This window comes from Macaca nemestrina, chromosome 6 (assembly GCF_043159975.1).
Source record: "Macaca nemestrina isolate mMacNem1 chromosome 6, mMacNem.hap1, whole genome shotgun sequence".
NCBI lineage: Eukaryota > Metazoa > Chordata > Mammalia > Primates > Cercopithecidae > Macaca > Macaca nemestrina.
The window spans coordinates 102,991,053-103,513,187 of NC_092130.1; the positions used below are offsets into that span (position 1 = coordinate 102,991,053).

The 522,135-nt window shown below is 40.1% G+C and overlaps 4 protein-coding genes, 1 long non-coding RNA gene, 1 other non-coding gene and 1 pseudogene across 12 annotated transcripts; 4 read left to right on the top strand and 3 right to left on the bottom strand.

Moving 5' to 3' along the window:
* Window positions 1–14,045: 14,045 nt before the first annotated feature.
* LOC105475154 (Rho guanine nucleotide exchange factor 28) lies at window positions 14,046–325,126 on the bottom strand. Of its 4 annotated transcripts, none has more exons than XM_011730182.3 (37): window positions 325,001–325,126; window positions 263,942–263,985; window positions 198,417–198,564; window positions 195,175–195,468; window positions 174,746–174,929; window positions 172,139–172,319; window positions 171,708–171,752; window positions 168,264–168,333; window positions 154,543–154,595; window positions 153,581–153,641; window positions 117,314–117,435; window positions 109,170–109,450; window positions 103,192–103,399; window positions 100,585–100,696; window positions 97,115–97,157; window positions 92,067–92,190; window positions 91,625–91,757; window positions 84,897–84,952; window positions 83,759–83,807; window positions 81,740–81,884; window positions 81,532–81,653; window positions 79,548–79,688; window positions 76,531–76,778; window positions 73,380–73,502; window positions 72,090–72,207; window positions 69,882–70,136; window positions 68,307–68,383; window positions 62,870–63,048; window positions 61,813–61,904; window positions 60,502–60,684; window positions 56,954–57,085; window positions 53,815–53,915; window positions 50,805–50,843; window positions 50,663–50,710; window positions 45,170–45,655; window positions 43,500–43,803; window positions 14,046–14,395 (listed from the first exon to the last, which is right to left on the bottom strand). In XM_011730182.3, exons 2-37 carry the CDS (start codon window positions 263,972–263,974, stop codon window positions 14,226–14,228), a joined length of 5,160 nt encoding a protein of 1,719 aa, XP_011728484.2. In that variant the 5' UTR covers window positions 263,975–263,985; window positions 325,001–325,126; the 3' UTR covers window positions 14,046–14,225. The 4 variants fall into 4 exon arrangements, with proteins under 4 accessions (XP_011728484.2, XP_070954919.1, XP_070954920.1 ...); XM_071098818.1 differs by lacking the exon at window positions 325,001–325,126 and adding an exon at window positions 324,630–324,644; XM_071098819.1 differs by lacking the exon at window positions 171,708–171,752 and having other exon boundaries at window positions 325,001–325,125.
* LOC112425472 (U7 small nuclear RNA) lies at window positions 122,027–122,088 on the top strand. The gene has a single exon (XR_003016531.2). It is a non-coding gene; the product is annotated as a U7 small nuclear RNA (small nuclear RNA).
* On the top strand, window positions 145,690–146,000 carry LOC139363848 (ATP synthase-coupling factor 6, mitochondrial-like; annotated as a pseudogene).
* A 45,003-nt stretch (window positions 325,127–370,129) lies between the features above and the next one.
* On the bottom strand, window positions 370,130–385,921 carry LOC105475155 (UTP15 small subunit processome component). The gene is made up of 13 exons (XM_011730186.3): window positions 385,756–385,921; window positions 384,267–384,439; window positions 383,375–383,467; window positions 383,098–383,282; window positions 382,026–382,204; window positions 380,979–381,104; window positions 379,206–379,341; window positions 375,073–375,157; window positions 374,101–374,250; window positions 373,254–373,355; window positions 372,954–373,087; window positions 372,729–372,787; window positions 370,130–372,250 (listed from the first exon to the last, which is right to left on the bottom strand). Exons 2-13 carry the CDS (start codon window positions 384,354–384,356, stop codon window positions 372,033–372,035), a joined length of 1,557 nt encoding a protein of 518 aa, XP_011728488.2. The 5' UTR covers window positions 384,357–384,439; window positions 385,756–385,921; the 3' UTR covers window positions 370,130–372,032.
* Window positions 385,922–385,981: 60 nt separating this feature from the next.
* LOC105475156 (ankyrin repeat family A member 2) lies at window positions 385,982–408,242 on the top strand. Of its 3 annotated transcripts, XR_011624916.1 has the most exons (10): window positions 385,982–386,522; window positions 388,682–389,074; window positions 390,677–390,835; window positions 394,563–394,628; window positions 396,661–396,758; window positions 397,260–397,385; window positions 397,858–397,924; window positions 398,833–398,913; window positions 400,168–400,644; window positions 405,730–408,242. XR_011624916.1 is itself a non-coding variant. In XM_011730187.2 (9 exons), exons 2-9 carry the CDS (start codon window positions 388,786–388,788, stop codon window positions 400,224–400,226), a joined length of 945 nt encoding a protein of 314 aa, XP_011728489.1. In that variant the 5' UTR covers window positions 385,982–386,522; window positions 388,682–388,785; the 3' UTR covers window positions 400,227–408,242. The 3 variants fall into 3 exon arrangements, 2 of the variants coding, with proteins under 2 accessions (XP_011728489.1, XP_011728490.1); XM_011730187.2 differs by having other exon boundaries at window positions 400,168–408,242; XM_011730188.2 differs by lacking the exons at window positions 400,168–400,644; window positions 405,730–408,242 and adding an exon at window positions 399,467–399,978 and having other exon boundaries at window positions 385,983–386,522.
* A 44,911-nt stretch (window positions 408,243–453,153) lies between these two features.
* On the bottom strand, window positions 453,154–460,531 carry LOC105475160 (basic transcription factor 3). Of its 2 annotated transcripts, none has more exons than XM_011730191.3 (6): window positions 460,133–460,517; window positions 459,731–459,799; window positions 456,325–456,438; window positions 455,794–455,995; window positions 454,512–454,568; window positions 453,154–453,704 (listed from the first exon to the last, which is right to left on the bottom strand). In XM_011730191.3, exons 1-6 carry the CDS (start codon window positions 460,262–460,264, stop codon window positions 453,658–453,660), a joined length of 621 nt encoding a protein of 206 aa, XP_011728493.2. In that variant the 5' UTR covers window positions 460,265–460,517; the 3' UTR covers window positions 453,154–453,657. The 2 variants fall into 2 exon arrangements, with proteins under 2 accessions (XP_011728493.2, XP_070954921.1); XM_071098820.1 differs by having other exon boundaries at window positions 453,165–453,704; window positions 460,374–460,531.
* Window positions 460,532–460,560: 29 nt separating this feature from the next.
* Window positions 460,561–461,393, top strand: LOC105475159 (uncharacterized). Its single transcript, XR_983174.2, has 2 exons — window positions 460,561–460,873; window positions 461,242–461,393. It is a non-coding gene; the product is annotated as an uncharacterized lncRNA (long non-coding RNA).
* The last annotated feature ends 60,742 nt before the right edge of the window (window positions 461,394–522,135 follow it).

Consider the following 522,135-nt stretch of genomic DNA (forward strand, 5'->3'; position numbering starts at 1 on the left):
ACTAACATGCCAACTTTCTTCGGCTCAAATCAAAGGCCCACTCCTCTTTCATCTTTCTGGCTCTGTATCTTCCAGGCCCCCAAGTTGCCATGTGTGGCTCATTCTTTGCATTGAGATCATCAGAGTTTATCAGTTCAGCTAGAGTAGAGTAAGTCACACTGCAAAAACAAACCACAGTGGTAACATGGAAGCTGCGAAAGTAGCTAAGTAAACACCATCAGAACATGGGCATACTGCAGGGAAGTAACAAGGGCCATAGGGCAATTGCATTTTGGGCAAAGGGAATGAGATATTTGGACTCTATAACATAAGGGGATAATTCTGTTGGAATTACTGGCTTAAGAAAAGGTATTAGTGGTCAATTAATGAATCCATCAAGATGCTGATATCCTTTTATCTTTTGATATGAAATAATCTATGGATTCAGAGTGGTCTTTGTGGAATCTGTAGGAATAAGTTCAAGCACGGGAAGAAAATTAGAGCTGGACCCAGTTAGTCTCCAATATACCTGCAGAGATTCAGGGGATTTTTCTGCCTTATATAATAACATATCACACTGGGTTCAACAAATTGTAACTGAGAATTCGCTGTGTCAGAAGACAGAACCGATAGGAATTCCTATGATACCCAAATAGAGACAGCCAGAAGCCTCCACTCCTGGGAAGTGACTCCTTTGTCTCCGAGTCTAGTCTAGGGAATATAATTAATCTTGGCCCAGGGAAATGGATTGAAACTAAATTGGTCTTGTTGTGTCTTATACTAACAGCCAATGTCTCACCCCTCTTGATTACATGTACTACACTGGAACAATCAGATCATTTCTCCTAAAATTAGCATCTTGCTTGAGAGGTAGCTTTCATCAAAACAACAGCAAATGCCATTCCTTTTTGTTCTTTGGGTTTTGTGGTGACTCTAGCAGAAGTTTCTGAGTAGAAAAACAAAAACCATTATACTTCTGTATCACTCAAGTGGTGACAACTTGAGGATCTCTTCATTTCTCCTTCCCTTTACCATCCCTTCTGGAGGGGTGGAAAATTCACCATCAGCAGTTCCCAGGGGAAGTCATGAAGTTCATGGTGCTCTGGTGAAGAGAGACAGATGGTGAAAGGCCAGAGAACGAACCAGCTAATGATGATCTAAGAGCATGCAGCATCATTCTCCTATCTTTGACAATGATCAATTAGAAAAACCCTCTTTCCTTTTCTACTGTGGGAAAGTGGCTTATACCTGTTCTCTTATCTACTTCTGGATGATATTGTGAGAATGAACAAAGGGTCTGAAATCTACTTTTAATTTCTCAGATAAAAGAACTTCTATAAATAAGTTTTATCAAGGGAGTAGTGGGGATGGTGAATGCCTTTGTTCAAATGAAGTATCAGGAAGTCAGCTCCAAATAACAGCTATTGATATAGTGATGGAAGGGTCCTGAGGGCTTGCTATGCATTCTCTAAGAGCTTTACATGTACCTCAAAATAGCCTTACGAGGTGGTATCAGTCCGTCTGGGCTGCCATAATAAAGCACCATAACTGTGTGGCTTATAAACAACAGAAATTTGTTTTCTCACAGTTCTGGAGGCTGGAAATCTCAGATCAGGGTGCCACGCTGGTTGGGCCATGATGAGGGCTTTCTTTCTGATTGCAGACGGCCAACTTCTTGTTGTATCCTCACATGATATAGAGCACAGAGACAGAGCCTGCATCTCCTCCTTTTTCATAAGGGCATTAATCCTAGTCTGAGGGTCCCACTCTCATAACCTTATTTAACTTAATTTCCTCCCAAAGGCCCTACCTCCAAATACCATCACACTGGGTCTAGGGGTTAGGGTTTCAACATATGAGCGGGCAAGGGGGACACAAACCTTCAGTCCATAACTGAGGAAGATAATATTATTATCCCCAGCTAACAGATGAAAAATAGAGGCACAGAAAGACTAGGTTCCAACTTAAGGACTTACAGGTAGTAATAGTAGCACTGGGCGTCAAATCCAGGCAGTCAGGCTCTAGAACCTAGGCTCATAACCACTACTTTGTGTTGCCTTCTATATTCACTTTAGGTCTATTGAGGCCCCTGGCTCTATGGCATCCTATTTAAGCTATTTCTGTGAAGTAGAGAAAATGATGTGGACAAATTTTTCGGAGGCTAGGATTCTCTCTGGCAGATTCCAGTGGATGAACACCTACGTAATGAATTCTGGATGAGTTAAGCTTAAATCACTTTTGCCCCCTATGCTCTCCCTGCACCACTCCCAAGCTTAGTGGACACCTTCAGACTGCTCCTCCTGGAGGAGTACTTTGGAGCTTCAATACAAACCCTGTTGAACGTTTTGGAGGCAAAATGTCTACACTGGCAGCATAAACCCTAACCCTGTTCATGAGCAGGGCCAGCAATGAAGCTCTGCCCCCTGGAATTATGCCAAGCATTTCTAGATGCTAATTTGTAATGTGATGTTGCCCAGATGAGTCCATCAGCAAACTTGTCACTGGCAGTTGTTAGAATTACCCAGCCCGCTAAAGCCCTTTCTTGCTTTGCAGTCAGGGTTGGAGCCAAGGGTGGGATGGCTGTGCCCAGTGGGCTACACAAGGCTGGCAGCCAGTGCTCAGAGCCTCTGGCAATTAGCACAGTTCCTACAGTTCCTTAAACAATGCTGATGGACCCTTGTCTTTCATTAAGCTGCCGGAAAGTCAATCTCCTGATGGATCCCAGAGGAAAAATCAAAAAGGAAAGAGTTTATTTTCAGACAGTTTAATAGCAACCAACTTAAGTACCTAAAAAATGATAATTAAATATTTCTCCAAGGAGCAAATTAAGATAAATACCCTAAGAGTTATTTCACATAGATCTGTTTAGAAAATGTCCAATTAGGATAATATATACCACATTTAAGGACTGAAAGGACTGTTTTGCTTCACTCTTTTTTGCCATTGTTGATATTTTAGGTTTCTAAGGGAATTATTTTTTTTTTACAAGTTCAGGAGTAGCATACTCTCTCAAGGGAAGTACTGGGATATGATTTGGCGGCACAGTATTTTATTCCACCCTCGACTTTGTGAGTCAACGCCTTCTTAACAAGAGTCCGAACTGAAGTGAATTTAAACCACTGAATTGGAGCCTCATTAAGACGACAAACCTCATTGTCAATCAAATATTGTGCCTTTTGATATGACTTGTAGGGTAGACTTGTGCTTTTCTCTCCCTTTAACAAAACGAGCATCTACTTTTTCTGAAAGGAAACTAAGGGTTCCTTTGTCTGGTCGATGTTGACTGGGCTTCCAGAAGGCCCTTGTCAATCTGGCTTCCAGATAAATATCCCCTGGAATAATTTCATTCCAAAGAATTTAAAGTATCTGGAGTTGATCCTTTGAGTTAAAATCCTTTACAAGTCTCACTTCATTAATCTTCAGTGAGAGGGTGAACTTTACGATGAGACCATTTTATGGATGGGGAAAACTGAAGCACAAGGGTTTTATGGCAACTGAGAAGGGCCTGAGGATGGCTCTCAATGATGGCTTCTTCCCACTCACAGCCTTCTGGCTCTATCGTGCCTCACAGCAAAGCAGAGTCAGCCTGTTCCCAAAACAGATGATCGATTTCCAAAGGAGGGTGGGTGGTTTAGCTTTCTGGTCTGAGTTTTTCAAACCTCCCACGTTTGGCAGGTCAAGGCAGGACCAATCTACTTCTAGACTCAATTTTTTGTTGGCTGCCTATAAGGCTAGTACGTCTCAAGCACATTGGGAAATTAAATAAAACAACCGTTAGTGTTTCTGACACATGAAATGCATACCAGGGTCTTTTCTACCAGGGTCTTTTTCCTGCTCATTATCAAGGCTAATATGAAAATATTGCTATAGTGAACAGAAGAAAAGCAGTATCTGAATGACTTTTTGTCTCAATGCAGTGCAAATGCCTGCAGTTCAAATGCAGGAACTGCCTCATCTCCTTTGCTTTTGGCCAGGAAGAGCTCATTTATTACCCATCACTAGGAAGAGCATGGCAGAACCCTCATTATCTTGGATCCATGCTTTCCAAATCAATCAGCTCCCCGCTACACTGCTGGGCTTTCTAATTTAAATGTCAGCTAAAGTTAGAATATGTTCTTTAAAAATGTCAGAGCCTCATTAACTTTGGCTTTGTGTTGTCCTGTCTATCACAATTAGGTTGGCAATGTTAAGGAAATTATTTTTCTAAGAATGCTTGAACTAAGGCTCCTCTTTGAATTTCAATGATACTCTTCCCAAAAATCTTGCTCTGGTTAAAAATCAAGATGTTCCATATTACCGGCATCTACAAACAGCCACTTTTTAGAATGTATAAGGATTTCCAAATACCTTCTCACTTTTGAATTCACATTGTGAAAAATATTCTAAAAGCTGAAATTTGATCAGTGTTTCTCAGTGGGCTTTTGGGGTTTGGCAGCTGATCTTGCACAGGACTGTCCTACTCATCACAGGACCTTCAGCTTTCCCGCTTCTCCTGCTTACTTAATGCCAGTAATTCTTCCCAGTTATTGTGATACTGGAGTGCAGAACATGATACCTCAAAGTATGACACCTTGGTGTGTTGAGTACTTTAAACTGAATGAGACTGGAAGGGCCTCAAAAGCAAGATCTTCTGACCTTCCCACACCCTCCTGTCTCCTGTCCCTCTTTCTTCCCCAAGCAAGTCATACGAACCAGAATTCCTCTTCCCCAAAGGTGAGTCATAGAAACTCAAGTCCCTCTCTCCCAAAGCAAGCCATAAAACCTAGAAAGGTCACTGTCTTCCTTTTCTCTTCTCCTTTGAAGACCCTTATTCTAGAGAGGTCCTGTTCCATACCTGGGAAGAGGAAATGCTACACGGAGAGGGGACTGGGATTAGTGCCCTTACAAAAGAAGCCTCAGAGAGCTGCCTTGCCTCTTCCGCCGTGTAAGGACTCAGCTAGAAAGAGCCATCTATGAACCAGAAAAGGATCCCTCACCAGACACTGAATTTGCCAGAGCCTTTAGCTTGGGCTTCTCAGCTTCCAGAACTATGAACAATAAATTCTGTCCTCTATAAGCTACCCCATCTATGGTATTTCCTTATAACAGCCAAAAGACTAAGACAGTGGAATGGTAAATCGTGTCTACAGCATGGTAGCAACTGGGCAATTGGGTACTTTTGGCCTCATACTAACATATGGAAGGACAAAATGGAAGGAAAATGGCAGTTTGTTTAAGTTATACCAAAGTGACTTCAAACAGAGTGTGTGTATACAAACAAGTATGGATGAAGGCACACACACAGAGAATACATACTAACGTCTGCCAAATATAAAATACTTCTTGAAATTTGATGATTTAGAGGGAAAGTGGATTTTCTTCTTGAATTAACTCCCTGTGCTGGCTCTATTTTTATTGGTTTCAAGCTTTCCATTGTTGCTCTTTTACTAAAGCATTTAACAGATGTCCCTTCAAAGGCATCGAACCACTGCTGTTGTTTTTTCTCCCACCCCAATTTCCTTTTCAGTTCACAAAGTACCCAGAATATACTTTCTCCTGTATCTATACATGGTGGGGAGAAAGAAAAGGCAAACAGAATGATATTTAATAAGTCACTTTTCTTATTAATACCCAGAGATGTAAAAATCAGTCACAGTTGATTCAAATGGCAAATACTACTTTCTGTAGTCTCTCACTAAATGCTTTCTCCAATGAGATAAATGGACATAATCCTCAAATGACAAGAAACGTGGAATATACAACAGATTTAACAGTCATGTTTAAGGGTGAGTGAACTTTAGGTCACAGTTGTAGAGGACAATGTGGAAATGAAGATGCTGACTTAAGTTTTCTCCCCAGATAGTGATAAATTCACATTTATCCAATTTGTCCATGTTTCCCTGTCTCTATGGCTCTTAATAGCACAACCCAAAGATGTCTGATTTCTAAGATGGAAGAGTGCTGCCTGTAGCCTTCACCTAGTTTTAAAAAAAAAAAAAAAAAAAAACAAGTAAACAAAAAACAACTGCCCCATTTATAGACTGAAACCCTCACAGAACCAGGCTGTTTAATTAGTGGCATGTAGGGACTGGGAAAAAGTTATATCTGTGCATGTGCCTGACTCCTCAGAGGTTTAGGAGTTTGGCCAGACACATGCTTTAGTTAAGAGTGTGCTCTTGCACACACCACCACACACACACACACACACACACACACACACACACACACAAACACTTGACCTCCCAGGCCACGCAATTTCCCATTGCATTATTACTTTCTAACTCACCCTGCATGGTCTGTGGGTGGGAAGAGGCCAAATTTGGGCCACTAGGACACTGTCCACCAAGAGACAAAGTACCTCTGTGATGCTTTTTGATTCAGACAATCCCACCTCCACAGTTGCGAGACAAACAAAAAATGATCATGCTTCAAAAGCTACCAGTTCAAGCAAAACTGCTGCCAACCCAGCAGAAAAGCCTTTAGACATTTTTAAGCCATTAACTACTTCCTGCCAGTCAGGAGGCTATATGGGGACACCACTCACTGGGGCCACTAAGCAGTATTCCAATGGAACCTAATCTGCTGAATTCAGACCTAAACCTAATGTTAATATTTTACTTAAGGGGAAATAGAAATACAGTGTTTTAAAGAGCAAAAGATTTCATTCAAACTGAAACAAATATTCTCCAATTTAAACTCAAACCAGATTGATGTTTCATTGACTTTCCAATCTTAAAGGCATTCCCATGACAATTTCTGCTTGGCAGTTGGGCAGCCAATGTCTCTCTTGGCTATCAATTCACTGATGACAATACTACCAGGGGGTTGGACAACTAATAGAGCTCCAGTCTGCAAACTTGGCCTTCCTGCCAGCTAGCTTAAAAACCATTTACACAGTCCAGTTTGATTTTGAGTGTTCAGACAGATGGGTCGTTTGAACCCACTGATCCAAGAACGTGTTTTTGTATATTCCTGTGCCTCTTATAAATCAGACCAAAAAAGAAAGAAAGGTTGGACTGCTTGGCCATTTCAAGCAATTATTCTGTCTGGCATGGGTGGAGGAGAAAATAGAGTAGTGTCAGCAGAGTTATCAGCAGTTAGTTTTACTGAAGAAAATGTCACATGTCCAGTGCCAAGCACGTCTGACTGCTTTGTCTTGGATTGTCTCTATTTTTCTTTCTCTCTCACGTACACACATACCCTCTTTAATTACTAACAGAAAATAGTGCATTCTGCACACTTCACATCTGTTCAAGCCTTAATTAATCCAACTCTCATAGTCTCCATAGCAACGATGCTTAACAGGCTCAGATTCCACATTAGAAAACCTTCCTCTAAGTGAGTGACTCAAAATATGGCCATTGCAAAAATATGTTTACATTAATTCTGTGTCAGATATCATGAGAACTTTGCATGGAGGGAGTTTGCATGGAAAGATCGAGTTGTATGATCATATTCAGCATCATGATAGTAAAAACAACTGCCCCAAACTAGGAACAGAAGTTAACATTAATTTTCTAAGCTATTGCAAAAAAAAAAAAAAAAAGAAAAGAAAAAAAGTCCCATTACTACCTTGATGTTACTAGCAATTACTGTGCTACAGAAGATTAATGACTACAGTTGCCTCAATGGAGCACAGTTACTGTTTGTAGGGTAGCGAGAAGAAATGCAAGTGTTTTTTTTATTTAAAAAAAAAAAAAAAAAAAAAAAAAAAACCTCTTCAGGAGGTGTGTTTCCTGAGCTATGGCTCTACAGACGTTAATTAAAAGCCTATTGTCCTTTGCTGGCATGTGCCATACCCAAATCAGAGCTTGTCAGCAGCAGAGAGGTGGACCAAGGCTTTCCAAGGAGGCTGTGAAGCTGCCAAGGGAAATGTCAAGCCCATTTCTAAGAGCCTGTTTTAGCTCTGTGGCCGATGCAGATGCTGTCGTTCATGCTGGCTATGTTTGTGTTTATATTTGAAGCTGTTATGTTAGAGATTGTAAAAATAAGCACTGGCAACTATGCAGAAAACCTGCTCAGACATTATACAGGGTGTGGGGGGCTGGGGCAAGTAGTGGTAAAGAGAGCATGAAAAAATGAAGCCAGGAATTTACCCCCAAATGGCATTTCAGCCCATACCCACTTCCATCATTAAATGTTTAACTTGGGTTGCTAACAAGAAGTAAACCATTCATCAGAGTTCTAGCTGCTTTCTCCCTCACTGTTTCCTTCTATGAATAGGCAAACATCCCAAAACCGGCTCAGGAGAGAAAGAAAAGAACATAGACACGCTCTTGAGTAAGTAGAAATACATGTTCGGAGACAAATCAGATCTCATTTATGAAATAAAATGGAGACACTCAAATGAGCTTCTGAACAAGAAGAGAACATTTTCAAACTTTCCCTAGGGACTGAAATTTTGTGCCCCAGGAGACAGTTTAACCCTGGATTGCCTGGAGACTGAGCCAAGTTAAATTTATTGCCAGACCTATGCATAAAAAAGGGGAAGGTAGAAATTGGGGCTCTTGCAGAAATAAGGAACAGTTCTCTAATGTAACTATAGAATCTAGTGAAATCAGCAGAGAAAATATAATCCTATGTTTGTACCAAGTTCATTATTTCCCCTTAGGCATTTGTTGTGAGACCCATAGCTGCTGGTAGTATCTAAAACCTTTGACTTTCTGCCTTTCAAAGAGTTTTATTAGTAGATAGACAACTAGGATTCAATTAATGGCATGTTGAAGTTTCTCAGCCATGAAGCTTCTACAGAACCACTGAACCATGCTCCCTTGTTACTTCACCCAAAACGATGTTCAATCATCAACTTGAGCTGACTGCTTTGAACTCACCAGCCAGAGGCAAAGAAATGTAATGGATCAGGGTTCTAGTTCTAGTTCTGTCAACTCTTTGATCTCTGATTTCCAAAGACTCTTGTTCATCCTCTCATCCAATAAGTAGTATGAAGCTCTTACTCTGAGCCCAGCATCCTAACAGACTTTGATCTTTGACATCTCTCAGCACAGGAAAATGAGCTGGACAAAACTGAAGTAGTGATGCCCCACTTACTTCGATTCTTGAGCATGCCCAAGCCTGCCGCCTTTCTACCCCTATCCCCAGCATATAACAACTGCTCTCATATTTAGAGTGCTGACTGTATGCCATTTACTGCACTGGGCTTCTTCAAGTAGTTCACAACAGCCCTGCAAGACATGGCTATTATTATTGTTTTTTATTTATTTATTTTTTGAGACAAAGTCTCGCTCTTGTCCCCCAGGCTGGGGTGCAGTGACACGATCTTGGCTCACTGCAACCTCTGCCTCCCAGGTTCAAGCAATTCACCTGCCTCAGCCTCCTGAGTAGCTGGGATTACAGGCGCCTGCCACCATGCCTGGCTAATTTTTGTAGTTTTAGTAGAGACAGGGTTTCACCATGTTGGCCAGGCTGGTCTCGAACTCCTGACTTCAGGTGATCCGGACATAGCTATTATTATTATCATCATTTCATAGGTAAGCAAACCTAGCTCAGAAGCAAGGTTGCAGGATTGTACAACTCCATAAGTTTCCACTCATGTTAGAATCTACAAGCATGTGTGCTCCAGAGCATGCGTAGTGCCCCCTGGTGGTGTGCAACCCTGTGGCCCTGGGGGAGATCCAGTAAGTAGGGCCCAAGTCTGTTTGGCTTTTCCATATTTTTCACTGCCTCTCTCACACTGGTAGAGGGACATCTGTGCATGAGAGGCAGTCAGGAAAGAAAAGAGCAAACTCTGCATGTCAATCAAGATAATTCTGGAATCTTCCATGTGTTCCCCTCCTTTTTTTCTTTTCCATTCTCCACACAGCCTTAGGTGGTAGATTAAAACAGGGAGCTATGAGTAGCATCAGGGTTGGGTAAAAAATAAAGCAGAAGAGGTACATCAGCCTGTCTTTTTTTCTCTACTTACAATCTTGCCTTGTGGGTTATCATACAAGTCATCAATCCGCCCCTTAGCAGTACACTTAGGCATCCTCCTGGTCCCCTTTGTTCCAATAAGCATCTTCAGGTGATCCCAGGACTCCTTTTACTCTTAGTTTCTTCTGACTTGGGATCAAATGGGAAGATATCCAATTCCCCATTTGACTAGAACCTACATTGCTCTATGGAAGAGGTGGATGTGGAAAGGTGAGGGGATGAAGGGGCATTTGATTACACTTTAAGTGCATAGCATCCCAGGAAGGAGTCTGCTATTGCTCCATAGCCTGGAACCTGATCAGTTACCAATGAGGTCAGGGGTGGACTTCCACATTCCCCCACTTCTTATACAGAGTACTTGAAAGAGGCAGAGATAGATGGACATTCTCATTGGACACCTTAATCTAGAGGGGAGGAACTCTTTTTAGGTATCTCCAAATATATGCCACAGTGTCTCTCTTGTCTTTTGTTTCAAACCTCCAGACTTTGGCTCAGGTTTCCCTCTGTCTTAGTCCATTTTCTGTTATGATAACTGAATATCTGAGACTGGGTAATTTATTTCAAAATGTTACAGTCTTACAGTTCTAGAGGCTGGGAAGTCCAAGAGCATGGTGAAGGCCTTCTTTGCTTTGTCATAACATGGCAGAATGCATCATATGGCAAGAGGGCAAGAGCATGCATGTCAGCTCAAGTCTCTCTTCCTCTTGTTAGAAGGTAACGAAGTACCATCATAGAGGCCTAACTCTGATGACTTTATCTAATACTAATTACCTTCCAAAGACCTCACCTCCAATCAATATAAAAATTTGGGGATTAAGTTTCCAACAAATGAAATTTGAGGACATATTCAAACCATAGCATTTTGCTTGCTTAGAATGTCTTTCCCTACTCCCGCTCTCTATCCTTCCAGCCTCAAGCATCTTCTTTAAAACAACTCCATTTCACATATTACTAGCCTCCAGTGTGCTCTTCCTATGAGCTCCTATGGCAACTTGTACTTCTCTATATAATTATTGGCACCTCTCTACTTTAGGATCATCTGTTCATGTGTTAGTCTTCTCCAATGGCTTGCATGCTTATTCATCTTTATTTTGTCCCGCACAGATTGCTTGGCCTTTAGCAGACCGTCAATAAATGTTTACTGAATACCTGAGTTAAGAGGAGATTTAGAAATGCAAATAAGTTGAAAGCTAACTTTCAACTTACCTAACTTTCCCCAGTCTTATGTCTAGCAATCTCCAGACGTTTGAATTTTCTATTCAGCTTTTCTGGCTATGCGGAAGCAATCTGCCTAAAGACTGGGACTAGGCTGAGCAATTATTAACAGATTTTTTAAACAGTATGATAATACTGGCTAGCATATATTTAGTGATTACTATATCCCAAGCTCTATTCTAAGCATATTGCATATATTAATCATTTAATTTTTGCAACGATTCCATAAGGTAGTCATCCCTGTTTTATAAATAAGGAAATGGAAACAGCACGAGGTGAAGTAACATGCCAAGGACACACAACGAGTTAGTGGCAGATGTGGATCCAGAATCCATACTTTCAATTTCTATGCTCTGCTGCCTCTCAATGAGAGAGATACAGAGGGTTGGACATTAACAATCTCAGGTTGGTTCTCAGTTTGAAAGTAACTCATGCATTCCTAGGTCACAGGAAGAAATACATATTCCTCTCCACTTCTTTGTCACCCCATGATGTAATGATACTCACATTCTTCACCTTACATAACTCTCACACACACAGCAAGTCCTCTGCACCAAGGGCTGTTACCCTTTTCTGAATGAATAGGGGCTTCAACTGTGAGTGGGCTGGGAAGTGTTGCACGATTCCAGGAATGATATAGTCCTGATGAAATGCAGAGTAGCTTGGACTCTAAATGAAATGATGAATAAATTCATGCAGCCTGGAAGGGACAGAGCAAAAAATATTGCTTTTCTTTCTAGGACAAATCTCTAAAGGAATGAATGTTTCCTTTAAGCTCTTAACTTGGTGAGAAAAGTAGGTCCTTTTGGGGAAACTCATTTATGATCCTGAAAAATAGAGTGGTCATCTCTTAAGATTAGTAAATTTGTGCTAGAGTCACTCTGTGACTCTGTCTTGAGACCTTAGTCTGTTTGGGCTACTATAACAAAAGAGACCATAAACTCGGTGTATTACACACAATAGAAACTGATTTCTCACAGTTTGGAGGCTGGGAAGTCCAAGGTCAAGGAACCATCAGATTCCATGTCTGGTGAGGGCCAACTTCCTGGTTCACAGAAAGTGTCCTCTTGCTGCATCCTCCACATGGCAAAGGGGCAAGAGAGCTCTCTAGTGCCGCTTTTATAAGGGCACTAATCCCATTCGCAAGGGCCCCATCCTTATGATCTAGTCACCCCCTAAAGGCCCACCTCCTAATATCAATGCATTGGTGATTAGGTTTTCAACATATAAATCTGGGGGGACACAAACATTCAGACATTCAGACCATAGTAGGATTTGAGCTCATTACATAGTGAGGACATGGAGAAAAGGAAGAACTTATCAAGAAAGCTTTAAAATGTAGTTATATGCCATTGAAAAGTCATCATATTAAATAAGAGAATTGCCCAGAGGAACCTATGAATGTAGGTACTTAAAAAAATGCTCCAGCTTTCCCAGAGGAACTGCATGCAGACCTGTTTTGCAGGTCTTGAAAATCCAGAGCTCGCACATTTTTAAAGAAAGAACGCCATGAGGATTTTGAACATCTTAACATATTTTCACTATTTCTATATATAATGTCATGAAGAAAGGAAAGGTATTTATAGTTATTGGAGAAAGGATTTAGAATGAAATATCTATATGCTTTACATTCAAGAGATAGAGGATTCTGGACTAGACCTTATTGAAAAAGGAAAGACAGATATTTCTAGATGTCTTTAGGAATGGGAGATACATGTTGTAATTGAGGAATTCAGCTTGGAGGTGAAGTGATTGAATAGAATTTTAATAAGTTATATCCATTCTGTGAAAAGATCACTGAATTTTTAATGTAATTGTGACAAAAATAGCCAGAAGCAGCAAAAGCCAGAAAAAGACAGCCCCCGAAAGGGGCTTTTTAAAAAATTAGGATTGGACTTGCCTAAGTAAAAATATAATGTAGATATCCAACTTAACAACTTTAAGTAGGGAGAAAAAACTATTGGAATCTGGGTGATTTTTTTTTTTCTGTTCCTATCACATCTCACTCCTAGTAAGTGTTGCATTTTTGGATGAATCTAATAGTCTTCCTTTATTTTCACTTTTCATGAGGTGAGATTATATGTGTGTGTGAAATGAGTGTTTTACTATGGTCCTACACACAATGTTAAAATTACAAAGTAAAATAATGAGGTAAAAGATATTTATTGACACCAAAATACATACAAGTACTTCCGAACAAGATAAAAATATCTCCTGGTTTCTCACACAGACCCATACTACTCAGAAGGCAGGATATGCCAGTTTTCCTTTGTGGAAACGTGTTTCCAGGCAGCAAGCTTCATGAGGAGTGGGCAGTTTTGTCCTTAAAAAAACTGCAGAGAAGGGTTCTTTCCAGGGAGTGGTAGTTGGTGCTCTAGGTGCTGGGAGGGACAGGCCAGCTGATAGAACTGAGGGCTCTAACAAAGTTCACTATTTACATCAAAATGACTTACTGGGAGCTCTAGGCCTCTGGGCCTCGTTAAAAGATGATGCTGAACTGTGTCTTGAAACCCCACCAGCATTAGGCTTGGGTACTAAGCAAGTCCGGACTGTATCCCTAGCTCAGTGACTGACCAATCACAACAGGTGCCCAGTTGAATAGTGACTGTAACAGATCACCACTTTTAATGCTCCCAGAAGAAATAAGCACATAAAAACTAGCTGAGAAAAGCCCTTTCCCACATCCTCCTCTGCCTATGTGGGCACTGAGGCAACTGCCCTGGCTGTGAAAGTTCACCCCTTGTGAATACCACTCTTTAAATCCAAATTGCTTCATTGAGATCTTAAAAGGAATCTCGAAATCCAGTGATTGGATAGAAAATGTGACATGGAATTTTACTCTAGAGTCAAAACAACTTTTAAAATATTTCTGCTTGTTCAAGTTAGCTTCTCCTCCAGAAATCTGAAATTAGATGTGATAAGTTAAAGATTATACAAACAGGGCTGCTTTCAATAATTTAATTAGACTTATGCCAAAAAATGAGCTTGCAGGAAATATTAAATATTATTCTTAAAGCAATTTGGACACAGACAATCACACATACATAAGGAATGGAAAAAAAAAAAAAAGTTTCTCCCAAAAGTGCCAGTGTTTTGTTTTGTTTGGAAAAATGACAACACAATTAGAGGTAAACAATATTTTCTTTGGCGCCATCTCCAGTTTCCCCATCTTGTCTGGTCATTGTCCTTGCCGGTAGATTTAGCTTTCCTTCTGTTATAAACGCCTGCAGTTGAGAGCGGTGTGAATTTGAGTCATGAGGGGTTGGGGACTCAGTGTGGGAGGTTTCCAAATCTGCAAGAAACAGACAGCACAGGTTACAGGAGTCTGCCTGAGATGTACAAGACAGATGTCTTGGCGTTCGAGCTAAGATTAGGAAATGCAATGCCCATATAGTCAGCCACGGAATGGCCAGGCCCAAGGAGAAAGGAACATAATAGTGTCAAAATCATTCATCAGTATCATTAAGATGTGTTCGATTGTGTGCACAAATGTCTCCTGTGACTAAATATGGGTCACCGTTCATAGGCCCGTAAACTACTGCTATGGCTGAAAAAGGGATGCCCGTTTATTTTTAAAATGGGTGAAGGTCATGGAAATACAGTATATACTCCAGCTATGTGTAAATCAACTGTATTTGCATCTGCAGAGCACCTTCCCTCAGCATATCTGTAAGTCAAGAATTGACTTCAAGGCTCCAATAACATATTTGGCGCTTTACTGATGTGGGCAAGGGGTGGGGGCAAAAAGTGAAAGAATGAAGGAGACCCTCCAGCCTCACCATTATGCTGTTAATAACAAATCTGTTAATACTACACAAAGTACTCAGCAAGAGCAGCCAGGTTCCTAGGGAAAATCGAGCCAGTTTCAGCTCTGACTGGGTTTGATGTTTTCTGGTTACCTAGCAACAGCAGGACACTGTGTATTCTCCCTTTTTCTGATAAAATCCTCTAATATTATCGTTTCAAGGAAAGACAAAAGGGAGGCTTGATTTTTGAAGAAAGACACTTGCTGCAAACCATTTTCCCTGCACTTGTTCCACTGACCACTCACCCTCAGGCTCAGCCATATGGCAAAATTACAAATAACCACCTTGTGTTGGAACAAAAACCTAAGTAGGAATGGAAGTCCAGGTGGGAAAGGAGGGCAAATAGCTCTCAGGCCCACCTGCTTTTTATTTTTTTTTTTTTTTCAGTCATTAAGAGGCCACATACACCTACTACAAACTTATACAAATTAAAATTTTTAAAAAATTAAAGAACATAAAGAAAAAAAAGAGGCCATTGTAACCCTCGCCACATTTTCTCAAAGCCTCTGTTATTTAGATGGATACACACACGTGCAGACATTCTAATGACACAAATGCTTGTGGCCTTTGCCCTCCTGACAAGGATCTTTGGTTGCTAGAGAAGGTAGTAAGCAAGGCTTGGCAGGAATGAAAGGAAAACTGTCCCCAGAGGGCTCCGTCTTTGGGGACATGGTGGCCTTGCCACACCTCATTTCATCCCATCTTCCAATAGGAGGTGGGTCAATAGGGGAGGAGCAGCCAGGACCACAGGAGCAGATAAAGATCCCTGGAGGAGCTGCACCAAAGCTGGACTGTGCCTCTGAAGCAAAGGAGGACCCTCGAGGCAGGTGAGAGGAGGAAGAGAGGTAGGGAGGCACGGGGGTGAGGCTGCAACCACAGCTCTGCTCAAAGGCTTAGCCCATCCCTGACCCTTTAGATGCCAATAGGCACAAAGCTTGATTCTACTGCTCCTGATTCTAAATGCTGTACATCCAATTCCAGGAACTGACTAACAACTGAAAGTATACCCGCAGAAAGCGCCTCTAACTGCCACCATTTACAGAGAGATTTCTCTGGGCACTTTTACATTCGTCCTCTCTCTCTAAGTCTCAAAATGCTAAAACCCACAATTTACAGGCTGGGAAACCAAGGCTCAGGCTAGTGAAATTCTGCCCCTCATCGTGCAGCTAGGAAGTGATCTGGATCTGAGCTCAGAGGACAGCGGCCATGTAATGAGGCCTTGCTCTGATGATCAAGACTCTCATGCTTCTCATTTCTTTTTGTGTGGAAAATGGCTTGGCCATCTTTTCTAAATTAAGAGACCCTCGATGTTTAACACTTGCCCTCCCTTCAATACTACATTTTGAAGAGTCACTTGCCAAAAAAAAGAAGAAAGCAAAGGCAAAAAAAAAAAAAAAAAAAAAGACATATTAATGTTAAGCTTCTCAAAACTGACACAGCAATTGTTATAGAACTAGGAACCTCCCTTAATTGGGCAAACAAAAATATTCCCAGGCAATGATTTCCTTGTCAGGGCAACATTACAAATCAACCTGGAATGCTCTGAATCCTATTTTACCACATTGGGAGACAAAGCATGCCTGTGGTCACGACACGCAGTCACACTTCCAATTCCTTTTCCCAGCCTTCAACTGAAGCTATTTCACCTCTAAATACAAATATGCACAGCTAAATTGCTGATGTTTAATTTTATACAACTTCAAAAAAATGCCCCCAAATTTCCATCCAGCAGACACTGGCAGACTGAACAGGTCACCAGAGCCACAACAGTGCTGCCTCCTTGGCAACAGAAGGGCCAGCCAGGGCATAAAATATGTACTACATTGAGGATGAAAAATCATCCAGTGAATGAGGCAGCTGGGAGGTGATTGCTGACACATCTGACAATGCCAGACATACTGGAAGCCCTTAATCTAGGTAGGTTTTCTTCATCTGGGGTGTGAAACATGGAGGAAAAAATTCAAAATACTGATATTTTGAGGTACATGGAAAGTCTCCTTAATGGCTTCAAGAGAAGACTTATTCAAAAACAGCCAAATTGAATGTATATTTAAAAAGAATTATTTCTAAGTTACACTGTATGCTCTAGTTCGGGAAGATAGAGAACCAAGAATGAATGGGGATGGGGGGTAGGGAGTAGAGTGTCTGTGTGTGTGTGTGTGGTGTAGTGTGGAAGTTTAATCAGAACTTTTTCAAATAAGAATAAAAATACAGGAGAAACACATTCCTAGGTGAGAGCTCATCGTGCCCTAAGTGAACGGCCCATGTTGTAATTCCAGATGTATTACTGGAGGTGGCTGTGGTTGTATGTCACCTGGACGGTAACTCAATTTCCTTCTCCATGTTCCTTCTTGGTTTCTACCTGAACTATGTAGGCAAGGTCAGACAGTCTGTCTTTGAAATTAGAAACCGTTTGGTGATTTCTGATTTTGTTACTCCATTTCAACTCTGAAAGAACCAGCACAGCAATTGTATATTTCTCAAGGCCAGCCACCTTTTTCCACACTTTTTACCCTAGAGAATATGATCATCATATAGAACCCTAAACTGAAAAAACATTTGTTAATATTAAACCTCACTGACTCAGAAAGCAGAATTCTTGCTATGTAAAACTAATCATCCAATTTCATTTGTGATTGAATTGCCTGTAAACCGATGGACATAAAAATGTAATAACTTATTTATAATAAGCAAGGAAACAGTAATACAATCACAATTTGGTCAACTAAAAACCAACACTATTATAATGAAACAAAACCCAAACAACTACAAAAAAAACCTTTCAGCCAAGTATCTCAACACAATTTTGCCTCTTGACATAAAAGAAATAATTTGATCCCTATCATTATCTCTGGAAACTAAACAGACTGAGTATTATTAACCTTTAGAGCAAATAAGCTAAAACACACAAAAGCCCCAAAGTCTGACTAAACCAAGTAGAAAAGTGGGATCTTGGTTGAGGGTTTTTTCTGCTACATTACTGAGCTTTTGTTCACAAACTAAAATTTCAGCCTCTGCAGGAAACTTCGATACTCACATTATGAGGACCACTGTAGGGGGTCTAAGTTAGTCTCCTAACATGGTTTCAAAAAATTACAGGTACCTACATTTTGGCTGGCACCATTCCTTTTCCTTCTGGGTATGTGGGGCATGAAATACTTAGACTGTCAGGAGACACACTTGCAGATAGCACTGATATCCAGAGAAAGTTTCCTAAATCTTCCAGTATTTAACCCTTAGGTGCAACCTGCTGGTTGGCACTTGCGTTTATTATTTTCACACTTTTCTCTGTTTACCCAATATTGACATTTCTAACAGTGAGGAGAAATCAGCCTTCCCTCCATTGGCTCACCATTATCATCATTCTTTTGAGCCAACTGACTAGTTGGCTATTTTCAAGACCAGACTATCATCACAGTGCATAAAATGCAACTATGTGTCATATTTAAAATGAACAAAGTGGCTGGGCAATGGTAGTTCACACCTGTAATCTCAGCACTTTGCCGGGCCAAGGCAGGAGGATCACTTAATAAAAATAAAAATAAAAATAATAAAATGAACAAAGTGCCTCCTAAACTGGGAAGTGAATAAAATCTTTTAAATCACAAGGTAAAATGTAATCTTAGGCAAGTCATTGCCCCTCTCTGGGCTTCAGTTCGTGAAGGATTGAAGTGAAATCATCATTAAGGCCTCTTACACTTCTTATGTTACGTGTGAAATTTTACATTTGTATTTGGGCTCAGTGATTCACCAAATAATATTCTGGAGGTACAAAAAAAAAGCATGCATTTTTCAATTGCTTTATACTTGAGAAACACAACCAAATTTATTACCTGATGCAGGAATGAAGCATTGAAATGCAGTGTGAAGCATTTCAAAATCATGTTTTTAAGGCAATTGCCACACTTGTCCCATTACTATATTTTCAGTCTTCCTAAGAACATACATTTGAAGTGAGCCCACACACCATCCTCAAAAGATAGTATTTGCAAAGTTAACTAACGAGTAGAAGATACTGTCCATAATCAAACTCCACACTTGACCTTCCCTCTGATGAATAGCAAACTTGAGTAATTTGTCATAAAGAACAGGACGGTGACAAGTAAAAAAGGGTTGTCTTACAGTTGAAAAATACTTAATGTAGCCTTTGCCTTTTTCTGAATTTCTTCCTGCTGAATAGAAAAGCATCATGATCGTGATCATTGTTAAATCAAAGTTTTATTTAAATCTAAATGCAGCAGTATCATTTTCATCATAAACATCCACTGTCAAGGTCTGAATTTAGCTCACCAGTGCACCCCATGGCCAGGCACCCAGAAGCCCAGGGCTGCACAAAGCGTGTTTAGTCTGCTGTTGAGAGCACTGATGACGCGCTGTTCAGTTCTCTCCCTGTCTTATCCCATTCCATCCTCCCCAACAAAGGTCACAAAACAGAACTTCGTGTCTTCTGAGCCTTGGCTCTATTCTTGCTTATTTTAATCATATGTCTGACTTGTACTTCTTATTACTATATCCCTTGTGCATGTTCCTAAATCCAAAATTCACACTTTCCTAGAACAACTCTACTTCAAAAAAAAGCGGGGGGGGAAGGGCTTATCATTAATGTTCCAACTCTGTAAAATAAGTTATATTCCCTATTTAGTGGTTGATTCATATTTACCCTCTGAAACATTTAAAAAATCATTTCCTGATGGCATTACTGGCAATCCCTAAGTTTTCTCAGGAGCATTAATGCACAACATTGTTTCTTCTGATGGAAAACATTTATCATACAGAGCTCGAGGTATCTTCAGAACAAATAAAAATTGGTCTCTGTCCCTAATTTTGTGCAACTCAATTTTCTGTAGTGAGCCATAAATAGGATGTGAGCCCCTGGCATGAAAACCAGTCTGGAGTTTATATCTGAAGCAAACACTCTAAATTAGTGTTATAATTCCCTTTTCTATTCTTCATATCAATACCGCACCTGATATAAAACAACTGAAGTGTGCTTTGGGGTGGGCATGTGTTTGTGTCTGCATGGGGCATGTATAATACATGTATAAATTTGTAAAGTAAGAACAAATTGTGTTACAATTTTTTAAGTTGTGATTGTGAGAGTTGAACTTTAATCAGTACTTAACATATTTGGAATAGTCAATATGGGCTATATAAGCAATGCTGAGAAGAAACAGAAATGAAAGCAATCCATACAATGAAGATGGCATTATATTAACAGGAGATATGATATGGTACATCAGTCCTCTCTGCTGTCTGAACTTTGATTCGTTCTCATGCTCTTCCTTCCCTCAAGAAGAAGGCTACTGTTAGGGAGTCATGGCCTTCATGTCACAAGCCCCATGGGAGTATGGGGCAAACAATTCTACTTTTTCCTCTTCCTTGAGATGCATTTCAAAGTATGTTTCTCTAAACAGGATGCCAATAGATATTGATGATAAAAGAATGCAGTGGTCAAATAAATTGATGAAATTCTGGGTAAATCAAGTTTGTTAATCAACGGATCCCCCCGAACTTCAATAGGCTCATGTGTATTATGAATTTCTCAGAGCAGAAACCAGTATGTAGTATCCCCCAAACTCAGGGAGCCTTTTCTCACAGTTACCCTACAGCATTGTGTTCCCTGTAACATAGTTGGAGAATAGTGCATTCAAGAATTATAAGTCTATTAAAGATTAAGAGACAAAAATGGTCAAGATGCCAGAACAAATCAGGAGTGAGAAGGTGGAAATAGGTGAACTTTTCCAAATTCAGAAGCTTCTAAATTCTGTATGTAACATCTATATTAGACCCAGGCAATAATTATCAATGGCTATTAAAATCATTAGGAAAAAAGCTGATGTGAAACTTCATAACAGATCAAGCTGACAACATCTGAACCCAAGGATCAATTTTAATAACACAGAAAGAGAAACAGACATTGTGTGCCACGTGATGAGATGCAATTTACAACACCATCTATGTATTTTTTTTCATGTCAAAAAATAAAGCCTGCATCTAATCAAATTTATATTCCCAGCTACTAATTTACAGGAAATATAGGAGCAGAAGAAGATTTCAAATGACACGATGGGAATGCAATCAGGAAAATCCAGAATGTGGGGAATATTTCAGGAAAAAAATTGAACTGGTCTTTTCCACAAATAACACAGTCCTTATGACTCAAGAGGCATTTAATAAAATAAAAAACAAACAAACCCAACCCAGTCTTCTTAACAATTGTAAAATTTTTAAAGGAGGCAACAGAACTTTAGATTAAAAGAGACTTAAGAGACATACCAACCAAATGCAATATATGAAATTATTTGGATTCCAACTCAGAGGGGAAAAAAAATTTATGAGACAATCCAGAGAAGTCCAAATACTGACAGCATGATTTTAAGTAACAACTGTCAATTTTTTTTTAGATGTGATGATCATATTGTGGTTATGTTACAGAAAAAAAAAAAAGTGCTTATCTTTTAGAGAAAAGTATTTCTGGATGAAATGATAGGATGTCCTGGATTTGCTTTAAGAGAGCCCAATGCAAGAGAAGAGGGAAAAAGCACTGAATTAAGGTTGGCTGTGGGCAGATGGGGTTCACTAAACAATTCTCTCTACTTTTGAATAGGTTTGAAAATTTCTATAACATTTTAAAAGTCTATAGGCTTCCATATATTTGGACTACAATATTATAAAGGGTTCTGTTATTCCAACAGTCTAGCTTCTATATATCTGATATAAATGGAACACTGTGGTAATAAATTAGAAGCCTCCTCTGGATGCCAACTATGTTTAGATCAATTTTAATGCAACTGTATGACAAGTCATTGGCTAGGGCATGTATGGGTTTATATTTATTTAGAAAGATACACAAATTGTGTGAACCTACGCTATAAAATGGATAAGCTCATTTGAGCTTATAGCTACCCATTAAAAAGAAGACAGATTCAGGTATGGTCTTTGCTCTTGCCTAGAAAATCTAATAACATCTCCTATGTAAAACAGAATTCAGGAAATATTTCATTTTATAGCCTCGGTGTATCTGTCCTTAGAAATGAGTTAAGGTTTTCTTGGAATTTGGATTTCTATTCTCCAGTCTTTAAAATTTGTGTTCATTTGAAGCTTAAAAAGTAATATTTAAGAAATAGGAAATAAAAAGTAGTATAACTAGTCCAAAACTACCAAAGTAAACTTCAGGTTATAATAGTGGTAGGTTTCAACGTATATTGTCAGATGAATAAATGAATTAGTGAATACTTAATTTGAAAATTCTAATATAATTAGAGTCATGGGAAATCACTAATTTGGAATTCTTATGTTTAGAGAGGATATTAAAATTTAATTTAGCCTAATCCTTGTCGTCTTAGCAAAAACAAACTGAAAATGTAGTCAAGATAGGATTACATTGCAGGGCTTCTCCTGTTCAGCCACTAGCATTATTTGACCTTGGGTAATAACTTTATCTGGAACTTCCATTTCCTTATTTGTAAAGCACTTGAACTAGATAGAAGTCAGCCCTCAACTTTTTCCCACAATGACACTCAGAATGACATTCACTCCCATAGATTTACCCAAATTATAGGCTGTGTCACAGATGAAACAGACTGTAAATTATTAGCAATTCCTAGGCTAACGCAGTCACTTCAAGCATTTCACTCCACGAAAAAGTATGTCAGAATTAAGTGAGGGAGAGAACTGTTATTACGAGGAAAACTAGAATTTTCTCTAATTTATAATGATACATATCAAACTTTAGTAGTTTACAAACTTTAGTAGTCTCTCTATTATTTCTGACATAATACTTGGGCCACTTCTCAATACTGACAAAAATAGATGAAGGTACACATATGCTTGAACTGAAAGATTTCAAGTTTCTTAGAACACTAACCTTTTACATTTTAACACCAAAAACTTCAACATTTACGTTTGTTTTTAAGGTATTTCAAGGTGATCTATAAATGTAAACAGCCAGGCTGTGGAAAACCTTTAAAATTACGAAAACAACATAACGTATGGAGTACTTACTAAATGCCAGGCATTGTTCTACATATTTTGTATACATCTCTTATTTGATTCAATCCCACGCCAATCCAAAATGGTAGGTAAACTATGAAATCGGAAAACAGGAGTCTAAAATAGAGACAAATCTAACTTGGAGAAAACAACACAACTCGGGAACACAGAAAGCTGAAGAAAACTTCCAAAAACCATAGTTACTGTCTTCAAAGAACCCTTTAAGAGACATTTTGAGCCACAAAACCAGATTCTTTTGAGCCACAAAACAAGATTCCATAAAATAGGAGCTGTAACAGGAAAAATACCTTGAAAATTTTCAGTATGCTAGCTAATATTTTTTAAACAATCAATGGAATAGCAGGAGTTAAAGAACAACAAAAAATCCCCCAGAAAATAGAACAAAAGTGCGAAGAAATGGAAATAGAAGGAAAATGAAACAGAAAAATCAGAGGATATAAAAGGTCCAATTTCCAAGCAGCAACAGTTACAGTAAGAAAAAACTGAAGAGAAGCAAGTATTTTTTTTTTAAATAGAATATCTCCCAGAACTGAGGGAAAAACATCTCTAAAGTGAAAGAGCCTAATAAATAACCAGTAAAAATGACTTTAACAAAAGATCTCACTGAAGCATGTGATAAAATGCAGATGAGGGGACAAAAAAGACAATTCTAAAATGATGCAGAAACTAAGAACAGGTTACCAAAAGAGAACCCGGAAGCGGAAAGGCATCAGACTTCTCAACAGCAACCCTGGAAAGTGGAATCAAACCCTTCAACAGGCTGGAGGAAAAGTTTTGTATTCTAGAATTCTAAGCCCAGACAAATTATTTAAAAGACAAGTGTCAGAGTCGCAAAAATAAAATGAGAAGGACACTTCAGCTAATCTGGAAAAAAATTTCCTTTTATCAGACTTTTTCTTAGGGAGGTCCTGGAGATACGTCCAACCAAATAAAGGAAAAGACTATAAAGGGGAAGCATGAGACTGAGGGCACAGAGGTTTCAACACAGGAGAGAGAAGGAATGGCCCTGGGTGAGCATGCAGAGCAGGCCTGGAGAGCAACAAGTCCGTATTGGAACAGAAGTACAGAGGACCCTAAAGGCAAAATTTCCAGGAAAGAAAATGAAGCAGACAGACGTTGACTATATTGAGTGTGTGTAAAATAATATTGATAAGCTATTGAGAGAGGCACAGGAACTTTGGAGGAAAACATAGCAAGGAGTAAGGAAAAAGGTATGCAAAGAAAACACAAGGCAGATGGTTAGTCTCAGCAGGATGGAACAGCACAGCCAATAACATTTTGTGTAGTTTCTGCACTTGCAATTGAGTCTTCTCCACCTAGAAAAAGCTTAGTTCTCACGAATGTCCTTTCCAATTTTAAAGTGTTCACATGTCATTGTAAACATGATTTCTCTGAAAACTACTCAAAGTACAAAATATATTAAAGGTATTCCAAAAGAGTTGTCTATATAATTAAGAGTGAACACATTTGAAATTCCAAAATCTGCTGTGAGTCAGAAAATACTTTTATGAACAGGAAACTCACAGAAGGAGGCATCTAAACAGCCAAAAAAATGAAATGATACTAAATCTCACTGGTAATCAGAGAAGTATGAAAGAATGGGTTACCATTTCATGCCCAGCATGTGGGCAAATTTTAGAAGCCTAACAATGCTACAAGCTGGGGAAGGTCTGGAAGAACTGGAGTTCTCATATCTTGCTGATGATAGTTATATTGTACAACAACTTTGGAGAAAAATCAATCATTCCTGGCAATAGTGAAGACATCCTTCCCACTTCTAGGTGTTATACTTGAAATAAATTCTCACTCATGTGACTAAGGAGATGTGCATAAAAAGGTGTTTACTGATCTTCACTTCTAATAGGAAAAAACTGGTAAGTTCCCCTAAATGCTCCTTAGTAATATACTAAAATTTTTTCATTAGAGTGAAATAATATATAGCAGTTTAAAATGAGCAATTTGTGTCGCATGTAGGAATATGCATTTTGAGTGAAAAAACCAAGTTGCAGAAAGTACATATATATTTAAATGGCTATATGTGTTAAAAACAAAATTATGATATTTTGTTTTTAGATATAAATATGTAGCATTATAAAAATGTAGCAATAACATAGAAACATACTGTGGAAATCATATCCACCAATTTTAAGATATTTGCTGAGTAGGAAAAACAAGGGAAAAGATATGGGTAAGGGCCTTTAGCAATATCTGTAACATTTTATTTCTTTAAAAAAGCAAAAAGGCAAAGATCTGAAATAAATATGGCAAAATGGAAACATTTGTTAATTGCCTAATACATATTTTCTATACTTTAAAAATTTTCACAATTAAAACTTTCATATTAAAAATTTTATTAAACTACAACACACAATGTGTGGCCTTTATTTGAATCCTGAGTCAAAAATACACTGGAAAAAGCATACACACACATGACATTGTGAAATAACTGGCAATCTAAACATATGACTATATGTTAATATTATGGAAATATTTTTTCCTAGGTGTGATAACGATTTTTAAAAGAGAGCCTTATCTTCTAGAGACAAATACTGAAATGCTTATGGATGAATAAATGCTTATAGATGCTGTTTAAGATCCGCTTCAAAATAATACAGTGTGTACTGGGCGTAGGAGTCTAGAAGAAACACAATGAGGCATAAGTTCCTGAATTTTTGAAGTTGACTGATCAGAACATGAGTGGTTATTATATTCTAATTTTGTATATGTTTAAAATTGTCCATAATACAATCAGGTAGACAAGAAATATGTCAAATTCAATTTGTAAATAATCAAAACAAATTCAGATATTCAATCTTGGAGTCCCTGTTAAGAAGTAGGAACTTTTCTCAGGAGGCTGAGGCAGGAGAATGGCGTGAACCCGGGAGGCGGAGCTTGCAGCGAGCCCAGATCGCACCGCTGCGCTCCAGCATGGGCGACAGAGTGAGACTCCATCTCTAAATAAATAAATAAATAAATAAATAAATAAATAAATAAATACAAGTCGGAACTTTTTCTGAGTGCACTGAATTAAATGACGTACAGGTCATCAGCCTCAAGAATAGGGTAGTATTTTCATGACACTGAATTCCTCTTAAGGCTCTAGAGACCAGAGACTTCTAAGACTTCTAAGCCAACTTTCTGGGGAACTGCCTGCCTCACAATCCTACCCACACTAAAAGAGTTATGCCTCTCATTTTGCTGAGAATAGAAAAATCAAATTCATTTCTCTGCCAGCTGAGTAAGGCAGGAAATCAACCTAGGAATTTTAATGCTGCAGTTACTTCTTACTGGTTCAGTAGAGGGAAAAACAGCTGTTAAAATTCTTAAGCATACAAGATGCAATGTTTTTCTTTGAGCCAGAGAAGAAGGCAAGCAATTAAACCTAACACACCCAAGCTAATTAGTTCTACCTGCTTCTTAATAATTATGCTATTACCAGACTTCTTAAAAACTGGCAACCCATTCTTTTTAATTTTTTTTTTTTTTTTTTTTTGAGAAAGAGTACGACTTTGTCACCCAGGCTGGAGTACAGTGGCGCGATCTCAGCTCACTGCAACCTCCACCTCCCAGGTTCAAGCCATTCTCCTGCCTCAGCCTCCCAAGTAGCTGGGATTAAAGACACCTGCCACCATGCCTGGCTAATTTTTGTACTTTTAGTAGAGACGGGGTTTCACCATGTTGGTCAGGCTCTCGAACTCCTGACCTCAAATGATCTGCTGGCCTCAGCCTCCCAAAGTGCTGAGGGTACTTCTAAGGTCTACAAATGAGTGTTTCTTCCTCTTTGTCAGCTACAAAATTGAGATGTCAAAGAACTTACAGACCTATTCTGGTTTCAGAAATTGATACAGTAATCAAGACAACATAAAACTTTTTCCTTTTAAAAATGAGAAACATTATTTTTTAAATTCTTATTTGTTTGAAATGACATTTGCTAAGAAACCAAGCCCTGAAACATCTTTCCCAACCACAGCCACAGCCTTGCATTTGCATCACTCATAAATGATTATAATCTTAAAAGTACAATATAACAAATAGACAGTGTTTTGTTTAGTGCAGATACTAATACCCTCAGGTGTTCTTTCCACATGTAAGTTTGCTATACGAATAAAGGTCCCTCTTACATATTTCTAGAAATTAAACATTTTTAGGAATTATACAATTATAAAATTAGGCAGTTTGTAAAACAGAAGCAAAATTAGGACCTTAAGTACCAAAACAGCAATCAAAAGAGAACATAAAGCCATGTGTGGTGGCTCGTGCCTGTAGTCCCAGCTCTATTCCTTTACTCCTTGGAGCCATCTTTCCCTATGGGAGATGACTTTAAATTGTTTTGTGCATGCAAATGATACATAGCAATAATCTAGCTTTTGATATCTGTGCTTCCTGACAACATCTGACCTGTGACTAACACTGGATCCTAAAGCATTTTTTAAAAGCCAGTTTTGTTTTGTCACACAAACTGGAGTGCAGTGGTGCAAACACAGCTTACTTCAGCCTCCCAGGTTCATGTGATCCTCCTGCCTCAGCCCCCCAAGTAGCTAGGACTACAGGTGCACTCTGCCATGCCTGGCTAATTGTTTGATTTTTTTTTTTTTTTTTTTGCGATGGGGCGGGGGTCTCACTATGTTGCCTAGGCTGGTCTTGAACTCCTGGGCTCAAGCAATCCTTCCACCTCAGCCTCCCAAAGTGTTGAGGTTATAGGCATGAGCCACTGCACCTGGCCAAGAAAGCGGCTTCCTTTCAATTGTCCACCAGGTGACATGAATTCCCAAGTTTGTACTAAAGCCTCCTCTTAAGAAGGAGCTGTGACATTACCATGTAATTAACTCCTCTTTAGTGGAATCAGCCATCAAGAGCAAGGATCATGAAGAGTAGCATCAGCTACTTAGTGGCCAGCAGACTCAGCTCCTACTAGACTTCTGAGGGCCACTGCATATGTGTCCCTGAAGAAGCCTGTTACCTCACAGAGCAGAAAGACACAAGTAGAAGAAAAGCAGAATATCCTGCTAAGTGGCTAATGAACATTGTCCGCAGGTGGACACCATCTCAAAGACTCTCCAAAGAGAGCAATCTTCCAGACGTGGTGGCCAAAGCAGGCTTCAGAGAGGAGAAAGCGTATGAACTGAGCCTTGAAAGCTGCCCAGGGTGTCAACAGGAAGAGATGGTTTGGCTGCATGTGGGAGGCCTTCCGGGTGGAGTCTGCAGCCATTGCAAAGGGGAGAACATGCAAGATGTCACAAAGAAGGGAGAGTTGTCAAGTTTGAGTGAAACACGGATTTGTGCAGGTGAGCCAAAGGGTAGGGGGGATGAAAAAGGAGGTTTGGGAAGGTCTTGAATGGGAGTGTTGGGAGATTTAACTGCAGGAGGTGAGCTCAGCTACTACTGGTGATCAGGACCCTTCTATGGCCTGTGTCAACTTGCACACCTGATTATACCTGCACATGCTGCCACCCTGAAACGAGAGAGGCAAGTCCAAGAGCAGAGTAAGAAGGAAGCTGTGTCTTTCTTGTTTTTTCCTGCCTATAATCAGCCCACATTTAGCCAATAAAATTTCCATCTACTTAATGGACAAAGCATACATTTTTTGTCAGTTAGTAGTGGGGCTGTCAGAATGAAAACTGATTTGAACTTCCTATCCATTCATTCTTCAATAAACACTGAGTGTCTAGCATGTGCCCTGCCCTCAACTGGACACCAGGAAAGTCAGGTTGAACAAAACCTGGTCTCAGCACCGTGGAGGTTTGTAGTCAGGACAATCACTATTTCACAGTGTAAAGCTGTTGCACAGTTTCTTGGAAGTTAAGCAGACACCCACCCTAGTAGCAATTCTCCTAAGTATTAATTCAAGAGAAATATAAACATAATTCACAAAAGCCTGTATAAGAATGTGTAGAACGGCTTTATTCAGACTGGCCAAAAATTAGAAATAAGCCAGATGTCTATCAACAAGGAAGGGATAAGTAAACTTTGGGATATTCATCAATGAAATGTAATACAAGGGAACCAATTATGGGCTCATGCAACAACATGGTTGCCTCTCAAAAATAATATGCTGAGTGAAAAAAGCAGACACCAAAAGGTAGAGTGTTCCATTCCATTCCATTCTAGAATCAGCGAAATTCACCCATGGTGATGGACTGCAGAGGAGTCGCTGCTTTGAAGGGAAGGCGTTGACTGAAAAGGGGCATATGGGAACTTTCTAGGGTGACAGAGTGCTCTGTCCCTTGATATTCTTCCCACAAAACTGACTGGACAGTAAACAGTATCTGAGCATTTCCCTCTCTATAAATTATGTCTCAATAAATAAACTGCATAAAGCAAACAACTGAGAAAATATTGTGGAAGCACCTGGCCCTGGAGCCAAGTCCTTAAAGATGAGTACGAGGTCTTCCGGTTGAGAATAAAAGGTAGAGGACAGAATATTCTCGATAGAGGAAACACATGTACAAAAGGTTGGGGATGTGGGGGGCGTAGCCTTCCACACAATGGACAGAACTTCCTATGGCTAGAACGCAGGATGAGAAAGAGAACAGCATGAGCTGAGGCTGAGATCGAGGTGCAAGCACATTGCCTACTGTGCCTCATAAAGGGTGAGGGACTTCCAGCACATGGAGGGTTTGAACAAGCCCTGGAATGCTGATGCAGAAACGCCCTAAGAGGTCTGGATACCAACCCTTATCCACAGGACCAAATACTGGCCCGGGGACTAAACAAAGCTCTATCTGAAATTTGTTGTGTTAGATTTGGGTTTCAAAACACAACCCATGTGGCAAATGATGCTAGGATATGTCATTTGAATTTCAACTGTTCCAAAGGGAGGAAAAATGTATTTGAAGGGTGTGCCACATGCAGTGAGTTTATTTCAATATCCCCTGACATCAGCGTTTTTTCCAAAGCATGTTTCAAGGAATAAGTAGTCCTGCAAGATGCTGGTCTCCAAAGGAGGATGCTGTGGTTAGAAGGGTTTGAGTACTCGGGAAGCTGAGGCAGGAGAATGGCATAAACCCTGGAGGCGGAGCTTGCAGTGAGCTGAAATCCGGCCACTGTACTCCAGTCTGGGCGACAGAGTGAGACTCCATCTCAAAAAAAGAAAGGGTTTGAGGAGGGCCACTTCTGCAGATTCACAGTGCACAGGAGCACAACAGAAGTTTGGAAAAAGTTGTGCAGTCCCAAAAATCAGCATTTCTCAATATTATTTGATTATGGGAGATTCTTGTATAATACCTAATACTAACAGCCAGTCAAATTGTGGAACAAGTTTTGAGATGTGCTGATTCATGTGATACACAAATGAGGCATAACAAGTCTCTCTGGTCACCACAGCAACCACTTTAGAAGCAGCCCAGTGGCTCGAATGCAGCAGATGCACTTCCTAATAATGTACTCCTTTCTCACCACAAGATATAATAGTAACAGTGATCATGGTAGTGTTCATTAAGTGCTCACAAAGGTCTAAGAGTTGTACACACACTGTTTTATGTAATCGTCATACCACCTCCAAAGTAGATACTATCAGAAATCCAACTGTAGAGATGAGGAAACTGAGACACCAAGTAAGTTAAACATCTGCTTAAAATTTCACAGATAATGACTGAGTTGGAATCTGAACCCAGGCATAATTCCCAAGCCTTCCATCTTAATCACTATGCCGGCCTGTCATCTCCATTTTTCAGTATAAATAAAGTACACTTGATATATTCATCTATTCTTGTCTTCACTCAAGTCCCTCACTTAATAGTGAAGTATCAGTAAATGCACATAAGGCTCACTACATTGGAAAAGTGTGTTTTTAGTCAACTTTTGCTGAAACTTGGCTGCAGGCAATGGGGGTTGGATTCATTATTTTTTCATCTTTGAATGGCAGTTCCTCACAGGAACATGTCTGGTCGGATTCAGTTCTTGGTCATTCTGGTCAAAAATGCTATTGCTAAGCATTTCACTCTATGTAAATTATGTATCAATAAATAATATAAATTGGATAAAGCATTTTAGAGTCTATTGCTAAACAACATCATTTTTGACCAGAAGAAACTAGGGTTTGTTTCAACCCTAGTGTTTTTTTTCTGGGTTAGTGTTAACTCAGTCATTTAATTATCCCTTCATGCAGCATATTTTCTGAAACTTTCCTGAACCATACATCCTCAAAGTTAGCCAATAGTCTCTCCAAAGAAACTGAAAATAGTCACCACCAGAAGTCCTGTAAGTTTGTTTGAAGAGATCAATGTTTTACCTTTAAGCCCACCTTGATTTATACAAAGAAGAATTTAATTGTGTGTCTATCCTATTGTAGAGGGGGTGAAGGGACTGGCTATCATAGTAGGCAAGGGATTGAACCTGACAAATATATTCATCTTATCTAAATCTGACAAATATATTAATCTTATCTTACATCTATATCTCTTACCTGACAAATACAAAGAGAAAATATTTTAATTTATTGTCAGCAGCATTTGAAAAATCCTCTGTAGTCTTGCCAAGACCAATGATAACTTCTACCAGTAGCATACTTTGATGTAATTTTTCCCAGTACTTTGTTTGCTTCCAGCCGACAGAGTTCAGATTTAGGCTTTTTTGCCCCATATTCATGAAGGTAACAGACTCATAGTCGGCTCATCAGAGAAAAGGAGCTCATAAAGACAAATTTAGTATTTGACTTTTTTTTACCATGCTTTATCTCAGACTGCTTGTTTAGCATAAACTAAAACATTTTAAAAACCAAATTATGTAGGTAGTCCAGTGGAGTACCTTAAAGAAGGCTAAGCACCCCCCTTGCAGTATTACCTTTCAAAGTGGATGTGGTTCTAGTCCACAGTCCCAGGGGAGATGTCAATGTACAACTGCACTTTCTCATACTGGAGCCCGAATGCAAAATATGGCCTCATTACCAGATGCTGACTAACAGACCATCACATTTTGGCCAAAATATTCATTGTGTTTTTTCCCTCCAATTTCCACGCCGATGAAAAGTACTTTGCATTTGCAAAACTTGGTATTTTTTAGGGCTTATGCTGAACAGAAGCATCAAGCATCTAAAAATACAGGATGTGCTCTACTTGTGTCTAACATGCCAATCTGGATACATTAACAAGTAATCAAAAATAGTACAACTTTTTGATAGGAATAAATCCATCATGAACTAGAAGTTTAAACTACTCTGGAAGTAAAACAGTCTTGAAAACCTTTAGTTTCTTTAAAGAGGGTTCAGTTTTAGTCAGATGGAATATATATTAAACTTCCAGGTTCTTGTTATAAGAACATTCCAAAAACAAAACCATATGAAAATGAACAAAGACAACACAATATATACACATCCGAGGGTTTAGGCTTACATAATTTTAAGAATGTTTAATAGCTCTATATTTACTATGCTAAAATTAGAAAAAAAAAATCCATCATAGTTAAACAGTTAACTGCAAGGGCACATCTGAAATGACAAGCCCACAAGCTTAAGATCCTGAACACGCAGATTCCAGAAGCTTTTGGCAAAGCCAAGTACGTGACGTCTTCTTGACTTCTGATGTCACACTATCCTATCTTCTGCCATCTGCCTCTAGCAAATGTCAGTGTATTCCCAGGATGGAAACATGCCTCCTTTCTGAATCATTTCTACAAAGACTCCCCAAACTACAGCCTCTCGCAGTTGAAAGTGACTGCCCTAAATTCAGAGGAAAACACAAAGTCATGGGCTTCTCTTGGTAATTCAGAATCAAGAATTCCCCATCTAAATGATCAGTGACTAAACTGAATGAGGTGAAAACTTATAAACTCCTATTTTGACAGCCCAGTAAAGGGCCAAACAGTATTTAAGAAATGGGAACTTCAAAACCCAGAATCCACAAGAAAGTCTTAAGGCTTCTGAGGACACTTTAGAAAACAACATAAAATCACCTTCTCATTTGGGGTTTTGCATGAAGAAGTCTTTAAGCATGCAATTCCTGTTTTTTGTTTCTGGTGGATTTATGAGACTCTTAGAGTGCAATGCCCTCATTGCAGTGTTACAACATTCTGTATGATGAATTGATTGCAAATCACTGCCAAGATCACTGGTAGGAAGCAGGTCATTAAATAAAATTAAAACTCTGCCAATGTTTTGCTTGTAAACGGTTCTTCCAAAGCCTTACAGCACCATTCCTTAAAAACAGTCTCAATTCATCAGAGAAGCAGAGTCTCCCAAATTTCTAGTGGATGATCCAAATATTCTATATTTAATACAAGCATTCACTATGTTATGTTTTAGAAAAAGCCATAGTGTAATAAAACTTGTACAAAAAGAGCATGGAAAAGAGTCACCATGAAAAACAATTAAATTTTGAACAGGCTTACTATGAAATTGTTCAGCAAAAGGTTCAGAAACCTATCCTGCATAACTACACCCTTTGGAAGCCTACATTTTTCCTTAAGTATATCTTCAAACATTTCAAATTAAACTGAATTAATATCTTATCCAGAAAGAGAATGGATACTGTGGCCCCTTATCCAAAGAAACTCTACAGTGATTTATTGTGGCAAATTAACATCTCCACAGATCAAAACTAAGGCCCAGGCTTATTCATCATCTGGTCAAAGGTCTGAGCAGAACAACTCTTCCCCCTTAGCTGTGTCTGAAAGTGACCCACTAAGAATACAGTATGTTTCAGTCAGTCTGGGGTAAGCAAAGGGATCTATTTCTTAAGATTCAATCACACTCTTGCTTCAATAAATATGTGATGTTTCAGGCAACATTTTAAGGCTGATAAGTAGAAGGCCATGCCAGGCAAATTGGTTCACATTCTAGGAGCATATTTAACTAAACAAATACTGATTGTTTTTGCCTGGGGAGATGCGCTGGACTGTTGAGTAGGATTTAGCAGAAGCAAAAAGAGTTTAAGAAAGTGTTTCATTGATGTTGAGCTGGGCACCCATGCTTGATGTCGTGGGAGTCACGCTACTTTCTGGTTAAAAAAGAAATACCCCAGTGAACAGATAAGCTGACTAATTGTTATTGACATAACAATTAAATGGTAAATGTGTTGTCTTCCTACAATGACAGCACTGGATTCATTTCTAAAGCTCGAGGTACCATAAAGCATTTTATGGGAAACACATTTTAACTTTTTAAGTTCTCATCTCCTATGCATGGCCATATGGGGGCTATATGTACAATGTTCTAATGGAAAAATAACTCATATCAAGAGATGCTCTCCATTAGGGTAAATACCTAATGCATGAGGGGCTTAAAACCTAGATGACAGGTTGATAGGTACAGCAAATTACCATGGCACATGTATACCTATGTAAAACAAACCTGCATGTTCTGCACATGTCTCCCAGAACTTAAAGTTAAATAAAAAAAGATGCTCTCTAGAATTGAACAAAAAGTACCTATGCCAAACTGATACGTATAGTACTATATACATTGATAAATTTACTCCAATACTAATGAGGTGGAAGAAAAGCTTGTGATTTTTTAAGTCTACTGCTAGGAATCCAGGAAGGTATTAAAGGCAAACAATCTTACAGTTACCCCAACATTTTAAGAATGCTGGCCGGGCGCGGTGGCTCAAGCCTGTTATCCCAGCACTTTGGGAGGCCGAGATGGGCAGATCACGAGGTCAGGAGATCGAGACCATCCTGGCTAACACGGTGAAACCCCGTCTCTACTAAAAAATACAAAAAACTAGCCGAGCGAGGTGGCGGGCGCCTGTAGTCCCAGCTACTCGGGAGGCTGAGGCAGGAGAATGGTGTAAACCTGGGAGGCGGAGCTTGCAGTGAGCTGAGATCCGGCCACTGCACTCCAGCCTGGGCGACAGAGCGAGACTCCGTCTCAAAAAAAAAAACAAAAGAATGCTATCTAACATGTACCCATATTACAAAAAGTTTAAAACAAACACTTGATCCAGTTAGCCAGCCAGAGACACTCATCTGTCCTGCCTGTGTTAACCACCATCACACACCCCATTACTCTGATACCTCAACTTCTTTCAATGCCTTAGTAAAAGAGTCAACTGTGTGGTTTCAGCTCATGGTTGCTTTCATTTCTGCTAATGAGTGTGGACCTGGACTCCTCCATTCATTTCATAAATGTTTATCAAACCTTCATCATATATCAGACACTGCTTGGTGCTGGTGATAGAGCAATTAACAAGAAAGAAATATGCAATGCTCTACCCACATGAAGCTTCCTCTCTAGTGGGACAGACATTACATAAATTATTACACCACATAATTCAAATTATAAGTGCTAACAAGAGATGCTTTCTGGTGATTCTGAACCATGATTTTTATCAGTTTATCCAGAACTAACAAGTTCGAATTGATTCAGGATAACCAAACTCAAAAAGAGATTAAGATGATAAACTAGAACAGAATTTTTAGACTTAAAATGACAAAGAGTTTACACTAGAATATTCCTGTAGGCTGCTTTTGACATTTTCTTTCTAGTAGGAGAGCCCACTCTGGAAACCAAAGTATAATTAGAAGTCTTCCTGGGGGTACGTTTACATGATGTAACCAACAAGCGTTGGACGGTCTGTAGATAAGGAAGCTTTCCATCCCAATGGAGGTGATGTTCAGTCATGTTGTCAGAGTATTTGACATTTGGGTGTTTATATCTGGTTCTAAAAATGTGGTTGACTTACATAACTTGTTCCAGTAGAGAGAGGAACAAAAGGAAGAAGCAAAATGCTGTGCTATCAGAGCTTCATCCCCAAAACAATTCTGGTGATCCACTGACAAACCCCTCCTCTGAGATCACTATGGAAAGATAGTTACCCTTTTTATTCTAATGTATTTCCAATCTGAGTAAAAAATTTCCCAATTTACAGCTAATTATTTTATATTTTAAACTATTGGCTCTCTAATAACATTTAGGAAACACTTTCCTTTTGTTGGCAGGCGACCCCTGAATCACAATCAGAATAAATTATTTCCAGAATGTAGGAAGCTGATGCTCACTGGATCCCCGGGACATGTCAGGCCTTTTTTTTAAATAGTTATGTTAACACTTCCTTCCCGTTTGTATAGATAGGGAAACTAAGACCTAGGGATCACACAGCATTAGGAGCCAGAGTCAGGGTTTGAAGTGAAGTCCTCTTATATGAAGTCCAGTGTCCCAGGCCAGCAATCCGGGGACATGCATCAGGCTGGCTGCTTCAGAATCAACTAAGAAGAATGTTAGATACACAAGTTTGCAGGCTCCAGCCAAGCCCTGATTCAAATCACAATCTCTGAACAGAGGAATCTGTATTTTTTTTGTTTGCCACAGTAAACTCAGATGCATAGTCAGCTATGGGAAGCATGATTCTAGCAAAAAATTCCTATCTATGTATCTTACTTCTCATTAGCTGCATAGTCAGAGGGTGGCCCTCCCCAACACCATCACAGGATTTGGGGAGCTGGAGTTGGGAAGAAGGGTTTCTCCAAGTTTTGAGCCTCTGGCCTTAAACTCCATCCAGCATATTCAGCTATCTCTTTCTGAATTTATGTTTTCAGAGACTGAACAAAAAGTGAAAGAGAAAAGTTGTCTCTTTACAGAGACAATAACCATCATTTCACAAAATCATTATAAAGAGCAAATGAGATCATGATTTCAAATCTGCTTTTGAATGGCATGAAGTACCATATAATATTGCACTATTAATTCACCCAAAGGTGAACATTCCAAACAAGGAGGAGTGTAATTGTCACTCTTCAACTTAAGTGGAGGCAAAGAAAGTTTGGAAACCAGTCTCTGGGGTAGGCAAACTACAGCCACCTGTTTTTATAAAGTTCACTGCAACACAGCTAAACTCATTATTTACATATTGTCTATGGCTGCTTTGCAAGCTACAATGACAGAGTTGACTAGTTGTAACAAAGATCTGATGGCTTGCAAAAACTAAAATATTTACTATAGGACCCTTTAAGGAAAAGTTTGCCACCCCCTAAGATAGATGGTCATATTCTTCTTAGGCAAACATAAATCGATGGTACTCAGCTGAACATTCCATATTTTAAGCAAACCTTAAGAACAAGATCTGCATGGCTGGATGGAGAGAAGACAGTCCCCAGATTCTGATACATGGAGAGTGATGCTTCCTTTCCTTTGCTGAAGCCGGATTACTACCTCATCAGTCACTGTGACTGATGGCAGCAAGCCTCATCCTTCAGTTATGTTTGGTATATAAATTTCCCCTCCAAACCCAAGCCTTAGTCTCTTTGAGAGTAGTCACATCATACTAGAGGTCAAACATGTAGCCGATAGATCACGTGTGTATGTATATCTGTGCATGTATTATTTTTTCATTTTTAAAGCTAAGGATGGCCAGGGCCAGGCCTAACCTCTGAGGCTCTTTGGAGCATTCATACCATGTGGACTCCCACACTTCAGCAGCTTGTCCAAACTAAACTGGAACCCAGGGTGGAGATGAACAGGCAGCCGCATGGCTGGCTGGCTGCCTCTGAATCCACCCACCTGCTGTTTTGCTCTCCTGCTGTGTCTTAGGCTCTGTGTGCTGAGGCAGGATGGCCCTGGCCCAGTTGGCTCACATAGCCAACCTGCCCCCAGAGAAATATGCAATCAGGAAGTTGGCAGTAAGCACTCCTGGCTCACCAGGCTCTACAAGCGAATGTCATGTTTCCTTTTCCTGGTATAAAATCTGCAAAAGGCTAAAGTCAATCATCTCCACTTGTCGATGAGAAAGATGAAAATTAAGCCCTTGAGCCCAATACTTTATATTTTTGTCATGATATAGATTACCAAGAGCAAGCAATATTATAGTTTCCTTTAAAACATCACCTAATGTGATAATCGCGATTCTAGAAGAAAGAGTTGCCAGATGATTCCCTCAGTTTGATTTCCTCAAACTCCTATATATCTCTGGATAATAATTTGATGTTGTAATTAACGTCCTCAACCCTTCAGCTTTGTTTTCATTTAAGCAATCCAAAATAAAGGCACATAATGTCCCTCCCAATCAGAGAGTACTCACAATTCCCAAAGCCCCTTAGTTAAGGTCTAGGCTTGGAAATACAACTATAAGTAGGAAATGAACCTATAGACTCAATATTTTCTGCTCTAGTTTCACTAAGTAGGAAGTGGATTCAATATGTCCTGCCTTAATTTCTATGTGTTGAACTAGGCTTGATAACAAACATCAATATCTATCAATATACAGATATAAATATTCATCACAATTTTACTATCATGTAATTATTATTATTTTTTTTACAAAGTTCAATTCACTTCCCTTACCAAGTCAAAAAACTAACAATGTTATAGTTCAACTTTGGGGTGGGTGTGTGTGTGTGTGTGTGTGTGTGTGTGTGTGTATGTGTGTATATATATATATATTTTTTTTAATTAAGGCTTTCATGATACCTAAAACTATGGTAAGGAGAAAAATCATCATTTTGTCCCCTGTTAAGAGCTGAACTGTGTCCCCCCAAAATTCACATGTTGAGGTCCTACCCCCCACCCCCCGGGTAGCTCAGAATGTATTTGGGGATAGAGCTTTAAAGAATAAAGTTAACTGAGGTCATTACAGTGGGCCCTAATCCAATATCACTGATATCCTTATAAAGAGAGATTGGAGCACAGACAGCCACAGGGGGAAGACCAGGTGAAGACACAGGAAGAAGATGGCCATCCATCTGCAAGCCAAGGACAGAGACCTCAGAAGAAACCAATATTGCCAACACCTTGATCTCTAATTCTAGCCTCCAGAAATGAAGAAATAAATTTCTGTTGTCTAAGCCCCCTAGCTTGTGGTACTTCGTTATGGCAACCATGGTCGACAAATACATTCCCCCTCTTCAAATACACTCACAACATAGAAGTTTATGGTGTCTAATACCAGTTTCAATTTCTGGGAAAATTGCCTTAAGTTCTTTGGGCAAAGCTTCTCTCCACATAGATTACACAAGTAAGACATCAATTTCTGAATTTTGAAATATTTCAAAGCATGAGAAATTATCATCCTCTCACTTCTTAAGACTGTTATTTAAATACTAAGTATGGCATGGGTTTTCATTTGGAAATTTTCTATTTTCTTGCCTTACATAAAAAACTTGTCATTGAAAGTTTAACACAGCTGTCTTTAAAAAAAATTATCAAGATGAGGTATTCTAAATACAATGCTTTGAATTTTGAAAATAGTTTTCTTGGCAGCAAATTCTAATATGTAGTAAAAGGAAAGAGAACTCAAACTTAATAAAGTTACTTTTTTTCCCAGTATCTGTATCATTAACATAAAATTTGGCTTGACTTAAATTTTATCAAATGCATAACAAAATCATAATGATTTAACTGAATTGAAGAGAACTTCTGGGAAACCTGCAAATATTGAGGTATACAGAAAAATATAACTGAAAAGGGAGATTAAGATTTCAGATTTTTATACCATAAAATGTTTTCTCTGTTAATGAAAAAGGCAACACATATATAGTTCAATATATAGTTCTAAAATGCATTCAATATATAGTTCTAAAATGTTAACGCTAGGAGATAGAAAGTCACAAGAATAAAATGTTGGGGGTTTTTGTTGTTTTTGTTTTCTGTTTTTGCCTTTCAGAGTAATGCTGTTGAGCATCTCATAGGGCCGATTACATAGCAATTGTCCCACAGAGACTATTGTTTAAGGAAATTCAAATATTCTGTAGTCTTGGCTGGTGTCCCACAGAGGAGTACAGAAAAAGTTCTTAAACCAACCATCTCTTCCACTACAAATAAAATACCAATTTGGATTTAATGTTTGAACATCCAAGAATTTTGTTCATGAAATAACTTCCAAAACTAGAAAGTTCTTTAAAGTGCTATCTTAAAAAATATTTACAGATAACATGGGGTATTAGGCAACATTAGAGAAACAAAATATTTTTAAGAAAATGTCCCGTATGGGAAAAAAGTAAAGCTAAAGAGTATTTATGATACTGAAGACGTTCAGGCCCCATGCAAGAGTTGGCCACAGCAATCCAAAACATTTAGAAATATTTTCCAAATGTTGCTATTAAAGAGGGAAGGAGGGGAGGGAACAAAAACAATAAAAACAAAAACCTGGTCCTTAATCATGAACATCCCACTAGGCATTACAAAAGGATTAGGTTAGTTCTATATCTAAACCAACTTCCTTAAAAAGTACAACTCATAGCTGGGTGTGGTGGCTCATGCCTGTAATCCCAGCACTTTGGGAGGCTGAAACAGTCTGATCGCTTGAGTCCTGGAGTTCAAGACCAGCCTGGGCAATATGGGGAAACCCCATCTCTATAAAAAAGCCAAAAATTAGCTGGGCATAGTGCAAGTCTGTAGTCCTAGCTACTCAGGAGGCTGAAGTGGGAGGAACCACTTGAGCCCACAAGGTGGAAGTTGCAGTGAGCCAAAATCACGCCACTATACTCCAACCTGGGTGACAGACTGAGACTCTCAATCTCAAAAAAAAAAAAAAAAGTAAAACTCAAAACAGCTTTCTAGAAATTAGTAATTTAGGCCGGGCATGGTGGCTCAAGCCTGTAATTCCAGCACTTTGGGAGGCCAAGGCGGGTGGATTGCTTGACATCAGGAGTTCAAGACCAGCCTGGACAACCTGGCAAAACTCTATCTCTACTAAAAATACAAAAATTAGCCAGGTGTGATGGCGGGCACCTGTAATCCCAGCTACTCAGGAGGCTGAGGCAGGAGAATCACCTGAACTTGGGAGGTGGAGGTTGCAGTGAGCCAAGATGTTACCACTGCACTCCAGCCTGGGTGACAGAGAGAGAGGCTCCTTCTCAAAAAAAAAAAAAAAAAAAGTAATTAAGAACGTAGAGTGTAATGATTGACAGCATGGGCTGTAAAGTCAATCTTCCCAGGTTCAATTCCTGGCTCTGCCATTTACTAGGTGTGTGACCTGGACAAGTTACTTGGCCTTTCTGTATCCCAGCTGCCCCTCTCAAACGACAGAACCATCTCAGTGGGTTGTTGGGAGTATTAAATGAGTTTCTCCATGTAAAACCTTAGCACGGTGCCTGAAATTTGATGTGTCATATAAATACTCGTGGCAGGGGTGGGGGTAGAGCAATTCAGAAACCAATCACAATTAGAACACAAAAATGTCTGCTGAGGCTGTACTGAACAAACCAACAGAAATTCCTATCTAGGTGGTATCTAAACACATTGGAGAATTGTATTTATATACAATTTTTCCCATCAGCTTTACTGTTCCAGAAATTCACATTTTCACTGATCTGAGCTGATCCTCTACCCACAGTACCAGACTAGGCAAAAGAGCAAACCATTCTTTAAGGTGTTACCTAAAACAGCTGACCTTAAGGTCTAACAATGAAAGAGTGACTGAAGACTGAATGAAATCATGGTTAAGTGCACATTTAGCAAAAATACCAGCCCACAACATTATAGGCAAATTATGTTAGATTGTGGTGAACTATGGAGGTCCTCAGTAGTGGTCACTGATGGCCACTCACCCAGATTCAGTAGCAAAACACAGAAGAGGGGACAACAACACTGTGTGGTCCTTAGTTCTGCCACATCAACTGTCACCAACCAGCACACCCTGGAGCCTACTTCTTCCTGTCCAGCCCCCCGCAGTCACTGTCCCCCAAGGTCATGTGTGGCAAGCACCCATGAAGCCCAGCTAAGGCCATCACCAGCGGCTGATGTTGTGTTACTGTCAATGATAAAAGCTGTGAAAGTTCTGCAGTGGTTTGAATAATTTTATCTAGCCTTGACCACTCTTTTAAGTATATATATCCAATTTTCATTCTACTTTATTATCACCTCCTATTCTCTTTCTTTTCTCTCCTCTAGAAATTGCTTATCATGAAGTAAACAAACATAAAGAAGGTTTTTTGACTAGTTGCAAAACTCCAGTGGTGAACAGTACACACAGCATTTCTGATGTAATCCCTACTTATATAAACCAGGACGTTCCTGAGAGATTTAAGCCAAAGTTGATTTTCCTCTCTCCTGTCAATGTCCTGAGTGTCCTTGGCCTACTCTGGACATACAATTTCTTAAGCATAAGTACATTTCTCAGCATTTCCTTTGGCTCTAATTCCTTACATGTGGATAGACTGGTTTTGTATATAATCACTGTTTATTTCCTTAGTACATTTTCTATCTACTGCAAGTATGCTGCCAAATGGTTTAAAAAGTTTTTACTTTGAAGCACAAGTCAATAGAAAAAGATGGGAGATACACAAAAAGTAAAAGAGACATGCTTCTTTTAAACAAAAGCTGAATGTGGTTTAACTCAAACTGAGTTTTGGAATTATACCAAAGCCAGTATGTAAAACCATGCTGACAAAAACACAGGAAGCACTGTAAATAGCAGGTTAATGGATCAACACAGCAAAGCAATATGTGCTTAGAAAAAGCATTCTGCAATGTGCTTTCTATTGTAGTAAAGTTGCAAGATAATATATTAAAGAAGTTACATTTTCTAAATTTTGCTTGACCTTTTATTTAGTCTGAACTATTCCATCATATTTTTTCTTTATCTAAAGAATATTTGAAACAATACTTTAAAAAACTATTTCATTCTCTCCTATATGCTGACAAGAAATAAGAATGTTACCACAGTGACTTAAGTAATGTAAAGAATTAGTCACCAGTAAGAATCAACATCTTTTGGATCAGTAATAAATCAACTTATAAGCAGTGTCAGAATTATTACTCTTGAATTGGGGGAAGCCAAATACCTTCTTTTTTGTTGCTGAAAAATTATCCTCCAACTGACAATCTAAGAATATATATTAAGCATAGAAACAAATCTGTATCCAGTTCTGAAGACTTCTATACTACTGCTTGTTTTATGTTTCTGAAACATTTTGCTGTGGGTGATTTATTTCATATCCATGTGGCCAGCCATTTGTTTATTCTATTGCATACCATCTGTTTTTCAGTAGAGAGGTTTCAAGTTCTTCTCATTCCCTACCTCATGTCCCACAGAAAACAATTTATAATAGACATAGATTTAAATCATTCGGATTCATGTAGAGCTGGTAACACGAGCTGCCTTTCATTTATACTTGGCAAATGCTTTAATGGGATTAGCAAATTGTGTTATTATGAGGTACTTATGGAGAGACAACACCTTTTTTTTTTTTCTTTTTTTTTTTTTTTCTTTTTTTTTACAATGACAAATGATGTTAACAGTTTCATTTTGGGTGTTTAACAGCAGTACAGAAGATTTCACTAATGTTACAGGAAATTGCCCTGATAAAGTGCCACTACCAACCCTGTTGGTATCTTTTATTTCTGAGTGTCAACGTAGGTGTTTCAGGATGTAGTGGGGTCCACAATAGTGGGGAGTAAATACCAAGTTGCTTTACTTTTAAGAGGACATTATCATTTTAACCCACATATCTAAAAATCCTGTCTGGTTCTTACATGTTGTGAGCATTCGCTAAGCCCTATGACCATAGTCTCACTTGTCTAGGTAACTTACAAGCAAAGGCCGTCCCCAGACTTCTCCAAAGAAAAGTGAATGCCGCAAACTCCAGCTCATCAGTACCAATTTATTCCCATGCTAGGGAGGACTTTGATGCACTCTACACAAGAGCCAACCGTTCAGAGGGACAACTTCTTGTTCAAACTATACAGATGACATTTAAAGTGTTAATTACCATTTTTACAAGAATCCTTGCTGCTTTCGTGGAAAGGAAGTATCTGATGGCTGGACCCAGCGACGGCTGTCCACAGTTCGTGACTGACATTCGAAGGCTGAGAAGGGTCCATCTTGAGGTCTACTTGATTTTCACTAGTCCTTACCAAGTCAGAAGGAGATCGAGTTGTGGGGTAAGTGGCATCCTGATGTATAACTGATGGATTCGGTTTGTTGAAAGTGTTAAATGACATTTGTACTAAAGCTTCATTGATGAAGAATGAGTTTTCATGACACAAACTCTCAGATCGATTAAGTTCCATTACCTATGGAAAGAAACAGAGGAAAAGTACAATAATTTTTCTAACTTATACAAGTTTCATAAAGTATTTATTCCTGAGAGAATCTTAGGAATCAAGATTTCAGTAAAAGTAAGGTCAAGATTACCACTTCTTTTCTCCCCCCACCCCCTCCTCTTTTAATGAGCTAGTACCAAAAACTTCAATTTGCTATGCATGGCATGTCTTTAACAAAAAAAAAAAAAAAAAAAAAAAAGAGTGGCGTTTTATGACATTAAAGTGTTTCCACTTTATTTTAATCAGAGAAAGCAGCATTTTTTACTTTTGCTAAATAAAAAAGTTGAAAACATATCCATATATATATGAGGAGTTAGCAATAAACATAATTTAGCCAACTTAAAAGGAAAAACAGATTGCAACAGAGATCTTGTAAGCTTATCAACTTCTACAACTTCATGCACTATCAATAAAAAAACATACATGCTCATAACACAGGAAAATAAACTCCTGGGACCAATGGGATTGTCAAGCATGGTTAGAAAAGATGCAAATAAATAACTCTTACTAGTGAAATGGATTTTGAATTTACTATATCAAATTTACAAAGAGAGAATAAGCTCGGCATAACAGAATAGTATTATACTTGCTAAATTCAGTGCCTATAGTATTTATTAATAGTTAGTTGATCTTCTAAAAGCTACTTCTACATAGAACTCTTAAGACAGATCATATAAAGACAGTCCTTCAAATACTGGGAAAGAGCAAGCTCACGGTGAGTGTGACTCCAGGACAAACCCACTTGGGCCTTTCTAGGACAACTAGATTCTATGTTTGTTCCTTAGGTAAGGGCATCTCAGGCAGAGTGCAGTGATCCCATAGGACCTGGGCCCTTACACTGTCCATTTTTTTTGAAACGGAGTTTCACTCTTGTCACCCAGGCTGGAGTGCAATGGCGCAATCTCGGCTCAATGCAACCTCCGCCTCATGGGTTCAAGCGATTCTTCTGCCTCAGCCTCCTGAGTAGCTGGGATTACAGGCGCCCCCCCACCAAGCCCAGCTAATTTTTGTATTTTTAGTAGACACCAGGTTTCACCATGTTGGCCAGGCCAGTTTCGAACTCCCAATCTTAGGTGATCTGCCCGCCTCGGCCTCCCAAAGTGCTGGGATTACAGGCGTGAGCCACCGCGCTTGGCCCACACCATCCATATTTTAAGTCAACATGGATATGTACTGTCTCTGAAAGCTTCCCGCTTTGGCTACCTACAAATTGAGAAATCCTCATGAAGTCTTACACAAAAACCAAAATGACAGATGTGTGGTTAGTGTCCTAGGAACCCCCAGGCCCAGTCCTGTCTTTGAGAGGCTGCCTCACAGCACACTAGAAGGTCCATACCTCGGGGCCACCTGGAAGGAACACCGCGGGCAGGCTCCTCTGCCGGCCGTGCTTCCAGTGGCTCAGCAGGCTCTGCTGGGCCTGCATCCTCGCCCGCTCCCTCTCCACCAGGCGCTGGCCCTCCCTCAGCCGCTCCAGGCTGTGCTGATACTCCTGGAGCTGGAGGTCCAGCTCCCCACGGCTCCGCAGCAGCAGCTCCTCCTGCGACTGGCACTCCCGCTCCCGCTCCTGCAGCCAGCTCTCCTTGGCCGCCTGCACCCGCTGCTGCTGGTCACACCTGCGGAGCCAGCGCCGCTGCTCCTGCTGGAGCTGGTGCTGGAGCTGATGCACGTTGGCCAGCTCCTCATGCTGCCTGTCCGCGTCGCGGGACTTCTGGTCCTGCAAAGGGCCGCCTCGGAGGACAGAGTGGCCGAGAGACAGGCCCTCCTGCTGCTGGAGAACCAGCCTGTGGATCTCAATGTGGCTGTCCTGAATGGTCAAGGCGGCCTGTCAGAGCAGACAGAGGAAAAATAATCAAACACAGGCTTCCATTGTTATTGTTTACGCTTTCCGCTGGAACTACCTCGAAACACAAAACGCAGGCCCGAACTCATTTCTCTTAATATTTCTGGCCTTTTCCTAAGTTACCTCCAAAGGCAAGATTTGTGGCATTCCACAGAGGCTTGTCTACATATGTCCTAGGGGTATGACCTGTGAATTCATAGAGAAAAGAAACAAAGCCCAAAAGCAGTATCATCCTCTCCTATGGAAAGGTAATTTGGTGCTGGTTGTTGGGTGATAGTTAAGCGAGTCTCCCGAATACGAACTCGGCATGTAAATTCACAAGGCTGTGCATTCCTGTTCTACATCTCACTCTCTTGCTGAGGTCTCCCTAGTCAATCGTTCATGAGAACTTAAGAATCCACATAAACCTAGTAGTATCCTTTCTTTGAGTCCCAAACCAGAAATTACTTGAGCTACATTGCATTACAAAGACATAAAAATAAAAATCAACTATTTGGAGACTTTTGGTAAATAATGTTTTTATAACATAATGCCTGAGAATAGCAGTTAATACCATTTTTAGGAGATACGTAAGTGGCTAAAGCTAGTCTCATTACTGTTACATCTTTGTATTATAGCAGGAAGGTCACGCACACAAAAACTAAGCTGGAATTTATTTGTTTAATAGATCGCTAACAGGAGGCTGAAATGATGAAGGGAAAATAGATACTCTAAAGCCCAGAGGACATTACCAACCAGATTAAAAAAACATTTTGAGTTACGGTATCTGCCTATGAAAAGTTTGGCAACATCACAGGAAATAATTACCAAGATTTGGAAGGATTCTACAAAACCAAAAAGATCTCTGTGAATGCCCTTGGAAGCTTTTAATTTTAAAAGTTCCCATTTAGAGTGCAAAGCAGTACAGAAGGGACAAATTGAAAATGGACACACACTGGGTATGTGTGTATGTTTTGACTCCATATGAGAAATCATTACTCTCCTAGGGATAAATTCACATTTTTCCTTCCTCAGAATTTTTTAAACTGTCCATATAACAGATGTTGGGAAGATGGGGATTTGACCATAAGTTCTTTGTCAGCTCAGCAGTTTCCTATACTTTTGAAAGTTAAAGAACTAAGGTATATTTTAAATTCATACTTGTCTTGGAATACGACTCAAAAATATATTCACTGGGGCCTTTTGAAAGAAAATTCATATTTTTAAATTTGGAAATTAATCTTTAAAATTTCAGACACATGACTAGTTAGTGGCTTTTGGGAGTTGTTATAAATAAAACAATGATTATCATTCAGAATGGGTATTAATTACTATGATCTTTAAATATGAAATAATGAGCATGCAATAAACCACTTAGGACTCTGTTGATCTGGCTAAATAAAATTGTAGACTTTACATCACCACTTAACTCTAATGAATCCTAAGGGACAGTATGGTAAGACAAACAAAAATCCAATACTTTCTAGGTCAAAACTACCACAACAACGCTCACGTAAGGGCTACAGTTATAGTAATTAAGTGCTGCTGTGAGGTACTTTTCATGTCTATCTAACATTTGGGATAAGGCCATTCTTTTCCCTTGTATAGAGGTGGAATCTGAAGATTGGATATTCATCTAAATTTAAATATTCATTTAAAGCTAAATGAATAATCTTCACACTTAAAGTTTACATTTATATTTAGGACAGAGAACAGCACTTGCTTTTCAAGTTTAGGGAAATTCCCAATTCACTCGCTTAACTTTACTTTGCTAGAATATGTGTCTTTTCCTTTTTGCCCTGTCTATGCCTCATTTATAACTCTATTTTCCTAATACAGGGATCAAATTTCATTCCACCTGATTCAAAATTCCACTTCAGTCACATATAAGACATTCAGCTTCAAAAAAGACGACTGTGCCATGAACAGAAATCTTTCAAAGCCCATGGCCTTGGACCAGCTCAGAAGCTCTGGTTAGGTTAGGAGAATTCACTGTAGACTTTGATATTTCCCATGTTGCTTTAATCTAATGTGTTGCAAAAATTAGGTCATTCAGGTGATCAAGCTTTTCTGGACCTTGAATCTACACAGAGCTGCACTCAGGGTTGAAAAGAAGACACATGACCTGTGAGTGTTTTCATCAGGCAACACCAGCCAGAATGCTCAATGTTTTCATCCCCCAAGTTAATGGCTGCTGCTCAAACTGTATGCCTTCTCAGCTGACATTTAAAATAAAGATTATTTGTCTTACATGATACATTGATTTCTAAGAACATCAACCCCAGAACCGCACCTCTAGCCCAAGACACTAAAAGCATTCTCACTAAATCTTGAACAAGACAAAGAGCTTGCTATCACCACTATTATTTAACACATTTTTAAAAGTCCTAGCCTAAGCAGTAAGCCAAGAAAATGAAATTCATGTAATTATTGACAAATAGCCATAATATCATTATTTTCTAATTTTTATTTTCTACCTGGAATACTTCAAAAAATCAATGGAAAAACTATTAAAATGAAAAATAAAGTTCAATGAGTTGGCCAGTTACAATATAAGTACCCCAAATCAATACTTTTATTTATATTAGCAACAACCATTGGGGACACAAAATGAAAAAAAAAATGTATTCATAATAGCAGTAAAGAGAACTATGAATAAACTTAGTGAAAAAAATGTATATATACACACACATCATACTATATGAAGACAATTACAAAGCTCTCCAGCAAATCATAAAATAAGAGATGACTGACCAATGTTCTTATATGAGTAAGTGATTAAGGTAAAGGTGTTGATTCTCTCCAATTTAATTCAAAAATGTAATGAAATTTTAATTTCATGGCGTTGGTAAGAGATAAGAAACTTGTTTAAGAGCTCTTGTGGGGCTGGGCGCGGTGACTCAGATCTGTAATCCCAGAACTTTGGGAGGCCAAGGCAGGTAGATCACTTTGAGCCCAGGAGTTGGAGACCAGCCTGGGCAACATGGTGAAACCCTGTCTCTACTAAAAATAGAAAAACTCGCCAGGTTTGGCGGCACATGCCTATAGTCTCAGCTCCTTGGGAGGCTGAGGCGGGAGGATGGCTTCAGCCCGGGAGACGGAGGTTGCAGTGAGTTGAGATCGTGCCACTGCACTCCAGCCTGGGTAACAGAGCCAGACCCTGTCTCAAAAAACTAAATAAATAAAAAATAAGAGCTCTTGTGGAAGAATATATAAATATGCATAGAAAAATAAGATTAGCACTGTCATATACTCAAATGTAATCCAAGGCTTTAACAATTCAGATTTTGGTCCTAGAGCAAGAATAAAAGGTCATAAGAGAAAGAAGTCCTGATGGAGTCAAAATCTAAATAACTAAACGCTGAATGCAGCATGCCTTTATATTTTCTGCTGAGAACTTAGGCTTCATTTTATTTTCTTTTAAATTCAACAAGATATGAAGCATGAATGAATAATAAACCAGTGAGGGAAAAATGTTTTGTCTCAGTAGTAGTCAAAGAAGTACAAATAAAATAATCAGATACCCTAATCCATCTTCAAATGGAAGAGAAAAAGAGAGAATGTTGGTTGATTTGATTATTTTGGCAAAGTCTATTGAAAACCTAAACAAAATGATTCTTCTTATTTATCCTAAGGAAACGGTCAGATGTATTCAAAGAGATGAGTACACAAGGATGTCCTCTACAGTGTTGTTAATAATACAAAAGTGTAAACAATAAGGGATTGAATAAACCCCACAGACTTGAATTTAATATATACTCATTAAAAAGTATGCTATAGAACAATAATTGATGACAGAGAAAGTTACATGTTACAGAAGAGTGCATAGGAAACAATTCTAAAATCGAGCTTTATATACCAACATGATAATTTTAATTCTCTTTGTAGAATCAGAAATAATTTTCTTTCATTTACTTGTATTCTCAAATTTTTCTACAAATTTCTCAACAATCCAAACATTGCATGTATATCCTTTTGAGATATATTTTAATGAGTAAATTAAGCCATCGGACACACCGAGCCTCTTTCTTGTGCATGGTCTAAGCTAGTGGTCTCCAACCTTTCTGGCAGCAGGGACCTGTTTTGTGGAAGACAGTTTTTTTTTTTAATGGATGGGGTGCGGTGTGGTGAGAATGGTTTCAGGATGAAACTGTACCACCTCAGATCATCAGGCATTAGATTCTCATAAAGAGTGGGCAACCTACATCCCTAAATTGCATGCGCAGTTCACAATAGGGTTCACGCTCCTATGAGAGTCTAATGCCACCACTGATCTCACAGCAGGCGGAGCTCAGGTGGTACGGCTCACTTGCCCCTGGCGCACCTCCTGCTGTGCATCCTAGACGGGTACCACTCTGCACCTAGGGGTTTGGAGACCCCAGCCTAAGGGATCATCCCACCATTTAATCCTAAATGCAAGCATGATTTTTTTTTAAATGTCTCCTTTTCCTTGAAAGACAGTAAGCCATTTGAGAGCAGGCTGTGTGGCTCATTTGCCTTTGTGTGCTCAGCCCTCAGCATACTCAGCACAGAGACGGGCACCGCGTGTTCATCCCCTCAACATTAATAAATTTATAAATGTTGAGTGGATGAACAAACAAAAGAGTAAAGCAACATATGAATTACTTAACTACTCTAAAGGCTGATGGCCACATGGAGAAGTCAAAGTTGTTTAGGTGTGAATTTAGGTTTTCATCAGAAAATGTGAAGTCATGCTATACTCACCTAAGAGTTTCATTGTAAATGTCAAGCCAGATCATATTCATCAATATTTTTTAAAGATATGAACTGTTTTATTATTTCAGAGAAGAATGGTATAAAATGTAGTCATGGTGTTGCCTCTGATTACAAAACCATGTGAGTCCAACACATTATACTTAGAAGGTTGCCATTCTTTTAAGATCATTCCCTACCTCTCACTTTTTCTCATTTTTAAAGTCTGGGAATCATCAAAGAGAATTGCATTAAGAGAAACATTCACAAGGTCAAAGATTAGAGGAGGGTAGTTACCTGAAGGCTATATAAGAGACGGGTTAAATTCTGTATGGCTTGTATAATCTGAAAAACAAAATCATAAGTGTCAAATTCTTGAAAAAACTTTCGTTCTCCACAAATAAAGGCTGGTGATACATTTAAGGTTTGTGCAGCTCACCTCTGACTGTGAAGAACCTGGAAAATTTCTACATTCCACCTAAAATACATAAAAAAACAAGAAAATGAATAACTACTTTTGAAAAGCTGCCCTGTAGTGTCCCAAAATGTATGACTTGGGTAAATCACTTTGCTGTCTCTAAACTTGATTACCTCATCTATACCGACTCAGTTTCCTCCCAGAAATAAAAGCCTATAGAATTAAACAAACACTTGACAAGAGCGTCCTTCACGCAAAGTTGATGTTTGAGATACATGGCAATTTTCACCCAATCACCCCTTAAAACAACAAGGGATGACAGTAAGAACACCCTGAAAACTCAAGTGGCAACATTTACCTTGTGCAAACCACAATGTGAATTGAGTTCTCTGTGCTCGGATTGCGGTTGTCTTTTGGGTCAGGCTGACCTTTTATATTCTAGAGGCCAGATTGGAAGTTATATCATGTCTGGCCTCAACTCCTTTTCTCAATATTTGAGATTCATGATACCAAAATATACAGCAGTTGGGAAAAAAAAAAAAAAAAAAAACAGACTCAGACCCTGGCCATAGGGGCATGCTTAGCTGGGCTGCTCTAGATCCCACCACAGTCAGAGATCACCAGACCAGTGACTGCCTTAGTAGAAGTACTAGCAGCAGAGGCCATGAACCAGACACAGGAGACCATCTGTTCTTTAGGGACAGGGTCTATGCCTCATTCATTGTCTCTTCGACAGCACACATTAAGGGCACATGTGGATAGTGATGGTTTGCAGTCTCCAGAATTGAACACTTGTTTATTCATTTATTGTCTGCCTTCTTTCCCTAGGATGCAAATCAGTGAGTAGCGAGACTTTATCCGTGTGCTCCATATTATAAGAATGATGCCTGATGTAGCATGGACACTCAACGAGTGAATGATTCTAAGTTGAACTCGACGGCATGCCATTCAATCAATAAATATCGATCACCCACTATAAACTTCACACCTTATGCTATGGGAGACCATCGGATACCCTGTCCTCAAGGGCCTACAGTCTCCTGTATGCTGCTTGCTTTCATCTGGGCACATCTAATTTTAAGCCATAAAAAGCAGCCAGCCATGGTCATGTCCTCAGGTAATTTTGAACTTGTTAAATTCAATTAGTTTAGGCTGATGATGCCAGGATGAGTTAGCCAGACCTCTGCTTCCCCTGGACTGCCAATTAAAGATTTCACTCGTAAGCAGCACCTCTGATAGGGAAAGGACAGAGGCTGAAAAAGGAGATGAAGCTTAAAGACATTAGATCTGTGCCCAACCCTGTGGGAGAGAACAGGCTCTAAGAACCCCCGCCCTAGAGGAATTGTTGGCGTTCTCGCAGCTCTTCTGGCTCTGTCTTGGCCCATCCACACTCCACTGCTTCTGTAGTAAGACCATATGGCACAGAGTTTTTATAGTCTATAAAAATTAGAACCATAGAAATGAGCTGGACTGTGCTACCTGTGGTTATGCCCAAAAGCCACTAGGTTTGACACGACAGGAAATTTCGCGTTTTTAATGGAGTTGTTCCGCCACCTTGTGGTGAATGTTTAAAACTGCAGTTGGTGATTTATCCATTATTTCTGCATTTGAGTTAGATTTCATTTTTAAAAATTATTTCAGAAATTTGTTCTAACCTTACCTTGTAGAGGAAGCTAATGACAAAATATCAATTATACACCTTTTAAAAGTTTGGTTTCCAGTGATCCTTCCCTTTACCTGGGTTTATTAATTTATTAATTTTTCAAAATGTCTTATTAAGAGAAAAATTTTGCGGATAGCTTAATCCAAAGAAGAACCTGGACACTTAACCTCAATTGTCTACCTGTAGCTGAACTGGAGTGAGAGAGGGAGACTTCAGGGGTAGCAGCCACCCAACTTTGAATTCAAAATTAAACTATTACTAATTCACTCTCTCTTTTCTATTAACACAGCTGGACACCACAAATTTCACACTTAAAAGTGAAGTCTTCACCGAAAAGGATGAAAAGCAGGAACATTTTAAGAAGCAATACATTAGAAAGCTTACAATCATAAGGAGTAGAGTAAAATATTACATTCCTATGCTCATTTTGGCCTGTGAAGTTTAAAAAACAACACTCAGTCACAGCTGTCTTTTCTCTGGATTTTAAAAGTTCTGGACTTGATTTCTCAGTCCTATGTAATATACACAAAAAGTATATAATATGTAAAATATGTTGTATATATAAGAGCAGATCTGACATTTGCCATTTTTTCACATTGACACATATTGGCACCTAGTAATGTACCTAATTCAATTTTAGAGAAAGCTAAACTCTGGAGCCCCGACAAGTCGGAAGAGGCCAACTTGCCACCTCCCAGAATCATATTTTATTCCTTCCCTATTTCTGACATCTCACTTTTAGTGGACATTAGTAGGAAGTTTTATGTATTTAATTCTTAAAGAGAGAGTTAACACCTATGTATATAGCAGTAAGTCAAAAAAAGAAGCATTTAGAATCTCTGTGCCCCAAGGAAAAATTGGTCAAATTAATTAAAAATTGACCACAAAAAAAGTAGGTGAAATGTGGGTGGTGACAGGAAATCAACTGTGCAAGGAGAGGAGGGTCAAGGAAGGTGAAAGAAGCAAGAATATTCCAAAGGAAAAGGTGTTTCAATTACTTTGGCGCCATCTGGTTGCGAAAGGGCCCCCGGGTGCCAGAGCTGCCAGACAGAGTGCGTGAGAAGCAAAGGTTTGCAGGGCAGAAAGACCAGGAGTCAGAGAGCACAGACACACATACACACAGGAGAGTTTTTAATCTTTTTAATAACTTTTCAATCGTCGCTTTGTTTACGCCTATATGACACAGGAAGTGCAAGGACATTTGAAGAAGAAATGAGTTAGAAAGTTTAAATATGAATATTTAAATCAATCGAGAACAATTCAGAAAAGCACCTTGGTCCCACTCACTGCCGTGACAGACCAGAACCTGAGGCTATTTTATTACACACAGTAACCGCTGCCGTTTACTAACAAATCAGTTCACAATACCTTCTCCCCTGCATCAGAGACGGCCAAGTCGGTTACCACACCCTGGATCCCGGGATCCACATCCGAACAGCCTCTTTCTTCTCTCCCTCCTGTGACTAATGCTGGAAGCACGCCATCGAGACAGAAACAAAAAGGACAGCGTCAAACATCAGCCAGCCGATCGGGTTCTCCTGTACACGGCCGACACATATTTCAAAATAAGAAACATCACAAAATACTACGTATTGAGTATTCTTAGACGAGGTGCTTGGATGAGCGCAGAGCAATGCACGTGGTCCCTGCCCGCATGGAGCTTACAGGCTAACAGACAGCAACTGACGAACAGCACAACGTATCACCATCTTTGCGCTTTTCTTTCTCGTGCTGAAGTGTTCGTGTGTTGTTTGTGGTACAGAGGTTAGACTCTACATCTCACTCTCACTTAATAGGAAAAAGCCTCCTGGGAAGGGTGAAATTTAAAACAGGTGCTGTAGAACAAAGCAAGGTCTCTTGGCAGACCCAAGTCTGTAAAAAGTCTCCCTTGTGGCCAGTGCAAGAGCAGCAGACGATTAACAAGGGTTAGGAGGAAGGAGGAGTCCGAAGGAGGAGGGAAACGTCTTTCTAGGAAGGCGGACATGGCTCATACTTCACAGTCTCATAGTCATACAAACCAAGAACCTGTCCCTATCTCTGAATAACTTATTTTTTAACAATTTTTAAATGTGTTGTTTTTCTCACATTTCTTATTTATGCTTTAAATTTACAAATACTATGTATTTAACCTATGAAAACACAGAAACTAGTCCAGAAATATTTTTAAATACCAAATACAGATTTCACTTCATCCATTAAATCTCTGTTGGCAGGATTTTATTTATTTCTTTACCCATGTGAACTCAGTTAAAACTTAAACTGTGCCCACCTTGCACTGATTAAAACTAGAATTTTCAAAGCCCAAAACACAGTGTTTTATTAGAACCATGTCCAATCATGACCCTGACAAAATCGATATTCACTTTGTGACACTGTTTGTATAATTTTTTATTGTGTCATCTGGGAACTTTATTTCCAATACAGGAAATGTTTTTCTTTAAATTAATAAAAATACTTATGTCTTTGGAAAATGAGAGTCCTCTAGGATTTCAAAGGCCTCTTCTAATACAAAGACATTTTTGTCTAAATAGAAATGGCTTCAGATGAGATCAGCTGAAAACAAGTCCATTTTGTTCAAGCTGATCAGCACTTACTCACTTAGTGAGGGGACATTTCATAGGTTTCTCTGTCATTTGAAAAATGGTTCTACTATTGGGTGCTATTCCTAACTCTTAAAGAGTGGCCAAAGGCATCACTAAAGAATTCACCATTCTGTTTCTCACTCCCTCATAGAAATTAGGAAAATCAAATGGGAAAGAAGCTGATGACAAGGCAGAAGAATAAAACACAGATCAGGTCCCTGTCCCTGTATCCAGTTTCAGGGGGGCTAGAAGGTCTCCAGTGGACAGAACTTTCCTAGAAGTAGAAGATATTCATCATGTATACTGAAGACTGAAAATAGAGCGGTCTGCTTGGCTTATAACCTCAGGCTGACATAAGCCTGATGCAGAAGAGCCCAGTCCTCCAAGTCACTTGCAGAACCGACCCATTCGGTCACAGTTGTAGACCTTCATTTAGGAATAGCCTTGCGCCTTGAACAACTTTATAAAGAGAATCAAACTCTCACAGCACCATGTTCCAGTCTGACCCGGAACTGAAGAGGCCTTGGGGTACAGGACCCCACTAGCCTGCTTCGGTACTTCCTCTGCCTGAATCCCGATATCAGACCCCTCTAAAGAGCCTCTCAGTGGTTCTGGCAAATGCCACGTGTGTCCCTTTTGAAACTCTCCCCAGTCAGGAGAGATGTGGATACAGACAAGGAGACCTTCACTGCCTGGCCTGAAGGGAGGGAAGGCTCGGCGCGGGCTTGGGCAGCTGCGGAGCGGAGCCTCTCCAGCTGTCCCTGGGGCGAGGCTGAGAGCAGCAGATCCCTGCATGTATTTTTAGACAGAGCCTCCTCAATGGCATAATGAGGTTCTTCTTTTAAAAGGAAATCACCCAGGGCAGTACAACTCCCCTGATGAATCTGGGCTGTGTCAAAATGAAAAACATATGTGCGCATTCTGAAAATAGAAACCCAGGATTAGATAAAGCAGAACTTGACAGAGGAAGATAATTAGTGGTGCTGGTATTTAAAAAAGGAAAAAAGAAGTATAGAATTAAAAAGCTATACTGCATCTATATATCTTAATCAAGGGATGTTGTTAAAGAAGTTCTGAGTTCAATTTAACCTTCCAATCTCTAACTATTGAAGACATTTTATCCATTTTATCTTACGCACATAAGACCTTGTGGAAGTAAGGTCGTTACCACCTGCACTGGATGAAAAGTATACTCTTTATGCTTTTATCTTAGAAACCTTTCTGGAACTAAGTAGCCTAAAACTATACATGTAACAGGATAGCTAGGTTCTGGGAAATCACCTAAACCAACTCTCTACGTTCTATTTTTTTATATTTAAAATGTATTGAAACAGTGTTTTAATAAATGAATTCTGACATGAACTAAAGTGTAGGATGGCACAGAACAAGAATTTTCTGGCACTTCCGCTTTAACCATACCACTAAACTTGGTGTGTGAGAGACAGAGAGAGAGAGAGGAAGGAGGGAGGCGGAGGGAGCCGTGTGTATATTTCTGGTTTTCTGAGTTATTTTCTCAGTTGATGCACATGAGATTAGGTTTAAGTGCTTGTTCTGTAATCAACTGCAGGGACTCCCTTTTTAAAAAACCAGAAAAGTTAGAAAGTGCTTTCAAAACTGCATTCAATAAATCTTATCAAAAATGAGGCAGAGTAGGTGTTGGGGAAGGTCCAACATTTGGCTGGCAAACAGAGCAGTATAACCCACCAACTCCTCTTCAGATCCTCATACTTGAAACCCCAGTGTCATTATTATATGCATATGATATTCATTTAGGCTAGCATATTTATTCTCAGTGTTTTTCTAATTTATAAAAATATATCAAGTCCCCTTCAACCAGAGACAGCCATTGCCTTTACTTTATGTGACCACTGTAAGCTCCAGGGGCTGCGCTCGGGCTCATTGCCAAGGCCTGCATTTTCACTTACAGGCAGTCGGCGATCCTGGTACATCATGAGAACTGAGTGTGTCCACCAAGACAGAGTCTCCACGGCTGTCCTCGCGTGATTGACTCACGTCGCCCATCTGTGAGGCCTTCACTGCAACTTGTAGGCTCTCAGCTAAGATAGAGAAAAACAAAAATAAATCTAAAAAAACAAAGATAGGCATATATTTAATCTAGACCAGGAGTTGGCAAATTGCATTTGGCCTGTCCCTGTTTTTATATGACCCAGGGGCTAAAAATGATTTTTACATTTTTAAAGGTTGTCAAAACACGGGCATGTGCCTGCGCGCGCACTCACACACACACATGCACACACACCACTGCATCCCAGAGACTGTGACTTACAAAACCCAAAATACTTCATATCTGGCCCTTTAGAGGAAAAGTTTGCAGACCTTTAATCTAGACCAATACTTTTAGCATCATTTTACAACAGAGAATTAACTCAATAAAAAACTATAAACCCATTATATAAAAATATCTCAAATGCAACTTTCAGTAAATTGGTAGGCCTAAAAACTTCCTGTCATTCAGTTAGTATCAACATACCAGGCATTAAAATTTTAAAACCTGTTACTCAGAAATATTAGCTATTCCTCAAAAGAGTATTTTCCCTACACTTGTCTTTAGAAATACAGATTCCCAGTCTTTGGCTCTAGACTTACTGGATTTGATTCTCTGGAGGAGAAAACAGGATTTGTATTTTAAACAAGCACCTGTTCTAGGGGCTATTGGGCATTTGACAACTAAGAGGGTAGTTTACAGATTGGAGGAGGAAAGAGACATACATGACTCACTAGGCTATGCAGAAGCAAGTGTTCAGCACTCATCTCCATCAGCTTTATTAGAGCATCATAAATGCTACTGCAGCGTGGAGGAGGAAGAGCATTCTATTAGCTAGCGGGATTCGGAATATGTTTTTACAGGAGGTGAAAACTGAGCAGGACTTGGAAGGATGGATGGGTTTCAAGAGGCAGAGACAGAAGAAAAGAAAAGAAGGAGGAAAAGCTGTCCAGCAGAGTGAAGTCTCAAGGAGACCATTCAAGGTGCACTACGGAACTGGTTTTTTGTCAGAAGATAACTCCCTCACTCTGATAAGAACTCTTGCTCAATCTTTTGGCTGCAGCTGGTGCTGGATGCTCAGTGACCGAGGGTGGATTATCCAACTGCAGCTAAGGCAGCACCTCCATTGCTCTGGGTTCTAAGCAGCTGGGTCCGCCGCTGCCCTGGCACCTCTGTCACAGTGTGCCAGAGGAATGGAAGCAGATGGGCGTACAACCCAGCATTAGTGAAAGTTTTAGTGGGGGAGAAAGTTAAAGCCACTGGCTGATACTGAGAGTGGGCGATCTATTTGATCAAGGCTTTATCAAAGATAATGAGGGAGGTCACTGCTTCTTGTCAACCCACTTGGAAGTTTCTTTCTGACTTTATTTCTAAAATATATCTTGACTCGGCCTCTTCTCTCTGCTCCCATTGTCAATGGCACTGGTCTAGACCAAGGCTCATCTCAACTTCTGTTATCACTTCCTAATAGGTCTCCAGGCAGATTTGTCTCCTTCTAGTCTCCTGTCCATTCAGCAGCCAGTGAGTTAAGACATAAACAAGATCACGCCACACCCATGATTCAAAGCTTCCAATGCTTTCCATCATGTTTGGAATAACATCCTCTTTTAAAATTATTTAAACATGGCCTACAATGATCCGATCCCAGCCTGCCTGGCCCACATCACCTCATTTAATGGTGATCCATGCTGACATCTGCCACCCTGGCCTCCTTTCTTTCCTTAAACACGTGAAGCTCACTGCAACCTCAGGGGCTTTGCACTTCCTTCTCTCTGCCCAAAATGATCCTCCCCAAGCTCTTGAGACAGCTGGCTTCTCATTTCTCAATCCCCATCTCAAAAAGAGGTCTTTAGGCTAATCTCTCTGAAGCAACACCTTCACCTTATCACAATCCCATTATGTTTGGGATAGATAACTATCCGAAGTTCTCTTTTTTCCTTAAGTATTGTCTGTCTTTCATCACTAAAAGTTTTACAAAAGCATCACTGCCTCCCAAGCACCAGCAACAGTACAAGGTAGATGCTCAATGGATATCTGAGAAACAGATGGATGAGGGGTTCTATCAGTGAACCCTACTTCAGACCTCTATGCCCTTCTCAAGACCTCAGTTTCCTCAACTGGGAAATAAAGATGGCTGATTCTAAGATTTCTAAATTCTCTTCCAGAGCTAATATTCTGAGATTCTAAACCAGAGGCTGGCAAACATTTTCTGCAAAGAGCCAGTTAATAGTTTAGGTTTTGTGGACTAAACAGTCTGTCAAAACTGCTCATCTCTGCCACTGTAGGAAAAAGTAGCCACAAGCGACACATAAACAAGCAGATGTGGCTGAGTTCTGGTAAAACTAAACTTACAAAAGCAGGTGGTGGGACGTGTGTAGTCCGTGGTCTGTAATTTACCAGCCCTTCTTCTGTACAACAGCATTTCCTGCCAGCCTCTCAGGAGGTAGCTGGTTTATCTCCGAAGCCCTTTGTCCCACTGTCACTTCCAGACCATTATCTCCACCTCTTCTTCAACTCCTTTCTGCCTTGAAGCTCCTGCCCTCCGGTCATACTGCTCACTACCTTTCCTTGTTGATTTTCCTCTATAGACCTTCAGCCACTCGCCTGCCTTCTCTGAATGAGTCAGCACACGGCACAAGTTCTCCGCATCCCACCAATGCTAATCCTGTCAAAATTCTCAATATTTTCAATTCTATAAACTTAGTCCTTCCATCACCCTGGCCTCTCATCCTCTGGACTTTCTCATCTCCAATGATCGTGCCCTTCACCCGACCTCGACCACCATCTCCCATTGTTATTACCAACATCTGCACTTCGCCCCCTTAAGTCTATTCGCCACACAGCAGTCAGGAGGTACCTTTCAAACCACAGGTCAAGTCCCTGCTCCACTCAAAATTCTCTAATGCTTCCCATCCCACTCAGGATGAAACTCCAAGTCCTTCTCTCCTGCCATGCAACCTGAGACCTAGTGAACCCTGGACTCATAGAACCCTGGACTCATCCCCTGCACTGCTCACCCCACCCTCCCTTCCCTCTGCCTGTGCTGTCCCCCTGCCTGCTCCTCAGGTGAGCCTGGCACTTCCCTGCACCAGGACCTTTGTGCCGGCCATTCCCTATACCTGGAAGACTCTCCCTCAAGATATCACTCGGCTTTCTTCCTTCATATCCACTTACACATCATTATATCAAAGAGGCCTTCCCTGACCCCCCATCTAAAACAGAGTCATCCCAACTCCATCACCCTCTCTCCCCCTTATACTGCTTATTTTTCTTCATAGCACTTGATACAATCTGACATATTTATTTCTTTATATTTGGTGTTTCTAGAAATACAAGTTCTAGCTGAGTAAGGACCTTGTCTTGTTCTGCTGTATCCTCAGCACCAAGACCACAGTGCAAGGCACATAGTAGGTGTTCAATAAACATTTTCTGAACGTGTCAACCCAAACCCTTCTCAAAGCGACTTACCTTCTTTCAGTGCTGCTGCCAGTAATGAGGCTGCCTGGGGAGGCTCGCCTGGGTCAGGTTTAATAAGGAGGTGGGGCTCTAGATGGACGTCCTCGAATCCACTCAGTTCTCCAAGTTCAGCATAGATATGCAGCTTCTCCTCCAAATATGCACAAATTTGTTGGTCTTGGTTAGTGAGTATTTCTATGAAATAGTATTTACCAGAGAAGATTATCACTAACATGAATACTACCACTAATGTGAAAGTCCACGAAAAAGATGTAGCTAATTAGCAAGCAGTATGACCTCCAAGAGAAAGCCCAGGCTGATGAGTAGGGTAGATGCAGGTATCAGTCCTGACCATGCTGCTTAGTGACTCTGGCCTCCAGCAAGTGACTTAACAACTTTCTCAGCTTCCATTGTGTTTTCTGTAAATAAGTTTCCTCTCTCAGTCCCTTAATTCCAGAAAATTTGCAAAGCTATTCTTTGTTTATTCAGGCTGGTTTCTATTAAGACTAAACATTAAGCTTGGGAATGAAAATTGAGGTAGTCCCGTTCATGATGAGTGAACAATACAAATGCCTGGAACGGCACAGGCTTCAGCCAGTTTTGGTCAAAACCAAACATACTGGTTTAAGTTTTTGTTTCTAAACATCCAATTTCTTTGCCCATCTTTGCATGCATCATTGTTCTCAGATTTCAACATATTGCAGAATTCTTAAATCTCAAAGGGACCTTAACCAGCATTGAATCCAGGAATTCTCAGTCTCCTCTGTGCTTCAAAGTCACCTTGGGAGAGCTGAAAACCCCAAAGTCTACATCCCACCGGCCACAGATTCGGATTCAATTGGTGGAGGGTGAGGCCCAGGTATTCGTATTTTTAAAGACCTCTCAACTGATTCCAATGTCAAACCAGAGTTGAAAATCACTGAGCTAGTCTAATCTCCTTCTTTCACAAACTTGGAAACTGGGGACCAGATCTGTTGGGTTCCTTGTCCAAAATCATTGACATGACAGTGTTGAGACCTAAAATTAAACCATGAGACAAGTAACTCCAACATTCCTCTGTACCACACTGCCCACAGCTATTGTTTCATGTGCATTTTTTACATCCATTTTAATCACTAAGGTGGAAGTGAAGAGAATGTCATCTTATTTGAGCATTTCTAGTGTAAGTTTTTGGTTTTCAGTGTTTCTTGGGAGGGTGGTCCAGATGGGCCTCAGGTGCACAGGATGAATCATGTAGTTATAACCTCCTGTTCATGACACTCAGGCTTTCCCAACACCCAGGAGAACACCACGATCAGGGAGCCAGAAGTGCCTGCACTGTACCTTGACATTGCTGAATTTTGGCCACTCTGGCTTCAGCTTTCCTCTTGTCTTCGTCAGATTCACTTGTCCTTCCCCCTTTTTCTTCAGGACAACTTTAAAAGACAATAGTCAGGAGACACAACTGAAACCAAATGCAAGTATCTGTAGATTCATTGGAAAAACTTGGGAACTTGGCAATGGATTTATTCATAAAGGGAGAAAATTTCAGCATAAAGGGAATGCATCATGCCCCCTGGCCAGAGACTTGTTTTCTTGAGAATACAAAAAATCTTGCATAACATTACATGACTCTCAAAATCAGCGGTGTGGGATGACTCAAATATTCCAGTGAACACAAACACACTCACCACACACACCCATAATGGGAATAAAGTATAAGAATTTTAGGGAATAGAAGTGGGGTGCCAGATCAGATGAGGTGCAGTGGAGGTACAGAAATTGTATATAACTTCAGGATCTAACTAATTAAATTACTGTTGAGAATGATCTCCTCCACCCTTGTGCTCCCAATTATAAAAACTGTCCTTGCACAAGTAATGAGGAATAAATTGACTTAGAATACTTAGATCCACCAATTCAGAAACATTTATTGAATGATTTCTCAGCACTAGGCACACAGAGAAACATAAGACATTGACCCCTGCCCTCGAGGAGCTTCCAATCTAATTAAAGAAACACACACATATGTACATAAAAAAGATAATAGCTACAAGGCAGTATATAAGAAGCATTGAGTAAATGCTTTAGTGAGCAGGTGTTAAAGAATTTCAGGCAAGAAAGAGATCACCAGGACTGAAGAGGTCCTCATGGAGGAGGGGAGGCCCGAGCTGCATCAACGCCTGGCAGGGCACACACAGGCAGAGGGAGGTGCGGGCATTACATGCAGGGAGGCGTGGAGGAGAAAGCTGCAGATGGGGGGCTATCGCAGGCAGGTGCAGGGGGCAGGGAGCAGACCATTCTGGCAGAGGCAAAGTTTTCATGCAGGAAGACATGGTTAGAATATTTTCCCCAGTTGAACAACTCTGTTCCATAGATTATGGACAGAAGGAAATGTTACCTTTCTACAGCCTGCTGGATCCGTCTCATCCAGTTATTGCGTTCCTCCTTGGAATTGGTATGAATTTCATACATCTCAGGACCAGCAGACGAAGCACTGATCAGAAACATTCCTCTCTCCTCATTAGCAACTTCTCTAGCAATAAGCTTTTGAAGGGAAATAACTGATGGCTTCTGATCCTACATAAAATAGGAAGGTGCGCAGATGAAACAGCATCCTAGCTAAAGTAAGGCTCTCGTAAAACATGAGCTAAAGGAAGCAACGGTAGTAGGTAAACCTTTCTCCACTTCCAATCTTTTCAAAAGAGCTGTAGACGTTGATACAATCTCCCATGGAGACGGTATGGAAAAGAGAGGATGGAAAAAGAGGAATTACGGGAATGCTCATCCTTAAGACCTGGTGATTTAGGCTGGGCACGGCTCCCTCCTATAATACCAGCACTTTGGGAGGCTGAGGCAGGTGAATCACCTGAGGTCAGCAGTTCAAGACCAGCCTGACCAATGTGGTGAAACCCCATCTATAATAAAAATACAAAAATTAGCTGGATGTGGTGGTGTGCGCCTGTAGTCCCAGCTGCTTGGGAGGCTGAGGCACGAGAATTGCTTGAACCTTGGAGGTGCAGGTTGCAGTGAGTGCACTCCAGCCTGGGCAATAGAGCAAGACTCTGTCTCAAAAAAAAAAAAAAAAAAAAGAGGAATTGGTTGTTTAAAAATTGAACTGTTTAAAATACAGAACAATCAGAGAAGAAAAATATCAAAATGCCATAGTCAAGGCAGGAGTTTTTCTAAGACAGCATGAGATAGGAAACTCATGTATCAAATGTCACAAAGAGATTGAGAAGGATAGAGGCCCTAAAAAGTCCATTTGACTTGCAATATTGTTTCAATGAGGTAACTGAAAAGAAGCCCAGAAACTCAGAAGCCCAGCCCGTGGACTATAAAAGATACTAATAGGTGGTAAGACCTTCGACTCCCCAGGCATAACCAATCCTTTTTGCTACTGTCATGTGGGCCACAGCAACAAAATGCCTACAAGTTCTTGCCTCTTCTCACCTAGCAGATGAGCCCTTGGTGGGCAGGAATGGGTCTCATTCATCTTCATGCACCTAGCACATAGCCTTGCATAGAGTAGGCACTCAATAAATGTTGGTAGGACTAGTTTCACATAAGTCCACCAGAGGGTAATAGGAAGAAAGTCTAAAATTTGGCATGTACGCCATGATTAAACCACCTCTTCTATCAGCATCTACTGTGATCCTCCAATGTTCCTTTCTAAACACTGGGGATTGAAAGAGGAACAGCACACTGATGATGCCTGGTAGGTAGATGTAGTTGAAAGAATGGTGAAAAGAATGACTTCAGGATGAACAGTTTGGGGGATAACATGAAGAATTCTTCTTTGGTCTGTGGCTTCCACCACTGTTTACAGAGCTGGTTACAGTGTGTGGTTTTGCTTCACCATCATGGACTAAGCGACACCTTTATCCAGAACAAGCCACAGTCCCCTCACTGCTGACTCCTTAGTGCTGGCTTGTCAGCTTTCCCAGCATCATACAACTTGGCCACATCTGATGCTGTGTGCCATGGTGACCCAGAGTACCTCCTCACCCCATGCTTCTCAGAGTAGCATGAGAGAAAAAAATATGATGAGACAAGACCACTGGTCTATGAGGCCCTGTGCTCAGCCTCTGAAAATGGAAGCAAAAGCAGCCCCGTGGCAGAGTTGTTGGAATACTGCCCTCTCTAATTAGGGAGATCCTTGGAGCATTGGTAATCTGGCTTATTCTATTATGGACCTACTCCCAAGACCTTATCTGTTTCCCTGATTCCATGTGCAGTTTTAGCTTCCTCAGCTGACAAAGTAAACAGCCTCTGTATATAAAAAGGCAGAGTAGGTTTACTTGCTTAAGACATGAGCAAGAGTGAAATTATTTGAACTAGTTGGTTAGTGTTGCAGGGGAGGGGAGGTGGCAGGGTAAGATCTTTTCAAAGTGAAGAACAGGTAAGTGCAAGGAAAGTAACATTCATTCGATCACCATCAGACCAGGGGGCATAGGAACCTGTCCATCGGTATTCATACTAACCACGCACAAACACTGGAGATGAGCAAAAATTCAATTAACTCTCCAGGAATGGAAGTAGCATGTCTGCCTTGGAGGTAGATGTCAAACACTAGTGATGCAAAGGCCTAACCCAGCTTGCAGAGATGTTTTATTTGTGCCACGGCATTTAACAAACAAAGTTTAAAAATAAGTTATCGGTATTTAAATACTAGGGGATATCACTTTTTAAAACCTTTAGATTTCTGGGTTCTTGGGGAAAGCAGAAGATTAGCAATCCTGGGCCCATATTCCCATTTTAAAACACTGGCTATAGCCCAATAATCCCTGCCATCTTTGAGACAGGGCACAGACTCACTTTTCACTACAGTCCCTACAACTTTCTATTGTCTCCTCGCTTCTGACCCTGTCATGTTCACTCAATCACACTTCTGCCCAATCCCTACAGGCATTAGGAGTTGAAGACCTCTAATGTAGGAGAAGAGGAAAGGAACTGCTACGCTTAGCTGTATTGTTACACCGTATCCATTCTGTGCTGATTCTACTATTCAGGGATTCCATTGCGATAAAGACATTTTATTTATTTATTTTATTTTATTTTTATCTTTTGAGATGGAGTCTCACTCTGTCGCCCAGGCTGGAGTGCAGTGGTGCGATCTCGGCTCACTGCAAGCTCCGCCTCCTGGGTTCACGCCATTCTCCTGCCTCAGCCTCCCGAGTAGCTGGGACTACAGGCGCCTGCCACCAAGCCTGGCTAATTTTTTGTATTTTTAGTAGAACGGGGTTTCACTGTGTTAGCCAGGATGGTCTTGATCTCCTGACCTCGTGATCCACCCACCTCGGCCTCCCAAAGTGCTGGGATTACAGGTGTGAGCCACCGCACCCGGCCATGATACAGAGATTTTGAGACTGCTTCCTATTTGGAACTTCAGCTTGCAAGTCCACATGTTCACTATGTCTTGGTTGTTTGCTCCTTTTGAATTTGCCTTCTTTGATGTTCAAGAGATTCCTCCTAGACTCGGTATTCTAAGACTTAGTGAACACATCTACTTTTTCTTACACATTTTGTAGGTTTGGGCTTTGCCCCAATTTCCAGCTGAGTCCTTTATAAAAACAAAGCAAAACTTTCTTGTAGGGACCCACTATTCCATCCTCTTGTTACTTTCAGCTGTTAATCTTCTGGCTATTTCCAAATTAATCACGTCTTCTGTAACATACAGCAAGACAAGCACCTGAGGAAGAAGTTTTTTCTAAAGGGCACAAGGAGTGGAGAATCTCACCTGTACTAGCATGAGGGAAACTTTCTAAAATTCTAGGATGAGAACTAGGAAATCCAGATATCTGTATACCGCTAGCCAAATGCTTCAATTCCCTACAATTTAAACTATAAGATATTGTGACACATGGGCTGTTGTCAGATAGATGTAACTCAGGAGTGTATGAACAGTAGGGTGCACCTGACTCTTCAAGGATAAAATGATGCTTTCTCTTTTGCTCTCTGATACCACCAAGGGCTTAGCTGTCATTTATGAATGCAGCTACCTGTCAGGTTAACATCTTTAAAAAACAGTATCAGTAACATTTTACTGTTGTCCATAGCCAAACACATTCCACCAAGAAGATCTAGGTTGTAACTGTCTTCATTCTCCCATTTGGTGGATTGCATTCCTAATACCCCACTTAATGGTAAATGTGGTCTAAGGGTAGCACAGATAATGCCTCAGGAGGTCATATGAGACAAGAGGGAAAGAATCACATTGCAAGTCATGCTCTAAGTTGAGCATTACAGGATCTGAATCCATATGCTACCTTGTCCTAAAAAACAATGTAGTTGTCTTTATGTTATCTACTTCATGATCAATCAGCAGGACATCTGTCCGGTAATATCATCCAAGAAGCAGAATTTGCTTTTCTTTTAGGTCTTTGGTTTTAAAGAAGCATTGGTTTCTATAAAGATGTGAATCTGTTTCCTCTTCCTACATGGCCCTCACCATCCCACAGGTTAAACAAAATGGTACCCACCTTCCCACTTATTTTCTCATGTTCTTTCAGAGAATCTCTGAGCATCTCAGATAACAGCCTAGAGAAGCCACTGGACAAACCAATAGGTTTTCATGAAATTTGTAATACAGTTCAAATCGATTGGGAACGTAGAGACTTCTTTAAGTCTTCTTATTATCCTCTAGTGTAGCTCTGTGAAAATGTCTTTGACCTTTATACAACTCAACATCATTGTGTTGATGAAAGGGAATGTGCCAAACAGGATGAAGAAGCCTCTCAAGTCAGCCTGCCTAGTACACAGCGGCAGATGAGGCACGGCTCCCACCTCTTTCCCAGAATCTCATCCCTGGATAGACATGCTTCTTTGTTTTCTCTGAACGAGGTAACAGAAGCCACATTAAGCTTTGCATTTGCCAAAATTGATTGGAATTAATGGTATCTGCTAATGGTACCCAAATGTCCTAACATTCAGTGGATGATAAGCACTAGCGTTTTAGGGAGCCACCATTACACTGCCCATATTGCTATTATGTGTCTTGGATTCTTTCCTCCAACGGGGTCTGATGCTCCATGATGCTAACAAGGAATTAACTGGCAATATCGTCCTTCTCTAAGTCCTTTGGACCAATCAGATGCCATGTAGTAAATGTCATAAAATACTGGTTTTATTGCTAGTGTAACTCGACTATACAAAATGTCTTAAATTCTCATTTTATGGCTAGTCTAAGTCTATGTGCTAGAAATTAGATTACTCTAACACACTACAAAAATAGTTTCATACACTGTCTTTAGAAGCTACTATAGTAAAAAGAAGAAAGAATCTTCTCTAAACATTTAAGCATCAGGATGGTATCCCTTGTCTGGCGGAAGGCACATGATGGCAGTCACAGGGTTAGTAAGTGGGAAAGCAGGGCCAATGGCCATGGAGAAAGCCCAGTGCTGGAAGAGATCAGCTGTGCCCAGCATTCACATTTTAGTTGCTGGATCTAAGGGAAGGGGTTTTGGGGCCGAAGGGGCAGGGAAGAGAGGAGTCTGGAGGAAAGACCAAGATAACTAGATGGTATGGGGACATTTGGGAGGCTCAGAGCAGTGCCTGTTCACTAATCACTACTGAAGGACTGCAATATTCTCACAGTTGGTTACGCTGCCGAAACAGCTAAGTACCAGCCCTGGTTGTCATGAAGCAACACTTACCATGCTAATTTAACCTAATGAGATGCTTGTCTCTAAACACTGCAATCACAAATAATAATGGAAACGTAACATAAGCATATACTTCCCTGTGACTATTTTATTTCACTAAGAATTTTAGGCATTTTTCAAGAAAATGTGTGATTAAACCTATTTTTTAAATGCATCACATGGTCATATACTTACAACGGCTGCAAAGATGTATTTCTGGTCTTTTTCTTGTAAAAAGAGCAGCACATCAGTTAGAAGTAGAGCTAGGATATCTTCAAAGAAAAAACATTACTAGTATTAATGAAGCAAACCACAGTTCAAATAAACTTAATAAAAATAAAAAGACTAACATTTAGTCTAAGTATTAAACTTTTATTAAAAAACACCTGTGTTATGATAGCCAAAGATATATGCTATTAACAATTTAATAGAAAGCTGTCTTTAAGTGTGCATGTTTGTGTGTAGCTGTAGGTATAGGTAAATCTCCAGCAAAGTTTAATGTAGTCACTTTCAAAACAGAAGAAAAATACCCATAAAAAAGGAAGTTTTAATAAAATGGAGCAAACTCTTACCTTTGGCAGGAAAAGTGCTGAATTAAAAATGTAAAAGGGCAGCTTCTACCTCAAATTATATATGCCTGCTATTTTCTTTCATCTAGATCTAAGCAAGATTTAGGATTCCGTACTTCCCTTACAAATTGTTCACAAGAAGTCATCTTCATTGCATCCACTGAATAGTCTAACACAAAGTTACCAAACTGATTCTACTAAACAGATAAAGAGCAAATGACTTCGAGCAATAGAATCTACAGGTTGTGGTTAATATTTTTTTCAATACAACATTGCTAGTTGTTGATCAACAAATCCCATTTCAGATATTAGTTGCAACCTCCATCAAAACTTGATCATCCTCCGATGGGTAATAATTTTTGACTAGCTAGAATTTAACAACCTCTTCTTCTCACTGCCTACCTATGGATGTTATTAAGACGAACTGTTAGAAACAGTGGTTCTTAGGCCTGGCTGCATAGTAGACTCACTTGGGGAGCCTTTAAACATCCCATGGGTTTTGGTTTCATCCTCACAGCGATAAAATCAGAATCTCTGGGAGGAGACATGAGCATTCGTAATGTTTTTAAGCTCCAGAGGTGATTCTAGTGTGTGGCCACGGTGAGAAAGCCTGGGTTAGGCAGTGTGACAGCTAATAATGAGTCCTTAAGAAATGGAATTATCTGCTTTAGACTCCTGAACAGAGTCAAGTTCGTGCCAGTTAGCAAACAGTAGCACTGAGGAAGAGCTTAAACCAGTGTCAGCAGGTGTGTGGATGTATTCTATTAGTCAGTAACAAAGATGACATTCAGAGTTCTTTTTATTTCTCCCCTCCATGGTCTGACAGCCCTAGGCTGTGTTGACACACAACAGACCCTAGGTGTGTAGGTGTACTGCCTTGCTTTCAACACACCACAGTTACCAGAATAATTTTTCTGTGCCAACAATTAGCAGAACTCTCAGTTCCTTTGATTTCAGACATCACAAACTTGCAAATTCATAAAATACGTATAAAGGTTTTAGCTTGGGCAACAAACTCCCACCAAAGATTTGTATCATTGGCCAGATTTGCCTACTGAAATTCACAAATCAATCTTTCAACTGACCTGGGGTTTGTGCATGTGTACCTGCAATTCTGAACTGTTTTTCTTTTGAAAATCTGTCCTCTGTTAAATGAATAATGTATATGAAGGGAGAAATTGGTATGGTCGAGCCACAGTACCTTTGAAACGACCTGTAGCAGTTTTCCAGTAAACAAGGCCATCATATAACAGAGTCCTTTCTTCACTCATCAGTGCCTGCTTCCTAAACACATGTCCATTTTTGAGCTTCGTGTATGTTTTGTTTTCAATCTTATTTAGGATCTCAAGCCATTTTTGGTTTTTCTCATATTCATTGACTTTTAAATCCACTGTTGCGATCATGTCTTTAATTAAGCAAAGAGCTTTGCATAAGTCCTTATGTTCTTCGGTTCTTTCTGTGTGGGGAAAAAGAAACAAAAAATATTATATAAATAAACCAGAGTACTAAGGAAGACAATTTTTTCTTTAGTTTAAAAATATAGTTAAATATATTATCTAAACAATAAAAACCCCATAAGAAAAATGTTGGATGAAACTTAAATCCCTAGCCTGGGCAACATGGCAAAACCCTGTCTCTACCAAAAAAGATACAAAAATTAGCCGGGCATGGTGGTGTGAGCCTTTTGTCCAGCTACTCAAGAGGCTGAGGTGGGAGGATAGTTTGAGCCTGGGAGGTAGAGGTTGCAGGGAGCCAAGATTGTACCACTGCATTCCAGCCTACGAGACAGAGCAAGACTCTGTCTCAAAAATAATAATAATAATAATAATAATTAAATCCTATAATATCACTCTGTACCTTCCCCCCACCAAAAAGATGTTAAAATATTTTATTATGAAAGGTTTGCATTATTAAATGTGCTTCAGCTGACAGTAAGATGTCTGAATTCTAGGGATGAGTCTGAGCTTCCCCCTAGGGCAGGAAATGTGTTATATAATAACTTAGGCCTTCCTTCTACCTTCTTAGACGTGGGTAATCAATAATCCCCATGCCAAGTTTCTTAAAACTTAAGCCAGCCATGGGGCCAAGCCAGTAATACTCTGAGTCACACGGTGATATGAACAGCCTCAGAATCACTTATATTCCTTGATCCCTTCCTCCATAAAATAATATTCAAAATCATACTTTATAACTGCATTAGCATAAATCTGAATATATTACTACTATAATTAAACCATTTTCTTTGACCATTTTCTTTAAAATTAAATATTATAATTTCTTTTACCATCAGAAGAAAAAAATGAATTTTTTTCTTCTGATGGGTACCATGAAAATATTTTCTTTTACCAAGTGCTGTGCTAATAGATAAATCAGCCATGCTCATACCAAGAGCAAATAATTATTGATTTCAGTTGTTATTCTTTAAAATACTGGCTACCTGCTCTTGTCTCTAGATTATCTTATGAAAATACTCTGAAGGAGTTTCTGAAGCAGCCTCCTGAGACTCCATATAAAAGTATATTTGGTGATAAAGACCACCTAGTTGATGTTTATTGAGGCGACTGGAACTGAAATGTAATGTTTCATGTCATTTTGTAGTGGAGATAACTGAGGCTCAGTTAATAATTTGCCCAGTGAATGAGTGGCAGAGCTGAGTATATACAATGCAACGCGAGTGTACAATATTCCAAACCCAAGCCCTTTTTAACATAACACGCTACCACCCTAATAATAATCTTTACTCAAGATCAATATGTTAGCTTGAGGATTAGACCATTTTATTTATTCATTCATGGCATTGATGTTTTTATTTATTGATCATCTAGTCTGTACCAGCCATTGCACTAGACATTGAAGACCCAGCTGTAAACCAGACAGACACAGGTCTTGTAGATCCCACAAGGAGCTTACAGACCAGCCATGTGCATTCATAGCTTCTTAAAAGATGCCCATATGTTACTCCCTGGAACTTGATGAATTGACAGGGTCAAAAATAGATCCTTCTTATAATCCCTCTCAACTTAGTAACTGATTTCTTGGGAGAGTTGACATTTCATGATAGGATCAATAGCATGTTTCATCAGACTGTTGTGAAGGTAATAGGAAAATAAGGAAGAGGAGGTAGTAAGAAAGCCCAGTGGTGGGGAAAATAAAGAGGGGAAACGCAGGTTCAAAGTAAGAAGAAGCCAGCTTGGTTTGAGCTACCTGTAGAAATTCAGACTATTATCCATGCTGCAATATAAAAGATAATTTCTAAAAATGAATCCAAATTCTAAGGCTTTAACAGTTTCTCCATCATGAAACTCTTTATGAATCAGAGACCACAAACATTTATGCCTGTTTAGAACACCTCAGCTATGTTTAAAACTAATAAGAGGGGCAAATGTTTATCCCACAAATCACAACTTACCCTTTGTGTACTGCAATATCCTTTCCACCAAGACAGGGTATTTTGTAATACGCTGAGTGACCAACAGAATGCATTCTGGAATTCCTCGGCGTCGAGCCAAAAGATTACTATTTCGGAGCTTAAAAAATATACACATTTTATATACACAAATTCTACCTGTCTTTACTTTTCAGGTGTGAATTTAACAATACAAAGAATCTGAAAGAGTACAATTTTATGCAGACTTAACATTCATTGTTATCAAAATGATGCATTATCACTAATTTAAATTGTATACTTTGTCATAAATTTTAATACCCCAACTCTCCAAGATTTTAAGAAGTTTCAAGTTACTCTGATGTATTTGTAGTTAATTCCAAAAGAAGTTCCAATACTTCTAAGTGTTTTGATTTATAAATAGCGAAATTTTTGAAAAATAATCAGAAATCAAAGTCAGACTTTGAACATCAGTTTGCAGTTTACCATTTGTTTTCCCAACAGGTCTTCCTTCACATTTGCTGTTATTCATTACAGCCCTTAGAGTTCCCTCGAATCAGGACAACTTTTTTTCTAAAAATATCAAAGTATTCCACATAGCATTCAAGTCCTCAACACATATTTATGTGGGAAAAAAGGGAGAAAATCTGGTAGCATTCTTAACATGGCAGATAAAAATTTAGAATCCAGGAAACTTTATAAGACAAATTTCTTCAACAAATAAATCAGCAGAAGAAAAAAAGGGTGGGATAACATTCAAATTAAAAGAGATTTAAGAGATATAACCACCTCACACAATGTATGAACCTTGGTCAGATCCTGATTTAAGTAATCCAATTTTATGAGATAATCAGTGAAATTTTAAGATATCAAAAATTATGGTTAATTTGTATAATAATGTCATAATTTTTAAGTTTTTCATCTGGAGAAAAATATTACAGATGAAATTATATGATGTCATGAATCCACTTCAAGCTAATTCAGAAGTGGAGTAGATTCTGTGTTCATTTTCACTTTGATTTTTCTGATATATAACTTGTCAGGGCATAAAACAGCTTCCTAGTATGTTACAAATATTCTCAGATGGTTGGAAGACATGACCTCACAAATATACAAAAGGAAATGATTTGGGGGCAATATCATTTGAGTCTTCAGAAAAAGAGACTTTACATCTTTGCCACAAACCTTCCACCTCCCTTCTTCCCCTGAAAAGCATCATCTAGCTACGAAATTTGTTTAAATCATTAAGAAACAAGCATAAACTATTTCTCCATGCTGATTTATCACTTTGTAATAAACTTTTAAAATACTTGCCTTAATAAAATTCTGAAACTTTTTATTCTGCTGGAGTTCTTTAAAGAGGTTAACAGCTTCTTTATGATGGCTACAGAATTCTCCATATATATTCTTCATTTTACTTGCATTTTCTTCTGAAAACTGGGAAGAATAGCATTTCAATAATGGTTTGTAAATTTAGTAAGTTCTAAACACACAAAAAATATGCAATTTTCATCTATTTCAAAAGAGTATTTGCAAATAAAAAAATAAACATCATAGAGTTTCTGAACACAATCACTTATCTCCTCAGACATTTTTAAAATTAAAATAAAAGAAAGTTGAGTGGTAAGGGTCAACATAATGTGATATTATATTGAACTAATATAATTATCAAATAGCCAAATAAAAAACATTTGATATATTTTATTCTCTTCTTAGTTTTTAATACAAATTTATCATTTCAATTTACAGTTTTAATACTTTTATAGATTGAAAGAAAAGTATGTGGCAACATTTGGGGGCCTTCAGGAAGGTCTGACACCCTCCCCCCAAAAAAATCACTCATTTGGCATTTACATTGGCTAATGACCATGTCCACAGACTCAGTCCTTAGTAAGGAATTTTGCTTTTTTGTTCACACATTACAAGTAGATCAAGAGCAGGCTATCATCAGCCAAGATGAAAGAGACCAGTGAATAATAAGACTGCCTGTTTATTGGCTAATGAAGAGAAGTGGAGATGTGAGCTGGATGTTTCAATAAGCCTTACCTGTAGAAAAACACCTGTAGAAAATCCACATAGGAATCAACTTAGAATCATAAAGTGGTGTGAAGAGAACTAGCTGAATGACTTGAAAGCCATTTTTTTGGACTGTGATGGCCTTACATGCACATGTACACACTGAAGAGCATTGTAATGGAAACCAGAACACATCCATCCTCTTCAAAGTACTTAAAATTTACATCACAACCTCTTATCTTTTCATCTTTGCTTACATGAATGTGTGGGGCCAATAAGCCTCAAATGATAATTCTTAAACTACTTACAATCATTCAAAAAATTACTTGAGTACAAATCTAACAAAACACATATATGACTCATATAGTAAAAACTATACAATGCCAGTGAAAGATGACAAAAACCTAAATAAATGAAGTGCTATACGATGTACATGGATTAGAAGACTCAAAATAGTAAAGATGTCAATTTTCTCCAAACTGATAGACAGTTTTAATACAATTCTTAACAAAATCCCAGTATGCTTTTTAAAACTATAAATAAGACTATTCTAGAATATATACGAAAAGGCAAAAGAACTAGAATAGCTAAAACAATTTTGGAAAAAATAATACAGTGGAAGGACTCAGTCTTCTAAGATTATATAGCTACAGTTATTAACACTATGGAAAGATAGACCCATAGATCAGCGAAACAAAATAGGAACCCGGATACCCACATGATTTTGACAAAAGTGGAAAAGCAATTAGACAGAGGAAGAACAGCCTTTTCAATGAATGGCCCTGGAGCAACTGGACATCCATAGACAAAAAGAAAAAAAAAAAAAAAAAACCCTCAACCTAACCTAAGTCTTATAACCTGCACCAAAAAAAACTCAAAATGCAACACACACTTAAATGTAAAACATCAAACTGTAAAACTTTTTTTTTTTTCGAGACAGGGTGCCACTTCTGATGCCCAGGCTGGAGTGCAGTGGTAAGATCTTGGCACACTGCAATCTCAACCTCCCAGGCTCAAGAGATCTGCCTACCTCAGCCCACAAATAGCTGGGACTACAGGTGCATATTACCACGCTCAGCTAATTTTTATATTTTTTGTAGAGACGGGGATTCATCCTGTTGCCCAGGCTGGTCTCAAACTCTTAAGCTCAAGTGATCCATCCACCTCAGCCCCCCAAAGTGCCGGGCTTTACAGGCGTGCGCCAACATGCCCAGCCAAAACTGTAAATCCTTTTTTAAAATAGGAGAAAATGTTTGAGACCTAGGGCTAGACAAAGAATCCTTAAACTTGAAACAACAGCACAATTATTAAGAGGAAAAACTAATAAACTAGACTTCATCAAAATTAGCAAATGAGAAGACAAGTTACAGATTTGGAGAAAGTTTGTCAATCACATATCTGACAAGAACTAATGTCTAGAATATGTAAACAAACCTTAATATTCATCAATAAGAAAACAAACAATCCAATTAGAACATGAGCAAAAGACATAAACAGAAATTCCACTGAAAGGGATATACAGATGGCAAATAAGCACGTGAAAAGATATTTAATATCATTAGCCATGAGGGAAGTGCAACTTGAACCATAATGAGGTGACTTTATACCTCTAAAAATAGCCAAAATTAAAAACAGTGGCAATATCAGATGCTGGTGAGGATGTAGAGAAACTGGATTACTTGCACAGTGTTGATGAGAGTGTAAAATGGTACAACCACTCTGGAAAACAGTTAGCAGTTTCTTACAAAACTGAACATACAACTCCCATACAACCCAGAAATTGCATTCCTGGGCATTTATCCCAGAAAAAATGAAAGCTTAGGTTTGCACCAAAAATCTGCACATGAGTGTTCATAGCAGCTTTATTTATAACTAAATAAAAACTGGAAAGCTAAAAACTGGAAACAAGAAGATATCCTTCAATAAGTGAATGAGTAAACGGTGACACATCAATAGCATGGAATACTACTCAGCATAACTCCCCCATTTTCTGCATACAGACCAACAGCTGAATTCCATTGCTGTAAATGACAGGACGAAACAGCTTCAAAAAACAGTACCTTTGGAGAAGATGGCATTCTAGCATCTACCTAGGGAAAGCCATGCTAAAGCAACTGCAGATGGAGCTCCCTGCCTTTCCAAGTGTTGCAGACCACTGTAAAACATGACATTCAGGTGAATTCCTGATTTTTTTCCCCTAAGTGGCCCACTCATTCAATAAATATTTATAGTATCATGCACTGTTCCAGGTGCTGAAATATAGCAGTAATCAAATAGCCAAGAATCCCTGCCTTACTGGGACTTACGAGCTAATGATGGTCAATACATCCTCAGAATGTCACTATGAATGTTTCAAAATAACATTTTTTTACTCTTGTTGATGAAAGGGCAGATTTTGATTCAAATCCCACTTACATCCTAAAGGTCAAGGACTTTAAACTTTTCTTACCTGTTGTACCAGAATATCTCCAATTCGGTCAATCACAAAATTCCTGTCACTGCCGGCACAGGATTCCTGCCTTCGTTCCTTCATACTGTAGAAGAAAAGCCTGTGGATTTCAAGCAACTCATCTAAACAGGGGAAAATTTTATCCACGGTGCTGTGGTCCAGCTGAAGCTCCTCTTTCATGCCTTTCCTGAAGATCTCAGACATGATGAACAGGGTCTGGATGTGATGCATCTCTGTTTGCATTAGCTCTGAAATGTGTGAGCACACATAAGCCTTAAGCTTTAAAAAGCAAGTATCACTATTAAACTAAATTAGTAACTCAACACTATATGTTACACAAATAAAAAATAAATGTTTGAGAATATCAATAATATTCCAATATAAAAGTCAGCCTTAAACATTTCATTCACCCTAAAATATTAAACCATTTTCTTTTATCCAGATATTAAAGAGGATATATATGTCAGGTCCAATATACAAGAATCTAATGTATCTGAAACTCAATAATATAACTAGCTAGGATCTTTAGATACCTTCAGCTAGGAACTAGGTCTTATTCCAACCTGAATGCCCTTTAAAATACAACTTAGTTTGTTGGCTTCCTTTCTTCCTTTCTTTGTTTGTTTGGTTTTTGCATTGAGCAAGAGCACAATTAATTTGGTGAAATGAATGGAACTGAATAAAGGTCTTCAATGCAGAAAACCATAAGTCCTTTCTATTGCAGAATCCGTCTCCAAAATTCCACTTTCTCCAGGGGAAAGCAATGCATCACAACCAATCGAAGGACACCATCAAGAAAGTGGAAAGACAACCCACAGAATGGGAGAAAATATTTGTAAATAATTTATCTGATAAGGAACTTGTATCCAGAATATATATTTTTAAAAATCTTGTAACTCAACAATATAAATAAATAATCAATTCAAAAATAGTCAAAGGATTTGAACAGATGTTTCTCCAAAAGGATATACAAATGGCCAATAAGAACATGAAAAGATGCTCAACGCCATTAGCTATTGGGGACATGCAAATCAAAACCAAAATGAGACATCACTTCACACACATTAGGATAATTATAATAAAAAAGCAATAAACAACTGTTGGTGAGGAGGCAGAGAAACCGGAACCCTCATACATTGCTGGTGGGAATGCAAAATGGTATAGCTGCTTTGGAAAACAGTCTGGCAGTTTCTCAAGTGATTAAACATAAAGCTACGGTAAGACCCCAAAAGTGGAAAAACCCAAAATGTCCATCAACTGATGATTAGATAAACAAACTAGAATATTCGTCATCTATTAAAAGGAATGGTGTACCCGTACGTATTGCGACTAGGATGAACCTTAAAAACAGTATGCTAAGTGACAAAAGTCAGCCACAAAAGACCGCATATTGTACCATTCATGTAGAATGTCTAGAATAGGCAAATCCGTAGAGACAGAAAGTAGATTAGTGTTTGCCGGAGGCTGGCAGAAGGGGTAAATGGGGGGAGTGACTGGTAACATGTACAGGATTTTTGAAGTGATGAAGATGCTCTGAAATTGTGATGGCTACCCAACTTTGTGAATATACTAAAAACTACTAGATTGTGTACTTGTAAAGGAGTGAATTTTGAGCAGGTGAATTATACCTCAATTTTTAAAATGCATCAGGAGAGAAAATAACAACTCACAATTTACAGGTACACCAAAAGTACTAGTTGCACATTAATGAGTATTTCCAAACTTACTGCAAGTTTTGGGAAAGAACCTTAAATATCAGCCATGGAGAGACAGCAAGTCTAAACATAGCTTTAATATTTTATCAAAAATAAAAATTTCTTTAATTAGAAATTCACTAACTTTGAATTATTATTTCCTATCATGTTTTTAGTGCCTACTCTATGCTAAGCACTTACCTATATCATTTCATTTAATCTTTTAACCCATTAATACATTATGACCCAGAAAATAGGAATGATTTTCCTCATCTTGAAAAGAGAAACAGTGAGGAAGAGAGGGTAAAGAATTCGCCCAGGAACACAAGCCTTTCTGACACAAAAGGCCATGTAATAATTCATTCCAATGGGTTAGATTATTTTTAATAATATGAAATTGAGAGGTAAATGAAGAAAATTGACAGAATATAAATTGCCTAAGAAATACTAAAAGGGACAGCATCTTCCTTTCCAAAGTAACTCACACCTACACAGCTCTTGACAGATTTCTAAGCACACTCGTACACCATCTCACCTCATGTCCATAACCACCACCTGAGGCAGGTGACAAGGTATCCTAACTGCCTGTGGACTTTGGGGCCCATATTCGCATACACAGGATTAGTGAAAAGACCCAGTGTTATCTTTAAAGTAGGGCATCTTCTTGGAACCACATTTTGGCATCTACTTTGTACTTGAAATTTTTCAAAGTTTCATTTTTTTCCTAGTCTACAATTTAACTTTCCCCAATCCAGAATGCCTTCATCCCAAATAGCATGACAAAATACAGTCTCACCACAGCTGAATTCTGTACTCAGGATGGCAGCACACAGTCAAACCCTGCCCTAACCCAGGTGCAGCTACTCGGACTGCCCCTGGTCTCTGTGAATGGCTGGTGTATGCAGCCAAACTGGAAAGCCATATGCAATAGCCCTACATTAAAATATGTGAAGGTGTACTGCAGTTCTTATATAGAAGAGGTAAGAGTATAGGCCAAACCGAAGTAAACTTGAAAGGAATATGGGAAATAACATTTGCTCTGTGCCAAATACATATTATACCTCATTGCAATCTCAAAACGGTATTTAAAACCTGAGTATTATTAGGTTATTGCAAAACTGATTGCGGTTTTTGCTATTAATATTATCCTCTTTTTACAGATGGAGAAACTAAGGTCGAGGTGATTTAAATAATTTGTCTGTGATCAGGTAAACAGCAAATGATAGAACTGGGATTTTACCCAACTCTGTACAGTTGCAAATTCCATGTTCTGTTCTCTGCACCATACTGCTTCAACCCAAAAAGCATATTTGAAATGCTTACCAAAAATGACATCCTGTCTTTTGATGACATCCTTCTCCTGCCTATTACAAAATGAGGGATCCACCACAAGACTCCAAGATTCTGCTTCAAACTCCTGGGCATCACTGCTGAGGTCACTCCACAGAGAAGAATCCACAACATCTAACGTGTGTTTAGAAAAGAAAAGCCAGAAGTATAATAACGCAGCACAAATACACCTTCGTAAGTCTACGGATTCCTCACCCTAAATAAATCTGCTATGAACATGGAAACTATTAAACCAAAATATATTAACATGGAGTGAAACCCCTTTTTTTTTTTTTTTTTTTTGAGACAGAGTCTCTCTCTGTCGCGCAGGCTGGAGTGCAATGGTGCGATAGCTCACTGCAACCTCCGCCTCCCAGGTTCAAGCAATTTGCCTGCCTCAGCCTCCTGAGTAGCAAAGATTACAGGCATGTGCCACCACACCTGGCTTAGTTTTTATATTTTTGGTAGAGATGGGCTTTCACCATGTTGGCCAGGATGGTCTTGAACTCCTGACCTCAAGTGATCCGCCCGCCTCAGCCTCCCAAAGTGCTAGGATTACAGGCCTGAGCCACTGTGCCCAGCCAGAGTAAAAACTTCTTAAAACTGGACTGATGAAATGGTCCAAATTAAGACAGCTTTCATGAACGCAAAGAAAAATCAGATATTTAAAAAGAGTGATTGTTTATATGAAGGAAAAAAGACATTTGAAGATTATTTTGCTTGTTTTGGCCTGCTCTATTTTAGTTTTATTTTTGGTAACCTACAGAGTCCATAATGTGTGTACACAATCTTGAACACATGAACTTCTTCTGCTCTGGGTTATTTTGCACCGTTTACTAAAATCTGAATTGTGTACTCATCCATTTGGTTTGCTCTTGACTTGCTAAGACACAAAGCAGTAAGTACTTGAGTCACAAATGAGTGCAGATTTTTCTGATAAAATTACAAACAAACCACACATACATACATGCAACCCTCCCCCACCACTCCCCCCATACACACTCCTCAGGAAAACTAAACCCTATTTACCCAACGGCACTCATTAGAGAAGTTCCAGCTCCGAGCAGTACAAATGAGATGACAATGAATTTAAAGACTTAAGATTAAAATAAAACAGATTCCTGGGGCAGAGTCCACTCCTCTCTCTTGTCACTACTCTCTTTCCATTTGTTTTTCCTTCTTACTGGTGCAGCTTGGATACAAAAACCAATTTCCTAGATTAAGTACTGCCCTATAAAATACGCTTTAAAAAAATGCTTTAATGGCTGGGCACAGTGGCTCATGCCTGTAATCCTAGCACTTTGAGAGGCCGAGGCAGTTGGATCACCTGAGGTCAGGAGTTCAAGACCAGCCTGGCCAATGTGGTGAAACCCCATCTCTACAAACAATACAAAAATTAGCTGGGGGGGAGGGGGGATGTGCACCTGTAGTCCCAGTTGCTCGGGAGGCTGTGGCAGGAGAATCGCTTGAACCTGGGAGCTGGAGGTTGCAGTGAGCCGAGATCATACCACTGCACTCCAGCATGGGCAAGAGTGAGACTCCATCTCAAAACAAAATGTTTTTATTCCCCTAGGAGGCAACAGATGGGGTAAGTATCTCAGAGATCCAAAGAAGACCAGTCTCAACTAATTAAAGTATGTTTTGATATAGGATCCTATTCCAATTCATCAATGGCTAGAAAACATTTTTAATAATAAGCACATAATATATTTCATTCTCCTCATTATGCTTGTGACATTCTTTTAGTAATATGTCTATTTAAAATTTACATCATATTTCCTTGGTCACTATCTGGTTGTCTCCTCTGGGGCTAAATTTTCATTCTTTTAAAAAGTAGAACCTGTACCAAAGAGATACCCTGAAACAGACTTCATTGAAAAAGAAAAAAAAAATGCTTCAATCTTATTTCCTTCAGAAAATATCCTTTTGGCAAATGCTAACAAAAACACAAATAAATGGAAGTGTGTCTTCTCCTCACCTTCCATTATGAAAGACTCTGTAGAGGGAGAAGAGCCCATGGACTGTAGCAGCTCATCAGAATGAGACCTGCTTCTGCAGCTGTTACTGTCACTCTCAGACTCCAAGGATGTGGCTGACCTCCTGAAGTTAGGAGAGAGGGAGGGGAGCAAAGTTAGCCCCAGCAGCCTCTCTGAGCCATTAACACGTAAAAACACACTCAGCCTTACCTTTCCAAGGTGGTGCCTGGAACACTTCTGGACAATGGATGAGCGTGTCCCGCAGTCTCCCTCTTTCCAGTCGGCAATCCAACAGGCATGGAGGAAGAAGGGTGCAAGGAGAGACCAGGCTGTGGGATGTCTCTAAATGAAGAATCTGGAAATCGGAACAGATGCTTCATGTGGTTTCCAGGTCAGTAATTACAAGTAAAAGTAGTCACTTAAAAGCCAGAAAGCTAAACCCTGCAATGACCACTTGTAATCTGTCGCATGCTCTGCCTTAAAACCAGTCTCCCTGCTACATCCTGACCCTTGCTCCTAGTGTCCCTTTCATTTGACACCCTCCTGACACCCATGCAGCAGGCCTACTTCCGCATCTCCACTTGGAGACTGTGGGTGTTTTGGATTGCACAAACAAACAAGACAATGGAATGGAGAAATACTGCGCCAGCTTTCCCATAAATCACTGCTTGTACTCCTTGGAGCCAGCTTTAAATAGTTGCAAGGTGTTATTAGTACTGTTACTGAATGCATATTGTGTGTATAAACAAGCATCCACACACGGAGAACACATCAATGGAATGGAATGATGCTGGAGAGCCTATTCTTCACGGTATAAGAATCTCAGGCAAATGAAACCTGCAAGCCAAGCTGGGCTATTCTCTCTCACACATGGAAAACTAAATAGGGCTTCTGTATTTTTCTGGTCAGTTCTAAAATATTCTGGGCAGAGATGCATTTACATTTGATGTGTACTATAAATGACTCAGAAGACATTTCAGTCCCATATTACAGCTGTGTAGCATATACATTCTCAAGCAAAAGGGGAAAAATACTAACATAGATCCCAGACATTACAAACCATTTTACACATGCATAAGTTAGTTTTATTCTTACAACTCCCATGTGACGAGGAGTAATACATGGTATTTCATCAATTCTAATATACTATTTTCACATTTAACCCTATGAAAATGAGAAGCCCCTTATAACTAACATCATCAAAGAGACTTTTGGGGTCAAGGCAAAAGAGTGATGTGACAGCTGTTACTACCTACACCAACTTAACCTAATATAACGTTACACCCAATAGCATGTTACCACAAATTTGCATGCCTAATTGTCCCCTGATTAAAGTGGTTTTAAAATATCAGTCACACTTTGTTACATGGAAATGAAAAGTTACTATGCACTTAAAATTCCTGCCACATGTCAAGCAACACAACTTTACGCAGAAGACATCACAAAATCTCTCACAATAAAGCAAGAGATTTTCCAGTTTAGGAGACATTGGTGTGATTGGTTCTTGTATGCAATGTAAAGAACTGTCAAAGGGCACCAATTATTTTCAAGAGAAACTGCTTAAATTTCAGCAATATACACTTCAGGAAAAACACAGCCACCGAATTTTAAAATATGCAAACAAAACTCCAGCATGCCTTGAAATTTCACGGTCATTCTAAAGGTGCTAATGAGATCATAGCCTCAAGCACAGCTAATGAAACACCAGGTAACTATAATAATGAACAATAGAAACTGATAAGAATCTATAGACTCCAAATTTGAAGATTTTTTCCATCAAACATTGCAATTCTTAAGAAGAATGTGGTGTGTATTTGTATAGACAAATATATTACTGCAATATTACTATACTATGCTACTGCTAGGAAAACAAAGTAATGTACATTTCATGTAGTATTTCTCTTTTCCTCGAAGGATTATTAATACATCAGCAGAGCATATTCCACTAGACAGCATCTTAGAATTGAAGCAACATGGTAATACCTTCTCCTTATAGCCTTCCCTAATATAAAAGATCATATGTACATACAACACAAAAGTTCTTAGGCTGGGCTAGAAGTTGATAGCCTTCTTGACCACTTTATAAAACTAAAAATTATGCCAAGCATATGTTATGAAAGAAGAAATAACTGGATAAATGAGAAAACAAAAGGAGATATTTTTATAATGGAAAAATGTGTAGTATGTATTAAATTTTTTAAAGTTCTTGTCGTTTTCCACATCACTTACTTCCAAGGATGGTCTGTGGTTTGTTCTTGTTATGTTTCTCTTGGAATTTCTGGTAAAGAATATTAGAAACACATAAAGTAAGATCAAAGTATCACTGGACTGCAAGAATATCCACATAGTTACACAGAACAGGATTCTTATCTACATCATTTTTGTTATTTTATTTCTAAGAGGAATTCAAAGCGAAATACATTAAATGCAATGAAGAGTAAAATGTGATAAAACGTGCAAGTTATAATGAAGGGGGCCCCAAGAACACGTGCCTTGCCTCCTGAACACTCCTGGCTTCATTAAAAGCCTCGGGGAACCAGAAGTCTCCAGCTCACGTGTCCAGACCCAGGCTGAAAGTTCCTATCAATGCTGCCTTTCTCCTTCTTGTTTCTTTGTACCTCCTGCTATCCTTCCTAACTATAGGAGACAACCACCTGGAGCATTGAAATGTCACCTTCAAAACAGCCCTCAACTCTGTAATCTGACACAATATGTGTTCCTATCGACACAGAGGTTTGCAACTGCAAGTTTCCCCCTGAAGGATCATCATGCTCACTCACGTGCATCTGTGACATGACTACTGAGTGGGAAAGAAAGGAACAGAATCACAGACACCTTCACCTACTCAAGCCCATTCCCAACTACAAAGGACATTCTTCTAGTCCAGTGGTTCTCAAACTGAGGTCTCAGAACCAGCAGCAGCATCATTACCTGCAAACTTGTTAGAAATGCACATTCTCAGGCCCCACCTCAGATCTATGGAATCAGAAATTCTGGAAGTGGGGCCCAGAAATCTGTGTTGTCACAGGTCTTCCAGTGATTGTGAGGCTTTCAGACATTTGTGACTTCCTACTCTGCTCTTCATTTGCATGTACCCAGGGCTTGCACTGGTAAACCAAGCAGGTCTCTACAGAAAGCCTAACCTAGCTACAGCATATAACACAAATATCTGGACTTGAGCTTTCCTTCCATTTCTAACAGTGTACAGTTAAGCAAATAACTATACACTTTGAGCACATGTTATATTATTGCTATCATGATCGTTTTAGAAATAAATCTATAGACGGCAATAAAAGAGTAAAAGCTCAAATAGATACTATGAAGCAACCATGCTAGATACAATATTCACAGATTACTGAGCAATTACCTTGGTGCATGGAGGCGCAGCATCTTTACAACCCTTGTGCACATTTGCATTACAGTCTGAAATAAAGGGAAAAGATACAAAAGCATCCATCTTACTTAATTAGTCTGAAATTAATAAGACTGCATCATGCTTTTACTGGTCATTATAAAAATAACACATAAACATTACAGATATCTGGAAAACTGAAGAAGGAAAGACAAATATTTAAATCACAGGTATCCTCACACCTCAAGCACAAGCAGACTGCTATTATTTTAATCTCTTTGGCGATATTTCTCCCCATATGCACAGGATCTTATCAATTACTAAATCTGGAGTTAGGAATGACATATACTTCTGCGAAGCTTCTGTGTCTCCCTGAGAACTCACTTCCTATTACATGTTTTACATTGCATGGGATTTCTGACACCTGGCTGGTAGTAACTCCCCACTCCCACATTGGGTAAAATGCCTATCACAACCAGAAGAAAGAAACTCTTAATGCTGGAAAAAAAATGTATTGTGAGGTTTTGGCAAGAATTCCTACTAACTAGAAGTTTTAAGTAGTCTAATTAAATGAGAAATGTTAGCCCTGTGCCCATTGTTTTATATCATAAAAGATCCCATGTTTTATATCATAAAACAATGGACACATGTCATAAAACAATGTCATCTCACTGGAAGAATGTAAGGGAATGTAAGAATGTAAGGGAATACTTTCCCTGCCCCTTTCTGCCCACGAACACAGACACTGAGGCTGTCCTCATGGAAAGCTCCACTGTATGGGCACTGGTTGCTGCCAGGGTGCTGTCTTTGGGTCCTTTCCCCTCCCACCTCCACATCACCACCCCCCACATACTGTAGCATAGACGGAGGAGCCTGGGTGCACTGGAAATGTATGCAGAAGGAATCCTTCTGTGGGAGTGGAAGATCCCATGTTGGTCCATCAAAGCCACACTGCATAAGTGCCACTGACCCACTGAGAACTGGGCAGGAAGCTGAGCCCTACAACTGTCCTCAGGCTGCCGGTCTGAAGAGGCATTTCAGTCAACACGCCAGTGGCCAGCAAGCAGGGCCCAAGGCTAATCTATGCATTGGCCCGGCTGATAAGTATCAGATTCAGACAGCCCTCTCCTCATGGCAGAGTGAGTAAATAATAGAGAAAATGTAGACGCCGTAAGATACCACAGAACAAAGTTACACCAACAACTCACCAGAAGAAGCAGCCACTGAATACTAGATCCAGAAATAGGAAAGAAACTTTAGATACCTGAAAAATTGTTCTTGATAAGAGGCAGAAGACGGGGGCCTCAGTAAAATAGAATGAAAGGGCATGAAGGGAGAACAGGATGTGAGACTTGGCCTGCAGGAGGAGAGGAAAACAGAGCTTCGTGAGACAGGCAAGGACTGCAAGGAAGGGAAAGAGACAAGAGCGCAATCTGAACTGAATTGAGAAGAATCTGTGTGGTGCAGACATCAAAACCAAGCTATGAAATTACACTGGAAAGCCTCCCTCCAGAATGTGGAGAAGAGGAAGGGTATAATTATCAAATAGACGTCATACAAACAACATAGACAGCAGAGTTCACACTTACCCAAGGAAGAGATCAGAAAAATTAGATCAGAAGCAGTGACAAAGCCACCATAGACAAGAATTCTATAAAGCTGAAAAAGCACCCAAAACGACACATCGAAAATTCTCACTGTTTCCTAAGAAAAATAATTAAATGACACCTATACTATAGACACATCTTGACAATATCCATATGATTAAAAAATGAAAAGTCCTCAAGCATAAGGCAGAAAATGAGGGTTATCAACAAAGGAACAGGGTCAGGTTGGCCCTAGACTTTTCCACTATGATAATAAATGCCCAAATCTATTGCAGCAATGTTGGCAAAGCAACGAAGGGAAAAGACTTTGGTCTAAGAATTTATTTAACTAGGTAAGTTGTTTTTCTTGTGTGGAAAAAAAAAAAGAAAAAAGAAGATATGTCCCTTGGTACACAAAGTTTCAGATCGACAGATCACTCCTATTTTAGCCTCTTGAGGACAGAATCAAAATTAGGAGTTCAAGAAGGATTCACTGTAGTTTTTCTGTTTTTTAAAGAAAAAAAGTGAGCAGTAAAACAAGTTAAACTAAAAATCCCATCTAAAAAGTTGTAGGTAGAGACAGTTGAATAAAAATGTCAACTTTTTTTGAAACAGAAAATTATACTTGAAAGATTAAACATAATAATCTTAAAAAGAGAATACTTTAATAATTAATTCAGTGTATTAACAGAGGCTGGGTGGGGGAGAATAAACATAAGGGAAATAAAAAAGTATTAAATTAGTAGCCTTCCACAGCCTTAAAGCTACCATTAGTTGATATTAAAAGAGCATATCTTGCCAAATCCCTGGAGAAGACAAAAGCAAACACCACATGGTCTAAATAGCTAAACTAGACATCAAGGAAAACAGCAAAGACCTATAAAAGATATGTTGGTAGCAGTAAAATTAAATGTAAAATTTTAAAAACCCTGTTATAAAACAAGGTCCTTCAGCTACATTGTAGATTATGCCTAGCTAAATTAAAGACATGCACCTCAAATCGAAAACACTGAAATAGTTGAGAGAAATACAAACAAATGGAAAGCAGGAGGAATATTAAGTTCAGACAAAGTAAAATTAAATGCAAAAGGCATCTAATGACATTAGAAGGATAACTTTATGTTAAGGTTAAATCTACAATGAAGGTATGATATATAAATTTCTGTGTAACAGATAATGTAACATCAAAATAATAGCCAAGAAACTTATTTATAAGCAAGGGGAATTTTATAGAAATAGAATTGTGTGGAAAATTAGCAACTCAGGCTTTAACAGAGGAAAATTACACAAGAATTTTGAATACTTATGCAATACTATGTGTTGTTTTATATCATATCTTGCTTTAAGATTAGGAATATTAACCTTCACAATTAAAAACAAAAATGCACCCATGGAAAAAGATTATTTAACCAAAACAGCAGAGGCTGTACGTGTCATATTTGTAGTGCTCAATGGAAAAACCTTAATGTGAATAAGCAAAGTTTAAACCACCCTCTCCCCCGCCAAAAAGAAATGCTGTAAATTTTGAAATTACTTCTAAAAAAATTGTGGGTAAAAGAGGAAATCAAATATACACTTTGACCTACTCATCTGATTCTATAATTTAATCTTAGGCAATTGCCAAATATGTGGACAATCATATGTGTGAAAGAATGCTCATTGCCAAATTATTTATGTTGTTTAAAAAATTAGGAAAAAATTAAATGTTCAAAAACAAATAATTAAAAACATTTGATGTCAGCATCAAATGAAACAGCATTAAAAGCTCACATATAGCCGGGCATTGTGGCATGTGCTGTAGTCCCAGCTACTCAGGAGGCAGAGGCAGGAGAATCGCTTGAGCCCGGGAGGCAGTGGTTGCAGTAAGCCGAGATTGCACCACTGGACTCCAGCCTGGGCAACAGAGCAAGGCTCTCATAATTTTTTATGGTTATAAGGAACTCCCTTAAAATATTAATAGTCTTTAAGTGGTAATATTATAAATAACAAGTTTCTGCTTAAACCTTGTAACCTCTATGAATACTATTCCTTTATTAAGAAATGACTGTTTTTAAAGCTAAATGTATCCTATGTACTTAATTTCCATCACATTCACTCAACTCAATGAACTACAAAAGTTTCCCTTTCAGTGAGCCCTGGCTCCCTAGGCTTTACTGGTCGCCAGCTCTGCATGAGTGATTCGGGACCAGCTTTGTGAGAGCTGCTGTAGGGGCTACACGGGAGTCACCATGTGATTAGGGCCCTAAAATAACTTTGTTTCTTTTAATAGTTAAAACCCAAGGAGACTGTACATAATCCAATTTTAAATGGATATGAAAGTGACAGGCAGGAGTTTGGGCCACAGTGGTCAGGGAAGACCTCCAATGAGGAGGTAAAATACCAGGATCTATGCAGAGGGGTGGGAGAAACTGAGAGGAAGGAGATGATCACAGGCAAAACGGCAACGGCAGGAAATCACCTGCAGTGGGAGGAAAGGGCAACGGAACTGGCAGGGCCTGACTGTAAACTGAGGCTGAAGGGGGCCTAGGGGTCTAATGAGCAGGTCACAGACGAGGGAACCAAATGCCCATGGGAAGAGCTCGGACTTAGCCCAGTAGACAACAGAGGTCCTTAAGTTTATGTGGGCTGATGAAAGTGGTATTTTATAAAGATTACTGTGGGAAAAGTACGGATCATAAATTGTAGATGAACATATCTGGAAAGGAAGAAACTAGCACAGCTCCCTCCCAGCATTCTAGAAGACGGTGATGAGAATCTCCCAGAGTGGCAACAGTGAGAAGGGAAAGAAAAGAGTGACTGCGCGACATTGACAGGAGGGACAAGAGGGCAGTGGAATCAAAGCAGCCAGGGTTGAAGCTTGTGATGCCGGGAGCACGAGCCCAAGGATGGCCTGTTGGGCGTGGACTTTGAGGTCGGTTTTAGACACGGTGGGTTTCGGAGACGATGAAATCTCTGAGTGATGATTCCCACACATGATCTTTCTACGAGCTCCTGTGCCTGCCACAGTCTTAGTTTATACCTGTAGTTTTTACCATAATTCTCAAAAGGGGCCATAAATTACACAGGTACTCAGCCTCTGGGCAACTGAACATGGAAATACAAAGTGAGGAAAGAAGATATTAATATAGGAGTAATAGGTCTAAATATGATATTTTAGAACATAAGATTGGATGACTATACTTAGGAACAATCAAGGAAAAACGAACAAGTGCCCAAGAACTAAGTTCTGAGCGTACCCAGTATTAGGGAAAAGGAGACAACCCAGGTGGTAAAAGAGAAGAGTAGTGTGCCACGGAAAAGAAGAAACATCCCTGAAAGGAGAGATGTCACCCTGGAAACAAGAGACCAGTGAGTCTGAACAATGAGGAAAGACTCAGACTTGACTAGAGAGTGACTCTCACTTTCCATCAAAAGCAGAACTTCTGCTAAGCAATATGCACAGAGGTGAAAATGCAGATGGTTAATGAAGAAATGGCAGGGACAGGCTTAAAAGCAGTGGGTGGAGATTATCCAACTTGAGGAGTCTGTCTTTAAACAGGGAAGGGAAAGGTCTTGGGTATGGCCAGGGATGCATCGAAGGGCTCAAGTCCACAAGTCCACCCACAAGGATGGAACAACAACCTAAGAAACACATGCTCATCCCACGAATGAACCGACCGCTGAAGTGTGGGCAGCCCAGAAACAACCCATAAATGCTACTTGGAGCAAATCTCTAAAAATGTAGGAAATTAAACCACATCTGAGCAGCCTGATGCTACTTCAGATCCAGGAAAAGAAAGAAATCAAGTGTTCAAGGAAAGCAAAATTCAAACATGCAATAAAGACAGCATAATCAAAGACAGGGTCAACTGCGAGAAGAAAATTCGATCTGCCTCTAATGCCATATGCGGATTGTATTTTCATCAGATGTCCAGCTGTAGATAAATTTTTAGTTCAATCATTTTCAACAAATTTAATGAGGAACTTCAGATGTAAACTTCCCCTGCTCCTCTCTTCCCTTTGTGCTCCCATCCCACCTCCCAAATATTCCCACAATTCTGGCAATCAACAAATACCCTGAAATCTATTCCGCCTGCCTGCACCTCACTACTTTTTCTCTGAATTATTCTTTCATTCATCAGTTATTTACTAAGCCCCTAGTATGTTCTAGCCACTCTGCATATAGCAGAGAACAAATTCAACAGACAAAAATCTAGCCCCCATATGCAAACTGTATAGTAAGTTAGATAGTGGTAAATATTCTAATGGGGAAAAGTGCCAGGAGGAGGCAAGGACGAGCCAGGTACTGGGTGATCAGGAAAGGCTGCCTGAGAAGCTGTCGTCTGAGTGATCCACGTGGGTATCTGAGGAAAGAGGGTTGCAGTCAGAAGGAACAGCCAGAGAAGGCCCTAAGGCAGGAGCATGACTGCCATGTTTGAAAAACAGCAAAGATGCCAGTGTGACTGGAGCAGAGGGAGTAAGGGAGGGAGAGGATAGATCGCATGGGAACTTGTTGTCATTGCAAGGACTTAAGGACTTCAGTCTATACTTGGGGTATAGGAAGCCATTGGGAGATTTTTTGAATGCAGTGATATATGCCTTAGCAAGCTCACTCTGGCTAATGCTTTGAGAACAGACTTTAGGGGTAAAAGCACAAGGAAGCCAGTTGGAATGCTGTAGAAATGGTAGCTTTAGAGCGGAATATCAGTGGTAGTAGTGACAAGTGCCTGGGTTTTATATGTTTTCTGAAAATAGAGCCAAGAGGATTGTTGATGGATTGGATGTAGGATGTGAGAAAATGGGAGGTATAAAGATGTACTCCAAAAGTTTTGGCATGAACATGTGGTTGGAATGATCAAGTTGCCATTAAAAGCTGAGAGCATCAGCTTTTAGGTGAGCACAGAAGGAGGAGATTGTAACATCTGAAACACTCTTTAGACATCCAGGTGGAGACATAAAGCAGACAGTGAGGCATACAAATCTGGGGTTAAGACAAGTTATCAGTTATGGACAAAACATACTGACTCTAACCAGTATCAGTCATTGCTTGGTAAATGGTTCAGTCATATGTGTCGCACTGAAAAGGTTTATGTAAATGTATTGAGCAATAAGCCTCTTCTCAAGGTTACTGTCAGGAGATGAAATGCAAAGACAGCGCACATAGACCTGAGAACTTACTGGAACACTGCAGTGACTCTTTCCCCAGGAGTGTTTTATCACAAACCAAGCACTGCAGAACCCCAGAGAAGGTTCCTGGGGCAAACTGATGTCGATTTAGCTTCTCTTTATCTTTGGCATCCTTGCTTTTTGTCTTCAGATGCAGCAGCAGCAGTAGCAGGAAAGTGGGGAAAAATGAGAAAAGGAAAACGCTGTGAGCCAACCTTCTTACAGACATCATCAAGCAAAGTCCCTACATTTTCCATCAGAATATAAGGATTGCACACAGAGGGACACCATAACACCTAAATGTGATATTCTGGGCTTTAGCAATATTCCATAAGAAATATATGTAAACAAAATCTAAAGTAAGTGATTTTAAAGGGAAAGTAGAAACTATACTAACTGCTGAGAAACTAAAACATCTATATTTTATAGAAAATACGTGAATAAGTTTAATTACCTTTGATTTATTCCGAGGGCTAGTCATCCTATTCATGAGGAAACTGAAAGTTCGACTCACTTTATATTTTTCAGACTCTGATTTGGCAGGTATGATGTATTTATCCCATTCTTCTTCCTGAATTCTACAAAAACAGAATCTGTTATAATGGCTTTTAGGACGTAAAGAGGAAGAACAGCATATATGTGTGTGTGTGTGTGTACACATATATGTATGTGTATATATTTTTTTCGGTTTTAGTGGTTGTTCTAAAGAGAAAATTTATTTAAAATACACTTATAGCATAAGTGAACAGACATGTGATTAGAGCAACAATCTCACAATGTCAACAATTACAGAACACAGGTGGTGGAAGTGGGTATACAGTATATAATTCTCTCAACTTTTCTGTGTACTTGAAAATTTTCATAATATAATATTAAGGAAATAAACCTTAGACTTATAATTTTACCCTGAAAACACTCATCTTCCTGTTTACTATGCTAGTAAGAATTCCCTAGAGCACAGACAAGCCAAATACCCAACAATATGCAACTGGATTTTATTTATTTTTGGAACACAGAGATAATAGTCAGTAGACACAGGTTTCCTTTGTTGATACAGCCTGAGAAACAGACTGCCTGCCACTCTGTGAAGCCTCTCCCACTCAGCACGATCTGAGACTCTCCAGGTTGTGGAGGAGAGAGGCTGTGGATACTCCATAAAATAAGCAGCAAGATAGAGGTAACTGTACCCACCCATGAATGCCCTGAACACCACTTATTTTCTTCTAATCCACAATACAATTATTCTCTAGAAAAAAAACATATCCAGACTATGAAAGTTACAATTCTCCCTAGAGCTTCCTCTGATAATCTTATATTTCTATTATCATTACTGAGGAAAGAATAAATTAAAAATCAACCTAAATATCATGTCAAACCAGGTAACACTTCTGTAGATGATTTCCATAGGGATTATTTCCTAACTAAAGTCTCTCCTACCCCCTAAAATTCTCACCTTTCCGTACTGATAACTAACATATTTATCTCTGGGAAGTATTTAAAAGCAATCAAATTACTGATACACACCAAAATACATATTATTATATTTTGTGAAAATATTGCTTTCAATGACAACTTTCTAGGACTTTGATTTTTCTTATCTAATTAATGACAGGCTTAGACTAAATTATTTCCAAGACCCGTTCCACACTTTAATATGGTACATATTATAATAAAACTTTAAGTTATTTAAGCTCTACATTAGGTTTTAGAGTTCAAACCTGTTAATGCATTTAGAAAAAAAAATAATAATAACACATGGCTTAAGAGCTGCCTCTTGACCACATAGATCTAAAGGTATAGTCAGAACAGTGTTATGTCCTGTTACTCAAAGCCTACACAGTAAATGAAATTAGATTTGCTGCGTAGAGAAAACATTTTGAAAGGCAGAAGAAAAAGGAAGTGAATAGAATTAAATATACTCTATGCCAAAAGAGTAGTGAAAGAATCTCGGACCCTCTTAATTTCCTTTCTACTTCCATGCTACCTCTAGTCATTTTTACCTAGGATAACTGACTGGTTAATAGAATCCAAAATTTTCCATAACCTCTGGTGTCTTACACATCCTAATTTGAAAAATTTGTGCCATAATATTCAATAGGCTCACTTTCAGAACTGGGGGAAAAATACATTTGAGAGTTTGAAAAGAGTCCTCTCTTGGAAGGCCTTTTGTGACCCCACAAAATGCTATCCAATGTCTAAGAGAAGAGAAGAGTGATGAGGAGACCTAATGTCAGAATTAAAAAATGATTAGGTCATTGCGGATTTTGAGGTCAAGAAACCCCTTTTCTATTTCCCAGCAAGAACACAACTAAACTATTGCAAATAAAAGAAAATTAATTCTTGGTTACCCAACTCTACTCTCAACTCCCCTGCTATAGAAGACTATATCAAAAACGACAGTTTCCAAATTGGTTAAAAACTTATAAATGCACAATTTACCATATCCTTTATACTTCTACAACATGATACTTTTTTTTTTTTTTTTTTTGAGATGGAGTTTTGCTCTTGTTGCCTAGGCTGGAGTGCAATGGCGTGATCTTGGCTCACTGCAACCTCAGGCTCCCAGGTTCAAGCGATTCACCTGCCTCAGCCTCCTGAGTAGCTGGAATTACAGGCACCCACCACCACGCCCGGCTAATTTTTGTATTTTTAATAGAGATGGGATTTCGCCATGTTGGCCAGGCTGGTCTGGAACTCCTGACCTCAGGTGATCCGCCCACCCTGGCCTCCCAAAATGCTGGGATTACAAACGTGAGCCACCGAGTCCGGCCAACACTTCAACTTTTTAAGCTGAGGTTGATAAGACCTGAGAGATAACAATGTAAACATAAAAATGCTGAAACATTAAATATAAAAACTTAAACCATCACCCAGCCTGGCAGAAATGTGAATATCATAGTCATAATCCACTATCAGATTATGAAGATGGGTAATACAGTATAACCTCTGGGCAAATGTAGAAGGTTGGTTGCTTCATGTCAGATCTAATTTAACTATGTGATATTTACCTATATTAAAATTAGGCACTTTAGAAAATAACTGAGAAGAGAAAACCCTCAAATAATTTCATAATAGAATTTAAATAGCTTTTACATTTGTAAGAATCTGGAAAGATTAAGTTCTTTTTAACATCCCAGAACAAGAATGTCTAATCTCTATTATGAGTTTGTTGACCGATAGCATCACTCACAATAAAGTTTTACAAACCCTTCTTTAGGGCCTCTAATGGTATTGCCTTTTCCATAGGTAAATAGACATTTAAAATATATTAAGAATACAGATTCTTAATATTTTAACTCTTAATCTATTTAAAGAATTGGCATCTGAAGTGTTTTTTTCTTGTTGTTTTTGGGGTTTGGTTTTTTTTTTTTTTTTTTGAGATGGCTGTGTCACCCAGGCTAGGGTGCCGTGGCGCGATCTTGGCTCATTGCAACCTCCGCCCTCCAGGTTCAAGCTATTCTCTTGCCTCAGCCTCCTGAGTAGCTGGGATTACAAGCGCCCACCACCACATCTGGCTAATTTTTGTATTTTTTAGTAGAGACAGGGTTTCCTCATATTGACCAGGCTGGTCTCAAAGTCCTGACCTTAGATGATCCGCCCGCCTCGGCCTCCCAAAGTACTGGGATTATAGGCATGAGCCACCGCACCTGGACTAAAGGGATGAAAGAAGTTCCTGCTGTGCAGATTGAAAACTGACACAGTGGAACTTTTGTTAACACTCAGATCCTCAGATTTGAAGAAAGAGGAGGAGAAGGAGGAAATATATATAATAGATTTAAGACAGACGGTGGTAGTAAAATAATCAAGTCATGCCATATAATCCTTAAGAAATTAGAATAGAGTGCTGGAATGAGCCTGCAAGGTATAGAGTAAGCTCATTTTTTACATGGATGTCTCCTTTTCTAGAAACTAAGTGATTCGTACAAATAAAAGAATATCAAAGAAGGCACCATCTCAGGTAAATACCTACAACATGACCAAAGCAAAGCATTAGGTGTGGCTTGGGATCTTATTGGCATATCCAACAAGATAAGATAGCAGGAATAGAGTGGGTGAGATGAAAGATCTACTTTACTAGATACACCAAGGAATATGACTGAGAGAGTAAGATGCTTTCAGGATGTGAACCAAGAAAGATTAAAGAATAGAAAGAAATAGAAAACAAAAACAGGAGTGACAAAGAACGAATACTCAGATAAAAAGAAACTTCATACACGTGCCATCGAAGTTAAAATATTTTATAGACTACTATTTAGCCAAGTATAACATTGGCTCCTTTGGTCTTAAATCTCTCTCTTAATGAAAAATAAATATTTTTTATATTTTTAATTTAAAAATATCTTGATAACAATCCATTACTTCTCCAGTTGTTAAAAAGATAACAGGGAGAAGACTGCTAATCAAAATGATGACCAAGATGAAGATCAAATTCCAGAATGAGGAAGTAAATTGCTTAAATGAGGTAATAAATGTAAGCTGCTTAAAACAGTACAAGGCACATACAAATGTTCAATAACTGTCAGTAATTACTGCTTTTGCTATCATCATCCTCACTGCCATTGTCATGAAGTCATCTTCATCATCATCCTATCTTTCAAGGGCATTCGTAACCTTCCTCTGTTTGTATCATTTGAAAGTTTCTATTCTGGTTTCAGAAAAAAGAGAAATGAACCAAAGGAGGCATTTTCTTATTAATACTTTGATTCTGAGATTTAAAACAAAACACCCCATCTTGATCCGTATACTAAAACGTTTCAAAGTTTTAGCATTAATCTCAAACAAAATTAAACCATTTCACTCTTTTCAGATGGTCTCTTAAAGTCAAACATGTGTGCCATTCTGGCACTTGTTTTGCATATAACCCTGGGGCTATTTCACAGTGTGACTCATGGGCAGTCAGTTATTCAACACCAACAAAAACCAACCATCATGCTTGCACACTAGTCTGCTTTCCAAGCTATACTACAACAACAGTTTTACCTTCTAGGAGAAAGAGAAGCTTAGGTTAAATCTGCCTCTCAACCAGGAAACTGATCATGCTTAAAAGTCTTCTGCATTGCTTATTCTTTGTTTCCAGCTGAAGGGCTACTAGGCAAAAATCCATAGAGAGACAGTAGGGATATTTAGGCACTTTCTATAATTGACCACCCAGGGTTCTATTACTAAAGAAGTCCCCTAGTCACGGTGGAACAGAGCTAGAGAAGACATGTTGCTTTTCTAAAACAGGTGGTCCTCACACTGCTCCCCTTGAAGGTGTTTGGCTTTGAAGATACCCAAACAGAACATGCTGTCCCCAGTCCTGAGGCCTGCACAGCCAAGGACTGAATGGAGAGGGCTGGCAGATCTATCCTGATGCAGATCCCAGAGGGAGCAAAGGGTCTTAGGCAGGCTTGTTACATGGAAACCTCTCAAAAACTAGTGAACAGATAGCAAAAATGATGTGCGGACATTTCCAAAGGAGGATCATGCAGTTCTTCAGGAAAACTGGAACAGTTAAAGTACCTTTTTCCTCTTGGTGGCTCCGGTAGGCTGCAAGCTCTTTGCTCTACAAAACACAACAATAAAAAAAATGAAAACTAAGGCAGACAAACTGGCAGTCATATGTTAGTCTGAAATGCATACTCAACCATATTGTATCATTATACACAATACCAGCTAGAAAATAATGAGAAAATGAGTAATCTTATATAAGTAAGGCATTGCTCTGGCTTTTTTTTTTTTTATCACTTCCTGTAATTTAAAGAGGGTAGGGAGAAATATGCCAACATTTAATGACTTTATGAACTAAGTTAGCATCAGCAAGGGACAGCAAACATTTTCAGAAGTGCAGAAAATTAGTTCTATCTTTTTGGATACTTTTCACTAGAGTCATCCGTATTCTTCATAACACTAATCCCCTAACATACGGAACCAATAAATAACCACTTTTAAACAAAGCTCAAATGAAGTCTTGAAGGACAGCATAAGAAGAGTTAATTTTCATATAGCTGCAATGTCCTTATAAAATCCTAGCAGCAGCAACTTCAGAGATGTCCTCTGTGGCTCATGGGAAAGGGAGGACCGCTTTTTTCATTGGACTTGTAGAGGGAGGCAGAAGGGGAGGCTCATGCAAGCAGCTTGGAGCCATCTTGTTTCCAGAGTCGAAGTACTTACTACAGGGGTGGAGGAGAGACACTGATTTAGGCAGTGAGAGAGCCTGAAGGAGGAGGCAGCCACTGTGGAGCACACCATCTACACAGCAGGGACAAATCCTTCACTCTTGCAATCCACAACAGTGAAGAGGCAAAACTAGGTTGCAAGGGGAAATGACACATAAGGAGGAAAACAAATACATATCCCCTGAAATGGGTAATATCAAATGTTGCACCTAAAACTATCTTGTATGTAATAGGAAATCTACTTTGAAGAATTTGAAGGCTTTATTTTATGAGCCATTATCAAGTGTTTCTCAAATTAAGTCATAGGCAGAAATCACTATTCTTATGGTAAATAGGCTGAGGTACCAAGAGAATAAGCCACCAACTGTTCAAAATCCAATCAAATTCCATCCATCAGCTCACAACGTTTTCAAAAGTACGTTTATGTCATTCCTCAAGTTCTTAAATGCAGAACACCTTTGTCCCCCTTGGTGAGACTGTAGTTATCATTTTAATATTGGCGATGTTCCTATCTACATAAATCTACAATAGACCAAAGGGAATTATAAAACTAGATTCTGTTTTACAAACATCAAAAATAAAGTTGCCATCATCGTACTCTTGGCTCAAAAAAAAAAAAAAAAAGACACATGAGAAATTACAGTAACTCTTTGGAAGTGACAAGGAAGATAGAATATCACAAATAATAATAAAAAGGACAGAAAGCATCCTAGATTTGTATATCTGCATTACAGCTCTTATATGGGAGCTTCCCGCTGGGACGTAAGGAGACTTGGACTCTGTTCGAATAGACCTGAAATTTTTTAGGACTATTCAAAACTCATCAAGAAAGGATTTGCGGCAACACAAACATCAATTTACTTTTCATAGTCCTATGGTATTGACTGACCTAAATGGTATCAATCCAAATGTTTGCAGCCATATAAGTCTATCCATTGGAATCTTCATATATTTAGTGAGTAGCCTCAACCTAAATTGCCTGGTTCTGTTACCTTCTGGATAGTATCAAACTTCATTCAAGTGGCCTTGTCTTTAAATATACTGTCTAAAGATAAGGTTTTGTTTACTGAAAACCAAAGCAGTTGATATCAGCTTTTTATTCTTTCTAACTCAAATGCAAAGGTTTCAGGCTTGCATGTAAGGTAAAGATATCCTTCCTTGATCATTAAAGAATAAGTAAATTAGGGCTATTTTCCCTGATGAACAATCAGTTTCCTCTTAATTGTGTGGTCAATAATTTCAAACTCTAGAGATATCTGACTTCATAGATCAAGGACCACAGATCTAAAGGCAACGCCATAATCTGAAGCACAGAAAACTTAAACATGTTTTCCAAATAATAACAATGTGAAGTTAATTCACCAGCTGGGACTATCAGTGAAAAGGTGTCAAGCTGCTATTAAAAATATACCAACCTAAACTAAGGCTGGGGAGACCCAGAGACCTAGAAAGAATCCATAAAACAAAAAACAAAAATCCAGAACAAATTCAATCCATCTTTATCCTGTCCTCTCAAGGGAGTTGTATCCTTTCTTTCTCTTGTAACTTTTCCTCTTCTCCCATTCCAAAAATAAAAACTGACATGTATTATCAGTCTTGATCTCTTCTCTTCTACCATTACATCCCAGAAAAAGGAAAACAAAAATCATGGTAGCATTTCTTTTGTATTTTATCTATCTTTTTTCTCATATTCACTCAACAAATATTTATTGAACATCTAGCATATATGTCATTATTCTAGGACAGTATTTCAAGCACCAAGATTATGTCTTTAGTATTGTTCTGCATGGCATAAAAATGCAAAATAACAATTTAATAAGCAAGAATAAGAAAAAAGAGAGGGAATAAAATAAATCCTATCTTATATATTTTATCTTGAGAAAATATTTGAGTAGTACTTAAGAGTACTTAAATTCATCTCTTGCTTTCTGAATCTTTTAAGTCCCTTTAAGGATAATAGACTAATTGACAATAAAGATATTCTCTAAGACACTGACAAAAATTTCATTATAATGCTATGTATTATGCATTGGCATACTTTCAAATATGCTTTTTAATATAATTATTACATATTAATTACAGAAAGTATGAAATAATTACATTTCAAAATGGGGGCAGGTGAAAATGGGAGGAGTGACTTAGAGAGGATACAAGAGGAGCTCCAAGTTGTACATAATTTTTCCATTTATAGATCTGAATTCACTTGAAAATTCAAGATGCATGTTTATGATTTGCACTCCTTTTTGTATGTATCCTATATTTCAATTAAAAGTTTATCGCCTAAAAGTTATATTTCTAATTGCTTACATTGCCAACAAAAAAATGTTGAGATATATTTACTCATGTTACAAATATGTTATTTCAACTCTCCAAAGTCCCTTTCTAAAAAAAGAAAGAAGAAAATCCATTCTGCAACACTCCGGCTCTGAGGAGTTGGATTATGTTAGCAACGTATATGTGAGACAAAAGTAATTTTTATAATTTACTCAAATAAAATCCTCTAAAGCCCTCATAATAATATAACTGGAATCAATTCTAATTTACACTATCCTTGAGGAAAACATTTTACTCAAAGAATAAAGCAGCAGAGAGGTGTGTATGCATTTGTAATTTCAACAAAATCAAATCTGATCAAAATCAAATTTGGCTGTTATCCAATGAGAAAAGAATTTTGTCAGGCTTAGAAAAACCAGTTACGAAAACAGAACTAAAAATTCTTGTCTGCTGTTCTTGAATATTTTATGTACTTATACTAACTGAAAAATCTGTTCTGGAATAAAGTGTTTTCAAAGCCAAATGTCAAATGATGCTTACCTTCACTTGAATTGCACACTGTTAATTCACGCACCAAATGAGTTTTTCCTAAAGAAATTTTGGGTGATGAGCAAGAGTAAGAACGTGAGCGAACTCCAGAAAGCAATGATTCCTAAAAGAGATTATAATAAAGTTTTTAAAAATTTATACATGAGATCTGAAAATATATGTTTACCACCTCAAATGTTACTAAATTAGCACCTTTGAAAAGAGATTCAACCTGAACATTTCTCATATGATCTCATTATGTGTTTCTGTTTTCCTCTCACAATTTTTAAAACGTTATTGTCATTTTAATACTTTAGCAACCTTCAGTTTGGGGAATAGTTCCTGTATATACTATAGAATGCAACTATGATATCCTAGCCAACTTGACTAAAAATGAAAACTTAAGACAAATGACTTTTTCTTTGTATATTCAACGAGTTTGACTTATTATTTTTACCTGAGGTGTCAGTTATTTTGTTATTTTACTGTAGCCCTCCAACAAAATTCTATATTAACTGAGATTTCTACATTTAAGGATTACTAGAGGATAGTGGAATAGCCACTTACAATTATAAGAGTTTTTTAGACTTCCAAACCGTGATTTAAATTTATAACGTTAGCTGCAATATTTAGGGAAAAATATATCCAATTAATATACAAATTCTTCCAATCTGTACTCAATTTTTGATGGACCTTCCATCTAGCACTTTCTGAGATGGATGTTTGAATATCACTAATTTATACATCCTTAATATTACTGCTTTTAAATGACCTGCCAGTTTTGTTCCTGTTGTCCCAATTACTTATTATTCCTATAATTATATTGGCAACATACATGAAAATGCAAGATGGCAAGATCATTAAGACATAGTTTTCTTATATGTTCCAGAAAATTTAAGTGAATATGCAATAGAACTCCATTGAAGCCATTTATAGCACCCAACTTCTATCCCATAAAGGCCTTAGGATTGATCCTGCCCATGCATTTTTAAGATATCGCTTAAGGTTAAAGCTAAAAGAAAATAATGCAAAACTCTTTACTAAAATTAAACCATCAGAAACTGACCTTCACGAGCACTGGTCCCTTTTGTTCCCTCTAAGGAAAAACACATGGTTACCCTAAGTTCATTAGTTCAGTTAAGGAGCCTGGAGGAAAGCTGAAAAATAGAAGCCTGACCTTGCTTCAAAGGGCCTTGGGCTGTGGCTGCTATCTTATTGGGGAGCACCTACCGGGCCTGGATGTCAAGAAGGCCAACCCAAGTTGTCCTATAACCGTAAACAGTGAGCTGGCCACTAAGAGCCCTCCTCAAAGTCATGTATATGTGGTAACCATTTGTCATGACAATGGAACTTTGAAAATTGTCCAAAACTTTGGCAAAAAGTTATACTGGGTAATAACAGAGGCAAGGCAGATATACTTATGGGACAGATTCTTCCTAAAAATGAGCAACATGAAACTGTTTCAAAGGACTGGATTATTTTTCATCTAAGTAATGATGAACTTTTCACAATTCCACTCAACAGGCAAAACTTAGAATTATCTACATAACAACCATACAAATTTCTCATTATCCAGAAATATCACATGACCTTCAGATGCAAAAGATGATGGCAGCTCTACAGGTCTTAGAATAGAGGGTAGAGGATGCAGGATCTGTGCTTAAAAGACCCAGAATTGAGTTCTGATTCTATCACCAAGCTGGTGATACAAAGCTGGATAAAACTCTAACCTTTCCAGAATCTCATCTACTCAAAAAATAAAATTAAATAAAAGCACTACTTATGTAATAGGTGAGTTATGAGGCAATTATATATTGTGTACATACATAAAACATATTTTGTATATTATAGGGCATGCTACAAAAATAAGGTATTATCATAACAACCATACGTTAGAAAAAGTTTTGCCATAGCACACATTGTTTTACAGTAATAAGTAAACCCAAGAAGAAAACAAGTAGAAAATAGCAAATCAAATAGGAAAAAAATAATATGTTCAAACACAAAGGGCTTTCTTACATTCAGAGGAATGTATTTAGTTTTTAATAAATAAATAAGTAAATAAATAACAAAAAAACAAGCACACCTAAATGAAACTCCAATGTGAAATGGCCAACAAGAGAAAACCTGGCTCCTATGGAAAAGTTGACAAAATTTGTGATGTTCCGGATTAGTTCAAGCACCCAGAAATGCTCAATAAACATCACTTCTACCTTTTTAACATCATTTACCTCATCACCAGGGCCACGCAATAATTTACATGAGCAAAACAAGATTGATCACTAAACTCATTTAATACTATCAGTTTTTCTCCCTTTGCTTAAGAGATGATGGGAGAAATCATTGTATGAAATGATAAAATTTTCCAAGTATGTGAAAGAAAGATCATATGTACTCATGGTGAATTAATGAAAACGTAAATCAGCCATTTTGAGTAAAAATCATAAAAATTAAAACACAGTGGAAAGATTTAAAAGACAGACTCAATCAGATATCACATGGGTCCCAAAAAGTAGTTCATATGTATGAATAAAATATGTCTTTCAGACACAGATGGGTAAATGTAGACAACATATTCTCCACACTTGCAATATACCAAATTTATACCAATAAGAATACCTTCGACTGTAGATTACTTGAAAGAGGAAGTGATTCAGCCCTGGAGATGTTAAAATCTGGTTCAGTGTTAGTCTCAAAAGAGTCCAATTCATCCCCACTAGGAATCCCAGTTCTTGAGGAGCTCTGAGACCCTGGAGTGTAACAGATGTGCGACGGCTCAGAATGCCCTTCCCCTTCACTGTCGGCGTCCAAGGCATCAAGGCTGGAACTAAAGCACAAAGCCAGCAAGTAAGTAAAGAAGCAAGGAAGGACACAGAGCGTCATTGGTTTCTAATTCTCTGAATTCAGATTCATCAGGGTGGGGTGCAATAGGTATTCATTTAATTTCCAACTAGTATTTAATTAGCCTTTTTCTCCTCCCTCCAAATCTCTTTTTAAATAAAATTTTATCTTACCCCAAATGAACATTCCTACCTTGCAAAAGCCATTTCTTTCTTTCATTTCCTTCCTTCCTTCCTTCCTTCCTTCCTTCCTTCCTTCCTTCCTTCCTTCCTTCCTTTCTTTCTTTCTTTCTTTCTTTCTTTTGTTTTTTTGAGACACTTGTGTTCTGTCGCCCAGGCTGGAGTGCAGTGACACAATCTTGGTTCACTACAACCTCCACTTCCCAGGCTCAAAGGATCCTCCCACCTCAGCCTTCAGAGTAGCTGGGACTACAGGTGTGCACCACCACGCCTGGCTAATTTTTGTGATTTTTGTGTTTTTTGCCATGTTGCCCAGGCTGGTCTCAAACTCCTGGGCTCAATGGATCCACCCACCTCAGTCTCCCAAAGTGCTGGGATTGCTGGAGTGAGCCACCACACCTGGGGCAAAAGACAGTTCAAATACCTGAAGAAACAAAAGCTGGTTTGAGTTAGTACTAACCTCACCACTTCTGTTTTGTAAATATAATTATTGATATCGCAAGTCCCAAGTGGTAACCCATCAAATATTTCAAATGCTGGTGGAAACAAAGCCACTGGGCTGTTTGCAGGGAAGCCTCTGGGGGGGATCTGCATGTGACTAAGCTGCAGAAGTGTCATTCTCTCCCCTGTCCCTCAGCTGGGAAGCTCAGGAGGGCAGAGGCACACCAAGGAGAGATGTGTGAAGGTCCCACCCATCCGCCCCAGGGCCATGTCAAGACACAGTTCTGAAGTGAGTCGTGCAATGTCCCAAACATGTCATACTAAATGATCATTTTTAGAGGTTAAAAAAAGATGATTCCGAGGCTGGGCATGGTGGCTCACACCTGCAATCCCAGCACTTTGGGAGGCTGAGGTGGGCGGATCATGAGGTCAGGAGATTGAGACCATCCTGGCTAACACAGTGAAAACCCGTTTCTACTAAAAATAAAAAAAAATTAACTGGCTGTTGTGGCGGGTGCCTGTAATCCCAGCTACTTGGGAAGCTGAGGCAGGAGAATGGTGTGAACCCAGGAGGCAGAGCTTGCAGTGAGCTGAGATCACGCCACTGCACGCCAGTCTGGGCGACAGAGCGAGACTCCGTCTCAAAAAAAAAAAAGATTCCTTTGAAAACTCTACCTTAGAACCAGGTAGTAATTCTGTTTGACAACAACTTTTTCCTCATTTAACTTTAATAAACCATGAAATTAAAAGGAAAGAATTTGACCTTCCACATCCCAGGTCTATTCCATAATATTACATTTTAAACTATTCAAACTTGGAGGCCAGTAGCTTTCCTGGGTGCATGTTAATGCAGGAAGCATTTCAAATGTATGTTTTGTGGGTTTTTTTTTTTCGGTTGTTACAGTTCTGGAGTTATAATTTTAATTAAAAAACAATGAAACTGTCTTGATTTTGAAATATGAGAACCAGAAAATGAAACTTTGAATTAACCTGTTTAGGTTATTTTTTTTTAAAAAAAACAAACCATAGGCTATTTGGACACAGTAAGTCAACTGAACACATGGTGTGAGTCCTGGTCTTACTCTACCATGCCTCTAACGCAAACACAGAGCAGTTTCTAACCCTTGAACACCTTCCCAGGCACTACTGGGTACCAGAAAACCCAGCAGTGAGAAGAAGCCTTGGCTGGCACCACCAAGGATTTCCAAAGTGGGGTTTTCTCCTTTGGGAACTCATTGAGGGCCAAAGTGAAGACCTTGGCATTGAGAAGAAGAACACATTAGAAGTGGACTTCACACTTTACCTCAATCAAACACCCAAATATCATGGAGTCTATTCGAGTATTTCTCATAAAACACTGAAACTTCATGTTAAGAATATCTTCCTGGTAAACATTGGTGATTTAAATGCTCCGGTAAATGTATTATGTCGGTGCAAAAGTAATTGTGGTTTTGGACTAATCTAATAATTACAGGTATTTCAAGTTGCTACGTGGCTTCCTAGTACAACAACAATCTGAGACGGAAGGAGACTTCAAGGCGGGTTGAAGCTTGCCGATGTCTTGTACCTCAGCACTTGTCTTTCAACTTGTGATCTCTGTACTAGTGGAAAATAGTTCTTCAAATGATTGGCAGCCCGCAATAATATCCGATTTTAACACAAGCCTCTCCAGTTACAGACAGCATTTCATCATCACTATGAATACATCCTAGAAGTATCAGTATTTTATTTTGCATACTATAAAACATTGTTTCTATTCATTCAAATGGGGCTACTACTTTTCTTGTTAAGCTATTGACATAAGATATTGGTGGCACAGGCAATGTTCTTCAGGATAACCTCTAGGTTCTTGTTTTATGGTATTATTTTTCTAATTCCCAGTAGTGGGATAAGAAATCAATTCATTAGGTTGTAACTAGAGTTTTTTTAAAAAAATACAGAATAGAAAATATCAGAATATGTTGCACATGTCATTTTATAAGACTTCACTTAAATTTTAAGGGAGATAGGGGACGTTCATGGCGGCATGTATTTCTTACTGTGGATTGTAGTTTTTTAAAAAGGTTTGAAAAATACAAGCTTTAGAATGAAACAAACACTTGTCTACTGCTTAATTTTTTGTTGCATAGTATTTTTAAATTAATGTTTTATTACTTCCCTTTGTGGTTTCTCAAAACAGTTATTACATTTAAATAATATAACATATGGCTATATAGTATGCATGTTTTAGTTTCACCAAAATATTCTTTTAAACGCTAGAAAACTTAGGACTCAGGTCCCAGTCAGCCATGTCTTTATATTAACTCCAGTTTTTACTGTGTGCCCCCAAATTTCTCCTTCATTAGAAGTTTCCAGCCTCTAGGGCTATTATCCACTTATTAACAAATTAAGTACATCTCACTTTGAGTTTGTTATCAACTTGCTTCCTACCATGACATCTACTGAAGGGAAGGACCCACAGCCACCCTAGGGCTTTCCAGGGATTGCGACTTCTCTCCCTTCATTCCTACAGTTTTCAGAGGAGAGGGAGGGCAAAGGAGATGAAGTCAGCTCGTGGAACCAGCCGGAAGGCTTTTCTGTAGAATGGCTTCTCCGTCCTCTCCTGGCCTCCTCCCTTTCCCCCAAGCAGTGACATCTTCACAGAGGCTTCTAATTACCTTTACTCAGAACAGATATTTTTTCTAAATTATATTCTACGAGGAAAAATTATATCTGTAGCAGTGAAATGTTTAAACTTTCCAAGGCAAGACCATGATCAGAAAGTATAATTTAGATACTCTGCAAGTATCTGCATAAGTATTAATAAAACAGAGACCATTTGTGTCTTTTCCATGCTATATTCCTAGAGGGCTTCTTCTAAAGAACTTATTTATCTCTTGAGATGTGGGGGCTCACACACTTGACAGATTTTTTTTTTTTTTCTTTAAGACAGACTCTCACTCTGTCCCCCAGGCTGGAGTGCAGTGGTGTGATCTCTGCTCACTGAAATCTCTGCCTCCCGGGTTCAGGCAATTTGCCTGCCTCAGCCCCTCCCCTGAGTAGATGGGATTACAGATGCTTGTCACCACGCCCAGCTAATTTTTGTATTTTCAGTAGAGAGGGAGTTTCACCATGTTGGCCGCCTAGGCTGGTCTCGAACTCCTGACCTCAGGTGATCTACCTGCCTCAGCCTCCCAAAGTGCTGGGATTGCAGGCATGAGCCACCATACCTGGCCACTTGACAGATCTTAAAGATCCACTAGAATGGATTTATCACATATAGCTCAATTTACTTTTGCAAAACTGTACAGAAGCTTGTCTGGACTGGCAGTCTCTTATCCCAAGCAGACGTGTGGACAGTTCAAATTAGCCTTCACTTCAAATTACAGTAGTGACTACCCAGCATCTATAAAACCATAATTCACAAAGCATAAATGTAAAGCAAGTCTTTTATTATTTACACATCACACATAACCCTTGGTACCAATATGTGCTAATGTTTTACAACCTCAAATTGCATATTGTGCTGTATCTCAGTGTCGGGCACCTACTGATTGCTGGTTCCTCTCCCTTTCTCTCCCCTCTATATTAACTCTCTGCTGAATACTCATTCACCTATGTGCATGTTCATTCATAGAGAAATATTTATATACATAGTCACATATGTGTATTTTACTTTCACTTTGATTCATTTTATATGTGAAAATGAACATATAATCACATGGGTAGGATACGGGGGAAAAAATAAGCTACTCCCTAAGGAAAGTGTGATCAACAGGATAAAATGAAATTAGTGGAAATTGGCCTGTTCCCTAAAGAAAATAGACAATCAGATAGACAGATACAGATATACAGATACAGACACACACATGTGTGCAAACACACTAATATGTGCAATCATATCAGATGCAATGAAATATCATTTTAATGACTTTTATATACACAAGAAAATATAAGGTAACTGAAAGTAAAATAAAGATAAATTTTATGTTAAAATATAAAATATATATTATGTAAAATAAAACAAACATTCATGAGCCTACCCAACTTGAAACTTGGATACTGGCCATCAACCATGGAAACTCTGTAATGATTCATTCCATTTCCATTTCCCTATTTCCCCTCCCTAGATATAACAACCATTTTGAATTCAGGAATTTTTTTCGCCTTCATTATTTTGTTTTTCTTTTTTTCCTTTTTTTTCTTCTTTTTGAGACAGGTCTCACTCTGTCACCCAGGTTGGGGGTTCAGTGGTGCCATCTTGGCTCACTGCAACTTCTGCCTCCCAGGTTCAAGCGATCTTCCCACCCCAACCTGCCAAGTATCAGGGCCACATGTGTGTGCCGCCATGCCTCGCTAATTTTTGTATTTTTGGTAGAGATGGGGTTTTACCATGTTGCCCAGGCTGGTCTTGAGCTCCTAAGCTCAAGCGTTCTGCCTGCCTTGGCCTCCCAAAGTGCTGGGATTACAGGCGTGAGCCACCACACCCAGTCTCTTGTTTTTCTTTATAGCTTATGCACATATGTAGGCCCTATAATAATATATTGTTTAATTTGCATTTTATAAAAATGAAATCTAACAAGTATTTTGGGGCTTTTTTTTGTTCCTTCATGCTTCTAAGGTCTATGTTATTATTCACGCAGATGTATTTGTAGTTAATTCACTTTCATTACTGTACAGTATTCCCTTGTGTAACTATATATAATTTATTTATTCCACTTTTGGGTTATTTCCTGCTGGTATAAATACTCACATATAGGTCTCCTAGTACACAAGAGGAAAATGCGTATTTGACTTTACATGATAATGTCAAATTATTTTCCCAAGTTATACAATTTTCTCTCCTATCATCTTTACGCAGGAATTTCCATGTTACCCATTCTCACCAAAACATGGGATTGCTAGATTTTTAAATTTTTGCCAGTCATGTGAGTATAAACTGGTATCTCATCGTGGTTTTCCTTTATCATATTTTAATCAGTTTTCTTAAGTGTCTTACTTTCAAATCAATGAATATAGGAATCTAAAAGGGGACAACATTTTGATGGACAGATAAAAGTGGTAGAGACAATAAAAAGTTTAAAACTAGAATTTTTGAAGTTTACCTATAAGGTTCTTTGATTTTCTACAGTTTTCTTCTACAATATAGAATCTTACCTTCTTTTCTTTAGATGACTTTGTTGCTTTTCAAATCCATGCCAACCAAAAGAAAGATTCAAGTTGGAAGCACACGAACTCGATGGTGACATGAAGGACCTCTGGGCTTCAGTATGTACTGTCCCTTCGTCATTTTCACTTAGTGGGTACACACTGGGGCTGGTTTCTGTAGGAAGGGTGTGTTTGCTGCTCTGAGGCCCCAGAGTGCAACCTCTGGATTCAGGGCTGGTAGTTGCAGTGATTCCCTCTATATTAATATAGCTGATATCCAAATCGCCAACCTGGAAGTTGAAAGAAAAACATTTCCTGAGTAAAAGGAGGTAAGATTGGCCTAGCTAAGAATTAATAAAATTTTCCCAATTTAAAAAACTTCTGGCCAAGCGTGGTGGGAGGCTGAGGCTGGCAGATCACTTGAGGTCAGGAGTTCAAGACTAGCCTGGCCAACATGGTGAAACCCTGCCTCTACTAAAAATACAAAAATTAGCCAGGGTGTGGTGGTGGGTGCCTGTAATCCCAGCTACTCAGAGATTGAAGCAGGAGAATGGCCTGAATGGGAGGCAGAGGTTGCAATGAGCAGATACTGCACTAGTGCACTCTAGCCTGGGTTACAGAGTGAGATTCCATCTCTAAAAAAAAAAAAAAAAAAAAGACCAAAAAAAAAAAAAAAAAAACCTTCTACCTTATTTCCTTATTTATATTTTTTGTTTATTCTTGTTGTATGTAAACAGAATTACTGTATATGTTTTTGTCCACATGGCAGCTATCCTATAATTCACAAAAAGGAAGACCAACTGAGTATTTTATAAAGTTGTTCCTTTATTACAAAACCAGAAGCTGATTATGCCTCTAACATTTTATGAACCACTGACTCAAAATGAGGGGGAAATGTTTTAAATACTTGAGGAAAAAAACTAAAGACTATACAGCTTTATTCAAAAAGTAGCTCATAGGAATCTGGGTACCAAGGTAATAGTGGTCACATAAAGCTGAGTCTCACAAAAAGCAACACCAAACAAAAAGAACAAATAAAGTTACATAAAGCGCACGTACGTAGCATCATTAGAAGAAAGAAAATGCCCAAATTTCAAATTACCTGTAAATAATAAAATCAACAGCAAATCCAGCAGGCAAGCCCTCGTGCTCCTGCTGTAAGACTCAGTGGAGGGTAAGGGGAGTCGGGAAAATCTGAACGGCAGAGAAAGGACGGAACTTCTGGAGGTCGTAAGACTTACTTAAAAATCCTCCCCAGAAAGAGAAAGCCCAACCCACATGCATGAAAGAGTCCTAGCTGATCAAAGCACTTGCTCTAAGAAAGGCATACTTTTAAGTACTCATGATTTGAGGTGGCGGTCATCAAAAGACATCATGTCTGGGGTGAGGACAGTAAAAAGGAAGAGAGTAACACCATTTGGAGATAGAGCAGTGAAAGGAAAAAAGAAGCAAAAGGGGAAATGCTAGAATCCTAAATCATCGGGCATCATCATAATTTATTAAAGCAAAAACCGTTAATGAATGCTTAATTAATGGGTGAAAGTCTAATGAGCAACAGGGTATTTACAAGGGCTTAAAATATCTCCTGACATGATACTTAATAATTTTTTAAAAAACAGTAATTTTACTAAAAAAGGAACTTGGCAGATGAAAGATACTAATAAAATCACCAGTAATGGGACAGATTGATGTCCTATGCCTCCTGATACAATGCACTGAGAAGCACCCATCATCACTTCCATAGTATTCCTGCTACACATGCCTAACCTGAATCCTATTATGAGGAAATAACAGATAAACCAAAACTGAAAGACACTCTAGCAAAACACAAGAACAAAAACACCAGTCTGTATTCTTTTAAAATATCAGCATCATAAAACACAAAGACTGAGGAACTGTCCCAGATTAAAGGAGACTACAGAGACACAACAACTATATGTAACACATGTAATGGAATTTTCTTCTGCAACAGAGAGCATTACTGGGACAACTCGCTAAAATTGAATAAGGTCTGGAGATAGCTAATAGTATTGTATCAATGATAACTTTATGATTTTGGTAACTGTACTGTGCTTATGTAAGAAACTATCCATGTTTTTAGGAAAATACACCATGAAAGATTAAGGGGTAAAGGGGCACCATATTTTTCATTTATTCTCAAATGGTTAAGAAATATTTATAGAGATAATTTAACTATTTGCATGCACACATAACCACCCACTCAGGGAATGACAAAGTAGAATGTAGTAAAATATTACCACTTGAGGAATTTGAGTAAAGTGTATATAGGGATTCTCTGTACTGAAATTATGAAACAAATGTTTTTTTCAAAGTAGTTTATATGACAGAAATTTTCAAAGTAACTTTCATCATGTGAATTTTCTCAACAGGAAGGTGATAACCTTGAAAATTAATAGGAAACATTAATATAAGCTAGTAATGTTTTTAGGTTTCCTTGCCAGGTTGAGGAAGATAAAGAAAATTAGATAAGATTATTTTCAGATATTGCCGGAAAGCATTTTAAATATGCAGAATTTGAACTCCTTACATTGTCCTTGCTATTCAAATAGATACAGGGGCAATAAAAAAAAGTACTATGCTAATATAATGGACTTTGTGATTTTGTTGCAGATTTAGTTTTATTTCTCAATTTTCAATTCACAACTTGGCAATCTGCTGTTTCCATTTGTTGAATTAACTTGTTTGAGTTCTCTCTAAATGCATACTTTACTTTTTCTTTTTGGCTTCACATCATTAAAGCAATACTTCTTTCACCCAGAATATTCCACAATAAAAATTATATCTTGGCCGGGTGTACTGGCTCATGCCTGTAATCCCAGTACTTGGGAGGCCAAGGTGGGCAGATCATTTGAGGCCAAGATTTCAAGACCAGCCTGGCCAATATGGCAAAACTCTCTCTTCTAAAAATACCAAAATTAGCCAGGTGTTGTGGCACACACCTGTAACCCCAGCTACTCTGGAGGCTAAGGCACAAGAATTGCTTGAGCCTGGGGGGTGGAGGTTGCAGTGAGCCAAGATGGCACCACTGCAATCCTGCCTGAATGACAGAGCAAGACTCTGTCTCAAAAACACAAAACGGAAGGAAGGAAGGAAGGAAGGAAGGAAGGAAGGAAGGAAGGAAGGAAGGAAGGAAGGAAGGAAGGAAGGAAATTATATCCTAACCTTTTATTTACCAAATCTTTGGTTTGATAAATTTTGCATTTTTAATGTATCTAAGAACATATAAAAGCATAATATAGATATAGTTTTTCCCACATAATATCGAGTAATTTACAATTTTAGTTACTTGAAGTAAATGGAAATACTATAGTTATAGTACTCACTAAGGCTCAGAACAAAAAAAGATAAGGTCTCAAGAAGTATTTTATTTAAACAGCTGAGAAAATATAGCAACAGAATAAATCTGTTAAAATCAAAACATGACAAAAAATATATGCACTGAAAACTATAAAACACCAATGAAAGAAATTGAAGCAACACAAATAAATGGAAACAAACTAGAAGAATGTTCACAAACTAGAAGAATTCATATGAAAGATATCCTATATTCATGGATTGGAAGAATTCATGTTGTCAAAATATCTATACTACCCAAAGTGAACTACAGATTCTATGTAACCTCTATCAAAATTACAATGGTAATTTTTCACAGAAATAGAAAAAAATTCCTAAAATTTGTATGGAATCCCAAAAGACCCAGAATAGCTCAAGCAATCTTTAGCAGGAAGAACAAAGTCAGAAGCATCACATTGCCTAGCTTAAAATTATATTACAAAGATATGGTAATCCAAACATTATGGTACTGACATAAAAACAGACACATGAGCACATGAAACAGAATAGAAAGTCCAGAAATAAACCCACACATAAATACAGCAATTAGTCTTCAACAAATGTGCTAAAAATACACAATGGAGAAAGGATAGATCCTTCAATAAATGATACCAGGAAAACTGGATAGCTACATGCAAAAAAATTAAACTGGATCCCTATCTTACAACATACACAAATATCAACTCAAAATGCAATAAAGGCTTTAACATAAAACATGAGGCCATAAAACTCCTAGGAGAAAGCATAGAGGAAAAACTCCTTGACATTGGTCTTGGCAATCATTTTTTGGATGTGACACTAAAAGCACAAGCAAGAAAAGCAAAATAAATGTGACTACATCAAACCAAAAAATCTCTGCACAGCAAAGGAAACAACAAAATAAAACAGCAACTTATGGAATTGGAGAAGATATTTACAAATCATGCACCTGATATGGAGTTAATACCCAAAATATGTAAGGAACTCACACAACTCAATAGCAAAAAAACAAAACAAACAAACAAAAAAAAACCCCACAAATAACCAGATTTAAAAATAGATAAAGTACCTGAATAGACATTTTTCCAAAAAATAACACACACAAATGGCCAATAGGTATATGCAAAAGTGCTCAACATCACTAATCATCAGGAAAATGAACAAAACTACAATGAGATATCACCTCACACCTGTTAGAATGGCTAGTACCAAAAGGACAAAAAAAAAAAAAAAAAAAGAAAAAGAAAAAAGCTGGCAAGGATGTGGAGAAAGGGGAATTCTTATACACTGTTGGGAATGTAAATCAGCACAGTCACAGTGGAAAACAGTATGAAAGTTCCTAAAAAAAATTAGAATACAACTACCATATGATCCAGCAATTCCACCTCTGGGTATATATCCAAAGGAAACAGAATCACTATCCCAAAGAGATGTCTGCACTCCCATGTTCACTGCAGCACTATTCACAGTAGCCAAGAGATGGAATCAACCTAAGTGTCCATCAACAGATAAATAAAGAAAATGTGGCACATGTGTGATTTTCTGAAAATATAGGGATAAAAACAGTGTTTTTTCTATTCTCTCACTCAACAGTCAACACAGAACTCTTCTGTGACTAAATGTATGGGGTTTTCCCCTGACATGTAGCAAGGAAGCAATCCGCCACTGAATTTCCTCTAATTCAGTTCAATTCAATTCTGGCACTATCAACCTGCAGATGGAGTCAGGTCCCACAGGGCTCAGTCCCACAAGACTCCCCCACCACTTCCAATGACAAACCACTAGCCCCAGATTGTTTTATCAACCAGCTATAAAATGGGGTTCCCACAGCCCCTCCTCAGGTTCAATCAATTTGCTAGAGCAACTCACAGAACTCAGGGAAACACTTACATTTCCTGGTTTATTATAGTGAATACTACAAAAGATACAGAGAACAGCCAGATGGAAGAGTTGCTTAGGGCAAGGAACTCCAGAAGGGGCACAGAGCTTCCAGGCCCTCTGCAAGTGCACCGCCCTCCAGGAACCCCCATGTATTCAGCTATCCAGAATCTCTTGAACCCAGTTCTTTTGGGTTTTTATGAAAGCTTAATTATGCAGGCATGATTGGTTAAATTATTAGTCATTAGTGATCAATTTAACCTTCAGCCCCTCCTCCCTCTATGGATGCCAGTGGGTGGAGCTAAAAATCCCAATCCTGTAATCCTGCCTTGGCCTTTCCTGTGACCAGCCCACATCCTGAAGTTACCTAGGGGCTGCCAGCCACCAGTCATCTCATTAGCATACAAAAGATATCACTTTGGAAATGTGAAGGATAAATACAGTAATTCCTCACTTAAGTATGGAGCTATGTTCTGAGAAACGCATCCTTAGGTTATCTTGTTATTGTGCGACCATCATAGAGTGTACTAACATAAACCTGGTAGTATAGCCTTCTACACACCTAGGCTATATGGTAATAACCTATTTCTCCTAAGCTACAAATCTATACAGCATGTTACTGTACTGAATACTGTAGACAACTGGGACGCAATGGTAAGTACTTGTATATCTAAATATAGAAAAGTAATACAGTAAAAATATGGTATTATAATCTTATGGGATCACTTTTGCATATGCACTCTGCCATTGTGACAGATTCCATACACATGCACACACAAACACACGTGCACACACACACTCACACAGAGGAATATTATTCAACCCTAGAAAAGAAAAAAAAATCCGGCCATTTGTGACAACATGGATGAATCTGGAAGACATTATGCTAAGTAAAATAAGCCAAACACGAATAACAAATACTGCATGATCTGACTTATATGTGGAATGTAAAAAAGTCAAACTCATAAAAACAGTGAGTAGAAGGGTAGTTACTGGGCGTTGGAGGGTGGGGAAAATGGTGAAGTACTGGTAAAATGGGTACAAACTTTCAGTTACACAATGAATAAGTTCTTGAGACCTAATGTACAACATGGTGACTATAGTTAATAATGTACTTTGTACTTGAAATTTGCTGTAGATCTTAAGTATTCTCACTACAAAAATAAATAAGTATATGAGATGATATATGTGCTTAATTAGTTTGATTGTGGTCATTATTTCAAAATATGTACATGTATCAAAACATTACATTGTACAGTTTAAATATATATAATTTCTATTTGTTCATTATACCTTAATAAAGCTGGAAAAGAATAAATAAATACCAGAACATGGCTAGATCACACCAAGTCCAACTACCCTGTGGTATGGTTTGGCTCTGTATCCCCATCCAAATCTCACTTTGAATTATAATAATTCCCATGTGTCAAGGGCGGGACCAGGTGGAGATAACTGAATCACGGGGGTGGTTTTTCCCCATGCTGTTCTCACGACAGTGAGGGAGTTCTCATGAGATTTGATGGTTTTATCAGGGGCTTCCCTCTTCACTCAGCACTCATTTTCTCTCCTGCTGCCCTGTGAAGAGATGCCTTCTGCCATTATGGTAAGTTTCCTGAGGCCTCCTCAGTCATGCAGAAGTATGAGTCAATTAAACCTCTTTTCTTTATAAATCATCCGGTCTCAGGTATTTCATCATAGCAGTGTGGGAAGGGACTAACACACCCTGTATCTTGAAAATGTCCTCAGAACTCCCACTGTGTCCTACACTCCATGCCCCATTCTAGATTTCTATAACTACGACTGACATTCAGTTAGTTTATACCAAAAAAAAACCCAGTTATTTACAGCTGAAGTCCATTCTGATTAATTGGTTTCTCTGTCATTATGACAACCATCCCAATCTGTGGTGCATTTGATGTAACAGTGCTTTGTAACACAAAAGGAAAATGCAGAGATGTGCTACTAAAGGGCTGAAAATGAGCTCTAGATGGAAAAAACAGTTTAGATCACAGAATGTATCTATAAATAGGGTAAAATATATGCATATTAACAACATAAAAGGGTTAAATGTCTTACTGCTCAGTGAGTAGACAGGGTGCATCTTATATGGGGATTAGGTTTTAAAGTCAGTTTATAAGGCAGAAATTGTGTTGTCAAAACTACCCTTGAAAAACCCTTAAATCCTCCATATATTAGTGTGTAGAAATATTCAGATATATATTTTAATTTTTATAAATACTAAAATTTGAAGATCACTGAGCCAGAGAAAAGAACAAAAGACAAGAAGATGCCAGCACATTCAAACCATCTGCTTCTATGAGATTTAGCTCAAAAGTCTCTATCAGGGAATGAGTGGAAAGTTCAAAAGGATTCCAGCTTTCTTATAATATGATACCATTCTGTATTAGTATGATACCATCCGGTATTAGTATGATACCATTCTGTATTGATATGAAAGCTCTACAATCTTACTACATGTTAACAGATGTGTTGTAACGATTAACCAAGTAATTGATGTGACAGTTTCCTATGGTGCTGGGACCAAGCACCTGCTCATTCCATTTGCTGGATTTGAATACAAATATTGCATAATCAAGTCATATACATACTGTTTTTTGAAAAGCTGTAGAGGAGACATTGGTTGCACAGTTGTCATTTCCTACTTGGGCCCCGAAGAAGAGTTCTCACACTCTTCCCGTTTGGCAGTATCTCAAGACCCCTCCCTGACAGTGCCTCTCAGTTGAGTAAGGTGTATTGTGTTCTGAAGTAAGCACCTAAGTTAAATGCTTAAATGCTCCTACAATGAGACTCCGCAACAGCAGCCTCTTTGCTGCTCTTAGGCTAAAACTGTCAAAGGAACACAACAACATTGAATCTATTTCTTACAAATCCAGGTTTTGGAGAGAGGTAGAAACCCTCCTGTAATGTCAGTTGGGCCTTACCTGATCGATCACCATACAGTTAGCATAGACTTCATCACCTCCATTCAGCATGTCCGAAAGCCGGCCTGCAGCAAGCACAGTAGAGGGTGGCTTGGATTTTTTTAGGACATCGAAGGAGCGATCTAGAGTACAAAAATGAAAACAGGGCAGACAAAGGAGAAGGGGTTTATTTCACAGTCAAGCTTTACCTTCTTAGACCATAAGAAAAAAAGTCAAGTGCATTTTTTTAAGGTGGCTTTTTGCTAGATTTTAAGATCTACGTGCAAGTAATTTTTCATGTATATCCAAACCTCAGCTATCTAGAATTTTCATATAGGATGAAAAGTTCTAGATAGATAAATATTTGCCCACCTCAAGCGTTATTTTCCCCATCATTAGAGGGGGAAAAATCAATTAAATCTTTGTAAAAATCGATTAAATCTTTGCTTTCAATTTCTACTATATTTTAAAACTAAACTTCATTTCCCTTTATTAGCAACTAAATTTCAGGCTGGGCACAGTGTCTCATGCCTGTAATCCCAGCACTTTGGGAAGCCTAGACGGGCAGATCACCTGAGGTTGGGAGTTTGAGACCAGTCTGACCAACATGGGGAAACCTCATCTCTCCTAAAAATGCAAAATTAGCTGGGTGTGGTGGCGCATGCCTGTAATCCCAGCTACTCAGGAGGCTGATGCAGGAGAAGCACTTGAACCTGGGAGGCGGAGGTTGTGGTGAGCTGAGACTGCACCATTGCACTCCAGCCTAGGCAACAAGAGCGAAACTCCATCTCAAAACAAACAAAAACTAAACTACATTTCCCTTTATTGATAACTAAACTTAATTTTCTTTTATTAATAACTTAGAAGTATTAGTGACTGTACTGTGATCCTCAGTTTCCAGTGATGTGCTCAGATTCAACGACCCTCTACTAAAGAACCCAAGAGAGTACACAGCCTAGCAGTTCTGGCTCAGTACTGCTTGCTAACATGCAGAATCTCACACGTGGAGAATTTGCCTTCTATTTTGGTTACAGAAATGTTTATGCTTGCTTTCATGTCTCAGCTTTGTTCCAAATAGATGAGGTTGCCTAAAAATTGAGTCCCAGAGAGTTAAGCTGTTACTGTGTTTGTAGAGAATGAAGAGTCAAAGGCAATAAAACACATTCGAGCTAGAATGCCTTGTTTCTTGTGACCTTGGCTAGTTTACTCCCCCTCCAGATATCTTCACAAAGTTTCCTCATCCATAAAAGCAGATTACTATTATGCATTCCTCATAGTGTGGTTATGAGGATTAAGTGCGTTCAGACATGTAAAAACTTGACACATGCCTGGCACAAAGTGCTCAACAAATGTTATTTGTCAGAATTACTATTATATTTATAATTATTACAGATAGCAATTTTTAACCATATTCAGTGTGAAGCGCAAGGTTATTAATACTAATCATAGTGTGTTATGGTAATAACAGATTTTCAGTATGTGTAAATGACTTTCAGAGGGCAGAGTCAATGTTATACCTATAGTAAATGTCATCCTCACTTACATCCCAGTAAGTTTTCTTGAATGGGTACATAGTGATAGTACTGCTGTTATTCCATTAGAAATGTCACCTGTCCCACTGCCTGTCTTATCTATGTCATAACATAAAACCTCGTAAGCCCATGGGAGCAAATCAGGAAATAAAAAAAGATTAATAACTGTTGGGCTGATGTACCATGAGCAAAAAAATATCCATTCTTTCTTGGAAAGTAATGAGGACATCACAAAAGTTCCAAAGTTGTATGAATTGTAGTTTAATAAGTCAAATGGCCCTGGCTTCAGATTTTGCTTCTAAATCTATCTCTTCTCCACACAGAACACTGAAGTGTGAGATTCATTAAGCTTCTGAAGGAAACATACAATGTTAAAGAAAAACAGTTTCTTTTTTTTTTTGAGATGGAGTTTCGCTCTGTCACCAGGCTGGAGTGCAGTGGCGCCATCTAGGCTCACTGAACCTCCAACTCCCTGGTTCAAGCAATTCTCCTGCTTCAGCCTCCCAAGTAGCCTGTATTACAGGCACGCACCACCATACCCAGCTAATTTTTGTTTTTTTAGTAGAGACGGGGTTTCACCATGTTGGCCAGGATGGTCGTGACCTCCTGATCTCATGATCCACCCACCTCAGCCTCCCAAAGTGCTGGGATTGCAGGCATGAGCCACCACGCTCGGTCATATTTTCTTCTTACATACACAATGTATTCTTTATAGCAATGTTTTTTTTTTTTTTTTTTTTTTGAGAAGGAGTCTGACTCTGTTGCCCAGGCTGGAATGCAGTGCAGTGGCGTGATCTTGGCTCACTGCAATCTCCACCTCCTGGGTTCACGCCATTCTCCTGCCTCAGCCTCCTGAGTAGCTTGGACTACAGGCGCCTGCCACCACACCCAGATAATTTTTTGTATTTTTTAGTAGAGACAGGGTTTCACCATGTTAGCAAGGATGGTTTTGATCTCCTGACCTTATGATCCACCCGCCTCGGCCTCCCAAAGTGCTGGCATTACAGGTGTGAGCCACCGCGCCCAGCCAGTCCACATTGTCTTAACTGCAATTCTGAAATCCAGAAAGCTCTAAAAATCAGAATTTTCCCCATAAGTTTGGTTCAAAAACATATTGTGTAGTACAATCTGACCTGAGCCCACATTGGACCATATATATTCTTTATTTGCTCTACTTGGTGTCAATGATGACACATTTTGCTGCAGAAATATTAATAGACTTGATGATAGCATTCCCCCGTTTCTCCTGTGGGAGTCATATCATACCAGTATGAACACCAGGCCAAAAAGATCTGAAAATTCTGAATTCCAAAACAAATCTGGTCCCAAGAATTTCAAAGAAGAGATTGTGGGTCTCTACAAAATCAGCCATCTGAGATATCAGAACACTTCCCAAGCTTTTATCATTCTTCTACCAAACTCACAAATTTGCCATATTTATATATCACCTATACTATTTCCTGGATATATTCACCTATATTCTTTTGTACTCATCTTTAAATGGACTCACCTTTTTTCTTTAAATGAAATTAATTTAAGAAATACCTTTAATATTAAGAAAAATCTTATCCCCACTGTACATAGAAAGCCAGTATTATTCCTGTCAAAAGCAGAAGGGAGGACCGGGTATGGTGGCTCACGCCTATAATCCCAGCACTTTGGGAGGCTGAGGCAGGCAGATCAGGAGAATGGCTTGAACCCAGAGATGGAGGTTGCAGAGAGCCGAGATGGCACCACTGCACTCCAGCCTTGGCGAAAGAGTGAGATTCCATCTCAAAAAAAAAAAAAACAGAAAAAAAAAAGTAGAAGGGAATTAAATGTACTGAAATAATGCAAACAAAACAATGAAATTAGAGTCTGACTAAATATTTGCCTATCAAAACTGAAAGTCTGAGAGGCCTGCTCTCTCTTTGTTGTAAAGGGAGATTCTGAAGGATTCAAGAAATGTTAAAGATGCAAGAGTACCACACTGAGACTTTCTCCTTCAATCAACAGAATTATCAAAAGAAAATATCTGCATGACTATTCCTAGAGGAATTCACCCTACACTTTCAAAAAGTGGCCTACGCCGGGTGCGGTGGTTCACACACCTATAATTCCCAGCACTTTGTGAGACTGAGGCAGGTGAATCACTTGAGCCCAGGAGTTCAAGACCAGCCTGGGCAACATGACTAAACCCTGTCTCCACTAACAATACAAAAATCAGGTGGGTGTGGTGGCACACACCTGTAGTCCCAGCTACTTGGGAAGATGAAATGAGAGGATTGCTTGAGCCTGGGAGGCGGAGGCTGCAGTGAGCTGTGATAGCGCCACTACACTCCAGCCTGGATGACAGAATAAGTAAGACCCTGTTCTCAAAGGAGAAAAAGAACGGAAGGAAAGGAAGGAAGGAGAGAAAGAGAGAGAGAAAGAGAAAGAGAGAGAGAGGGAAGGAAGGAAGGAAAGGGAGGGAAGGAAAGAAGGGAAGGAAGGAAGGAGAGAAGGAAAGAAAGAAGGAAAGAAAGAAAGAAAGAAAGAAAGAAAGAAAGAAAGAAAGAAAGAAAGAAAGAAAGAAAGAAAGAAAGAAAGAGAGAGAGAGAGAGAGAGAGAGAGAGAGAGAGAGAGAGAGAAAGAAAGAAAGAAAGAAAGAAAGAAAGAAAGAAAGAAAGAAAGAAAGAAAGAGAAAGAAAGAAAGAAAGAAAAAGAAAGAAAAAGAAAGAGAAGGTGGCTTAGCCCATGTCATCATCCTGTCACTTGAGTAATGGCTCCACTGAGACAGTAAGTCTTGTGAAGGACATGGGTGTGCAAGAGTATAATCCAGCATAATCTCCTCTCTACTTCTGCCACCTAGAACCTGACATGTAAATTTAGTCACTTGCTGCAATCATTAATAACACTAGCATAAACATCCTTTTGAGTATTTTTCTGAGGCATACATAGCCTCTACCTGTCAAAAGATGTCTCAAGACAATAGGATCTAGAAGAGAACACAGACTCACAAACCAGAAAATGACGCAGACTAACAGGACCACCAATCCTTTAACTTCAACACTAAACACTGCAAATAACGGGCTTAAAACCAGCAGAAGACTGATCATGAAAGGAAAATAAGCCTTAAAGAACACTTTCAAGTAAGCATCAGCTACTTATATTAAAATGGCTAATTGCTCCACCATGTGTCAGCCTATTCAAAGGAAAAGCTATAATAGTTTCATTTTTTTTTAAGTGTTACAGCTCTTTTCAAATTTGTCTAGCACGCTTTTTGGGTTAGGCCAGAAAGTCCCCCAAAATAGTTTCTTTTTCTTAAAGGTATCTTTTCAATATTTTCAAGAAATATGATTTTATCACTTCCATATGTAACTACTCCAGTAACAAATTAAGTGAAAAAGTTATTGATCCCCAAAAATGGACTTTTTCAATGAGCATGTAGAAATAATTTGCAGTAAGAACCAGCTACTTGTTTTAAATTAATGCTGTTTTACAGGAAGTTTTTCTTAGCTAAAAATTAACTTTATAATTTTGTTGATAACATTAATTTTTAATATTTAGTAAGCATATATTTCAAAGACAATACAAAAGTAGCCAAAGCTCAACTCCCATTTTTAAATGGCTGCAGATTTTAAATTAGTGAAAAGCACTAGTGTGTTGCAGTGGTTAAAAGCATGAGCCCTGGACTGCCTGGGTTCAAGTCTCTACTCCATTATCTATTAGCTGTGTGACCTGGGGCAAGTTACCTAAGCTCTCTGTGCTTCCATTTCCTGATCTGTAAAATAAGGCAATAATATATCCATCTCATAGAATTATTGTGAAAATTAAATGAGTTAATATTTTCAGTGATTAGAGCAGACTCTGACATAGTAAGCACCCTATAAATGCTTTATTAGTTATGCTTCCTAAATATTTAAAAAGTAAATGAGGTGGCATAAGTTTAGTTCTGATTCTTTTTAAAAATAATTTCAACCTCTGCTATAACGTTACACATTCAAAAACAACCCAAGGCCACTGGCATGCACAAAACATTCCATTTGCTTCACGAAGAGCATTTAAAATGTTGTAACTTTTATTTCAGACTTAGTTGGTGTTAAGAAATTTTGAAAAATCTATCCTGGACATGGTTAACTGAAAAACATAAATTGTGAAGAGAAAGAAAAGCTGTCAAACTGCCCACAGGATTTACCTCCAAGGACTGAAGGATGAGCTCTCATGAAATGGGAGGGATTATAACTGCAGGATAAAGTCAGACAATCAGAGACAGCATTTCTCAAGAACAAAGGCAGGATTTCAGAAACTAAGATGTCCTAACATGATGAAGTGGACTTGGGCCAGTTTCTCACTGCAAAGTGCCTGGAGGATAAACAGCAACTCCAAGGGGATCCCCAGCTCTCCACTCTCCTATTCTCACTGCTTTGTAATGTGATCTAGGTGACTCCATAAGGGCTCTGTGAAGTCAAAATTTTCATAAGCCTGTCCTTGCTGTACTGAATCCTCTAATCAGGTGACACGGGTGACAATAGAAAGTAAATAGATTCCACTCATACAAAGAAGAGGAATTGGAACTAGTAAGGGGGAGAGGAAGAGGCAGCTGCAGATGCCTCCCTTCACTCTGACATTTACAACTACTTCCAATCTAGCAGGAAACAGTTAATGGCACGGCCCAGCCTAGGGTCTCTTCAAACCTGATTTCCAACAAAATCCACCTCTCCCTTAAGAAGCTAAGAGCCTCGTAGCTAAAGCAAAATGTGGCCTACTTGACTGGTTATGTAAATGACCCACGCCCAGACATAAACAAACCCAGCTAAGGCAGTTTTCCGCAAACCTGCTGCCGACCTGATTTGGCCCACTCTGGATGCCAGAGTGCAAAAGTCAGGTGAGGGCCTCTCAGTCCAGATATCTCTTAACTGTGGCTGAGTAGATTGGTTTCATTTATTCATTGTGTTTTACTTTAACTCTAGACCTTTATGAACAGCAGAAACATTCACTGAGAATAACCACCATAAAATGGGGGAGACTTACTTTAGAGTTCAATTCCCAACACTCTCCTGAAACAGTGCCCATTATGGTCACCAAAGACCTTCAAATGACAGACCCTATAGTCAGTTCTCAGTCCTTCTGTGACTTACAGTAGTATTTAATACAGTTGATCACTTCCTGTCCTTATCCTCCAGGACACCAGGCTCTCCAGGTCCTCCCACCTTGCTGGCCTTTTCTTCTCAGGCCCCGTGGCAGGTTCCTCCTCATCTTCTGGATGTTGGCAGGTTGTACTACTTTAGGGTCAGTCCTCAAACTCCACTCTCTCCACCCTTCCCTTGGTTATCTGACAGCGTGGCATCACACACCATCATATGATGATGACTCTCACATTTTCAACTCCAGTCCAGATGTCCAGAGCACTCCCCTGAGTCACAACTATCCCCTCAATACTCCTCCTAGTTGTCCAGCAGTCATGCCGAGCACAATAGGTCCAAAGCTGAATTCTTGATTCCCACCCCCACACCCAACTTCTCCCAAAAAATGGCAACTCTGTCTTTCCTTGGAGTCACCCTTGACTGTTTCCTTTCACAACTGGATTCAGAATCTGACCTTTCTCATCACCTCCACTGCAACACCAGGCAAGCCACCACTGTCTTCTTCCTAAACTGTTACATCAGTAGTCTCTCTGCTCCCACTCTTGGCCCTCCATAGCCTTTTCTCCACAGGACAGACAAAGGAAATCGAGTCATGTCATGCCTCTGCAAAATTCTCCAACGGCTTCCCATCTCATTCTGAGTGAAGGCCAGAAGGATGACCTAGAGTGCCTCCCGTTGCCTGCCCCTCCTCCACTCTCTCCCAGCCTCTCTGAAGCCCTGCCCACTACTCTACTCCAGCCCCACAAGCCTCCTTGCTGTTTTTGCCTCAGACCATTTGCACTTGCTGCTCCACCTTCCAGCATGGCTCTGCCCCTGGATATGCAGATGCCTTGCTTTCTCCCTTTCTTCTCATCTCTGCCCCAGTGTCATCTTACCAAAGAGACTCTCCCTGATCATCTTATATGAAATGGCAACCGCCAAGCCTTGCTTTATTTTCAATCATGCCCCTTACCATCACCTAGCATATTAGAGATTTATTTGCTCGTTGTATGTCATCTGTTTCCTTCCACTAAAACATAAGCTCCATGAGAACAGCAACTTCAAAGACAGTTTTGTTCACCATCTCCCCAGTACATACAACCATATAGGCAGGCAGTGGATAATGAATATTCACTGAAGAGATAAATCATTTCTCATCAAGAACAGAAAATTCTCTTCAGGTATGGTAATGTTTTCTCAGATTCTGAGGTTTTCTTGTGATAGGCTCTCCTTGCTACATGTTGTGATGGGAGTGTCACTGTCTACTTTCATTCACTTATTCACCTATTCATTCATTCATTCTTTTTTCCCATACTTACTGAGTGTCTACTGATCACCAGGTACTGTGCAACCTGCTGGGCCCAGAACGGAACCCTCAGCCTCTATCAGCGACTCTTAAAAAAACATCTTCAGGCCGGGCACTGTGGCTCACACCTGTAATCCCAGCACTTTGGGAGGCCAAGGTAGGCAGATCACCTGAGTACAGGAGTTCGAGACCACCCTGGACAACATGGCAAAACCCCGTCTCTACTAAAAATACAAAAATTAGCCAGGCATGGTGGCGCATGCCTGTAATCCCAGCTACTCGGGCAGCTGAGGCAGGAGAATCGCTTGAACCTGGGAGGCAGAGGTTGCAGTGAGCCAAGATCGTGCCACTGCACTCCAACCCCTGGGCGACAGACTGAGACTCTGTCTCAAAAAAAAAAAAAAAAAAAAAAAAAAAAAAAAGTCTCCAGAGCCCAGTGAGTATTGTCTATTCCCCAGGAGGTCCCCTGACCCAACCAGGAGGCTTTCCTTCTTCTCTGAGCTCTTCCTATTATCTCTGTATTTTGTCCTATGTCATCTATCACACTCTGATGATGAGAGTTTTCTTTTGCTCTTCCTGGTAGGATAAGCAACCTCCCAACTAGGGTCTCAGCTACAGATTGTCTAAAACACCACAATACCATGCACCTCTTATGCCTTCTGGTAGCAGTAGCCCAAGAGTATTACTGTTTAATCCCTTTATTTAAAATATCAGATAGGCTACCTCTTTGCTAACAAAATAATGGGATAATCAGGCAGATATGCAAAGTAAATGTACTGGGAAGAAGATATCAGGAAGAGAAACATTAAAAAGGAGGAAATAGACATAAAATATGAACTACTATAAGAGTCAGCATCTCTGGAACACCTGCTACACACTGGGTAATTGTATCAGACACTACTACTATTGTAGCTAACATAACTATGGTGCTTACTCTGAACCAGGCACTGTATGATTAATATTTATTAACACATTTCATCCCCAAAACAATTCCATTTGACAGATGAGGAAACTGCAGTGCTATTTAAGTAACTTCCCAAGGGCACACAGCTAATCAATGGTGGCTCTCTGCAGACACTCTGCTATGTAGTTCAAAGTCCTTTATGTAATAATTAGGGTTACCAAGTATCCTATTTTGAACCAAAGAAAATGGTATTTGAAAAATGTCTGGTATTTTTCCATTAAGAAGTTTCATTAATGTGTTACAGTGTGACTTGTACCTAGGTATGTTCACCCGCTTCCAGGCGCTGTCCTATTCACCCCTGGCAGTTTGCTGAGTCTTGCTGAGAAAACATTCATAGAACAGTAGATACATTATCTCATTTTGTTTAAGAGCACAACACTCAAGATACTCAAGACTCAAAGACCTAAAAGATAAACTAAGGTGTCAACTGCTATTTCTAGGTGATAGAATACAAGCAGTTTTTATTTTCAACTCTTTACTATCTGTAATTTCTAGATTTTTAACAATAACCATCTTTATATCTAAAGTAAGAGTCTGAAAAAGTCATATTTTTAAAATGTGCCTCTTATGTAAAGAAAAGCTGTGTGATTTTATGCAAAATGGTAGGTTATCAGTAAGTCGACCATATCAGATAATATATGTATAAATGTATTAACTGGAAACGTTTTACCCAAGCATATACAGAATTGTTTTTTAACCATCTGCCAAACTTACTCTCCATAATTGCATGAGTCATTATCATATTTGTTTTGTAGACAAGAAAGCTAAGGCCCAGGGAAAGTGATTAACCTGCCCGGGTTATTATATTAAGTGGTTGAACCAGAACGCAAACAGTCCTGACAGAGAGCAAAGCCCACCCGCTGCAGTATACAATCTCCCAAATTCCCTCATTCAAAGGGACCTTCACCAAGTTCTGAGGTTTATAGAAAGTCCTTTTCACCTATGGTCTTAGTGTGACCCAGAAGAAAGAAAAAACCTACCCTCGCAATGAAAGTGAACATTTATGAGCTGGGTGCAGTGGCTCATGCCTATAATCCCAGCACTTTGGGAGGCCAAGGTGGGAGGAATGCTTGAGCCCAGGAGTTCAAGACCAGCCTGGACAATACAGCGAGACCTTGTTTCTATAAAAAAATGAAACAAATTAGCTGGATGTGGTGGTGCATGTCTGTACATGCAAGCTACTCAGGAGGCTGAGGCAGGAGGATCACTTGAACCCAGCAGTTAGAAGCTGCAGTGAGCTATGTTCTTGTCACTGCACTCCAGCCTGGGTGAGACCCAGTCTCTAAAAATTGGGGTGGACAGGACATTTCCAGAGGCAAACTAGCATTCATCTCCTCGCCCATTCCTCTTCTAAGGTTCTCTCAGGATTTTTCCTGATATTAGTCTTGGCCGTACTCTTCTGAGCTGGATCTAAGGTTACAGAGAGGATCCATCCAAATTCCAAAATTATCCTCAGCCCAGGAATTTCCTGTGGGTCACATGTAAGCTAAAGTAACTCTGTAGATTTTAATACATAGCAAGAGTATCTGAGAGAACCCAGGGAACCTCCGTTCACCAAACTAGAGTCTCAATCCAAATACCCAATTCACCCTCAGAACTTACCTCACCTTCCTGGTGATCCTTTAACAAGAAAAGTGGTCCCTGGAAGGAGGTCAGGCCTCTCAGGGCAGTCCTGTTAGCCACAGTAACAGCTAGGGACAAAGCCAGTGGATTCCAGAGGTGCTGGGAGTGAGAGCTGTTTCTCCAGCTCCTCCCTGCCCCCTGGAAAAGCACAGTTTAAACTCCCTCCTAAATAACAGGTACACTTAGGGTCTCTAAAACGAGATCCTTAAAAAAAAGTCCTATTCTGCTGTTTTGAAAGAACTAATCAAAATTATTGAAGAAGAAAATAAGCCTTTTCCCTTGTAATAGAGGAGAGACATAGAAGGAAGTCAGGAGAAGCAGGGTGAAATGCAGGCCTCTGAAAACAAAAACCAATCTTTCCAAGTCCTCACTCCTCACTGTAGTAGCACAAAGTAGCCTTCAAGAGTCCCTATGTTTATGTTTGGAAAAAGGACTCTTGAATGTATAAATAACTTTTTCTTTCCTTGCTTCCCTCACACAATCAAGCAGATATTCAGTCATGTGTGGTGTGTGGACTTTGGCATGATTAGATTTAATCAGCAAGCCCCTTCCTTCTGATGCAGTTCTCTAAGGCCTAAAGCAAATTAGTCCACATCAAGGAAAAACTGGCAAACTGAGGGGAGGAAAACCTGATATATAAAAACACCATGATAAAACCGAAAGACCTCAAATGAAGTGGCAGACTCTGATAAGACCACTTCAAGTGACTCTAAAAATACAAACTAATGAGGAAGATGCCCCATATGTCATCATCACAAAGAACTCTACAAATAAGTTAAATCCCCTATAATCTTATGGAAAGACACTGGCACACAAAAATATTTTGTTTCTTTATAATTCATGAGGAGCTCCATTCTCCAGTGCCCATCCCTACAGCCACATGTGTTTCAGGCCCCCTAAATATCCTCAAAAGTAATTGAGTTCTATAGACAAAAAACTATGCTAGCAAAAATAGAGAATTCTCCATGGAAATGTATGTTTTTTCACTTATTTTTTATGTGTTCTCAATGGAAACATTTTGAATGAATGAATAAATGGACAAATGGATGAATGAATGATGAAAGCCAAGTACTACCTGGCGTTCCTCCAAATTGTTCTGTTTCTTCTGGTTGAGAAGCCCTACTTAATTCCTGAATCCTGTTTCATTATCCTGCGCAAGTCGGAAACACCACCGGGTAGGCAGGGATGAATGAGAGCTGGATGTGAGAGTTGTCAACATTCTTAACCAGGACGCTCCATTGTCAGGAACGTCACAGACCAGACAGATGAGACAAGTGATTTCCCTGCCTCTGCGGAACAGTGTGAAATAAGCTGGGGGCTACTCTGAGGGCCGGTGGGTTTTTCCTGCTTCCGTCTGGGGCTCTGCAGTAGATCCCTTTGCAGGCTACCCCACACTATCATGAGGACGACCGTTACCCAAGCACACTTGCAGGAAGAGCAAGGTCAAGCAGCGGGGCCAGGCTCAGCTTTCCTGGGCCACTCTCAGATGCCTACATGGTGAGAATGGGATCCCATAAATCCCGAAGGCCTCGGAGAAGAACAGGAAGTGGCCTGAATTGAGCGCTTGTGGCCTGTCGTGAGGCCCACCACGGTGCAAAGGAAGAGACCAGATGGCAGACGTTTCTGGGGGAAGCATCTGGGTCAGCAGCCAGGGGAAGAGAGTCCAAGGTTTCTGTAGCGGAAGAGCCAGGGTGGGGCCAAGTCAGGGTGAAGCCAGAAGGAGAATCACCAGGTCCTGACTAGCACCACAATCCCAGCTGCTGACCTTTATCACAGATGCCAGAACACCCAGTAATAAAGCACTCATGCCTTAGGGAAGAGCCTAGACCAGTCAAGCCACAGCAGAACCCAGGAGGACCCAGGAGGTGCAGTGTAGATTGAAGGATTGGGACTTTCCATCCCTCCACCTCCACCCCCCGCCATTAACCTCCACTGTCGCCAGGAAATCACATTCAACAGCAGCTTGACAAGGAAGAGTAGGAGAGGGAAAAAACTTGAGACACTGAATATTTTACGTAAAGACACTGATCAGTCACCAAAAATGACTATTTAGATTATTGTATCAGACCAAGTTTTCTATATTAGACTAAAATATATCCTTTCCCCTCCCCTGCCCCACTGCCTATAGAGTGGGACCCCATGAAGATGATCAGATCAATTGTAGATAAAGACTATCTGGGTGTAGCGTGGGTAAATTTGTGCCACGAGACACTTTCAATATTTACTGCCTACTTTCTGGGATCCAAGTGCTGCCAGAGATGTGATAACAGGCTCGCTGCCTTCAAAGAATTCAGTGTCTTAGGATATAGAGGTTTAATAACAGCTGTAATACAGTAATAAGACGGCCTTTCCTAAACATATACACAAGGCAGAGTGGCACTGGAGTTACAATGCTGAACTCCAAGGGAATTCAGAGAATGCCTCTTGGAAAAAAGGACACTCAAGCTGCATCTTAAACAGCAAATTGGAGATTAATAGTTAAAAGTGGGATAAATATTCACTTGTATTTGCTAAAACAAACATAAAAGAGTGAGGGAGGAGATTTATGGAAGGCATGTGAGGGTGGCTCACAAACCTAAAAGAATTAAGCATCGAAGTCTTGAGAGGTAGGAACCTGGGCAGCAACAAGGGCCTGGAACCCAGGTAGGACCCTCTCACTCATCTACTTCTCATGTTTGCAGTATTTCCTCCTACTACAGGCTGGTTTCTTCCAGCTAAAGGTTTTCACTCCAATCTATCCAGCATTGCCACCCAAAAAAGAAGACATTGCCCACCAACCTCCAGTTTGAATAATCCCAGGGAAGGATTCTGATTGGCTATGATTAAATCATGTGCCCAACCCGGGCCAATCATTGTGAACCAGGCAGGAGGAGTGCTGTGATTGGCCTAGTCTGGGTGGGATGCCCATCCCGCTGCACTCAGCAAGGCAAAGTTACGTGAGAAGTCGGTAGCAACATTTGGACGTATGGCCAGAGTAACGGAGGGGCCACTTCCTAAAGAGCAAAGGGAAGAAACATACTAAGCACGCAAAACTAACCATCCAGGCCAGCACAACATTTGGCACCTCTCTACATTTCTGTATCGCCATGAATCAACAGGCCACAAGGCTAGGCTATTTTCTATCACTTTGATACATTCTATGTATATCTGACTCTGTCCTTTGCTTAGAAGGAACATCCTGCCATTAAAACCCCACCAAGCTCACCACAGCCTTACAGGCTATTGAAATGACATTCTTTTCATGATACCCCCAACTTGAACTGGTCTCTTTGCCTTGAACTTTGACGGTAATTTTTCCTGATCTCTCCTATGGGACTTAATCACTTTCTACCTTACTTAATTAATGTATCTGAATAAATAATCATTTGTCCTTCCCTAAAACCAGGAGTGATGGAGAGGAGTCCCCTGAACAAGAATACAGTTAATGATAATACTGTCTCCCTTCCACCTGCAGAGATTAACGGAGAACGATACCTTGTCCAAGAATTTGAGCAGCCAAAAATAAACAAAAATTTACTTTCAAAAATTTGGCAAAGTATTTGTTTAACTAAAGGGAGCTTTGAGGGTATTCAGCTATGTTGTTTGGCGAAGGGTTTGCAACGGGTCTCCTCTACTCCGCTGACAATGGTAGACCTCTAGGCAGAGTCTGGAATTGAAACGGCTCTGTATGAGGTTAAACACTCTCCTCATTGAGAGCCAAAGAAATCTTAGCAGGTTATGTCACCTTTAGGAAAATGTTTCTCTTCCTTAATAAGGATTTCTCTAGTGACTTACTCATCCTGTGGTATTCAGCTATCATTTGGGGAGTTTTTAGACTGAATACACACACGCACGTGTACATCTGATGTATCATCCACATGCATGTGTACATCTGATGAAACTTGACAAAATGGAGGAAGGGAAAGAAAAAAAGACAAATAAGTCCATGAGAAAAAAGTATCTCACCTTTAAAAATCATTAACATTTCTAAAATGCCATCATACCTCCACCTACTTACTGTGTCAAGGATTATTTTTTCAGATTAGGTGCCTGCCCTCTAAACATGAAATGAGCTCATGAAATAGGCCAAAACAATGGTCTCAGGGTCTTAGGTCTCCATTCCGAGCATGCTAAATCTCTCTAACTGTATCTTTTTGTCTGGGATAAACCTGTAAACCTTCCAGGCCACAGTGGAAAGCACTCCCAGCCCCTTTTTTTTCCCAATTCATCCTGTCTCTTCCTCTCCTAAGCCAACCATCCTGTGCTCCAGGCATCTGTGCATCTGTTCCCAATCCCAATCCAATGATGTATTTAAGTACTGTATCTGTGTATAGGAGGAAGGTATCAAGATGCAGAAACAACCCTACCATCTTGCTCCTCCAGAGTCTCCCCCTGTCAATTCTCCTCCTAGTAAAGATACACAAAGGAGAGGGAGGAGCTAAGATGGGGAGGCACGATGGCACCTTTTGAACCCAAGGTAGCTACCTATTGAAGTTTACCATCCCTTACCTCTACTAAGAGGTGGTGAAACATACCAGGAAGAACAAAGCCTTTTGAGTGTCCCGGTTCTTGGCCTGGCTCTGCTATTTATTAGCTCTAATTTGTGGCAACTCATTTCTCCTCTCTGAGCCTTGGAGTCCCCAACTAATAAATGAAGATGACAAACACATCTAATATACAGGTCTTTTACAAGACAACATGTGCAAAAAACACATTATTCATATGTCATTTTTCACTTCTTCTCCTTCTTGATTCTACCTTGGTTACTGTTCCCTATGTGTCCTGGTATGACTTTGGGAATAACTGTAAAACTCAGCCTCAGTTTCTTCACCTATGAAACAGAGACAATATCTGTATTACAGAGTTATTTTGGGACTCATATATCATAGATATAAAGCATATACGATAGCTCAGTAAAGAGTAGTTATGATTAATAGGGTACCATATAAATATTAGTTATTTTTATTATTATTAGAGAAAATACAGTGCTATCTAAGCTCTCCAAGGTTGTCAAGCTTTCTGGTATGCATCGCCCTCTTTGGCAACTGTAGCCTGGTTTTGCACCAGCAAAAAGAAAAAAGAGAGAAAAAAAATGTTCACACTATGTGTCATTGGAGAGGTAGCATATGATATAAACTGGGGAAGGAGAGAACAAGAGAAGTTGCACAAGTGGATAAAAGGCATAAAAGAATGATTTCAACATTTCCTGGGGCCTAATGATTTATACTAAAGTATGCATTTTAAAGACTGAATGACAATTATGAGAACCTTGGGTAAAGCCTAATTCCTACATTTTTCAACCCTTGATTAATAAGCAATAAATTTGTTGACTGAATCTCCTACTTAAAAAAAAAAAAAAAAAAAAAAAAAAACAGAAAATCAGGCATTCCTGGAGCCCTTCAAGTGGAACAGTAATGGATTCTGGCCCACTCCAATCATTAACTGCTGGGCTGCTAGTACAGCCTTTCCTGGCGCTACCTATGAAAGGAACAAGCCAACTTTTGGGAACCCTAGGAGTACATTTTGGGCAGCCTGGTTTTAACTGCTTTCATCGTGCTCCGTGCTGGACATGGGTCTTTTCCAAAGGCCCTGCTTCCAAGTCACATCCTCTTATCTTCCCTCTGAAGGGGTGAGGATAAGAAAGTACTAGATATACTTTTTAATTGAAATATGGTATTAGTGAGTTTCTGCTAATGTTATTTTCCTCTTGTTACCAATCCTTGCTCTAAATTTTCACATCACTCCCTCCACAAGCCAGTAATATATATGTGTCTGGGTTTCTATCAAAAAAATAGTGAAAACTAGGACAGGAGGAGATATTAAACAAAGGAAATACTTGACAATGGAGGTCAGGACAAGGAAAGAACACGAGAGAACATCAGACACTATTTCTGATCAAATTCAAGAGAGGTTTGCCAATAAGCCAGTAATTCCAAGCCCTCAAAGCCACCTTCATGATTTCTCGGGTGACTTGAACCTACATCTGAGAATGATGTTGGTGGTGATTAGAAGGAAGGGAAGAATGATTAAGAAATTCAAGCCACCTCAGTTCTGAAGACTGACAAAAATTCTTATGATATCCTTTAAGCAACAAGAGACCACAGTTCCCAAATGGCCATCAGGCTAAAAAACCAAGTCCCTTGGTATTTCTTCCACTATATGGAGGGGGCATGTCTGAGTCCTGGGAGATGGGTCCCCACATTAAGATCCCTGTAAGCAGAGACAGCATCTGTCAGGGTCATTACTTCACCATACCCTCAAGAACAGTGCCTGCCACCCCCCACCCCAGATGTTTGTTGAACATATGAATAATGCCCCCTTACATCACTGTTGCCCTCCTCTGTCAAATGAGGGAATTGGACCAGATTGTCTCTAAGGCCCTTTAGGCTCTAAGGATCTGTGATTCTGTGACTCCGTCCAGCTAGCATTACAGCATGACCGAACCCACTCTTCATAACTAAATCACCATGATTTCATAAAGAACGTAAGTGTGGAACATGGTCTAACAATCCCCACCTCTCTGCTACCAACCTAATTTTCACTCATCTTTTATCAGTGGCAAATAGTTAATCATTTCCATATCCCAGGTACCTGCTTTCACTTGAATCATGTTTAATTTATACATAGCTATGCTATGACTTTCTGTTGCAGCTCATACTAGCCATGCTTCAACTTTGGATTTAAAAGGAGAGCATGATGAATGCATTCCCTACAACTCCAACAGACTCTCAAAGCTCTCCACTGGCCTCCTCATCATTAATCCCATGTCCCTCTAGTGTTAGGCCACCCAGGTCCCAACAACGTTGGGCCACATAAATACAAAACTAAATAAAGCAGATTACACCCCAAATTTAACTGGGTTAGAATTGACACAGAGATTTGGTAGACTCTACAGAATGGTACCTACCCTCTAGAAGCTTTCAATGTACCAGAACTAATAATATTCACTCCAAAGTAATAATAACTTTGTGTATCTCCTCTCTCAAAAACAATTTACATGGTTTTTTATTTACTATTTGGGAATAATTTCGAACTTACAGAAAAGCTAAAGGATATCCACTAATTTTTTTTAAGCTGAAAGAGTAACAGCAGCACAAAAAAAATAGCAATATATACTATTTACCCAGATCTACATATTGTTAACATTTTACTCCATTTTCTATTTGTGTACAAGCTTGTTTTATAAGCACATGCTTGTACTGTTTTATATATATATATATATACACACACACATATATATATATATATATACACACACACACACACACATATGATTCACCCCCTGAATCATTTAATAGTAAGTTACATATATCATGGCCTTTTAATATACGACTGTATCCACCAAAGATATACAGTCTTTTGTGTTGAAATTTTTTTCAATCTGTTCCTTATAACATCTATAAAATCAATAAAATAGAAAAATCAATTTTCTTAGATAAAAAAATAAATTTTTAAAACATTAATTTTAATGTCTTAAAATAGTATATTGAATATAAGCTATTCAAGTCTTCAATGATAGAATTTGAAGGATGGCAGCTGAGCAACATGAAAAATGTGTTCAGGCTGAGTCTTTCTACTAGCCCTAGATGGTAAGCACATCTTATTCCTGGGGTTGGCCTTGGTCTAAGCTAAAGAGCAAACAAGCCAAATAAACACTTCTATTTTATTTCAGAAGGAAGAAAGAAGATGCTCGAAGCTAGGCTGGTATGCTGCCAACTGCTCGTGTCCATCCTCCTCTGGGAGAAGCACAGGGTGACAGGGTAAGCCATCCTGCTCCCTAGGACAGGTATGCTCCCGAAGGACAGTGCTGCAGAGGCAACCCGCTTAGAAACACCTTTCCTGGTTGTAAGTTTATGAAAATGTTCCTTTTCTCCTTGAATTAAAAACATAACCACACGCGTCCCTGCACAAGACAAGAAAGGGGAAGGATTACACACTATCTTATTTTTTTAAACCTCAGAAGGCAACAATCACCGCCAACTAAGCCCAGCCGAGGATGGGACAACAGCTTCTCAGGGTACCGCTTCTGCACCCTAACACCAGCTTGCCCCTTGTTTCCATGGCCCACACTACAACAAGAATGAGCTTTAAGTAAGAGAGAATAAGCAATGCAAACCCATTATATTATCAATCATGCTCAGATAAATGGCTCTTCTTCCTTCAGCAGTAAAGGATTTTACTTACTTGATAATTATTTTTGGTAAACTATTTAATATGTGACTATATTCTCTGAAGATATACAGGCTTTTGTGTTGAAAGTATTTTTTTCAAATCCTTTCCTTATAACGTCTATAAAATCAATAAAATAGTATAAAATAGAAAAATTTTCTTAATTACAAAAAAATTTTTTTAATTACTATACACTTGAAAACTAAAACAAAAGATGCAGAAACTGGGTATGAAACACATGCGTATTCTCTGCAAATCCCACAAAGACTGAACATGTTTAAATCAACAGGACTCTTTATTGTCAAGGTAACTCCAAGGTAATTCTGATTTAAGTGAATCCAAAACATTTACCTTATACTAAACTCCCTTCTTTCTTTTTTTTAAAAAGAGAATTGCACATACATAATAACACCAAGGTAGGTAGATTCGAAGTGAAAGGAACATAAGAATTAGTAGGTTTGCCTCAGAAATCTGTATGTATCGGTACAGCGAGAGTTTTATAAAGGCACGTATAAACACGCGCTACATTGGAAAAACAGTCTGGCAAAGAAACAAGGAAAAGAAAGGTAAGAATAGAATGTCTCGTTTTGCCCATGAAAGAAAGAAAAGATACTGCAATCTACCTTGTTTGGGCGTCCTTCTTCGAATCTTCATTTTGGGAAAGGAAGGCCACGAGTAGTTAAAAGGTGAGTCGGAGTCAGAATCCATCTTTTTGTTTTGGTGAAATCAACAGATGAAACAGTAGAGACTTGGGAAGAACTCGGGGCGTCCCCAGTCAGGAGGCAAGCCTCCCCGTGTGATGTAAAGGGAAGGAATGAAACTGGATGAAATAGCTCCTGCACACCAGGGAGGGAAAGGCAATAAATGTTTTGCTTCCTTCGGGCATTCAGGCGTGTAGACCGACAAGGAGGCTGTAAATATTAAAGCCAAACTAGGGAAGTAAAGGAGGGAGAAGGCGGGGAGCTAAGAGTGGCTCAAACACTGCAGTCCACTTATTCAAAAGGTCATTGGGAGCAAATGAATCATTAACTCCCCTCTTCTCGTTGCTGGAAATGGAAATGAAGGAGGACGGTAACTGGGAATTAAAAGAGAGCTGCCTGTGATTGAAGAAAAGCCCCCGAATGCAGGCTTGTTTTGAGTGAGAGTATCGCTTCTCGGAAGAGCCACCCAGTGCTGTGTTAGATAAAGGTTGAGGTTTATGTGTGTGGACAGCCAGAAAGCTTGATCCCCAGGCAAATGAAGGGCAGCAGACTCCAGGAAGAGCTCTTTCCAGAGCAGACTGTTCTTTCATACCATTGGCAGCTTGGGTAGCTTTTCGGATCTAAGAACCAAAACAGCTCTGATCATTCATTTAAGAATCCAGTCTCACCACCCTTTTAATCCTAATGTGGTTGGAAGTTTTAACTTTTATATAGATTGTACTCGTTTCATTAGATTCATACAAAGTTATCTGCCACTATTTAGCACAATTGGGGTATTTCCATATTGGTCCTGTCACCAAGTTTGGCCGTCAATCATCAGGATTTTGGCGCCTTTATAGCTCTGATCTAAACTTTCAGTCCATCTCAATAGAGTTGGTGACTAATTTACCACAAACCAACAGTTCTTGCAGTCTCCCTGAACAATTCTCCAGTAATTAGCATTCAGGAGAAGCTCATTACTGCCTCCCCATAAATCGTGGCACTGCTCAGGCTCACTTCTCTGCTTCCTATAGGCACATAGATATGCATGCCCCAAATAAGCTCAAGCACAACAGCCGAGATCTGCAGTGGAAAAAAAAAGATATCCCAAATGTTATCAGGGAGTCTCTTTTAAGCATTTCTTTTAGTAGAAACGATAGCAAGAAATGTTTGTTTTGTTTTGTGAGGTCACCTGATGTCCAAATAAACTAAAGGACATTGGAAATAATATGAGGATCCATTAAGTCTGCAGATTTAGAAGCTGACAGTATGTGTCTTAATTAACATTCATTTCTTTGCTTCAATTATTTCCTAAATTGTCAGTACTACTGTGCCACGCTGTGCAAGAAAATAGCTGCATAGCCTGCTCCATGGAAGCTAATCCTGTCTGATTGGATAGGGGTTGAGTGCGGGCTACAGGGAGAAGAGGAGAAAGGGGAGAGACTACTTAATTTCAAATTTAAATCAAAATCAGAATTACATAAATCACTGCTGTGTTTTTATATAGTTTGTCACATAAACATACAACTAAAACAAAATACAACTATAGTTACAAACATTGCAACTAAGTGGAAAGAAATATTGATATATTTTCTATTTTGTGGCTTTTTTTTTTTTTTTTTTTTTTTTTTTTTTTTTTTTGAGACAGGCTCACTCTGTCACCCAGGCTGGAGTGCAGTGGCAGGATCTTGGCTCACTTCAACCTCTGCCTCCTGGGTTCAAGCAATTCTCCTGCCTCAGCCTCCTGAATAGTCGCATCTACAGGCATGCGCCACCACACCCGGCTACTTTTTGTATTTTTAGTAGAGATGTGTTATTGCTATGTCAGCCAGGCTGGTCTCGAACTCCTGACCTCAGGTGATCCACCCACCTTGGCCTCCCAGAGTGCTGAGATTACAGGCAGAGCCACCGTGCCAAGCCTCTGGCTTTTAATTTGATGAATAAGTACATATTATTCTCAACCAGCTGGGTATAATTATAAGAATATGTAACTTTTGGCCCTTATATCCAGTAAAAGAGTTTTAGTCCATATGGATCTTTAATTAGAAAATATACCAAATCTTGTGGAAGAGTATTTACATTCACTCTCAATTTTAGAGCACAAAATGGTGCCCAGGATGCTGTAGGCAGTTGCTGAAGGAATTAATGATTTACAATAGTCAGTCTCCCATATAAATGACCTTTACCCTGTGGATGAAGAACCTGTACATGACAACTGATTAAAAACACATATTTTGACAAAAACATCTATAAGAACTATTATAAAGTATTTAGAATATATATTTGTGTTTTGTTTAGCACAACAGTTGTCAAAAGAATAGTACTTCTGGGTAGAGAAAATCCATTGTTCTGAGGCTGCAGGCAATGATGAGAGTGTGCATAAGTCTATGGCCCTTTGGCTGCTTCTAAGTTGTCTGTAGACCAAGGAAAGGGGACCTTCACTAGTGTGGACAATCACCAAACCAAAATACTGTTGGATCAGGAGATGTTGTTACTTTTCTTCAGCTCTACTTGTTACCATTAAAGAATCCTTTGAAATGCAACATTTCCGAGGTGGTTAGAAATACTAAAGTCCTCATCCTGAATTGGTGGGAGTGGGTTTTGTAGCTCCTAGCTACACAGCCCATGTTAAACCTCTACTACACTATCCCCTTAACTAAAGGTACAGGAACACTTTACTTCTTACAGTTGACTGATGCTATGGGAAAGAGGGAGACATGTTTCTTATTAAATTACAAACAGAACGAAAGTAATACAATCTATAGGGGCTCCCTAACTTGTTTTATTAAGTTGGTCAGAAATGCGACAAAGTGTTCAGAAGGCTACAAATGTAGAGAAAGCAGAATCGGGGGCAGAATTTCTCAGAGGCATCAGAATGGAGGTAGGGGCCTAAGGGAAAACTGTTCGTTGTAAATGCAGATTATGAGATTCCCATCCCAGGTGTGTTGAATCAGTCTCTCTGAGGGTGGCCCAGGAACCTGCAATAATTTACAACAAGCACCACCCCTATCCCAAGCAATTCTTATGCCTATAGAAGTTTTAGAGTCACTCAACTAGGAGGTAGATAAACCCCACATCAGCAAGTTACTGGAATAGGCTGTTCCTCCTATGACTACTAGTGACAGGTCAGAAGAACTTCAGGGCAATACAGACAAAGAGAGAGACGAAAAAACTCCATAAAAAGTATTTCTATTAGTTGAGATTCCAGACAGATTCATCCTGATCTAATTCTCCCAAATGCAGTCCTTGTTGACCAATTACATATCAAGTGATTCTTGATGTCAAAATTATTCTGAAATAGTATTGAACAACTTAACTAATACATGTGAGACACCCAACTGATATATGTGAAAATACCTCAGATATCAAAAGAAGAGACTTTCCAATGTCCTCATTTGCTTCACTATTTTTCAGTGTTTTCTAAATAATAAAATGATTTCTACTGACCAGCCATGTTTGCACAGCCCCTTTTATTTTTAGGCCAGCTTACTTCCTTGCTCACCAACACATTTCTTCTGAAGATGTGGGTCATTTATTCTCCTTGTTTTCTATAGTAATTGAGGTGGGTATTTTTTTTTCCATTTTATCAATATAATTGCATTCAAATTAATTCAAGATGTTATTTACATCTCATTCATATTCAACAGGTGACTGTTACTGGCTGATTGCAATTGCAGACAGCAGAATTCAATGACATATCCCCCAGGCCACCCTTTCACCATATATCATACAACCATTACCATGTAAGAGTATGAATGCTTTCACAGAAGATACCTTCACCTGAATATGCCTCCTTTAATTAGAAAATTCTTCACCTAGAAAAGAACTTCCATGAGGTTATAATTATTTAGGGAAGATGCTGCCGCCTTGAAGTTTCAGCTTTCTAAAAGACCCACATAAAAAAACTTTCCTTGATCTTCATTTAGACATTAACCTGCCTTTCAACCTTGATGAAATTAAATCTCAAAGAAGTATTTACAGTTTGGTCTGAATTACAGTATTTGTACAGTTTTCTCATCTTCCAGGGGGACCCAAAATTCTTAGTGAGCAAGAACTGTGTCACATTTTTAATGCACCACAAGCTAAAAAGAAAAATCATGGGTTTGGGAAACACAGATATCTGGACTCAGATAATGGCTCCATCACTTAGTGGCCCTAAACAAGTCATTCACATTTTCTGAGACTTAGTTGTCTCATAGCGAATGGAATCATAACACCTGTACTTTAAAGGGTTATTGTGAGGATCCAATGAGATTATAACAGTGAAGAACTTAACATAAGTAAATTTTCAACAACTTTAAATGTTGAATGTAAATAAAATTTCCCTTTCATATATTACTCTTCTATGTTATAGACACTGAAATAGTCTGTCTCAAAAAAAAAAAAACAAAAAAACCACACACACACACACAGTCTTGCTCTATCACCCAGGTTGGAGTGCAATCACGTGATCTCGGCTCACTGCTACTTCCGCCATCCAGGCTCAAGCGATTCTCCTGTCTCCTCAGCTTCCCAAGTAGCTGGGATTACAAAAAATGTGCCATGGCCAGGCTGGTCTTGAATTCATGACCTCAAGTGATCTGCCTGCCACGGCCCGCCAAAGTGCTGGGATTACAGGCATGAGCCATGGTTCCTGGCCACTGAAATAGTCTCAATTTGACCCTCAGAAGTAATCATTTGGTTTTCAAAACTGAGACATGGCAATGTGCAAGGAAGTTCCAAGAAAATCATACCAAGACAGAAACAGCAGGAGGAGAAGAAGGAAGAAGAAGAAGAAGAAGGGAAGGAGCTCGAAGAGGAAGATTTGCTTTGCTTCTCTACTCCATTGTTAAGCCACCAAGACACCACAGTTTTTACTACTACTAGACATTGTTCCTGGAACAAATCCAGATAAAAGGAGGCAAGGCCTCTGAGGCTAGGATAAGCCTTTCCTGGATAACTTGAACCACTGCAGTGACAACTTAAACATATGCTTCATCATATGCAGCCTTAACTTCTAGAATAAGGTGAAAATCAGGGATAGATAAAGCCTTCCTCAAAATCCCTTAGAAGCCACAATGTCATCTCTCAGCAAGCTCAACACAAACAGTCCTCCTGTGGATCTAACAATGCCAGGCACCCGGTGAAATGGGTGGCTTTCATGGGGAGGCTATTATGTTGTACAGAAAATGAAGATCTTTACGAGCATGGTTCCTACCTTTGTGCCAAGATGCCGTCACTCTGAGAAGCATGGTAGGAACAGCACGTTGACATCTGCAGTGTCACACTCATTCATGGACTTTATCCTCTCAAAATGAAATGATAGGTGCAGACACCATGAAGTGTGAATTCTGATTTTCCTCCCGAGTTCCCCCCGCCCCCAGTGCTTTTTATTTTTTACAGAGCCCATAAAATTGAAATCACAAAAAATAGACATGAATTGGGAGCATGGTACAACCACTGTTGTCAAAAATTGGAATCACATGATGCCACTGTCCATAATACCATCTTGCTTAAAACGAAATGTTTTAATTTATTGTCTACCATTATTACCCTTATTTATTTGAACAAAAGAATTTATGTGCACCTGCAGAGGTTCTGATATGGTCTTTACATCCCCTATTCTCTAAGAGGAAAAAAATGAATACCACCTAGAAGCCCAGCTAGAAGAAGTTACTGATATTATGATATGTGTCTACATATAATACATATAATAAGAAAATAAGAAAATACTCAAAACACCTCAGGGTAGGAAAATAGTAATAATTATCTATTATTAATAAAGATAAATATTAATAAAATATTAATGATAGATTTCCTGATCGAAGCAACATGTTAAAGAATTATATTGTCAAGCCAGGCATGGTAGCTCATGCCTGCAATCCCAGAACTTTGGAAGGGTCAGGTGGATGGATTGCCTGAGGTCAGGAGTTCGAGACCAGCCTGGCCAAATAGTGAAACCCCATCTCTACTAAAAACACAAAAAAATTAGCTGGGCGTGGTGGCAGGTGCCTGTAATCCCAGCTACTAGGGAGGCTGAGGCAGGAGAATCTCTTGAACCCAGGAGGTGGAGGTTGCAGTGATCTGAGATCATACCATTGCATTCCAGCCTGGGCAATAAGAGGGAAACTCTGTCTCAAAAGAAAAAAAAAAAAAAATTACGTTGTCAACGCTTCCACCACTTGGTTAATATTGCTACAGATATAAAGTTCTACCTAGATGATTATCTTAAGAAAAATAACAGACAAACAACAGGAAACTTTGGTGAAGCTCTTTTTGTTTCAAATGCTGAAGTTTCTGAGCATAACTTGAAAGGAAAGAATAAGGACGAATTTGCTCAGTTGTTCTGAATAATAAATCATATGGAATTTTGAATTTATCTTGCTTAGGCAGCACAGATAGTGGATGTGAGTGAGGGGTTCTGGAGGTGGGAGAAACAAGAGCCCCAAGTCTGGACAGAGGAGGGGTGCAGGGGTAGGGAAGTGCCTGGTGTAGCCTAAGGAGAAAGAAATCCCCCCTATTAGGAAGAACCCACGGACTTCAGGAGAGCAGCATCTGATAATGTTCCTTTCCAATTTTACCAAACCCCCAACAAAACCTCTTACATGCCATAGACTTGTTCACAGACTTATTTTATCAATTTTAAAATGCAAAGTTTAACTGACTATAGATTTTATATTGTTATCCATGTGTAAATAAGTTAACTATGAGGTATCAAATGAGCAAAGAGTTTAATAATTAATGAGCTATAAATTCCATAGATCCAAAGCTAAAATTCACATAAAATATGATAAATAAAACTCACTTAAAAAGAAAAAAATGGGCAGGCTCATCTTATATATGCTTCTTAGGTGTGGTTCCATCTAGGACTCTTAACTGACAGATCAAGAAAATATATAAGTGTATCCTAACCTGTGTATACACACATATCTACAAATATTTCTGTATGCAACCATGTGTATCTGTATTAACTGAACATGAGTGCCTGCTGATATCTACAACTCTAGTCTGTTACCACATGGATTACTCTAGCCTCTTTCCCCTGCTTATCTGTAAGCACCCACTCCAACAGGGAGAAACGTGGCAGCTGCTAGCCACAATCCATTTACTTATTTGTGCAATACATATAGAGTGGTATCAAAATTCTTAATCTTTTTACCTGCGAGAAAAACTGTATCAACTAGAGGACGGTGCTTATTGTACAGTTTATGTTGCCTTTATTTTTATAGACTCCACTCATTTGCAAAGTTAATAGCTCTGCACCTGCCTCCACCACACCCAAAATTCCCTTTGGTAAGGTTATTTCTTACATTTTTAATACAGCTAGATTGTTTTGTCACATTCTGCATTCCATCCTAGGATACCCCAACCTCAAGGTCTTCTTAAATTTGCATACATTAAGGTTTACTCGGTGCACTCTAATGTTCTGTGGGTTTTGATATATACATAGTGTCATGTATCTACAATTCAAGAATCAAAGAACGCTTTCACCACCCTAAAAGATACATACAATGCTGATGATATGTGAAAAGGATACAAGAGCCAACTAAAAGAGTTCCCAGCTACCAAAAATGGAACACTTTGACAACAAATAAAGTAGTATTTGATTTTTACCCAGAGTGCAAAATAAATATCCATGACTCTATACAGACATAAATAAATGATTGAATAAGTAATGGGGGAAACAAAATTCCCATGTAGAAGAATTCCAGATAATTTATGTAGACACCACACCCACAAGTATACAGATTAACTCCCTACTTTTTCCTTATGTGTGGACTACACATAGTATGGAAAAGGAGGTGAGGAAGAGTAACTTTACAGTGGAGAAACCAGACCAACACTACCTCAGCCAGGTGATCAAGGTCAACATTAACAGTGACAATGAACATTGATAGTATGTACCTTTTATATGGTGTGATGAAAACAGCACTTTACCTTTGGGTCTTCTTCCCAAAACCCGTAATTCTCAGTGTAATGATGAAAACAAGCAGAAAAACCCCAATAAAGGGACATTCTACAAAATTCCTGACTAGAATTTATTAACGGCAGCTTGATTGTAATGGGATGCCGGAAGAGAAAATGGAAATCAGGTGAAAAATAAGGAATCGAAATAAAGTATGTAAACCTATAACTCTTCTTAAAAAACTTTATTTAAAAAATTTTAAAGAATGGGAGCAACAAGTATAGAATCTATATTCACTAAATGTTTGTGGAACTGATGCTAAAAGAATGTTTGCATCCATATTCAGATATGTAGAATTCAAGTCCTGCATTAAGCTCCATTGATTTTGCTTAAGTTCTTACTATGTGAAGTTGCCATGTAACTCTAAGGAAACTAATTAAAGTATGCTGAAAGTAATTCTGATTCACAGGAAAAAAACAGTGTCTCCATGGGGTTAATGAGATCTCAAGAGTGAACTCCCTGAGAGGTTTCCATTTGGCATCTGTGTGGCAGATGAATCTATCTCAGTTAGATGGGCTGAAATTTCATTGGCAGACAAATCTCAATAACCTGGATGAACCTACCTAGCTCAATTCAAGTTTCCCCAAGCTCTGGACACCATCAACTTGACTTTTTTTTTTTTTTTTTTTTTAAACAGGGTCTCACTCTGTCATCCAGGCTGGAGTGCAGAGGTGCAATCACTGCTCACTGCAGCCTTGAACTCCTGGGCTCAAGCCATCCTCCCACCTCAGCCTCCTGAATAGCTAGGACCACAGGCATGTACCATGCCCGGCTAATTTTTTAAAATTTTTGTAGAGACAGGGTCTCGCTATGTTGCCCAGGTTGGTCTTGAACTTGTGAGCTCAGGTGATCCTCCCACCTTGGCCTCCCAAAGTGCTGAGATTACAGGCATGAGGCACTGCACCCAGCCCAACTTAACTCTTTATTCTGATTTTCTGTTATTTTAAATATTATGAAGAATCAACAGACTGCTTCCTAGTGGGTCTCCTATTTGACCTCTGATTGTACCACTTCTCCCTATACTTGAGCAGCACATCTTCAGTGAAGCCTCATAATGTAAAGAATAGATTCTGACAGCAGTGGCAGAGGTGGTGGCTCAGGCACACAGAGTCACCATGATTCTTCAGAGGATTTTCAGGTTCTCCTCTGTCATTCAGTCAGTAGTCTCACTCCATTTGCAGAGGCACATTGGTGTTACACAGTGGCATTTAACAAGGAACTTGATCCCATCCAGAAACTCTTCATGGACAAGATTAGGGAATACAAATCTAAGCAACAGGCATCTGGAGGACCTGCTGATACTGGCCCAGAGCACCACCAAGAGCTGGAGAGTGAGCTTCTAAAGCTTAAAGCAGACAGGAATATGTTATCTAATTTCAAATTTGAAGACCCTAAATTTGAAACCATCGAAAAACCCCAGTCCTGAAGAAATAAAGTAAAAATTAATCTGGTAATTTTTCGTGAATTTGTTGCACAACTAATCAGAAGTATCAGAGTAAGTACCCATTTCATAACTGTCAAATGTTCTTTTAATTCTGATTGCAAATCAATTATTTGGTGATGTTGCAGGGGAAAAGGAATAAATTCTGTTGGCTTTCTTGCCCATGCTTCAAGTAAGGGGCCATGTTTCATAAAAATGTCATTTAAATTAGCCACTCTAAAAGGTAAAGCAAATTGTACCAATAAATGGTTAGAACTTATGCTGCCTGGCATGAAAGCTAACCAGAATCTTAATTGCCCTAAAGTCCCTTCCATGGAATTAGCCACTGGATAATCAGTGTAAAACAAGCCTACACACACACACACAGACACATACACACTCACACACACTCACTCTTACACTGCAATCAAGCCTGCTGGCCAATGATCCCTTTGTAAATATATTTTTTTTTTGTAAATGCCTGTATATATGGGTATTCTGAAGTGTTTCAACACAAGAAAAGGGGAAGAAATCCCTCAGTGGTATTATTTTAACTTTTTATAAAACAAACTTTATAGATATCATTTCCAGAACATATTTCATGTTTTTCATTTGTTTCATGTTTTGCAGATTTGTTGTTGTTTTCTTAAGAGTTTCTACTTGTTTGAAGTTTATAATCTAATCATTTGATTGAAATATCAAACTAAAGGAGTCTTTAGGAATAGAATACATGAAATTTGCTTAGTCACTAAGTTGGTTTATTTGGGGTCAAGAATCTCATTTTGGAGAAGGAAAATTTAGAGTTCAGAGAAAGTACTGCCATTTTTCCCTCCCTTACTACACTTCAAAAAGTTGGCTTGTAAAATGAAAGAAAAAGGTAATTTAGAATGTACTAACAGTAGGTTAGTACTAATGCCAAGCATCAGGTATCCTCATAATGCCCTTAAGACATTAGTGTAAACATCAACCCACTCTCTTCATCCCATTCTGTACACTTCAAAGTCCAACAAATGACCCTGTGACAGCAAATTACAGTCACATGATTTTTCTTAATGTTCAAAAATAATTAACTTTTAAAGGTTTAATCATCTTATAAGTTGAAGTGATTAGGAAATTTTTTCACCACTTTCTTCCCCCAAAGTTTTCCCATTTCCCACACATCTGTGATCTCACTGGTGATAATCATTGAAAATCTGTGAACTAATACACATGGACTTTCATTAATACTTTCTGTAATCAGTTGAGATAAAAGTAGAACTCCATTTCTCTAATTCCCAAAAATACTGAAAACCCACTCTGTTAGGGGTGATTTCAGCACTGCAGAGCTCCCTCAGGGATCTCTGACCATGATTCTCAACCTTGGTTTTGAAACCTCAACAACCATAATGAGAAAATTTCCTCGAAGTGAACAAAAAGAATAAAATTTGAGTTGGAATTTATACAAATAACTATGCCTTCGCAGTGGTCTTCTTGGGATATTTCACTGTCTCCCAGCCCCTTTACTTCAAAATGATTCACTGGGAAGCTTTAGTTTGTGGTAAAGAGAGAACTCCCCAATTCCCCAAAAAAAGAGAAAAGAAAAAAAGAAAGGTCTCCACAGAAACTCTGTAGCCTGGTACATAGAGAGAGATCTGCCAAAAATTAGGATTGAAAACATATTTTTCAGAAGAGTTCTGCTAAGGTCCTCCTGCTCCCATGTTTCAGGAAACATTCTTAAGGTTTCAGTCTAGATATACGTGTGTTATTAAATAACAGCCAAGAGGGTCAGCTTCCACTCACAGGGGTCACAGATCCTAAGATGCCATGCTTAAGAGCCTCTTTAAAAACATCTCAAAACATTATTTTCCACAGGCAACTTACAAGTGCTATTTTATAATAGCACTTTTAGTTAATATAAGAACTTTTGGTTAATATAAGAAGAGAAACTAACCTAATTAGTTCTATTATCTGGTTGTCTGCCAAACCAGCACTAGTGACTACAGCATCTCCCACCAGCTCACCACTAGCACATATACGACTGGACTCTCCCAGATATGCCCACAAATGGAGAACCTGAAAACCTATATTATACACCACCTAACATTCTGTTTAGAAGGACTGTTCTTTGGTTCTTCCAATCATTTCCTACCAGTTTCCTTTTCCTGATGTTTTTCCTTTCGGGGGACTTTCAGGGTGGGGAGGCTTTGTTTCTCTCTCAGTCTTGTCTACAGTCATGAAAGGTCTGTGTTTTTTTGGTAAAGAAACCTGAACCTCATATCCTATTGTTTGTTTCTGTCTGTTTCTGCTTCCTTCTCTTCCCAACTGGCCTCTAGATGGTTTTTTCTTTCTTTTTTGTTTTGTTTTCTGGTATGAAGTCAGGTTTCCTTCCATACCCAGCTTTGGTTCATCTGTCCCCAATGCCCACCCTCCCAGTCCCAATACCCACCAAAAGGTTTTCTTTTCCTCATCTTACATATTAGTAACAAGCAATAATAGCAATGAAGTAGCCCAAAGTATTAAAGAATAGCTGTGATTTGAGCCCGGGCATGTACATTGATCAGGTCACTCTATAAAATCAACAATATGTATTATAAAAAGGGGGTTTGGAGGGAAATAAGTACTTGTGCAGAGGATCTACAACATTTTCCCTTTCTTCTTATTAACGTAATCCACATGCTTTATAAAAACATAAACAAAAAAAACAAATGTACGGCATCATTTTGTTACTTTCTAAAATGGAGCTTACTTATGGAATATGTCAAATGAGTAACACAGGACATGAATTATCTTGTTTTCACGATCATAGCTATGTAAAAAAGAAACGCATGCATAAGAAAAAATGCTTGTAGGAAATATACCCAAATTTAATAGTAACTGCCTTTGGATGAGGAAATTATAGGGATTTCTTTTTCTACTCTTTCTAAAATTCCCAATTTTTCTATTGTGAACATTTATTATTTCTATAATTATAGAAGACTAAGATAATTTTTTCCAAGAGGCTTACTTTGCAAGATATTATGCTCTTCTCTGGCACTTGCACCAAGCCCTCTCTACCAGCCAGACCTGGAACAGTAGATGAGGCAGTGCTTCATGCCTAGAGCTTCAAAGTACTGAGACTCTCCAAGCAGAAAGGAGGATGCCAACCAATGCTATCCTCTTGTCTCCTATCACCTATAGGGAGTGTCTCTATCTCCCTATCACCTTCCCTCATAGGGAAAGTCAGAACATGCTCACATAGTTCTTGTTTTGACATGTCAGTTTCACCAACCCTTCATTTTTTCCATCCAAATAGTCAGAAGATACTCAGCTTTGGCCAAATAGATTTCATGTCCTCTTTAATCTAATGCAGACCATGAGTGATAAATAATTGCAGGAAAATCAGCTTCAGTATGAGTGTCACCACATCTGGTCTGTCACCCACAACCTCACTCACACTTTGACATATTATTTGATGAAAGAACAGGAGCATCATGTTCCAGGAGCTTCTGTAATTCCCCTGAGACACTGGCACTATGGTTTCACAGTCCTCAAGGAGGAACTTAACTTTTAACTGAATATCTTAATTTCTAACCAAAGCCATGCAGCTTTATTTTTTCAGATTCAACCTCTTAAAAGTAGAGTTTGCAAGACAGTGTCTAATCAAGCCATTCGCAGCTTTGCTGATTCAGTGATCGTTTATGAATCTTTGTTTGCAATTGGGATTCCAGTTTTACAGCTGAGACTCCCCATCTACTCCATTTCCCACAGGCTGTCCGCTTGTTCCTGCAAGATGTTCACTCCCCTTCTCCTTTTGGCACAACACTTGCTGCTGCCCAAAGGGTCCATTTGGCTCAAGTAAATGGCATTAAATATGATTAAGAAATAGGATCAAAACTTTAAGCAGTTCTTATTTCTTTTTGAGATGGAATTGCTCTGTCGCCCAGGCTGGAGTACAATGAATGGTACAATCTCGGCTCACTGCAACCTCTGCCTCCCGGGTTCAAGTCATTCTCCTGCCTCGGCCTCCCAAGTAGCTGGACTGCAGGCATGCACCACCACACCTGGCTAATTTTGGTATTTTTAGTAGAAACAGGGTTTCACCATGTTGGCCAGCCTGGTCTCGAACTCCTGACCTCAAGTGATCCTCCCACCTTGACCTCCCAAACTGCTGGGATTCCAGGCATGAGCCACCACACCCAGCCATATCCTATTTCTTAATCACATTTAGTGCCATTTACTTGAGCCAAGTGGATCCTCTGTTTCTTATTTTTGGTATTGACCCATTTCATTTCATCTACCTTCTATTCTTCTGTTTCCTTCAAATGCTTTGCCACCTTTCCCCATCTGACCTGCCTAGAATATGAAGGAGTCCCACTCTGCACTGTGACAGCAACAGAAGCAGATCTTAGCCCTTCAACTGATGATTCTCCCCTTCGACAAAATGCCAACCCCTTACAGCATCTGCAGAGAATGGGGCCATAATTCCCGCATTTGACATAAATGTCAGCTCCTTGCGGAGGTAGTTCTGGGGCACTGGCTTGGATGAGCTTGCCAGTTGTTACACACCCAAGACATTTCGCCAACCACGATTTTCAGTGTGTAAACTAATGGTAAGTGTGATTCTGGATGTCCTGAAAGGTCAATAAAACATTACAAAGGATGGGTACAAAAAAAAAAAAATAGAAAGAATGAATAAGACCTACTATTTGATAGCACAATAGGGTAACTATACTAAAAAATAATTTAATCCATACATTTTAAAGAGTGTAATTGGATTGTTTATAAACTCAAAAGATACATGCTTGAGGGGATGGATACTCCTTTCCCCATGATGTGCTTATTTCATATTGCACACCTGTACCAAAACATCTCACATACCCTACAAATATATACACCTCCTATGTACCATGAAAACTTAAAAAAATAGAAAACAATAAACACATAAAACACTTCCAGAAGGAGAAAGAAAACACCACCACAAAGGGAACTTACTCTGTTCTGCCCTGTCCAATACAACAAAATTAGATAATTAAAAATCCGATTCCTCAGTCACAAGTCACATGCTCAACAGACGTAGGTGGCCACAGGCTACTACACTGGATAGAACAGCGAGAGAATGTGTCCATCAGCACAGAGGGCGTCACTGGAGCCGTGCTTGTGTCACTGATGAAGCCCCACCCACACCACACAATTCTGAATAATACAAGTCAGCAAAGACTTACACATCTATTTATCAGCATTTATCATGTGTTTATCCCACGCTATTTATCAACATTTCCTGAGACTGGGCAGAATAAAGCACTTATAAAATATCAAAAGAGGCCAGGTGGGGTGGCTCATGACTGTAATCCCAGCACTTTGGGAGGCCAAGGCGGGCAGATCACTTGAGGTCAGGAGTTTGAAGGTGAAACCCCAACTCCACTAACAATACAAAAATTACCTGCACATGGTGATGGGCGCCTGTAATCCCAACTACTCGGGAGGCTGAGGCAGGGGAATTGCTTGAACCCAGGAGGCAGAAGTTGCAGTGAGCCAAGATGGTGCCACTGCATGCCAGCCTGGCTAACAGAGCAAAACTCCATCTCAAAAAATAAAAAATAACACATAAGAAATAACAAAAAAATAGTGTTGAAGTAGCCTCCAGGGCGAGCCGTTTCCTATTCCAGACCGTGTCTGACCATCTGACTATTGCTCACAGCTTGCTGTCCCCTTCTCTGTCTCAGGTTCTTTGAAAATCTGTTATAATTTCCTTTGCAAAAACTCAGGGGACTTTATTAATTCAAAAAGTTTAAATGAACCAAAAAGAAAATGCCAGCACAACAAACACTCATCACGGTCCTTTTCATAAATCACTGCATTAAAGTTGTGCTCATTTGTCTTTCTCAAGTCCTTCACAGACTTCATGATGTTACTGACAAAACACTCAGACGAGGCCAAACTACTACAATTTCCACAGCACGTGTCTTCTTGCTCACAAATATACAAGTTTGAAACTAGAGTGAGTTTTTAAAACCTGAAATTAAGATCATCTCAACGTTTCATACTTTTAGTAGCCTACCTCCCTCCCCCAGCAATTCGTCTTAGTAAACATTCTTCAAAGCTAACATTCCCAGGAGCATGATGCAATCTGTAGCTGAGACATCCTGTGTGTGTGAGTAACAGCTATGGCCCTGACATCAGTGACCCACGACAACCACCTATACAGAGATGTTTGCTTTCTTTTTGCCTTCCTCTTACCCTCTTCTGTAAGTAAATCATTACTCTTACCTTAAATAGCAAAAATATGGAGGACGTGTATATCGCTTAGTGTGGGTCTAAATTTCTCTTCCAATTTCAGTAGAGCCGTGTGCAGCAAGATCCTGGAAACCACCTCTGGCACGTGGCCAAGCTACTAGCAACACCGTCAGCCAACACTGTGGGTGCTTCCTCCTTGCTCTGCTCTACACAGCATGATTTCTGAATGCTTGTAACTGCTCTGCCGTGTGTCGGCGCAGCATACCAACCACACTCCCCCGGCCTCCAGGGAGCCAGCCCCAGGCACGTGTAGGCTCACGGTGACCCTGTGGGTCATCCACCTTCTTCATTAATCTCACTCTGAGCATTGATTTCGTTTTCCCTGATTTCACATCAGCTTGAGCCCTCAGTCACCACCATCAGCAACACCTCACCCCTTGCAACTTCTAAGGCTGTCCTGCCCGTGTGTGCCTTTCCAGGTGTGTGAGCTGCCTCAGGTTTACAGAACCAGAGGAAACCAACTGGGATGGTTCGTGCTCATCTGCCTCTCACTTGTCAGCCCCAGAGGTCTTCACAGACCATCCAGGTGCCCAAACTCAGCCTGTGCTGATTGCTCAGCCTATGTCTTCAAACACCCCATCAGCTTCATGATGCTCTATTCACCTCTAAGTAACTCAAGAGATAGGGCTGGGGCCCAAATTAGCCTTGAAGAAATAGAGAGTGCCTGGTAGAAGATTTAGGAAGGAGTCCTCAGGGAGTTGTGAAATAGAATATTGTAAGCAGATGAGAATTCCCAGGTCCAAGGGAGGAAATACGTCCACCTTGCCAAGGGTGGAGGAACACCTGGTTCCTCTGAAAGGACACTCACATCAGACTCAAATCCCAGAACAAGCATCTGGTCTTTTCTTGAGCTCAGTAGGGTAGATCACACAGGCTGAGCTCCAAGGGGACCCCACTGGGCATCAAAATGGGATATTGATAAACTTGGAGATTCTAGGGCCAGGTGGAATGACGTTATGAGTCTCGGTTCCACCGTCTACTCTCCACCAGTGGTTCAATGGCTTCACCTGAACCTGAGGCTGGTAGTGCCTACTTCCTAGGAATAACAAGGGAACATGTGACAAGTCCAAAGCCAGCTTCTGGCTCAGAGTAAAACTGTTCATGAAAAGCTTTAATTGCCTTGTTTTTTAGATTGTAAACGGAGTCTCAACCTCTAGAGTCATGGTATTCCAAATGATCCTACAAATAAAATTTATCTGGATGGGTTTCAGGAAATAGATAAGGTTCCCAGGAAGGAATATTTTATGTTAAAATCTACTTGCTTCTTGTCCACTCTAAACCTGGATCTGGGATATCATTATGAGTATAGGTAAAAGCGTTATTTCAGAACATACCCAAATCTAGGCTGTGCTGGTCTTCATGTTCATTCTGTTGAACCACCAGGCTTTTGACACACTGAAAAAGATAAAGTCAGGTGGGTTTTTAAAAAATTACATATATGCTACACTAATATTTATTTTTGTGAACTAGAAAAACAACCTTGGAAAGCATCAATGAAAACATGTTACATGTATCATCACATGTAAACAGAAAACTAGTCTTACACTTATTATTTAACAGCTAAAAATGAGTGATGAATCTATCCCAAGCTGAAACACATCTGAAAGCTGTACACAGGTTATTTCATTCTTAGAGGACATCTCCCAGATTTACTCTTATAATCACATTGTTGTCAAATATCTATAAACATCAAACTTCAAGTAGAAATTTGTTTTGCAGAATGTATTCAACCATCTTGCATATACAACTACAACTCAGAAAGATAGCTAGGTTTGGTTATAAAGAATAGGGATTAAGAATTGGATAAAGAAAATGGGGCTGGGTACAGTGGCTCATGCCTGTAATCCCAGCACTTTGGGAGACGGAGGCAGGCAGATCACCTGAGGTCATGAGCTCGAGACCAGCTTGGCCAACATGGTGAAACCCCATCTCTACTAAAAACACAAAAATTAGCCAGGCATAGTGGTGGGTGCCTATAATCCCAGCTACTCAGGAGACTGAGGCAGGAGAATCGCTTGAACCTGGGAGGCAGAAGTTTCAGTGAGCCAAGATTGTGGCACTGTACTCCAGTCTGGGTGACAGAGTGAGGCTCCATCTCAAAAAAAAAAAAAAAAAGAAAGAAACAGAAAAAAGAAAAAAAGAAAATGAAATTTCACATTGTTCTGAAAGTGACTTGGGGTACATCCTTTTTTTAGTGTTTTTTAAACATTTTTATTACCACTAAATCTTCATTTCTACTTTATGGAAAGACACGCAAAGAAGAAAGAAGCAAATAGAGCAGGGAGTCATTTATTACCTTTACATCTTCCTTTTCGGCTGCTGAGCTGCTGGACACTGAATTCTTAACCTCTGCAAAAGAAATAATTCCCATCAGGATCTGCTGCATGGAGCTTTTGTTAAGAAGAATAACAACTACTACTCGCTGACAAGTGTAAATGAGTTGCCTGGGAGCCTTCTGCATAGAGGTAGGTTTTTAGATTAGGCCTCTTAAAAATCAGCTGTCCACAGAGCAGAGTGTCTAATAACCTGACTGTCCATACTCTGGTATTATCTGTCTGGACCAAGATGTAAACAAGCCCGGGAGCTCTCACAGGAAATCCTGAGGGGGAAAAAATATCATTAAATAAATAAATGCCCTTGATTCCAAAGGAAGGCTGCTCACTACCGAAGGTTCTTCAAAACAGCAGATTGCAAGGACGTGACTCGTACCCACCTGAGGAAATCCCACTTGTCTATTTCCTCAAATACCACAGATTTCAATATGTTTCAAAAGAGCATAATTCATTACACAGGAGGTCTGGCTTTTCCTTCCACATCACTGAAAGTCAAGAACACCAGCATAGCCCTCAGCTCCAACCTCAGCCCCAGGCACACCGGGTGTCCTCTTTCTGAATAAAGGGTTTCCTGGAAACAGTAGTGGTCAGGATGTACTGGGATGGAAAAAAAGAAAAAAAAAAAAAAAAGGTTCACCCAAGGCAGCATTTTGCTCTGTGGTTTGATTTATTGGTTGTGTTTGCAAATACTCAGTTGCCCGTAAACAAGAGCCACTATTGTCAAAATAACCACCAATAACAGGTTTGGGCCTGGGGAAAATTAAAGCACTTGACATCCCTAGCAAGGACAGATGACTGAAAGTCTAAGTCTCTACCCCAGATCTGCGCTAACATATAACATTGTGGGGTCTCACTTCTTTTCTGGAAGTTCCACATCCCTTCCCCCACAGCCCTGCTTTAAACAGGAAACCCCTGAAGCTTTCCAGCAGGTTCATTACCTAGACCTTGTCACTCATATTAATTTACCCAATGCCTCAAACCTGCAGGTTGATTTAAAGCTCTTCTCACTTCTGGGCAACAATGCTAGGAGTTATCATCCATGTTTATGCTTAGAAAATGTATAAAGTATTCATTTATATGGCTCTACATGACAAATCATAATAAAGATGACAAATTACAAGGCTGGAGCTATAAGTAGTAAGACCAGGATGGAGCAGAGAAACCAACAATCCTTGTCTTGTGTTTCTAAAAATCTGGACAACAATAACTTTGAATTTGCTTTGCAGAAAGCAGGTAATACCATACTTGCATGCCACAATAGTATATTGCTCTTGAATTTATAATGCATATTATAATGCATAAGCTGATTATGATTTATAATCAGCTTCTATGATTAAACCAACAAGGTAATAACCAGCAAACAAGGTAATAACCCTAATTTTGTGTGGTCATGTCAACTGATCTCAGCAGGGAATGAGGACAAGATCATAGCGGACACCCAGCCCAGGCAGCACGTGTACACAGCATCTCTGCCTGCCTTTAAATGCACATCCCACAGAAGGCCTTCAGGTGGCAGCAGAGTAACATCGGCATGAACGGCATTGCCAGAGGTAGGAATGTCAAAATGGGCTAGCTTCACCCTTCACGGACCTGCTTTCAAGTGCCAAAGTCCAAAACACATGGTTAAAATTAACATTTTTGTCCCACTACATAGATGCAGAAAATTGATGTGAAGCACCTACCATGGTATTTGGCACATTATAAGTGTACAGTAGAGATTTGGTTTGGTTTTGAAACTCACATACTCAAACCCTAAAAATTGGGATAAGTAGGAAAGAGATTACAAAGGCGTTAAAAAAAAAAAAAGAAGAAGGAGGAGGAGGAGGAAAGGATAACCAGGACCAGAGTTTCAATAGATACATCTGCACAGACATCAAGAGTCACACCCTTCTATTTTGCCTGTTTTAGGACATTCATTCCTTTCAAGTTATCTCAGCCATAAACTCTTAAATGATCATTATGCTGCATTTCTAAAGAATTCTGTACATATAGCATTTATTCAGAAGAACAGTATAGATTTTATCCAGATTGCTAATCGAAAAGGCAATCTTGTCTGTTAACGAAGTTTGCAGTAACAGAGGATGTGTTCACACCTGGTAGTGCATTTAGGTTCCAGCTTCCTTTCTCTTCTCAAAAGGCCAGTGAACTAGCCTTTATAGATTGTCGTGCCTACGTTTTTCTATGTAGTCCAGTGCAATTTTTTTCACTTCAAAACAAATACCACAAACTATATTAAAATATACAAGTCTTCATTAAAAATTGTACCTCATCATTTAAAAAATAACTTCCAAATATAGAAAGTCTTTATCCAAAAATCATTTCAAAATATTTGTGATATTGTGCTGATTCAAGATAATAATGTATCTTTAATTAACCTAGAACTAAACAGAACTATATCTTAGAGCTTTCAAAGAATTTGGCATTCATTCTACCAGAGTTTAATTAAATTGCTCTAGGAGAGTTTCTGTTAAATTAGTAGGATCCTTTTACACTAACCCACCGTACCACCAATTACACAGTGCAATCAAACCACTCATTGCTATAGCAACCTGTAGCAGATAATGGTATCAGTAACTCTACCTATTCTGTTTTAAAGGCCTATTAATCTTGCCCTCAAGCCCACCCAGAAGGAAGGATTACTCCTCTAAATCAGACTTCCCAAACTTGATAAACACATTGTTGTTGTTTTTTTATTGCCAAGCTATAATGGAACAAGAGATAATCTCTAAGACTTACGTTTACTAGTGACACTGCACCAGCCAACAGGGTTAAGTCACTGTAAGATTCATGCCAGTGTCTCATTAAGAGGCAGATTCGCCTAAAAAATCTCAACTCCATGCACAAGTCTTACTGTCTTACTTTGCAAATGAGACCACAGAACCTAGACTTAAGCAAATAAAAAACTTACACCCAAAACACAGGATGCTCGGTATTCTGATTTTACCATTTGGCTGTGGCAGAAGACTCATGGTCAGAGGCAGCCAGACCACCAGTGTTGTCTTGTTGCCAACCAAGTCCACCACTGGCTTACATCTACAGAGTCGTGTCAAAAGCACAGGTGGAAAACCAGGATCATGCTCTCAGTTGCTCTGCCTGCCCCCACAAATGTCAGAAAAACAGCCTGATGGTAGTGTTCATAGCAGCCTCTGTGCCTCTCTGGCATACATGGCGGGTAGCTCATACTCTTTGAATGAATCTTTTTCTCTCAATAGGCTGTAAATTCTGGGATAGCTGGGACCAGATCGATTTCGGCTCAACCCTTGTATCCTCAGCACCAAGCTGGGTGCTTTTCACTTAACAGGTGCTAAATAAATGCTTCTCGTCTCCACCTGCAACTGGTGGCCCAAAATATACATAGCTGACAAGATGTGGTGGATCGTTAGACAAGCTGTGGATCAGGACAAAGAAGGAAAAGTTGTTTACTTTTTGGAATTAACTAACTGAAACACTTCCAATATCAAAGCTATTTTGTCACAACTTCTGAACGGCCAGATTCATAGATAGATTTATGCTTTTCTCCTTACTTCCTCCCACCCTTCTGGCTCTGTAAGTCCAAAAGCCAACCCTTTTCCTCTCCACTTAGTAAGTATTGCTGTTTGACTACGAACTACTGCACCTGCATGTGTTGCTACAATGTTTTATCCTAGTGAGCAAATGCAATTCACAATGGCCACAGAATTAAAATGGCAAAGGCACTGGAGAGACTACTTGCCACTCTTAATTCAGAGGCTATTGTAACACTTTGAAATTTTGTTTCAATGTCCCAGTTATTCCTTTCTCTTTTTTTTCTAAAAGCAGGACAACTAGTAAGAACTTTCGTTTTGCCTGTTCGGTATAAATATGGACTGGGAGCAACAAGGAGGCACTCATTTACAGAATATCAAAATGAGACTTAGTGAGCGAGAGCCCAACATTCCACTCAATTCAACAAGTTCCACTGGTCCCTACTGAGCAGCAGCTGGGGAGAAGAAACCAAGATGGAAGAAGAAATCCTTGGAATCAAGTAACTCCAAAATGTGCTCCTTGGCATATCATTTTTATATTTATATTCTACATTGTTTCAGAAAGAATTTAAGACATCTTCTTTAAAATACAGGATTTTTTTCATTTAAATTGCTTGTGATTTTTTTAAAGACAAAAGTAATTATTTAAGACAGTGGAGAATTCCCTCCTCTTATACAGTTTTTTTGTCTGGAGGTTAACATATGATCCAATTCTGCCAGAGTCTTAATAGAAACTTTCCTGACATCTCTCTAAAAAAGGCTTCTATCACTAATAAAATAATAATAAAAAAAAATGTTGTAGGGCAAAAGGATCTTTTTCCATTGCTCTTTTTGTCTGAATAGAGTTCATTGAAGAAATGATTTTTGAGCCACAGTAGACCTCTTGCAACACCAGACTGCTGCAGGCCATTCTCCACAGTGGGCCTACTCTTATTGTGAAAACGTTTATACCGGATTATCTTTTGAAAGATGGTTTTGTGGCCAACAGTCTTGAAACCAAGAAATAGTGTTTCCTTTGGGGATGAAGGCAGATTTGTCTTCAGACCAGGGTAGTAAAGATAATAGCCCCTTCCAGTGCAAGGGTTGGGCAAGCTTGCTAGCAGTCTCCTTATAAGATTTGGGATTTTTTAGTCAGGGTTCCTCAGCTGTGACACAAACTGTGTGTGTGTGCAGCATCTATCTGAGCTGCTCACAAGGCCCCTGGGGGACTTGCTGGACAAGGAGAACCAATGTGAACATGAAGCCCATGCTGCCTATGCCATGAGCAATAAAGTCTTTTGTATCCAAAAAAAACAATAAAAACTTGGGGAAAAAAATTTAAAAAATCAATATAACTACCATTAAATGTTGGTATATACTCCCCCATATAGGTTTTTATGATAGCTTTATTAAGGTATAATTCATATACCAAACAATTCACCCACTTAGAGTATACAATTCAATGGGTTTTAGTATATTGAGTTCTGCAACCATCACCATAATCAATTTTAGGACATTTTCATCACTCCAATGAGAAAACCCCACATCCATTAGCAATCGCTCCACATTTCTCCCCAACCACCTCACCATCCTCCCTCCACACCCCAGCCCTAGGCAACCACTGATCTATTTTCTGTCTCAACAGAATTGCCTATTCTGGATATTTCATATAAATTGAACTGCACAATATGTAGTCTTTTGAAACTGGATTCTTTCATGCAGCGTAACGTTTTCAAGATTCATCCATGCTGTAGCATGTATTAGTACTTCATTCCTTTTTACTGCCAAGTAGTATTCCATTAGATAGATAGATAGATAGATAGATAGATAGATAGATAGATAGATAGATAGAAGGTAGCTATTTTGTTTTGTTTATTCCTCAGCTGATGGATATTTGAGTTGTTTCCACTTTTTGTCTATTATTAATAATGCCACAATAAACATTCAAGTAAAATTTTTTGTGTAGATACATGTTTTCATTTCTCTTAAGTATATACCTAGGAATGCAATTGTTGAATCTTATAACTCCATGGTCGATAAATTTTTATGATACAGATTTTTACATCTCCTGAACCCCACCCCTGCCCACCATAGAAATCTCTAAAGCAAAGAATTCAATTATGGAGAAAAAGTATCCTCCGCCCCAAAATTTGGTTGCAATTATCAATTACACAGAAGCTCTAAATCAATATACAGTTGATCCTTAAACAACACAGGTTTGCACTGCATGAGTCCACTTTTATATGGATTGTTTCCAATAAATATGTTGGTAATTTTTTCGGAAATTTTTTGACAATTTGATAAAACTCCCAGACAAACCACCCTTTCCTAATCCTCCTGCTCCTCAGCCTACTCAGTGTGAAGACAACAAGGATGAAGACCTTTGTGGTGGTCCAGTCCCACTTAATAAATGGAAAATGTATTTTATCTTCCTTATGATTTTGTTAAGAACATGTTTTTCTCTAGTTTACTTTATTATACAAATATGGTATATAATACATGTAACATACAAAATATGTGTTGACCAATGGTTTATGTTACTGGCAAGGCTTCTGGTCAACAGTGGGCTATGAGAAGTTAAGCTTCGGTACAATTAACTTTGACTCACATGAATTCTTGACTGCAGGGGATTGGTGCCCCTAATCCAAGTTGTTCAAGGGTTAATTGCATTTTTAAATTGAAGTCAGGGCATAATTTTCCTAAGTTAATCAATGGCTTGAATAAAATTAAGCAAGTCATCTTTCAAAGACATAAACAAAATTCCATTTTTATCAAACTTAGATTCTACTTCAACTCAAGAAACTAACTTTTAGCTATATTTTCAAGATCATTGCAATTCCATTAGAATACTTAGTTGAGTTTAATACTTGTTGTTTCTCTCTAGCCTGCTTATCTGACTAAGCTAGAATAAAGTATCTATATTAGATATGAATCAAATGTGCTGCATCTAGGTGAGCTCCGGGGAACCTCCGAGTCGTAAGCTCAAACATACAGTGGGTTCAACCTGATGATTTCTAAAGTTCTTTCCAGGTCAAACCATGATTCTTTAATCCTTTGATAAACCAAGTGGTGAGGAGAATTTTTATTTATGTGTGAGAAAATACAGATATTTTTATAATATACAAAATGAGTATCATATCATCATGATATCCTATCTGTATCCTTGTCCCTTTAATGATGAAGATTGCTCTTTTCTGTGACAAGGAGAAGAAAGAGGACTGGCAAAGTCAGTCACTAAGGGAAATACAGAAAAGGCTGAATTGCTCTGTAAAATGCAGCCATAAAAAAGAGAATAAGTCCATGTCCTTTGCAGGGACATGGATGAAGCTGGAAACCATCATTCTCAGCAAACTAACACAGGAACAGAAAACCAAACACCGCATGTTCTCACTCATAAGTGGGAGTTGAACAAAGTAGACACAGGGAGGGGAACATCACACACCAGGGCCTGTCAGGGGGGTGGGGGGCTAGGGGAGGGATAGCATTGGGAGAAATATCTAATGTAGATGACAGGTTGATGAGTGCAGCAAGCAACTATGGCATGTGTATACCTATGTAATAAACCTGCACGTTCTCCACATGCATCCCAGAACTTAATAATAATAATAATAAATGAAAGCAACAATTACAAATCATTTCCTGGGGCTGTGTATGATTTTCTTGTTGAAAATGCCAAAAATACCCTACTTCTAGGAAAAAAATATTTATCAAGTCCTTGACCAGATATTCCATATGAGAGTCAAGGTAGAGCTGTGTATGCAAGTGAATGATCAGCTCTGCAGAACGGCCTGCCTAGTACTGCTGTCTTAAGTCCCCAACACCCAAGTCCCAGCTGTCCTGGCTTAAAGGACCTATATCTTGATATTTGGACCATCTGCAACAGTTCTCCTAAAATGCCCTTGTGTTAGAGTGTCTCAAACGAAAAATCTTGGAAACAATACTTTGTGTGGATAAAAGCCCTATTGTTTTCCCAGTCATATCTCACAGGCGATATTCAAATAAGGCGAATCCACCACACAACTCTCTCTACGTTTCACAAACCAAAGCACAGAGGGAAGTGCTGCACCCCAGCCTACAGAATGCTCAAGCAAAATATCTGCTGACTTCTAGTCACCATGACATGAATGGCTAGGTCCTGGTATCTCAAAACGCATATCTTTACCATTGAATCCACCATAGGCATGTGTTATATAACTTGCACTCATGATTAGACATCATTCAGTAAACATTCACTATGTTCAATACTGGGCAAGGAGTTTTATCCGTACTTCCTCACTGAAGTAAGTATTAAATGACACCCCACCTCCACCCCTACCCCATCATTTTTCACAAAAGCAAACAGCCTAATCACTTGCATTATGCTCAAAAAGCCAGCTCACCACAGAGCTGAGGTTTTTAGCAAAGTCAGCTTATTACTGACATGTGTCATTGAGACATGTCTGTGCACGCGGGTCATAAGGACATGAGAGAGATGAACCATTTGGAATAGGGCATTTCAAGGCAATGTTTCCAATGTTTGTGCTTTTTCTATCCCCCAAATGCTGGAGAGAACTCTAGACCAGCAGTCCAGACAAAAAATAGATCAGTCCTCTACTCTATAGGCGTAGTGGTAGTCTGTAGTGTGGTCGGTAAGGGAGTGGACTCTTCACCTGAGTTCTGATGGCCTGGGCCAGTATCACCTCAGGTAAGTTACATAACCTTTCTGTGCTTCCGCTTCCACATGCATAAAGTGGGGAGGGTTGATTCCTGACTCCCAGAAATGCCCCTCCCCATGACCGCAGGTATGAGTGCTCCATGAGTGTATAGACTTAACTCAGGTTGTGCCTAATGCCTAGAACAATACCCAGCATATAGCAGGTGCTAACAAATGCTTGAATGAAATTAAATGCAAGCAAACTCCTTGAGGGCAAAGGTTTTTTTCTCCTTGCCATTTTGTTTTTTTGGTTACTGCCAAGAACAGTAGCTGGTAAAAAGTGATGGGCAGTCAACACATATTTACTGAATGGATGGATAAGGAAATGGGCCTAAGGACACATGTCCAGGTGTCCTGCCTGAATCTTGCATTTGGACCAACGGCCTCTTCTGCCTCCCACACAGAATCACGATGGGGAAGCCCCTTTGAGCCTGGTGAGAGCGGCTGCCTCCACCCTGAAGGAAATAATTTTGCCCTCTCTCTCCTTGGTGATTGTAACACATGTTCCAATCCCAACTCCCTATTTCCTTGTCAATGAAAATGTGGAAGATGATTTATTGGGAGAAGCCAACAAAGTAACAAATGAGTGACACCAAGTTAAGACAGTTAGCAAATGTAGAGAGTTTTGAATGACGAAATAATTTTTTAAGCGGATTCATACAGTGGCAAACGGTATTGTAGTCATTCTCAGGTTGTGTTATAGTCCAGTAGACACCAGGCAGGCAATAGCCTCCCATGTGATATCAAGAATTGAAGTGGGATGTCGGAGGAGGTGTGGATGATCTGGAATATTCAAGACGACTGTGAACAGTTTGAAAAATTCTTCCTTGCACCTCTCTAGTGTGCGTATTACTGGACTAACAGATGGTGGGAACCAGGTAATAGTGAAAATGGAGGACATAAGATCTAGAGAGGGAGGTGCCACAGAGCTGAGGAAGAACAACATTTTCAAAGTACCTTCCACAGACCATTTCTATGAGAGGTTGAGAATTGCAAAAAAAAGGACTCTTGTGTGATCAGTTAATTTAGAGAACTGCTAAGTTAAACAAGATTATATAGGTTTATTGACTTACTAAAGCCCACAAAACATTAAATGCATTATAAATCTCAAACGTGGGAGTTTCATATACAGCAGCCCCCGCCATCAGGGATTTCATGTTCTACGGCTTTGATTACCTGCAGTTGACTTCAGTCCAAAAATACTAAATAGAAAATTCCAGAAATAATTCCTACGTTTTTTAAATTGCAGACCATTCTTGAGTAGTATGATGAAATCTCATGATATCTCATTCCTTCCCACCAGGAAAGTGAATTATTTCATTGTCCAGTGTCCTTATGCTGCCTACACTACCTGCCCATTAGTCTTTTAGTAGCTCTTAGTTATCAGATCAACTGTTTCAATATGGCAGTGCTTATGTCCAAGTAACCTTATTTTACTTACCAATGACCCCAAAGCACAAGAGTAGTGATACTTGCATATTGTTATAATTGTTCTACTTTATTAGTAGTTATCATTGTTAATCTTTACTATGCCTAATTTATAAATTAAACTTTGTAATAGGTGTGTACGTATAGAAAAAAAGCATAGTATATATAAAGTTCAGTATTATCCAGGGTTGCAGGTATCCACTAGAGATCTTGGAACTTATCCCCCAAAGATAAAAAGGAACTACTGCACAGCATTTTCTACTTATTTGGCCAAAGAATCCTTATTTTTCAAAATATCTTCCAAGATCAGTGTTCTGTACAATGTTCTTTGGAAAGCCTAGGACAGAGAGATCAAATAAGGATAAGAAGGCAAGGGGAAAATATGGAGCCAGGTTTTTGATTAATACTAATAATTAGCTTATTAATATGAGCATATTAAAATAAGATGACTTTTTGGCCATTCGATTCATTTGAAATAATGTCCCATTATTCTGAGAGTACAACTAGAATCGTGAAACTATAGAAGCAAAACTGGATCATAGGCAATAATAAAACCATTTATCACACTCACAGAGACAGCAAAGTTAATGTCCAGGCTAGAATTATTATAGTCTTTTAATTAATAACAGCTACAGATATAAGCTTAGAGTTTCCCCCCTACTACGCATTGTCCCAGAGGGAACAGAAAATATAATCTACTAAGAATCTTCTAATAGATTTCAAAGTGGAGGTTTGCTTTAGGGTTTTTTTTTTTTTTTAAGAGGGAGCTCTTATGCTGAAAATGTTTTGTTTTTTCAGTTGAGTCTCCTCCAGACTCATGAATGGACACAAACTGATTGAATGTTTCCACTTCAGTTGAATATTGCCCTCTGCTGGAATATGCAAACAATTTCTAGTATTCTTTCAAGGGTAGACAAATACAAAAGCATTGTCTAGATTCAAGGGCTATAAAGTATACCTACTAACTATTTGGAGTCAGAGGGCTTGGATTTCTGTCCAAATTCTTGTGCTTATTGGTTGAGTAATTTCAGTCAAATTGGCAGCCACGTATATTACCTTGACTGCCCCAAACACCTGTCAAATTCAACTTGTCTAAAATTGAACATATATTGTCACAATTCTGCTTCCTGGAAGGCCCATCCCACCCAGCGCCACACCCCAGGAATGGAGGCACCATCCTTCTCCTTTACCACTGACAGCCAATCAGATCCTACACTTTCAGGACCACACTTGCGTGTCCCCACCTCTCCCATCTTGTCACACGGCTGTAGGGCAGATCCTCTTCTGCGTCGCTTTCAGCAGCCCCCTGGCTGGTCCCTGTCTTCCACTAGGCCTCTCCCATCCATTCCCCATACTCCCACCAAAGTGAACTTTAAAACACTTCCCAGAGCTGTCAGGGTAGAATTCTAACAACTTGCCTCATGTAGAGCCGTGCCAATCTGCCTACTTCTTAAGCCTATGTTCTTGGCATCACTGCCACCACCATACAGAAGCACACACACACAACACACACACACACACCCTATATTCCACGGCTTCAAAATGAGCTGCATTTTCCCCAGTGTATCATTTGGCTCAGGACTTTGTATTGCATGTAGAATTCCCTTCCCTCCATTAGATCACGGCTCCAGGGCCACTTCTTCCCGGAAGCTTTCCCTGACCACTCCACTGTCACAGTCTACAGCATGCTAATAAACAGAGCTACTTGCAAATATCTCCTGTAACAATTATCATACCATGCCATGAGAGCTTGTTTTTCTGCCCCAACCTCAAACTGTAAGCCCCTTAAGAACAACTTGGAATTAAAGTACTCCTTTAGACCTCAGTGTTCTAAATTAATTTGAAGGTAGAATACAAGAAGAAAAGTTTGCAAGAGGATTTTTTAAAATCAGAAGTTGATTTTAAAAAAGAAAAAGTAAGGGTAGAGGCTTAAATAAGCAACAAGGTAACATAAAAATGCAGTCAGCATTGCCACAGGCACTTGTAATCAAGTGCCCAGAAACTTAGCTCCAAGTTTATCAGAAAGCTAGAAGTAAGAAACCTGATCAGCCACAGGTACAGCAGTAAAAGCGAGCTGAGCCGGGCACTCAGGCGAAGCTGCGTTCCCAATACAAAAAAAGAAAGAGCTTTCTCCTGCAGGTCTTCAAGGAGAAAGCACAAAGTAACCCACCACCTTGTTGGGCAGCAGGGTCAACAGTGGCTCCCTCAACACAGCCAGTAGCAAGTGTCACCCACAGGGGAGAATAGTAAAGGCAATTCCCTGGGGTTCCAAGCAGGTGCAGTCTGAGGAGGAGGCTCAGCTGCTCAGGCTTAACCCAGGAACATGTGCAGTCAGGATGGGCCACACAGAGTCAGCAACTCACCAGAAATATGCCTTCTCTAAGATTACTTTTTTTTTTTTTTTTTTTTTGAGATGGAGTCTCGCTGTGTCACCCAGGCTGGAATGCAGTGGCGCGATCTCAGCTCACTGCAACCTCGCCTCCCAGGTTCAAGCAATTCTCTTGTCTCAGCCTCCCAAGTAGCTGGGATTACAGGTGCACACCACCACGCCTTGCTAATTTTTGTATTTTTAGTAAAGACGGGGTTTTGCCATGTTGGTCAGGCTGGTCTTGAACCCCCGACCTCAGGTGATCCACCTGCCTCGGCCTCCCAAAGTGCTGGGATTACAGGCATGAGCCACCGTGCCCAGCCAAGACTACTTTTTAACAAACATGCAGGTAAAGAGTTTAAGATCATAGTACCTGACAAAATACCTAGAATCCAACTCTTTTGTGAGGCCAGTTAAAAGCAGAATCAAAAGGATTGACCAGCTATTAACATTGGTGGCTTAGGAACAAGGGCCTTGTTGGATTTTTCCTCCTAGCCCCAGCATGAAGCTTGGTGGTTCTCAACCCTATCAGACCTATGCCTTTTACATTAACAGGTATTTTGTGTTGCTCCCTTCACTATCTTGAAATTAAGTTAGTAGATCACATAACTCTACCCCCTAGATACATACAACCTTATCTTTATGTATAATTAAAAATAAAAATCAATACAATATCCTAACTAAAATATGAAGCAAATGGAGAGGAACTGATAAGAAGATAATATGTATTTCAATACATAAAACTTTTGCCCTAACTACCCTAGGAGACGCACTAATGTGGTTAGATTTTTGCAACCACTGGGTTTTGAAAACACACAATCAGGATTTATTCCAGACAAGAAATACTGGAATATGCAAAAATATGCTTCCTAGAATAAAAACTTCTGTTTATTACTACAACTTACTAAAAGACCAAAATTATTTGCACATGCAAAAGCAGAAGTCACCTGAAATGAAGTAAGAATTGCATGCCTAGATAAACTGTCAAGTTGGGGAAAATGAGGAATGATGATGTTCTGCAAATGAGCTAGGTACTATGCACAAGTGGGGTGTCCGAATGATTCCATGTGGCATGTTGTGGAATAGAGTAGGAACAATGTAGCATAAAAAATGTATCTTCTTTTATGAACTTCCACCACGAGTAGATTCGCACATGCCGTCTCTGAATCACCATCAGAACTGTAAACAGCTGTACAGGACAACTCTTAGTTGCATAGGACTGTACATTGATGAACATCCAGCAGCCCTGGTGCCTCAGTTCTAAATGCCAGTGGTGCCCCCCAACCCTCATGATGACAAAAACTCCATGACTTCCAGAGTATCCTTGCTAAGCAAACAGTAGGAGATCCACAAAGGTGGAAGGAACTAAAGAACAAATGGTTGAACAAAGGACTCAGTGAATGTACAAACTGAATGAGGAAAACAATCAGAATGTCAAGAGAGCATCCTGAAGATCAGGAATGAGAGAGGACCTGGCCCCGGTCCCAGCAAACAGCACTCAGGACATCCCAGTTACATAGAGAGTGGAAACAAACAGTATACTTCATTTCATGCTATCCGAGGACCCAGGGGCTTTGCTGTATCCCACACCCCTAACCTTGCCTCTGAGCCCCTTGGTTCCTGGCCAGCTTCACCACACACTTCAATGGACTGGTTAGCTTGTTGGTCCGGAGCACTTTCTGGCTGCCCTAAGTGGGAAAGGAGCATGCGTACCTTCTTCAGTTTCTGCACCGCTGGAGGGCATAGCTGTTCTTTCCTCTGGCCTGGTTTCTTGCTCAAAGGCCTAGGAAACAATGGGGGAAAAAACAAGAAAGCACAGAAAACCATTTGAGGTTTCAGATATACAACAAAGAGGCAAAAGTCACTATCAACGATCTCAGAGCTAGGAGGTTGGGAAATAGTGGGTGGGTGAAAGCCGCTGGGAGAACATATAGCCAGCACCCCAGGAGGAGGGTGAGCAAAATCAGGAGAAACTCCAAGGCAGGGGCCAAAACTGTCCCTGCCACTAATCTTTTATTGCTTCTGCAGGTCACACCAAGCAGAAGGTTCTCAGGAATATCATGCAGAATATCACCAGAAACAGAACCAAAAATCTTGACGCCAGAGAGAAGGGCTTCTGGTCTGTGCATCTGCCACCTGGAGCAGACCAAATCCACATCCTAAGACATAGGAATATCAGAGGACCAGGTGAGGGGCTAGGACCATGATCACAAGGAATATCCAGGATGACCATGGGTCCTGCGCCACAGGTTGGCACACACTGGTGCAGGCTGGCCCTGGGTGAAACTAAGTTGATGAGCCTTCCAAAAGGCTTTAGCAAAAACTTGCCCTCTTGGGACCATCCGAATTTTCTTTTGACAGATTCCCCACAGCCAGTGAAAATGTGAAGAAACACAGAATTATGTATTGATGTGCCGAATAGTAAACCAGCCCAAGATGGCCCCAGCACAGGTTCTGAAATCAATCATCAGTATACTTGGGCAGGTAATCACATGACTGACATAGGTCTCTTATCCCCTTGGGTGTATCATTAAGACCCGTGGTGCTTCATTCTTTGACTATTTAGGAACAATGCCCTGCAGCCAGAGTAAAAGGAATGTAAAAAATATATACAATTTAGCAAACCCAGAAACAGGCAGGGAGCAACAAGTGCCTGGTCACCCACCCTCCATGGGCTGTTAAGTCACCCCAGCCCCACCTCCAGGACACCATGTTCTCTCCTAAGGCCCACCATGGAATGAGTGGCTGGACCAGAGCAGGTCCATATTAAGGGGTAGTGAGGAGATGGCTGCATGAGCACCCATGGATGGAAGAGGGGTCACCACACAGGCTCAAGGCCCCATGTGTCTACCTGGGCTGAACCTTAGCCCCGATCCCCCTGTCTTTCAATGAAGAGAGTTGCCAAGGCTGTGTCAGAAAAGAACATCAGGCAATGCTGGTTTCTGATTACACAACAAAACTTGAAATAAGGAAATGCTATTTTCTCTTGAAAATAGAATATATTCAAACTTAATTTTTATCCTTATAAGTAATTTTGAATATACCTTTAAAAACTTAAATTTCCTAGTTGCTTATTAATTTTAGCCAAGCTCTAGAGTAGAATTATCAGCATTCGGATTGTTATGATGAAATAACTAAAAAGTGATTAAAAGAGATGGCTACAGTTTGCTTATTATTTAATTTCCTAATATTCTGTCTTTACGGTTTGGATATTTAGCACCACCTTCCATTTTAACATTTAATGTTTATTAGAAACTGTCAGGCCATCACTGTCAACTGAAATATAGTATGCAAGCACCAACCCTTTACAACTCTGAACAAGTATGACTTCTGACTGGGTTCACCTGGAGAGCTCTTATATATCGTAAAGCAAACTCAGGTTTCCACAGCAAGGTTTTACTGTCATTGTTCTACAGGACTACAAATAACTAAGCAACGCCCAAATCCAGAGACTAAACATATCTCCTTGGAGAAGACTGAATATGTGCTGTAGTTCAGTGAGAACAGATCAGTCACTCAAATCAAAGTCACCATCTATAGCTGTCATATCAAAACGGACTTTTAGATAAGATTCAATAAAGCATGAATACTTTTATACAAAATCTATATGTAATCTCATAATATTTATTATCCAAAGTTGTAAAGCTTTAGTGTGGACAACCTATAAAGTAACTATCACCTGCTTACATTTAAAATAATATCTAACCAAGTAATATGCACCACAAAAAAATTTAGATAAGAATACAATAGAATCACTTTGTCAGGCAAGTAACAACATCTTTGGATGTCATAAAGAATCTCTCAGCCCTTCCTTCTTGGTTTCTCTGCTCACTAACAGCCATATACCTCAAGAAAGGAAGGAAAAAGAGGGATGTGGAAACTTGAAACATAAGGCCATTCCACTTCACTGATTCTTGTATCAGGTGTTTTTCATAAGATGAAAATCTCATAGAAACCGGAGAACCATCTCCATTTGGCCTTTGTGATTATGAAGTCCACTACAATAAATTATTGAGGTATCTAGATTTACTCATCATAAATCTTCCCCAAGGTCATCAGTATTATCTCAAACGTATATGAGAAATCACAAATGTAGCCTAAGACTTTAGAGGATTTTATAATGAAGCAAACATTCAATAGAGTTTGTTCTGTTCTTTTCAGGATAGTCACCAAGTGCCACGCCGCTGTCTGAGCATGTCTTCCGAGGAAAGGCATTTGGCTGAGCTCTGTCCCCCCGGAACTGATGCATGGCAAAACCAAGTGTCTGCCCAGCCGGAATAACCACCACTTGGTGCTTTGGTGAGAAACCACAATGATGGCTGAGCGCATGCCACTGTGCCCAGCTAATTTTTGTATTTTTAGTAGAGACGAGGTTTCACCATGTTGGCCAGATTGGTCTCGATTTCCTGGCCTCATGATCCACCCACCTCGGCCTCCCAAAGTGCCGGGATTACAGGCATGAGCCACCGTGCCCAGCTGGCTTGAGTAGTTTTAAATGACAAGCATCCTTAAAAGACGACCCTCATTCTGTATACACTGTATGTGATGCTGTATGTCAGAAAATTACAAACCAAATTCCCTAAAACCTAGCAAAGAGAGAAAGATCATACTCTGAAGACCATGTTTTATTTTAACTGTTTAAATAAAACTCTATATGGAGTAAGCCAATAATAATCTTTGTTTGATACATAACATTTTTGGCTTATTTCAATTATATGAATTATATGAATAATTATTTCAATTACATGAAGCAAATATTCTACAAAAGCTGAACCTGTGGTCAATGATAATATTGGTTTTCTAAGTTGACTTTTTACTCTGTAAAGCCTAAATAGTCATGAGACCTGTGCCTTGTGAAGCAATGTGCTTGAGAACACAGGAGGCCACAGGATCTGGTGAGTGTGTCCATTAGACCCCGGAGCACTGCCAACTAGATTGACTCAAGCCCCGTTACTCAAAATAACACTTTGATTAATCATAATTAAAAGATGGAAATATTCTTAGTATTCTTTCAAAATCTACCAAAAAAAAAAAAAAGAGAGATAAAGTTGAAATGTTTTAAACCCTGAGATGGGCATGCTATGATAGCACTCAAAGGTGGGGTTTGGACCATGATGGGAAGGGGAAGACCTCTTTGGAAAAGAACTAGGTTTTTACCTGTTTCCATTCAAGTAGAATCTGTACTGGCTTCTGTACTGGATTCTGCACTGGAACAAATGCTTAGCTACATTTGAGCAATACGAAAATCCGGGAGTAGATATTATACATGTAAGATAGCCCTAAATGTAACTGCTTTAGATAATAATTATAATACAATCAATACATTAAGAGAAAATATCCAATATTAAAGTATTAAAAGCCAACTATGGAAAGGCTCAGAAAAGAAAATGAAAATATTATACAAACTACTACAAAATATATACTAATCTTCATTCTACTGATCTAATGCAGTTTCCAATTTCATGTCCCCCAAGGTTTCATTAAAAAAAAAGTCCTACCCCCAAAAAACACTGTTCTCATAATAAGAAATTGATGCCTGCATTCTCTGAAGCATGCATTATTGTATGCCAGGATCACTGTGTACAAACCTTGACAAGAAAGGCTCTATCCCAAAAGTATTTCCGGAAGAGTTTAATATCTGCCTCCAACAAATGCTCAGCTGTGTGGTTAAGGGTCAGGGTCAGCGTTTCCGATGAGTGAATGTAATGCAAGGAGGCTTCTTCACTGAGCTGCACTCGGGAGAAGCTCGGCGACCATCTGCCCTGAAAACTGAAACAACACAAATCAAAACCCACACAGAGCTTCAAAGACACCAGCCCCAGGATCCCAGCACTTAGGATCACTGCCCCGATCTTACAAATCCAACTGGCAAAACGATCCTTGAAAGTCACCTACATGCAATAAAATACATAAGATCATGAAAACAGATACTAACACAGCCACCTTTCTTTTTCCACCTAGAGAAGAAGTCTATTGAAAACCACTGACATATACTACATACTTTAAAGGTTTACATAAAGAATGAAACGGTACTGAATTTTAAACACAGTACTTTACCTCAACATTTCATTCTCCTTTTAATCTGAAAAGATGCCTCTCACTTTACCGGGGCTACCTGTAGTAGAACAAATTAGCTGGCAGCCAATGGTTTATTAGGTGATTACTGTGGAAACAGATATGCTTTCCAGGGAACATGATGAGGTTTGGATGTTATAAACAAGTGAGATATTCATAACACATGGTACCATTGTTGTAAATCCTTTCTTATGCAAATTAAAGCATGCACAAATTTGATCATGTTGTATTTCTGAATACACTCATACATAAAGGAACGACATTTCCACCTAAATTCTTGACTATATACTTATTTTCTGTTGTATCTTGGCTGAGAACATTTGTACATTTGTAAATTACATGTAGGCTTCATGGTTAGTATTGAAATATTTTGGATGGCTTATAACATCCTGTAAGAGTAACAGTAAAGAAACCTCAAAGGGAAATATTAATGTTCTTGGATTACAGCACACCTCAACATGTCATTTCCCACCAGATTGTTTCCAGATTCCTCAATTCACAGAACTAGCTCTATGCCCCTTTCCTCTTTTAACATGACCTTATTTTGTTAATGAATGCTTGCTTTACAAAAATATAGTATATTTCCAATGAAGTATATGTTATCTCCATCAGATGGAGTGACAAAAAGAGATCCATAAAGAACAGGTGTACTCTAAGTCTTGGGGGACCTCTCCAAACTCTTGACACTCATTACTGGCAAGGACTCCAGAAGTTTCCAGAAAACAACTCCCCATGCCAGTAACAAGTCACTGAGATGAATGGTCTCTGAACCTGAGCAATAAGGTCATTGCTGTTAATTTAGAATATGGAAGCTCTATTATCATATCACCAGAATTTAGCTTGCAGTCTACTTCTAATCCCATCCATGAATGGATTTATTAGACCTAGAAACTTTTTAAACATGTATCATCTTGTCTTGGACACAGTAAAAAGATATAAAGCTACCAACAGATGAATGTGCCTCTAGGACCTCAGTGGAACACAGAACTGTTCACAATGAATGAGTCAAAGGAAGTGTTCTTGCCTTGCCCTTTTTAGCCAAGGAAGTGGGGTCATGTTAAAACAAGGAAAAGGACAATTCCCTCCAGATAGGCTTGCCCCTTGGTTGATGGTCATTTGATCAAATGAGAAAAAAAAAATAAACAAAAAGCTCTGATTTAATGTCCACTTATGTACTACATAACCATAAATTAATTACACGGAGTTCCATGAGCCAAACAAGAAAAGCCAGTCCATCTGAACATGCCACGTAATAATACTGTAATAATATTTAATATTTATGTAGCATTTACTCTAACAATGGTTAATATTTATGTAGCATGTTATAATTTTCAATGTACTTTCCCATTTATACTTTGGTTTTTTACCACGTTAAGTAAAAAAAAATCACTATATATGAATCCATCTTTCATAAGCTAAGAATAATGACTGACCTGAACCATTCTAAGTAACCAACAATACACTCATTATTCAATGGAAGTGTTGATACCCTCTTTAACATAGATAACATTATAGTTTACAAATTATTTTCTTTACACTATTTCATCAGACCATACTGACCATCACATTGGTTAAATCATACCATAGCATTTGTCTGTTATTCATTGATACAAAAAAATTTATATCATTTCAACAAATATTATATGCTGGACATTGTACTAGAGTATTGCAGTGGGTAAAACAGAAATAGTCCCAGACCTCAAATGATTAAGAGATATATATGAAACACATGATCACATATATAATTATAAATTAATATTATGAATTAGTCATAATGTTACTCATACTTAACATTGTGAATTAATCATAATCATCAAAGAGAATAACACAGAAGGGGGTGACATTTAAGCTGAAATCTAAATGCTAGCATTTCCCCAATTTTTTTCATTATCACTCGTTTCAGAGCCTTTTGAGACCTTTTTTCCTGTCTCACCCTCATGAAACATTAATACCAATTACATCAATATATCTGTTTATATGATCTACGTATGTGCATGAGAGCTAACAGTAAAACATAAACCAACATTAGCTTGTGATTTGGTTATTTCCATTTTTCTATAATGCTTGGCCAACTTTACAGAAATAGATTAAGAGAGAGACTATCAAGTAGCTAAACTCACTTTGTGACATCTTCCACCAGCTTGGAGTGTCCGCCACGTAAAGCTAAGTCTAATGGTGTGGCACCGTCTTCGTTAGGTAAAGCTAAGGCCTGGACTCCCCCCGGGAGACGCAAGAAGAACTGGGAAAGCTTAGCCAGGCCCCATCTCATAGCCAGGTGTAGAAGAGATTCTCTGTGAGAAGATACTGAAGAGGAAAAAACACATACCATATTAATTCCTCCATTTACAAAGTTTGTTTTACACATTTTATCAAAGGGACAATGTATTTAGACATAATAAGAATGTCAGAGTTGGAAGAAATTAACAATGGCACCTAATTGCTATATCTCATTTTACAAATTTGGAGAGTTCAAGAGGTTTGTGAATGGCCAGGTAGGCAGTAGGTGCTGGGGCCAGGTCCGGTCAGCACAGGTAGAGCGTTCTTTCCACCTACTGCATTACACATTCACGTCCTCTTTCACTAGACATGCAGTGCAGTCATCTAGGGAAGCAGGTTCTAGGAAAAGACCATTCTTTGAAAACAGACACTTGTTGATATGCAGAGAGTTCCTTGAGGAGATCCTGCTGCTCAGGCAGGGAGGCTCTCAGAGGCCAAGGCTGTAGAGGGACCTCCGTGTCCACCCTTTGTCCTCAACGCTGCTCCTCCCCTGATGAGAAGCAGTAACAGAAATGGCTTCATATGGGTCATTCTCAAACTTCACAGCAGTGCTTTTACCCATCTACTAAATCCCTGAGATTATGTCAATATTGTCAAAGCCACCCCAATGCGCTGCTCAGGAAGCTCGGCCTGTAAGGCCCCTGCACAGAGGGCCCTTGGTCGGTCCGTGTGCGTCAGCTCCACTGTGGTGCTGGCCACTCTCCGTTATCATCTTCCAGGAAGAGGGGTCCTTGAGGTATTTTATTCCCAATATCTAGCATAGTGTCTGGCAAACGAAAGCTATTGAGCATTTGTGGCATTGCATGGCAATTGGCTGTTAAAATCTCTACAGTTTGTGTATGTTTAAATTACTTAGTTTGAATAGTCTGTACATTGAATTGTTCACTTTAAAATGGACACTGAGAACAAAATGACCTACTTCTCCACAGTTTCCTGTCCATATTAACACTATTTTGCTATTCCGTTATCTTCATTAGCACGATTTTACTATTCCAGGAGCCACTTGCCCAGGCAAATGAATGATTGCTCATTATAGGAACCTTCTGCAAGACTAACCAACTGTTCAGTAGAAACCAACAAAATGCAGTTTAAACCCTAAAAGCAATCCTAACTACGTTATGATCCTTCCCAAGTCCTGATCAAGCTTCTTCCCTGTCCAACATGCCCCGCCCACCACCATCCCCAACATTAAAAGACCCTTATAAGGCCGGGCATGGTGGTTCATGCCTGTAATCCCAGCACTTTGGGAGGCCAATGTGGGAGAATCACTTGAGCCCAGGAGCTCAAGACCAGCCTGGTGAATGTGGTAAAACCCACTCTCTGCAAAAAATACAAAAATTAAACTGGCATGGTGGCACTCGCCTGTGGTTCCAGCTAATCAGCAGGCTGAGGTGGGAGGATCGCTTGAGCCCAGGAGGCAGAGGTTGCAGTGAGTGGAGATTACACCACTGCACTCCAACCTGGGCCACAAAGTGAGCCCCTGTCTCAAAAAAAAAGACCCTCATTAAGCCAAACTTCAAGTTCTCAGTAAATTCTCACCTCACTGCTCCCCCTTCAAGACACCTCTAAGGCCCTGTGGAGGTTGTGTTCTCCCATACCATAGTAGCCAATAAACTCAACTTTGTCTTACCAGCAGGCTGTGATAATGATGATATTTGGGAAGCCAGGTTTCTACAAAGCTCTAATTTGAAACAATTAGAAGGAAACACTCCACCATAAATGAATGCAAAAAAAAAAAAGGCTTAGTTTAAATTTTTAATTGTTTATATATCTATATCTATAGAGATATAGGTATCTAGATCAATGAATGCAAGGCATTATACTTACAATATGTAAATGAACTCATCACAGTGAAACGCCACCAACTTACCAGTATATTTGCTCTATCAGTCATCTGTCTGACACAGAACATATCCCCCCAGTAAAACAACATTCAAAATACCAAAATATCTAAAAACAGACAAGGCAATACATTTCTGCCAGACATTTGTTTAATATACTTGATATCTTCAGCTTTATGAAAATTGAAAGAACTATGTTAGCTATTACAGAACTTATCTTTGACTATTTTATCCTTTAACTTTTGACCATTATACTCCTTTGATTAAAAAGTAAGGTTTTTGTTTTTAGATTCCCAGCAGGGTATCTAAAATGTTGGATAATATTTGCATTTTTCTTCCTTTTTAAGTAATAACCAGGAAGAGACTTGTTAGGATCAGGTAACAAATATACATATGCATACATATGTGCATGTGTACTCTCCAACACAGGAAAACCTGTCAGCATGAGATATTAACCAGGCATACTAGGATGGAATTTCTTTCTTTTTTTTTTTTTTTTTTTTTTTGAGATGGAGTCGCACTCTGTTGCCCAGGCTGGAATGCAGTGGTGCAATTTTGGCTCACTGCAACCTCTGCCTCCCAGTTTCAAGTGACTCTCCTGCTTCAGCCTCCTGAGTAGCTAGGATTACAGGCACATGCCATTGCCCTCAGCTAATTTTTGTATTTTTAGTAGAGATGGGTTTTTACCATGTTGGCCAGTCTCATCTTGAACTCCTAACCTCAGGTTATCCACCTGCCTTGGCCTCCCAAAGTGCTGGGATTATAGGCATGAGCCACCGTACCTGGCCAGGATGGAATTTCTAAGACATATTTCCTAACCTGGATATAGTGAGAAATATTCCATGGTTGTATGGATTGTAATTTTCTTTCCCCTCCCAAAAAAATGATCAAAAGGGAACATCTAAACCTTTTGTGTCCCCTTTTCAAATTATACCATTGGTAAAGGGAAGCATGGTATCAATTTAAGTAACACTTTCTGCCATGTCTGGTGCAATGCCCTAAATACCATTAAACCTGGAGTGTATTTCACTGTATTCAACCTGACCAACAGTGTGAGTGTGAGCAGATCTGTTTCCTCCAACAGGAGAGCTCTCCAAGCTTGTTCTGCTAATCCAGCTCCCTCTTCTCTCCTTCTGGCTCCATCCTCACATCTTGTTCAATGAGAGAGAACAGTAAACATACAGGCCTGAATGGCTCACTGTTGACTCTCTTTCTGAGAATCTACCCACTTCCCGGGGAGGAGGGAAGGCAGTGGAAGAGAGAATCTTCTGATGTTTAAAGAAAACAAATAGAAACTGACCAAAATGTTGTAAGAGAGAGCTTTCTCATTCAGTATGAAAGTTCAGAGTGCAGAGTAAGGCAAACAGCTTGAAATAGGAAGCATCATGACATATATAAATAATTCTGCTTGTTATAGAGTTTCAGATTTCTTAACATCAGCCAGGAAAACAAATTGTGGAAAGAGGTTATACAATTTGGCAGAGGTGGGAGTGTTTAAAATAATTTCTTTAACTAACTAAATGTCTCTTCCTGTTTGGTTGGTGCCAGGAGTTATTTGAACTAATGTAACCAAAGCAGAATTACTAATAATTGCTCTAATGGCAAACATTAAAAGGTATGACCTATAACATCATGACAGCACGAACACTGAGACACAAAAAGGAACTGAACAGGCTGTGCCATTCAATAAGCCATTCCTTACTGCATAACAGGAGTCCATCTGACCCAGATAGGAAGGGAGTGCAGACTTTGTGCTTCTCATTCTGCCAGGCATCAGTTTCTTTGCCCATCAAATGAGTCTGTCACAATAAAGATCCAAGGTTCCTAAGAGTGTTCAATCCTGTTCTAACTCTATGGTTATGATCTGCAAAAACAGCACAGGTCAAGAGAGCTTCCAGGCATCTGAAGCACAAGGTTAAGGAATGTCAGACAGTTTGAGTGTTACTAAAGGAAAGTGGTTTTGTTACTGGTCAATTTGGAACCATTATCATATCTACACAAGATCTGGTCATACCTTTCAATTAGCCAAAGGCTTAGCTTGGGAGATTGAAGAATAAATTAACCTTTCAAATGTAGGCTAATCGATCATAGCCAAATGTGCCACTCTGTGGGGCGTATTGATAATAGGGGAGGCTGTACATGTGTAGGGGCAGAGAATATATGGGAAAATATCTGTACCTTCCACTCAATTTTGCTATGAACCTAAAACTGTTCTTAAAAAGTCTATTACAAATAATAAAATAAGTTAAATAATTAATCAAGGTCTCCAGAACTCACAATCACTGCTAGAGGAAATGTAAACTGTTACAACCCCTTTGGAAAACACAGCAACATAACCTAATAAAGTCAGAGAAACTAACGCAAATCCAGTCCACAACAATTCCATTCCTACCTATAAACCCTAGCAAGAAACCATGTAATAAATTATAAATGGTCAAAATTCAAAGTAATCTTAATGTTCATCAAAGGAATAAATTGCAGTGCAATCATACAACAATATTCTAACAATCAAAATGAATTACAGATTAACACAGAAGGAAGTAATGAATATAATGTCAAGGGGGGAAAATCAAGTCACAAAATACACAGGATATGTTTCAATTAATATGAAGTTCAAGAAGAGTAAAAGTTAAAATTATTACTTAGGCATATATACATAGGTTATAACACTATAAAGAAAAGCAAGGAAATGGCTACTATAAAAGTCAGCATAATACCTGTTAGGAAAAAGAGAAGAATGTGATTAGGAAAGGAAAAGGGGTATTTGTACCCCCAGGGTCCATTGCTATGAGTGTATCTCTCTGTTTTTCTGTCTCTGTCTCCCTCTGCCTCTCTCTCACACACACATATATATACACATACAGACACAGGATAAATTATTTTTTCTGATATTTGCATGTGTATTAGTCCATTTTCACGCTGCTGATAAAGACATACCTGAGACTGGGCAATTTACAAAAGAAAGAGGTTTAATGGACTTACAGTTCCACGTGGCTAGGGAGGCCTCACACTCATGGTGGAAGGCAAAAGGCACTTCTTACATGGCAGCGGCAAGAGAGAGCTCGTGCAGGGAAGCTCCCATCTTGAAAACCATCCGATCTCATGAGACTCATTCACCATCATGAGAACAGTGCGGAAAAGACCCATCCTCATAATTCGATCACCTCTCACCAGGTTCCTCCCATGATACATGGGAATTGTGGGAGTTATAATTCAAAATGAGATTTGTGTGAGGACACAGCCAAATCATATCATTCTGCCCCAGCCCCTCCCAAATTACATTTTAAAACCAATCATGCCTTCCCAGCAGTCCCCCAAAGGCTTAACTCATTTCAGCATTAACTCAGAAGTCCACAGTCCAAAGTCTCATCTGAGACAAGGCAAGCCTCTTCCGCCTATGAGCCTGTAAAATCAAAAGCAAGCTAGTTACTTCCTAGATACAATGGGGGTACAGGCATTGGGTAAATACACTCATTCCAAATGGGAGAAATTGGCCAAAACAAAGAGGCTACCGGCCCTATGTAATTCTGAAATTCAGCGGAGCAGTCAAATCTTAAAGCTCCAAAAACGATCTCCTTTGACTCCATGTCTCACATCCAGGTCACACTGATGCAAGAGGTGGATTCCCACGGTCTTGGGCAGTTCTGCTGCTGTGGCTTCGCAGGGTAGAGCCTCCCTCCCAGCTGCTTTCATGAGCTGATGTTGAGTGTCTGTGGCTTTTCCAGGTGCACAGTGCAAGCTGTCAGTGGATCTACCATTCTGGGGTCTGGAAGATGGTGGCCCTCTTCTCACAGCTCCACTAGGCAGTGTCCCAGTAGGAACTCTGTGTCGGGGCCCCACCTCATATTTCCCTTCCACACTGCCCTAGCAGAGGTTCTCCATGAGAGCCCCACCCCTGCAGCAAACTTCTGTCATGGACATCCAGGCATTTCTATACATCCTTTGAAATCTAGGTGGAGGTTCCCAAACCTCAATTCTTGACTTCTGTGCACTCGCAGGCTCAACACCATTGTGGAAGCTGCCAAGGCTTGAGGTTTGCACCCTTGGAAGCCATGGCCCAAGTTCTGCATTGGCTCCTTTCAGCTACAGCTGGAGCAGCTGGGATGCCAGGCACCAAGTCCCTAGACTGCACAATATGGGAACCCTGGGCCCAGCCCATGAAACAATTTTCTCCTAGGCCTCTGGGACTGTGATGGGAGGGTCTCCCATGAAGACCTCTGACATGCCCTGGAGACATTTTCCCCATTGTCTTGGGGATTAATATTCAGTTCTTCATTACTTATGCAAATTTCTGCAGCCAGCTTGAATTTCTCCTCGGAAAATGGGATTTTCTTTTCTATCGCACTGTCAGGCTGCAAATTTTCCAATCTTTTATGCTCTGCTTCCATTATAAAACTGAATGCCTTTAACAACACCCAAGTCACTTCTTGAAGGCTTTGCTGCTTAGAAATTTCTTCCACCAGATGCCCTAAATCATGACTCTCAAGTTCAAAATTCCATGAATCTCTAGAACAGGAGCAAAATGCTGTCAGTCTCTTTGCTAAAATGTAACCTTTGCTCCAGTTCTCAACAAGTTTCTCATTTCCATCTGAGACTATCTCAGCCTGGACTTTATTGTCCATATTGCTATCATCGTTTTGGGCAAAGCCATTCAATAAGTCTCTAGGAAGTTCCAAACTTTTGCACATTTTCCTGTCCTCTTCTGAGCCCTCCAAACTGTTCCAACCCCTGCCTGTTACCCAGTTCCAAAGTTGCTTCCACATTTTCAGGTATCTGCTCAGCAGCACCCCACTCTACTGGTACCAATTTACCGTATTAATCCATTTTCATATTACTGATAAAAACATACCTGAGACTGGGCAATTTACAAAAGAGGTTTAATGGACTTACAATTCCATGTGGCTAGGGAGACCTAGCAATCATGGCAGAAGGCAAAAGGCACTTCTTACATGGTGGCGGCAAGAGAGAGAGAGTGTGCAGAGAAACTCCCATTTTAAAAACCATCAGATCTCATGAGACTCATTCACTATCATAAGTACAGTATGGGAAAGACCCACCCCCATAATTCAATCACCTCCCACCAGTTTCTCTCATGACATGTAGGAATTGTGGGAGTCACAATTCAAGATGAGATTTGGGTGGGGACACAGCCAAACCATATCAGCATGTTTTCTTGCTAGGGTTTATAGGTAGGAATGGAATTGCTGTGGAACGGATTTGCTATGAGATACTAGTTTCTCTAAATGTATTAGATAATGCTGCTGTGTTTTCCAGAATGGTTGTAATAACTTACATTTCCTCTAGCAGCGATTGTGAGTTCTGGAGACCTTGGTTAATTATTTAACTTATTTTATTATTTTTTAATAAGACTGATGTTCAAGGTCCTCTCCAGAAAAATTAAATCAGAACTTCTGGGGCAGAGCCAAGGCATCACACTTTTCCAAAGATTCTAAGTGATTCCAATGCAAAGCCAGAGTTGGGATCTGCTAATTTAAATAAATAAGTGGTTAGCAATATGCAAACCTATATCTTCCTTTTATAACACAGCCTACCCAGTCAGCTCTTAATTAAGATCTATTACATATAAGATTTTACCAAAGAACAACAAAAAGAGTTTTCTGTGAGTCTTAAAAGTGATTTTTAATCTACATTACTTACTGCTAAACCAGGAAAGCACTTAAACATTTAGCAAAATATTAAAGCTAAAATGTGATGGATACAATAATCTAGAAGCAAATAATATTTTTCAATACAAGTCAATTCAGAAGTACTTATATTTTTTAGGGCTAAGTAATGTTTCACAACACCTGAGTGGAGCCATTGAAATGTATTCAACACAATACATTTTTAGAAGACTAATTTTTTTAAATTCACATTAAATTCAACTTATTAAAATAAGTTCCATTCTGATTTCCAAAGCCACATATGTATTCATACAGGTCTCAATTTGTTCATCTAAGTCATTCAGTAGACAAACATTGATGAGACCATTATTATCTGTCAGGCCCTGTGGATACAAAGATGGGTGTGGTGGTCCCTGCCCTTGCGAAGCATACAGCTAGCTTACTTTTGTTCAGAATAAAATACAGATACTCTTTGACTCATGATGGAATTATATCTCAATAAACCAGTCATAAGTAGAAAATAGTGTAAGTTGAAAATAGGTGTTTTGTAAATATGATGGGATGGCCAAACACAAAACATAATATCCAAAAACCACTGGCCACACAATGCACTGTGGAGTATTGACTGATTACTCTTGTGATTGTGTGGCTGGTTGACTGGGAGCCGTGGCTCGCCATTACTGTCTAGCATCACAAGAGCATCATACTGCATATGGCTAGCCCAGGAAAAGGTCAAAACTCAAAATTTGAAGTACGCTTTCTACTGAATGTATATTGCTTTCACACCATCAGCTTTTACACAATGATAAAATCAAAATCATAAATCAAACCATCATAAATCAGGTACTGTCTATAAATATCTGGCCCATGAAATCACTATGTGATGAACTACAGCTCTAGGCTTAGTTCATTATTTGTAGCTCTAGACACAAAGAGTGTGAATAGAAGTAAGGAAACTGTCTGGACTACAAGAAAACTAATCTGCATGTTAAATTAATTCAACCTACATCATGTATCATGATATGAAAATTTACAGATATTTATAAAATGCCAAAAATGATGAACAAAAAGTACAATGAAAAAAAATTATCAAAAATTTACATGGAAAGCAGAAGAGAGAATTTGGCATGGGTATCATACACAATCTTTAAGATGTTTTCAGGATTCTCAATGAGAATGAGAAAGGGGTTGTGCCTTAGAGCATCTTCCATTTACACAGCCTACTCAGAGCTCTGGCATGATAAACAAATCAGCCTTTTATACAGGAGATCAGAGGTTGGTGAGTCCAAGATAGCAATTGCAAATACAAATACACTCATAAGAAAGACATGAAATCAGGACGTTCTACAGAGCATGAGACCAACATGGTGGGCATGGCTGGATCATAAGCCCAAAAGGTAGAGGAGGAGGACTGAAACAAGCATAATGGCAGATTTTTGCTCCCTAAAACTTCTTTTCTGCTTCAGCACAGTCGAGACACTCATATTACAACCACCCCCGGCTGAAGATCACCTGAAAATAATCTGGGAAAACACCCATCACACACACTTTCATTCCAGAAAATTCACATAGTGATGTACAACACTGGAAGGTACTTCCTGGATTTTGCATCTCATATTGGCAAGATATACTTTATTTTAGCTTGTGGAATGAGTACTAAATCAGTTGCAACTTTAAAAAGTCTTTATCAGAATTTCAAGATGGCAACTCAATTTTCACATTCTGGGGATATTTCCAAACTAAATTATGCATGTAGCCACCAGTATAAGACATTAAGAATCCAGATACAACACTGTATGGTGCAAAGGTGGGGATACCAAGGATTCCAAGCTCTGGATTTGAACACATACCAAGCCTTCAGCTAACAGCTAGAATGAAATGGAAAGCCATTTAATTCTCAAGTTTCAAGTTGCTTGATCTGTAAAACGGACATGATATCTGCCCAGCCTACTACCTGGGATTGTGAGGGGGCTGTAATGAAAATAACAAATTGGGAAAGGGCTCTCAAGAACTATAAATGCCAGTTTTGGGGGGACTAAGCAGTTTTACACATTTCTCTGATCTTTTTAATACAAAAAACTACAATAAACAGTCACTAAATAGATATGTGGTATGTTTGAAAACAATTTTCCTCTGGTTACAATTTAAGGGCATAATTGCAAGGAGCTAGCTCCCTGCTTACCGGCACTGTAATTGCATCAGTGTAGCATACCAGATGTGCTATTAAGACAAATGTGCTGTAATCCCATGCTTCGGGCAGCAGGCGGTCATTAGGTGTTGTAAGTAGCAATTATGGCATACCTCCTCCTTTTCAGCCTGTATCGATTTTTCTTCCATTTGTTAATGTTGCTTCAAGGCTATGATTCAACTCCACCATTCATTCACCCAACAGATATTTGCTGATAGCCAACTGTGTGCAGGCACTCTTCTGCAAGATCTCCCCTTCCACCCCAGATGAGCTAGAATTCTCAGACGCCCTCCCACTTGACTCTCCAGGGACCCTGTTTTGTTTGGGAGACAAATGAAAATACATTGCAGTCTAATTTTATTATTGACAAGCAGAAAAAGTGTGGACTCATCATGCCTCGCAGATGGCACTTTGAAGTCTGCATTGGTAGTCTGCCTTCAAACACAACCAGGAAACTGGCCATTCGCCTACAGCCAGGCAGGGTCCACTCAGTGCCCTTGCACTGGAAGCCAGTGTCTTGTGTCCAAAGTCCCAGATTTAGAAATATTATACTCTTTGGGTATGAGCTACAGCTTCAATGGATAATTTCATCCTTTCCTTCACCAGTAAGGCACAATCCACAAGGGATATTCTGGTGAGACTAGAAGAGGAAGGTAAATGGGATAAACCAAACAGGAAATCGGTATAAAAGGTGCTGCCATATCTTGAGGGAGGAAGGGGAGGTTGGAAAAAAGTCAACCAGGAATACAGATGGGCAACGATTATCCGTGAATGAAAAAAAGAAATGAACCTCCACACCACATTTCTTTCATTCTTACTCAGTGTCAGTGACTATAAGGATGTTACCTTTCTTGTTTCTATAAAGAGCTAACCTTTATTCAGCACTTTATATGCATTATCTCATTTAATCCTGACAGTCATTCTATGATGTATATACTATTATTATCCTTATTTTATAGGGGCAGAAACTAACCCTTGACATAATTATGCAATTGCTCAGGCTCACTTAAGTAGTATATGGAACATGAAGGATTTGAACCTAGATTTTTCTACCTCCAAAACTCAAGTTCTTAACTATTATGCCTCCTATTATACAAAGGATGGCCTGAATTGGCCTCAACTGCAGTGATATATCTCATGTACTTGTCAAGGAAAAATACATTAAAATCAACAACAAAAAAATCAAGACTATAAAAATTAAAAGTTTTGACAAGAAACATAGGAGAGTCACATACTATAAGAACTGGGGACTACTTTTTAAAAATCAAGGATTGACTCATATAATACCATATATACTTGTATCTCCTACTATAAACTGCAGATGGGAAGATGGGAGTAGTGAAGAAAAATTTATACAAGAATAAAAAGCTCAAAATAGATTTTGTTGTTGTTGTTGTTGTTGTTGTTGTTTGAGAGGGAGTCTTGCTTTGTCACCCAGGTTGGAGTGCAGTGGTGCGATCTTGGCTCACCGCAACCTCCATCTCCTGGGTTCATGCAATTCTCCTGCCTCAGCCTCCCAAGTAGCTGGGACTACAGGCATGTGCCACCACGCCTGGCTAATTTTTGTATTTTTAGTAAAGACACGGTTTCACCATATTGGTCAGGCTGGTCTTGAACTCCTGACCTCAAGTGATCCACCCACCTGAGCCTCCCAAACTGCTGGGATTACAGGTGTGAGCCACCACACCCAGCCTCAAAATAGATTTTTTTAAAGAGGGCAAGAAAAGAGAACCAGCCAGGTGTGGTGGCTCGTGCCTGTAGTCCCAGCTACTCAGAGGCTGAGGTAGGAGGATCATTTGAGCCCAAAAAAATTACCTAGTTGTGGTGGCACACACCTATAGTCCCAGTTACTTGGGAGGATGAGGAAAGAGAACCACTTGAGCCCAGAAGTCTGAGACCAGCCTGGGCAATACAGTGAGACTCCATCTTAAAAAAAAAGAAAAGAAAAGAAAAAAAAAGGTCAACAAATTGAGAGTGAGGGGAAAATAAGCAGAAGGAACCCGAGCTGAGCGAATTCTAAGGACCCAGGCTAACGCCCGTCACTCATGCTTCTTCTCTCCTCCAGATATTGACCTGATGTGTCGCTACTCACAGCACACATACATTCTCATGTCAAACTTGCAAAGTAAAGCAACTGCAGTTATAGGTGTGGAAGAGGACAGTAGGTATGTGGGGACCTAGGGTAGGATTACAGAATATTTTTTGAGGTTTCTATCTATACAGCTTCATCCCCACACCAAGGCTTATATCTGAGAGAGTCAAGACAAGGCCTCTTAAACAACACTGGGCCAAGTAAAGAGGACTTTGCAACAGGATGCACAATTAGTCACTTCCCTAAGAATGTACCATCTTTTCTGACTCCCTGCCTCACTGTGCTCCCCAGATCTCTCCTACCCAACTTTTTCAATCGTGGGGATTTTAACCTCCAAACATCGCTAGTTTTAAAACCAGTGTTTTCTCTACAAACCAATGTTTCATTTGGTTTGTAGATAAAATAGTACAAGGACAACTGCCAGCATTCAAATCCTATTAAGAAATCTATGAGAATAGCAAAATTTTAAGTTTTTCCTTCAAGGTTATGAAGATATTCCTTGGTTACTGTCATTTTTTAAATTCAGTTTTAATCCCCTGCGTGCAAGCAAAAACTGCTATATGCATCCTGCTACGTTTTAAGAGGAGAAAAGCCCCAGAGGAGGTAAGCCAAGAACGGGACTTCAAAACCTTCTACAGTCCCGAATGCTTTGGGAAGCACATTAGGGTAGGCTGTTGGCTTCCCTTTACATTTTTTGTTCTTGAAAATTATAATTGAGGGAGAGAAAGTGACCTGAATCCAACTCTACATTCTATTTCCCAGAAGTGAGAGTAAGTGCGTAATTCTCTATTCCAGTATGAGGGCCATTGTGGCCAGACAAAAGTAGGAAGCTTATTTTTTAAGGAAGAGTTGAAGCTGCTGTTTCTTATTGAACATGTAGTACCTTAAACAGAGAATGTGTTCAATAAGAGTTTACCTACTTAAACTGAAAAATGAATTCAAATGATTGGGGGGAGAGGAGTCCTTTTCCTTAGAAGTTTAATTCTATATTAAATTCTTTACTGCCAGAAAACACATTCCTCAAAAATTAAAAACTACAAAAGGAAGGTAAAACAAAGAGGATATTTTAAAATTAAGGATTTAAAACTTCACAAATAATATACATATATATATATATAGTGCTGAGGATTGTAAAACAATTTTATCAATTTACCATCGTAACAAGTGCCATAGGATCTAAAGAACATTCTCTCCACCCCTAGTATTCATCCAGTGAGTTGCCTTAGCAACAGAAAGAGTATACTACCAGCTTGAAATGTCAGAAAAGATGTAGAGATGTTTGTCTAATTAGATACTATCAGAAGTGACAGAAGGCCAGACAGCAATACTGAGTATGTACACAATCCCTTGAAAAATGTCAAGATTTCCAAGAGAAACATACAAAACCCCAGAATCAGTTGTTATCCATAATGTATTGATTTCAAAATTAAAAAACAAAAACCCAGAAACTTGTATTTCCTGTATTTTGTAATAAACCTGTCCTTTATGGGTTTCCTACCCACTGGTGTTTCAGCTAATGTTATTTCAAACTTGTCATCCAGTACACAGCTTTACAGCAGAGTAACAAAGCTGACATTTCACCTCGTCTGTGGGCCAGCAAGTAAGTCTTATAAAATCAGTTTACCCTTCTCTGGTTAGTAAGACCCGGACACAGTGCAGTCATCAGGCCAACCCACAGTGCCAGGCTCTGGGGCCTTGCTCTATTTTCTTTCTATATCTACGGCCAGCAGACAGTATTCAAAGATAAAAACACAAGCCACGCTCCATTTCAATCATTAAACAAATCTTGCTTCCTACTGGCTACAGATCTCTTTTCTCTATTCAAAGAAAGAGAAACAGATATTTTTCTCTGTCAAATATTGCTAGGCCACACATTCCCTTCTCTTGTTGCCTAGAAAGTTCAGGGTATGTGACTTGAAGCAAGATGTGGCTGTCACATAAAATGAGTAGTTCCCATCCACTCTTTTGTAATGAACTGTTAATTCCTATGTAATGGCTTTTCCTGCAGATAAGAAGCAATATTAAAACTGCTTTTTAAACTTCTTAAGTGAACACCAAACAATCAAGACACATTTTAAGAACTGCTGGACCAAACATCTACTGTTTCCCAAAAAGCTGCTGAAATTAAAAAAATAATAAATTTAGGGGAAAAAAAAGAACTGCTAGATAACCCTAACTCTTATAAACTTTCTTCTAAAGTCTTTCGGGCCTCTGCAATTCTTTTCCTTTTCTTTCCATTATGTGTAAAGCATAGAAAAACAAACATTCTCCTTCAAAAGGAACTAATTTATGAAGACCCTATTAAGGCAAGAGCAGAGCGTTACACTAACGACCCTTCTCCATAGTAAAGCATCACATTACTTTACCTATACATTATACGTGTGGGCCGTGACAAGGTTTTCTATATTTCCTTTAACTTACTACTCATTATGCTGTGACTTGTACTTGGATTTGTCCTTGCAACTAATGAATCATTTCTCTAATTTCTGGATTCAAGTTTAAATCTGTTGTGGTTGTTATAACTCTATTGGTACTATTGCAAGTTAAGGAGTGTACTCTTAATCTGATTTTTGGAATAAATAATTAAAATATTAAATTCTCTAAGCCACCCTCAATGGGTTCTACTAGTTCCACTAGTTGGTTTTCTTTGGGGACAGCTCTCCAACCAACCATAGACCCACAGAATGAGAATGAGAAGCTGATCCTCTAAATACATCAGCTGTGTTTAAGTCCAAAACATTCCTGTAGAAGAGTTCCAAAAGTTCAATTGGCTTACTTTAAAATTTTCTTTCACTCATAGAACCAATTACAAAGGCAGGAGAAAAGCTTAACTCTTAAACTTGACAAAGCAATCTACCAGGCAATGCTTTGTTTTGTTAAATATTTTAATATTTTTTCCCTGCAGATTCAATTCACGGTAGCACCTTTACAAAACCAGGTTTGGCACTTTGTGAGGCCGAGGCAGGTGGATAACTTGAGGTCAGGAGTTCGAGACCAGCCTGGCCAACATGGTGAAACCCCATCTCTACTAAAAATACAAAAATTGGCCAGGCACGGTGGCACACACCTGTAGTCCCAGCTACTCAGGAGGCTGAGGCAGGAGAATCATTTGAACCCAGGAGGCAGAGGTCACAGTGAGCCAAGATCATGCCACTGTACTCCAGCCTGGGCAACAGAGTGAGGCTTCGTCTCAAAATAAATAAATAAATAAATAAACAAACAGTTTTGGTTATTTTTTATGATTGATATAACAAAGAATCCACCTGTTCCATAATGAGCAGAAGAACTTCTGCTTGTTAGGAGACCTTTGATCCTATGAACTACTTTTACCTAGACAACTGGAAGAGTCCAAGTTCATTTTTCAAAATAATAGTAATTTACTCTGGCAAAAAATATCTTGAGTCTTCCAAACTGTTATATATTTGTTTGTAAGTGTAAACATATATGAGAAATATTCTTTATATGACCTCTTTGTTTTTTTAAGGATCTAGGCTTTATTTTTCTCTTAAATTAGAAAACCTAACCAGGACAAGCTCGACCTACTCCATAGGTTAGGAGAGAAGCTACTGTGTTCACAGGAATGATGCCATCTGTCTTTGCAGATGCCACTTGTGGTCCCCTTGGGTTCTTTACCCACATGGCATCCCCTCACTGGTGCTGGCAAGCTTGGTGCTTGCCAGACATGTCAAGCTACTGGGAACACAAGTAAAGGAAGGTAGTTTGATGGAGCAGGAAGGTCGGGGAGGCTTTCAACTCCAAAGTCATCTGAGCATCAACACATAAAACATCAGAATGTGTTATCCCAGTTAACCTAATTGTCAAAATTATACAAATCTCTGAGAAAAGATTTCTGCCCAAAAAACAAACAAGCAAAAACCTCAAAACAAAAAAAAATTAAATTAAATTGTGAGATTCTGTTGAATAATTACATTACTATTCAATGCTTTACTCCAAATTTGAGCTTCTGAGACCCTGAACAAGGCACTATTATGAATGCTATTTCATAAAAGGAATGGTCATAATTTTATGAACTAGAAATCCAATTTTATTTATGGTCTAAAATTAAATAAAATCTGGGATATTTCCTTTCCTCGAACACATAATGAAGTTGCATTGTGACTAATGACGGGTAAGACACAGGGCTGAAAGAAGGCTCTGCTTTTTGTTACAAGATCCATGCTCCACTCAGACTCTGGCCTTTTTCCAGGTTCCCAGTCCTTCCTCATAACTCTCAATGATTGACAAGGTAAAAAAAATAAGAAGTTTATTACAAAATGCAAAGAATACAGTAATGTGTCGCAGAAGGGTTTTGATCACTCTTCCAAGACAAAGTCATTATAGAAATCAATGAATACTCATTCGGTAAGATCTATTTATATTTGAATAAATCATAAATAAATAAACACCAAAAATTTTTAATAAGAGTGAACACTGAGTATTAAAATAATTTTTGGACAAGTACTGGAAGAAATAATTGCTAGGAAAGAAATTGTTTTCCACCTGTGATGCCACTGCCACTAATACATTATAACTTCCAGTGGGTCCAATGTCACAGTTTATTTCTCACATCATTATTACAATTTATCTACCTCAAGACAAGCAATACAAATAAAATATGTATACTAAAAAAGATGTATAAGCACATGAGTTTTTAAACTGCTTAGATTAAAACTCTATTAAATTAAAAGCACAACAAAAAACAAACCCAAACAGCTCAAGATTAGTAGAAGCCCACCAAATGGTTATGAATAGGCAATGAGTCAAAATACATCCATAGAGTATACGTGTGCATTGTAAAAATCTAATATAATCCAGTTAATCTAGGGCATCAATGTTAGTCCTTCACCAAATACTTTTGTTTATTCCCAACTATAAAATGATTAATTTATGTCCAACTACTTAGTTTAGTAAATACAATAAAAACTCCACGTTTTCCTTCTACCTAGTATCTAATACAATTTCTGAAGTACAAAATTAAAACACAGAAGAATTTATATTTCAATCTACTCATCTAACTGCCCAATTTGTTTTTTAATGTGGAATAATTTTGACAGAAATGTACTGATAAATACATCTGTTAAGGCCTGCCAATCTAAACTTAGCCATTATCCATATATGAGCCCCTACATACATACCTGACAGAACTGAGGTGTGAAAAGGCAGACACAGAGATTTAAACACATGGCGGGCTGAATGAAATCTCATAAGATGGTCATAACTTTCAGATTAAAATTCAGCTTCAAACATGAGCATTAACCCTGTCGCTTGACACTGATGTTGTAAAAAAGCTACACTACAAGTCTAGGCTGCAGACAATGTTACCTCAAATACTATAAACTGCCTTTAGAGAAAGTCTAGAAACATTCCTAGAAATTTGCAAAGAATTACTTAAATGCCAGGATTTTATACTTTGCCTTTAGCTTCATTTGTCCAAACCAATTGTATCTGCTTTCTACCTATGCACATATAAGTACATACAATACACTCTATATATGAAAATTTATTCACATGCACATACCAACATCACCTCTTACTGAAAACTTAATATGTTCAGATACTCTTCTAGAGGTCTTACCATACATTATCTAATTAAATCATCACAACCAGCTAACGAAGCAGGTACTACTATGCCTCATTGTAGAAATTAAAAATGTGCAGCACCAGAACTAAAATATCTTGCCCAGGTCTCACAGCCAGGAGGTAACAAGGTCAGGATTTGAACCTGGCTCCACAGCACACATTCTTAACAACTAGGACACTAGAATAGAAAAGTGTTTTACCATGAAAAGAAACTGCTCCAATTTTTCTCTCATGAAAATACATATATTACGTATAAATACTGACAGCGGGGACAGAAAGGACCTCCTCGTGACATAAATCTGTCTGTTATAAAAATATAGATAAATCAAAGTCCATGACAGCTAAAAGCTTGGCAAACAAGAATGTATACCCAAATAGTAATGAAAATGGCAATAGGATGACCCTTGACAACTTGGGGTTTAGCTCAGTGTTCTCCAAACTTACTTTTTCATGTATCTCCACCAGCAAAAATAACTTTGAGCAGGCATGCCCAGCATGGAAAATTGTATGCTTGTATTATGGCAATCCACAGATTAAATACTAGAGAGTATTAACGTATTTCTAAATATCGGCATGAAAAATAAATAAAATGTGGGTAACATGAATTCCATTGTGGAGACCCTTAGTTTAAGCTACTCATGTGCAGTTATGAGGTTCCATGACCTTCAACAATTTGTAATTTTTCAGAGGCACAAATTAAACTGCTGTAGACACCAAGCTGCTGTGCTGAGACTTGCTGGCCTGAGGAGGAGCTGTGGGACTGACCTGCTTCTGCCCCTGCATGAGGCTGTGATGCTCTTCCTTTACTTAAGGGAAATCATGAAACCTTTGTGTCTTTGTCAAAATGGATCCGCGCTCCCCCTGCCCGGAAAAAGCCACCCTCCAAAATTATAGTTAGAAATATTTTTAGAAATCCAAGAGACTTAAGAAAATGAAGTTTCTTAGCCAGAAAACATTATATGTATATAATATTTAGATATAGATAATATATATCATAGATATATAAATTTATATATACTATATATATTAATATAGATCATACATGTCATCTATCACTTACATATGTGAGATAGAAAGGGTGTATCTCCAGACGATCAAGTATTACTATTGCAATTCCCCTGTATAAAAGGGCCTAGCACATAGCAAGAGTTTAAGAAACATTTGTTGAGCCAGGTGCCTATAATCCCAGCTACTGGGGAGGCTGAGGTGGGAGGCTCACTTGAGGCCAGGTGTTTGAGACAAGCCTGAGAAATACAACAAGACTCTGTCTCTAAAAAAAAAGAAAAGAAAAATTTAATTAGCCAAGCATGTGACACACACCTGTAATCTTCGATACCTGGGAAGCTGAGGCAGGAGGATCACATAAGCCCAAGAATTTGAGGTTGCAGTGAGTTATGATTGTGCCACCATCCTCCAGCCTGGGCAACAGAGCAAGAGGACCCTGTCTCTAAACCAGCTAATGAAGCAGGTACTACTGTGACTCATTGTAGAAATTAAAAATGTACAGCACATTTATTAAATAATTTATTTAAAATATTTTATTAATACTGTATTTTAAAAAGTATTTGTTGAATGAATGAATGTTGTATCCAAAGACCTTTCAAGTATCATCACTGCAACTCCCCCTTATATTTCATATCTCTTTGCTGAGTCCTTGGGGATAATAGCGAGCAGAACAAACACCACCCACACCCTCAGGGAGCCCACGCCATAGGTATCAATCAGCCACCACACAGGAGAGTGCAGCACACAGGATTCAGGCATGGCTCGGTGCTGGACTAGACTTGTGACTTCCCTTATCCAAGGTCTTAAAAACAAGAGACGTCTTTAAGTGCCCAGGAGAGTTTTAGTGTGACCCTGATTAAAGGAAAGAAACAGAGATCCTCTTGGTTTGTGACTTACGGCCTTATAATTCTGTTTATAAAACTCACACCCCTTTACCCAGAGTAGTGCATTTAATCTCATCCATGATCGAATTTAAGCCAACCTGAAACTTACAACTAGAATTTATCAGGAAGCAGAAACTCTCAAAAACAGCATCATCTGACTACAAAGCTAAGGACACAGGAACGATACCAAAAAAAACCAATATGTGTTGTATTCAATAAATTACAAAACAACATCTGTGTATTTCCAATAAAATTATATATAACTTGTAATCACCAATAAAAAGCAGCTATTGGCTGGACACGTTGGCACATGCCTATAATCCCAGCACTTTGGTAGCCTGAGGCAGAAGGATCACTGAAGTCAGAAGTTCAAGTTCAGCCTGAGCAACACAGTGAGACCCCAGCTCTCAAAAGAAGATTTTATTTTTTCATTTTTAAAAAGCATCTATTGATCAGTTTAGCCTCATGTCTAGTATGGGCCTATATATAACATCTATAGCCTTGTTCCTATGCAGATTCCAAATACTTGGTATTCAGAGTCCATTTGGTCTTTAGTACTCCAAAACCTAGTACAAATGTACCACAAATGCTCTCGGTGACACTGACATTTTCAAAGATGTCAATTCATTGGTTATGTTTCCCATGTTGTCACATGTCTTCTAAGTGTTTCACAAAGTTGGCGACGTGAGCTTTCTTGTCCAGTGACCCTACCTATTTGGAAATGGGGCAGCAATGTCCTCTTCCCATAGCAAGAAAACTTTCCAAGGGAAGTGGAGCCACAGCCCAGAGCAGCTGACTCAAGAGCATACCATAAAGAAACAGTCTTTTCCCCACTTGAGACAAGGCCTTTCCATTTATTGCACACCTCCTGGCACAAGTCACATAAGCCAGCCCAGAGATGAGTGGCTCAGGACCTCAGGGAACCCCTTCACATCACAGCAAGGTTCAGGTAAAATGTGGGCAGGAAAACCTGCCCAGGGGAACAGACAGTATAGCATAAGGAACATTCTGAACTTGACACACACAGGGGATATCTGAATTTTCTGGTGATGACCCACCTTCAAGTGAAGAACTTCCCAACACAGTCCACTCTAGAGGCAATTCCAGATGGGTCAGAGCCAGCACGAGCTCCTCATCCAAGGCAGGCAGTGCTCCCGCCGTCAAGGCAAATGGGGTCAGCAGGGTCTGGTGGCTACAGGCTGTGAGGCGATTGGCCTGCGTCACCAGCAGACGAGCCAGCCTGCAAGCCATGTTGTCCACGTAGGTCACTGAGCCGGAGCCCATGGTCACTGGAGAGTAACCTTCTGAGCAGAGGCACACAGATACCGTCACCGTCTCCTGAAGCCCATGGCCTGGACAACAAGACAGTGAACAGTTCACCCCAAGTCTGTAGGAGATGCTCTCACAGGGGTCCAATGTGCTAGCTCTACCTCACAGCTTAAGCAGACAACACGCCCCGGGAGAACAAGGTGGAAAGGAAAGCCAGCCCATTACCCTTACACACTGCCAAGCACGTGGGCCAAACTAATGCTGACTCCATCTTCTTTCAGTAACTCCTGATTTTAAAACTTACCTTTATGAGCTCTGAGCATTTGAGCGTCTGTTCTTCTATCATTACCAAACACTGCTATTCAGCATTCCTTTAACCTTTTACTCCTACCCTGACCCCTGAATTTGTGTTTGTCTTCAAGTCCTCTGCTCTTTTCCACTCACATATTCCAAAAATATGTGACTCCTGAGTCACATATTTTTACATATTTATTTAAGCGATAAGTTTATAAGATAGCACCATACAATTACACAAGTTTGCCCTAATTTCATAGAGCTCCTTTGAATGTGAGTAAAGGTGGGTGAAGACTACCCAAGAGAAAACAAAAGGGAAAATATATATACATATATATGTGTGTGTGTTGTTGTTCACTGCCCCCTCTTCTGATAAGTGTCTTGTCTTGTAGGTGTTCTCAATATTTCTCCTGAGAGTGTCACCAAATCCTGCTGTTTGTCCCTCCCTCCATTCTTCCTCTTCTTTGTCCCACTCTCTTATATTGCCAGAGTTGGGAAGCTCTTACCCAGGTACATTTTTATGCTGCCCTTGGCAGAATTTTCAGGAATTGATGGCACCATATCACTATGATCATGATAATCATGACTGGACTGAGAAGAGTTATTCAGCTACCACTGGTCCATAGCACCCTGTTGCCCCCAATCAAATGGCTAACAGGTACAAGTCATTCCTCCTCTGCCTTATTCTCCAAAGACTTTCCCCAGAGGCTGTGCAGCTAGGGCTTCAAGGAACAAGAGCATCCTAAGTTCACTGAAAGAGAACTAGTGTCACTTTGTCATTGACTCTTAAAAGTGGTCTCATGGTACAGGCACAGAATGCACCCACCTCCCACCAGACTACATATACCCAGTAAATATTAAATAAATCTCTCTTACAAATTTTTGAAAGGTTGTCCTGGTAAAGCTGTCACCAGGGAAATTCAAGGTTCAGAAATAGAAACTGTGACCTGCCTCTAGATTCTGTTAAAATGAAGGCAAGAAACCTCACTTTTAAGTAGACCACAATATAAACAAAAGATTACATTCTCTTTCTCCTAAGGAAGGAGGAGGAGTCACCACCACATGCCAGTAAAGGAAAAGATTAAAAGTTTTGAAAATAAGAGTGGCACTTTAGTTATTATTTTTTCTCCTTTCTCTATAAGGGCTTGATAAAAGAGAAAACCAAGAAAAGAGGGTGAAACTAAAGGTAGGGAAAACATTAGCCAGAGCAAAAGGGCAGAGGGAAAGCAACCAACAGCCGAAGTAACTATGTGCCATGAATTAGGTTTGTTTTTGTTTTTGTTTTGAGATGGAGTCTCGCTCTGTCTCACAGGCTGGAGTGCAGTGACACGATTTCAGCTCACTGCAACCTCCGCTTCCCAGGTTCAAGCAATTCTCCTGCCTTAGTCTCCCAAGTAGCTGGGACTAAAGGCACCGGCCACCATGCCCAGCTAATCTTATATTTTTAATAGAGATGGGGTTTCCTCACATTGGCCAGGCTGGTCTCAAACTCCTGACCTCAGGTGATCCTCCCACCTCGGCCTCCTGTAGTGCTGGGATTACAGGCGTGAGTCACCATGACTGGCCCATTAATTTGGTTTGACTGTTTCTTTGTTTGTTTTTGGTTTTTTTTTTTTTTTTAATGATGAAGATTACTGGGCTAAAGAGAGAAGTGCTTAAAATTACCGATGGTCTCAGAAATTGGACAACAGATTAATTCATTGACCAAGACCAGGGAGAGCTAAGAGGTATCTGCACTTCTCTACAATTCTCACTGTGTCTGTGTTGTTTGCATATTCACTGGCTACCTTCTTTCCACGTGTAGCAGATATGTTACAGAAGCACATAGGAACATATTGCTTTAAAAATGATCTCAATCTTAACTCTAAGAAAAATTAAAGAGTCTCTTTATGATCCAAAATAAAAGGACCTGAAAGACCCACAGTTAAGAAAAACCAAATCAATAAAAAAGAATTCTAAAATGCCCTCCCTGTCCTGTAGGTAATGACATTTTAATTCTACCATTAAAGCCTGATGACCCTTAAATGCACAACCCACATACCAATAAAAATATAAAACAACTATATCAAGAAGGGCTATTAGCTCATCACAATATATGAACAGGATGCATTAATTTATCATCTATCAAGAAGACAACTAGGGAAATTACAGGTTTCAAAATGTAAGCATTTTGATAATGGGGAGAGAAAGTTCTGGAGCTGGAGATACCCCAAGGAAGATTCTGGATGGACAGGGCATCAAGGAAAGAACCCCAATGACCAAAGGGAGCAAGCAGAGGAGAGGCAGACCTGTAACTGCCAGGCTGCCCACAGAAGAATGAGGAAGAGAGAAGACAAACTTTGTCAATGTCAGTTCTGCCTGAGCCAACCCTGGCAATGGGTCTGAGGTTATAGGCGGTGATTAGGAGGTGATACTCAATAGACAGTGTTTCCTCCATTTGATTGCATCCAAAGCACACCCAACCATAAAAGTTGGGTGCAGTCAATAGGATGAGTCTGCCTGGTCTAAGTTAAGACTCCTAATTAAGCAGCAGATACAGCTGGAAGAATCTCAGATGTGAGTGTTCTTCCTAATGTACACACACACACACACACACACACACACACACAGGCACACACATTCCTGACCTTGCAGCACTGTTTTCTTTTTCTTCCTGGCTCTCTTCCTGGCCTACATCCCTAGAGGGAAGTTATTTGCAGACCAGTTTCCCAGTCACACAACAAAGAGGACACCTCACCTGGAATGCTGGACTGGAGAACGTTATCCTCGATGCGCTCTGCAATCATGACATGTCGCTGATGAGATCCGTCATAAGTAAAGTAAAACTCAGCATCTTCAGGAAGATACACATTTTTGTCAAACTTCGCATAGACCGTCATCTGCCCCTGAAAAAGGAATAAGTCGGGGCATTGTCACACTTCCTTGTCCTGGCTCTAAGAAAGCACAATACAAAGGGCCTGGGTCCATAACAGTGTCATTTGTTATATTCACTTCACGTGGTTGAGTTCAAATAGCATGAGTGCTTCCTTCCAACAACAACACATTTGACATTAGGGAAGATGCTTCCTGATGTATTAGGTATGGGTATCAGAGCTGGTTTGTTCTGTTTTTAAAGTTAAAGAAGTTCAGGGCATAGGAAAGAATTTTTCTTTCTCTAAAATGTACTAGATGTAGGAGTGTGGTACTTCATTGCCTTTTGCTTTTCAAAAATTATTTTTAGAGACAGGGTCTCACTATGTTGCCCAGGCTGGTCTCAAACTCCTCTGCACAAGCCATCCTCTCACTTCAGCCTCCCTGGTAGCTGGGACTACAAGGATGTGCCACCACACCCAGCAGTCTTTTACTCTGAATTTCTACCAGCTGAACATCATGGCTTGAGCTAATTTTTATCCTGTACCTAAAATGCCATTATTAGTACAAAAGTTCATGATAATTATTCTTATCTCTGGCCTTACCCTGTACTAGACCATAGTCAGTTGTAAGAATCTTAAATATTTACAAACATTGCCAAATAAATAGGACTACTCCCTCTCCCTTGCTATGCTATTTCCATTTGCTATTTCTCTTCTCTGAGGGGTTTCCAAGTGCTGTTTCCTCACACTTTCTCTTAAGAGCTTCTGGTTGGCACAAAGCCCTGCAAAATGCCTTGGTCTCAAGGACAGGAGCTGCCACCTCAGGTCACTGAGGCATCCTCTGAGGACTAATGGCAAAGGAAGTGGGGCAGCAGGCTGGGGCTCTTAGGTATGTTGTCATCCTGAGGCTTTACGGAGGGGCTATAGCAGCCGTGTTGCACCCAGGGGAACAGCAGCTATGGTAGGGACTGCCAGGTCATCTCCAGACCCCAGAGGCTTTGAAGGATTTGTGCTACTCCCTACCCAAAACACAAAAAGCAATACAAAGTGGGGCCTCCAGAGAGAGAGCGCATTCTGCCCAGCCTGTGGGAGTGGCGGGGAAATGGAAACCTGGAGGCGGAAAGGGTCGCCCACTTTGGAGGGCCTCCAGAGCTTGGCCCGGCGTGGAGAAGCATCTGGGCTTTTATGTGCTTGCCCAACAAAAACAAACCTGTTCGCCAAGATATCTTTACCCTGTGATAGAGGAGAAGGTGAACAGAGAAAAGCCTACACAGACTCCTTAACATCAATTTGCCTCTGACAAATATCAGCAAGACATTTCATAGGACACTAAGAGTTAAGCCAATCAGGATCAAAAACAAAATCAGTGCAGGGTTTTCTAGTAGCCACATGGTTATTTAATCTCAATTTTTTACAATAAACAAAAAGCTATGCATTTCTAGTGGTTTGCAACCTATCACACACACAGTTATCTGAAATTATGAAATGGTATAAATACAAAGTACGGAGTTCTGAAAAGTCACTGGTTGGCAGTTTTAATTGCCCTTTTTCTGCATATGAGCATGCATGTGTATGTGCACACATAAACGTAATCAATAGAAAAGCAACATGCCAAGAAAAATCTACCATACAATAGCTTCCAAAAAAGTTCAGGAAGGAGATCTGAAAAGCAAAAAACAACAAATGTCTAACATGACTGAGAGAGGAAACTCAGATGAAATTCCATTTCCTAAAAAAGGAAGAACAACTTGCTTTAGTCATGTTCCTGGTTGCTAAAAAGACTGTTAACTATCCACAGGCAGATCTAACCTGACCTGTTCGTGATTTTTTTAAAATAAAAAACAAATTATATAAACAGATCAAAACTTTTCACAGATCACAAGGATATCTAATCTGCATCTATTCAAAACAATGATCATATTACTATTATATTCGGTTGGGTGTTCAAGGACTACAACTTATGAGAGTTTAATTGCAACCCTTTCTAATGCAATACAGCCCTGAACATTACAGTCTTGTAATTCATCACGCCTGCCTTTCAAGAACCATGCCATGCTTTACGCTAGTAAAAGGATAACCAAAAGTTATGTGAGTAATAAGACATGCCCATTAAGGAGATTAAAGAGAGATGCCCAGAAGTCCTAACACTCAGAAGAGATTCAGCAATAAAAAGAGTCTCTTATATGGTAACCAGAAAAACATCAGAAAGACCTGGATAAACATGCTATGGGAAAAGAGGGGGTGATACAGAAACCAACAGAGAGACCCTATTAGACAGAAATGGATGGGCAGGAGAGGAAGACAAGGAACGAAAATATGAAGATGAAACAACAAGAACATTTTCATTCAGAAAACGCAGATAAAGCTCAAAGGAGATGGATTTAGATAAAGCACTTAAGAGATCAGCAGGAAGAGCGGTCTTCTGAAAGAATATGCAAGTTGAAAGAATATGCAAGTACAGCTTAAATAGCCAACCACAGGTGGCAATTTTTTGGGTAACAGTGGGATCTTTCTAATCACTGAGGCCACTGAAAATCTGCTACTCTTCTTAAAAGGCCACCAATTTCATATATGACAAAGACAAAATTCCAATGTACAGAATTCCAGAGTACCTCTTTCAGTTCCTCATCTGGATCCAATTGCATTCTTTGTTCAGGCAATTGAAAACTAGAAACTTTCCTGAATAAATTTGTTGGCATAAATATCAGAATCACTCTGCTCCTACACAGAAGCAATAGAGATGTGTTCTCACGTTTCTATAAACTATTTCCAAAATATAAAACACTCAAATATGCCAATGAAATTTCTGGAAACAATAAGAAGCATGCTAGGCAAAATTATATCCCCAAATTAATCAACAAGTTTAGTGTACTCTAGTCAAAACCCATTTTTCAAATGAAACTCAACAAGCTTATTCTAAAGTTCATCTGGAGGAACAAATACACTAGAATTGAATTGATACTGTTGAGAGAGAATGTTTGGACTGTCAAAGCTTGCTCTACCACAAAGCAAAACATACAATAAAACCAGGGTCATTTAAACAGAGTAATAGTAGCATAGAGACAGACAAGTGCAAAGTCCGAGGCAGACACATGTACCCATGGAAATTATGCAATAATAGATAGCATTTCAAATCAGCAGAGAAAGAATGGACAATTCAATAAACGGTTTTAGAACAATAGCTATCCATTAGGAGCAAAAACATGCATTCTACCAAATGATTAAATTTCTAATTAATTCAATATCTAACAAAAAATCCATAAAAGCATAAAATTAGAAGACTGTTTAAAAGTTTTCATTATTTAATAAATAACAGCAGTTAAAGGTATTTAGATTTCATCTGCATTGATATGATCCTAAACTATCAACCTTTTTTCATTTTTCCTATTATCTTCCAGTCTTTATTCATATGCACAGGTAATTATTACACAGTTATACTCATGGCATAATACATTAATACATACTGGTGTGCTTTCTTCTCTTCTATCAAAAATATTTTTCCACGTTGTTACAATCTTTGGCACCCCTTTTAATTGTATTCCACCAAGCGTTTGATGTTCTATAATTCCATGATTACTTAAATATTCATCTATTGTTCGTTAAGAGTACTTCTGACTTTTTAACATTTTAAACAACTCCTGATAAACATTTTAAGTAATTTTTATCCTTTGAGATGCTATTTTAGAATACAATTCTAGAAATGCTTCCAAAAATATGAACACGTTGTCATAAATTGCCAAACTTCTTTCCAAAAATTTTGTATCAACTTTTATCACCATATGTGCTGGTTAAGAGGATCATTTTCACCCCGACCTTGCCAAAACTATCTTTGGAATTATTTCCTGTGTTAACAGATCATAAACAGTTCCTCACTGATTTAATTCACTTTTTTCCATTGCCACTGAAATTTGTTGCCCACTTTTATAAAAGTCTATTGCAAGATAATGCAAACATTGTTAGTGGCCAAACCAAATTTCAATTTGAATAAATTTAGTCTTCCCTCTTCTGTTTCACATACGAATTCACCTATAAACTTTGCCTTTGGCAAATCAAAATTTTTAGTTTCCCAAGTGAACCAGTTGGAATCAGTGTCGGAATCATTTCCTTTCCCCGTCAAATAGTGAAGGTGTATCACCTCTTTCCCAATCATGCCCAAATAAAAAATACTCATCAGTACTCCCATAAAACCTTGGAAGGCCAAGTCACATGGAAAACAGGAATCACAAATGTAGAGCAGAAGAGCTGAATTGACTATAATCATAATAAACACAGTTCAATGTAAATGCACACAAAGAATCAGGTAAATTAAACTAACATTTTTTACCATCAAGCATCCTCTAGAGAAATTCTACTTGTAAAACTCAATAATTTTCAAAGACCAAGCCTTCTGCTGACATGCTGTGACATCTGTGGATTTCTTCCCAGAGAACCAAAAAGGTAGCAAATGTTTTTGCCACCTTAAACTATCTCATCCAACTTTCCTATTCCTTTCCAGATGGTATTTAAAGTGGAAATGGCTGTCAACACTAGTTTGCATGTTCTAAACATTTTTTCATTAATCAATGTCTCTAATAACCTGGGTAATTGAGTGGCTGTATTAGCCTAATCACTGGGTATTCTTGTACTCATGTTTTCTCTCTCTTCCTCCCTTTCTTCCCTCTCACTATAAACAATGCATCTGTATATAATTACACTTTGTTAATAACAATGCTATTTGCTGAACAACACCTTAACTCTCTGGTTTCTTAAATATACGGCATGAGTGGGCAATGAACAAATACTGCATTTTCAAATTATGACAATGAGAAAAAAGGATACATCTTTTTATAGTGGGGTTTCTTAACCAAGGGAAGAATCTGAATACAGATTTCAGACAGTTTGAGAACCTCTGAAAATTATTAGCAAAACTGGTTTTGTGTGTGCATATATGTCCATTTTCTGAGGAAAGGTTTATGGCTTTCATCATAGTCTCAAAGGCATCTAAAGATTCAAAAAAAGTTTATGAACTCTAGCTTTTATAGTAACAGGCAAAAATGGGAAGTTAATAAATACTTTTCAATAGTAATTGTCACCTTTTTATTTGACAGGAAGACATAAACTATCTTCCAATGGATTCTAGTATTATACACAGCCTTTATATGGGATGATTAGGCAAAGAAGCATAATAAAGGTAAAAATAAGTTGATAATCAATGTTTACTAATACATGCCATGAAAACCATTATCCTAAAATATAGTGCTATGTGAACTATCAAATTTGATTTGTAGTCAATATTTGAAACTTGTCTTCTTTACAATAATAAAAAAAATCTATACAGAGCCTTTCCTATAGAACACAGTGCATTGAACTTTCTAAGATCCTTGAAAAGTTAAAAGAAAAGAAAAGGATGCATTGTTATTATTCCATTTTATAGGTAAGTAAATACAAATATAGGTACTACTGCTAACTAGCTCAGGATCTCAGAGCCAGATGTGTAATATTAGGTTTCTTGATTTCTGCCCCAACCTCCAAGTTAGGTTATCCTCTTTACAGTTTCTCAAGTACAACAGCATACGTGGTACCAAAGGAAGCACTGTGGGCACAAAGTATTTTATTCAAATTACTGTGTGGAGCTGAAGTACTTCTTTAAAAGAAAGTGTGGAAATGCAAATATTATTTCTTATATGTGTGTGCACATATCTACAAATACAGACATCGATATATCTATATACTTATACATATTATCTATGTGTACAGTACATCACAATTTATACAGTGCTTTCTTGTGTGTTTTCTTGTCTTATTCCCACAATAATACCTGGGAGGTATTATTATGAACCTTGTTTATTAAAGAGAACACTGAAAATATTAGATCTAGTGAGGAGCAGAGCCAGAAATCAAATCTACATCTTTCTGTGCCAGGCTCAGTACATTTTCTCCCCACCATGTTAGTGAACAAACAGCAAATGCGCAAATATTTAGTGACTTATCTACAGCTTTTCATTTAACTCAGTCTTTGCTTCATGTTCTTAATGTAGGAGTTCCCATCCTGAAATCTGCGGACAGATACGGTGAGGGGGAAATGTTCCTTAATCCTCTGGAAAATGTATGCAGCAGTTTTGGGCATTTATCTGAGGAGTCTGTCTATCAGTCACAGATTCTGAGAAGGGTACGCAAAGAACATGTGAATCAAAAAACTGAAGAACCACTGATTTGAAGCATGTTTAAAAGCATCTGACTTTTATATAATTTAAAATATCAAGATTATTCAGATGTATCGTCTCAGTCATGTAAATACAAATTGGTTAAATCCAGGGGGAAGTATCACAATGCCATTTTTTTAAAGGAAGGTTAACTAAAATAACTTAAAAGACTTATAAGACATTTTTTCAGAAATAGCCTTTAGAGTAGGCATCCATCTCCAGATAGGATAAAATAGACCACACAGGCCAACAGTCCTGCTGAAAACAACTAGGAATAACAAGGGCTGACAAATAAAAAGTCATGGAAACAATGAGGACAAAAATGTAACAAAATACCAGACAGGAGAACCACTCAGAGAAGTAATGGAAGCCAAAAGACAATTGTGTAATATTTGTAAAAGGGTGAAAGAAAATCCCATGTCTAACAAAAATATCTTTAAAAAAGAAACTGAAATTAAAATGTTTAAGACAAATACTGAGAGAATTCAGTGCCAACAGACCAGCACTGAAAGAAATACTGAAGACATTATTCAAGAAGAAATGAAATGATCTCAAACAGAAACATGGAAATGCAGGAAAGAATGAGGAATAGTGAGTAGGTAAATATGTGAATAAATATATCAAATATATAAACAATTTTACAAAATTATAAAAGCACGTATTTTGTGTAATATATAAGAAAATGTTTTACAAAATATTATAATGTCATGGAGTTTAAAATATTTGTAGAACTACAACGTGTGACAACAATAATGTAAAAGGTAGATGAAATTAAAGTATGTAGCCATATTAGGAAATTGCTGAAAAAGTACTTTTATTATATTTATAATATATTATATATATTTTGACTTGAGAGTAGCCACCAAAAGAATGCATAACTAATGAGTTATAGAGGGGAAACTTAAATAATAAGAATAGCTGATTCATCAAAAAGAAAACAAGACAGGAGAAACAAAAAACATAAAAATAAAACATGTGTGCCAAGCAGAGAGCAAATAGCTATATGTAGATATAAATCCAACTATTTCAGCAATTATATTAAATGTAGATAGACTACTCCAAATAGTACACCAAGTCTGCCAGTATGGATTTTTTTAATCCAAAAACAATAACAATATCTGTACACTGCCAACAAGAGATATACCTTAAAAATAACACAGCTTAAAAGTAAAATGACATCCATGCAAAACTAACCAAGGAAAAGCTAGCACAGACAAAATAATATCAGACAAAGTAGACTTTAAAGCAACATATATTACTAGGGAAAAAGAAATTTTTCATCATAAAAAGAGTCAGTTGAATAAGATAATATTATAATATTACATCTGTATGCCCCTAATAACACATCTTTAAAAGATATAAACCAAAAGTTAACAAATCCGATAGAGTAGACAAATCCACAAACGCAGTGGATAACTTTAGCCTGCCTGTTTCAATAGCTAATAGAACAAGTAAGTAAAAAATTGACAAGGATATCAAAGATCTAAATTACACAATTAAAATAACTTACCCAAAGAAATAATTAGCATAAATTAAATGCATATATTAATAATTGTAAAAGATACCCATTATTCAAACCTCTGCATTAAACACAATAATTCAAAAAATATAAACACACAGGCTGGGTGCAGTGGCTCATGCCTGTAATCCCAGCATTTTGGGAGGCTGAGGCAGGTGGATCACTTGAGGTCAGGCGTTTGAGACCAGCCTGGCCAACATGGTGAAACCCCATCTCTACTAAAAATACAAAAAAATTAGCCAGGCGTGGTGGCGCCCATCTATAATCCCAGCTACTCAGGAGGCTGAGAAAAGAGAACCGCTTGAACCCAGGAGGCAGAGGTTGCAGTGAGCCGAGATCATGCCATTGCACTCCAGCCTGGGTGACAGAGTGAGAACTCGTCTCAAAAAATAAAAAATTATATATACATACACACACACACACACACACACACATATACACACATACACACACAGACACATATATATAAATTTAAAATCTAGATGACTTTCATCCTTGATGGAATGATTCACCACTATCAAATTGAAATTGCCTTTGTTTCTGTAACACAGCAGAACTGAGTAAAAGACAATTCATAACAGAGGTCAGCAAATGACTCCAGATTCCTCACAAGACCAGAAGTAGGCTTTATAAAGCCCCTTAGCTTGTTTCCCTTTCAAACCCCTAACTTAACAGATTCCATGGAAACAGAGAACTCCTAGAAAGTGAAAACAAATATCTGGCACTTTAAGCAGCAGATCATAGTGGTAAATATACTGGCTTGGGTATAAGAAAACTTGTAATCACTCTTGCATTATTCTGATAATCCTTTAGGAATAAAGGCCCTATACTGGCCCCCAAATCATCAACTACATAAACCAAGAAGGAAGCAGTTTAACAGTTAGACACAAGTTGGGATTTTAATCAATAATCCACTAGCGTCACTGAGGGAGCAACCTGCCCTACCCTATATTGATGAAAATTTAGTAACTCCATTAAGAGTGAGTATGGTCAAGCTCTGCTTTATACCTGTCAGACACACCTGGGCCATGGAATACTTTAATACAAATATAGACAAAGCTGACAACACGTTCAGAGGAAAAGGACAAGGATGCCAAAGGGATGCAAAAAGCATGCTGTCATATGAGGAACAATTGAAGGCACTGGGACTGTTTTGCTAAAGAAGAGACGAGTCATGGGCAAACAGTCACCACTGCAAATATCTGAGGGTCTATCATGCAGACATGGGATTAGACATGTTCTGCAGGCCCCAAGGGAAGAGCACAAAACAATACGGGGAAGGACAGGGGACAGAGTTCAGCTCCACAGTGAGAGCCCTCTAAGGAACAGAGATGTCCAAAGATGACAAGGATTGCTTCAGCTTAGGAGGAACAAGCACTACTAGGAGATGGTGTGTTTTGTTTGTTTTTCTGTTTTGCTTATTTCGTCTGAGAAAGAATGAGGCTAAAGAACTTAAAGAACTATCTAATCTTCAGTGTCCAGAATCTATAATATCTGGTATATAATTCTAGATTAATTGCTTCAATATATTTTAAAATTGGGGGGCCTACATAAGCAGATTTGGATTTTGTGGGGTTTCTATTTGCTCGTTTTTTGCTTCTCCTTCTTTTTTTTTTTTTTTTTTTTTTTTTTTTTTTTTTTTGAGATAGGTTCTCACTGTATCACCCAGGCTGGAGTACAGTGGCATGATCATAGCTCACTGCAGCCTCAAGCAGCCTCAAATTCCCAGGCTCAAGGGATCATCCCACCTCAGTCTCCTGAGTAGCTAGGACTGCAGGCACCACCACCACACCACATCTAGTTAATTTTTTTATTATTATTTGTTTTTTTTTCTGTTTTGTTTTGTTTTTGTTTTTGTTTTTGGAGGGGAGAAACAAAGTCTCACTATGTTTCCCAGGCTGGTATTGAACTCCTGGGCCTCAAATGACCCTCCTACCTCAACCTCCCAAAGCGCTGGAATTACACACATGAGCCACCACATCCAGCCCCAGGTTTGTTTTTTATTTTTTATTTCTTTATTTCTTATTTCTTATTATTATTATTAGAGACAGGACCTTGTTCACTACCTCAAACTGGAGTGCAGTGGCATGATCTCAGCTCACCACAACCATGGCCTCCTGGGCACAAGTGATCCTCCACTTCAGTCTCCTGAGGAGCTGGAACTACAGGCACACACCACCACGCCCAGCTAATTTTTTGGTAGAGACAGGGTTTTGCCTGTTGCACAGGCTGGTCCAGAACTCCTGGGCTCAAGCAATCCGCCCGCCTCAGCCTCCTGAAGTGCTAGGATTATAGGTGTGAGTCACTGTGTCCAGCCCCAGCTTTGTTTTTTAATTTCTCCCTTATATTTTTGCTTTGGTTTGTTTTTCTAGTTCCTTGGATTTATGCTTAGTTTATTTTTATTCTCTGTATTAACGGTTTTCAAACAGATCAGGGGAACCCTAAGTTGTAATGCGAGGATGTTGGGAGTTCGTAAACATTCCATTTAAATTTCATTTGGGAAATACGTTTCCAACTGATATTAAATCTAAAAGGATTGTCATCCACTTAAATTTATTATTTACCAAATTTTAAGACACTGGAGAGGACCTGAAGTGCCAGGTTGTCATTTTTCCACTGAATTGACAAATGCAATAAACTTAAAGAACACATTTATAATAATAAAGTTTTATCAAGCTTACATATTGTTCCTCATAATACTTGTTTGGATAAAAAAAAAAAAAGGTTTCCTTTTATCTAATAAGAAAAGATCTCTAAAGCCCCTCTAAGGACTATAGGATACCCTCTGTTGTCTTATGGGAAGACAACTAAGTTCTGTTAGTGACCAAAGTCACTAATGATCTAAGAAAATATTCCTCTAAGCCCTTTTTATGGTTCATGGCCCAAACAAGCTTTACATTTGCATCACAGTAAAGACTACAATTTATCAACTTCAAATTCAGCTTGAACCCATGCAGACGGTAACATCGCATGGTTATTATTTAGCACTTGAGGTCTACAGATTTATAATCAAGTGCTGTCTAAAGGTTATTGTGGGCCAACTAACAGCACTGAACATCCCAAACGAAAATGAAGACTATCAGGAATACAAACAACCCAAGTCTCCATGGATTGATTACCCCTGGGCATAACCTGATCATAACTATCCATTCTTATTTCATGATAGACCACCAAGTCTTTGTGTTCCACAGGAAGTCCTCTCCTTTGTACAAAGGGATAAAAGCTGGGGACAGTTCCCCTTGTCCCTCTCATCTGGCCAGCACCTGTGCGAGAACATTCCTCCCACCCTCTATCCTCAGTGCAGTACACACGCATGTGCACACATAACAGCAGGCCACTCTTAAATAAGAGTGCTAAACATATACACCATGGAATACTATGCAGCCATAAAAAAGGATGAGTTCGTGTCCTTCATAGGGACATGGATGAAGCTGGAAACCATCATTCTCAGCAAACTATCTCAAGAACAAAAAACCAAATACTACATGTTCTCACTCATAGATGGGAATTGAACAATGGGAACACTTGGACACAGGAAGGGGAACATCACACACTGGGGCCTGTTGTAGGGTGGGGGGAGTGGGGAGGGATAGCATTAGGGGAAATACCTAATGTAAATGACGAGTTAATGGGTGCAGCACACCAACATGGAACATGTATACATATGTAACAAATCTGCACGTTGTAACACATGTACCCTAGAACTTAAAGTATAATAAAAAATAAAAATAAATAAACTTGTAGTTCTGTCAGAAAAAAAAAAAAAAAAAAAGAGTGCTAAATACTCTGCCAAGTAATGCTCATTGCAAGATACTGGGAATCCTCAGTAAGAAAAGCAGAGATTCAGAAATTACAAAAAACTAGCCGGGCGAGACGGCGGGCGCCTGTAGTCCCAGCTACTCGGGAGGCTGAGGCAGGAGAATGGCGTAAACCCCGGAGGCGGAGCTTGCAGTGAGCTGAGATCCGGCCACTGCACTCCAGCCCGGGCGACAGAGCGAGACTCCGTCTCAAAAAAAAAAAAAAAGAAATGTACAATTTAGAGATGTGAAAGAAACCTTAGAGCTCATCGGGACCAAACCCCTTACATTACAGGAAACTGAAGACCCATAACCTTGATCTAGGTTCTATCACACAGCTAACCTTGGACCAGAAATCCCTGGTGGTCACCTTCCATCCAATACCTTTCCCACTCCCCCAAGCTACTAGTGGGGAAGAGCAACAGTCTGACCCCCAAATGAATCCTATTCCTCCCCCAGGGACTGGGAAGAGCCTTTATGGAAAGAAGTCAGGATTAGAATCAATGAACTCTCCCTGAAGTTCCTCAGCGCCCACTTCACAGCATCCCCAGCCTCCCTTGTCGTGTCTCTTCTTTTCTGGGCTCCCGTCACCTTTGTTAAACTATAGAGCACTTTCAGGTCCAGTTGCTCTTCTCCTCAAATCGAAGCAAAAGCAGGAAAAAAGCCAGCCCAGTCACAGCATGGAAAACTTGAAGCCCCAATGGAAACTAGAGAAGCAGGGCACATGGAAGGAGCAGCTAGCAGTCAGTCAGCCCCGGCTCCAAGAGCCTACAGAAGAGGGGAAAGAAGGACACAAGGGGCTGGGCACGGTGGCTCATACCTGTAATCCCAACATTTTGGGAGATCGACACAGGCAGATCACCTGAGGTCAGCAGTTCAAGACCAGCCTGGCCAACATGGTGACTCCCCTTCTCTACTAAAAAATACAAAAAAAAAAAAATAGCTGGACGTGGTGGCGGGCACCTGTAATCCCAACTACTTGGGAGGCTGAGGCAGAAAAATCACTTGAACCTGGGAGGCAGAGGTTTCAGTGAGCCGAGATCGCACCATTGCACTCCAGGCTGGGCAACAAGAGCAAAACTCCATCTCAAAAAAGCAAAGCAAAGCAAGGAAAAAAGGAAAAAAAGGAAAAAAGGAAAGGAAAGGAAAGGAAAAGGAAGAGGGCTCGGTGGGGAGAGAAACAAAAACAATGGCAGTGGGCTGCGGAGTGAGACGGGGCAAGCAGAGAAAGCTGGGAAAACAAAGCAACATGGAGCTTAGTCGAAATAGGAAAAGCATGAGGAAGATGGAAAATAAATAGACAAATAAAAATGGGCAGGAGAGAGAAAGATTCATGCCACCAGGAATGGCAATCTGAAAACATGTTTGTAAAAAGGAGGGGAGAGGGAGGCAGAAAAGGATCTAAACTTTGGTGCTGACAAGGAACACTGCATCTAATCCAGATCAAGAGCTGAGGGCCAAAAAGCACCTTGGATGTGTCTCTTTGAAACACATCATAAAGTGGGGGTGGGGAGGTTTCACACTACTCACATCCTGCTAATGGCCCATCCCCATTCTGGGGAACCCATCTTTCCATACAACCCTGCAGGGAGAAAGGAGAGCATACTTGGGGACTCCTTTCTCATTCCCATCCACTTTAGGCAGAAGCAGCCATGGCTTTAAAAGGAAGGAGCTCATTTTTCCGGCCTTATCCTTTCTTTCCCCTCACTGTTTCTTTCTCCCTCTTCTACCTCCCTCCCTCCCTCCCCTCACCAACTTTCAATGGTCCCATACAATTCGACATTGTTTACAAACCTTACCATGGCAGACATTTTACTGTCATCAAACTCCTACCATACAGATGTTACTGAAGCTATCTCAGGTATAAAGGGACATCAGGCACTGTATTAACTCACGTTAAATATTAAATTTCTCATTTTCTAAGAGAAGGCGTTAATGAAAAAACAGTAGTATTTACCAGTTTATTAATGTGGTTGCTTGGGAACACATAAGGATAAAAATGGCCATGAGAGGACCCTTTGTGTTTTAATTAACAGTACTGTGCATTTGAATGTACCAAGCACCATTCTAAGTGAATTATCTCATTAATTGCTTACAATTGGCCTATGAGGTAGAAACCATCATCCTCATTTTATAGATGAGGAAACAGAGGCTTTGAGAGGTAAATGCCCTGATTATACAGTGATCTGGAGGGTCAGGAAGAACCAGGAGTCAAGCCCATGCTTCCCTCTTAACTCCCGTCAAGCCCTGCCGCTGTGGTCAGTGCTGCATCCCCCACAGCAAAGCCTCTGCAGAAAACAAGAGACAGCCCAGTGCATTGATTGATTCCGTGACCATCTGCTCACAACTAACTCTACAGTGAAGCCTTAAGAAGTTACACATGAGTATCCATTGAGTCCTTTGAAGAAATGACCACGTTCAAGGACTGTGAATATGATGACCTCTTTTAGATTATTTTCTCTTCTTCCTTCATTCAACAAATACCTGATGTGTGCCAGGCACTGCGTTAGGTACAGATGGTATGAAGATGATGAGACCTATCCTTTCTTTCCTTCATGGAGTTCACAGCCTAGTAGGAAGAGAAGAGGTTAAACAAACACAAGTGAGCACAAGGATCTCTGTATGAATGGGAGAAGGAGTAACAGTTCAGGAAAGGCATCTCTGAACATGGAGAGGACCCTGTGAATGGAAGGGAATTCCAAATAAAGGCATGAAGACCAGTGAGAGAATGGCTCATTTGGAGAATGACAGTTAATTATCGCCAGGCTGTGATTCCTGAAGTAGAAAGTAGGACAGAAGGGGAAGCTGGACATGAAGGCAGAGGCCAGCGCATGGAGGGCTTGGAACACAAAGAGTTCCTGGAAGAGTTTTAAGCAGGGGAGTAACACCATCAGATTTGCATTTTACAAAGACCAGTCTAGGAGACAGAGGCAGTTATGCCAGGAAGGCTGCTATCGAGATCGGCTTTCCTTGAGGTACAGTCTCTTTCTCAGTACCCTGCTGCTCTGGAATTTTTAAGAGTACCAAAAATAACCTAGAGATTAGAAAAACATGGGTCTGGCTCAACGACTGAACATGCAGACCAGAGATACTGGTCTGGATCTCCACTCACCTCCTGAAGCTCTAGTGAAAAGTGTAAGGCCTCTAAGATTCAATTAGACCTGGACTCCAATCCTGGCTGCCTCTGCTACCAAACTGTAAAACGGGAATAAAAACAGTGCTTGCCTATCTCAGAGAATTCTTAACATTGCTAAATGAAATAAAATATATCGACGCTTGCACAGCACTTCTGACACTTAATAAGTGCTTAATAAATTAATAAATTAGCCAGCTACTCGGAGATTACTAAAATCAATATCACTCTTATTATTCAGTATTGTTCACTGAAGAAACATCTATTGAATATCTAATGAGTGCCAGGCAGTTTCCTCAACTTTCTCAAAACAGCACAGTGAGGTCGGCAGCACAGCATGAGTACTCTCATTTTGCAGAAGAGGATATTTTGTTCAGAAGGCTACATTATTTGACCAAAGTTACAATGACCCTCCTCAAGTTCTCCCAGCTGGCAACAGGATTCAGAGAAATAAAACAGAAGGTGTAGTAAGCACTCATTTGAAAGAGTTCATTTTATAAATAAAAGCCTTCTCTACTTCAAAATAGTCTTCCCTCTACACTGCAAAAATACAACTTAAAAAAAAGAAAAAGATAAAACAGAGGTATTTTTATCCTGAAGACAGTTCACTCTAATTTGGCAAAGTAATATCAGTTCTTGCATTCTTCTGGAACTGGATGCTACCTACCATCTGTTTAGAAGATCAACAGAGCACTCATTTTCCAGGATCTTAATCTACCTCAGTTGTGTATCTGATTTTTTTCTGGGATATAAAGTGGTACAAGCACTAGCTTATGAGTGCACAGAGAAATACTACCTGTGCTATATGCTAACTCGTCACTTTGTCTATCCTTTACGTGGCCTTCCAAGGACACAGGATCATCTTCCTTCCTCTTTAATGCACAAATTCTATCAGCACATTTGCCTAGAAGTATGTCCTGCTCCTCTGTCTTCCCAAAGACCCTGAAGTGAAATCCCCAGGATTTCATACCTCTCATTACCAGTGAGCATGCTGCTCTGGCCCTTCTGCTCATCCCAATCCCAGCTATCCTGAAAGGCCCCACTCTTCTGGGCATGCCCATGATGTCCCTCTGAATTTCAGGCCATCTCATCCCAACCTATCTCATAGTATTTAACTGTCCCTCCCTATTCTTCGCTTTTCTCTCTGCCAACACTATGGGCCTTCATTTTACCAATTTATGTTCCTTCCATCTTTTTTTTAACCCTCTTACAGCGCTTAGATCCATGTCCCTACCCAAATCTCATGTTCAATTATAATCTCCAGGGTTGGAAGTGGGCCCTGGTGGGAGGTGATTGGATCACGGAGGTAGATCCTTCACCAATGGTTTAGTGCCATCCCTTTGGTGCCGTTCTTGTGATAGCAAGTTCTTGCAAAATCTTGTTGTTTAAAAGTGTGTAGCGGGTCCCCCTTTGCTCTATTGTTCCTGCTCTGGCCATATGACTCTGTGCTCCCCCTTTGCCTTCTGCCATGATTGTAAGTTTTCTGAGGCCTCCCCAGAAGCCAAGCAAATGCCAGCACCATGCTTCCTATACAGCTTACAGAACTGTGAGCCAATTATACCTCTTTTCTTTATAAATTAGCCACTCTCAGGTATTTCTTTTTCATGCTTCATCTCATTTCTTATTTTCAAGAAAAATCTGATTTTTCTTGCCTTAATGAATTATTGCTGTAATAGTTGTCAAATGATGATTTTCTAGTTCCATCATTCCTTTTAAATTATTTTTTCTTTCAATAGTTTTCAGGGTACAGGTGGGTTTTAGTTACATGGATAAGTTCTTTAGTGGTGATTTCTGAGATTTTAGTGTAATCGGTCTTAGATATTTCTTGATAGCAATGCAAGAATGTACTAATAGACCCTCCCACATAATGAAGGCCAGAGAGCATCATGGTTAAGTGAGGTAGCCCTGGAACTGGAGTCAGATGGCCTGGATCCCAAGCCTGACTCTACCACTTATCACTGTTTAGCTTTAAACAACTGGCTTAATTTCTGTACCTTAATTTCCTTTCCTCATCTGAAAATGGAATTAAATATAATCCTTTAGATTTTAGTGACAGTCAAATGTAATAATGAATGCCTCTGCCTGGCATGGAGTAAGACCCCACTATGTGTTCAGTCTTTTTATTTTTCATTGTTAAACTACCCCAATTTCTTTTAGGAATAATGCAGGATATACAAAGGCATAAAAATGACACAATGGACTTTGGGGACTCTGCGGAAAGGGTGAGAGGGGGTGAGAGATAAAAGAATACACATTGGGTACAGTGTACACTTCCTGGGTGATGGGTGCACCAAAATCTCAGAAATCACCACTAAATAACTTATTCATGTAACTAAACACCACCTATTCCCCCAAAACCTATTGAAATAAAAAATTTTTTAAAAAATAAAAATGAATAAAGCAGGATATAAAGTAATTATTTCCTCTCAAATTTCCCTCAAATATTCTTACACACAAAAAGGACTCAAAGTTAATTAACTAGAATGGAAGAACATATTTGTAAACCAAAAGAATCTTTTCCTACTGTTTGTGTGTTTCCACTATACTTTCATATACCACTTTTTTCTTAATAAAAGTGAAATATAGCTTTATACATTAATTCATCAAACATATATTAAGCCCTTACTAAAATATATTCAAAACACTGTTCAAGGAACAAGGGATGCAACAATAAACTGAGCAAATCCCTGTTCTAATGATCTAAAGCCTTCTGTTGGAAAGATTGAGTAAATAAGAAAATATCAGATAAGTACTATACAGAGAATTAAAAATAGGAGAATAACACTCAATATTTACCAAAAGGAACTAAAAATTTAATCCACACAAAAGCCTACACATGGATATTTACAGCAGCTCTATTCAAAATTGCCAAAACTTGGAAACAACCAAGATGTCTTTCAGTAGGCAAATGATAAATAAATTGTGGTACATCCAGTTGATGGTATTAGCATTAGCATTTAGCCTTAAAAAGAAATTAGCTATCAAGTCATGAAAAGACATGAAGGAACCTTAAATGTGTGTCACTGAGTGAAAAAAAAAAAGCTGATCTGAACAAGTTACATACTACATGATGCCAACTCTATGACATTCTGGAAAGGGCAAAACAATGGAGATGGTTAAAAGCCTAGTGGTTGCCAAGGGTTGGCAGGCAGGGGAGGGATGAATAGGCAGAGCACAGAGGATTCTCAGGGCAGTGAAAACACCCTGTGTAATACTATAAAGGTGGATACACATCATTATACATTTGTGCAAACCCACAGAATATGCAACATCAGGAGCGAACCCTAATGTAAACTATGGATTTTGGATAATGATGATGTGTCAATGTTGGTTCATCAATTGTTTAAAAAGAAAATAAAAAAAATTCACTACATTGTGATATTCCTGGTGGGGGATGTGGATAATGGGGGAAGCTATGCTGGCCACACACATACAGCCCTCTCCCTCTCAATCTCAACAATTTTACCGCAAATGTAGTGCTAGATGTACTGCTACAAGTGTCCCTTAATTCAGAAATGAGAGGAGCGAGGAGAAAATAGTTTCATCGATAAATAACTGTTTACATAATAAAGAAAAACTGTATCATTTTAAATGCCATTTCTAATAATTTAGGATATTTCTGACACTGTAGATTATATTAATAATATGCTGTCTACTCTGGGCCCCTTGAAATCACCCAAAATCCCAGCACACATAAAGAATACAAAAAGTTTTCCAGAGACACATGACTTTATAATTTACCTATCAGAAAGGAAAGCAATTCTCATTCCATGACCACCCTATCCCTTCAAAACCAACAATTAAAAGAGAAGTTTGCTGGCCACACAGGAATTATGGGGCTTCCCTGGAAGTACATTATCACACAGTAACTTGTCAAATATCCTGATGACTATGCCACAGTATCCCAATTTTTTCCCTAAAACCAAATGGCCACTAAGTATTACACAAGACCCCTTCTCTCAGAGCAAATTCTTTAATAGCCAAGCAAACGCATGCTTCTAAAACTTATGATGATTTGAGCTTTTAAAGATATTTGCCTAAGGCCAGACGCGGTGGCTCATGCCTGTAATCCAAGCACTTTGGGAGGACGAGGCACGCAGATCACGAGGTCAGGAGATCGAGACCATCCTGGCAAACACAGTGAAACCCCGTCTCTACTAAAAATACAAAAAAAATTAGCCGGGTGTAGTGGCGGGCTCCTGTAGTCCCAGCTACTCACTACTGGAGAGGCTAAGGCAGGAGAATGGTGTGAACCCGGGAGGCGGAGCTTGCAGTGAGCCAAGATCGCACTACTGCACTCTAGCCTGGGTGACAGAGCAAGACTCCGTCTCAAAAAAAAAAAAGAAATCCTTAAGTTATAGTAACCCCTTAAGTTATCTCATTCCTAACAAGATAGACACAGACCTACATTTGTTTTTTTAACTGGTTATACCCTCCTTCCAAACTATACAACTCCAAACCTTTTGACCACATAAGGAAAGCACACGTAACTCCTAAGTCAATAAAAACATCTTCCCAACAATCACAGAAATTAAAGCATTCCCATTGAAGTCCAATATGCTAAATTAGGTTGCGCACAGTTACTAAAAATGGATTATTCTTGTCACAGAGAACATCAAGAGCTTTCTACTTTTCTACATAAGAGATTACAGGGTTTTTTTAGCCTAAAGGCAGAGAAGAGGAAAAAATTACAGAATTTCATCTGATCATTGCAAAAAAAAAAATCTAGCTCAGTACATACTGTCCTAAAGACATCTAAGATGTTAATTTTCAACTGTTTGAATAAAGACTCAACACAGAGCAAGTAAAAAACCAAAAGATTCTAAATTCTAAATTTAATTCTAAACAGCTACTTAATTTTTAGAATAAATTCAAGAATAAATTTTTCATTTTCAAATCTAAAATTTCCAACCATTAAAAATATCAACCTTCAAAACAATTCCAACCTGTCCAACATGGCAAAACCCTGTCTCTACAAAAATATACAAAAATTAGTCAGCCATGGTGGCACACACCTCCTGTAGTTCCAACTACTCAGGGACCTGAGGTACAAGGATCACCGGAGCCCAGGAAGGCTGAGGCTGCAGGAGCTGTGATCTTGAGCTCTACTGCACTTAATCCTGGGCAACAGACGAAACCCTGACCAAAAAAAAAAAAAAAATTCCTCCTCATGGTGGATAGTTTGAACCTATATTGATTCTAGGTTGCATACATGATCAAGTCAGCAGTCTACTGAAATATATTTTCCTTTGTTTTGCTTTAAAGGTACCTACTGAGGCAAAGTAACACTGGAATCCAACAAGATAAGTAGGACATCCCTACCTATCTAACCACCTACACGGCAATTGTCAGTCATTCTCCTAGCCTTGCTAGCACCTCTTCACAGGGGAAGAAGCATTTTTACCCCCAACTACTGCTCTGTGGGTCACAGACATACACGACATATCTGACTGGGAGAGTTTACTATTTAAAAAACTCCACATTTGAGGATAAGTTGAGTAGACTTCATTAAATTCATTTTATAAACTTATAAACAGAACTATAAGCTATAAACTTAACCATAAACTATAAGTAATATGCTTGTTAATGCTTTACATTTAAACTTGAACCTTAGAAAAAACTATTTTTAGATCAGAATTAGATGGCGATATATGCATTGAATAACTCTGGAAACCACTATTTGGCAATACATTTAAATCTCACAACACTGCAAGCTAGGTTTTGTTATTCCCACCTTATAAATGGGAAAGTGAGATAGTACAAATTGGAAGGTCACAGCTGGGACACAAATTCAGGTCTATCTACTATCTACTCTTTGCTCTTATTTCAAGATGAAAACAATAGTGTGTAACTGGTTCACAGGTATTTAAAGGCACCAAAAAGACAAACTCCTAACTTGTGAAGTTCTACTCTCTAACACTAACAAAAATAGTCTATACAATTTGAGTAAAATTAGCTACTTACTACACATCTTGAGGAAAGAAAAGTATCTGCCTCCATAATATTGAAAGAAGCTGCCCACTTGAAATGTGATCAGTGACTAAATAAACTTGAGAAATCTAACACATTCTGTGTATTGAAATAAAGGGTGATGTTGTGATGAAGAAGACAAACAAAAGGATGGCCGTCTAAATGACTTTTAGAAATAGAAAATCTAGAGAATGAGAATTGTTCAATATTTATTTAGCATTGTCCTTGGGACAAGATCCAGCCAGCAAACATGAATGTTTCACACTATTTGACAGGAGATAGAGTAGATACTGCAGCTCCCCCTAAAGCAGCATTCCTTTAGCCCAGAGGATATGTTCTTAAAAATAAAATCAGCACTAGACATGGTCATCCTCATGATAAGAGCAACACATATCATCATTTAACCAATCTGTCAATCTCAGTTCTAACAGCTTTCAGTTAATCAGTTTAATCCCACAACAGTCCTTTGAGGTAGGTGTCTATTATAATCCTCATTTGACAAATGAGGAAACTGAGGCAGGGAGCACTTAAATAACTTGCCTAAGATCACACAGCTTGTCAGGAGGCTGAGCCAGGCAGTCTCTTAAACTCTCATAGCCAAGTCCTCATAGAGATGCAGCTACCCACACTGGCAATCCTTACAGGTTCTTTAAATCCCTTGAAGTCAAGAATTGCCTCTAGCTATACACAACTGTGGTCAGTCCCTTCAGACTGCAGTGATATTTATGAGGCCTTTTATCATATCCAGGGTTTTCTGCCATTTTCTGCTTTTCTTTATTATTTATTTTCTTGATTGTCTCTTGAACTGCTGTAAAGCTCACATTTTAATGCCAGGCACCATACTCTTGTTTCTTGGGGCAAGTTCACACACCTATGGTCAACTATCCTGAATCAAAACTGCTCCTTTGGAACACAAGATAAATGTTGGAAAGAGCAGCCACAGAAAGCAACATGATTTGCAGAACCCTCTCAACCCAGAGTCGTTTGGCAGCACTCTCATTGGCTGATCTCATCAGGGTTCTCCAATGAGAAACTTTTTCTCTTTGGCCAGAACATTCAGTACCGTGTGTTTAGTACAGGGTGCCACAACAGCTCTCTGTGGCTGACAACATTCTTTAGCTTTCTGGACGAGAAGGAAAAACATTAACCTTTCAACTTGTCTTAACTATAGGTGATAAGTTAAAAGAGGGCTTTGTTATATTACTTGCTGTACTGTTCTCTATGATTCCAATATTTCATAATTTAAACTCTTTTTACAAAGCAATTTCCAACACTAGATTTAGATAGCATCTGACTTGAAAGAAAACTTGTTTTCAGGCTTGCAAGGCTAAGGATTTGAGTGGAGGTCTGTAGGGGCACAACAAAGGGAAGCCACCAGTTGTGACCCATTTAATCAGCCATTAGCCTGACCATTTCTTTACTACATTGGGATGAAACAAATAAATTATCATTTTAAGAATAAGAAGGCTTTCCACAAAGCAAGCAATGCTCTATTTTGTTCTACATGTTTACTTATGGTTTCAATGACAGCATAGGTATCATTATCAAATTTACCAGTGGTAGAAGCAAAGTTGGAAGGGTCAGTCAGGATGAATCAAGTCTCAAAAAGATCTCAACAGGACCAACACTAACAAGATGAACTTCACCAACTAACAGTGAAAATGCTGTACTTAAGTTAAGAAAACTCAGCGGCACAACAGAGGATGCAAGAGGACCAGATAAACAGATAAATAGCATCGACGTGGAAAGGACCTAGAAATTTCAGACTGCAGTAAGCTCAGGATGGGTCAACAGTTTGATACAGTCACCCAAAATGAACTCAGACTACCTGAGACTGAAGGACTGTAGGCAGAACAGGGAAGGTGATGACCCCATAATCTTCTGCATTGGCCAGAGCCTGCTGAGGGATTCTGTTCAATTAGAGGCACTGCATTTTAACTGGATGTTGAGGGCCACGTTATGAGAAGAAAGGCTTTTGAAATCAGGGATTTATTCTGGCAAAGAGGACACTTAATGAGAGGATATGACAGCTGTTCTCAAAGTCTTGAAGGATTATATCCAAGAAAAAACAGAGTTACTACACAATGTCTCAGAACCAAGAACAAGAACCAAGAACAAGTGGAGAGAATTACCAGAGGCAGATTTTAGACCACAGTTAAAAATTATGTTGTAGCAAGAAGAGCTGTCCAAATATGGACTCTCTTCCTTATCCAGGAAAGTGGGTTCTCATCACCATTAGAAGAGCTTACGGAGAGTAGATGGCCATCTATTCCTGTCATCAGAGGGAATTGCTACACGTAAGTTTCCATGATAAAAATCATTCAGACTTACACTGGATATGTACATGCAGAGAATTACAAAAGCACAAAGTGAAAGTGGTCACAAAATGTTATTTCACGGACCCCCTCAGGTCTAAGCAAGGAGGCAAACTGCCCAAGAAGATCACTTTTTAAATGTTTCTTTATATGTTTCCGAGAAGAAACCTGCCCATCTTCTCAGTATTCCCACAGTTCTGGCTTTTCAGAAAGTTCTTCCTGATGCCTAATCTGAATTTCACCTGCTCCAATTATACCAATTCACATGGATAGCAAATTGGGCTCTGTAATGATCAGGACAGGAAGAAAACTGACATGAGGACAGGTAATAAAGAAAAATATTTGCAGAGGAAAAATATTAAGCAATGAATTTTAAAAGCTTCCAATCTCTAAATGCCAATGTCATTCAGAGCAGTTATAAAAACCATTAGAAGTCTAGTTTACATACTTTCTTTTCTGAGTACAAACACTGACCTCCTTGTATAAAAGCTCTGCTTTTATTTTCAGACCCAGCTTTCTATCTCTGCAGAAAGAACAAGACAAAAACTTAATGTGTTTAGATTAAAACCACTCAACACTGAAGGGAAACTACAGTTGGGCAACAGGAACAAAAGATAGCTTTAAAAGGCTGGTGACCACGTTAAGTGCTTAAAAATGCCTAGTTCACATAAAAGGTACCAAAATACAAATTAAATAAAACATGTTCTCTCATTTCTTTAGTAACTGTCTAGCATATGTTGCCAAAATACAAAGGCACCCTGAAACGCTATTTAGCATAGATTCTGGATGGCCTTTTTCCTAAAAACTTACACTGTGCTTAGTAAATTCATCATACACTGTATTGATACACTCTTGCACCGAACTAATTTACCTACTAGTGGACCAATCAATTTTCCGTTAAAACTCCCTTTATCTTAGTTAGATGGATAGCATATTTTAGATTCTCTTTAAATGCCTCCCTAGCAAAAATAAAACCAAAGCTAAGCTCTAAATCAACTCTTTGAAAATAAATTATTTTTTTGTAACTGCTACAGCTTGGTTTTAGATAAAACATGTCAGTAAACAAGACAGCAAACTGGTATCTATAAAACTTGAATTTTGTTTACAGTTTGGCTAGTCACACCTGGCAGACAGGGAGTGCGGTGCCCAGAAGTTCCAAAGGACTTCCTTGTCATTCTCAAGACTGAACCCCACTCTGTTCTAAGCTGGCAGTGAGCTTTTCACTGAGAGGTATTTGTGCACACACAAGCACATACATGCACATACACTTTCTCCCCCGGTTTAACCTTTTAGGGATATGGTCTTTGCAGCCAAACTCAGGCTAATAGGGAAAACTTAGATTAAAACCACTCAACACAGGGGAAAACTGCACAAGTTACATACTGCCCAAGGCAGTCACCTTGATTGCTAGTTTAACAATTGACCCTGACAGGCATTTTATTGTGAATGCACTCTTAATTCAGAAATGTCTTGCAGTTGAGCCCTGAAAGGATAAAGGGTTGATACTTAGGTAAAGAAAAAGTTTCCAGACATCCAAAATAGTAGCCAAGTCTTTAAATTCTTCTCAGACCCTTTTTCCACTCCTCCTCATTGTCCAGCCAAATGCCGTGAGCATATTCCTCAGAAAATCAGGAAGATAGACCCGGCTTTACAAATCAGGCATGTGAATGAATTACACCACACCCCAAGCATATCCCTAGCTTTCTCAAATACCAACGAAAACAGCCAACTTACTGATTCTCTCAAAACAGAGACCTCACTTGAACCGCTAATGCAGGTAGCATTAAAAAAAAAAAGAAACGAAAAAAGATCTTTAGTGATGAGCTGGTTATTTAACCTGATAGTCCCTAAACTTAATTTCACTTAAGAAGATTAGTATAAATTATTTTATGAAAGTAAAGGATAATAATACTCTTACAGTCACCATTTAAATAACAGTTAAGAGGTATTGAGTTTATCCAAGGGAAAAATAATGTCCAGTGGACCAACATTCTATTCATACCTATAAGCCTCAAACCTAAAGGGCATATCTATACAAGGCAATTTGCCATATTAGTTTTTACTGTTCCTAAATGAATTCATATAATAGATGACTATGTGAATATGAGAAGGGTGTTCAAATAACCACAAAGATTCTAAGTTCCTCTGTACAAAAATATCTCCTCTATCAGTCTGCCATGGTTTATGTTACTCCTATCATTAAATGTACTTCTTGGATATTATGAGAAGTTATTTAATATTTAATGATACAGAAAATATTTGTGAAACAAAAAATAGGACACCAAACAATTGGTAAATAGATTATGCACGTACCCAGAAGAAAATGAAATACATATGGAATTAAGGGTTTTTTTAACCTTCTTGGTACTTTTCTATATTTTTTTAAGTTTTCTACCACAAACATGCATCACTTTTATAATTAGAAGAAAAATAAAATCTGAAATACATTTAACAATCTCCCTTTGATAAGTATAAACTTACCATATGACCTAGAAATTCTACTCCTAGGTATTTGTTTAGATGTTGTATAAACTTACATTCACATGAAACCTGTGTATGGATGGTTATAGCAGCTCTATTTGTAATCACCAAAAACTGGTATCATCTCAAATATCCTTCAGTGAATAAGCTGTATTACCTCCACACAATGTAATACGACTAAGAAATACAAAGGAACAAAGTATTAAAACATGAAACTAACGGATGAATCTCAAATGACTTAAGCTGAATGGTAAAAGTCAGACTCGAATGGCACATAACATAGGATTCCAATTATATGACATTTTGGAAATGTCATCTTTTACAGTTATAGGGAAAAGAACATCAGTTGACAGGGATTGAGGTTAAAGGAAGCACTGGCTACAACAAAGGGGCAGCACAGGGAATTTTGGGTGATGTTAATGTTCCATATTTGGTTGCAGTACTGTGTGTATTTGTCAACAGAACTGTATACTAAAAAGGGTGAATTTTACTATATGCATATTCACACTGCATATAGTATCTGCCTTTTTAAAAAGAATCATGCATTTAGAACTGAAATTCTATTCATGTCCAGATTATATTTAGATTCTGGGCAATTCTTTCTCAAAAATGTATCTATATTTCCTAAGGGAAAAAAGAGGTTGATTTTTAAGATTACACAATTATTACCTAGTAGGCACAGAATTCTTAATTTTTAATAGAGAATTTTAAATCGAGGTTTGAGAATTTTGCTTGAACATCCATGACAAACCAGACATTGTGCTAGCTGTTTCATCAACCTTTGGTCTAATTCCCGTGACAGTTTAATAGAGGAATGAGAATTTTTAACAGAGGTGCATGGATGAAATAAGGTTCAGGATGTTCAGGCCTGCCTGGAATGCCCCCCTAGATCCTGGAACAGGTACCTCTGTGGACCACTGGACAACCACCCAGGGATTCCAAGGAGCTTGAGAGAAAAGGGAACAGAGACAGAGGATGACATTTTCTAGCCTGATACTTTTGGGAACTGCCTCCAAAAGCAAACCCCAGAATCTACTCCACAGAGTGGATTTAGGTGTAGTTGAATACTTCTAATTTTCTTCATGCTCATGCTAGAACCATTCCTAGATCCATTAATGCATGGCTAAATAGTCACAAGGCCAATTTATTTTGCTCAATTTAGGGCTTGGAATGCCCTCCACGCCTTTGTGATGTTAGAAAAATATGTCTGAGAGGTGACAGAGGAGATCTCTCTGTCCTCTGGCTTATCCTCTTAAATGGATTTGAGAACAAGAAGCTTCCTCTTGAGCTTAATGGGGGAACTGGTTTTTTGTTTTGTTCTTTTCTTCCACCTTCGTTTAGAAAAGCATACAAATAAACCTTAACTGATCTTTGTTGAAAATTAAAACAACATAATTAAACCAAAGATGTGAAACTGATTTTCATAAAGCAAGAAATTGTTTTTCTTAAAAAACATTGTTGCGGCTGGGCATGGTGGCTCACGCCTGTAATCCCAGCACTTTGGGAGGCCAAGGAGGGTGGATCATGAGGTCAAGAGATTGAGACCAGCCTGGCCAACATGGTGAAACCCTGTCTCTACTAAAAGTACAAAAATTAGCTGGGCGTGGTGGCACGTGCCTGTAGTCCCAGCTACTCAGGAGGCTGAGGCAGGAGAATTGCTTGAACCTGAGAGGCAGAGGTTGCAGTGAGCCAAGATTGTGTCACTGCACTCCAGCCTGGCGACAGAGCGAGATTCCATCACAAAGGCAAAAAAAAAAATGCCTCCAAATGGAAAACAGTGATACCCATTTTCTATGGAGAAGATAAGAGAGGTGACGAACCTAGAACAGGGACAGGAATAATTACTGAACCACAATTATATTAATCTCTTTCAGAGATACTTTGAAAATAATGTAAAACTTTACTAAATTAGAATATGGACTAAAATATATCTTCATACTACATAAGAAAGGATGACTAGCAAGCTAATGTCCTTGAAAGGGAATGCTTTGGCTAATTAATAAATTATTTTTAAGGCCTCAATATGACTGTCTAAATTAAAAAATAAAAAGCTACAGTACTATACTAATCTGTTCATTAAAACAGATCACCAAAAAAATGGCTACTTTAAAACATGGTTAGCCTTATTGGTTAATATATATGGATAGAGAGATGTATATGCATTTGTCTTTTTCATCTTCATTGCCTCTGAAATTCTGAATGAATAAGGATTTATCATAAAATAGATATCTATCTGCCTGTTTCTCATCAGGGATTTTCTGGAGATTAAACTCGCATAGGAGTCATACTTTGAAGTTTAAATCAGGAACCAAATGTTCAACAATAAATAGGAATAAGAATATCCACACCCATTATTTTCATGTCCCATTCAAAGAAAAGTGGGTCTTCCTAAAAGATAAACAAAGCATTTTATGTTTTGAAACACATGGTGAGATGAGAGACAAATGGTAATGTGAAAGCTTGCCCGGGCTGCAGGCCATTTCGTTCATTCCATTCATCCATAGCACAAACATTTATTGAGTCCTTACACTCTGGTAGTCCCAGGACATCTGGTAAATAGCTGTGCAGCTTTGGACACAGCATTTATAATTTCTCTGAGTTTTACAGAGGGGAAATCATACTTAGCACACTGGGTAAGTAATGGGAATTAAATAAAAGGTTGATGAAACAGCTAGCACAGTGTCTGCTGTGTCATAGATGTTCAAGAATATTAATTATCTTTCCCTCTCTCCCTTCCTTCTGAAAAGCTATTGTTACATATTCACAATGAAGCTTTTTGCTTAGTCTATTAAATAGTTTAGCATAGCAGCAAGCTTTTCTATCGCTAAGTCACACGTGTCAGATATATCTGTGTGCTACTGCTTAATTATTTTTCAATTACCACTGAATAGCAGCAAAAGATCATAATTGACAGGCTCCCAGATATACTCATTAGATATTGTGTGCCTAAACCTGTAGAGAAATTTCCAGGTTAGGGTGGGGCCAACAATGAGCTCATGACAAAACTGCTGCTAAGCCCTTTATACCAAGAGCATCTCTAACAAAGGGAATACCAACAGATGGGAACAAGATTCCTAAATAGTTCCCATGCAAAGGGCACAGGACTGACAACTATCAGTTATATGGACAAAATCAAGGATACCATTAATTTTAAAAATAAATAAAACCACTAGGGCAATTCTAAATCAAAAACAGCTAGTCTGGGGCTGGGCATGGTGGCTCATACCTGTAATTCCAGCTACTTGGAAGGTCAAGTGGGAGGATCCCTTGAGCCCAGGAGGTCCAGGCTGCAGTGAGCTATGATCACACCACTGCACTCCAGCCTGAGGGACAGACTGAGACCCTGTCTCTGAAAAAACAAATGCAGCCAGCCTAATAAGCCAATTTCAGGTTCATTTTAAACAGAGGTTTCAACAGTGATCACAGCAGAGGCAGCTTCTGGGGGGAAAATATACCTGAAGTCGCTGACCAGTAGCCCAAACCCAGGCAGTATAGAGGTTTCAGATTTTTCCCTATTTGCACATTCAACCGGATCTAAGTACATATGCTTTTACTTTACTTCTCAAAGGTTTCACTAGAGGGTTCATGTAGGCAGTGACTCAAGAAGATGGTAAAAGTGAGAAGGTTGAAGAAGGAAGCTAACAGGTGCCCCCAAAGTCCTGAAGTAGAAGTTCATACTACAGAGTCCCCACAGACACCAGGGCAGGACAATGCAACCCAGCCTATTCCCAGGCCCCCATCCTTCCTCGTACATGGTGGTGAGCAGCCTCTGTGGCTTCCCCTGCTCTTCCAGGCCAAAGAGAAAAGAAAAAGAGAGAAAGAAGGAAAGAGATGTCCAGATTCAATAATTTCCTGTTCTTCCCCCAGATTCTCAAAACAAAGACTTTAGTGAGAAGTAAAATAATGAAATTCTCTAACCTCTATTTTAAAACTAATGATGAATGGAATGAGCTTGAACCTCTCTTGCTATGAAGAAATTTGAGAAGCAATATGTTTTCTATAAAAGCTGTTATTCTGAGCAGGCATGGATCTTTCAGATTCTCCCAGAAGTTCTTCAGATCCTAAGGTGGTCAGCAAAATGACTAAGTATATGTTTCTTTGATTTTTGTCAGAGTTGGCACTTTAGGTTTTTGTGGGGTTGTTTGGATGTCAACTTTGAGATAAGCATGTTTATGTGCCATTTGTAAGGAGCAATCGGTCAGCAGGAAGAACAATAAACAAGGCTAGAAGACCTGGATGCATATCTCTGGTCCGTCCAGACCATGACTCTCCTTCACGCCTTTCTTCAAGGCTCAGAGGAGGACATTTCTCCCACCTTGTGAACCTCCTCCCAACTTGTCAAATTTTATCATCCCACCCATCATTCCCCTTCCTCCTCTTTCATTTTCCCTATTTCCCTTCTAACCAACCACACTCTGGCTGACATCTCACCTCTGAAATCCCTGGATCAAAGCCTCCACTGAGGTCACAGAGGCTGAGTCCAATCTCTCCTGACCTCTCTCTGCCTGCTATTTTTGATGACTACTCCCTTGTCAAAAGTCTACACTTCCCCGCCTTCAAACTACCATTTTCCCTTCCTTTTTCTTCTTTTTCAACTGTCCCTTAGTTTTCCAAGGTTCTGTCTTTCATTCATTTAAAGAGAAAGACTATGCTTCCTCCAGGGAGCACCTGTCATATCTATTCATGGGGTCATTTGACCCTTCTCCTCTGTAAAATACAAGGATTATTCATCTCTACAATCTAAAATGGCACAACTGGAAATACATATCTATGTTATTTTAAATATTTATAACTAATACTCCTTAGGAAAATTGCCATATTCAAAGCACCTTAACATACATTAACTCATTTGTATTTTATAGGAACTCATTTTTTAATTTTTACTATTTGCCTCTGAGACAATGAGCAGGATTAATATTGGGATCTGTGCCTGCTCATTCTTCAGCCTATAGTTTTTCTTCATTGCATGGTATTCGGTAGCTTTCCTTTAATGACACCTGGCAACTAGTCATATCCAGTAATTAGTTAGAGATACAATCCCCAGTGTAAGAATGTAATCTGCCTTGCCTCCATTACACTGGTTATCGATTATAGTGGCACAACCGAGGGCTTGCCTCTAGGAACAGACACTTGCTGTGGAATGGCAAGCATTCACCTTGGACGTATGTGTATACTACAGTGCTATGCACATATTTTCAAAATTGTACAGAAGGGATCATTTATGAATCACTGACATCTACTATAACAAATTCGAAAAATCATGATGTGCATCTTTTTTTCTTTCTCATTTTGTGTATGGGAGCTTTTCTTTGTCAGCCTGAAACGTCCAGCTGCCTTGGGGCTCTTAGGGCTGGAAGTGAGGAGAGGAAACATTTTAGCACTGCTGCAGCAGAAAGGAAAAGAGAAATGTCAGTTTCTGAGATCCTAAGTATGATTTAACAACAAGACAATGGGCTGGAAGTACAGGCCTTATCAAGAACAGAGTTTGAAAAATTCAGATCATGATGTCTTTTTTTGTTTTCTTTCCTGAGATGGAGCCTCGCTCTGTTGCCCAGGCTGGAGTGCAGTAGCGCGATCTCGGCTCACTGTAAGCTCCGCCTCCCAGGTTCACACCATTCTCCTGCCTCAGCCTCCCCAGTAGCTGGGACTATAGGTGCCCGCCACCAAGCCCAGCTAATTTTTTGTATTTTTAGTAATTTTTGTATTTTTGCATTTTTAGTTGGTCTCCTTTATAGAAGACAAAGCTTCTTATTAATGCTAGGGATGAAGATGGCTGCCTTAGGATAGGAGAAGAAAAGAAGGTTTGAAAGCCCAACATTCACTGGCTTCTGGGACCAGGGAATTACAAGGAAAGGCAGGAGGCGAAACAGCTGAGTCTTGATCTTTTCTGGGTTTTGGCCCCAGAGAAGGAAATGGTTGTCAGATGAGTTATGACACACTTCTGAGTGAGTGGCATCTGACTCTGATTTGGGGAGGCTGTTCTTGCATCAGCCCAGGAGACAAGCAGAGCACAGTAAACACAGCAATGCCGAGAGGCTGGGTGAGGGAAGGATAGTGTTTAGCTTTCCCTAGCCAGCTTCAGTTCTAGTGCGGTGTGGATGGGACCAGAAGTTCCTGTGCACCCCTGGGGAGGATGAAGACAGTAGTGAGTTGAGTGGCAACAGGCTCAGCCTGGTGAGAAGAAGAAAGAAAAATCACTCCTTAGGAGTGATTACAAGGGTGACATCCTAGGCCATGGGCTATATGTGTACTGCTAACTAGTATACATACTGAAAACAAATTCTGGCCCAGTGTGGTGGCTCACGCCTGTAATCTCAGCACTTTGGGAGGCTGAGGTGGGTGGATCCCTTGAGGTCAGGAATTCGAGACCAGCCAATATAGCGAAACCCCATCTCTACTAAAAATACAGAATTAGCTGGGCATGCTGGTGTGTGCCTATAATCCAGCTACTTGGGAGGCTGAGGCAGGACAATCATTTGAACTCGGGAGGCAGAGATTGCAGTGAGCCAAGATGATCATGCCAGTGCACTCCAGCCTGGTGACAGAATGAAACTCTGTCACAAAAAAAAAAAAGACAAATTCCATATCGATAAATACTATTTTCAATGTAATAGCATCATTTCCAGGGCCAACAGCAACCGTTCATTATTGCTGTGATTGATACAATAATAAACTTACACATGACACTCTTTCAAAGGCTTACACGATATCATCATGATCTACTTTCTTCTACCTTATCTACAAGCTCCCTTCATGTCGTATTTCCAGCACCTAGAGCAATACCTGACATGTAGTTGACACTTTAACTTTTTACTGAATAAATGAGAGCAGTAACAAATGATGAACTTTCAGTAACAAATAAAAATACAACACTTTCTACATTATTCTTATTGGTGGCGTGGCTATACTGCCTGACACTTAAGTTATTGTAATCATTACAGTTTTCCCAAATATCATACTGATATTATATAAAGGGATTTCCCAGAAAGGACTAGATGGTGGCAGCTACAGGGAAGAGAATGGGGAGATTGGCCACAATGTGAAGAAGACAAGGTTAAAGACAAGAAAGAAATAAAGGAGCATAACCATCCAACTGATGTGAACAATTTAATAAGCAGATTCCCAGGAAGACAGTCAGGAGATAGGGAATGGAGAAGAGGAAGAGGGGGCAAATAGGCCTCAGGCTTGAGTCTACAATGGGAGCAAAGCCAGCATACCAAATAATTTGTTTTGTTAGAGTAGCAACAGGCCTGCATTTACAAAGTTGACCATAGCTGCAAACCATCACTGTGGAATTATGGGGTCGCATTCTGTTAATTAACCTGAGCTACCTAAGGATTTGCTTGGGTGGATTTTTCAGGATTCTAAAAAATTCATTCTGAATCCTCTGTCTCAAGAAATTGTCTAAGGTCACCAACTACAATGATTCAAACAAAGAATACACTTCAAGGATATTCACAAGTCACATCTAAAAGCAGCAGTATCCTTTTTATACTGGGAAACCAGTAGAAATTCCAAGCACAGGAGGCATAGAGCATCTCTTAGTAACAGGACTTAAGTGCTAAACATGAACTTTATAATAGTCACAAATCTTTAGAATTCACATTTTCTTTTCTAGTATTTAGTTTAACTAAATATTTTTAAATAAAATTCATTTAGCTGAAACAGACATTTTCTCCAGGCCATCAAATAATCCTTCAAATTACCTTCATCATTGAGCACTGATATTACTACAGTCAATGCTGAAAAACAAGCACTCTGAAAAAGTCTAAAGAAGGTAACTAAGAGCCTGTGGTAGCTGGGGCTGGCTAGGTATGACATAAGTGGTGTATCCATAACAAAGCAAACTGAAACAAACAGTGGCCTGAGCTCAGGTGCTCAGACTCTCCCCACAGTGAGGACACTCCCAGGGCCACAGAGTCGTCCTGCAAACACTAGTTGGATGGGACACCACTGCCCTGAATAGGACAACTGGCTATACTAGCAATAAGCCGTATCTTCCTCTGAATTGACTCAAGTGAAAACAAACATAAGCAAAATCCAGGCCGTAACAGGCTATGTAACAGGTGAACCTACTATTAATACAAACAAATATCCTGAATAAAAAGAATAGAATGTCTCCAAACAGGCCCTCAACATTCCAAACCCTTCATGCTGGCATGGACGTTACACAGAATTTTGATCTGATTCTCAAGATTTGCCATCAAAACACAAAAAGCAATAATTCTCAACTAACAGAATCATGACAGGTTAGGTGACAACATTAATTCAGGAAATAAAGGTGCCTGGTACATTACAGCTTGTCATAAAAAAAAAAAAAAAAAAAAAAGTCTTCCCTGGATAGTTTTTAACTTCTTAAGGACAAGTAAATTCAATTTACATTGGTCTTCATTCTAAAACAAACCTGTAGTTTTAATCAAAAGAGATTATCCTCCCTTCCTTTTGTAACAAATTAAACTGATAACCCCTCATCTCTGAGCACCTGCTGAACTGAACAACAGCAGCTGATACCCATATAAGTGCATGAAGATGGAATTCCGATTAGCACATATCACCTCTCAGTTGCAGGGAAGCCTTCTTTGCAAAGCCAGATGCACAGAAATTACATCGAAATAGTTTTGTTTGAAAATTCAAGGCACTACTCCTCAGAGATGACTGTTAGGAGTTCCATGAATGGTTAAATATGCAAGTGAACAGCATATCAAGATAGTAACACTTTGTTCTGCAGGTACCTGGCATCTTCTATCCAACACATAATTATACTTTGAATGTGCTATGAGCTATAGGTAAAATCTATTTTGGCAGTAAATAATGTGCTTTAAAATAACATCAAAATAGCAATAATTAAATAACATTAATAAAAGAAACTTTATGGTATTGTAGACATTTGCCTTTTGGGTTTTTTTTTTTTTTTTTTTTTTTTTTTTTGTCTGAACAGCATCCAAACCTCCTTTCTATTTTTAGAGAATTACCCATTGTGTGAGTTTCAGTGGCAGAAGAGACCCTACCTTATGATACGGAAGTGGACATTTCCTCTCTTGGTCCTTAGCAGTCATATGACCTAGCTCCTGCTAGGCTTTGAATTTACAGTGAGTGACACAAAGGCCCAGGGTCCTTAGAGCTTATTCATGGTAGTGGCAGGGGCAACCACAATTGAGTCGGCAGCACAATTCAACAGCAGCAAGAGCACCAGAGCCAGACTCCACCTGGGACAGGACAAGGCTTTGACTGTGGGTCGGTGACCTTCTTTGTTCCTATCTCTTTTCTGAGCTTGGTTTCCAGCCATCTCCCAATTACTTTATTTTTTGCCTAAATCAGAGTTTTGTTGCTTGCAATTAAGAGCTCTGATTCACACAAGGGGAGACATGTTTTCACATGGGTGGTAAGAAATGAATAAACCTCATGAATTAGCATTCACTTTGTATTAAGGAGTGATAATAGATTTGTTGATAAAGGTCATATCGTCAAAGATCTCACCTTTTTTTCCCTAAGTTAAATATGTTCGTGCCTTGCTGAAGTTTTACTTTCTCAACACTCACATCCTAGGGAGAAAACCATTCTATTCACACCTTTCTCTGCATGAAGCTAATCTCTGATGATGCAAGTCTAAATGGTGTTTATCTTTGGAGAGGGTAATGACCAGAAGTGGGCACAAGGGAGAGTTGGGGTGCTAGAAATGTATGTCTTACTCTGGGTGATGGTGACATGGGTGTACCTATTTGTAAATATTTATCATGTGTACTCTTAAGATTTGTGCATATGACTGCATAGAAGTTTATCTAAATAAATAAATATACATACATACACACAGAGTCATACCCCCAGAGATATAGAGACATATGGCCCAAAAATTGTGTTGATGTAGATACCATAGTATTGATGGTAAAGCAAACACAACAGATGTCCTCAGAATAATCTTCATTTGTGCTTGCTGTCTCCTTTGACCTTGGACTTTCCTGGGCATTCTATTCTGAGGATAGAAGAATTATCACTGGACGCATTTCAACACCCAGTGATATTCTTTAGTGCCTCCCGGGGATGGACACGTGATCAGTTCCAGTTTTATTTTTCTTCACACCTTCAACCTTTTAATCAAAAACTCGAAAATTTCTAACAGAAAGAGCTCAGTAGCATTCCCCACCTCACTGCATCTTAATCTCCAAAGCTAGAAACTGATTCCTTTGTTCTTTAAATCCTGCCCTCATACTTCCTGTCAGTTTCAAGTGACCTTGATCTTCTCCTTATCTGGTCCCAGAGATGATAATAATGATAATAACTATTTGTCAGTCACTGATGCAGGCACTTTACATGGCCAAGAGCTACACATTATCATCACTCTGCGCTGAAGAAAACCAAGACACAGGGGGGTTAAAGTCCCCAGTATAAGTGCTAATACAGCAGACCTAGCTTGACCTGTACCTCTCAGCTCATTCCTCTTATTTAGGTCTAAAATCCAAGATATGCTCAGCTTCTTTCTTTCCTTCATTTTCCCTGGTGATAAACTAATGATTTCTGTTTAAAGACATCTATTTGCCATTTTTAATTTTGCACATATTTTTTTTCTCTCTCTCTGAAAAACATCAATAATGCCAAATAAGAAAAGAGAAGATACTTCAGCCCAGAAGCTGTATATATTGTTAGTCCATATGTCTTCCTTTAAGATGAGCACAAAAAATATTTCATTTGCCATGCAAAATTCTATAGTCATTCCTAAGTTTAAAAAGTCTACTTTATAAATAACATGTATTCAGAATAGCCTACCCTTTAGTGACCTTTCTTGCTTACCCTCCCCCCACAAAAAAAAAAAAAAAAAAAAAACATGTTTCGGTGTTTTTGGACTTCTGAGTGGTAACGATATTCACAAACATGTCAAGATTACATCTTAAATAGTTCTGCTAGAACTTCTATCTGTTCAGAATTGAAGTCAACAGGACTGAAAAGATGCTAGTAGTCCACCTTCCTCTTACTCACTCACTCTCCCCATCAAGTCCATCTCTCACCCATTCCAAGAGGTAAAGGTAAGTTGTGACAGCAAGAAGATTACATCATCTTGGATTTAACACTTAGCCCTGAATTCTCAATACCAGCTAATAGACAGAAAAGAGACAAAGACAGAGAAACATAATAAAAACAAAGAATGTTGAAAAACAAGTCTGAAGAAAACAAAATAGAGAGAAGTCCTGGGAGAATGGTTGCATGCATTTGAGGATATATGTCATTGGAGTTCACTTGGGCAATACGTTTCACCAGTCTGACCCCTGACAAATAGGTTTTCTACACTGACTTAAACCCTTTGTGGGAAAGTTAAAATTTTTTCACAATTAGAATAGTAACTGCCGTAAATACTGCATTTTCATATAAAGTTGGTCTTCATACAGTAATTATATTTCATTTCCTTAGGGTGGTTGAATTTACCCCATCTGCAAGAGAAAGGGAAGAAAATATAATTCTATTTGGGGAAACCACAATAAATGGTGAATAAAGAAACCCCCTCAACTAATGCTCATTGTATTTATATTTAAATAATTACATTTAATAGATTGATAAAGTAATTATCTCCAATCCCAGAACAAAGTTATATTATCATACAACTTACTTATTTCTTCCATTTTTCCTCCAAAAGAGATTAAAATAAGGGTAACTCATGAACTAGGTTATGAGCCTGGAATGCAAGTAGTGGGAATATGCCTCTGTTCTATTAGTTTAATGAGGACTTTTCTATTGTTCTGCATATAATAGAAGCATGCTGATAATTTCGAGGGAAAAGTTCACTGAACTTTGTGCCAGTTCCAAATACTTATTTTTCATTTCTCCTCACTGGCTAACATGCATGCAAAATTCTATGCAAATTGGGTCTGAGTTTGCTGGAATTTTTAAACACTACCCTTTGTAGAAGGCTGGCACAGCTTTAGCAACAAGATATATGCCTGCACTGGTGCTAGCATTGTAGGTACCAAGCCACTTATGGAGGAGAAAAAAGCATCCACCACACCAAGAGGTAGAGAAAGATGAACAGAGATCAAGAGATCTACAATTTCACCTCAGTCAAAAAGGTAGACTATCTATAGTATCACAGTATTATTAACCATTTTATTCCCTCACAATTCACAAGCACATAGGGTCCCTGGTCTACTTATATGGAATTTATTTCTTCAAATAAAATAGAATTATACTAATACCAAAACCTGACAAACATTTTACAAGAGAACTACAGATCAGTAGTCCTCATGAACATAAATGTAAAACTTACCAACAAAATATTAGCAAATTAAATCCAATAATATATTAAAAAGATAATATATCACAATCAGTGGGGTTCATCACAGAAATGTAAGGCTCGTTCAATATTCAAATATTAATCAATGTAATTCACCATCTTAACAGACTAAAGAAGAAAAACCATACCATCTAGTAGATGCAGAAAAAGCATTACACAATTCAACATTTGTTCATAATTTAAAAGTAAAACTCTCAGTAAACTAGAAGGCAAATTTCTTAACCTAATAAACAGGAAAAAAAAAAAAAAAAAAACCCAAACCTAGAACTAATATTTAATGGTGAGAGACTAAATGCTTTCCCACGAAGATCGAAAACAAGAAAAGTATGTCCTTTCTCACTAACTTCTATTCAATATGGAAAAAAATGGCACAAAGATAGCAATAAAGGAAATAAAACTGCCTCTATCTGTAGATGACATGATTATCATCTACAAAACAGATACAGAGATTATCATCTCTGTAAAAATTTCTCAAAGCACCAATAGAAAAGCTCTTACAACTAATAAGTGAGGTTGGCAAAATTACAGAATACAAAAGTTAACTGTATTCCCATATACTAGCAATGAACAGCTGGAATTTGAAATTTTAGAAACAAAAATCATAATAGCACCAAAAATTAAAATGTTTATATATAAATCTAACAAAATATGTGTGAAATCAGTATGCTAAAAACAATTAAACCCTGATGAAAGAAATAAGACCTAAATTAATGAAGAAATATACAATGTTCATAGATCACAAGCCTCAATATTTTTAAGATTTTAGTTTTTCCCAATTTGATCTATAGATATAACACAATTTTAAGCAAAATCTCAAGAAGCTTTATTCATATATATAGTCAAATTGATTATAAAATTTGTGTGAAAAGGAAAATAGGAAGAGTCAAAATAACTCTGAAAAAGAAGAAAGTTGGAGGACCAACACTGCTGAATTCAAAACAATAAAGCTACAATAATTAATACAGTATAATACCAGTAAAATGGCATATAATCTAGAAAACAAAACACGGTACAGAGCCTAAATACACACATTTATAAAATACGTTAAAATAATAAAATCAGTTGCCTTAGTCAACTGATTTTTGACAAAGTGACAAAGGCAATTTAATGGAGAAAGGACAGTATTTTCACCAGATTGTGCTGGAACAATTGAACAAACATATTTTTAAAAATGTTAAGGTTGGGAGTGGTGGCTCGTGCCTGTAATCCCAGCACTTTGGGAGGCCGAGGCAGGCAAATTACTTGAGGTCAAGAGTTCTAGATGAGCCTGGCCTACATGACAAAACCCTGTCTCTAATAAAAACTACAAAAAGTAGCCAGGCATGGGTGGTACACACCAATAGTCCTAGCTACTCAGGAAGCTGAGGTGGGAGAATCGCTTGAACCTGGGAGGCCAACACTTCATTGAGCCGAGATCATACCACTGCCCTCCAGCCTGGGCAACAGAGCAAGACTCTGTCTCAAAAAAAATTAATTCAGAGGTATCACAGATCTAAATGTAAAATGTAAGACCACATGATTTCTAAAACTTTTTTTTTAAATCTGCATGACCTTGAGTTTAGCAAAGCATTTTTAAATATGCCAAAGTATGATCTATAAAAAGAAAATTTGATAGACTACACTTAGTTTATCAAAATTTAAAACTTTTGCTGTGTGAAAACCATGATTAAAATACTGAAAATATAAGCCAGAGACTAGGAGAAAATATTTTAAATCACATATCTGAAAAGGAAGCTGTATCCAGAACTCTTATATCTCAACAATAAGAAAACAATCCAATAAAAAAGGAGAGGGAGTAAAATTTCTGAGCAGACCTTTCACCAAAGAAAAGATAAATAGCAAATAAGCATATGAAAAGATACTCACTGTTCACTAGGGAAGTGCAAATTAAAATCACAATAAGATACTGCTACATACCTTTTAGAAGGGCTAAAATGAAACAACTGATAATACAACATGCTGGTGAATATGTGGGACAACTGGAGTAACACTCATATGTTTCTGGTGGAAATACAAAACAAGACAGCTACTTTGGAAAACAGTTTTGCAGTTTTTTATAAAATTAAACATAGCTTATAAGACCCAGGAATACTACTCTTAGTATTTTATCCAAGTGAATTGAAACATATGTTCACACAAAAACCTATTCACAAATAACTAGAGCAGCATCATTCATAAACATGAAAAACCATGCCTTTGACACATGAATGGTTGAACAAACTGTGGTACATCTATACCATGGAATACTACTCAGCCATATAAAGGAACAAACTATTGTTTCACACAAAAGCAGGAACGAATCGGAAATGCATTTTGCTAAGTATAAGAAGCCATATACAAAAGGCTATGTATTGTTGGAGGCTGAAAGAATGAGGGTCATGACCAACTCAGTATACCACTGGAGGCTATACGAGCAAACAGCTCATGAATGCAGGTTGTTGGCAAACTGACAAACTACATCTGCTGCCCAGAAGGAATGCTGAGGGCAGTCATGCCCCAGGTGCAGTGTTTCTTGTGATTATCTATAAGGCACCTCCGAAGCCTGTTAGCAATGATGTGAACCTGTGATAAATCAAGCAGCTGACCAACCATTACCTCCCCCTCCCTGCTGTTTCTACCCAATAAATACAAAGTGCTTTAGAAGCTCAGGGCCCTTGCTCACTAGAGGCAAACTTTGTCTTCATTTCTGCGTTCATCCCCCTTTGTTCAGTCCCATAGTAACCATCACAAGGTATCATAGGATTCTATTTATATTACATACTAGAAAAGGCAAAACTATAGGAAGGAAAAACAGATTAATGGTTGCCAGGGATTAGAGATGGGAGTGGGGTTTGACTGTAAGAGAGCAGCATGAGAAAATTTGAGAGGTGGTGGAAGTGTTTTATATGGTTCTGTGGAGATGAATACAACACTGTACATTTGCCACACTCCACAGAACTCTACAACACAAGAAGTAAATTTTGCTATATGTAAAATTTTTAAAATCAACCAGGACTATAGGAGAATCGAGTGGAACACAGACTGTAGCAATGAATCTAACTGTATTCCACATGTATGACAGAAGCATACCAAGGTGGATTGTAAAGAAAGGAGTTGACCTAAATAGCCTTGTTTTAGATCAACAAGCCAAATACAAATAACCCCATTCAAAAGTGGGCAAAAGACATTAACAGACACTTCTCAAAAGAAGACAGACAAGTGGCCAAAAAGCATGAAAAAAAGCTCAACATCACTAATCGTTAGAGAGATAATGAGATTCTATCTCACACAAGTCAGAATGGCTACTATTAAAAAGTCCAAAAATAATAGATGCTGGTAAGACTGCAGAGAAAAGGGAATGCTTATACGCTGTGGATAGGAATGTAAATTAGTTCAACCACTGTGGAAAGCAGTTGGGAAATTTCCTGAAGAAATTAAAACAGAACTACCATTTGACCTAGCAATCCTATTGCCAGGTATATAATCAAAGGAAAATTAATTGCTCTACCAAAAAGATATACATGCATTTGTATGTTTATTGGAGCACTATTCACAAAGCAAATAAATGAAATCAACCTAGGTATCCATCAACAGTAGAGTGAATAAAGAAAATATAGTACATATACAACATGGAATACTACACAGCCATAAAAAAGAATGAAATCATGTCCATGGATGCAGCTGAGGGTCAATATCCTAAGCAAAGTAATGCAGGAACAGAAAATGAAATACTGCATGTCCCCAAGTATAAGTGGGAGCTAAATATTGGAACACACATGAACACAAAGATGGGAACAACAGACACTGGGGACTATTAAGCGGGGAGACAGGGAAGGAGGTAAGGGCTACCTATTGGCTACTACACTCAGTGTCTGGGTAGCGAGATCAATCGTGTCCCAAACTTCAGCATCATGCAATATACCCATGTAACAAACCTGCATATATAACCCCTGAACCTGCTTGCAGTGAGCTGAGATCCGGCCACTGCACTCCAGCCTGGGTGACAGAGCGAGACTCCGTCTCAAAAAAAAAAAAAAAAAAAAAAAAGTTGAAATAAAAAAAAAAAAAAAACTTTGACAGTAAGGCTAAGTGTTTTGACTGTAAGACAAAAAGAACCATACACAAACTCTATATCTAGTTGGTAAATCTATATTCTAAGAGAGGCACAGGTCTATATTCTCTCACAAAGTACAGGTTAGCAACATAAAACTACAAGTATACTAGGCTTGAAAATACAGTAAATATATTGTAGATCATGATAGCCGAGTTTCTCACTGTCAGAGAAAAAGTCATAAGCAAAGAGTCATAAGCAAATACTAGAATGAACTTTGTGGTGTTAGACTGGAATCAAAAATATCAGTAATACCAGCCAGGATAGGATTACTCATCAACTTCTATTTTCCAGAGATACACATACCTTTTCATACTAGAAAGTACAAAAAATTTTGCCATTAATACGTACTATGTTCATTTTGGGTTTTTTGTGTGTATTTAGCTTAATTAGAACAGAACTAATGAATTTCTTTGGTTAATGGAGAGAGATTCTTCCAAGACAATAAAAAATTCACATAAGTTAAAAATGACTTTACAAATAAAAAAATAGAAATCTATGAGCTTGCCTCTGCATACTAGTCAGGGACAGTTAAATTAAATTGACCATATGGCTATATTCAAGAATACATATGATAATAATTTACATCTGCATATCTGGACATTCCCCAATTTCTGCTCAGATTCATTACTAAAACACCATTTATAGGCCTGTTCTTTGGAAGTCCCCAGCCAGCCAACTCTATCAAGCCTTTCTCCTATGTGGGACTGAGATAGGAATGCCATTTCCTGGACAGAGGCAGATATGAATCCCAAAGCTTTGGATGGCCAAACCATAGTCATCCACTTACTGCCAGCTATTGTCTCCTTCCACACTTTACATACAGACACCATCACTATCACCACAAAACAAACGTGCCTTCCAAATACTCCAAACTTCTGAATTTGCCTCTCTGCTCTGGTCATAGGCAGCTTTGAGACCAGCAAGGAAGGGCCAGGACTTAGGGGACACTGATTCTAAAGTTCCACTCTAGCCAGCTGCTCGTGTAGGGTACATACAGCATGTGATGCTGTACTTCTGGGGGCAAGGTGGCAGTCACACAGTCCAAGGGGAGGACCTGGGGTCAGCGGGGAGGTCAGACTCAGATGGAACAGAAGACAGCAGATTTCAAGTGACCAGGCCAGGATCCCAATTCTAGCACTCTCAGCTCTGCAGAACCTAAGCTGTACAGGGACAGTACTGCTAGTCTAGAAGAAGGTAGGGTACTCCTAGTCACTGAAAAGCCCTGAAAGTTAAGGACTCAAGTCATACATTACTCATACACATCCTCAGATAATCATATTTGCTGATGCTGTGGCCGTAGCAGGAAGGGAGGAAAGAAGAAAAGGGGAAGGAGAAGAGAGGGCACCTACCAAGGAAGTTGTTTGCTCCCCTGGCAGCATCTTGACTTCCCCTAAGTAATGACTTCTGGTCTTATTCAGGGCACACACTGGGGTGTTTTCTCCCAGTTTTCTTAGTTGACCTAGAGCTTCCTTAAAAGTTGAGATTTATAAATATAACACTAAGTATCATTTTGTTTTATGTAAGCTTCATTCATTCATTCAGTCAATAAATACTTACTGAATGCCTACTCTGTGCCAGACACAGTATCCAAAAATCAACAGGAAAAACCAGAAGCAAAGTTTCTGCTCTCACAGAGCTCATATTCAAGTGAGAAAACAAACTAATTGTGATACATGAACTTCAATAGACTTTTTTTTTTTCAATGTTGTGTGTTTCTCCATGGGATATTTAACACAGAGAAATCAAAATCATCGTCAATGTAGTTTTGTTTCTTGGTTTGTTGTTGTTGTTGTTTTTGCTTTGAGACGGAGTCTCACTCTGTCACCCAGGCTGGAGTGCAGTGGCGTGATCTCGGCTCACTGCAACCTCTGCCTCCCGGGTTCAAGCAATTCTCCTCTGTCTCTTGGTTTATTTTTAATGGGCTTCATTTGAATGGTCTACCTTAGAGGCTAAGGACAACAAACTAGATTTCATCTGCTTCCTGTCCAGTCTATTTCGGTTCCTTTGGCCAAGAAGGCTGCCTGAAGGAGTGTGGCCCAAGGGTGTGAAAATGCAAGCCCCTCCCCTGGCTCAGCTCCACTCAGAGCTTTGATGGCTGCTGGAACTTCCTCCCTTCTGGGTAAACAGTTTATTCCACCAGAGTTCAGTTAAGTGTACCAGCATAATAAGGCAGTAGTTGCTGAACACCACCACATGCTCAGCACTTCTGAAACCTGGGTCTAAGCAGACCGTAAACAGGGAGTCACTGGTTTACACTCACCTGCCCACCAGTAAGTCACTTCATTCACTGTCAGGTTCATTTCTATCATCGGAGGTCAACATTTGAGATGATAACATGGTCTATAAAAATATATCCTTCAAACACCTAGGAGAGTCCAGGAAATCACAGTCTCTGAAAACTCTAGCCAGAGACTGGATTTCCCTTAGCCCATAGCAAGTACTCTAAAATGAGAACTCCTTCAGCAGGCTGCCCTTATCCCCCAGCTCCCCTTCCCATCCCATCAAATCAAAAACCAAATCCACATGGCCAGCTCTTCTTTCAGAGGCATGCACACAATGGCCACCAGGTGGTCTTAATTTATGGAAAAACCAAGAAGCACAGTGCTAATCACAGTAGGAATAGTCCAGTCAATAAGCATGTATTGAGTGCATATTATGTGCCAGGTGCTGCTTGATGCTTACATCAAATGTCACATAGTGAAAGCCGGAAAGAGAAAGACAGTAGGTGGAAGATATAAAGTGGGCAGGCATCAACAGAGAAGGTGAGAGCGATGGATGAGTAAAGAAGGTTGAAATCGAGCCAGAACAGAGGAGGAAGAGTGTAACTCAAAGAGGTGGCAGCCAAGTGTCTATCTTTAAAGTGTTTTTTAAGCCTGATTCAGTGGTTGAGTTGCTTCTCTGGGTTGCTTCTGTCCCCACGTGCCAATGACTTTCAATAGATAAGAGCACCTCCACTTCTGTTTTAAATGCTTTATGCAGACAAAGCAATTCATGAGGTAAATTGCCACCTATAGAAAAGAGATTACAGGACACAAGCAGAAATATCATAGGTCTAAAATGTCTAAATACCTCAGTTCTCAAAATGTTAAATCTTTCAACACACACATGAAAGTGTTCCATCTACCTCTCCAAGTTGTATACATGAACCTCCTGTCCCCTTCCGGTCCTGCCTCTGTTAAAGATTGACAAATAGTAGTGCAGACATTACAACACACCAGGATAACATCCCAGTGAGCCAAAGTTACCTGGCTATTACGGGGCTTCTGCTCAGATGTGATGATACTGTGGTGGCCGTCACGGCCAACCACAAATCCCAACCAAAGAGGTTTAACAACTGTATGATGAGGCAAAATGTGGCCTTTCTGGGCACACATTTTATGTTTTCCTGCCTTTATTTAAAAATGTAATGGGCGGGCATGGTGGCTCATGCCTGTAATCCCAGCAGTTTGGGAGGCTGAGGCAGGCAGATCACTTGAGGTCAGCAGTTTGAGACCAGCCTGGCCAACATGACAAAACCCCATTTCTACTAAAAATACAAAAATTAGCCAGGTGTGGTGGCACACACCTGTAATGCCAGCTACTCAGGAGGCTGAGGCAGGAGAATCACTTCAACACAGGAGACAGAGGTTGCAGTGAGCCGAGATCGCTCCACTGCACTTCAGCCTGGGTAACAGAGTGAGACCCTGTCTCAAAAAATAAAATTAAATAAATAATAAAAAATAATAGTAATAATAATCCTCCGTGGGTTCACAGACGGGCTTCCTGCCTCTGCACTGGTCATGTTTGCACTTAGAAGGCTATTTGGTATTTTCCATGTGGCAACCTCTGAAAATAAGAAGATTGAAGCAGTTACTTTCTAACAGGTAGATGATGTCCTTTAGTTATTTTGGAAAATTCACTGACCTACCCTGGGTGAATGAGTAAATTCCCCCAGGGCTGTTAACATCATGAGGCCAAGATAGTAATATTCACTAGTCTATCTGGGGAGAAGCACAGCTCTGCCAGCACCTTGTCTTAGTCAAAGCAGGAAATGCCCTAAATGACATTTCCCCATTCCCTCCCCATATTCCCACCCACATTAAGTGACTTGTATTTTTACAATTTTTTTTTCAGACGGAGTCTCGCTCTGTCGTCCAGGCTGGAGTGCAGCAGCGCAATCTCGGCTCACTGCAACCCTCGCCTCCTGGGTTCAAGAGGTTCTCCTGCCTCATCCTCCTGAATAGCTGGGACTACAGGTGCACATCACATTTTTGTATTTTTTAGTAGAGACGGGGTTTCACCATATTGGCCAGGCTGGTCTCAAAACTCCCGAACTTATGATCTGCCCACCTCAGCCTCCCAAAGTGCTAGATTACAGGCATCAGCCACTGCACCTAGCCACAAATTATCTTCTATACCAACCAAGATGACTGGTAAAAAAGAGTGGCGTTTATACTTCTATATAAAGATAAACAAAACTCATAACACACACACACACACACACACACACACACACACACACACACACACAATGTTGGGAAAGGATAGGTAGAGATTTTTTTTTTTTTTTTTTTTTTGAGACGAAGTCTTGCTCTGTCGCCCGGGCTGGAGTGCAGTGGCCAGATCTCAGCTCACTGCAAGCTCCGCCTCCCAGGTTTACGCCATTCTCCTGCCTCAGCCTCCCGTGTAGCTGGGACTACAGGCGCCCGCCACCTCGCCCGGCTAGTTTTTTGTATTTTTTTTTTTTAGTAGAGACGGGGTTTCACCGTGTTAGCCAGGATGGTCTCGATCTCCTAACCTCGTGATCCGCCCGTCTCGGCCTCCCAAAGTGCTGGGATTACAGGCTTGAGCCACCGCGCCCGGCCTGGATAGGTAGAGATTTTTAAAGCCTTTCAAATAATTGAATTAAAGAGAGAGAGGAAAACAGGCAAAGTCTATAACCTTCCCTCCTGGCCTCCTTGAAGGTAGCAGGTGACCACAATAGACTTTTATTTTAGCTAAATATTCCTGTGGGCTACCTGACCTCCTCTTCCTCGGGACTCCTGAATCTGGCCAGGCCCAGGGCCTGAGATCTACCCGAGTGCTGTCCTGTTCCCACGGGAAACTCCCAAAAGGAGCCAGATTCTACCCTATTTTTTCATACCTACTAAGAGCTTGCCTTCTAGGAATCAAAGTAAAGAATCAATACAATGAGAATCAGAGAACCCCAATCCCCTGAAAAAAAAAAAAATCTAGATTTGGATTTGCAAGGTATTATAGAAATTATTATTGTCTTCAGTACCATTCAGGCAATTTGACTAAGTGCTATCAATTTAACCATGGAACACAGAGTTGCATAAACTGACTGAGCTTTCCCTACCATATTGTCTGTTTGCCAACTGACATTAAAATAGAGATAACCTGCATTCTTTGAACTTCCACTCTCTGAACTCTGGTTTTCCAATTGGATTCAGGTAACTTTTTAGATTAATCTATTATTATCTGATCTATCACTTTTCCTACCCAAACAGATTCAGATATTCTTTGCTATCTAAATTCGCCATATAAACTCTTGCTATCTCAACTCAGGATCCAAACACATTCAGATGTCAGGGAATGCCTAAAATTTTAGTGATGCATAAATCAACGTTAATCTCACCCTGATGGGGGATGAAGATTGGTTGCAACTTGAAAGGTTGGAAGGACCCTAATCAGAAATCCCTACTCCCAAGGGGACTACATAATCATTTCAAATATCTTTATCAAAATCTATACCATACCACTTCATACTCATCAGGATGGCTATTATTTAAAAGAATAGAAAATAAAAAGTGTTGGCAAAAATGGGGAGAAAATAGAACACTTGGGCACTGTTGGTGAAAATGTAAAATGGTGCAGCCACTGTGGGAAAGTTTGGCGGTTCCCCAAAAAGCTAACACCATATGATCCAGCAATTCTACTTCTAGGTATATGCCTAAAAAATTGAAAGCAGGGACTCAAACGGATACTTGTACATCAATGTTCCTAGAGTAATACAATTCACAGAGGCAGAGTAGAATGACATTTGCGGGGGGCTTTGGCAAAAGGAAGGATGAGGAGTTATCGCCCAGAGGATACAGAGTTTCAGTTGGAGAAGATGTAAAAGTTCTACAGATGCATAGTCATTAACAGCTGCACAACAATGTGCATGTATTCAATGCCACCAAAATTATACACTTAAAAATTGATTAAATAAATTATATGTTACGGTATTTTACCAGAATTTCTAAAAAGAAAAATGATCTATACCAGAGACCATAATGAGATATCACTATACACCTATCAGAATAACTAGAATAAAAAATAGTGGCAATGCCAAATACTCACAAGGATGCAAAGAAATTGGCTCTCTCGTATGATGCTGGTGAGAATGTAAAAATGATACAGCCATTCTGGAAAATTGTTTGTCAGTTCCTTTAAAAACTAAACATACACTTACTATACGACCCAGCAATCACACTCCTGGACGTTTATCCCAAGAACATCCACGTTTGAAACATTATGAAAATTATGTCCACACAAAAACCTATACACAATTGTCCATAGCAGTTTTATTCATAATAGCCAAAACCTGGAAACAACCTGGAATGGTTAAACAAAGTGGAATGGATAAACGAACTGGAAAAACATGGAATGGTTAAACAAACTGGACACCCACATCATGGAATACAACTCATCAACAAAATAGAATGAGCCCTCGATACATGCAACAACTGGCTGCTTCTTAAGGGCATTACGCCGAGTGATTAAAAAGGCAGTCCCAAAAGATCGTAAGCTGTATTACTTCACATATATATAAATTATTGAAATGACAAAATTATAGAGATCAAGAACAGATTAATGGTTGTCAGGGGTTAGGAATGGTGGGGGGAGGGGAGAGTGGGCATATGTATGCACCATAGTTTATCTACTCATCGATGAAAGCTGAAGATACTGGCAATTCTGAACCATCAAAAATGCTTCAAAAATTATCCTGCATCCACATTTTTAACTAACGACCACATGCAATTTAATGGCTAATAGCCCCTTCCCATCATCCCAGCTTCCACTGAGAGCACAATGGCGGTCACCAATAGAAATCTCACTGACAACTTGTCAGGTATCATCTTATATGGCTTATTTTTTTCCCCTGTTTTGCCTGGGGGAAAACTCCCTTTTGAGTTCAGTCAAAGGTTTTAATACAATATCATCTATTTTCACATTTAATCCTCTGCCATCTACGCATAAATACCTTTTTAAAATTCAAAAACACAATGACAGGTGTTCCCACTTCAAAACAAACCTAGTATTTAAAAATCTGATTTCAAACATACAATTTAGTGTATTTATCAAAAGTATTCTCTACTGGGTTTTATTAAAAAGGACACTTTACTGCTAAAACAGGATTTTATATATAGGTAACTTTTCTAAAATACCTTCATTAATAAATTCCTAATGAGGAATTCAGTAAAGATATAAAGAACAATAAAAGTCACAATTCAAAATAAAAACAGAACTGCATTATTATGAAAGCTAATCTTGGACTTCCCACTGAAAAAGTTATTTAACTCATTTTGTTCCACTAGCCCTTGGGATATTCTTGTATCAACTCACGGGAGGTGTTTTCAATTTCTTACCAAAATATGCACTATTCCTTTCACACAACATTTTATGGTGACTTTATTTTTTAAATTTTTTTCAGACCTCTCTCAGGGATGAATTTAATTTTTAATCAATACATTGTAATTATACATATTTATAGGGGACACTTTGATATTTTGATATGTACATTTTGTACAATGATCCAATCAAGGTACTTGTTGTATTCAATCACCTCTTGCACTTATCATATCTTTGTGGTAAGAATATTCAAAAGCTTCTCCTCCAGCTCTTTCGTAATATACGATACTTTACTGTTAACCATAGTCACCCTACGGTGCAACAGAACACCTGTGCAATAGAACACCCGAACTTATTCCTCCTCTACAATTGCAACTTTGTACCCACTGACCAACCTATCCCCATCTTCTCCTCTCTCCTTGACCTTAAATGGAAAAAATCTGTGATTCCTGCTAGACTCACAAATTTTTTTAATTTTTTTCTTCTTTATTTAAAAACTGATTATACAATTTGGGCTCATAGTAAAAAATTCAAACAGTAGAAGAGTGTGTATGTAGAAGGCATTCCCCACCCCACTCCAGGAGTTCGGGTATCATTCTAGAAGTGTTCTGTCAATACATAAGTGTCTTTGATTTAAAAACACACACACATGGGTTCCCATATTCTCCTATAACTTGTGTTTTTAAAAAACCACCACATTTCCTAGATATCTTTCCACTTCAGCACATTCAGACTTCCATCATTCTTTTCAAAGATCAGATAATTGATTTAACCGTCTAAAGATGGACATTGTGATTGATCGCAGTATTGTATATGTAACTTTCTTTACATATTGGAACACTGAATGGGAGTGGGTGAGTCCTAGGAAACATTCTCTCCTAAAAGCTTACATTTTTCATTGGCTAGAAGTGATCAAAATAGATTCTGCTGATGAGAATAGACTTTTGAAAGCAATATGGTCAGGTTGGCAGGTGAGGCTCACAAATTTTTTAAATCTAATTTATGAGTGGTCAAGTACATTTAAATAGATATATGCTTTAATGACGCACCTTTATTAGATAATCTGCTGAAAATGAATACTTCAATAATCACTTTATTTTTTCTGTAGTTTCATGGTTGTCTGTTCTCAAAGGGATACAAGAAGCTATGTTTCCTCTTCCTACACAGTCACTTTCAATAACCACAACCATATTCTAAATGATAGTTATATCAGATGCTTTAATGTATTGTTTCAGTAACCTAGATTTTCAAATTCCCTCCCATCAGCACACCTGCTGCTCAGCACGTTCCACACCCAGATTGCCCATAAAGAGAGTCCTCCTGTATATGTTACTCCACAGCCTGGTCATTTCTAATTCCAAGGTGGCACAAAAGTCTTTGGCAACTTTATAAAAGGCAACCGTAAGTCTTTGACATGGTGTATACCTGCAACTCTTCCTAAATTGTTTAGAGTTTTCCCCTAAATAAATCTCTCTCTCCTCTCTCTCCCCTCCCCCCCTTCCTTTCTCTCTCCCTCTCTCTCTCTCTCTCTCTCTCTCTCTCGATTCCCCTTATTATTGATCTGCACAAAAGAAGGAAGGGCTGAAGACAAGTCCCTGGGGAAACATGGAACCTTGCTAGCCATGCACTTCAAAAGATTCCCACATCAGGGCCACGTTTCATGACCATAACTTCATGGTTATTCAGAAATTGCACTCCCCACCCCGCCACACACACACACACACACACACAGAGCTCTAGGGGAGAAACTAGGGCAGCCTCTTCTGCCCCCCAATAATTCCACCATCTGTAAGCAAAGCTTGATGTTCTTCTCTACACTCAGAAGAAAAGGGTTTGCAAAATTAAGTATAAGTACATGGAGAACACAAGGACCATCATATAATGTGGTGATGCAGGTAGAGGCTGAAGACGTGGGTTCCAATGCAAGCATTGCCCTCACCAGAGGTGTGATGGCTCCAGCCTCCTCTCCCAGGCTCACAGCAACCCTCCCCTCCAGTCAGCTGCTGCCAACCAGTGCAGGCGCCCTCTCTCAGACCATGACCTCTCCTTGGACCACCCTTCACCTGCCTGTGACCCGGCTAATTCCAGTCTCTATTGTGAACCCAGCTCCTACACAGGCTCTGCAGTCCATTCGCCTCTCCTGTGGCTTCAGGCGGATTCTCAGCATGTTTTTATCCAACCATTTATCACAATTATCACACATAATCACTTTCTGTAATGATGCCATTGCCTCCCCAGTAGTGAATTCTCAAGTCAGGGCAGCCAGTTTCCTCCATCTTTGGAAAAAAACCCAGAAACCAGAGGCCGATTTTCCATACCACACTAATGAAGCTTCAAGGCTCCCAAAGACCTCTTTCAACATTTAGGGAAGACCTTAGCAACATGGTCATACAGCCATTTCCTTCTAATCTGCAAAGCAAGAGACATTTCAAAATGGATCGAATTTGACTTGTACAAATCAGGGGTGGTCACGAGATTTCCATCAGAGGAAAACAACAATAACAACATAGAATATCACAAGATTTGCTTGTAATCTGGTGTTTATCCAAAGTGTTCTTGGTGGATGATGTTACAGAAAAATTAAAAGTATTCTATGCAGAATAGAAGCAACTACAATTTGTTAAGTTGGCTTTCTCTTTCCATTCAATTTCCCCTCAGACACACTCCCCTTCCTGTTGGGTGGCACTGGAATGTCTGAGGGCATTTTCAGGATCTGGACAAGAGGAATCTTAATTGGAAATGTGACGTTTGTGGAATTTGCCAGCTTTTTTAAATTTGTAACTTATTGTTGTAAATGAATATTCCCTTTAAATCTAATGTTGTTTTTATAATTGTATTCCTTTTCTGAAAGGGAATCTTTCCAATGGCATCATCTTCAGGCCTCACAAAACCTGCATCTGCCCTTGCCTGTATTTCACTTCGTATTTGAAACTTAAAATCTAAAATCTGCCATGTGAATTAATGCATGCACAAACGCACGTGGGGCAAGTCACTTAACATCACCAAGTTCATCTCCACTGCCAAATGATGTGTGGTTCTAATGAAAGAGCTAATGTGTGAAACCATTTTGTAGGGCACCATGAGATGTTCTGATCAAGTAAGGTAGTAACTTCGTGGTTGCTATGGTTTGAAAGTCCCCTCCAGAAACTCACGTTGACATTTAATCCCCAATGTGGTTGTATTGAGAGATAGGGCCTTTAAGAGGTGACTGGATCATGAGGGCAGAGACCTCATGAATGGGTCAATCTATTCATGGATTAATGGGTTATCATGGGAGGGGGACTGGTGGCTCTATAAGAAGAGGGAGAGAGACCTGAGCTATCGTGTGGGCACACTCAGCCCCTCAGATGCGATGCCCTCTGCCATCTCGGGACTCTTCAGAGAGTCCCTACCAGTCTCATACACATGCCCCCTCAACTTTGGACTTACCAGCTTCTAGTTCTCTAAGATATAAATTTTGTTTCTTATAAATTAGCCAGTTCCAAGTATTCTGTTACAAGTAATGGAAAACAGACTAACATAATGGTTGTTCAAAGATGCAGATTATAGTAACTATAAGTGCTGGGAGATACTAATAAAGAATGCTAAAGAAGGGGGTAAAAAAAGAGTTCACGTGACATCGTTCACAGATAATCTTTTCTGAGTTAGGAGATTCTTCAGGAACTTCCTGTCTGATAAAGTAAGCTTTTCATTCCCTACAGTTTTAACACAACTTCCTGTTAAGTTCTAGTTCTCAGCCGCCAGGAATTGTCTACCTGGAAAAGACTTCCTTAATTTTTTTATTGCACAATGTTCACATATGCCATATAGTACCTTAAAAATGTTAAGTTTCGAACTCTGAGACATGTTCCCCAAACATCCACATTTACTGAAGATTATGACGACAGCCCCCTCCTGCTGGACCATCTCTCTATCTCTTCGTGGAGCTGGAATACAAAAACTCAAACGACAGTCCCATTCCCAAAATAGTGATGGTCACATACCTGCTGGGAAAACCCACAGTACAGAAATAAGCAAACAACAGAATTAAAGAGTGCTCCAGGAGGAGCCTCAACCACCGTTTATTGAATGGCACTAAATTAGAACTGTGTATTAATTCAACAAATATTTATTATGTAATACATGCCAAGCACTAAACTAGTGTTGGAAAATCAGTGGACGAACACAATAGTCCACTAGAAGATTATGCCATTGGAAGGATTCCCTTTCAGGAAAGGAATAAAATTATAAAAACAAAATTAGATTGAAAATGAATATTCATTTATAAAAATAAATTACAAATTTTAATTGAATGTTTGAGTCTCTGCTGTATTGATGCTTACAATAGAAAGGACGCTAAACAAAACAATAACAACAATACTCTCTCAAAATAGAAAATGTCCAGAGGACTACATTAAGGATGTGACATTTGAGCTGAAATCTGCAAAGTGAGTAAGAATTTAATTATACAAAGGGGAAGGAAGCAAGAGTAGGCCAGGTGAAGACAACAGCACATACAAAGGTCCTGGCCAGGAAGAAGCATGGCATTCACGAAGAAATGAGAGCAGAAGGGTATGGCTGGAGCTTATGGTGTAAAAGGTTTCTGCAATCCTACATGTGACCCCAAATCATCTTTAATTATCAACCATTTGGTCGATGGGACCCTCCCCCTAATGACCACAGCCATTGCCTGGAATGCTCCTAGAAAGGGTCAGAGAGCAAGCTTGCCTCCCCTCAATGATTCTCTAGAAACTCAATCCACAAACGTTCACTGAAAGCCTATAGTGCACTGGGCACTGCACTAGGTATTGCAGTGCAATGAAGGGTAACAATCTACATTCAGGAGATGATGCACAGCCAGATGCATAGCTGTCCAAGGTCATAACCAACATACAATATTGCATCCCATTCCTACCTTAGGGGCATTCCTGGATATGGAATGAAAACAGCTTGGGCGATGTCCTAGAAATAAGAGAATGAGGAAAGTCCACTAGGTAGAGAGAGGACTTGTCAGATCAGAACAGATAAATGATATGGTTGCGAGTTGAGACATGAATGCAGAGAAATAATACTAGAAAGGCATGATAAAGTCTTCACCAATTCCGAGAAAATGGCAACTCTGAAGAGGCCGGGGCAATTATCCAAAGGTGAATTAGAACAATGGCTGAGGAGAGAGAGGGGACAGCCATGGCCATCAGCAGGTCTTGATGACTGATCAAGACAGAGGACAAAGGATGGAGGAATTACAAAAACTCAGCTTAAAGCAGGACACCTGGGAGAGTGGTGGGATGGTAACAGAAATCAGGAAGTTGGAAAGAGGAGCTGCTTAGAGGAAAACTTGGAAAACTTTTTAAAAATAGAACAGTCTGAACTTAAAGTCAAATTCTGGCTAATTGAGTGATAATAGCAAACAGGCCAGCTGGAAATGGAAGATGAGACCTGGGCAGAGGTCAAGACGAAAGGGCCTGCATGTGGGAGTCTTCCAGGAGGAGTGATGGTCTAAATAACAAGAATAGATGAGCTTGCAAGAAAAAGAGGGGAAAGAAGAGGGCCCTGGGGAACACCCACACAACAGAGGAGAAGAAAGCGCAATAGACAAAGAGATAACTTGAAAAAGAAGCAGCAGAGTTCACGAACACCAAAAGTACACTTTTTAAACATAAATCATGCAACTGCCCCCCAGCCTATGGTAATGACCTGGCCCCTCCCACCCCTCTGACCTGTCTCCTCTCCTCTCCCCTCCCTCACAAATACAAGGCCATGTTGGCCTTTTGTTGGCCTTCAAATACAAAAAGTTCATTTCCACTCTAGGGCTTTTGTGCTATCAGATCCCTCTACTAGACTGCTCTCCAGGAGAGCCCAGAGAGACTAATGACACACACATACCATTCTCTGCCATGTCATAGCCTTGTACTGTCCTAACCCATATCGCCATCTGAAATTCTTATTTATTTGTTTACCTACTTATTATCTGTCTCCCACTCCCAAGTGTGTTCTGGGAGAGCAGGGATGTGGGACCTTGTTTCTCACTCTCTGCTCTTACAGTGCATGGCACTAAATGGGGACTCGAGAAAATAAACACCTTAGATTAAGCAAGAGCAAACTTAGTGACCTGCATAAGATCCGTTTCGATAAAAGTAACAGCATCAAGATATGGAGAGGTAAAGTAGGCAAGGGCTAGAGACACTTATTTAAAACATACACACCCTCCTCAGGCGTAAGCAGGAGGAACTGTTGAGAAGGTAGTATAGCTAAATCACATCTTCTATAAGGGCTGCCTTTCTAGAATACGGAAATAAAACATTTTACCTGGATCACATGTTATGTCTTTTACTGAGGCTTCTCCCAGAGAAAACTCTGACCCATTTCCATTATGCCTAAAATCCTTGCTTAGATGGTAAAACATTTTAAAAACTCAAATAGAACAAAAATATCGGCTACTTCAAGTTCTTTATTAAAAATACAGGCTGCACATCACCCAAATTGTGGGAGCTGTCACTGAAATACAGGAAGTGAGGCAGCATCAGACTTTAAGAACACTTGGCACTTATTTACCCGCGGACCTGAAACCCACACCCACCAAGAAATTTCTTCAAAGCTGGGTGTTAGACTGACTCTTCCTGTGGTCTTCTGTAATTGTATATTCGCCTTTGGGCCTTTCCCCAGAAGCTCATCATCTCAGTTGTGAGAGTAGGAGGGGCACCATAAAGTGGCACTGTATTGAGAGAAGAGGGAACTGTTTCTTTCAAAACGTGAAATGGGATGAAGCTAATGGAGGATTTGTAAAATGTTTCTAAGTCAAAGGTTTTACTAAAGTCTGAGAAGTGGCTTTTCCCCTCTCTGCTCCTGCCAGAACTACCAAGCAATCTCCTGCAGCAGCTAAGGAGCTTCAGACTTCCCAGGAATTGACATCTCGTGGCTGCTGGCCAGGCTGGGTAAAACAGTTACTACGGTCCTCTTTGCTCTATGGCTAGAACATGCTGCTTTGGAATTTGTTTGCCGCCTCAGAAGGAAAACAGGAGAAATGGCAAAGAGATAAAAGCAGGGCCATTCAGAGAGGGTAGGAAAAGGTCAAGTTAAGTTGGTAGAAACAAAAACCACCAAAGAGAACCAACTTCAGGAAGCATAGATTAACCGACGATGGCAGAAACACCCCAGCAGGTGGCAATTCTCTGAGATGCACATGCTCCTGTGTTTTAAGTCAAGACACAAGTAAAGTTAATATAATTTGCTGTAAAAAATGTGTACAAAGTAAACGCGTGATCTAGAAGTTGAATTCAGGCAAAAGCCCCGCCTGATTCCATTGGCTAAGCCAGACTTAGCTGTATTAACCTACTTTAAAAGACACCCTTACCTACCACCCTCTGACACCTGAGCTAATGAAAATTTCTATTATTTTGAGCTGGGAGGAACTGAATGGAGCAAATGACCATCAATTAATAGGTCTGGCTTCTTGTGAGCAAATGAGCTTTAGAAGGTCAGGGCTTGCCTAGACATAGTTATCAGCAACATCCTCTCGTGAGATCAAAGACAGACCCTTTAATTTAAGGTCCAGGAAGGAGCACCATTCTTCATGTCAGAAAGCTCGAAGGCAGCTGCAGCGCAGGAAAGGATAAAATGGTGCCCTTGAGTACTTGGTCAATGAGGAAATGGAGATGTGGCAGAGCAATGGGGGAGGTTGTTACCAGTGAAGGTGGGAAAACCCCAGACTTATTGTGGGATCTGCCACTAACAAACTTTCTGAGCAAAAAAATTATTCTTATGACTTCTAATAGAGCATTTTAAAATCCAGAGAGTCAAACCAGCTGAGTTAACTTAGTCGAGCCAGTCAATTTCCCTCTTGGAGACTAATCTCCTCATCAGCAAAGTGAGGGTGCCCAGGCAACGGTCCCCAAGATGCCCTCACAGACCAATATTTTGAGTTGATGGGCATAAGGCCAGTCATAGGTAGCCCACTGGGGGATGCAGAGCCACCAAGAGAGAAGGGCAGTGTCGAGAGGACAGGATTTCCCTCCACAGGAACCAAAAGCCACAGGGAATCTGCAGGGTTCTGGAAGAAGGCCCCTGCTGGGTGACCCCATAACAAAGCCACCAAGTCACTTACCACCTCAATAGGAAGCTGCTTCCCTGGGCTGGGGAAGAGTCCATCCAGACAACTTGGACCCTGTGCTCCGGCCCTCCCTCCAGAAGGCTGGGACCAAGGGGAGTATGCTCCACCAAGTATTCAAGGAAGCTATACCAACATCTAGAAATTAGAAAAGGCTGAATAGGAGAGAGTTTCACCCCACTACCTCTAGACATCAGATTACACCTTCAACACACACGATGAGCCCAGCAGCAACCAACATTCTTGGGACCAAACACAGCAGGAGACAGTGACCCAGAATAAAAGAATAATATAAACATAAAATGCTAAGGGAATAGCGAAGCATCTTAGATCCAGCTGGAAACAAGCTACTGAAGCAAAAACTCCACTGCCCAAATGGTTATACAATTTGCAGCCTCCGGAGAAAAAGGTGATCACACTCTTCTCAGTCAGTTGCTATGATTAACGCGTCTGCACAGCACGTCAGAAGGGTGGAAGAGAGCAAGAACCCACACACACAGTCTCACACATGCACCCTCTGCAGATGTTAAAAAATCTCCATGGATTAGAGGCTCATATTAGTCAGAATTTGAGAAATGGGAGAAATGAAGGGACCATGGCAAAAAAGGGAGGATTAAAGCAAGCAAGGAGATTTCTTCCTTCTAACCCTTCACCAACTTAATCAACATACAAAATTTAACATCCCTCCTTTCTTTGCACAATGAAAATGAGAACATAATCCCCAGTTACATAATTATCAGTTATTAAAGACATTAAATATTTCTGAAAGTTGCTTAATAAAATGTCAACTATTAGATCTCATTTGCAAAGTAATCCACTAAAATTTAAAATATGTATGTCCTTCATCCAGCAATTCTACTCTTAGGAATCTATCCCACAGAGATGAAAGTATCAGCATATAAGGACATATGCACAGGATGTCTGGTGAATAATTGTTCCTGACTGCCAAAAACTGAAACAAAGTGAATGGCCATCAATAGGGAATGAGCTTGGCCCATTCCTATTCATTAATTACAGTAAGTTTGAGCTACGTTTGATGGCTTATAGGAGTTTCTACGAAGTATCACTGAGTTGGAAAAGATACAGAGGTCCACCTAATATGATCGTTCTACTAAAGCTTGTATATGTATATATGAAAACAGAAAAACATGAAAATGTTTGCACTGAGTCCATGGTTCTCAAACTTCAGCACACAGCAGAATCACTTGAAGGTTTTATTAAAACACAGATTGCTGGGCCCCATCCACAGAGTGTCTGATTCAGGAGGTCCAGCGTGAGGTCTGAGAATTTGCATTTCTGGCAAGTTCCTAGGGATGCTGATGCCGCTGAGAACCACTGCAGGCAGTGACTCTAAGAGTTAGCTCAGAGTACAGGAAGGGGAAGTATAAAACGGGGGTGAGGGGAAATGGGGTCCTGTCCATTATAAGAAAAACAGCATTTCCATATAATTCCTTATGAAATACTGTGTGTGTGCGCATGTGTGTGTGTGTGTATATACATTTGCCAAACAAATTTTACTGTATACCAAAATACTAATAAAGTTCTCTCAAAAGAAGAATTTCGCCAGGCGCAGTGGCTCATGCCTGTAATTCCAGCACTTTAGGAGTACAAGGTGGGTGGATTGCTTGAGCCCAGAAGTTTGAGACCAGCCTGGGCAACATGGCAAGACCTCATCTCTACAAAAAATACAAAAATTAGCCAGGTGTGGTGGCACATGCCTCTAGTCCCAGCTACTCTGGGGGCTGAGGCAGGAGGATTGCTTGAACCTGGGAGGTGGAGGCTGCAGTGAGCCAAGATCCCACTACACTCCCCAGCCTGGGTGACACAGCGAGAACTTGTCCCAAAAAAAAAAAGGTGGAACTTCAAATGATCTTCACTTTCTTTTTAATAATATTACTTACTATTATAGTCTTTATAATAAGTAAGTGTTATTTAATCATTTTAAATAAAGCCATTTTAATTGAGGAAAAATGGAAAAATCTTTGGAACCAACAGTTTCTCAAGCAAGACTTTTCTGTTTTATTCACAGCACTAAACCGATATTTCGGAAAGACTAGCATTAATTATACTTTACAAACAGGTTTTGTTTTTGTTGAGATAGGGTATTGCTCTGTCACCCAGGCTGGAGTGCAATGGTATGATTATAGCTCGGTGCTGCCTTGAACTCCTTGGCTTAAGTGATCCTCCCACCTCAGCCTCCCAAGTAGTTGGGACTCTAGGCTTGAGCCACCACACCTGGGTAATTTTTTTTTTTTTTTGTAAAGACAGAGACAGCCTGTTACCAGGCTGATCTTGGGAGGACTAAGCAGCCTCTCAAAGTGCTGAAATTACAGGTGTATGCCACCACACCCAGCCAATTATACTTTATACAAAAATAAAATATAATTAATATTTTTAAAAAGGAGCTCTTGGATAAATAAGTAGAATGCGTATTTGTTTTATAACTCTCCTTGATTTACAAATTTAGAGAAAACTCAATATAAAAAGTAATCAAAAAGCACTCATTAGCAAAAATACAAATTGGCTTGTAAATGCAAAATCTCTTCCTCTCTCAGAATTTAATTAAATGCCCAGTAAGCAAAATCTCTCCTGGTAAGCTGTCCTTGCATTGTTTCCTATCTCTTTTTACATGTAAGCTGGGAAAAAGAAGACTAAGAGCAATAATCTAAAAGTAAAATTATCTACTTTCTCATGGCAATGTGAAATTTAAAAATAAAAACAAAATAGAAATATCTTTATAATTTCCAGTACAGAACTTTTAAGCTCCCAAGTGGTGTCAACTGAAGAATTTTAAGCCAGAAAAATAAACACCTTAGGTTGATTCCATTGATTCTAATTTACAGTTTTCCAGGTTTTTGCACTTCTCATTAGCTTCACCACCACAACTCTTTTTCTAGCTTAAAATATACCTCCTAATACTATTGTACCATTCAGTCTAAAAACTAAGCATAGACTTCAAACCAGACTGCCGGCCTCTGTATTTTAGTTGTTTTGTTTGTTTGTTTGTTTTGGTTCATTTTGCTTTCTTTTTTTTTCTCCTTGGAATAAACAGGCTAGCCTTCCAGTGCTGCTCCTTCAGTTTCCTTTCAAGCACAAATGCAGGAAGCTGCTTAGAGACTAAAAATTGGATTTGCAATGCTCATATATATCCCTAAGTTCCACGAAGTGATATTATAAAGCTCTTGGCTGCCAGTCTTGCCAACTCCTACTTCTTCTCTGATCTTAGTACAGTGTTTCTCTTTTTCTGCAACTGCAACTCAGGGAACTGCCACGGATTCTTTTAAAAATTAGACTAAAGCTGGCCATGGTGGCATATGCCTGTAGTCCCAGCTACTGGGGAGGCTAAGGCAGGAGGCTTGCCAGGGCCCAGGTGGTCGAGGGTGCAGTGAGCTAAGATCGTGCCAGTGCACTCCAGCCTGCACAACAGTGAGGCCCCATCTCAAAATAAATTTTAAAAAATAAATAAATAAAATAAAATTTTCACTGAATCTGTGGCTGAGTTCAGGAATATTACTATATCTCCCAGAAGAAGAGAATCTCCTTCCTAAAAACGAGCAAACAGAAATGAGCCAAAAAAAATTCTACAGCACAAGAGGCAGAGCCAAAGACTGCACCTGCTTCTGAAACAGATTCCTGAAAGGTATAGAAAAAAAATAATAATTTTTGCGTGTGCTCATAATAAAATGTAAAAGATTATCTCTATAAAACTATGTGCGCATAAAATGGCCAAGATTTGACAATGCTACATAAAAACTAAAAGTGCTGGAATCAAAAATTGTGCTGGCAAGCACAAAAAAACAACTTGATGCTACTGAAAACTTAAGTGGAAAACAAAGATAAAAACATTCTTGGCTGGGCGCGGTGGCTCATGCCTGTAATCCCAGCAGTTTGGGAGGCCGACATGGGTGGATCACAAGGTCAAGAGATTGAGGTCATCCTGGCTAACATGGTGAAACCCTGTCTCTACTAAAAATACAAAAAAATTAGCCAGGAGTGGTGGTGGGCCCCTGTAGTCCCAGCTACTCAGGAGGCTGAGGCAGGAGAATCACCTGAACCTGAGAGGCTGAGGTTGCAGTGAGCCAAGATCGTGCCACTGCACTCCAGCCTGGAGACAGAGCAAGACTCAGTCTCAAAAAAAATTCTTCCAGAATGCAACCCTCCTTTCTCCCCAAAAAGAAAAAAAAAATCCAATCTTTGGATATTAGTTGTTCTATCTAGAAGGGGAAAACAATAGTGGAAGAAACAATCTTTAAAAAGAAAAATCGAAAGTGTTCTTCATCAATCCAAGCAAAATGCAGGGGAATTTAAGAAAATATTTACATCTGTAGATTTTCTATAGGTATAAAGTTGTCTATCATCTTCAGAAAAGATTCTCTATAGTGACCCGACAAATAGAGACAAAGAAGCATTTTAGCCATAAAAATGTTATAAGAATTCCATCAAAACAGATTATAAGCAAAGAAATAAAAAATCACCTATAAGACCCATCTGAATGAGGTGCCCTTTTTCAAGAGGTGGGTAGAAATTGGGGAATAATTTCAATCAATTCTTTTCCTTCCTGATTATTGTTCCACTTATGTAATCTAATTGTCCTCCAGGTAAATCTTATTAATTTATATATTTTTTAAAGTCTGTTGTAATTAGATTTTTCTAGGGCATTAACATACAATTATGCATAGTGTTATTCTATAATTTTAATACAGCCTCCCAATATGTAATGGACTCTTCACAATTTCCAATGGAGAGGGTATCTTTATTATACACTTGCCAGAGTTATTTTAATTTGTTTTTCCAAAAGAAATAGTCAAAATAACTAAGTAGGATTACTAGAAGTACATACATTAAAGTCTCCAAAATTAAGAGATGCAATAAATCACAATCAAATGAGAAAACACAGTATCAACTAAATAAATGTCAAAAGAACCCTTGCTAAAATTCAACACAGATACAGATAAAACTCTGGAAAAATCTGTATCAAAATGTCAACAGAGCTTATCATTCATCATGGGATTAAACATGAGGTTTTAATTTTTTCTTTTTGCTGTGTCTCTTTCTAACGTCTTACAATAAATATATATAAATAAGAAAAAATATTAAGGGTTTATGAACCAAAATATAGTAAACTAAGAGAAACTAGAAGTGAATATTTATCAAACCTCTGAAGACAGAAGGGCAGAGAGCAGTTTCTTCCCCAAAATACAGAAACAAATTGTAGGAGAGTTTTGAGTCTGCTGTGTCTGCACAACATTACTCATCTGGTAGATTTTGGTTTAAGACTTGTATTCATTATAGCATGTCTCTACTGACCTCTTACTGGATGAGGCCAGGTGGCTAGATTGGCTTAAGTCAGTTTGCAATAATATTGACCAAAAATGTTAAATTAAATTAAAAAAAAGTATACACTCTACCATATGTAGTAAGAGTTATGTTAAATATATTTCATATATTTTATCTAAGATATCATTATTTATAACATACATTTAATATTCTACTAGAAAAGAAAAATTGCCAATTATGATATAATTTTTAATTACCTAGAATCTTATATTTATCAAAAGATCTTTTCTAAATTAATCTATACATAGATTTTTATCATGTAACATGCTGTTATTTCCATGTCTTGGCCGGGCGTGGTGGCTCACCCCTGTAATCCCAGCACTTTGGGAGGCTGAGGCGGGTGGATCACGAGGTCGAGAGATCGAGACCATCCTGGCCAACATGCTGAAACCCCATCTCTACTGAAAATACAAAAATTAGCCAGGCATGATGGCACGCACCTGTAGTCCCAGCTATTCAGGAGGCTGAGGCAGGAGAATTGCTTGAATCTGGGAGGCAGACGTTGCAGTGAACTGAGATCGCGCCACTGCACTCCAGCCTGCCAATAGAGTGAGACTCCATCCCAAAAAAAAGAAAAAAAAAATTCCATGTCTTTCTAGTTACAAAGTAACTTTGCCTTATAAAAGAAAAAAAAAAATTCCATGTCTTTCTAGTTACATAGTAACTTTGCCTTATAATGCTAGATCATGGTGAAGTCATTTTGAAAGCAATTAACTTATGTAGTACCAGCAAGGTATATAAACTGAAATGACAATAATATGAAACTCTGTGACCAAGGTAACACACGTGTAGGCAATGACATCTGCCAGGAAGCACAGCGAATGTAAGAGCATCTCAATTTTAGAGATGTTAAAATGAGAAAAAACAATTACACCTTAAAATTGATAAAATATATCAGTATTTCAATATAATAACATTATCCATAGGGGGTGCAATTATGACATTTTCTTAACACTTTCCTATCCTTTTCATTTTACTCTAATCAGCATTTTTTTTAATAACTAGAAAAACTTGTTTTTGTTTTTATTTGATTCATTTAAATCTCTTCTCTTCTTGGGCAATGTGTATTAGTTTTTCCCCAAATCTGGTCACAATCTAGTAACTCTGTTCAAAACAGCTACATGAGGAGGTTGGTCAGCTACAAGGCTTCTATCATGATTAGGCTTGTGGATTTGTCTGTTTTGAGGTAGGGAAGGAGGGTGGAATGAGTAAGGAATAGGAAGGCACACACAGAAAAAACAACAGTAAGATTTGGGAGTACTCTACAATTTAGCCTCAGACCAGCCTTTTTTTTTTTTTTTTTTTTTTTTTTAAACCTTTAATCATGGCTGGGCCAAACCTTACTGTCTACAGGCACATTTTATGGCCTGAAAATCACAACCTAGAGAGAGTACTAGAGATCACTGGGCAACCCAAGGGGCAACTTTCCTACTATTCTGGAATCAATTTGGTTCATGACTCTGTCTTCCTCCAGAGAAGTATGTGTGGTGTGTTGAAGGGAGTGAGGGTGAGTGAGTAGGAACTTGGCTGGGTAATGAAGTGTAGGAAGTGGATGAATCTATTCTCATCAATTGAGGATTCTGATTAAATTTGTTCCAATTCTGGCCAGGTATGGTGGCTCACACCTGTAATCCCAACACTTTGGGAGGCTGAGTCATTTGGATCACGAGGTCAGGAGATCAAGACCATCTTGGCCAACATGGTGAAATCCTATCTCTACTAAAATACAAAAAAATTAGCCAGCTGTGGTGGTGCATGCCTGTAGTCCCAGCTACTTGGGAGGCTGAGGCAGGGGAATCGCTTGAACCTGGGAGGCAGAGGTTGCAGTGAGCCGAGATCCCACCATTGCACTCCAGCCTGGCAACAGAGCAAGACTCTGTCTCAAAACAAAACAAAACAAAACAAAACTGTTTCAATTCCTTGAAATTTTGTTCTAAACCCTGGTTTCCTCACACATTCAGGCTCACCTGCCCAGGTCCGCCCCACACCAACACAGTTCCCTTCCAACAAAGGAAGTTTTGTTTGAAATCAGAAGGAAGGAGGCGAGATGAGCCCATCTGCCATTTTCTGTGTGAGGAAACAATCTGTTCACTTCCCTGTTAACCCGAGGAGTTGTTCTCAGAATGGCATCCTCCTGGGCCTAGACAGCACATCTAACTACAAATCTCATTGGGCATTCCTGTCCCCCAGTGCCAACTCCCACTTCTGTTTATGTCCCAGCACTTTTTGTTTGAATTCTTATTTCGTACTTTTAGCTAACACAATTATCACGAAACCTTCCCCTCAAAAAGACACACAGAGAAGTTATTGACTATTATCAGGATATAATCATAAAATAATATGTTCACACACCACTTATATGAGTGAAGTGAGTGTTTCTGAGTCCAGAAATTACACAGTTAAAAAAAATACTGAGGGAAATATAAAAACCAGACTTTAAAATAGGAGCCAACCAGTTTTAAAAGGCTCCATGCAAATACTTGAACTAGACAGTAATGCTCAGTGTATTGTTTTTAAAAAGCCTTAACTCAATAGCAAGAAAAACATTTCTCCCCACTTCAGTCACATGGTTTGGAGTTAAGAAAGGGCCCCTTGGACCTGAAGCTCAGTGCTTAGCAACTTACGTAAAGAGGTGCTTCGCTGCAGCTCAACTCCATGGCTTTCGCATCTGCAATGAAAATAGTAAACAAGAGCAGTTATTGCAGGAGGCCCCATGGAACCCACCAGCTGAGCTCTCCCTGTCCTGCCTGCAGTTATCAACATTGTGGAGGGAGGAGCAAACTCATTAGATAGGAAAACTGCAGAGACAAAATATAAAAGAATGAAGGACTAACATGCTATCTAAATAACATATCCTCTCGAGAACACAATATGATGGCCTCTCAAAAAATTACACGTAGAATTACCATATGACTTAGCAATTCTACTTCCAGGTATATACCCAAAGAATTGAAAGCAGGGACTCAAACAAATTTTTATACCTATGTTCATAGCAGCATTATTCACAATAGCCAAAAGATAGGAAAAAAAACAAATGTCCACTGACAGATGGATAATCAAAATGTGGTATACACATGCAATGGAATATTATTCAACCTTAAAAAGAAACAAAATTCTAGTACGTGTTATAACATGAATGAGCCTTAAAGACACTACGCTAAGTAAAATAAGCCAATCACAAAAGGACAAATACTGTATGATTTGACTTAAATGAGGTATCTAGATAGTCAAACTCATAGAAAAAGAAAGTAGAATAGAGATTACCAGAAGCTGGACATTGGGGAGAATGGAGAGTTATTTAATGTCTATAGAGTTTCAGTTTGGAAAGACAAAGAAGTTCTGGAGATGGCTGGTGGGGGAGATGGTTGCACAACAATGTGTATGTACCTAGTTCCACTGAGTTGAACCTGAAAAAATGGTTCAAATGGTAAGTCTTGCATATATTATCGAAAGAAAAAATCATAGTAATTATAGTACATGTCATGTCTACATGAAGCAAAATAATTTGAATTTGAAAAAATATATATCCCACCACCTTATTATTTTATATTATTTTCCACACATATGGAAACCCTGTGACCCCAGACACTATCCCATAGACTGCTCCTAAAATAAAAATATTTCAGAAAGCCAAGAAAGGTCAACATAAGCATGTTGAAAGTTTCACCTGTGTTCATCGCTTGGCTCACAGGTAATTCCAAAGTCAGAGTCCACTTTTGGCCAGGTGAGGCAGAACAGCACAGTGACAAGATAGTTCTATTGCCTCCCTTACACAGAGGGCCAGAGAGTTCAGCTGCATGATTGCATGGGTAGGATGCAGCCCACTGTCAAGCTAACCAACCTCTCTGCCAGGCGTGCGCACCTGGATCTGCTTCTGGGTGTGCCTGCCCCTTTAAAATAGCACAGATGGATGGATAAACAAAATGTGGTGTGTACATACAGTGGAATGTTATTCAGCCTTAAGAAGGAATATAATTCCAACAAATGCTACAACTGGACAAGCCTTGACAACATTACCCTAAGTGAAATAACTCAGACAGAAAGGACAAATACTCTATGATGCCAGTTCTATGAGGTACCTAGAGTAATCAAACATGAGTTTGACATGAGAAGCAGAAAAAAAATGATTGGTAGTTGCCGGGGTGGGGTACACAGGAGTGTATTGTTTATTGGATATGGACTTTCAGTTTTGCATAGATGAAAGTGTTCTGGAGATGCACAATGGTTATGGTTTCACAGCAATGCAAATATACTTACCACTACTGGCCTGTGTTAAAAATGGTTAAGATGGTAATTTTTATGTTGTCTATTTTGCCACAATTAAAAATTTTAAAGTAAACAAATAGCACTTAGAAACTTGTTTCCTACTTAGAAAAAACAAAAAAACCCAGCATCACTCACTGAACACCAACTGTGGGCCAGGTATTACACAAAGATAATAAAGACATGCCTTCTGGGTCTGCCAGAAAGTGGTCCAGCCTTCAAGGAGTTCCAAGCTGAACAAAAGAGAATGAAAGATTGGGAGACAGGGAGGAGCAGGTTGCATGAGAATTCTAAATGGGGCAGACAGGGAGACTCACTTGTCCCTGCACCCTTGCCTCCTTCCCACTGCACACCTGAGGCCTGGGTTCTGCTCCTTAGGCCAAGCCTGGCTCTGCAACCTCTGCCTCCCAGGTTCAGGCGATTCTTATGCCTTAGCCTCCCGAGTGGCTGGCATTACAAGTGTGCACCATCATGCCCAGCCTCAGCCCTGCTGCAGTAATTTAGGGGCTTCTCTTAAGAATGAATTGTGGGGCTAGGCACGGTGGCTCACGCCTGTAATCCCAGCACTTTGGGAGGCTGAGGTGGGTGGATCACCTGAGGTCAGGAGTTCAAGACCAGCCTGACCAACATGGTGAAACCCCATATCTACTAAAACACAAAAATTAGCTGGGCATGCTGGCAGGCACCAGTAATCTCAGCTACTCTGGAGGCTGAGGCAGAAGAATCACTTGAACCTAGGAGGCAGAGGTTGCAATGAGCTGAGATTGTGCCATTGTACTCCAGCCTGGGCAATAAGAGTGAAACTTCATCTCAAAAAAAAAAAAAAAAGAATGAATGAATTGTGACATTTAGTACAGTAATCCCCAAAGGATACACTTGGCAAGAAAGCGAATATGAAAAGTTCTATTTTTAGGTATTTTTAATAAAACAATTTAAGTTTTACTAATACTTCATATACACACTGGTGATAGCACCCTCCTAGGTCCCAAGACATGTTTGCTGAGATATCTTGAGAGATGACTGAGGGTCCTACAAGGCAGAGGGTTTGACAACAGGGCCCTTCTCAGCCCTCAATTTTATTTAAAATATCATGTCCTGTGGCAGTTTATGTGGACCCACTTAAATGGGTTTATAGATTATAATAATCCATATATTATTGTTACTATTTGAAACAGTATCACTCTGCCATCCAGGCTGGAATGCAGCCGTACAATCATAGTTCACTGTAACCTTGATATCCTGGGCTCAAGCGCTCCTCCTGCTTCAGGCTCCCACATGGTTAAGATGATAGGTGTGCTAACTTGTTGTTTTTTTTTTTTTTTTTTTTGTAGAGATAGGGTCTTGCTACATTGTTTAGGTGGTCTCAAACCCCTGGCCTCAAGTGATCCTCCTGCCTTGGCCTCCCACAGTGCTGGGATTACAGAAAATAATCAATTTTTTTTTTTTTTTTTTAGACAGAGTCTCGCTCTATTGCCCAGGCTAGAGTACAGTGGCATGATCTCGGCTCACTGCAAACTCTGCCTCCCGGGTTCAACCAATTATTGTGCCTTAGCCTAGCAAATAGCTGGCATCACAGGCATGCACCACCATGCCCAGCTAATTTTTGTATTTTTTAGGAGAGATGAGGTTTCACTATGTTGGCCAGGATTGTCTCCAACTCCTGACCTCAAGTGATCTGCCTGCCTCAGCTTCCCAAAGTTCTAGGGTTACAGGTGTGAGCCACCATGCCCAGCCTATATTCATCAATTTTTAATGAAACTAACTTTACAAACCAGAGTGTGAGAAACTTCAAATTAAAGATAATACTAACAAGAATATGAAAGAACTGAGACTCCTATTCCGAATATAAATTGTTCACCAGCCACCCATAAAATAAAAATAATGGCCAACCCAGGAACATCAATAAGCTGATCCCTCCAAAATTCTAAATTATCAAGAAGGCATTTAAAAAATTAATTTATATCCACTAGCACATACTATGATCCTCATCTTAAATGTCTGCTGCACTTCAATATATTAGCAATTTGTCATCTATGTTTATAGTCATGCCTCATACAATTCCAGTCTTTCACAAAATTTGCTTAACTTCACGATAAAATTAGAAGATCCTTGGCCGGGCGCAGTGGCTCATGCCTGTAATCCCAGCACTTTGGGAGGCTGAGGCGGGTGGATCATGAGGTCAGGAGATGGAGACCATCCTGGCTAACACGGTGAAACCCCATCTCTACTAAAAATACAAAAAACTAGCCGGGTGTGGTGGCAGGCGCCTGTAGTCCCAGCTACTGGGGAGGCTGAGGCAGGAGAATGGCGTGAACCCGGGAGGCGGAGCTTGCAGATCTCACCACTGCACTCCAGCCTGGGCGACAAAGCGAGACTCCAACTCAAAAAAAAAAAAAAAAAAAAAAAAAAAAAAAAAAAAAAAAGATCCTTATGTATTTTTGTACATAATCCTAGTACTTTGGGATTTCCACTTAATAGCCCCCTCAAAAAAATGCATTAGTATAGGAAATGTGGTAGCTTAAAAAAAAATTTTTAAAAAAAAGCAGAAATAGCAAACACTTGGAACCAACCCAAATGTCCATCAATGATAGACTGGATTAAGAAAAGGTGCCACATATACACCATGAAATACTATATAGCCATAAAAAAGGATGAGTTCATGTCCTTTGTAGGGACATGGATGAAGCTGGAAACCATTCTGAGCAAACTATCACAAGGACAGAAAACCAAACACTGCATGTTCTCACTCATAGGTGGGAATTGAACAATGAGAACACCAGGACACAGGAAGGGGAACATCACATACCAGGGCCTATTGTGGGGTGGGGGGAGTGGGGAGGGATAGCATTAGGAGATATACCTAATGTAAATGAGGTGGAGCACAGCAACATGGCACATGTATACGTATGTAACAAACATGCACATAGTGCACATGTACCCTAGAACTTAAAGTATAATTTAAAAAAAAAAAAAAAAAGAGGGAAAAAATAGCTGAAATAATACAGAGAAATAAAGCAGCAAACTAAAATGTATTCCTTGGCCAGGCTCAGTGGTTCATGCCTATAATCCCAGCACTTTGGGAGGCTGAGGCAGGTGGATTGCTTGAGCCCAGGAGTTTGAGACCAGCCTGGGCAACATGACGACACTCCATCTCTAAAGACAAAAAAGATAAAATGCATTTCTTTATGAGTAAAACTATGGAAGACTGTTGACTATTTTAAAAAACAAGTCTATCAGAGCAAATTCAATTGTGCAAGTTTGCTGTACACTTAGAAAAAAGTACAGATGTTTTCCACAACTCGTGTGGCATTTGCTAGATTTTCTCTGATAATAAAATATACTCAAATTTTTTTTAATTTTTATTTTTATTTCAATAGGTTTTTGGAGAAACACGTGGTGTCCGGTTACATAGATAAGTTCCTTAGTGGTGATTTCTGAGATTTGGGTACACCCATCACCCGAGCAGTGTACACTGTACCCAATGTGTAGTCTTTTATCCCTCACTCCCCTCCCATCCAAAACCCATCATTTTAAGTGAGAATATGGAGACATATTCTGAAGAGTGAATTACTTTTTTTTTTTGAGATGGCATCTCATTCTGTTGCCCAGGCTGGAATACAGTGGCTCAATCTCGGCTCACTGCAAGCTCTGCCTCCCAGGTACAAGTGATTCTCCTGCCTCAGCCTCCTGAGTAGCTGGGACTACAGATGCCCACCACAATGCTCAGCTAATTTTTGTATTATTAGTAGAGATGGGGTTTCACCATGTTGGCCAGGCTGGTCTTGAACTCCTGACCTAAGGTGATCCACCCATTTTGGCATCCCAAAGTGCTGGGATTACAGGTGTGAGCCACGGTGCCCAGCTGTGAATTGCTTTTTCAATAAAAAATAGTGTTCTATCAAAAACTGTTCAAGTACAACCACTGGTAAGGCAGCTGCTCTTATAAGTAGTTTAAAAAACACCACACACGAGATTCATTCACTTTGTCATTCATGAGCAAGGTACTGCAACAAAGAACTTGAAGCCAAAAGCACAAAATGTTCTATGGGACATTAATCAATCAACATGGTTAATTTTGTGGAAATAAGAAATCCAATGTGGTCAAATCTTTGCAGTGTATGTAATGAGATAGGAAGTAACCATAAAAATCTATACTACATTGAGATGTGCTGGTTATATTGTGGCAAAGTACTTTAAAAAGGTGAAACCCCGTCTCTACTAAAAAATACAAAAAAAAAACTAGCCGGGCGAGGTGGCGGGCGCCTGTAGTCCCGGGTACTCGGGAGGCTGAGGCAGGAGAATGGCGGGAACCCGGGAGGCGGAGCTTGCAGTGAGCTGAGATCCGGCCAGCCTGGGTGACAGAGCGAGACTCCGTCTAAAAAAAAAAAAAAAAACAGTTGTCAAACTTAAACATGTACTACATAATTTTCTCTTACAAAAATAGAAGTGTTATAAACTTACTGGTTTTTCAAACAATTAGCCTGTTCCTTCAAGAAAAAAGTAATTTTCTTTTTCTTTTTATGACCTGCCATTTCAGGAAAAAAAAAAAAGTGATATTTTAATAAGTGAAAGAGAAAATGTATTTCAAAAGAAACAGATTATAGATAGTACATGCCACAGTAAGAACTTTTTTTTTTTTTTTTTTTTTTGTTTGAGACAGAGTCTCGCTCTGTGGCCCAGGCTGGAGTGCAGTGGCGCAATCTTGGCTCACTGCAACCTCTACCTCCTGGGTTCAAATGATTCTCCTGCCTCAGCCTCCCAAGTGGCTGAGATTACAGCTGTATGCCACCACACCCAGCTAATTTTTGTATTTTTAGTAGAGACAGGATTTCACCATGTTGGCCAGGCTAGTCTCGAACTCCTGACCTCAAGTGATCTGCCTGCCTTGGCCTCCCAAAGTGCCGGGATTACAGGCGTAAGCCACCATGCCCAGCCAGTAAGAACATTTTGAAAGAGTATCTGTCCATGTTTCCATTGATTTTGTTGCAAAAAAAACCAAAAAAACAAAAAAATCATTTAAAGTTTGTTACCCACAAAAGCCCTCATATGGCATTCTGTAAATTTTTGGAGAAATATATTTCTGGTTTTTTTTATCTTCCAAAGGGAACATGTCATGGAGTTTGAGATCAGCCTGGGCAACATAGCAAGACCCTGTCTCTACAAAAATAATTTTGAAATTAGCCAGGCATGGTGGTGCATGCCTGTAGTCCTAGCTACTCAGGAGGCTGAGGCAGGAGGATCTCTCAAACCCAGGAGTTGCAGGCTACAGTGAGGTATGATCATGCCACTGCACCACTGCCCTTCAGTCTGAGCAACAGAGCAAGACCCTGTCCCCAGTCAAAAAACAAATATATATATATACATTGTTACAGTAATATGATTTATATGTTTTATAAATGATTTATAAATACATTAAATAGAATACATGCTAATCCCCCCCCCTTTTTTTTAAACTTGATAAGGGTACATTTTGAAGATCTGCCCCCAAAAGTGAGCCTTTTTCCCTAGTTGTCAAGCTATAAGTATTTTTCCCAGCAGTTTTCCTTCAGGCTTTGTAGAATGAGGCATGGCCTGTGGCGTGTGACAAGCTCACGGGAGCCCATGTAGTTGTGTATTTACACAGTGAGAAGGCAGGCTACAGTGGACTACAGTGCAAAGTCCAGCATCACACAGTTTCACGAAGGACCCAGATGCCAACGCTTTGCACTTTTCAGTCAGGAAGAAACCAGCTGCATCAAAGGCCTCCCTCAAATTTGGATTATACTATGATCTCAGCAAGAGGTGAAATGTCAAGGGCTAGACAATGTTATTTACATTTCACTTTATATCCAATAACTTGTATTTCATTATTCATTACTCTACCATTTGCCATTTTTCAATACTGAAATTTAAAAACCATTTGAACAGCAATTAATTTTGTTTTTCAGAGCAAACACTTTTCACTCCTTGAAAAAAAATAAAGTCCCCGCAGTTCTCACCCTCAGTCCTAATCCTTCTAAAAGCCCTATAGAATTTCCCAGGTTAATTGTAGAAAAAAATATGCTAGAGCAAATATATACTCAATAAAACCATGAAACTTCAAACTGAAATATATTTTAAAATTTTATATTCTCATTTGGATTTTCTCCAAGTTAATTCCTCTTTCACAGTAGAGCACTGAGTTCTGTGCTCACTTGCAGAGTCACGTGGCTAAACCATGCTATGCCTCCTTTCACACCAAGTTTGATAATAAAACAAGTTTGTATTTGCTAGGCAAGTTACAACTGCTTAAGTCCTTGATGTGGTGTCACTTTTCACTATATAAATGCCACCCTCTATATTTCCTTTTATCTGTGAAAGTTTGAGTTCTTCATCTGCAATTACCAAGTTTCTCATAGTCAAGTACTTAAAAAAATTGTACCACATTTTCCAGAAATGTTTCTTGGGACATAAAAAAAACCAAAGTATTTCCAAACATTTGCTGGCAGACACCAGGGAATGACTTGGGGCCTTATTACACATCCAGAATTTTTAAGTTTGTTCCCCAAGTGGGGGAAGCTCTTATAAAAAGAACATCAAGATACAGTATTATAGACTTATGAAGAATACATAATATCCAAATATCTTTTCTTGCTTAACTCTAAAAAAAAGTATTAGACTATTTTAAACAGGCTAAAAATGTTTTTAATAAAAGAAGAAAGTAAATATAACATTTACACAGAAAAATATCAATTCTTGACTTTATGAAATTTTCTGAATTTCTCACGTTTTTGCATCTAAATAAAATATTCTAAGGCAGAATGAATACAAAACCTATGACTTTAATTTTGTCTTTGAATATGTCAATAAACATTGGTTTGTGTGCCTTTTTACAAAACTAATTAACAGGTAATACTCAGGCACCTTGCTCAATATTCTACAAATATCATCTCAGATGATCCTTTTAGCAGCCTTGAAAGGAATATATAGGAAATCCGTGTTACTTAACTAGTCCTTTCCAAGTCCCTGTCATTACAAGGTTATATGAAGAAGCCAATGCTATCTACACATAAAAATACTCAAAAAGTGAACTGAACACTTATAAAATAAAGCTTATGCAAGCAACTGCCTCCCTGTTCATTCTCTATTCCCCTCCCTCTACTCCACTGAATGCTGGCATCTATTCTCTAATCATTCCATACTTAGAGAGAACAGATTTTGTGTATATTGTTTGTTTGCATTGGTCTTGGTGTTGTTACTGAATGGTGTAAACAAAAGACAAATCAACTTACAATACATTTAGAACATTTTTTAAAGCATGACATTTTTAATAAAGAATAGTATCATGAGAACTGCTGAAATTACATATGAAGCTATTATTCAATGAGAATTTAACTTGATAAGCTTGCCACATGCCATTGGCCATGCCTAATTCTACAAACCCTGAAGGAAAACTATTGGGAAAAATACTTGCAGCTTGACAACTAGAGAAAAAGGCTCACTTTTTAGGTGCAGATTTTCAAAATGTACCCTTATCAAGTTAAATGAGCCCTTATCAAGTTAAATGAGAATGTGGCAGAGACCCATTAACAACTTAAAAAGAAAATCATGATAAGACAAAGGTTTCAAAGGTAACAGTGTCCATATTAAAGGAATAAGAGCACGTCCCCACTCCTTGAGAAAATGGAAGAAGTTTTTGGGTATTTCTAATAAAAATGACCCTCATAATCATACTTTGAAAATCAAATGTGAGGCCTGGTGTGGTGGCTCATGCCTGTAATCCCAGTACTTTGGGAGGCTGAGGTGGGTGGATCACCTGAGGTCAGGAATTCAAGACCAGCCTGGTCAACATGGCAAAACCCCATTGCTACTAAAATAATACAAAAAATTAGCTGGATGTGGTGGCAGGTGCCTGTAATCCCAGCTACTCGGAAGGCTGAGGCAGGAGAATCACTTGAACCCAGGAGGCAGAGGTTGCAGTGAGCCAAGATCGTGCCATTGCACTCCAACCTGGGCAACAAGAGCAAAACTCTGTATAAAAAAAAAAAAAAGAAAGAAAAGAAAACAATTAGCCCGGTGTGGTGGTGGGCACCTGTAATCCCAGTGACTTGGGAGGCTGAGGCAGGAGAATAACTTGAACCCAGGAGAATGAAACTGCAGTGAACCGAGATCACACCATTGCACTCTGGCCTGGGCGACAAGAGCAAAACTCTGTCTCAAAAAAAAGAAAAGAAAAGAAAAGAAAAGAAAAGAAAAGAAAAGAAAAGAAAATCAAATGTGACAGTGTAGATTGTATGTATGGTGTAGTCAATCAGTTTGATCAGAAAATTTCATACCCCCCTCCTTAATTAATCACATACTACACACACACACACACACACACACACACACACAGTTCATGTTCTGTTCATTCCTAGAATTACCACAAAATTGAAAAATATAATTTGCATAAGACTACGTAGTTAGAAAACGGCAGAGCTGGTGTTCAAATGCAGCCTGCTCCAGAGCCTGTACCGCTCACCATGATCTTACGTTCCTTTTTAGCCAAGGAATTAAAACACAAACTTTACAAATATGCTTATTTTCATACTTTATTTTCATTTTCAGAAAATGGAGGCTGGGCGCGGTGGCTCAAGCCTGTAATCCCAGCACTTTGAGAGGTCGAGACGGGCGGATCACGAGGTCAGGAGATCGAGACCATCCTGGCTAACACGGTGAAACCCCGTCTCTACTAAAAATACAAAAAATTAGCCAGGCATGGTGGTGCGCGCCTGTAGTCACAGCTACTCAGGAGGCTGAGGCAGGAGAATGGTGTGAACCCGGGAGGCGGAGCTTGCAATGAGCTGAGATCAGGCCACTGCACTCCAGCCTGGGCGACAGAGCAAGACTTCGTCTCAAAAAAAAAAAAAAAAAAAAAAAAGAAAAGAAAATGGAACTTTAGGCAAATCTTTTTTCCACCACTGCTTCCTATGAAATGTTGGTCCCCGTTTTAAGGAGATTCACATAAAGGGACTTTCCCTGTGACCCACTCAGTAGGAAAAAAAAAAAAAAAAAAAAACAGTTTCTTCTACTGTACTCTCACAACATGCTTCAGCAGGGGGATGGGGAATTTCCTGGCTTGTTGAAGCAAACAAGCAATTCTGCAGCAGACAGGAGCTGGGTGTCCTCCAGTTCCCACACTACCTGGAGATAGCATCAGATCCCACAGGCTGAGGGCTCAGTCCCACAAGACTGTCCCGCATTTCTGATGCCAATGCAAGTCCCAGGTGTTTCACCTGTGCTCTGACCAAATGGCTACAAATCAGGCATCTCACAACCCCCTCCCTAGGTTTCACTAATTTGCTGGTGTGGCTCACAGAACTTAGGGAAACACTTACATGCACTGGTTTATTATAAAGGATATTACAAAGAATACAGACGAAGAGATGCATACATAGGGTGAAGCATGTGGAAAAGGGCAAGGGGCTTCCCTGCCCTCCCCTGGGTGCACCACCCTCCAGGAACCTCCACGTGTTCAGCTATCCAGTAGTTCCAAGAACCCAGTCTTTTTGGGTTTCCAAGGAAGCTTCATTATGTAAGCATGAGTGATTACATCATCGGCCATTTGTGATCAGTTTAGCCTTCAGCCCCCTCTTCTCCCCAGAGGTTGGGGGGTGGAGCAGAATATCCCAATCCTCTAATCTTCCCTTAGTCTTTCCTGTGATCAGTGCCTATCCTGAAACTACCTAGGGGCTTCCAGCCACCAGTCACCTCATTAGCATACAAAAATACATCATTTGGGAGATTCTAAGGATTTTAGGCATTGTTGCCAGGAAACAGTAGAAAGAACGAAGTCAAAATACTGTGTACATTTCACAATATCATACCTGCTATCTTCAGATAAGGGGACCTCACATGTTCCTGTCCTCACTTTACATATGAGGAAAAGCTCAGCAAAGTTGTGGCACTTGACTGAGGTCCAGCAGCTAGAAATGGCTTAGTAGATGTAAAACTAGCCTGTCTGATCCCATCCCATGTTCTCTGTAGCCTCAGCATAAAGTCCTTTTGTAACATACAACTGGTCTGAAAGCCAGTGATTTGCCTGGCTAAAAGGCAGCAAAACTTCACAGTTAGGAATACAGGCTTGGGAACAAGCTGCATTGAATCTCAGCTATGGTAGTTTTGTTTTGGGTTTTGTTTTTATTTTTTATTTTTTTATTTTTTGGGGGGAGGGGGACGGAGTCTATCTAGCTCTGTCGCCCAGGCTGCAGTGCAGTGGGCAGATCTCAGCTCACTGCAAGCTCCGCCTCCGGGGTTCACGCCATTCTCCTGCCTCAGCCTCCCGAGTAGCTGGGACTACAGGCACCCGCCACTGCGCCCGGCTAATTTTTTTTTTTTTTGTATTTTTAGTAGAGACGGGGTTTCACTGTGGTCTGGATCTCCTGACCTCGTGATCCGCCCTCCTCGGCCTCCCAAAGTGCTGGGATTACAGGCATGAACCACCGCATCCGGCCTTGTTTTTATTTTGAAACAGGGTCTCACTCTGTCACCTAGGCTGGAGAGCAGTGGCACAATCAAGGCTCACTGTAGCCTTGACCTCCCCAGTTCAAGTGATCCTCCCCAACCTCAGCCCTCTGAGTAGCTGGAACTGCAGGAGCACACCACCACACCCACTTTTTTTTGTTTTTTTTGTTTTTTTTTAGAGATGGAATGTCACTATGTTGCCCAGGCTGGTCTTGAACTCCTGAGCTCAAGCAATCCTCCCACCTCAGCCTCCCAGTGTTGGGATTACAGACGTGAGCCACTGCCCTGGCCTACTTTAGGTTCACTATTTTACTTTCCTTGGCCAGTTCCTCATCTGTCAAGTAGAACTAATCATAATACCTCCCCCAAAGACTGTTGGGAGGATTAAGACATTTGACAGGGTAAAAAGAGAAAAAACTAGTGTCTACCAGAAACACTAAATGCTAGTTGCAACTATTAATTATTATTATTATTACTACATGTTAAGTATATAAAAGGATTTTTTAAGACTTTGAATATTTATTTCAAATAAAATCACTCAGAATCTCTAAATATTAAACTGACCAAAATGACTCAGCAGTAATTGGTAATTGGGGTCAGAAGGGTCTGAAATAGCCCTACCCAGCTCAGCCTAAACCTGATGGCCCAGAGGAACCTCCAGGGATCAGGAATTCCAAATACATTGTACCACACAAATATAAGACATAAAGCTCCACAGAATTTTATTTGATTTTATGGAGCTGAATGGTCCCCCTACGGTTTGAAAATTCAAAGGGCAGAGCAACAACTATTGAGGCAATTCTATTTGCCATGTTAATTTGAAACTTTCTGCATTTGGAAGGAAATGCTGACTCACAGTTCCTTATACTAACCTAGGAATGTAGGCTTATAATTGCATTTCACAACTGTTATACTAACTGGAAAAGAACAGTAAACTACTGGGAGATAAGGCCAAGTCTAAGTAAAAACCTTCAATGCCAGCACAATGGAAATGGGTAGGGAGAGAGCATTTGAAATAAACCTATTATTGAGCACACAACGGTGTCTATAGACCTGTTTCAGACTAGAGTTATCTACCTGAGCTATGCAGGTCTAAGCAGCTTTAAGTGGAAGGGTTGAATTATTTGGTAAACTCAGTGGGGAGATGTCTGAAGATTAGAAAGGAAACAACACAGTAACTATTCACTAAGATCTCATTAATTCAAACTAATGGTGGTGATGGGGATAGGGAGGAAGGAGAGCCGGTCAGTCTGAAATTGTGCAGCCTAATGTTTATAAAGTACAAAGAGGAGCACGAGCTAGCTGCTAACAAAATGTTCCGCCAAACCTGTCACACTCATTTGTATTTCTCAGGATATATTTGCACACACACAAAGTGATTAAGCCCTTTAAAAGCTTTTTCTAAATCTATCAGACATCCCCTTTACAATCTTACTTACGCTATTAATCTGTTTAATGTATTGTTCATGTCAACGCAAAGCTCAATCATCACTCAAGCATCATGGGCAAGATACGACCTACCAAGGTATCAATTTCCTCATTAGCAATAAATTTCTAAAGTATGTCTTTCATGTCCAAATCCCAATGTACTGTCACTTACTATGTGCAAAGCACTATGCAGGCCATCTAGGGAAGGATATTAAAATATATAGAATGCTGACTGTATCATTGATGAGCTCAAAATCTAGTTGGGATGATAAGATCTACATTCATGACAAGCTAGAGGATGCAAGCAGGAAGACCACTGGACTGGCAGAACATGGTAATGTCAGGCAAGAATGAACAGAGAAAGAAGTTCTCTAAATGGAAAGTCGGGGTTCAGTATGAAGACAGATATGGACACATGTTATCTTTAGGAAACACAAAGGAGTTTGAGGGGTTGAAGCAACAGGTTTATGAACCAGAGAGAGCAAACATCATCAGCCTCCTACGTTTATACACAATCCATCCCTAAAACACACATACTACATTTGTGACAAAAAATGAATAGACTGATAGGGGCCAGGAGTCCTTCTGCCAGAGATCTAGCAATAACACTGTTAATTACACATTTCCTTTTAGCCAGAATTTTCAACAACATACATTCTAGCTTTTCCTACATGTGCTTTACTTTTGCTCTCCCCTCACAATGAAATATATTATCAAGTTCTTTGGGAGGCCAAGGCGGGTGGATCACCTGAGGTCAGGAGTTCGAGACCAGCCTGACCAACATAGTGAAACCCCATCTCTACTAAAAATACAAAAATTAGCTGGGCGTGGTGGCAGGCACTTGTAATCCCAGCTACTCTGGAGGCTGAGGCAGGAGAATCACTTGAAACTGGGAGGTGGAAGTCGCAGTGAGCTGAGATCGTGCCACTGCACTCCAGCCTGGGTAACAGAGAGAGATTCCATCTCAAATAAATAAATAAAATATATATAATCAAGTTCAGTGAAAACCCAGCTGATACTGACAATTCTCTGCTTGGGCACACCTAAGTATCTCTGTATTGTTTCTCACAACTGCATGTAATCATATCAAATTTATCAGATCCATGCTTCTTCAATATCTCATTTCTATTTCTTTATTTTCTCCTCATTTTTATAAAGGTAGAGCAAGAAAAATAATAAATCACATAGACAAGAGTCATGCTGCTAAACTGAACTGGTAGGTACAAAAGCCCAAAAGTTCATTCATTTGCTGATGCCTAAAAGTCTGAGTTCAATATGAAAAGATTTCTTCTTTGTGGAGTAGCTCTTCAATCTACAAATGTTTAAAGTAGCAATCTGGCAATGCCTCCCAGAGAAGTAAAGGAATGTATCACTGTGAAAAGAACACTTGAGTCAGGTCCTAGATAAAGCTTGGCTAAGAAACTTGCTCTTATTTTGTAAGCTACAGGATTTCCCACTTTTTACTTTGATGAGGGAGGGTAACTCTCCCTGGAGTCTCACGTGGGATTGCTGGAAATTAATGCAACACTAATTAAGCCATGAGTTCATAACATATGGTCCATCAACAAACTTTATAGAGGCCATGAATTCCATGAAATTAGATGCAAATTATTGTGTGCATGTACATTTTTCTGTCACTATTTTATAGTTTTCGTCAGATTCTCAAGGGCCCAGTAGACCCGAAAAAAAAAAGGCTAAGAATGTTTCTTTTAAACCATGCCAGACATCAAAATTTCTGCTCTGTGAAAGCCCATGTAAGGAGGATGAAAAGACATGCTCCAGAGTGGGAGAAAATATTTGCAAACCACATATCCATCAAAAGGCTAGTAAGCAAAACATATAAAGAACTCTCAAACAATGCAATTAGAAAATGGACAAAAGACATGGACAGACATTTCACTAAAAAGGATATACAGATGGCAAATGAACATGTTCAACATCATTAGCCATTGGGGAAATGGAAATTAAAACCGCAATGAGATATCAATGCATACCATTCAAAATGGCTAACACACACACAAAAAAATAGTGCCATCACCAAATGCTATAGCAGATGTGGAAAAACTGGATCACTCATACATTGCTGGTAGAGACACAAAACAATGAAACCACTCTGGAAAGCAGTTTAGCAGTTTCTTAAAAACCGAACATGCAACTGCCACCAGCAACTGTGCAAAAGGGCATTTTCCCCTTGGAGAAATAAAATGTGTTCACACAAAAACCTGTACATGATTGCTCATAGCAGCCTTATTTGTAATAGCCAAAAATTAGAATCAGCCCAAATGTCTTTCAACAGGTTGAACTTCAGTATTATAGATAACAGAGACCAGAGCAATGTATACTACATATCAATAAAAGGGAGCAAATTATTGATACGTATGAGAACATGGATGAAACCTCAGGAAATTATGCTGAGCGATAAAAGTCAATCCCAAAGGTTACAATCTGTATAATTCCATATATATAATATTTTTAAATGAAAAATTTACAGATATGGAAGACAGATTAGCGGTTGCCAAAGGTTAGACACCACACTGGAGGAATAGAAGTGGCTCTGACTATAAAAGGGTAACAGGAGGGATCCTTGTGGTTTTGGAACTGTTCAGTATCTTGCCTGTGGTTGTAGACACATGAACTTACACAAATGATAAAATGGTATTGAAATTTTAAAACACACATACTAAAGTATAAGTAAAACTGGCCTAGTACCTTGGCTCATGCCTGTAATCCCAGCACTGTAGGAGGCCAAGGTGGGTGGATCACTTGAAGTCAGGAGTTCAAGACCAGCCTGGCCAACATGGCAAAACCCCATCTCTACTAAAACTACAAAAATTAGCTGGGTGTGGTGGTGCATGCCTGTAATCCCAGCTACTCTGGAGGCTGAGTCACCAGAATTGCTTGAATCTGGGAGGCAGAGGTTGCAGCTATCGGAAATTGTGCCACTGCACTCCAGCCTGGATGACAGAGTTAGATTCTGTCTCTAAATAATAAAGTAAAACTTAGTAAACGTGAATTAGATGGATAAAATGTGTCAATGTCTATACTGGTTGTTATATTAAGACTACAACAAGTCTGAATATAGCTTTATAAAATGTTTCCAATGTGGGAACTGGGCAGAGTATACAAAGTATCTCTATTGTTTCTTACAACTGATAACATGTGTCAATGTCTAGATTGGTTGTTATATTGAGACTACAACAAGTCTGAATATGGCTTTATAAAATGTTTCCATTGGGGGAACTTGGCAGAGTATATGAAGTATCTCTGCTGCTTCTTACAACTGCATGTGGGTCTACAATTATGTCAATAAAAATTTCAATTAAAAATTGTGCTAGAATGTGTACCTCCTATTAGTTTTTTCTCCTTTGTGGTGGCTACTACAGGTGGTGTTTTCTTTTTTAGTATTATTATTTACATTTTCCAATGAATTTGCTACTACTGAAAACATTTTTAGAATTTATTTCACAGCTAAAGTTTTATTTTCATGAGACTAACCCAAAGACTGCTGAATAGACTGAAGAGACAAAAAAAAGTAGAAACAGAAAGAGTAGTTGTGGAGGCACAGGCACACAAAAAGTCTTCCTGCTACTCAGAAGGGTTTCCAAGTAAGAGTCCTTAGAAGTTAATAAATCTAACTACTCAGAGACAACACCACCTCTCTCTTTTGTCTGCATTTTCAGGCAGCCTATTCATAGGGCTATGACCACTTCCAGGACTATTGAGAAAAACGTATATGGGTGGTTACTGTGGTTCAAATGTGTTCCCCAAAAAGCATGGGTTGGAAACTTAGTCCCCGTGCAACAGTATTGACAAGTGGAACCTTTAAGAGGTCTCTGCCCTTGTGAATGGATTAATGTGGTTATTGGATGAGTGGTTTTGTTATCATGAGAGTGGGTTTGTTATAAAAGTGGTTTGCCCCCCTCATGCTCTGCCATGCTCTCTTGCCCTTCCAGCTTCCACCATGGGATAGTGTGGCAAGAAGACCCTAAGCAGATGTGGTCCCCCAGTCTTGGACTTCCCAGCCTCCAGAACCATAAGCCAAATACATTTCTTTTCCTTATAAATTACCCAGTCTGCGTTATTCCACTACAGCAGCATGAAACTGACTAAGACAGGAAATTGGTACTGAGAAGGAGGACGGACCATAACAAACACCCAAAAATAAAGCAGCTTTGAAACTAGGTAATGGGTGGAGGCTGAAAGAATTTGGAGGGGCAAGCTAGAAAAAGCCTAGATTGCCATAAGTGGAGCACTCAAGGCAATGCTGGTGAGGGCTCAGAAGACAAGATCTGTATGGAGAGCATAAATCTTCTTAGAGATTCCTTAAGCACCATGATCAGAATTTGGTAGAAACATGAATGGTAAAGGACATTCTGATGAGGTTTCAGACAGAAATGAGGAACAAGATATTAAAAACTGGAATAAATGCCATCCTCATTATAAAGTTGCAAAGAACTTGTCAAATTTATGTCCATGTCTTAGGACTTTGTGGAAGGCAGAATCTAATAGAAATGAACTAGGATATCTGTCAAAAGAAATATCTAAGCAGCATAATATTCAAAGTGCTGCATAATATTCAAGCAGCATAATATTCCTTTGGCCACTTCTAATAAAATGAGAGAAGGCAAATTATTTTTAAATGAAATTTATGATTGAAAGGAACACACAACATAAAGGTTTGGGAAACTCTCAGCCCAGCCATGTAAAGAAGAGAAAAGCTGTCCAGGAAAGAATACCAAAGGTGTGGCCAATCAACTGTTTGCTGAGAGATTAATATGGATAGAAGCAAGCCAGAGTCTATTCATCAAGACGATGGGAGAATGGCCCTGATGGCACTTTGGAGATTACTGTTGTCACCCTCTTTCATCACAGGTCCAGAGTGCCAAGGCCGGGGAGAAGGAAATATGTCAAAAGAAAGGCCCAGGGCATCCTTGGGAACTTGGGGCTAGTTTCCCAGTGTTGCCCTCAAGTCTCTTCTCTCCATATTCTATGGCAACACTCCTTAGTTATGCCAGGAATGGCTCAAGGGCCTCAAGTGTGGCTCAGGCCACAACTTCAGGAAGTGTGTAAACTAAAAATAAAATTCTAAGTCCCCCAACTGACTGAACAGATCATCTCTTGGCAAAGGGGACCCCAGAGTAACCTTGAAAACTGAATTATTGGCCACAATAGGATGGAGGCTCAGACACATCTCTTGTTACAACCACTCCCTAGCTAACCACAATGAGGTTTTCTTTCCTCAAGGCTTTACAGCTCTTTCAAAAGACTCCACCACTGATATCAACCAACTACCTGATGCTGCCCCTCCTTTTTTGCCTAAGAGACCACCCACCACGGAGCGGTTCTGACCAGTCTACAGAGAATGCACAGTAAGGATTTCTGTGTCCTCTGCTTCAGCATTTGAGGTCAGAGGTCAGAGGACCAAAAACTCCACCCTTGGATTATGCTAAGGCTGCCAGTTTTTGAACATGGGATCCATGAAGGGACATGAAGCTCAACTGTGCATGCTCATGTTTCTCCTTTCCTAAATATTCATAGCTTCTCCTGTAGCTTACTGAATTTATATTCAGCCACCTTGCTCAGCAAACATTTTTGTCCTTTTTGTCCCTCTCTCAAAGTGTCTGTTTTGGGGCTTCTGGCAGGAGGCTACCCTTCCCAGTCTGTCAGAATGGCCACTCTGCTGGCTGCAACCCTTTACGAGAAATAAAGTTCTCCATTTCAAATTTATGAACCTCATCATTCTTCAGTTGACAGGTGTAGGCAGCAAATCTTAGCAGCATCCACATGGTGTTAATTCTGCAGGAGTGCAGAATGCAGAAGCTGTGGGGCCATGGCAGAATCCACCTACATGTCAAAGGACACTTGGGACAGGCTGGGAACCAACACAGAGACTTGTCATAGGAATGGAGCCACCACAGAGAGCCTCCACTAGGGTAATTCCGAGTAGAGTCATGACAGTGAGGCAACCCCTGAGACCCCAGAACTGTAGGGTAACCAGCTTGCAACTCCAGCCTGGGAAAGCTGCAGACACAAGCCTCCAACCTGTGAGAGCTGCTGGGTTGAGTGAGCCCAGCAATGCTATAGGGCAGGGCTTCCTAAGACCTTGGAGGTCCAACCCCCATCCCCGTGCGCCAAAGGTGTGGGACATGGAATCAAAGATTATCCTCTAGCTTTAAGACGTAATGTTGCTTTTCCTAATGGGTTTTAGACTTACTCAGGAGCAGGCCCCCGTTTTGTCTTGCCTTTTTTCCCTCTTGGAAAGGGAATGTCTATCCTATACCTGTCCCATCATTATATTTTGGAAGTACATATTCTTTTGATTTCACAGGCTCGCAACTGGAGGGAATTTGCCTCAGGGTAAATCATGCCTTGAATCTTACCCATTTCTGATTTATATGACAGTTTGTACTTTGAACTTCTGAGTTGATGCTGGAATGAGTTAAGATTTTGAGACTATTGGGATAAAATGAATGTATTTTACATTGTGAGAAGAACAGGAATTTGGGGGGTCCAGAGGCAGAATGCTATGGTTTGAATATGTCCTCCAGAAAAGCACCTGTTGGAAACTTAATCCCCAATGCAACAGTATTGAGAGGTGGGCCTTTAAGAGGTGATTAGGTCATGAGGACTCTGCCCTCATGAATGGATTAATGTCATTATCATGGGTGTGGGTTTATTATCATGAGAGGGTTTGTTACAAAAGGACGTTTGGCCCCCTCTTCCTCTCTCATGCTCTCTTGCCCTTCTGCCATGAGATGATTCAGCCGCACCAGCTAGAACTTCTTAGCCTCCAGAACTATGAACCAAATAAATTTATTTTCTTTATAAATTACCCCATCTGTGTTATTCCATTAGAGCAGCACAAAACAGACTAAGACAGAAACAAATTAGCCAGGTGTGATAAGAGGTGCCTGTAGTCCCAACTACTTGGGAGACTGAGGTAGGATCTCTTGAGCCCAGGAGTTTGAGGCTGCAGTGAGCTGTGATTGCACCACTGCACTCCAGCCTGGAAGCAAGAGCAAGACCCTGTCTCTAAAAAAATAAATAAATAGACTAAGGGAATGGTGGCAGGAGAGAAGGATGGGAACTTTTTCTGCACCTCAATGATACGTTTTACTAAGTATTGTGAACTTCAAGCCAATAAGTGGATTTTTAAGTGGGGAAGGGATGTGAGGCGAATTGTTTTTTAAGATCTTCTGGCAGAAGGTGAAGGATGGACTAGAAGGGGAGAAAGACCAAAGTCAAGGAAACTAAGTAAGAGACCACTGTGATCCTTTAGGCAAAGAACACTGAGAGGCTGAGTGAAAGCAATGTCAGAGGGAGAGGAAAGATAAATTCAAGAGATATTAGGAGACAAAATGGACAGGCCTTGGTGCTGAACTAGATGTAGTGGGAAACAAGAACTAGGGGGAATTAACATGACTCCTTGGTTCCTAGTATGGCAAACTAGGTGAATGGTGCCGTTGACCAAGGAGAAGCACATGAGAAGAAGAAAACAATGAAATGTGGTGACTTGTGTCTCGGAAGGGTTGAAAACACAGTTCTGAAGCTCCAGAAAGAGAAGTCTGGGTTGGAAAGAAAGATTTTTGATCTGACATAGTAGTTAAGGCCATTGGATATAAATGAGATAATCAAGGGAGTTGCTACTTGCAAGTCCAAAATGACTTATTTTCGAACAGAAACTTGGAGAACTCCAAGAGAAAACTAGAGGAAGAGGAGCTCACAAAAGACATCGAGAAAGAATAGTCTGAGAAACAACAATGAGAGCCGATATTTCTTGAGCACTCTGTTATACGGGGCAATGTTCTGAGTGCTTCTTAGTTTATTTAATCTTTACAACCGTAAGTAATACCTACTATTATTATCCCCATTTTACATGTAAGGAAAGTGAGGCACAGGGAGGTTGAGCACCTTGCCCAAGGTCACACAACAACTAAGTGACAGAACCAGGATTCAAACCCAGACAAGATTCAAACCCAGACAAGGTTCAAATCCAGATCCCTCACTCCCAACCACCCAACTCCATTGTTAAGTTAGAAATGTAGAAGCGGCGTATGTGACAAAATCCAAGAAAGGAGACAGTTTCAATAAATAGATGGACAAGAAGGCAAATGTCAGGGTAAATGAAGCAAACCAACATTAAGAACTGAAAAGAACCCACTGGTTCCACGATTTGACAGGTTGCTGGTCCCTTGGCCACAGCCGTGTTGGTGGAAAAAGTAGCATGACCTAGGCAGGTGGAGCAGTAAGGAGGGAAATGTGGAGATGACCAAGTTAAACAATCAGTGTTGTGAGAGTTCAGGAAAAGACAGGGCTTTCTGGCTGAAGTCATCAGAAAAGCCTGCACTGGGAAAAGGACTCATAAGTCGTGTCTTAAGAAAGAAGAAACAATTTGAGAACTGAAGATCAGATGGTTTCACTGGTGAAAGGTGAGTCAAAAAATTGCTATTGTGATTGAAATCTACCTCCACCCTAGGGCTCCTGTGACTTGCACAAATGTAACTACATATGCTGAGAACAAGAACTACAAATTTCTCTCCCATACAAAACAGAAGCTTGTGAGAGTCAGCATTTAAAATCCAAAGTTAAACCAAAAAAGAACTTTCCTACAACACTCCGATAAGTTACAAAGAAATCTTCAACTAACAAATATTTATTTTTAAAAATCGTCCTGAATATTACGAAGGGCGTGAAGAAATACAAGGTCCTGCCCTTGAAAAGTTTACAGAGGGCCAAGTCCAAACACATGAACTGTTTGCCAACAATCGAAAGCTAAACAAATAGTTCGACAGTAATGCACAATGCTTGGAGCTTACAGAGGACTGTGGTGAGGCCAAGAAAGACAAGGACTCAAAATGGCCATAGTCTTTGTAAACCAGAAAGTTGCTAGTTACCATTTCAAGTGCAATGGAGATAAAATGAAGGGAGCTTTGGTTTTACTTTGGTCTTTAAGTTACTGGAGACCTGTGCCTGCTTGCAAGGACAGAGGAAAGAAACAAGGGCACGCCAGTCCTGGAGAGATCCAGCACTCGGTGCCTAGTGCCTACCGATGTTAAATGTCCTGTAACAGGAGCAGTCCTGCACACTGAAGAAGTGTCCCACATCCTTCTTTGAAAATTGGTCAGATTTTGGCTGGGCACAGTAGCTCACGCTTGTAATCCCAGCACTTTGGGAGGCTGAAGTGGGTGGATCACCTGAGGTCACGAGTTCGAGACCAGCCTGGCCAACATGGCGAAACCCTGTCTGTACAAAAATTACAAAAATTATCCAGGTGTGGTGGTGTGCATCTGTAATCCCAGCTACTTGGGAAGCTGAGGCAGGATAATTGCTTGAACCTGGGAGGCGGAGGTTGCAGTTAACCGAGATTACACTATTGCACTACAGCCTGGGCAGCAGATTGAGATCCGTCTCAAAATAATAATAATAATAATAATAATAATAATAATAATTTTTTAAAAAAGAAATTTGGCCAGATTTTAATTTTGCTTTGGTTACTTAGCTGGACCTTTTCCTTAAAGCAAAGAGAAAAGGTTAGCTCCCTCAAAAACTTCTCCAGAAAGAGTATTCTGCACAGGCAGGTTCCTACATTCTAGGAAAGTCATACCAATTAACTACATAATAATATCCTTGGTGTAATCCCCTAGGATAGTAGTATATAAATTTCTGTCTTAAAAGATATCTACCAGACAAAATCATGAATATTTTAGTTTACATTATAATTTAATTGAAACTCATACTTTATATTAAAATCCATGTTAAGATAGGAAGACATAATATTAGTTGTATTCTAATATTTCAAATATTTTGTGAAGAAAATTAAAAATGTATAATCTGCATAGATTCTATTGTAGTGTGTGGTTTTGTTTTGTGATATGTAAGTTCCTCATTGATATTTCACACCAACAGAAACCAAAGAATAAGGTTTTGTCTTTCCAGGCTATCTTCACTTGGACAAGTGGGTAACTCTTAATATTGGATGTACTCCAAAAATACCATGCCTGCTGTGAGGCAGAAAGAACTTGGGCTTTTTCCTTCTCCACAGTATTAACTTATCCTCAAGTCCTCAGAAAACTAAAAGTCCCCTTCTCAGATTATATTTCCTATGGCTCTCCCATATCAATGTGTTTCCTAAAGCAACACTAAACTCAATATTTTGGCCAATGCACTATTATAAAGACACTAGAAACTAAATGCTAAGTTTTACAGAACCTAAGTCAGTAAATGCCAAATGAAAGCAGATCTTCACATGCCATGAACTGAACTACTCTCTACCTGTTCTGGAAAACAAATGTAATCCAAGAAACTAACATTAGCAGCAACAGGATACACAAGCTTGTGCATACCAAATACAGGCATGTCTTGTTTTATTTTGCTTCAGGTTATTGCATTTTGCTTTTTCTGTGTGCTGTGTGAATTGCGTTTCTTACAAATTGAAAGTTTGTGGCAATCCTGCATTGAGCAAGTCTATCCCCGCTATTTTTGCAATAACATGTGCTCGCTTTGTGTCTCTGTGCCACATTTTGAAAATTCTCACAATGTTTCAAACTTTTTCACTATTATTATATCTAATATGGTGATCTGCGACCAGTAATCTTTGATGTTACTATTGTCATTGTTTTGGGGTGCCACAAACTGTACCCATAAAAGACAGTGAATTGAATAAATGTTATGTGTGTTCTGACTGCTTCACCATCTGGCCATTCCCTCTTCCCTCCCACTCTCCTTGGGCCTTTCCTATTCCCTGAGACACAATTAATAACCCTACAATGGTTATTAATTGTAATAACCATTTTCACTTGAAAATGAAAGTGAAAGGAAGTGAAAGGAAGAGTTGCATGTCTCTCACTTCAAATCAAAAGCAAGAGATTATTGAGCTTAGTGAGAAAGGCATTTCAAAAGCCAAGATAAGCTGAAAGCTAGGCCTCTTGTGCCAAATGGTCAAAGTGTGAATGTGAAGGAAAAGTTCTAGAAAGAAATTAAAAGTACTTCTCCAGGAACACACGAATGATAAGAAAGTGAAACAGCCTTATTGCTGATATGGAGAAAGTTTGAGTGGTGTGGCTAGAAGATCAAACTAGATACAACATTCCCTTAAGCTAAAGCCTAATCCAGAGCAAAGCCCTAACTCTTCCATTCTATGAAGGCTAAGAGAGGTATGGAAGCTGCAGCAGAAAAGTTGGAAACTAGCAGAGGTTGGTTCACGAGGTTTAAGAAGCCATCTCCAGAACATCAAAGTGCAAGGGAAGCAAGTTCTGATGTAGACCTTGCAGCAAGTTATCCAGACAATCTGACTAAGATCATTAATGAAGATGGCCACACTAAACAATAGATTTTCAATGTAGGCAAAACAACCTTTTATTGGAAAAAGATGTCATCTAGGACTTTCATAGGTAAGAAGGAGGTGTCAATGCCTAGCTTCAAAGCTACAAAGCACAGGCTGACTCTCTCATTAGGAGCTAATACAGCTGGTGACCTGAAGTTGAAGCTAATGTTTATTTACCATTTCAAAAGTCCTAGGACCCTTAGGAAGTATGCTAAATCTACTCTGCTTATGCTCTATAAACAGAAAAACAAAGCCTGGATGACAGTACATCTCCCTACAGCATGGTTTACTGAATTTTTTAAGGCCATTATTGAGACCTACTGCTCAGAAAAAAAGATCTCTTTCAAAATATTACCGCTCACTGACAATGTACCTGGTAACCCAAGAGCTCTGATGGAGATGTACAGGGAGATTAAATGTTGTTTTTATGCCTGCCAACATAATATTAATTCTGCAGCCCATGGATCAATGAGTAATTTTTACTTTCAAGTCTTATTATTTAAGAAATACATTTTGTAAGGACAGTTGCCATAAATAATGATTAACCTGATGGATCTGAGCAAAGTAAATTGAAAATCCTCTGGAAAGAATTCACCATTCTAGATGTCATTAAGGACATTTGTGATTCATGGGAGGTCAAGATAGCAACATTAACAGGAATTTGGAAGAAGTTGATTTTAACCCTTGTGGATGATGTGGATGAGGGTTCGAGAGGTCCAAGACTTCAGTGAAGAAAGTAACTACAGCTGTGATGGAAACAGCAAGAGAATTAGAATTGGAAGTGGAGCGTTAAGATGGGACTGAACTGCTGCAATCTCATGATCAAACTTGAGTGGATGAAGAGTTGCTTCTTATGCATGAGCAAAGAAAGTGGTTTCTTGATATGGAAACTACTCCTAGTAAAGATGCTGTGAACACTGTTGAAATGACAATAAAAAATTTAGAATATTACATAAACTTAGTTTATAAGGCATAGGCAAGGTTAAGAGGATTGACTCCAGATTTGAAAGAAGTATTACCATGAATAAAATGCTATTTCAAACAGCATCACATGCTACAGAGAAATCTTTCATGAAAGGAAGAGTCAATCAATGCACCCAACTTCATGAAGGTTTTAAGAAATTGTCACAGCCACCCCAACCTTCAGCAATCACCAAACTGATCAGTCAGCAGCCATCAACATCAAGGCAAGATTCTCCACCAGAAAAAAAAATTTTTTTGACTTACTAAAGGTTCAGATGATCCTTAGCATTTTTTAGCAATGAAGTATTTTTAATTAGGCATTTACATTTTTTAGCCAAACCGCTATTGTATACCTAGTGGACTACAATATAAATATAAATTTCATAAGCACTGGAAAACCAAAAAACTCATGCAACCCATTTTATTGCAATATTTCCTTTATTGTGGTGATGTGGAACCAAACTTGTAATATCTTCAAGATATGCCTGTATATGGTCATTACTTAATCAGTACTTCTCATCGCATTAATAGGACTAACTTTTAGTTCATCTCAAACCTACTACCAACATACACATGTACATACACACACAAACACATAAACTTTTACCTATCTTGTTCCCTAGTGCTTTAAGTTCATATTCTGTACTAGGTGATAGTTAATTAACTTGGTGATATAACTCAGGTTAATATGACAGTGAGTAGAAATGAGTTTAAAATCTTGATCTTTCCTACCAGCAGCCTGTACCTTGATTCAGAACACTGACTCAAAGATGGGAACACAGAAGGCAGTCAGTATACACAGTTTGGGGCAAGCAGGCCTATTAGCCAAGTTACAAGAAATATACAGTCCCCTGCCTGTGAGTGTGTGGGGGGTGTGTGTGTGTGTGTGTGTGTGTACCTGTATGCATCACAGACCTGTCTAGGTATGTGGTCTATAAATTTACATTACACATTTGTGAAGAAAATCTCATTTCAGATGAGAATGTACAGAGCACCTAGTAAAATACAGATACTATGCAAAATTCCCCAGATGTGGAATGTGCCTAGCAAAACTCAATTATAATATAATGATTGATTGCTAGATAGTCTATAAGACCAATTCTAGACTAAATCCATTGTACAATTTTCTGTCATGAGCTCACACCAGGTTATGTTTTGCCAATTCAGTTTCACCTTTCTAACTGCAATATTTTTTTTTAAAGAACCACAGTGGCGCTTTCAGTTTTCCTCCATCCTTAAGATCCCACCTCATTCTGAACAGAAGATATTACTCTCTACTTTGAAATCAATATTTTTCATTAACTGGTCATAGGTTAGGCCTTTGAAACTCTTCCTTTCTGGCTCTGCATCTATTCCCTCCACCCATCTCTTCTCCATCCTCTTGTGGCCTGAATCCCATTCATTCCTAACAACTGCGGGATTTCGTGCCCACAATAGCCCCTTCTTCTCTGATGTGTTCTAATCCTCCCTTTTCAGTGTTCCCCTCCCCTTCTACCCTGTGCTCGGCACTGGAAATTCTAAGGTGAATAAGACAGGTCTCTGCCATCAGGAATTCTTGCTCTATCAGAAGAAGCACAGGATGAAATAGCCAATGCCAGGTAATGAACATTAGAGTAAAGAGAAGAACTGGGGCGCTAGCAGAGAACACAGGAGAGGGACTAATCCTGCCAAGAGTGGGCAGGGTGAGCTTGCAGGAGGACTTGATAAAGATTTGTTAATTGAGTTTTTTTTAAAGGACTTTCTTCCTACCCAAATAATGCATTGAATAACATGAGAACCTTATTGCTTGAAGCATTAGATAGACTATGTTTCAGAGTTACTCAAATGCACGGTTGCGCTCTCCCAAGAAAACAAGGGAGCCCTCAAAAAGTCATAAAATAAAGACTCAGTGAAAAGCAGAGTGATGTCCTACCAAGAATCTTTGCCTGAAGAGTTTTAAAGGTCTCAGCAGCCCAGAAGATTGGATTTAATGGCCACTGAGGGCAGGGGACAACATCTTGCCCATGTGCGGTAAGGAGTTAGAACTAAATAAAGCAGTACCCCCAAAGGGCCACGCCTTTATTCAAATAATGATAATAGAAAAATACGATCACCATCCAAAGGAAAAAACAAGAAATGTTTTTGGTCTCAGCCTAAGTCTTTGATGAGTGAGGAAAGAAGGGTTCCCTGGAGCTCTTTAACTGAAAAATTAACATATAAAATGGTTCCATACTGGTAATGCATTTGGGATTAACTCACAATTACAGGACTCCCCCAGTTAAAGTTTCATTGGACTTAGGCTCACCATTCAATATTATGAAACACTTGACAAAACCATCCACCATAAAAAAGACAGTAGAAACAGCAGTTAGGCCCTTCAGAACTTCAAATAATAGGCTGTTCGAATATTTTGTAGAATAACTATGTTTAAATAAAGATGTTAAAAAATAACTCAAAGCATCAGAAAGTAGCAGGCCAACTTGACAAAGAACCAGACAGAACTCTTAAAAATGAAAGTATTGTGTATGAAATTTCACTGGACAAGTTAAAAAGCAAAGGAGAAAAGTGGAAAGGTCAGTAATATATCAGAATTTGGATCTTGGAAATTACCCAGAATATATATAGCACAGAGATAGAGAAAGTGAAAAATAGGAAAGATATGCTAAGAAATATGAAATATACAATTGAAGAGTCCAACATTCTTTTTTTTTTTAGACGGAGTCTTGCTGTATTGCCCAGTGCAGTGCAGTGGCATGATCTCTCGGCTCACTACGAACTCCGCCTCCTGGGTTCACCCCATTCTTCTGCCTCAGCCTCCCAAGTAGCTGGGACTACAGGTGCCCGCCACCACACCTGGCTAATTTTATATATATATATATATATATATTTTTTTTTTTTTGGTAGAGACGAGGCTTCACCATGTTAGCCAGGATGGTCTCCATCTCCTGACCTCGTGATCCGCCCGCCTCGGCCTCCCAAAGTGCTAGGATTACAGGCATGAGCCACTGCGCCCATCCTCCAACATTTTTATAGGAACAGCAAGGGGGCCAGTATGTCTGCAGCAGAGTGAAGTGGAGAGTAATAGAAGATGAGGACACAGAGGAAAATGAAGGGTCTATTATGCAAGGCCTTGTAGGTCCTCCTAAGGACGTTGATTTTTCTTCTGAGTATGCAGAGGATCCATTTGAGGGTTCTGAACTGAGTGACATAATCTGACAGACACACAAACAGGATCATTCTGACAATAGTCACAGGCAGACTAAGAGGGATCAAGGGTAGATGCAGGAGGATGTGCTTAGATGCAGTTGCCATAATCCAGGCAAGAGACGATGGTGTCTGAGAACTGAGGGTAGCAAAATGGTGGTGAGAAGTAACTGGCTATATTCTGAAGAGAGAACCAGTAGGATTTCCCGACAATTTGGAAGAGGGATACGAAAGAAAGAGACAAAAATCTCCCAGGTTTGAAGTCTAAGAAAATAATGAAAATGCCAATGAAATAACGAAATTGAATTAGCAGAAATAGGGAATGACATAGATGGTACAGATTTGGGAAAGGAAACCAGGAACTCAGTAAGTCTGAGGTGTCCACATGTGGCGAGCTGCCTCCTGGATACCAAGATATACAGATCTGGGCCTTATTCTGCCCACCAAATCCTTTACTGAGGTACTCTCTTGCCAAAGCACTGGTGGGAAAAAGAAAAGAGGTAAAAAGGAGGAAGAGTAGAGACCATTCTCACCCTTAAGGATGTTGAAATCTGAGAAGGGAGGAAGGGAGGCTTTTCGGCACCTATTGCAGAGGCTGAGCTGGAGTAGCAGATGCTGCCTTGCTCGTCTGACACTTGGAAAGGTATCAGCAGCAAAACAAGATGGGGACGTTCAAAAAATGGTTCTTAGAAACAAAAACATACTGCCATACTGACCATCTGGTTTCTGGCTACAGCAGACAAAATACGTGGTGACAACATAAGAAAATGAAACCATATCAACCATTTTGTGAGAAAACTGCCCCCAAACTCTTCCCTTTTACAGTTCAGTTCTCCGGGTAGAATTTGGCTTTCAGGGCTATTTTCCTTGGAAATCATGATTATTTTCCAAAGAAAAACATGTTCAGGTTTTCTAATGGTCAAGAAAGAGGGCTAGACTAAGAATTGGGCGGCCCAAATTACCCCTGGCTCCCTGTGGACCAGCCCAACCCTGCTGTGCCTCATGAATTAGTTTCTCGATGTGTAAATACTGCCACAGGGAAAAGAATATTTTCCACTGCCTACACCCAGTGCTTTGTTGAGGGTTAATGAATTAGTGTGCATAAAATACTATGAGCTACTCAAATAAAGGGAAAATGAAACTCTATTTGTAGAGTTAAGGACAGGGCAACTTTAACTCTCTTCTTACAAACCCCGCTCGAAATTAGACTAAGATATCATAAGTTATCTTGCATGGGCCTATGGAGATAAAGGAGATAATGTGTTAAAGGTCTCTGTGAAGTACAATTCCAATGTAAGGATATGTAGAAATAATTTCTCAAGATAAAACACAATATTACACAGGTAAAAAAAATCATTAAAAACTACCAAGAAGCTGTCACTCTAGTAAGGCTCCACATAAATGTTAAACATGTTGACCTGTGAACCATAGTTAGGCCAAACTCCTAGTTGTTGTGCAAGCTCAGAGCATGACAAACCCAGGGAGAAAATATGGACTTTTGTTCAAGAGCCATAGAATTGAGCACATTGTAAAAGCTGTCCATGAAAAGAGCTTTGTTGAAGGCGTTATTCCTCATTTTCTAAATGCTGTCCAGCTCTACTAAATGGTGACAATTAACATTGAAGTGAATAGGCCACTGTACAGATTCTATTCATAATCCAAATAGACAGTTTTCCTTTCCCAATGTGATTTCACATTAGTATTCAAACAATCTTTCATTTTGTCTAATTCCTGGCTCAGAACATGCCAAAGACCAGATGAGCGCACCATCTGGAGGCAGAATTCCTCCCTGACAGAGCAAGGATGTGCTTGGATTACTGTGAACATCAGGTTTTCACATGCCTTGACTTTTCATTTCAGAAAAAAAAGGAGTGGTGGCTAGAAAATTATCAGACACACAAGGGGTAGAAACAAGCAATGAGCTAAACATGACACCACGATGAATCTGAATCTGGACTAAAGATATGACTGAGTTCATTCCGGCAGCATTTCACTGGGTGGGCCAACATATTTATGCCACTGTGTTCACCTGAGGCAAGAAAAGTCTGATGACTTCCCCAAGGTCAATGAGTTATAATCCCCATCTGCTAATGACTCATGGTGAATTCCAGATTTCCAGTTCCGTGTTTACTGCACACAGACACTAATCTCCCAACTGGTCCCCCCACTTTCAGCCCCAACACTCTCCAGGCCATGAAGCCCATGACTAAAGATTCAGCTTCTGAAAATGCTGCTCTGGGTGCCTAGCCCACTCCCCTACTGCCAATCCCTCAGTGGCTCCTAGAGAGGAAAAGCCTCTCCCTGTACCTGCCATTTGAGGCTGCTGTTGAGAGCCCTCGAGTGCCTCAGGCCACGCTTCCTTCCTGGTTTCTCCAGAGCAGACATTTATGGGGTTCTGGTTGTCTGGTATCCTTCCCTTTTTTCTACTAACACCTGGATCTCCCTTCTGGGGAAATCCCCCATTGTGACTAGCACTGACAGGAAGTAGGATCCCATTGTCCTTACAGAAGCCAATGGGATTTCATTGTCCCTCTCCCTGCCCCAGGGCAGCCAGGGGCTGGTACGTGAGTAGGATGCTTAAGCAGGGGTCCACTCTTAAGCAGATAATAGCAGGAGAGAAGTTAGGGTGATATTTAGACACCAAAAAGTCTATATATGTTGTTTGCATCCAAAATCTATGGCTGAAGCATTCTACAACTGAGGCCCCTTTCTTTCACACATCTTTCCTGTGCAAACTCATTCTACCCAGAGTGGCCAATTCAGTATCTCTGCATACCACACATACACTTCCACCTCTGTGCCATCTTCCTGGAGAAAGCAGAGCAGAAGTGCACTGACGGGGGGTAAGCAGAGGGCAGGAATGCCAAACCTGGTCCAAGGGCTGGAAAGGAGCAGTAGGGGAAGCCCAGAGGAGACTGAATGTTGTGTTTAGTCTTGACGGGTGAACACAAGTTACCTAGGCTAAAGGGAAAGACAGATAGGGGCTATAGAGAGGAGGCACATTTCAGCACCTTGCAGCACATGCATGGAGCACAGAGAACATGTGAAACTCTGTGCAGGAGTTGATATTCCTTCCATGTAGCTATGTGCAAGACACAAGGAGGCAGAAGCTGAGACTAGAGACATAAGCAAGGGTCTGCTCACTAGGCACCTTGCATGCTATACTGAGAACAGGAATCTCCATCCTGAAGTTAAGAGAGCCTTAGAAGAAGTATAAGCATATATCCTCAAACTCGTAACAGAGATCAAACTTCTGCTTTTCCTAATTAGTTTCTTGAAATTACTAACATTCACTCAATATACTCGATATACAGACACCTCCATAAAATAGAATGTAATAGTCAGCCAGGACACTTGCTTTAAACTCATTCCAAAATAATTTAATTTTGTATATGTAACCCGAAAATCAACCCCTCACATTCCTGAGCAAAGCAAGAAGTAGAAGTAGCTGCAGTGTGTCGAAGCGTCAGGTGTGGGAAGAACCAAGGCAAGAAATGGTCGTGCACACTTGGAGAAGGGTCCCTCACTCTGCCTCTAACTGGATGTGTGACTTTGGGCAAGTTGTTTGACCTCCTTAAGTCTCAGTTTCCTTATCTGTAAAACAGAGCTATTGACCAACAGCTAGAAGACCATTAAGCTGATGATGCCAAATGTATGTAAAGTACCTGATACACATTAACTACATGCTAATGGCATCTTTTTCTTTCCAAGAAGTAGTTCCCTTAACAATGGAAGATGTGTCCCTTGCACCCTGAGGCATCACAGAAAAACCAATGGGCCAGGAATGAGGAGATCTGGGTTCCTTCATCTCTCTGTTTTCTAACTGTGTGATACTGAGAGGTCACTCAACCACTTGAAAGCTCAATTTCCCCATCTGTGAATTGGGGATAATAATCATTGGCCACTCCTGGACATAGAAGCATTAAGTAAGATCTGTGGAAGCTTTAAAGGAGTCCAGATGTGTAACATATTATTATTGCCAAATATCTGTGTACTTATAAACGACCTTTTTGGAGCATTATTTCTGACACCACCTTTGAATTTCCAGTTCAACCACTTTCCTCATGTCACTCACAAACCTACAAAGACTCTTTATTTCTTATTATGCCTCTCAACTGTTTGGCTTCCAGCCCTCCTGAATGTGGCCCCACCCTGCCTAGCCCCCAGTGCTATTTCCTCCTGCTCCCCCAAATGTGCACACTGTGCCTTCTCATGCCCCACACTCATTCCTACTCCTGCTCCTTTGCTCATGCTGGTGCTCCTGCCCAGAATCCCAAAGATCTTCTATCTCTATGAACAGGTAAATCCTAAAATCTGCCTCGCTTCACTTCCTCCATGAAACCCTCTCTGATGAGTCTATAGCAGTAAGAATTCTCTGCTAGTTCTGAACTCCTAACCAGACTTTTAGTTGCCATTATATGACTTGACTAACTTCTCTAGTTATTTACTTTCTGCTAGTGTGACCTTCTCAACTGGATAATAAGCTTCTTAAGGGAAACGATCATATTGTCTTTTATATCCACTATTCCCTAGCACTTAAAAATAGTTAATATATCATAGAGGAGGAGAACATGGACTGACAGTTCTCAAACCTCTTTGCAACCCCAAAACTTTTATCCTCAATTTATCTCCAAAAACCTTTAACAAGCACTTACTCTGCACTTGAGGCCTGAGGGAACCAAAATGAGGTAACTTCACAGGTCTCAGAAGCCTAAGAAACAAACAGGTCAATGACAAACAACAGAGCATGGTAGCTGGGCCCAGGATGGTTGTGGCATCAGATTCTGACTCAGACTTGCCATTGACAACCATAGTTAAAACAGAATTGCCTCTCCCCTTGCAAGAATTTAGCTATAAGTTCAGACAAAGATACACTTCACAAGTTATAAGAAAAATGTTGGAAATAGCCTAAAAGTCACACAATGAGAATAATACAGTAACAGATAATTGTATATATAGTCACTGAATGTGATCATTTTAGAAGGACACTTAATAATATAAAAAACATTAGTGGCCGGGCGCGGTGGCTCACGCCTGTAATCCCAGCACTTTGGGAGGCCGAGGCGGGCGGATCACAAGGTCAGGAGATCGAGACCACGGTGAAACCCCGTCTCTACTAAAAATACAAAAAATTAGCCGGGCGCGGTTGTGGGCGCCTGTAGTCCCAGCTACTCAGGAGGCTGAGGCAGGAGAATGGCGTGAACCCGGGAGGCGGAGCTTGCAGTGAGCCGAGATCGCGCCACTGCACTCCAGCCTGGGCGACAGAGCGAGACTCCGTCTCAAAAAAAAAAAAAAAAAAAAAAAAAAATTAGTAACATAAAAAGTGAAAAATCAAAGACTTCAGTGTATACACTAGGCGATCTCAATTGTGCTCACATGAAATAACAACAAGCTGTCATTGACTGCAGGTTTTCTACACACCAGGCCCCATGCTAGCACTTCACAAAGTAAAAGCAATGAGAATAGCTTGGGTGAGATATTAACATTCCTCACAATCTCTACCAGCTTCCCCTAAATAATAAATCTAAGTAAAACAACATGTTTGGTTTCAAAACAAGATCTTCTTCTAATGCAATGATTTTCCCTCCATTATTGCTATCTGTAAAATCTGGAGTTGTTTCAACATAGCATACTTATTCTGCACAACAATTCATAAAATGTTACTATTCCCACTTTATGAATGAGAAAACAGACTGGGGTCCAATGTCACCAGCTAAAACACAGTCGAGCCGGGAACTAAGCCCAAGTCTATCTCACTCTAGAGCTCTTGACCTGGACTACACCTCCAAGAGCATTTTCCATCCCCTTCTTCTTAGGCTCAACCAAACTCGGTGACTGTTAAAACCCCACCTATGTAAACAGGTCAGGGCTGAGTTCTCACAGAATCTTACCCAGTTCAAGCCCTCATTCTAATTTTCCTAAATGTCTAAGAACTAATTGTAGCATCTGTCTTTTGAAAGTACTTTGGTCTTTCAGAGTTTCTACTATTAATTCCTCCAAGCACTAGCTGTTGGGACATGTTTACAAAAAGCTTTTTCTTTGGATGCATCAGAAGGTATGTATTAATAATTTTAGGAGGCCGAGGCGGGTGGATCACTTGAGGCCAGGAGTTCAAGACTGGCCTGGCAACGTGACAAAATCCTGTCTCTACCAAAAATACAAAAAGTGAGCTGGGCATGGTGGCGCATGCGTGTGGTCCCAGCTACTCAGAAGGCTGAGGTGGGAGGATCGCTTGAACCCGGGAGCAGAGGCTGCAGTGAGCTGAGATTGCACCACTGTGCTCCAGCCTGGGCAACAGCCTGGATGACAGGGTGAGACATCGTCCAGAAAAAAAAAAAAAAAAAAAAAAAAAAAAAAAAAAAAAAAGGAAGAAGAAAGAAGAAGAAAAAGAAAGAAGAAGAGGAAGAGGAAGAAGAAACGAGAAAGAGGAGGAGGAGGAAGAAAAAGAAGAAGAAAGAAAGGAAAAAAGAAAGAAAGAAAAGAAAAGAAAAGAAAAGAAAGAAGGAAGGAAGGAAGGAAGGAAGGGAGGGAGGGAGGGAGGGAGGGAGGGAGGGAAGGAAGGAGAAAAAGAGGCAGCAGCGGCGGTGGCCAGGCGCGGTGGCTCAAGCCTGTAATCCAGCACTTTGCAAGGCCGAGACGGGCGGATCACGAGGTCAGGAGATCGAGACCATCCTGGCTAACACAGTGAAACCCCATCTCTACTAAAAAATACAAAAAACTAGACGGCCGAGGTGGCGGGCGCCTGTAGTCCCAGCACTTTGCGAGGCCGAGACGGGCGGATCACGAGGTCAGGAGATCGAGACCATCCTGGCTAACACAGTGAAACCCTGTCTCTACTAAAAAATACAAAAAAACTAGCCGGGTGAGGTGGCAGGTGCCTGTAGTCCCAGCTACCCAGGAGGCTGAGGCAGGAGAATGGTGTAAACCCGGGAGGCGGAGCTTGCAGTGAGCTGAGATCTGGCTACTGCACTCCAGCCTGGGCAACAGAGTGAGACTCTGTCTCAAAAAAAGAAGAAGAAGAAGAAGAAAGAAGAAAGAAGAAAGAAGAAGAAGAAAGAAGAAAGAAGAAAGAAGAAAGAAGAAAGAAGAAGGAGGAGGAGGAGGAGGAGGAGGAGGAGGAGGAGGAGAAGGAGAAGGAGAAGGAGAAGGAGAAGGAGAAGAAGAAGAAGAAGAAGGGAGAAGGAGGGAGAAGAAGAAGGGAGAAGAAGGGAGAAGGGAGAAGGGAGAAGAAGAAGAAGAAGAAGAAGAAGAAGAAGAAGAAGAAGAAGAAGAAGAAGAAGAAGAAGAAGAGGAGGAGGAGGAGGAGGAGGAGGAGGAGGAGGAGGAGGAGGAAGAGGAAGAGGAAGAGGAAGAGGAAGAGGAAGAAAGAAGAAAGAAGAAAGAAGCCTATGTATACAGGTAATTTCCATCATTAGAAAACATCTCTTGGCCGGGCGCGGTGGCTCACACCTGTAATCCCATCGAGACCAGCCTGGCCAACATAGTGAAACCCCATCTCTACTAAAAATACAAAAATTAGCTGGGTGTGGTGGCATGCACCTGTAGTCCCAGCTACTCAGGAGGCTGAGGCAGGAGAATCACTGGAACCCAAGAGGCAGAAGTTGCAGTGAGCTGAGAACATGCCGTTGCACTGCAGCCTGGGTGACAGAGTGAGACTCTGTCAAAGGAAGGAAGGAAGGAAGGAAGGAAGGAAGGAAGGAAGGAAGGAAGGAAGGAAGGAAGGAAGGAAGGAAGGAAGGAAGGAAGGAAGGAAGGAAGGAAGGAAGGAAGGAAGGAAGGAAGGAAGGAAGACACGACAAGACACGACACGACACGACACGACACAAACCAAAAAAACATCTCTCAGGTGATGAATGGGCCAGATCCCAATGCCTATAAGTGGATTACTGGCAGCTCTAAAACAACCCTACACATTATGGCAGACCAGTTTACACGAGCCACTTAAACTCATATCCTGACCCATGAGTACTGTCCTAAGCAGCATGTTTAGCCATGTTTCCCAGGAGAATCAGGGTTCCTGTTTAGAATTCCAAGAACATACTTTCTCCTGATACACCCTGGCAGTGGGATTGCACTTCTCCCTCCCCGCCACATACACGGAGCTATGGAAACCAGGACACCCAAATCAGGTGACAAAAAGGACTTGGGTACAGGTTGCCACAGTGTGGGGAGAGGGACTCTGAGGGCCTCCACTAAGTGGTCTGTGCCCACTTTATTGCAGAGGGACCAAGGGCTCGCCCACCAGCCTCCTTTCTTTGCCACCACCCACTGTGCCAGCCCGTCTTTTCTCTGGCTACTTGGGCAATGGAGAAACAGATTTCTGTCCCAGTTTCTCCATTACCCTGCTATTCCTCCTGAAGCAAGCACACACTCCCTTCTGCTATTTTTTAGAGTCTTTTCCCACTGGTAACAAGTAGCAACATACAACAGAAATAACAAATAAGGGTTGGTTACAAAAGTCTAAAAGGTCATACTAAAACAGAATAACTAAATAAAATTAATGTGGAACCAAAGAGCAGGTTCAAGTACAGAGAATTCACTTTACTCACTAGGAGCATACCCATGGGCAAGTAATCTCATGTCTCTGAGCTCCCGTTTCCTGATTGATAGAACAACACAGTCGAACCACCTTATGGCTACAGCTTCTTCATCTTAAAATGGGCCACAATGAAAGTTTTTCCAATACTCAGAATACAAATGAGTCTGATATTTCTAACTCCTCCTTGCTCTTTGGGCATGCTTTTTCCCAAAAAGCCTCATCCAAACCCTCCTGTACTCTTTTGATTCCAGATCGGGTGCTCCTTCCTGGGCTCCTGTCCCCCTTCCATTCCCAACCTCTTTCCCACTCACCCTCTACCACAAATAAATATATCAAAAGCCACATGAGTGATATTTAGGAGGCAGGACCATCTAACATTTAAAAACCCAAGATTTAGATTCAGACACACATGTCAATCTGCTTAGCAACTCAGCTTATGACCCTAGGCAAGCTACTTAGTCTGTCTTTATCTACATAATGGGGATCATACATGATAATGCCTATTCATACGATAGTTGTAAGGATAAATGAGTAACACACATAAAGACCTTAGCAAGAGCCTGGCACATGCACACATTATAACACCATTATCATGGTGATGGCGGTGACTGCTATAAATCTTATTTTCCTGAAAGATGGCACCGCCTGATTGAAGTGAGATTACTCCCCAGAGGTTTGCAGGGAGAATGAGAGACAGGATGAGTGGTGTGGGAAGCTGTTAATGAAGAGGAGGAGGAAGAGGTGCAGTCCTATTCATTTATCCTTCCTCTTAGCCCTCACCTCACTACTCTTCATTCTTGAGAGAGAAGGGCTGTGGTATCTCAGGGGCCAGCCCAGGAAAGGCATTTCTGCAGCCACCTGACTGCAATGATGCAAGGCCAAGCATGTGAAAGAGAGAAACAGCCTGTAACTTCTAGAATTTACCTTGTTTAGGGAACATTCAGCCCTCCATTTCATTTAATGAGAATCTGCATTCATGATTCATTTAATTCCAGGAATCATTGATAAGTTTTGTTGACTTGTTGACTTCTGGTAATACTGTTTCACATGTAAAATATTATCCTCTGCCTCTGTCTTCTGACATTAATAGACTTATAATAATAATTCCTAGAAATGGCATATTTCCCAAAGGACAGAACAGGAACTGACAGTATTAGGGTTCCACATAAACTACTCTATCTTGTTCTTTTATAGTAGAGAAATACCCTCCACAGAAGCAACATTCAATATTTCACGGAAAATATGGATTTCCCAGACACTGGACATATTGTTTCCTGAAACATTATTTGTGGAAACAGAGACCTACCATTATATTCCAATGTGAATGTCAACCAAAAGCATCTCTGAATGTAAGTTAATGGCAAGTTTATTAAATAGAATCAAAGTAAATCCATCCCCCCAAGAACAATATTAAACTTTTTTCTTTTTTATCTACTTGCCTTTATTCTTAAAATATTACAACTTTTGATGGATAAGAGTCAAAGCATTTGCCTAAGAATAACAAAAATAGTTGAGCAATTTTATAAAAGCTTCACTCCATTCATTCATTCATTCACTCAACTAAAATGTATCAATGTACTGAATAACAGGCAAAGATCTCAAGAAAAGATGATGCAATCTTTGCCCTTCAGATGCTCAATCTACACTGAAACAGATCATTACATGCACATGTCCTGGGCAACATCAAATCGTAAGATCAAATTGGGACAGGTAGGAGCAGACAGTAATTAAGAGAAGATACGACAGAGACTACTGGTTGACCCTCTATATCAATTCTCCCCTTCATTTTATGGTAGGCTCCCTCAACTTTAGCAGGGTGCATGGCTAACCAACTAAAGCTGTTCTGTCCAATATGGTAGCCACTTGCCACATGTGGCTACGGAGCTCTTGAAATGTGGCTAGTCTTACGTGTTGAAATAACAATATTTTAGATCTAGTAGGTTAAATAAACTGGATTAATTTCACCTACCACTTTTGACTTTGTAATATGGTTACTCAAAAATTTTAAATTATGTGGCTTACATTGTATTAATATTGGACAGTGCTAAGCCAAAGACTACATCACTCAGCCTTCCCTGAAGTTAGGCGTGAGTATGCGATGTTTTGGCTAATGAGACTAAATACAGATTGAGTATTCCCTACCCAAAATGCTTGGGGCAAGAAGTGGTTCAGATTTTGAATTTTTTCACATTTTTGGAATATTTTCATATACATAATGAGATATCTTGGCGATAGGACCTAAGTCTAAATATTAAATTTATATTTCATATATGTCTTATATGCATAGCCTAAAGGTAATTGTATTTAACATTTTTAATAATTTTATACATAAAATGAAATTTTGACTGCAACTCATCACTTGAGGTCAGGTGTGGAAATTTCCTCTTGTGGCATTATGTTAGCCCTCAACAAGTTTCAGATTATAGAGCATTTCAGATTTTGGATATTTAGATTAGTCATGCTTAACCTGTATATACAACGTCTGAGTTGGGCTCTTCAAAGGAAGGGATATGCCCACCACAATGTCCTTCTCTGTTCTTACTGGCAAGATGCAGATGAGTGGTGGTGAGCCAGTTGCCACCACACCAACAAGCATAATGTCCTAGTGATGATGGGGCAAGAAAATGGAAGGAATGTGGTCCCCAGGTAGCCTCACAGGTGGGCCACTCTCCTGTCCAGATGAGTAAGTGTACTGCTTACACTTACATAAGAGACACACTCGTGTCTTATTTAAGCCTCTGTTTAAATCTCTTTAAAATAACCTAAACTATACTCTAGGTAATCCAGGAGAGTAGAAAAGAAAGGCTCCTAAAGAGCAGATACTTTTAAGGAGATCTTAAAGAACAGATGTCAGTCAGGGGAAGGAGAGTGGTTATATTGATCCGAAGGGCCAGAAGCAAGATGAAGGGTGTTTGGGGCAGAGGAGACAACAGAGCAAAGGCAGAAAGCCAAGGACCCACAGGATATGTACAGTGAGCTCTCAGACAGGAGCATGAGCTTGGAGATGGGGAGCACAGAAAGGCAGAGAGAGAGAACACCAAGGAATAGGCTGCAAAAGCAGGTCAAATCCTAGAAAGTCTTGAATGGTGGCTGGAGAACCTTGAACTCTTTTGTGTGTAGGAATAAGGAGGTACTGAAGATCCTACCCAAGGAGGGAACAGCCAATTCTCTTTTCAGATGGATCATTCTGGCACCAGTGAAGACAACGGATTTTCAGGAGGCCAAACTGAAGTCAAGGAGAATAGCAGCAATCCAGACACAATATAATCAGGGTCTGATCTGCAGCAATGCAGTACGAAGAGGATGTGACAGAATTAAGCCCTGTGCAACAGGTAAAATCATCCCAGGAAATAAAGAAGAGGGAGACGTAAAAACAGACTTTTGGGTATCTGGCTTAGAGTGCCAACATCCAGGGCAGGGAAGGCAGGAGGAGGAGCCATTTCTGGTATGGCAGGGAAGTGGGGTGCAGTTTCAGACACTGGGTCTAAGATGTCAGGCTTTGTGCCAAATCATGTCATTAACGGCTTCCCCTCACCCAGTGCTTAAGTATGGTACCAGAATCATATCAAAGATGTAGATTTCAAGTGGGCATTTATGTAGTTACCCAGTGACCACAGATATGGACATCCAAACCAAGAGGAAGGGGAGGACGGGGGAAGGAAAGGAGGGGAAATTAATCAAAATCACAAGAATTTAAAGACACTGCTGAAACTCTCCATGTTCTTCTCAGAAAAAAAAAAAAAAGTGGGAAAATAGAAATGCACAAGACCTCTAGGGGAAATGGAGAATAAAAGAGTTAAAGCTATTACAAGAATTTAAAACTTTTGTTCAAAATGGTTATTAACATCTGCATTAATTTTGTTAGTAATAATAACACATCCCAAGTAGCTTAGAATACTTCATTTTCTCTAGTTCATTATCATGTATTCTGAGGAAGGTTCAGACATATCAAGATATAATCCCATTTAAGTTTTATTCAAAATTAAAATTAGCCAAGGGAGATGGAAATTCATAGTGAGTAATTTCTTATTACTCCGAACTATCAGAGTATGGTATCTTCTCAGGACTTGCATACTCATTTTGGCTATTTTTTAGGAAACAATCTGAGAAGAAATTCCATCACTTCTGAATTTTGAAAAATGCCAGTGATTAGAAACCCTAACAACCTAATTATGTAAATACTTTTTAAAAATACAACCCTGAGAAGTCAGACATAGTACCCACCTGCAGTCCCAGCTACTAGAGAGATGGAGGTAGAAGGATTGCTTGAGCTCAGGAGTGTGAGCTCAGCCTGGGCAAATAGTAAGACCCTATCTCTTAAAAAACAAACAAACAAAAAAAAACTTTGATTTTTGTTAATGACCCTAAGCAAGTTGCTTAAATTCTCTGAACTCCAATTTCCACATCTTTAAAATGACCAAATCTGATCTACCTTCCTAACCTCCCAGAATTGTTGAGGATTGAATGAAATGTTAATAGAAGCCCTCTGAAAACTATAAAAAGATATAAAAATTTTATTTCCTTACACAAAAGAAACTCCACAAGACTACTAAAATCCCTTTCTTGTATAGAGACGCAAACTAGTGGATAGAAGGAAAGCAATAGCAATAATTAACCATGATTTCCACAGAAAATCTTCCTAAGCAAAAAACAATCTTTATCAGTGGGGTTTAATACAGACTCCCAGCTCCCACCTGCCAGAGATTCTAATTCAACCGGTCTCAGTGTCCAGGCATTTGTAATTCGAAGACCTCTCCAAGTGGTTCTAATGACTAGCAACAGAAGCTAGCCAGGTTTGTGCAGGGAGGAGACAGTGAAGAGAAAAATAAATGGTAGGCAAAAGAAAAGTAAATGCAAAGGCAGAAAAGCAGGCAGCAATGTGTGTTCAAGGAGCTCCTGGGACATCTGTTTGGCAGGAGGCAGGGCCAGAGAGGAATACAGGAGCCAGAGCCTGAAGGGTCATGAGGACTGAAGATTATCAGGGCTAGCGAGCGACTGAAAATGGAAAATGGACATGCTCAGGTTCGCGTTTTAGAAACTTTGCGCTGACAACAGAGTGGAGTATGGATGGTGCTGGGGGAGCAAGCAGGGATGCAAACAGGTACACGAGAGCATGGAAACGCAGACTATAGCCAGGAAATCATCACAGTAACCCAGAGAAACGGTAAAATCTGAAATATAGGTGAACATAGGTGAGGAAGAATTCCACAGAAATTAACTCAGGGTCTGCTACTTTAAATGCTTACCTATAACACAGACTCTCACTAACTGCAGATAATACATCATAGGAGACACAAGAGCTACATACTGAGTGGTCCTAGCAGTGGCACACCTAGCGCATCTGATGCCTAAATAGGTAGGTCATTTAATATTCCCCACCTCTAGATGACAAAGGTATTTCCAGTGATAATCTCAAAATAAAATGCATGGTAATAATGACCAGAAAAGGAATGCAGTGAAAAAATTTTTCTTTTGTTTTGTTTTGTTTTTGTTTTTGAAACAGGGTCTCACCATTTTGCCCAGGCTGGAGTGCAATGGCACAATCTCAGCTCACCACAGCCTTGGCCTCCTGGGCTCAAGCGATCCTCACATCTCAGCCTCCTGAGTAGCTGGGACTACAGGCACACACCACCACACTGAGTTGATTTTTGCATTTTTTGTAAAGATGGAGTTTTGCCATGTTGCCTAAGCTGGTCTCAAACTTCTGTGTTCAAGCGATCTGCCTGCCTACACCTCCCAGAGTGTTAGGATTACAGGCGTGAGCCACTATGCCCAGCTGAAATTTTTACCTTATTGAACTGCATACTGTATATAATTGTGTCAATAAAAAATAAAGCAAATATAAATAAAACTATTAAATGTCTTCCAAAAATATAATGAAGGTAACCACTAAATTGCACTAGTCATCTAATCTTTTCTTCACTTGTTTTTCAGTTTTAAAACTATTTTAAAAATTGAATTTCAGTTTAAAAGATATTCAAATTCAATAAATTATTTGAAGTATAAAATGTTCACTTATGAAACTAAAAATATAAGTTACAGCTCTCACTCTGTTTCACTGCTTAACATTTTAAACACAAAAACTCCAAGTGGTCACACAGAATGACAGATTTAAAGTAACCTAAGCTTTGTTTTTGGTCTTTAACATCACTGTGTTACCATTGCTTATTTCAAACCTACCATTTAAATGTACTGCTAAATAATACTATAGAAATCAAACACTTGTTCATGATGTGAATTTTAACTATGCTAAACCTTTGTGAATTTACTCTCAGAACAAATACTTGTAGCATGTGTGGGACTCAACTATATAACTGGGAGCTATCATGAACATAAATTTCATGTCGAATACAACATGTATTAAAGGATAAGTCATTAAAATGTGCAAGTTTGAAGTTTACGTAGATATTAAGATGTAGCAGTGACTGCAACAATTGTTTAGAACTTAAACCGACAGATTTTTTTTCAGGGAGCAGCCACATGAACATGATGATAGTAAAAACCAGCTAACTAAAATCAGTCTTAAAGTGTTTTTAAATTCTTTACAGATAATACACCCCTCATTGTCTGTACCCTGGGAGTGGGAGCAGAGGAGTGTGCCCACTGTCCTTGGGATGCCACTGGAAAATGAAAAGAACCAAGAAGACAGAATCAAGGCCGATAAAGAACAAGTGCAGTGTGGTAGAGCGGAACAACAAAAAAAATCAGGGTAATCTTTGGGAGTGACTGAATGAGAAGAAGTCACCCTCAGTTCAAAATGCAATGCATTTAAAATGCAAACAGACTCCTGGAATGCATTAAACATGCTGGGAACAGAGCATAGGTATCGAGAGGTCAGAATTCTGGGTCAAGAGTATTGTGTCTAGTCTGAAGCTTTTCCTCTAAAAAACAACTATGAACTTGGAGAAGTCATAATTGAACAAGCAAATAGCCAATTAACTCTAGGGGGAAAGTTAAAAAAAACAAAAACAAAACCCTGTTTTTCATCCTGGAAATATTTAGGATGACAAACTATGCAAATCAGATCTCCAAACACAGACCGGTATCTAACATAGATGGTGGTAAGTATAAACAAGGCATTTAGTTTCACTATAAAAACAAATCTGCAAACGTAGAGGCAGGAAAAATTTTAGATCAGTTGAGTGGAATATAACCTCTTCCGGTCTTTTTCATGGTGGACAAGCAGGATTTCCCCTCCAAGCCTTCTATAGAGGCCGCATGGGAAAGTGATGAGAGCAAGGGCTTAGAGCCCCACAAACTAGGGATCAATAAACAGGCTACAAATCCTGCAGCAGGTTGCTTAACCTCTCAGCTCCTTAGTTCCCTTATCTGCAAGGCAGGAATAGTAACATTGTTGCAGGAATTCAAGATAGCAACATGAGGCTCCAAGCACAGTGCCTAACAAGGAAAAGCAATCGATAAATGGCCATCATCCTCTTCGTTATTCATATCAAACTCCAAACTCCAAATAATATAAAGTGATCTTTCTATAGCTGATGAAAATGTCACCAGATACTCCCTATAACACAGCCCTCAAATGCTGCAGGGACTGCTTAGATGGTTGACTAAACCTCGTAGGCTCCATTTATACAACTGTGCAAATACGTTCAGGGGTTTTGCTAATTATGAGAGATCCCTGTCTTCTGTGGTAGGAATACCATGCATCGCCAGCAGACAAGATCCAGATGGGATTTTTAAGAATATATTAAAAGCCATATCCTTCTCAAGGAGGCAACAAAAACTCAAGACTCCAAGACAGTCAGTGTACTTAGGCCCTAAACATTTCTGATATGGAGAAGCAACTAATTTTTTTAAGAGTGTTATTGTTATAAACAAGCATGACTCCAAATCCAGATGAAATGAGAAAAAAAAAAAAAAAAAAAAAAAGCCTTTCCCCTGCCATTATTTTTCCATTATGCCCTCTAATCCAAGAGAAGAGAGTCTTTTAGTCACCAGGTTTGAAGGATTAGAAAAGACTAGTGCTTGGGGGCACTGAAACTGTCTTTCCTCATGGAAGAGGAAGACAAGCATTTACAAACCATTTAAACGCATATATTTCCACCAATATATGACAGATGTACTTACACAAATCTCTTTGGTGGTAACTCATTTTTCCTGAAAGAGGGATTTGTGGTTAAACAATGCCTTTTCTCAAGTGGCCTAATGCTCTAGCTAAACAATGGAAGAATATAAGAACAGTGTCTTTGTGACCATGAGTACAGAACCAGGGATTCCTACCAGAACATGGCCACTCATTAGTCCCTCCTTCTACACAACAGCCTCTTTGAGACTTTCTTCCCCTAATTTGAATTGGCTCCACATTTTTCTTACACATTACTAAATGCAGAAGTGCTAAATTAACAAAGAGACTTAGGAACTGGCACAGTACCAACTGATTACACTCCCTGCTTTTCCACACATATATTTACAGCAATAGTAAATCTATGTCATAAATAACTCTCTGCAAATGGAGCTACAGTTTTGGTTTTATATTTAAATATCATTTAAACTTTTGAAAGTGTTTCCAAAGTTAAGTTCTATAACTTCATTTCATCAGCAAACTACCCAGTTTTATCTAAAGGGCTGGTATTGTTCCCATTTCATAGATGAGGAAACTGGAAACGCAAAACACTCATCATCTAAATTAAACTAGATTGAAACTAGATTTAAACTAGATTTAAACTCAAGTTTAATTTTGAGACTCTAAGTAAGAACAACTGTATTTTAGACAAAACTTGCTAATAAATCATCAGCTGGCTGACTCGTAGAGATAATAATTTCTTCTTTTTCATTTAATTTTTTTAAAAATTCTGTTAACATTAATAACACAGAAGAACGTTTGGCTTAAACAGGGTATATGATCATTTGCCCTCCACTAGCTGAAACTTCCTCTGGCACTATAAATATTATATCTCTGCCAAACTGGTAGCTAAGTGGCATTTTGATGTAAGAAGCATGAAAGAACAAGGCCGTTCAACTTTCTTAGAGGCTTTTCACATTGTACATGCAACTATTCATATATTGCTTATAGAATCACAGAAGGTGACAGATGAGGAAACTGAGGACTAGAGTACCAGTAGCATTTATGGGATTATGTCCAGGTACCTGTCTGATCCCTTCAAGAGGAAAGCAGAGAAGAATCAAAGGAAGAGAGCTAACAAAGAGCAGGAGCCCAGATAAGAAATGTCCACCCCAGGCCTAGCTTACCACCCTCTACTCTATTCTAGTGGTCATAACATTATGGTACTAATGTCCCATACCTGTCATTTTCAAGAATGCTAGCTATTTCCTGTATGTGCATCTAATTTTAACCATATTCTGGTTTAGACATTCATCTGTGTTAAGAATATAAAAAGCAACACTTACTACAGTATTGACCTTTATAAACCACTGATTGATTCGCGAATACGTATTCATTTTTATACAATTTGTTATTTCTAAATAAGAAAATGAAAAAGCATAAATGTGAAAAAGCATACCACTAATTTGAACAGCAAGAATGCCTCTAATGGCATAAATGTCAACCCCCAACACATCTTCTTAAAATCTATTTATAGACTTCAGTTTTACATGGGATACAGTATAGTCATATGCCTTTAAATGTCTAGTGATGTAAGGCTCACTATGCTATGCAGTCCTACATTACAAGCAAAGGAAGACTTCTGGTAGAAGAAACCACTTATTTTTCACTATTAGAACTTATCTATGGTATACTTGTACTCAAACTGCAATAATTCTATATTCAATAAAGAGACTATGGCTGACAATTCACCGATAAAATCAATAAAATAAAAAATTTATAGAAATGGTAAAATGCATATAAACTTATAGTTATGGTGTGCATATATATGTATACATACACACATTTTTTTACTAGCCAAAAATACACTAACCCAAATATCCAAAAACAAACATACGAATGTTCTCAACAGCTGCACAAGTTACTGAGCTAATTACAAATGTCTCTTTGTATACATCTGTGTAATCTTTTAATTTAGAAAAAGATTTCTAATTTGTTTTATTTCAAGATAGCTCATGCTGATTGTTAAAAAAATTATGTGTGTGTGTATATATATTTAATAGAAAATAAAAATCCTCCCTAATCTCTCAAGAGATGATTGAATGAACAATACTTCATGTAAGTTTGGCCTTAGACATGGTACATTTGAAAACCTACTTGGTAAAATCCTACGTGCTAGGGCCATGAAGATCTGCTTACCAGAAAAAGGCATTAGGCTGGACATCAGTCTCCAAAACAGCTGCTCATTCTCTCTTCCCTGTAAGAAGCCTTAGATTTGCATACAAACACTAGCTACAAGCACTGGCTACTCTAAAGAAGGGAAAAAAGGAAAAAGAACTGTGAAAGTATATCAGTGGGGAAATCAACCACATATTTGGAATTCTATAGAAAAAAGTTAACAACAAGAAGAAAACAGGCACCTGGCAGGAAAAAATGTTAAGGAAATTATTGAGACGTGATACACTTCCTGTCAAAACAACACATGAGGTGGTGATTCATTCGATTAGTATTTTCTAAATACTGTGCAATGTTAAGTGCTCCATAAATTCAGTGATATTCAACTGTGGCAGCGAAGGATTTTATATTTTTAATTTTAGGTACTAATCAGTTCAAATCACCCTGCACCCCAAAATAAATAAAGACCAGTATGTACTCAGTGTATTCACAACAGTATTCTTTAACATCACAAAGGCAAAATAATCCACTATAATTTACTTTCCCTAGTTTAGTTTTGGCTTAAGCTGTGGTCTTCAATGTAACTCAAAGTTGTAAGATATGTGGCCCTGGACTAGAGGCCTCTCCTCAAACAATAGAAACATTAGAATCAATTTGCTGTTGACATCTCAAGAACAACATCAAGATCTTTATCAAACATTTCCAGGATTCTATAAAAATTGTTTCAATTCTCAGGTATCTGCACTTATAAAAATACATTCATACACATATAACTAAGTTTTTTTCCATACAAATTTAAGATGTAAAGTCATGGCAAGCATATTGCCACAATAAAACAAATTGGAATATAAAGGAATCGTCCTTTCTGTTTGATAATATTTGAGTTTCCCTCCCACCAAATAACTACAGTAAATATTTATTTATAAGCCCAACTTTGAAAGGGTTTAAAAAAATTATTAGCAGCAAGAAATTATGTATGTTCAAAAAATAATAGTTTTAAAGCAAGTGCGACAGTCTGTGGTTGCATTCTAACATCTGAAAGATAATCACTCCAATTACACAAATTTTAATTAAAACATCAATTTCTTAAATTCACTGGTTTTTATAACATCACTGGAGCAGATGCATATTTACAATATAGACTACAGTTAGAATACCATAACAGGAAAGAAGAAAAAAAAACTAAATAATACTTTGATCTCTATTACACCAGGTATGGCTCCCAGAAAATTGCCTTTGCTCAGGCTGCTGAGAGCACGCTGGCCCACTGCTTCTCCATATCACAGTGTATTTACTGGCTTTTATGGCAGCTAATTTGTCAGCATTGAGAGCTCCTCAAGAGCTACCTCTAAGCTTCTTATCTCTGAACCTCCAGCATGCAGCATATGTCTGCCTTATAGCAATTACTAGCTAAACCCAACTCAATAAAGGCTCAAAAAATCAAATAACACTCCCAAACTCCCTGGAGTGAAAAAGCTTTGGAAAGAACTCCTAGATGATAAGAGGGCTTAGAGCCCCTACACTCAGCAACTAAAATCTCAAATAGAATAAATCCATTGTCCAAATCTCCAATATAATAAAATATCTTTATCTTGAGGCTCTGTGAAAAGTGGAAGGATGTCATGCCTTAAAATACTACCTTTTGGCTGGGCGTGGTGGCTCACGCCTGTAATCCCAGCACTTTGGGAGGCCGAGGCGGACAGATCATGAGGTCGGGAGATCGAGACCATCCTAGCTAACACGGTGAAACCCCGTCTCTAATAAAAATACAAAAAATTAGCCGGGTGTGGTGGTGGGCGCCTGTAGTCCCAGCTACTCGGAAGGCAGAGGCAGGAGAATGGCATGAACCCGGGAGGCGGAGCTTGCAGTGAGCTCAGATGGCACCACTGCGTTCCAGCCTGGGCAACAGAGCGAGACTGTCTCAAAAACAAACAAACAAAACTACCTTTTTAGAAGCACAAGTGTGTTTTCTTTCATGCTGCTAGTCAGGAACTACATAAAATACCAGAGGTTTTAGAGATTTGCTATCTCTTTTTGAGGAAAAAAGTGTGAGACTAAACAGAAGGAAAATCCGTAGGTTTCTTGAGAGAAGGAGGAGAGGTAGAGAAAGATGGGAGCAGGGATGGGGTAGGGAGAGAGGGGATGGAACCATTATAAAAGTTCTTATTTTAGCTAAAAACTGATATTTATCAAAAATGCCACACATTTCAGAGCATATTCTCCACCCAGACTCAGTGGGGTTAGGTACATTAAGTTCAATATGTTAAAATGAAATTAATACCCATTTTCATTCATCCTAAAATTCTATTAAAGATAATTATTCGATTATTACTGGCTGATTCCACCTCACTGCTCATGAAGTATTCTGACAACAATAACATGAGCTGCCATGACAGGGCAATCTCAAAGTATCTGCAATCATTTCTCCCCATAAAGATGCAACGCTGAAGTACCATCTTCAAACTCAACTTCCTGAACAATCTAGATGTTGCCAGTCAAGTGTCTGAAAGCACTCTGGGAGCCAAGCGTGATGCTCATAATGTGAGGGAGGCTTAAGACACCATCCTTACCTCCGTAGAAACATAGAACTTGAGAGATGGAACACAGCATGGAGGTGGTCTGACCCTGGCCCCTTAGGTTTCAGATGAGGTCACCAGAGCCCAGAAAGGTGATATGACCCACCCGATATATCAGTGGCAATGCTAAGACTTCAACCCAAATCTACTTGTGGTCCAACCTTTGCTACATTCAGACTGACAATCTTCTTAAAACCTTCCTCTTGCACACACTCTACTATCCTACCATGATGAATGGTGTGAACCACTAGCAATCACTTTCAACTCACACTAAAGAGACTGTCTTTCAATTAACTGAACTCCAAACATCACTCTACTTCTAATTTCTTCTGCTGCTGCCCACAAAGGTGCAACACAGCTCATGAAGATAAACCTTCCTACCATAAATGCAAAAGAGGAAAAAACTTACCCTTTATTTTTAATACTAAAAAACCCTCGATAAACCAATATGCAAATTACTGTTAGCATTCCTATCAAGATGTAGTTTCTTTAAACTGTTCGTGGTAAAGGTGAATTTTCTCTAGCTCAGCCCTATCATTGTGAGACAAGCATGCCAAGTGAGAAGTTAATTTGGGACTTTCTGTAGATATGAAGAAGATAACCTAGAGGGTTCATTTTTATTGTAACAACGTACGTTATCTATAGGTGAAATCTTAAGCACCTTTTTATTAACACTAAAACATTTTTACAAGAAGACTAAAAATCAAAGGACATAAGACCTTTGTCTCATAATAAACAAATTTCTATCCAAGTTGGAACCTTTCTAACTAAACATCAAGGAGTCATTGATACTGTTTTATTGTCAATGAGCAAGATATCAATATTTCTGGTGATCAAACGAGAGAAGAAACAATATACATGTATTTTACATAACAGCTACATGTGTCAGGAAACATAGAACTTAAGAGAAATACTTATATTTCACTCCCCCTTAAGAATCCATCAGTTAAAACCCTATTAAAGCATTGGCAATGGGTTTTGTGCATTGTTCTTTATCTCCGAGAATAGGAATGGCCAGCTGAATCCTGCTTTGTCTCTAGGGGCTGTGATAACTGCTATAAAAGCAACTTCCAGAAATCCATTCCTGAAAAGTTTTTGACAAGTTGCAAAGTTGACAACTCCATGAAAGACAACATTTATGTTAGATGAGCTGATTCTTATTCCTAAATGTGGGTTTCTGATAATAAACAAAAAAGGAGACAGGTTATTCCACAGAGTGATAAACCCGGACTTTAATTTCCCTACTACACTACCACATCCAAATTCCACCTCCATCAAGCTTTATAAATAGCAAATGAAATCACTACCTCAAGAAATCATCACAGTTCATAGAAACAACCAAAGTCCTTCTGTTTGGAAAAGATACTGATTCTTAGAGATATGAAGAGATTACTTTCAATGAGCTCAAGACTAAAGCCAGGTGTCCTGATTCCTAGGTGTGTGCTATTTTCCACTCATACATAAATGGTAAAAAGAATGGCTTGTTTGCTTTTTTTATTATTTTTTTTTTATTTTTTATTTTTTTGAGATGGAGCTTCACTCTTGTTGCCCAGGCTGGAGTGCAATGGCGCGATCTTGGCTCACTCGCAACCTCTGCCCCCCAGGTTCAAGAGATTCTCCTGCCTCAGCCTCCCGAGTAGCTGGGACTACAGGCGTGTGCCACCAAGCCCAGCTAATTTTGTATTTTTAGTAGAGACAGGGTTTCTCCATGTTGGTCAGACTGGTCTCAAACTCTCTACCTCAGGTGATCCGCCTGCTTCGACCTCCCAAAGTGCTGGGATTACAAGCGTGAGCCACTGCGCCTGGCCCATGAGTGGCTTTCTTTTTACCCTCCTCCCTGGCCCTTTGCAAGAACAAACATGAGGGAGTCATGCTCTTTAGAATTGTATCAGGCAGTCTAAAGGCCTAAATAACCTAAGGTTTTCTAAAAATCTAAGGATACTAAAATTTTTATTTCAACTTATTTTTAAAGCCAGAATGTCAAGAAAGGGATAGGTTGACTTGGGGCTGGTGATAGAGTGTAGAAGACTGATAAAGAAGTGAGAATTCCTCCATGTCTATTTGTATTTTGTCTCTTTTTAGAAGGTAATGATTTTTCAATTAAAGAGGAGAGAAAGAACATCTCTAACTGGGAAAGTCCATTGTAAGAGAGCATCAGGCTGGTCTGAATCAGTTCCAGGCTGCTGGACATGCCAGGATAGTAAAGAATCTGATGAGATTTCCTAACCATAATCCATCAGGAACTGTGGACAATGGCAGAGGGATTCGATACAGGAGACAAGCGCATGTCATTCTGACCTTCAAAACGGCAGATTCTACAAATTATAGACAGAAGGCATTTCATGTTGATCCTAGATTAAGATTCTAGAGCAGATTATTAAAACTGTGGTGTATGAGGACCTCGAAGAAAAAGTAGTGGCTTTTTGGAGCCAGTGTGTGCTCCCAAAGAATAAGTCACTTGAGAATAACCCCATTTTATTATGTGGTGATAATTTACTAGACTGGTAGACAAAGAGATATAATAGACACGGTATATATCTTTATGAGGAGATGGGGGATTAAGAACCAGATGCTGGTACAAATAAGTAGTAATTAGTTGAACAAGTCTACTTGAAAATGATAAACATCAACCTGAACTGAAGTTTGCATAGACACATCAAATAGCTCTACCCTAGATTTCAGCCTAAATAACAGTTTTATTATTTCCCTAGGCATTGAATAAATGTATATCAAACCTATGGATAACTTGAAACTAAAAGGGGTAGTGAATATGAAAAATGTATAAACACTCTAAAAGACTAGGAAAAAATGGTCAAATACAGGAAAATAAATTCAAGAGAGATAAATATTAAGATTATTCCTAAGACTAAAAACCCAAATGCACAAGTCCATGAATGAGGACATATGGCGCCATAGCAACATATGTAAAAAGAAACTAATTTTGAGATGACTATGAACATGGAAACTCAATAGTATGGTTAAGAAATAATTTTAGGCCAGGCACGGTGGCTCATGCCTGTAGATCATGCCAGGTAGATCACCTGAGGTCAGGAGTTCGAGACCAGCCTGGCCAACATGGTGAAACTCTGTCTCTACTAAAAATACAAAAATTAGCTGGGCATGGCGGCACGCACCCCTAATCCCAGCTATTTGGGAAGCTGAGACAGGAGAATCGCTTGAATCCAGGAGGCGGAGGTTGCAGTGAGCTGAGATCACACCACTGCACTCCAGCCTGGGTGATGGAATGAGACTCTGTCTCAAAAAAAAAAAAAAAAAATTTAAAGCTATTGTTTATTGAGGAGTTATTCTATCTTAGGTTCAGTGCTAAACACTTTATATAAACTATCTTATTGAGTCCTTTTTACAATCTTATGAGAGAAATAGACAAAAACTGAGGCTAAAAGTTTAGGTGACTTGGCCAAGACAAGCTAGCAGCAGCATGCCATGAGTCTCCCCAAGTCTCTCTGACCTGCAGCTGCTAATCTTAACCATGAGCTATCACTCCTTCCCTAGAAGGAAGGGGGCCAGATCTGTGTTCTACACCAGAGGTCCCCAACTCCTGGGGCCACAGACCAGTACAGGTCCATGGCCTGTTAGGAACCAGGTCACACAGCAGGAGTTGAGCAGTAGGCAAGGGAGTGAAGCTTCATCTGTATTTACAGCCGCACCCTATCGTTCACATTACTGCCTGAGCTCCACCTCCTGTCAGAGCAGTGGCGGCATTAGATTCTCATAGGAACGCGAACACTATTGTGAACTGCGCAAGGGATCTAGGTTGTGGGCTTCTTATGAGACTCTAATGCCTGATGATCTGTCACTGTCTCCCATCAACCCCAGATGGGACCATCTAGTTGCAGGAAAACAAGCTCAGGGCTCCCATTGATTCTACATTATGGTGAGTTGCATAATTATTTCATTATATAAAATGTACAATAAACATAATGCACTTGAATCATCCTGAAACCATCCCCCTCACCCAAGTCCATTGAAAAATTGTGTTCTACAACACCAATTCCTGGTGCCAAAAAGGTTGGGAACTGCTGCTCTACACTGTCAGATAGCATCTGGAAGAATTACATTTTAAAAAGAAAATAGCGAATTGGAATATGTCCAACATTCAGGTTTGTGAAAGGATTCAAAATCATGTCACTTAACAAGGGCTGAAGAAATAGATTTTTATTTTCCAACCTCAATAAAAGAAGACTTGAAGACAGGATATATAATTAATTTTTTATGGCCTGGCGCGGTGGCTCAAGCCTGTAATCCCAGCACTTTGGGAGGCCAAGATGGGCAGATCACGAGGTCAGGAGATCGAGACCATCCTGGCTAACACGGTGAAACCCCGTCTCTACTAAAAAATACAAAAATCTAGCCAGGCAAGGTGGCAGGCACCTGTAGTCCCAGCTACTCAGGAGGCTGAGGTAGGAGAATGGTGTAAACCCGGGAGGTGGAGCTTGCAGTGAGCCGAGATCCAGCCACTGCACTCCAGCCTGGGTGACAGAGCCAGACTCTGTCTCAAAAAAAAAAAAAAAAAAAAAGAATGGCCTCCACACAGCAGAAATATGACAAACTTAGGATGAGGGAGAATTGTTTTTAAAAGCCTAAGCTTTCCAAATAGATGGATTATCTTTATGGCCATGAGGTCCTCATCACTGAAGATATTCAAGGACAGACTGGTCAACCATTTGGAGATAGGCCATGCAGGGGAACTGTGCACCTTCTGGAGACTAGAGAAAAACTTTTAGGCTTCTTTCAATCCAAAGACTCAGATTTTAATCAAGAATTTCATTCATTTCCCCATGCAGGTTGATACAATTTCCTGAGAGGTCCATGAGGTCTCCCATTTACATCTGTGAAGGACTGTCTACTTCCTGAGTAAACTTTGCCCTTCTCCCCCTGCATCCCAGTGTTTTCCAACACAATCCACATCAGATACCCAGTAGTCCTTGCAGTGGTGCTGTAAACAAGGACTTGGGATGACAGTTAGCAAAATAACTAAATAACCAACCAACATGTGTATATTCTGCTTTAAGCACCCTACAAAGTAGCCTAAATCAGGGTCCCTGTCATTAATGGGCTACAGTCATGATGTAAAGTTGAGACTTATATACAGGAACACACAAAGAACCCAGGGGCAGGAGGTAAGAAATGAGAGAGTGATAGGAGTTCAGAAGGGAAAGCAGCACAGTTGCTACTAAGTTAGTTGAAGGTTACAGAGAGAAAGTGGTTTAAGCTGGGCTTTGAGGAATGCAACACATGTTGGCAAGGGAGAAAAAGGGGCCCACTATGAAAAAGTCAAAGAAGTTAGAAACACACGTGTTCCATAGGCAGTTACTAGTACCGGCTAACAGAACTGGAGAGTTCACAAGGGGGAAACAGCAGGGGACAGTTGACACACCACCAATAGCATAAAAGTAACACCATGAGAAATAGCAGGTGTTACCCTTTCCCTAGGCACTGTGCGATGTAGGAAGCCAGAAACACCTAAAGATTAGGAAAGTAGCTATCAAACCCAGCTGTACGTTAGAATCGCCTCTTTAGAAAATGATGCTAGGTCCACTTGAGAGATTCTGAACCCAGGTGGTTCCAGTGAACAACAGGGCTTGAAATCCTGGGTTAGAGGCTCAACGTAAAGAACCCATAGTCAGTAGTCTCATTAATCACTGAACATCCCCTACCTTTCAGAACTCTAACACCTGATCATACAGCAAACCAGGAGGCTGGTGAAGCAAGAAAAGGAGAAGCACTGTTGACAAAGAACCAGTGACAATGTACAGACAATAAATCAGGGTCTTAGTGGGAAAAGACAAAAATATAAGCCCCCGAGGGACTTTGTCTGAACCATCCAACCCAATGAAAACCTCTTGCTTTTCACCATACTTAGAAGTCCTTCATGAGACTTCTTTGCCTGATAGAAATTATTTTTATCATAAAATTAAACCATCCACTTGTCTTTCCTCTTTCCAGAACTGTACCACCCCTCTTCTACATGAGGGGTTCTTCAGAAGAAGAGGACTAGGGCAGCCATATGGCCGACACAAAGGATCTGGACTTGCATGTCTGAAATCTCTTTGGACTAAATCCAGGAAGATAAGTCCAAGTCATTTCACCCTGATGACTGGTAGTCAAGGAGAGATAAAGTAATAAGAGTGACAGCTCATCATCTATTCAAATGCCTGTTGCAGGCACAATGCTAACCTTGTAGACAGTACATTTCTAGTAGTGTTGACCAAGACAAGTAAAGCAAATTGACTAATACATCACATTCAAATTCTACTCATCACGACCGAGTAGAATGTTAAAAAATGGGTTGCTTTTAGAGACCATCCAGTCTAATCCTTTCCATTTTACTGAATGAGGAAACTGGGACCAGAAAGGGTTCCAGAAGGAATACTCACTCAAGGTCATAAAACTGGAAAGCCAGAGGACTCCATCCCTTCATCCAACTCCCAGCCTAGGGCAATTTCTCCTGGGGTCACACTGACATCTCACTGCCTTCTGAAAGCTGAAAAACCTGCTACCCCTTTCATTCTTTTTAAATGGTTATTTTCCATTTGCTATAACTACAATCATCACTTACTCTCTGTCAGGCACTACCAGGAGGGTTCTCTGTAAATTAAATCACGGAGTCCTCACAACAGTTGAAGCAGGTTACTATTATTATCCGCATTTTACAAACGGAAAAACCTGAGGTAGAGAGAGGTCACATAGCCAGGGCAAAGCTGGGGCTATTTAACCCAAACAGTCTGGCTCCAAAGTCCACGTTCTAAACCACTTCGTGAGAATTTATGAAATATAATTTCTTGAATTATAAAATGATAGAAGAAAAGGAGTAAGCCTTAAACACAAAGGGCATGGTCACTAGTGTTTGATAATGGATTGAAGAGCTAAACCATAAATGTCATTAATAGATGCAATATATACTTCATCTATTTATTAAAGGAATGCATATATATATATATATTTGAAGCATATTAACATTTCAAGTGTATATTTTTTTAAGGCACAATGATCATGTGCACAGCCATCACACAAAGCTTGTAACTTGAAATAGGCAGAATGTTATTTCCCTGCTGGTTTTGGAAGGATCTCTTCTGAACAGGCTACTATGGAAAGCAAAGCCACCACTGCCGATTTCTGCCTGTTGGTCCTCATTCATAGATACGTTTTCATCTGCTCTTAAGAGAACATCACCTATATGTTAACTTTCTACAGAAATCAAACCTCGAGTTATTTATAATTGAGGCAAAGATTAAACCAAAACAAAAGAAAACACCTCTGAAAATTAAAATACATTTTTATACAAGTGTTCAAAACCAACATCACTGGAACAAATGCCCACTATTCAATTATATACTTTTTTGCTTTCTCTCATTAAAAAATGATGTCAGATCTCATTATCTTGGTTATCCAAGAGAAGAAGTCCAGGAGCAATAATGTTACAAATAAGCAAATTACTATTGTGCCTAAGATCAAATTTCAAAGGAAAAATGGAAGTCAATTAAGAAGATGCACTATCGCATAAAAAAAAAAAAATAAGTTACATGACTTATTTTGCCAGCCAAATGTCTTTAATTTTTTTTTGAGACAGGGTCTTGCTCTGTCACCTAGACTGGAACGTAGTGGCACCATCTCAGCTCACTTCAGCCTCAACTTGCCCAACTCAAGCTGTCCTCCCCCATTCAGCCTCCCAAGTAGCTGGGACTATAGGCACACACCACACACCACCATGCCTGGCTAGTTTTTGTATTTTTTGTAGAGACAGGGTTTTGCCATGTTGCCCAGGCTGGTCTTGAACTCCTGGGCTCAAGCAATCCTCCCATCTCAGCCTCCCCAAGTGTTGGGGTTATGGGTGTGAGCCATCACTCCCACCCTGGCCAGCCAAATGTCTTAATGTGGAGTGTGCAAAATTCTACTCTGAAAATGCAAAAGACCCTAAAAACTCTAAAGCCGGAAAAGTGTCACCTTCAACATGGAATCCAAAGATCAGAGAATCAAAGCAAAGAGCAGTCCTGGGCACATAGTAAGCCTTCAACAAATATTAGTTGAATGAATGTAAATGAAGAACATGTTCAGAAAGAGAGCCCCATAATAGAGATTGTCAAAATGGCAAAACAGTAGAGTGACACTGTTTTGGGCTTCTGAGAACTTCCAATACCATGATAATAACAAAAGAACTAAGGGTCACAGAGACTGGACAAAATGACAGAGTGTCATCCAATCAGAGCAAAATGTTCTGTGATACAGGACCTGACCTACACTTCTTAAGCAAGAAAAATATCTCAAAGCCCCGCTTTGCCTAAGTAAGAGATGTGGACTCAAGCTGGACAGGGTGGCATATTTACAGCACAACTTTAGCATGGCAGAATTCCCTGAATTTGGTGCACTTCAAATGTAACACTGTTTTTACATCCTCAGTAGGAGTTGCCCAGGTTGACCCACCTCTTCATAACAAATATTTAAGGTTATGGGTGGGGGCCAGGGGCAGGGGGGAATCCCAGAGCTACTCTGCTTCACTAAAAGCAACATAAATACAAATGCAATTACACAAAACCCACCCAAACCAGATCTGTCATATCTGATTAGTGAATAAAAGCATAATAAAATTATAGTCAGCCTAGGTAATTTAGGTGACTTTTCCAACATTTATATCATGAATCTTTTTTGAGGCTTTTCCAACATTTATATCATGAATCTTTTTTTCTTGGAATTCAGCCCTTGGTCATAAACTGGCAGGACTTGTTGGAGCTTGGGTACCAATATAGTGGTGTACAGAATGTTTAATATAAAAGTAATAGTATGTGCTGCAATTTGTTTTAATACCTACTTAGAACACATAGTCTTTTCTCACAGGGCATACTAAAGGAGGTCATGTATCAGAGCTCACCTGAAATTCCTGCCCAATTTAAGTCTTAGCCACAAGTGCAGTTTCTTATAACACAATAAGAAAAGATTCCAAACATGATTTAAAAAAAAAAAAGCATGAAACCCACCCAAGTGAGTCTCCTGAGACATCTCATAGAAACTTAGTTATTAACTACTATTTTCTTCTGTACGTTTAAGCGTTTATAAACTGCTTAAAAGACAATTGGGTACTTCAGAGGAAAGTCTAATGACACGCCTGTTATACAACCTGTTCTTAGCTGGCCAGATTGTGTGGTTTTGATAAGGAAAAAAAAAAAGAAACAGTCAACAGCAGAACAAACACTGATTCTCTGTTCACCATTCTCCCCTTACCCAAGACATTCATCTGAGTCACACTATAGCTAGCTCTGTGCCTCAGTTTCCCTAACCATTAGCTATAATATCTGATGCTAGCCAAATTCCTATTTGATCAAAGTTAATCAGCACAATAATCACATACAAAGTCCACATCAGACATTACATTGAAATACTATGTTGTATTAAAAATTCCAAAGGGTTTTGCAGATTCATCTCTTTTCTCCAAATATTCCAAAGGGGTTACTTTGGACTATTAATCAAGATTAGGCAAATACCCATGTGCTTTAAGAATGTGTAACTAAAAACCCAGGACAGATCTGGAGAAACCTTCCCAGGTTTCCCAGAAGTTACCACTCTGCTTGGATTGTCATGTACAAAGTAGATGCCACAGAACCTAACAAGGGCAGGTCCTTGATTTGTTTTTGCAGCAAAAACAGGATTTCACTTACCCCTGACAGCTTCAGGGCTTAGGAACACGAGATAACAACGCTTCAGAAAGCCAGGGTCCCCATGGAATCCCAAATGATCAGTTCTTTATAAACGAATATTAAAGACCTTACTTTCTTTGGTATTTTGCCCAATTGGTGTGGTCCGTGGTGAACCTCTATAACTCCTGGTGTGGGGAGATTTGTGGAGACGCAGGCCGGGGTCTAGGCGGGAGAAGCTGCTCAAACACAGATGTTACCACTGTTTCTCGGCCCACCCAGTCAACCAATGCGGGGACGCTGTGGGCCTCTAGAGATGGATTCTTTCTTAGAAATCTAACTGGTCTCTGGGAAACCAGAGCTGGGTTTCCAGGGCCGCCTGAGCACCCATTTTCCATACAGCCCTCGACCCAAATGGTGCCTTCTTGGCCAAACACCCGCCTGTCATTCGGAAACCCTAAGCACGGGAAGGCTGTGGCACCACCACATACACCCCGGGTATTTAAGGGGAAACAAATGCATAAAATAAGCGTAAGGAGTCCCACATAATTCTGACCGCCTTTCCCAACCAAGGTAACTATAAATGCCTTTTGAAACACAGCAAATGCTTCCACACGAGTAAGTGGTAGTGCGTGTGTCCTGAGCTTGCGCTCCGTCTGCATTCTGCGGTCCTGGCCCTGCCAAGCACCCTCCGCCCCGGAGCAGAAGCATGGATGGGAAGGACGGACACCAACTCTCGACGCTCTCCCTTCTCCACCGCAGGAGCGCTGTTTATTTCCCTGGCTCCCGAAGGACACTGGCTGGGCTTTCACCCGCCCAGCCCCCAGCTCTCAGTGCGCCCGAGCGACCCCGCGCTCCGCAGCTGCCGCCGCCGCCGCACGAGGCTGCACCGCCCTCTCCACTTGTTGCCTCTCCCAGGAGAGCGAGAGGCGGCGCCCAGCCCTCGCGCCGCAACGCCTGCAGAGCTCCCGGGTCACCTCTGCTGACTCTCGCATCCCTGGGGACCCTGGAGAAAGTGGCCCTGCGGATGCGAACTCAGGTGGGCAAACTTTTCCACCCAGAGCTGCAGGGAAACGCAGACCATGGAGCCCCAAAGAGCATTTACCTGCAGCGATGGCCCCGCAGCCTCCAGAGCCCAGGCGAGGCGCTGCCCCCGCGCCCTGCCCGAGGGCGCCTCGGAACGCGCCCCCCGCCAGCCGCCGCCCGGAGTCCGGAAGGCTCTACCCGGCGATGCCAACGCCTGGCGGCGGCAGGACTGAAGCCAGGCTTTAGGGGGTGGAGCTGCGGCCGCGCGCCCGGGCCGGGCTGGCTGCGCCCTCAGCGGGTGACGCCCCCGCCCCCCCCGCGCCTCCCCCCTGCCACTGGATCCCCGCCTGCCCACCTCCCGGCCCGGCTCGCGGCGGCCGCATCACATGGCGAGGCCCGCCCGCCTGCCTCGCCCGACACCGGCTCCAGGAGGAAACCTGAAGCTGCCCCGACCGCGCTGTCTCCGCCAGCCCCCTCCCGCTGCGGGGCGGCGGCCGGTGGCCTCGGCTTCCCTCCCCCGGCCCGGAGCTCTGAGGCACGGAGGCTGGCGCGGACCTGCCGGGCCACAGGAGGGCCAGTTGCGCCCCGGGCGCCTCCACGCCTCGGCGCCTCCCGAGGAAGGCGCTGGGCTGCCGGCTCGCAAAAGGAGTTGTGCCAGGCCCAAGGGAGGCTCAGGGTGTTCCCAGCCAAAAGCCACCACACCCGTGACATAATACGGCCCAGGTCTATTACAATAGGAAATATTATTTTTAAAAACAGCATTTGCCCTCTATTTGAAGCTCATGTTCCCCCGCCGAGCTTTGCAAGCTGCGATTCCCTTCGCGTTTATCCACGCAAGTGGCTGCAAGTCTTAATTCAAAAACGTATGAAAACCATAACCACTTTTACAATGAACAGCAATGTGAAGGGGACTCCCTTATCCTCCAAAGCGGTTTTCCTCTTAGATGTGATGACAACCCCAAGAGCAGAAGCCAAGCCTCTTCATCAGTCAGGCTTTCATCATACAGACTTAAGACCATTGTTACAGCTTTAAAGGTACAATTACCGATCTGAGTCTTCTGTGGCAGGAAGTGTTGTAGTTAAGACTATTTGTAAGGAAATTAGTATTGAAATATAAAGTTTCTAATAAAATTTATAAAATCACCTTGAGTCTCTGCTTTGTTTTTCCTTTTAAGACTGGCTACCCACAGAACCATAACAAAGGTGTGGCCCGAGGAAGCTGGCCACCAAGATACCAAGCCAGAAAGGAGCCCAGCTCCCAGGCTGCCACCACTTCTCTTGGGCCTGGGCCTTTTCTGTCTCCCTTCCAGCCGCCACCTTCCCCAGCCCACCTTGCTGATAGGAATGCTGAGAAAGGCTGAGATTAGTAAGAGAAGACCATCGTGTGTCTGAATGGCCTTAGCCCTGTTCCAAGGCAAAGTCTACAACTCCTCCTTGGGAAAAGGGCCCCAACGTTGGCATTACGCTGCTGACCTGGGCTGTCATCCCAGCTGATTCCACCGCTCAGCCCCACAGAGCTGTGAATTCAAGGCCTGGCCTCAGGCGCTGCCACAAAAAAAAAAAAAAAAAGAGTTCCTGCTCATTGTCAAGGTACACAAGATAAAAATAAAAGCAGTAGCCGGGCGGCGTGGCTCAAGCCTGTAATCCCAGCACTTTGGGAGGCCGAGACGGGCGGATCACGAGGTCAGGAGATCGACACCATCCTGGCTAACACGGTGAAACCCCCGTCTCTACTAAAACAATTTAAAAAACTAGCCGGGTGAGTTGGCGGGCGCCTGTAGTCCCAGCTACTCGGGAGGCTGAGGCAGGAGAATGGCGTAAACCCGGGAGGCGGAGCTTGCAGTGAGCTGAGATCCGGCCACTGCACTCCAGCCCGGGCGACAGAACAAGACTCCGTCTCAAAAATAATAATAATAATAATAACAGCAGTAATATTCTTTTCAAAAATAGAAAAAATTTCGATCGGGACGTGGTGGCTCACACCTGTAATCCCAGCACTTTGGGAGGTTGAAGTGGATGGATCACCTGAGGTCAGGAGCTCAAGACCAGCCTGACCAGCATAGTGAAACCCTGTCTCTACAAAAACACAAAATTTAGCTGGGTGTGTTGGTGCGGGCCTGTGATCCCAGCTACTCGAGAGGCTGAGGCAGGAGAATCGCTAGAACTGAAGATGAACTAAATCAACATGCCAGACAAAAATGATTTTCAAACTCTGATGAATAAACATGGTGATGTGTTAGAAACCTTTGTTGTTATTGTCCTTTTTCATATCACTAGTACTGAATCTCTATTTTTTTTTAATTCTGGCAGGTATGTATATGTTTTTTTAAAAAACTAGAAAATGTGGAAAGAGGAACAAATATTATAAGAAGTTATCCCCAAGTCCCTTCCCCACTAAAAAGAAAGAAACCAGCAAAACTAGTAATTGTGAAACTCTTACCACTAAGGACATACAATGCTAGCTGCAGTTTTCTTGCCTGCTCTCAAGCCCCGAGCTTGATCAATATTTAAATAAGTACTTGGCTTTCAACTTCTCTAGGTTCAAATATTAAGCAAAGTGTTTGCTCCAGCAACCTTAAAAGAAGCCGTGACTGTCTGAGGCAGGAAGCTATCAGTTGTGTAAATAACCCTTTGCATCTGATTGATTTCACTGCTCCAGATGTAGGTCACTCAGGACATTGCTGGCGCTAAGCTTGGCTGGGACAGCATTTGTTTTGAATTCAAAGACTATGTATTCTCTACAGACAAGGGACATTCAGGCAGCAAGAAACCAGGCTGACCATTCAGTTGGGGAAATTCTAACTTTCATGATAGTGAGTATCATGCCAATGTCCTAGCTCAGCTCTGTCTTTTCTAGAGATTCAATCCCCATTCATCCTTACATACTTCACTCCAGATAGACCTCCTCCATAAATCCTTACATTGTCCTGGTTTCTGCTACCCTCTGAACTTTGGCAAAGCATAATGGCCTTACTACATAGTGTAGCACCTGATTATATTAACTGTCACATGTTGGACAACTGCAGGCTCTTACCCTCTCTTCAACTTGAAATTCAAGGACAAAGCCTGTTCCTCACCCCTGTAATCTTCACAGTCCCAATGCAGGGCACTTTTGGAGTATTTAATATTTGTTTTTTAGTTGAACTATCACATCCATTATGCAAGAAGAAAACTGTCACCATTTTCAAACTTTAATGAACTATAACCACTGCTAATTATATTATGTATTTAATTCTTTCCTGGCCTTTATTATATTTCCTTTGTCAATAATTCTCAAAAATTGAATAATTGTAAATCCGATGTTTAGCCATGTGAGTTAGGAAATTACTAGTGTTTCTTAAGTGAAAGCAAGATACTAGAAAATGGTAGATTTAATAGGAGATGAACAAACTCTGGAATAGAAATAGGATGACCTTGGGAAGATACAACCTTTCTAAGCCTCCATTTCCTCATCTGTATAACGGGCATAAGAATAGCATCTACTATCATTGTGAGAATTACGTGACTGAAAGTGATTATAGGACACACAATAAGGATTCAGAAAATGGTGGCAGTTAATCTTTTAGTGTATGGATGTATTAGGAGAAGACTTCAGAGCTTTGAGATAATTAATAGGGCATGGCAGACCCCAAGACCAGAAATTATTTCTGAATTATAAACTTGGGTCTCCAGCCTAAGAAGGTTGGAGAACACAGAGACGAGTCCAACATGATTAAAGCCAGGGGACAGATCTCATGGGGAAATCCGCACAGTAGTTCTCATTCTGGCTACATATTAGCATCACCTGGGAAGCTTTAACACACTCTTGATTCCCAGAACTCCAACCTCATCAATCATTCGGAATCTCCAGAAAATGGGGCCCATGTATTGGTCATTTCTGAAAGCTCTCCAGGTGATTCCAATGTTCAACCAAAGTTGGGAACCACTTGACTAAAGGAACTGAATGTATTGCCACTGGAGGAGGGTGAGGATTGCCCTCAATTATATGAGGTTAAGGGGAATCAGCTCTTCCATTTCTAATGTTATACCATCAGGTTTAAGTTGCCTGTGAGCAGGGCTTCCGTGTAATCTGCACATGAGTCACTTGTTTGTTAAAATGCAGATTCTGACTTCGTATCAGGTGGAGTCTGATATTCTTCATTTCTGACAAGTTTGAGTTGGGGCTGAGGCTACTGGTCTGTGGACAATACTCTGAGAAGCAAAATATTAGAGAGATTTAGAGAGAAATATTCAGATTTGTTACAGGAGGAGTCTTAACATCTCTGAATATTTTTAGTCAATTGGTATTTATTGAGCACCAACTATGCACAAAATTAATATTTTGCAATCTTTGAAGAAAATAATAGGTTGTTTTTAGCCAGTTTTCAGTATGAGATCTTCCCTAAAGGGGCAACTTACCTATCAGGTATCGCAAGCTCAGTGCCTAAGGTCTATAATACTTCTAGGGGCCAAAAAATATTTTAATTTCTTTTAAAATCCAAAGAGAAAAATGAACTTTTAGGTCAAAGGAAATGTTTTAGTATTTTCTATTTTAGTATTAATACTAAAAAATATTTAGTATTAATATATTTGTATCTATAACAATGCAAGAGTGAAATATAATTTTTATTTACATTTTTATTTTTCTGCAGGAAGGGGCATATGAAGGCAAAAGGGCCCAGAGCCTACAAAAGTCATCATGCAGCTATGTTCTCCAAGTCCATATTAGTCTCAGGTATTTTCAGGAAAGCACATGGAACTCATTGTGGCTGATACTTTCACATTGATATTTGTATGAGCAAAAAGAAGATATTGGGGAAATTATAAATATGCCTTTTGAGTGGAGCCAGCCCAATAATTATGAAGAGTTCAACAGTTTTCATGTGTGCAATTTGGAAACACTGGGGATGCTCCATTGATGAAACGTTGTTTCTTTTCAGCTGATTCCTTAGGGTCTAAAATTCTATCATTAGAGATTTACTCCACCTCCAGAGCCAGTCTCTAGAGATTCACAGTATTGAGACCCTTCCTTTGCATATTGACTTTTTTTTTTTTTTTTTTTTTTTTTGAGACAAGGTCTCACTCTGTCACTCAGGCTGGAATAAAGTGGTGCAATTGCACCTCACTGCAGCCTCAACTCTCAGGCCCAAATAATCCTCCCACCTCAGTCTCCCAAGTAGCCAGTAGCCAGGACCACAGGCATGTGCCACAAACCTGGCTATTTATTTATTTATTTTTGTAGAGATGGGGTCTTGCCCAGGTTGGTCTCAAACTCCTGGCATCAAGCAATCCTCAGTCCTCCCACTTCCGCCTCCACCTCCCAAAGTGCTGGGATTACAGGCGTGAGCACTGCGCCAGGCCTGACCTTCTTTTAGGTGCAATTTTTTTACCCTCTAGAGCCAGGCCCATACCTCAAGAACTTCTCAGGGGATTCACTCTGAAAAGAGGAAAATATAATAATGAGATTCCATTTTATAGGAAACACCAATTCTATTCAGTTCCTAAATACTGAGATGTGGCCACTTGTAGCTAAAGAACATCACCATCGTCACTGCTCAATGTAGTAACCCCAGCGAAAATTACTGACTGTTTTACTCTCCACTATAACTATTAGCCTCATGTGGCTATTTAAATTTATTAAAATTAAGTAAAATGAAAAATTCATTTCCTCATTGCAGTAGCCACATATTGAGTGCTCAATAGCCACATGTTCCCATTGGACAGCACAGATCGAGAATATTTCCATCATCAGAGAAAGTTCTGTCGCACAGTCCTGTTTCAAAGGGCTTTGGGTAGAGAGGGAACCACCCTTCCTGGACATCCTGAAATGCAAGGGTAGTTTGGGAAGTATTTAGACTCTAGCCCAGATACATTTTTTTTTTCCACCTGTCAACCAATCCATAACTATATAGATAATCAGTTACTCTGCTCCTTTCTAAACCTTCCAAACCCAAATTTCTAGGAAACCAATTTTCAGCTTATATCTCCTGGCCTTCAAGAGAGCCAGACCTTTTTGACTTGTGAAGGGCCAATAACTACAGAGGTTTTTCTTAGGATCTAGAACAGTCTTCATCTCAGAAAGTGATTATTTAGATCACTGCTTTTTCTTGCCAAAATGGTTCCAGGTATCCTCAAGTTGTAGGCAACCTTTTAAATTTTAAAACAACTGAAAGGCCCCTTTTCGATCTCCAGGGCATAACTGTACAAGGCAGGCCAGCTGGATGATGTTCCAAATGCATGGTTTGTCTATAAATCTTCCATTAGTCAGCAGTTTTGTTGCCAGGCACACCACCAGAGTGCTCAGGTGTGAAGAACAACTCAAAATCTAGCATTTCTCCAGTCCTCTAACACCTGCTGAACACTGACATAAACATGTTAAATCTCAGCCCAGAGCAAGTTTTCATAGTTATATAATAAAAACCCTTAAAAAACAGAGTTGATAATTGAGACACTAACACCATTTTAATTAGGGTGCTTCAACTAGTCACTGATAATACATGTGGGAAATAATGGGTGTGCAACTGTCACATGGGCTGTAATTATATTTAAGACTTCTGGTGACATGACAGATGGTGAGAATGAAGCTCTCATGTTCTGAACATGATGTCATGTGGAAGCTGCAAAATGCACGTAGAGCTTTGGACAGCTATTACTCATTAAAGAGGATCAAGATCCTGTTTTTCTATTTACAAAGAGCAGGCAGAGGAAGGGAAAAGACAGGAAAATCTATAAATAAAATTGGTATGAATCAGTTTCCCACCCTTCAAAAAAACTATATACAAATATTTTAACTAAGTCTTTTTAAAATTCATTCAGATATATTTGATTGTTCATAACATATAACCCAAGAACTAAGTTTGGAAACTTCAGAGAAATGCAAATCAAAACCACAAGGCAGTATCATCTCATCTCAGTTAAAATGGGTTGTATCAAAAAGACAAGCAATAACAGATGCAGCTGAGGATGTGGAGAAAGGAGAACCCTCATACACTACTGGTGGGAATGTAAATTTGTATATCTACCACTATGGGGAACAGTATGGAGGTTCCTCAAAAAAACTAAAAATAGAACTTCCATATGATCCTGTAATCCCATTGTTGGGTATATATCCAAAAGAAAGAAAATCAATATATCAAAGAGATATCTGCATTTCCATGTTTACTGCAGCACCATTAATAGCCAAAATATGGAACTGGAACTGTTTCAGAATAACCCAGGGAATTTTAAAAACCACAGATGCCTGGATACTACCTCAAAGATGGACAGCTAGTCATATTGCCTAGTTGGGAGTCCAAAATTAAGCTATAGAATTAAATGACAGAAAAAAGAAAACAAAGATAATACAGGGGAAAAAAGAGAACTCTGCAGAAATTTTCATTAATATACTCCAGAGGTATACAAGAAACCAATATATTTATGAAACAAGCACAGGCACTATGAAAATGGAACAATCAGAGGTCAAGAAAATGTACTCAAAAATTAAAAATATGAGAAAGTAAACTTTAAAAATTCAACAGAAGGTTAAAGATAAAGTTAAGGAAATATCCCAGAAAGTTTTTAAAAATAGAAATGCACAAAAAATATGAAATCACAAATGAAAGTGTTCAAGATTAATCTCACATGGCCAACAACCCACTAAAAAGAATTCCCGGAGATGAGAGAAAAGATAGTGAAATAAATGATTAAAGATATAATATTACTGAGCTCAGAATTCAGGGGAACATAGGTCTGCTTCTAATAATTTATCCTAAAGATATATGCAAAGGCATGAGGATACATATACAACTATGCTCAGTGCACTATTTTTGTAACAGCAAAAATTGAAAACAACCTAATTGTTTACATGGTTATTTGGTTAGATAAATTATGGAACACCTATACTATGTGTTGTTTAAAAATTATAGTGTGGCTCCGAGTATACCTATGTAACAAACCTGCACATTCTGCGCATGTACCCCAGAACTTAAAGTATAATTTCAAAAAATTATAGTGTGGCTCTAGATGTACTAACATGGAAAGATATCCAGGATAGGCTACTGAGTGAGAAAAGCAAGTTGCAGAACATTATGTTTACTGGGAGTCCATTTTTATGTTAACAAATGTTTATAGATCAATGTATGATTATAAATGGATTGCAGCAGGTCTATAAAGCTACTCAGGAAGCTGTCAACAGTGGTTATCTCAGGAGAGGAGTAGGATTGGGGCAGAGGGTGGTTAGCAAACAACCCTTTAACTTTGCATTTACAAATGTCTATATATACTGTTTACAATGTGCATGTGTTTCTTCTATAATTCTTAAAAATTAAAGGCAACTTAAAATTATTTACAATGTTATAGAAGAGAAAAAAAGTTTTCCTTTTATAGTGTCTCTGGGAAACAGCAGCAGAAGATTACCAAGGGCCAAGGTGAAAAGAAAATAATATTTTTTATTAGAGAAAGACATGAGCCCAGATAAGGAATACAAGCAGTAAAAGACATTGCTCTGCCCTTCAGGAGCTTACAGTAGAGTCAGAAAGGCAGACCCAGACGGACAGCCAATAGTGACCAGTGCTCGGTGGTACAGTTTCCTGCCAAATTGTGCAGTATGTTAAGGCCTGGAAGTTGGAAGGAGAGAGGCCAATGAAGGCTGGAGAAGCCAAAGATGCTTCATGGAAGAAGTGGACCTTGAAGGACAGTAAGGCTTTACAAAGGCAGAACGGAGAACATTATAAGCCAGATAACCAGCAAGAGTGAATGCACTGATCCTAATGAGCATGCAGCAATCATGCACTGGTGAAGAGTGTAACCCATCTAGATTAGAGGAATCACGTTGGTATAAATTAGGTTTGGCTGCATACAACAGAGAACTCAAGAAACAATGGCTTAAACAAGACAGAGGTTTGCTTTTCTCTTATGACAAAGAAGTCCAGAGGTGGACAGTCCTGGGCTATGTTCATAGTTTCATTATCAGAAAGGCCTCATGTTCCTTCTACCTTCCTGCTTTACCAGCTCTAGTACTGGCTTTCATCTTCAAGTTAGCTTCATAATTGCAGGATAGTTGTTAAAGCACCAGGCATCATAGCTACGCTCCACTCGGCAGAAAGGAGGAAACAGCAAGGGAAAAGAGGCAGACCTCCCGGGCCAGTCAGCCTCCTTTACAGGATTTCCCTGGAAGCCTCACCCAACTCCTAGGTACATCTCATTGGCTACCGCTATCCATTACAGGGGGCTGGAAACATGTAGCTGTTTAAGCTGAGTGCATTGCTGCTCCTATTAATACAGGATTTCCAGGAGTAAAGAAAAATGGCTGTTCACTATGAAAACAAAGCAGACAAAAGATTTTAAGTTTAAAAGAGGAGGATAGGTAGTTAGAAAATGACTTATTATCTATAAAGAAATAGGTAGAAAAGGGCCGGGCATGGTGGCTCACGCCTGTAATCCCAGCACTTTGGGAGGCCGAGGTGGGCAGATCACTTGAGGTCAGGAGTTCGAGACCAGCCTGGCTAACATGGTGAAACCCCGTCTCTACTAAAACTACAAAAAAAGAAAAAAAAGAAAAATTATTTGGGCATGGTGGTGGGCGCCTGTAATCCCAGCTACTTGGGAGACTGAGACAGGGAGAATTGCTTGAACCCAGGAGGCGGAGGTTGCAGTGAGCCGAGATCATGCCACTACACTCCAGCCTGGGCAACAGAGTGAGACTCCGTCTCAAAAAAAAAAAAAAAGGTAGAAAAATGAATAAACTTAGAGTTTAAAAAGCACAGAAGAAACAAGCTTGAAAAACAAACAAGAAAAACTCTAATAGCTACTTACTTCTAAAAGCAACTGATTGATTGGCCCTGCTCCATTCACTCATTTTCAACCTTCTACGACCTTTTTCAATTTTCTGGAGAGATGTATTAACTCTCAACTATATGCCCCTTTTGAACCAATATGGAGTAGATGCCCAGTCTGCACATGGTGCCAGAATCAGCCTTTCTCCCTTCTCAGCCATACGCCTGTAGTACTTTGAGGATACTATTATAATAATAGTTATCATATCATGCTTTAGTTACTTATCATTTGCTGGTTAAAAGGCAAGGTGATTGAGTAGAAAAGGCAGCAAGAACTTTGTCATCAGGCAGACCTAACTTTCTACTTGCTGGCTTCACTATGTTCCTTTGGCAAGTTCCCTTAACTTTCTACAACATACCTTCCTTGCCCTTAAAATGAAGAACATCGTGCGACTCTCAGAGGCATTTCTGAGGTTGTGGTGAAGACTGGAGCCTAGTACTCAGCAGAAACTTAGGAAATGAACTTTTGTTATTATTGTATCTTCCCTGCTGGATTGCAAGGTCATTAAGGGCAGGGTTTTTTTGTTTTTTGTTTGTTTGTTTGTTTTACAATGTGCATGTGTTTCTTCTATAATTTTTTTTTTTTTTTTTTTTTTTTGAGACGGAGTCTCACGCTGTTGCCCAGGCTGGAGTGCAGTGGCGCGATCTCGGCTCACTGCAAGCTCCGCCTCCCGGGTTCCCGCCATTCTCCTGCCTCAGCCTCCTGAGTAGCTGGGACTACAGGCGCCCGCCACCGCGCCCGGCTAATTTTTTTTTTTGTATTTTTAGTAGAGACGGGGTTTCACTGTGGTCTCGATCTCCTGACCTTGTGATCCACCCGCCTCGGCCTCCCAAAGTGCTGGGATTACAGGCTTGAGCCACCGCGCCCGGCCTCTTCTATAATTCTTAAAAATTAAAGGCAACTTAAAAATTATTTACAATGTTATGGAATAGAAAAAAAAGTCTCACATATCTCTACATGAACGCCCAGTGTCTTAACACCCTACTGAATGCCTCATTTCAGCAAAGAGAAGGTCACCTGGCAGGCCTCAGGAGAGCTCTAAGAAACAACAGCATGCAGGCCAGCCCACGCCGGTGGAATGAATGTCACTGGCCTATCGTATTACCCCAGAGCCAGGTGGGAAGTTATAGGAACTACACCACCCCCAGGGATGGCGAGTGACATTGTAGAATTCTCCTTGTGGGGCGTTCTAAGTTCTGAGATTCGCAACCCCTAACAATGGTTGTGTCTTTTCTTTTTTCCTGTTTCATAGTTTAATAAATAGGTTTTATATTAACAAAGATGCCTTTAGTTATGCTGTGGCAAGAGTGCTTGTTTTAGAGTGTTTCCTGCCAAACACCCACATGAGACATTCCCTCCCAGTATCAGATGTGGAGATGCGTTCAGGCCTGGCCAGTTCCATCTCATTCCCTTCCTCCATGGTTATCTTGTATCTAACCATGTTACTCAGTGTCTTCCATGGGTGGTTGTGATGCAAGATGCACAAAGCCTGTTGCAAAGTCTTCCTCAGACCATCTCTTGCTTTTCTGAAGTCAAATTTCTAAGCCCAGGGCATTCCGCCCTACTATCCCCTCTATCCTCTTTGCTGGCAAACTCTTCTGTTGCTCCCATCCTTTTCCCTTTTGTCTCCCCCTATCTCTTGACACTTGCACATTGAAGCATTAAATTGCAGGGTGGAAAGGAAGACAATTTCTTCTGTGTATTTAGAAAAACTACAGAGCAGCATATTGTTCTCAGCACACATCTATGTTAAATGAATTCCCCTGTCCAGTTGATATCCCAAGGCTGGGCAGCGCCAATGGCGTTGTCAGGCCGGAGACCTGGGCAGAAATATCACCAGAAGCCTTTTCCCATTACTCAGTCCTGGGCCCCACCCCTAGAGATATTGATTCAGCCGTTCCAGGGTGAATCCCAGACAATGCTCCTCAGGTAATTCGGTTAGACTCCTCCCTGACTCTGCCCTTGGGAAATACCAGCATAGCTCGAATTGCCTTCTGAAGAGCTACTCTTGGCAATGGCTTCTAGGGAGCCACTTTCTCACTGGCCACTGGTCTCAGTCACCCAGTCCTGCAGGGAATTGTACTATGCATCACAATCTCAGAATCACAATAATGGCAACCAATACTTACGCTTAACATGTTCTAGGCACACTTCTAAGCTCTAACATAACTCCTTTAATCCTCATAACAACACTATTAGATACTACAGGTGTCTCCTTTTAGTCAAGGAAGAAACTAACAGGTGCTAAAGCCTAGATTCAAACACAGTCCATATTCTATTTATTTATTTATTTATTTATTTATTTATTTATTTATTTGAGACATGTTCTGGCTCTATCACCCAGGCTGGAGAATGGTGGCCCCCCATCTCGGCTCACTGCAACCACCGCCTCCCAGGCTCACATGATCCTCCCACCTCAGCCTCCTGAGTAGCTGGGACTACAGGCACGTACCACCACACCTGGCTAATTTTTGTACCTTTTGTAGAGATGGAGTTTTACCATGTTGCCCAAGCTGGTCTTGAACTCCTGACCTCAAGTGATCCTCCTGCCTCAGCTTCCCAAAGTGCTGGGATTACAGGTGTGAGCCACCATACCCAGCCGAGCCCATATTCTTAACCAATATCCTCTATGGCCTCATGCAGTGAGTGTCAGAAGATCTCAGGAGTCATATTTTTTGTGGCCAAACCAAGCCAAATCACTGTGCCAACCACTGCTACCCTGATCCACCTGGTTTCACCACCAACCCCAGCTTTCCCATCTCTTTGGTCTGCTCAGCCGCATAAATTCTGAAAACAGTATCAGTTCTCACTGTTTTTCTACAGATCTCCTAAGCCTTAGCTCAGACTCTCCTCCCAGAAAACTTCGATCAACACCCCCACCCATGCCAAGCTGGGTTAGGCATCTTTATTTATACTTACCTCCTACTTTGTGCATATCTTGATCACCAGACTTAGCATGTGGCATTCTGATAGTCTGTTTCTGCCTCCATCTCCCTCAGTTGAGGGCTAGGTAAGGTCAAAAACAGGATTCAATCATCTTTGATTCTCTGATGCCTAGTGCAAGATCTTGTGGAAGAAACATAGAAACTGTTGAATAAACAATGTTGGCTTCAGTGATACTTCTATCCCTCAATTTACAGGAAACGCTTAGTAATTCATCCCTGGGGTCTGGGGCAAGATGGGACATCTATCTTCCAAAGGCCCTATTAAAACTTTATCTCCAGAAACTACATACTCATATTATTTTATCTTTTCCTATTTTCCCTTTCAATCCTCTGCCTCAATATAATTATGTTAATTTTTTCTACAGCTGGGGAGCCAGGGACATAATAGTCTTACTTAATATGGAAAGGATAAGCTCCCATTCAAACTCCAACTTTTCTAACAGGAAAGTCTTCTTTATTATCTTTACATTCTCTTTTTTTCTACCCTATGTGGACTTATTGGTGGGGAACCTCTTATAACAGGTGAAATTGGGTTCCTGGGGGCTCTGGATGGAGACAAACATGGGACAGATGAAAACCCTTCATAGCTGTCATCAACGTAAAAGTTGCAGATATAAACTTCCTTGTCTTTATCTTCTAAAATTTAAGGTCTTCAGAATTAGTTGCGTCTTGTGAAGTGCAAGGAGATACAGATAAAGGAGGTGAATAGGAGCTGCCAATGGAATCGCAATAAGCAGTCAAGGGGATAAATCAGCCAAGAGAGAAAAAAGCACACAATGACATTTACCCTTGACAGTTTTTCTGTAAGGTTTTGCATTTGGCTTTATAAATAACAAATATTCTCTTATAGTTTCTATTAACAATTGTATAATTTCTATCAATCCCCTAGAACACTCATGATGTACTCCACGATCACTATTTAAAAATCAAATCTTACCACCATTCTCACACCTCAATCACACTTACACAGGACAAGATCTATTTGTTTGGCCAGTCATTTTGGCACTGTTGAAATGTGCCACTAAAACGATTTGATCACAAATATGAGATAAAGTCCTCAAAAGGTTCCTTAGTATGAAACATGGCATTCCTCTTTTGTACAATGTAAGATGCAGTAAGAAACTGGTTTAAAGTGTTTAAGAGAGAATGGAAATGGTATTCTGTACAACCCCGCACGTACTGCAGTTTGACTTTCACCTTTGATACTGACTGCATGACAAATTGTATAAACAATAAGTAAACACCACACTGCAAGATTAAAGCTCCAAGCGCAAAAGAATCATTAATCATAACAAACATGTGTTTGCTTTTCTGTTGGCATCAAAACGTAATTGTTTCGCTATAAGTTAAACATACCCCATGGTACAATGTTGATCCAAATCTGTGCACTTGGCAACAGAAAAGGGAAACTTATCATCTTTGGTCTATGGTATGGCATGTTTTCCTCCAACTAAAATGATCAACTTGAATGAAAGTTTATTCTGTCCTCCTCTGCAAATGTTGCCAAGCCCAGTATTTCAAATTTGAGTAAGGAAAAAAGAATGACCTGTTTGCCCACTAGGTTCCATTAAAGCATTAAGGGTTCAGTGGAGAGAAGGAGTGTGGTCAAAACCCACTTGAGAATCTTAAAAACGCTCAAACCTTCACCCCCAAAATAATGCACACTCACTCATATTCCCCAAATTGTGGATTAATTTTCAGGGGACTCTTGGCTACCTCAAAGCCAGTCACTTGCATTTCCTGGTAGCAATAGCATACATAAGTTGAGTGACCACTTAATTCTTATTATTAATGGGATAATTTGTCTGATTAATTGTATCACATGACCTAAGATGAAAAGATGATCGTGTTCTGAAGTAGAAGTCAGTAATAAAACCCCTTTTATTTATTTATTTATTTGTTTGTTTGTTTGTTTATTTATTTATTTATTGAGACTGAGTCTCACTGTCACCCAAGCTAGAGTGTAGTGGCACGATCTTGACTCATTACAACCTCTGCCTCTGGGTTCAAGAGATTCTCCTACCACAGCCTCCCGAGTAGCTAGGATTAAAGGCACTCGCCACCACGCCCAGCTAATTTTTGCATTTCACCATGTTGGCCAGGTGATCTCAAACTCCTGACCTCAAATGATACATCATCCTCAGCCCCACAAAGTGCTGGGATTACAGGCATGAGCCACCATGCCCAGCCTATACCCCTAATTTTAGAAAGGAGCTTTACAGATCCTTCCCCTCCTGACCCAATTTGTCCATAGCATTTCCTTTCAGTCTCACTCTATATACCACATGATACTGTGAACCCTTCTGAGGCCTGTTTCTTAACTTCCTAATTGGAGACATTGGCTTACACCTCTGTTTGGTCATAATAGGTACCTAAATTGCCTGTGCATTGGGGTTTTTTCTCTGCCTACTCCCTTTTGGACAAGCATCCTATGTTTGGAAATTTTCCACCTTTGACTTTCTCAAAGTAAAAGCCAGAAACTCACCTTCCCAGCTCCCTTGTAGCTGGACTCTGGCAAGTGATCTAGTTCTTCCAATCAGATGCATTCGCTTAAGGATTTAATTCCAAAGAAAATCAGGTAAAAAGACAGTGATTGTTGGGATCAACTTTGCCAAGGACAGGAGAGACTCTATTGACGAGAGCTCCCCAAGATTTCACCAGTGGTTCTGACAGAGGGTCCTAGTGCTCAGCATCCACAATACAGGCTGCAAGCCCCCTGCCCATGCTGGCCGTGGTGGGGCTCACCTGATGATCTGATGGTATCATCTGGGCATTGCTCCTGCTCTGTAGACTCCAAGCCTAATTCTGTGGTCCCTCTGGAGATTCTGCAAGCCACTTTCATTTCCTTTAAAATATTCTCTTCTGCATCATTAATTCACTTAATATTTATTGAGTGTACCAGGCACTGTTGTTGGTGCTGGCAATACAGGAGTAATGAAACAAAATTTCTGTCCTTGGAGAGCTTACATTCTAATGAAGGGCAGATACGAAGAAGGACAAAGATATGCTTTGGCTCTGTGTCCCCACCCAAATCTCATCTTGGATTGTATTCCCATAATTCCCACGTGTTTTGAGAGGGACCCCGTGGGAGACAATTTGAGTCATGGGGGCCGTTTCTTCCATGCTGTTCTCATGGTAGTGAATAAGTCTCATGAGATCTGATGGTTTTTTCAGGGGTTTCCGCTTTTGTATCTTCCTCATTTTCTCTTGCCACCGCCATGTAAGAAGTGCCTTTCACCTCCCACCTTCCCAGCCATGTGGAACTGTAACTCCAATTAAACCTCTTTTTCTTCCCAGTCTTGGGTAGGTCTTTATCAGCAGCATGAAAACGGACTAAAATAGACAGTAGAAGCAAATTTATTTTACAAATAAGTAAAATGAATACACAGTATGCTAGAGAAGTAGGGAAAGGAGACGGGGAATGCCAAGGGGAGCCAGGAAGTTGCGATCTTAGATAGCTTGGTCAGAAAAGATCTCACCCAGATGAAAAGGCGACATTTGAGCAGATGTGAACAAGGGAGCATGCCTGGTGTACATGGGGGCAGTGTTCACACAGCAGGAATAGCAAGGGCCAACATTGGGAGGTGGGAGGGAGCCTGCCCTAGAAATGTTTTTCCATAGTAATCATAGAATCCCCCTAAAGTCAGTCCCCTATCCTAGGAGAAATAGTACATGGAGAGAGCTATCACCCTTCTCCTGATCTGATAGTTGGAGCTCAATTTATCCAGATGGAATGTGATAAGATGCTGGAAATATCAAGTCTAATGTAAGCAATATTAGTGAACTACAGCCAAACCAACCCATCTCCCCACACACAGCATATATTTACTTATTCACAAAAATGAATTAAAGAGAAATTAGGTACACTCATTAATCTGATTGTGTGGTTCCTCTGAAACTTCTGTGAGCCACTTTAACACACTTTAAAATATTCTCTTCTCCATCATTAAATCACTCAATATTTATTGAGGGGTTACCTGTGGTTATCAGGGGGAGCTGGTCTGGGCACGTACACCTGAAGTCCCAGCAACTTGGGAGGCTAAGGCAGGAGGATTGGCTGAGCTCAGGAGTTCAAGGCTGCAGTGAGCTTTGAGTCTTCAATGATTGTACCATTACATTTCACCCTGGGTGACAGAGTGAGACTCCATCTTAAAAACAAAAACAAAAACTTCAGGTGGGTTTATTTTGGTATTCTTTCCTTATAAATATTTGTTTAGAGGCAAATTGGCACTCGAGGAGACATTTTCTTCATCAAATATTCACAGCTTTAAAAAATTAAAAATCTGGGAGTATTCATCTTGGTACAGAGTTTTTAAGTCTAACCATGACTCAAAATCTAGAGGCAACAAAAGAAAAGGTTGACGAATTTGACTACATAAAAATAAAAATTTATATAGCAAAAACACCACAACAAAAGACAAGACACCCGACAAGTTGGAAGAAAATATTTATAATACATACCATGGGAGAAAAAGAAAGGATATATAATATTCCTTTAAATAAAGAACTCTTAAAAATTGAGGGACAAGGCTGGGTGTGGTGGCTCACGCCTGTTATCCCAGCACTTAGGGAGTCTGAGGTGGGCGAATCACAAGGTTATGAGTTCAAGACAAGCCTAGACAACATGGTGAAACCCCATCTCTACTAAAAATACCAAAAATTAGCTGGGCATAATGGCGGGTGCCTGTAATCCCAGCTACTCGGGAGGCAGAGGCAGGAGAATCGCTTGAACCCAGGAGGCGGAGATTGCAGTGATCTGAGATCATGCCACTGCACTCCAGCCTGGGCGATAGAGTAAGACTTTGTCTCAAAAAAAAAAAAAAAAAAAAAAAAAAATGGAGGGACAAAACACATTTTTTCAGATAGAAAAAAATGGAGACAATATATGAACAGACAACTCACAAAAATGATATAAAACTGGCCCACGAATACATGAAATAAACATTCAAACTCACTCATAGAGAAATTCAAATTAAAACAATACTATTATTTCTCTTCAATCAAATTGAGAAAAATTTTAAGACTTGACATTTGTTGGCAAGGCATTGGGGCAATGAACACTCTCATATATTGCTGGCAGAAATGCAAATTGGCACAGCCCTTCTGGAGGAAAATTTGGCAATACCTAGCAAAACTAAATATTCACTTACCTTTAGACCCCAGCAATCTCATTTTTAAAAATGTATCCTAGGCAGGTGTGATGGCTCACACCTGTAATCCCAGCACTTTGGGAGGCCGAGGAGGGTGGATCACTTGAGGTCAGAAGTTTGAGACCAGCCTGGCCAACATAGTGAAACCCTGTCTCTACTAAACACACAAAAATTAGTCGGGCACGGTGCCAGGTGCCTGTAATTCCAGCTACTCAGGAGGCTGAGGCAGGAGAATCACTTGAACCTAGGAAGCAGAGGTTGCAGTAATCCAAGATCACTGTACTCCAGCTTGGGCGACAGAGTGAGACTCCGTCTCAAAAAAAAAAAAAAAAAAAAAAAAGCAGGGCACAGTGGCTCACACCTGTAATCCCAGCACTTTGGGAGTCCGAGGCGGGTGGATCACGAGGTCAGGAGATCAAGACTATCCTGGCTAACACAGTGAAACCCCGTCTCTACTAAATATACAAAAAATTAGCCAGGCATGGTGGTGGGCGCCTGTAGTCCCAGCTACTTGGGAGGCTGAGGCAGGAGAATGGCGTGAACCCAGGAGGCGGAGGTTGCAGTGAGCGGAGATTGCGCCATTGCACTCCAGCCTGGGCATCAAGAATGAAACTCCATCTCAAAAAAAAAAAAAAATTACCCTTAAGTTATACCTCCAAAATTACATATGCACAAGCTTATTCATTGCAGCATTTAAAAAATAATCACAAAATATTGCAAACAATTTGGCCGGGCATGGTGGCTCACACCTGTAACTCCAACACTTTGGGAGGCCAAGGCAGGCAGATCACCTGAGGTCAGGAGTTTGAGACCAGCCTGGCCAACATGGGGAAACTCTGTCTCTACTAATAATACAAAAATTAGCCAGGCGTGGTGGCAGGCATCTGTAATCTCAACTACTTGGGAGGCTGAGGCAAGAGAATCACTTGAACCCACAAGGCAGAGGCAGTGAGCCGAGATTGTGCCACTGCACTCCAGCCTGGGGTATAGAGTGAAACTCTGTCTCAAAAGAAAAAAAAAAGAAAGAAGGAAGGAAGGAAGGAAGGAAGGAAGGAAGGAAGGAAGGAAGGAAGGAAGGAAGGAAGGAAGAGAAAGAAAGAAAGAGAAAGAAAGAAAGGGAAAGGAAAGGAAAGGAAAGGAAAGGAAAGGAAAGGAAAAAGAATCTAAATGACCATATGTAAGAGAGTCATTGAATAAATTTATGTACTTCCACACTGAAGTACAAAGCAGCTGTAAAAAGAATGGGCTAGATCTGTATGAACTGATACCGTTATTTCCAGGGCACACCATTAAATGAAAAAAGGAAAGTGTGGAGGCATATCTATAGCATGCTACATTTCATGTAAAAAATAAGGGATAAAAAAATACACATGTATTGCTCATTTATGAAAAAGAAAAACGGAAAGTAAATCAGAAGTGAAAGAGACTGATTACCTACACAGGACAGACAAAAAAGAGGTGGAAAGATGGGGAGAGGAGGAGAATGGGAATAGGGTAGTAGGGATGAGGTGGATGCTTTAACTCTTAAAATCGTAACGATCTTTCACATACTCCAAAAAAATTTAAAATGAATGAAAATCATCCAGGATATGGAGGAAGCCCAAAGTGTAATACAAACAGTAACAGATGAAATGAATCATATTATAAATAAATATAACTACACTGCAGGGGGTGTGGAAGAAATAAACTAGCCTAAGTGCTTTTGAAAAGATTTTGATACTATAAAGCTTAAAACAAAAAGAACTGTGCACAAATACCATAGACTTACTAATAAATCTATTTCTCACCTGGGCATGGGTTATTCTACAACATTTTTATATGCACGCTAGGATTAAACAAGTGAGTATTTATAGATGAAAGTCATGTTTCCCATTGTTGGAGAAAGACATTACAGATTTAAAAAAGAAGAAAGGTAGAATAAACCCTATGGCATCAAATTGAAAGAAGCAGTATGAAATCATACACACGCACACAGATAAACAGACACAATCATTAACATAGGGCCAGGCGCAGTGGCTCACACCTGTAATCCCGGCACTTTGGGAGTCTGAGGCGGATGGATCAGAAGTTCAAGACCAGCCTGGCCAACATGGAGAAACTCTGTCTCTACTAAACATTAGCCAGGTGTGGTGGTGCATGCCTGTCATCTCAGCTACTCAGGAGGCTGAGGCAGGAGAATGGCTAGAACCCAGGAGGCAGAGGTTGCAGTGAGCTGAGATCATGCCACTATATTCTAGCCTGGGTGACAGTGAGACTCTGTCAAAAAAAAAAAAACCATAAACATAGATATACATTTATCAGTATACATTTATATATATATTTCCCAGCTCTGTCCACAAAAAAAAGGGGGGGCCTGGGAGCAATGACACCCTGGAAGCAATGAGCACACCTAGAGCTCAGAACTTGCATTCCACCACTCTCCAATACAGAGAACTTCTTGGAGAGATATTTGATTGCAGAGCTGGAGCAAGGAAAATACCAGATGAGCCAGGAGCATTTTGTGCCAGCAAACAAGGAAGTACTCGAAAAAGGATGGGGGAATGTTGAATGGATGCAGACGCCAGACTGAAGGAACTCCCAATAACCAAAGCTGGAACAGCTGGAGCAACAAAAGACATAATAACAGTATTGGATTACAACCCATAGAATAGAATAAAATAAATATTCATGAGCCCATACTCATGGATAAATGCGGTAGAAGGGACGACTCCTCATCACCAAAGAAATCCAGTCATGAAGGGAAAAGATAATCTTCATTTCAACCCCTAGTATTAATTGTGACAAGCAAGGTCCACCAGTGGGTGCTAAAATTAGTGAATAAAAGTTTAAGCAGAAACATAATATTTACATACTCTCAAGTATCTCCCCCAAGATATTTCTCAATTACACAAAATAATAATAATAACTTAATGATGGAGAAACTTGGCCAACAATACTTTAAGTGATCAAAGTTAACATCACTAGCAATAAGACATACGAACATCAGGAAGGCCTAATATGATATTCTGACAGAGATACAATATTGCTTCTGTGGTATTCTTGCCAAAAACATGTAACCTAAATCAAATAATGAGAAAACATCAGACAAATCCAAATTGAGAGACCTGCAACATAGCTGACCGATATTCATCACAAGTTGCAAGGTCCTGAAGAACAAGGAATGACTCAGGAACCATCACAGATTGTAGGAGATAAGATACAACAACTACATGCAATGTAGCATCCTGGATTGGATCCTAAAACAGAAAAAGGAGATGGGGTGCAGGAGGAAGGGACTGGTGAAACCGGTATGTTTTAGTTAATAGCACACACCAATGTTAATTTCCTGGTTTTGATCATTGTATTGTGGTTATGTAAGTTGTTAACATGAGGGGAGGTGGAGCGAAGCCTCACTATTCTTGGAACTTTTCTGTAAAGGATTTCAAAATAAAAATAAAACTCTAAGGTTCTAAAGCCTGCTTTATCCTTGAAAGTTCCATTTTTGTCTAATTCTCAAGAGATCAAAGACTCATTTCCTTCTTTGGTCCAGACAGAGCAAGCCGCCTCCCTCTGGTAACCCTGCTCACCCCGTCACAGGTCTGACATTTGCCCTCCTCCCCTCCCTGAATCAACATCCAAGCAGCAAACATTTATTTTTGCTGTATGTCACACCCTGTGTGTGAGGCTGATTTGGTTCCTGTCTTCTCACTGCTTACTTCTCTTACCAATTCAACCCATGTCAGCTACTGGGTAAGTAAGTCACTGCTCACATGCGAAATATTGCCCTTAGTCCTGTTTTTCCACAATGGATCCAGGAGATCCATATTCTTATCTTCTATACTGTTAAGAAAGAAATCCAGAGATAAACTAATACATATTACTGTTTGGACTATTGATATAAAGTTTATATCAGTAGACCTGAACATTACATGAATATTCCTCTATCAAACGACCTCCATGTCCTGTTTCCTAAGAAAATGTATAAGAGAGGCCGGGCGCGGTGGCTCAAGCCTGTAATCCCAGCACTTTGGGAGGCCGAGATGGGCGGATCACGAGGTCAGGAGATCGAGACCATCCTGGCTAACACGGTGAAACCCCGTCTCTACTAAAAAATACAAAAAACTAGCTGGGCGTGGTGGCGGGCGCCTGTAGTCCCAGCTACACGGGAGGCTGAGGCAGGAGAATGGTGTGAACCTGGGAGGCAGAGCTTGCAGTGAGCTGAGATCTGGCCACTGCACTCCAGCCCGGGCGACAGAGCAAGACTCCGTCTCAAAAAAAAAGAAAAAGAAAAAAAAAAAAAGAAAATGTATAAGAGATCACATGGCCTACTTATAGCAATAGCACAGTGTTTTATTTATAGTGACAGCCAGTTATCTAAGGTTTCCTTGCAAGAGCTTGATGGAATCATCTTTTAATGACTTAGAAATCATCATATCATTATGACTTGAAGAAAAAGAAAAAAGAAACTACAAGAAGCATTATTAGTTTGTAGTAAAGACACTAGAAACCTATTGACTTAGGCAATGCTAGATTATTTTAAAAAACAAAACAAGAAAAGATCATAAAATAAAACTACATCAGGAGCTTGGTGATCTAAGTCCAAAGCAGAGTGTCCCTATTACCTACAGCTAACCCTTGAAGAACACAGGGGTTAGGGACATCCACCCCACATGCAGCCAAAAATCAGCATCCAACTTAGGACTCCCCAAAAACTTAATTATAAATAGCCTACTGTTGACCAGAAGCCTTACTGATAATATAAACAGTCGATTGACACATATTTTGTAGATTGTATGTGTTTTGTACTATATTCTTACAATAAGGCTAGAAAAAGAAAAATAGTATTAAGAAAATCATAAGAGGCCGGGCGCGGTGGCTCAAGCCTGTAATCCCAGCACTTTGGGAGGCCGAGACGGGCGGATCACAAGGTCAGGAGATCGAGACCATCCTGGCTAACATGGTGAAACCCCGTCTCTACTAAAAATACAAAAAACTAGCCGGGCGAGGTGGCGGGCGCCTGTAGTCCCAGCTACTTGGGAGGCTGAGGCAGGAGAATGGCGTGAACCCGGGAGGCGGAGCTTGCAGTGAGCTGAGACCCGGCCACTGCACTCCAGCCTGGGCGACAGAGCGAGATTCCGTCTCAAAAAAAAAAAAAAAAAAAAAAAAAAAAAAAAAGAAAATCATAAGAAAGAGAAAATACTTTTACAGTACTGTATTTATCAATATCATAAGTTTACATCATCTGTTTATAAGATGAATCATCTGTCTAAAATGGCAATAACTGCAGCTGTAGTCTTAAATCTATGGTATGTATCAAGAAATTCAACTTTTTATTGTAATGTCATGATTTTTCTCTGCTTCTTGGGAGCACTTCCATCATCACTAGTGGTCCTCTGTATAGATCTCGTGGTGTTATTCAAAGTTTACGGTATTGAAACTAAACATGATGAAAAATGTGCAAGAACCAAGAGAGATCGCAATTTACTGGAGGGATGAGCTGCTCACTCAGAGGCGATTAGCATCACATGGTATTTTAAGCAGATATTCGCAACACTTGAGCTCACTGAAATAGCAACAGGAATTGGCTATGCAATTATTACAGTAGTACAGTATGTACTACAGCCTATTTTATGCAATTAAAATTCAATACTGTATCTTTACGTCTGTTTAGATTTCTCTTTAGTGTGAGTAGTGCTATGTAAGATCTGTAACTGTGCGTATAAGTTTTGATAAATTTTAACTTTGGATAACAGATTTGTATATATTTTACAATAGTAAATGATTTTTAAAAGACTAGTATATACATACATCTCATGCATTCATGACATACCTTTATCTTAATTTTTTAGTATTTCTAGTCTACATGGTTCATCTGTGAGTTTTTTTGAATTGTTGCGAATCTCCAAAAACAATTTTTGATATATTTAGTTCAAACCTGTGTTGTACAAGTGTCAACTGTACTTCAATTTCTCCTCTTGCAGAATAGGGGTAATATTCATTTCCTGTGCCTTCACAGGAAAAACTGCATTGTGAAATTTTATAAAGCAATGACCCCTAGGAACTTTCATTTAATGTATTCCTCACTCCATAACTCACCTTTCAGACACATTTTCCCACCTAAGGTTGTTTTTTGATATCGTGAAGCCATTGAATCCTTAACCCTGTTTTTGATAATGACACAATGGATTGAGGAGAGGGACACAGCTACTTATATATTTTACAAACGAATCCACATTACCTTTTCTTGAGACAAGAACATACAAACATAAAGTGGGAGATTTCCAAGTGCTAATATGAGTATTTAGTGGGGAGCATACTAACTTGTTTAGAGATATTAAAAGTCCATATTGAATTAAAACAGAGGACAGAGTGGCTCCTATGGATTCCTGCTAATTGGGGGGTTTTATATTTATTTTTGTGTTCCTTCCTTCTATTCCTAGACCTAAGACAATGCTGGTAAGCAGACTCTATAAAACCAGGCAATTTCAAAACTGTCCATCCCTGAAACTGACCAAAATAATCAGTGAGGCCGGGCGCGGTGGCTCATGCCTGTAATCCCAGCACTTTGGGAGACTGAGGCAGGTGGATCACTTGAGGTCAGGAGTTTGAGACCAGCCTGGCCAACATGGTGAAACCCCATCTCTACTAAAAATACAAAAATTAGCCAGGCGTGGTGGTGCACACCTGTAGCTACTCAGGAGGGTGAGGTGGGGGAACCACTTGAACCCAGAAAGCAGAAGTTGCAGTGAGCCGAGATTGTACCATTGCACTCCAGGCTGGGTGACAGAGTGAGACACCATCACAAATAATAATAATAATAATAAGTGGCCGGGCGCGGTGGCTCAAGCCTGTAATCCCAGCACTTTGGGAGGCCGAGGCGGGCGGATCACAAGGTCAGGAGATCGAGACCACAGTGAAACCCCGTCTCTACTAAAAATACAAAAAATTAGCCGGGCGCGGTGGCGGGCGCCTGTAGTCCCAGCTACTCAGGAAGCTGAGGCAGGAGAATGGCGGGAACCCGGGAGGCGGAGCTTGCAGTGAGCCGAGATCGCGCCACTGCACTCCAGCCTGGGCAACAGCGTGAGACTCCGTCTCAAAAAAAAAAAAAAATAATAATAATAATAATAATAATAATAAGTGAGAAAAAGTAGGGAAAAACATCCTTGTTGCTAAAACAATCTCACATCACAAACTATAAGAAATTTGTTCAGGATATAGTGAAGCATAGATGAAGTTGAAAGAGACCAAAAACTGATTCAAATAAGTGAAATTTCCCCACTCATTCAGTGAACCCAGTATTATCCTGATGCCAAAAGCCAACAAGGCATCACAAGAAAAGTACAGACCAATCTCCCTCATGAATATAGATGCAAAATCCTTAATACTAGCAAACCATATCCAGCAACATATCCAAAGGATTATATACTATAACCAAGTGGGATGTATCCCAGCAACGTAAGGTTGGTTCAACATTAAACAATCAATATTATATACTACATTAATAAAATGAAGGGCAAATACCACATGATTATCTTTATAGAAGCAGAGAAAGCATTTGACAAAATCCAACATCCTTTTATTATAAAAACACTCAACAAACTAGGAGTAGAAGGCAACTGCCTTAACCTGACATACAACATGAAGGAAAAACCCAAAACTAACATCATACTTAATGGTGAAAGACAAAAGCTTTTCCCCCAGCATCAGGAACAAGACAAAGATCTCTGTTCTTGCCATTTCTATTAAACATTGTGCTGGGAGTTCTACCCAGAGCAATTAGGCCAGAAAAAAAGAAATGAAATACATTTGAATTTTAAAGGAAGAAGCAAAACTATCTCTATTTCCAATTGGCATCCTCTTTTATATAGAAAATCCTAAGGAATTACCTAAAAAACTATTAGAGCTAATAAGCAAGCTTAGCAGGATTGCAGGTTACAAGATACATATAAAAGTCAATTGTATTTTCCTACACTAGCAACTTTGCATTCTCTTGGGATAGACTCCACTTGGTTGTGATGTATAATCTTTTTGTGCTAATATCAAGAGCAAGGCAAGAATGTCTACTCTTGTGACTCCTATTCAACATAACATTGGAAGTTCTAGCTAATGCAATAAGACAAGAAAAGGAAATTAAAAGTATGGAGATGGGGAAGAGAGAAAGAAAACTGTCTTTGTTTGAAGATGACAAAACTGCCTATGTAGAAAATCCCAAAGGATCAACAACAACAAACACCTGGAACTAATAAGCAATAATGTCAAGCTTGCAGGATACAAAGTTAATACACAAATGTCAACTGCTTTTTATACACCAGCAATTAGCAATTGAAATTTAAAATTAAGAACCAATACCATTGACATTAACACCAAAAAATGAAACACATATGTATAAATCTACCAAATATGTGTAAAACCTATATGAAGGAAACTATAAAACTCTGATGACAGAAAATTTAAAAATCCAAAGAAATGGAGATATTCCATGTACATGGAAAGGAAGATTCAATATTGTCAAGATGTCAGTTTTTTCCAACTTAATCTATAGAATCAATGCAATTCCAATCAAAATCCCATTTTGTATATATTGACAAACTTATTCTAAAGTTCCTATGTCAAAACAAAAAACTCAGAATAGCCACCATAATATTGAAGGAGAAGAAAAAAGTTGAAGGACTAATACTACTTACTTCCAGACTTAATATAATGCTTCAATAATTAAGACAGTGTCACGTTGGCAAAAGGACAGACAAATAAATCAGTGGAACAGAATAGAAAACTCAGAAATAAACCCACACAAATATAATTATTTGATCTTTGACAAAGGAGCAAAGGCAATTCAATGGAGAAAGAATGGTCTTTAAAAAAAATGGTGTTGAAACAACTGCACGGGACATCCACATGTTAAAAAAAAAAATCTAGACACAGACTTGACCTATCACAAAATTTTACTTAAAATGGATCATAGGCCTAAATGTAAAGTACAAAACTTAAAATTCATAGGTAATAACACAGGAGAAAATCTAGATAACCCAGGGTTTGGAAATGACTTTTTAAGATATAACACAAAAAACACACTTCATGAAAGAAAAAATTAGTAAGTTGGACTTCATTAAAATTAAAAACTTCTGTTCTGTGAAAAACACTGAGAGGAGAATGAAAAGTTAAGTTACTGACTGGGAGAAAATCTTTCCAAAACAAATATCTGATAAAGGACTGGTATCTAAGATATACAAATAACTCAACAATAAGAAACAAGAACTCTCATTTGTTGTTGATGGGAATGCAAAATGCTTCCACTCTGGAAGACAGTTTGGCAGTTTTATACAAAACTAAACATACCTTTACCATATGATTCAGCAAACATGCTCTTTGATGTTTATCCAAATGATTTGAAAACTTACGCCCACAAAAATACTGCATACAAATGTTTAAAACAACTTAATTCATAATTTCCAAAACTTGGAAGCAACCAAGATGCCCTTCAATAGTTGAATGAATAAACTGTGGTACATCCATACAATGGAATATTATTTAGCAATTTTAAAAATGAACTACCAAGCCATGAAAACACATGGAGAAAACTTAAGTGCATATTGCTAAGTGAAAGATGCTAATCTGGAAAAGCCACATACTGTGTGGGTATTCCCTGAGGCCAGGATTAAGGGTACTATTACCCATTTCATTTGCTTCTTCCAAGTGTCTGGGGGTGTTAGTAGGCCAAACAGCTTTAAACAATATTTGTGGCTTATGTTTGGGGGGCTTTGAAGAAGGGGAGTGGTGAAAGTTTTTTAAGACTATCCAGATAATGTGAGTTTGTGCTGCAAATCTGCAAGAAAGCAGCATTATGATTACAATTCTCAGGGACGTTTGTAAATTCTCTTACTATGCTGTGAGTTAAGAAAAAATTCTGGCCAGGCATGGTGGCTCATGCCTGTCATCCCAGCACTTTGGGAAGCCGAGACGGACAGATCACCTAAGGTCACGAGTTCAACACCAGCACCTAAGGTCACGAATTCAAGACCAGCCTGGCCAACATGATGAAACCCTGTCTCTACTAAAAATACAAAAATTAGCTGGGTGTGGTGGTGCATGCCTGTAATCTTATCTACTCGGGAGGCTGAGGCAGGAGAATCACTTGAACCTGGGAGGCGGAGGTTGCAGTGAGCTGAGATCGTGCCACTGCACTCCAGCCTGGGTGACAGAGCAAGACTCCATCTCAAACAAACAAACAAAAAACTTCATAGTATTCTGGAGGTCAGGGGTTAGGGCACAGAGTGGGTTTACTTCCAGTTAATCCTTTCCCTGAGACTGTAGTCCAGTAGAGATCCACCCTTATTGATAAAGCTCTCCACTAGGCTACCCACCCTCCTCTGGCCCTGGGCATTTGTCTCCTTTACCCCATGAGACCATCAAAACTAAAGTCCAAATTTGCTAAGATCGGCAAATAAGATCCAGGTAAAAGTGGCTCCAGTGCTGTCTTTGCTTCTGTAGGTTTCAGTATTCATATATATTTTGACCTGATAATTTCTTCCTATCTCATCAGCTCTCAACAATGTTAGACAAAGTTGACCACTGACTCCTTCTCTCTTCTTTTTTTTTTTTTTGCAAGTGATTAAAGTTTACCATTACTTTTTTTAAATTAATACATAATTGATATACATATTTTCAGGGTATAGGTGATAATATGATACATTCATATAATGTGTAAATATCAAATAAGGATAATTGGGATATCCATCACCTTAAATATTTATCTTTTCTTTATGCTAAGAACATTCAAATTATTCTAGCTATTTTGAAATGTATAATAGATTAGTGTTAAGAACAGTCGGCCAGGTGCAGAGGCTCACGCCTGTAATCCCAGCAATTTGGGAGGCCGAGGCGGGTGGATCACTTGAGTTCTGGAGTTCAAGACCAGCCTGGCCAACATGGCAAAACCCCGTCGCTACTAAAAAATACAAAAATTAGCCGGGCGTGGGGGCGGGCACCTTTAATCCCAGCTACTGGGGAGGCTGAGGCAGGAGAATCGCCTGAACCAGGAGGCGGAAGTTGCAGTGAGCCAAGATCACGCCACTGTACTCCAGCCTGGGCGACACAGTGAGACTCTGTCTCTGAGGAAAAAAAAAAAAAAAAAAGTCATCCAGCCACTGACTCCTTTCTGTGACTTCTCACTACTGGAAATTCCCAGAGATCTTTCTTTCCCTAGGTGATCTACTCTGATCTTATGGCTTTGACAACTCCCAAATACAGATCTTCAACTTTAACCTGTCTGTTAGTTCCAAACTCATTCATGAGTGCCATTCAAACTATAGTCCTTAGATTGGTGCCAGTCTATGAGGTGTTTATTACCTATCGGTAATGAAGTAAGTACAGAAATTGAGAGTAAGCATTCAGAAAATTTTATAGCCATTTGACGCTGCCGTGATACGCAAGCACCTGGTCAGTGGACTCATCTTCTCGAATAGGGTGTAGACCATTAGGGTGACTCGCATGTGGCAGGACTCACATAATAGTCATACACAGTAGGACGTCATTACAGAGTGCAAGGTTATTGAGAGGTTAGTTCATCAACTTTAACCCAAAAGTATATCAAAAATCTGAAAAAAGGTATTCATTTTTATAAAATTATTTTTATGAAAATTTACATTGTAATCAACTTTCTCTTTTTTTTTCTTTATTTTTTTAGATGGAGTCTTGCTCTTTTGCCCAGGCTGGAGTATACTGGTACAATCTTAGCTTGCTGGAACCTCCATCTCCTGGGTTCAAGCGATTCTCCTGCCTCAGACTCTGGGGTAGCTGGAATTACAGGTGCTCACCACCATGCCCAGCTATTTTTTGTATTTTTGGTAGTGATAGGGTTTCACCACGTTGGCCAGGCTGATCTTGAACTCCTGACCTCAAGTGAACCACCCGCCTCGGCCTCCCATAGTGCTGGGATTATAGGCATGAGCCACTGCGACTGGCCTCAAGTTTTTCTTTATTGGGAAATAAATACCTATGTCTTTAACCTCAATTAACTAATGGTGAAACAAAATTCACTGAACGTTTTTATCAAGAAAATATAGACCTATTCTAAAGGCAGCAGTAAAGGTAAACAAAATAAGTATCATGGAAGTGATTCCAGAGAACAGGAAAAAGAAAGAGTTCATTGAGTTTTCCTCCAAAATATGATACCTCATGTACTCAGTTCAGCTTTGAGGCTATAATTGATAGTGGAATGCTAAAACCTCAGTTTATAAGGCTATAGTACATCTGCACAAATACAATTTATTGTGTATTTGTGAAGATGTACTATTGGCTAATAAACCAATGAAACCATCAAAACTTAGGCATATTTAGGTGCAAAATATAAAGAGGTTTCAAACCAAAAGAATTCTTTAAAGGAAAGAATACTGAATTAGAACAAATGTTCAACATTTCACATATAAACATTTAGTGTTTGGCAGGATTAAAAAAAAAAAACTAAGCTGAAAATACAATAGATGTAAAGGTTAAATAATAGGGGAGCTAATAACCTGTCTTGTCACATTCTTGACTTTAATGGGAATATTTCTAGTATTTCATTATTGAGCTACTATAGATTTCATGTCAGGGTAATATAAATCTCTTCTTATTTTATCAGGAACATCAAATTTGCATTCCTGAAATGAATCTCAGTTGGGGGTATATTATTCCCACAATGTATGCCTGAAATCTTTTCCTTATTAAAGATTTTTTAAATTGGTGTTTATAAGTCAATGTAGTCCATAGTTTTCTTGTGTGGGAAAAGAGGAATGCATCAGTCAGAGTAGGCTAGGTTATGCTGTGATAAAAAACATCTCAAAATGTTAGCAGCTTACAGTAACAAAGGTTTAATTCTTATTCATGGTCTGTGTCCACCATCTGCTGTGCCTCTCTTCCACGCCATCTTCCCTCTGGAATGAAGTGGATAAAGCAGCTGATCTGACGTACTGCTGGTCATCATGGTAGAGATAAGAGAGACATGGTGAACCGTGAACTCTATTTTAAAACTTCTGCTTCTAAGTGGCATAATGTCACTTCTGCCCTTATTTCATTGACCATTTGGCCAAGGCAAATTGGAGAACTACTCTTGGCTTCAACGGGATGGGAATAAGTAATCCAGCCACAAGGAGGAGCACATCAAGTCCTAAAGCAGGCCAGATGTCAGTGGGATGAAGGCCTATAATTAATCCATCCCCCAGGAGGGACAGCAAATGTTTTGAACAATAGTACAACCCACCACAATAGTGCAACATACCAAAAACAAATTTTTCAGGTTTATATTGTGTTTTGCTGGCTTTAGAAAATGATGTTGGAAGTTTTTTCTCTAAGTCCTAGACCAGTTTAAGTATCATTAGAATTTTATTTTCCTTGAAAGTTTGGAAGAAGTCACTAATAAAATATTTGAGTCCAGAGCTTCTCAGATTACCTTCTCAATGAATTCCCTGGCCAGTGACCATTTTCAGTTTTCTGTCTCTTTGGGAATTTATTTTATTTATTTATGTTTTTTAAAACAGCATTCATGTAATCACACTTTTAAAATGTATTTGTATAAAGTTTTATCAAGTACTCGTATAAATTATTTAAATTTTCTCTGCATCTATGATTACTTCCTGTTACTTGCTTCTTTCTGATTGTGTTTAATTTTTATTAACCTACATGTATAGAAATATCTATTTGCAAAAATAGGAATGTTGATAGGAATAGTAAGAGTACTGGCTGCCACAGTTATCATGAAGATTAAATAAGCTAATATACATACATTAGTGAGAACAGTGCCTTAGTAAGCACATTATCAGTGTTAGTCATCATCACATTATTTGTAATTTTCCAGTTTTGATCAACCTTATACTTACTAGAATTATACACTGTTCTCTTTAAAAGTTGATCATAGACTCCTCTCATTAATGATTACTGACTTATGCTATCTTTTAACTCGTGTTTTTTAAACATTTTGAACCACTTTGTTAAGAATACATTTTTTATATGAGTCTAACACCTCATAACACTGCTTGTAGAAAATTGCCAACTCTCATTAAATAACACAGTATATAGATACATATGTGTGCGTGTATATATATGTGTATGTGTGTGTATATATCCTATATATACATATATATGTATGTACACACACAGGCTGGAATGCAGTGGCTTGAGATCTGCTCACTGCCACCTCCACCTCCCAGGTTCAAGCAATTCGCCTCCTGAGTAGCTGCCATTACAGGCACCCGCTACCACCCAATTTTTGTATTTTTTAGTAGAGATGAGGTTTTGCCATGTTGGCCAGGCTGGTCTTGAACTCCTGATCCCAGGTGATCCACCCGCCTCAGTCTCCCAAAGTGCTGGGATTATAGGCGTGAACCACTGCACCTGACCAATTAATACAGTTTATATTTTTAACTTTTTGCTCAGTTAAGTCATCACAAAGTACCACCTGTAGTTAACTACAGTCTCATACAGCAGTTAATTTGAATAAAGGAAAATCTGCCATAATAAATACGTTTTGAGACATAAACAACATTATTTAAAATGTCTAGTATAACAGTAATGAGGGAGTGGGAACTGGCATCTAACTTTCATGAACAAGTGGTTAGTGGTTAATATCTTACTATTTTTTGTATGTTTGTTTGTTTTTGTTTTTGAGACTGAGTCTCACTCTGTCACCCAGGCTGGGGTGCAGTGGTGTGATCACAGCTCTCTGCAGCCTCAGCCTCCCCAGTCTCAGGTGATCCTCCCACTTCGGCCTCCTGAGTAGCTGGGACTATAGGTGCACACTACCACACCCAGATAATTTTTGGTTTATTTTTGTAGACGGGGTTTCGCCATGTTGTTCAGGTTGGTCTCGAACTCCTGGGCTCAAGTGATCAGCCTGCCTTGGCCTCCCAAAGCGCTACAGTTACAGGCATGAGCCACCGTGCCCAGCCCAGTATCTTATTTGTATGAACTGCAATTATATCATTTACTTTCAAAATGCTTGTAAGCAGTCAGTCCCAAGTCAGTTATATTCTTTTATGGAAATAATTTATTTAGAAAACATCCTTTATAATAACATAAAAAGAAAATTTTAACTTAACCCTTATCCAAGTGATCCAAATGATGTTAGTAATCAGGTTAACTAAGAAAATACTTCCAACTGGTGCAGGGCAAGCAGACTTTCCATAATCACAAACATGTGAAAAACATAGTAAGTAGGTAAGACACAGTTCATATATCATTGTATTTATTCTCACAACAATCCTGCAAGAGAAGTAATATTTGCCCCATTTGACAGATGTCAAAGCCGAGGCCCAGGGAAGCTAGGACTTACCCAAGATTATTATAGCTTGTGTTCTTTCCATTATTACACATTGTTGAAAAGTTTAATTGAAATAGAATGCTGGGAGATAAAAGATCTCTACATGAAAACTACAAAACACAGATGAAAGAAATTGAAGAGCATACAAACAAATGGAAAAATATCCCTTGCTCATGGATTGAAAGAATTAATATAGTTACAAAGACCATACTGCCCAAAGCAGTCTACAGATTCAATGCAATCCCTATCAAAACATCAATGTCGTTTTTCACAGAAAAAGAAAACACAATCCTAAAATTTGTATGGAACCAAAGATGATTGTTAATAGCCAATCCTGAGCAAAAAGAACAAAGCTGGAGGCATCACTCTACCTGATTTCAAAACATATTTATTACAAGGCTATAGTAACCAAAACAGCATGGTATTGGAATAAAAACAGACATGTAGACCAAAGGAACAAAATACAGAAGCCAGAAAATAATGCTACATATTTACAGTCAACTGATTTTCAACAGTTTCCAAGAGCATTTATGGCGGAAATGACACCCTCTTCAATAAGAGGGGCTAGGAAAATTAGATACCCATACACAGACAACTAAAACCGAACCCCTATCTCTCACTATAGACAAAATCAACTCAAGACAGATTAAACGCTTAAACATAAGACCTGACAACTATAAAACTACTAGAAGAAAACATAGGGGAAACATTTCAGGACACTGGCCCAGGCAAAGATTTTATGGCTAAGACCTCAAAAGCACAGGAAACAAAAACAAAAATTGACAAATGGGACTATATTAAACTAAAAAGCAATGGAAACAGTCAACAGAGGGAAGAGACAATCCATTGAATGGGAGAAAATATTTGCAAACTATTCATCCAGCAAGGGACTAATATCCAAAATATGCAAGGAACTCAAACAACTCAACAGTAAAATAATAATAATAACAATAATCATCATCATCATCATCATCATCATTCCAGGAAACAGTGGACAGATAACATGAATAAACAGAAGACATACAAATGGGCAGATACGTCAAAAAAATGCTCAACGTTACTAATCGTTAGGGAAATGCAAATCAAAACCATGTTGAGATACCATCTTTTACCAGTCAGAATGGGCTATTACTGAAAAGATAAGAAATAACAGGAGAGAAAAAGTAACTCTTATATACTGTTGTGGGAATGTAAATTAGTAGAGCTATTATGAAAAACAGTATGAAGATGTCTCAAGAAACTAAAAATAGAACTAACATACAATCCAGCAATCCTACTGCTGGGCATTTATCCAAAGGAAGAGGAATTTGTATATTAAACAGACACCTGCACTCCGTGTTTATTGCAGGACCATTCACAATAGCAAAGATATGGAATGAAGCTAAGTGATTATCAACAGATGACTGGATAGAGAAAATGTGCTATATATACACAACGGAGTACTATTAGGCCATAAAAAAGAATGAACTCATCATTTGCAGCAACATGCGTGGAACTGGAAGTCATTATGTTAAGTGAAATAAGCCAGGCACAGAAAGACAAGTATCACATGAGATAGAGTAGAATGATATATAACAGATGCTGAGAAGGGTGTGTCAGGGGAGAGGGTAGGCGGATGAAGAAAGGTTGGTTAATGGGTAAAAACATACAATTAGATAGAAGGAATAAGTTCTAATGTTCAATAGTAGAGTGGGGTGACTACAGTTAACAACAATGTATATTTCAAAACAGCAAGAAGACTTGAAATGTTCCCGACACATAGAAATGATAAATCCTTGAGGTGATGGATACCAAAAGACCCTGACTTGCTGGGCGCAGTGGTTCATAGCTATAATCCCAGTACTTTGAGAAGCCTCCTGGGGAGGATGGCTTGCAGCCAGGATTTCAAGATCAGCCTGGCCAATATAGCGAGACCTGGTCTCTAAAATAAATAAATAAATAATTAACTGGGCATGGTGATGCATACCCGTAGTCCTAGCTACTTGGGAGGCTGAGGTGGAAGGATCACTTGAGCCCAGGAGTTCAGGGCTGCAGTGAGCTATGATCGTACCACCGCAGCCCAGCCTGGACAACCGTGTAGACCTGGACCCTTTCTCAAAAAAAAATTAAAAAAAAAAAAATCCCTGACCTGATCATTAAACATTCCACGGGTGCAACAAAATACCACATGCCATTCATAAATATGTACAAAGAGTATATACCAATTTAAAAAAGAAATAGAACCTTGGTTAGATTTTATTTCCACATTTCTGGTTAGTATCAATAACTATAGCTGAACTTTCAAAGCTACTTTGTCAACATAGTAATAACCAAATATCTTGGGGTTTTTTTCTGCGCCAACTCTGATGACTCTAAAACACCAATTCAGGGAAAACGGCTGGGGAGAAAGTAGGCTTCTTGTGGTTTTTCAGGATAATACTGCCACCTGGTGGACTAATGGTGAGCTGAGGTAGGTTGTCTAATGCATGATTTCAATTTTACTTGATTAAAATTCTCAATGGACAAGAAGGGCAGCTTCCAGAAACATCTTTGCTTTGAGTTGTGTCTCAGGCAAAATGATATTATAATAATTTCATGTTGTGCATAGTAACCAAACTGCTGTTTTCATATAAATTGCCAATTAGATCCAATAAGAATTCATTTACTCATTCATTCAACACATATTACCAGCTATTTATTGTGGATAAAGTCAAGGACACAAAGGTGACTAAGGACGTGCTCCACGTTTCTAGATAATAAGATGCTATTCCTGTAGTGGTTGAGAATATGTACTCTTGAAGGAGATGGCCTGAGTTCAAATCCCATATCTGCCACTAACCAGCTATGTGATTTTGGACAAGTCACCTAAACTTTCTATGTCACCTCAGTGTCATTATGTGCAGAACTGGACTAATCACAGCTTCTTGTTCAGTTATCAGGTACTCTGTGGAGTGTTAAGTTCCGTGTATGCATGAGAAGGAGGTCTCCAGGGTGAACAGCATCCCTGTAGATGAAGATGAGCAGCAGGGATGAGGCATTACCACACAAAGACTTTGGGGTGGGAAAACAAAGTCTTGTTCTGTGGGATCGGAATAATCCATGTTGATTTATTCTACCATACTCCTCAAAACACACACAAACTTAGGCAAAAGCTTGCTCAGTGCAGAATTGCTTGTGACTGCAAAAGACTGAAAACTACCTAAATAACCATGAATAGGGGACTGGTTAAACTGATTACGGCACAGCTGTATAGTAATATAGGAGGCCAGCATAAAAAAGAATGAAGTAGAACTATCTGTACCGAGATGGATCAACCACTAACACACAATACGTGGAAAACCTGAAATGCAGAACAGAGGTATAGTGTGGTCTCATTTGTTTAGAAGTGAGGTTGTGCATTCACACGGTTAAAGATGTGTAGAATATTTGGGGGAGAATATTGTGTGGATTGGCTCTCTTACCTTCTGCTCCATCCTCTTCTGCTCTATCCTCCTTCTAGGATGTCTTCAAAACTGTAGAGCTGGAAAGCTAAAAGCCGTAGTTCCCAAAGTCCTTTCCAGATAATGCTCTGGATGCAAAATTGGGCTCCTCCAATTAAATATACTAACACGATATGCAAGTCAGGGATGAGCGGAAGGCCAGCTTCCTTCTTGTTACTGTCAGCAAGCAAGGCAAGGAGATGGGGATTGAGACGCAATTGTGATGAAGTGACCCAGCTTGCCAGGGTCTATCCTCTGGCTTCATGGTGGCAGGAGCAGTAGCTTTTTGCTCTCTGGAGCCATGCTCTTGAACAGTGGCTCCATCTGGAGCACTCCCTCCCTCCTATCCCTACTCTTCTAGCCCTTCCAATGATTTCATAAGGACCTACTTCCCTGTATTAAGTCCTGTCTACTTTAGCTTCCCAGAAGATTTCTATTTCCTGCACTGAACTTTGATTATTACAGCCATTTAAGAAACTGGTAAGAATCTTGTCATGGTTAGTATCATGTGTCAACTCGACTGGGCTAAGGGATGCCCAGATAGCCGGAAAAGCACTTACTGGGTTTGTCTGTGAGGTTATTTCTGGAATAGATTAGCATCTGAATCAGGGGACTGAGTAAAGATCCCTGAGAAAATATCTCTCACCAGTGTGGGAGTGCAACATCCAGTCTGTTAGGACCTGGATAGAACAATGCGGGGGAAGGACAAATTCACTCTCTCTTCTTCAGCCAGGACATCTATCTTCTCCTATCCTTGGATGTCAAAGCTGCTGGTTCTCAGGCCTTCAGACTTGAACTGAGTTATACCACCACCTTTCCTGGTTCTCCACCTTGCACGTGGCAAATCATGAAACTTCCTGGCTTCCATAATCTCACTATATATATATATATATATATATACACACACACACACATATCTATATGTATGTATGTGTGTATATATATATATATCTCCTATTGGTTCTGTTCCCCTGAAGAACCCTAATACAAGCCATTACCTTAGAAGAAAGTGGGCTGAGATCCAGAAGGAATGGAGACTTTTTTTTTACTCTATTGTATATACTGTTTTGTACTGTCAGAAAAGTTTTCTATATGTGTATTTTTTGAGGCAGTTCTATGTGTACTGATAGGGAACTAGAGCTACAGTATGTTATTACTTTTTCCAAACAAAAAAAACAGAGCAACGTGAACAGTATTATATATATATATATTACGCTTATTACATTGGGGAAAATCTATATAGAGATATATCTATAACTATTTAGATATATATCTAAAAATGTATGTTTATAAACACCTCCAGATAGGACAACTGGGTGACTAGGGGAAAGGATGAGAGAAAGACTTACCACTGTCTACTTTGTACTTTAGAATTTTATGCCCTGTCCATATGTTATTTAAAACTATATTGTTAACTAAAATGAGAAACTAGTAAGTTTTAAACGAATAATCCACTTTGGTCAAAGCACATGCATCTTGTTGGGGATTACTGAGATGTAAGACCAAAATAAAAATGTAGGTTGGAGCTTAGGCAAGACAAATGAGTGAGGAAGATCTCATTATGCTGGCATTTGCTTCCCTCCATCCCTGGAAGCCACTGGGAATGGTCTTTCCATAGTTCCAACTGGGCTGCTCCCTCCCTACTCGACCTCCCCAAAATCTAAGATCTCTCTCAGGGAAAGCCTCAAGCTTTTCAACTCAATCTCCCTCCCTCTCTTTCCCTGGCAAGGTAAAGAAAATTATCAAAAGCAAGTATATGTTCAGGGCTGGGCTTTTTAATAAACATTACTGAGTTTCAAAAGCAGAAACTCTTTTCCCCACCTCCCAACTCTCTCTTTCCTGGTTCATGTCAAAAACAAAGTCCACCGTTAGTCACAGTGCTTAAATTTTAATGCATTGACTAAAACATGGACACATTATAATGGAAATAATTCAGGGGATTCCCTCTTTTGATTAGAGAAGGAAGAAGAAGGGAGAGGGGCCTGATGATTCTGCAAGCATTAGGTATTCCTCCAACAAAGAGGAGGGCAACCATTGAGGGCGGTGGGGTGTCTGCAAGGAGGCTGAAGAAAACAAAGTCTGCAATGGCCAGAGTTTGCCTAGAACTCACTCTGCTGTTTCACTGTATCCTCTTGAATCTCAGTTTCAATGTGCAGCTGCCTATACTCTATCCAAGAGGATGTGAGGTAAGCATTTCTAGTTAGAGTGGTGAGAGCTTCCACAGCATGGTGGTGGCTGTCTTCAACACGAGAAATCTCAAGACATCAGACGGCTGCTTCATTCCCCAATGTTATCACAGCCCAAGGACCTCCGGCACACAGCTTGTGGCCTAGAAATATCTGTTAAATGAATAAACAGAAGAATGCCAATGTGTGTGCACAAACTACGATGCTGCCTCAGCATCACCCAAGACTGCTGAGGTGTGGTCCCTCTCCCCCAGCCTGGTCAGGGGAGGTAGTGCATGGATGGCAGTCCTAAGAGACCTCTTCGACCCTGAGCTGCTAGATAAAATACCTGGGGAGCTGGTGCCAAGCAACAGGGCTGGCAGAATCAAGCCATGGGAAGAGTTTATGAGCAAGAATCAGTGAGAGGAAGAAAACTCAGGGGCAGATCTGGGGCAGTCAGGGCCAGGGAACTAAGTTAGGAACAGATGGGCCAGAGCCAGGAAGGACCAAGCCAGTGGCTGTGTTGGCAGATAAAGTAGCTGCCAGATGAGTACTTCAGACCAGATCAACGAAGTGGATTCAAGTCTCCAGAAAGAAAGAGTCTGCCCTTCTCCAAAGATCCAAGGCTGTCTGGTAGAAACTTCTCCAATTATGGAAATGTTCTGTATCTGTGCTGTCCAATATGGTAGCCACAAGCCACATGTGGCTATTTTCGGCCATCTCAAAATGTGGCAAATGTGACTATGGAACTGAATTCTTAATTTTAATTAACTTTAATTTAAGATCTCTAGAAAACCCTTAGTAGGGCCGGGCATGGTGACTCACACCTGTAATCCCAGCACTTTGGGAGGCCAAGGCAGGAGGGTCAGTTGAGCTCAGGAGTTGGAGACCAGCCTGGGCAATAAAGTGAGATCTCATCTGAAAAAAAAATTAGCTGGGCATGGTGGCGTGAACCTGTAGTCCCAGCTACTCGGAAGGCTGAGGTGGGAGAATCACTTAAGCCTGGGAGGTTGAGACTGCAATGAGCCATGATCGCACCACTGCACTCCAGCCTGGGCAACAGAGCAAGACCCTGTCTCAAAAACAACAACAAAAGCAAAAACAACAGAAAACCATTAGGAGAAATAGCTCAAGACTTTAACCCTGTGCCAAAAGCACGGTGACCCAGCAGGAATCCCTTCCTCTATGTTCTCAGGTCAGAATGGAGAGTGGCTGGATGTTTGAACTGTGTAAACAGATGCAAAAACAGTTTAGGAATAAACATCAACTGAAAAAATAAGTGGCGACAGGCTCTGAATCAGAATAAAGATCTCCAAAAAAACCAAATTCCCAACCGAGGAAAACATCAGTATTACAAGCCAAAGAGCCTTCTACGTGGAAGCTGCCTGAGCTAAAGCGAAGGATGGAAGGAGGGTTTGGTCGTTTTACCTCCTACATCATCACTTCCATTCAGTTGCCACCCTGTCCTTTTAATTCCCCCTGACAGTATGATAGACTATCGCCAGGGAGTGATGAGATCAAATGTTTCTGAAGACCACTCCAGCCATGATACAGAGGATGGATTGGAGGACTCCCAAGCTGGAGGAGCTGTTAAGGCAGGGTGCTGCAGAAGTCCAAAGGAATTGGGGCCACCAAGAATGGCGATGGGAATGAAAAAACAAAAGGACATCTAGGATGTGGCAGCTGAGGGTTATGTTGAAAACTGCTTGAATATGGGAGGAAGACAGAACAAGAGAGGTCTCAAGTAATGATAAATGGTGCAGGTTGTAAAAACAGACTACGTGAATGCAAATCCTGTTTTTATGTTTGTTTGTTTGTTTTTCGCTTACAAACTGAGGGACCTGGAGTGAACTTAACCTGTTTTCCTGTTTCTGTAGAAGTGATTGCCCCTCTCCTACCCTCCACAGCACCTGTGGGCAGGTGTGACGAATGGTGCCCGGAATTCTATAAGCCCCTGTGGAGAGCTCACTTCTCTCCCTCCCTCACACCCAGCCTCTACCTGAAGATGATCAGGGCTGTCATCATGCCCTCTAACCCTCTTTGTGCCAGTTAATGCCACAAGAAGCCAGGAGCCCTAGATCATGCCTTATCCTCTAGACTCCATACATTGTCTCTTTTGGTCCCATTTCTATCCTTCTCTAGCTCCCAAAACCCTTTGCCTCTGCCCTCTGGGTCTCACAGTCATCAGCAACAACCCTCATACTCTCAATCTCTTGTGTTGACATTCTCTCCAAGACTTTGATCTGAGCCTTGGCTCTCTGCTGAGGACACTGTTTGTTCTGCAGCCCTCTCCAGTGCTGCTGATGTTGTTCTCCTATCTCCTGTACAACTCCTAACAGTTGTGTAGGTAATCCTCAATGCTGTTTCCAGACCATTCTCCCACCTTCCTTCCCAAGAAAGCCTCACCACTGAATCTCATGTCATCCGACTATATCCCTAATACCCCACCTTGTTGGTCACCACGCATCACAAGACCACTCTTTATCATGTTTTTAACTTTTTAGCTCCTGGCTTGCTGTCACTCTTTCAAATACTGCTGCTGTCATAATGCTTAGTTCTCTCAACATCTTTCATGCCTCTAGCTCGCTATCTCTAGTAGGCAAACTGCAACTCTTCAACCACACACAGACCAACAATCCATTGATCCAGGTGTTTTCACTGTCCTCAATCCCATGTGGCCTCCTTTCCATACTTACCCAGCTTAGCTTCCATGCTCTATCATTACAATCACTTCTTCGCATCAATCTTACCACCACCTTTGTCCCTGCCCAGTTGTGTCGCATTCACCTACAAAAATCCCACTGCTTGTTAAATCCGTATCTCAACCTGTTCCACATCTGCCTCCTAACAGGCGAATGTAAAGGGAAAAACATGCCACTATGCTGATGGGTCTCAGTGTAAATCCAGAACGCTCCTTCAGTTCCTTAGTCATGTGGGCCTCTGGTGCTGCTGGGAACCCTAGTTCATTTTCCAGTCCATTCATTCCCCACGTCATACTAGCTGACAATAGAAATATTCTAGGGGCTGGACTGAAGGTAGTGTTATCTCGATTGTTCAGTTAGTTACAGACAGAATTCCTTGTTCTACTCTCCCTTCTCAATACTGTTCTTTAAAAACAACTTTTTAGCAGAAATATTCTAGGTACATTTATGGGTATTAGCACAATTCTCACAACTACCCTATGTGATTCTGTTTGTCTGATTAACAGATGAAGAAAATGAGATACCAAATGTCAAAATAACTTCCCCCAGATACTGTAGGCAGTGAGTGGTCAAGCCAAGATTCAAATCTATGCAGATGGCTCCAAAGTTTGAGTTCTTGACCTTATTAGGATTAATTCATATCTTGTTATCTATCAAACTTCCAACACCTCCACCTGCTCTTCCTTTAACCTCATTTCATTTGGTTAGTTTTGGGTTTTTTCCAATTTAACTTCCACAAACCCTCATGATCACATCTACCCACCTAATTACATCTGGGCCCATATATGCCTTCCTTCCTGAACTATGCCCAAATTATTATTCTCCTATCTTCTCCTATCTAAACCAACCCTTCCACTTGAGCACTTGACCCTGTCCCACCTCCCAGCCACTGCTCCAGCAATGCCACCTCCCCTGGATCCTATATCATGTTTTTCCTATATCATGTTTTTCCTTCTCTACAGGATTATCCCCGCTGGCACACATTCATTGTCATTGTTGCCAATTTAAATCTCAAATGAATTATAAATCTCAAAACAATTATGCTAACTGAAAGAAGCCAGACCCCCAAATCCTAAATTCTGATTCCGTTTTATAAAATTCTAGAAAATGAACACTAATCTATGGTGACAGAAAGTATATCAGTAGTTACCTGAGGGGAAGGGGCCAAGGGATGGATTACCAAGGGCAGGAGGAAACTTGAGGGTATTAAACATGTTCATTAACTTGATTGTGGTTTCAAGGGTGTATAAATGTCAAAACATATCAAATGAACACTTCAAATATGTGTAGTTTATAGCATATCAATTATACCTAATTTTAAAAAAATCTCTTGACCCCACATACCTCCAGCCATTGTCCAATTTTGCTATTGCCTTTTATGTTAAAACTCCCTAAAGAGCTGTCAAAATGTACTATCTCCAGTTTCTACACCATTTTTTATCTTACTACTCTCCCCTGCCTTGCTCCACACCAGCTAAATGGGCCACCTTGCCATTCCTAACTCCCCAGGCATGCTTCTGCACTCTGCCCCCAGACAGCAATGAGGATCCTTCACTTCCTAAAGAACTTTGCTCAGTTGTCATCCCAGAGAGGCCTTCCTGAACTACTCTATTTGAAACTCCAACCCACCTATCACCCCTGACATTTGCCATCTCCCTCCCCTGCCTGATTGGTCTCCATCTCATTTAGCACCACCCTACCCCACTACATACGTACTTGTTTACTGAGTATCTCCCCCAATCAGAACATTGAGGGAGATATTTGTCTATTTTGTTCATTGCCTATAACCTTGATTCCCTGGCCTCTAATGTGTCTCAATAAATATGAGGACCAGTGGATTAGTGTTTTCCAAGTCATTTGGTTGTAAATAAGAGAAACCCACTCACAGTCACCTAAGCAAACAAGTGTTAGAGGAAATTCAAAAAATATCATGGACTCCTAGGGGAAGAGGTACAACCAGAATAGGGCAATAGGAAGGCATCAGGAACTAAGGTGGTTTCTCTCTCTTCTAGTCTGATCTATTAAAGCAGGATAATCTTTATTTTCTTTGCACTTAGGTTGCATTCTTGTTCATTCTCTACAAACCAACTTTCTCCACTGATGACCTAGATACAGCATTCCCAGCCTCCCACTTTCTCAGATCAGGAATTTCACTATAAATCCCAATTACAAATCCCTGCTTAGAGAAGGGTTGAGTCCGTTGTACCACCATGGTCCAGTTAACTATAGCCTAGGGAAGAGGCATGTGGCTTTTTAGTGTCTAAGAGGGTATTTTGTTCATAGAAAATGAAATGCCCTCTCTTGAGTTGAACAGACTAAATTTGTTTTAATAGTCCCATTTACAATTCAAATTCCCTTAAACAACTTAATAGCATTTATACATTTAAAAAAATGATTCTCGGCCGGGCGCGGTGGCTCAAGCCTGTAATCCCAGCACTTTGGGAGGCCGAGACGGGCGGATCACGAGGTCAGGAGATCGAGACCATCCTGGCTAACACAGTGAAACCCCGTCTCTACTAAAAATACAAAAACTTAGCCGGGCGAGGTGGCAGGCGCCTGTAGTCCCAGCTACTCGGGAGGCTGAGGCAGGAGAATGGCGTGAACCCGGGAGGCAGAGCTTGCAGTGAGCTGAGATCCGGCCACTGCACTCCAGCTTGGGTGACAGAGCGAGACTCCGTCTCCAAAAAAAAAAAAAAAAAAAAAAAGATTCTCTTTTAAGCAGCACTGCAAATGCTTGACCCCATTAACAAAACCTTCCCAAGTGCTTAACTCTCATAAATATAATAAATTAAACATACGGTGACTTTCCAAGTTCTCTGAAACATTTCAGTACTTTTGCAGACTTAGTAACATTTTAAAGTACCTTTCAACTAAAACTCACAAGTCTAAAAATCTGTTAAGCATTTTAAATTAGAATCTTAAGGCCAGTGTCACATATTGTAATATGCCAATTATGTTTAAATACTTCAAAGAGCAAATACTATAGTTTGTCTCAATGAATATAATAACCATTCCTGCTGGGTGCAGTGGCTCATGCCTTTAATCCCAGTCATTAGGGAGGCTGAGGTGGGAAGATCGCCTGAGACTAGGAGATTGCCTCAGGCCTGGGCAACATGGTGAGAACTCTTCTATCAAAAAATCAAAATAAAAAATAAGCTGGGCATGGTGGCTCATCCCTGTAGCCCCAGTTTCTCAGGAGGCTGAGGTGGGAGAATGGCTTCAGCCTAGGAGACAGAAGCTGCAGTGAGCTATGATCACACCACTACACTCTAGCCTGGACAACAGAACAAGACCTTGTCTCTAAAAAAACAAAACAAACAAACAAACAAAAAAGTATTCCTGAATGTAAGTATTAATGGCTATGGGAATTGCTTCCTAACCTGTTTGAAAATGTGTAACTGTTCCATATTTTGAGACCTACAGCACTCAGTGAAGCTTTGTTAAAAGGAATGAGTAGTTTAGGCCTCAGCAGGCAAGCCACTGCACAGTGCTAGGATGAAGAGCTCACATTCAGGGACTTAAGAGTGAATCAACTACTTTTGTTAATTCAATGTTAAATGAGAATAATATCAACCTTCAATGGTTGTGTTGAGAATCAAATGAAATGACATATGGGAAAACCTTTGTTACATGTTACAAAATTGATGGCAACTACAGCTTTAGGTAGAATTTCAACTTCTAATTTTTACTACTATGCAAATTATCAGAATATTTATGATGTTAACTTTTTAAAAAGGTTTTTAAATAGAAACTTTATTTAAATAAATGAACCCTTCTCAACCCCAAAACCCAGCTTCTGATCTTGACGAACATCTTAATTACTCAGGGAAACACACTGCTAGTTCCCTTACAAGCCAGTGTGCTGTGTGATTGCTGAAACCAACTCATGAAAAGGAAACTGGCCCTATTTCCAAGCATACCCGTATGAGAACATATTAAGTATATTCACTTTATATTAATTTAAACGTTGTTAGTCTAAATGTTAAATTAACTTAATATGTTAAACTTAATATGTTTATTTTTTACTTAAATAAGTAAAAATTACTTATTTTTACATAAAAGTACAATTACTTGCTGGAACACATTAAACATTTTTTCCAGAAAAAAAAAAAAAAACCCTGAATTTGCAGAACTAAAATTATGAGAGGAGATTCGCATTACAAAATCTTCCTCTATGGGTTCTTCTAGCTCAAGACATTTTTCTTACTGATTTTTAACTACTTGAGTTGGGGTAAGAATTAGAGAAAGGTCAGAGAGGTAGCAACTGTGAAATCAGTGTACTAGGAGTTACTAGCCAACAATTATCTATCAAAAATGGATACATCAAAAAGCCAAGAAAATAAGAATCTCTTTATAAAAAAATAATATTTACAGGCTGGACAAAGTGGCTCACACCTGTAATCCCAGCACTTTGGGAGGCTGAGGCGGGTAGATCACTTGAGGTCAGGAGTTTGAGACCAGCCTGGCCAGTAAGGTGAAACCCCGTCTCTACTAAAAGTATAAAAATTAGCCAGGCCTGGTGGCACACACTTGTAATCCCAGCTACTCAGGAGGCTGAGGCAGGAGACTTGCTTGAACCCAGGAGGGCAGAGGTTGCAGCGAGCTGAGATTGCATCACTGCACTCCAGCCTGGGCGACAGAGTGAGACCCTGTCTTTAAAAAAAAAAAAAAAAACTTCTAAAAATAATTATTTACATTAAACTTCAAAAACAACTATTTTTCAAAGCAAACTGCTCTGGATTGGGGTTCTGAAACACAATATGATTGTGAATAATGGGGGGGGAATCTAAATACAAATCAGAGAAAATAGTTTTCAGAGGATTAGGTAGCTAGCTATAAGATTAGCTGGAAACATATGAAGAATAGTCTGAAAGGCTATTGTAAGAAAAACGACAAATTCTATCATTCCTCTGACCTGAAACAAGGTGAAAACTTGGTATAAAGGCTGCATGAAGAGAAGAAAAAAAAAGTAGTCCAATAAGGTCTATCTGTAGAGCTTTCACTCACACTCTGATTACAAACCTAGCTAGTGTCAGTTCTTCAGAGCCTTACTTGCCACACTTGGAACCGATGCAGGCCCATTACCAGCTGAAGCAGGGCATGTGATCTAAGACAAGTGTAAATATAAAGGAGAAAGGAAGCAAGCTAAGCAAGGGCCTAGAAATCCCAAAGGCACTGACCAAAGTGAAGAAAGAGGCTTTTTGTTGTTGCCATTTGTTTTTGTTGTTGTTTTCCAGAAGTAACACAAGGCTTTGTTCCTTTAGCAGGATTCCCCGTTGGACCCTCTCCAGAGAGGATTCAAATTTGAATTCCCATCTGAATACCAACCCGAATGTTGATACAGAACACTCCTGTACTAAAATTAATATCCATCCCAGATAAACCTACTCTGTGACCAAGACAATTGAGATCTTCTAGGTGAAGATGCTATGATTCAAAATATTACATGGAAAACCATGTCTTACTTAAAACAGGTACTTGTTTTCCGGCCATAATTATTCCAGTCTCTTCCATGGAACTGCTTCTGCAAATAGTTTTTTTAATGTATCAAAGACAGTCTCTTTCCGACATTTAATACATCAAATCTATTCCAACTTCAGAGTTTCTGTATGTCTTATTTAGCAGACACTATGATTCTATCTTCTTATTCTCTGGAAATCCATCAGATGTATGTTCCAACACAGAAGTGCCTTCCTTCCTTCTCATGGTGGCAAAAAGCATATCCATCATCCCCAAGGTTTCTAATAATTCTCTTTGGTAATCAATCTCTTTTTCTACAAGTCCTTGAAGTAGCAAAAACTTTTTATCAACTACAGGGGACTGACCAATTACAGGCAGATATATATCTAAAAAGAGAGAAAGGAAACACATTAACTAGCAATATCTTTCTATATATTAAGTGAAAAGCCAAAGTTTTCAAAAGTATAAAAATATTAACCATAAGAACACTGAAAATCTGTACTTACTTTATAATTAATTTATGATTTATAGAAAGTATAACAATCCCTGAGTAAATTTATTTCACAAAATAATAATTACAGAAAGTATAGAAGTCTTGACTTACTTTCATTTTCCCATCTGAAAAATTGTCGTCATTATAGATGTCTATAAAAAGTTTTTTTATAATAACCCTAGCAAAGTCACGCCACTATAAACATTTTACTACCTTTTAAACTGCATTGCCTTGTTATTTTCTCCATGAAAATCCATATTGAGATTTGATAAAAGCAAGATATTTTGATCTACTTGATTTCCAAATTTGATTATTTGACATCTCTACTTTTGCAAGCATGTTAGGATTTTCAAGTTTTAACGACCACTTACCAATAATTATTTCAGCAGCATTGATTAAAACAGGGGCAAATCTTGGCTGAGAAAGATGCCTACAAAGTAAAAATTCAGTTTAGTGAAACTTGTAAACTTAAAAATAAAATCCTTAAAGCAGATTTAGTTGTTTCATCAGTTCTCTATAAAGATCAAACTAAATGTCTTTTATTTGGTGATAAAGGATTTCAGATGCAAAATGTGTTTCACAGACATAAAACATACCTTATCAAAAAATTAAGAACATGACTGATTTCCTTCTCATCCCGACCTGCAAGTGCATTTGCAAGGACTCCTCTTCGATTTAACTCCTTTATGATGGACACCGTAATCTCGGGTGTCTTTATTGTACAAGTGGGCTAGAAAAATTGTCAAAGTCAACATGAGCAGACAAAACAGCACAAAAAACATCACTGTCTTGCACTACATTATCAAGTTTGAATAGGTATTTATCTTCACAGTTCCAAGTCATGGTAATATGCAGGGTAAATAATAACATGACTTTAAAAAAAAATGCTCACTCACATCAAGAACTCTGTCGAGTGCCTTAGAGATCCGAAAATGTTTCAGATCCCTGTCGTACAATTCTAGGTGTTTCTTTGCTGGCCTGTTAATCAAAATGTCATCCTGCAACGAAAAGCACATTTATAAAGAAGAAAAATCAGTATCTGTATAAAGATACACTTAATATAAACTTTTCCATAATGAAGTGGTATCTCTGAACTATGCCACAAATAATGTTCATATGCCCATAATGTAGATTAAATAAAAATGAATCCTGCTAATCAGAGTCAGAAAAAAAAAATGGAGTAACTTGCTACATCAACATGTTCTTACTTTGTTAGAATTTTAACTTACAACATGCAACACTGCCTTAATTCTAGGTAAAAATTCCTCATTTCAGTTCTCTTTATGTGGCAGGCAGTGTAATACAATAGAAAGAGAAACAAAACAACAATCAGAGATAATGAGATCTAGTCTCAACAACTCTGGATACCAGTAATGAAATCCTTAATCAATCACAAATTCTTTGTCTCTCAATCTTCTCAGGTGCCAAACAGGAACATGATTGGTTCTACTACTTCTTGGGATTTAGATCAAATCAGGTAGTATGTGAAAGACAGTATTTTGAATGAAGTAAAGCATTATAACATTATGTTATGATGCAGACTATTACAAAAAGTAGTCCTTGTTCCCCATTACTCATCAATAATGTCCCCAATCTAGCAATCCAGAAATAATTCTGATGTAGAGAAATGCAAAATAAAGTTAAAGTGCCATGTGAACTACACTTTCCCGTAATGTGCAGGGACGAAGCTGGTTACTCTAAAAAATTTCACCCTTTAAACAAAAATGAGAAATGCACAAATACCCGTTGCTTCATGTAATTTTTTCCTTTAATAAAGGTTCGATATGCAGGCCTTCTTCTTCTGGGAAGTGATTCCTTCTTTGCTTCAGATTTCCGATGTTTAACACTCAGTATTCCATTAGTCATTCCTACAACTATTGTCTCATCTTCATGCTAATAACAATTAGAAAAATAAGTTAGTCTATTCTTAACTCATAATTTATAGTACTTTTACTTCAAAACACATTTATAATGTGTTTGCTGCTTGTCCATACATTCACCAACAGTTCCATTCAGACACACATAGTCTGCCTAACAATGATTGGTGTAAGACGTTAAAGTAAAATCATTTTTTCCTTAGGATACAAGTACATTGACAGAACTTATACTTGTAAAATATCACCGGCAAAGTTTGTATAATAATACAAAGTTAACGGCATCAAGGATTACACAGTAGCATGACTTTTACGATCTTGCCCCTCAAAAATATTTTTAATAAGCTTTTCCTCTCCCAAATCAGCTTTCTGTATAATATAGTCAAATGCCTTCCTGCCCAAATGTGGCTTCTCATAAAACTTGACAGTATACATTTCAGAAAGAGCAGTAACAAAGAAAAGGAGAGATTTCATTTTGTTGTCCCCTTCCCCCTCAATCTTTTTTTCTGCTCAGAGAGCTAATCTGCCTTTCTAGTGTACTATAATACTCTTGAATTAAATGAGTTGAAGAGAGATTTACCAGCTTCCCAGGACCTGCGTTTAGTGTTAACAATGCCTAGAGCACTGTACTTAGTTTGAAGTTATGCAGTGAGTGGGACCTAAACCAAAATTCATGCTAAGTTATTAGGACAAGTTACATATTCCAGTAATTGTCTTAACTCAAATATCTAACGTGGTAAGAAAAGTTACTCAAATCCAAAAATAAAGCCCAAAATTCCATTTTAGTTTCATTTAACAGGCAGGGTTAGTGACAGACTTAAAAACAGGTAAAGGTACTTACTGCAAGGGCAAGACTCAAAATCGAAGCTGCATAATCAAAGCTGTGGACTACTTTGTAGGAAGTTGTGCTGTACACTTTCACCTTCCTAATAAAAAGAAAAGCTTTCTCAAAAATCACCTTGAAAATGAGTATAAAATGCAAATTTCTATTTTCTGAAAACTCAAAATACAAACATTAAAATCTATACAACAGTGAAGAAAAACAAAGATTAGTAATGTTAGTTACAAACTAATTCATCACTGAATCCCTTAAAAAATGAGCTGCAGGCAGGGCACGGTGGCTCACACCTGTAATCCAAGCACTTTGGGAGGCCAAGGTGGGTGAATCAACTGAGGTCAGGAGTTTGAGACCAGCCTGACCAACATAGTGAAACCCCACCTCTATTAAAAATACAAAATTAGCGAGGCATGGTGGCACATGCTTGTAATCCCAGCTACTTGGGAGGCTGAGGCTGGAGAATTGCTTGAACCTGGGACGTGGAGGTTGCAGTGAGCCGAGATTGCACCACTGCACTCCAGCCTGGGCAACAAGAGCGAAACTCTGTCTAAAAAAAAAAAGGGCTGTATACCAGCTCTAACTATAACATCTGTATAAAGACTTTGACTAGCCATTTATAAAAAAAATAGAAGGGCCGAGTGTGGTGGCTCAGGCCTGTAATCCCAGCACTTTGGAGGCCAAGGTGGGCAGATCCCTTGAGGCCAGGAGTTCAAGACTAGCCTGGCCAACATGGCATAACCCGATGTCTACCAAAAATAATAAAAACTAGCCAGGTGTGGTGACACATGCCTGTAATCCCACCTACTCAGGAGGCTGAGGTATGAGAATTGCTTGAACCTTGGAGGCAGAGGTTGCAGTGAGCCAAAATCATGCCACTGCCCTTCAGCCTGGGTCACAGAGTAAGACTCTGTCTCAAAAATTTTTTAAGAAAACAAAACAAAACAGAACAAAAAAAAAACGACAGGATAGACCATGAGCCACTGTCATCTGAAGATCAAACTTGGGAGTAAAGAAAAGGTATCAGCCGGGCACAGTGGCTCACACCTGTAGTAATCCCAGCACTTTTGGAGGCTGAGGCAGGTGGATCACCTGAGGTTGGGAGTTAGACAGCAGCCTAACCAATATAGAGAAACCCTGTCTCTACTGAAAATACAAAATCAGCCGGGCATGGCGGCACACGCCTGTAATACCAGCTACTCAGGAGGCTGAAGCAGGAGAATCGCATGAACCCAGGAGGCAGAAGTTGCGGTGAGCCAAGACCGCGCCATTGTACTCCAGCCTGAGCAACAAGAGTGAAACTCCGTCTTTAAAAAAATAAAAGAAAAAGTATCAATGAAAGCACATCAGAAAGCCTAGTGTGATGGCTCACACCTGTAATCCCAGCACTTTGGGAGGCCAAGGTCAGCAGATTGCTTGAGCCCAGGAGTTCAAGACCAGCCTGGGCAACATGATGAAACCCCATCTCTACAAAAAATAAATCAAAAAAAAAAAGAAAGAAAGAAAGAAAGCACACATATGAAGCCAAAGATCAGGGCTTCTCAACCTCAGAATTACTGTCATTTTGGGGCACAGAATTCTTTTTTGTAAGGGCTGTTCTGTGCATTGTAGGATGTTTAGCAGCCTTCCTGGCCTCTATCCCCTATATGGCAAGTACCACGAGTTGTGATTAAAAAAAAATACTTTCTCAAGATATTGTCAAACATTCCTTGAGGAACAAAAATCAATCTTGGTTGAAACCACCACAAATAGAGCCAATTTACACTTAGCTTTTAGGAACATACCTAAGAATCAAGTCCCAAATTGCCTAGTAACATGATTTCAGTAACATGTGTAAATACTTGCCATGTATTTACACAAAAAATTCCTTTGTATTAAAAATATTTTCTAGCTTTTAAAATATATACATTCAATCCTTATGGCAGGTTCCACATCTGCAGATTCAACCAACCATGGATTAAAAATATCCATAAATACATAAATAAAATAATACAGAATTTTAAAATACAGTGTAACAACTATTTACATAGCATTTGCATTGTATTAGGTATTACAAATAAGCTAGAGATGATTTAAAGTATACAGTGGATCTGTGTAGGTTATACGCAAATATGCCATTTTAAATAAGGGACTTGGGCATCCACAACCAATTCCCCTCAGTTACCAAGGGGTGACTGTATACTTTTTAATTAACATGCTGAAAACTAAAGTTTTTCATAACAGCAGAAAAAAATGAAAATATGGAAATAAAATAATTAAAAATAGATCGTGTAAGCCAGTCACGGTAGCTCACGCCAGTAATCCTAGTACTTTGGGAGGCCGAGGCAGGAGGATCTGTCAACTCAGGAGTTTTGAGACCAGCCTGGGCAACATGGCAAAACTCCATCTCAACAAAAATACAAAAATGAGTCAGGTACAGTGGCATATGCTTGTCGTTCCAGCTACTCAGGAGGCTGAGGTGAGGGGATCGCTTGAAGCCGGGAGGTGGAGGTTATAGTCAGCCAAGATCATACCACTGCCCTCCAGCCTGGGCAACACAGCAAAACCCTGTCTCAAAAAAAAATACTAATAATAAATCATGTAAATCCTAGAACTGTGCCATACTTCTAGCCACACGTGGCTACTGACCACTTGAAATGTGGCTAGTGAAAATGAGAAACTAAATTTTTTATTTTACCTAATTTTAATTTAAAAACTGAGACAGTAATTTTTACAAAATATTAACGTTCTTTTTTTTTTTAGAGACAGGGTATCGCTGTCACCCAGGCTAGAGTACAGTGGTACTATCACAACTCACTGCAACTTCAAACTCCTGAGCTCAAGTGCTTCTCCTGCCTCAGCCTCCCTAGTAGCTATGATTAAAGGTGTGTACTACTGTGGCCAGCTAATTTTTAAAATTTTTTGTAGAGATGGGGTCTCACTATATTGCCCAGGCTGGTCTCAAACTCCTGCCCTCAAGTGATCCTCCCACCTTGGCCTCCCAAAGCACTGGGATTACAGGTATAAGTCACTGCACTCAACCTAAAATATGATTATTGTATCACAGTGCACATGTTTAGATGCTTAATTTATTTCTAGTATCTTAACAATTTTGACATAGATTACATGCTGAAATTAAATTTTATATGTAACATATATTTTATTTTTACATTAGATATTAGGCTAAACAAAATGTGCTATCTAACTTTTAGGCCAGGCACAGTGGCTCATGCCTGTAATCCCAGCACTTTGGGAGGCCAAGGTGGGTGGATCATGTGAGGTCAGGAGTTCGAGACCAGCCTGGCCATTATGGCAAAACTCCACCTCTACTAAAAATACAAAAACTAGCCAGGCAGGGTGGGAGGCGTCTATAATCCTAGCCAATCAGAAAGCTGAGGCAGAATCGCTTGAATCCAGGTGGTGGAGGTTGCAGTGAGCTGAGATCACACCACTGCATTCTAGCCTGGGCAACTGAGTGAGACTCCATCTCAAAAAAAAAAAAAAAAAAAAAAAAAAATTATCTATATTTTAAAAAACTTTTTAGGTCCGGCACAGTGGTTCACGCCTGTAATCCCAGCACTTTGGGAGGGCGACATGGGCAGATCACAAGAGGCCAGAAGTTCAAGACCAGTCTGGGCAATATGGCAAAACCCCATCTCTATGAAAAATACAAAAATTAGCCAGGTGTGGTGTTGCACACCTGTAATCCCAGCTACTCAGGAAGGTCACAAGAATCAATTGAACCTGGGAAGCAGAGGTTGCAGTAAGCCCAGATTGTACCACTGCACACCAGCCTGGGCGACAGAACAAGACTCTGTCTCCAAAAAAAAAGAAAAAAGAAAAAAGAAAACCTCAAAATATATGAATGTACAATAATGGTTTTAAAATATGGTTCATAGAATAACATTATTTAAAAGGTTATCATTCAAATGGTTCAATAATGTTGTTTAAGTATATAAGTTAAAACAAATTGTGTCAAAAGAGAAAATAAGTAGCTATGTGTAAACAAAAGGTCAAAACTATTTTCAACTCAACAGGTTTTTATCTCCTGGAAATCATTATCAGAATACTTATCACAAATATTGCTGAAATAACTCATTTCCTCAAACAGTAAACATCTGTACACTAATAATAATATACAAAAAAATTAAAATGCCAACCTATCCAGTGAGCCAGAGAGTAACCTCTGTCCAGAGCTGCTTAGACATAAACATGTCACGGTTTTGTGATGATTTTTCAAAGATACGAGCAATTGTCCTCCTTTTAACATATCCCAGACTTTAACATAACGACCTCCTATAAAAAGAAATCATCATTAGTTGGATATTCTGCCAACAGATTCAACATATTAAAGAACTGAAAAGCATTCTTCCCTGGACACTCCACAAAGCATGCAGGCTGAGTGAGGGAGTCCAGGCCAGGCTGCCTGGTAAAATCCTGGCTCCACCACTTCCTGGGTTATTGGTAATAACAGTTCCTACCTCACAGAACTGTTATGACAAATAATATTTGTGAAGCATACAGAAATTCCAGCAAAATAAATGTATAACTGAAAGAGTTCATTTTAAGAAAATTGTAATAAAATCATTTTTTAAAAGAAATTCTATATAGCGGTGGGAGTGAATAATGTAGATTTGCAGCAAAATATCAAGCAGAAAAGTCTAATATGGAAAAACAGAAAAAGGGATGGAAGGGGAGACCGAAATCGTGACTGGGGAACAGGAGTTGGAACCCAACTCACAGTTCCCACCTCTCCACTCCTATGTGGCACCTCACAAGAGGGATCACAGTTGAAATCACTGATCTAGTTCAACCCTCTCATTTTCAAGGTCTAGAGACCTTAAGGGATTGCCCAAGGTCACAATTAGCTAGTGACACACAGTGGAGATTAGCATTCTATTCTCCCTGTTCAACTTGATATTTTTTCCATTTGTCAGAATAACAGCAAGAAAAGTAGAAATATCTGACTGAGTCTTAGAGTCTTGCTATGTTGCCCAGGCTGGTCTCAAACTCCTGGACTCAAGCTATCCACCTGCTTCGGCCTCCCAAAGTGCTAGGATTACAGGCATGAGCGACCACGCCCCACCTCAACTTATTTTTAAATCAAATAGCTACTGGGGAAAAGAATATAAAACAGAGTAATTTCTAGCCAAATTTTAGAATTAAAAAAAAAAAAAAGGATGCACACACAGCAACATAGCAACACATATGTTGTCAAGTGTACGTACTACCAATACATTCTTCTAATATGAACACATTTTACTTTATTTATAAATGAAAAAAACCAATTTACTTCTTCCATTGTAATTATGAAAATGCAATATGTGCAAAATGAGAAAAACATCTCAGTCCCAACTTGTTGAAAAATGTACCAAGGCCCCTTTTGAGGTCACATTATCTCCTTTCTCTAGTACTAGCAGCTATCCGCTGGGTAGGGGCATTTCAATCAAGAGAGGCACAGAAAAAGAGACAAGCCTACAAGATCTCAAATAACTGATTTTCAAAAGCTGCTGCAGATCTGTTAGGTAGGAGTAAAAGGAGTATGAGCTAAATTTCTGGGGTTAAATAAGATGGCACAGGGCTAAATATATAAGGTAGGCTCTCGAGTTCTGTGATTTCAGATCACTTACCACTTTGCCTTGGAAAAATCAGTTAAAACTTTCATTTCATTAGCTGTAAAACAGGGAAAAAGCTAACTACCTTGTAGCATCGTCTAGGGCATTAGAGTTAATATGTATATAACAGCACAATGCCTGGCTCACATTAGGTACACAATAAATGATAACTGCTTGCCAGTCCTACCTATCAACTGTTTGAACAAAAACTTAGATATGCAATTCAAGTGCACACTGATAAATTATAAAGAGCAACTGATTTTAAACAAATGTGATTCAAAACCAACAATATTGGTGAAAGCTATTTTTAAGAAGTACCTGCTGACACCAGAAGACCTCCAGAGGGGAAAAGCAGGACACTCTCCACTGGCTGCCCATGCTCAACAGAGAGAACACTCGTATTCGTTCGTGCATCAAACATCTTCACAGTATGATCATATGATCCTAAAATGTCAATTTTTGTATTTTTAGTTTGACTGTTTAAAACAACAAAAACTGTATGTATCCAGGTACAAATTTTAAAAGGAAAAAAAGTTTAGATGGAATTTTAAAAAGACATACATGTATATTCATGAAGATACAGGACCTCCAAACCCTCTACTACTGATCGTGCCTGAAGAAGCACTACACAATACTATACAAAATCTAACTTGCTCTGATCTTAAAATATTCCTTTCTTTGGACTACTGTCACTACTAAATCATCTGGAAATCTTTGTAAAGGCACCCACAAAGGCTAAACTGCACTGTCTTTGTTTCTTGGCTGCTTGAGGCAGGGAACTATCCATTACAGTTCTGAGAGTCTATTATGTTTTCAAGACAGCCTAATTTTTCCAAACACATTTGGAAGACATGAACAATCAACAAAAGAAGAATAAGAAAATAAAAAACAATTGGAAGCCAGGCACGGTGGCTCACACTTGTAATCCCAGCCCTCTGGGAGGAAACTGATGCAGGTTGATCACTTGAGCCCAGGAGTTTGAGATCAGCCTGGGTGACATGGCGAAACCCTGTCTCTACAAAAAAAAAAAAAAAATACACAAAGTAGCTGCACGTGGTGGTGGGCACCTGTAGTCCCAGCTACTTGGGAGGCTTAGGTGGGAGGATCACTTGAGCCTGGGGGTAGCAGATGCAGTGAGCTGTGATCACATCACTGCACTCCAGCCTGGGCAACAGAGTGAGACCCTGTCTCAAAATAAATACAAACATACATACATAAAAATTAATTTAAAAATTGGAGAATTAATCAGAAACATATTTCTTCATAAAAAAAATTTTAAATCCCTCCATCCCAAGAGTCCCTTAGCAACATTAAAGTACATCCCCATGAGATTATTTGCTTCAGGAGGGAATAGAGTTCACCAACCTGTTATAAAGAGATCCGGATTAAGTTTGCTAGCACATCCACACCTCACATAATCAGAATGTTCTTTAAATGTCAAAATTTCTTTGGAGTTTGGAATATCCCATAATTTAACTGTATAATCATCAGCTCCAGAGACCACATGATATTTGTCAGCTGTAAAATCTACTGTATGCACTGCTCTGAAAGATTGAAGATCAGTACATTAGAAAGCAAGAAAATTATTTTTCTGGTACCTTCTAACATAAAATGTTCCTTTTTCTCAGATTTAAAAAAAAAAGCAGCTGAGTTTCAGGGAGTCTTCATAGAGGGAAATCATGAAAGAAAGAGAAAACTTACAAGTGTTTGCCCCCAAGCCAATTAAGAAATGTAAATACTCCTATATTGTAAAGTTTAAAAAAATATATTAAAGAATAGCCTTAAAATTATACTTTCTAAAATGTTAACAATTCCATTTAGCTGCTGAATATGGGCGCAAAGGCAGTTCAATTTTTAAAATTTCAAAAAGTTCTTTAAAAAACTCTAAAAAGATTTACCACTAAATAGAATCATGTTACATAAATTTCTGTATTTTATCAAGTTTCAGCAAGGACATTGGTAATCCTGAAAATGAAGTTATAATATAAAATTGTGATGGCCACTTAATTTATCAAGGGGCAAAATACTATAAATCCAAGAAGAAAATCCACCTTCCAACTTGACTTCAACATGAGAGCTTCCAAGACAGTACAGGCCGATAGAGCTCTCATTACTAGCTGTAAGGTTGTCTTTAGATCAGTAATTCATCACCTCAACTGGGCCACAGACCCCACTAAAGTTAACCAAAAGCTACAGAATAGCTCCCTAGATAAACGTATATTTCCTAAAATATCACATACAATTCTAGGGAATTCATAAGCCCCATGAAACTGGACCACGGAACCGAAGTTAAGCACTCTTAGAACAATCAGGAAATATAGTACACACAGGCAAATAATCTTCATAAAACTGCTCTATGTTTTTCATCAAAGCCCAGAGAAAAAAAGAGCTTACAACAAAATAAAACCAGAACACATAAAAACCAACTGTCTCTTACTTTGTATGGCCTTCAAACTGCCTGAGGGGAGCCCTCCCACTTATATCAAAAAGTTGAACTCCACCGTCTTCACTGCCAGCCACAAGCAATCTACCATCTTGTCGAAAAGTAGCACAGTAGGCTGTGTCTTTAAATCGAGAAAAGGTTTTTATAGGTTCTTGGGAGTATCGGCCATAAATGTGAATCTACAAGAGGAAAGACAGTATTTCACCAGATGACTCAAGATCAGTAGTAAACTACACAAAAGAAAAATAAAGAAATTCAATATTATACTTACTCTTGAGGAAGCTGTGACAGCATAATTATATGGAGGCTGAGGAGAAAAGTCTACTTTTGAAACTGCACCAAATTCCTTAATCTGAACAGGGGTCTTAATAAAAAATAATAGCATGTTAACAGAGTTACCGCTGGTAAGACCTATCTAAGCATTACATAATTTCTTACAGACCATTTCTCTTTGTTCTTAGTAACATTTCTTAGGTTGTATTTAACATAAAATTACAAAGAAAGCAAAAAAGGTCCATATCTCATCACCCAGACTATTCTTGTTGCCACTGAAATAAATGTATGGTTAGAAAGCCACACTCCACTCTGTCTCTTCAGCTATTGAGTTTACTGTGATTTCTACCAGGAAAAAAAAAAAAAAAAAGTTATCATGTCTATGCCAGCATATAATAACCATGTACTTTTAAAATAACACAAAGATAATCATACCATGCAGGCTGTTCCACACCTTGCTTCTTTTCACTTAGTAACACATATTAGCTATCATAGGAGCAACAGACTTACCATCCATTTTAAGGACACACTGTAATTTACTATACCAGTCCACTACTAACAGACATAGGTTTTTCAAGATTTCTACTATTACAAGCAATACTTCATTAAACATCTTTACATACATGAGATTCAAATTTTAAAATTTAATTCATTTGGCATTGATTGATCATCTATCGTGTGCTAGGTATTTGTATGGTTACTCTGATTAAGCAGTATGGACTTTTACATAAAATTCCAAGAAAAAATAGATATCAAATTATCTGCCCAAACTATAAGCTGCTGATAGTTTTTAGTTAACAATTCTCTGTTAGAGCATCCAGAGTATAACATATGCTAGAGAAACTGGCATAAACACAAATCCCTCCTCCCTCATTATCTCCCACACTCACCTTATAGTTGTTCCAGTACAGTGTATCTTGCGTGATTTTTTCACCAAGTATAGGATATGTCTGAATAGCTACAGGCTTATAACCAGCCATAATTCCATATAATTGCACTATTGTCCAAGGGTCACTATTTTGGAATTGGTATTAGAAATAATTGCAGTGACTCTGTCGTAATTCTGAAAAAGAAAATATTTTATATACATATTATAAACTTGTACATATAGTTGATTTCCACTTTGCTTTCTTTAAAAGGTCTGTGTGGAAGTATATAGAGACCAATAAGCCATGTAATTGTAACCCAGAAAAGGCAATCTATAGGAAACAGGAATAATTAAAGTAAGGGCTATCATATCGCACCATCTATTCAGCTGTACACAAAGGTTCTTACACCTAGCCAACCGTTTTACAACACTTGGGAATAAATCTAGCACAGCCTTACAGTAGCCAAATCAAAAAGGATCATGCTGGCTTTGAGTGTCCATTTTTTGGCAACAGGAAACATTAAGGTGAAACTGCAAATACAAGTTTCCTGAATCCAAGTTTTGGATGACATTTAATCCATAACAATTACAGTTACGGACTTGATTTCCTGAAAGCCTAAAAATGCTAATAATTAAGAAACACAAAGCTTCTAATGTAGAAGCTTAAAATTAAACTTACTTTAAAAGGTTTAAACTGTAGGAACGAAAACTGTAATAAAGCAATCCTGAAATTAAATTCAACACTAAAGTGGTAGAATAGGATAAAACTTTTAAATAACATGCAATCGAGCCAAAACATCTTTCCAGAACGATTCAATTGCAAAAGAGATTCAGTTATCAGGTAAATGATTCCAGAGGTGGTACTCATCATCTATTCCAAGAAGCCTGAAAACTTTACATCAGTAACACCACAACAAATAGGTATAACATATATTTAAAAGGTGCTTTAATGAAATACAACGACCAATGATTAACAGGGGAACACTCTTCTGTTCATTCAAGTACCTACCAACGTGCAGGACACTGTTCTAGGCACTGGGGATATAATGGTGAATGAAATAAAGACATGGTCTGTGCCCTCGCTTACTCCAGTATACTCCATTTTGGCTGGTGACTGGCACCAGATATTAACATAGACTCAGCCTTTCCGTGTCCTTCTTCCTCACTCCCTACATCCAAATAGTTAACAAGATCTGCTGATTTTATCTCCCAAATCTTTTAAAACTCCATTACGTTCACTTCACCTGAGGGAACCTCGTAAGCAAAGACAAAGATGGAAATGTGTCCATTGCCTTGGAGAGTTGCTGATTACTCCGGGAACTAACAACGGTGGACAGGAGAGGATGCAATCGCAGAGAAGAATCTAGGTCGAAGCTTAACTGAGGGGAACTTGAGCCGGTTAAAGAATTTAGCCACTCTACTATACAGCCTGGGAAGCCCCAAGAGCATGCCAGATAACACAGAAAGGCCGGGTGTGTGGGCTTCCCTCAATGGGAGCCGCCTTCACCTACCTCCACCGAGCCCCAAAGGGTCCGACGAGACACCTCGACCCAAGGACAATTAATCGGACTGGGCCAGCTCCCTATCCCCTGGACAGTTCAGCAGCACTGGCGTAAAAATCACGTGGACCCCCAAGGAGCCGGCGACACACACAGCGAACCTAACGTCGCGCGAAAATGACGTACCAGCCCACGCTCAAGATACTCACGCAACCCGGCGGCGCGGAGGCGAGTCAGGTGGGCGGGGCGATCTGGAGCAGGAGGCGTGACCGGAGGGCGAAATTGGGGCTTCCTCTGCTCTGGTGACCCAGAACCGTCAACTGAAATGACCCTATCTGTGTAGTACTCCGGCAGGATGGGCCTTGGAGCGTAAAGGCGGCAAAAAAAATTAAAAAAAGGAGAGAGAGACAAAGAAAAGAAAACCTGAAAATCTCAGCTGCACTGCCACAGAACGTTTTTCAGCCAGAAGGCGAAAGAAGAAATCGGAAGTGACGTCGCGGCCAAAACAAGCCCGGGCTTGGAGGCCTGTACTGAAGCTGGCCTCAGATGGGAAGGCTCCACTCGCTGTCTGCTGTCGTCGGTGGTCGCGAGACCCTGCACTCTCACCGGGTCGGCCTCCAGCCCCCGTGTCCGGGATCCGCTCGCCGCGGATGAGCGAGAGTTTCTTCCTGGGACTTTTCGGGCACAGCTGGCGGGTGGCTACAGAACGGACTTCCTTTCCTACAAGAGTCTCCACTCCAGCGGGCTCCTGTCTCGGGACGCTGGGACACCTGTAGCCTGTGAGGCATCATTTATTTTCATAGCACCTTCCTCTCCTTGTAGGATAATTCCAGAATCAGGAAGAAACGAGGGGCTCCTGTTATTAGCATCCGCAGGAACTAGCATAGCTGCTCACTTTATCTCCTTAGACTCTCTATCCCTTCATCCCTGGGCTCTGACAGATCGAGGTGAACCTAGCTATCTATTGCCTTACCCCCTTTTTCTCACCACCTCCTCTTCTAAGTCGTGTTTACCTCACCCCCCGCCACCCTCACCCCCGCCTCCCTCTCCTGTTCTTCAAAATTTTGTCTTACCAATCAACTTTGCTTCTCCTCGCATTAGACTGCTGTGCCAAGATAAGCGTTCTTTTTCCATCCACCCCCTTCCCCTAAACACATTTGCTATTCTCCTCTCGAAGACCTGTAATTCCATCTATAAACCTTGATTTGTAACATGGAAACTGTTTAGAGCTGGAAAGAATATTAGAAAGGCCTATTTCAACACCTTTTTATAATAGGTGAATTTCAGAAAACTTGTATTATTTATTTGTCCAGGATTGCCCAGCTCTTTAGTAGCGATGTTGGGAGTGGAAAGCCAGGTCTAATCAGCAAATGTTAGAAATCGAAAAAAGAGTATGGAAAAAATTATTAAAGTTAAGATCAGAAAACATTTACGGAGCACCTGGTAGGACCAAGTACTGTTTTGTGTGCAGAGATTGGTAAGAGTGGTCCCCATCCTAGGGGAGTTTTCAATTTAGATTTATGTAAATGGTCAAGAAAATGGTAAATGCTAAAATACAGATATATGCAGGGCACTCAGCTTAGGGGAGTTGCACTTAGCCAACTGCTGGATAGGAAAAAGGGGGAGATGGTTCTTCCCTCAGGAAACACAGTTGGGATTGTCCAGTACTTTTTAAGACGCATGGACTAATGCATTGCACATCCATCTCCCTTTGAATCTCTGAACTTACTTTCTTTTCTGGTTTCCTTCTTTTTGCCGAAATGTATTAACCTTCTTCCTGCCTTTTTTTTGTTTTTTTTTTTTTCCTTACTATACTATGTGTTATTTATTCAACTCTCTCTTGGAGGTTTTGGCTTTGTTCAGTGCTGCCTCATTATTAAAATTAATGGTCAGAGTGATGGAGTCAGAAGAGCTGAGTAAGCCCTCATAATTCATGAGCTTCCTTTTTCTCCTCTCCTAGGTGGACATATGATTATCTGACCTGCCTACTCAAAGGATTATTACAAGGATTAATCTTTGAAAATGTTTTTAAAATTGTAAAAGGTGGTTATCTGTAAATGTAGGGTTTGGTGACCCTTGCTCCACTGTGATCCTAATGCATTTTTCTTTTAATTCAAATTCCAATTTTATAACACCCTGCACCCTCTCAAAACTTCTAAGAGGCAATAAACCCTAACGTGAAAAAATTAACTGGATGTTATTAATTGCCTTCCTGTCCCAAATGATAATGTATCTAAGACAATTATACATCTTGGAAAGCCAATCCATAATCTACCTACTTTATTTTTCATGAAACCTACATTAAGTTGCTAATGCTTAATCTGAACAAAAATTGATAAATGTACCTTCAGTTCAAGAAAACCAAAGTTTTGTAAAGTCTTTCACGGTCTAGGAATCACAGGTGTTACAGATAACAATGCCAATAAACTTGGATACAACATGAATTATGTCATTTCTAAATTCAAACTAAGGGCCACCTATATAAACATAACATATTAAAGAACTAACCTGAGGTAAGAAGTTAAAGTTTATTTTCATTGTTAGCCTGATCTTTTATCCATTTGGCAATATTCAGATATAGGAAATGGGAGAAACAGTAACTAAAATTTATTGGAATTTAATGATGGAGGTGAGAATGTCACTGTCCAGTATTTCATTTGGTCTTTACCAGAACCCTGTAAGGTTAATGGTGGTATCCCTATTTTATAAACGACACGGAAACTCAGAGGGATTGAGTAACTTATACAGGTCACACAGCTAATTAATGGCAAAGCTTGGATACATACTCAGGTTTCTCTACCTCTGAACATTATATGCTTTCTATTATGTGTAGGTGCTTTCAAGAGCATTGTTTCGATACTTGATTGAAAATGATTATTTTGTGTATTTTTACCTAAGTTGATAGAATACTTTTAATTTTCTAATTTTTTTCTTTCAGATTTTTAAATATCCAAATTCCAAGAATACACTGGATACTGCTCTTATAAAACCAAGAGGAAATCATGAAGAAATGTTTTAATTACTGAAACTACAGTTGAAATCATGGCTACATCAACAAATCTGGATATTGGAGCCCAGCTTATAGTGGAAGAGTGTCCCAGCACTTATAGCCTAACTGGCATGCCAGACATTAAAATAGAACATCCACTGGACCCAAATTCAGAAGAAGGGTCAGCTCAGGGTGTTGCCATGGGAATGAAATTCATATTGCCTAACCGATTTGATATGAATGTGTGTTCTCGATTTGTGAAGTCCTTAAATGAAGAAGATAGTAAAAATATTCAAGATCAGGTTAATTCTGACCTGGAGGTGGCATCTGTCCTATTTAAAGGTTGAAAGTTATGGTATAAATATCTGCATTTGTTTTTGTTTTTGTGTATTTGGGTTTTTTCCCCAATCATGAAATTTTGAGTTTGGGAAGACAGTTTAGAAGTCATTTTTTAATATGATTTTCTGGAATCTCACAGAAGCCAAATTAAAATAATTTCAGATTATATAATATTTAAAGGAAGTACATGCTGATTTTTTAAAAAACTTCTTTTTTAATATTTGTTTACAAATTCCCTAATGAAGTTCCCTATTGTTCCTTTAAAAATCATAGGGCTGGGCACGGTGGCTCATGCCTGTAATCCCAGCACTTTGGGAGACCGAGGCAGGCAAATCACTTGAGGTCAGGAGTTCAAGACCAGCCTAGCCAACATGGTGAAACCTCGTCTCTACTAAAAATACAAAAATCAGCCAGGCGTGGTGGGATACACCTGTAATCCCAGCTACTCAGGAGGCTGAGGCACGAGAACTGCTTGAACCAGAGAGGCGGTGGTTGCAGTGAGCTGAGATTATGCCACTGCACTCTAGCCTGGGCAACAGAGTGAGACTCTGTCTCAAAAAATAAAATCATAAGAAAAAAAATTCATGTTCCTTTTAGAAATGAATTAGTGTAATATCCCTTCCTGAATATTCCTGTTCTATGAATATTTAATGTGCATTCACTTTCTATGCTTTAATGCATTGAAGTCTGTCATCATGCCCTAGATTTGCTTTTTTTTTTTTTTTTTTTTTTTGAGACGGGAGTCTCGCTCTGTCGCCCAGGCTGGAGTGCAGTGGTGCGATCTCGGCTCACTGCAAGCTCCGCCCCCCGGGTTCACGTCATTCTCCTGCCTCAGCCTCCCGAGTAGCTGGGACTACAGGCGCCCGCCACCTCACCCGGCAAGTTTTTTGTATTTTTTTAGTAGAGACGGGGTTTCACGGCGTTAGCCAGGATGGTCTCGATCTCCTGACCTTGTGATCCGCCCGCCTCGGCCTCCCAAAGTGCTGGGATTACAGGCTTGAGCCACCGCGCCCGGCCCTAGATTTGCTTTTACAATGATACCCTGAATAATAAAACTATTCTCTTAGGATAACATCACTCAAGATTAATATTTTTTTCCAGAACTTTCACTGTGGTAGTACAGTACAGACTTTTTTTTTTTTTTTTTTTTTTTGAGTGGAAGTCTCGCTCTGTTGCCCAGGCTGGAGTGCAGTGGCGAGATCTTGGGTCTCCTGGGTTCAAGCAGTTCTCCTGCCTCAGCCTCCCAAGTAGCTGGGATTACAGGTGTGCACCACCATGCCCAGCTAAGTTTTTGTATTTTTAGTAGAGACGGGGTTTCACCATGTTGGCCAGGCTGGTCTCGAACTCCTGACCTCAGGTGATCCACCTGCCTTGGCCTCCCAAAGTGATGGAATTACAGGCTTGAGCACCATGCGCAGCCTCGATTAACTCGCCACTATGCAAACAAGGAAGTATAGACTTTCTATGATAAAAACAATTTAGTATCACTTGATAAATAGTTTAATTGAAGCTATTATACCTCATGTATTTCTTTTTAAATGTAGCCATTGACATAGAACTCTTACTGAAATGCTTTTAATGTGTTTACATTTGTTTTTTACTTAGCTGAATGCAATATCCATACATCTCCTTCTCCGGGAATTCAAGTAAGGCATGTCTACACCCCATCTACAACAAAGCATTTCTCACCCATAAAACAGTCAACTACTTTAACCAACAAACACAGAGGAAATGAGGTCTCTACCACACCTCTGTTAGCAAATTGTAAGTATTTGCCACTGATGTATTACTATATTCTTAATATAATACTTTCAAGAATTTGACTTTAAAACATTATTTTCATTAAATGCATATTCTTTGGATAAAGAAAATGTATTATACTACACAATGGAATACTATTCAACCTTAAAAAAGAAGGAAATTCTGTCACTTAGCGACACATGGATGAACCTGGAGGACATTATGCTAAGTGAAATAAGTCAGGCATAGAAAGACAAATACCACATGATCTCACTATATGGGACATCTGGAAAAGTAGAACTCAGTGGAAGTACACAGTAAACTGGTGTTTACCAGAGGCTGGGAGAGGTGAGTAGATGCTGAAAGGGTAGAGATATTGATCAAAGGATACAGAGTTTTAGCTAGACAGGAGGACTACTTAATGACGTATTGTGCACAATGGTGACTATAATAAATATAATGCAGTGAAGGCTGGGCATGGTGGCTTACACCTGTAATCCCAACACTTTGGGAGGCCAAGGCTGGTGGATCGCTTGAGCTCAGGAATTCGAGACTGGCCAGGGCAACACAAACTAAAAATACAAAAAATAAAAAATGCAAAAATTTTTAAAAATAGCCAGGTGTGGTGGTGCATGCCTGTGTTCCCAGCTATTTGGGAGGCTGAGGTGAGAGGATCACTTGAACCTGGGAGGAGGAGGTTGCAATGAGCTGAGATTGCACCGTTGTACTCCAGCCTGGGTGACAGAGTGAAACCCTGTCTCAGAAAAATAAAAATAAAAAATAATAATGCATTATATTTTTCAAAATCGCTAAAAGAGTAAATTTTAAATGTTTTCACCACAAAAAAGTATATGAGGTGATAGATTTGTTAATTGGCTTTAATCATTCCACAATATAAACATATATTAAAATACCCCTTTGTACTCCATAGATATACACAATTATTGTCAATTAAAAATAAATAAATAAATGCATTATACTTAAGTTTTTTGAAAGCTTAAGTGATATCCTGGTAGTTTTAGCAATTGAAAACTTTTTCATATATTATTACATTTTTTAATATTTCACGTGGGGCTAGACACAGTGGGTCACACCTATAATCCCAGCACTTTGGGATACTGAAGTAGGATTACTTGAGCTCAGGAGTTCAAGACCAGCCTAAGCAACATAACAAGACGCCATCTCTACCAAAAAAAATTTTTTAAATTAGCCAGGTGTGGTGGCATGCACCTGTAGTCCCAGATACTCAAGAGGCTAAGGCAAGAGGATCACTTGAGCCCAGGAGGTCAAGGCTGCAATGAGCTGTGATCACGCCACTGCAGCCCAGCCTGAGCAGCAGAGTGAGACCCTGATTCCAATCAATCAATAATAAATAAACAGTTCATGTGTTATATTTCTCTGTTGAGAGAGCAAATACAGATTAAAATATTACGAAAACTTAAAAGTTTTACTATAGAAATCAGTTAATAATGAGATTAAAGATAATAATTCGGAGCCCTTTGAAATTAAAATACAGTCAGTGTTTTCATGTTCTTGGAGTTCAAGGCTTCACATTTTACTTATAAACCAGATCACTGATCAATAAATGATTTTGTAGTAAAAGCTGAGTGATTTGCACTGTAATTTTGAATTTGAATATAATATGAATATGAAACCACCTCTTTTAATACCTTGAATCTACAACTTTTTAAATGTAGAATCATTCTAGAGGAAGTAAAGTTTTTCTATTGAAACTACAAAAATATTCTATGTAGCATAAGTATGTTAAAAAGAGAAAAACAACTATTTGTGTTAGTATTTAACTGTATATATGTTAGTCACTGTATTTGAGAATGTAATATAAATATATCTATATTCTAAAGCATGACAAAATCTGTCTTTTCTTTGGAAACACTAAATCCCTCCTGATTTCTGAGTCACATACTGTAACAGTTGAGCTAGGAAGAATCTTCCTGTAGGACTCTCACCCCACTGTTGGCTGTTTCTGGTTTACTTACATAAATTTGCATAGGACACCAGTTGCTTTTCTTTCTGTAGTAAGGCCATCCAATCATATCATTGAAGTCAATGATCAAATGCTACTAATTTTTAAGGGGAACTCTCCCTATTTGGCATTGTCTTTAAAGAAGTTATCTTAAAATAATCCACTATAGAATTTTTGAGCTAAAAACAAATACCTAAGATCATTTGATTTACATCCCACATTACAGACAAAAATGTTTAAAGTTACCCAAGATCACATAGCTAATCAGCCACAGCTGGGCCTACACTCAAGAATTTATTCTCAGGCCAGGCGCAGTGGCTCATGCCTATAACCCTAGCATTTTGGGAGGCTGAGGCTGGCGGATTGCTTGAGCTCAGGAGTTGAAGACCTGGGCAACATGGCAAAACTCTGTCTCTACAAAAAATATGAAAATTACCCAGGCCGGGCGCGGTGGCTCAAGCCTGTAATCCCAGCACTTTGGGAGGCCGAGACGGGTGGATCACGAGGTCAGGAGATCGAGACCATCCTGGCTAACATGGTGAAACCCCGTCTCTACTAAAAAATACAAAAAACTAGCCGGGCGATGTGGCAGACGCCTGTAGTCCCAGCTACTCGGGAGGCTGAGGCAGGAGAATGGCGTGAACCCGGGAGGCGGAGCTTGCAGTGAGCTGAGATCCGGCCACTGCACTCTAGCCTGGGCGACAGAGCGAGACTCCGTCTCAAAAAAAAAAAAAAAAAAAAGAAAATTACCCAGACATGGTGGCACCCACCTGTAGTTCCAGCTATTTAGGGGCATGAGGCAGGAAGATCACTTGAGCACAGGAGGTTGAGGATGGGTGACAAATTGAGACCCTGTCTCAAAATAAATAAATAAATTTACTCTCAAGCCTGTTTTTCATTTATGACCTCATTCCTTGTAAAAAGAAAACCCCATAGAGTCTTGAAATAAAAATATTTAAGACCACAATGGGGTCAGTCAATAAAAAGACAAAAAGTGTCTTCCTGTCTTTTAGACCCATCTTCCTCATAAGTTTGGATACAGAAATAGCATTTTAAAAATTAAATACCTAAGCCATTTCTTCAGAATAGATTTCATTGATAATAACAATTTGTAGATTTTTAAAAAAGGCCGAGGCATGGGGGCTCATGCCTGTAATCCCAGCACTTTGGGAGGTCAAGGTGGGAGGATCCGCTTGAGCCCTGGAGTTCAAGGCCAACCTGAGCAACATGACGAAACCTTGTCTCATAAAAATAAAATTGTAGATATCAAAATTACCTTAAGTGAATATGAATCAATTCTCAGATACAGAATGAGTACTTGTAATTTTAGGATACTTTTTTTTTTTTTCTGTCACCCAGACTGGAGTGCAGTGGCGCAATCTCAGTTCACTGCAACCTCTGCCTCCCTGATTCAAGTGATTCCCCCCGCCTCAGCCTCCCAAGTAGCTGGGATTATAGGCGTGCGCCATCACGCCTAGCTAATTTTTGTATTTTTTGTAGAGACAGGGTTTTGCCACATTGGCCAGGCTGGTCTCAAACTCCTGACCTCAAGTGATCCACCTGCCTCTGCCTACCAAGGTGCTGGGATTACAGGCATGAGCGACCGTGCCCAGCCTTAATTTTAGGATACATTTTAAGTTATATTTTTAAAACAGTAAAATTATAGTTTCTGTTTTGGAAAAGAAAATTGTGACACAAACATGAACCCTGGGATGATGCAAGTGTACCCTATAGATAATGCATGAAGTATTTTCTGTACTGTTTCAGCTTTGTCTGTTCACCAGTTGGCTGCTCAGGGAGAGATGCTGTATCTGGCTACTCGTATCGAACAAGGTAATAGCCTATTTAAAAATATTTAAACAAATTCAGTAGGATTTATTAGATTTGTTATTTTATTTTAATATAAGAAAGTATAAAGACAAAAACAAATAGTTACATAAACTCACCAGGCAGATAACCCAATGGATAGTAAAAAAAAAAAAAAGGAATATAAAATGTAAAAGTTCCTTTACCACCCTTGCCTTTTCCCCAAAAGCAAACATTATAAGTTTCTTACATTTTCAGAAAATTTTTATGGAAAACATTTCTATTTGTGTTTCAGGTTATGTGTGAGAATGTGTATGTGCTTGTTACTTACACAAAAGGCAAAATATGCACTACATTGCACCATTTTACACTGAATACTGTGGAGAGCTTTCTATATAAGCACATATTAAAGACCTGTTTTATTGTTTTTCTAGTTCCGTAAGTGTGCATTGTATTGCATGTACATGTTCTATGTTATTTGTTTTAACTGCCCCCCCTTAAGTTTTAGGTTTATACTTAAAACTTAAAGTATATCTATAGGGCAGATTCCCACAAGTAGATTTGCTGAGTCAAAGGGTGTGTGTGTATGTGTGTATATATATACATACATACATATATACATATATATGCATATACACATACATATATATACATACAACTTATATATGTAAATATATAACATATATATCTAAAACCAGATGTATGTCCTTACACCAGAGCTAGAGTTTCTATTTCCCCATGCCCTCACTGATATAGGATATTAGCAGACTCCAAATTTTGCTAATCTGACAGGTGAAAAATGGCATCTCAGAGTAGTTTCATTTACATTTTTTAAGTTATGGTCTACTGGAATTTTTTGTGTGTGAACTGCCTGCTATATACTGGTATGTAAACTCTAAATTAAGGAAATTAGCTTTTTGTTGTTGTTTATGTTGCATATATTGTTCCCCAGCTTGTCATTTTTCCTTTGACTTCCTTTATGAAGTTCTGAAAGCATAACATTTGTAAGTCATAAATTTATTTTCTTCTTTGTGACTTCTGGATTTTATATCTTTCTTAGAAAGGATTTCCCATTTTAAGATTATAAATAAATTCACTCATTCCCTATTCTAGAACTTCTGGGGCTTCCTTTTTACATTTCAATCTTTAACTCACATGGAATATGTTTTGTTGTAATGAAGTAAAGATTGAGCTGTATTTTTATTTTCATGCTTTAAAAGTTAGCCAGTTGTCCTAAAACTGTTTATTGAATACAGGGAGTCTGATCAAAGAGTTTTATTTTGCTTAATCACATCATTTTTATAAGAAAGACTTAATCATTATATTTCTGTTTGTTTATGAATATTTGGAGGCTTCTTCAATCTACTAAATAAATTTAGAGACAAGGCTGTGGACTTAATAACTAGTAGACAATCTAGGGAAGAAAATGGGGTTCAAGGTAGAATTGCATGGTACTGTATTTGAGACTATTCTTCATTCACATTATATTATCTGTCATCCACATAACATCGTGTTAGCAAACCACAAGAATGAGAGAAATTCACAGGCAGCAATGTTAGCTATGGAGTAGAAGATAGCTTTAATAAGATTCAGTAAGTTTATGTATTTCTGTAATGCTGAGGGCTATCATATAATCTCATTTTTATTATGATCCTCCCAACTGTATGTCGAGGTAAGCAAGGAATTCTGTATATTGAAGAAATTAAGTGTCTTGCCCAGGGTCACATGGCTAGAAAGTGACAGAGCCAGAATTCAAACTCTGGTCTCCTGATTCTGAGACCAGTATTCTTTTGACTGCCTTGTACCTGGCATTATGTCATGTCTGGTAGTTTGTACTTTAAGTAATATGTTATCTGAACCCGGCTATGTACACTGAGGCATATTTTAATACATTCAGACTACAAATTACAACAACATGCAATAGGACACCAATCAAAAGTCAGCAAAAAGTGAACTTTGTTAAGTATTATAATCAACTCTTCGGAATGCCAGTTTTTCATAGTGATATTAAGATGTGGTTGTTAAATTAGATCACAAAAATTGCTTTTCTTTTAAATAGAAAATGTTATCAATCACACGGATGAAGAAGGATTTACTCCTCTGATGTGGGCTGCAGCACACGGGCAAATAGCTGTGGTAGAGTTCCTACTTCAGAATGTAAGGAAAATGCCTCAGAAAATGTATATGTATAGTTACTTAAGTTCAGTTAAGTCATTAGTAGAGTTTTTATATATCCAGCCAGCTAGGTATAATGGTAGAGGCTACCAAAAAAAGTTTAATGCTTTTCATATTCTCGTGGAACTTGGATCTAGTTGGGAAGGCAAGACTAATCATACATGCAACAGTAAGAAATAATTTGATGCCCAGACCTCTCTAAGTCCCACGGGAACAGAAGTACTGTCAGCTTTGAAGGAGAGGGCTTCATGGAGGAGCTGTGACTTGACTCCAGAATGAAAGGATAATTAGGATTGATACAGGACAGAGGAAGGAAGGCATCCAGGCAATCTCAATAAAAGCATCCATGAGTAAAAGTTTTCATTATTTCTATATTAAGCCCAGAACATTACCAGGCCTAGTGTTTTACTATAATTATTGTAGACAAGGATAACAATATTCTTGTTTAATTGAGAAGTCTTTTATCTCTACTTCCCATATCAGGGTGCTGATCCCCAACTTTTAGGAAAAGGTCGAGAAAGTGCACTGTCGTTGGCCTGTAGTAAAGGCTACACAGATATTGTCAAAATGCTGCTTGATTGTGGAGTTGATGTAAATGAATATGATTGGGTAAGTTTGTGATACTACATTTAAAATTACTCTAACAAGTTTTAGAATTTGTTTGGTTCAGGAGAGATGCAGTAAGTTTTATTAAAGAAGAAATAGACTGGGCATGGTGGTGTACACCTGTAGTCCCAGCTGCTTGGGAGGCTGAAGCAGGAGGATGGCTGGAGCCCAGAAGTTTGAGGCTGCAGTGAGCTATGATTGCACCACTGCACTCCAACCTGGGTGACACAGACCCTGTTTCTAAAAAATAAATCAAAGAATAAATAAAGAAGAATAATTAATTAGCTAAATACCTAGAAGAAAAAGTGAATATCACAGACTCAATTATTAGTTCTGATTTAAGTATCCTTCACAAAATATTAAAATTACTTTAAATGATTGTATGTCCAATTCTAGTAAAACTTCTCACAGCAGCATTAAATTACTTGAGTCTTGCTCACCCTGAAAAACTCTGAATTGCCTTTTTGTTTTGCAGAATGGAGGAACACCTCTGCTTTATGCTGTACATGGAAATCATGTGAAATGTGTAAAGATGCTCTTAGGTAAGCAGATGAAAGTGAATACTATTTAGAAAATGCCATGTGAGGACTTGATTTTATTTTTTCAACCTGGCCTCCCCTGGTGCTACTCAGGAGAATCGTTAACTATTGTTAAATACATGAATCTTGCTGCTCTTCACCCCTAGAGCACCTGCTACCATAAAGTTGCCCATGTGAGAAGCAGCTCCATCACATACCACACTTGCAATTGGACCTTTTGTCCTTGTTGCTTTCATTTGGGGGGTCACATGTGAATCCACTATGTGGCCGGGCACAGTGGCTCATGCCTGTAATCCCACACTTTGGGAGGCCAAGGTGGGTGGATTACTTGAGGTCAGGAGTTCAAACAAGTCTGGCCAACATGGTGAAACTCCATCTCTACAAAAAATATAAAAATTAGCCAGGCAGGTGGGCGCCTGTAATCCCAGCTACTCAGGATGCTAAGGCAGGAGGATCGCTTGAACCCCAGGGGCAGAGGTTGCAATGAGCCGACACTGCACCGCGGCATTCCAGCCTGGGCGATGGAGCAAGGCTCTGTCAGGGGGAAAAAAAAAAGAAGAAAAGAAAATGAATTCACTATTGTTTTCTTTCTACAGTGTCCTTACGCATGAGCTTTATCTTTTTTTTTTTTTTTTTTTTTTTTGAGACGGAGTCTCGCTTTGTTGCCCAGGCTGGAGTGCAGATGAGCTTTATCTTTAACTGTGTATGAGTTTCAGCTACTCCAGAGGATGCTGTTTGTTTGAAGTGTCTTCCCTCCAATCCACTAAAATAAATTCTGAGTACCCCATGCATTCTGTACTTTGTCAGACTATCCTAAAAACATTCTCCAAACTATTTCTACATGAGCCAATAATAGACAAACATACCTGCATTTTCATTTCATTTATGTAGATTTTTCTATTTTGGTATAGAAAGTGGGGCTGACCCAACAATTGAAACTGACTCTGGATATAATTCTATGGATCTAGCTGTAGCCCTGGGCTATAGAAGTGGTAAGTATGTCGAACTCTTGTGTCTCATCTTAGTAAAGCTCTGTAAATAGTATAAGCCAGTACTCCAAACCATCTTCATCACTGTAATCCTAAAACATGTTATCCCAACTCCTGACATACACTTTTAACTTTGGGAAAAGTCCACAAATTCCTATAAAGTCTAGAAATAAGTTTGTTACTATACTTTTCACCAACTCAAATACTTAGTTACCGGAGGATAAGTGCATACATGTTTATAAGATTTATTTCATATTTTGATAGCAAACCATTTATAGGGCAACCTTAGGATAATCTTGTATTCTGGACTCTACTTCAGTTTCAGAAATACAGAAACCAAGATACAACGTCCAGTAACTTGGACAGTTCCTCAGGGACAGACTAAGTTTCCCAAGTTTTTTAAAGTTTTGCATTGTATTATCGCCCTCAGACTATGTATGTATCCTGCTTAGAAATAACTTTATTTTAGGAAAAGATTGGGGATAAGTTAAATTTGATAGTTTTTTAAGAAATTTATAGTCAGTGTGCTGTAATCTTGATTACCTATGTGTTCTAGTTCAACAGGTTATTGAGTCACATTTGTTGAAGCTGCTTCAAAATATCAAGGAGTAGACACATTCATCAGAAAATGTCTGCCCTTTTGTTTACTTGGTCCTTATAAGCGATAGTTTTGTTTACTTATAAATTTTTACCTCAGTTGCAATATTTACTGGTTTTTAGTAGGTTTTAATAAATATTTCTCTGAGTAATTCACTGGTTTATAATAAATTTAATACCCTTTTTATAACTATGTTTTACTGTGTATTTAAAATTATAAATTAATGTTTCATGGCATGTAAATGTTTATGGTACAGATAGTTATCATCGGTCTTTGTATCAAGTGCTGTAATTTGACATTTTCAGAAAGTATTCTACCCTAGTCATCTTCACTCATGTATTAAGTCATTCACTTTATATAGGGTTTGTTATAAATCCCTAGAAAAAAATTGTTCTTATTGTTGAATTAAAAAGTGCACAGTGTGATTGTTTACAAAATGATATTATAAATAAATAAAATACTTTGTCAGTTTGCATAATACTTTTTTTAAGTATACGAGATTATTAGAGATTTCTTTAGGATTTTTAATTTCACCCTTCTGCCGTAATACTTCATTAGATCAAATAATATATGTAATTAAAATAAACTGAATCTAAGTCAATCAACAAAGACTTACGGTCATTTCTAGAAGTATATTTAGAATATTTTTCTCTTTTAAGGAAGTTTTTCAGTAGGAAAAGACCTCTGTGAAGAGAAGTCAGTTCTTCAGTACAAGTGAGATATTCTCTAATGGCACAAAGGGAGCACTATAAATCCGTGTTTCACAGAAGCCGTGAAGAGCGAGCCGTGGGTGCAGGGGCCTTTGAAAACAGTATGCTGAGAATAGATAGGGCTCAAGGACAGTATCTCCAATTGAAGTTTTAATGAACTCCCGTAGGCGCCAAGAAGGCGGGCAGATAAGGAAGAGCATAGAAACAAAGAACTGAGTAGAAGGTTACATCTGGGAAAAGAAAGTTTGTTTTGCATTGCATTCTTTCTGCTGACGTGGGGTTTATGGAGTATAAATAAAGTGAGGCGGAGGCTCTGAGCGCGGCCGCCATGTTATCTGTGTGTCTTTGTCTTTTGTGTGTTCTTTCATTCTCCACCACCCCCGGCACGGACCCCAACAAGTGGCGCAGGGAGCAGGGTCAGCATGGGTGAGTAGGGGAGAACAAGAAGGGGAACCCCCTAGGAGCGGGTAAGGCTCGGATATTGTTAAGGGGAACCTTCTTAAGCTTTCATTATGGGAATTCCATCTCTCTGGCCTCAGAATATTTATGGCTGTTTCAAGGACTGTTGCTGTCTATGGGAGTAGAAGTGAAAGAAAAAGACTTTGAAGCGATTGTTTGCCCATGTTGAACAACATTGTTACTGGTTTCAGTATCAGACTAAAGTGCAGCTGAATCGGGAAAAAATGGTTACAGGTAGTAAAAGCTCTGCTTAGAGCACTCCAGTTAGGGGATATTATGCCTCTAAAATTGTGGACCTTGTGTAACTCTATCACTCAGACATTAGAGTTACTTGAGACTGATTCAGAGTGTGGTAACGTAGCCACAGGAGGAAAGGTATCTGAGGATTTGGAAAAATAAAATAAAATAAAATAAATCTGAAATGGAGCCCATTTGTGCCAGGGTAGCAAAAGGGGGAGAGGAGAAAAAGCCAGCTCTTCCTTCTTCTAAGGGAAATTCTGACATGCAGTGTATTATGGAAATGCTTCAACAAATACTACAGATACATTTTTCTAATTCACCTTTGTGAGCTTTCCCTGTTTCTTTTCCTTCCGCCCTGTTAAAAGAGGATTTTCCAGTGCCTCCAACCCCCCGGCTTCCTTATCTTTACCTTTGTTTGGCAAAGTTTTCTCAGTGCCTTGCCGGCCATTGGGGGAGGGAGAGAAGAGAAAAAAAAAAAAAATTTTAAGGAGCTGGATCTGTTTCCAATTATTTGTTTTTCTTTTGCTCCTAATGCTCAGTTTTCAAATGGTGGCAATAATGTCCAATTCAATGCCTTACAAATTAAATTTTTAAAAGAAATGAAAGCTGCCATTTCTAACTATGAACCCCTATCCTTGGTCTTCTTGATATTTTTTCATCAGAAAATTTGATAATTCCTATAGACTGGAAGACTTTGGGGAAGGCTTTTCTTGATCGTTCTCAGTGGTTACAATTGCACAGCTGGTAAATGAACAAGGTGCATGTACAGGCTAGAAAAAATGTTACGTGTGATCCCCCAGGAGCCACTGAGGAACAACTCACAGGCACGGGCCAATATGCTACTCTTAATGCTTAGGCTGGTCTAGATGATGTTGCCCTTACTCAAATCAAGACTTTGTTTTTAAGGGCCTAAAATAAGGTAGAGATAACAGGAAAATCTTCCCTTTCCTCTGTGAAGATTTTACAGGGCACAAATGAACAATACCCAGATTTCGTAGCCCGTCTTCAGGATGCTGTCTTGAAAATTGTGGGTGCTGACCTTGCTTCAAAAATTTTGTTACAAACGTTGTCTTTTAAAAATGCTTATGCTGACTGTCAAAAATTGTTAAAATCGTTAAAGGCCAATGGGGCCAATTTAGATAAATATATTAAAACTTGTGTTAGTGTTGGAGGGGCTATTTATAATGCTCAATTATTTGCTGGAGCTTTGTCTAAAGCCTTAAAAGGAAATAACAAATAAGGTGTTTGCTTTCAGTGTGGTAAACCTAGACATTTCAAAAAAGAATGTCATAAAAATTGAACACTTTTATCCCTCAAGGCAGAAAGCTGCCTTCAGAGGTGTACAAATGTTGTGGTAAAGGTCGACATTGGACAAATAAATGTCGTTTCAAAACTGATAAAAGTGGAAATTTACTGTCTCCTCTCCTGGGAAATGGGAGCCGTGGCCCACAGGCTTGGGGCCCCAACAATTTATGTCACCAGGTCTGAAAATGTAGTTGGTTTATCAGTCTTTACAAATGAGAAATATAAGAAAGGAAAAGAATGCACAAACTAACTAGGTTTCTTGTAATAAATCACTAAACTAGTCAAAGGACCAAAAAAATACAAGATCAGCGTGACTCTGAAGGATGTGAGATTATGGTTCTGCACTTGTTACATTAAAGAGCTAAAATAAATAGACATAATATTAACAATAATAACAGTAATAATAGCCATAGTATACTGAGTACTTACTATGTGTCCACTACTGTGAAAAAATCTTCACTTGCATTTAGTTCTTCCAACATCCCTTTAAGACTGACAAATTTTATAATTATTACCATTTTGTAGACAGGAAAACAGAGTTAAGACAGTTTTATAAATGTATCCAAGGTCATATAGCTATTATATTTTGAAAATATGACTTTCTGTCCCCAGAGCTTACATGCTTAACCCTTTCCTCTAGACTGATCTATAAAGTACAAAATTGGTAGTCACCCTCCTTGGAATAATCGGAGGAAAGAAAAATCAATAAGTAAAAGTTGTATCTCAGCACCAGATCCAATCCCAATTTCAAGTACCCATTTAGCCTTGGATTATTGACTGAATCTGCATACAATACCCAGTGAGCAATGGCCTACAACATCAAGGAATAAATTCAAGTCCTCCTTAAGGATCCCACACCTTACCCCAGTTTCTCAACCTTATGCGGCAACTAAGCAGAGCGCCGCTGCTGACTTAGCTATTACTCAGCCTTATACTTTGTCTCCTAATAGAGGAGTATATAAATTAGCTATTAGAGTATGTGGCCCTTTGCCAAAAGGACATGATGTTACTAATAAAATTCTTATTATGGTTCAAGTCTCACAATTTATATGCCTAGAGGCAGGGGAACGTATTCTCAATAGGAAGGGTTTGGTAGCACAGAAAAAACTGTTTTTTGGGAAACTTTAGTTTCTAATCAAAAGCCCTTATGTTCATTGCATATTAATGAAATAGTTTTTAAGGGGTTAATTGATACGGGGGTGAATATGTCTATTATTTGTTTAAATTAGTGGCCTATACAATGGGAAAAAAGACAAGTTTCAGTTATACTCACTGGCTTGGGTGCTGCTTCTGTGATTTATCAAGACGTAGAACCTTTAACCTGTGTCAGTCCTAAAGGTCAACAAGGTCAAGTTTTTTTTTTTTATTAGTTTTATATTGTTCCTATCAATATTAATTTTTGGGAACAAGATCTTTCACAACAATTTGCTGCTTTTTTAAACATTCCTCATATTTCCTCAGCTGCCAAAAATATGATGTTCAAAATAGGCTACAATCCTTTAAACTCATAGCCACCACTCCTATTTAGGTGAAACAGTGACCATTATTTAAAGAAATACTTAGGACTCTAAAAGAGTAAGTCAAAAAACAAATGGCCGAGAGGAATATAAAGCCACGTATTTCTGCATGGAATTCCCGTCTTTGTCTTGTCTTAAAACTATAAATGTTTACATTAAACCTAGGGAAAGTTTACAGTCTGGTCTTCCTAATCCTGCCTTTATCCCACAAAGTTAAAAATTAATGGTCATAGATCTCAAAAATTGTTTTTTCTATATTCAGTTACAACCTCAAGATTGTAAAAAGTTTGCCTTTATTATTCCTAAATATAATAATGGACAACCCATTCAAAAATATCAGCAGAAGCTTCTTCCTCAGGGTATACTTAATAGCTCTACTATATCTCAAAAATTCGTACATAGGACTTTAAATCCTGTAAAAAATCAGTTTCCAACTGTGTTAATTTATCATTGTATGGATCTTCTCTGTCCCTGTTTTAATAATTCTCAGCCACTTTCTCGATATCAATGGAAAGTTTTACCTCAAGGTATGTTAAACAGCCCTACCTTGTCTCAAGAACTTGTCCTTTTGCATCATTACAAACTCAGCTTTCTTTCTATTCACTTAATATTGCCCCAGAAAAAATTCAACCGGATTTTCCTATTCAATATTTAGGTTATACCTTAGGAGCACAAAATATTCGACCCCAAAAAATTCAAAGTCAACGTGATCATTTCAAAATATTAAATGACGTTCAAACGATGCGTCCTGTTTTAGGAATATAACATCTTTTTTCTGTTCTAGAAGGAGACAGTCACTTGGACAACTCACGCCATTTAACTCCTTTGGCTTTACAGGAACTCCAGCTTGTAGAAGAGCAACTTTAAAAGGCCCCTTCCTGATGTTCCCCTTTCCTTTTGTTTATTTCATACTTTACATTCTCCTACAGGAATGATTCATCAGACCAATCGGCCGCTAGAATGGATCTTTTTGTCCAATAAAACATCTAAATGCTTGGCTACTTATATCGATCGTTTAGCTGAACTGATCATCAAAGGACGGCATCACTGTTGACAACTTTGGGGAGGAGATCCTTCCTTAATTATCTCTCAATTCACTCATAGTCAGATCACTTATCTTCTTGCAACTTCTGATTCTTGGCAAGAAGCTTCATCAATCTTGAGTTACAGTTTATCCTTATCCCTCGGTGCAATAGGGAGAATTGTTTGCTATTCTCATGGTCTTACTTGATTTCCCTACTACTGGTTGTAACATTGTTAGTGATTCTCAATACGCCGTTTATGTTACTTCTTATATTTCTCAGGCCACTTTACCTCTTTGTGCTACTTCTTCTCTTCAGAAATTATTTTCTTTGTTATCCTTTACTTTGAGCCAACGTCGAGCTCCTTTATTCATCACTCATCTTCGTTCTCATTCTCAACTTTCTGGACCATTAGTTCATGGTAATACTCAGATTGATTTGCTTTTAATCGGCCACCTACATGCTGCAGAACAAAAATATACTCTACATCACACTAATAGTTCTGGCCTTCAACAATGGTTTCATTTAACTCATAAACAAGCTCGTTCTCTTATTCGAGCTTGTCCTTCCTGTGCTCCTTTGAGCATTCCATCCTTCCATCCTGGGGTTAATCCACGAGATGTCCCTTCTTTTGGACGATTAAAATGTTCATCATACCATTGATACCTTTTCTCATTTCTGTTATTACTCATCTCTTAGTTTGTTTCGCCATCATGGGCATTCCTCTTATACTTAAAACTGATAATGCCCCTGCTTATGTCTCTCATAAATTACAAGTTTTCTTACAGCAATACAATATTCAACATATCACCGGTATCCCGGGCAACAGTCAAGGTCAAGCCATCATTAAGCACGCAAATTTAACCTTAAAAACTCAACTGCTAAAACAAAAAGAGGGAAATGACCCCCCCAAAAAAACAGATTTTTTGAAGGTTAACCTTTCTACCTTAATTTTTTTGATTTTGAAGGTTCTTTTTACCTTAATTATTTTTTGAATCAATGGAGACAATTGCAAGACTCTGCTGTCGTAACCCATCTTTCTTCATCTCCCTTGGTGATAGTCCCCGCTGACAATTTAAAGATTTGGTTTCCTAATGAAGAAGGTAAGTATGTTCTAGGGCAAGTTCTAAAACAGGGACGGGGCTATGCTCTTGTCCTTACAGGGAGCGGACCTGAGTGGTTTCCTACAAGATGATTGAAACCCTGTTGAAAAGAAAACTGGATTCAGCATGCATTTCTTCTTTTGTTGGATGTGCCTTGGCAGGGGACTTATTTCTCTTAGTGAGGCTTTGTATGAATATTTGACTTATATTCCCTTTCCACCCTTGTATCAGGGAGTCGCCTGGGGGGAGGCAGAAATTAAGGTTTTCACCAATGACACTACTTGGATGCCGTCCCCCTATATAGACAAGGACAATATAGAACAGGAAACGGGAATTATAAACAACACATACCAATTTGGAGTGGAAGAACTTCCAATATGCATGGGAAATAGTTCTCATTGTCTCCAAAAATCGCATGAAGCCTGGGTTGTTCGCTATAATCAGTCATGTGGCTGCTAATACTGTTATTATAATCATACTGTATATAGTAATGAAACTATTCCTAGTTCTTTACCTTTTTGTCCTATTCCAGAGGTTTCTCCTAATATTGAGGTGCTGGAGTGGCAACAATGTCGGGGAAATAAACCCCGGATTTTATTAGAATACAATGGGATGCAAATAACTGATTGAAGTGTGCACGGTGATTTTCAAACAAAATTTAGTCACATACCTTTGAAATGGCACCGGGTAAATAAAAGTATTGCTGCTAACAGTAATGAAACCTTGGTACGGCGTGAAGGAGGCCTAAGTACAGAGTCATCTTTGGAAGTTGTTAGCTGCAGGCAATGCCATTAGCATTTTTGTGGGGAATATGCCCCTTAATCTTTCTAACCCAAATAACTCCTTTCATATTCAGTTATATCGAAATACCTCCTGATATATTATTGCTTGTGTCTGTAAGCCCTACCTATTATTAGCAGGGAATATGACATGGGATAATGATATGGGGATTGTTAATTGTACAGATACGTGTACATTTTTGTCTTGCCTCAATCATTCCTGGTGGCACAACTTTACTGAGGATATTTATATCCTCAGGGCTCGTAAGGAAATTTGGCTACCTGTTAACCTTACGCGACCGTGGGGGGCATCACCTCTTGAGACTTATATTTGGACTTCTCTCCAGCGAACCCTCCATGCCCTTGGACTTATAATTGCCTCGGTGATGAGCCTTGTCGCCATCGTCTCCACTGCGGCCATAGCAGGGCTCGCTCTTCATCAAAGCATACAAAATGCTGAATTTGTGCAGCAATGGCACGAACAATCTCACCGGTTATGGCTTCAACAACGAAACATTGATTCTCAACTTGCTGAAAGATTGGACAACATGGAACAAGCCTTGACATGGCTTGGAGATCAGCTCACTGTCCTCAGTACTCGGATAACATTACAATGTGATTGGAACTCCACTCAATTTTGTGTAACGCCTGTGCTTTTTAACATCTCTCAAAATTGGACCGTAATCCGAAAATTATTAATAGGCCATAAAAATATTAGTTTGGACATCCAAGAGCTCACTCAGAACATTTCCGAAGCATTTCGACAACAATTACATGTGTTGTCCAGAACTGTAACCCTTCAGGAGCTGGGTCAGCGCCTTGTTGCCTTTAACCCATGGACCCAGATGAAGACATGGATTTCTACAATCTCTGGAAGTATATTGCTTTGGGCACTTGGATTGGGTCTACTTCTTTTTTTTTTTTTTTTTTTTTTTTGAGACGGAGTCTGGCTCTGTCGCCCGGGCTAGAGTGCAGTGGCCGGATCTCAGCTCACTGCAAGCTCCGCCCCCCGGGTTTACGCCATTCTCCTGCCTCAGCCTCCCGAGTAGCTAGGACTACAGGCGCCCGCTGCCTCGCCCGGCTAGTTTTTTGTATTTTTTAGTAGAGACGGGGTTTCACCGTGTTCACCAGGATGGTCTCGATCTCCTGACCTCGTGATCCGCCCGTCTCGGCCTCCCAAAGTGCTGGGATTACAGGCTTGAGCCACCGCGCCCGGCCTGGGTCTACTTCTTTTGGTGATTCCATGCTCCCTCCCTAGCCTCCAAAAACAAAAGAAAACACAAGAACAAATATGGGCTACCTTTTTAGGATTGAGGCAAAACAAAAAAAAGGGGGGGAAATGCAGGGGCCTTTGAAAACAGTATGCTGAGAATAGATAGGGCTCAAGGACAGTATCTCCAATTGAAGTTTTAATGAACTCCCGTAGGCGCCAAGAAGGCGGGCAGATAAGGAAGAGCATAGAAACAAAGAACTGAGTAGAAGGTTACATCTGGGAAAAGAAAGTTTGTTTTGCATTGCATTCTTTCTGCTGACGTGGGGTTTATGGAGTATAAATAAAGTGAGGCGGAGGCTCTGAGCGTGGCCGCCATGTTCTCTGTGTATCTTTGTCTTTTGTGTGTTCTTTCATTCTCCACCACCCCCGGCACGGACCCCAACAGTGGGTTAGAAGTTGATTTGACCACTGAGTATAGGACTTGACTTAAATCACTTCACCTGGAAAATAGATGTTTTGTCAGTTATGGTACTTGGTTATAAGCCACATAAACTTGATCTAGCTAATCTAAACAGAATGGAAGGATACAGAATGGAAGGGAAAGCTGAAGAAGCAGGCAGTCCCAAGGAATGAAAGGCAGCTAAGGATCTCGGTCAGGAAACCATGGCCAGGCATTTCGGATGCTGTTACCATGATGTTTAGCTTTAAACCCCTTGTTTGTCATTCTGCTCAGGATTTACATTCCCAGGAGGCAGAACTCTGTTAAGCATGGAATATAAATGTACCGCTGAGTTGGGGGAGAAGGGGTGACTGATTAACAACATCCAGCATTGCCCCCAGACCACAGGGAATGTGGCAGGCAAAGCTTACCTAAAGGAGAAGCAGGGGGGAGAGAAAAACAATAGATGTTTACACCAAATGCAAATCTAAATAATATGTGAGGCCAGGTGTGGTGGTGCACACCTGTAAGCCTGACACTTTGGGAGGTCAAGGTGGGCAGATCCCTTGAGGTCGGGTGTTCGAGACCAGCCTGGCCAACATGGTGTAGCCCCATCTCTACTAAAAATACAAAAATTAGCTGGGTGTGGTGGCACATGCCTGTAATCCCAGCTACGCAAGAGGCTGAGGCAGGAGAATTGCTTGAACCCAGGAGACAGATTGCAGTGAGTCAAGATTGTACCACTGCACTCCAGCCTGGGTGACAGAGTGAGACTCTAAATAAATAAATAATATGTGAAAATAGTACTAATGTTTCACCCACTGTCTGTAAGACATACACTTTAAATTGATTTTCTAGTACTCTTGGTGCGTTAACCTAAAACCATTTACCCTTCCATTTGGTTCCTTTTATTACTAGTGGTACTTATCCATGAGGTGTTGATTCCTGTTCATATTATACAGTAACAAAATCCAATGATCTATTTGGGCACATCACTTTGAGTATTGCTTGCAAGTGCTTTCCCCACTGAAGAGCAACGAAACAATCTCGGCCAGAATTGACTAGCATAACCATTTCACCCCAGTGTGACTCAAGATTGACAATCAGCAGATCTCAGAATTCTCAGGCCTGGCTGGGGACTGCACCGTCGGCTTCCATGGTTCTGAGGCTTCGGACTTGGACTGAGCCATGCTGCCAGCTTCTCTGCTTCTCCAGCTTGCAGTCAGCATGTGGTGGGACTTCTCCACCTCTGTGATTGTGTGAGCCATTTCCTCCTAATAAATGCCCTTCCATGTATCCCACCGGTTCTGTCTCTCTGGAGAAGCCTGACTAACATAGCAAGTAATTCTTGGTTGCTTTAAGGTTGCTTATAAACAAACAGATTAACATAACAAAACAGAAACAAAAAAAGACCAATAAATCGAATTCTCTATCAAATCTCACCCAACAAAGAACAGGTCTCCCTTATTCATCCAACTGAGATAACCAAATAGACCATAAAAGCAGGTCCCCAACCATTGTTTTGTTGCTACCAATAGGGAATAAGTTACTGAAGGTGTACAAACCAGAAACAAAAACAAATATGAATACATAAAATCAGAAAGGGCAAAAGAACTAGAGAGTCAGAAAAGTTCAAGTTCTGTCGCCACCCAGGATTCACTTCGGAGGTCAAGAAAAGATGAGTAGGCAAATCAGTGTCTTGGGCTCCACTAGGCTAATCCTCTCGAACATCTCAGTACATGACCTTCAAAAATGATCACGTGTAATTTCCAAAAGGTCACAAGACATGACTCTCTCTTACACATAAACACGTGACAAGGACTTTATTCAACTCATTAATTAATGAGGAAAACAATAAAATGACAACTGACTCCAAGAGCATTTGAGAAGCTGGGTAATTCTTGGCAACATTAAGATAAGATTACTGGATTGAATACAAACCTAGCTACTGTTCAACAGGGACACAAATTACCATTTGGGGGCAAAATAAATCATTTCCTTCTTTACCAGACAAAAATCTTCAAATTAACGTGCGACTTCACTAATTCTAAGAACTTGAATAAATAGTAAAGACAGGGCCAGGCGCGGTGGCTCATGCCAGTAATTCCAGCACTTTGGGAAGCTGAGGCAGGTGGATCACTTGAGGTCAGGAGTTCGAGACCAGCCTGGCCAACATGGCAAAACCCTGTCTCTACTAAAAATACAAAAATTAGCCAGGCATGGTGGCGCACGCCTACAATCCCAGCTACAATCCTCGGAAGGCTGAGGCAGGAGAATCAATCGAACCTAAGAGACAAAGGTTGCAGTGAGTCGAGACTGCGCCACTGCATTCTAGCCTGGATGACAGAGTAAGACTGTCTCAAAAAAAAACAAAACAAGACAAAAACAAAAACAAAAAATAATAAAGACTGAATCAAATTACATTTTTCTAGATAGTGTCTTTGGGCAGCCTTTGTGCCTTATGACATGGAAGGACATGTCACCATGACCTTTAACTACTTCAGTGAAAGCCAGCTGGGGTTAGGGTAATCACCCTTGTAATTAATCTCCTTTCTTTCATGACCTGAGAGGTATAGTAACGTAGGTGTCCTGAAGTGTTGGTGACAACACTTTTCTTACATCACTCGCTGACTAGATGACGAAATTCACTCGAGAGTTACTTACTGCAAAAGAAGCTACAAGCTGCAAATCTGAGTGAAAAGGTTAATATTTTTAATATTCTTGATCTTTACAAAAGCATGCCAACAGCTTAGACACATGTATATATTTTTAGGGAAATTATAAAGGATGATTTTTAGTCATTATATGGTAAAGATTTTAAAAGTTTTTAGCTTTGAAATTTTCTCTAAAATATAAGTTAGCCTCCTAATTTTTAGAAAAGACTCTTTTAAGATCTCATTATCATACCTTTTTATCTTTATATGTACAAAAAGTTAAAACTTGAAATTCTTGGCCGGGTGCGGTGGCTCAAGCCTGTAATCCCAGCACTCTGGGAGGCCGAGGCGGGCGGATCACGAGGTCAGGAGATCGACACCATCCTGGCTAACACGGTGAAACCCCGTCTCTACTAAAAAAATACAAAAAACTTGCCGGGCGAGGTGGTGGGCGCCTGTAGTCCCAGCTACTCGGGTGGCTGAGGCAGGAGAATGGCGTGAATCCGGGAGGCGGAGCTTGCAGTGAGCTGAGATCCGGCCACTGCTCTCCAGCCCGGGCGACAGAGCAAGACTCCGTCTCAAAAAAAAAAAAAAAAAAAACTTGAAATTCTTTTGTTAGAACAAACTGCTTATAACCAGTTGGATACATATACATACACTATACATATCTAAATGTTTTGTGCAAGTTATATCATTGAATATTAATATTTCTATTGAGTGGCATTGTATTCATAGCTGTTAAGTGACTTGTTGTGTAATGAATAAAATGTTTACAAATATGAGAGTTATAAACTAAATAAAAATAGAATAAGGCCAGGTGCACTGGCTCACACCTGTAATCCTAGCACTTTCGGAGGCTGAGGTGGGAGATCACTTGTGGTCAAGAGTTCAAATCCAGCCTGGACAACATAGAAAGACCCTGTCTCTACAAAAACTAAAAAAAAAAAAGTAGCTGAGTGTGGTAGCACACGCCTGTAGTCCCAGCCACTTGGGAGGCAGAGGTGGAAGGATCACTTGAGCCCGGGAGTTCAAAGCTGCAGTGAATTGTGACCACGCCACTGCACTCCAGCCCAGGTGACAGAGTGAGAATCGACCTTTTGAAAAAAAAAGAATGAAGGACAGGACAGACTCTGGCTATTGTAAAATTCTTAAATTAATTAATTGTTGGTTTACTCTTTAATATTTTCTGTGACCAGTTCTCATATTTACATACCTACTGAGAGCTTTAAAAGTTATCACCTTACTCCTTTGTGGTAGATACTACTAATAAAATTCAAACGGGTAGCAGTAACTTTCTACATTTTTTCTTGTCTAGAAACTTTTACCGTATGTGTGTGTTGGTTTTATAATAAAAATAACACTAAAGAGGCTGGGCGCGGTGGCTCACGCCTGTAATCCCAGCACTTTGGGAGGCCAAGGCGGGCAGATCTCGAGGTCAGGAGATCAAGACCACCCTGGCTAACATGGTGAAACCCCGTCTCTACTAAAAATACAAAAAAATTAGCCGGGCGCGGTGGCAGGCGCCTGTGGTCCCAGCTAGTCGGGAGGCTGAGGCAGGAAAATGGCGTGAACCCGGGAGGCGGAGCTTGCAGTGAGCCGAGATGGTGCCACTGCACTCCAGCCTGGGCGACAGAGGGAGACTCCGTCTCAAAAAATAAATAAATAAATAAATAATAATAACACTAAATATACGAAAAAGAACTATAGCATGATTGAAATATTTTTGGGTGTGCATTTAAACAGGAAATACAACCATTTAAGAAAAGAGGTACGTTGCAAAGAGAATTGTGTAACTATTCTTTGATTAAAGTAAACTTCGAAGGTTTATTCTGTCTTTTGCATACATTTTCCTCTTCAGATAGTAAAGTCCTTCCTATTGGAGTAAGAGCCATGTGATACCAATTGGCATGCACAGGAATGCAATCCACATGCTTTATGCCATGTTGCTATCTGGAAGCAAGAAACTATTGCTGGGGATTTTATGCTCTATGGAATTGAAATTCAAATCAGATTCATAATTATTACACTGGAAATCAAATGTTGCACAGTCATTGCCTACTGAGTTCTCCTCTCTGTAGAGTTCAGGCCACTGTATGATACATTTGCCCACGTTTTATTTTTTATTCATAAATTCAGTGAAATTGTTCTCAATTTGACAGGTTCCAAATGTTAGTTGTTCTCCAAAGTGACAGATTCACTCATGTTACTTTGTTTAAAAAATGTAAAGCACGTTAAATTTTTAGGTGTTTGTTATTTCCCCTCTTCACATCCATGAGGATGTTATAATTGGATATATTACATCTCCCACAATCAATTTATGGAAAGCATTATAAATACTTTCTTGGGGCTCAGTTGACCTGTCACCATCTCTTCTGCAAAAGCTTAATGTAGGAAAAAGGAAATTTCCTCTTAAAGTCATCCAATCCTTCAGCAAACATTTATGGAGCATGTACTCTGGGCTAGAGACTGGGCTGGGCCCTGGGGACACTGGAGACCAACACAGCATGGTTCCCTGCCCTACTCAGAATGATCTCCCCTCAACCCATACATCCTGGGGACAAGTTAAAAATGTCATGTGTTAACCAAGGTATGTTTGCACTTGTAATATGCCTATTACAGGTTTCTCCTATGCTAATCGTGCTGCTGTATCAACATCAATTGATTCAACAGAAGCCTCTATCTCCTGAGAATGAGAGGACTGAAGACCTTACAGTGGTGCAAGAAAGTTTCACTCCAAGGGGAATTGGTTCTCTGCCTAGGATGTTCAGTGGAATCATCTGGAGAGGTTTGAAAATACTGAAGCCAGGCCTTATCTCCAGAGGGTCTGATTTAATCAGCCTGGGCTGCCACATGGAGACTTACAATCTCTTCTCAGTTGATTCTAATGTACATCAAGGCTGGGAACCCCTGCTCTAGGGGCGATTATCTCCTGGCAGGTGGACAAGCCACATTCTCACACTTGCCTCTTGCATTGCCGTCCTGTGTATGAAAGAACTTAGTCATTTATCCTTTGTCTCTGGCCTGTTGGTACCTGCTACAATGCTTTTGTAAGGATGAACATGTTGCCTTTTAAGACTATATGACAAAATAAGAAATTCTGAAACAGTAATCTTAACTGTGAGTTACTAATTTACCTTCTGTCACTCAATGAATTGCTTGTTGTGGTTGAGCGTCCTTTATGAATATGCATGTGAAAGAGAGCCCACTTTGTATACCACGTGACTGTTTGCTTCCCTTGTTTATCTTCTGGATAATAAGGAGTCCTGAACATCCAGTACAGCAGTTTGTACCAACAAACACTTAAGAGCTTGTCTTGTGATTCCTTTGTTCTAGGATTTCCTTGAACATCAGACACGGGTGTTGACTGAAGCACCGCCCTTCGAGGACTCATGCCAGCTCACAGTGTCTATCCACAAGGCCAGGTAACCCCTCCTCCATGATGCATGTCTGTTATGAAATCTCTCTCCTCTTACTTGCATGTCCTGGCATTGCCCCTTTGCCAAGGAGACCGTCAGCAACAAAGAGGTCAATTGCTTGCACCCCTCTCTCAGTGAACCCCTGCCTCGAAGGTCTCTCAGCTACTTCAGGAACAGGTTGTCAGTATTTAAGGAGGAGCCTGCTCACCCAATGGAGCCAGAGATTGGCCTTGCTGCCCTCTGAAAAGAATAAGCCATTCTCCTTTTGCTATTCTAGATTTTTCTTTGAAAGATAATGTTGCCATGTCTACAATGATGAGATGCTATAGGGTCCTCCCAAAGACAGCATTGTATACTTTGTCAGTTTGACACAGCATCCTGTTTGGGGAGAAATCCAATGCATCAATCCATGTCTTATGTGAAAAAGTCCATCCGGGCGTGGTTGCATTCCCCAGTCGTCTTTTCTGCAATAAACAACGAGATTTCAGGGAGAAGAGGGGATGCAGTTGGGCTCTCTTTGGTGGGTCCAGTCTTAGGTAGATAAGGGGATATCAGAGGAGAGCCTCTTGCAGCATCTGCTGACCTTCAAGAGTCTTATATTTAAAATATAGGCATGTCAGAGTGCCATAGAAATTCCCTGGGCTCCTTCACTATAGTTTACTGTTTAGTATAATATTGTAATGAGCTCTTATGTACATATTTGTGCATTTGTGGGAATTTATCTGTGAGATAAATTTCTAGTAGTGGAATTGCCTGATCACAGGATATGCTCACCTAAAATCTCGGTAGATATTGCCAATTGCCTTCCAATTTATTACCCCCAACCGCCTGTCCCTGCCAGTACTGAGTACGTGTTTGCCCTTTGTTCACCAACCTGTATGTTTGTTTGATCTTCATCATTCCAGTTATTAAAAATGGTAGTCCATTTTCATTTTAACGTACAATTCTTTAATCACAAATAAGATAGAACACTTTTCACGTATTTATTAGCTATTTCTTTTTAAGTTCTTTTGTTCTTTGCTTTCTATTAGGTCATTATTCTTTTTCTTAATTTTAAAAATTATTTGTATACCATGAAAATTATATACTAAGAAATACTTTTTTGTACTAAGGAATATTTTAATACCTACATACTGAGATACTTGAAGACTGTTTAGTTACAAGTGTGTTTTTTTTTTTTTTTCAGTCCATCAATGAGAGATCATTCAATTACAAGAGACAGAACTCAACTCATTTAAACAACAAAGGAGCCTGGTATGGTGGCTCACTCCTGTAATCCCAGCTCTTTGGGAGGCAAGGCAGGAAGATCACTTGAGTCCAGCAGTTCAAGACCAGCCTGGGTAACATGGTGAAACCTCTGTATCCACAAAAAATGGGTTTTTTTGTTTGTGTTTTGTTTTGTTTTGTTTTGAGACGGAGTTTCACTCTTCTTGCACAGGCTGGAGTGCAATGGCATGATCTCCGCTCAGGCTCACTGCAGCCTCTGCCTCCCAGGTTCAACTGATTCTCCTGGCTCAGCCTCCTGAGTAGCTGGGATTACAGGCACCCGCCACCATGGCCGGGCTCATTTTGTATTTTTAGTAGAGACAGGGTTTCACCATGTTGGTCAGGCTGGTCTCGAACTCCTGACCTCTGATGATCCGCCCGCCTTGGCCTCCCAAAGTGCTAGGATTACAGGTGTGAACCACTGCGCCAGGCCTAAAAATGGTTTTAAATTAGTCAGGCATGGTGGCACGTGCCTGTAGTCCCAGCTACTTGGTAGGCTGAGGTGGGAGGATTGAGCCCAGGAAGCTGAGGCTGCAGTGAGCTGTATTCCTGCCACTGCACTCCAGCCTGGGCAACAGAGCAAGACCTTGTCTCAAAAATAAATAAATAATAAAGGCTATTTATTGGCTCACAAAATTAAAAAGTGATTACAATGTTAGGTGAGACCTGATCTAGCAACTGAAGAATCTCATTTCTTTATTTCCCTGTCTTCTGCTTTCCACATGGTTGGCTTCATCCATCAGCTCCAGCAACTGCAAGACCTCACTCTCACTCTATGCTTTCCAGAGAGAGATTCTGTCTTCCGGGGGCTCCTGCCCAAGTCCTGGGAATTTTTCTTTCTCTATCTCTATCTCTGTCTCTGTCTCTCTGTCTCTCTGTCTCTGTTTCTCTCTCTCTCTCTCTCTCTCTCACACACACACACACACACACACACACACACACTGACAGGATCATGTACCCATTCCTGATCTAATCAGTTCGGTCAAGGGGGAGAGCATGCTAATTAGTTTAAGTCAATTAGGATCCACCCCTCACCCAAAGTACATAAATGAGAATAGGGAATTAAAAATTCCCCCAAGAGGCCGGGCGCTGTGGCTCACGCCTGTAATCCCAGCACTTTGGGAGGCCGAGGTGGGAGGATCACGAGGTCAGGAGATCGAGACCATCCTGGTCAACACGGTGAAACCCCGTCTCTACTAAAAATAAAAAAAATTAGCCGGGCGCGGTGGTGGGCACCTGTAGTCCCAGCTACTCGGGAGGCTGAGGCAGGAGAATGGCATGTACCCGGGAGGCGGAGCTTGCAGTGAGCCGAGATTGCGCCACTGCACTCCAGCCTGGGTGACAGAGCGAGACTCTGTCTCAGAAGAAAAAAAAAAAAATTCCCCCAAGAAAGATGAGCCTCTATGAATAACTTCAGGATCAGGGGGTTATGAGCATCCATTGTATAAGAGGAGACCAGTACAGCCTCAGAGTCCCTTATGAGTTTACCAAGTCATAGATTTCCTTAAGGCCTGCCTGAGCTTTTGGACTCAATTCTAGCAAATGGAATTCTGTGGTTTTAAAAGGCAAGTCCTCCTAACTGCAGACAAGAGAGAAAAGAGCTACTGATGCCAGCAGGAAAGATGAAATCTAGACCTAATTTTTAAATTTTTCATTAAATTTGGAGGCTAAAATGTTTACAAAAATGCAATCCTATTTTATATTTAGTAACCATAACAGTTTCCTTGTGAGGTCTGTAAAAAGTCCTTTTCCAAGATTATCTGGCTTTCATAGTTTGATATAACTCCTGCAAAATAAGATTCTAATCTCTAAAAACCTTGAATGCTGAGTGGCAGTCATGGATAACTCTATTCAAACTGAGATTTGTAATTTTAGAAGTATAAACTACCATTCCATTCTTTGTTAAGCACAATCATCTTAGAACACCCTCTTTCTCTCTTCTCCTTTTGTGCATAAAGGTAAGTAAATAGATGGCTGACTGATTCGTCTTGAAACAATGTGTTCCAGGAAGTTTATTCCAACAGCCAGTTTATCTTTCAGCTTTATGTTAATGTTTTCAGAGCAGGCTGTGTGTGTGTGTGTGTGTGTGTGTGTGTGTGTGTGTGTGGAAATTTACCAGTACTCCGGTGCTCCCAAAACAAAGTCTCAAATTGGCTAAGCAGTGTGGGTTTCCTTTGGTAAACCACATGGTACTGAGCAGGAAAATGGTGCACATTTGTGGACTTTTTTGACTCTCCACCTCCTTTTAAGAAAGCCAAAGAGTCCAGTCTTTCTACCCCAGCCTTCCTCTTCCAGCCTCCCTTGCAGCTGGAGTACAAGGATTGATCTGGGCTTAACCAGTCAGACATGCTAGCCCCGGAGTTTTGAATTGGTGGCTGCTGATCCAAAGCAGTATGAGAAATGGAGTCAGAGTGGCTACAGCAATAACTGGTTTCCGGGAGCAGCAGATGCTGCACAAAACATGACGGCCATGTCCTCACTGGCAAGATTTTGGCTGTGGACCTGCAGCCACCTGGTCTCGCTAATTCCTGACCCTTTCTCCTGTCTGCTTCTCAAGATTTCCCCATGTTTCTGTGAACCCGGTGCTCTTCAGTCAGTTCCTTTTTGGTTTAACCAGAGTTGGTTTCTGATGCTAAGAATGTTGACAGTTACAAGAAATAAAGAGAACATCCCTGCCCTAGACTGTGTCCCATTTTGCCACCTGAGCACCAGGAGTCCTTTGTGAAGACAGTCCATCTGGTTCTGGTCATGTTTGCTGTCTTGTTCCCTCCCCTCCTCCCCTCCTTCCTTCTTTCCTTCTTTCCTTTTTTCCCTCCTCCTCTCCTCCTTCTCTCCTCTCTGAGGGACGAGCATCAGAGACACTCACCACACGCTCCCACCATGCCTCACTGGCTCAATATCCTCCACAAACCTTCCCTGAGAAGAGGATCCACCCCGTACAACACAGCCTTCATCAGCAGAGCCCTGGGGCCACCCATTCCACTGGTTCATCCATCATGCCCAGACTCACCGCCAGGCGAGGACACAAGTTGTACCTAGTTTGCAACCTCCCAAATACTGCGAAATGAATTACTTTGGGAAATACTTTGTCCTTTTTCTGAAAAGATCCTTCCAGATTATCTTTGGCAGCGCTAAATTATTCCAGCTGAGCCTGACACCTGCTTCCTGAAGGCTCGGACCCTGCCACTTACCTCCCTCCCTCCCTCAACACTCCCTCCCTTCCTTTTCATAAGCATTCACTGAGCATCTCCTAGGAATGAGACAAGATGATGGAGTCTCAGCTCAACTCTCTGTCACTGAAGTCTCCATCTAGTAAGGCGCATTTACTCTAGTATGTCCTGTAACCCACAACGAGTCACCGCGTTCAGTGCAGTCAAGGCTATTCCTTCTCTTGTAGGTAACAGGAGCCTCTTCTCTTTCCACTGCAAAGGATGTGCCTTCGGATCATCTGAATCATAAAAAAGGTGATATTCCTACTTTTTTCAAAAATAAATAAAAGAGCCCTCCTAAGCAGGAACCCCTCAGTTATGTCACAAGAGCCGTCCAGTAACAACTTCTCTCTGTCATAGCCAATGGCTTAAAGGCACCTAAAGTCCCAGTAAGGTTTTCCCAGACTCTAGTTCCTGGGAACCTTTACCTGGAGGACAGTTGCAGATAAAAGCCAAGCAACCAAGCTGATGAGGAAGAAACCCACTGCCTGGGCCATGCTCAGTCCTTCAGGGTTTCCAGGGACCAAAGATGATGCACAAGAACAGGCCAGTTATATCCACTACCAGTCACTTCCAATAACCAACTTTGCATAAATGTGTCTGCTGCTGACATATATAGAACATGCACCCATATGCACATCTTTATAATAGTTTCATTATAAAGACATACTTTCAAAAAGTTATTGGCATACATAAACATATGCCCATCTCCAATTAAAATAAACATACTGAAGCTGTTTTTAGTTTTTGCTTCATAAGTTATAAATAGACTAAACCATTTACAAAATAATAAAACCCAGCACTAATCTTTTCTCTGCCGAAGACCTCTTTCTGTGATCCTTACCTGAGCGCATTTTTCACAGGCCACAGGACTGGAGGGTCAGATTTCCTGCATCTCCAGGTGCCTGGGTCATGCTGGTTTACAATCCTTCTGGCAGCTGGGCACAGTGGTGCATGCCTGTAATCCCGGCACCTTGGGAGGCCAAAGCAGGTGGATCACTTTAGGCCAGGAGTTTGAGACCAGCCTGGCCAACATGGTGAAACCCCACCTGTACTAAAAATACAGCAATTAGCTAGGCAGGGTGGTGCACACCTGTCATCCCAGCTGCTGGGATGGCTGGGACAGAAGAATCTCTTGAACCTGGGAGGCAGAGGTTACAGTGAGCCAATCTGTGACACTGCGCTGCAGCCTGGGCAACGGAATGAGACTCTGTTGCAAAAAAAAAAAAAAAAAAGCCTTCTGGCAGAAATTTAGTCAGGACCTGGGAAGGATTATTTAAAACTAGGTCCATCAAGAGGAAAAGGGGGAAGGAATTCCCAAGTGACACCACCCCTCCCACCCCACGACAGTTTGAGGATACCTCTGTCTTCACCTGCCTTGTGCAGATCTAGGTTCATTGTCTCCAAGGAACTAGCTTCCCTGCAGCTTCTAGAAGGGTCCATTTTGGAAACTACAGGGGGCTCTGAGGTTTGGCTTTCTGAAGTTCTGAGAGAGGTATCTGCTGCAGCTCAGGAGGTCCCTACATACCTGCCAAGTAAATGCAAGTTTACCTGGGAGAGAATCAAGCCTGCTTTTGAGTCCTAGGGCTTAAAGTCTCAGCAGCTTACACAGAAAACTGTGTTCCTCAGCCCACTCACTGAGCAGGACTTTAAGTCCTTGGCAATGCTCTAATGGCAATCCCTTAGGAAAATAATTTGTCATCAATTTAAACCCTAAAAATAGACTGCATTCCTTACACTACATAGATTTACAACCAACCTTTTTGATTGTTTTCCAAATAGTTTATTTTATTTTATTTTTGAGACAGGGTCTTACTCTGTCACCCAGGTTGGAGTGCAGTGGCATGGTCGTGGGTCATAGCAGTCTCGACTTCCCTGGGCTCAGGTGATAGGCCCACCTCAGCCTCTGGAGTAGTTAGGACTACAGGCACACGCCACCATGCCAGGTTAATTTTGTTATATTTTTTGCAGAGATAGAGATTTCATCATGTTGCCCAGGCTGGTCCTGAACTCCGGGACTCAAGGGGTCCACCTGCCTCGGCCTCCCAAAGTGCTGGGATTACAGGCGTGAGCCACTGCACCTGACCTCAGATATTTTAAGTAAAAAAAATTTTACCTGAAAAAATTTGTTTCAACTGACAGGCACTTGGCAAAACACTCTCCAAATATTATTTCAGTGATTCTCATCATACATTTGTATAGAACTTTAAATAGTTACCAATGGCCAGGTGCACAGGCTCACACCTGTAATCCCAGCACTTTGGGAGGCTGAGGCAGGCGGATCACTTGAGGTCAAGAGTTGCTGATCAGCCTGGCCAACACAGCAAAACCCCGTCTCCACAAAAAATACAAAAATTAGCCGGGTATGTTGGCACATGCCTGTAGTACCAGCTACTTGGGGAGGCTGAGGCAGGAGAATCACTTGAACCTGGGAGGTGGAGGTTGCAGTGAGCAGAGATCGAGCCACTGCACTCCAGCCTGGGCAACAGAGCGAAACTTGTCTCAAAAACAAAACAAAACAAAAAAAGGCTGGGTGCAGTGGCTCACGCCTGTAATCCAGCATTTTGGGAGGCTGAGGTGGGCAGACCACCTGAGGTCAGGAATTTGAGACCAGCCTGGCCAACATGGTGAAACCTGTCTCTACTAAAAATACAAAATTAGCCGGGCATGGTGACACATACCTTAATCCCAGCTAACTGAGAGGCTGAGGTGGGAGAATCACTTGAACCTGGGAGGCAGAGATTGCAGTGAGCCGAGTTAATGCCATTGCACTCCAGCCTGGGCAACAAGAGTGAAACTCCGTCTCAAAAAAAAAAAAAAAAAAAAAGTTACCAACATGTTTCCACACACGGCCTCATTGGATTCCCCCAGGAGACCCTCAGAGTTGGTAGGACTTGGAAGCATTGATTTGACAAGCGAGGAAACTAAGACCCAAAGGGTTATAAAGACTTGCACAGCTAGTAAATAACAGTAAAGGGCTCGGGCCTCCTAAGCATTTTCAAAGTTCATGCTCAACATAGAAATGGAGGACTCTATCTTGTCATTTTCTAAGTTGAAATTTTCTAAGCTGAGGCAAAAAAAAAAAAAAAAAAAAAAAAAAAAAAAAAAAAAAAAACAGGAAGGCTATCTTCTGAGACCTGCTATTAAATTTTTTATTTGAGAGAGAAGATGCCAACCGTAAATAATTTCCTATTGTCTACATTTTCCAAAAGAAAGAAGGAAAGAATAACAGGACTAAACGTAAGTTCTGACATAAGAGCCTTCTCTTTCAGCATCTTAGAGGCGGCCACATGTGCTGCTCCTACGCGGTGAGCTGCGCACTTGTCACTTGCTTTGCACAACAGTGATATGCCATCAATGCTGTGTGCCAGCTAGGATTCAGGAAGTCAAATTATAGTTTAGGGTCAGGATCATTATTTAAAAGTGTACTATGGTAAATTTTTTTCGCCTCATTTTAACCGCTCTGAAAGCAGGATGCAGTCAGTGCTGTCATACAACAACTGTCCGCCAGGTGGCAGTCGTGATGAAGTATGAAATGTGAAAAATCCCTGACATCTGTTAGGAACAGTAATCGTTGGCTGGGCACGGTGGCTCACGCCTGTAATCCCAACGCTTTGGGAGGCCGAGGCGGGTGGATCACCTGAGGTCAGGAGTTACAGGCATGCACCATCATATCCAGCTAATTAATTTTAAAAAAAATTTTTTTAGGGACAGCGTCTCACTATGTTGCCTAGGCTGGTGTCAAATTCCTAGACTCAAGCAATCCTCCTGCCTTGACTTCTCAAAGTGCTAGGATTACAGGTATAAGCCACTGCACCTAGCCAAGTTCTCTCTTATGGATGGCAATAACAATTATAATGCAAACATTTTAGCTGTTAGCTTGTGGGACAAACCTCTTCCAGGGTGGAGAGTGGGGTCAGCAGTACACATGTATCACCCTTTCATCCCCCAGTAGTTTCCTATTCATGCCTCTACAAATTATCTCAAATTTAGTGGCTGAAAACACACAAATTTGTTCTCTTAGAATTCTGTAGAAGTCCAATGAGAATCCCTCTTTGCTAAGATCAAGGTGTTGGCAGGTCTGTGCATCTCACTTTCTGAAAGGCTTACGGGAGCATCCACTTCCTCACCCTTTCCAGCGTTTAGAGGCTGCCACAGCTCCGGGCTCTCAGCCTCTTCTCCGTCTGTAAAACCAGCAATGCTGCATCACTCTGGCCCCACTTCTGTCATCTTAGCTCCCTCTGCTTCTCTCTTATGCCTCCCTCTTTGACTTTTAAGAGTGGTTGTGCGGCCGGGTGCGGTGGCTCACACCTGTAATCCCAGTACTTTGGGAGGCCAAGGCGGGTGGATCACCTGAGGTCAGGAGTTCGAGACCAGCCTGACCAACATGGAGAAACCGCCTCTCTACTAAAAATGCAAAATTAGCCAGAGGTGGTGGCGCAAGCCTGTAATCCCAACTACTCAGGAGCCTGAGGCAAGACAATCACTTGAACCCGGGAGGTGGAGGCTCTGGTGAGCCAAGACGGTGCCATTGCACTCAAGCCTGGACAACAAGAGTGAGACTCTGTCTCAAAAAAAAAAAAAAAAAAAAAAAGAACTGTTGTGCTTACACTGGGCCCACTCAGATAATCTAGGATAGTCTTCCTATTTTAAGGTCAACTGATTAGCAACCTTAAATCCTCTCTGCCATGTAACCTAACAAAGTCACAGGTCCTGGGAGTTAGGATGTGGATATCTTTGATCTCTGGGGGCCTGTTATTCTGCCTACTAAAGTCCCTGTCTATCTTCTACAGTACTTAAAATGAATCTCAAAGCCCCGGTTTAAGAAAAAAGTGGCCATTTCCCCTTTCTCTTATCCTTCTTCTTGAGTGGTTGCGACGATCTTCAAAGAGAGGCTCTGAGCTCATTACTGTCTCCGATCTATGGTGTTAAAAAGGTGCTTCAATTTCTTTCCAGGATGAGGAAGTCATTTCAATTTGCCATAAATCTCTGTACCCATCACTGCCCCAACCTTGTAATAACTAAATCCGCTACAAGTCTTTTTCCCTTTCAGTAGCTAACCTCAACCCTCCTCCTGAGGAAAAGCATCTGCCCTCAGCCTTCTCAGAGTGTCTATCACCTTACTTTCTCTCTGTCTCGATGGTTTATGGGAAATCTTTTGACTAAAAGACAATTATTTGCTCTTGTTTTTTAAGCTGCCTTCATTTTGCTGAGTTTCTGATTATTTTCCTCCTCCCACTGTGGTTTTTTCCAGAGTCAGAGAGTTCCAGGCACAGACAGAGCTTTTCTCTAAGCTCTCAGCGTGTAACTACTCTACCAAGTTGTTTAACCATCTCAATCCAAGAAGAGGATACAATCTTTGTATAATAGGAGTCCCCATTCCTCTTTTTCTCTTCATTGAGAAAATCCTTATGTTAAACTGAACCCATAATCTGGGTCCTTGACACCCAAGGACATACTCAGAATTTATTTAATGACTATGTGAGGTGTTGAGCAATCAGGTTTAGTCAATTAGAACAACAACCCACACTGAGAGTAATAGTCAAGGCTTTATTCACTTACAGTAATAGTGCAAGCAAGAGAAGTGCTGGCTTCCTAGGGTTCCATTTTCATCATGGAACAGCATTGAAAAATAAAAATGAAATCCTAAGCCCCCCAACTGATGGAACAGACCTCTCCTTGGCCAAGGAGACCCCAGAGAAACCTTGAGCCTGAGTTCCCAACAGTGATGGGATGGAAGGGCAGACACACCTCGTTATGCACCTTCCCTCCCTCACTGACTGCCACTGGGCTTTCCTCCACAAGGGCTTAACAGAAACCAGCCCTTTCAAAGACCCCACCATGGATATCCACCAACAGCCCGACACTGCCCCTCCTTTTTTGCCTGATAAGTGACCACTGACCCGTGGTTCTGGCCAGTCTACGGAAATGCACCGTGAGGGTTTTTGTGTCCTCTGTCACACCTTTGGACATCAGAGGGCTGAAAACTCCACCCTCAGATGATACTAATGCTGACATTGTTTGAACGTGAGTCCCATGGAGAGGCGTGAAGCTCCATTGCACATGCACATATTTTTTCTTTCATAAATATCCATGACTCCTCCTTGAATATGTATATTTGACCACCCTGCTCAGCAAGAATTCCTGTTCCCTTTGCCTCTCCCTCAAAGTGTCTGTTTCTGGCTTCTGGCCAGAGGCTATGCTTCCCAGCCTGTCAGAATGGCCACCCTGCAGGCTGCAACCCTTTATGAGAAATAAAGCTCTCCTTTCCACATGTAGGGACTTTATCATTCTTCAGTTGACAGCATGGAGCAAATTGGGTGAGTCACCATTGGGTGAGTCACTCATTGGGTGAGTCACCACACTGCCCAGAATTCAAGAATAGAAGGCTTGTGCCTCTTCATGACTGCCTGTGGATTTGGGGAGAGAGAAGAGTGTGGGGGCCAAGGCCCTTGACTCCCTTAATGTTCACTGAAAAAACTACTGACATGAGGCAGATTAATAGGAGACAAGGCATATGAATTTATTTAATGTGTACATATAAGTGCCTTCAGAATGAAGACCCAAGCTCCCAGTGAGGTACAGAAGCTTTTATACTGTGGATGAAAAGAGCCAAACTCCATAAAATTTTGAAAAGATTAGTTCTGAGTAAAATATGAGTGACCATGGCCCAAGGTGTGGTCTCAGGAGATCCTGAGAACATGAGTCCAAGGTAGTTGGGTTATAGCTTAGTTTTATATGTTTTAGGGAGACATGAGACATCAGTCATAATGTACAATATACATTGGTTCCATCTGAAAAGGCAGGACAACTCAAAGTAGGGTGGTGAGGGGCTTACGGATCATAGGTGGATTCAAAGATTTTCTGATATGCAATTGGTTGAGAGAGTCAAGTTACCTAAAAACCTGTTTAATAGAAATTCTTTACAGATGCAAATTTTCTCCCACAAAAGAAGGCTTTGTGGAGCCATTTCAAAATATGAGAAAGAAACATATTATGGCATAAAATATTTGATTTCCTTCATCTGCCATTTGATATTATGCCAGATTGGAAAGTAAGCCATGTTATATGTCCATCTGATGAGATTTTGTGGTTGTAGGATGGGCCTCCCCAGATCCCTTAGATAGGAACTTGGGCAACAGAGGAAAAAGGGTCAGAGTTTAGTCTTCAATATCATCTTGAAGTTACAGAAAGAATGGGGGCTTGGATCCTAGTGAAACAGGATGGGAAGGGAAAGAACAGGAATTCTATTGCAGGGATTACCAGGGAGAATGAATGGATCTGGGAACAGTTATTACCTTGTAAATAGTTATCCTTGGAACTTAAATGATCCTTAGAGGCAGTCATTGTACTTGTAAAAGGGTATGTTCAGGTGTGGCTACATTCTTGTTTTTTGTTTTTGTTTTTGTTTTCTGCAATAGATAACAAGAGGGAGGGGAAGAAAATACAATTATTCTCCTCAGTGGGTCTGGATTTTTGGCAGGTAAAGGAACTTCAACTTCCATGGGAGAGACAGAAGGGAGGGGGAGGTCACTGAGACCTTGAGTCTTCTTCAGTTCAGTATGTCCAAATGCTGTGGTGGGAGCAATGATTTCTGAGCCCCAACAGGAGAAAGGTCCAGATCATAGGTGGATTTAAAGAATAGAAAGATATTGAAGCAGTGTCATTGTCTGGGGTAATACCCAAGTTTTGTTGTCCCACGCCACAGAAAACTAGGACACAGACACACCAGAGTGAAGTTAAGAATGGAAGTTTAATAGGCGAAAGAAAGAGAATACCTCTCTGCGCATAGAGGGGTCCCTGAAAACATGGGTTGCCTCTTCCGTAGTGAAATGCAGAAGGCCTTGTAGATGAGCTTGAGGGGGTGGTGTCTGACTTAACAAGGGGCATAAAAGGTTGGTTGGACCAGGTGTGCCATCTGCATAGCAGGAGAAGAAGCTGGCCGCCCCACCCTAATTTTTTATTAAGAAATGGTTTCTGTACCTGGCTGAGGCCATGTTGCTTGGTTCTTTTTTGTTTGTTTGTTTTTTGAGGTGCCCAGGCTGGAGTTCAGTGGCGTGATCTCGGCTCACTGCAAGCTCCCCCTCCCCGGTTCATGCCATTCTCCTGCCTTAGCCTCAGGAGTAGCTGGGACTGCAGGCGCCTGCCACCATGCCTGACTAATTTTTTTTTTCTTGTATTTTTAGTAGAGATGGGTTTCACCTTGTTAGCCAGGATGGTCTCTATCTCCTGACCTCGTGATCCGCCCGCCTTGGCCTCCCAAAGTGCTGGGATTACAGGCGTGAGCCACCGTGCCCGCCCACTTGGTTCTTTACCATACACGTGGTGATAAAGAAAAGGGAAGATGGAGCCTCCATGTTGAATATGCCTGGCCCCTGGGTAGCCTTTTCCTATTGGCACAGCTGCTGGCATTCACCGTGCAAACTTCCAGCTTGCTTGTCTATGTCTGCAGCTCAATTTTTCAGGCTGTTCTTTGTTAGAAAAGAAATTTCGTGGGGAGCTGCTTTTTGTTAAAAGGGAAGCCTTGCTGAGGACTTCTTTACCCTCACTATCTGCCTAAAATAATTTCTTTCTAGCTCCTGTATCAATATTGAGTCAAAGTAGAGAAAAGGGCCTTATCCAAGGCCACCAATAAGAAGACCTATGAAGGGAGGCTTCTGGGCTAGGACCACTGATGTGCCTGTGGGAGTGGCTAGCCTGGGAAAGGGTGGGGGTCTGAGTCCTTGGCTGCAACTTCTTCCAGAAAACTGCAGTGCACTGGCTGACCACCAAGTCTGCTATGGGGAGGGGACCTTCTCCCCACGAGGTCTGCAAAGCAAAACCTTGTCTTTGCTTATAGTTGGACCTGCAAAATCACACATAAGACTCCTCACAAGGGTCAATTCAAATGCAGATGATAGCGAAAACAGGAGAGTTAAATGAAGTTAATTTCACTTTATGATATTCAAAATAGTTTAAAGAAGAGTGGAACTTGAGACAGCCATCTGTAAACCAAAGAAAGAGCATGTCTTGATCACTTTAGAGCGGGGATCGCCAGCCCTCGAGCCATGGACTGGTGCCAGTCTGTGTGGGCTGTTAGGAGCCCGCCCACACAGCAGGAGGTGAGCAGCCGGTGAGTGAGCCTTACTGCCTGAGCTCCGCCTCCTGCCAGATCAGCATTACATCCTCACAGGAGCACGACCCTACTGTGAACTGCACAGGTTGCTTGTTCCTTATGAGAATCTAATGCCTGATGATCTGAGGTGAACCAGTTTCATCTCAAAACCATCATCATCCTCCTTCTTGTCCCTCCTCCCACCCTCACCTCTCCTGTCTGTGGAAAAATTGTCTTCCATGAAACCAGTCCCTGGTGTCAAAAAGGTTGGGGACCACTGATTTAGAACTTTGTTTTGCCAAGGTTGAGGATGTGCTTAGGAAAAAGGAACAGAAATCACAGGAACATCTGTGATCCATGCGTTTTCCAAAGAGGGTTTGAAGACTTCAGTATTTAAAGGAGAAAGAGCAGGCAGTAGTGGAAGGAGGAAAGAAAAAAAGGGAGAGGACAAGTAAAAGAGGCAAGCAGTTACATTCTTTTGAGGCTTTGATTAATGCTTACTGAATCCACATTTTACTGTGAAAGGAGGGGCTAGAGATGGTGCCAAGGGGCTCAGGGGGATCCCCAGATGCCAGTGAGACCCCAGTCCCAGCCAGTGTCCAGATTTCTCACACTGTCATGAGAAAGAACTCAGGGACAACTGGCTGGGTGCAGTGGCTCACACCTGTAATCCCAGCACTTTGGGAGGCCAAGACAGGCAGATTGCTTGAGCCCAGGAGTTTGAGACCAGCCTGGGCAACATAGTGAGACCCCATCCCTGTTCTTTTTAAAAAAGAAAAATAAATAAATAAGAAAAAAGGAAAATAATTCAGGGATGAGTCAGAATGAAACAAAAGGCAAGAAGCTTTTATTGCAAAACAAAAGCACACACTAACAAAGAAGTGTGGGCGTGCTCATGAGAACAGTCACACACAATGGAGCTTGGGTTTCTAATTTTGTGGATGTTTCTTTAATTAGGGGGTGGGATAATCATTAGGTATTCTGGAAAAGGAGGGGATTTCAGGGACCTCCCAGTTATGACTCCCTTTCTCCCTTATTTGGGTTTGCCTGGAAGAGCCGTGGACCTGTCACCCTGACTGGAGTTTGGCCATTTTCTTTCCCTTATTTTGGGTTTTCTGTTATCCTATGGTTAGTTGCCTAATACTTATTTTCCATCCTCCTGCAACTACCCCGTGCTATTCATATCTCAGAGGAACAGTCAACTATGCATTTGTCTCATGTGAGCAGAGGGATGACTTCTAGTCCTGTCTTTGTCCTGTACCTGTGAAGGTAAGCTGTTCGTTTACATTGTCAAGGTGAAGTTCAACAGAACTCTGTTTCAAGGTAAAGATCTTGGGGCCCACAGAGAATTTCCTTGTGAGCAATTTGTGAGGGAGGTCCCCTAGGGAGATATGTGACCTTCTAGATTTGCAGCTACTTAGGAACAAAATGAAAGGCAGTTTCGTGCGACTCAGTTCTCAAGCTTAAATTTTCCCTTTGGCAGAAATTTTATGTTCCTTTCACACATCCAATTCCTTAAAAGCTAGCCTTAGGCTAAATCAAATAATTATAGAGTAAAGAGGCTGAATAACAGCTCATCAGCATCATTCTCCTACCCAAAATATGTTAGCTGAATTTTACATTGTCTTAATGCTATTGAGCTATGGACAACCAAATGGGTGACTGAGGCAAGTGTGCCAATGCACTGAGGTTTATTGATCCAGCTTGAGGGTGCATCCAGGAAAAATATGAGTCACAGACATATCTGTGGCTGTTTTTCCAAAGAAGTTCTCAGGAGGTTTAGTATTCTACATTTTCCTTGAGAATGGGGGAGGGGGGCGGCAGGGAGCGTGATAGTGAGACTAATGGTTACATACTTGTGAGACTTCAGTTGGTGCCCACTAAATCTACATTTTACATAAGATAAGGTGAACATTAGAGAAAAAAGGGAAGAGAGGAAGCAGATGTCAGGGAGGGGTGAAGGAATGGTTAATCTCTTCTTGCCTTGTTTTGTTTATTTTTAAATTTTATTTATTTTTATTTTCTTGAGACAGGGTCTTGCTCTGTCAAACAGGCTGGAGTGCAGTGACATGATCTTCGCTTACTGCAGACTCAAACTCCCGGGCTCAGGTGATCCTCTCACCTTAGCCTCCTGAGTTGCTGGGACTATGGGATTATGCCACCATGCCAGGCTACTTTTTGTATTTTCTGGTTGTAGAGATGGGGCTTCACCATGTTGCCCAGGATGGTCTTGAACTTCTGGGCTCAAGTGATCCACCTGCCTCAGCCTCCCAAAGTTGTTTTTGTTTTGTGCCTGGGAGAATAAGCTAGTAACCAACGTTATCAGTGTGGAGTATTTTGAAAGGACTGGTTTCTGTTTAGCCCTTAGGAAAGAAAGCCTAATGGTGCTTAAGGAGGGAGGGGTATAATGAGCCATGTCTCACCTCCCATTACATCATGGCTGGAAACTCAGCTTCCAAGGTTTCTCTGGGGTCTCCTTGGCCAAGAGGGGGTCCATTCAGTCCACTGGGGTCTTAGAATTGTATTTTCCTTTCTCAGCCATGTCTAGGAATAGTCCAGTGAAATGATCATTGCGTTGACTATAAGGGTGCGTTGAGTACGTTGAGTACGTTGTTCCCATTACACGGCATCCTCTCTTCATTACAGGAATAGGGGCTGGTTTATTTTTATGCTATAGGCCTTAGGAATCACATGTCTGATCGGGCCTCTCTCCTCATGTTGACTAACAAGAGTAAAACCAAATTTGTGGCCCATTTTATCAAATATATAGGAATCACTTGCATGTATTTTGTGTGTACCAACCTCGTTCTTAGTTTCTCTTAGTTTCACATCTTTATTTTCCCCTTGTTGTGTTCCTTGCTTATTTTAATTTATTTCATTTTGTTGTATTGCATGTGTCTTTATTCTGCCTAAAATACTTTGTGGAATAATGCAGTAGAAGTGAAAAAACACGATTGACTTACGGAAATAACGTCTAAAATGTAGATTTGCATAACCTTCAACTTATTGAATGGCTCAGAAAGACACATATTTACCTTCTACTTGTAATTATCCTTAGGGAGAAGACTGTAGCTCTGACACTTTCTCCACAGAATTATATTATTGGAAACAGCCCAGACCATCTCCAATGCTTACATCAGAGTGCTTGACTGGAGAACTGGGGTGAAGGGAAAATAACTCAGTAAGTCTTCCTGGAAGTTCACTTTTCAAGAGCCAGATCTTGGTGAAGGAGAGCAGAAATGTTGTTGAGAATCAATTAGAATTTAAGAAGGCCTGGTGCCTCAGTCTATAGCAGATACCCAAAGCAGAACTCTGATAAAAGGGAAGGACAAAGGACTAAGACAGTGGAAATTAATTTGTTTTTTAACCAAAGTGATATGCACACAGCTTTAAAAGTCAAATTATGCAAAGGTTAAAACAAAAAAAAAATCACTCTTTTTTCGCCTTCTCAACGTACTATCCTGCTTCTTGTAGGCAATGAATTTTAGTGCTTTTTTTCTGATCTGTTCTTCTATATTTTTAAATAACATGCTTAAGTTGCTGTTTTATTTTATTTAATTTTAAGCATAATCCAGGGACTTCTTAGGATAGATAAGGTTTTAACTGCTCTATCACAACATTCTCATTTCCTGCCAACTTTCCTAATCATTTTGATTAATCGGCATTCACTGCTTACATTATTATAGCTATACAAATACTATTTCCTGCTGGCCTAAGGAGTGAACTTAATTATATTTGTTTTCTTATGCTTATTTTTTGCTTACCCTAAATTTAATAATTGTTTTGTTTTTTATTTGCTTAGCTAAATGCTATTCCTAAGTTTTCTTAGCCCCATCACAATCTCTCAATACAATTTCCCTATAGTCAAGCCAGAGAAATAATTAGTTTCATTTCCCTAGAGATCTCTCTTACAGAGCACAGTCTCCTATTGTTCTAATATAGAGTGTTTATGCTCTAGACCTGATGCCCTTTCATAGTTCTCTTGTGTTGCAGTTCCTCTTACGTGGCTGCAATGTCTTCCTTTTTCTTGGTTTTCTTCTTCATTTCAGGGCCACACACCCTCCAGTATGACATGAGAATACACTGAGAAAGGGTGCAGGAAGATCTATTTTTTTTTTCTTGAGATGCTGCATGTCTGAAAATATCTCTTTTCAACTCTAATGCTTAATTAATAGTTTGGTTAGGTATAGATTCTAGGCTGAAAGTCATTTTCCTTCACCATGTTGAAAACATTTCTCCATTGTCTTTTCGCTTAGTGTTGCTATTGAGAAATCAGCTATCCTGCTTACTCCTAACCCTTTGTGTGTGACCTGTTAGCGCACTCTATCCCTCCCCATTCCAGAATGTTTTGGGATCTTCTTTTTATCCTTGGTGTTCTGAAATTTCATACCGACTTGCTTTTTTGAGTGCCTTCTTCTCCTTCGTTGGTTTAGCTCTCAGTGGGCCCTTTCAATCTGGAAACTTAAGCCTCTAATTCTTGGAAATTTTTAAATATTATTTCTTGGATATTTTCTTCTCTACAGTTTTCTCTTTTCCCCTTTTCTCATTTCTGATTTTACCTATTAATCAGAAGATAGATATTGAATTAATTCTCTAATTTCCTTGCATTTTTGGCTCTAAATTCCCTCTATCTCTCTTTGTCCTACTTTATGAGAGAATTCTTCAACTTTATTTTCCTATAGTTTGACTTGCTTTTATCATTTACTTTTCATGAACTTTTTCTTGTTCTCTGAGAGTCTCTTCTATCATAGCATCCTGTTTGTTTGTTTTTTGAGACGGAGTTTTGCTCTTGTTGCCCAGGCTGGAGTGCAACGGTGCAATCTTGGCTCACCGCAACCTCTGCCTCCCAGGTTCAAGCGATCCTCCTGCCTCAGCCTCTTGAGTAGCTGGGATTACAAGCGAGTGCCACCACACCTGGCTAATGTTGGTATTTTTAGTAGAGATGGGGTTTCAGCGTCTTGGCCAGGCTGATCTCAAACTTCTGACCTCGTGATCCGCCCTCCTCGGCCTCCCAAAGTGCTGGGATTAGAGGCGTGAGCCACCGCGCCCGGCCGCATCATATTTATGTTTCATGGCTGCATCTCTTCTCATGTCTCTCAGAGGACATTAAATTATAATTTGTTTCACATTTTGTCCTGCTACCTGAATGGACTTTTTTCTCCCCTGATTCCAGTTTTCTCTTGATTTGCATCTCACATTGGATTGCCTGAAATGTCTGATGATCATTGGCTATCATCATATGTAAGAATGAGGCGCTTAAAAAGCTGGGAAGCTATATCTGCATGAGTGGGGGCTTTCAGGGGTCTCCAACTATCAGAACATGTAGGACAGCTCAGATCCTATATGGGAGGATTCTCTAACATCCTGAGAGATAGCTTCATGTTTGCCACTTTTTGTCTCACCCCATACTCCAGCGTACATGATACCCTTGAGCCCAGAGTTTCTCAGGTCTAATTTCTCCAGAAAATAAGGCTCCCTCTTTTGGGGGTAGAAAAGACTCAATTGCCTGGCTTCCCAGAGTGGGGTGAGAACCTGAAGTCGAACTGCTTTTCAAAGAGACTTTCAACCAGTGCCCCCACTGTGAGCCGACTCCTCATCTGTCTTCTACATTACCCAGAACCTCTGATTCTCAAGGCTTCCCAAAGTGCTGAAGGTACCAGCTTCCCTGTTTCTCATCATGTCCTCCCTGAAGCCTTCACCGTACTCCATTCTGCTAAGTCTGTCGTCACTCATGCATCCACCTTCAGTCTTTTTTTTTTTTTCTTTTTTTAGATGGAGCCTGGCTCTGTCACCAGGCTGGAGTACAGTGGCACGGTCTCAGCTTACTGCAACCTCAGCCTCCCGGGTTCAGGCCATTCTCCTGCCTCAGCCTCCCAAGTGGCTGGGATTACAGGCACCCGCCATCATGCCTGGCTAATTTTTGTATTTTTAGTACAGACAGGGTTTCACCATGTTGGCCAGGCTGGTCTCAAACTCCTGACCTCAGGTGATTCGCCCACCTTGGCCTCCCAAAGTGCTGAGATTACAGGCATGAGCCATCATGCCCAGCCTCCTTCAGTCTTCATGCATTGCAAGTGAGGTTATGCATGCCACTCAGTTTCATTAAAGATGGAGTCAAGCTTCTGTTTCTCTTTCTCCTTGTTGTTATTCAGGCTAATAACTGAAAGAAAGGGAGTAAAAAACTCTTTACTCAGCCTTCTTAACATCAGAGCCTATCCACTTTTCTGAAATTGATTGCCAGACACCATTTTCCATTAACAAACAAATGTGGAAACTCTTAAGCTTATCTGCTATGTTAGCTTAAACAGTTCATGCCATTATTTCTTGACCTTTCATAGTCTATGGCATAACTAGAAATTTGCAAGTACACACTTTGCACTAGGCAGATAATTATTTCCTTCTCCCCCACTCCAACTTTCTGTCCATCTGTTCTCACTGCATATTTTATAAGCACACAAATCAGTATGAAAAAAGTGTCCCTAAGAAAGGCAGCCAATCTTCAAAGAATCGAGTAGGACATGGCCCATTTCATGGAGGGGGAGCAGTTCAAAAGCCACTGAAATGTCAACATGGTTTGAAAAATGTTGATTAGCAAAACAGATATAAAGATGCCATGCTTGTAATAAGCTTGATTAACAGAATGATGAGGCTAATTAGAAAAATTTTAATAAAACATTCTGGTATTGAAAGCTAATCTTTGATGAGCTGGAAAAGAAAGAAAAATAATCCTGAACCATTTCTAAGTTTAGAAAGATTTTGTTTATCTTTCTTTGCTAGACTTGGGGCCAGCAGTTCTGACGGTTTGGATTAGCTCTTAATATTCCTAGCCACTTGGGTGTTCAAATCAATGGTACATTTCTGGGAACAGACTGTGTCACCATAGACAGCAGACTGAGGAATGAAGGCCCTCCACATGTGAGGCACAAACACCCCCTCTTTTTTCACCACTTTGACCAGCATCCTTTAATCAGTCCGGAACCCCAGGACATCAGCACACCAAGGAGTTCTGTATGATACACCAAGTCCTCCTTGGTCACCAGGGTTCCCAAGTTCCCAGCTGCTCACTGAATTATATGCCTTCCTTTGATAAGACTAGCACCTTCAAGTCAAGCAACACTTCCTGTTACACACCTCAGTCACGTTTCTAATAAATCTACACTGTTGAAGTTGAGGCAGTAAAACAATGCAGAGGGTGGGGAATATTAATGTGGATGAGAGCCTCAGAATTTTTGAGAATGGTTAGGGAGAAAAAGAGTCCTTTTACCTGGAAACCTACCTTAGACTTGAAATAAAGTTCATGTGTTCATGTATTCAATCACTTTACAAATTCATTTCAGTTACCAACTGCTATGTATAAGATTTGTAGGCCAAGTGCAGTGGCTCACGCCTATAATCCCAGCACTTTGGGAGGCCAAGGTGGGCAGATCACCTGAGGTAGGGAGTTCAAGACTAGCCTGACCAACATGGAGAAACCCCATCTCTACTAAAAATACAAAATTAGCTGGGCATGGTGGTGCATGCCTATAGTCACAGCTACTTGGGAGGCTGAGGCAGGAGAATTGCTTGAACCTGGGAGGCAGAGGTTGTGGTGAGCAGAAATTGCACCATTGCACTCCAGCCTGGGCAACAAGAGCAAAACTCTGTCTAAAAATAAAAATAAAAATAAAAATAAATCATAGCATAGTGAAAAGAATTGGAGTTTTACAACCAAGCAGACCTGAATTTAATTCCTGATTTTGAAAAGACTTTTTCTGAGCCTCAGTTTCCGCACTATAAAATGAAAATAATAACACTACCTTTGCAGGATTATTCAAAGGATTTGGAATAATGTACAAAAAATTACTAACGTATGTTGATTATTTAATAATTGAGAGCTATAATTTATTATTACTATTTTATTGTTATTATATTACCTCTGTCAAGCAGTACAAGCGCCCAGTTCAATCTTCCATATTTATGTAAGGATAGTTCCTCTTGTCAGCCAGCATCTTAGCTGAACAGAAAGAAATTCACATTCCCATTAGCTTTTTATTAACTCCTCTCAAACATAAGAGGTCTCAGCCCCCCTGACAAAGACTTCCTCCTTGGCCTAACATTAGTTGGGATCCTCTGAGCCATCTTCTCGACTAGGCCTTGACCTTGGCCTCTCACCCTTGACATTTGTCTGCTGAGCCTAGTTTTAGCAAAGAATCCCTTAAGCCAGTTTATTGAGAATCCATCTACCCTTGATGTCTAATCAGTTTCCTCTGAGTAATTTTCCATCTTCTGACCCTTTACTCTGACTCATTGGCTATAATTTCCCAGCTGGCTTTGCTATATTGAGAGTTGAGCTCAATCTTTCTTCTCTATTTCAATAGTCTTTAATGAAGTCTTTCTTATTGTTTTCACAAATGTAATATGGTTTGGATGTTTGTCCCATCTAAATCTCATGTAGAAATGTGATCCCCAGTGTTGCAAGTGGGGCATAGTGGGAGGTATTGCATCATGGGGCCAGATCCCTCATGGATGGCTTGGCACCATCCCCTTGGTGATGAGTGAGTTCTCACTCAGTTCACAAGAGATCTGGTTGTTTAAAAGAGTTTGGGACCTATCCTTTCTGCTCTTGTTCTCTCTCACCATGTGACACCGCCTGCTTCCCCTTCACTTTCTGCCATGATTGGAAGCTTCTGAGGCTCTGACCAGAAGCAGATGTTAGCATTATGCTTCATGTACAGCCTGCAGAACTGTGAGCCAATAAGCCTCTTTTCTTTACAAATTACCCAGCCTCAGGTATTTCCTTGTAGCAAAGCAAGAACCCACCAATACAAAGTGTCTGAATAATGTTTCTTTAACATCCCTCATTTCTCTCTGACTGGATGGTGCTACTGCCCATAAAGACATCAAATGGAAGTTGGCCTCCCATAGAGTTAGGATGTGTAATTGGGAAAGACCAGTTGATTCCCCTGAAGCCAGGCTACCACTAATCCATATGCCACACTGGACAAATACCCGTCCTCTGAAATGCAGCAATAGAGCCAGCTCCACTTGAGGCCCTGAAAGACATGTAGAGGGCTCCATTCCAGGCTAACTCAGGCCTCCTCTGCATGGCTACCACCAGTCTCCCTGGAAACTGCGTGGCTGCTCCTTGGCGCCCCAAGCCAATCATCTTGGCTCTCCTTGTAGGCCCTCCCTTGCCCTCAGGGTGCACCACATTGCTGACCTCTCTCCATTCACTGTTCTGATGAAAACTCACCCATCTTGTTTTCCCAGTGCCTCAGAGCCTTGCTGAGTGACTCACTAACAAAGCTGACATCTGTATTGTCATGTGTGAATGGCTGATACTAATTCCAGATTCTCCCTCTCATATTCACACTTGCAGTATATCTGGAGCTTTTACTGATTCCAAATGTTAGGGCCCGCTCATCCAGTTCTGTCTGCTGGTGGAAAACAATGAGGTGGAGCGCTTGTTAAATATAGATTATCATGTTAAATACAGATTACCAGGCATCTCCCCTGGATAGTCCAAATTTGGGTTGGGGCTCAGAAATTTAAGTGTTTTTTTTAAGATGAAATCTCATTGTCGCCCAGAATGGAGTGCAGTGGCACGATCTCAGCTCACTGCAACCTCCACCTCCCGGGTTCAAGCGATTCTCCTGCCTCAGCCTCCCAAGTAGCTGGGATTACAAATGCCCACTACCACACCTGGCTAATTTTTGTATTTTTAGTAGAGATGGGGTTTCACCATGTTGGTCAGGCTGGTCTCAAACTCCTGACCTCAGGTGATCTGCCACTTCGGCCTCTCAAAGTGCTGGGATTACAGGCGTGAGCCACTATGCCTGGCCTATTCCAAGGGATTTTTATCTTCAGGGAAGATTAGGAAACACTGAAATTCTGCTGTAATCCTGGTCATTTTACAGAAGAGGAAATGGAAGCCTGAAGAGTAGCAATAGCTTCCCCAAGGCTGCCCAGCTCCTCCTTGGCAGATCCAAGTCCAGCCTGAGGTTTGCCGACCCCCAGGGCAGTGACTGCCCTTCATCATTCAACATCTGCGGGGAAGAGGGAGGCTTTGATGTTGGACCTTTTTTTTTTTTTTTTTTTTTTTCAGATGGAGTCTCGCTCTTGTTGCCCAGGCTGGGGTGCAATGGTGCGATCTCGGCTCACTGTAATCTCCACCTCCCGGGTTCAAGCGATTCTCCTGCCTCAGCCTCCCAAGTAGCTGGGATTACAGGCATGTGCCACCACACCTAATTTTATATTTTCAGTAGAGATGGGGTTTCACCATGTTGACCAGGCTGATCTCGAACTCCCTATCTCAGGTGATCTGCCCCCCTCGGCCTCCCAAAGTACTGGGATTACAGGCATGAACCACCGCACCTGGCCAGCAATGCTGGGCCTTTAATCACTGTGTTGGAGGTGGGTGGGGAGAACTCTACACCAGTGGTCATGCCTCTTATAATGCCTTGCAGCCGTGACTGTGGTCTAGCCTTGCTCCCATTTTGAAATAGGAAATTAGCAGGCCTGTGGGAAGTAGTGAGTGCTGCTTCCCTGTGCTTTTCCTGGGGATCTATGCTCTGGGCTTTGGATCAGGAAAGCCAGCTCCAATCTCCAGTGCCCTTGAATGAGTCACTTTATCCATCTGGGCCCCAGTTCCTTCATGTGTAAATTATGGTAACTGGACTAGATTAGGGTTCCAAAACATTTCCCAAGATGGACACCCCCCTGAGGTGCCCAGGAGCTGAGTGTGGAGTCAGAGTCACAGAAGAATAAGGGCTGATATGCTGAAGAGGAGAGAGGAGCAAAAGAAGCCTGAGCAGCTCTCGACATGAGACGTCCTGGACTGGAAGGAGATGAGGCAGGGTCCTCTGCTGTCTGTTCCTCAAACCCAAGTGATGGAGGGATCCCTTCATATTCTTCAAAAGTCATTGCAGGCTCCAGCTCTCACCATGTTGCTATCATTTTCATTTCTATAATAATGTTATTTCAATACCTACAAATATAAAACAGTGTATGAGCTCCATGATTGTAGATTACTGTCTCAGTCCCTTTGGGCTACTGTAATAAAATACTACAGATTGGGTAACGTGTAAGTAATAGTAATTTATTTCTCACAGTTCTGGAGGCTGGAAGTCCAAGGTCAGGGCCCCAGCAGCCTCGGTCTCTGGTGAGGGCTGCTGTGTGCTTCCAATCTGGTGCCTTCTTGCTGCATCCTCAGAAGTGGAAGAGTGGAAGAGCGAGGCCGCTCGCAGCAGCCTTTTGTAAGGACGTTAATCCTGGTCACAAGGCTGGAGCCCTCATCAACCCTCATGACCTAAGCACTACCAGAGGCTCCACCTTCTAAACCATCATCTTAGTGATTAGATTTTAGCATATGAATTTCATAGGGGCGTATACATCCAAAACATAGCAAGTACTGTATAATTAAAGAAAAAAATTGAAAGCAAATACCATGTGACTAATAAAATTCAAATTTTCAATGTTCAATTAATGTGATGGACATGTTTTGTAGAAACTAAATTGCTACTTTGGGGGCTAATGATAGAAAAATATTAGGTCAAGTCTGGTCTTCATTTAGTCTGTTTCTCTATTGTGAGTTTCAAAACATAACTTATAAGAATGCCTGTTTCCACGCACAACAGAAGTTCTAATACTTCCCAGCCTTTGGTTATAACTTAGGAGAAAGAAACCTTTCACTTAACCAACACTGAGCAGTACAGGTGTCACTCGGCAACTCTGCGGAGTCGCCTCTTTATTTAAAGATATTTATCTGTGTTACAGATAATTATCACAGTGAAGACAACAATTTTAATTCTTACAGAGAATTTGCAGAATCTTGACATACTGTCCAAGAACTCTGAGAAATGTTGAGTTTCACAGGATAAACTAAATTTGCTTTTTAAGGAGATTTGGGTTCAAGTCGAGCCCTGTCACTAACCAGCTATTGAAGTCTGGGCAAGTCTTCACATCTTTGGACATCTGTTTTCTCATCTATAAAATGATCCTATGAATTCCATTTACCTCACAGCCTCTCTGAAAGTAAACAAGAGAGTCTGAAGGTACTTAAACAATTCTCACAGTGCTTACAAACAGAACACACAATCATAATGGCAGGGGTAAGTGGCTGGAGATTTATCTCCAAGTGCCTTAAAATGTCCTGGTCAACCACCCTGAGTAGCATGGGACAGGCATGAGTATCTTCTGGCCCTTCCAGACCTTGGGTCCATGATGCTCCCAGCAAGCAACAAGGGTGGTGGTTATTGGCCCGTGTGCTGAAGACGGCAAATTGAATCAGGGCCCATTCATTGCTCTCTGCTGCCCTCTTGAGTATAGAAATTGGCCTTGCATCAGATGAGGTCTCAGCAGCAAGTTAGGAGAGAGAGTGCAAGCCTTCTGGGCACCTCAGCTCAATTTCCTGACAACCCTTGCTCTGTGTGCCTGTGCGTGTGTGTGTGTGTGCGCGCGCGTATGTGCATGTATCAGCCTCCGCCAAAAGATAAGTGAGTGAGGATTTGCACTTCAAGTATTCCCCATTTCTTACCCCCAGTCCCTCCTCAGGATCCCGCTGTCCCAACCTCATCCTTCAGGCTTTGTGTAAGCTCCTCATCATTTAGAAGGAACTGTCTGTACAAGTCCTCCCCCTCCTCTCTTGGTTGTTAATGGCTTATGTAAGACAGATTTGGGGACACAGAGACCCCATAACGTTTTCTCATGTCTGCTGACCTGCAGTGGAATGACTTGCAATTATATAATAGGCACTGGAGTAATAAATACATGTGCTATGGTTTGAACGTATCCCCCACATTTCATGTGTTGGAAACATATTGTGATGCAGCAAGAAGGCACTCACCAGATGCTGGCAACTTGGTGTTGGACTTCCCAGCCTCCAGAACGATGAGAAATAAATTTCCTTTTTAAAAATAAATTACCCAGTCTGTAGTATTCTGTTATAGCAGTGGAAAATGGACTAAGACAACATGCTTTGTTCTACTTTTATGTTAATGTCACAGGTCTATTTTAATGTCTAATCCTATTTTTAGATCTAATTTCATTTTAATTATTAATGTTTGCATTAGATTTTTGGATACCCTTGAGGGCTATGATGCTAAATAAGCAATGACTTATTAAAAGTAGCTTTCTGGGCTGGGTGCTGTGGCTCACGCTTGTAATCCTACCACTTTGGGAGGCTGAGGCGGGTCATGAGGTCAGGAGATCGAGACCATCCTGGCTAACACAGTGAAACCCTGTTGCTACTAAAAATACAAAAAATTAGCTGGGCGTGGTGGCACATGCCTGTAGTCCCAGCTACTCAGGAGGCTGAGGCAGGAGAAGGGCTTGAACTAGGGAGGCGGAGGTTGCAGTGAGCCAAGATCCCACCACTACACTACAGCCTGGGCGACAGAGCAAGACTCCGTCTCAAAAACACAAAACAAAATAAAAGTAGCTTTCTTTCTTTGTTGTCTCTCACAGCTTCATTATCCTTTAGATGAGAGAATTAATTTCCAAATGGATCATACAATGTGGGCAAGATGATCTAGTAGGATTAGAAGAGAAAATATTATGATCTTTATTTTCACATTGTATATTTAATCTCATCCTTCTTAAATTTAAATTTTGAGTTAAATATTGTAAAACAATGTTTTACAATAATATGCATATTAGTGGACTAGTACAGGTTTATAATCTATAAATAAATAATGAGGGAATGCTAATTTTATGTAATTTTTTTTTTTTTTTTGAGACAGAGTATTGCTGTCACCAAGGCTGGAAGTGCAGTGGTGCAATCTCAGCTCACTGCAACCTCCATCTCACGGGTTCAAGCCATTCTCCTGCCTCAGCCTCCCCAGTAGCTGGGATTACAGGTGCATGCCACCACATCCAGCTATTGTAATTTTAGTAGAGACGGAGTTTCATCATGTTGGCCAGGCTGGTCTCAAACTCCTGACCTCAACTGAGCCACCCGCCTCAGCCTCCCAAAGTGCTGGGATTATAGACGTGAGATATTGTACCAGGCCAGAATGCTAATTTTATATAAATAAATTAGTTATTTTGTTACTGAAGGGATATAGAATCATAAAAGTTTGGAGACCTTTATTCTAAAAAAGTAACTGTCATCCTGCCTGTATTTCAGAATCACTAAGAGAGATTTTTAAATAAATTATATTATGCCTCACCCCATCCCAGACTCAGTGAACCCAGCCTTCAGGAGTGAGGTATTGAATATGTGTATTTTCAACAAGCACTTTCTGATGATTCTGACACAAACCTCCTTGCTAAAAACCACATTGTTATCTAGAACTAAGTAAGTTCACCAAGGGCAAAGTAGATATCTTTCTTGTTTACCTTTGTATCTATATATATAGAGCATAGTGCTTGACACAGAGTAAATGTTCCATAAATGTTAGCTGGAGGAATGAATGATGAACAAATGAGCCACAACCCAGAGATAGCCTCTGACTCCCCTAGTCTTTGTTTTCATAATTAGTGTTTTCATATAATTGTTTTACACATTCAAGTACCTTTGATATATAAAATTGGGTACCTTATTTTGATTGCTTTTAGTAAACAGTTGTTTAATATGCATTTTAGCATTATTTAGCATTTAGCATTTCCTATTATCAATGATACTATTTTAAAAAATATTGGCTGGGCCCAGTGGCTCACGCCTGTAATCCTAGCACTTTGGGAGGCCAAGTGGGAGAATCAGTTGGGCCCCGGAGTTGGAGGCTGTAGTGAGCTGTGATCGCACCACTGCACTGAATTCAGCCTGGGGAACAGAGCAGGACCCTATCTCAACAACAACAACAAAAAAAAGTCTTTATGTCTAAAGCTTTCTTGTGTATATCCAATTGTATGCTTAGAATAGAGCCTCAGAAGTAGGATTTGTGGGCCAAGCGTGGCAGCTCATGCCTGTAATCCCAGCACTTTGGGAGACCAACGTGGTTGGATCACCTGAAGTCAGCAGTTCGAGATCAGCCTGGGTAACATGGTGAAACCCCGTCTCTACTAAAAGTACAAAATTAGCCAGGTGTGGTGGCAGGTGCCTGTAATCCCAGCTACTCAGTAGGCTGAAGCAGGAGAATCACTTGAACCAGGAGGCAGAGGTTGCAGTGAGCTGAAATCGTGCCCCTGCAGTCCAACCTCGGCAATAGGAGTGAAACTCTGTCGCGGAAAAAAAAAAAAAGGAAAAAAGGACCCGGCGTGGTGGCTCATGCCTGTAATCCCAGCACTTTGGGAGGCCAAGGTGGGTGGATCATGAGGTCAGACCATCCTGGCTAACACGGTGAAACTCCGTCTCTACTAAAAATACAAAAAAATTAGCCAGGGATGGTGGTGGGCACCTGTAGTCCCAGCTACTTGGGAAGCTGAAGCAGGAGAATGGCGTGAACCTGGGAGGCAGAGCTTGCAGTGAGCTGAAATTGCGCCACTGCACTCTAGCCTGGGCGACAGAGTGAGACTGTCTCAAAAAAAAAAAAAAAAAAAAAAAAAAAAAGGTTTTCTAAGTCAAAGAGTAAAAACTTTTATTGTCTTTTTCCCCTATGGCAATTTTTTTCTTTTCTTTTCTTTTCTTTTTTTTTTTTTGAGACAGGGTCTAACTCTGTCACCCAGGCTGGAGTGCAGTGGTGCAATCATGGCTCACTGCAGCCTTGACTTCCCAGTTTCAAGTAATAAACACCCACCTCAACCTCCCGAGTAGCTAGGATCAGAGGTACACACTACCACGACTGGCCAATTAAACAAAACAAAACAAAACAAAAACAAACAAACAAAACTTTTTGTAGAGACGGGGTCTCACTATGTTACCCAGGCTGATCTCAAACTCCTGGGTTCAAGTATCTTCCCACCTTGGCCTCCCAAAGTACTGTAATTACAGGCAAGAGCCATTGTGACCAGCCAAGACAGTAAGAACATTTTAAAGGCTGTAGCTATTGTGGGAAGAATAAATTAACATTGAACCCAGATCTGGTTCAAGGAGCAAGGCCTTGCTTGCAGGGTCCTTGCGGTCTGGCAGAGTGAGGATCTTCTGCAGGGCTTTTTGGTGTGGCAAATAGACTCGGAGTGTCTGATTGCCTTCTTGTCCCTGTTTCTACCACTGACAGGCTGTGACACTTAGATTCTTCAAGCCTAAGTTTCTTCACCAAGAATGTGAATATTCATAGCTATGTGACAGGGCTGCTAATTCTGAAGCACTATCCCAACGGTAGAGCTAAAAGCATTAATTTGTATATTTGACATAGTTCCAAAGGGACAAAAGATTAGAGTCTAGAAGTGGCTCTTATGAAAATACACCAATTCATCTCCCTTCTGTTGAAATATACTGTTTACCCAAAAGGGAGTTTCAGTGCTAGTTCCTCAGGTGGGGGCCCAAGAGATCCCACAACTCCAGACTCAGCCCCTGAGGAAGGTTCAGAGCTGTTCAGCAACTCTGGCCAATGGGTCACTCTGGAAATATCAAAGGTGGGTATCGTTGTTTGCAAAAGGTAGTGCTGCTGTAACTGACAAAAATAATCATGAGGCTGGGTGCAGTGGCTAATGCCGGTAATTCCAACACTGAGAGGCTAAAGTGAGAGGATTGCTTGAGGCCAGGAGTTCAAAAGCAGCCTGGCAACATAATGAGGTCCTGTCTTTATTTAAAAAAATAAATAAAATAAAATAAAATAACAAGTGGTCTGAGCACTCCTTCTCTTCATGGTGTGCCAAAAAAACTGGTCAGGCAAGTTCTTGCTCATGGTGCCAAGCCACTCTAAATAAAACAGAAGCAGCTCCCGCTTCCTGTTCTTCAATGATTGCTTATTCCAGAAACTACCAAGCAGATGGCAAATGTTTGACTGTCCTTTGGCATGTCTAATTGGATCCCAAAACCATGGTCTGCATTTCATCTTTGCTTTTTTGTTATTGTTTGTTTTGTTTTGTTTTGTTTTGTTTGAGATAGGGTCTTACTATCGCCCAGGGTAGAATGTGGTGGCACGATCTCAGCTCATTACAACTTCTGCCTCCTGCATTCAAGCAGTCCTCCTGCCTCAGCCTCCCAAGTAGCTGGGATTACAGGCATAAGCCACCATGCCCAGCTAATTTTTGTATTTTTAGTAGGGATGGGATTTCATCATGTTGGCCAAGCTGGTCTCGAACTCCTGACTTCAAAGTGATCTGCCTGCCTCAGCCTCCCAAAGTGCTGGGTTTACAGGTGTGAGTCACTATGCCTGGCCTGGTTTTGTTTCTGAGCCTGGGTCTCATTCTGTTGCCAAGCTGGAGTGCAGTGGCTCTATCATGGCTCACTGCAGCCTCAACCTCTTGGGATCAAGTGATCCTCCCACTTCAACCTCCCCAGTAGGCTGGGACTACAGGTGTGCAGCACCACACCCAGCTGGTTTATTTCTGGTTTTTAACTTTTCGTAGAGATGGGGTCTCACTGTGTTGCCCAGACTGGCATCTTTGGTATAGGGCTGTGTTCTCAAATTTGTGTGTGTTTAAGGATGACTCAAGGTACTCAGAAGATGTGCATATTCCTGGTCCAACCCCTAGAGGGTCTGATTCTGTAGTCTGGGGTGTGGCCCGGGAAACACTGGCATAGTAGAAGCAGCCCTACCCAGATAGGAACCAGAAGACTGGGCTCCACTTATATCAGCATAAACCTGAGAACTCACTTCACCTCATTGGTACCTCTTTCTTCATGGTAAAGCTTCATTTTTACAACGAGGGGAGCAATACTCACTCATCATAAGGCTGGTTGCCAGAAGATCCAATTAGAAACCGTAGACAGGAAAAGCACCACTATCACTCAAAGCACATACTCAAGGTCTAATAATTTTGGCTTCTGCCTTTCACAGTGAGAAAACCTGGGCAACACCTGATTAGATAACCCTGTATGCCCACTGTGAGCCTCTGTCCTGTGGTGGAGACTCTCTTTTGTGCTTGTGTGTTTTGCGGTAACAGATCACAGCTGGCCTCCCCGCAGGCTGTGTCTTCTGATTTCCTGCATGGCAGTCCTTGTGCTGGGTGTGATCATCACTGTGATTGGTCTTGGGATCACCTTTGGAATACCTGTAAAACCTACAAGTATGTGTCACCTCTGGGAGACCAATCTATCAATAATTCACTCAACCAACAAGAGTATATTTATACTCCATATATTTCCAAAATGGGTGAGTCTACTGATAATGTTCGGCATGTGGTAGGTGCCGGCCACTGCTCTGTTCATTTCACACATCTTGTCTTTATTTTATTCTTAACAAACCTGCAGGGTGCTATTACCATTATGACTGAGAGTCGGTGGGGGGAGGCAACTTGCCCCAGAGCATATCGAAAATACATTAATAAGCCAGGTTTCTGATCCAGGTCAGCCTGACTCTGAAGTCGGGATACAGTTTCCACCTTCCAGGAGTTTCCGCTGTGATTAGGAGACTGGTGAAACAGTGGTGGACAATACAGAACAGCATACGACCAGGAAATAGATTGAGTGAGATGATACATTTTCCAGTAATTTGAGAGAAATCAGCTAGAACTGATGCTGAAGGGACAAGGTCATGAAAGTGAGAACTGGAGCCACACCTTGTGGGGCGGTGGGGGCGCGGGGTTCAGATTTAGATTGAGGTTTGGGAAGAAGTTTGCCAGAGATGGAAACTGTGTACCCTCTGGTAGGACACAAAGGATTAGGACTTCGCCCTTCACCAAACTTGAAGTATGTGAGGAAGAGAGGTGAAAAATAACACTGAGTACTTAAGGGGTGCGGGTGAGTGAAAAATAAGGGAGGATTATGGGCCAGTAGCACTGAATTGCATTACACACACGCATTCGCACATTCACACCACGCTTCCCCTCGCCACAATCTGGCAGATGCTCTCCCCTCTGCCATGATGCCCTTCTTCCATTGCTTATATGGCTGGCTCATAGAGGGTTTAAGACTAATCTCAGGTGTCCCCAGACTGAGTGAGGTGTGCCACCTCTGTGCTTCCACAAACCCTGCATAAACCTTAACCCAGCTCCTGGCCACACGGTGCAGTAATTATCTGTTCTGTAATGCATCTTGAAGACAAGCAATATCCTTCTAATCCCAGCCCTGCTACATGCTTATTGGACAAATGCCTTCAGCAATGCATGTTGATTATAGAACTGAACCTTGATGCTGCCAGAAGTAGGGCCATGGAAGTCTTTTGAGATGATAAAAGCAAGCAATGTTTGTGTGGTTTCAATGAAGGAAATGGAGTGTAGAGAAAGTGATAGATTTGAAATATGGGAAACTGACTCATCAAATTGCCATGAAAACAGACAAACAAACAAACAAACAAACAAACAAACCTAAGGCTTAGGGTGTTGATCTCCTGATGAGAACAGCTTTGGACTCACGATCCTAGCCAGCTTTGGGAGTTAGTAGGGTTCTACACAATGGGACATTAAGGGTAAGATCTGGATTCTCATTTCACCTTTTGAACACTCATTCAGAAAAGCATTTATTGAGCACATATTATGTGCCAATAATAGTGCTCTGCTCAGGTCTCCTTCAAGAGCATCTGCATCAGGAAGCTCCATTAACTGACAGCGCCAGCCACCACCTGTCTGGACCTACCACCACATTCATGCCAAGGCTACTCTTCCCCACGCAGTCCCCAGGTAATGACTGAGCACTGTGGGGTTGCTAGTGCTACCCATCCCTCAAGACATGGGACCCTGCTAATGGGTGACTTTACCTCAAAGACTCCACCTTGGCCTGTCTGAAACTTTCTTAGAACTGGCTGCAGGGCAGGCATGGTGGCTTACGCCTTACCATCACTTTGGGAAGCCGAGGCAGGAGGATCGCTTGAGGTCAGGAGTTCGAGACCAGCCTGGCCAACATGGTGAAATGCCATCTCTACTAAAAATACAAAAATTAGCCCTGTGTGGTGGCAGGCACCTGTAATCCCACCTACTTGGGAGGCTGAGGCAGGAGAATTGCTAGACACCAGGAGGCGGAGGTTGTAGTGAGTAGAGATTTCGTCACTGCCCTCCAGCCTGGGCGACAGAGCGAGACTCTGCCTCAAAAAAAAAAAAAGAAAAAAAAAAAAAACCAACTGGCTGCAGTCTAAGGCTTCCTACACAGACCTTCATTAACCCCCTCCTTTCATAGGCATTAGAACTGCATCAGGATAGGTTCCATTGCCTACTTTTGCTTCCTTCCCAAACTATAATCCTCCAAGTCAGATTCACTTCTAATCTAGTTTGGTGTTAATTTCTCAGAGGACGAAAAATGACACAGGTTCTTGCAGATTATCAGACCATAACAGTTCTTGTCCCTAAAACCACAATGCCAGGCACCTCTTAGATTAAGGGATATAAACTGGTGTTATCTGCCTCTTGTCAACATAGTCCCAACTATAAAATATTTAAGAGGTAAAATGCACCTTTACCAAGCCTTCACCCCCTCTAAATCAGGTACCTAAAGTATTTCCAGCCTGTTTATCACTCTACACACCCATCTGGAATTTTCTGGGTATACATTATTTAGGTGTAAATGTGTCTGAGATACAAATGTTACCAATGAGCTATTTACATCTTAACTTCTACCATCTAATATTTATGCACTTGAAATTTTTAAAAATACCTTTCACATTATTTTGACTACCTCCCATTCATTTTTCAATGGGGTAGACTAATTACATTTAAACAATAAGATCAGTTTAACTCATAGTATCCCCATGAAGTCAGCATAGAGTTATCCATGCTCTCATTTCTAGCTAAGAAAATAACGGAGGGGGCTACATAACCAGCCCATGGTAAAGCTCAAGCCGGAGCCTAGGCCTATGGACCCTCTCCCAGGCACCTTCCAGTACTTCTCCAGCAGTAGTGAGTGTATGTTTGTTTGCCCACATACAGTAGTATTACAAAAAAGAATGAGGGAGAGTAAGAAAGAAAAGAGGGAGGAGAAATAATGGGGAAAAGGACAATGGTTACAGCTAAAACTTCGGTCAAAAAAAGAATGATGGTAAGAAGCAGAAGGGGGAAGAGAGGCATGTTGTTATTAAAGCTGATGTTCATGATCATGAATGCCTGTGTCAACATTTAATACTTGTCTTATAAATCTTCCAGATTTAGGCCGGGCGCCATGGCTCATGCCTGTAATCCCAGCACTTTGGGAGGCTGAGGCGGGTGGATCACTTGAGGTCAGGGGTTCAAACCAGCCTGGCCAACATGGTGAACCCCATCTCTACTAAAAATACAAAAATTAGCCGGGCGTTGTGGCAGGTGCCTGTAATCCCAGCTACTAGGGAGGACGAGGCAGGAGAATCGCTTGAACCCAGGAGGCAGAGGTTGCAGTGAGCTGACATGGTGCCACTGCATGCCAGCCTGGATGACAGAGCGAAACTCCATCTCTAAATAAATAAATAAATATCTTCCAGATTTACCACATCAACAATGCACGACAGCTTCACAGCAACTGGGCTTCTTGTGCAAGGACCTCAGCACTTGCTTGCCACCCTCCCAGCTGTGTAATGGCAAACTGGACTGCAGTCAAGGGGAAGACGAATCTGCTACCTACTGTAGTAAGGTGGACAAGTAATTATTCAGAATTATATGAAAACATTATTGTATGTGAATGCTTTCTATTAGAATGCCTTTGTCTAATACAGGTCAAATGCCCAACAGAGTATCTCCCATAAAACTTGACATTCAAGTGTCCCAACCAGAAGATTTGGACATATATGGACAAGGTGTGTGACACAAGAAATGACTGTGGTGATTGCTCAGATGAATCAGGTAAAAATGAAAATATGTCATTAATTTTTTAATGGCTTCTTGGAGTGGCTACCCTTATACTTCAATTACATAAATTAACTCGTGCTTACAAGCCTTCCTTAAGGATACATCCATGATTTTAAGATTCTATCATTCCCAGTAGTTTGTGCATATTTAAACTAGATGAATTCTCTAGCTAAGAATACAGCCAGTTCTGTAAGAATTACCAAAGGAAATAATCTTGATAGACAGCTCTTATCTGCTATCAAATTCCTTCTGTATTTCTTTACAAATGTTGGTGAAGATCAAACAAAATTCTGTTGAGTGCTCTGGCTCTCAAAAAAATTTTTTGTTTAACTTTGCCATTTCCTTGCTTTTCCTCCCTCACTTTCCTCCTTCTCTCCTCCCCTCATTCTGTTCCCTACAGTAGTTTAATACTTGGCAAACACCTGATCACCCCACAATCTCATAAAACCATGGCAGAGGTGCAATTCCAATACCTCGTGGCCCCAATTAGTATCTGAAAGCCCTATAAGAAATACATTAAATAGATAATTTCCTGCCTTTTGTCTGGTCATTGTGGAGGGTAGAAATAGAAATGCTAGGAATTACAGATAACAATGCTCTGGCAAATAAAGACTAAAATTATAAGGAGATCCTTTCCTTCTCGCTAGCTGCCAATTAGCAGTGATTCTTTTCCCTGTTGATTGAACATACAAACTCAAAGGTACCCTTTCTTATTATGTAATATGTCAGTATGTTTATTTTTAGGCTGATGGTGAGGGGTAGTACTTCTCTTGGCTTTTCAAAGTACAAATTCTTTCACCCAAACATGTAGAATCTTTAATAAACATCTGCAATTTCCCTGCTGGGCAGTTTCACAAATATTTTTAAGATCCAGGGGGCAATTTCTTTTCCAATAATATCTTTTTCAGTCTACCTTGACATTTTAACAGTTATGGTTTTAAAAACAAATAAAATTGTCTAGTTTTACAGTGCCCAAAGTGCTCAGGCTGGAGATGTGATACTGTTTTCTTTGCTGACTGTGCCTGCATTCCCAGAACTCGCTGCAAAAATGGCATTCAAGACTGTGCTGATTGCAGCGATGAAAACTGATGTAAATAGAAGACTTTTCTAATCATTTTTTTGGAAAAGCTGAAAACTGCTATTAGTTGCCTTAATACTTCTCTCAAAAAAAGTATATTATATATGTGTATAATATATATAACATATATATTATATATAATACACATACATTCATATATATCTTACTGGAATGGCAGAGGGAGGGAAGAGCTACTGAAGAACACAAATCCAGCATTAATGGAGAAAAAAATGATTAGTAGAAGTCAGACCAAAATCTTAACTTTCAGCTCATTTGTTTCCAAATCTTAGAATGTAGCTTTCTGTTCTGTGAACCATAGGGTTATGGGAATGAAACAAATGTATTTTAGCTCAATTATTTCAACAAATAAAGGGTATTAATCCTAAAAGCTCTCAGATCAAAACAGATGTCTATTTCCAGCTAAAAACGGGTTTGTTCCAGTCTGCCCCTCTAGTCTGCCAGGGTCTAAAATTCTTTCCAGCAGGTAGTGAACTTGAAAGAGCAGACATGGATTTGAATCTCATCCTAACACCTGGGGGGCTGTGTGACCTGAGGTAAGTAATTTCACCTCTTAAAGATAATTTTCTTGTCTGTACAATGAGGCTCTTTCTTGGGGTTATAAGCAAAGAAGACACAAAACAGGTGGTAGAGTGCTTTTTATATGTAACAGCAGCTAAAGGGACTGTAGACAATTAAAGAAAAATTGCAAGGATATGGTAGATTGTATTATTATCCAAAAATATCTGCTACCCTGGAGGGTTATACTTCCCCAGTCTCACAGCCACTACTATGCACGTGACTTGCTTTGGCTAAGGAAGTTTATTAATGATATGCATCACTTCCCAGCATAACTTTGAAAGAGCCAGCTGATTGTTCTCCACCTTTTCCCTATCATGAGACTGGCAATGTCCCAGTTAGATGTTTCTGAGTACAGCAGAGCCCTACCATGGGTAAACCACAAACTTCAAATGTGACAAACCTTTGTAGCAACTAGACTTTTGGTCCTTTCTAACTGTAACATAACCCTACCTATTTTGATGTTGAAGAGACAAGAAAAACTTGCCAAATTAATCCATAGCCACCAATACACACCCTTATTTACACAATAAGCTGAAGAAATAATTTTAGATTGTTGGAAAGAAGTTGCTGAGTGCAGGCACAACAGGCTTAACCTTAGACAACATCTGTCCAATAAGCAAGATATGCTGGGACAGGCCTCACCTGGAAATCGATTGCACTTCTGTTTAGTCCCTTTCTGCTAGGCCTAGATCAAACTGGAAAGATATCCAGACAGTGGCATTCTCCACAAGCTTCTCAGTCAGTCAGTCACCCCCAATGCTTCTTGAAATGAGAATGTTTCCAATCATGCTACTCCAAGCAGGGCCAGTAGGCCAGTAGCATTAGCATCATCTGGGAACTTGTCAGAAACATAAATCCTCAGGCCCCATGCCACTGCCCTCCAGCTTAGCCATTCCACTTGCTTTGGTTATGTTTGTAACAGCTTTAAGAGCCAGCAAGCACATGACCCACCATCTTCTCTGCCAGGAAGCTGAATGTCCCAGACAGGTGTTGACATCAGTGTGGGACCTAGTGTGACTATATAAGCACAGCCCAACCTGACCCACAAGAGTCTGCAAATGTGCATTTAGTTTTTATAATTTTGTTACAGCTGAGACTTCAGGATTCTTCTCACTGTAGCAGTGTACTTCAACAAAACTGATAAACATCCCGAGGAAAATACAATGTAAATATGTGCAAATACTATTTACTCAAAACTTTGTTTTCCCTACAGTTAATAGCGGCTTTTAGATACAGCTGTATAGTACTTTCAAAAGGTACTTGCAAATTGCTATGAAAATTTAAAATAAATTATCATTACAAGTAGAAACTTTTCTTCCTCAAATGGCCTTGGTTCAGACTACACAATTGTTTTAATTGTAATTTGTAAAAATGTTTAAAGTAGGCCGGGCGCGGTGGCTCACGCCTGTAATCCCAGCACTTTGGGAGGCCGAGGCGGGCGGATCACAAGGTCAGGAGATCGAGACCACGGTGAAACCCCGTCTCTACTAAAAATACAAAAAATTAGCCGGGCGCGGTTGTGGGCGCCTGTAGTCCCAGCTACTCGGGAGGCTGAGGCAGGAGAATGGCGTGAACCCGGGAGGCGGAGCTTGCAGTGAGCCGAGATCGCGCCACTGCACTCCAGCCTGGGCGACAGAGCGAGACTCCGTCTCAAAAAAAAAAAAAAAAAAAAAAAAAGTTTAAAGTAACCCGATGTTGAGGGATTTCTGGGACCATGAGACTGTTTGGTAACCTGATTATGGTGGCAGACATTACAAATTCTTTTAACTGTATATGCTCAATTTTACTGTACATTTTTTATTAAATAAAGGCACTTAACATATGCCTACAATAGAGAATATCAGGGGGAAGAGTCTGTTTATCTACTCTATTCTGGTATTTACACCCACCACATACCATGGAAGCACTAAGGACTGTTGGAGAGAAAAGTTTTCACACATGAGAACTTTATACTACCTTTGTTACACTACACTGTGATTTAAAATCTTTAATCAAATCCCAAAGGTTATCAGCCATATTACGTACCATGATTAGCTTTCTATAAGCAATTTTTTTTACTGTGTACAGATCGGTGTCAATAAAATTAAAAAAAAAACCTGTATACTAGGCAAAGAACTTTATTAACCTTTGTTTCAAACTTGATTCCCAGGCTTCTTCGGCTTAATTAGCTGCAAAGAATGAATTGTGTATAAGCAAAAACTGAAAAGAGCTGCAGTGTCCAAGGGGCTTGGGCTTAAAAATATTAGAGATCTAGATTTTATCAGATCCATAAACAAAAATTTCTTAAAAAGCAGTCATAATATAAAATAGCAGCTCCCAGTAACTTCTTCAAGTTTTATCTTCAGAAGTTGACTCAATTCAGTTTGCCTCATTCTTGGAAGCCTCATCAAAATTCTCCACAAGATCTAGGAAAAGGAAAAGAGTAGAAATTCTTAAAAAAGCCAAATCTACAAATCATCATCAATCTTAAAAGGTGATGAGGGAAAGACATTCATTTGCCAGTGATAATAAATACTGTGTCATAGCCCCAAGAACAAGAATGAAGGAGAGGAAAAAAAAAAAAAAGCCCCCCCCACCCAACCCCACCCGGCTCCATCCCATCTCACAGACTGGTCAACATAATATGAGGAAGCAGAACCAAAGAATACAATGACACAGAATGTTAAAATTTTCCTGGATTCCTAAGGATACCTGTCTATGCAAAATGGGAATATTTGTGAGCCTAGTGATTCTCCTGCCCAATAAATATTTTAGAAGAAAGTAAATTTATCCAATAACAAGAGACAAAAATGTCTCATGATTCCTAAAGGAGTTATGCTGCTATGGATTTTAGAATGCTATATATATATATATCCCAAGATACCTGAACTACTCCACGCCTTCTTGTAAATTCATGAATTTCAAAGTAGGGAGCAAGGGTCATTAGTGCTCTGCAGGTAATAGTTATATTTAGGGTACTATATATATACTTATTTATTCAATATTTAAGATTAGATACCTACACATCCTTGGGATCCCACAAAGAAACAAGCCAAGTCAAGTCTATAAACGTAATTCTCAATTACCTAATATTGCATTAGTTTTCTCATTCTAAGTAAGGTCTATGTCCATCTTAACTTACCACCCTTCTTCCCTGGGTAATTTATCCTACAAAGATGTCTTACTCTCCCTTGCTAAGATTCCCTAGGTTAACCTCAAGTAAACGTTCCTACCTGGAACTTCATCATCATCATCCTCTCCAGTAGCAAGTGGTGCTTTTCCATCCACAGCTATAAAAGGAAAATGTAAACATTATTTGTCTAGGTTTTTAATAAATAGCCACCAAAAAAAAAAAGAACAGATGAAATGCCAAGTATTGTTATAACTTATTTCCGTGATAAGGGACAATTGGGATTTTATCTACGATACTATCAATAACATGATATTCTAATGTCTACAAATGGGTTAAAATACTAGGAACAGCCAACAAACAAAATTCCATACCCATCCTTTCAATCCCTCTGGGCCACCATAGGCCCTGAGGTAGTATAAAGGCAGTAGGGAGCTCTTAGAGTGCAGGTAAAACCCACACACCAAATCATGGTAAGATTTATTTTGGGAGACAAATGAAGATGCCATTTTCTCAACTACTTTGTGTGTGGCATAAGGGTGATGCTCAACAACCACTTACTGAAATGAAAAAATTAAATTAAAGTAAAAAAATTAAGAGTCTGTGAGTGGTAAGCATCCACTCTACTCTATCACACAAGGATATGAATGTACACAGGAGAGTTATGTACTAGCCCCATACAAGCATCAGTGGGATACTTCAAAAGCCTACTTCAGCTCTGAAAGCCCTGACAGTCTAGAACCTGCAACTCAATGTGACAATAAAAATGAAAATTGAGGCAGAATGAGTCAACACCTAGAAAAACATGGGTAACTAAAGAGCCATATATAAGCCTCTGACTTGCTCCTGCATTCCCATTCTTCAAAATTTTAAGAAGGCAGAAAACAGCGAAACACTGCCACATATTCAGATGTATATTCAGCTACACTATTTTCTGCCCTGAATAAAATCCCTATCACACTGTAATTAAAAATGCCAGAATACTGGGAGGCCATTTTTAAAAGATTACTGGTAATATCAACTACATAGATGAAACTGAAGTAATTTCATAATTTATACTAATTTTTTTTCAATTCCAAACTTACAAGTAGTTATTGGCAAAGCACCAAATTAACATTTTCATCATTTCTAGTTAATATTAAGTATCTGATCCAAATCAAGTAAGTAGAAAACATTCCACAAAATCAAGTGTAACGATCATAGCATGCTACATCAAGTACTGCAAACTTGAGCAAGGACACTTGCTTAAAATCAGTTACAAATCTGTTCTTTTTAAAGCTTGCATTTCCAAACTTAAAAATACTCATATCCATTCTGAGCCCTGAGATCAGAAATCAGCTGCTAAATGAGTAATTCCCTGGCAAAACCATTACTAGGAAACTCACATTGTTTGGGCAGAGCTTCGGCCAGTCTCCTTAAACTAGTCAGACTATCTGCGCCAAGCTGGTTTAAGATGCTGGGTAGCATTTCTGTCAGCTGCTTCGTCTCAGCATGGCCTGTAATGGTGAAAGTGTTCGCTGCCAGAGATGCCTGAACTTTAGGGTTGTTAAAGTGGATCACTGTTCCTTGGTTTGTAAACATATTCACCTATTAAGAAAAGAAAAATTTTAATTAGCAATGCTGACCAAAGTCTCTTTAAAAACAAATGTTTTATTAAACAAAGTCTGCCTAACTAATCTAGTATTTCGCTGCGAAGCACAGGTGAAATTTTGCCTGGAATGGCATATGCATTCTAATAGCATTCAGACTTAATGATCTCCCTGATTTATTAATTTATGGTACAAACACGTTGTAGGGACTCTGAAGTCACTAAGTTTAAAAAAAACAAAAACAAAAACAAAACCCATTTAATGCATGAATGTTAACTTTTCCCAGCCAAATCTTGTTTTTTAAAAGAAACAAAATTTGACACTTGCCTCTTCAATACCGGAGATATTGTTTACCCCTAACTTCTTTAAGGAGAACTGAAGTTTTTTATCATCTGCTGTGGCTGTTCTATGAACCACCTTCTTCTTTCTGCGAGCAGTTCCCTAAAGTCAGGGAGAAGAGGAAAGAAAACAGCACATTTATACCACAACAGATATTTTTCAAATGGGAATAGTTTCCAATTCATTTCTGACCTTTGGATCTGTATAAGAACATTACCATAATCATAAACTTATGCAGTGAGCCGGCAGGCTAAGGCAAAAATAGAAGCAAAAAATGGGAAAGGAAAAGAATGATCTTCACAAAGTTCTACTTTTTACATTTGCTCTAAAAGCGATCAAAGAGGTAGCATGTGTCAACCTAAATTAAGCATTTGAAAGAACTCCACATCCAGAATTATTAACCTTTCCTGTTTTGTTTTTTTTTTTGAGACAGGGTCTCACTCTGTTGCCCAGGCTACAGTGGTGCAATCTCGGCTCACTGCAACCTCCGCCTCCCAGGTTCAAGCGATTCTCCTGCCTCAGCCTCCCAAGTAGCTGGGATTACAGGCACTCTCACCATGGCTGGCTAATTTTTGTATTTTTAGTAGAGATGGGGTTTCACCATGTTGGCCAGGCTGGTCTCAAACTGCTGGCCTCAAGTGATCCACCCACCTCGGCCTCCCAAAGTGTTGGGACTACAAGCATGAGTCACTGTGCCTGACTCCTTTTCTGTTTTTATATTAAATAAAAATCAACACCCAAATTAGTATTTACAGGCAAGATAGTGTATGGAACAATCAAATGAATCTGTATATAGACTTCTATAGCACTCAAGAGTAAAGTCTGAAGTCCTTACACCTTAACCTACAAGAGCCGTACACAAACTGTCCTGCCCTTAATATGCCACTCCTGACTGCATCTGCTACCACCCCTCTTCTTTAGCCAAATAAACCTTGGCTGTTCTTTGAACAGGCCAAGCAGGCTATGACCCAAGGGCCTTTGCACATGCTGTTCCTCTCTTTCCAGAACATCTACATGGCTCTTTCCCTCACTGCAGATCTCAAGTCTTATGTCACCGGGTCAAAGTGGTCTTTCTCAACTACCCAAAGTAAAATAGCAACTTCCACACTCACCGATCAATTTCTTTCTATCCTGGTTTATTTCTCTTCATAACACTTATTACTATAAGAGATAAATACATTTTATCATCCATCTCCTTTCACTAGAATGTAAGCTCCATAAGGACTTCTGTTTGTTGCTATAAACCCAGTATCTACAAGAGTCTAGCTCATTGAAAGCACTCAAGGAAAGGCTATCACACCCAACTACCTCATTTTCCCCCAACCTCCATCCCTATTCCTATTCATCCTTTAAAATCTTATTCAAGTCATTACCTCTTGTGTGCCTTTCCTAAATTCTACAACTATCCCCTTTCCCTATGCCAAATCATTCCCATCTCTAGATTTTGAAAATGCTTCTACTATTGTACTATGTATATTACACTGTGAAAACAGATTTATTTATTTATTTATTTTTTAAAAAGACAATAATCAAATTATCACCACTGCTAGGCCTAAAGCCCATCTAGGGACTTTAAACTTCTTAAATTTTATATTCTCAGGATCCAACATAGTAAAGGCTTAAATAAATCTTGTTATTTAACTGAAGAAAATATCTATAGCTACAAAAAAAAAAAAAGTACTGGTTACTAACCTCTCCCAACTATTAAGAACAAAAATCACTTTGAGATGGTCATGTATGTATCTGGTTTCCAAATAATCTTCTCTAAGAAATTCAAAGGAATTTCTAAGATTGTAAAGACAAACCCAGCATACCTTCTATAGGTTTCAGACACTTCACATATGTCGAGTTCAATTTTCACTTAATTATTATTAACGCTCTGATTAGATATGAAAATAAAAGGCTTTTGTAACATTTACCTAAGAGCACCTAACACCTACAGTTTTCTCTAAAGCAAAATTAACTCACCTAATTTCACATCCCATAATAAGTACGCTTCTTAAACAGTGAAGAAATGTTTCCATATTCTGTGACTACAGAAATACTTCTTGTATTATTAGCTAAATGAGTATTAAGATGTTAGGACACAAAATTTAATCTTGTATCAGCTTTAAATATCCTAGCAAATCTCAAGATTTTCCTTTACCCTAAAGTGATGTCTCCCAAAGTTAAAGCCTAATGATGGGAGTAACAACAAAAAGATTGCACATAAGCACATTATTCAAATTACTCCTTCTGAAACTGTACTGAAAGTAAGAGTGGTTAAAAACACCAATATAAGAGCATCCAAACACTGACACACAAAAATTTGAGTTTTGCTGGCACTTGAAGGCCAGTCTGGTAACAATTGATTAAAAAGGGCAAGAAACACCTAATGTTGTTAAATATGTGGGTGCAGATCTTGAAGACTGCTAACATTAGCAAAAATAAAAAGTAAAAAAAATCAGGATAAATTCACCGCTGGCAAAGTTCAGTAATTTAACAAAGCTGTATATTATTAAGACTACGTGCAACTTCTGGCTATCTCACAGCTGACTCTAAGTTAAACGCTTAAAGTTGGGAAAAACTAATAGGCAATAAACACGTACTATGGAAGCTTTACAAGTTTTACCAAGTAGAGACATGCTCTGTTTCAACAAGCTACCACACCTTGTTAAATACTAAGAATGTGCTAACAATACAAACTAGGTAAACCTCTGTCTACAGTGGACTTCTTATTTAAGTAAATTACAGGACAATCTAAAAATCAACTTCAAAAAAGAATCCCCTTGATGTGAATCAATATCTACCAGGAAAAAACAATTAATCAAAAACTGATCATTTAAAAATCAGTCACTTTAATTCCCTCATTTTTATAGTAATACAAAGTCAGAAAAGGAAATACACCTACTTGGGTTATATTTTCAAATCTAACAGTCACTGCCCTTAAACTCCAAAATGTACCTATATCTTCAAATACCCTTGAAAATACGCAACTACCCTAAAGAATATTTAGTTCAGAAAGCAGTACAGAAAGGTCTCAATTTACAAGAGACACAAACAAGCACTGACTTTATACAACTTAGGCCAAAACAAGTCAAGGGTATGATGTGCACAACGATCTAACTGAAATGACACATTTTCCTTACAAATTAAATTAGGAAACACTTTTGTTCTACTTATACTCTGTAACACTGAAAACACAAACATATTTACACAAAAGCGATGTTTTTAGCTCGTCTCACTGTTGTGTCTCTAACTCTTGTCTCCCCGGCTCCTTGGGATTTGCTGGCTCCATGAATTTCCCTCGATAGGCAAAGTTTGTCACCGATAATATAAGAAGTGCAAAAACAATGTTTTTAAAAATACCTAAGCCTCAAAAAAAAAAAAAAAAACCCGAACTATTAAAACTTACTTTCCCACCAATGCGCACTTGTGCCTGCAGTTTGGCGAGTTTTTCCTGGTTCATGATTGTTTCTTTCATCTAGAAAAAGAGGAAATCCTCAGCAAGGATAGGTTTAGCTCACTCTAGCATTCCACGATCGTTATTTCCCAAGATAACAGCAGGAAAATAAACGTCCTACACAGGCCGAAACCTGGATCCCAAATCCACCCCGCAGAGCTCCAAATTTGGGTTTCCAGGGAGCCCAAAGAGCACCCGCCTCCCCACACTCCCCCACAGCTCCCCGCTCTTGGCAGGCCCGGATCAAGGGCTCTACCCCACGCCTGGCCAGCACCCCCCACCCATGGCCCTGGCCTGGCCTCGGCCTAGCCAGGGCCTGCCCGGCCCGGCCACTCTCCGCAAGCCTCGCGGTACCTGAGGCTCCTGTCCTCGGGTTCCGCCGCGAGGTGGAGGTAGAGACAGCGTCGCCTCGCCCCCAGGGCAGCCGCCCCTGGCTCGACCTCGCCCCCGAGAGTCAGCCTGGGCGGGAGCGCCTGTCCGTCGCATCGCCTTCCTCTCCTCCTCTGCCCTGTCCCTCCCTGTCTCGCTCCTTCAGGGAACTTCCCGCCCCCTTTCCCGTCCTCCTACCACGCCGCCGTCCAGAGCCTTTTTGTACCTTGTCGGAGCGAATAAGGGGCCGCGCGGGGGACTAGGGTTGGTGCTCAAGGGGTCTCGGGTGGACCAGCTGAGATTAGGCGCACACACGCGGGGACGCAAGATGGCAGCTAAAGGGAGGCCGGAAGTGACACAAGGCCACTTCCTCCAAGAGTCAGGAAACTGACTTTGCCGCGAGCGCAGTTCTTCCTTGCGCAAGCGCGGCAGCGTTTGTGACGGTAGGGCAAGTGCGTTCTCTCCTCCTCTTCCTCCAGCGGCTGCCGGCTGCAGGCCGCACGAGGGACTTCTGGCTTCGGGCGCCGCCAGTACCTCTGGGAGAGGCCACAAAGGGGTCGGAGAGCGCGGTCATGTGCAGTTAGGGTTAAGTCCGCTCAGTCTCCATTGGACCCTGATCCTGAAGTTCTGTACCGTCCGGAGAAAGGGCCTGTTCACGTTTCCCGGAGACGCTGGAGGTGCCCAGCTTGTGCTCACCACTCGAGCAGCCCTACCCTTGTTGGAGGTGTAGGTTGGAGAATTGTAGAATTTCCCTCTCGGCCCGAATGAGCCATTACCAAAGCATTTTGTCAAAAATAGTGAAGTTAGTTTTGCTTTCCGAGATTAGGTGGTGTGGTAGATTGCGGGACCGAGGTTCAGAATTTCTGGGGGCTGTAGCCCGGAGCCCCACACCTCAGAATGCAACTCCGTACGACGAAGGAACTGGTAATCCGCATTTCAGCCAATATAGCGGATGACTAACCACCTTAAAACGGTCTACACAATTATCTTGTTTATCAGGAAAAAAAATTGACTCCTAGATACCGAATTGGCGTAGATTTGACAATTAGGAGTTCACGGTTAAGCAGACTTTATCTATCTTAATCCAATCACAGGAGAAATTCTGCCTGCTGTGTTTGGAGAGACAACGCGTGGATGTGAGTTAAACTTTGCTAAACCCCAGGACAAGCTTTAAGACAAAACCACTGATACTTAAAATGGCAATTTAAATAAAAATGCTGTCTGATCAGCCTTTTTGTGGTCTTAACCATGAAATGTTTTTGCGTATTCAAAAGTGAGTCCGAAATCTTAGAATGCAATGTATATAGCAAGAAAACTTGTGTAACTGCAGACTCCTCTCCAGTTAAGATCAATATTTAAACTTTTTGAATACTTTTTACATATAGGTTTGTTGAAATTGATGTCTCAAGAACATAACTGGTGAGGACAGCTGTATTGCTTTTTAGAATAATTGTTACAGTTATATTTACAAAAAACAATGTTGCTTCAGTTAAATATGAGTGAAGTTTAGTACAGGAAAGGGTGTTCGTAATGGATCACCTTCCTAATGACAAAGACCAAAATGGCAGTACCACCACTTCTGTGCTCTGGAGATATTACAAAATATACAGAAAGACTCCCCCTTTTTGAGAGAAATGTCTATCTCTGTCCAGGAACAGTTTTTTTTCCTCTCCTCCATGTTATATTGGAGACATTTGAAAGTTCCTAGTCACGTGATGTTTTCTGAGCTTTTATAGAAAAAAGATTCTATGTATGTAACCTGCCACCTGACTTTTTTTTTCTTTTTCTTTTTCTTTGCCTTCCCTACCCTCTGCCCTGACTCATTTTTTAATACACCCGTTTTCAGGAAATATTGTGAGCTACTTTATTTATGTTTATTTTTTGAAACCAGGGATGCTGCTAATTTTATTTTTATGATTTTTTTTAAATGTAAAACTTTAAAAATATTAAAAGAGATGGGGTCTTACTTTGTTGCGTAGGCAGGGCTCAAACTCCTGTGCTCAAAGGATCCTTCAGTCTTAGCCACTTGAGAAGCTGAAACTACAGGTGTGCACCATTTTCCCTGGCTTATGACTTTTTTAAAAAAAAATTTACTCTCGTTCCTACTTTTCTCTCCTGTTCTTTCATGAATTTAAAGATTTGCCGCGTGTCGAAAATATAAAAGATTCCTTAATGGTTAAAAAAGAAAATCTTGATTTTCTTTTTATGTTCTGCTTTGGTTTGGTTTTTGTGCTTTTCTATTTAGAGGTGGAAGTCTTGCTGTGTTGCCCAGGCTGGTAAACTCCTGGGTTCAAGCCATCCTCTGACCTGGGCCTCCCAAAGTGCTGGGAGTACAGGCATGAGCCACCATACCTGGCTAAAATTTTGATTTTTGACTCCAGCTGCTTCTGCTTGTTTTATGAGTAGTCAGGAAATTCTGATTCCTCTAATAATTATATAGTAGACTTTTCAAAAATATGGGATTTTTTTGTTTCAAAAAAAGTTACTACATTGCGTTCTTAGCTCAAGGATGCCAAAAGAGTAACTTGTGCTAATGTGGGAGCCATTTCCAGTATGCTCCCAATGTCTATGGCAAATGTGAGTAATTGGCTCCCACGCTTTCCTGCTGGGCTTCAAGGAGCCTAAGAATCATTTACTCAGCACTCAAGATGGTATCTGTCAATAGAGAAGGCAGGAAAGGTGAACCCTGTTTGCCCTCCTTGCTTTATAGTTTATAGCCTAATCAAAGTCCATGAATTGTTTTCATCTCTCAGCTGGACTTAAGTCAGCTTCAGCAAAAGTCAAAATATCCACTTTATATAATGCTTCTTTCTGTCTTTTTTTTTTTTTTTTTTAGTCTCGCCCTGTCACCCAGGCTGGAGTGCAGTGGTGCAATCTTGGCTCACTGCAACCTCCACCTCCCAGGTTCAAGCGATTCTCATGCCTCAGCCTCCTGAGTAGCTGGGATTACAGGTGCCCACCACCACTCCCAGCTAATTTTTGTATTTTTTGTTAGAGGCGGAGTTTCACCATGTTGGCCAGGCTGGTCTCAAACTCCTGACCTCAAGTGATCTGCCTGGGATTGCAGGCATGAGCCACCGCGCCTGGGCAACTCAAGATTCTTAATAGATGGTAGGGCTATTTCCCTTTTTCACTTTTGAAACTGACATATTTGCGGATATTCTATATACATTTTAGGTTTTGTTTCATTTTGAAATTTTGATTAGGATTGGTTGTATAGATTGATTTGGGAAACTTGTATATATTTTCTAATTGTATGCCTCTGCATTCACTTGTAGGAAATCTGGCTATTTTTAATATATAGGGATTTAATATAGGGAATTGGTGCTTTACAAAGTTTGAAGGACTGGAGGAGTGGGCTTTAGCCTGGGCTGTCAGAAGTGAGTCCTAAGATAATACAGATTTAGTATCCCTAATCCAAAAATTTTAAATCCAAAAGGCTCCAAAATCCAAAGCTTTTTGAACACCAGCATCATGCTCAAAGGAAATGCTCATTGAGCATTTCAGATTACAGATTTTCGATTAGGGCTGCTCAACCAGTATGTACATAATGCAAATATTCCGGAAAAAAAAAATCCCAAGTCTGAAAAATTTCTGGTTCCAAGCATTTCACATAACAGGTACTCAACCTGCACTCAAGAACTAGGCTGTCATGGGACCTGCTGCAACTGTTTTCACCCATTAGGAGGATGGAGAATCAGGACCCTACAACTGGAATTATTGATGTTAAGAATGCACCACTGTAGCTACAATTCAAGAATCAAGAAGATAACTGTAGGAAGTACTCCTCAACATCCACAAAGCTAATGACTGAGCTCTGGAAAGCTGCTGCAGAAAATCTATCTCATGAGCATGCTTGCCAGCAAAATTAAAGCAGCAGGAAAAAGGCTTTAGCCTCACTTCCACCTTCCAAATCTTACTTAAATGTACGTAGTTGGCAAAAATAATTCACTTCTAGAATGGTAACGGCAAGGAAATCTGGAAAATACAGTTTTTAACTTTCCAAATTTATAGTACAGGGAGGCAAACTTGAAAGAAATTGGAACTGATCTGTGTACCAATCTACCTTACCTACCCCAAATTTCACCTCCATGAACATAGTGCATCTATTTTTTCAAATCTTTTATGTATTTTAATAGCGTTTTAAAAACCTTCTGAAGGTCGTGTGCATTCTTTAATAGATGGATTCCTGGATGTGATAGTTTTTATTCTTAATCTCTTTCCTATTTTAGTCATTGCAAATGTCTTCTCCTGGACTGTTAAATCCGTCATACTCTTGTTAAACAGAAACATAAATTTTTGACCCCAGGCTGATCTAGTTGTCAATTTACAGAATATACAAAAAACAGAAAAACATGTTAAATTATTCCACAGAATGCAATCAACAAAATTCAGATTACAGGAAATGAAAGGACAAATAAACTCCAAGGGAGAGGGGGAAAAAAGAATAAGGGGATCTTTGGATTAAGAGAAACCTAAGAGACATATCAAACAAACGAAAAACCCACAGGAAAGTAGGCAAAACAATAGTGTCTAGGGGTGCATGCTTAGGTAATGAAACTGAAGAGGAAAGGAATTAAGTATAAAAGAATAGTGGTTATTCCATGCTGGGTGAGGTGGCTCACACCTGTAATCCCAGCACTTTGGAAGGCCAAGGTAGGTGGATCACTTGAGGTCAGGAGTTTGAGGCCAGCCCGGCAAACGTGGTGAAACTCCATTTCTACTAAAAATACAAAATAACTATAATTAAAAAAAAAAAAATAGTGGTAATTCTTGCAGAAAAGGGGTTATAGTTGGGAGGAGGCATATAGTAGATTTCTAGACTGGGGAGCAAGGGTCTGTCTTCTTACATGTAGAGTGTATATGGTTCTCTGTATTTGCTATATGGAACAAAATTTCTTAAAAGGAAAAGCACACATGATATATAATGCAAAGAAATATGCATATTTACGATCATATTTCAACATTACAGTGCATACATTATGGAGAAGGAGAATGGGAGTAAAGATCAGAGAAAATGAGAGTGTCTTGCATGCACTGAAAATGACAATGTGCTAATAATATATCATGTTTAGATAGCCTTTAATATACATTAGGCACTGGTTCTTAGTGCTTTACTTATATTAACTCATTTGATCACATGAAGTAGATACTATTACTCCCATTTTACAGAACCAGAAAACAGGCACGCAGAGGTTAAGTAACTTACCTAAGGCCACAGTGCTGGTAAGTGGCAAAGCTGAAACACAGACCCTGGCAGTTTGCTCCATTCTCTGTGCTCATAACCATTATACGATGCTGCTGACTACTAAGGAATATGATTGTCTCAACTCTGCACCTGATGCTCAGTAAAAACACACTCAGCTGTTCACTCAGAATCTCTATCCACATGACTAACAGGCACCTCAGATATACCATGTTTAAGACAGAACAATGTTTTCCATTCCCCATTAAGTCAAAACACTTGAGAGCAGCTCTTTCCTCCTGTAACCTCCCACATTAAATCATCAATAAATCTTATTGGTCCTACCTCCAAAGTAGATTCTGAATTTGACCACTTATGCATATTTACTGTTGCCACCCTAATCCAGACGACCATCGTCAGTCACTTAGGCTACTATAACAGCTTCCTACTTACTTCCCCATTTCCACTTTGCCTCCTGCAACTCATGCTCCACACAAGTTTTTGTTTTTTGTTTTTTTAAAGCAAGTTTTCCCTACATAAGCATTTTAATGCCTGCCCATTGCATTTAGAATAAAATGCACTCTACTTTGACCAACAAAACCACACATAGTCTGCCACTATTCTCAAGATTTATCTCGTGCCATTCTTTCTCTAGTTCTTAGACATCTTAAATATCTGAGCTTTGCAGAACACACAGAAAAAAACAAAATGTTTCTTTGGCCATTTTTATTTTCCAAATGTAAGAATAGAGTAAAAATTTCAGGAGTGATGAAGTTATCTCAGTCTGGGGCAGTGCTTAATGTAAGTTAGTATTTGAATTAACCATTCTTCAACCTTTGTTGTAATCTACTTCCTTAGCCCTAACCTGACCAAGGCAATAGCCATCAAAATCACTAGAATACAGAAACATTCACAGGCACAAAGATGACAGGCAGCAAAATACGAGAAAGAAGGAAACGAGAGAGAGGGTGCACACCCTAATATTGGGGGATAGATTTATTGTTCAGCAAATACCCATTTCGTCTGCCTTTGACCATTTGCAGAAGATACTTCCCTGCCCATTGCTTTTGGGTTCAGCCAAGTGACTTGCTTTTATCAGTGGAATATTAGCAAATGTGAGATAAGCAGAGACCTTAAATGTGCTTGTATGGTTTATCATGCCCCTTCTTTGGTGATCATCATGAAAGGAAGATGCCTCAGGTAGCCATAGACCCTTGAGTATGGACCCCAGAACCAACATGTGGAGCAATCCTAAACCCTGTCTTCAGTCAGAAGGCTACATGACCAAGCCCATACAATTGATTTACAGACCCATGAGCAAGAAAATAAATGCTTGTTATTGTAAGATACTGAGTTTAAGGTACTTTATTATGCAGCATTATTGTTGCAGTAGTTGACTAATGCAAATGGTAACAGCTAGTGCTATAGGCTGTCTATCCTGTTCCCTTGCCATTACCTCTCAGTGCACCTATAACTTCTGTGTATAATCAAAGTGAAATAATTGAACAAATTCAAATTGTGTATATTGTTTAAAGCATTAGAGTATTAAGCAATGAAGAACAGCATATGCGATATGCTACCTTTTGTGTTAGAGAAAAGGCAAGTAGGAGAGAGAGACTGATTTGGGGGAAAAAAGTAAACAATGGAAGAAACAATAAACATACTTTTTTTTTTTTTACTTATAGGTTACTTACAGGGTTGCCTGTATAGAGGAAGAAGCAAGATTTCTCAGAGTATACCTTTTTAGTTTCTTTTGACTTTTGAACATTTTCTGTATTAAAAAATAAAATTAAAGTGAAAAGAAAAAAGCAAACCCTAAAATTGAAAACACAGGAACGTAACTGTGTATCAAGTTATGAAAGCTGACACAGAAATAATGTCTTCAGATGACTTTTGAATGCAATATGCACATTCTTCAATCTTAATGGGATTTATTTATTTTTAGAGATGGTATCTTGTTATGTTGCCCAGGCTGGCCTTCAACTCCTGGACTCAAGTGATCTTCCCACTTCGGTCACCCAAAGTGCTGGGATTACAGGCATGTGCCACTGCTCCCAGCCTTAATGGAATATATTTAAAGAAAAAAAGAACTGGAAAGAAATTCAACCTCATAGTAATTGTGATAATTAATTTTATGTGTCAACTTGACTGGGATCTGGGTGCTGAGAAATTTGGTTAAACATTACTCTGGATGTGTTTGTGAGGTTGTGTCTGGATGAGATTAACATTTGAATCAGTAAGACTGAGTAAAACAGATGGCCCTTCCCAATGTGCGCAAGACTCATCCAGTCCATTGAAGGCCTAAATAGAACAAAAGACTGAGCAAGAAAAAATTTGCTCTCTCTGCCTAATGGTCTTCAAGCTGGGTTATCAGTTTTCTACTGTCTTTGGACTTGGAGTCAAGCTGAAATTTACACCATTGACTCTCCTGGTTCTGAGGCCTCTGAGCTCAGATTAGAACTATGTCACCAGCTCTCCTGGGCCTCCAGCTTGCAGAGGTTGGGATTTCATAGCCTCAAAATGTGTGTAAGCCAATTTCTTATACTCTCCTTTTCTCCCACTCCCCACCCCATCTCTCTCTATATATATGTTATATGTGTATGTAGATAGATATATAGACAGAGTATGTATATACTGTTTCTCTGGAGAGCACTAATAGTTTTTTTTTTTTTAGATGGTGTCTCGCACTGTCACCCAGGTGAGTGCAGTGGCATGATCTCGGCTCACTGCAACCTCCGCCTCCTGGGTTCAAGTGATTCTTCTGCCTCAGCCTCCTGAGTACCTGGGATTACAGGCATGCACCACCATGCCTGGCTAATTTTTGTATTTTTAGTAGAGACGGGGTTTCACCATGTTGGTCAGGCTGGTCTTGAACTCCTGACCCCATGATCTGCCTGCCTCGGCCTTCCAAAGTGCTAGGATTAACACGTGTGAGCCACCGTGCCCAGCCTGGAACACTAATAGTTTTATAGTTAGTTGTAATATTGGTATTGTGAAGTAGAAAACATTTTCTGTGTATTACAGGATAGAGCAAATGAGTAAATATTTTAATGTTTATAAAAATGGAGAATTTCAGTTTAAAAGAAAGATATAATGTATTACTTTGTAATTTTATGGTTAGTACTTTTTCTTCCTTTTTAAGAAATCTTTATCCACCCATGAATATATTCTCCTTTGTTTCTTACAATTTTGGTTTTCACAATTGGCTCTACAATTCATCTCTACATTTTTTTTTTTTTAATCATGAAAGCTATGTATCAAGGTTGTTTTTTTTGTCTCACATGGATTAGAGAAAGACTGTAAAAGACCAAAAAAGTTTTGAATTGGATTCTGGCCCTAGCCCAGCACAAACAAGAGGTTGAAGCCTCTCTGCACAAAGATGATATACAGTATCATAAAGTAGATCATTACATCTTAGATAATTTTATTGAATCTGATACAGCATTAGAAGTGGTAAATGGGGCCTGGCACAATGGCTCATGCCTGTAATTCTAGCACTTTGGGAGGCTGAGGCCAGTGGATTGCTTGAGCTCAGGAGTTCGAGACCAGCCTAGGCAACATGGTGAAGCCGTCTCTACCAAAGAACACAAAAATAATCTGGGTGTGGTGGCACATGCCTGTAGTCCCAACAACTCTAGGGGCTGAGGTGGGAGAAATGCTTGAACCTGGAAGGTAGGAGTTGCAGTGAGCCAAGATCATGCCACTGCACTCCAGCCTGGGTGACAAAGCGAGACCTTGTCTTAAAAGAAAAAATAAAAAAGGAATCTAAAGTAGCACCAAGGTCTAGCCTGGCCTATAGCATCTGTTTTTCCTAATTACTCTCTAATCTTTGGATAGTGCCTATAGAATAATATTTTTTTTGCTATGAAGTGTAAATCGGGCGCCGGGCACCGTGGCTCAAGCCTGTAATCCCAGCACTTTGGGAGGCCGAGACGGGCGGATCACGAGGTCAGGAGATCGAGACCATCCTGGCTAACCTGGTGAAACCCCGTCTCTACTAAAATATACAAAAAACTGGCCAGGCGAGGTGGCGGGCACCTGTAGTCCCAGCTATTCAGGAGGCCAAGGCAGGAGAATGGCGTAAACCCGGGAGGCGGAGCTTGCAGTGAGCGGAGATCTGGCCACTGCACTCCAGCCTGGGCGACAGAGCAAGACTCCGTGTCAAAAAAATAAAAATAAAAATAAAAAATAAAGTGTAAATCGGGTGGTAGAAAATAATAATTATCGGTCTCTATAGTTTTTTTACATAATTCAAAATTTAAATGTTATATTCTCATTATTTTCTTGCAGAATGCAGTCTGTTTTGAGCACAGTTCTAAACACATAACTGCATTAAACCCATGTTAAGTTGTAACTATAATCTGTGACTTGCAAGTATCATGGATAATTTTCAGATTTCATCCTTCAACAAACTGAAAGGATTCCAAACAAATTATTGATTCAAACAAATGAGTAAATGGGTTTATATATTTACTGTACTGACTAAAACAGAATCATAGCTTTATATTTCTATCATAAGTAGTCTCCTCATGCATATTATAAAAACTGAACTGGAAACCATCACAAATTATGCTAAACTATCTCAGTTTTACCTCTGCTTAAGTCAAGCTGAACAAATAGTTAACCTCTTTGAACTTGCTTTCTCACCTAAAAAGGTTCTCAAACTTTGGTGTGTATCATAATCACCAGGACAGTTAATATACAGAATCCCAAGGTCATTGAAGCAGAATGGGGACAGGGTCTGAGTCTGTGTATTTTTATCAAGTTTCCTTGGGTAGTCCTGATTACCAGTATTTGAGAACTTTTGTCTTAGTATGTTTCTACTGATAGAATGATTCATTTATGTGCTTATGTATTCACTTAATGCATGTGTGTAGCAATAAACACATACTGAGTGACTAGGTGCCGTCACATAGTGCTGAGGGCTCAGAGATGAAAGACCTAGCCCTGCCTAATATGAACCAATGTTTGTGTCTTCCCGAAATTCATATGTTGAAACCCTAACCCTCAATGTGACTGTATTAGGAGGTAGGGCCTGTGAGGATGTGATAACAGTTAAATGAAGTCATAAACATGGACCCTACTCTGATAGGGCTGGTGCTCGTACAAGAAGAGGAGGAGACACCAGAGCTCGCTTGCTCTCTGTGTCATATGAGGACACAGCAAGAAGATGGCCATCTACAAGTCAGGAACAGAAACCTCACTGGGAACTAAATTATTATTATTATTATTATTTTGGAGACACAGTCCTGCTCTGTCACCCAGGTTGGAGTGCAGTGGTGCAATCTGGACCCACTGCAGCCTTTGCCTCCCAAGTTCAAACGATTCTCCTGCCTCAGCCTCCCAAGTAGCTGGGACTACAGGCAGGCACCACCACGCCCGGATAAATTTTGTATTTTTTGTAGAGACAGGGCTTCACTATGTTGGCCAGGCTGGTCTCTTACTCTTAGCCTCAAGCCATCTGCCCACCTTGGCCTCCCAAAGTGCTGAGATTAAAGGTGTGAGCTACCACGCCCGGCCTGGAACTAAACTCACTGGCATCTTGATCTTGGACATTCCAGCTTCCAGTACTCTGAGAAATAAATTGGTTGTTTAAGCTACCCACGCTATCATACTTTGTAATGGAAACCCAAGCATCTAATGCATTGCCCTAAAGAAGTTCTTAGTTTAATGGAGGAGACACACAAATAATTGATAAATGCAATATAGTGTTAGGTGCTTTGATATAAGCAGGCAAGGTACTGTGGAAGCATTTTGGTATCAGGAGTGGTTCTAGAGGAACAGAGTCTTAAGAATTGTAAACCAAAAATTAAATTCTAAGCTCCCCAATCAGCTGAATGGACCTCTCCTCTCAGTCAAGGGGATTCCAAACTAAACCTGAAAAACTAGTTCAGGCCATGATGGGAGCGAATCCTCTTCTCTTTTCAGGTCTTTTTCTTTTCTTTTCTCTTTTTGAGATGGAGTTTTGCTCTTTTGCCCAGGCTGGAGTGCAGTGGTGCAATCTCAGCTCACTGCAACCTCCACCTCCCGGATTCAAGTGATCCTTCTGCCTCAGCCTCCAGAGTAGCTGGGATTACAGGTGCATACCACCACGCCTGGCTAATTTTTGTATTTTTAGTTAGAGATGGGTTTTCACCATGTTGGCCAGGTTGGTCTCGAACTCCTGACCTCGTGTCCGCCCACCATGGCCTCCCAAAGTGCTGGATTACAGGTGTGAGCCACTACGCCCTGCCTCCAGGTCTTTTTCTGATCCTGAAGAGATAAGCTGAGAGCCTAGCACCTTTTAAAGGTCTGAATAGGAAACATTTGCCATCTATTGCCTCTAAGGTTAGCCACCTATGAGACTTCACCTACATAATAGGAGCTTTTGTCTCCACAACCCTTTATCTTAACCCAGACACTCCTACTGATTTCAGATCTTTAGATGATAACTCTTTCAACAAATTGCCAATCAGAAAATCTTTGAGTCCATCTATGACCTGGAAGTCCCCCACCCCTTTGAGTTGTCCCACCTTTCCCGACCAAACCAATGTACACCTCACATGTATGTATTGATTGATGTCTGCCCCCTAAAATGTATAAAATCAAGCTGTAATCCAACCACCTTGGGTACAAGTTCTCAGGACCTCTTGAGACTCGTCCTCAAGCCTTAGTCACTCATATTTGACTCAGAATAAACCTCTTTAAATATTTTACACTTTGACTCTTTTTCATTGACAGGAAGAATTTTCTGAATTGGTTCTGAAGTTTCTGGAATGCTCTCTAATCTGATTAAATTTAAAGACACTAATGACTGTTACAGAGAGCACTGATAGTTTATGGTGTGAACTGGCAATAGAGATATGCAAAGTATCTGCATTGGATACTCCTTATGAACCACTTATAAGAAGCAAGGTGCTCAGTGACTGTGTATTTAATGCTTTTGAACATTTTTGGGAAACTAATGACTATAAGATTGGCTGGTTGCTCCTAATGTTGCTGGACAAAATTGTGAAAGAAGAGGATGAGCTCAGATATTTGAGCTCCCAGCTGAAGCACTGTATAGATGACCTGAAGGCCTCTTTGTGTGCCCTGAGGGAGACCTTTATGCCCTGCAAGCTGAGATTGCTGAAAGTCAAACATGGAATTTCATCCTGAGACTAGCTGAATTAAAACCCAAACTGAACTCTCAGCTTTGTATGATGTCTTCTGTTAAAGTGAGGACCTTAATTGGGAAAGAATGGGATGCTATACATTGGGATGGGGATATTGAGCCCTATATTCTAATGTACCTTCTTTGCCAGTAGAAGAGGTCTCCTCATCTCCAGTAGAAGTGGCCTCCCCACCCCTAGTGAGAGCAGCTTTTCCACCCCCTTCTGAGAGGATGAACCCTCCATTCCCTGAGGAAACTGTAGTGACCTCCCATGTAAGGACAATGCTGATTCTCCTCAGGGCCCATCCCCATCACTTTTCTTTGCTTCTAGATCTGTAACTGGATTGAGTCCCAGAAGTCCCCTAAAGGTGAGACAAAATGAGGAAGTGCACTACACTTCCAAAGAACTACTGGAGTTTTCTAATTTGTACAGAAAACAATTGGGAAACGTGGGGATGGATACTAAGAGTGTGGAATAATGGTACAAGGAACATAAACTTTGATTAGGCTGATTTATTGATATGAACTCACTAAGTAGAAATTCTACATTTAGTGTTACAGCTTGGAGAGTTAGGCCTCTAACTGGTTGGTTGGTGGGTTCGTTGGTTGGTTGGTTGAAACATGGACCAGGCCAGGCGTGATGGCCCATGCCTGTAATTCCAGAACTTTGGGAGGCCAAGGCAGGAGGATCTCTTGAGCCCAGGAGTTTGAGACCAGACCAGCCAGGGAAACACAGTAAAAACCCATCTCAAAAATACATAAATAAATGAATAAAACAAGAAAGAAAGAAAAAGTTAGCTGGGTGTGGTTGCATGCACCTGTTGATGACAAAAGTCAAACTCTATATGCAGAGATTTATTCTGAGCCAAATATGAGTGACCAATGGCCTGTGACACAGCCCTCAGAAGATTTTGAAAACGTGTGCCCAAGGTAGTTGGGCCACAACTTGGTTTTATACATTGTAGGGAGACATGAGACATCAATTACATATGAGATGTACATTGGTTCAGTCCAGAAAGGCAGGATAACTGCAAGCAGGGCTTCCAAGTTATAGGTTGATTCAAAAATGTTCTCACTGGCAATTGGTTGAAAAAGTTATCAGTAGAAAGGAATGTCTGGTTGCACTAGGGGGTTGTGGAGATCAAGATTTTATCATGGAGATGAAACCTCCAGGTAGCAGGCTTCAGAGATAATTGATTGTAAACATTTTTTTTTTTTTTTAACCAGAATTGAAGAGTCTGTTCTATCAGTAAAACCAACAGGGAGGAGGATATAATGAGGCATGTCTGGCTCCCCCTTCCTGTCATAGTCTGAATTGTTTTTCAGATTAACTTTGGAATGCCCTTGGCTGAGAGGAGGGGTCCATTCAGGTGGTTGGGGGGCCTTAGCATTTTATTTTTGGTTTACATTCTCTCACCCCTGACCAAGATTAACCAGAGGCAACATCAATGGCCACCAAACTTTAATTTTGTCCCATAGCATTGCATGGCCGCCTGCCGCAGGTCTATTAGTGGGACCCCCTATGGCCAAGGGACTTACAGTTAAAAGACTTATAGCCAATTTAAATGTTCTAAGCCAGACAGGAATGAGTGTGGATAGGCATTCATTAAACCTAACATTTTTTCTTTTTCTTTTTTTCTAAATCCAGTCAATTTGACACCTACTAAAAAAAATGTTAAGTGAAAAGCCAACAAACAAAAACCCAAGGGCACGGTTACAAAACTGACTGAACTACTGTAATCTTGGTTTTAGTTACAGAATTATAGCAATTATGTATATAAAACATAAGCATTTTTAAAACATTTTAAGCTAAGACACTTTAGAGACTTTTGTTGTGCTGCAATGCTTTTTGTGGTCTTTCAGTAATTTGTCCTAAGGTAGCTGATCCAAATTTTTGAAATATATATCTACCTGCATATATCTCATAACTAGGAGTATCATACCCAGGAGGTTTTATCACAAAGTATCTTTATATCCTTTCATTAATGATTTTCTTTTAATTTTATAGAAGACAGAAAATTCTCTATGGTTGAGATGGACAAAAAGGTGCCACATAATAGCTCAGATGGCAAAGTCCCTTGTTTTACCAGCTGTTTAGACATCTGTATACCCATCCTTGTTTTGGAGGATCTGAACTAGTTTTATCCTTCAAAACTGGCTCTTACAATCACATACGCCCACCTCTTCTGCAATAGTCCCTGGGGCTAGAGGGAGGGTGCTTATATAGTTTTGGCAACAGGGCATTTGCAGTGAAAAACAGACTGGGCCCAATGGGATGCCAAATGAGGGAGACTTGCATCTCTAGTCTTCAGAATATGATGATTCTGGTTTCCTTGGAAGTAAAACAAGAAGAGATAAATAACATTATAATTTGACAATCAAAAGAGTGTGTGTCAGAACAGAAAAGGAACTTATTCTATTAGGGCACTAGCTAAAAATATGAAGAAAAATTATAATCTGGTACTCTTTAGAGGATTATTGTAGCTGATAAATAATCCATGATTCAATCTGCACTCAAAAGCAAAAGTGAGGGCCAAAGTCTAGAACAAGTATTACACTTTTCCTTTGAAACAATTTCTCCCTTTCTCTAGCCTTCCTTTCCTGTAAAAGAGAAATTATCGTAAGACTAATTTATGTGCAAAATAAGTTTGTTTGCTTGTTTTTGAGACAAGATCTGTCTCTGTCACCCAGTCTGGAGTGCAGTGGCACAATCTCGGCTCACTGCAGCCTCAACCTCAAACAGCTCAAGTGATCCTCCCACCTCAGTCACCTGAGTATCTGGGACTATAGGCATGCAACACCATGCCTGGCTAATTTTTGTATTTTTGTAGAGACAGGGTTTCACCATGCTGCCCAGGTTGGTCTTGAATGCCTGGGTTCAAGTGATCTGCCTGCCTTGGCCTCCCAAAGTGCTGGGATTACAGGTGTGAGCCACCATGCCTGACCTGCAAAGTAAGTTTTAGACTTATTATACTTGGCCTGATTATTCACAAACTGCAGCAAGAATTGATTGGCCATATAGGTCTTTTTAAGTTGACTTTGCTGGAACTTTACTTAAAAATATGTTATTCAGGCCAGGTGCAATGGCTCAAGCCTGTAATCCCAACACTTTGGGAGGTCGAGGTGGGTGGATCACAAGGCCAGGAGTTCGAGACCAGCCTGGCCAATATGGTGAAACCCCATCTCTACTAAAAATACAAAAATTAGCTGGGCATGGTGGCAGGCACCTGTAGTCCCAGCTACTCTAGAGGCTGAGGCAGGAGAATCGCTTTAACCCGGGAAGCGGAGGTTTCAGTCAGCCAAGATCACGCCACTGCACTCCAGCCTTGGTAACCAGCCTGGGTAAGAGTGAGACTCCGTTACCAAAAAAAAAAAAAAAAAAAAAAGGTGTTACAAAGCCTTGGTAAAATCACCATGATCACCATGTCTCCAATTGTTCTTTAAAAGAAAAGACTCTTACTAAATTTATGCAAATAACTATATTGTCATAAAATCAGTTCCAAATTTTGTTGAACTCAGATAGAAAGAAATTTGCTCATAAAAACATATTTTACCCAATTGCTCTGAACTATAAATAACTCAAAAGGAAAGGATTTCCTTGACCCTTCTTTAACCATAGCAGCAGCCTTCCAAACAAGATGTTTGTTCACCTTGAAACTGTCATTCACAAGCCAAGCAGCTCTTATTACGTGAGCACTGCTAGAATCTAACAGCCCATCATATAGTGAGAGTCAGTCCTAGGAAAAAGAGCCTTCCTGCTCATGAGTATCTCCTCCTTGCGTCCCCAGATAGCAAGATCCTATACAAACCATTTTTATTTTTATCATAGAACTCTTTTGGGCAACATTATTTCCATTAGCATAGGGGTAGCTTTAGTTAACATTCCGTAGCAAGGCAGTAAATGCCTCTGAAGTGGAAATTCTCTAGTCCAAAGTCCCAGTAGTTGTCACTGAAGTGTTCACAGGCTTTTCACCATAAGCCCCAATAAACACTCCAAGGGCTATCAAGTGGAGGATTTGTCCTGACCAGCACTACAGCTTCTACCTTATACTTTGTGGGCTCAGGCAATCTTACTAGTTCCCGTTTAGCAAGTCCAATTAATATTTCTCAAAGGGCAGGTTTACATGACTTTAGTTTTATAGTACTAGATAAGGGAAACGTCCCACAGTCAGATACAATGTTAGAAACACAGTCATCCATCCAAACCCATGAAATGGACTCAGAGACATGGAGAATAGCAGAAGTAGCCTTTTTTTTTTTTTTTTTTAAGTGAGACAGAGTCTTGCTCTTTTGCCCAGGCTGGAGTGCAGTGGTGCAATCTCGGCTCACTGTAACCTCTGCCTCCTGGGTTCAAGCGATTTTCCTGCCTCAGCCTCCTGAGTAGCTGGGATTACAGGTGCTTGCCACTGCGACTGGCTAATTTTTGTATTTTTAGTAGAGACAGGGTTTCATCATGTTGGCCAGGCTGATCTCAAACTCCTCACTTCAGGTGATCCATCCATCTCGGCCTCCGAAAGTGCTGGGATTATAGGCGTGAGCCACCGTGCTAGGCTGGAAGCAAGACTTTTCATGATGGTCTTGCAAGATTGGGTGTCTGGTAGGCAGGCACACCCAGGACAGTCACAACAAGCAATTTATCCCCTAGTGCACAAGTCTCTCCCCTGGTTCCTCATAGGGTGAGTACTTTGGGGTCACAATCTTCTTGGACGTCGCCTATTGGTCGTTGGGTTGGAGCTTTTAGGTGTTTTCTTTAGGGTTGTCTTGCTGCATTTTGTTGCAGCCCATAATGCATTGCAATCATGGTCAGCTCTGGGGCTCTTCAAGTACTTGACTTATGACCCAGGTAGTTAGGCAAGCTGATAAGAATAGATAAAGCAAGCTATTTTGCAGGCTAGCAAACTTTCATTTTAGACTAAACTCTTTGGTTCTGGTGAGGGTAATCTAAGGGGGCCCTGACAAGCAGGCGCCGGCTATTAAAGCAGGGACCTAGTGTATCCAGTTCTTCCACAGTTTCCGGGCCCAAGCCTATTTGAGGCACTTTGTCTTGGAAATGGACCACCATATACATTATTTCCTACAACAGTACCCATGTTCGCAAGACATTTAGGTAAAGAAGTCACAACGACCTTACATAAAGATTGTTTAAGCAGGTCAAATTTCATCATCCTATTAACCTGTACATTTTTATGTTCCGGTCCCGGGAGCTTTTCTTTTCTGCCCCAAAAACATTTTACCTTGTCTGGTGAAAAGGGATTTGAGTTCCCAGCAGGAAGTTGAGCCTAGGGACTTAGGCCCTTTTATCAATCTTTATCTTAATTTGCCTCAGCATTGCCCAGGCAATGTCAGCTTCCTCACTGTAATCTTTGCCTTTTTTTTTTTTGAGATGGGGGTCTTGCGCCATGTCACCCAGGCTGGGATCCAGTGGCACCATCACTGCTCACTGCAACCTTGACCTCCCAGGATCGAGTGATCCTCCCACTTCAGTCTTCACACCACCACATTTGCTAATTTTTTTGTATTTTTTGTAGAGACAGGGTTTCAGCATGTTGCCCAGGCCAGTCTTGAACTCCTGATCTCATGTGATTCATTTGCCTTGGCCTCCCAAAGTGCTAGTATTACAGGTGTGAGCCACAGCATCCAACAATTTTTCTTAAACTTCTGTAATCTGGGGCAAATGCAGAAAACTGGTGTGGGGCCCTTTAATGTTGGGGGACCAGCAGGGGTTCCCACATGGTCCACCCAACCTTTGATAGTGTTGTAAAGACCTTTGTTTTAACCCCATCAATTTTTATTTTATTTATTTCATTTCTTAGTAACTGTCTGAAGATTTCTAGCAGCCTTCTGGAGTGAGTCCTTTGACTCTCTTTTGCCTTTCTCATTTTTTTCTATTGTTGTTAATTACCCTAACATTTATTTAAAAAAAAAAAAAAAAGATGCAGCTGTGCTCGGATACCATATGTTTTATTAAGCATCTGTAGGACCCATGAGGGACAGCAAATTTGATAAGTCTTCTCAAACCGTTGTATGATTCTGTGGGAATAATGTCACCCAGAATGCCCATGTAACAGGGACCCCTTAACCCCAACCAACATTTACCATGACCTGAGTAATAAGCATACACAGTCAGAGAATATCCCGGTCATCATAAAGCCAGTCCCACATGGCTTGCATATGAAGCATATCAGCTGCTTCATCTGGGGTGCTCCACTTGGCATTTTATAGGGAGAGGTGGGCAGTCCCCTTCTCAGGTAAACAGACCTTACAGTGGCATTTATCCAATCCGCAAGGGTGGTCGTTCCCTCAGGAATAACCTCCTGTGCATCTGGACCACATATACTCATCAGCTGGTGTTTAATAGTGAGCTGTGGGTCTGCATCAACCTAAACATGCTCTTTCATTCCCTAGCATTTTGAAATTTAAAACACTGACCTTAAAGTAGTTATTTTTACAATTCATTGTAGTACAGGCTTCTCAGGAAGCTGATGATACCAATCTACAAAATTGAACAATTCCTTTACATTATACTCTCTTGTTTTAATAGTTACTTGGTTTTCCCTTTCCCCCACATTGACTATTTTCTTGGTAACCACAGGTCTAAGAACTAACTTTTGTTGCCCTGGCTTAACTTTTCCTTTTGTGGATAGCTTTGAGGCTAGTGGCCTGAGGTAGACCCACATCTGAGCTTGGTCCAGCCTTAAGGCCCAACTCAACACACTTTTACTTTCACTTTAGCTGTTAAAGATAACAATAACCAAGGGATTGGATATTTTGCCTTTTTCTTACTAGTTTGCATTTCCTTATGCATTCGGTGAACTAATGCCCTGGGAGTGTGAGCATGATCCATGTCTAAATTCCACTGGTAACTCTTACCTTTTGTAACTGAATGTAGCCCAGCTGCAGCTCCTTAAGATGAGTGGCCACATGGCCACCCAAGAGGCAAGGTTTTTTATTCTACACCTTAAAAATTTTCTCTGTATCCATTTTTTTAAATCTATGTAATTTTTTCCTTTATTTTAGAGAGACACTTTTTAAAAATTTTTGCCTGCTCCTCCTTCTGAGGCCTAGAGTGACTCTTAAATAGTCCCTAAAATAGAAAAAAAAAATTACCTTTTTTTTTGAGACTGAGTCTTACTCTGTCACCCAGGCCAGAGTGCAGTGGTGTGATCTTGGCTCACTGCAACCTCCACCTCCCAGGTTCAAGTAATTCTCCTGCCTCAGCCTCCTGAGTAGCTGGGATTACAGGTGCACGCCACCACACAGGCTAATTTTTGTATTTTTAGTAGAGATGGGATTTCACCATGTTGGTCAGGCTGGTCTTGAACTCCTGACCTCATGATCTGCCTGCCTTGGCCTCCCAAAGTGCTAGGATTACAGGCATGAGCTACCGCACCCAGCCAAAAATTCCATTTTCTTTAGCAAAAACCACATCCTTGCTTTTATAAACTTCACCCAAAACACATTTTACTTCCCTACTATTTTAATTCTTAGTAACGCAAATTCACAGTGAAAAAACCCAAGGTTACTTAACTTGACAAATAACATGTCTTTAAGATTTTAAACTATTGGAGAGAATCTGAGATTAAATTTACCAAATTAATCTTACCAAAGTAATGTGAATTAAAAGGCGTCTTCTATCAGTCTGACAAGCACTTACTTTCAGCCAATTGATTAGAGCTCTTTCATATAGTTTGGTAGTGAAATATCACTTCCATGTGACATATAAACATAAAGATGTAACAGACACAGACAAAGGCAGATCCAAAACATTTCTCATTTGCCTGTTTTCAAAAATTCTTTTCCTTACTTTAGACTATTAATAACAATAATAACAACAAAGTTACAGGAGCAAACAAAAGGTGAAGGAGAGAGTTGCCTTCCCATGCCTTCTCAAAAGAGAAAAGAGCTGAAGTAGCAGAGTTTAGCAGAAGTGGAACTTCTGAGATGTCAATCTGAAGAATTAAAAAATAAATAGATTATAGAATTTAAAAATTACAAATTTCTTGTTCAATATTTTCAATAAAATCTTGTTTTAACCAATTATTTATTTTTGTATTAATGTATTTTAAAACTTTTTAAAAAATTTTCATAGACATAGGGCCTTCCTTTGTTGCCCAGGCTGGTCTTGAGCTTCTAAGCTGAAGAGATCCTCCTGCCTTGGCCTCCCAAAGTGCTGGGATTACAGGCATGAACCATCCCACCTGGCCAAGTTTTGTATTAATGTATTTTTAATATCAAAGTCAGATTTCCAGAAAGACTATTATAATTTCTTTTTGTTACACCCAACTTAATTATATAACTTGAAAAGAAATTTCTTTTTTACTAAACTTATTACAGCACACACAGACCATTCATGACATGCTTGAACTTCCTGGATTGTCCTAAATATTCCTCTTTCTTAAACAACTGGTCATTTTATTTTAGGACCAAAATTCACCATACAAGATCCTTTCTCATACAAAATTACCTTTAACCTTTCTTACCAAAAATACCTTCTTATATCTGTAACTTTCTTTACATCTCTCTTATTTCCTGGTGCCTTTTACCTTGTTCTATATATAACCTTTAAATAATCTTTGAATTAGACAAAAATTATTTAGCTTTTTTTTTTTTTTTTTTTTTTTTAGACAAAGTCTCACGCTGTTGCCCAGGCTGGAATGCAGTGGTGCCATCTTGGATCATGGAAACTTCTGCCTCCCAGGTTCATGCCATTCTCTTGCCTCAGCCTTCTGAGTAGCTGGGACTACAGGTGCGCGCCACCATGCCTGGCTATTCTTTTTTTTTTTTGTATTATTAGTAGAGACGGGCTTTCACCATGTTAGCCAGGATGGTCTCGACCTCCTGCCATCGTGATCCGCCTGCCTTGGCCTCCCAAGTGCTGGGATTACAAGCATGAGCCTCCACACCCAGCAATTATTTAGCTTTTAATAAGAACACATTTAAAAAAAGTTTTCCTATACTTTTTAAATTGGAAATTACTCATTTAATAATAGGTATCAATCTATTACTTAATATAACCTTAGATTCTAAATTATATGAAATTTTGTTTACAAGCATTTATTCCATTATGTTTACCTGATTATTTAATAGTTAACCTAGATTATTTATGAAAGCTGCAATAGTCATTATTTAAATTTATTTCCCTGTTAGACCTTTTTTTTTTTTTTTTTTTTGAGGCAGAGTCTCACTTTATCACCCAAGTTGGGCTGCAGTGGTGCAATCTCAGCTCACTGCAATCTCTGCCCCCTGGGTTTAAGTGATTCTCCTGCCTCAGAGTCCCGAGAAGCTGAGACGATTGGAGCATGCCACCACAGCCAACTAATTTTTGTGTTTTTGGTAGAGATGGAGTTTTGCCACGTTGGTCAGGCTGGTCTCAAACTCCTGACCTCAAGTGATCTGCCCACCTCGGCCTCCCAAAGTGCTGGGATGCAGACGTGAGCCACTGTGCCTTCCCATCATTCTTATATTCTATGAATTTCAAGTGTTTACCTAAGTAAAAAACTTAACGTTAAATATATGGGTATTTTACCAATAATTCATTAGCTGCTTTCATTAAATCAACAATTATATTAAATGTCTTATGAAAAATTACACAAGTGAAGATAATTCTGTTTTGGGCTGGATTTATAGTTTTATAACCCTTATGACAAATTTTGACACTTTATTGTATTCTGCAGGGATAAATATGAAACTGCTTGATCAATAAATGCAAACAGGCCAGGCGTGGTGGCTCATAACTGTAATCCCAGCACTTTGGGAGGCAGAGGCAGGTGAATTACCTGAGGTCAGGAGTTCAAGACCAACCTGGCCAACATGGTGAATCCCCATCTCTATTTAAAAACTACAAAAAAATTAGCTGGGAGTAGTGGCATGCACCTGTAATCCCAGCTACTGGGGAGGCTGAGACACAATAATCGCTTGAACCCACATGAAGATTTTTCTGCTATTACTTTACCAACAATTTTAAAGCCAGCTTATTTATTGAAGATTTTATTTAAGTCATGTGAACTTGAAAAGCATTTGGGCTTATCATTTAATTTATGAGTACTCTTTATCTTTAAGCCAATTTGGTACCTTGTGGCCAAAACATAACAAAATATGTGTATGTACACATAAACACACACATACACACTCATACAAAGATCCTATAGCCTTTACTTCAGAACTCTGGCCATGAGATATTAATACAAACTCACTGGTTTGCAAAAACAAAAAGACTGTTGGATACAAATAGTGGTTTTTATGTCAGTAGAAAAGTAACAGCAGATTTAAAGCAGCAGAAAAGAAAATAGAAAAATCAAGAACTGATATGGTTTGGCTCTGTGTTCCCACTCTAATCTCAATTTGTAATCACCACATGTTGAGAGAGGGACCTGTAATCCCCACATGTCAAGGGAGGGAGGTAATTGAATCATGGGGGTGATTTCCCTCATGCTGTTCTTGTGATAGTAGTTCTCATGAGATCTCATGGTTTATAAGTGTCTGGCATTTCCCCTGCTTACACTTCTCTATCCTGCTACCTTGTGAAGAAGATGCCTGCTTCTCCTTCCACCATGATTGTAAGTTTCCTGAAGCCTCCCCAGCTACGTGGAACTTTGGGTCAATTAAACCTCCTTTGTTTATAAATTACCCAGTCTTGGGTAGTATCTTTATAGCAGTGTGAGAACAGTCTAGTACGACAACTTAGGAGTTCTATAGTTGCGGATCAACCTTTGGGCTCTGAATTTTTCCTTGATGTAATTTGCCCATCAGTTTAAGATATACTGAAAAAGACCATAATATGTAACCAGCTGGAGTACCAGGAAACCTGGCATGCCCTCAAACTTTTTCATTTTACACAAACACTTGCAAGTAGAGACACCATAAAACCAACAGGGTGCCCTAAAGGGGTCATTCTTCTTGTCTTTCTGCATATTTGATTTCCATCTTTTTTTCTTTTTCTTTTTTTTTTTTTGAGTTGGAGTCTTGCTCTGCTCCCCAGGCTGGAGTGCAGTGGCGCAATCTCAGCTCACAGCAACCTCCACCTCCTGGGTCCAAGCAGTTCTCCTGCCTCAGCCTCCCAAATAGCTGGGACTACAGGTGCACACCACCATGCCCAGCTAATTTTTGGTATTTTAGTAGAGACAGGGTTTCACTGTGTTGCCCAGGCTGGTCTCAAACTCCTGAGCTGAGGCAATCCGCCCACCTCAGCCTCCCAAAATGCTAGGATTACAGGCATGAGCCACCGTGCCCAGCCTCTTTTTCTTTCTTAAAAGGAGGAACTGAGCTGTGGCCTACGGTTTAGTGTAGTGGATCAAAGTGTGCTGACTGTGGGAGGGACTCCTCAAGTGTTTCACCGCTGAGTCATTTCCACACTCTTACATGTCTCAGTTTCTCTCTCCAGAGGTCTGGCATCTCTAAGGGAATTCAAAATGCAAAGTGATCAGCTCTTATATGCATTTTTTGGATGAACCTTTTTAAACTAATTTTGTTGGGGGGCTGCTGCATGTCATGGGAAGTGAAGCCCCCAAACACTCTCACTCAGCTCCTGTTCACCCAGAGGCACCTTTTTGCCAAGAGGAGCAAAATGACCTTTCTCTTCCAAGCTGAGGAAGCTCAGTCTCTCTTTTATCTAGGAAAACGCAGTTCAGCTCCTCACAAAAATGTGCAGACATGCCAACTGAGCTTAATTTTGGGGAAAAAAGCAATGAAGAAGACCCTTTAGAATGCACTTCCAAACTAGAAACCAAATGGAGTGCCCAAAAGGGAGTCATTTTCCTTGTCTTTGGAAAAAGGCAATGGAGAAGACTCTTTAGAATGCACCTCTGCATTAGGATCCTAAACAACAACTTCCTGGGACTAAACAAACAAACAAACCAGCTCAGAATAAATCAAGGATTGTCAACCAAAGGGAGATCCATGCCTCAGGACTTATCAGTTCCACCAGAGAAGCTCATAGCTGGGGAAGCTTTCAATGGGCCCCTGCTGGTACCTTAGCTCTGAGTTCAGGCAACTCCTTTGGGGCCCATTCAGATGATTGGGGCTGGGCCTTAGAATTTTATTTTTGGTTTACATACCTGTAGTCCCAGCTACTTGTAAGGCCAAAGCAGGAGGGGTGCTTGAGCCCAGGAGATTTACGTTGCAGTGAGCCATGATCACACCACTGCACTCTATCCTGGTCAACAGAGGGAGACCCTGTCTCAAAACAAACAAACAAACAAACAAAAACAATGCAAGGGCCAGGTTCATGCCTCTATTCCCAGAACATTAGGAGGCTAAGTTGGGAAGACTGCCTGAGCCCCGGAGTTTGAGATCAGCTAGGGCAATACAGTGAAACTCTGTCTCTACAAGAAAGAAAGAAAGAGGGAAGGAAGGAGAAAAGAAAGAAAGAAGGAAAGAAAGAAAGAAGGAAAGAAAGAAAGAAAGAAAGAAAGAAAGAAAGAAAGAAAGAAAGAAAGAAAGAAAGAAAGAAAGGAAGGAAGGAAGGAAGGAAGGAAGGAAGGAAGGAAGGAAGGAAGGAAGGAAGGAAGGAAGGAAGGAAGGAAGGAAGGGAAGGAAAAGAAAGAATTAGCCAGGCATAGTGGTGCACACCCATAGTCCCAACAACTTAGGAGGCTGAGGCAGGAAGATCACCTGAGCCCGGGAGGCTGAGGCTGCAGTGAGCCATGATCACACCATTGCACTCCAGCCTGGATAGGAGAGCAAGACTGTTTCAATAAAACAAAAATTATAAATATAAAAGATAAATAAATAAAAGAAACATGGACAAAAGTTGAACCACAGTGAGTGAATTGGACATATTGGATGCATTGTTGCATCTAGCCCCCTCCTAAAACCAAGAAAGAGACACATTGCCTAGTGGACCTCTTTGAATTTTGGAGACAACATATTCTTCATTTGTGTGTGCTACTTGGCACGTTTTCTGAGTGAGCTGAAAAGCTGCTATTTTTGAGTCATGTCTAGATGAGAGAAGGCTCTGCAACAGGTCCAGGCTGCTGTGCCAGCTGCTCTGCCACTTGGGCCATATAATACAGCAGATCCAATTGTGCTTGAAGTGTCTGCAGAGAGAGATGCTGTTTGGAGCCTTTGGCAGGTCCCTATAGGTGAGTCACTACACAAGCCCTTAGGATTTTGAAGCAAAGCCCTGTCATCTTCTGCAGATAACTAGTCTCCTTTTAAGAAATATCTCTTGATCTGCTACTGGGCCTTACTAGAGACTGAATGCTAAACCATGGGCCACCAGGTTACCATGCAACCTGAGCTGCTTATCATAAGCTGGGTGTAATCTGACCCATCGGGCCATTAAGTTGGTATGGAGAGTAAGATCCCATCATCAGATAAAAGTGGCATATACATGATCATGTTTGAGTAGGCCTTCAATGCACAAGTAAGTTACATGAAGAAGGGGCCCAAATGACCATGGCTCCCACTTCCATTACATCACTTTATCTCTCCCAGCCTGCATCTATGGCTTAATGGGGAGTTTCCCACAAGTTGACAGTTGACAGACAAAGAGAAGACTTGGGCTTGGTTTACAGATGGTTCTGCACGATATGCAGGCACCATCTGAAAGTGGACAGCTGCAGCACTACAGCCCCTTCCCAGAACTTTTCTGAAGGACAGTGATGAAGAAGAATCCTCCCAGTGGGCAGAAGTTTGAACAGTGTGCCTGGTTGTTCACTTTGCTTGGAAAGATAAATGGCCAGATATGTATTATATGCCAATTCATGGATCACGGCCACTGGTTTGGCTGGGTGATCAGGGACTTGGAAGGAACATGATTAGAAAATTGAAGGACAAGAGAATTTGGGAAATAAATATATAGACAGATCTCTCTGAATGGGCAAAAACAAAAAAATGAAGATTTTTATGTCTCATGTGAATGCTTAGCAAAGGGTGACTCAGCAGAGTAGGGTTTTAATAATCAAGTGCACAAGATGAGCCAGTCTGTGGATCCCAGTCAGCCTCTTTCCCAGCCACCTTGTCATTGCCCAGTGGGCTCATGAACAAAGTGACCATAATGGCAGGGATGGAGGTTATGTATAGGCTCAGCAACATAAACTTCCACTCACCAAGGGCATCCTGGCTATGGCTGCTGCTGAATGCCCACTGTGCCAGCAGCAGAGACCAACACTGAATCCTCAATTTGGCACCATTTCCTGGAGTGATCAGCCAGCTACCTGCTGGTAGCTTGATTACACTGGATCACTTCCATCATGGAAGGGGCAGCATTTTGTTCTTACAGGAATAGACACTCTGGATATGGATTTGCCTTTCCTGCATGCAATGATATGATCTTGGCTCACTGCAGCCTCCACCTCCAGGGCTGAAGTGATCCTCCCACCTCAGTGTCCCAAGGAGCTGGAACTGTAGGTGAACGTCACCACACCTGACTAATTTGTTAAATTATTTGTAGAGAAGGGTCTCCCTGTGTTGTTCAGGCTGGCCTTGAACTCCTGGCCTTAAGTGATCCTCCCACCTCAGCCCCCCAAAGTGCTGGAATTACAAGCATGAGCCACTGTGCCTGGCCTCACACAGGATTGCTTCTAAACAAGGAACTCCCCTCACAGCAAAAGAAGTGTGGCAATAGGCCCATGCCTGTGGAATTCACTGTTTTTACCATGTTTCTCATCAGTCTGAAGCAGCTGGTTTGATAGAACTGTAGAATGACCTTTGGAAAGTTGAGTTACAGCACTAGCTAGGTGGTGATACCTTGCAGGGCTTGGGCAAGGTTCTCTGGAAGGCTGTATATGCTCTGAACCAGCATCTAATAGCTGGTGCTGTTTCTCCTCTAGCTAGGATTCATAGGTCCAGGAATCATGGTGTAGAAATGGGAGTGGCATTACTCACTATTAAGCCCAATAATCCACTAGCAACATTTTTGCTTCTTGTTCCTGTGACTTTGTGCTCTCATGACCTAGAGGTCTTAGTTCCAGAGGGAGGAAAGTTTCCACCAGGAGGAACAACAATGATTCCATTGAACTAGAAGTAAAGATGGCCACCTGGACACTTTGGGCTCCTCATGCCTCTGAGTCAACAAGTAAAGAAGGGAGTCACAGTGCTGGCTGCGGTGATTGATCCTGATGACTACCAAGGGGAAACTGGACTGTATTTCACAATGGAGGTAAGGAAGGGTCTCTCTGGAATACAGGAGATCCCTCAGGGAGTCTTCCAGTATTGCTATGTCCTATGATTAAGTCAATGGATACCTACCACAACCCAATCCAGGCAGGACTATGAATGGCCCAGACCCTTCAGGAATGAAGGTTTGGGTCACTCCACCAGGTAAAGAACCTTAGCCAGCTGAGGTGCTTACGAAGACAAAGGAAATACACGGTGTAGTAGAAGAAGGTAGTCATTAGAAATACTAACCTTAACCACATGACCAGTTACAGAAATGAGCACTGTAATTGTCATGAATATTTTCTCATTTTGTTATGAATATCTGTGTGTGTATGATGTATGTGTGTGTGTGTGTGTGTGTGTGTGTGTGTGCGCGCATAGAGAGACAGATATCCTATTGGTTCTGTATCTCTGGAGAACCCTGACTAATCCAAGCGGCATCACACTTCCCCTGAAAGCATGTATCAGGGAAGATTCTTCTGGGTCCTGAAACACTGAAGGAATCAACTGGGAGAGAATGAAAGCAGAGAGTTTGAGGCACAGGATAAGAAAGCTTGAAACCACAAAGTAATCTGAGAAGGATAGAGTAGTGTTTTCCAAAGCGTGGGACAATTAATATTCAGATTTTATGTAGTGGTTCTAGATCCTATCTGGCTCATATTTAGCCAGATAAGTGATTACATAGTGATAGAATAACACTCTTTCCAATTCTTTTTCAAACCTTCTTTTGTAAGGAGAAGTCATTTTTGGTTCTAGCAAGTACACCGATGTAACATTTGCTGATCTCCTTTTAGGCTTAAACTCAAAGCTTCAACTGGCAGCATTATCTAAGTAGAGTTGAATAACACCTATCTCCACTTTAGGCAATTGAAACTGATTTGCTATTTTTGGTAGTGATAAAAAGTTTCCTTTTAAAAATCATTTATTCAAGTAGTCAAAATTGATCTATTAAAAGATACTAAGTAAACAGTTCACTGGTACTTGGGTATGCCAAAAATTGTGAAGACAGTAGATGAAGGACTGAATGTTCAAAGCCTTGCTTGCATCTTGAGAAGTGGCAAGAGCTGAGGCTACCAAGACAAAGGAGCAATTGTGACAGACCATGAAAGAAATACTAAAGCAAATGGGGGAGACCTGAAGAGTGTCAAACCAGAGAGGGTGAAGTTTGGAAAGAGCCATAAATGATAATACCTGAGTGGAGTGTAGAAGTGGCTGCGGGGTAGGGTAAAGTAGAGGGAATTCTCAAATAGGTCTGTCTACAGACTATTCAGAGTTATTCTTCCTGATGGACTTGGTCTATTAATTAAATCAGTGGAGACTTCTGAAGTGGGGAAGTAGATCCCTTTGAGAGCATTCAGCTCTATTAACTGATAACTGCAGCTTAGGTATGAACAATATAGCCAGTTTAGTAATATAAAGCATGACAGCTCCATAGACTGTTATTAATTTCAGAGGTAATATTCCATGCCAAACTTTTATGAGAGATTTGAAATATAGGCCAGGCATGGTGGCACATACCTGTAATCCCAGCACTTTGGGAAGTCAAGGTGGGCCAATAACTTCAGCCCAGGGAGTTCGAGACTAGCCTAGGCAACATGGTAAAACCCCATCTCTGCAAAAAAATACAAACATTAGCTGGGTATGGTGGCATGCACCTGTAGTCCCAGCTACGTGGGGGGCTGAGGAGGGAGATCACTTGAGCCTGGGAGGTGGAGGTTGCAGTGAGCTGAGATCGCACCACTGCACTCCAGCCCAGGTGATAGAGTGAGACTCTGTCTCAAAAAAAAGAAAGAAATTGGAAAGATAACATATATTGTTGATATTATGGTAATAGTTCTTAAAATATGTACATAAAAAATCAAAACAGAACAAAATACTCTCACTTTCCATGTAATTTGGGTGGAATACTTCCTACTACTCTTCACTGCCCCCCAAATCTGGACACACGACTGGTGGCAAGTCACTGTTTCACCATAAAGACTGGGCGAGGCATGACTGTCAGCTTCTCTGAAAGAGTGGCCATTCTTGGTTGTAGAACCAAGTAGATAGATGCCAGACGTCTGTCTTCTATCAATGAGGATCAAAATAAAGCCCTACCCATTAGATGACTTAACATATAACATATAACTTAAATAAGGTTTGCTCTGTTGCCTATTTAGCAAAATCTCTATTATAAGACTTCTTTTCCCACCTTCTCAACAGCTGTGAAAATGCTGGCATTTAACAATGTAGGCTTTATTTTATTTTTTTATCTTTTGGTTTGATGTTGGACTGGCTTATTTTTTCAACTACCTTTTTAGGCACTCCTCTTCTTGTCCTTAGACTCTGCACTAGGAACCAGGCCACACAGGAGGGGAGCAAGCATTTCTGCCTGAGCTCTGCCTCCTCTCAGATCAGCAGCATTCGATTCTCATAGGAGCGATAACCCTATTGTGAGCTGTGTATGCGAGGCATCCAGGTTGCATGCTCCTTCTGAGAATCAAATGTCTGATGATCTGAGGTGGAACAGTTTCATCCCAAAACCATCCTCTCACCTCCACCTGTCCGTGGAAAAATTGTCTTCCATGAAACCAATCCCTGATGCCATAAAGGCTGGGAACCGCTGCTCTACAGGACCCTCTGCATTTGCATGCCTGCTCTCCCACTCTCCTCCAGAGAGCTCAGCCATTTCCCAAGCCTCCATTCATTGAGTCTGTGCTGACTTTTGCATTTTGAATTTGTATCACAAACTCTAGCCCCTTACTCCCAGGCCTGTATCTTCAGATGTCTCTGGACTCTAACCATTTGGATGCCCTCAAATATAGTATATCTCAACCTAAATCTTCCCAGCAGATTCAAATACCCTTAATGATCCCAATTTTGACTGTCAGTCACTGAGGCTGATGAAATGATACATTGCTGGCCAGGCAAGGTGGCTCATGTCTGTAATCCCAGCACTTTGGGAGGCCAAGGTGGGCGGTTCACTTGAGTCCAGGAATTCGAGGCCAGCCTGGGCAACATAGAAGTATCTATTTAAAACATGTTTAAATTAGCCAGATGTGGTGGCATGCACCTGTAGTCCTAGCTACTCAGGAGGCTGAGACGGGAGGATCACTTGAGCCCAGGAGTTTGAGGCTGCAGTGAGCCACATTCATACCACTGCACTCCAGCCTGGGTGACAGAGCAACAGCCTGTCTTTAAAACAAACAAACAAACAAACAAAGATACATTTCAGGCTGTGACTTTCCTGCCCATTAGTTGGTATGCTGTTCAATAATTTGTGTCCATAAGAAACAGACACAGTCAACTGATTGTAAGAATTAAAGAAACTATCTTTTGTTGCTTGTGTCTTTGTCTTATGAATTCTGCCACCCTCCGACCCCCTTTTTTTAGGAGAAAATACTTGAGAAGTGACAAATCAATAATTCACTTAGTTTCAAATTATTGATTACTGGACTATAAAATGTGATATGCTCATAAGGAATACTTAACAACTTTGGTTGATAATTAAAACCTTACAAACACATTTCAATTAGTGTTAGTGAATATAATACAGTTCAACTAGAAAAATATTTCTAGAAGACATATTTTGCAACAAAAATATCAAAGTCAGTTTCACCTTCTATTTATCTGACATAAATTAGCAATAGGTATTTTCATGGAGGTTGGAATTGAGTTTCATAAATATAGATTCATGTTGGTTGCCCTTCAGGTATAATACTTTAACGATATACCCTTAATGATAAGTGACCTGATAATGATAGAATGCCACATTTTAATTTAAATATTTAATTTATATATGTTAACATATGGCAAACATTGTGGATATGTCAGCAAAAAGGAAATAAAACAGACTCCTTCAAATAAACAGTAATTCACAATTTAACCAAGAAATTGAAAGTGGCACCAAAAATACTGGTGCAGGATTAGTGTGTCAGGTTCAAAATAGTACCCAGTAAAAATTGTAACAGTTTTCTTAAGAGGAGAATTTGAGGCCAGACGTGGTGGCTCACACTTGTAATCACAGCACTTTGGGAGGCTGAGGCGGGTGGATCACAAGGTCAGGAGATTGAGACCATCCTGGCTAATACAGTGAAACCCCGTCTCTACTAAAAATACAAAAAATTAGCCAGGCATGGTGGTGGGTGCCTGTAGTACCAGCTACTTGGAGGCTGAGGCAGGAGAATGGCGTGAACCCGGGAGGCAGAGCTTGTAGTGAGCTGAGATTGCGCCACTGCACTCCAGCCTGGGAGACAACCAGACTCCATCACAAAAAAAAAAAAAAAAAGAGGAGAATTTGAGAAGGAGTATGTGATAAGTCAGGGGCCCTAAGTAAGAGAAGATTTAAATGAACTGAGCTCCTCAGCTTGTCCAGAGCTCCTTGCTCCTTGGCTCTGACAGTTGTGGAATGAGGGTACTGGGCAGAGGAGGTTTACTAAGTGAAACCTTTTTTTTTTTTTTTTTCACTCTGTCACCCCAGGCTGGAGTGCAGTAGCATGATCTCGGCTCACCACAACCTCTGCCTCCCAGGTTCAAGGGAGTCTCCTGCCTCAACCTCCTGAGTAGCTGGAATTAAAGGCACCTGCCATCACATCCAGCTAAGTTTTGTATTTTTAGTAGAGACAGGATTTTGCCATGTTGGCCAGGCTGGTCTCGAACTCCTAACCTCAAGTCGTCCGCCTGCCTCCGCCTCCCAAAGTGCTGGAATTAAATGAAAACCTTCTGATTGCTAATGAGAGAGACACAACTCCAATTAGCTTAGGCCACAAAGGACACCAGGAATGCCAGAGGTTTGAATAGCTTTAGGCTTGACTAAACCTAGGTTCTCAGTGCTATCCTAGAATACTGTCTTTCACCTTTGGGTCTCTGGCTCTGCTTCTGCTGTGGTGGTTTTATTTTCTGGTAGCCTTTTGCTAGGTTATGGTAAAGAGAGCCTCCTGTTGTTCCAGGCTCACAACCTAACAAATGTAACCCCACTGAAAAAGATCTCTCTTCCAAGTTCCAGCAAAGTCCCAGGAATTACTCAGATTGGCCTGGCTCAAGGGATGTGTCTCCTCCTGGCCACCGCTGGGTCACCTACCGTCACTGGAGCTAAGGAGTGGGATGGTGGCTCCCAAGAGGAAAAGAATTAGTCTATTACTAGAAGACATACAACAAGCTGGGGGAGGAAAAATAGCAAGAAACGGGATATGATGACAAGAAGAGTGTGAATAAATCCATTCTTAGTTTCAGATTTTGGCTGGGATTCATTGTGGCAAACCAACAGCAAAGTACTTTGCTGTCAAAATGCCTAGGTAGTTTTAATTCAGAGTTTCTCAATTAAAAAAAAAAAAAAAAGTCATTTCCCTAAGGAACTTTTAAAAATATGTTGGCCAGGTGCAGTGGCTCATTCCTGTAATCCCAGCACTTTAGTAGGCTGAGGCAGGACTCTCACTTGAGCCCAGGAGTTGGAGACCAGCCTGGGGAACATAGTGAGGACCCTATCTCAATAATTTAAAAAATATTTATATTGAACATTGACAATAAAAAAATTTTAAAAATGAAAATAAAATAATTAAAAACATGTTTTACCTAATCATCCCCCTTTAAAATTTAATATCACAGATCTAGTATATATCTGTTTATGTACTGTATGTTATGTCTATACTTCATACGTAAGAAGAGTAAGTATATTCTTTTTATCTGATGCAGGGTTAGGAAGGAGGAAACAAAATTGTCAATTGAAATTTTAGGCCAGGCGCGGTGGCTCAAGCCTGTAATCCCAGCACTTTGGGGGGCCGAGACGGGCGGATCACGAGGTCAGGAGATCGAGACCATCCGGGCTAACATGGTGGAACCCCGTCTCTACTAAAAAATACAAAAAACTAGCCGGGCAAGGTGGCGGGCATCTGTAGTCCCAGCTACTTGGGAGGCTGAGGCAGGAGAATGGCGTAAAACCCGGGAGGCGGAGCTTGCAGTGAGCTGAGATCCGGCCACTGCACTCCAGCCTGTGCGACAGAGCGAGACGCCGTCTCAAAAAAAAAAAAGAGAAATTTTAGTTAAATTAAAAATAAAATTTATTAACATTTAACTTATCTTTATAACTATCTTTGTTGAGTAACTTTTAAGAGAATTTATTTTCCTATAATTATATCAAATTTTATATGTAAATTAGCAATTTATATAGGTAAATAATAATAGCAATGTATTTAGTTTGTTAGTTTCTTTCTTTCTTTCTTTTTTGAGATGGAGTTTTGCTCTCGTTGCCCAGGCTGGAGTGCAATGGCCCAGTTTCAGCTCACTGCAACCTCCCCCTCCCAGGTTCAAATGATTCTCCTGCCTCAGCCTCCTGAGTAGCTGGGATTACAGGCGTGCATCACAATGCCCAGCTAATTTTTGTATTTTGAGTAGAGATGGGGTTTCTCCATGTTGGTCAGGCTGGTCTCGAACTCCTGACCTCAGGTGATCCACCCACCTCGGCCTCCCAAAGTGCCGTGATTACACCACCATGCCAGGCCTGTAGTTAGTTTCTTAAAAACCACTCAAGGCTGGCCGGGTGCAGTGGCTCATGCCTGTAATCCCAGCACTTTGGGAGGCTGAGGTGGGTGGATCATGAGGTCGGAAGATTGGGACCATCCTGGCCAACATGGTGAAACCCCATCTCTACTAAAATACAAAAAATTAGCCGGGTGTGGTGGCACGTGCCTGTAGTCCCAGCTACTCAGGAGGCTGAGGCAGAAGAATCTCTTGAACCTGGGAGTTGGAGGTTGCAGTGAGCTGAGATCTTGCCACTGCACTCCAGCCTGGCAACAGAGCAAGACTCCCTCTCAAAAAAAAAAAAAAAAAAAAAAAAAAAATCATTCAAGGCCGATGCAGTGGATCACAAGTTCAGGGGATGAGACCATCCTGCCCAACATGGTAAAACTCCATCTCTACTAAAAATGCAAAAATTAGCTGGGCGTGGTGACGTGCACCTATAGTCCCAGCTATTCAGGAGGCTGAGGCAAGAGAATTGTTTGAACCCAGGAGGGGGAGGATGCAGTGAGCCGAGATCGTGCCACTGCACTTCAGCCTGGGCGAGAGAGCAAAACTCCATCTAAAAAAAAAAAAAAAAAAAAAAAAAAAAAAAAAAAAATCATTCAAAACTGGTACTTTTCCAGCAAAAGCAACAGTTGGAAATAACTGATTTTCTAAACATGAATGTTTAACTTTTGCTTCATATGAGAAAATAACTTTTTTTTTTTTTTTTTTTTTTTTTTTTTAAGAGACAGGGTAGCTGGAGTGTAGTAGTACATTCATAGCTCACTACAGCCTCAAACTCCTGGGCTCAAGTGATCTTCTTGCCTCAGCCTCCCAAGCAGCTAGGAATACAGGCTTGAACCACCACAGCTGGCCAATTTTTCTATTTTTTGTAGAGTTGGGGGTCTCGCTATGTATACTGGTCTTGAAATCCTGGCCTCAAGCAATCCTTGTGCTTTGGCCTCCCAAAGTATTGGGATTACAGGCATGAGCCACCAGGCCCAGCTGAGAAAATAAGTAGATAGTCAATATTTATCCAGATATAGTTGATACTTTTTCTTTTCAGCATTTGACTTATTTAATGATAGTTGAATAACTTTTGTAGGATTAAATAGTAAAATATATATCATTTTAATTTAATTCTGAAAGCTCAAGTCACACACAAAAACACTGGGGATCAAATATAGACAATATACTCAAGGCAGCCAGTAACAGCCAATAGGCACAAAAAGGCCACCGCTCATGAGACTGAGCAATCAATTGAGAAGTCCCCCAGTCATAGCCATCTACTCACCATAGTTTTGGTACCAATCTTGCATACATTTTGTGTATCTGCTATGTCAATACCAACCCCACTGAGTTAGGAGTCCTTGAGGGGCAGGCACTATTTTGATCACCATGCCGGTTTCTTTGTTTGGATCCCTCCAACCTGTTATTGAAATGAGGTGTCCAGATTTGAATACAGTATTCTGACACAAAGTAGAGGAAAAGGATCTCTCTTCCCCCGTTTTAGACAGCATTTATCTAGTAACATAGTATAAGATTGCATGGAGTGAGGAGTAGACTTTCTAAAGCCTGTTAGTTGTGGGCCAGGTGTGGTGGCTCACATCTGTAATCCTAGCACTTTGGAAGGCTGAAGCCAGAGGATCACTTGAAGCCGGGAGTTCATGATCAATCTGGGCAACACAGTGAGACCCCTTCTCTACAAAAAATTTAAAAATTATCCAGATGTGGTGGCGCGTGGCTGTAGTCGCAGCTACTAGGGAGGCTGAGGTGGAGGAGTGCGTGAGCTTGAGAGGTCAAGGCTGGGAATGAGCCGTGATTGCACCACTGCACTCCAGCCTAGGTAATAGGGCAAGACCCTGTCTCAAAAAGAAAAAAAAAGAAAAGCCTATGAGTAGTGAACTGAAATCCCTAAGCCTTTCATTACATATCCTGCTGTTATGATGAATTGCTCCTGGAACATAGGCGTGATTGGCATTCGTACTTGTTACATTTCATTGTTAGACTCTCCCCATCATTCCGTCGTGCTGACATATTTAAAGATTCTGATTCTATCATCCAATATATTTATTCATTCATGTATTTATACTTGCTTTTCTAAACATATTTTCATAAAAGTTAATAAGAACAGAAACAAAAAAGTCAGTATGAGGAAAAGAAGCAAAATTTCCAGTTCCTAGAGGTAACATATGTGCTGAGTTTGGGCGTGTGAAGTGTAAATCTAAGCTTTACCTTAAAAGGGAGAATTATATTCTTTTTTTTTGAGACAGAGTCTCGCTCTGTTGCCCAGGCTGGAGTGCAGTGGCCGGATCTCAGCTCGCTGCAAGCTCTGCCTCCTGGGTTTACGCCATTCTCCCGCCTCAGCCTCCCGAGTAGCTGGGACTACAGGCGCCCACCACCACGCCCGGCTAGTTTTTTGTATTTTTTTAGTAGAGACGGGGTTTCACCGTGTTAGCCAGGATGGTCTCGATCTCCTGACCTCGTGATCCGCCCGTCTCGGCCTCCCAAAGTGCTGGGATTACAGGCTTGAGCCACCGTGCCCGGCCAGGAGAATTATATTCTTTAAGCATCTTCCAGTGCAGGGAGAGAATGGCTCTAAACAGGTTGTCTTGGGAGTTATACATATTTACTTTTTCGAAATAAAATACAGTTGCCACCTGAGATTTAACCACTTAATATATATCAGCATACACTGTAAATTGTAAACATAACTGGAATAACAGAATTTTGTAAAAATGCAAAATATGGTCTTTTTCATGCCCATAATACAATGGAGCATTTTATAATTTTGACCATATTAACATATGTTAACAACATGACATCAAACACGGAGTCAATGAGCAGCACAATTTTGGGGAAAAAAAGATCTTACTACTGATATTCTTTATAATAAAGGGAAGAGAGTGTTTTCGACTTGAATTTTTTGGACATTTGGCCCAATCCTTTACTCAGTGAGAATTGGCTTGGCTTATAAGAGTTAATTCATACCATTTGGAGACTGAAGCAGTTATAAAGCTGCTTTGGAATGTCCTAAATTGGGCCTAAGAGACCTGTTTTTGACAGATGTGCTCATGTAGTCCAGTCAATTGGCATATGGAATTTTTATGTACAAGCTAGTGCAAAAGTTTCAACATGTAACATTTATTAGTGCTCCTAGTGGCATGGAGAGACAGATGGTACACACATTACACGCAGAAGCGAGCTTTGCAATTGGCCTTACAGGCCCAATTTTGCTCAGTTACCTAGGTCCCTTAACTGCACCCCCATCTTCCCCACCCCCACACACGTGTGTGAGAGCCCAAATGCCCAACCCTTCCATCTGTCCTGCCCCAGAGTCCTCTATGGGAACCTCCCTTTCCTTTCAATTGCTTGATTTAAGATCTCCTTTCTTTCTTGCCCGTTCTTTGGCCCAGATCCCCACCTCCTCTGGCTTTTCACATCCTCCAGCTGGTCCAGCATGAGCTCTGGAGGCTAAGGTAGGGAAGAACATTGCCTTACAGCTGTTCTCGGTCCCCACCCACCCCTAATATTAGTCTTGGCAGCATTCATCCCATTTCCTCACATTTATCCCAGACTCCTCTCTTGACTTCTCAGCTCTAGAAATGAAATGCTCAGGTCTGCAAGAGCCGCAGATAGATCTTCTGTCCCAGATAGTCTCAAAGAAAAACCAGGGGTAAGGAAAATGTCTTCCCTCCTTCTCTGTAATATCTACATAAAGTAGCAAAAGAGGGGAGTGCCAGGTGGAGCCTTTTTGCCTTTTCAGTCCCTGCTCCCTTCTCTGTTGTTACTGGCAATACAAACCCTTAAAAACTAAAAAAAAAAAAAACAAAAAAAAAAAACAAAAAAAACCACAAACCCTTAAGGACATGTGTGTGTTTTTAAAAGGTGTGTCTGGGGAGGCAGAAAGCTGAGTCTGAATTCTGTTCTTCACTGGCTCAGAGAGGAGAGAAATTCTGTTCAGAAATTACCAAGGGCCAGGTGCTGTGGCTCAAGCCTGTTAATACCAACACTTTGATAGGCTGAGATGGGGGGATCCTTGAGCCTAGGAGTTGGAAGCCAGCCTGGACAACATGGTGAAACCCCACCTCTACAAAAAATACAAAAATGAGCTGAGTGTGGTAGCATGTGCATGTAATCCCAGCAACTCTGGAGGCTGAGGCGGGAGGATCACCTGAGCCCAAGGAGGTTGAGGCTGCAGTGAGCCAAGATCATGTCGCTACACTTCAGCCTGGATGACAGAGTGAGATCCTGTTTCAAAAAGAAGAGAAAAGAAAAAAGAAAAGAAAGGAAACGAAAAGAAAATGAAAGAAAAGGAAACAAAAGAAAAGAAAAATAGCCACTAAGAGTGGCAATGGAAAAGGAAGTGGGCGGGCTGGGTGACTGGGAGGCAGCTTGGAGATTCATTAGCAGGAAATCCTGACAGTCGCAACTCTTGGAACCCTCATCCCAAAGAGGCCCATTTCCTCTCTGCTCCATTTTTTGGGTCTCCATCCAGATCTTCACCCCAGTCTTACTGTAGTCTCTTCCCTCCTCTCTTTTTATGTAGGTATCTGTTGGATGGAAGGATATAAAAAGAGAGGATCCCCCACTTCATTATAGTGGTGGGAGGGAAGGGCCGGAGCAGAGGTATCATAGAATTCCAGACATATATTCTCCTAGAAATACTATAATACATGCCAGATACGGCGAGTAGTACTGTTAGGACTTTATTGAACAGAAAATCAGGCCTACTTGGTAAGCCATAGGGTATGATAAAGAAGTGGTCCAGGAATCTGAAACTTAACTTGGTTCTGTCACCAAGCACTTTAGATTAATCACATCCATTTACATTTCGATGAAAACATCTATTTACACTTCCAGTGAAATTTATGATATGTGCCCACCTCACAAGACTGTGGAGGTGTGTATGGCAGAGGCACCTGACAGCCATAAATGAGGCATACTCTTAGAATGATCTAAGAGTATGGTCCAAAAAGAATGTGGATTTGAAGTCCCAAGCTAAGGAATCTGGGAGTGGCCAATCCAGAGAATCGCTCCTTATCTGTGAGGGACATCCAAACCCCTGGCCTATCCCTTAAAATACAGGCCATACAGAGGATTGAGGCGCTTTGTTTTGTGTCAAATAGAGATTACTAGGTGGAGCCTGCTAAGTGAAAATGCTATATAAACTGCATGCTTTTTACAAACAGCAGTGGTTCTCCTGTCCACCTGCTGTCACAGGACCGGCCCTGTGTGTAAGTCCTCACAGGCCACAGGACCGACCCTGTGTGTAAGCCCTCACAAGCCACAGGACCGACTCTGTGTGTAAGTCCTCACGGGCCACGGGACCACCCCATTCGTATGTCCTCATAAGCCCTATGTCTTGTTTGCTGGCTCCAGGCCTCTTCTTCACCCTCTTGGACATGGTGCCATCTCAAGTGGAGTCAATGGGGGTCCAGTATGACAGGGACAGGTTGTAGATGACATAAAATCCGTAAATACTGATATAAGAGTTAAAAAGAAATTGTTTAGGTAAGGAAGTCCTCAGTAAGGTTTCCCTTTTAATAAAAAGCAGCTCCCAAATCATTTCTTTTCTAACAAAAAGCAGCCTTTAAGACAGGCTGCAGACATAGATAAGCAAGCTGGAAGCTTGCACGGTGAACCCCGGCAGCTGTGACAATAGGAAAAGGTTACCCGGGGGGGGCCAGGCATGTTCAACAGGGAGGCTCCATCTTCCCTTTTCTTTATCAACCACATGTACAGTAAGGATCAGACACACAGCACCGGCTAGGTAAAAACCATTTGCATGATAAAAGATTAGGGTGGGGTGGCCAGTTTCTTTACTTGCTATGTAAATGTCATGACTGGTCCAACCAATCCTTGATCCCTGTGTAAATCAGGGGCAACCTCCTCAAGCCAGTCTATAAAACCCTGTGTACTTCACCACAGGACAAGAAGACCCACTTGGGTGCCTCTCTCTCCGCAGGAGAGAAAGCTATTATCTTTTCTTTCTTTCGCCTTTTAAACCCTGTTTGTTTTTGTTTTTGTTTTTTGTTTTTGTTTTTGTTTTTTGAGACAGAGTTTCATTCTTGTTTCCCAGGCTGATGTGCAGTGGCGCGATCTCAGCTCACCACAACCTCCGCCTCCCGGGTTCAAGCGATTCTCCTGCCTTAGCCTCCTGAGTAGCTGGGATTACAGGCGCCTGCCACCACACCTGGCTAATTTTTGTATTTTTTTAGTAGAGATGGGGTTTCTCCATGTTGGTCAGGCTGGTTTCAACCTCCCGACCTCAGGTGATCCACCCGCCTCAGCCTCTCAAACTGCTGGGATTACAGGTATGAGCCACCACGCCCGGCCTAAACATCTGCTCTTAAAGTCACTTCTTGTGTAACCACATCTTCGATTTCCCTGTGTGAGAGGATAAACCTCAGGTGTTTACCGCAGACAACAGCACTGCTTCCATACTGCTTAGAAATATAAGAAGAGCTGTATAGGAGGGGAGGCGTCTGCATTATTGTCAGCATGTGAGATGTAATCTGAACAGAACTTTCAGCATGAGATAGGAGAAACTGGAAATGTAGAATTAAGACAGGGTGTAGACTTTTGTTTTAAATTGCTTAAATACCTCTCTTTGAAATCTTAGGGTCTCTGCAAGGGTTAATTTTATATGTCAACTTAATTGGGCCATAGGATGCCCAGATATCTCATTCAACATTCTGTCTGGGTGTGTCTGTGAGCATATTTTCAGAAGAGATTAGCTTTTGAATCGGTGAACCAAGTAAAGCAGATGGCCCTCCCAGTTTAGATGGACAGCCTTCAACCTATCGGTGGCTCAAATAGAACAAAAAAAAGTGAAGGAAAATTGAACTCTCTTTCTGCCTGTTGGAGCTGAGACATCAGTCTTCTTCTGCCCTTGGACTGGTACTTACACCATCAGCACTCCAGGTCTTCAAGCCTTTGCACTCAAATTGGAATTTATGTCACTGGCTTTCCCGGGTCTCCAGCTTGCAAGTGGCAGATTGTGGGATGTCTCAGCCTCCACAGTTAAATGAGCCAATTCCTTCTAATATATCTCATTCTCTCATATTCTGTCTCTCTCTCTCTCCACACACACACACACACACACACACACACACACACACACACACACACCCCTATTCTTGCTCTATTTTTCTGGAGAGCCCTGACTAATAGTCATGATGCTGCACATTGAGCATGGGGCCTCCATTAGTCCACCTACTTGGCCCAATGGTGAAGCACTGTAGTCCTTTTGCTATTTTCATTTCCATCCCTTACACACACAGGGTCTGTGTGTAAGACCCTGACTTACAGACAGGGTTGGTCCTGTGGCCTGTGAGGGCTTACACACAGGGTCGGTCCTGTGGCCTGTGAGGGCTTATACACAGGGCCGGTCCTGTGACAGCAGGTGGACAGGAGAACCACCACTCTTTGTAAAAAGCATGCAGTTTATATAGCATTTTCACTTAGCACGCTCCACCTAGCAATCTCTATTTGACACAAAACAAAGGGCCTCAATCCTCTGTATGGCCTGCATTTTAAGGGATAGGCCAGGGGTTTGGATGTCCCTCACAGATAAGGAGCGATTCTCTGGATTGGCCACTCCCAAATTCCTTAGCTTGGGACTTCAAATCCACATTCTTCTTAGACCATGGGGTCATTCTAAGAGTATGCCTCATTTATGGCTGTCAGGTGCCTCTGCCATACACACCTCCACAGTCTTGTGAGGTGGGCAGATATCATAAATTTCATTGGAAGTGTAAATAGATGTTTTCATCGAAATGTAAATGGATGTGATTAATCTAAAGTGCTTGGTGACAGAACCAAGTTAAGTTTCAGATTCCTGGACCACTTCTTTATCATACCCTATGGCTTACCAAGTAGGCCATAGGGTATGATAGATTTACTATACTCTCTACCCAGTTCAGTCCTCCTCCACAGCAGAGATCATGACTTAATGCACCTATTAGTTGATGTTCTTTACCTACATGTGAGTAGTAGCCTTTTGAGGGCAGGGATTGGTTCAAATTTTTTTTATATCTCTGGGGCCTAGCCAATTGCCAGGTTAACAGGAACCACTAGGTAATCATTAGAGAACTAGCTCTAGCAGATATTAAAACATATTATAAAATTACAGAAATTAGGCTGGGCATGGTGTCTCACACCTGTAATCCCAGGACTTTGGGAGGTCAAGGCGGGAGGATTGTGTGAGTTCAAGACCAGCCTGGGTAACACGGCAAAACCCCATCTCTACAAAATATACAAAAGTAGCCTGGTGTGGTGGCATGTGCCTGTGGTCTCAGCTACTCAGGAGACTGAGGTAGCAGAATTGTTTGAGCCTAGGAGCCAGAGGTTGCAATGAGTCAAGATTGTGCCACTGCACTCCAGCCTGGGTGACAGAGTAAGAGCCTGTCTCAAAAAAAAAAAAAAAAAAAAAAAAAAAAAAAAAAAATTACAGAAGTTAAACCAGTGTGGTATTGGCACAAGAATACATAGATCAGTGAAAGTCTCTAGCCTAGAAAGCAACTAAAATGCATGCGAAGATTGAGCATAAAATAAAGGTGGCTTTTTTTTTTTTGTAAGACAGAATCTTGCTCTGTCACCCAGGCTGGAGTGCAGTGCAGTGGTATGATCTCGGCTGACTGCAACCTCTGACTTCAGGGTTCAAACGATTCTTGTGCCTCAGTTTCCTGAGTGTCTGGGACTACAGCCATGTGCCACCATGCCCAGCTACTTTTTTGTATTTTTAGTAGAGATGGGGTTTCATCATGTTGCCAAGGCTGGTCTCCAACTCCTGAGTTCAGGCAATCCACCTGCCTCAGTCTCCCAAAGTGGTAGGATTACAGGCATGAGCTACCATGCCCAGCAAAGGTGATATTTTAAAATCGGTGAGGAGAGTAGGTCTTGTTCAATAAAAGGTGTTAGAACAACTGGCTACCAGCTAACTTCAGAATCTTATCCTATGCATTACAACATTACAACAAAATTATTTCAGATAAATTACATGTAAAAAATGAGACATAAAAACCATACAAAATGGTATAGGTAAATATTTTTAAAAGTTTGGTATGGGGAAGGTCTTTCTAAAAATGACCCTGGAGGAAGAAACCATAGATTTGACCATATAAAATAAAAAATTGCTGGGCTGCAAAAACAACCAAAGTCAAAAGACAAACTGGGACACAATATTTGCTTATATATATGTGTAAACCAAAAAATTCTAAGCTTCCCAACAATCTGAACAGACCCCTCCTTTTGGCCAAGGGCATTCCAAAATTAACCTGAAAAGCTAGTTCAGGCCATCATGGGAACGGGGAGTCAGACATGTCTCTTTATACCCTCCTCCCTACTGGAATTCAGGAAAAGCCAACCAGCATCAACATTAACACAGACCTTAAGTCTGATAAGAAACATTTACAATGTATTCTCTATGAAGCCTGCCATCTGGAGGCTTCATCTGCATGATAAAACATTGGCCTCCACAACCCCTTATTGTAACCCAAATATTCCTTTCTTTTGATTCCAGGTCTTTAGATAATAACTTCACTCTTTCAACCAATTGCCAATCAGAAAATCTTTAAATCTACCTATGACCTGGAAGCTGCCACTTTGAGTTGTCCCACTTTCTCAGATAGAACCAATGCATATCTTCCATGTATTGACTGATGTCTCATGTCTCCCTAAAATGTACAAAAGCAAACTGCACCCCATCCACCTTGGACACATATCGTCAGGACCTCCTGAGGCTGTGTCACAGGTGTGGCCTTAACCTGGCAAAATAAACTTTCTAAATTAATTGAGATCTGTCTCAGATGCTTTTGAGTTCTAAACATGACAGATGATTAATATTCTTGGCCAATAACAAGTTCTAATATATCAAAAAGAATCACTCCCCAAAAGAAGGTGGGTGAAAAATAGGGGTGGGGAAATCACAAAGAAAAAAATTCAAATATGTGTGAATTCAACCTCAATATCAATAAAGGACATGCACATTACATGAGATTTTTATTTTTACCATATAATGGGAAAGATTTTAAGAGAATATAGTGCTCAATATTGACAAGAAGGTGGAGAAGCAGGTACTCTCCTGTCTTAGATAGATTGTTCACACATAGGTGGAAACTGAGGCTAGAGTGTGGGAGAAAGGGGTAGGAGAGTCACAGGTAAACAGCTTCATGTCCCTAAAGAGGCTGGATGTGGTATCAGTCTTGGCCATCCCAGCTGGAGATTTGATGAAAGTTCTTGATGGGTTAGGATGTTAGACAGCAGGAGAGCAGGGGAGAAACAGATCCGAGAGAGTGCTTGTCATTTCTGATGCCGTTGAATCTAAGTTTCCCTTCATAATTCTTCCTTGCTCAGCTTTTTATTTTTATGGGGCATCTCAAGAATCAACTCTTAAAACCCAGCATACATTTACACTGGAGTCTTTTTAAAATTGCATTCACTTTCAATGTTGTATCAGGAAAGGCAATGCAGTAGCAGAAACAAGCTGGGCTGGCATTTCTGTGCAGTGTGTTCAGCAAAGGCACCCCTGAATGGGAAGGGCAGGGTAACAGTGAGAGCACGAATCAAAGTTTATCGGCTGTGGGGTTTCAGGCAAGTTGTTCAATTTTTCTCAATTTGTTTTCTACATGTTTGTATTTCTATAAGTAGGAATAATAACACTAACCTCACAGTGTTGTTGTGGGGATTAAGTAAAATTATGTATGTAAAATCCTGAGAATTAGTCTATGTTTAATAAAGGTAGGTTTCCTTCCTTTTTGAGAAAAACAAGCCATGGGACTACTTATCCTACAGGTGTCATTCTACATTTCTTGTGTGGTCTCCGCTCCAAACAGGCTCTGAGGCCTCACACTGTCTGAGGCTCTATGCTAACCCATGATAAAGGGTTCTTGCCAAAAAGGTTGAGCTGCTTCCTATTTCGTTGGCCTCCAGGCTGAGAGGAAAGCTCTGGCTTAGGATAAAATACTGCTGGGTGGAATCCAGAATGACCTCCATCCAGCTTCCCAGCTGCACAGGCTAATGTGCTGTGGCTTGCATGAAAATTGGAGAGCATGTGACCCCATCTGGTGAGGAAATGGAGAACAAAAGACGGGCAAACAGGAGCCAAAAAGAACCTTGTAAAACATATTTTAATCACATCAGTCTGGCAGTACCATCCCTGAGAAGCTACTAAATGTTCATGGCTGTCAGAATGTGGGGATTACCACTGTGGCTGTCATGTTAGGGGCACAAAACCTACGCTTAAACAAAAAGGTCAGGGCCCAGTGGGCATGGGAACGGTGGAGTCTGCAATGTTCCGTCTAACACTGAGACACGTGACAGTAAGTCAGGTAGCTTCTGACGTTACTGCTTTGGCTGTTGCTACAGTCTTCCTTTTGAGAGGCAGTATGGGTAGGATGTGTTTAAAATAAAAACAGAGATGAATCCACATTAGAAAAGGAAGATCAAGATCATAATTTCCCCACTGCTATCTTCTGGTCAGTGCATCTGAATCACCTGCAGAGCTTGGTAAAAACAGATTCAGGAACACCACAGTCTTAGTTTGGGCTGCTATAGCAAAGAACCATAGACGCAGTGGCTTATTAAGCACAGAAGTTTAATTCTCACTGTTTTGGAGGCTGGAAGTCTGTGATTAGGGTGCCAGCACTGTCAGGTTCTGATAAGGACGTTCTTCTGGGTTGCAGATGCCAACTTATTCTTGTGTCCATCCTTCCATGGTGGAAAGAGATGTAGAGAGCTCTCTGGGGTCATTTTTAAAAGGGGACTAATCCGACTCATGGGGGTTCCACCATTGTGGCCTAATCACCTCCCAAAGGCCCTACCTCCTAATACCATCACATTTCAGACTAGGATTTTTTTTTTTTTTTTTTTTGAGACAGAGTCTTGCTCTATCACCCAGTGCAGTGGCGCGAACTTGGCTCACTGCAACCTCCACCTCCCAGGTTCAAGCAATTGTCCTGCCTCAGCCTCCCAAGTAACTGGGATTACAGGCGTGTACCACCACACCCGGTTAATTTTTTTTATTTTTTAGTAGAGACGGGGTTTCACCATGTTGACCAGGCTGGTCTTGAACTTCTGACCTCAGTTGATCTGCCCAACTCAGCATCCCAAAGTGCTAGGATTACAGGCATGAGCCACTATGCCTGGCCTCTTTTTTTTTTTTTTTTTTTTGAGACAGAGTCTCACTCTGTTACTTAGGCTGGAGTGCAGAGTAATCTCGCCTCACTGCAACCTCTGCCTCCCGGGTTCAAGTGATTCTCCTGCTTCAGCCTACTGCATAGCTGGGACTACAGGCACATGCCACCATGCTCAGCTAATTTTTGTATTTTTAGTAGAAACAGGGTTTCAGCATGTTGCCCAGGCTGTTCTCGAACTCCTGACCTCAGGCAATCCACCTGCCTCAGCCTCTCAAAGTGCTGGAATTACAGGCGTTAGCCACCATGCCCGGCCAGGTTAGGATTTTAACACATGAATTTTGGGCAGGGACACAAACATTTAGTCCATTGTGTTCATCCTCAGAATTTCTGAAGTGAGACCTGAGAATTCCATTCCCATGAAGCTCCCAAGTGATGCTGATGCTGCAGGTCCAGAGACTGCTTGAGCACTGCTGCTCTAAGTGATTTTTAGAGAAGGTCTGTTCCTGTTTCTAGGGCATCTGCTCTGAAGCCTGATTTTCCTTCATGCCCCTACTCTTACCCAGACTATGTAGATCATTCTCCTCTAGTTTTCAAAACATCGACGTAATTACCTGTTTTTTTTGGTTGTTATTCGGAACAAGAAGAGGTTTATTAGTTGGAACAGAAATACAGATTATAACAGGGGTGCATTCAAGTCCAGATTAATAGCCTCCAACACTGGCTGAACTTTAGAAAAATCTGGGAAACTGGAAAGAGGAAGAAATAAAGGGCAGAAGGAAGCAAGCCAGCCTAGACCTTACACCCAGATATTCTAGTTTAGTATGTTTGGAGTGGGGTCTTATCTTAGCAGGAATAAGCTTTAAAAGCTACCCATGTGACTCTAATTTGCAACCAGGGCTGAGAACTGCTGGTCCAGATCACTGTATTAGTTCATTCTTATGTTGCTATAAAGAAATACAAGAGGCCAGGCACAGTGGCTCACACCTGTAATCCCAGCACTTTAGGAGGCCAAGGCAGTTGGATCACTTGAGGTCAGGAGTTTGAGACCAGCCTGGCCAATATGGTGAAACCCTATCTCTACTAAAAATACAAAAATTAGCTGGGCGTTGTGGTGCATGCCTGTAATCCCAGTTACTTGGGAGGCTGAGGCAGGAGAATCGTTTGAACCTGGGAGGCAGAGGCTGCAGTGAGCCGAGACCGTGACACTGCACTCCAGCCCGGGCGACAGAGCGAGACTTGTTTCAGAAAACAAACAAACAAACAAAAAATACATGAGGCTGGCTAATTTATAAAAAGAGGTTTAATTGGCTCACAGTTTTGCAGGCTGTACAGGGAGCATGGAGCTGGCATTTGCTCCGGGTGAGGGCCTCAGGAGGCTTAGGCTTACAATCATGGCAGAAGGCAAAAGGTGAGCCAGCACATCACATGCTGAGAGATAAAAAGAGAAAACAAGAGAAAAAGAGAGAAGGAGGAAGTGTTACATTTTTTTTCTTTATTATTAATTTTTTTTTCTTTTTGCTACATTCTTTTAAACAACCAAATCTTGCATGAACTGAGTAAGAACTCACTCATCACCAAGAGGATGGTGTCAAGCCATTCATGTAGGATCTGCCCCCATGACCCAAACACCTCTCACCAGGCCCCACCTCCAACATTGGGGATCACATTTCAACATGAGATTTGGAGAGGACAAACATCCAAACCACATCAATCACTGATTTTCAAATTTGACTGCACATTAGAAGCACTAGAGGAGTTTTTAAAAAATATTGATGTTCTGCTTCTACCTTCAGATGCTCTGATTTCATTATAATGGATGCATTATGGACATCTAGAGCTTTTTTTTTTTTTTTTTTTTTTTTTTTTTGAGATGGAGTTTCACTCTGTCACCCAGGCTGAAGTGCAGTGGCACAATCTCGGCTCACTGCAACCTCTGCCTCCCGGGTTCAAGTGATTCTCCTGCCTCAGGCTCCAGAGTAGCTGGGATTACAGGCAACCACCACCACACCCAGCTAATTTTTGTATTTTTAGTAGAGACGGGGTTTCACCATGTTGGCCAGACTGGTCTCGAACTCCTGACCTCAGGTGATGCACCCGCCTTGGCCTCCCAAAGTGCTGGGATTACAGGTGTGAACTACTGCGCTCCACCACATCTAGAGCTTTTAAATCTCCCCAGATGATTCTGGTATGTCTAGTACGCGAACAAGTTTGAGAACCACTATTCTAGATTTAACAAGTCAGGTTGGTAGCTTGGTTCCCCTTTCCTCCCAATCCCCTAGATGCACTCTACAATTGTGGTTCTCAAAGTGTGGTCCCTGAACCAGCATCAGAATCATCTAGGGAATTTTTAGAAATGCTATTCTCAGGCCACATCCCAGGTCCTCTGAATCAGCAATTCTGGCTGTGGTGAAGTGGCATTGTTCATCTGGGGTTCATTGCCTCATATCAAGGAAATCAAGGACGTAGACACATAAGGAATGAGGTTAAGAGTGGAGGTTTAACAGGCAAAAGAAAGATAAAAACCTTTCTCTCCTGCAGAGAGGGGCTCCTGAGCAGGTCTTCTGGTTTCATGGTGAAATGCACAGGGTTTTATAGAAGAGCTTGAGGAGGTGGTGTCTGATTTACATAGCGCCCAAAAGATTGTTTGCACCAGGTGTACCATTTACATAGCATGCAATTAGAAGCTGGCTGCCCCACCATAACTTTTTGTTATGCCGTTGGGTTCTCTACCTGGCCAGTGCCATGTTGCCTGTTCCTTTATTGTACACGTGGTTGACAAAGAAAAGGGAAGATTGAGCCTCCATATTGAGCATGCCTGGCCCCCAGTTAGCCTTTTCCTACTGGCACAGCTGCCGGCATTCACCGTGCAAGCTTCCAGCTTGCTTGTCTATGTCTGCAGCTCAATTTTACAGGCTTCTCTTTGTTAGAAAAGAAATGATTTGGGGGCTGCTTTTTGTTATAAGGGAAAACTTACTGAGGACTCTTACCCTCAGTAACTGGCTAATTTCTTTTTAGCACCTGTATCAGTGAGACACAGCAGTCTATTGTAACAAGCCCTCCAGGTGACTGTAATGCCCCCAAAGCTTTGAAAACTGCTATTGTACTGTCAATTCTCAGGTGCCCAAGTGTCCTGCTTGCCATCCCTCTAGAGACCAGCCAGAGCAAGAAGCAAGGACTTATCCTCTGAATGTTGGGCAATGGGAAATCCCCAGTCTCCAGACAAGTATCATTAAAATTCTTGGTGTAGTTGGGCTTTTATATAATCTGTGAAGCCTTTTTTGGCTGGAAACGAATGGCCTTAAATTGTGAGAATTCGTTATGGGCTGCAGTTGCAACCTTGGTCAATGCTACAAGCAAGGAAGAGATAGAAGGGACGTAGACAAACATGGTCCTCTGTCATCTGAGATGTGAAGTGAAATACAAGTGGAGAAAGGAGGAAAGGCAAGTGTCTGTGCCAGGAGGTGCTGTGGAGGGCCTCAATTTGGCATTTTTTTTTTTTTTTGTACTTTAGTGAGTACCCTTCAAGTTTGTTGCAAGTATAGATGATACCTGTGTTAAATCAAGTTTAGCCTAGAGTTGTCTCCTTACATATTTTAAGTTTGGCCTAAAGGTTTTTCTGTACATCGTGACTATAACAAGTGGAGATGTGAATAGACTGTAGCCTACACTTGTGCCAATCACCGAGTTTTGGCCAATCCAATGTAGCCAGCTACTTCAAGTACGTTCAGATAAGGCAAACATTGAGCTGTAACCAATCCAGATGTTTCTGTACCTCACTTCCATTTTCTGTATGACACTTTTCTTTTTCTGTCCATAAATCTTCTACTAGCCGCTGACTACACTGGAGACTCTGAGCCTACTCTGGCTTGGGAGGCTGACCAATCCAGGAATCATTCATTGCTCAGTTAAACTCCTTTAAATTTATTTTGGCTGAAGTTTTTCTTTCATCACCTGTTCTCCTGTTTATAAGGACCTGCTTTCTGGCAAAGAAAAAAATTAATGTCTACTGTGGGATTTTTTTGTTTGGTTTTGTTTTGGTCTGGGTCCTTTCTTTCTTTCTTTCTTTCTTTCTTTCTTTCTTTCTTTCTTTCTTTCTTTCTTTCTTTCTTTCTTTCTTTCTTTCTTTCTTTCCTTTCTTTCTTTCTTTCTTTCCTTCCTTCCTTCTTTCTTTCTTCTTTTCTTTTCTCTTTTCTTTTCTCTTTCTTTCTTTCCTTCCTTCCTTCCTTCCTTCCTTCCTTCCTTCCTTCCTTCCTTCCTTCCTTTCTTCTTTCCCTTCCTTCCTTCCTTCCTTCCTTCCTTCCTTCCTTCCTTCCTTCCTTCCTTCCTTCCTTCCTTCCTTCCTTCTTCTTTTCTCTTCTTTTCTCTTCTCTTCTCTTTCCTTCCTTCCTTCCTTCCTTCCTTCCTTCCTTCCTTCCTTCCTTCCTTCCCTCTCTTTCTCTCTTTCTTTCTTTCTCTTTCAGGGTCTCACTCTGGCACCCAGGCTAGAGTGCAGTGGTGCAATCATGGCTCACTGCAACCTCTACCTCTTAGGCTCAATTGATCCTCCCATCTCAGCCTCCCAAGTAGCTAGGACCACAGGCATGTACCACCACACCTGGCTAATTTTCGTTTTTTTGTAGATATGGGGTTTCACTGTGTTGCCCAGGCTGGTCTTGAACTCCTGGGCTCAAGCAATCCACCTGCCTCGGCCTCCTGAAGTGTTGGGATTATAGGCATGAGTCACTCAAACTGGTCATGTACTGTGTTTAACACTGAAAGAAAATCTTCCTGACCACTTCAGGGCCTGCAGAGTAACAGAACACTTGGTGGCCTTGTTCAGTACAATAATATCCAACAGCTCCTACAAAGGAGACTTAAACTGCTTGATAAAGGCCCACACTGCATATTCCCATAAAACCAGTTTATTCTAATTCAATCCAGCCCTGGTGAAGCGGCATCATTTGTCTGAGGTTATACCTGAGGTTCGTTGCCTTATGCCAAGGAAATCAAGGATGTGGACACACAAGGAGTGAGGTTAAGAGCAGAGGTCTAATAGGCAAAAGAAAGAAAAAATCTCTTGAGGATATGGTATCTGATTTACATAGGGCCCAAAAGATTAGTTGGACCAGGTGTGCCATTTACATAGCGTGCAAAGAAGCTGGCCAGCCCACCATAATCTTTATTATTTGAATAGGTTCTCTACCTGGCTGGCACCATGTTGCCTGCTTCTTTATTGCACATGTGGTTGACAAAGAAAAGGGAAGATGGAGCCTCCATGCTGAACATGCCTGGCCCCCAGGTAGCCTTTTCCTATTGGCACAGCTGCTGGCATTCACTCATGCAAGCTTTCAGCTTGCTTATCTATATCTGCAGCTGCCCTTTGTTAGAAAAGAAATTATTTGGGGACTGCTTTTTATTAAAAGGTAAATCTTGCTGAGGACTCTTTTACCCTCACTACCTGCCTAAATAATTTCTATCTCCTGCATCACTGGGTTCATTTTTGAGAATGCTGAGGTGAAGATAACGTGGAGCCTGCCTTCAAATAGATCACACTTTAGCAGAGGAGATAGGTAGGTGAGCAAGTATTAATGTAACTGCCCAAGGGGTTTACCTTACCTGCTGCCTAGACAGAGCCAATTCCTTAAGACAGGGGAATTGCAATAGAAAAAGAGTAATCCCCAAAAAGTCAGCTGGCGGGGAGAGCAGAGTTTTATTATTACTTAAATCAGTTTCTCCAAGCATTTGGGAAGCAGTTTTTAAGGATAACTTGGTGGGTGGGAGGAATCCAGTGAGCCAGGAGTGCTGATTGGTAGGAGATGAAATCATAGGGAATCGGAGCTGTCTTCTTTTGCTCAGTCAGTTCCTGGGTGAAGGTCACAAGATCAGATGAGCCAGTTTATTGATCTGTGTGGGGCCAGCTGATCCATCAAGTGCAGGGTCTGCAAAATATCTCAAGCGCTGATCTTAGGAGCAGTTTAGGGAGGGTCAGAATCTTGTAGCCTTCAGCTGTATGACTCCTAAACCATAATTTCTAATCTTGTGGCTAATGTTAGTTCTACAAAGGCAATCCAGTCCCAGGCAAGAAGGGGTTCTGCTTTGGGAAAGGGCTCTTACCATCTTTGATAAGTTTCTCCCAAAGTTAGTTAAGCCTACACCTAGGAATGAACAAGGATAGCTTGGGGGTTAGAAGCAAAATGGAGTTGGTTAAGTTAGATCTCTTTCACTGTCTCAGTCATAATTTTGCAAAGGCAGTTTCATTAATATTTTTCCACACTGGGTGCTGACTGCTGTGTGAACGAGGCGCAGTCGGAATTCAGAGCAGGTGGAGGTGAGGTCATCAGGGAAGGCTTTCTGGAAGCAGACACTAGGGCTAAATTTTGGAAGGAAAATAAGTCGTTCAGCAGTCAAAGTATGCAGAGGGTGTTCCAGGCAAGGGCCCAGAGGAGGAAGGCAGTATGTCTAGCATTGTGAGCTATTGGTTGTTCAATATTGCAAATAGGTAAATCATGACGTGTGAAGTAGTAGGAGATACAATTGTAGAGTCAAGCAGAGGTGAAGCCCTTTTTATACTTAGCTTAAGGAACTTGAATTTTAGCACACATATTGGTAGTAATCAGACCTAAATGATCACTCAAATTACCTGGGGAACTTCCAAAAAAACAAAAACAACAACAACAAAAAACAAACAAAGCAAAACAAATTCCTGAGCCCCACCTTTAGAGATTCTAATTCAGTAGGTCTGTGGTGAGCCTGGTCTGGTGATATGTGCATCCCAGGTGAGCAGCGGGACTTGGAGAAGGCTGAACAGTGAAAAGAGGCTAGGGAAATCGAAGCAGCAAGGGTGATAAATACTCCAAAGGCAACTGGAGATTAGTCTATTGGATTGTAGGCTAACTGGGTCTCTTCAACTCACTTTTAAAAGGAATGTTTAGGGTTTAGAGAGGGCAAAAAGATACTGGCTTTTGTGTAATCTTTATTCAATGATTGATGTTACAGAAAATTTGCTGGTGAGCACTGGAGCAATAAGATGCTAACAATACCTTTCTGGGTTTGGTGGGAGCCCTACCCAGGTTTAAAGTTTATTTTGCACAAGATTCATCTCAAGTAGTAACAATAATGGCAAGAAATAAAGCATGATAGTATTTATTGTTATAGCAAGTACTTATTAACATTTGTTTCTCCTAGAATTTGTAATAATACATGTTTCATTTACTTTGCACATAAAATAAAACTAACAGGCACGAATTCCTCTGAGTGAAGACAAGATTGGTCAAGGTTGAACTACAGCAACTAATAGCAAATGTCTACTACAAATAAGCAAATTAGTGAAGGAGCTTAAAGTAAAGCAAATCCTTGGGCCAGAAATAATGATTTGCTGAAAGCACTGGTTTTTGAAGCATGGACTTGAATTGCCTTGGGAAAGAGTCAGTCATAGATTTTTCCAGGTGTCTTGTCTGGAACCAGACAGTTGGTATATGCGTTTTCACTCACTATAAAAACATGCAACACAGTCAGGGAAACAGTGAAACGTTGTCTTTACAAAAAAAAAACAAAAACAAAAAAAACAAAAAAACAAAGAAAAAGAAAAGAAAATGAGTTGAGTGTGATGGCACATTCCTGTAGTCCCACCTACTTTGGAGGCTGAAGTGGGAGGATTGCTTGAGTTCAGGAGTCTGAGGCTGCAGTGATCTATGATCATGCCACTGAACCCTAGCCTGGGTGACAGAGTGAGACCCTATCACAAAAAATTTTAAAAAACGTATAAAAGTAGTTCCCCCCAAGTTATGTTTTATTTTGATGTGGGCTGATTTATAGAAATGTATAAGTTGTCATGGACTCTCATATATCCTTCTTCTTTTTTTTTTTTTTTTTCTGAGACAGGATCTTGCTCTGTCACCCAGGGTGGAGTGCAGTGGTGCAATCTCATCTCGCTGTCTCCTCTGCCTCCTGAGTTCAAGCGATTCTTGTGCCTCAGCCTCCTAAGTAGCTTGGTGTACAGGCATGTGCCACTGTGCCTGACCTTATTATTAAATTTTTTTTTTTTTTTTTTCTGAGACGGAATCTCCCTCTGTTGCCCAGGCTGGAGTGCAGTGTCTCGATTTCAGCTCACTGCAACCTCTGCCTCCCAGGTTCAAGCGATTCTTCTGCCTCAGCCTCCCCAGTAGCTAGGACTACAGGCATGTGCCACCACACCTGGCTAATTTTTGTATTTGCAGTAGAGATGGGGTTTCACCATATTGGCCAGGCTGGTCTCGAACTCCTGACCTCGTGATCTGCCCGCCTCGGCCTCCCAAAGTGTTTGGATTACAGGCATGAGCCACCATGGCCAGCCTCATTATCAAACTTTTTATGTCATGATGTGGCAAACTATATTTTTCAAAGATGGCAGTACCCACATCTCCCATGCACTTTTTACATGGTGACTTGAAGACTCCTCCCATTCAGAGTTGGGTCTATGTTCCTTTTATGGGTTAAACTGTGTTTCCCCAAAAATTCTTATGTTGAAGTTCTAACCTACAGTACCTCAGAATGTGAACTTAATCAGAGATGGGGTCTTTACACAGTTAATCAAGTAAAATGAACTCATTAGGGTGGGCCCTCATGCAGTATGATTGGTGTACTTTTAAAAAGGGGAAAAATTGACACAGACACACAGAGCGGGAAGATGATGTGATGAGACAGAGAGAGAAGAGAGGAGAGCCAAGGAGAGAGGCCTGGAGCAGATCCTTCCTCTCAGCCCTCAGAAGGAACTAACCCTACCAACCCCTTGATTTTGGACTTCCAGCTTCCAGAACTGTGAGACGATACATTTCTCTTATTCAGGCCACCAGTCTGCAGTACTTTGTTATGGCAGCCCTAGCAAACTAAATCCTCCTCTCAAATCTGGGTAGCTTATAATTACTGTGGAAGTGACATTACGTGACTTCCTAGGCCAGGTCATAAAAGGGAATACACCTTCCACTGATTCTCTTGGAAGACTGGTCTGTGAGGAAGCCCAGGCCACCAGAAAAGTTCACATGTTGGTGTTCTAGCTGACAATCCCAGCTGACAGCTAGCATTGACTGATAGAGATATAAATTAAGACAACTTTCACCCTTTGATTCTCTTTGTTAATTCCTGAGTCGAAAAAGGTGTTAGCATAATGAAATGATGGTTTTAAGCCACTACATTTGGGGATAATTAAATAATAGTTTGTAACATGTCTTTAAAATTATTTTTATTTAAGATTACTAGTGCCTTTGCCCAAATTGTTTCTCCTGCTTGGAATCCTTTCCCCCCAGATATCCAGCGTAGCATTATTCTAGTCTTTGCTCACTGTTTAAAATTTCCACCCACCTGTCCTTTCCATTCTGCCCCGCCACTACTACCTCCAGCCCCCTTAGCTGTTCTATATTTTTCCACACGGCAAATATTACCTTTTAACATATGATATCATTAATTAATTAAGGTATTCAGTTTACTTATTTCTTATGGTCTTTCTTCTGTTAAATCTGTAACGCTTTTGAGGGCAAAGACTTTTGTCTATTTGTTTACTGATGTATCCCAAGTTCCTAGAACAGTATTTGCCCCATAGTAGACACTCAATAAAATAAGTATTTGTTAAGTAAATGAATGAGAGGAATTTTAAATCTGGGAAATTAGAAAGTCACTGTTAACTCTGCAACTTTTTGGAATTTTTTTTTTTTCAAGAAACAGGGGTTTCACTATGTTGCCCAGACTGGCCTTGAACTCCTGAGCTCAAGCTCAAGCGATCCTCGTGCCTCAGCCTCCCAAAGTGCTGGGATTACAGATGAGAGCTACTGCGCCCTGTCTGTATCACATTATTTCAGTGAATGCCATTTCCCAAACTGGTATCCCATAGTAAAATAAATTTGGAAAATATTACATCATATGTATAGTCCTCTGAAAGAGTCACAATGTACAAAACAAACCTAAACATTTCAAAGTGTTGCAGTAAAGTCAACTGCTTTCTTGATGTACCTCATCTTTTCCAAAATTTTCACGGCCAGGTTGTTCCATGGCACACTGATTACCACAGCAGTGGCGTATGGAGTAGGAATGACACTATGAGGGCCTATGGAATATGGAGAGAGGATATGAAAGCAATGGGGACAAACAGATGGTGGCAGAGTTGTACAGAAAAAGGAACACTTAGACACTGTTGGTGGAAATGTAAATTAGTTCAACTCCTGTGGAAAGCAGTTAGGAGACTTCTCAAAGAACTAAAAATAGAATTACCATTCAGCCCAGCAATCTCATTACTGGGTATATATCCAAAGGAAAAGAAATCATTCCATCAGAAAGACACCTGCACTTGTACATTTATCACAGCACTATTCACCATAGGAGACATGGAATCAACTTAGGTGTCCATCAGCGGTGGACTGGATAAAGAAAATGTGGTGCATATATACCATGGAATACTATGCAGCCATAAACAAGAATGAAACCATGTCTTTGCAGCAACATGGATGCAGCTGAAGGCCATTATCTTAAATGAATTAATGCAGAAACAGAAAACCAAATACTATATGTTCTCACTTATAAATGGGAGCTAAATATGGGATACACATAGACACAAAGATGGGAATAATAGACACACTGGGGACTCTAAAATTAGGGAAGAGGGCAAGGGTTGAAAAACCGCCTATTAAGTACTATGTTCACTATTTGGGCGATAGGTTCAATAGAAGCACAAACCTCAGTATCATGTGATATATTCATGTAACAAACTTGTACATGTACCTACTGAATCTAAAATAAATAAAATAAAAGAGGAGCTTTCAAACTTTTTTATTGTAACCCACACTAAGAAATTATTTTACTTATTTTTAATTATTATTTTTTGTACAGATAGGGTCTTCCTATGTTGCCCAGGCTGGTCTCGAACTTCTGGGCTCAAGCAAACCAAGAGATCATTTTACATAGAAACTCAGTATACATACACACACATAAAAATTTAAAAATAAAAGTAACTGAAATAAAGTTTTCACAAACTATTCTTAGCATTGTTATGTGTTGTGCAGTGATGTTTTCTGTCCTAACCCATCCCATTCTGTTCTGTTCTATTCTCTTTCAGTTGTGGTCAAAATGCACTAAATTGATTTCATGAGCCAGAATTTTTCTTTTCCTGCTGCTCTTGGGAGAGCTCCTCAAACTCTTCAAACCCAGTCCATTCTTCAGTTGTATCTATTCTGCTTCGTATTTGTTTCTTAAAAATTAAATTGTTGTGGCCCCAGATGAGGGGTATTTTTTTTCTTAAAGAAATTTAAAAAATTGTTGTGGGTACATAGTAGGTGTACATATTTATGGGAGATATGAGATGTTTTGATGTAGGCAGGTAATGCATAATAATCCCATCATGGGGAATGAGGTATCCACCCCTTCAAGCTGTTATCCTCTGTGTTACTATCAATTCAATTATACTCTTCTAGTTATTTTTAAAATGTACAATTAATTATTATTGACAATAGTCACACTGTTGTGCTACATTCTGCTATTTATTCCATCTATTTGTCCTTTATTTTATTACTTTCTTCATACTTAATGTTTCTACTAGGTTTAAAACAATTAATTCTTTCTCTTGCTTAATGTTACTAATAAGTCCCCTCCCTCTTTGATATATGTATTATGTTTGCTTTAAATTCTTGATGTCTATTCCTATAATTATGCTTCAAATGACATGACCTGTTCCATCTGTAGTCTTTCTTTTACACTAATTGTGCTCCTCAGCTGTCTCAACTCAGCACTTTGGAAATTGCTCAGGCTGAAAAATTTGGAAAACATAGAAAAATACAGTATAAATAACAAAATAAAAACCACCCATAATTTCACCCAGAGTTAACCAATTGACATTTTATTGTATTTTCTTCCAGTCCTTCTATTTGCATGTTTAGCACATTAAATTATTGAGAAAATACTGTATGTAATTTTCTATCTGAATCTTTCTCTTAACTTTAAGATTTTCTCAAGTTATTAAAACTGTTCACAGACCTTGCTTTAATGATTGCAAAATATTCCAACATAAGAATAATATATTTAATCCCGAGCATTTAGAATGTTTCTATTTTTTTGCTTCTTAAATAACTGCAACAAACAGTTTGTACATAAATATTTACTCATATTTCTGGTTATTTCCATAAAATAGAATCTAGAATGAATGGATTCAAGGGAACGGACACTAAGATCCAAGCTCTGTTTTGCCAAATTGTTTGCTGAAAGATTTGTATGACTTTACAGTTCCACAGGAGTGTGTAACTGAGTTCCTACCATCATGTTCATCATCCTCACGTAATTTGCTAATTTGACAGAGTTTTCTCTTTCCTATTTTGCATGTCTCTGATTAGTAGTGATCACTCATTGTTTGTATTTACTTTTCTGTAAATTTTGGGTTCAGGCCATTCCCAGTTTTTTCTGCTCTGGAAGGCTAGCCAACCAAAGCTTTCTAGCAAAGGTGCTCACATGTGCCTCTAGTGGAAGCTATTGAGAATGCCTTCTGCAAAGGGGTGTATGTACTTTACTGCAACCTATGACTTGCAGCCTGGTGTCAGATGGTGGAATCAGGTGAAGTGCCACACTGAGTGTAGACAATGAGGTTTCAGTGTGTTTGCATATGCGTAACAGAGAGGTGATAGTTCAGTCTCAGTTTAAGCCTGGACATCAGGCAATAAAGAGTGTGTGTGTGCATATGTGTGTTATAGAAAAGGTTGGTCACCAAACACATTTTAAATACACACACGAAATTACAGCTTATGACAAGGCTTTCTCATGGCCTCATAAACATACTTTTCATTTTCAGTGTGACTTGTAGACAATTGCATCCCTAGAATCACTTTAGAGAGCCCTGTCCTTCCCAAGCAGAGAGATTTGTCTGCACAGCCAACCTCTGGGTGAACTACAAATGCAAAATAAATAAATGTCTTCTTCTAGAACAGCAATATTATTTTTCAATTCTTCTTATAACTAAAAATACTAAGTCTATTTCCAGGAAATTATTAGACAATGTGAACAAATACCAGTTTATAGAGCTGCAAAGATGTACTCTGGAGAGTCTGGTGTTGAATGTAGCCCCCAACACGAGGAGTCCTCTCTGGAATGGAAATGTGTGTATTTTTCAGTTGAATTCATGATAAAAAATACTTTATGAGCTTTTGACTTTGGGGTTCGAAATCTAAACATGTGCCACTACAAACCACTGAGATGAGGAGCTAAATAAGTCTGTGGGCGTGTGTTAGGATGGGAGGACCAGTCCAGGTTAACAATGTAAGGAAAATTCCTGAGTCCATGTATATAATTTTGGCGTTATAAAACACAGATTTGGACTTTTGCTGACATTCTGAATTCTTGAGGATGTCTGAGTCCTGCTCAGGCCGTGAAATGCTTGTTTAAGGAATTGTCAGGCAAGCACAAGCTGCCTAGTGGGACCTAGAGACCACTAAAATATCTTCTTCACAAAGGAATCTCACCTCCCAACCACACTCTCTATAAAAGACCCACCACTGGAACCTTGATTAAGGCGGTATCAAGAGGATGCCCAGGTTAAAATGTACCCACTCTTGGGAAAGGCACCAAACACCGTCAGTCAATAGCAGCTTACCCAGACTTATTGCCAGACCAAGTAAGAGCTGGCTTGAAGAAGCAGGGTGGGGGTGGAAAGAGCCTGGCCGATGGAGTCCTGCCTTAGGAGAGGCTACCGACCTGGAACAGGAGGACGGAAGGCTCTGCTCTGTCATGGCTGCCTCCATGAGGCTTAGTAGCAACATCCAGAATCTATCTCCTCAGTCATCACATGGAGATGTCCACTTCACCCGTTGTTGAAATTAGCTTGGCACATGGGAACCAGCATGAGTGGTAGGTAATGTTACACTACAGGAGAATGCTGTAGTGGAGTGCCCTAGACAGCCAGAGAAAAAGTTTAGATCATCTTGGGGCTCCCAAGGAGCGGGACAGGTAAGGAGGGGGAGTAAGGATGTAAAAGCATGGGGTGGGAGTGGGGATGATCACAATTTTGTCCAGAACTAATTGTGGAGGAGTCTTGACTCATGCCTTTTTACTGAAGGTTATCTGCAGAGTCTGAATCTGAAAGTTTCAAAATTGTGAACAAGTTGAGGTTTCAAATCCAGAAGGGCGAGTCCCCCTTACATTGTTCTGTCAGCAGACACCTTCCCCCTCACTTCACCAATATGTGTGTTCTGTTAGGACAACGGGCTTCCTTTGAGGGTTTCTGGGGTGAAAAAGATACAGGAAAATGAATATATCAAACATTTTATCAGTGTCTACTGCATGCAGAGTAGACAAAGAGCTAAGTGAGTGGAGGTTCAAGAACTAACAGAAAAAGAGAAGCAACCCAAATGTCCACCACTGGATGGATGGATGGATGGATGGATGGACGGATGGATGGATGGATGGATGGATGGATGGATGGATGGATGGATAAACAAAATGGGGCATATACATTCAATGGAACATATTCAGCCGTAAAAAGAAGATATTTTGATACATGCTTCCACAAGGATGACCCTTAAAGACATTATGCTAAGAGAAAAAAGCCAGACACAAGGGACAAATGTGATTATGATTCCACTCAGATGATGTACCTAGAGTAGATAAATTCATAGAGACAGAAAGTAGAATAGTGGTTGCCAGGATCTGGTGAAAGGTTGGGGGGTGTAGAAGGATGGTTGGGGAAATGGGGAGTTACTTTTTAATGGGTAAAAAATTTCAGTTTGGGATGATGGAAAAGTTCTGGAAATGGGTAGTGGTAATAGTTGCACAACAATGTGAATGTACTTAGTGCCTCTAAACCGTACACTTAAAATCGTTAAAATGGTAAATTATGTATATTTTACAACCCTATTCGCCCCTCCCCCTACTAGCCAAGTAAGCAATAAACAACTCAGAGCCCAGGTTTTGGCCCCCCGACGCTTGAGTTTAACAGGAATGGAAATGCCCCGAGGAAGGACAGCGAAGGCTGAATGGGCCCTAGAGCAGCGACTCCCGGCATCCCTCCCTTTCGTGGGGGCGCTCAGGAGTACCTCATCATCGGGCAGAGTAACTATCTACCTGGTTACCCACGGGACGGAGCACCCTCAGACCAGGGACTCGCGTTTTCTTCTGTCTGTTTACAGGGCTCAGAGTGACAGGCACAAACAGTATCTCAATACAGCCTTCTAGGATGACTCTTCAAAGGAGGGTCGAGGCGCCGGGGAAACCGCCAGGGTTGAAAACACGTTCATATTCACGTTCATGGGTAAAATTCTGGGATGCACAAGGAATAGCCTAGGATCCTGCCCGGTAAGTCTGAGCCTCCAGGTCTCTGCCAGCCCTCATCCGCCGAAGGAGGTCCCTGGGCCTGGGGCGCTCATGGTCAGGGGCAAAGGACAAAGGGCGGAGGCAGAGAGCCTTTCCCAGGGTAGCGCAACCTCTCCGGTTCTCACCGAAAGTAATCCACGTGACCCCCGCGCGGGGGCTCCTGGAGCGCCCAAACCACTTGCGGGGGGTAAAAAGCCGAAGCCTGCAGTCCAAGGACCTGCCTCCACTCCCACCCAGTCCCGGCCGCCCGCAGCCTGTGGCAGGGACGCCCGGGAGCGGGCTGCCCACACTCGGGAAACGCAGCTGAGTGAGTTCCCGGCGCTGGCCGAGCTCCCAGGGAGTTCCCGGCCCGGGCGCGAGGGCCCGCAGGTCGTCGCTCCGCCGCCAGGGGGCAGCTCTGCCCCACGCAGGCACCACCGGGGACCCGCGCCCAGCCACTTTCCGTGTCCACGCGAGCGGGTTGCGCGGGACGGGGGTCGCCGCGTCGCTTGCCCGGCTCGCCGCTGGGAAAGGTTTTGGTCCCTTGTATCAGCTTGGGGGCGGGGAGCCGGGGGAGAGTTACCAGCTGGGGCCGAATGCTGGGAGCGCTGTAGGGAGGGAGGCCCGGGGTGGGGGACGACGGGGGAGACAAGGGGGTCGCGCAAGACGTGAATCGCTTGGGTTT

Excerpts from the sequence above, each read along its gene's own strand:
- LOC105475160 (XM_011730191.3), bottom strand. The coding sequence starts at position 460,264 with ATGCGACGGACAGGCGCTCCCGCCCAGGCTGACTCTCGGGGGCGAGGT. Across the intron at positions 454,569-455,793 it reads CGAAGCTCTGCCCAAACAAT|CTGTGGATGGAAAAGCACCA; the intron begins GTGAGTTTCCTA and ends TTCCTTTTATAG. Across the intron at positions 453,705-454,511 it reads TGATGATGATGAAGTTCCAG|ATCTTGTGGAGAATTTTGAT; the intron begins GTAGGAACGTTT and ends TCCTTTTCCTAG.
- LOC105475155 (XM_011730186.3), bottom strand. The coding sequence starts at position 384,356 with ATGGCTGGTTATAAGCCTGTAGCTATTCAGACATATCCTATACTTGGT. Across the intron at positions 383,468-384,266 it reads TGTACTGGAACAACTATAAG|ACCCCTGTTCAGATTAAGGA; the intron begins GTGAGTGTGGGA and ends TTTTTTATTAAG. Across the intron at positions 375,158-379,205 it reads CTCTCTGGCTCACTGGATAG|GAAGGTGAAAGTGTACAGCA; the intron begins GTTGGCATTTTA and ends TCTTTTTATTAG.
- LOC105475154 (XM_011730182.3), bottom strand. The coding sequence starts at position 263,974 with ATGGAGTTGAGCTGCAGCGAAGCACCTCTTTAC. Across the intron at positions 97,158-100,584 it reads AGTGTGCAATTCAAGTGAAG|AGCAAAGAGCTTGCAGCCTA; the intron begins GTAAGCATCATT and ends TGTGTTTTGTAG. Across the intron at positions 45,656-50,662 it reads GTCTCTTATATAGCCTTCAG|GCCGCCTTGACCATTCAGGA; the intron begins GTAACTACCCTC and ends CTGCTCTGACAG.
- LOC105475156 (XM_011730187.2), top strand. The coding sequence starts at position 388,786 with ATGGCTACATCAACAAATCTGGATATTGGAGCCCAGCTTATAGTGGAA. Across the intron at positions 389,075-390,676 it reads GGCATCTGTCCTATTTAAAG|CTGAATGCAATATCCATACA; the intron begins GTTGAAAGTTAT and ends TTTTTTACTTAG. Across the intron at positions 390,836-394,562 it reads CACACCTCTGTTAGCAAATT|CTTTGTCTGTTCACCAGTTG; the intron begins GTAAGTATTTGC and ends GTACTGTTTCAG.